The 551,256-nt window shown below is 49.8% G+C and overlaps 9 protein-coding genes, 2 non-coding genes and 1 pseudogene across 25 annotated transcripts; 8 read left to right on the top strand and 4 right to left on the bottom strand.

The window, feature by feature from the left end:
- The first annotated feature begins 10,346 nt into the window (after positions 1–10,346).
- On the top strand, positions 10,347–27,519 carry Ccm2l (CCM2 like scaffold protein). Of its 3 annotated transcripts, none has more exons than XM_047540160.1 (10): positions 10,347–10,413; positions 13,152–13,319; positions 15,346–15,429; positions 15,533–15,713; positions 16,612–17,072; positions 20,762–20,897; positions 22,275–22,338; positions 24,722–24,851; positions 25,352–25,490; positions 26,380–27,519. In XM_047540160.1, exons 1-10 carry the CDS (start codon positions 10,384–10,386, stop codon positions 26,691–26,693), a joined length of 1,707 nt encoding a protein of 568 aa, XP_047396116.1. In that variant the 5' UTR covers positions 10,347–10,383; the 3' UTR covers positions 26,694–27,519. The 3 variants fall into 3 exon arrangements, with proteins under 3 accessions (XP_047396116.1, XP_047396115.1, XP_047396117.1); XM_047540159.1 differs by having other exon boundaries at positions 15,530–15,713; XM_047540161.1 differs by lacking the exon at positions 10,347–10,413 and adding an exon at positions 11,491–11,693 and having other exon boundaries at positions 15,530–15,713.
- A 19,447-nt stretch (positions 27,520–46,966) lies between these two features.
- Hck (HCK proto-oncogene, Src family tyrosine kinase) lies at positions 46,967–87,985 on the top strand. Of its 3 annotated transcripts, XM_047541952.1 has the most exons (14): positions 46,967–47,211; positions 50,639–50,910; positions 64,310–64,427; positions 67,163–67,205; positions 67,486–67,588; positions 68,253–68,351; positions 69,587–69,690; positions 73,107–73,256; positions 73,746–73,898; positions 75,224–75,403; positions 76,298–76,374; positions 81,537–81,690; positions 84,659–84,790; positions 87,130–87,985. In XM_047541952.1, exons 3-14 carry the CDS (start codon positions 64,311–64,313, stop codon positions 87,330–87,332), a joined length of 1,515 nt encoding a protein of 504 aa, XP_047397908.1. In that variant the 5' UTR covers positions 46,967–47,211; positions 50,639–50,910; position 64,310; the 3' UTR covers positions 87,333–87,985. The 3 variants fall into 3 exon arrangements, with proteins under 3 accessions (XP_047397908.1, XP_047397907.1, XP_047397909.1); XM_047541951.1 differs by lacking the exon at positions 50,639–50,910 and having other exon boundaries at positions 87,130–87,983; XM_047541953.1 differs by lacking the exon at positions 50,639–50,910 and having other exon boundaries at positions 67,489–67,588; positions 87,130–87,981.
- A 9,833-nt stretch (positions 87,986–97,818) lies between these two features.
- On the top strand, positions 97,819–144,066 carry Tm9sf4 (transmembrane 9 superfamily member 4). 5 transcript variants are annotated; one of them, XM_047539754.1, is made up of 20 exons: positions 97,990–98,005; positions 100,314–100,539; positions 102,573–102,655; positions 117,594–117,707; positions 119,996–120,095; positions 124,319–124,487; positions 124,588–124,717; positions 125,792–125,915; positions 127,134–127,252; positions 127,352–127,463; positions 128,724–128,794; positions 130,640–130,772; positions 131,598–131,679; positions 131,776–131,851; positions 133,871–133,954; positions 135,804–135,979; positions 136,450–136,513; positions 137,789–137,908; positions 139,278–139,367; positions 142,070–144,066. In XM_047539754.1, the coding sequence occupies exons 2-20, from the start codon at positions 100,521–100,523 to the stop codon at positions 142,217–142,219; spliced, it is 2,016 nt and encodes a 671-aa protein (XP_047395710.1). In that variant the 5' UTR covers positions 97,990–98,005; positions 100,314–100,520; the 3' UTR covers positions 142,220–144,066. The 5 variants fall into 5 exon arrangements, with proteins under 5 accessions (XP_047395711.1, XP_047395710.1, XP_047395708.1 ...); XM_047539752.1 differs by having other exon boundaries at positions 102,555–102,655; XM_047539755.1 differs by lacking the exons at positions 100,314–100,539; positions 102,573–102,655 and having other exon boundaries at positions 97,819–98,005.
- An 11,597-nt stretch (positions 144,067–155,663) lies between these two features.
- Positions 155,664–160,014, bottom strand: LOC124975983 (putative testis-specific Y-encoded-like protein 3). 2 transcript variants are annotated; one of them, XM_047538556.1, is made up of 2 exons: positions 158,898–160,014; positions 155,664–158,344 (listed from the first exon to the last, which is right to left on the bottom strand). In XM_047538556.1, the coding sequence occupies exons 1-2, from the start codon at positions 159,555–159,557 to the stop codon at positions 158,186–158,188; spliced, it is 819 nt and encodes a 272-aa protein (XP_047394512.1). In that variant the 5' UTR covers positions 159,558–160,014; the 3' UTR covers positions 155,664–158,185. The 2 variants fall into 2 exon arrangements, with proteins under 2 accessions (XP_047394512.1, XP_047394511.1); XM_047538555.1 differs by having other exon boundaries at positions 155,664–159,122; positions 159,213–160,012.
- A 1,985-nt stretch (positions 160,015–161,999) lies between these two features.
- Positions 162,000–175,206, bottom strand: Plagl2 (PLAG1 like zinc finger 2). 2 transcript variants are annotated; one of them, XM_047538551.1, is made up of 3 exons: positions 175,099–175,206; positions 169,373–169,746; positions 162,000–167,093 (listed from the first exon to the last, which is right to left on the bottom strand). In XM_047538551.1, exons 2-3 carry the CDS (start codon positions 169,630–169,632, stop codon positions 165,863–165,865), a joined length of 1,491 nt encoding a protein of 496 aa, XP_047394507.1. In that variant the 5' UTR covers positions 169,633–169,746; positions 175,099–175,206; the 3' UTR covers positions 162,000–165,862. The 2 variants fall into 2 exon arrangements, with proteins under 2 accessions (XP_047394507.1, XP_047394509.1); XM_047538553.1 differs by lacking the exon at positions 169,373–169,746 and having other exon boundaries at positions 175,099–175,184.
- Positions 175,207–175,318: 112 nt separating this feature from the next.
- On the top strand, positions 175,319–200,366 carry Pofut1 (protein O-fucosyltransferase 1). Its single transcript, XM_047538554.1, has 7 exons — positions 175,319–175,530; positions 177,089–177,210; positions 181,644–181,826; positions 183,317–183,429; positions 191,341–191,533; positions 193,060–193,302; positions 197,132–200,366. Exons 1-7 carry the CDS (start codon positions 175,398–175,400, stop codon positions 197,318–197,320), a joined length of 1,176 nt encoding a protein of 391 aa, XP_047394510.1. The 5' UTR covers positions 175,319–175,397; the 3' UTR covers positions 197,321–200,366.
- Positions 200,367–217,086: 16,720 nt separating this feature from the next.
- Kif3b (kinesin family member 3B) lies at positions 217,087–257,987 on the top strand. Its single transcript, XM_047541656.1, has 9 exons — positions 217,087–217,230; positions 240,540–242,007; positions 246,571–246,672; positions 246,886–247,008; positions 247,109–247,227; positions 248,580–248,693; positions 249,320–249,425; positions 252,838–253,016; positions 254,535–257,987. The coding sequence occupies exons 2-9, from the start codon at positions 240,604–240,606 to the stop codon at positions 254,629–254,631; spliced, it is 2,244 nt and encodes a 747-aa protein (XP_047397612.1). The 5' UTR covers positions 217,087–217,230; positions 240,540–240,603; the 3' UTR covers positions 254,632–257,987.
- A 19,545-nt stretch (positions 257,988–277,532) lies between these two features.
- On the top strand, positions 277,533–352,965 carry Asxl1 (ASXL transcriptional regulator 1). The gene is given in 14 exon segments (XM_047539654.1): positions 277,533–278,039; positions 283,887–283,969; positions 285,069–285,071; positions 286,483–286,591; positions 341,689–341,809; positions 341,880–341,977; positions 342,542–342,602; positions 342,605–342,634; positions 343,109–343,261; positions 344,500–344,663; positions 344,760–344,856; positions 346,153–346,258; positions 346,983–347,616; positions 348,135–352,965. Coding segments are annotated over 14 exon segments (4,608 nt in total). The 5' UTR covers positions 277,533–277,982; the 3' UTR covers positions 351,027–352,965.
- A 7,685-nt stretch (positions 352,966–360,650) lies between these two features.
- On the bottom strand, positions 360,651–467,750 carry Nol4l (nucleolar protein 4 like). Of its 5 annotated transcripts, none has more exons than XM_047542567.1 (11): positions 466,957–467,750; positions 424,155–424,310; positions 418,494–418,605; positions 411,189–411,298; positions 382,047–382,188; positions 367,912–368,189; positions 365,775–365,960; positions 365,513–365,704; positions 365,290–365,412; positions 364,889–365,090; positions 360,651–361,031 (listed from the first exon to the last, which is right to left on the bottom strand). In XM_047542567.1, exons 1-11 carry the CDS (start codon positions 467,275–467,277, stop codon positions 360,811–360,813), a joined length of 2,043 nt encoding a protein of 680 aa, XP_047398523.1. In that variant the 5' UTR covers positions 467,278–467,750; the 3' UTR covers positions 360,651–360,810. The 5 variants fall into 5 exon arrangements, with proteins under 5 accessions (XP_047398523.1, XP_047398524.1, XP_047398525.1 ...); XM_047542568.1 differs by lacking the exon at positions 466,957–467,750 and adding an exon at positions 431,387–431,454; XM_047542569.1 differs by lacking the exons at positions 418,494–418,605; positions 424,155–424,310; positions 466,957–467,750 and adding an exon at positions 411,383–411,408.
- Trnaa-ugc (transfer RNA alanine (anticodon UGC)) lies at positions 374,049–374,122 on the bottom strand. Its single transcript has one exon. It is a non-coding gene; the product is annotated as a tRNA-Ala (tRNA).
- A 42,579-nt stretch (positions 467,751–510,329) lies between the features above and the next one.
- Positions 510,330–510,783, top strand: LOC124977041 (40S ribosomal protein S12-like; annotated as a pseudogene).
- A 13,388-nt stretch (positions 510,784–524,171) lies between these two features.
- On the top strand, positions 524,172–524,245 carry Trnas-uga (transfer RNA serine (anticodon UGA)). Its single transcript has one exon. It is a non-coding gene; the product is annotated as a tRNA-Ser (tRNA).
- The last annotated feature ends 27,011 nt before the right edge of the window (positions 524,246–551,256 follow it).

Below are 551,256 nucleotides of genomic sequence, written 5' to 3'. Positions count from 1 at the left end.
GGCTGACGGAGCAGAGATGGAAAGAACCCTGAGGGGTCCAAGCTGGCGGAAGCGTGGAAGGGTGGAAGATCTGGGGGAGGGGGACCCGCAGTCCAGAGCCAAGTCCAGGAGTGACTCCTCGGAGACGCCCTTCACTGTGGGCTCTGATATGGATGAGGTTTGACAGCTCGGGTGAAAATATTTCAAGGAGGCATTTTTTTTGTTCTAGATGAACATCTAGAACATCCCTAAAATTTTGAGCTCAGCAGATAAAATGTCCAGGAAGAGGCATTGTCTGAGTTCAAGTATAGATGAGGTTCTAGCTCATTTGGCAGAGGAACTGTTGTGGAGACATGCTTACTTCCAGATGAAGTTTCTAGAACATTTAACTGATGAAATGTCCTAGGAAGTCAATCATATGTTATATATGACAAGCAAGGACGCCGGACCCCTGCTACTCTGCTGTGCCTGCCATGGTGGGGAAGAGGGGGCTCGAGAAACCAAGGCAAATCGAATGTTCTAGAGATGCATGCTCCAGTACTAGACTTCTGGGGATTATGGGAGTTCTAGGCCCCTGTCCACCTTGGTCCACAGTCATCTTTCTAAAAGGAAGTTGTCCTCAGAACCCCAGAGACATTTCAGCTGCCAACTGGTTCTCAGCTGGAAAACAAGTAGCTCTGGGGATGTGACATGAATCCTGGATCTCAGCCACCCTGCAGATGCGGCTCTAGGATGGTGTCTGGAAAACTGACTTATTTTTGTCTCAGATTTGACAACCTCTCCGGGACCTGTGTTCCATTCCCATGGCTGGAACATTCTGGGGTGCGCTTGGGATCACTCATCCAGGGCCACTCCCCTGACCTGGGACTGCCAGTCCTGGGTGGGGTGCAGAAGAATGGGAGTAGAGAAGTAGGCAGCTCTAGGGGTGGAGACAGCCTCTAGGCAGAGATGGCCTCCCCTTCCCACTCACCCATGCCAACTGAAGTGCGTCCACGGGGAGGAGGGCTGGGGCCCCCCTGGGCTCTGAGATCCTAGACTATGCAAGTCAGAGAGGGTGCCTTGCCCTTGCTGGCTCAGCCTCCCTGGGGATTATAGCTGGGAAACTAAGGCCCAGGGTGGCGGCTACTCTCACAGGCATCAAATGGTGATGGGTAATGGTGGATCTGCTGAGGATGTAGAGAGGGGCCACACTCAGAGTGACAGGTGGTTCCATCCTGACCCAGGCCCATTCTGGTGGGCTCACAGATTCTCCTTGTTCTCTGCCTAGAAATGTTTTTGGGGATCCAATTCCATGGCCAGTTGCACACATGTCACAGCCTTTGAGAGACGGAGCATTGAGGATGGGGACCCGCTGCCTTCTCTCCGGGGCTGATTGTGCCCGGAGTTTCCCCCGACATGGTCTCCGGTACACTGTCCTCTGCTCGCAACATCCTTACATGAGGTGTTATCTGCCCATCCTACAGACGAAACTGAGACTAGTGAGGCCATGTGAGGGTCTCCCTTGGCAAGGGTGCTAGGCTGGCCCGTCTCCAGCATCCAAGAAGTAGAAGTTAGAAATACCCTACCTGTCTCCTGCATCCCAGGAAGCTGGGAGTCCTTTATAGCTCCGAGACTCCAGGAACCAGGGATCAGGAATGAGCTGGCAATGCCAGGCAGGGCTTGAGGTTCACAGGGAAGCCACAGCCGTATTATTTGGACTTTACTCCACCCTCACATCCAACCAATCCCACAAACCTCCCTTCAGGGCCTCTGCCTACAAGGTCATCTGAGCACCAGAAAAAGTCATGGTCAAAGGGCTCAAGGAGAAGACTGTGAGCACCTCCCACTTCTCCCCATTAGCTCAGCCCCTAAAGTACATCCCTCCTGGAACCCAGAACCTCATCTTTCCCTGCCCAAGGTCCCCTTTCTGTTGACCTGCTCCCTTGTTTCACTGCGATAGAGGAGTTGTGGGGAGGACCCCATCCCTTGGAGCTGTTGCTTTGTGTCCCCTTCTGTGACATGATCTACCTCAGCTGGTCTCTTTCCCATCAGAACTGGATCCCCTGGGTCCTCTGTACCCTGTTCCCTGACCTTCACCCTTATCTGGATGTGCAGTCCTTCCTAGGACCTCTCCAGGGTCCTTGCAATGAGAGGGGGCTCAAAGGAGCCCTTGGGGTTCCCTAAGCCAACCATCCTCTAACCCCATTATACAGTAGAAGTTGAGCCCCGGAAAGGGCCAGGCACTTGCCCAAGATCACACAGGAAGTCAGTGCAAAGTTAAAATTTTTCTGGGAGTGGGAGGTAGTTGGGTCCATCTTAATTTTGCCAGGAACAGAAGAGAGCGGGGCGTTGGGTACCAAAGTACCAGGCAGTCTCCAACCCCAGGAAACCTGTGTCCCCGTTCCCAGGACAGACCTCTGTTTCTCCATTTTCTTGAACTGGCCCACAGGCTGATGACTGCTCCCCGAACCTCTCCAGGCACCACACACCCCACATCGCACCTCCATGCACTGATTGATGTACCATGTGCCTTGTAATGGTCACCCCAGCACAGGCCTCCGCCCTCCCCCCAGGGGGCTCCCCATCATGGGAGACCTTCTTGGTCCCCTCTTCTCATCTGCCCCATTCTGTCTGTCTTACCCTCAGCCAGCTCGCAGCCACACCTGTATCTCCTGGAGGTGTGTCACCCTTAAGAGCTGGGACCGCAGAGGACTGGGAGGTCAAGGCCCCAGGAATGCCCAGGTGGGGGTCTGCAAATGTTCAGGGAAAGTCTTGCCTGGCAGTTCCAAAGCCCCCCAGAAAACTGAAGTTCTGCAAGTTCTTTCCTTGGAGATCACCCAGAGCTGGGGAGTGGGGAGAGGGTTCTCTGGGGCAGGGTGCTTGGGTTGCAAACTCAGATACCTCCAGGTAATGAAAGGGAGAGGTGCTACACCACAGGGAGCCCCTCGCCCACCCCACCCAGGCTCTGCAAAGGGGACATTTGAGAGCTCTGGTTCAAAGTGCTGGGGGTGGGACTTGGGGATTTGGCTCAGTGGCAGAGTGCTTGCCAGCTCTCCCAAGGCCCTGAGTTCAGTCCTCCGCCCAGGGCGGGAAAACAACCAATTCTGAGAAGGTTCTAGGGAGCCCAGCAGAGTCTGGAAGCCCCTCTGGTGGGATAGGATGCCTTGGCTCCTTCAGAGACTTTCCTAGTCTAACCCTAAACCCCTTTCAAAGCACAACCAACACTCTCTCAGCTGAAAAAAGAAGGGAAGTAGAGGCCCACAGGGTTCCTAGCTTGGAAACTATCATCTGATTCGGGCTACGGCTTCCCCCTGAGCCTCAAGGGGCAGCTTAGGGACTGGAGTTTTCTCCAATCAGGGGGATCCTGGTGAGGAGAAGCATGCATGGGGTGGGCAGAGTCCAGGCACAGTGTGATTCAGAGTCGGGACCCACAGCGCCCTTTGGCAGCTGCCTCCTCCCCAGGCCTGGGTGAGGGCCTATGGGGAAAGAGATCTGTTGGTGTCTGTCCTGAAGTGCTTTGTGATGTCTCAGTAGAAGGGACCAAGTCAGTGCCAAGACACGCGGGCAGCTGTGGGCAGCGACCTGGTCTCTCTTTCCAGCCAGAGAGGTTTCTGAGACCCTGGGCTGGGCACGGGGGTGGGGGTAGTGACTGTAACGTGCCATTCTGTTGGGGAGGGGAGGGGACATTCCTGGGTTCTTGGTTGCTACAGGTAGAGGCAAGGGGAGGAGGAAGGCTGGAGCAGGGCATTGTGGGAGCGGGAGAGGAGGCCTCGTCCAGCTTGGCCTGGTTTCTGGAGTCAGGAAAAGCCCCAAGGGGCTAAAGGGGTGGCTTCTTCCACTCTCACCTTCTAGAGACCAGGAGGGGGGGCCTCTCTTAGCAACCCTGGCCTTTATTCTATGCACACTCCCTGTTAGGGTCCCCCAAGCCAGGCTGGAAGGGTGGGGGCCCAGGGGCACTGCAATAATCTCAGTGTGGAGAGCACATGGGGACAAAGGGGCAGTGAGAACAGCACCAGGTGGGCAAAGGATATTCCTCCATCTCTCAACCTCCAAATCCCAGAAGCCAACCCAGCCTGGTGGAAGCTTCTCCCTGCCTCTCTCCACTGGGCTACACCACCCAGCTTGGAGGGGTCTCGTGGACACAGTCCCTGACCTGTGGTTTTCTAAACCAGTCATTAAATAGCTGCAGGGGACTGAAGCATTCCCAGGTTCCTTCTTGCTATTTTCACCCTGAGGGTCCTACAGTTTGGGGGATTTGTTTTACCTTCCAAAAAGGCCTTTCTTGATGAAGGATTCATTTTGCCACATTAAATTAACTCAAGCTGAGCTTCTGACTGTGGGTAAATTCTCCCAAGGCCTCAAATTAGCTTCCGGGGCTTGAGGGTAGAGACATTTCTGTATCCTATTGGATTGCTTAGGACAAAATTCTCAAAAGCACTCATGGAAGCCCTTTCCTGTCTCCACGGACCCTCAGGCAGATCTGGGACCCCCAAGTTGAGAATCAATGGCTTAATTATCCAGCATCCCACTTTATAGGAGGAGCAGGCTCAGAGATAGGACGTGATCTTCCCAGGGTCACACAGCAAGTTGGTGACAGGGGGGACCCAGACCCCAGGTCATTTGGGAGGGGATCCCACCAGAATACCCCCAACTCTGATCACCCTACTTTTTCTCCAGGACCACTAGCCATGCCTGAGGGACCGATTGCCCTCTGTCAATCCTGGTGATTCTCTCCTCTGTGTTCCTCCCTCCCTCCCTCAGCAGCCCCCACCGCCCACTCCTGTTTCCTCTTCCTGGCCGCCCCTGCCCACCCGGTAGTTACTACATCTGTGCCATTCCCGATCCTCCCACCCTCGCTCGCTTCGGAGCTTCCCCCAGGAGCGGGAGGGGGGCCCAAGCTGGGGCTTCTGTACTGAGACTCTTTTGTACACCACAAACTTTTTGTATATTTTTAATTTTGCTGCAACATGAGATATTAAAAGTCATTTCAGTACATGCTGTTCGTGTCCTATTGTTTTGGCTATTCTGGGCCAGGGAAAGGAGGTAAGGAAAAAAGGGTTAAGAAAGAAGACTACCTTGGGCCACCGTCCCTGTGGCTTCTTTTGAGAAGACAGGCACCGGACTGGGAGAGGGCAGAACATTGCACAGACTTCCCTGTTGATTGACTAGAACCTTCATCAATCAACCAGCATCTCTGGGCCAGACTTCCTAGAGATTATCTCCAAACTCATTTTATAGATAAGCTGGGAGAGGGGGCAGATGGGGGCTGGGACTCTACTTGTCAAAAGTCACAGAATGTTTCCATGACAAAATCAGGACCCAGACTGAAGTTACCAACTCCACTAATGTGTGTTGAGTACTTCCTATGTGCCCAGCAAAGTTCTAGGAACAGTAAACAAGAAAGATAAGACAGGTATGATCCCCGTCTTCAAGGAGTTTATTTTCTATGGGACTTTGTCTCCAAGAAGTCCCCTACCTACCTCCAGGGTTTCCATTCTAATCCAGTTCTCCAACTTCAAAGAGCTCTAGAACCACTTGGGAGGAAAGGGGCTTGTTTCAAATGCAGATTTCTATCTCTTTAACCAGGGGAAGGAGAGCACAGACCAGGGACTCCATTTCAGAAGATCTCCAGGAGGTTCTGCAAGGAGGTCTGAAGAATTCTCTGGAACCAGTCCTTTAATCCTCCCACAAATCTGATCATGCCTTTTATTGCTTTAGAAAGCTCTATGGCTCCTCAGTGCCTTCAGGATAAAGGTTGACATTTTTGCCTAATGCTGACTTTCACAAACTGAGCTCCACATACCTCTTCAGCCTCATCTCCAACATTACCCAGCCTGGTCCACAGACCTTCCAAGCCACCCTCCTTCCTGCTTCTGTGAGACCCCTGTTTGCCACCAACATTCTTTCTTACCATCCTTCATGCACTAGAATCCCAATTTCCTAGGGGTCACCCTTCCAAGAACCCAAGGCTTGTTAACTCTAACCCCCTACCTGACCCCAGAGGGCAAGTCATGATTGGCTTAAGACAGTGGTTCTCAAAGTGTGAACTAGTAGCACCAGGGAACTTGTTCGAAATGCAGATTCTTGGGCCCACCCCAGAACTATTGAATCAGCAAGTATGTGGGTGGGGAGCAGCAATTTGTCAAACAGATTGACAAACCTCAGATAATTCTAATGCATATCCAAGTGTGTGAATCATTGATCTGAGATAATTCCCCTGAGTAGGGATTGGTGGGGACAGGGGCATGTGACCTGATGCTGGTGAAGCAGAGACTGCCCAGGGTCTCCTTTAGCCATGTTTCCCTTTTTCCATAAAGGAACTAAAAGTTCCAAGGCACCTGGCCACCTAGAAGAAAAAGACTACATTTCCCAATGTCCTTTGCAGCAAGGGTAGCCCTGAAACTGAGTTCTAGTTAATGAGATGGGAGCAGTAAAATTTTGTGCTGCTTTCTGGTTACTATACCGGCTGAGCACAGCTCTGGGGAGAGCCCTCTTGCAGGTGGAGTAAAACCACAGGATGGGAGACAGGCTCCATGACCCACACCTATAATCCCAGCAGCTCGGGAGGCTGAGGTTGGAGGATCTCCAGTTCAAAGCCAGCCTCAGCAAAAGCAAGGCACTAAGCAACTCAGTGAGACTCTGTCTCTAAATAAAATACAAAAAAGGACTGGGGATGTGGCTCGGTGGTCGAGTGCTTCTGGGTTCAATCCCTGGTACCAAAAAACAGCCCACAGGATGGCAGAGCAGTACTGAGGGAAGCACCTGGGTCGAGACACCAGTGCCTCGGAGAACAGCTCAACTTCCATCGGGCTTAGGGCACTGTTATTTGGGTCTTTGTTACAGTCAAAATATATGCTGGCTGATGCATCTGAATTGTTAATTCCTAAGAGATATCCTTTGAAGAGTCTGTGGGAAAGGTTTTCTTTTCAGACACACAATGTGAAACCCTCCATCTGTCTTGCACAATGGCTTCACCTCTGTATTACTCCCTGGTGGCCGTGGTCAGCTGTATTGGCTTGCTAGGGCCACCATGACAAAATTCTCAGACAAGGGGACTCAAACAGAAACGTATTTTCTCACAATTCTGGGAGTTAGAAGTCGAAGCCTCTCCCCTTGGCTTATAGCCAGCTGCCTCCTCTTCTCCCTCGGCCCCACGAGGTCTTTCCTCTGTTCACAAGCACCCCTGGCATCTCTTTGTACATCCCAATTTCCTTTTATAAGGACACTCCGTTTTGACTCAGTCATCTCTTTAAAGGCCCTATCTCCAAATTTTGGTCCATTCTGAGGTCATGGGCATCAGCACTTCAACACACAAATGGGGTCGGGGGATGCTCCGATTCCCGGAACACCAGCGAAGTAGAAAATACAAGGGACTCGATGTCATTATTGAGCTGCTGAATTAAAAAGCCCTGGAAGCATTCACTACCAGATGCCTTGCCTTGAGAGAGAATACATTTTTCTTCTAGTCTGAGCCACCTTTGGTTGGATTGTCTGTTCCTTGAAGCCAGAATCATCACGACTCAGGCACCATGTGCACGCTCAAGCTGTTCCCTCTGCCTGCAGCGTAACCTTCCTGCCATTCACCCTTCAAGGGTTGGCTGGGACCCCAGGAGCTCGCAGAACGGCCCCTGGTTCTGCCTTCCCTGAACGCGTTGCTGGCCTTGTAACGGGGTTCTTTGCTTAGGTGTCTCTCTCTAACCAGATCAGGGTTGGCATATGCACCTTGCACCTGCTGCCACGTGCCTGCCTCCCGCCATAGCAGGCATTGATAATCAATCCCTTTTTCCTGCTGGGAGCAGATCTGGTTTTTATAATCCTCTCCACAGCTCTCCAGGCAGCCTCTGCCAATCATCTGGAGATGAATCCTCTCTGCCACAGTTAAGTCTTTGAAAGCAGAGACTTTGTTTGGCTCATCTCGTTTTTTATTCACAAGCTAATTTTAATAATATATATTATCCTTGTGTGTTTCTGTTCCCGTTTTAGCCTGTAGCAGTCTCCCGAGGCAGGCACCAGTACCCTGTTTTTGACACAGGAGGATTCTGAAGCTCTGAGAGATGAAGTAACTTGTTCAAGGTCACTTACATTCAAACCTAGGTCCACCCGTCTCCAACCACTTTCCTGACATTTACTAAGCACTTCATCTGTTCCTGGCTCCAGGGTGTGTGCTACAGGGAATACAGAGATCATTTTCTATTTCTAGTGGTAATTCAAAACACTGCTTTTTTATTTTATCTAATTATGTGGTACTGGGGATTAAACACAGGAGTGCTCTACCACAGAACTACATCCCCAATCCTTTTTATTTTTCATTTTTTGAGACAAGGTCTTACTAAGTTGCTGAGGCTGGCCTTGAACTTGCCTCCTCCTGTCTCAGTCTCCTGAGTCACTAGGATTACAGGCCCATGTCACTGTGCCAGGTCAAACACTTTTTATTCGAGTTGAGATTCCCAACAGTTCAGGGATGTTTGGAGTTAGTCCAGGAATAATATAAGGTTCCATTTTATAGACAGGGTAACTGACGCCCAGAAAGAGCAACGGGCTTGCAAAAGTCAGTCACGGAAGTTTCCAGAGCAAGAGATCAACTTTCATGCCTGCTGTCACTCTGAAGGTGTTCATTCTGGACTGGTTCAAGGGGTTAAATTTTGATGTCCAGAGCAGGGTCAGGGATTGGCTGGCACATCCTGGCCTCTTCCTGTTGGTCTAGCGGGCTGAGTGGAGATCTCATTTCCTGTTTCTGGGAGGTGACTGGCAGGATGTCCGGGAGCAGGAGGGAGAACCATGAGGGCAGGCACTAAGCAGCCTGGGCCACTTCTCTTCCCTTAGGAGGACCCTGACGCTCCCTCCAACCAATAGTCACAGGGAGCACCCATGCTTTCAAAAAACCTTCCAGGGCTGAGGTGCGGCTCAGGGTAACGTGCTTGCCTAGCATGTGAGAGACCCTGGGTTCAATCTCCAACACTTAAACAATTAACACTCAAACAAACAACTAAAAAAAAAAAAAAAAAAAACTTCCAAAATAATGCACTGATACCTCCATCTTACAATTTCCAATCCCTTTCTCCTCTGGGCCTTGGGTCTTCCTGGCCATACCTCTGACTAAGCAGGACAGGGCCTCCAGGGTCCTGGTTCCCAATGCAAAGAGCAAGCTGTCCAGGGAAATGCAGCAAAGCAGTTCCTGAGCCTGGACCTCCAGAACCCTAGTGCCATGCAAGGTGAGGACGGGCCACTCAGAACCTTTCCAGTGTCCTTGGGGGTGGCGTGCAGGGGGCATAGGTTCTAGAGGCAAGAGACACTATAAATCCAAACCAGACAGAAGACCTGGGTCCTCTCATTCACTGGGTGGCCTTCTTGAGCCAGGCTCTGCCCTTGAGTGTCAGTTTTTAAACTCTGTACAATATGAATGATGGTAGCCCAACATGGTAAGGAACAGGTGACATGAAATACATAAAGGGCTCAGCACGGGAGTCGTGCCTCCCTAAGGTTCTCCCAAGAGATGCTCAAACAGCCCACAAGCCACAAATAAGCAAATGGTTAATTATTTTAGCAGTGCTGGAATTGAACCCAGGGCCTCATGCACACTAGGCAAGTGCTCTAACACTGAGTTACACCCTCAGTCCCAACAGTTAATATTTCTTGAACGCTTAATATGTGTTCTACCTTCTAAGTGCCTTTAATCCTTACAAGGTCACTTTGAGCTCAAACTACTATTATATCCATTATATAGATGGGAAAACTGAGGCAGAAGTGGTTAAGGAAATTGCCCAAGGTCATAACCCTAATAAGTGGCAAAGTCAGGGTTCAGACTCAGGCAGCCAGTCTCCAAATAGTGATGACTAATTTTTTTTTTATGATTAATATTTTTAATTTTTTTTTTCAGCACTGGGGATGGAACCCAGGTACTCGTGCATGCTGGGCAAGTGCTCTACCACCGAGTCACATCCCCAGTTCAGATTTTTTATCTCTCGACTTGCTTAGAGCACTCCCTCTCTTTTTCCACCCAGAGAAGGAGGCGAGGCTCACTCCCGATTTCTAGAGGAGGGGGCAGCAGGCTCTGAAAGGGGGAACTGGCTTGACTGGCAAAGGTCACACAGCAAGGTCGATAGCAGAAGTAGAACTGGAACTTAGAGTTTTCCAGATTTGGCTTCAAACTCGGGGGAATCTTCTCCAGTCTTACCCCACTGCCGAGCCCCTCCACAGCGTGCCTTCTGGCTGGAGGCCTTGAGCCTTTCTGCCTGACCTTCCAGCCTTCGGGGGTAGAGTCCCAAGGCTGTGTCCCCCACCGCCCGCCCCATCAGATGGGAGGGACAGGAAAACTGCAGTGCTGGTGGAGTTTCCGACCAGGCAGGAAAAAGAACAAAAGAACTGGGGGCGGAGTGGGCGGTAGGGGGTGGCTGGGAGGGTGACAGGAGTAGAGGGCCCTTCACCATGGAATATGAAGTCAAGAAAGGGAAGAAGGTAGGTGGGAGTTGGAGAGGGACACGGGGTAGAGCAATGTCCCTGAAGCCAGGAACGGGGGAGCCCGGGGGTGGGGATGGCAAGTGGCCTTCCGTCTTATTTGGAAGGACCGTCCTTTCTACCTTTGGCAGCCAGACATCTGGGCTCTGGACTCCCTTGCCTGTTTTTCTACCTGCGGTGGCCTCTGCCATCCCTGCACAGAGAGACAAGGAAACGTGCTTCCCCGGTGTTCTCGGTGGCTCCCTCCTCGGTCCCTCCACTTCAGAGGGAGGGACACAGTGGACCCATTCCCCTGCTCCCCCACCAACATGGCAGTTTTGTGCCAGCAGTTGCCATGGGGTGTCTCCTGCCTGCCCCCTGCGGTGTTTCTACCACACCTGCTGCTCCTTACCTTTGCACAAGCGCCAACTCCGAGGTCCCAGCCCTCCATCTTCGCCCCTTCCTGACTCAGAACTTTTCTAGTCTGCTTCTCTGGGCATCTCGTCTTCTTGGGGTTCAGGGAGCTCCTCAGATGCCAACTCCCACCCCACCCCCATCCACACAGAGCCCTCTTTCCCCAAGAAGCCTGGGTCAGAGGCATCCTAAAAGGCACCCATGTCATCACTGGGCCTCCAAACGTGTGTGTCCTCTCTTGGTTCATGTTGTTGTTGCTGTTGTTTGTTTTGTTGTGTTGTGGGTTTTTGTTGTTTTGTTTGGGTTCTGGGGATTGAACCCAGGAGTGCTTAATCATGAAGCCACATCCGCAGCCCTTTATATTTTTTTTTTTATTTTGAGACAGGGCCTCACTAAGTTGCTAAGGCTGGCCTTGAACTTGTGATCCTCCTGCCTCAGCCTCCCAAGCCGCTGGGATCATAGGCATGCGCCACTGCACCCAGCCGCTTCATTCTTTTGATAGATATTTACCTGTTGTGTCCCATAAATTGTGCCTGATGCTGGTGGGGATGCAGAGATGAGCAAAGTCAAATAAGGGCCCTGCTTACAGTCTAGTGGGACAAACAACTATTAATTTAAATTTAAAAAAAAGACAATGGATTGATTAACGTGAAATTGCATAAAAGGCTCCCTATTCAGTTCTAGGAGCGGGCAGGGCTGGAACATTCAGGATCACCTGCCCCGGGACACTCACCTATGTGGCATTGGAGGCCTGCCTGCCTTGTTCACGCCATAATCAGCCCCCAAAGAGACTGCACAGGGCTCCCCCAGGATCATTCCCACCCAGCCTTGGAAGCTTCCAGGTGTTTGCCCCTGCCGTGCCACCTGCTTGGAACCCCTTCTCCCTGGTACTTTGCTCTTGTTTCTCAGAACTTCCACACACCCCATGCGGGCTCCATGACATAGGTTCTAGAACCTAAGTGGGTATGCATCAGAATCACCTAGAGAGCTTGACAAAATTCAGATCATCGGGTCTCACCCCCAATTTCTGATCCAATAGGCCTGGGATGGGATCTGGGAATTTGCATTTCTAATAGCTCCCCAGGTGATACTGGCTGTGGGTCAGGCTCTGAGAACCACTGGCTACTGTGGGGTGCAGATTCTAGTATCCACATTCGCTGGTACCTTGTTAGAAATGCAGTCTAGGCCCCACCCCAGGTCTACTGAATCAGAACACACAGCACTGTACAGTCTGAGACTTGGGATTTTAGGTCCTTTATCACAAGCCCTGGAGGCAAGATCTGGGTCCAACCCCAATACCCAGTGCAGGGTCCATGAATGGATGCCTACTGAGCCAATAAGTAGATGAACACATGCACTTGACTTTGTATCCTGTTTACCCAAACTAGAATGTGGGCTCCTGAAGGCGGGGCTTGGTCCTTGCTCACCCTTGCTGTGGAAGCTAAGTAATCACACTGCATATTCTGCACCCTCATTGGGTTTCAGCTGGGTTGCCACTCAAACCACCCAGGGATGCTTTACAAATCCTGATGCCTGGATTCCAGTTCCAGAATTTCTGATTCTCATGGTTTGGGGTGTAGCCTGGTCACCTGCAGTTTTAGAAGCTGCCCAGGTAAAGGTAGAGAGAAGCCGGGGTAGGGACGGCTGCTCTGGGGTTGGATCTCACACTGGGTCACGCATCAGAATCATCGGAGGGCATGCCAAACCTCGATTGCTGGGCTTCCAGCGTGAGGTGGGGCTGGGGATCTGCATCTCTCTCAAGCTCCCAGGTGCCACCTTTGGTCCAGTAGCCACACACTGACAACTGCTGTCTGAGAGAAGTGCTCAGACTTTCTTGTAAGGTTTAGATTCTACTGTTCTGCACTGGGCCCCTGGAATGTGCACCTTAAACCTTGATCTAGGTCATTTTTGTACAGTTGCCTCTGAATTAGACTTAATTTACTTATTACTTATTTCTAACTTTTAAGGAAACACAGAGAATAACCTAACAAATACCTAAGTACCTAACACTGGGCCACACTGACTATTTTTCTGTATTTACCCCCATCTGGACCCAATCCTTAAACCTGGTTGGCAGGGACCATACCTTCACCTGGGTGATTAGAACGGAGGTTTCAGAGCTGAACTTCCCAGGGTGAAATACTGGTTCCACTGCTACTCGCTGGTGACTTTACCAGCTAACTTTCTGTCTGGGACTTCATTTCTCCATCTGTAAATTGGGAACCCTTTCTACAAAGTTTTCATGAAAATTAAATTTGCTCATATAAGTAAAACGGTGAACAAGGTAAGTGCTTGTTGAAGCCATTATTACTGTTATTACTGTTTTTTCCCCCTGTCTCCCCCAGGGCTTTGTGTCCCCCATTCGAAGGCTGGTGTTCCCCAAGGCTGCACGCCGTGCAGCCTTTCGGACCAGTGTGAGCCGCCGGCCCCTGCACTCAATGCCCCTTTATCCCCCCGACTACCTCATCGACCCCCAGATTCTGCTGTGTGACTACCTGGAGAAAGAGGTCAAGGTGAGTGTGGGATGAGAAGGGACAGGAGCAGCCTTGGGGTCAGAAGAGACATTTCTGTTCCCTACACCAGCCCCTGACCAGTTGCGGTTCATGGGAAGCCGGCCTGGGTTCATGTTAACCTGGCCCCTGCATTACACTGTGCACCCTCAGCAAGTGACCTCCTTCCACTGAGCACCTGTGTTCCCATCACAACATGGGCTCCTAACCTACTCTCAGGGGAGAGCGACTGGGAGAGGGTTCCCTGCTCTGGAAAGTTCTATTTTCCCATGAGCTTTCACTACAATGACTTTGTGGTTACTCTGATAGTGTCCAGGTTAAGAGCAAGCCACAAAGGACTCTGACTACCTAGAGGTTTTGCTTTTATTTCCAGGATACCATGAAGGAGCAGTAGGGGATCCTGATTTAGCCAGAGAAGACTGCTAAGGGATAGAGTTGCAGATTTAGCAAACAGGCCACCTAGTTAAATTTGAAATTCAGATAAGCAATGAATACTTTTTTAGCATAAACATGTCCCAAATATTGTACATACTACACATACAAAAAAAACCTAAAAACAAAATTCTTGTTGATATGAAATTCAAATTTAAGTGTCATTTTTGTACTTTATCTGCCATATATATTTTATCTGGAAATCCTATATAGAGGGAAAAGCTAACCAATAAATATACTTAAAAACTGGAGACTAAAATTTCAGAGACAATAAAAAGAAGAGGGAAAGTTTGGTGGAATTCACCTAGAAGAATACAACTAAAAATAATGAAAAAAATAATTCTCATATTCAATAACATTTAAGTGATAATGTTCAGTTACACTTAAGAATGAATGGAACCAATTAGAACAAAATTTTAAGAAGAATGAATGGAGAATTAATATGTTGATCCGAAGCATCATTTTTCTTTTTTGTGGACAAGGGTACTGGGTATTGACCCCAGGGGCGTTCTACCACTGAGCTACATCCCAGTCCTTTTTATTTTGAGTTTTTTTTTTCTGTTTCTTTTGTTGTGTTTATGTGCACTGGAGATGGATCCAGGAGCGCTCTGCCACTGATCTACATCCCCAGTCCTTTTCAAAATTCTTATTTTGAGACAGGGTCTCACTAAATTGTTCAGGCTGGCCTCAAACTTACGGTCCTCCTGCCTCAGTCTGCTAAGAAGTGAGGATTACAGGCAGGCACCACTTTGCTTGGTAGAACATCACTTTTCTGACAAAATGATATACTAATCTGATATTCTTTCCTTTTCATTTGACTTCTGTAACGGAATCGTAAAGAGGACAAGTAATTTGTAATCCATTTGGCAATGAGGTTGGAGGTGGAGACAGTCACTCAGGCTACAAGGAAATTCACAGGGGGTCAGTTCTTTCAAGCTACCAGAGTGGAGGCCAAGGGTGTAGTTCAAAGGTAGAGGGCTTCATCAGAGTCCCTGGGTTCCCAGGCCAGCACTGAAAAAAACAAAGAAAGCTATAATAATGACTTTTGCTTCTTTACAGAACCTTATAGCAAAATGACTGTGTTAAGGCAATATCAGCTAGCATTTGAGAGTGTGGGGTCTGGAATGTGGAGTCCAGTCTTGCCTTTTCTAGCAGTATAAACCTGTGTAGGTATTTCTTTTCTTTTCTCTTCTCTTCTCTTCTCTTCTCTTCTCTTCTCTTCTCTTCTTTCTCTCTCTCTCTCTCTCTCTCTCTCTCTCTCTCTCTCTCTCTCTCTCTCTCTCTCTCTCTCTCTCTCTCTCGCTGGGATTGAACCCAGGGCCTCACACATGCTAGGTAAGTGCTCTCCCATTGAACTACATCCCCAGCCCTCTGGGCAGGAATTTTAGCCACGTTTTCATCCTTAAAAGTGAGGATGAATGAGTGAACCATAAAGCCCTCAGAACTGTGCCTGGCTTCTATGATGGGTTCAATAAAATTTATTATCAGGTTATTATTAATGTAGATATTTTCATCCCAGCCTATTTCATTGTGTCAACGAGGAGGCCAGGGTCCTCCAAGGCTTCAGAGTGACCTCTATACCCCATTTTCCACCCAGTTCCTGGGCCACCTCACCTGGGTGACTTCCTCACTCAACCCCTCCAGCCGGGATGAACTCCTGCAGCTTCGGGACACCGCCAGGGTGAGGCTCTGGGGAGGAAGGAGGGCAGGGTCTCCCAGGTCCCCTTCTCCTTCTCCACCCTCCCCGCCCTGGGGACTTAGACGATCTGCTATCCCTGCAGCAGCTGAAGGAACTGCCGCTGAAGACCACGGCGGAGCAGGACAGCATCTTGAGTCTGTCGGCCCGCTGCCTGCTGCTCACCTGGCGCGACAACGAGGAGCTCATTCTGCGCATCCCGACACACGAGATCGCCGCCGCTTCCTACCTACAGGACGACGCGCTGCACTTGCTAGTGCTTAAGACCGGTACAGCATGCAGGACCCTGCGCCGGAGGACCGAGAGAGAGGGCAGAGAGAGAAAGGGCCTAACTTCTAGTCCTGGGAATGGGCGTGACCTGCGGCAGGGCTGGAGCTTGAGGTTGGGAGAGCGGTTTATGGAAAAGGCCTGATCACAACACCCTGAGACTAGCGGCAGGCGGAAGAGGCCGTATGCAAGTAGACCGAGCCCGAGGTTGAGTGACAGTGGGCCCGACCGGCTTTCCTGATGCCAGCTGGTGGAGCCGTGGAAGGGTGGAGAGGTCGGAAACCTGAGACCAGGGCAGGGCCCTAAGTTAAAGCGAGTGAGGAAAGGGAGTGTGACCACAGGTCTGCATCCACGGGTTAGGAGAGCCTTCCGACCTGAGGGCGGGCCACGTGCGGGGGCGGAGCTAGCGGCTGGTGAACCGGTGGAAGGTGTCGCACAACCAGGGGCGAGGCGGGGCCAGGGGCGAGGCCAGGGGCGGGGCCGAGGACCCGAGAGAACTCAGAGTCGGTGTCGCGGCGGGCGGGGGCGGTGTTAAAACCAGGGACGTGGTCAGAATTAAGGGCACAGTAAAGAGGCAGGGAACAGCTCGGCCACCACCCTCAAGTCAGAAGGCAGATCTGAGTCCAGGGCGTTGGGGTGAGGTGAGGAGGGTAGGAAAGACCTGACCACCACCCCTAGGCCAGGGGTGGAGTCAAAACCAGGGGAGGAGTCAGAGACCAAGCGCAGGGCGCCGAGTGCAGAGTGAGGTACCGGAGGGCTGTACTGCCGGGTGGACCTGGGGCCAGGTATGCTGGGCCAGGGACACCCGACTCCAGAGCGGCCGGGGAGATCCTCCAGATGGCCTCGGGAGGGGTCCCTTAGCCGCGATCTCCTGCAGCTGACCGCCCCGGCCTCTCCTAGGTCTGGGCGTGGACCCGGTGCCGGCCGGCGTGGACGCTAGCCCAGGCGGTGCGGGACGCGACCCGGGCCCGCCGGGCGCAGCGCCCGAGAAGCGGCGGGTGGGCACCGCGGAGCGGCGCCACACCATCTGCAGCCTGGACTGGCGGATGGCGTGGGGCGGGGGCGCGAGCGCCGAGGCCCGGGCGGGGGGCGGCGGCGGAGGCAGCCTGGAGCGCCAGCGCGCCGGGCCTCGGGCGTCCGGCAGCTGGGAGCGGCGGCAGACGTTCAGCGGCAGCTGGGAGCGGCGACACGCGGGCGGCGGCGGCGGCGCGGGCAAGCCGGGCGGCAGCTGGGAGCGGAGGCAGGCGGGCAGCGGCGGGGGCAGCTGGGAGCGGCGCCACCCCGGCCCCAACCCTCTGGACCCTCAGGACCCCAGCCCCGATGCCTACTGCAACCTTGTCATCCTGGCTGTGGCCAACAGGGTGAGCCTGAGGGCACCTAGTGCCTTGCCTGGGGAACACTGTTCCCGCCCACCCCGCCTCTTTCACAAGGTTCCTGGGGTCTGCCTTTTCCTTCCTGCAGTCCCACCCAGGACTTAAGCGTGCCCATGACGCCAACCTTGTACCCTCTGGGACACCTCTCCCTGGGTCCCCCAGTGGAACTAAAACTCAAAACGGTCAGTAGACTTGATCGTAACCCCCTCCTCCAGACCTGTTTCTACTCCAGTATGGTCAATGTCACCACCGCCACAGTAACAATCACGAGGACACTAAGACCAGCAGGAGTGGAGTGCCAACCCGTGGCAGATGGGGGTTGGCATCAGCATTTAAATTTCACAGCAATATTTAGAGGCAAATAATATACCTTTTCCCATTCTGTAGGGAAGGAAACAGATCCAGAGATAAGGTAACCAATGCGAGGTTTCAGGGGAAGCAGATGGTGACTTCAAGATTCAAACTCAGGAAGTTCAGAGTGGGTAGAGTAATGCACGTGGAGAGCAAGACAGAAGACATGCCTGCCATTCTTGCCTTCCCACCAATCTCCCTCATTCTTCAGATTCACCCTTGCTCTTATTCATTTGACCGTGTTTATTGAGTGCCAGCTGTGTGCTAGGCACTGGGCGAGGTGCTATGGATGCAGAGGTGGGAGAGCCATTTGGTGCCCTCCCTTAGCAGCATGCAGCCTAGCTGGCACCTTCTAAGCTTTCCTCTGTCTCAGGGCTTCCAGCTCCTTGCTCCCTCTATATAAACAGCAGTGAAAAACCAGAGGGAGAGGGGAACAGTCACCAGGAAACTCCACCACCAGCAGATTCCCTCCCCTTGGGACATCTCACTTGGGTCCGCTCTATGCATTCTTCTGGTTTTCCTCCTGCCTCTCTGGCTCCTTCTCCAGAGCTAGTTCCCCCTCTTCTCTGCAACCTCTGAAAGTTGGAGTGCCTCCGGCATCATCCTGGATCTTCTTTCCTTAGCCACACTCATTTATAGGTGACCTGTAGTCTCACTGCATGTGTATATGTACCTGTGTTTGTAGTACTGGGAATTAAACCCAGGGCCTTACACCTGGTATTCAAGAGCTCTACCACAGAGCTACCTCTCCAGGTTTTTTTTTTTTTTTTTCTTTTCTTTTTTAACTTTTTATTTCAAGACAGGTTCCTGCTAAGTTGCTAAAGTTGGCCTTGAACTTGAGATGCTCCTGCCTCAGTCTCCCAAGTAGCTTGGATTGCAGGCATGCACCACTAAGCCCACCTGGTCTCCTCACTTTTAAAACACTGGGACCCCTGTAATTTCATCTGTCACCAAATCTCTATTCAGTCTCTCCATTCCAAGGTCTAGTGACCATCTAAGCCTAACACATCCAAACCTGAGCTTTGGATCTTCTCCCCCAAACCTGAGGCTCCTTGACCTCCCTTGTCTTGGTGAATGGCAGCTCCATCTTTCTGTTGCTCAGGCTGAAACCTTGCAGTGGTCCCTGGCTTCTCTTTCCCTCCCTCCCTCCTCTCTCCTTCACACACTCTCACACCCTGTATACTCTGTCAATAAATCCTATTGGCCCTATTTTTCAAATATAACCAAAACCCATTTCTGCATCTTCCCTTGTCCCCCCCAGGCCCACATTCCATCATCTCTCACTGGAATCATGCTGTCACCCCATCACTGACTCAGCCCTTTCTTATAGTCTGTTTCCCTACAAAATCAGAGCAGTCCTGTTAACACTTAAGTCACATCATACCACTGCTCAAAATCTTCCAGCGGCCCCTCCTTTCACTCGGAGTAAAAGTCAACATCCTTATAATTGCTTATAAGGCCATCCAAGCTCCAGCCGTGGACCCCATGGTTCACCTCTTTCTACCCCCACCCCATACTTCATTCCACTCTAGCCAAACTGACCTTCTTGTAGAGTGCAAGAGACCTGTGTGTTCTGGCTGGCTCTCTGTGGTCCCCCTGGTACCTAGACCCATGCCTGGCACATAATAAGTGCATACTAAATACCAACTGGCTGAATGAATAAATGAATGCATCTTACATTATACCTCGCCACAGGGACTAAGGAGGAAATAAGCAGATTGCAGGGATAGAGAATGGGGGAGGGGACCCATTTTCAATTGGGAAAGTGAGTTTGTGCTTTTCAAACTGAAGGGTGAGGAAGAGGAAGGAGTTGGCAGAGTGAAGGGCCTGGAAATCAGGTTCCCCAGGGAGGCAACAGGATTCCCTGCCTACCCCACCAGCCTCTGGGGATTTTAGGGTACAGGGCCTGACCCAAGGCTCGCCACATAGTAGGATGAAATGAGAACTTGTGGAATGAGTAAATGAATAAGAGTGGCTTTCCAAGGGTGTCTGAGCCTCTGGCCTCCTTTCGAGGCATTGTGGGACCTAAGAGGGTAGAGTTAGAGGCAAGAGCCACATGTGCTACCAGTTTTATCTACTGTCACAGACCTGTCCTCTGAGCCAGGCAAATCACTGACCCACTACAAGTATTTTTTTTTTTTTTTTTTTTTTTTTTTTTTTTTTTTTTTGCGGTGCTGGGGATTGAACCCAGGGCCTTGTTGTGCATGTGAGGCAAGCACTCTACCAACTGAGCTATTCCCCAGCCCCCACTCTAAGTCTTAATGTCTTAACTATAAAATAAGGATCCTCTCTGCCCTGACATTTTGTAGGGTCATCGTCAGGATCGATCCCAGTTTAATGATTAGTAATCCCTCATAACCCCCAAATGCTAACCTGAGTTATATTTGAATGTACACCTTGGACTTTTTAGAGACACAAAATAGAAAATAACTGCAAGAGGAGATTCTGTCTGCATTAGTTATTGCTTCTTTTGTGTCTCTTACTTAAGAACATAAAGATGTGAATTCCTCTTCAAAGAATGTGCACTTTCAAAGAGGTTTTACCCGAGAACTTGAACTCTTTCCTCCTACCAGAGAACAAAGTTTATATATTCATCCTACTTTAATTTTTGCACCAAGTAATAGGAAGCTCACATCTAAAGATAGCATCCAGTAGTAGTGACTATGTTAAGGCTAAAATCTTGATACTTTTAATAGCTCCTCCTAGTAGGTACTAGGAGACCTGAGTTCTAATCCCAACTAATACTTCTCTCTGAACTTCAAATTTTATACCTGTATATTAAGTTAAAATAGGCCTTATTTTATTAATATTATTATCATTATTATTATTATTATTATCATTACTATTTTGGTACTGGGTACTGAACCCAGGAGAAGTTTACCACAGAGCTACAAGCATGGTCCCATTATTATTATTATTATTATTAATATTATTATTTGAGATAGGGTCTCACTAAGTTGCTAAGTGTCTCACTAAGTTGCTCAGGCTAACCCCCAACCTGCAATCCTCCTGCCTCAGCCTCCTGATTTGCTGGGATCACCAGCATGTTCCACTTTGTCTGGCAAATTAGGGCTTCCTTTAGATAAGTTTCAGGACTCCTATAAATTTGGAATACATTTTTCATGGCAGAGAAGTCAGAGTTCTCTAGATTCTATAAAGGAGTCATGAGGCCCAGAGAGTAGTCATATAATTTTGATGGGAAATACCTCTGAGGTTGATTTAAAAGGGCCCACAGCCATGTGCCTCTGAGCCTGCTCACAGTGTCTGAGGAGGCGACACCTGGTGACGGGTGAAGGCCTGAGATCTGCTCCTCTTCCCTGGACCAGGATGCTGCCGAGGAGTCCTGTGCACTCATCTGTCAGGTCTTCCAGATCATCTACGGAGACCAGAGCATCGAGTGTGTAGACCGGGCTGGTTACCACTACACGTCCACACCTGACCGACCGTGGCTCTGCAGCCGCAGTGAGTACCCGAATCCCTGGGCTCCCTTCTGTGGAGCATCCTCAGAGGCAGGGAAGGAAGGATGACCTAGGACTTAGGGTTACTGAGGCCTTTCTGGATCCTAATCTCTACCAAAATTACAGTGTCCCCTTAATATGTAGATAAAATAAAATTTTGATCTTCATGACGACTTCAAACCTAAGGTCATCCAACAAAGATGCTCAGATTGCCAAATTCAGACTGAGCTCCTCACACTTGAACTTGTCTCTTTTGCTTTGGATCTGTGCCAAAACCTAAGCACACAAATTGTCTTTCTGAACTTTCCCATCCCACTTGGCTCCTAAATCAAAACCAGTATTTCCAGATGGGTCCTTGGATGCAGTCAAGGGATGAAATGAGAATGAGATTAACAGAGGCATTTATTGATCACCGACGATCAAGTTAATATTCAGGTGTCAAATCTTATTCAATCCTCATAGCAACTTGTCTACCCTACTGGCCTGGCACAGGACAGGTTCCATCACAGAAGGTCAAGGGGGATTCTCTGAATGGATATAAGAACTCTCTGGGGCCTTAGGGTTCCAGTTTTATAGATGAGGACACTGAGGCTCAGAAGAGGCAGTAGTAAATTGCGGAAGGTGACATAGCGCTCAGAGTCAGGATTCGAACCCAGATCTGTGGGATTCCAAAGCTTTTATCTACACAGCCTCCCTCCCCAAGGCCGTTAGGTGAACTCCTGCCACAGCCCCCTGCAGTGTGGTCCCTGTCTGCATAGCTCCAGCGACAGGACGCTGGCTCTTTTCTTCCGAAGTCCCTCCCGTCCCCGGGAGCTGGGACAGCTCTCAACTCTCCCAGGGATGATAGGCAAGCGAATGAGATCATTCAACAATCATTCAGCAGATTCGTTCATTCCACAAATGTTCCTGAGCACCTACCCTGTCAGATCCAGTGAGGCGAATACACTGATGGACAAAACCAGAGGTGGCCCTGCCTTCTGGAAGCTTCGTGGCCAAGGCAGGCTGACAGTAATCAAATAACTGTATAACCAGAGACAGTGCAGTGAGAATAGGAACGAGGAACCAGCCTCACTGAGAAGTGGCACTGAGTGAGCTCAGAGCAGAGGCGAGGGAGGTGGGACGGCCCGCTGGGAAGAGGCATGCTCTCTGTAAATAGTGCTGTTTTCCTCTGACCATCCTGACTTCCTTCTCCCTCCTAAAATTCTTCTTGTCTTGCCTCAAACACACGGTTCACAAACACCCCCACCTGTCCCTTCACCTGCTCTTCCCAGGCCCCAGGAGGCAGGCAGGAAGGGGCCCTGACTAGGGAGTGAGTTGCCCAGGGGAAGCAGGGATCATGGTGCCACTTTGCCACTCTGACAGTCCCCTGTGTCTGGTCCAGGTGACAGCTGCCGGACAGATGGGACTTATGCCTACGACGCGGACTTCAGCTGCTGCAGCTCCTTGTGGGTACCACCCTCGTTGGGGACTTCACTCTTGCTACCCTGCCCCCACACAAACAAGGTCACTCCTCTGAGAGGGTAGGAGAAGTTGACCCAACCTTAATTTGTGTCGAGATGCAGGTCCCTGAGGGGGAGGTAATCTGAGCCCTAGGCTCTGGTGCGTTCATAGCATCCAGGGGACACCACAACCCAGACCTGGATTCACAGAGACCTGCAGCTCTCTCCCACTTATCCAGAAATGGTGGCCTGTAAGGTCCAAAATCACAGCTAAAGCCAGAAATAATTTTAGTTTACTCTAGTTTGGGGTCCGTGTCATTAAAAGCCCTGAAAGAAAATAGAACTTTTTTTTTTTCTTGCATTTTACACAGAATAGAGCAGGAATTCAGGGCCTCGTGGTCTTTCAGGGACCCAGGCTCTTCTTTTCCTGCCATACCCTCCTTAGTGCTTGCTTCCACCCTCAGGGTCACCTCATGGATCAGTATAGTGGTTGTTGCTCCAGCCATCACAATAGCAGGCTAGAGGCCTCTTTAAAAAGTTCTGCTGTTTCCCACTCAGCAATTTCTGCTTACATCTTATTGGTCTCTTATTGGTCACATGGTCATTACATTGTCTACAAGCATGCCTGGAACATGAAGGACTTAAAGGAATTTTAGCTGGGGACGTTGCCCAGGGTTCTATTTTGGGTGACTAATCCTCCCAGTTTGTTCGGGAACGCAGGGTTTCCCAGGATATGGGATTTTCAGTGATAGAAGAGCGTCCTGGGAAAATCCATGTGAGCTGGTTACTCTAGTGATGTCACTAAGGGCTTTGGGGCGGTGAGGCATGGTCCTTGCCAGTAGTATATGCCCTTCTTGTTCTTCCTTTTTAGTGGCAAAAGATTGGCCTTAAGTTTCTGTACCCTTAGGCTAGTCCACCAACAACCTGATTCTTCTGCAGATGAAAATCATGGTGATGACTAACATTTTTTGAGCTTGCTGTGTGCCAAATGCTATAATGCACACCACTATTTTTGAGTGGCTACATAGTAACATTGTAGCAGTTACTATTTATTTATTCCATACAGTCCATGATTCCAAATACTTTGCAAATATGAATTGCTCTAATTCTTGACACGGGTTTCATCATCCCACTTTACAGATGGAGAAAACTAAGGAAAAGGGAAATCAAGTTTAGTTTTCCAAGGGTGAAGCACCTAGTAAGCGGTGGCCCTGGGATATGAACACAGGAGTCCACACCCTTAACCAGGAAGCTTTACTGCCTCACTGGAGGTAATAATGCTAGGTGGTTCTAGAACGATTTAGAGACGAGGGTTGACATTTTTTATGAGACCATAGTCAGTGAGTACCTTCTACATGCCAGGCACTGTACTATGTGCTGGAGAGATAGCAGGAAAGAAGACAGAGGGCAAGACCCATGCCTGGCACACAGTAGGTACTCAAAAAGAAGAAAACCAAAGCCCCTGCTCTTGCCAAGGTTTCAATCCAGCACAGGAGGCAGTGGTGAGCGTTAATGGTGATAAGCACTGAAGAGAAGCCAGGTAGGAGAGGTCAAGGGGACCACAGTCACCTGGGGAGGCAGGAAGGCCTTGTAGAGCTGATGGCACCGGAACCAGGACCTGGAGGATGAGGGGGGGCGTGTTCCGGGTAGAGGGAAGGGCAAGTGCAAGGATTCCACACAGAATAAAGCTCGGGGAGTTGGCTAAGCAGACAAAAGGTCACTGTGCTATGGCAGAGGGTGTGGGGAGACGGTGGTCAGGGGGGATGTTTGGCAGAAGATCTGGAAAGGGTCTAACTTGGTTTTGCGGGGGATCGTGGAAGGTCTTCCTGAGTAGGCAACATTTGGGATCAAAGGATGAATAAAAGTGAGCTTGGCACATGCCTGTAATCCCAGCTGCTCCGAAGGCTGAGTCAGGAGGAGCCCGAAATTCGAGGCCAGACTTAGCAACTTAGCAGGACTCTGCCTCAGAATAAAATTTTAAAATAGCACTGGGAGTGTAGCTCAGTGGTAGAGCACCCCTGAGTTCAATCCCCAGTAGCTCCCCTGCCCCCCAAAAAAGAGCTTGAGCAAAATAAGGGGAAGAGAAGCATTCCAGGCAGAGGGAAGAGCTTGTGCAAAGGCCCAGAGGTCAAGAGGTATTTGGAGTATTAAATTAGAAGGAGAAGGTTGGGTGAGAATGCAAAAGAGCAAGAGGGAACAAAGTGAGGGACAAGGCTGGAGAGGGACAAGGCCAGAGGTCAAGTCATGCAGTGCCTTGGAAGCCAAAATGAGGTCTAGGATGAGGCGGCAGGCCCACAGCAGTGATGGCCAAGCCCACTCACCTGAAGCGTACCCCAGGGAGAGGAGCCAGTGCAGGCAAGTGAAGGCCCCTTTCCTCCTGTCCCCACAGCAATGGCTCCCAGGACACATTTGAAGCATGTTACAGCGGCACGTCCACTCCTTCTTTCCATGGTTCCCACTGCAGTGGCAGTGACCACAGCGGCCTGAGCCTCGAGCAGTTGCAAGATTACATGGTCACGGTGAGCGGGGGCAGGCCCTGGGACAGCACAGGCCAGGCAGGAGGCTGGAGTCCACGCAGGTGCGTTTCAGAACCACGCACCGTCCTGGACGTACCGAAGCCTGAGACCTGAGAGGTCAGGGAGAAAGAGGAGTAAACTGAGGCCATCTTGTGAAAGGGCTTGACTCACGTCAGTCAGCATTAATTGAGTGTTTACTGTATGCCAGACGCTATTCTAGCACCTTCAACAACCCAGAGAGAGGTACCATCCTCCTACTCAGTTGCAGAGGGGGAAGGCACGTGGTGGAGGCTAGGACCTACCCGAGATCACAGGAGTCACCCAAGGGGCTAGGATTTGGACTCAGGCAGCTTGAGTCTGCGGCCCATCCTTAGATGTAGTCCAACAGGGCTGGTGTGCCCTGAGTAGGTCATGAAAGGATTTGGGGGACGGGCTCTGGCTCTTTCAGGCAAGGGTTGGGTGGGCTGCTCTCTGGGACCGATCTCCAAGGGTGTCCTCTGCAGCTGCGGAGCAAGCTGGGCCCCCCTGAGATCCAGCAGTTTGCACTGCTGCTGCGGGAGTACCGGCTGGGCCTGCCCATCCAGGACTACTGTGCCGGCCTGCTGAAGCTCTACGGAGACCGGCGCAAGTTCCTCCTCCTCGGTGAGCCCCTGACCCGCCCAGGCGTTGGTGAGGCTCCTGTTTGGCCCTTGCCATTAGCAATCCAGCACTGGCCTTGGAATATTTTCTCATCCTTCAGTCTCTGGTCAGACCAAGGTCTTGAGATCAGAGGGTAGACAAGAAGACCGAGGTGCAGAGAAGGGAAGGGACTTGAGACAGAGCCAGGAAATGGCTGATAAAAACAGGGTCCTGGTAAAGCTGTGTTATCTTTGGAGCAAAGCTAGTGGAGGGAGCTCTCATGAGAAAGCTAAGGCTCTGAGGGACTAAGAAACTCATCTGGAGTCATACGGTTAGTAAGGATGGCTAAAAACAACAGGAATACTAATACTGATAAGCTACGGTTTGGCAGTTACTGTGTGCCACGAATATCTTGGGTTTTTTTTTTTTTTTTTTTTTTTTTCCTGATGGACCTTTATTTAATGAATTAATTTATATGTGGTGCTGAGGACCGAACCCAGTGCCTCATTCATGCTAGGCAAGAGCTCTACCACTGAGCCACAACCCAGTACAAGCCAAATATCTTCTTGAAAGCCCCCAGTTCTGGGAACTAGATGCTATGATATGTTCCCATTTAGCAGGTGCAGAAAGTGAGACTCAGAGTAGTTATTTAATCAAACTCATGTAGCTACACATGGGAATATAACAATAAAAATATGTTATTATTAATAATATATCAAGCAAGTTAATATATACAGTGGGCATTGACTGCGTGCTGAGCATTTCATCATATCTGCTCAGAGCTAAGGAACCTGGGCAAAGCCACACAGCCAGTGAGTGGCAGGGATCTCAACTTAGATCTCCAGGGAGGGAGCATCCTCGTGGGAGTGGAAGTGGCTGAGCCCCGTGAATCACTGTGCCCCGCGGCCTGCAGGGATGCGGCCCTTCATCCCGGACCAGGACATCGGTTACTTTGAGGGCTTCCTGGAGAGCGTGGGCATCCGGGAGGGCGGCATCCTCACCGACAGCTTCGGCCGCATCAAGCGCAGTATGAGCTCCACGTCGGCGTCCGCGGTGCGCAGCTACGATGGTGCAGCCCAGCGGCCGGAGGCGCAGGCCTTCCACAGGCTGCTGACCGACATCACGCACGACATCGAGGCTCTGGCCCCAGACGACGACGATGATGACGACGATGATGACGATGAGTCCAGGGGTGGAGGCGATGCTACTGAAGACAACTACCTGTAGCCTCTGCCCAGGTAGAAGGAGTGGAAGGGGTGACCCCACAGCCGGCCCCTGAATCTCCCTCACGCTTGGTGCGCGACCCCACCCCCCAGGACCCCTAGTCACACCCTGGCCACAGGTCTCCACTGCGCGGGTTTCCATCCCTGCCTTCGGGGCTCAGGTCCCTGCAGTACCCAGAATTTCCTGCAGGGGGCGTGCGAAGCTGCATCCTAAAGCACCAGAGAGTCTCCCAGGGTTTGGCGGGCGCCTCTCCCATGGGCAGCGGCCCTACTTTGTCCCACTGTCCCTGGGGGCGCAGCTCCAGGACACCCTTTCCTTCTCGGGACTTGCGACTCTGCAGCTCTCTGGAGGCTGTGGGATAAAGAGTAGCGCCACCTGCTGGCAGACTGAGAAAAGAATATCCAGTTCACTGCCAGCACCACCACCCCACCAACAAAAGAAAAGAAAAAAGAAGAGAAAAGAAAGAAAGAGAGAGAGAGAGAAGAAAGAAAAGAAAGGAAGGGAGGAAAAAAGAAAGAAAGAGAAAGAAAGAAAGAAAAAAAGAAAGAAAGAAAGAAAGAAAGAAAGAAAGAAAGAAAGAGAAAGAAAGAAGAAAGAAAGAAAAAGAAAGAAAGCAAGCTAGCTCAGAGACCTCTGTCCAATTTTACTGACTGGGAAACTGAGATCCAAAAAAGTGTGGGACTCTCCTGATCCTCCTTAGGTATCACCTCCCTTTTTTCATCTCTGTAATCATGTCAGCCCTAATATTTTTACAGAGGTTGGTGAAGGTCAAGACCTTAGCACTGGGCCTAGCACATGATAGGCACTCAATAAATGCTGTTCCCTTCCACATGGAACACCTTCTGACTCAGTTTACCTGTCTTGCCTGGGAGCAATGGGGTGGGAACTGAGGTGGGGGAGATGTTAAGAAGACTGTCGGGGAGCTCCATTTGGTTGGGGAAGAAACAGGATTCTCCCTTTGCAACTCTCTTACAGCCTGGCTCTGTGCCTAAACCCTAGACCAAAAAACAGCCAAAACTCTGCAAACCACCATCCTGGAGTCTGGGAAAGTCAAATCTGGAGACAGGGCTAGAAGACCTAGAGAAATCAAGATAAGGCTAGTGCTCTGCACAGCTTCAGTAAGGTCTGGGAGGCTTGAGAGGAGGCCAGAAACTCTCCTAGAAGAGCTAAAAAAAATATATTTGTAAAACGTTACAAAGCCTTTAGTGGTCAGACCTGCGGTAGTTACTGAGAGGTGCATACTGTTATCAATTTTTAAGTAATATTATTGTTAGAGTTTCGGGTCCAGACGGTTCCATGATTCATGCTCAGTTTGTGGGAAATGATCATCCCATCCTCACTGGTCCTTTCGAGAAACTTCCTGATGTCTCATTTTGTTTTAGTCCCCTTCCACCCACTTCTCACCATGAGCACCCACCCCTACGTGTTAAAATGTCTCTGTTCATAGAATACACAATGTGTGTGTGTTTCTAGATGTAAGTGGTATTGCATAAGGACCTCATTCTGTTGCTTTCTTTTTTGACTCCATAATGTTGTTAAGCTCTACCCACGTTTCTGTAGGAAAATCTAGCTTATTGCATCCAACTGCTGCAAAATGTTCTGAGCTGAGCATCCACTCTTTTATTTATCTTTTTCCCCAGTGATGGGTACCCAGCTTGCGTCCAATAACGCTGTGATGAACAGCTTTGTACTTGACCTCATTATGGGCCTATGTAACAATTTCTCTGGGCTCCATACCCAAGAGTGGAATTACTAGATCAAAGGGCGTATACATTTTAAATTTCACTAAATTCTTCCAGAATGGCCCCACCAGCAGTTTGTAGATGATGCTATTTCCCCAGGCCTCTGTCAACGTTTACATTGACTTTATAACTGTTGCCCATCAGTCTGGGTATAAGATGGTATTTCCTCATTGGTGGTGGTGGTGGTTGTGGTTGTTTGGTTGTTATTTTGTTTCGTGGTGCTGGGATTGAACCCAGGGTATCATACGTGCCAGGCAAGCACTCTACTACTGAGTTATACCTCCAGCTGCTCCTTCTTGTTTTACATTGCATTCCTCTGTTAATCCTGAGATTTAGACCTTCCTCCTACGCTTGTGGACATTTATGTTTCCCCTTCTATGAATTTCTTGTTCGTAGCTTTTGCTCATTTTCTCTTGGGTTTCCTGTGTTTTTCCTGTTGATTTGCAAGAGTAACTTACAAATTTTATATATCAGTCCCTTGTTGGATGTTGATGTTCTACATATCTTCTCCCTATGCATTGCCCATCTGTTGAGTTTTTCTATGGTATTGGTTCTCAAACTTCAGCATGCATCAGTCTTCTGGAAGGCTTGCTAAAACAGAATGCTGAGCCCCACCCCCAGAGTTTCTGACTCAATAGAGAAAGGAAGGGGCCATTAATCTGCACTTCTAACAAGTACGCAGGTGATGCTGATGGTCTAGGGACCACACTTTGAGAACAACTGGTCTATGGTGGCTTCTGTTGAATTAATTTGTTCGATAGATGTCAAATTTCTTTCATTTGATAAATGTAAGAATTTAATTTGATGGCAAATGTCTTTATCCTCATCTTATGGATGAGGGACCTGGAGCTCAAGGAGGTGAAGTGAGTGAGCCAAGGTCACAGAGTGAGCTGCAGTTTGAACCCCTAACAGGCTTGCCCCAGAGTACATGCTCCCAGCCTCTCTCCTGTCCCATCTCCCAGTCTCTGGGATGTGGTGATCACAGGCTGAGGTATGGGGACCCAAAGCTCCAGGGAGCCTTAGTAAGGTGTTGAGTGAGGCATCCTGAGAGGGAGAAGTCGATTGGATAGGGGCAGGGACCAGAGATAGGGGTCTCTCTTGGGGGCTTTGCAAGAGAATCAAGCTCGGAAATCTCCCATTCCTAGTCAAGGCCCAGTAACGGCTGCTGAGAAGCCCTGGGACTGTCTTGCACCACAGCTTTGGGGATGAGGCAATTTCCCTCACACCCCAAGAAAGTCCCCACCCACCCCAGAATTGCCATCTTACTAAAATCATGCAACCCCTTGGTTTCAAAGGTCCAAAGGGTGCCAGCTAGGGTGACCCAGGCACTGGACATAGAAACTCTGGCTGTCCTTTCACCTGCACCATCCAGAGACCCCTCAGGGTCATTTCCTATCGTGGTTCAATTCCCAACATTGCAAGAGGGGAAAAACCCCTAGAGGTTCCCAAGGACCTCTAGGGGATAGTGCAAGTATGGAACTTCCCCTCAGCTGGATCCCCTGGGGACAGTTCTGACCAAGGACAAGTGGTGAGGCTGTTGAAATTGTCTCCAGCAGCCCCCTAGATGGAGGCTCTCCCATTTGAGGGCTCTGTAACTTCCTGCTTCCTCCAGCTTCTGACTAGAGACTCCTCACCATCCGCCCCAACCGGAACCCCTGCCATTCAGTCACCGAGCGCCCATTCTGTGCCGGGCTTGGTGCTGGACACTAGATGGAGATAGAGCACAATTCCTCCGAAGTCTGCTGGGAAGACAGGTCCCCAGATAACCACAGCACGAAGTTCTCAATTGTCAAGTCAAAGAGGAAGCAACCAGCTCTATCTGGGGAATCTGGAAAAGGGTTTGAAAAGGGGGTGACAAGAGCAAGAACTTTAAGGACAAATAAGGTTCTGGGCAGGTGGATTATGGAAAGGAGAGCCCTGCAGGTGGGGACCCCGCATGGGCAGAGGTCGCGGGACATGAAGGGGCATGGCATGGTCCAAGACTGGTAGCCAGCTAGACTAGTGCAGTGAGGGTCAGAATGAATGATTTTGGTACAGGGGACTGAACCCAGGGGAACTTTACTTATCACTGAGCTATATATTCCCTCTCCTTTATTTTTTTTCAATTTGAGACAAGGTCTCACTAAGTCACTAAGGCAGGCCTCAAACTTATGCTCCTCCTGCCTCAGTCTCCAGAGCCTCTGGGATTACAGGCGTGGACCACCGTGCCCAGCTAGACTGAATGGTTTTGAATCCCAGTGTCATCATCTGCGAGGTACTCACCTTGGGTAAGCCCCTAGATGTCTCTGGGTCTTGGTTTCCTCATCTGTAAAATGGGAATCACCACAGCATCATCCTTGTAGATCTCATAGAATGTCGTGAGGCCAGAAGAAGATAATCCATGTAAAGGTCACGTATTGAGTGCTCAATAAATGTGACCATTTTTATTGCTGGAGGAGCATGGAGTATAAGAGGTGGGGGACAAGGTGAGTGGGCGGGGCCTATAGGAGAGGAAAGCAGATGAGTGGGCCATTGAGGAGCCCTGGAAGAGCAGGCTAGGAAGTATGGGCCGTGCAGAGTGGCCCACGGAGCTTGTGGTGTTTTGAAGTGAAGGGAGCTGCTGAGAGGAGGACAGGCTGGAAAGCGGAGTCTGGGAGCTGGGGAATGGGGAGGGGGCAGCAGCCAGGACCAGAGGAGAGATGCCAAGGCCTGACTCAGGTGAGAAAGGAAGGGGAGAGTGCAGGCTCAGAGAGGGGAAGGAGGCCATTTAGTTAGCACTTAAACACCGGCCTCTTGGGATCTACACCCAGAGTGAATGATGTTACCTGGGGCCTCCAGATGCAGCAACCACCCAGTCAGGCTTAAACGACCAGAGATCCACAGCTCACTTCAGGCTTGTCTATCACGGAGTGTGTCAGAGGAAGGGCAAAGGGGTCTTAAAGCCAGGCCAGCCTCCCTCACCTGCTCCCTGCAGTGGGGAATCTAGTTCAAAACACAGTCACTGCCTCTTTGTCTTCTCCCTTTGCCCTCACCTCTCGCATCCCCTGCCCTCTCTCCACCAGGTTCTAGCACCTTCCTCTAGGGCTCTGCATGGCCCCCTGGGCTCATTCCCTCAGCCCTTGGACAGCCAGCAGTGATGTGCAGACACTTTAGGACCCACAGAACCTTCTTGTTTGTGTCTATAAGCCACCTGTTTAAAAAAAAATGAATAAATAAATAATCAGGAGCATTGTGGCACACACCTGTAATCCCAGCAGCTTGGGAGGCTGAGGTGGAAGGATCACAAATTCGAGGCCAGCCTCAGCAGTTTATCGAGGCCCTAAATAACTCAGCAAGACCCTGTCTCTAAATAAAATGTTAAAAAGGGCTGGGGATGTGTCTCAGTGGTTAAGTGCCCTGGGGTTCAATCCCTGGTACCAAAAAAGTAAATAAATAAATTAAATAAACGTTTCTGAAGTTCATTGGGCAAACGAAATGACAGTGCCTTTGATGTATGAAGAGGACTTACACGTAAATAAGAAAGTCCCACAGCCCAGTAGAAAACTAGACAGATTATTTGTACAGTTTGCTGAAAAGAAAATACAAGTGACTCTAAAGGGGACAAGATAGTCAATCTCACTTGAGAAAAAAAAAAAGTACAAATCAACACTACACTGGGAGACTACTATTCAATGACTAGCAAAAGTCCAGAAAGTTCAGTGACTTATTCCGTGAGTGTGAGCATGAGGACACAGGCACCCACTCACATTAAGTGGGAGGGTAAGTTGGTATAAACCCCATTGAGCAACATCTACCAGTATTTCATTTCCTTTTTATTATCTGATTTTCTTTTTGATACTGGGAATTGAACTTAGGGGTGCTTTATCACTGAGCTATGTCCCTCACCCTTTTTTGTTTTTAGATGGAGACAGGGTCTTGCTAAGTTGCCTAGGCAGGTCTGGAACTCGAGATCTTCCTGCTTCAGCCTCCTGAGTCCACTGTCTACTGATATTTTAAATGCATGAACCCTTTGCTACAACTCCTCTGCCAGGAGCTTCTCCTACGTTTTTACCCACATGATTGGAAAAGGAGATACAAACCAATAGCTTTGTCGCTAATAACAAAGAGATTAGAAATAAACCAAACATTCTGTGTTAGGGGACTTGTTAGATAAATCAGGGCTTAGGCAGAGGATAGAATACCTTGCAGAATGAGGTAGCTCTGTATGCACTGATGTGGAATTATTTCCAAGATAGAATAAGGGTTGGGGGGGGGACAGGCAAGGTGTAGAATAATACATCTGGATAATGTGTCTTGCTTAAATAGACAACAGATGTCTTGTTATCAAGGATTAGTTCTGGAAGGATACACAAAACAGGCTGTAACTGTTGCCCCTAAGTTGGGAAAGTGCATTAGCTGTAGAATAAAGAGAGAAAGAGATTTCCTTTCATGATGCGTCTTAAACATTGTGCCATGCGTATGCATTGCAGCAGAGCAGATTTTAAGAATCACCATTGTGGTATTGTTGAGCTCTGTAGGTACCATCTGCTTCCATATCTGTCTGACCTCCCTACCCCCGGCACACACAGGGGCCTGTGCCGATCTTTAAAAAGACGGCTGCTTCTGCCTCCTTCCCGCCCTCCCTGAGCTTAGCACAGCGCTTGGCACCGGGCAAGCACTTGGAGGGTTTGAATGTGTGTTCATAGTGAACTCTTCCTCCACGATGGTCCCCAATTAGTCTCACCTCCTGGTGTTCAGCCCTCATGTAGACCCTTCCCACATGGGAGAGGGATACCTGGGTAACCATGGTGATGTTTCCCCTTATTCTCCGGGATCGCTCACTCTAGGGAAAACCAGCGCCATGTCAAGAACAGCCCTATGGAGAACTTCAGATGGGGAGGGACCAGGGCCTCCTGCCAACAGCCTGGTGACAGAGTCATCTTGGAACAGGTTATCTAGGCCCAGTTAAGCCTTCAGGTGACAGCAGACCAAGATGACATCTTGAATGAAGCCTCTCAAGAGACCCTGAGCTAGAACCCCCGAGCTAGGCTGTTTCCAGATTTCTGACCCACAGAAACTGAGTGAGAATAAACAAGATATTGTTCCCGGTGCTAGATTTGGGGCAATTTGTTGCACAGTAGCAAGTAACTAATACAACCAACAAGTCTTTATTAAGCACTGACTATGTACCAATCCTGTGGGAATGCCAAACGAAAAGATAGCACAGTCCTTTTTCAGGGGAACAAGTCACATGCTGGCTCATTCCTAGACTCGCTCATTCCTTCAACATTTGCTGAGCACTTACTGTATACCCAGCCCTGTGCTGTGTGCTGACTCACTGGATGCTGGCAGTTTAAATACACTGTAGGACAAGAGGGAACTTTCTGGAGCAATGAAAATGTATATATTGATGGGGTCTAAGTTATAGAGATGCGTACACATTTGTAAAACCTCAGCAAACGAACGCTTACTCTTGTGCACTTTGTTACAAGTAGTATGTGTTGAAATAAACTGCTTGGAAATGCATTTTTTAAAAAAGAAAAGGATGAACTGGGCTATATAGCCCAGTAGCACAGCACGTGCCTTGCATGCACAAGACTCTGGGTTCCGTCCCCAGTGTCACAAAAAAAAAGAAAGAAAACGAATCGATGGACAGACATGTGATAAAGCAAGTGAAATGCTAATGGTGGAATGTAGGCGGCGAGTTATATTGCAAAATTCTTCCAATTTTCCTTTGTGTTTAGAAATTTTTGTAATAAAATGTTTAGAGAAAAGGACTTTCCATAACCACATATATCATTTCCCTCATTTATTATTTTAATTGCACACACAGAAAGCAAATGCCTTGTAGTTTATGGAGGGGTTTATAGATATATAAAGTCACCTCCCTCCCTAATTCCAAAGATCCTTTCCTCTTCAGGGATAACCTCTGCTCTTTGTGGGTTGGGTAGCTTCCAGACCTTTCTCTATGCATTTACATGCATGTATAAGTAAATACAAAACCATCATTCTAAGGAATATACTCTGTACTCTTCTTCAAGATGTGTGGCTCAGAGAGAAGAGAGGGCCTTGTTCAAGGACATGTGGCAAGTTCAGGGTGGGGACTTGAGCTCACTCTCCCATCTCCCTGGCCTGAGCGCCCCGCTTGAGTGTGTCCACCAGAGCGGGAGGCGTGGCCGTGCCTAGGCCGCTTTTTTGGTGGAATGCCGTGGGCAGGTCTGCTCTGCCCCTCCTGAAAGGACCAGCCTGGCTCCAGTGCACGGACCCAGGAGGAAGTCCCCAGAGTACTTCCTCTTTTCTTGGCCTCTGGGGACACTGGGGAAGGGGAGGGGCTGTTGTGAAACTGTACCCTCCCCCAACCTCCCTGGGGTGGACCCATCAGCTGGAGGCGGCCACACAGCTGGGGGCAGAAAAACAATTTCACAGGCTGCCCCAGCCACCCCACCTGCTCCTAGTGCGCCCTACTCCTGAGCCGGCATCGCTGCCCCTAGGATGGTGCCTGAGCATGGGAAGCTTTAGAGACACCCGAGGCCTCTCCCCCATCCCCCCCTACGCCCGTGAGGGTCCCTGCTCTTCCTCTGTTGCTGCCCCCTCTCACCTCACCCTCCCCTGTCTGAGCCTGGGATATGGAAGTCTTCACGGTTCCTCTAACAGGCCACGCTCTTCCTCCTCAGTCCTCTGCAGGCTGTCCCTTCCCCGCCGTGCCCTTTACCCTGACTGTCCACTTGCATCCTTTAAGCCTCAACCCATGTGTATCACCTTCCTCTAGAGTCTTCCTGGATGCACCCCGGGCTGGACCCGTGCTCCCCCTCCTTGGTCCTACAACACGGGTGTCCCCACCACCCCAGCATTTGCCATTCTGTTTCTGCTTCAGTGTCTCTCTCGTTGGGTTGGAAGTTGCTTGAGTGCCAGGTGCATCTTACCCATTTCAGTGCTCCCACGCCATGGCAGGAATGCACAGAGGAGGCTCTTGATAAATAGGAGTAGAATTATGAATGAAAATTGGGGTCCCAGCACTAGTATTCACTGTCTGTTCCTCAACCTAGAGCTCCATTTTCTTCAGCTGTAAAATGGGCAAGCAACTACTGCCCACAAGGAACATACAAAACCATAGAGGGGTCAGACAAACAACAGGCGAAAGGAGCATATGCATGATGCACCTGCTGGTGACACAGTCCCTGGAGAAACTATAAGGCCGAGTGGGGCCAGAGAAGACAGGAGGATGGAGGAACTTTCTAGAAAGGATCAGGAAACTTGCTGGGGAGCTCTTATAGTTTTCTCAAGGCTAGACTTTTTTGGATTGGGGGTTTTAATTTGTCCTTCTTGGGAAAGGAGGGCAGCTGTGACCCCCGCCTGGGAGAATGTAACTGTGAAATGGACACTGGCTACTTTGCAAATAAAAGGGGAAATACTTGAGATGGGAAGTGATGATCGCTGCGCTCTCCCCCTCCTCCCCGGTTTTGAATACAGGCTAATCAACAGTGGCCTCGAGAAATTTAAAATATGAAATGCAAATGCTAGGGAAATCTAATTTGGAAAAAGCCAGTATTTGGCCCACTGCAGAGTGAAGGCTGCATTGTTCCTGGCTCCCGCCTTCCCTCGGATCCTGCCTCTAGTCCTCCAGAGTCTCGCTCTACTGTGCATGCGACGCGCGCGCACACACACACACACACACACACACACACCATTTTGTGTCGTGGTTACCAGTGCAGTTGTTGGATGCACACCAGAAACATGCCCACGTGGGCTTGAATCCCAGCCCTGTCCTTGCTGGGTGGCCTTAGACCAGTGTCTTTACTTCATGAACCATCCATTTACAGCCACCCCCATTTCTAACAGATGCATGAGATAATGTACGCCAAGGCCACCATATGGCCTGGTGAGGTAGGTACTGCTAGTCTGCTTAGCAGGTGAGGAAACCGCCAGGGAGGACACGCCCAAAGTCCCGGCTGACGAGAGGCAGTGAGTCCAGCCTCTAGGCCCCTGCCTCTACCGCTGCCCATCCCTGGCCCCCTGTCAAGGTCGGAACACCTTCCTGAACTCTTCATCCTCTAAAAAAATCCTGCCAGGCCTCGATTCTATCTTGTTCATGAAGCCTGATTCTGTTTTTCTTTCTTTAAAATGTTATTTCTGAACGTTTAAGTGGTTCACAATTCACAAGTCAGAAGGATACACTAGGTAGTCTCCTCCCTGCAGGAAGCCGTGGGGACTTTTTCTTATATGTGTCCCTCCTGACTCAGCCCAGGTATTTGCTAAAAATCCCCACATTTCCGTTCTCTTGTTCTGCACAACAGTAAGACACAATATAAGCCATTGTATGCCTTGTTCCCCCCATTTACCCATTTATCTCGCTCCTTGTTAGTACGTAAGGAACTTCCTTATTTTTTTAAAAAAAGTGCTTTTATTGAATTATAATTTACATGCCATACAATACGATTGTTTTACAAAGCAATGGCTCTTGGTACATTCACAGAGATAGGCAACCGTCACCATGAAAGATTTTACACAGTCCTGGAAAACCCACTCTGTACCCATTAGCAGTTACCAGTTCAAAGCAACCCCATCCCTGCTTTCTGTTTCTGTAGATTTGTCTAGTCTGGACATTTTACATATGTGTTTTCAAAATTTACCCATGTTGGAATATATACCAGTGCTTCTTACCTTTTTGTTTGTTAGTTGGTTGGTTGGTTGGTTTTTGGTACTGGGGATTGAACTCAGAGGTGCTTTACCCCTGAGCCATGTCCCCAGTCCTTTTTAAAATTTTTTTTAAATTTTGAGAAAGGATTTTGCTAAGTTGCTTAGGGACCTCACTAATTTGCTAAGACTGGCCCTGAACTTGTGATCCTCCTGCCTCAGCCTCCTGAGCCCCTGGGATTACAGGCATGTGCTACTGTGCCCAGCTATGTTTAAACTTTTAAAGAACTGCCAGACTGTTTTTCAAAGCTGTTACACCTTTTACATTCCCACCAGCAGTGTATGAGAGTTCTCATTTCTCCATATTCTCATCAACACTTGTTATTACTTGTCTTTTTTTTATTATAGCTATTTTAGCAGATGTGAAGTGGCATTTCATTGTGGTTTTACTTGGCATTTTCTCAGGACTTGTGTTAGTAGGCATCTTTTCATGTCTTATTGACAACTGTATAGCATCTTTGGAGAAATGTCTATTCAGATCTCCTGCCCATTTTTAACGATGGTGTCTTATTGTTATTGAGTTGTACATGTTATTTATATATTCAGGATCCCAGTCTCTTATCAGAACTATGATTTGCAAATATTTTCTCCCATTCTGTGAGTAGTCATTTCATTTTCCTGTTAGTATCATGTGTTAAACAAAAGTTTTTAATTTTGATGAAGTCCAATTTATCTATTTTTCCTTTCGTTGCTTGTATCACAACTAAGAAGTCTTTGACTAACCCAAGGTCACAAAGATTCACTGCTCTTTTTTCTTAAGAGTTTTAGTTCACACATTTACCTCTATGATCCATTTCAAGTTTTTTTTTAATGTATGGTGTGAGGTAGGGGTTCAACTTCATTCCTTTGCCTGTGGCTATCCAACTGTTCTAGCATCAGTTGTCAAAAAGACTACTTTCCCCTCTTTGAATTATCCTGGCATTTTTGTTGAAAATCAACTGGCTATAAACATAAGGGTTGACTTCTCAACTCTCAGTTGTCTCCCATTGGACAAACATTGCCATCGCTCTGCTAATGCCACAATGTGTTTTGATTACAGTAGCTTTGTAGTTTTGAAATTGGGAAGTGTGAGAGTCCTCCAACCTTGTTCTTTTCAAAACTGTAAGCTGTTCTGGGTTCCTTGTATTTCCATATAAACTTTAGGATCAATGCTTTACCACTGAGCTACATCCCTAACCCTTTTATTTTGTATTTTGAGACAGGGTCTCTCTGAGTTGCTGAGGCTGGCCTCAGACTTGCAATCCTCCTGCCTCAGCCTCCTGAGTTGCTGGGTTTACAGGTGCGTGCCACAGCACCTAGTTCTGTCCCATCTTGTAAAAGCAGGCTCTGACGACTTATCTGTCCATACCGTGAGGTCTCCTGGGGTTCTGATCTCTTCTTTTTCTAAACTCTTTCTATTATCAGTGGCCACCACTCTCGCCCAATCATCTTGCCCTTGGTGACTGCCTCAACCCCTCTCTGGATTCCCCAATGCCCTCCTGCCCTCCAGTCCATTCTCTACCCAGCAGCCAGGCAGCCCCTGGTGAAATGTCCCTTTGGTAACTTCCATCTTGTCTAAGAAGTCTTGGCCTGACCCAGAGTCACAAAGATTCACTGCTATGGTTTTTTCCTATGTGTTTTAAGCTCGTCCATTTACCCCTGTGCTTCAAGTCATGAAAGCGTATTTCAACCTGCCTGACCCACTCGAAACCCTCCAAAACTCCACTCCCCTGCCAGTTGAAGTTTAGCATTGATACCAGGACATCTGTGGCCTTCACCATGCAGCCTCTGCCTCTACCACGCTGCCTCCGTCACCCTCCCTACACCCTGCACTCCAGCCACACTGGTCCCTCGTATTCTGTGACACCAGCGGCTCTTGCCTCACGGGAACCTCGCGGTTTCTGTTCCTTCTGCTTGGAACACCCCCCCCACCCCAACGGTCACATGATGTGTTTCCCAGAGTCAGCAGGTCTGGCCCTCATGAGAGGCCTTCCCTGACCACCCTGCCTCAGGTCACACCCCTGCTCCTTTCCCAACACACACCTCTGCCCTTTGCCTTCCTTTGTCTTGTTATAACCCACGTCAGCCCTTGTATAAGATGTGTTCCCAGAGCCAGGCGTGGTGGCGCAGGCCTGAAATCCCAGCAGCTTGGGAGGCTGAGGCAAAAGGATGGCGTGTTCAAGGCCAGCCTCAGCAACTTTGCGAGGCCCTAAGAAATTTAGCAAGACCCCGTCTCTAAATTTTTTTTAGCTTTTTTTATTCATTTATTTTTATTATTATTATTTTTTTTTTTTTTACTTTTTTACCGTGCTGGGGATCGAACCCAGGGCCTTGTGCTTGCAAGGCAAGCACTCTACCGACTGAGCTATCTCCCCAGCCCCTGTCTCTAAATTTAAAAAAAAAAAAATTTAAAGGGGGTGCCTGGGATGTAGCTCACAGGTTAAGCATCCCTGGGTTCAACCCTAGTACCAAAAAAAAAAAAAAAAAAAATGTGTTCTCAGTGTCCATCTTCTTCTCCAGAGTATAGATTCTAAGAGCACAAAAAATTATTCTTTTTTTTTTAATCAGTTTATCTTTGTTACAAAAGTCCTTGGCCAGAGACCTGACTCCAGGGGTCCTAACAAATCAGGTCCAGCCACTCACTCCAAAAACCAAATGGTGAAGACTGGGGTTGCGGCTCAGGGGTAGAGCGCTTGCCTAGCACGTGGGAGGCACGGTGTTCGAATCTCAGCACCACATAAGTAAGTAAGTAAGTAAGTAAATAAATGAAAGTTTTTTGTATTTCATACAAAAAGAAAAGAAAAAGTGAGAGTGAAAAGCAGAAGAACTTGAGTCAGCATAGCCATGTTGGGAAGGCAGAGCGAGATGTGTCTCAGCCGACTTCAGGGACTGACATGAACTTTGGGTCTAAACAGAGGAAAATTTGGGGTGGAGGGCCAGAGGTGTACAATCAAACAGTCTTGGTCACACTGTGGTCCGGTCAGCCACCATCTCAGTGCTGGTCTCAGGAGATGGCTCCAGTGATGTCCTTATCACACGAGCGGACAATCTCCGTGTGCTGCTCACCATGTTTATGTGTTAGACCTCGGATCCCGGAAGGGGCCCCTCGGTTCCCATGAGGTGAGCGTTCCCGCTGAGGGGGACAGTCTCATGGTGGGCTGCTCTCCCAGAAGGCTGTTCCTGGAAGGGGTCAGGCGATGACTGGAGACTTCTAAGCACCGCTCTGGGGGTCTAGAACGGATGCTGTAGGGCTAGTATTAGCTGCCCCTGCAAATCTTGAAAATACTTCAGTTATTCTTATTTTGGTGTCCTCAGTCTCAGAGGAGGTTGAGATAGATTAGGTAAATATAGAGCTAATATATCTTGTGTTACCAGTTTTTAGATGAAGGCTACTCAAATGACCAACATGCCTACATACAGAGCTGAGCAGGCGTCTGAAGATAGATTCAAAAAGAAAACAGCTTCACCCTGCTTTTAGTTCCCCATTGAGCATCTACAGGCCCAAATGGAGAGTCAATGCTTTTAGTAAAAGCAACTTCTAATTCTCTGTTATTTCCTTAGCATCGGAAATAGCGTGTGGTCATAGCAGGTACTCCATCAATATCTGAATGGAAGCTGGACTCTACGGCGCATGCCTATAATCTCAGCAGTTTGGGAGGCTGAGGCAGGAGGATCATGAATTCAAATCCAGCCTCAGCAACTTAGTGAGGTCCTAAGCCACTCAGTGATACCCTGTCTCTAAATAAAATATTTTAAAAAGGGCTGGGGATGTGGTTCAGGGGTTCAGTGCCTCTGGGTTCAATCCCCAGCATCAAAAAAAAAAATTGAATGGAAGGCCGACCATGCCAATTCCCTGTTCATAACCACCCAGGGGCTTCCCGTCAATCTTAGAATCAAATCCACACTCCTTACAGAAGACTTCGCCACGGGCCTCCCCGCCAGCCACACGGGGACTCTTGAGACATACAAGGCCCCCCCACCTTGAGGCCTTCGCGTCTTGAATTAACTATCCACGTCACCCAATAATTTACCCCAAAATGTAACAGCTTAAGACAATAAGAACGCATTATCTCGCCTAAATTCTGTATTTCAGGAACCTGGGGGCAGCTGATAACTGTGGATCTGGCTCAGGGTCTCTCGTGGGGACGCCGTCAAGATGTTGGCCAAGGCTGTGGGCATTTCCCAAAGCTTGACTAGAGGATCCATTTCCCAGGTGGCTGCATACGTGGCTGGAGTGAGTGCTGGTTGTTGGAAGGAGGCCTTACTTCCTTGTCCTGTGGGCCTTCCACACGCTGCTGAGCGTCTTCAGAGCAGGAGAGCTGGCTTCCTCCAGAGGGAGTGACCCCGGAGAAAGTCAGACCAAAGTCACAGTGGCTGTTAGGAACCAGCCTCAGAAGTCACACTCTCTTTTCCATGATATGGAATTGTGGGAATCAGGCAGGCAACCCAGATCAACTCCGAGTAGGAGGCCCAACTGCCCAGAGGTGTGAGTCCTGAGACACCATCTGGAGGTGGCCCCGTCCACCTGCTGCTCCTTTGCCCAGATTCTTTGCCTTGCCGGCTCCTGTTCAGCCTTCTGGTCTCTGTGCAAATGCTGCCTCCTCTGGGAAGCCCTCCCTCCCTTCCCCTGGGGACCCCTCGAAGCCACCTGTGTGGATGGGTTCCTGTCACAGTTCTAACCTGCCCTTATTCTTGGGAGCATTGATCTATTGCGTGGCGTTAAACTGAAACCCCTGAGGCCAGGAATGGCGGCTGCCTCATCCTGTTGCCCAACACGCAAAAAGGCACCCAGCTCTCAGAAGGTGCTCAGCGAGTGTCTGTGGACTGAGAGAATCAAAGACCCCAAATGCCATGCTCAAGGCAACAAATGCGGGAAGGGAGACTAGAGTCCTACCCGGGACCCACTCAGTTCACCTGACTTCAGGCCCAGCAACAGTCATTCCAGGGTTCTTTGTATCCCTTGGTCAAAAGGATCCATTATCTGCAGGAAATTACTTAAAAAAAAAAAAAAAAATGTATTTCTTTCTTCTCTGGAACAGGGCAGGATGTACCAGAGGTGACTTCCATATTGTACTGAACTCGGTCTCCAAGCAGCAGTATAAAGTCAGTGATATAATCAGAGGCCCTCCTGAAGAAATTGACTATCTAACCAGGTGCTGTGTGTAACCAGGATTACATGCCTGTAATCCCAGTGGCTTGAGAGGCTGAGGGAGGAGGATTGTGAGTTCAAAGCCAGCCTCAGCTACTTAGAGAGGCCCTAAGCAACTTCGTGAGAACCTGTCTCTAAATAAAAATATAAAAAAAGGACTGGGGATGTGGCTCAGTGGTTAAGTGCTCCTGGATTCAATTTCCAGTGCCAACAACAACAACAACAAAAGAAGAAGAAGAAGAAGAAGAAGAAGAAGAAGAAGAAAGAAAGAAAGAAATTGACCATCTACATATAGTGTGCTTAAGCACTTTTTACTTACATTTGATTTTTGCAATGACCCTCTAAGGTAAGTATTATTTTTATTCCCTCTTGACTAATGAGGCAACTGAGGCTCAGAGAAGCAACCTGATTTGTACAATATCACCCAGTCGGTAAATGGCGAGCCAAGGTTAACTCCAGTCTGACTGAAGATGCAGTATTGAGCACCACTTCTGTGATCAGCTGTATTTCAGTTCAAAAGGCTGAGGCAGGAGGATCACAAGTTCAAAGCCAGCCTCAGCAACTTAGAGAGGCCCTAAGCAACCTAGTGAGACCCTTCCTTGAAATAAAAAATAAAAAGGGCTAGGGTTGTGGCTCAGTGGTTAAGCGCCCCTGGGTTCAATCCCTAATAACACTAAAAAAAAAAAACAGAATGACAATATCAAATGTTGGCAAGGATGGAACAATGGGAAATCATTTATTGCCAATGGAAACACAGAGTGGTATAGCCACTTTGAAAACAGTCTATTAGGAAGTTAAACATACACAGTTTATTATAAACTTGTACAAGTTAGTTGTGCATTTTATTATGAATATACACTTATTCTATGACCCAACAATTCCAATCCTAAGTATTTACTCAATAGAAATAAAAACATGTCCACACAAAGAATTGAACATAGCCGCATTATTTATACAACAAAAACTAAGGACAACCCAAAGGCCCATCGACAAGTAAATGGATAAACAAATAGTGGCACATCTATACTATGGAATACTACTCAACACTGAAAAGGAACAAACTAGAGGAAAGTGAAACAATATAGAAAACTTCAAAAGCACTAAATAAATACACTGTATGATTGCTTTTATGTAAAATTCCAATAAAGACAAAGTCAATCTATAATGACATAAGGCCAATCAATGCACTGTTGCCTAAGGCAACCTAAGGGTGGAACAAGTTGACCATACTAGACTGTAAGGGACCATTTCTGGATAATGGAAATGTTCTATGTCTTGATTGGGTGGTGACTAGTTACATAGGTATATCTTTGTCAAGACTCATCAAGGTGAATATTTATTATGGTATTTTTTATTTATAAAAATTATGCTAGTCAGGCACTGGGGGACATGCCTGTAAACCCAGCAGCTCATAGCTCAGGAGGCTGAGGCAGGAGGATCATGAGTTCAAAGCCAACCTCAGAACTTAGTGAGGCCCTAAGCAACTTAGAGAGACTCTGTCTCAAAATGAAAAATAAAAAGGGCTGGGGATGTGGCTCCATGGTTAAGTGCCTGTGGGTCCAATCCCTAGTACAAAAAAAGAAAAGATAAGAAAAAGAAAAAGAATTACACTACAATAAAGTTGATAGAAACTTTGGGAACAGGTACAAGGATTTTTATTGCAACATTACTTTAATAGCAAAGAATATTGGGCAATTGTCCTTGAAGAGGGGGATGGTTCAGCTCCCTGTGGTCCTTTGCCAGTAGCTGAGCTGATGCCCCTCGTCCCAGGACCTGCCTTTCTCTTTTGGAGGCTCTGGTGACAGGAACAGCAGGCAGTAGGCTGGGATGCTGGAGGGCTGATGCCCTCCAGGGCGTCCCTTGTCCAGTGCCTGATGGGAGTTGGTGATAAGGCCCCGGCTCCCTCCTCTCGGGTGGGAAAACCACTCTGGATCTGCTAGGTGGCCTCCAGGAATCCGGAGCAGGACTGAACTCCAGTTGCCCCCGATGGGAACTTGCTCCTGATGCTTCCTTCTCTGCTTTCTTCCTCTCTCACTTATGCACTACCAGACCCGTGCTTTCTGCATCTCCTAAATAAATGGCTTTCATCCAAACTCATATCCCAGGTCTGTGTCTGGGGAACACAAATTAGGACCAGAGGATGACACCACGGATTGGTAAAGATAAGGGAAAATGGCGGGGGACAGGGCAGGAGGCTGGGCACTCTGCACGCACCTGTCGCTCGTGGCTAAGCAAGTCTTGACACCACCCTCACCTGGGCCCGAGAATGTCCCCGCAGCATCATTTACAGCCGTTAGAAATCGTGTGCAACCTGGGTGTCCATGAAGAGGAGATGAAGAAATAAAGTGTGGGGGAGGTAAGCGTCCACTCTGCAGCTGGGACATCCACCACTGGGCCAGATCCGAGCAACTGTGATGGAGTGAAGTACGGAATTGAAAAAGTACCATTCAAGTGAATCAAACCTACCTTCAAAACATTTTCGCTGGGCACAGTGGTGCACACCTGTGATCCCAGCAGCTCTGGAGGCTGAGGCAGGAGGATGGCAAGTTCAAAGCCAGCCTCGGCAATTTAGCAAGGCCCTAAGCAACTCAGCGAGACCCTGTCTCTAAATAAAATACAAATTAGGGCTGGGGGTGTGGCTCAGTGGTCGAGTGCCCCTGAGTTCAATCCCTGGTACCCCCCCCAAAAAAATTGTCTATTTTTTTTTCTTTTTTGTGGTGCTGGGAATCGAACCCAGGGCCTTGTGCTTGCGAGGCGAGCACTCTACCAACTGAGCTAATCTCCCTAGCCCCTGTCTATTTTTTTTAAGGGCATACCACATTTACCAAACACATAAAAGGTCATCGTCTTTCTCATTCATGGTCCTGCCCCCTCAGAGGGCCTTCGGCAGCTATGGTGACATCTTTGATTGTCACAAATGGAGAAGGGGGTCCTTACTGGCTTCTAGTGAGTGCTGCCCAGGAAAGCTGTTCAACATCCTACTGTGCACAGACAGGACAGTTCCCAATAACGACTCTGTTGCCAAATGTCAACAGAGCCGAGTGTGAGAAGCCCTGCATCCCGGCCTCCAGAACAGTGTGCAGTGAGCGCAGCGGGTCTCACTGAAGGAACGCATGCCTAATGAAGGAAGGAGAGGTGGGTGCAGTGGCCTGGACGGGCCCAGAGCAGTGGGAACATGGAGGTGCAGTAGGATTCCTGTGTATTTTGGAGGTGTGTTCCACAGGTGACAGTCCCTGTCTTTTCCAGGAGCTGGGCACATCCCATCATCTGGGGCTTCAGTCACCTGCAGTCAAGACTTCTCTGCCCGTCAGCTTGGGAAGTCCTTGAGTTGTCCGGAAGCCTGCCTGGGGTGACCCCAGGAGGTTCCTATGGGCAAGGAACTTTGCATGGCATTTGAATAGGCTGGGCGGTGGAGGGGAAACTGCTAACCACAGGCCGGGCAGGGGCCCAGGCGAGCAGGGAGGGGTTAGAATAGGGGAAACATCCAAAAACCTGGGAGTGGGGCAGTTAGGATCCCAGAGTGAGGAGAGCGGGCAGGGCCTTTCAGGCCAGGGTTAGACTCTTTGAAGAGACATGTAAGACTCTTTGGATAGGTGGGTCCAGAACCCCTAAAATAACAGGTTGGAATTTGGGGGTGATAAGGATTAGAATCCTGAAGATTAGCACTCTTGGGGTCACAGGCGTTGGAGAATCAGTCAGGAAATATTAAGAACCCCTGAGGTCAGTAAATGGGCGTGGTGGCCTGTAATCCCCGCAGCTCCAGAGGCTGAGGCAGGAGGATCACAAGTTCAAAGTCAGCCTCAGCAATTTAGTGAGGTACTAAGCAACTTATGAAGACCCCCGTCTCAAAATAAAAAATAAAAAGGGCTGCAGGTGTGGCTTAGTGGTTAAGCACCCCTGGGTTCCATCCCTGATACCGAAAACAACAACGATAACAAAACAAAAACCTCCAGGTTAGGGTTACAAACCTTGAAAACAGGTTTTGGAGGTGTTTGTTTGTTTGTTTGTTTTTGGACTGGGGATTGAAACCAGTCCATCAAACCCAGTTACTCCTAAACCCACAGTCCTTCTATTTTATTGGTTTATTTTTTAGACAGGGTCTTGCCAAGTTGCCCAGACTGGCCTCAAATTTGAGATTCTCCTGCCTCAGCCTCCCCAGTAGCTGTGAATACAGGTATGCAACCAAGCACTGGCATTGATTAGCATCCTTTGAAGAGAGGGGTTAGAATTCTTGGTTGGCTGGATTGGATTCTTAGTTGACTGGATTAGAATCTTTGAGGGATGGAGCAGATTAAAAATCCTTCAGATGTAGATGTGAAAGGAAAAAATACTTCAGGGGAGGATTAGGATCTTGGGAGGAGGAGACTGGATCCTGAGGTTCTTGGAGCAATGGGGTTGTAATTCTTTAGACACGGGGTTGGAAAATCCCAGGAATGGAATGCATTAGAGGGGGTTGTTGGAAACTGGGAGGAGGAGGGTGGGAATTAGGGTTCGGGTCTGTGATGGTTAAGATCCCCAGGGACTTGGTGGCAGTTACAAGTCTCTGATGGATGGTGTTTAAAAAAAAAAGTCTTTGGAGGTGAGATTAGGATCCTGGGAGCAGGAGACAGGTAGGAACCTTGGGGAACTGGTTAGGATCCCCCGGGTGGGTACAGCAGAGTCTTAGAGGGTGGTGTCGGGACACTTTGGGGGCGTGGTTTGCATAGCTCAGGGCGCGGCTAAGGCGCCCAGATGGCCCGTGGGCGCCACCGGGTTCTTGGTTCCAGCCGCGGGTGCACAGACCAGAGTTAGAGGCGAGTGGGCGGGGACCGCGACAGTTGAGCGCTGGGAGAGCCGAGAGGACCGCGACGCCGAAGCCCCTGTAGCGGCCCCAGCCTCCTGATCTCCAGTCAGCCCACCTTCTGCGCGGGGTGCCCCGGGCCCCGGGAGCTGCTGAGCTGGGGGGACGCTCGAGCTGCGAGGATCCGGGCTGCCCGCCGGACCAGGAGCGGGCGCCCAGGTGAGTGCTGCGGCCGGGGCTGGGGGCCACCCGGACCGGGAGCTCGCGGGTCTCGGCTTGGCGCGGGGAGACGGGGCCCCGGCAGGGCTCTCTATGGGGGGCCCTGGGGGCAACGAGGGGAGAAGGGATCGTCGGGGGAGCGGCGGAGGGTCTAGGAGGAGGGGTCGCCGGCGAGGGGCGGGTGGCTGGGTGAGGGAGGGACCGCCACCGCCCCGCTGCGAACTTGGGATGGTCAGAGGAACGAGAAGTTGGGACTGCGGAGTGACTTTATACTGGAACTGCCACTTCTCTGGGCCGTCCAGGTTCCCCTTCTGCAAAAGAAAAAAATAGAGAAGCCGGAGAGGGGAAGGCCCTTACGGTTCCCAATGGGGACGGGTTACGCTGGGTTGGCAGCCAGCGTGGGGACAGGGGCAGCTGGCAGGGGCGTAACCGGGCTGCAGCTGGATCGCTAAGCTCATTCCTCCTCCTCAACCCCACCCGGTGCCACCCGCCCCCGCCCCCAGCCGGCCTCTAGGTCACAGCCCACACCTCCTAAACCCGGTCACAGGACGTCTGTCCCCTCGCTCAGCTCTGTGAGACCGTGGGCAAGTCACTCTCCTCCCTCTCCCAATTCCAATTTCCTCACCTGTAAAACGGGAGTTTTGTCTTCCTTTCAAGGCAGTCGTGGGCTCGAGTATGCGAGAGGTGATATTTGTGGGACAGTTCAGTGTAGTGCGCAGGGTAGGGGACACGGGGGTGGGGGACAAGCTGTCTACTGGATCCTGGGCAGGGTGTTTGCACTTTCTGTGCCTCGGTTTCGGAAACCATATGATGGGGATGCTCATAATACAAGCCTGAGTATCCTTTATCTGAAATTCAGAAGTGTTTTGGATTTCAGATATTTTCAGATTTCTGAATATTTGCAAGAACCAGATGAGATATCTTGGGGAGGAGACCCAAGTCTAAAGGCGAAATTCACATAAGTTTCATAAACACCTAGCTTGAAGGGAATTAGTGCAATATTTTTTGTGCACTCGGGTTTTGACTGTGACCAGGCCACACGAGGCCGGTTGTGGAATTCTCCATGTATGGGGTCAAGTTAGTGCTCAAAAAGCTTCAGATTGGGGGTTGGAAATGCTTTTTCCTGAGGTCGCTTTGAAGATTAAGTACAGAAGGAAAGCTCTCAGGGCACATACACCGCGAACATTGACTCCGTCACATGCATTGTTTCCTAGGTCTAGCCTCTGGTTCTCAAACTGGGCCCCTCATTCACCACCTGGAGGCCTGTTGAACTCAGTGCAGGGCTGGGGTTGCAGCTCAGTGGTAGAGCGATTGCCTAGCACGCCCTGGATTCCGTTCTCAGCACCACATATAAATGAATAAATAAAATAAGGGTCCGTTGACAACTAAAAGAATATTTTATAAAAGAGAAAAAAAAAAAAAAACCCTTATAAAAAAACCCTGACACCAGAGATTCTGCCTCAGGAGATCTGCGATAGGACATGGAGAATTTGCATTTGCAGGGGATGCTGAGGCTGCCCAGGGACCCCACTTTGAGAACCACTTGACTGGCACAGAAGGACCACAGTAGAGATGTGACCTTATTTCATGTTTTTTTTTTTTTTTTCTTCCTTCTCCTTTTTCTGGGGGGTGAGTGGGAGGGGTGTGGAGTCATGGTGTTAAAACACAGAAAAGCAAAGGGAGTGATACATTAAACATCCCAGGAATCTATCACCCAGAATTAACGGATGTCAGTATTTTGTCTTGTATGCCTCAGATGTTTTAAAAAATAAAATTACTAAACATACAAGTTAAGCCTTCCACCATATCCCTCGGTCCTATTTCCCTCCCCAGAGGCGACCTATGTCCTGGATTATAGACCTTCTGGTTCATGCCCTATAATTTATTGCACCTATAGGTATGCATACCAACACATGGAATTGTTTTCTGTGTTAAAGACCTACAGCAGCACCCCCTAATTCCAAGACCGTCAGTAGATGCCTGAAACTGGATAATATCGAACCCTACATATTCATTACTTTGCTACTTCTCTTTGGCACAACCGAATTGCCAGTGTCAGTATTCTCGTGCTTTTGGGCCATTAAGTAAAGTAAGTGTTATTTGCCAGGTATTCTGGCCCACGCCTGTAACCCCAGTGACATGGGAAGCTGAGGCAGGAGGATCGCAAGTTCTAGACCAGTCTCAACAACTTAATGAGACCCTCAGCAACTGAGCAAGACCCTGTTTCAAAATTTAAAAGTTTTTAGAAAGGGAGCTGGGGATGTAGTTCAGTGGTAAAGCACCCCTGGGTTTTATCTCCAGTACCAAAAAAAAAAAAAAAAAAAGCCACTTCAACACAAGAACTGTGGCACCATCACAGTTGATCTGATAATGATCAAGACTAAAGAAACCGGGCTCCTGTAATCCTAGGGGCTCCAGAGGCTGAGGCAGGAGGATTGAGAGTTCAAAGCCAGCCTCAGCAACTCACTAAGACACTGTCTGTAAATAAAATAGGAAATAGGGCTGAGGATGTGGCTCAGTGGTTGAGTGGCCCTGAATTCATTACCCGGGTACCTCCCCCCAAAAAGGGGCCACTGTCACCATTCCCTTGTGTGAGAGGAGTGCTTAGCCCCAGATGGGCCACCCAGGGGGTCTGGTGCAGAGAAGAGAGAAGAATCCAGCTGTGCTGACCTCACCTCCCTCTCTAGACCCAGGCCCCTTCTCCAGGCCCGGGGCTTCAGCTCCAGCAGTTCTGTTCGCCTGGTTCCCTGCAGGAGGTGCTTCCGTAGCAGGTACTCACAAAGTCAAAGTGTGAATCTTTTCATCACAACGTTTTCCTATGTTGCTGTACGTTCTTCTCTGCGCCTTTACTTAACAGAACCAGAAAAATGTCGCGGGTACACTTTTTACCCCACTTACGTGCTTAGCATTGCCTCGTATTTTTCCCAGGCCATTAAAACATCCTTGGGTTTTTTAATGGCCGTCTACTATTCTGCTCCAAGGCAGCGTGAGTTGTTTCTAGATGAACCCTCTTATGTAGTTTGAGATTTTAAAAAATTTTAAATCAAGGTGACGTTCACACAGCTTTATAAAATTAACCATTTTAAAGTGAACAACCAAGTGGCATCTAGGACATCTACACTGTTGTTCGACCACCACCTCCAGGTAGTTTCGAAACATTTTCGACACCCCAAAGGAGGTTCCCGTCAGGCACCCATTAAGTGGCCGTTCCCATTCCCAACCCACCATTCCCTGGCAACCACCAATCTGCATTTTGTACTTGGACTAAATTATTCTGAGTATTTCGTATAAATGGAATCAGACGATATGTGACTTTTTGTGTCTGACTATTTTTTTTTTTGTACTGGGGATTGAGCCCAGGGATGCTTAAACACTGAGCTACATTCCCAGCCCTTTTTAATTTTTTTTTTTTTTTATTTTGAGACAGGGTGTTGCTAAGTTGCTGAGGGCCTTGCTGTGTTGTTGAGGCTGGCCTTGAACTTGCGATCCTCCGGCTTCAACGTCCTATGTCACTGGGATTACAGGGGTGCACCAGTGTCTGATGTAGGATCATGTTTTCGAGGTTCACCCACATGCTAACTAGTGTTGGCACTTCCTCCCGCTGTGGTTGACTCATTGCGTGGACAGACCACAGTCTGTGCAGGAGATTTCGGTTTCCACCGCTGGGCTCCGGTGCTGCGGTGGATCTGCATTTGCTCGGTACGTCTTTGCATTTCCTTGGGTTTGTAGCTGGGGTGGAATTGCTAGGTCATACAGTCGTTCTAAGTTTAGCTTTTTGAGGAATTGCCAAACTTTCCTACCAGCAATGTACAAGGGCTCCAGTCTCCCCTGTAGGCCCACTGGAATATAATTATTGTGATTTTTATTACCATCCTAGTGGGTGTGGAATGCATGATTTTTTTTTTTCCCTGTGCTGTGGATTGAACCCGTGGCTTCACACATGCTGGGCAGATGCTCTACTATGAGCTACACCCCAGCGCCCAAAACATGAACCTTAATCTATCCCAGGCAGGCTGCCTTCTGGGAGGCACTTGCCCCAGGGGGTGAGGAGAAGGCAGTTGGCTTCCCGGAACTGGCCAGACCAGGACTTGGACGCTAACTCTCCTAACCATCTGACTCTCCAATCATGATAAGTCTTCACCTTTTTCGTAGAAAAGGAATGCAAAAACTAGAGACGGTAAGTTACTTTCCCAAAGTCACACAGCAAGTTAGTGGTACAGTTGCTCTCAGTCCCCATCTTTCTAAACAAATCCCCACAGTAATTTGGTCCCCATCCTGCGTCTCCAGACCTGGGAGTAGAGTGGGTAACGACGTCCTGGACCAGTGGCCGTGGCCACATGTGCTGCCCTCCACTGCGTCCTCTGGATGGCACTGCCCTGGGACTCACGTGCCTCGAGCTCCCCCGGAGTCACCTGCCTGCACTCCCAGCATCCCCGCTGAGTCCTTGGACCAGGAGCTCTAGATGCAACCAAGAGCATAGAGTCTCACCCTCGGCTCCGCCAGAGAAATGAAGGACAGTAGGACCGAGCGCAGCCGAGGAACCTGAATCTGAGTGCTGGTTCCATCTCATGGGAGCTGTGGTGCAGTGGGCAGATTTCTTCACTCTCTGAGTCTCGGTTTCCTCGTCTGAAACATGGGAATCAGAGGGATCCCACATCGTCAGCTGTTCAATACAATTCCTGTTCTGCTAACGCACACACATACACAAAACAACGACACTTCGCAGTTAATATGCGTACATGTGTCTTAACTTGAGTTTCCCCAGAGGCAGACCCTAAACCAGGTTTCAAATTCAAATAGGTTATATGGGAACCAAATCCAGAAACCACGGCAGGAGAGTGGGAAAGAGAAGGTAGAAAGAAAGGCACATTATTGAGGCAGTTGTATTGTGGGCATCGGGAGCCAGTGCAGAGCACGCTCGAGGGGTGTGGAACGGGGACATTTGTCCTCCTGCACCTGTCAGCCCTTGGTCAAAGGCTGCTCCCCGGCCAAGACAATTCTCCAGCACTTCTAGTTTGCCAAGTTTGTGGGCAGAGCCATAGCTGCCAAGAAACCTCTCAGGCAAAGAGACATAGGTGCTGGCAATTGAAGGCCAGCCAGAATGTTCCAGCTGAGTGACGGGCATCAACGGCACCGGCCTCCACATACATGCATGTAGAGGCAGAGGCAGAGGCCCGATGTCGGCAGAGGTTGTCTGGGTGGGAAGGGGAGGAGAGGTAGAAGGAGCGATCCGAGGGTACCTTAGGTTTATCTGTGATGTTTAAAAGTTGCACCAAAAGAATGAGCCTTCCTAGGCTTTACCAGGTGATGAATGGTCATTTTTGAATAAAAAATTACATGCTCCGAAATACAGAAGAAACGACCCTGGAACCCTGTCAACTTAAAAAGGAAAACTGAAAAAGAAACAACTCGTGTTACTGTGGCTGCGAGGACCCCACGTGGAGGACAGGATGGGAGGAGCTGAGCTTGGGCGGGTCAGAGCGGAAAGTCGCCCCTGTGGCCAGCGGGCCGCTGTGTCCTGTCTGAGGGGGGCACTCCACTCCGGCCAAGGCCAAGGAGAGGAGGCTTTTTCTTCTCCAAACAGGAATGAGCGAACACAGATCACCCTTCCCAGTTTAAATCACAATCACAACTGCTGATTAGACGGGGAGCATCGGGGAAGCTAACAGGAACTTCATTCATTCACTCAAATCGGAATTTTATTGAGCACATACTGTGTCCCAGTTTTCTGTGCTGAGCAGCAGCACAGGCCATTTGTTAGCAAAGACGCCTGAGAGAGAACGAGGGGCAAAACCAGGGGGGCTGGAGGGTCCCTGAGATGGCCAGGGCGGTCTGACCCCTAATGAAGGAGGGAAGAAGGGAGGGAGGAAGGCGGAGTGCTGAGCCCACCCCTGCGGCTCTAAGGAAAGAGGTTTCCCCCAGACGTGGGCTGCCTCGGTCTCCCGGCCACGCTCTGGCATTGGCCAGGGGCAGCCCGTGGGACTGGTGATGGCCTTCAAAGCACAGCAGCTGGGCTGTTGGTCCATTGTGCTGTCCGCAGCTGGAGATCCAAGAAGTACACCCCGGGGAGGAGTAGCCACACCGTGAAGAAGAGCTGGGAGCCAGGGGACGGGGCAGGGGGTCACAGTTTAGCCAGGGCAATGAGGGAGGGCCTCTCTGAGAAGCCAAGGTCTTTGAAGAGACCTGGATGAAGTGAAGGAGGCTTTCTGGGTGAAGAACATTCCAGAAAGCAACATGTGCCACAACTCGGAGGGGGAAGCCTGGTTGGTGAGCTGAAGAGCAAGAAGGGCGTCGTGGACACAGCAGGGTGGCGGAGAGGCCCGGGTGCAGGTCTGCCGGGTGGAGGCCAGCTCAGAACAGGAGGCCTCACCCACCTGGAGGGGACGGAGCGGGGAGGCCTGGGTCTGGAGCGGAAGGCACAGGCGGCCTGACTCGAGTTCTTAAAGGCTAGTTTGGAAGAGGCAGAAGGAGAATTCAAGTCCAGCTCTGACTTCAGCCTCCGCGGCTCCCCGCTGCCCTCGCCCCTGCTGCCTTAGAGATAAAATGATTCCAGGGAGGCTCGCTGGGGCTCTGGACCTGACCCACGACGCAAGGCAAGGCCACTGTCGAGCACAGGAAGAATTCAGGATGTGGTTCCAACAGGCTGTGGAACACCGGCCCACGCTCTGACTGGACCACGTGAATGACCAGGGCCCTGCGTCCTTCTGCAGGTCATCCTGTCACTTGCTGGGTGTGAACCTGGGCCCAAGACCAGCCCTGTCTGGGGCGGTCACTCCACCCGTGGGATGAAGGCGTTCATCTCCCAAGTCCCTTCCCATCTGCAGAATCAAGATCTTGAGCTCTCTCTGAGAGGGGCACAGAGAGAAGCCGGAATGGCCCCAAATGTCCATTAGGGACAACAGTCACTTGGGGATAAGGATGGCTCATTTGGAAGACAGGGAATCTGGGGAAAAGGAGCCACCGGGCCCTGCACCCCAGAAGCTGCTCCGGAAGGACTTGGTCCCTGTTGCGGAAAGACCTGCTCCTGCCCCGGTGACTGAGCTCTTCCGAGAAGGGAAAGTTCCTCTAACTGGGCATCCTTGAGCCGCAGGCCCCGTCTGCCGCCTTCCCAAGCTTCCTGTTTGGGTTCCTCATTCCTCTGTTCCCTCGCCACCTGCCACCTCTGGGGCTGACCCCGGTGAATGCCGAATGGCGGGAGAGCTGAGGACCAGCTCCCCCTGCCCTGACCGGTGGGGAGACCCTCTTGCTCATGGGTCTTCATTTTTCTGTCTGAGGTGTGGGTTCATAACTCTGGTCTCTGACTTCAGTCACATGTGGCCAGGCGTGGAGGGTGGAGCACAAGCCCTTCACTCCACCGATGAATGTGGAGGGCCTGTGACGTGCCAGGCTCGGTTTAGGCTTGGCTTCAGTGCCACCAGCTTAATGGGGTCTGTACTGCACCTGTCCTCACCTACTCTATGGGTCTAGTATCATCTTAGTTTCTCTTCTACCAAAACTGCTACCAGAAGCCAGGCATGGTGACACATGTCTGAATCCCAGCGGCTCGGAGGCTGAGGCAGGAGGATCATGAGTTCAAAGTCAGCCTCAGCAAAAGTGAGGTGCTAAGCAACTCGGTGAGACCCTGCCTCTAAATAAAATACAAAATAGGGCTGGGGATGTGGCGCAGTGGTCGAGTGCCCCTGAGTGCAATATCTGGCACGCGCGCGCACACACACACACGATGCTATCAGAGAAGTTTTTCCATCAGTCATTTACACTTGAGTATGAATTGCAATGCATTGTAAGAACTTCCTCCTTCCTGGACAGTATACTTTGGTGTTTAAGAAAACAAAAATCCAACTCAAACTGGCTCAAGCAGAAGAGGGAGGTTTTTGGAAAGTCCATGAAATACCAGCTGCAAGCAGGACTGGATTCAAACTTGGCAATTGGTATTTCTCTATTTCTAGACTCTGTTTAGCTGCTACAAGCCCGTTTTCTAGCCAAAAGCCACAGACTGACTCTTCTTGACCAGAATTGAGTCACATGCCCATTTCTGCTTCTATTGCCTCAACTCTGACTGGCCAGAACTGGTCATGGCCAGGCCGGGACTATAGCTTAGTGAAGTGATAGGCAATCACACATGATTGCCTATCATGTGTGAAGCACTGGGTTCAATCCTCAGCACCACATGAAAATAAATGAATAGAATAAAATAAAGATATTGTGTCCATTTACTATATACATATATATATATATGTATATACACATATATATATATGTATATGTATATATTAAAATTTATTAAAAAAAAAAGAATTGGTCATGGCCTAGCAGACCGTGCCTGCTGCAGGGCTGGAGGGGACCGGAGTCATCCCTATGCCACCCCCACATTGATGGGAGAAAAGAAGAGGGAGCAGAAGGCATGCAGGAAAGAACTCCTTTTCCAGATTCTCAGGTCACATTTGGAGAACTTGAGGCCCAGAGAAGAACTGAGTCTTGCCTACGGTCACACAGTGAGCTTTTGACAGAAGGAGTGTCCTCGGGGCTCTGCCACCCCCGCCTTTGCCGCCCTCTGCTTGGGCACAGACACACCCAGAGAGCCAGCTGGCCCATCCAGGGATGCTCAGGCAGCGCCTGGCCTTCCCGCCTTGGGCTCAGCTCTGAGAGTGCAGCAGAGGCCTCCCCAGCCCAGCCAGCGTGGCAGGCGACCGTGGGAAGCCGCGGGGCCAGCAGGCCACTCTTCTCATTTCCCTCCCACGCAGTGCCTGCAGAAGCTGAGGGACAGGAGCAGGTTTCAGGTTCCGGGGTGGGCAGGGGCCTGAGGAAGTGTCTGAGCCAGGCGTTCATGGCTCCGAGTTCGTGTGGGGCCAGGGACTCCTTCTGCTCTCAGAGCTTGGTTATGAACCTCACTGCTAAAAAATCGTGTGCACGTGGCGGTTTTAAAAGGTCTCTCACATCCCTCATTGCACAGAACCTCAGGCCAAGCCCGAGAAACAAGTGCCTCCTTTCTTTTTAAAAATGAGGCTCAGGGGGTGGGGGGAAGGGGAAAAATAACAGAATGAATCAACCAACATCACCCTATGTAAATTTATGATTACACAAATGGTATGCCTTTACTCTATGTACAAACAGAGAAACAACATGTATCCCATTTGTTTACAATAAAATAAATAAATAAATAAATAAATGAGGCTCAGAGCAGGGAAGTGACTGGACCAAGGTTGCTTATCAGTTGGCAGCAGAACCATAATCCACACCTGGTCCAGCCTCCATTCCACTATCTTGATGGGTCTCAAAATTCAGCATGCCTAAGAATTTCCTGCAGAACCGCTGGAATTACGTATTCCAGGCCCTCGCTCCTGGAGACTAGTTCATTCAACCTAGCATGTGGCCCAGGAATAGGCAAGAATCAGTGAAGACTGGGTGCCATGTGGCAGAAACCCAGCTCGAATTGGCTTAGACAAAAATGAGAACTTAATTTGCTCATGAATTAGAAAAATCCTGGGGTTTATAAGCTTCAGGCATAGCTGTATCCAGGTGCTCAAACTTACCATCAGGAATCACTATGTCTTCATCCCTCAGCTCTGTTGTCCTCCGTAGTGGTTTCGCTCTAAAGCAACCTCTCTCTTCATGACGTCGAGATGATTCTCAAGAGCCCCAGGTTCCTACATCATGATTTACAGAGACTGCCTTTTTCCTAAAGTTTCCAGCAAAATGCAGTGAAGACTCAGCCTCAGTAAGAATCACACAGTTGTCTATAGCTAGATCAATTGCTAAGGCCAGGGGACATAGGATTCTTTGACCATCCTAAAGGCCAGAGTGGGGTAACCCCGCCACACCTCATGTACCAAGAAGGAGAAGGTTGTTTTCCCAGAGGAAAATCCAGGCACTGTTAGAAGAGGGATGAATGCCAATTACACCTGTCATCCCAGCCGCTCCGGAGCCTGAGGCAGGAGGATCATGAGTTCAAAGCCAGCCTCAGCAACTTAGCGAGGCCCTACGCAACTCAGCAAGGTCCTGTCTCAAGATAAAATGGAAAAAGGGCTGGGGATGCGGCTCAGTGGCTAAGTGCCCCTGGGTTCCATCCCCAGTGCAGATACTGAGGATGCAGAGCAAAAGATGTTCACCAGGCCACCGTTCCAACTAGAATGTGCACCTTGGTTACCTGGGGACCTTGTTAAAATGCACACTGTGCTTGGAAGGTGGGGTCTGAGGTTCTGCGTTTCTAACAGGTTTCTAACGGGAGGCTGATGCTGCTGGTTTCTCACTGGCCACACCCTGAGTGCCAAACACTCTGTTATGCTTTTTTATTCTTTTTTTGGTACCCAGGATTGAACCCAGGGTGCCTGGCCACTGAGCCACATCCCCAGCCCTTTTTTATACATTTATTTTTTTATTTAGAGACAGGGTCTTGCTGAGTTCCTTAGGGCCTCACTGAGTTGCTGAGGCTGGCTCTGAACTTGCGATCCTCCTGCCTCAGCCTCCCGAGCCCTGGGATCACAGGCGTGGCCACCGCACCTGGCAACCCTGCTGCATTTCGAAGCTCACTTCAGGCCACTCTGACCCAGGGCACCCTGCCAGAGGTCCTGGGCTGCATAAATCTCTTCCGTCATCCTTTCCCCACCCCACCCCATTCCATGGTTCCCAACTCCCTGAACATCAGTGACGCGTGTGGGAAACACTCGCCAGCCTACTGCAGACTGCTGCCGAATCACAGTGGGAGAAATTGTCCATTCTGCTCTTCAGTGACCTCTAAGTGAGAGTGACGTGACAAATTTTTTGAATTTAGTGCTCAAAAAATATTTGTTCTGCTAAGTTACTGTGCTTCCAGGATCTTAAGATGATGGTGTACACGTTTCCAATTTTCCCTTCGCTCTTAGGAATTCTGGCTCAGTGATTATTCCTTTGAGGTTTTGTTTTGCTTTGTTTCGTTGGTACCAGGGATTGAACCCAGGGCTGCTTAACCACGGAGCCACATACCCAGCCATTCTTCATTTTGAGACAGGGTCTCACTGAGTTCTTTAGTGCTTTGCTAAGTGGCCGAGGTTGGCTTTGAACTTGCGATCCTCCTGCCTCAGCCTCCCGAGCCACTGGGATGACAGGCGTGCGCCACTGTGCCCAGCTTCCTTTGAGTCTTGAAGTACTCCGTAGATTGGGTTAATATTTTAAGTTCTTCCAAATCCTCTTGGAAATGATTTTTCTCTGAAACACTCTTGACTTTCCCCAGCCTCCCTGTTCTTCAAATCCCAGCTCCTTATTCTGCTGCTCAATTATTATCATAAACAGATGACTTTTTCTGTTAGCATGCCAACATATTCATATATATTCATCTTACCAAAGGGTTTGATATTATGGGTTTTTCATATTGTTTTTATCATCTAATATCACCGATTAACAATTTTTGCAATGTTAATAAGCATATTAACAGCATCCATATCTTTGCCACTCGTTATGATAGTATCTGTTATGGCGCCTCTGTCTCTCTGTCTCTCTGTCTCTCTGTCTGTCTCTCTCGCTCTCTCACTCAGTGCAGGGGCTTGAACCCAGAGTCTCATGAATGCTAGATAAGGGCTCTACCACTGAGCTGCAATCCCAGCAAACCGCCCCCCCAACTTTTTATTGTGGTAAAAAGCATATAATGTAAATTTTATCACCTAACCCATTTTATTTTATTACTTATTTATTTATTTATTTGCAGTGCTGGAGATTGAACCCAGGGCCTCGTGCTTGCGAGGCCAGCTCTCTACCAACTGAGCTATCTCCCCAGCCCCATCAAACCCATTTAAAGGTAGCATTCCATGGCATTGAGTGCATTCACCATGTACAAACAGCACCATCATCCACCTCTGTAAGTTTTCACCTCGTAAAACGGAAACGTTCCCACTGCCCCCTACCCGGCTCCTGGCGACTACCGTTCTGCTTTCCGTCTCTGCTAACAGCTGCTTCTCACGTGGCTCTGGAATGTAGTGCTGTGTGGCCACTCCCTTTCTCAACTCTGTCCCTGAAGCAAAAATCATATCCTGACAGGGAGCTGAGTTGTGGCTCAGTGGCAGAGCACTTGCCTAGCGTGTATGAGGCACTGGGTTCCTCAGCACGGCATAAAAATAAATTAATTAAATAAAGATTTTTTTAAAAAGACAAGCAGATATTTTATATAGACACCTTTACTGTCTATTGCAAAGAGCACAGTGCTCTGGGCATGCACTGGTTCCCTGTGTGCCAGTGCCAGGCAGGCACTGAGCCAAACACTCAGGAACATGGACACGCAGGAGACCAGCCTTGACGTGTGCAGCAATGATGGGAACGTCCTGTATCTGCACCACCTAGGACAGTAGCTTTGAGCCAACCGTGGAGATGGAGCACCTAAAAAGCAGCAACTCATAACGGAAATGTGACATAGGCACTGGGATTTAGACTTAGTACAAAGCCGGGCGCAGCACTGCATGCCTGTAATCCCTTCCGCTCAGGAGGCTGAGGCAGGAGGATCAAGAGTTTGAGGCCAGCCTCAGAAATTTAGTGAGACCCTGTCTCAAAAATAAAGAATAAAAAGAACTGGTTCAGTGGTAGAGTGCCTCTGGGTTCAATTCCTAATACTCCCGACCCCAAAAAATGACCTAGTGCAAGAGAAGAATGTAGGTCAGTGTGGTAAGCCTGTAATTGCAGCTACTCGGGAGGCTGAGGCAGAAGGATTGCTTGAGTCTGGGCGTTCAAGGTCAGCCTGGACAACATAGTGAGACCCCATCTCAAAACAACCCACAGCAATATAAAACAGCTCACTAATAATTTTTATATTTATTGCATGCTACTAATTTTTATACATTGGGTAAAACAAATACATTTTTAGATTAACTTACTTGTTTCTTTTTACTTTTAAAAATACGGCTGTGGCTCAGTGGTAGAGCACTTGCCTAGCATGTGTGAGACCCTGGGATCAACCCCCAATACAGTAAAAGATACAGAGAGAATTAAAAATTTAAAAATAAAGCCGGGTACAGTGGTGCACGCCTGTAATTCCATCTTGGGAGCTGGAGGAAGGAGGATGGAAAGTTCAAGGCCAGCCTGGGCCACTTAACAAGACGCTGTTTCAAAATAAAAAGGGCTGGGGATGTATCTCATGGTAGAGCACCTGGGTTCAATCCCCAGTGACACAGTAAATAAACAAATAAATCCGTAAGTAAATAGTAAGTAAATAAATGGCTGTAGAAAGCACCAGATTATAAATGCGACTCACATGACTTTCCTGGGGGACGTGGTAATGGACATTTCTGATGCCAGCTGCACACCAGGCAGTGGACATGGTTGTCTTGGTTCAGGGGGATGGTCACATTTTACACAAATCTGGCATTGTGTCTCTTAAAAAAAATCATGCTTGATTGTGCCACATAGAGCTGATGGCAGTTTCCTGCTTGAACAGTCAGTCCCTCCAGAGCTTCAGCACCCCTGAGCTTCTGACCCGAAGGCGTTTGGTACCATGTGTGCTTACGCGCCTGCGCAGAGCTGCGGTGCCCAGGAGCAGGCGCGGTTTCGGTGAGCGCGTCTGTAGCGCCCACTGTTCAGCTCAGTGCTCAGCACGCTCTGAGGCAGGAAACCACCATCCTTCCCAGAGACGGCCGGGGGCGGTGAATGAAAGCAAGCCCTTCGTAGAGACCCATCCCTCAGGACCCTGTGCCTATCATCTGTAACCTAAAATGACACTTGTTAAGCTTTCATTATGTGTGGGGTTGGAATCATGACGCTCGCGGAGAGAGATCCGTGGGCGCTCAGCCGGGCGGAGGAGCCCGAGGGGCGCAGTGGCACTCGTCTGTGATCCCAGGGACTCGGGAGGCTGAGGCAGGAGGATCTCAGATTCAAAATCAGCCTCAGCAAAAGCGAGGCCCTAAGTAACTCAGTGAGACCCTGTCTCTAAATAAAATACAAACAGGGCTGGGGAGGTGGCTCAGTGGTTGAGTGCCCCTGAGTTCAGTTCCCGGTACAAAAAAAAAAAAAGGTGGAGGAGCCGCCCAATGTCACACAGCAGTTCTCTTCCCAGAATACCCTTATATTGGGCAAAATGTGTGAAATGCAATATAATTTCATGTCATGATAAACCACACAAGATGCTACTTGATCTCCCAGGACTGCAATACCTCTTTGTCACAAATCAAACAAGAGAGGTTGGCTTCAGTTTTAAACACACTCAAGTACATTACGAAATGGTGATTAATTGTGATGATTTTTCAAATTAATGAGCCAGCATTCCAAGACTCGGAGTGTGTTCCTTACTGGAGTCACGAAACGAAGCCGACCGGCTCCTGTCTTGAGATGGTAAATCGTTCCCACCTCCCACCAGATAAACCCTGGTCAAGAAGAGGTCTTTCCTTTTTTTAAAAGTAATTTTCCTAAGCGTAGGTATTTGGGATTTTTTTTTTTTTCTTTCTTGAGCTACAAACACATGTTTGTTTTAACAAGATATAGATGACTGAGTTCTAGCTGCTTTTAGAATAAAATCGCAATTTTGCAGAGACAGGGAAAGCAGCGCTTCCTCTTGTGGTTCTCCTGGTCTGCCTTCTCAGCAAACGGGCGCCCATTTTGAGCAAAAATAACGAAACACTGCTGCCGCTTTTACAGTAAATTTTGAATTCAATCAGGCATCTTTAAGCATCTTTAAATTAATAGAGCAGTGAAGTCTGTGAGCTCTACCTCTTTTTTAAAAAATTTCTCATTTGTTCTCCTTAGTTATCCACGACAGTAGAATGTATTTTCACATATTATACATACATGGAGTATAACTTCCCATTCTTGTGGTTGTACGTGCTGTGGAGTTACACTGGTCACATATTCATATATGAACATAGGAACATTCTGTCTGATTCCACTGTTGTTCCCATTCCCATCCCCCTCTTCCCTTTATTCCCCTTTGTCTAATGCAATGAACTTCTCGTCTTCCCTCCCTACCCTCCCTTGTTATGGGTTAGCATCTGCATATCAGAGAGAACAGTCAGCTTTTGGTTTTCTGGGATTGGTTTATTTCACTTAACGTGATAGTCTCCAGTTCCATCCACTTACCGGCAAACGCCATAAATTTCATTCTTCTTTATGGCCAAGTAATATTCCATTGTGTCTATATACTACATTTTCTTTATCCATTCATCTGTTGAAGGGCACCTAGGTTGATTCCATAGCTTAGCTATTGTGAATTGAACTGCTATAAACATTGATGTGGCTGTGTCACTATAATATGCTGATTTTTAAATCCTTTGGGTATACAACAAGGAGTGGCATAGCTAGGTCAAATGGTGGTTCCACTCCAAGTTTTCTGAGGAATCTCCATGCTGTTTTCCAGAGTGGTTGCACCAATTTGCAGTCCCACCAGCAATAAATGAATATACTTTTCCCCCCACATCCTCACCAACATTTATTGTTACTTGTATTTTTGATACTTGCCATTCTGACTGAAGTGAGATGAAATCTTAGAGCAGTTTTGATTTGCATTTCTCTAATTGCTAGAGACCTTCAACATTTTTTCATATATTTGTTGATCAGTTGTATTTCTTCTTCTGTGAAGTGTCTGTTCAGCTCCTTTGCCCATTTGTTGATTGGGTTATTGGGTTTTTTGGTGTTAAGTTTTTTGAGTTCTTTCTATACCCTGGAGATTAGTGCTCCATCTGAGATGCAGGTGGCAAAGGTCTTCTTTGAGCTCCACTTCTAAGACATCCCCCAAATCCCTCCACTTCATACCCCCTCTAAAGCCACCACCTGCACTGGCTGCTGTCATCTGGCACCTGGTGACCGCCACAGACTCCGACGGGGCCCCCTGGCCTGCTCCCTGCAGCCCACGCTTCACCCAGCAACAGTGGGAAGATTTAAAGTGAAAATTGAACCCCAGGGTTGTCCTGCCAGAAACTTGCCACCAATTCCGACTTCCTTAGAGTAAAATCCGAGTTCCTCATTGCCACAAGAAGATGTGGCAGCCTGGCCACAGAGCACCCTGTCCCCTGTCCTGCAACTGTAGCCGGGCCAACCTGCTTTCATGGCCTCCTTCTACCACACACATTCCAGCCCCAGGGCCTTGGCATCTGCTCTTCCCGCTGCCTGAAACACCATTCCCTCAGGGTGTCATGTGACTGGCTCCTTGTGTCATTCAGACCCCAGGTGCAATATCGCCCCCTAAAGGGGCTCCCCCGCGCCCTGTCTACAGCCTGCCCCCGTGTGCCTATGACAGGCCCCTTTTTCACCTTCTCGTTTTCCATTCACTAAATATCCTATTATTTTCTGTATCTCCCATTCTTCTTCAGTTGAGCCCCATGAGGACGTGGGCTTGTCCGATTGGTTCAGGGTTTAGAAAAGTACTCAGTAGGGGCTGAGGAGATAGCTCAGTTGGTAGAGCGCTTGCCTGTCAAGCTTAAGGCCCCCGGTTCAAGCCCCAGCACCGCAAAAAAAAAAAAAAGAAAAAAGAAAAGAAAAGTACTCAGTGAATGTTTATTGAGTGAATGAAGGACCAAATAAGTCTGAGAGGGAGGGAGGGAGGGAGGGAGGGAGGGGAGGAGTCATAGACCAATTAGAAGACGATTCAGGGACAGCGTGCCTTGACTACTCTGCAGCTAGGTCACTGGAGCCACATGGTGTGACCTCATCATCGTGTGACCTATTGCACAATAGTGGCCCAGTTTGGCTTTATCTGGTCCCTCAGCTGGAGACTCCTTTTTCCCCACCCGCACGCCTTCCTGTCCTTCCCACACCCTGCCAGCAGGCTCTGTTATCATCCCCATTTTGCGGATGAGGAGCTGAGACTGGCTTGGGTGCCCGGTGCCAGGAGAGTGGGCAATGGGCGCGGGTGGACTCAGGTGCCCAGGGTGAGCTGGGGCGTTCTGACCGGGAGCGGGCAGCGCCCACCACCCTCTGCCCGCTCTGCCCCCGGCCCTGTGACATTTCCATTATCCTCATGACTCACCCTCTGAGGAAACCCCACATGGCTCAGGTCCTGGGCCAGCGCCCCAGTGGACATGGTCCTGGATGTGGGGAAGCCCCGAAGGGCCAGGGAAAGTGGGAGCTGGCCGGGGCCGGGGCCGGGGCCTGGGAGGCGGCCTCCGACGACGCCCCTGGTGGGCTCTGGACAACCTGGCCTCCCTTCTACCTGCAGGATGGGGTGCATCAAGTCCAAGTTCCTCCGGGACAGAGGCAAGGCCTCCAAGTCTGAGCCCAGCACCCACCCACACAGCCCTGTGTACGTGCCAGACCCCACGACCTCCGTCAAGCCGGTGAGTAGGCCAGGAGCCTGCCCGGGCACCTGCCAAGGCCCCAGCGCGCCCCTCTTCCCATGGCCGCGAGGGTGTGGTCAGGACCAGGCGGCCCGCGCTCTACAGGATACAGCTCCAGGTGCCTCCCAGGCACGGAGGTGCTCCCCGCCCTGCAGAGTGCCTCACCTCCCCGCGTGAGCCCCAGTAGCCAGGCCGGGTGAGCACACAGGCCCCAGCCTGGGAGGCCGCCACGCAGCGCTCAGTGACACCCGACCAGGCTAGTCCCATAGCAGCTGCAGGAGCGGCAGGAGCGGTAGAATCCGTCACCGTGCGAGGACACACTAGCAGTCGTAGTGAGCCAGTAGTGGCCGTGAGACAGCCGCCGTAGCCACAGGGACGACACAGAGGAGTGGATAGAGACAGTCAGGCTGGCAGAGGGGACGCTCACTCTGCCCGTCCAGTCTCCTGTGGACCAGGCGCTGTCCTGCGCGCTCTGGGAGAGTCAACGTGCTGGGTCCTCACAGGCAGCCCGTTGTGGGTGACAGTTTGTACTCTACCCTCTTCAAGGATGAGGCTCGGAGGTCAACCCGCTGGCCTAAGGCCTCCCTAGGCTGGGGCCGGCGCCCAACCTGCACAGCGCAGGTTCCTAGGGTAACTGGGGCGGAAGCAAATGCTAATGCAGGGGACTGTCATCGCGGTGGTGACAGTGCGGCTGATGGATAGTGGTGGCAGCCATGGTCGTGTGACCGTGGCAGGGGTGACGGGGCGACAGTTGGCTGTTCCTGGGCACCACACAGTGACTCCCCACCAAAACTGGGAGGCAGGGGTCAGGCCACCTCACGGCCAGGTCACCAAGGCTCAAAGGGGTGGGATGGCTCCAGAGGGTCGCACGGGGGCTTTCCAACCCCCGACCCGGAGCCCTCCCACTCAGCACCCGCAGTCCGTCCCCGACTGAGGGTGGCTGGGGGCTCGAGCAGCCGGCTGCCTCCCCAGGTGGTGTGCAGGCCTTCCTGGGGCGGCCCGCAGGGAGCTCTTCCTATTTGGTGGGAGGCGGGTCCCCCTAACCCTGACTTCTCCTTCCCCAACCTGCCCTCAGCCTCCGCCCCAGGACGGCCTGTAGAGATTGAAGAGGCAGATCCTGCCCCAGTCCAGCCGCCGCTTCCACGCCCCTTCACAGGACAGGAGTCCTGGGCTTGCCCTTCCTCTTTGACCTTTGACCCCTGTGAGCAGAGCCTGAGACCACATGGTCTTCTGATCCTAGTGAGGCCCTGAGCGGACTGCAGGCCGTGAACCCGAAGGCACTCCCAGGTCTGCTCCTCTTCTAGCCTGTGTGGTCCTGGGCCCTTCCTGGGGCGAAGGCTCCCAATTCCCAGGTTCTCAGAAGCCCTCTGACTTGTCACCAGCAAAAGGCAGAGGGCTTCTCCCACCAGCGTCTGGTTGTCCTTTCTGAGCATCAGATTTAAGGACTGTTGTTATCAGCCGCTCCTTGCCCCTCTGGTGCAGGGCACGGTCTGGAGATCAGTTAGCTAAGTGTTCCTCCAAGAAAGGGTTCCCAGGTCACACCAGTTTGAGAAACACTGGGAGAAACAGGCTCCTTCCCTGCAGGTCATCTCAGAGCCTTTGTGAATCTCTGTATGAACTTTGTGAATCCCACCCCCCAAAATCAGGTCTTCCAGTGTTTTTTTTTTTTTTTTTTTTAATTTTTTTGAGGGGTGGGGTACTGGGGATTAACTCAGGGGCACTCAACCACTGAGCCACATCCCCAGCCCTATTTTGCATTTTACATAGAGGCAGGGTCTCACTGAGTTACTTAGGGCCTCGCTTTGGCTGAGGCTGGCTTTGAATTTGAGATCCTCCTGCCTCAGCCTCCTGAGCCACTGGGATTACTGGCATGGGCCACCATGCCCGGCTAAGAAAATGTTTAATGACGTGTGACAGACAAATATACTCTCCTTGAAAATAAAGAACCACAAATTACAACTAGAGCTACAGCATCCACTGCGCAATGCTCCCCCGGTCACAGTGCCCCAGCCCCCAGAAGAATCCGTGGTTGTCAGTTTGGTGTAGACGTTTGCAAAACTTTTTCCATGAATTCACACTCACACCATCTAGTGTGAGGCCACGGAAACTATTGAGGATACGTGAGTGCGTGTTTTACATACGTGCACCGTACTTATCACTCTTCAGAGCTAGCTATTTTTTAATCCAATGATGTGTCTCTGAGGTCAAGTTATATCAGTAGTGAGTCTTGACCTTCCTCTTCTAAGATGCTAGAACGCCATGATCTAAGTGGCCGTCCCTTTGGATGGACACTTAGATTTTTTCACATACATAATGGAGTCATTTGTTCATGGGAAATATTAATGGATCTACAATTCCTTCAAACACTGGAAAACACTGATCTGGACCAAATTCCTCATGTATGTGGAAAGGAAGGGTCAATCCAAGTATGTCCAAGGCCCAGGGCAGAGGCCTTAACTCAAGAAACCTGGCAGGTGTTAACTCTGCCTCTGATGTGCTGTGTGACCTTGGACATGTTCTCTGCCCTCTCTGGGCCCCCTCACATGGCACACAGGGTAAGATGTGTGCAAGGGTAAGATGGCTATCCTTTTTTTTTCTTTCCGTGGATCTGGGGACGGAACCCAGGGCCTCCTGCAAGCCGGGCAGGTGCTCTACCACTGAGCTACACCCCAGCCCCTTCCATGGCTTCTCCCACCTTCTCAGACTCATTTTCTTCTCCTGCTTCTTCCTTCCAGGGGCCTAACAACAACAATGGCAACCCCCCCGGGCTTGCGGAGGGTGAGTACCTGGCAACCAGGTGCAGTGGAGTCCTGTACCTGGGAGAGGGTTGGGCTAAGTTCTCAGTCAGAGTTTGAGGCAAAAATCCCAAAGGGTCAGAGACTCCCCTGAAAATCCCCCGAGTTGCCCGGAAGCTCTGGCTTCCGTGACACTGTCCAGGAACAGGTGCACAGCGCTGCGGGCTCTGGCTGTGGAAGGGCCGGCTCGGGGGCCAGGGCCGACCGCGGCTGCCACAGGGAGCGCCCAGGAGCCTCACCTCCCCGCGCCTCTCCCTTCCCGGCAGGCTCTGAGGACACCGTCGTGGTCGCCCTGTATGATTACGAGGCCATTCACCGCGAAGACCTCAGCTTCCAGAAGGGGGACCAGATGGTGGTCCTGGAGGAGTGAGTCCCCGGCGGGTCCCCGGGACGCAGCCACCTCAGGCCTGCCGTAGACTCTCGTGCCTCAGTGAAGGACCAATAGGCTGTCATACTGGGAGTAGAGGGGGGAGGGGGCTGTCACCCTGGGTGGAAGCCACAGTAAAGGGGACCTAGCAATGGCGCAACCCAGGCAGAGGTGACCAGGCCAAGGCGCTAGCCAGGGGTCAGCTGCCCACGGCCAGGCCCTCTGCATTCAGAACCCCTGGGCCTCTGAGCTGGAAGGCTCCCAAGCCGCAGGTAGGTAGAGCACCAGGAAGTGCTGGGGCCCAACAAGGGGAGCTGGTCATACTCAGCCAGACCCTCGGGCCCACTGGCTCTCGCCCCAGCAGAACCCCTGGGAGTCCCCTTGGGCACCGGGCCCTGGCTTGGGCCAGAGTGACAGGTCCAGCGAGGAGGGGCAGGGCCAAAGACCCAGTCCACGGGCTGTGAACTCAGGGATGGGCTGACCTCCGGCTGAGTGGGGACTGTGTCCACACCTGGTCGTGGGGCTCAGGACAGTCATGGCCCTGCCCTTCATCCTATTGGCCTCCTGGGGATGGAGGACTCTCTAGGCCAAGCCGGGGGACCTGCAGGGACTGGAGATCGTTCCCTCTGTTCCCTGACTCCTCCTCTCCCTCCTGTCCCTCAGATCTGGGGAGTGGTGGAGGGCTCGGTCTCTGGCCACCAGGAAAGAGGGCTACATCCCAAGCAACTACGTGGCCCGTGTGAACTCCCTGGAGACGGAGGAGTGAGTATCCCACTTCCTGCAAGCGTGATGGCCTCAGGCCCTTTGCACACACACGGTCTCCCTGCTGGCGTGCTCTCCCCAGGGCTCTTGGCTTGGCTGGCTTGTCGTCCTTCGGGTCTCAGAGAGGCCGTCACTGACCACCATCTGAGGGGGGTCCCCTCCACAACTCTCGCTCATGGAAGCCTGTTTTATCCTCTCAGAACATCTCTTGCTAGCAGAAAACTGATCTTGTTTCTTTGGTTATTCACATGTGCACTGTCTGCCTTCCCCACCAGGGTGAGTGCTTGCACTTGGGCTCTGGAGTTAGACTGCTTGGGTCTGAACCCTGCTCTACACTTCCAAGCTACATGACCCCAGACAAGTTACTTGCCCTCTCTGTTCTTAGTTTCCTCACCTATAAACTCAGAATAAGAAAGGTGACAATTCCATAGAGTTGTTGGGTAGATGGGAAGAACTCAATGAATACTAGCTATCTTTCTCCGCAGTCGACAGCAGAGGAAACAGTGGCCCAGAGAGGGAAAGCAACTTGCTTCAAGTCACACAGCAGGATTGTGGCGGAGCCAAGGCCAGCTGACATCTGTCCTGGGGCTTTTTCTATCATCCTTGTGAGGGTGGAAATGGATTCAGTTGGCACTCCTTGAATTTTGCCAGCCAGTATCCCAAATATTCAGAAAGAAGGAAGCAAAGTTCCCAGGATATGATCCCAATTATAAAATTCTTTACAATCTCACGTTTAAGCCTAGAAATTCGTACCAACTTCATATTCAACTGTGTGTGTGCAGAGAAGGATTGACCGGAAAGCTAAGGGAGCTCAAGCGCTCACTCCACAGCCCCCCAAGACCCTGAAAGGGAGCCTCCCCAAGATCACATGTGCGCTTGTGAAATTGCAAAATTAAGATGCTTGTCCACAGTTGGTTAGGACAGCTGTCTCTGCACCCGGTCTTCCCGAGTGGCCTTGGAAAGACCCATGAGCACTGTGCATTCGTAATGCCGCATTATTTTTCCTTAAGGAAAGGCCCTCCCCCAGATCCCATAGGCTAAGCAAGCGGGATTTGCCTCTGGCAAAACACCTGTTTTGACATCAAAAGATGATGGCGTTCTCCAAAATCTCCGAGTCGAAGATGCTGCAGGAAGCCAGCCCCAGCCCCTGACGTCCTCCGCCCGAGCCCCGCGGCCTCGGGGGCTCCGGAGCGGACGCCCCGCGCGCGGCTCAGCCTCTGCGTCCTCTCCCTCAGGTGGTTCTTCAAGGGCATCAGCCGGAAGGACGCGGAGCGCCACCTCCTGGCTCCGGGCAACGTGCTGGGCTCCTTCATGATCCGGGACAGCGAGACCACAAAAGGTGACGCCAGCCCTGCCCACCTGGGCCGGCCACCCCACCCTCGGGAAGCGCCGGTGGAGGGCTGAGCCGCCCCGCCCGCGGCCGCGGCTGCCGCTTCTCTCCTGCGCTCTGCGGCTCCTCGCCCGGCCCGGCCCCGCGCAGCCCCGGGAGGCGCAGGCCGCCAGCTCCCGAAGGCAGTCCGCGCAGTGTGGGCTCCGAAAACCATGCGGCCAACACCTGCTGCCCTGGAAATTCTCTAGCTTGCTTGTTCCCCCGGTGCTACGGGTGGAACCCAGGGGCCTCTACCGCTGAGCCACACTCTCCGGCTTTCTATTTTTTATTTTGAGACGGTCCACCAAGTTGTCCAGGCTGGTCTTGAACTTGAGATCCTCCTATCTCAACCTCCCAAGTGGCTGGGGTTATTTATTTATTTATTTTGGTACCGGAAATTGAACCCAGGAGTGCTTAACCACTGAGCCACATTCCCAGCCCTTTTTAAACATTTTGTTTTGAGATATGGTCTCATTAAGTCACTCCAGGTGTCACTAAGTTGCGGAGGCTGGCTTTGAACTCGAAATCCTCCTGCCTTAGCCTCTGAGTTGCTGGCGTGCACCACCGTGCCCAGTTTAACTTTCATTATTATTTTTTTAAATCACAATCTATCTTGTCCACAAGCCTAATTTCTCCCTCCATAAGGAAATGGGGTAGGGTAAGCCTGCAGAAAGACCCAAGCCAGCCTCCTCTGGGACTCTACTTATAATGCTCCCTGGAGGAGGTGTTTGGAAGTTTCCATGTCTGCAGCAGCCACCTGATCCCTGTACCCTGAGGGTGACATCTTGCTGAGTAGTGATGGGGGTTGGAGGGGACAGGAACGGTTCCTGAAGACATTGCATAACCACCTGATCTTCTCACCTCCCCTTGTTCGGGACCTATGCGCTTACACTGGGGTTCTCTGGACAACCCAGAAAAATGGCCCTTGCTCCAGAGCCTGAGCGTAAAGTCCCTAGCTTTCTCAAGGGGATGAGCATCAGGGGTGCTGGATTCCAGACCACACACAGAGGGCCGCCCTCCACATAGTGCTGATTCACATAAATCAAGCAAGTTGCCTAAAGTGTGATTTCATGAGACCCTAAAGCAAACCCTTCGGGGGATCCAAAGCATCAGTGTGGCCAACTTGACCTATGTGGCTAGGACAGTGTCACTCACGATCAGTGTTTCCGGTCAGTGAAGGTTTATTTCCTCCCACCCAACAAGCCCCTTCAGCCCCCAGGGGGAAATAAAGACACAAAAAGAGGAGACTTCCTGTTACCCAGCACCTCTCCTGTCTGGCTGTGCCCAGGACATCTTGGGGACCTGTCTGGTCCATGCTGCAGACAGGGATAGACAAGCTTTATGGTCCTCTAGGGGCAAGAGCGAGCTTTCCCAGCTACCTCGGCAGAAGCATGATGGGGGCTGAACCACTGAAATAAAACTTGCCGCCCGAGGCCCCCGAATCCCACCCTTCCGAGCATGAGTCAAGCTAGCCTCGTCTTGACAGGGACAGGTGGTTAAGAGAGGGCTCTGGAGTCAGTTGCCTGGGTTTGAATCCTGGCCTTGCCACTTACCAGCTGTGTGGCTAAAGGTGAGTTACTTCACCTCTCTGGGTCTCAATCTCCTCATCTATAAAACAAGGCTGGTAATATTAAAAAGCTCTACCTCAGGGGGGTATTCATTATTATAAATAATAGAATTAATATGACTATAATTCATTATGATAAATGTTATTCCTTTTCATTCATCATTCATTCGTACAGGTGCTTAGAACAGCTCCTGGCATGCGTGGTCAGCTGTTATTCATTCACCAGTTTAGCAGGGCTGGGGTGTGGCTCAGTGGCAGAGCCCCTGCCTAGCATGCACAAGGCACTGGGTTTGATCCCAACACCACCAACAATAAGGATAAGCTAAAGATAAGCCTTCCCCAAATCCTATGACATTTAGAGGAAAACAAAAGAGAGTTAGTGACATGCCCAAGGGCACACAGCTGGCAAATGGCAAACTGTAGTCATGGACTCAAAGACCTGTGTGTTTCTGGTCCACAGGAGTATATATGCTGAGTTCCTTCATTGCTGTAACAAAGTACTACAAACTCAGTGGCTCGGACCAACGTACACTTTTTTTTTTTTTTTTTTTTTTTTTTGGTACTGGGAATTGAACCCAGGGGTGCTTAACCTCTGAGTCATATCCCCAACCATTTTTATTTTTTATTTAGAGACAGGATCTTGCTGAAGTGCTTAGGGTCTCACTAAGTTGTAGAGGCTGACTTTGAACCTCCTGCCTCAGCCTCCTGAGCCACTGGGATTATAGGTGTGCACCACCACACCTGACCCGCATACACTTATTATTTCACAACTCTGGGGGTCAGAAGTCTGACCTCACTGGCTCAGGACGCAGTGTCAGTGGGGCTGGTCCCTCCTGGGGGCTCTCCTTGCCTTGTTTCAGTTTATGAAACCTCATTCCCTGGTTCTTGGCCTTCCTGACGCCTCTCCAACCCACAATTTCCACCTTCCTCTCTCCTGAAACTGACCTTGACCTTCTCACCTCCCCTTGTTCGGGACCTATGCGCTTACACTGGGGTTCCCTGGACAACCCAGAATATTGGCCCTTGCTCCAGAGCCTGAGCGTAAAGTCCCTTTACCATGCCAGGTGACACGGTCCCAGGTTCCAGGTACAAACATCTTGGGGGACCACTGCTCAGCCTACCATGACGTGTTCACATTTCAGTAGTTGATTGAATCTTCTTTATTTTTTCTTTTTATTTCTTTCTTTCTAAATAATCTGCCTTTTTTTTTTTTTTTTTTTTTTTTTTTTTGGTACCAGGGATTGAACCCAGGGGCACTTAACCACTGAGCCACATCCCCAAGCCTTTCTGTATTTTATTTAGAGACAGGGTTTCACTGAATTGCTTAGGGCCTCACTAAGTTTCTGAGCCTGGCTTTGAACTCTCGATCCTCCTGCTCAGTCTCCTGAGCCGCTGAGATTACAGGGGTGTTCCACAGATGGATGTAAGTGGTAGATAAATACTGAGGAGGAGGATGACAGGAACCACTTACTGAGTGTTTGTTCCTAGTACTTTATACAAGCATCACTGCTTTAGAACACCAGGCAAGACAATGAGGGAGGGAGGGAGGCATGACTGTTCCCATTTTACAGATGAGGAAACTGAGGCCCAGAAACAATACAGTCACCTCTTGCCCAAAGTCTCATGGCTGGACATGGCAGAACCAGGGCGAGAACCCAGGAGCCTGATGCCACAACCCACTCCTCCCTGGTGTGCTCCTGCCCAGGTGCCAGGATGGTGCCTGCAGTGGCTTCACGGAGGTGGCGGGAAGGGAGTCGGGTGCTGGCAGGAGACGGCTGCCGAGGTGTCGTCCTGAGGCGTTTCCCTCTGGCCATGGCAGGGAGCTACTCTTTATCGGTGCGAGACTACGAGCCCCAGCATGGAGACACAGTGAAGCACTATAAGATCCGGACCCTGGACAGCGGGGGCTTCTACATCTCCCCGAGAAGCACCTTCAGCAGCCTACAGGAGCTGGTGGCCCACTACAAGAGTGAGTCATGCCCCAGGCACAGCCCGCACTGCAGAGGCGGCCCCTGACCTTGAGGTCCTCCCCAGGCAGGGCGCCAGCACCTTGGTTTTCCTGTCTTAGCGCCTTTGTTGGGTCTTGTTCGCTTTGCTCGGTGGAGCTGGGGTGGAAGGCAGGGCCTCACTCACGCTGGGCAGATGCTCTGCCTCTGAGCTGCAGCCCTGGCCCCCAGACTTCCCACCAAGATGGGCCTGTCCTCTGGAGTCCCAGGCTCTGGGTGCACTTTCTGACCCTCTCAGCTGCTCTGGACTCCCCTGCAGGCTTGTTGGACAAGAGGGTGGGAGAGGCGAGATGTCCAGGCGGCATCCCGTCCTGCTCTGCTCTCTCGGGGATGTCCCTGTTGGTGGCAGGCAGGTGGAACGTTGACCAGAACTCCGACAGGAGGCCTCTGAGGGCAAGCTCCTGCTGGCTCGGAGCTTGCTGTCCTCAGCTGACCAGGGGACTCTGTTCCAGAGGGGAAGGATGGTCTCTGCCAGAAACTGTCAGTGCCCTGCCTGTCCCCCAAGCCCCAGAAGCCGTGGGAGAAAGACGCCTGGGAGATCCCTCGGGAGTCCCTGGAGCTGCAGAAGAAGCTTGGCGCTGGGCAATTCGGGGAAGTCTGGATGGGTAAGGATCCCACAAGCCCCGAGAGGGGAGGGCGCCAGGGGAGAGAGCAAGCTGGCTTCCAGGAACTTCCTGCAGCCAAATGACCGCAATTCTTCTGATAGCAAACCAAATCTCCCTGCTGTCCACACTCTTGCCTCTGAAGCCAAGCCTATTGTGATCCAAAACTTCCTTCTGGGAATTGGGAGTCCTAGAGAAGGAATTCCCCCATGGAGACGGGCTACTGTGTGGGGTTGACAGAACCAGAGGCCCCTTGGGAGAATGAAAATGAAGAATGAGGAAGTGTAGCTTGGAACCGTCCAGGTAAGCTCAGTGCTGGCAGCCGAGGAAGAGCTATTCTGAGCCCCTGTCCTGTGCCCAGCAGCATGTCAGACATTGTGTGCACAGAAAGGCACACTCTGCCCCTGCCGTCCTTGAGCCGTGGGGTGGACACAACTCCTGGCCCAGGACCCGGTGCCCCCGCTGTGTGAATTCTGCACCCTGCTCCCACCGGAGTGCAGACAGCTTGCAGAGATGCCAACCATTCCGCGGGGAAAGTCAGCTGAAAAGCCACACGTTGCAAATACATTTATTGAGAGCCTGCCATTGGCCAGGCACCAAATGAGAAGAAAGGGACAAAAAGAAAGGGACAAAAAGAGGAGGGTGAGACGGGAGTGCAGCTGCAAAACAAAGCTGGGGCACACGGGGCCCTAGACCTTTACTCCAGGAGGCCCCGGATCTGTGCTGGAGCTTCCCGGAAGCCAAGGAGTAGATGGAAACCAAAGCAATCAGGAAATCAATGAGAAGCACAAGATGAAGCAGGGTACCAAGTCCCAGGGGTGGGATGGGGTTGGCGCTCGAGGGACTGAGTGACAAGCAGGGTGATTCGTGTATGCACAGCAAGAGGAAGTTTGCTAGAGGACAAGGTTGGAGAGGTGGACATGCCAGATCATGCAGGGCATAATGAGTCTGTTGTTTATCTCAAGAGCAGTGTTAAGGTTGAGATGAGGTGTGGGGTGTGTGTGTGTTAACCTAAGTGGTGTTGAGATGATTTTTTAATCTTGCAATGGTCCATCAGAAAGAGTGTTTATCATTTCCACTCTGCAGATGAGGAGGAAACCATAGCTCAGAGAGGTTAAGTGACTTGCCCAAGTACACACAGCAGGGAAGCAGCAAACCAGCCTTCCAGCCCACAAGCGTCTGAGCCCAAAGCCAGTACCGTCCCTCCCTGTCTAAGGACTGGGATGGGCAGAGAGGGCATTCTGGGGAGGCCTGTCTGCAGTGGGTCTTCCAGGGACGGTGGAAGGCCAGTGGATTTTAACCACCTCCTGGCTCCCTGTCCCCTTCAGCCACCTACAACAAGCACACCAAGGTGGCCGTGAAGACCATGAAGCCCGGGAGCATGTCGGTGGAGGCCTTTCTGGCAGAGGCCAACCTCATGAAGACGCTGCAGCACGACAAGCTGGTGAAGCTGCACGCGGTGGTCACGCAGGAGCCCATCTTCATCGTCACGGAGTTCATGGCCAAAGGTGCGCATGCGTGCTGCGGGCGGCCGAGGCGACTTTGCAGTTCTGGCCAGGAGCTCTGCCAACAAGTACTCAGTGGGCACCAGCCCTCCTGGTTCATGGGAAAGGGAGGACCTGGGCCACCAGCGGAGGGACGCAACCGGAATTCCCGGAGTGATGAGACGAGAGGCACGTGGGTCCCTGATGGGTTCCCCATGCGCCCCCAGAGACCAGGGTGACGTGTCCTCCTCAGCCCCGGTCCTGGTGCCGAGGGCTCTGGAGAAAGAGCAGGGGGAAAAGCCAGCATTTCCCAGGGGCATTTCTGAGGTGGCCATTCCAGTACCATTTTCAACCCCTGCCCATTTAGGAATCCACGGAAATACTCCACGCAGCCTTGCGTGTGATTTGAAATCACAAAACTCCCTTTCCTAAATATACAATTATGCCAGTTTATTTATAAGCTCGGTCTCAGGTGCCCCGACTCAGAGGGTCGTCTCAGCCAGAGAATTCAGCTGGCAACCAGAAAGTCCTGTCAGAAAAAAAACTCAGATTCTAGTCCTCAAACATGCGGAATGGGAAGCGTTCATTAAACCCCCTGCTCTGGCTGGGCTGTAGCTCAGTGGTAGGGTGCCTGCCCAGCGGTGACCCTGCGTTCAGTCACATGCACCACCCATGGAGACACAAACCCGGCTGTGGCTGGGAGGGTGTGCACCTCTAATCCCAGGGGGATTAGAGCAGGAGGATAGGAGCTCAGGGGCAGGAGCAGGAGGAGCTCTAGAGACCAGGAATTCCCGACCACTCTGGGCAACACAGTGAGCCCCAGTCTCAAAAAAAAAAAAAGTCGATTGCAATGAAAAAATTTTAACCATACACTAAATAGTAAAAGTAGTAAATGTTCCTTCTCCCTCCCCCATGCAGGAAGCCTGCTGGACTTTTTGAAGAGTGGAGAAGGCAGTAAGCAGCCTTTGCCAAAACTTATCGACTTCTCAGCCCAGGTAAGAGCCTCCTGGTGAGGCTCGGGGGAGAGGGACAGGAGTTCAGTTATTGATTCAACAGTGGTTAGCTAGGTGTGGTGGCACACGCCTGTAATCCCAGTGGCTTGGGAGGCTGAGGCTGAGGATCGCAAGTTCAAAGCCAACCTCAGCAATTTAGCAAGACCCTAAGCAACTCAGCGAGACCCTGGCTCTAAATAAAATATTTTTTAAAAGACTGGGATGTGGTTAAGCACCCCTGGGTTCAATCCCGGCTACAAAAAAAAAAAAAAAAAAAAAAGTAACGGTTATCGACAGTCCAGTATAAAAGCGTACTTTTGTGTGGATAGTTGTCCCTTGGTATGCATGGGGACTGGGTCCGTGGATGGTCAAGTCCCTTATATAAAATTGCATACACAGTGTTTGCATATGACCTACATATATCTGCTCATAAACTTTAACTCATCTCCAGATGATTTATGATGCCTAGTCCCGTGTAAATGTTGTGGAAATGGTTGTTATGCTGTGCTGTTTAGGGAATGATGACAAGAAGCAAAACTGTAAAGGTTTGGCACAGATGCAGCTTTTTTCTAAAATCTTTGGTCTGCAGTTGGTTAAAATCTGGGTGCAGAGCCCGCAGGTGTGGGGGGCCGGCTCTTCCTCACAGGTACCAGCTCGTTCAGTCTTTCTGGAGTGGGATTTTCGTTGTCCGTCCCTATGTAACGAACCACTCTCAAGGTCTCGTAGTTTGAATGACAACGTTTCCCATGCTGCATTTGGCTGGATGAAGCCATGGCAAAGCGAGGGGATACGGCGCGGCGGATGTGTTCTGGTGGGCACCTGCCCGAGGAGAGCGTGTGCAGGGGGACGCTGCGTCCTCTCCAGCTCTCTCCACGCAGCCTCTCACCCCTCAGTAGTCCAACCAACCAATGCTTCTTCACAGCGGCGCCAGGGTTCCTAGAGGGAGTGTTCCCCAAGGGGCCAAGCCCTGGGGTGCAAATGCTTATGAAGCCTCGGCTGGCTAATATCCGGTTGGCCAAGCAAGCCACAAGGCCACGCCCAGAGTCCTGGGGGAGGAGACTGCACCAGGGCACCGATGCCCGCAGGCTCAGAGCGCTGGGCCAGAAAGGTCATTGTCATCCCATTTTACAGAATAGGAAATTGAGTCCTAACGAAGTTAAGTACAGAGCAGGAGGCTGAGGCTCAGTAAGGCTAAGTGGTGTACCCAAGTTGCTGTGCAAATTAGGGGGGGATGCAGCAGTGAAGGAAACAAAACACTGCTGTCCTCAGACGTCACCGTCCAGACGAGGACAGTTATTGACAACTGAATCTCCCAGAGACCCTGGCTCAGAGTCACACACACATCTCGAGACCCCCATCTAGTAGTTAGGAGTTTGGCTCAATGGTAAAGCGGCTGCCTGCTGTGTCTGTGTCCCTTCTCTTCCTCTCAGCCCCTCACCCCCAGCCTGGGTTTGTCACTTCTTCCTTGCCACATGGTCTGTCCTATCTGTGGGGAAACCAGGAGGAGGGGGGAGGTGCTCAGGGAGTGCACAGCTGAGTTGCCAGGAGCAATCAGAGAAGGCTTCCCAGAGGAAGCAGCCTGGAGGCTGCTGTGAAAGATGAGGAAGGGCAGAATGTTCTAGACAGAAGAAACAACCATACAAAAGCCCAAAGGGGAAACAAAGGAACTGGACATGGTCTACTGGAGCCTCCAGGGAAAAATGCAGGTTTGCACGCCGTGAGAATTGAGGGAGACCACAACTGGACCTGGGACTGGGTTTTCTGGAGATCTCCCAGGGCAAGAACTCATTTGCATATGCAAATCTCAGAGACCCCAAGGGCACTGACAAGGTGTAACAAAAGGCTGTGCTTTCAGAGCCTGGTATGGAAATCAAGGCCTGGTGTTTTCACTGGGATGGGCTCAACCTCCAGAAACAACAGTTGGTCTGTTACTAAATGATAACTGTCAAGTAGCAGAAACCTTGCTGGGTAGCCTGCATAGACTGTGATAAAAGCTACTCTCACCATTTCACAGATGGGAAAACAAACCAAATAGGGAAAGAGGTTCTGGGCCTCGGTACACCCGGAAAGAAGTTGACTCTGAGCCCAGGGACAGGAAGGAGCTTACCTGGGCATCTGGTTTTCACCTCCAATCCTAGAGAGGCAGACAGGGGCAGCAGGAGGGTGCCCAGGCCCATTTCCAACTGGCTGTGGTCTAGGAACTACTCTGGGTCTCAGATTATCCTTCATCCAGTGAGGGAACTGGACCATAACTGTGCTAGTCAAGTTTGATAACATCTTTTAGCCACAACTCAGTTAATGGAATGAAGTTTTTGTTTGGTTTGGTTTGGTACTAGGGATTGAACCCAGGGGCACTTTACCACTGAGCCACATCCCCAGCCCTTTATATTTTTGATTTAGAGACAGGGTCTTGCTAAGTTGCTTAGGGCCTCAGGAAGTTGCTGAGGCTGGCTCCAAACCTGTGATCCTCCTGCCTCAGCCTCCCAAACACTGGGATTACAAGCGTGCACCACCGTGCCCAGCGTAGTAAATGAAGTTTTATATGGTAGCTAAATATATAAAATTGTAAATCAAAAGAGAGCTGCTCTATTGGAAGCAAGCAGGAGGAGCCTTATATGTGACCCTTCTTTCATCCCCCATCCCCAGACAACCTGGAGGCATCAGTAGGATTCAACTTGAAGAGCCCTAGGTTAGAATATCCTTTCAAATTGGTCCAGCTCCAATTCTGTGACAAACCCAAGTTCCAGTGCCTCTAAGGAATAGTCTGTAAGCAAATGGGCTTAGGATTTTGCATCAATCCCAGCTCTACCTGTGCAGCTTTGAGCAAGGTAAGAACAGGGAGCACTCTCTGAGAACAGGGAGCACGAATGGTCATGGCCAAAGAGAATAGTATATGGCAGGCATGGTCCCTAGCCCTTGATGTGGGCTTAGAGAATTAATCTTCACATGACTCCCTGGAGGCAGGTACTATTGTCCCACTTTACAGAAAAGAAAAGTGAGGCCAAAGAATGAAGTAACTTGCTTGAGAGTCTGGAGCCTGGGGCTCAAGCTGAGCTGGTCCAATTCCAGAGTCACTAAGTCATTATCTTGCACTGCCTCCTAAGGCCCCCACTGAACTCATGTGACAACAGATAATTTATGAGCTTCGGCCAGTGGGTACTAAAAAATGGAGACTGCCAGCCTTTTGACTGCACCGTAGAAAGTACTAGGCAAAAAAGTCCGGTAGGGTAGACGAGGAGGACTCTGAGCTGGGCTGTGGGGTTTCCGCCCTACTCTGCAGCCTACAATTTATTTCTCGGGGATTTTTAGTTTTCTCATCTGTAGAAGAAGCGCTGATAGCAAAAGTCCCTCCAGCCAAGCATGGCAAATGCTGTGTATTTAAGTATTATCTTAGAATAAATGAGTTATAATATCTGCCCTTAGTCTCATAACTCTGGCTAATGGTTCATCTTCTTATAAATTCCCACACTCCCCTCTCCCAACACCTCTAGTCCAGAGAAAATCAGCAACTCCCAAGTTTTGCTCCCAAGTTGGACCTCCGTTCCCGCTGCCTCGGGTGCCCCCTGCTGTCCATACCCTGCAAGTGCACCACCTACTCACCTCAGCCCAGGAGCCCTTGGCATAGCCTTGGTTTGGTCTGTCTAACCAGACAGACCAGGTCTGGTTAGACAGACCTTCACCTTGACCTTCCCACAGTCTCATCAAATTGTCCCACTGCAGCCCTCCAGAGCCCTGGCCTTCTAGGGTTATTTAAAGGCAGCGCCGAGCAATAGATTAGAACTCTTTAGCCTGGGGTTGAGGCTGACATTCAGAATTTTCCTGACTTGTGTCCCCTCTGTTAAACAGGGATCATGAAGATGCCCGACTCAAAGGGACTGGCCAGAGGCCAGTTTGTAAACTGTGTTATTTCCTGGATGTCTAAGGATTAATCTTAAACCTCTTCCATCCAAACTCTTAGAGATAAAATGTCTCTAAGACACAAATGCAAATCTATCAGAGGCTTCCTGGGAATTTGCCCTCCACCTGGTCTTACTCACTGGGCAGCTACAACAGTCCAAAAATGTGCATCCAGTGTGGCTCAGGGGCACACACCTGTAATCCCCGTGCTGGAGAGGCTGAGGCAGGGAGATCACAGTTCAAAGCCAGCCTTAGCAATTTAACAAGGCCCTAAGCAATTTAGCAAGAATCTGTCTCAAAATAAAATATAAAAAGGGCTGTGGCTGTGGCTTGGTGTTTAAGTGCCCCTGGGTTCAATCTCTGGTACAAAAAAAAATAAATGTGCATCAAACCATGCACGCTACATTGTCCAAATTATATTGTTCTAGTGTGCGTATGTATGAATGGGTAACAACAAATCCCATCATTATGAACAACTATAATCCACCAATAATAAAAGGAAAAAATCATGCACACTGCTGCTCAAAGTCTAATATCTCCCTTCACCATCAGAATAAAATCCAACCTCCTCTCTTGGACTGTAAGGCTGTTCCTAACTGGGATCTCGCTCTCAACTTCAGCTCTCCACATCTTCTGCCCAGCCTCCCTGGCCCTGGAGCCGTTCCACAAACACCCAGCTCAGCCCTGCCTCCAGGCCTTCCCACCTGGTGTTCTTTCTGCCTGGAACATTCTTGTTTGACACCATTTTTATTATTGTCATCATTCTGATCTTTGCTAAAAATTCAACTCCTCAAACCAACTTTCCTGACCACCCAACAAGCCCCTAATACTTCCTGTCCGGCATCCTGCCTTGTCTGTTCCTTCTGGTACTTACCAGCGTCTTCAGGGGCTTTGTCCAGCTCGCCGCCTGTTCAGGTAATAGGTCTGGCACCCATAAGAAACTCCTTAGATCTCACTGAATGAACAAATGAATTTTCTCCTGGAGAAATCATCACACCGCTTTTTCCTTGAGGACATTTCAAAGTGTTCTCCGGAAGTTTGGGAATTCTAGAGAAATCCCCTAAGTTAAGCAGGCCTTCAGGAGTCCCCAGCCTGGGAGGATACACAGAGAAATGCCAGTTGAGCCCAGGACCCTTCTGACACCAAGGGGAGCTGGTGCCGATGTTTTTCAGTTTCCTCCCACTTGGGCCATCCCCTTCTGGTGTAGGGTGAGAACCTCTTGGGCTGGGCCAGATCCAAGGGTAAGAGTATCTCCGTTTTGGATGCAGATCGCAGAAGGCATGGCTTTTATCGAGCAGAGAAACTACATTCACCGGGACCTCCGAGCTGCCAACATCTTGGTCTCTGCCTCCCTGGTGTGTAAGATTGCTGACTTCGGCCTGGCACGGATCATCGAGGACAATGAGTACACAGCTCGAGAAGGTAGGGAATGCTGCCTGCAGCCCCACGTGACGCTTGGCACGGGTGAGTGCCGAGGGGAGATACCTGCGGAGTGATTGGCAAGGGGCAAAGGTCTGTCCCCACACGAAGCTGGTGCACTACAAAGCTGGTGAGGTCTTTCTTATTGTCCTGAACTTGAATCTCACCCAGTGACTTTGAGAGGGAAATTTCAGAGCAGATTGAGCTGCACTAATCAATTCTAGACTTAGTGACGTAAGTACATGTTGCAGCTTATGGTTAAGAGTGACTTTATGGGGCTGGGGCTATAGCTCAGTGGCAGAGTGCTTGCCTAGCACGTGTGAGGTACTGGGTTCGATCCTTAGCACCACATAAAATAAACAAATAAAATAAAGGCATTCTGACTAACTACAACTACAAAAAATTTAATTAAAAAATTTTTAAAAAGCAACTTTATGGCTGGGTACAGTGATACATACTTGTAATCCCAGCAGCTCGGGAGGCTGAGATAGGAGAAATGTGAGCTCAAAGTCAGCCTCAGCAACTTAGCAAGACCTTAAGCAACTTAGAGAAATCCTGTCTCTAGTAAAATATTTTAAAAGGGCTGAAGATGTGGCTCAGTGGAAAAGCACCCTTGGGTTTAATCCCTGGTACCAAAAAAAAAAAAAAAAAAAAAAAAAAAAAGAACAACTTTATACACAGTAGACAAAACTGGGAAGTCTCCAAATGTCCATGAACAATGGGATGGACACATAAATTTTGATATATTCACATAATATATACCATGCAGCAATGCCACAGGCAACCAGATGGATAACTCTTACAGAACAGTATCAAAGTGAAATAAATCAGACCCCAATAATGTAGATGCTGAATGGTTCTGTCCATACTAAATCCCTCCCAAACGAAACTCATTTATGAAAGTTCATAGCAGCATTCTCATAGTAGCCCAAAATGGAAACAACCTTAATTAATGTTGATCAACTGATTAGCAGATAAACAACATGTGGCCTTCCATTCAATGGAATAGTATTTGACCATAAAATGGAATGAAGGATTGAAAGATGCTGCAATACAGATGAACCTTGGAAACAGCAGATTAAGTGAAAGCCAGGCACGAAGATGCATCTCATAGGAAATGTCTAGAACAGGTACAGACATAAACACAGAAAGTGAGTTTTCAGCTGCCTAGGCCTGGTGGGGAGAGTTGGGGAGAAATGAGGAATAAGTGCTACGGAATATCAGGGGGAATGTGATGAAAATATTCTAAAAGTTATGAAGTTGTATATTTTAAATGCATAGATGTTATGGTCTGTGAATTATATGTCAATAAAGCTGTCAAAGAAAAAACAGGCAAAATTCATTTCTAATACTAGGTCAGAATAGTGGTTACCTGGAGTAGGGAGGTATTGATTGGGAGGGAGCCAGAAGGGAAGCCTTCTGATGCTGAAAGCATTCTATATCTTAATCTGATGGTGATTATAAAGATGTGTTTTTATTATACATATAATATAGAATATATGATAATATTAATATATAAATATGCATTATATGTAAAAATGCATTTATATATGTATAAATGCATCAAGTTGTACCTTAAGATTTGTACGCGTTAATCTTATATTTGTTATGACTCAATAAAAAAGTTTAAACCAGTCAGGCGCAGTGGCACACACCTGTAATCCCAGCAGCTCTGGACGCTGAGGGCAGGAGGATCGCAAGTTCAAAGCCAGCTTCAGGAACTTAGTGAGGTGCTGCACAACTTAGTGAGACCCTGTCTCAAAATTTAAAAAAAATATAAATAAATAAAAAGGGCTGAGGATGTGCCTCAGTGGTTAAGTGCCCCTGGGTTCAATCCCCAGTGCCAAAAAGTAAAAAATGAAATAAAATGTAAAAGTTCAAGCAAAGGGTAAGTACTAAAAAAATAAAAGTAGACTGTATAACTTCTAAACCAGGAGAGGATAAGGAGAAAATAAAAACTCCCTAGATCCAAAGGAAGGAAGGGAAGGACACACACACACACACACACACACACACACACACACACAGAATTTTCAATACTCAGCCACAATGCCGGTCCCATCAAATTCCAAAGAACATGCAGATGGTCCCCAATTTGTGATGGTGCGACTTAGGATTTTTCAGCTTTGCAATGGGACAAAAGCAGTCCACATCCAGTAGAAGCGATGCTTGAATTTTGACTCTTCTCCTGGCTAGTGATATGCAGGAGGACCCTCTCTCCCCAGGCTGGGTAGTGGCAGTGAGCTGCAGCTCCCGGTTAGCCTCTCCATGCCCAGGGGAACAACTGATCCTTGACAGTTTCGCTGAGCTAAGATGGTCAGGAGGTGGGCTCGATTCAATGCACTTTTTTTTTTTTTTTTGGTACTGGGGATCGAACTCAGGGCCTTGCGCTTGTAAGACAAGCGCTCTACCAGCTGAGCTATCTCCCCAGCCCTTTTTATTTATGGGATTTCCACCTTCACAATGGCTTTATCAGAAGGTAAGCCCATCTTAGGTCAAGGAACATTGCCTATCTCACAGTCCATGTTCACCAATCATATCTTAATTAAAGCTAACTAACAAAAGGCTAACTAAGCCCCTCGTAGGCCAGGTGGAAGGAAGGGGGCAGGGAGGAGACACCCTGTGACAGGGCCGACCTCAGAGCCTTATGCCAGCGTCCTCCCCGCCCCGTTGCCAGGGCCGAGGGAACCAAGATCAACTGTGACCTGGACTCGAGGCCCCTGAAGTCTTTCTGTCCCCATAGATGCTGTGACCTCTAGGACTCCATTCTTCTGAGCATAGTTCACTGGAATATCATTTGAATCAACAACCCGTCCACTCCCCTCTGCCATCTGCCCTCCAGAAAGATGTCCCCTGCTTCCACAGTCCTGCAGGAAGCAGCTATTGCCCTGTCCTGTTCCCTCGCTCTAGCAGAGGCTCAGCCACAACTGCTCCCGAGATCCCCCTGACTCTGTTCTGTCCAACTCTGCAGGAGCCAAGTTCCCCATCAAGTGGACAGCTCCTGAAGCCATCAACTTTGGCTCCTTCACCATCAAGTCAGATGTCTGGTCCTTTGGTATCCTGCTGACGGAAATTGTCACCTATGGCCGGATCCCTTACCCAGGTAGGGAAGCGGGCCTCAGCTTGGGGTTGCTGCCAGAACCTAGCCAGGCACCGGGTCCCTCTCACTGATGTATCCATGGAACAGTTCTTGATCCTCACTCTCAACCTTCCCTTGCCGTTCCCATCTCAGCTAAGTCACCACCATCCACCCAATTTCTTAAGCTTGCAGTCTGGGGGCTTCCTGGACCCCTCTTCTCTCTCACCCTCATCACTTCCAGGAGTCACAGGGTCCTGGCCGGTCAACCTGAAACGCTTCTCACGTCCGCCCACCTCACAGCCTTGCCTGCTTCCAGGCCCACATCATCTTGACATCACGTCCTGCTGTTTCTCCCCTCTTTCCTGCGGGCTCTTCTCCATCTGCAGCCAAAAGGATTTCTCTAAACTGCAGATCAGATCTTATCCCTTCTCCACCTCTAATTCTTTCATGGTCTCCCATTATAATTGACACACAACCCCCCAAACACCTCACCTGGCCATCAGGTGCCACATGATCAGACCTCTGCCTCCTTCTCCAGCTTCCTGCTGTCCCCTCCCCCATCATCTAAAGAATAATTCATCTCCCCTGTGATTTCCTCTCATAATATCCTATGCTATTTTCATTCATGACATCCATCCCAATTGGTAAGCATGTATTTGCCAGGCATGGTGGCAAATGCCTGCAATCCCAGCAGCTTGGGAGGCTGAGGCAGGAGGATCAAGCCAGCCTTAGCTCGTTCAAAGCCAGCCTCAGCAACAGCAAGACCCTAAGCAACTCAATGAGACCTTGTCTCTAAATAAAATGCAAAATAGGGCTGGGGATGTGGCTCAGTGGTCAAGTGCCCCTGAGTTCAATCCCTGGTACCCCCCAAAAAATTTATATATATATATATGTGTGTGTGTGTGTGTGTGTGTGTGTGTGTGTGTGTGTGTATATATATATGTATATATATATATATATACACACATATAGATATAATCGTGTATTTGTTTAATATTTTCTCCATCAGATTCGGAGCACCATAAGGCCAGAAATCATGACTGTATTCCTTACTAGTGACTCCAGTGCCCACCTCTGTGCTTGAAATATAGTGGGTTCTTAGTAATGATTTGTCAAATGGATGAATATATCCCCCTGCCTCTGGGCAGTGCCCAACACTGGGTATACAAAGATGTTCCCAGCACGTAGATTGCCTGGAACTCAGTGAACACTTGGGGTATATGTAGCTAGAACATTGGAGAGGATCAAGATGGATATAAAGAGCCCCTGACTTTTTATATATACAGCACTGAATTAGAATCTGGATCCCCATCAACTATCTAAGATAAGTTTCAAAAAAAGAAAAGATATGACTTGCCGGTATAGAGATCAGGGAGGGAGAATAGAGAATGGTTATCTCCATTCTATAAGAGTTGTTTGAGCCTTGTTATATTTGAGGTGACATATAGACCTCCAAGTAAAGATGTCTAAGGGAGCCCTTGAATCTATGAGTTTGGAGTTCAGGATTAAGAATATAAAATTGATGGCACATGGCTATAATCCCAGCAACTCAGGAGGTTGAGGGAGAGGATTGCAAGTTCGAGGCCAGCTCAACAACTTACCAAGATCCTGCCTCAAAATAAAAAATAAAAAGAGCTAGGGATATAGCTCAATGGTAAAGTGCCCTGAGTTCAATCCCCAGTACCAAAATAAATGAATAAATTAATAAAATCAGGGATCACAGGCTTTTAACAGTTGTTCTGGTACAAAACTAATATAAACTTAAATTGGACAAGGAAATTGTCCCCCTCATAAGATGACCCTGAATCTGGCCACTTGACTTTTGTTTTGTGGATGCACTAGGAAAAACCAGGCAATGGATTATAGAGCCCTATATCCATCTGAATGCATTAGGAAGCAAATAACCAAAGTAATAGCACTAAGCATTTCTGAAACCAGAGGCAAGTCATTATTCCATGGCTGGTTAGTTCAGCAGCTGAACGCTGTCAGGATGCCGAGTTAGTTTCTCTGTGACTGTCTTCCCATGTGGGTAAATTGGTGGCTACAGCTTCAAGTAATGCATCATCTCACAGTGTCCAAAGGAAGAAAGGAAGGGGTGTTCTCCCGGGTCTGTTGATCAAGAAGGAGAACCTCTCCTGGAAATCTCCCAACAGATGTGCCCCACCAGCTCCCCTTGTCCTTTCCCAGGTCCCAGGCCCTAGCTGCAAGGGAAGCTGGGAAAGGGACTGTCTGGCTTTCTCAGTGGCAGAGGCCCCTACAAGGCGAGATGGGGAGCCACAGTTGTTGGGGAAGCCACAGTCTCTCTCCACCCTGAGCTCTCATTTCCCGATCCTTCCCTTTCTAATTCCTTGGCTCCTTTCCAGGAATGTCAAACCCAGAGGTGATCAGGGCACTGGAGCACGGGTACCGGATGCCTCGACCAGAGCAATGCCCTGAGGAGCTTTACAACATCATGACCCGCTGCTGGAAGAACCGCCCAGAAGAGCGGCCCACCTTTGAATATATTCAGAGTGTGCTGGATGACTTCTACACGGCCACCGAGAGCCAGTACCAACAGCAGCCTTGATGGGCAGGACCAGGACGGGGCCAGGACGTGCCTGGGAGGTGTCTCCAGCACCGTCCACGGAAGCCCATTCATCTTTCCCATTTCCAGACACCCACCCTCGCTCCAGCCACAGTTTCCTCATCTGCCACGTGGGTGGGATGCACTGGACAGTCTCTTTTTGACTCTACCAATCCATACTGTACCATTCTCAGGAGTCTCCCAAGTTGATATTTCTGTTGCCTGGGATGGTTGAATTCCAATCACAGCTGTGATTTAGCAATGTTTAAAATTATGAAATAAGTATTTAAATAAAAGATATTGAATAAAAGACATGAATGCCAAGAGCTGTATCAGAAGTTCTGCCCTCCTGTCCTTCCAGTTCCTGAATACCTATTTGCTTTCTTGCTCCCTGACAAATCAGAAAGGTGGAAGGACATTCCTAGAGAGCAGGAGTGTGAAAAAAATTGAGATTCAACGCTCAAAGTTTTCCATCTGCCCTAAAATAGTCGCTGACTGTATTAGTTTCTTCATTGCTGCTATAACAGGTGACCACAAGTGTGGTGACTTCGAATAATGCAAATTTATCATCTGATGGTTCCAGAAGTCAGAGTCTGAAATGGGTGGTCAGGGCTGCCTTCCTTGTGGAGGATTCAGGGGAAGATTGTTTCTTTGCCTTTACTGACTTCAAGAGACCACCACCCTCCTCCACTCACGGTTGCCTTGTGTACATCACTTCCCCTTCACCGATTGAGTCTCCTGTGTTCCTCTTTAACTTATAAGGATCCCTGCAATTACAATGGACTTATCCAAATAATACAGAATGCTTTTCCACCTCAAGATCTTTAATCATATTTGGAAAGTCCCTTTTGCCATGTAAGTAAGGTAACGTTGTCACTGTTTCTGGGGGTGATGACATGAATATCCTTGAGAGGCCGTTATTCTGCCTATCACACTGGTGTCCAGTTGTTGGGTGGGTGTTGCCTTCCAGGACGAGGGTCCACCAGAATGCCAGGTATGATATCTCATGATCCAGGACCCTGGAGCTCCTGCCAAGCCACACTGCTACCTGAGCTGGTTGGTCTAGATCTCCCTCAGGGTGGGTGCTACCCAAAGCCCTGGCATCTCCCATGACCACATGGCCATCGTGACTGTTAAGATGGTATTCATTGTTGCAGGAATCCTGAGGTCTAGAGATGTGACAGCTGAGAGGCACCTGGGACCTCGCCTGGAAAGTTCTCAATGGAATGGGGAGGGAGGCTTAACAAGAAGTGAGGAGACGAGAAGGCAGTGGGTGCTTCCCACATTTCTGCAGTTCGCTTTTGACATCAGTGAAAGATAAGAAGAGGGAGACAATGGGATGGGACACTTCTCAATGTTATTGCATCCCCTGAAGGGTCTATATCACAGCCTCCTGGTACGATTTGGTCTGAAACGTCCCTCATAAGGTCATAGGTTGAAGGTCTGGTGTATAATGCAACCATGTTCAGAGGTCAGAATATTGTGGGGTGATTGGGTCACAAGGACTCTGACCTCATGAATGGATCCATCCATTTATGGATTCATAGCTTACTGTGCTTTAGGGAGGTGGTGGAAACTTTAGGAGGTAGGGCCAAGTTGGGGGAAGTAGGTCATTGAGTACATGGCTCTGAAAGGTATATGGAAGGGCTGAGGATATAGCTCAGTTGGTAGAGTGCTTGCCTCAAATGTACAGGCCCCAGGTTCAATTCCCAGCACCACATACACACAAAAAAAGGTACATGGAAACCCTAGCTTCTCTCTCTCTGTTTCTCTTTCTCTTTCTCTCTCTCTCCCTGCTTTCTGATCATGCACAGCAGTTTCTTCTGCCATGTGCTTCCACCATGCTCTGCTTCCCAAAGTGACAGGGCCAAGTGACCATGAACTGAAACCTCTGAAATCATGAGCCAAAATAAATCTTTCCTTGTTTTAAGATGATTTTATCGAGTATACTGTCACAGCAACGGAAAGCTAACTAACACAACCTCCTAGGGTCACGCAGAAATCTGTTATCTATTGAATCTGTTCTGCACCCGTCAGTAGTACTAGCCTTAAGAACTGGGTACATAGGGTGGGGGTGGGGTGCACATCTGTAATCCTGGCGACTCTGGAGGCTGAGGCAGGAGAATCACAAGTTCAAAGCCAGCCTCAGCAACTTAGCAAGACCCTGTCTCAAAATTTAAAAATTTAAAAACGGTCTAGGATATGGCTCAGCGGTTAAGTGCACAGCGTTCAATCCCGGGTACCAAAAAAAAAAAAAAAAAAAAAAAAAAAAAAAAAAATAGACCTGAGTATAAGAAGAACAGTAGAAATTTAAGCTAACTAAAACAGACACTTCGGGTTTTTTCCTAGACATGTTTTAACTTATCCACATCTAGGAAAAACCCAAGTGTCTGTTTTTCCTGTTTTCACACCATAATCAACACAGATTTCTGTGACCCTAAAAGGTGTGGGGATTTCTCCCCACCATCTGGCAAACAGTTCTGCCATAGTGGACACTAGCTGACTGATCTCTAATCTAATTCTGGTTTTAGCACTCTCCACCTGGAGAATATCAGATCCCAAGGTTGAGGGGCTTAGTACCCCAACTTCAGATGTCTGTCACAGCCTCAGGCTGCTTCACCTGTGTTTGTGACCAACTGTTACAGGTCGGGGTTCTCACCACCCCCTCCTTGGGTTCAATTCGTCCATTCGAGTGGCTCGGAGCACTCAGGGAAGCACTTAGTTTCCATGGGTCATCACAAGGCTGAACTTTTTCTGAGAAGAAAAGAAGCCTAGGGCGAGGCGTGGGAGAAGATGCACCGAGCGTCCGTGTCCTCTGCGCCTGCCTCCCTCCAGGAAGCTCTGTGCGCTCAGCTGTCCAGGAGCTCTCTGAACCCTTTTTGGGGTTTATGAGCACCTCATTGCTGATAGACTGGGTGGGGAAACCCAGCAAGGTCTGTGTGTTTAGATTTTTTTTTCTGCCTAAGCAGCCGTCCTTCCTCCAGGGTGTGGGGCAGGACCCAATGCAGTAAGGAGGGTCTTATCACCTACTCTAGAACAAGGGTAGATCAGAGAATGTCTTTGTGGCTAACTTTGAGACCAAAAGGCAAAAGATGAGTTTCTGTGACCCATCTTGGAGAAAGTTTAGTTTTTAGGGCCTGCCTCATGGAGGGAGTTCTGAGCCAGGAACCATGGACGGAACCCAAAATAAACACACCATAATATTGCCTAAGTGGTCATTTCATTTCTCTCTTGCTTTTTGGTTTGGGTTGTGTCTTGGTTATATGAAAGCAGAACCCATGGTATTGCAGTGGGAATTTGCCTCATGATTTGAGGTATATGGGATTCCTGTTCAGTAATTCACAGGAGGAGTACACATCCCTGCCCTTTGATGTTGAGCTTGGCCATGAGACTAACTTTGGACAATGGGATGTTAGGGGCTTGAAATTATGTCTGTGGGACTGAACTTGCTCTCCAGCCTTTTGCCCTGAAAATAACCTGGCCTAAGGAAGATGAGTGACATATGAAACAGATTGGGACCCAGCCTGCTGGTGGGCACTAAACTGAGCTGAGCCCAGCCCAGATCAGCTGAACCCCATCTGAGCTGTGGACATGTGGAAGAGAATTAAATGCTTGTTATCATTTGCATTTGAATTCTAGGGTGGCTTTGATATATAGAATCATTATAGCAATAGCTGACTGTGAGACCTGGAACCTATTCCTATATGGACAAGGTTAAGGAGTCAGTTCCTGCCCTCCTACTCCTCAGCCAACACCGAGTTATCCCTCTGGTCACAGGAAAAACAGACGAAAAATGGGTATAGATACAACACCAAGAGCATGATCCTTGTAAGAAAAAGTTAATCTGAACTGGGCGTGAAGGCACACGCATGTAATCCCAGTGACTCCAGAGGCTGAGGCAGGAGGTTCCAAGTTCAAAGCCAGCCTCAGCAACTTAGTGAGGTCCTAAGCAACTTAGTGTGATCCTGTCTGAAAACAAAAAATTAAAAGGGCTGGGGACGTGGCTCAGTCATTTATCATCTCTGGGTTCTATTCCCAGTAGTACCAAAAAAAGAAAAGAAAAAGTTAATCTGAGGATCACTTGAATCCAAGAGTTAGAGGCTTGCTTGAGCAATGTAGGAAGAACTTGTCCCAAAAAAAAAAAAAAAAAAAAAAAAAAAAAAAGACAAATTGGACTTCATTAGAATTAAAAACTCAGCTCTGCAAAGGACATTGTTTAAAAAATGAAAAGATAAACCCCAAGTTTGGAGAAAATATCTGCAAAACATAAAACTGATGAAGGATATTGTCCAAAATATACAAAGAACTCCTAAAACTCAACAATAAAGAAAAAAAAAAAAAAAAAAAAAAAACTGGTCACATTGGCACATGCCTGAAATCCCAGTGACACATGAAGCTGAGACAGGAAGATCTCAAGTTCAACGACAGCCTCAGCAACTTAGCAAGACCCTGTCTCAAAATTTAAAAAAAAGAAGAAAAGGACTGGGAATGTAGCTCAGTGTTAAAGCACCCCTGGATTCAATCCTAGTACCAAAATGCCTGAAATCCCAGCCACATGAGAGGCCAAGGTTGGAGGATTGTTAGAGACCAGCCTCATCCATTTAACATGACATCCAGTACTACTTAGCAAGATCCCATCTCGAAACTGAAAAACAATAAGGACTGGCACAGTAGTTCAGTGGCTAAGCTCCCCTGGTTTTAATCACCAGTACCAAAAAAAAAAAAAGACTCAATAGGCGAGCTGGGCACAGTGGCACATGCCTGCGATTCCAGGAGTCACTCAGGAAGCTGAGGCATGAGGTTCAAAAGTTCAAGGCCAGCGTTGACAACTTAGCAAGACCCCATCTCAAAATTCAAAAGAACAGTAATGAAGGCTGTATCTTCAGCCTTCATTGATAGAGCACCCCGGTTGAATCCCCATGCCAAAGGCAAGAGATCCAAAGACACCTCACCAAAGAAAAATACACAGATAGCAATTAAGCATAAGAAAGATGCTCCGAGTCATATGCCATTGGGGAAATGCAAATTAGAATGACAATGATGCACTATTAGAATGACTAAGATCCAAAACACTGATGATGCCAAACGCTGATGAGGATGTAGAGCAACAGGACCTCTCACTGCGGGTAGGAAGGCAACACGGTACCATTGCTTGGAAGACATCTGGTAGTTTCTTAGAAAGCTAAACATACTCTTGCCATATGATCCAGCAGTTGGGCTCCTTGGTGTTTACCCATTTGAATTGAAAATTTATATCCCCACAAAAACCCGCCCAGAGATGTTCACAGCAACTTTATTCATAAGTGCCCTGACTCAGAAGCAATCAAGACACCTTCTGAAGCCAGGTGCGGTGGCACAAGCCTGTAATCCCCGTGACTCCAAAGGCTGAGGCAGGAGGATCACGAATTTGAGACCAGCCTCAGTAACTCAGTGAGACCCTGTCTTGAAATAAAAAATGAAAAGGGTTGAGGATGTAACTCAGTGGTACAGCGCTGGGGTTCAGTCCCTAGTACAGAAAGAAAAAAAAAAAGGAAAAGAAAAAAAAAGATATCCTTTCATAGGTGAATGGATAAACAAACTGTTGTACATTCATATAATGGACTTTTATTCATGGCTAAAAATAAATGAGTTATGAAAAGAGATGGAGAAACTTTAAATGCATATTGCTAGTGAAAGGAACCAAACTAAAAAAGGTCATTTGCTATAGATTTCAACTATATGAAAAGCAAAACCATACTGGCAGTAATTCGATCAGGGGTTGCTGGGAGTTTGGGGAAGGGGAGGAAGGAATAGATGGGTGGAATAGAGGGCATTTGTAAGGCTGTGACACCTTTCTGTATGATATTATAATGGCGGATACATACCATTATACATCTGACGAAACCCATACAATATATAGGACATAAAGAGTGAACCCTATTGTAAAATATGAACTTTAGTTGTGTGTCAATATTGGCTTGTTAGTTGTCACAAACATACCATACTAACACAATACGTTAATAATAGGGGAAATTGGGTGCAGGGTGAAGGAATACTTGAGAACTGTACTTTCCACTCATTTTTCTGTATACTTGAAACTGCTTACTCCATTTTGTGCTGCTATAACAGAATACCTGCAACTGGGTAATTTATAAAGAACCGATTTATTTCTTATGGTTTGAAAGGCTGGGAAGACCAAGGTTGAAGGTCCCACATCTGGCCAGGGCCTTCTTGGTGCATCATCCTATGGCAGAAGGCAGAAGGGAAAGCCGGGTGCAATGGTGCAGGCCTGTGATCCCAGTGGGTCAGGAGGCTGAGGCAGGAGGATTTCGAGTTCAAAGTGAGCCTCAGCAACTTAGTGAGGCCCTAAGCAATTCAGCAAGACCCTGTCTCTAAATAAAATATAAAAAAGGGTTGGTGATGTGGTTCAGTGTTAAACACCTCTGAGTTCAATCTCTAGTACTGGGGAGCTTAAAAAAAAAAAGGCAGAAGGGGAACTGAGCACTGTGTGGGGAGGGGTGGAGCCCATCTGTATCAGGAGCCAAGTCCTGGGAGAACTCACCCACTCTCATCCACTCATGAGGGCAGCGCCTTCCCGGCCTAATTGCCTCTTAAAGTCCCACCTCTCAACACCATGGGATTGGGGACCAAGTCTTATGGCACACTCTTGAAAAATTAAGTCTGTGAGTTACACAAAAAAACATGGGAATACATTATGTGTCACTCATTCTGTGGGAAAACTGCATGTAATCCCCCCGCCAGAGGAAGAGGTGGCAGAGGAAGGCGAGTAAGATGCTCTTTGGCTGAGGCCAAAATGACCAGCTTCATCTAGCCCCTGCTGTGGCACTGAGCTTATTGCAGGGAAAGCGTATCGTTTCACCTTTCTCCTATGGTCTGGGATACCACTGCTGCTTATGCCCGTGTGGGCCCTTGATTCTGTCATGTGTCTGTCCCCATCATGGTATATTCTGACATAGGCTCTTAGTAATTTGCACTCTATCTGCATTCCTTTCCTTTTAGTGGATGGCAGTGACTCCGTATCCATGTTTCTCTGTGTGCGCGCGTGTGTTTGTGTTAGTGGGGAATAAACCCAGGGATGCTCTACCGCTGAACTACACCCCCAACCTTTTTTTGTTTGTTTGTTTTAATTTTGAGACAAGGTATCACTAAATGGCTGAGACTGGCCTTGAACTTGCAATCTCCTGCCTCAGCTTCCCAAGACACTGGGAATACAGGTGTGGGCCATCACCCCCAGCAGGAAATAGAATATTTTTTTTTATGGGAGCATAACCACCTTTGTCTTTATGCCGCAAAACATGACCACATAATTAAGTTCTGATTATTATGGTGATAAGTGGAAATGTGTCATAGAAAATTTCAGGAACTTTTCTTTTGGTAGTAATAGGGATTGAACTCAGGGCCTCGCACATTAGGTAAGTGCCCTACCACCGAGCTACATCCCTAGCCCTCCAGGAAGCTTTCTTAAAAGATAACTGGTGTAGGCTTTTTGTCCCTTATTTCTTGTCTTTTCCTCTACCTTGCTGCTTAGAATGTGTTTGAAGGCTGGCACTCTAGCTGCCAGTTTAGACCCTGAGGAAGATGAACAAACTCTGAGGCTGACAGAGCTGGATGGGGCCTAGACCTTTGAGGATGTTTTAGGTACCACATCAGCCTGGACAGTCCTCCTCCAGACTTTTACTTCAGAGGGTGTGGCATGTGCTGTTGGTGTTCCTATCCCTTAGAGTGGGCCGGACTTTCTGCTGCCATTTTTGCATCACTATGCCTGAGGGCTTTTATTTCTGGAAACTGCAAAAAGTCTCAGCTGCAGGGGTTCCCAGAAGGCTGAGAGTGCCTAGGAATTATCAGCCTTAGGGACCAGTCCTCTGTTAGTGCCTCCTAGCTCCCTTCCTCCACCCTGAGGTGGGATAACTGTATTATCTCCCAGTCTCCTCATGGGATTAAGCTTGTTGTTGTTACTGCTGTTGTTGTGCAGGGAATCAAACCCAGGGCCTCACACTTGCTAGGCAAGCTCTCTGCCACAGAGCTTTGGTTAAGCTTTGGTTGCCCATCATGGTAACCTGGTTGGCAACATGCCTTTCTAAGTACAGTTCCAACATGAACGTAAGTTTGATAGTTTCACTTACATTAATGAATAAAATGAAAGTGAAATAATAAGACATCTCAGATCTTGACTCTCTAATCAATTACAGGAGCAACTTTACTGAATAAGAGTCTCAAGTGTCACAATTTTGTGCTAGTCACAATGCAGGTACCATCTACAATGCTAACAGTTTCTCCATCACTTTACATCTGGATCAGGGTTTGGCAGACTTCTCGGGCTGCAGCCAAGTCCATTATGCATGGATGGTCTGGGGCTGCTTTTTGTACCAGGATGGCAAGTGAGCAGTCATGACACAGCCACATGGTTGACAAAGTCTCAACTTTCTACTCTCTGCCTCTTTACAGATATGGTTTGCTAACAAAAAGAAAATTCAAGCGCTAATTTGCAGCATTTGCTGCCACTTTCAGGTCGTTTTGAAGCTACCAGCCAGAGCGGCCTTCTGCCCTTAAGGAATTCTTCCTACATAATCATGTATTACGGTTTATGTCACTAAAGGAGATTGGGATATCAGCCCTTTTGGGGGAAAATACAAAGAATGAGGAGGGGAAAGATGGAAATACTGAGGAATAATATGCCATTTATGAGCTTTGTTCTTTATCAGTCATTTCTCTTCAGGCAGCCAGAAATGATAAGAAACATCCAGAACGCAAGCTCCAGAACTGGTCACATGTCTGGAATCTACTTTTACTGTTGACAGTGGCAAATGCCTCTTGCTTCTCAAGCTTCCTCCCTCTTAGGGATAATATCTGATCTGCTACTCTTTAGGATGGTTGTGCAGGTCACCAGTTTCCTAGTGTTTCAATGATGACTGCTACATAACAAAGCAATCCCCAAAACTAAAACAACTAGGCTCAGCTGGGCAGTTCTTTTGTTCCTCATGGTGCTGATGAGGTTATTCATGCGGCTATATTCAGTTGGTAGCTCAGCTGGGGTTGGAATGTGTGGGCACAAGTGTAGTGCTCAGCTGGAGTTTCCAGAATGTCTTGAGGAATTGACTGCCCTGTCTGTCTCTCCACATGGCTCTCCAGCAGAGTAGTCAGAACTCTTTTAACATTAGAAGGCAGAGGTCAAAGCTGCCACACCTCACAAGGCCTAGATTCAGAAGTGGCAGCCACTTGTACCACATTCAATTGCAAAGCAAGCAGTTTGACCAGTCAGTCATATTCGATGGGAGGATAACAGTCTATCTTTTGGAGGGAGAAACAGAATGCTCATGAAAGGATGGAAGGTCTTGTTGGTAGTCATCTTTGCAGAAAATCCACCAATGGTGCTTATAGGTGGGGGTCAAAGTTCACTGGTCCCCCTCAAGAGGTAGAATTAGATAACTAAGAGTCTTAGGAACTATTTTTGCTCAATCTAAATGCTACCGCACACACAGCAAATGTTCAGTAAATGCTGATTATTCTTACTAACCATTATTCTCTTAACAACTTTTTGAAACAATATAACAAGATAGAAATAGTACTTATATCCATTTTACAGTTGTATACATGAACCAAATGAACTTTGAGGTCTTTACCAGTCTTTTTTTTGGTACTGGGGACTGAACTCAGGGTCACTTTACCATTGAGCTACATCCCCTGCCATTTTTATTTTGAGGCAAGGATGCTTTAGGTTGCTGATGCTGGCCTGGAACTTGCATCCTCCTGCCTCTGCCTCCCAAGTCGCTGGGATTATAAGTATGTGCCACAGGGCCTGGCTCTCCCAATCTTAATATCATGATGATGTGAGTCTCTTTTTTTACCAGTATTGGTAAAACAATCTTGCTTTAGCAAGATTCAGTAACTTGCCTCAAGTCACACACTTTGCTAGTCAAGCATAGTGAAGTCCACATTCAAAGATGTCTCCCTCCACTAAATATGCTGCTTTTCATTCATTCTCATAATAGTGTATCGTTTGCATCTACCGTATGCCTGAAGGAGTGCAGCTAAGCATACAATGACAATTATTTATTGAACGCATCCTATGTAACATTATGTGACTGAATCTTCATCAGAAGCCTAGGTTGGAGTTAATACAATCCCTTCCCTATTTTACAGATGACAATTAAGTAGAGCAAGGTAAAATAAAAGGCAGGGCCCTAACTTCATAGGGAGTATAGACTATTAGAAAGGATATATGCTAGTCAAGCAAATAAATACATAATTACAAATTATTCTCAGAGTCCGGCTGCTGTGGGAGCCCAGCTGCCAAACCTTCTTGCTCTACCAAGGTCTTGGGTAACCCTGGCAACGGGTCTTTCTGCCAATAGTAAAGATGGCGCCGAGCGAGCAAGAGTGTTTCACACACTCCATTACCCACAAGGCAGCGGGTGTAGGGAAGGCGCCGTCTCTGCCAGGAGCTAATATGGCTCCAGTAGTTACACCAGCCTCTCTCTTCACCTCATCAGCGACATGACTGCCCAGATCAGCCTGTCCAGCAGGAGTTAAGTCTCCTTTGCCTTTTCGCTGACCGCGTCGACAGGAGAGATTGGAGCTGAAGACCACCTCGCGGAATCGAAGTCCGTATCCAGGGAAGCACCACTTCCGCTGACGTCATCACGGCGACACGTGGATCCAAGATGGCGGCGGCGATGGTGAGTGAAGGAGACTCCGGGAGCCGGAGCTGAGGCAGGGCCCTCTCGGGTATCCCAGGACCTTCCGGCACCCCATGCGTGGTGCCAAGCCACTTTCAGAACCCCTGCTCAAGTTGCCCCTGACTGGGATCCCATCCCAATTCCTCCTCCCGGGCCTTGATCCGGCACTCAGGCTTGTCAAGGCCCGGAGTTTTAGGAGAGGCGCCGTTTCGGAGGAAGACCTCGGCTACTGTCTCCTCTGGGTTCCTAGTCCTACTTTGGTCCCCGCCCCCTGTGATCCCCACTTCCCAATTTCACCTTTCAGCCCTGACCCCCCCGAAAAATCCCCGTTATTTCCACCCTTGCTCCTCCCCCTCATGTTCAGACCCTGTTCTCCCCGCCTCCCCAACGTCCTGGCCAGTCCGCGGATGCGACCTCGCTTCTGACCAGCCTCCTAGCTTCAGCTCTGTACTCACCTCCACCCTCAGCTGTCCCCGTCTCACACACCCGCTCTAGACTGGTGATACCCCAGAGCACACCCTCCCCTAGCCCATCCCTGTCCTCCATTGCCAGACCCATTCCTACCCTTCTGGCTTTTTCAATCAACTCCTTGCCTCTCTTTTAGCGTCCTTTTATCCCACTGGTTCTCAGACTGCTGTGCGTAAGAATCTCAAGTTGTGTGTGGGAAGGCAAGTTAAAATACAGTTTTCCTGAGCCTTTCCCAAAGGTCCTAACTCCGTAGGACTGGGCATTGCCCTGGGATCTGCACCTTTATATGCACTACTGTGATTATGATGGAGATGGTCCGTGAACTACATTCTGAAAAACACTTCTAGCCCCACATGGCTGCCTCCCCTCCCCATTCCCCTACAGGGTCACATAACCCCTTAGGGATAAATGCTCATTATGATGAAGCTGGTTAGGATGAGGTCTGTGTGTGGATGAAGGTGGGGGTAAAAGCAGTGCGAGAACCCTGGGAGTAAATCTTTGAAGGACTGGCTTTTCTTCAAAAGTTCAGCCTACATTCTGCTTGTAAAGTGTTCAGAACTAAAATCGAAGTCACTTAGTCCAGAGTGATTTCCTGGATCTTCCTGGATATTGTTATCTCAGCAGATAATTTCTTCCTGGGATAATTTCTTCCAAGGAAGTCTTGGAGAATAGGATGTAACATTGGACTTTAGCAGAGGATAATTCTTGCTTAATTTTTTTTTGGTGTTTTTTTTTTTTTTTTTTTTTTTTTGGTGTTTCTCCAAACAGCCATAGATTATTGACTGATAAAGGATTTTTCTCCTTCCATTAGCCGATTGATAACTTACTATTGTTTGTTTATTTGATGAAGGATTCCTATGTAGAATCACAATTGGCAGGGGAAAATTTTCACATCCTGTGACTGGTCTTATAGGTCAGTGGTAGAGTGCTTGCCTGGCATGGAAAAGGCCCTGTGTTTGTTTCCCAGCACCACCAAAAGAAAAAAAAAAAATTTTTTTTTTTTTTTGCAAACTTACCTGGTTCCCATGGTCTCAGACTTCAGTTTAAACCATGAATGGGGAAAATCCCAAGTGAACTGTCGAAACCCTTTTTTTTTTTTCCTTTACCCTATTCAGAACAAAGATGGTGTAAGAACTTGACAGGAAGTCACACCCTCTCAGCATAGGGAAAAAGTTCAATAAAATGGCATTTATAGCATTGCATTGGGAAATTCCTGCCTTGTTCAGAGATTTTTAAGAGGTTATAAGTTAGCAATACATGTTTCTGGTACAAATTTATTTAATCAGCAAATATTTGAGTGCTTACTTTGTGCCAGGAACTGGAGGCATAGTTGTGAATTGGAGGGTCAAGGTCCCTATCCTTGTGGAGCTTTTCTAGTCTGAGGAGACAAGACAGTGAACAACTAAATACATAAAATAATGTCCCATAGTGTTAGGTTTGTGAAGACAGCCAGGTGAAGTAATAGTGATTGGGGTGACTGGGCGACACAACTACTTGGGACTGAGTGATCAGAGAAGTCTTCTCAGAGAAAGGGATATGAGTTGAGACTTGGTTGACCAGGAAGAATCCGCTATGCAGGGAATGTTCCAGGTAAAGGAAATGCTAAGCCTGAAGGCCAAGATAGAGAGCTTGGCACATTTGAGGAACACAGGGTTGGGGGGCTGAAGCATGGTGATAGGTGGGAGTAGGAGAGAATGACACAAGATGAAATTGGACTGAGGCAACTGTGTGCCTAGAAGCAGACTTAAAATCAGGGTGAGTTGTAGCCCAGTTTGTAGTCTGTGGACTATATTTGAAATAGATTGTTCTCTTAAGTTGTTTGTGCTTCCTATCCTTCCAGGACAAAACATTAGGAGAACCAGCTTGTTCTCTTGCTGCAGACAGGCCATGGAAATGAGTTTGGATTTTATCCTCAGCACAGTGATTTAGTGTTTGTCATGACACCTGGGAATATTGTACTGCACTTTCATGTTGAAAACTAACTGATTTTAAGAAATGGAGTATGCGATATATAAGTGACTCCCAGAGGCCAGTCTAAAGGGTGCATATGAAAAACTGCATGTTTGGTGAGTAGTTAAAAGGCATGAAGTGCTGTTATAGGGGGGGGTGTGTAACAGGCAAAGTGGAGTCTCAAACGTGATTGGTCTGTGCCAAGCACTTTATTACACGGAAGTCAAATGGTCCCCACATCCTCATACAAATAGACTTTCACAATCATTGGGGATGGGGTGTGTGGGATCTAATTTTGGGGTGTGCAGGTTCCTGAGGCAAGTCATACAACCAAAGAGGAACTGAGCTAGTAGCTTCAGTGGCCATGGGAACAGGCTGGGGTTTTTTTCTTTGTTCTTTTGTTTTGAAAGTTAGGATTGTGAATACTGGGCTTTTCCCTCCCTCTTTTAGCCTGGGGAATGGCTCTTCTTCCCCAAGGGCTGGGCTGCTACCTCATAGCACAGTGAATGTTTTCTGAACCTGCAGGGCAAGACTTCTCCCACCATAGGAGAAAGTAGGCCCTATAAACTGAAGTTCTTTTTAAATTTTCTTGCCTTCCTCTTGTCCTACGCTAGAAAGTTATAGGATATTGAATTTTTCTGACTAGGTCTAAATTGAGAAGCAGTCTGCTATCTCATTCTTTATGTAAAACTGCTCTTGGGAATATTATTTTGGTGGAACTTGGAAAATGTACATTGAATACATTTGTAGGCATCTCTGGTCTAGAAATTTCTCACATTGACTCACTTGTATCTACTTGTCTCATTCACACTGGTTTGGTTTGTATTATAGTTTTATTTTTTACATATAATTCGTACACTACAAAACTTGCCCTGTTAAAGTGTATAATTCAGTAGGTTTTAGTATATTAAGTGTTGGACAACTATTACCACTATCTCATTCCAGAATATTCTCATCACCCTAAAAAGAAACAGTAGTAGTCACTCTTACTCTTCCTGCCTGCAGCCCCTAGCAACCACTAATTTATTTTCTGTCTGTGTGGATTTGCCTTTTCTGGGCATTTCATGAAAGGGAATTTATAATATGTGGTCTTTGTGTCTGACTTCTTTTATTTATGTTTTTAATTGTCCATTTATAGCATATATTAGTACTTCGTTCCTTTTTATGACTGAATAATATTCCATTGTATGGATAGACTACATACAGTTTTGTTTTTTTTTTAATCAGTTGATAGACATTAGAATTGTTCCCACTTTTGAACTATTAAGTATAATGCTGTGGATATTCATGCGCACATTTTTGCATGAATGTCATCAGTTTTCTTGGGTATTTACCTCATAGTGGAATTGCTGGCCTATTTCACACTGTTTTGAGGTTGCTTGGGTTTAATATGGTCTAGAGGCAGAGAGATGGACAAAATGACATCAAGGTTCTTTTGAACTGGGCACAGTGGCACACCTCTGTAATCTCTGCTATGTGAGAGGCTGAGATAGGAGGATTGCAAATTCAAGACCAGCCTGGGCAACTTAGGGAGACCCTGTCTTAAAATAAAATTTAAAAAAAGGCTGGGGTTGTAGCCCAGCAGTAGAGTACGCACCCAATATGCTGGAGGCCAGCACACTTGCACATACAGTTCTTTTAAGGCAATGGAAGCAGTGCTAGCCAGACCCTCCGGCCCCAGCCAGAAGCACAGGAACAGTTTTTAGTGGTGGAATCTGGTGCTAACCATAGGGCAGGTTGATGGGAAAGTCCTGAAACAGAAGGCAGGAGGTCTGGACTCTGCCACCAGCCACGGTGTGGGAAGCTGCTATCTCCTCTGGACCTCATGTGTAGTTGGACATTAGCTAATTGAAAGAAAGGAGCACAGGGTCAGTCTGGGCGTGGTCCCAACACTGTCACATTCTCTGTGTACCCTGGACAAGTTATTTAGGCTTTCTTGGCCTGTTTTCCGCCTATGTCATAAGTGAAATTAAAATTTGAATTCCACATATGTCATAGGTGAAATTAAAATTTGAACTTTATGATTTCTAAATTACAAGCTAAAATTCTGTGGTCTAGAATACTTCCCTTTAAGGTGACTTTTTTGCTATTGTGCCTGTAAAATCAGATTTTTTTTTTTCCATGATCATAGTCCCTGTGATCTTTCCAGGTTGTCTTGTGTTGGTTGTGTGTCTGTCTGCTCTCAAGTTACCCCACCTGGCTCACACTGTAGGAGCTGCTGTGTCCTTAGAGGTAAGGTGCTGAAACTAAGCCTTGGTTAAATGTGTTTCCCTGAGGAGTCCCTATAAAGGAGTGCCCTTAATCCCCCCAGGAAGTACAGAGGAGGGAGACACAGCATTTAGGTGCCTCTTGGTTTCTCTTTTACAACTTGGACAAAAGTTCCCCTTTGATCTTGGCATTAAAAAAGCAGGTTGCAGAATGTTGCAGAAGGTTGAGTTTTGATCTCTGGACACTGGCAGCATAGTGGGAAGGACCCAGGATAAGCAGGGCCATCTGGCCACAGATCAATAACAGGAGCCACCTACCTCCAAACCTTCTTTGATCCCTGAACCATTTGCTGACACCACTCTTTCCCAAATGGAGTATGGATGGGGACAGTCAGGACTTCTCAGTTCCATCTCATTCCTCTTCATTGCTTCCTCTGTGCCAGTCTAGCATGATTTCTTACCTATGCCTGACACATGAAACAACTCTCAAGGTTTGAAATCCCTGTCTCAGGTTGGGCTAGTATTCCAGCTTTTGATACTCTGATTACTTTTGTGACTTTGGACTGGTTTTGTGACTTTGGTCAAACTATTTGCCTCTTTATGCCTGTTACCTTGGTTTTGCTTAATCTCGTGTGTGTGCGCATGTGTGAGAGAGAGATAGAGAGACGTAAATGTATGGTTCCAAACATTAAGTAAATCCACAGTGTATGTAACCATCAACACTTCCACATCCAGATGTTCTTCATCATCTCACACTGAATCAATTTTCTTGTTTTTGAAGTGGGGTGATATTCTGCTCAAAAGGATTGTTGTGATAACCCTTTTTGATGGTCCTGTGTTGTGATGTGGGAATGATGCATGAGATGAAAGTGCCTGGCACCAAGAGGGCGCTCTGTATTTCTACTCCAAGTTTGAAATGGGCGGAGGTATGCTAAACTGAGTTCTGTAGTCAGTACCTGAGGACAGGAGAGAAGGGTGGTACATTTCTGGCTGCCTGTTGCTTGGTGAGGATGGTTAGTTTCACCTGGATTTACACAACCTTTTGAGGGGTCTTCCCCTTCCCCCATTTTGTGTGTCTCTACTATTCTGTATCTACTGGCCCTGAAATAAAGGCTACATTTTCAGAGTCCCCAGTGGCTAATTTGGTTCTACTGTTTTTGTGTTCTTTTTCACTCTGCCAGCTGAGCTATATCCCCAGCCCTCTGGTGAGTGTTCTTTAGCTGTCGTTAGCCTTCATTCATGTGGTTGAATTCTTAGGGAGTTTTAACTGAGTGAGTAATGGATTTCATTTAGCTATTGGCAAACTGTGCCCCCAAAGCCATTTTTCCCCTTCCTTCTTTCCTCCCTCCCTCCCCTTTCCCTCCTTTCTCGTTCTTTTTCATTAAGGTAGGAGCAGTTACCAGTATGGTCTTAACAAGTGACTGTCCTTAAGAAAGAAAAATAAGGATCTTGCCTCCTGCGAGGAAGGTGATGCTTTTGCAGCAGGAAAGGAAGGAAGGAACCGCTTTTGCAGCAAGGAAGGAACAGGAACCGCTGTGAGACTGGCCAGACTGTGTGGCTAGGTGATGCTATTTATGGGAAAGGAGGTTGCAAGGCAGAGGGCTCCAGAAAAGAAAAGGTTAACTTGGGTCACAGAGCAATGAGAGTGAATGAAATCGTTTTCAGTTCTCAGGGGAAACTTCCTATTTTCTTTGGGAGAAATTGTTCACACCTTTAAAACTGGGTGGAGCCAAATTTGGAGGGTGAGGGGTGCTTTTTTGTCCTCGCAGCCCTTCCTTGCTTTGCTGTTTGTAGGGTTTTTCTGATTGTCCAACCCCCAAGAATAAAAAATGAGAAAGGAAAGACCTTGATTCTTGGGTCTCTTGAGCTCTGTAACTTTCCTATCGCCCATATCTTTGCCAGTGATGGAGTGTACAGTTACCACACAGAGGGCTTCTAGATTGCCATCACCTTGTTCTCTGACAAGCTGCCTTTGTGGTCTGGTGACTTGGAAACCAAGTAAACCAAAGTGACATTGAATGGGCTGGCTGACATCTCTTAGGACGCCCCCTCCTTTCATGGCCCTGAACGTGCAAAAGATGTTTGCTAAATACATAACTGACTTCATACTGAACCTCAGATGGGGGAAAAGTACAAAGGAATGTCCCCAAAAGCAAGCACTTTGCTACTTTACCTTCCGTACAGAAGTGAGCGGCAGGTCAGTCATCCTCTATCAGGCCATCAGGCTACAGAGAATAATGGAGTCACAGTTGGAACTGCATGTAGTATGGCAGTCTTGTCAAAGGCCCATAAGCGTCTATGGCCCTGATTCTCCTGGAATCATATGTTATATTCTATACATTGGAACTTTTCCCTTGCTGTGAACAGGGTCTAGAGCTCCTGCAAGATTCTCAGAGGGGTTCATGGTACTCCCTGAGGTTGAGAATTGCTGATCTGTCTGGTTACCCACAAACCTGGTGGCAGAATCTTTTCTGCATTATCCTTTTTTTTTTTTTTTTTTGTGATGCTGGACGTTATATCCTGGCCTCTGCCACACCAGGCAAGGGCTCTGCTACTGAGCCCCAGCCCCTTTTGCACCATTTTTACCTTATATCTCTTACTTGTCACTATTCAGAGGCAACCCATTTCCTTCCCTTCTTAAAATACAAAGGTATTTATTTTGAATAAGAGTGACCCATGTACATGGAAAAAAAAGTATAAAAGCTATAAGAATATAAAAACAGGTTGTGATAATAAATAAGTATAATTTTGTCAATTATTTAAAAAGCCATGAAATGAAAAGGTCACTGAGCTACCGATAAACCATTCATCAGAAGTAATTTTTTTAATTTTTAAAATATCTTTCCAGAATATTTTTATGCACGTGACTACTTTTTTAAACTTTTTGTTATAAAAATTTCCAACATAAGCGAAAGTAGAAGAAATAATATAACTAATCCCCATAATGCATCCCCAGCTTCAACAATTACCATTATATTGCTAAACTAGTTTCATCTGTACCTCCCTCCCAGCTAGTTATTTTTTTCTTCAGATTTCTGAAGCATAATTTGTTGCCATAAAATCACCCATTGGACTTCAGTAAATGTAGACTTCTGCAGCTATCACCACAATGACACAATGTTTTAGAACATTTCTATTCCCCCAAGTTTCTTTATAGTCAACCCCTGCTTCCATAGCCAGCCAACAACTGATCTGCTTCCTGTCTGTAGATTTCCTTTTCTGGGCATTTCATGGAAGTAGAATCATCGTGTATAGACTTTTGCACCTGCTTCTTTTACTTAGTATAATGTTTTAGAGGTTTTAACATGTATTAGTAGTTTTTTTTTTTTTTTTTTAATTGCTGAATAGTTTCCCACTGTGTGGAGATACTACATTTTTTTTCTCCATTACTGATAGGCCTTTGGATGGTTTCCACTTTTCAACTACAACAGTCCCCTCCCCCATCTGAGGAGACATATTCCAATGTCTCCAAGTGGATACCACATCTATTACTGAACTCTATTATATGTGCTGTTTTTCCCTGTACATGCATATCTATGATAAAGTTTAATTTATTAACTAGACATAGTAAGAGACTAGAAATAACTAATAACAAAATAGAGCATTATAACACTATGCTGTAATGAAAGTTATTTCAGACCTATGCATTGATTATTTCTGGAATTTTCTATGTAGTATTTTCAGACCTTGGTTGACTGCCAGTAACTGAAACTGGAAAGTGAAACCATATATGAGGGAGGACTACTAAATGGTGATTAAAGTTGCTCTGAGCATTCACATACAAGTCTTTGTCTGGACATATCTTTTTCTTTTGGGTAAATGCCTAGAGTTGGAAATGCTGGCTAGTATGGTAAGTTTAACTTTTTAAGATGGTACCAAACTTTCCAAAGTGTCTGCCATCGTACATTCCCACCAACAGTACATGAGGGTTCATTTCTCCACATCCTGATCCATGCTTCTTGTCTGTATTTCTGAGTTGAGTCATTCTAGTGCATGTGTGGTTACCTCACTGTGGTTTTGGTTTGCATTTCCCCAATGACAAATGAGATTAAACCTTTTTTTTTTTTTTTTTTTTTTTTTTTTTTGCAGTACTGGGAATTGAATCCAGGGGTGCTCTACTATCAAACTATGTCCCCCAGCCCTTTGTTTGCTTATTTTTATTTTGGGGCAAGGCCTTGCTGAGTTGCTCAGGCTGGCCTCAGACTTGCAATCTTTATGCCTTAGTCTCCTGGGTAGCCGGGATTACAGGCATGTGCCACCATATCCAGCTAAACATCTTATGTGCTTATTAGCCATTCATATATCTTCTCTTGTGAAATGTCTATACAAATCTTCTGCTTCTTTTGGTGGGAGGCACTGGGTTGAACCTAGGATTTCCCACCTGATAGACAAGTACTCTACCACTGAACTACACCCCCAGCTTTCACCTTTTTTAAATTGGATTGTTTCATACTAAATTACAAGAGTTCTTTATATATTCTAGATACATTTGCAAAGATTGTCCCCCTAGCCTGTGGCCTGTCTTTTCTTTTTCTTAGTGGTGTCTTTGAAAGTGTAATTTTTTTTTTAAATGAAATCTAAGTTGTTATTATTATTATTATTTTTGGTACCAGGGATTGAACCCAGAGGTGCTTAACCACCGAGCCGCATCCCCAGCCCTTTTTTATATTTTATTTAGAGATACAGTCTTGCTAAGTTGCTGAGACTGGCTTTGAATTCACAATCCTCCTACCTTGGCTTCCTGAGTTGCTGGGATTATAGACGTGCACAACTGTGCCCAGCTCTTTATTAATTTTTTTTAATGAATTATACTGTTGATGACATCTAAGACATCTTTGCCTAATCCACACAGGTTTTCTTCTCTATCTTCTAGAGATTTGGCAGGGTTAGGCTTTTCTATTTAGGTCTGTGGTTCATTTTGAGGTTGTTTTTGTTTGTTTGTCTTTGAGGTACTACTGGGGAATCAAACCCAGAGGCCCTCTACCACTGAGCCACACTCCCAGCCCTTTTTTTATTTTTGAAACAGTATTTCACTGAATTGCTGAGGCTGACCTTGAACTTGGGCTTTTCCCGCCTCAGCCTCCTAAGTAGTTGGGATTACAGGTGTGCACTACCATGCCCAGCTGAGTTAATTTTTTATGTATGGTATGAGGTTCCTTTACACATGACTATCCAATAGTCCAAGTACCATGTTAGCTTTTCATTGCTATGACAGAATACCTGAGAAAAAAAGGAAAGATTTATTTTGGCTCACAGTTGCAGAGGTTTCAGTCCATGGTTTGTTGACTCCATTATTTCTGGGCCTGTGGTGAGGCAGAGCATCATGACTGAAAGCATGTAGCTTAGCAGAGCTGCTCACTCCATGATAGGTGGGAAACAGAAAAAGAGAAGAGGGTCAAGGACAAGATATAGTTCCCAAGGGCACACTCCCAAGGACCCACTACCCTCAACTAGGTCCTACCTTCTGTAATGTCCACCACTTCCTAATCGTCTATTCATCTGTGAATCCATCAGTGGATTAATCCATTGATGAGTCTAAAACCCTCATGATCTAATCTCTTCATAAAAGCCTCCCCTGTGAACATGGCTGCACTAGGGACAAAGCTCTCAATACATGAGACTTTGGGGGACATTTCTGCTCTAAACTGTAAGATACCATTTGTTGAAAAGACTGTTCTATTGAATTGCCTCAGCACCTTTGCTGAAAATCATTTTATTGTATGGACTGGGGCTGTAGCTCAGTGGCAGAGCACTTGACTAATGTGTATGAGGTACTGGGTTCGATCCTTAGCACTATATAAAAATAGACAAAGGCATTTTGTTCATCCGCAACTATAAAAAAGAATTTTAAAAAAAAGAATCATTTTATTGTAAATGTAAAGATTTATTTCTAGAATTTACATTTTGTTCCATTGACATGTATGCCTATCCTTACTATACTGTCTTTATTACTGTGCTTTATAATATTTAAAAATTGGATAATATAAATCGTCCAGTTTGGTTTTCAAAGTTGTTTTGGATGTACTGGGTCCTTTCTATTCCTATATAAATGTAGGGTCAGATTGTCAGTTTCTACAAGAAAACCTGCTAGGATTTTGATAGGGATCCCGTTGAATCTATAGATCAATGTGAGCAGAATTTCCATTCTACATTATTGAGTCTTTCAATCCATAAACATGGAGTATCTCCAGTTAATTAGATCTTCTTTAATTTCTCTTAGTAATGTTTTATAATCTTCAATGTACAAGTCCTTCTTAAAAATATATTCCTAAATATTCTTTTTGATACTAAGTAGAATTTTATTTTATTTCTATTTTTTAGGTTGATTTGTGCCAGTATGTGGAAATAGAGTTAATTTTTATATGTTGATCTGGTGGCCTGTGAACTTCCTTAACTTGTATGTTAGTTCTAGTTAATTATTTTGTGATTCCTTTGGATTTTCTAAATACAAGATCATGTGATGTGCAAGTAAAAGCACTTTTTACTTATTTTTATTCTATTCTAGTTGCCTTTAATTTTTAATTAATTTATTTGCTTCTATGTCCTGGCTAATAGCATAGTGTTGAAAACAGATGTTGAGAGGACATCCTGCCTTGTTCCTGATCTTAGAGGAACTTAACATTTAGTCTTTCACCATTAAGTATGATATCAGCTGTGGGTTTTTCATAGTTGCCCTTTATCTGAGTGAAGAAGATCCCTGGTTTGTTTATATGTTGCTGTTTCAGTTTGCCAATTTCTTGGTAAGGACATTTTTATCTATGTTAATAATAGATATTTATAGCTTCCTTTTCTTGTGATGTCTTTGTCAAGCTTTGGTAGTACATGTCTGTAATCCCAGAGGCTCAGGAGGCTGAGGCAGGAGGATCATGAGTTGAAAGCCAGGGCCTAAGCAACTCAGTGAGACCCTGTCTCTAAATAAAATAGAAAAAAGGACTGGGGATGTGACTCAGTGGTAAAGTACCCTGCATTTAATCCCTGGTACCAAAAAACAAAACAAAACAAAAAATCTATTTAGATAATTGAAATCAGGCTATACTTAAACTACTGGGCATCATAGTCTTTTTCTCCCTAATGACTCAGTGGCAGTCCTTCAGTAATAGTTCTACCTTCCATTTAAGTTAGTGTACATTGCTAACTTGCTCTCCCCAAAGACTGTGCCAGTTGACCTATATCTAGTGCACTCAGACATCTTAAAACTTTGTGACTCTGATAGGTTAAAAATGAGATGTCATTATTTTGACTTGGATTTTTAAAATTATGAATGGTCTACAGCCATACCACCCGAAAGTGCCCGATCTTGTCTGTCTCAGACGCTAAAATTATGAATGATGTTCAGCATCCTTTTGTGTTTAGCCATTTGAACTTTTTGTTTCATTTTGTTTTTAAACTAGCTATGTATTCTTTTGAGTTACAAGTTATTTATCCTTCATTAATTATAAGTGTTATTGGTATCTTAAAGAAATTAGTACTTTGTCATGTGTGCTGTAAATTTTTATCCAAACCATTGTTTTCTTTGTGGTGTACTTTATTTAATTTTCTTCCTTTATATGTCCTTCATCTTTTTAGCCTCTAGATTCTTCTTAAAAAACTTTCCATCAAGATTATTTAAAAGTACATCCATACACCAAAAAAATGTTGTCATTGCCTAAAAGCTCATTGGAGATGCAGAATCTCAGGCCCCACCTCAGACCTACTAAATCAGAGTCTGCATTTTAACAAGGTTGCTGGTGCTTTACCCACACAGTAAAGTTTAAGGAGTACAGCCTATAGTTCACCTGCCAAAAACTCTCAGTTGCCACAGGCCTTTGTTATCTGTGTTTTTCTCTTCCTGGAACACTTCTCCCTTCCCTCCCCTTTTCTTTCATGCCTTAAATAGACTTGAATTCTTCCCTATGCCTGCCTTCCCCTAACCCCTAAGACTGGGTGTGTTGCTGAATACTCCCCAACAATTCCTAGTCTCTTAACCAGCTAATAGCATCTGACACCTAGTGGGATTGACTGGTGTCTTGTTTCTGTCCCTAGTTGGCTGAAAGCTCCTTGTAGGAATGTGTTCTGTGAGTCTGCTCACATGGTAATACCAGACACATGGTAGATGGTCAATAAATAACTGGAGAACTCATTGCAGCACTGGTTAGAACACAGATTTTGGGCTCAAACTGCCTAGGTACAAATCCTGGCTCATCCAATATTGGTCACCTCTCTGAACCTCAGTTATCTCATCTGTGAATTGGGAATAAGAGTCTCTACCCAGTAGGATTGTTGTGATGATTAGTTGTTACATGAAAAGAACTTAGAACTGATTATATGCCTGACACATCCTCAGTGTGGAGTAAATGTTAGCTGCCATTATTAGCAGCAGCATCATTACATTCTCATTTTATATTACGATTCACCTGTCTCAAGCATACCTGTCTCTCCACATTCTGGCTGGTTGGCCTTGGGCGAGTTATTAATCTGTGCCTCATGTTTATATGCAGTGCTTAGTGGGAACCCAGGACCTCACACATGCCAGCCAAGTACTCTACCACTGAGCCACACGAGCCCCCTGTGACTCATGTTAACTGGCAATTGTCTTCAAAATGCTGGCAAAAATCTACAGGTAGTTGCAAGGATGTGACAAATTAGTGTGTGTGAAGGGTTTAGCACCAGGCAGGATTAGGTAAATGGTAATTGGAGGTTACCATGTCTGCCACAGTGTGTCTCCCTCCTAGGGTGAGGAGTACTCTCATTGTGGTCTTTTTGTTTGTTTTTGTTCTGCATGTGTGGACTTGCTCCATTTGTCTAAGACTTTGGAACAAAAGTGTATTGGAGTCTCTCAAGATTTGGTTTTCATTCCTCTGCAGCCTGAACTCTCAGAGAGCCCTTGAGTTCCCCAGGGCAGTGTCTCTCATCTAAGTCTGGAAGATTCTGTTTCCAAAGAAGGTAGAACTGAAGTAACTTCTTAGATTTAATTGACTTGATAACTAAAGGAGATTGTAATCCTCTGCCCCAGCTTCAAATCACTTATCAGATAAGGCTAAAAGGTCTGGTGTCAGGCTTCTTAGGAGGGGAAATTCAGAACTCATTCTTTTGGTTAGCAGGAAATAATGATCATAATGTCTCATATATAAGGGCAGTGGTGTTTCAGCCCCATTTCTCCTGCATGAATCCATCCTAATAAGTAAGGACACCTGTGCCAAGCAAAGTTGATGGCCCGAAGCTGCAAACTGAAGGATAGGGTTCAATTCCCTGTCCATATTTTGGGGCCCCAGGCTCAATACTTTGCCCAATATATGATAGCCACTCCTTATTAATTGTCAGGATGTGGTTTTAAACGTGGCCAAAGAGACATAAAAACCTAGCACCTCCCTTCCAAGGGTCATATATCACCTAGGATAGACACTGCCACCTGAGCAGTGGTTCTTGACCCTGGCTGCGTTAGGATCACCTAGACTGGTGGTCCTTTAACTTGGACAATGTAGATTCTGGTTCAAATCCTAGGGTAGGGCCTGAGGTTTTGTATTTTTAACAAGCTTCCAGAAAATGGTAATACTGTTCTCTAAAGATCTTACTTTGAGTAGTAAGAACCTAGTGATCCTTTAAAAGTGCAGAAGACGGGGTCCTGTCTCTCAAAGAGTCTGACTTTTCGTTGGTCATGATGATCAGTAATCTAAGGTGAGGCTTTGGCATGGGTAGTTTTTTATTTATTTATTTATTTTTTTCCCCCATACTAGGGATTGAACCCAGAACTTCATACATGCTAAGCAAGTACTCTACCACAGAGCTATGTCCCCAGCCATTTAAAAAAAAATTTTTTTTTTTTTTTTTTAATTTTGAGGAAGGATCTCTTTAAGTTGCTCAAGCTGAGGTCTCAATCTTATGATCCTCCTGCCTTAGCCTCCTAGAAACTGGCATGTAGTTTTTAAAGCTCCCCAGGGCAGAGAACCATCATCCTTGACATATAGATAAAGTGTAGAGATGTTCTTAGGGATTTTTCAACCTAGGAGCTTATAAAAGTAGAAAGGTAGGAAATGTCAACAACTCCTTAAATGATGTGAGGGTTGTTTTGTTTTTGTTTTTGTTTTTTGTTTGTTTGTACTAGGGATTGAACCCAGGAGCGCTTTACCAGCCCTTTTTATTTCTTATTTTGAGACAGGTCTTGTTAAGTTGCTTAGGGCCTCAATAAGTTGCTGGGACTGGCCTCAAACTTGTTATCCTCCTGTGTTAGCTAAGGTTACAGGCATCACCACTGTGCCTGCCAGAATTTTTTTTTTTTATCAGATTTTCAAGAGAAACTGGAAAGATAAAGAATCACAGTGTTAAACCTGTATGTGAATGAATAGTTTCATATTTTAGTAGATCAGAGTTTGGTTTGTGTTTATTTTAATAAGGGTTTATTGAGCACCCTGATCAACAAAGCTAGATAAGCTACTAGTGAGGGGGAGAGATGGCAGATGCTGAAATGGCCCTAACTAAGCATGAAAAGTGCCATCGTGATGGGACCTTAAACAAGTACAGACTTGAGTGTTTCTCAAACAGCCTAAGCAGCAATCTTCAAACGTATGAATTCACTTGGGCATTGGGTGATGTTTCCATTCTCTTTCCTCTAGTGTTGTAGAGATGTTTATAAAGTACCTTGAAAAGTAAGGAAGAAACATTTCGTGTGGACCTCCACGGGGCAGTAGGACTTGAATCAAGCAGGGTGGAGTGTCTGGAACAAACAGAGGCAGCCAGTGTGCTCTCCAAGGTCAGGAGCACTTCCTGGATCTCCCAAGGCTTAGAAAGAAAAGGTGGGAGATGCTGCTGGGAAGTCATCTTAGGGCCCTCAAGAGGATGTCTCTCCGTACCAAACTCGAATTACTTAAACCCAGGCGTGCACAACCATGACATTTTCTTTGGCCTCATTTTATAATTTTTTCAGAAGTTATATAAGTAATATATAGCTTTGTAAGAAAAATTAGAAAATACAGATACACAAAGAAAGAAAAAAATTCATCACTCAGTTTGCTTAAATAATGCCGTGGCACGCACGCTTTTAGATTTTGTCATACTTGCCGTATGTTTTTGAACATGTCTAGAAGTAGAATTGAGTATGCACTTTTGGGGGCCTTTTGATACAGATGCCAGGTTGCCCCCAGAAATGTTCCAGTTGTAACTCCCCCCAACTATGTGAGAATACCACAACATGACCTTTAATATCTAATACTGAGCCAAGTGTGGTGGCACACACCTGTATTCCTAGGGACTCGAGAGGCCGAGGCAGTGGGATCGCAAGTTTGAGATCAACCTCAGCAACTTAGCAAGGAATTCTGTCTCAAAATAAGAAATAAAAGGGCTGGGGATGTGACTTCGGTGGTAAAGTGCCCCTGGGTTCAATCCTTAATACCCGCCCCCTCAAACAAAATAATCTAATACTGCCATTCTCTCATGGTGTAATGATTAGTTCTAATTCTAAGCTGAATTTCTGAATTGCTTTTGGTTGCCAGTTTAAGTATTCAAAGACTAGTTTATTGATTGATCGATTTTTCTGTTTATGTATGTATGTATGTATGTATGTATGTATGTAAGTAGATACTGGGAATTGAACCCAGGGCACTTAACCCTGAACCACAGCCACAGCCCTTTTTTTTATATTACTTTGAGACAGGGTCTCACTAAGTTGCTTAGAGCCTTGCTAAGTTGATGAGGCTGGCTTTGAACTTGAGATCCTTACGCTTCAGCCTCCTGAGCCTCTGGGATCACAGGTGTGTGCCACTGCACCCAGCTCACACTCTAGTTTATTATGGAGATATTGTCATTTTTTTCCTCTCTTGATCCTTTCTATAAGAAAACTAGTTTGCTAGTAATGTCTTTGTGTAACAATTGTTTTCTGCATTTTCAAAAATTGTGTTTTCTGAGCAACTTTTGAATGGCAGTTTATGCCAGTAACACAGGATTTGTCCTCCTTATATCTTAGCTAACTAGAATTGAGGTATAGAGGGGAATTAGAGGGAAAAGAAGGAGAATGTTTATTTCTCATATGAAACACTTGCTTCGCATTCTAACAGCCGAGGAGTGTTCACAAAGGTTCCAAGAGGGAGGATTGGAATCCTCAGGTGGCTGGACAAGTGGGGCAAATCCTCCCATGGAGAAAAAAATCAGATGTTGAAACTAGCTTTCCATTGAAACTAGGATTTCCATTACTGTCGAGAAAGAATAAAAACCTGTTTAATGTTGTATTCAAGGCAAGTCCAAGTGCTGAAAACCTTCCCTCACTGCATACATAGGTTGCCTCTGGAGGGATTTCAAAGAACTGGCAGTAGCAGTTGTCCCTGGGTAGCTGGAATGGGAGGAAAATTTATTTTTCTCAGTATACCCATGTATACTGTTTGAATTATTCATTGAATAGGTTTTACTTTTTCAAAAAATATGTAGGCTGGTTATTCCTTAATAGCTTTACTTACCCTTGGTATGTACAATGTTAACATTAGGGGAAACCAAGTAAAGAGTAATATAGGAACTCTGGTGTCTTTGCAACTCTTCTGTAAATCTAAAATTATTTAAGAATAAAAGGTAGGACCAGGAGCAATACTTGTAATCCCAGGACTGAGGAGATTGAGGCAGGAGGATAAAAAATTCCAGGCCTTTAGCAAGACCCTGTCTCAAAAAATAAAAAGAACTAGGGTTGTAGCACAGTGGTAGAACACCCCTGGGTGTCCCCAGTGTGTGTGTGGTAGTGGGTGGGGTCTGCCTTCCAATGTGGAATTCTGCCCCGGAGGCAATTTTCTACCTATAGGCTTGCCGTTTTTTTTTTTTTTTTTTTTTTTTTTTTAATAGATTTTCCTGTTCTTAATCTGTCTACTTTTTGACTATCAAATACAATATACCTATCTTGGCCATTGTTGTTTTTCTCAGGGTCAAACTTTTATTTCAAATGGTATTAGATACTAATAAAAGTTTACAACAAACCAGAAGAGAAACACTGGATATATTGCTTTTAAGACTTTTTTTTTTGTACCAGAATTGAACCCAGAGGTGCTTAACCATTGTAACTATTGAGCCACATCCCCAGCCCTTTTTATTTTTATTTTGAGACAGTTTCTCACAAAGTTGCTTATAGCCTCAGCCTCCCAAACCTGTGGGATTACAGGTGTGCACCACCGCGCCCAGTGCTTTTTAAGACTTTGACCAAGCTGTGTATCTACAGAAAGTACACTGAACTCTGAACCTTAATTTTTTTGTCTTTGAGACAGACTCTCACTATGTTGCCCAGACTGACCTCAAACTCCTGGGCTTAAGTGATCCTTTTGACTCAGCCTCCCAAGTAGCCGGGACTCCAGGCACGTACCATTGCCCACAGCTAGAACCTGAAACTTCTAAAGCCATCTTTTTTCCACTTAGTCCAGATAAAGACACAGATGAGTGTGTTTGTGGCGGTCAATGACTGCCTGCAAAACTGGGCTTCAAAAAGAATCTTGAGTATGTCTTTGAGGGCTGGGAATATGTCTTTTGGTGGATGGAGGGGCTGCCACAGCAAGGTGATCAGGAAGCTGCGACCAGTGTCAGGGTGGCAGGAAACAAGCATCTGAAATGAGCAGCAGTGAAGGGTGAAAGGAGAAGGCAGGTACAGCAACCCAGTCGAGTTGGTGATTCAGGTGTGTGTGTGACAGAAATTCCTTGTTCAGACCAGGCAGAGGGAGCAGAGGGAGGCAGCTTTTCTAGTTCCTAGAATGTGTGAAGTGCTGATTTTAATGAAGGGAAAGAGAAGCTTTGACGGGCAGAATTGTGGAGGTCAGAAATTGGTCTTGCTTGCAGATATTTATTGAGTGCCTGCTCTGTGCCAGGCACTGTTCAGGATGCTGCAGACGGTCCCTCCTCCCTCAGATTACATCAGTTGGAGGGGGTGTGTAATATACAAACAGATCTGAATCATCCATGTCAAATAGATAAATCCAGGAATAGTAATAAAGTAGAGTAAGGGACTAGAAAAATGGATCATGGGAGCCCTAAGGATGCTATTTTAGATAGTCATCAATGAAGGCTTGTCTGAGGACGTGGCATTTGAGAGACATCAATGATATAAAGAATGAGTGAGCCATGCAGATACATTGGAGAGACCTTCTGGCAGAAGAAGCAGTAAGGGTCAAGGCCCTGAGGCTTGGAGAAGGGCTTGCTGTCAGGGGAAAAGCAAGAAGGTCTCTTTGGCTGAGCTGAGGAGGGTAGGAGGTAATGACCCCAGTTCCATTTGAGAAGGCTTATGGGAAAATGGTAACATAGGAGCATCCTGACAAGGAGAGGCTGTTGATACAAAGAGAAGAGGGAATTAATGGAATGTTATGGAGCTTTACTCCCTATGAGTTGTAGCAGAGAGTGATACACTATGAAATGGTTAAAACAACAGTGACCTAGGCCAGGCATAGTGGCACATGCCTGTAATCCCAGTGGCTTAGGAGGAGGCTGAGGCTGGAGGATCGCAAATTCAAAGCCAATCGCAGCAATTTAGTGAGGTCCTGTCTCAAAAAAAGGGATCAGGGAGCTGGAGATGTTGTTCAGTGGTATGTGCACCTGAGTTCAATCTCTAGTAACAAAAAATATCAGTGATCCAGAAGCAAGGAGGTGTGGCTCCTGTGTGACAGGGTTGCCCAGATGTTAATTACCTGATCCATTTTGTGGCCCATTTCTGGAGGTACAGAATTATTTTGTAGCACTCTATGGCATTTTGTTTTTTGTTTTGTTTTGTTTTGTTTTTAGAGATGAGGTTTCACTATGTTGTCCAGGCTCTCCTCAAACTCTTGGGCTCAAGTATTCCCTCAGCCTCCACCATGCCCACTATCAGGGATTTGGGAGACAACATTTACAAGGGCCTAGGCTTCCCGACTAGGCTTCCCGAAGGGGAAGTGACACTGGCTCATTGGAAGCAGGTTTGAGGGTAGTCTGGTGTGATCTGCTCTAGGAAAAAGTTCTCTTCTTTCCCCCATTCCAATAGTGGCCTTTCTTCTGAACAGGTTTGGTTGCCGTGGTCCCTGCTACTTCTGTCTCTCAAGTGTGAAACGAACGCCTTCTACGTACCTGGGGTTGCACCAATCAACTTCCACCAGAACGACCCTGTAGAAATTAAGGTATGTTCCTTCACGGTTGGAGTCTCTGCTGGGCAGCCAGGCTGGAGTAACATGGTGAGCTCTTCGCGTTCATCCTGTGGTTACAGAGAACACCGATGACTGCCATTTACCCTGAGAAAAAGAGCTCACTGCATGCTCCATGGCCTGAAGTAGAGTGCCCTCAGGGGCCTGCATTCCAGGAATTCTGCCTTGCCTCTTCATCTCTGTCCCTGTGTCTCTGGCTCTCCTTTGTGAGTGACCTCTGTGCTTCTGCTTCTGTGTTTCTCTCTGTATGATTGATTCCTGCAGGTCTCTTTTATCTCTTCTCTCTCTCTTTCTCGCAAGTGTGTCCATGTCCATCTCTATCTCTGTCTCACTCCACTTGCCTCTTCTTCTGTGGCTTCTCTGCCTTCCTCTTTCATCTGCTCATCCTTCTCTCAGTTACCGTCTTTTCTCTGTGAAACTCATAGCATCTGCTCATATTGTTCATATATTGTAAACATCTCTCTTCCTTGGCAGTCAGACTTGTATCTTAAGGAAACAATAAAATGACATTTACTGAGGATAATTTACATGCCAGACATTGAACCTGACCCCTACCTGAGAATGATCTTTGGCAAATTCTATGTTTTACAGATTTTCTATACATTTTACAGATAAAGAAACCAAGGCCCAGGCAAATGAATCTAAGGTCACATGTTTAAGAAAGATACAGAATGAATTTCAGTCACCGTCTCTTTACCTCTGCAGTGTTTTCTTCCACTTTGACCTCTGCCAGAAGCCCCCTCCAGAGCAAAGTTTATGGCATAGTGGGTACAGGGGTGTTCTGGCCTCCAGTCCCACCAAGCAGGGGATGTGAGAGTGGACACCTTGGGTGGGAAGAGAGAACATAAAGGTGAGATTCATCTCTTTGTAATGCAGATTTTTTCTTAATTGTCCAAAGGAAGGATACCAAGAGATACACAATTGTTAAGAGAGTAACTTTTTAGCCATTTTTCTTTAATTCATGATATGCTTAATGGAAGTCCTCAGTCCCCTCAATCTGACATCCAAAAAGCTCTGAAACCCAGGATTTTTCTAAGCTCACTGGAGGCAAGAGCTGACCTCAGCTAACATGAAGCTACTTATTCACATTTATCCCACTTAGCATGAATGTTTTTGCATTTCTCCACACAAATAGTCATGGACCATAAGGCACTGCTGCAGACCCAGCTGGGGATGTTATGAAACCTGCAGTATACATGCCACATTGCCTACCTAGAGTCCAAAAAAATGCCCAGTTCCAAAGCAAGGGTTTTAAATAATAGACCTAGAATTCTAAAAACGATTTATACTTTTAGATGGTATAAGGAATGGTGGTTAGCTTCTAAATTGTAAAGATAATTTTAGTTAAATTAAAATTTTATTTTTTTGCTACATTTTTGATGATTCCCTTATCTGTGGTTTGGGTTTTTGTGACTGCTTCCCTTTCTGAAGCTGTAGTCTGGTGCTTGCATCATTTTCTGTACATTTTCCTTCATTATCTTATACTTCATTCTCAGTGACTGTACAATATTGAATTGAATGACTATTTCATGGCTTATTGATCAGTTCTCTCATTTAGCAGACATTTAGTGAGCATCTACTCTTCCTTTCTCTTAAGGCACAAGGGAAAACACCTGTGGTTCTTGCCCTCCTGGAATTTAAATCTTAGCCTCTAGTGGGAGAGACTAATTTTTTTAAAACCTTATAAACAGAATCATTGCATTTTATTTGATATGTTGTAAAGGAAACTGAGAGGGATGCAACTGGAAATGATGGGGAGTTTCTTTAGGTGGAATAATTAGGGAAGGACTTACAGATGAGGGCATTCAAACTGAGTCCAAATGCATAAAGTCAGCAGATGGGGACAGAGAGGAGTAGCAGAGTGAAAGTTAGAGACAGGGAGAGCCACGTGGTTATGAATAAGGAGTAACCTCTTTGTTCCTAGGGGCTTTTTTTTTCCTCATCTGAAATATTTCCTTAGAAAAGAGACCCAGAATGAAATGATCATATCAAAGGACAGTAACATGTTCAAGACTCTTAGTGTCTTAAATTAGTTGTGATTTTTAAACTAAATCTGTAATGTGGCCTAAAACTACTGAAAAGTAAAATAATCCAGAGTCATAGACACTACTATGGGTCGTAGTCGTGTCTGCTACAGTTAGTTTGCCTGGTGGATGATACCACCAAGTGTACTGAATGTGCGTGGCGACTGGGAGGATTCTTCTTAGAGCAATTATCTTGGTTTCTGCTGGATTGAGGAATAACAGCCTCTCTTCTCCTACCAGGCTGTGAAGCTCACCAGCTCTCGAACTCAGCTGCCATACGAATACTACTCGTTGCCCTTCTGCCAGCCCAGCAAAATAACCTACAAGGCAGAGAATCTGGGTAAGTTCTCTCCCCAGAGGGGAACCCAGCACAATTTTCACAATGATGATAGCAGTTGGCCCTTATCTGGACACTGTTGCACATAGTTTATATGTCTGTTAGCTTATTTAATCTTCATAGCAGCCCTTGGGGAGGGGATTTACAGTTTTTATTCCCATTTTTCAGGTAAGTGATTTGCCTTTGGTTGTACCACAAATGGCTAAACTAAGCTTTGAACCCACCCAGCTGGTCATTTTCAGAATTGGAGCACTTGGCTTCTATTCAGAATGACTTCCCTTTATCTCTAAATATCCCCTTCTCTAATGGCTTCTATCACCTGCTCTGCCTTTCATTGAAAGAGGGAGTGATTACCTCTGTTCTAAAGCAAGCAGAGATGTTGCCATATTAACTAAGCTGTGCAAGACATGCCTCAAATAATGTGTGAAGCCCCCAGACCAGTGTCTAGCACAAGTTTTCCATAAATAGTAGCCATGTTATTCTAGGTTAAATAATTCTCCATTTGGCAGATTTGGGGACTTAAAGAAAGACATTTGAAGGTGCCTGCTTAGGACAGTTATTAGTGCTTCCTCTCTGCCTGGCTTGTGTGTTAAGTCCTGGAGATAAGACTGGAAAAATGCTCTCCCCGACCTCTAGAACCTTAAGAGGCTTTCCTCTTCTCTTACACCTTAGGAAGGAGAAAGAGAAAGAGAATTGGTTCTTGGTCAGGCCTCTGAAAGAACTATCTTCTCTGTCAGGGCTCCCATGGCTCAGATGTTTCCAGAACGCCTAGATAACAGGTGTGACTACTGCCAGGTCCAGGGAGACCCAAACAAGCTGGGGGCAGGTCATAGAGCTAGTTTAACCAAAAGTGGGATACACCCCCCCTTTTAATACCACCTGTGCATGGGCCAGGCACTGTTCTAAGCATTTGTGAATTTCACTTTATTTAATTCTCATAATACTAATGAGGTATATTCTCTTAAGGAAAGTGAAGCACAAAGTAACTAAGTCTCTTACCTTGTAGAGTACCTAATAATACTTACACTTATGCAGGACCCTGGGAGCTGTGGCTCAAGTCCATACCCTTGAGCACCATATTCTGTTCACTGTCCTGTCTGATCCTTCCAGTAACTCCGCCAGCTGAGTATAATTGTCCCACTCAGTATCATATGGCCAATAGGTGGAGAAATTGAGCTTTTAACTCATAATTTTTTTTTATTAAAGCCAGAGTTATTTCTGTTGTCTCAGCTGCCTTCTCCAGAAAGGTTCACCAGGGCTGTCTGAGGGCTGTGCTTGTGAGTGTCAATGTTGACGGTGATTTATATCATGGCATATGTGTTGGATCATCTGTGGCAGTGCTGGGGTATGGTAGTAGTTCCTCGCAGCAGGTCCATGTCATGGCTTGTGGCTCATTGTTAAAAGGAGTACTTACACCCAGGCATGGTGGTACGTGCCTGTAGTCACAGCTAGTCGGGAGACTGAGGAGGAGGATCACTTGAGTCCATGAGTTCAAGACCAGCCTGGGCAACATAGGGATACCCCATTTAAAAAAAAAAAAAAAAAAAAAAAAAGAAGAAGAATTCTTCCATGAGCCATTCTGGACCAGTATGTTCTCTTTCTTGGTTTTAAGTTTAATTTCTAAATATCAAGAAGTGTGCCAGCTCACTTGGTCTGCAGTCTGTTCCTCTCTCTGCAGTTTCTCCTCTCCTCAGGCCAGCTCCTTATTGACCTGCAAGAAAGTGGGCAGTAGCATTGGGTGTGGGGAGAGAATGCAGGGACTTGGAACCATCACAACCCCATGACCATCATGGGCAAAGCCACTTTCCCTCTCTGGTCCTCAAGTCTGTAAAATGACCTTTCAGCTGTGACCATGCAGATGTCCTGTTGATGTCCTTGCTGTCCACTGGGTCACTCCATCCCTGGCTTTGCAGGCTCACCTGCACTGCCAGGTTTCTAAAACAGGGCAGAAGTGGGAGAGGCCTTCATCCAGGCTCAGCTTCCTCCTCCCGTCCCTCTCCCCTGCTCCTCCTCCCACTCCTGGATGACCCATCTACACTGAGGCATCGCTTGGCAGGTTGCTGCCTCGCTCATCCGAGCACTGCCGCTACACCTACCACCTGTATACCAACCACTCACAGCCTCGGTCCCTGCCTGATCCCTCCCCCAAGCCTTGAGTCTTGATATCTGTTTAACACATCCAAACTGAAAATACCTTCCATCTGAATTTGAAATTTTTCCTGTCCACCTCCAGGCTCTTGCCTGGTCATAGAAACCTGAGAGTCTTCCTAACATGTGCCATTCCTCCCTCATCCCATGTAGCCAGTCTGCAGCAGGCCCCCAGATTTTACCCCCTCAGTAGCTCCTCAGGCTGTGCACCTTGCTCACTCTGCTCCAGTCTCCCCACATGCTCATTTCCTGCCCCATCCTTAGTCACCTGCATGACTGCTGCCATTGCCCCAGCCAGCTCCTCACATCCTCTATATTCTGCACAAAGCAGCTTGAGTGATTTTTCTGTAACCAGACAGATAATGACTTCCCCATTGTGTCAGGAATCCCTTGCTGACTTTCATTGCTTTCTAGATAAAGATCAAACTGTGCTGTGTATAGTGGTACACGCCTATAATCCCAGTGACTTGGGAGGCTGAGGCAGGAGGATCTCAAATTCAAATCCAGCCTCAGCAACGGCAAGGCACTAAGCAACTCAGTGAGACCCTATCCCTAGATAAGATATAAAATAGGGCTGGGGATGTGGCTCAGTGGTTGAGTGCCCCTGAGTTCATTCCCCAGTACCAAAAAAAAAAGATCAAACTGTGCATGGCCCACAGACCCGCCAGCTCCAACTCCAATTCGTTTCTCACCCATCTCTCCAGCTCACCCTAGTTCTTCCCAAGCTCCTCCCTTCCTTTAAAATCACTTCAGGCGCCACTTCCTCGTGGAGCCTTTCCTCAACCCTCTCCGCTGGCCAGAGCAGTTAAACAGTATTTTCTCATTTTGCTGATTATTAATCATGGTCCAACTTCCCGCCAGACCATAAGCTCCATGAGTATGTTTAACATTGTAGCTTCGAAGCCTTGGCACATGGCCAGCAGCACCCAGTAAGTGTCTATGAATGGAGGAACAAATGACTAGGTGACAAGGCAGACAGCCGAATCAAGCAGATCCACACTGGTACACAGGTGTTGGAACAAGTGCGTGTGGGGGCATTTGTCCTGCCTGTTGGCATTGGTCAGTGCCCTTGAGCTTGTTCCAGTTTCACATCATCATGGTAGAATTGCTGAGCAGCTCAGAATGAAAGCTCAGTAGAGTTTAGGTGACTTCCCTACCTGCTCAGTGCCTGTTAGTGTGACATCTGCCCTCAGGTCACTGAGGAGACAGACAATCTTGTAAAGAGTATGCTAGTTAATTAAGCAAAAATATATTTTGCCTAAAAACATCAGATTCTGGATTTCTCCCTGCTTCCTTCTCTGCCTGAACCAGGATCTAAAGACACAAAGATAAATAGAAAATAGTGTCTCCCCTCAAAAAGCTCCTGATCAGATAGGAGAGCCAGACACGTAAATACAGCAACACAGTGTACAAAGTGGCCCTACTGACGTGTGAGGAGGTGTGGGGTGCTGCTGCTGACAGAAGTGGTGTCCTCGGCCTACTGCTCCCTGCCTGGACTTGCCTTGGATTGACTCCTTCATTGCTCGCTGTAACTGTGAGGCAGGGACTGTTACTGTCCCATTTTATGGACAAGGAAATTGAGGCTCAGCAAAGTTAAGTGACTTACCAAGACTATTAAGCTAATAAGTGGCAGAGGCAGAGCACAACAGCAGGTGGCCTGGAGTCAGAGCCATCTCTTCCAGACACAGTGCTGCCCCTGCTCTGCACAGGAGATTTGGAGAGGGTAATGAACTCTGTGCTGATGAGGTCAGGAAGGGCATCTCTGAGAGGGTGAAAGGGAAGCTGGTGTGTAGCCAGTCATGTGGGACAGGTCTGGCACACCAGGTCCAGATGTGTGGTACCTTTGATGAGCTCTGAAGGGCTGGTGCTGGAACTCAAAGGAGCAGGGAAGGACGAGAGAGGACCTGTTAGACGGGCAGGCTGGGCACAAGCAGATGAGGCAAAGCATCGACCAGGCCGAGGCACTGCTGAAGTACTGGGAAGTCCATTTTGCCCTGCCGTCCCACGGCTTGTGACTCTGCTGACCTCAGCAAACTCAGGGCTGAGACTCTGAGCTCGATCTGTCTCTCTTACGGCAGGAGAGGTGCTGAGAGGGGACCGGATTGTCAACACCCCTTTCCAGGTTCTTATGAACAGTGAGAAGAAGTGTGAAGTTCTGTGCAGCCAGGCCAACAAGCCAGTGACCCTGACAGTGGAGCAGAGCCGGCTGGTGGCAGAGCGCATCACGGAAGACTACTACGTCCACCTGTAAGTTGTCCTCTGCCTCCCGTTGGCCTCGCATTCACTTAGGGTGGGAGCTGATGGGAGAGGCGGTCCAGAGGGACTGAGTGGGGCCTTGGGTTTCCAGCATTGCCGATAACCTGCCTGTGGCCACCCGGCTGGAGCTCTACTCCAACCGCGACAGTGATGACAAGAAGAAAGAAAAAGATGTGCAGTTTGAACATGGCTACCGGCTCGGCTTCACAGATGTCAACAAGGTAGAGTGTCTTTGGTGTGTTCAAAGAGCTGGGGAGCCACAAGCACTAGGGGCCATAGAGAAGAGGGAGATGTTCCTCTCTAGACTTGCGACAGGAAGATGGGGTTGGCCAAGGCATCTTTCCCCCAGTGCCCCAAGAGATGGCCTGTCAGAAGCCTGCAGCCTTGGACAGGCTCTGGTAGATCCTACAAAGAGCTGAAGGCACACTTGCTAAAATGTTAGATTCTGTTTTTGTAGAATTCAACCAGACAAAATCTGGAAGCTCTTCAGTGTGCAGAAGAGGGCCTTGTGGATTTGAACCCAGCCTCCACTGTTTTCTGGTTGTCTGAGTAGCCTTGAGCCTGCTTCTGATCTGAAAATGTGTGTAATACTGATATTCACCCACTGGGGCTGTTCTGCAGAGTAAACCGCGGGGCACTTTGTGATGTAGACCCCGGGAATAAGCTAATAATGGTGATATGATGACTGCTCCCTTTATATAGTGGCCTGTTTTCTAAACTGAACACACATTACTTAAGGAGTAAAAGACAAAAGCATTTCCTCTGAGGCGCAGCCCCTGTCCTCAGAGAACTTCTTTGGGAAAGAGCTCACAGCGTGAGGCCCTGTGTCTTGAATTAGATCCTGTTGCCCTACATTAGCAAGGGAGCTCCTTGTGCACCCAGGGTGTCACAGAGGGGGCAGGTCTGAGCCAAGTGGTAGTGGTGCTGGTGTGCTAGTGGTGGTGGATATGCAAGTGGAGATGCAGGGTCAGGACTGTTCCTGAAGCAGGCAGGGGCTGGGGAAGCCAAGTGGACTGGTGTCTTGGAAGATGGCAATGGGCGGCTGTTAGGGTCAGAGGTAGAAGGCCTTGAGTGCCAGGATGAGGAAGAAGGACTTTTATCTGATAAGCCCCAGGGAGCTCTGGAGGGTTTCTAAGTAGGAGGGTGATAGGAAGAAAGCAGTGTTTTTAGAAGGTTGGTATGACCAGGCATGTTGGACAAGGGGAGGGACCTAGTGCCTGGGCTGGTCTCTCTGAGTGGCTGCTGATTATTTCTTGGCTGCTAGCTGTTTTGTTCTCTCTGTTGCTGCCTTTTAGATATACCTTCACAATCACCTCTCCTTCATCCTTTACTACCACCGCGAGGACATGGAGGAGGATCAGGAGCACACATACCGTGTCGTCCGCTTCGAGGTGATTCCCCAGAGCATCAGGCTGGAGGGTGAGTGGGGAGGTCTGACCAGTGGGGCAGGGCTGGATGGGCCTGGGCGCCCCACTCAGTTTTCTCACATTTCTCACTCCTGAACTGGCCAGTAGACCAAGGTATGGCACAGAAGGGTCATTGTGTTCCTAGCAGAGAAGGTGGGGATCTAGGGAAAGTTAACATCTGACATCTGCTATGTCATGGACTGGGCACCCACCAACTTACCAACATCTAGCCACCCCAGGAGGTGGGTGATGATGACCTATAAGGAGCCAGAGGCTCAGAGAGGTTGGTGATTTGGCTAAGACCAAATAGCAAGTGAGGCTTATTGAGCTTCTTCATGAGAACCAGGCAGCTCACCCTGGGTTGCAGTACAAGGAGTAAGGATACAAGCAAAGTTGCTGGGCAGCAGCTGTCTTCTTCCCCTCTGTGTGGGTGCTTGGTACAGACTGAAGTTGTCCAGGGTCAACAGTTATGTGGGATTTTGGCAGACCTTGTAGGACCTGGTCCAGCTCCCCATCCCCTGCAGGCCCTCACTCCCAGGGGAGGTCTTCAACTAAGCAGCAGGCCACAGTCATACACAGAAGCCTTCTAAAACAGATCCCATATGTTAAGAGCACCGTGCTGCCTTTCCTAAATGTGATGGGCACACTCAAAGATTATTTTGAGGTCTCTACTCCATCAGTGGCTCCTTGAGATTAGAGTCTTTGTTTCCTTTTCTCACTGTTTTATCTCTAGTACCCAGCACAATTCCTGGTACATAATTGGTGCTTATTATATGTCTGTTAGCTGAATGAAGGGGCAGATGGCAGAATGAAAAAATGAGTGAATGAATGGACATAGCATGTGAGTGATTGAATTAAAGTCATGGAGGCAAACTAAATGTGAGCATATGTGGTAGAATGAGCCACTGTCATGCGCTGAATGGGCCTGATTGAATAAGTAAGTGGATGTTTGAATCAAGTGCAAGAAATTGATTGCCCAGAGGAGGGGCTTAGACTAGACCCTTCTCATTCTTCCCTCCTCATCCATGCATACACTTCTCTGTAGCCCCACAGGCCCTTCAGAAGGTCAGGACCCTAGGGAATATAATTTTAAGGGCTGTTGCCTGCTGAACTCTCAGACCCTTGAGGCCAGAGTCACAACAGTAGGTAGCCTCACGAGGAGCCCCAGAACAGCCCTTGGGTAGTGGTGCTAGCCACCATGGGAACAGACTGAGTCTCTTGTTTCTCATAGACCTCAAAGCAGATGAGAAGAGCTCATGCACCCTGCCTGAGGGTACCAACTCCTCACCCCAAGAAATTGACCCCACCAAGGAGAATCAGCTATACTTCACCTACTCTGTGCACTGGGAGGTGAGAAGGAGCCAGGAGCTCACTGGCAGGGGAGGAAGGTCTAGCCTGGGCCTGAATTTGAGAGCAGGAGTCCTGACTCTGCTTCCTCCTGCCCATCAGGAAAGTGACATCAAATGGGCCTCTCGCTGGGACACTTACCTGACCATGAGCGATGTGCAGATCCACTGGTTTTCTATCATAAACTCTGTTGTGGTGGTCTTCTTCTTGTCAGGTGAGAGCTCTGTGAGTTGACGGGTGGAAAGGACTCAGTGGGGGGATTTCTGAGGTGTACTCAGGGCCAAGTGTGGGTCAGGAACAGCCGTCAGGGCCCCATGCTAGGCACCAAGTGTACTGAGGTGAACAAGATTCAGTCTCTGCTGAGAGCTCACTAGAGGAAATTGGATACGTGTGTTCACGCACACGTTCATTGATAATTCAACACTTTGTTGTTGCTTATTCTGTGCCAGGTGCAGTGCCAGATGCTGGTGATAAGGTGTTGAGCAAGCCAACCAGTCTGTCCTCTTTGTCCAGAGTCTACAGAGTAGTGATGGGAGGAAACAAAACATCAAATAAGTAGTGGTGTTCTAGATAGTGACAAATGCTACATGGAGCAGATAAAGAGAGGAACCAAATGCAGAAGAGTGGAAGAAAAGGTGAAGGCTGCTGTATGGAAGTCCTCTCCGAATGAGGGGGAGGAGCCACCATTCAGAGATCCAGGGAAGGACTATTGCAACCAGGGTTGCCGCCCTGCAGTGAGACATGTTTGGCAGAAGCCATATGGTGAGAGGGTGGCAGATCGAGGTAGAGAGACACTGATCATTTCAGTGTCAAGAGAAGCAAAGATTGAGCAAGCTGCTGTTTATTAAACATTTGCCAAGGGGCCAGCTGCTATCCTAACACTTTACAAACATCTCAGCCCTTCATCCCCATGAGCTAAGCCTAAAAGCGTTAGGTGAATCAGCATTATAACAGCTCATTATCCTAAGAACTACCCTGCTGCCTAGGAAGGTAGAAAGGCCAAATCAGGGCAGCGGCAAGGGGTGTCTCTGAACTATTTGGGAGACTAAGAGGTGAAGATGCCCCCGGTGAGCCTTGAAGCATGCAAAGGAGGCTGTCAGGGCAGCATGGGTATTCCCAGTTGGAGTAACGTGTGGAGGTGAAGGAGAGACAAGCTGTGGACTCATGGCCAAAGCCAACAACAGGCAGAAGTGGGTGAGAGCGAGCCTGGGAAAGATGAGGCCGGAGAAGCCAGGAGGACTCAGCCATGGAGGACCTGGGATGCTTTCCTTCCTGGCATAAAAAGCCATGTCCCTCTCTCCTCCCCACCCATCGTAACAGCCCTTTGTTTCTGCACACGTCTCTCTAGTCAGCTGGAATGGAGTTCTGCCCAGGGGAGGAGCTGAAGTGGCCACATGTCCTAGTCCTGCTGGAGGGCTCAGAACACAGACAGCAGTTAGCAGTGCTCACCTCCTCCCTCCTCTGTCTGTTTCAGGCATCCTGAGCATGATTATTATTCGGACCCTCCGGAAGGACATTGCCAACTATAACAAGGAGGATGACATTGTACGAGGTCTTGGCTGGGGAGGGATGGGCCAGAAAAGGGAAGGCAACCTGGCATGAGTGTGTTTATGTTTGTGTGTGCATGTGTGGATGCAGTCATTCAGGCAGTGAACCTCAAAAGTATTGAAAAGGACCTCGCCAGAGGCAATGGCACACACCTGTAATAGAGACTGAGGCAGAAGGATTGCAAGTTTAAGGCCAGCTTAGGCAGCTTAGGGACACCCTATCTCATAAGAAAAAAGCCTAGGAATGTAGCTCACTGGTAGAGTGCTCCTTGGTTTAACCCCCAGTGCCTTCCCCTGCAAAAAAAAAAATTTAACCACCCAAAATAATGGGGATGATGTTTCTAATTTTGAAGCATAAAGGCAATGGAAGAGTCACAGAAATAACAATTAATGTGACATTAAAAATTTTTAAACTATTCTGCAGTCAGATATACAAAGAAAGCAAAAAAAAATGAAGTGATAAAACAATATTTGTCACAAACTTTAAAAAGACAAGTACAGAGGGTTTGGGGATATAGTTCAGCCGTATAGCATATATATATATATGTGTGTGTGTGTGTGTGTGTGTGTGTGTGTGTGTGTGTGTATATATATATACACACACAGAATTCTTTTAAAGAACCCAAAAACCTAACATCACTAATACAATGATAAACATCAAATTTATAGACAAGTATACATGGCCAATAAGATTGTAAAAATGGTTTTGCTTCAGGGATAACCCCCAAAATTGCAGATTCAATCATGAGAAAATAGCTTGGGACCATCAAATTGGCACAAATTAATATTTGTGTGTGTGTGTGTGATATTGAGAATGGATCCCAGGGCCTTACTCAGGCTAGCCAAGGGCTCTCCACTGAACTATATCCCCAGCTCCCAATTTTTCTTTAAATAGTAATAATTGTTCACAAGATTAACATAAAAGTACCTTCCCATTCCACCCATGGAAGGGAAATTTGGTAGTTTTCTGAACAGTAACTAGTGCTTCTCAAGAACTGTAAAATAGGCAACTTGCTTTGCCACAGTAATTCTTGTAGAATTTTCCTAAGGAAAGAACCAAACACTCAAAGACTTGATCTAGAAACATTTATTGTAGCTTTGAAATATAATTTCAGAGAATTATTTATTGACTTGAGATGTCCAAGATCAAATACCAGCTGAAAATAAGAAACTACACAGAAGGGTCTCATTATTTAAAACATACATATGCATGTGCACACAAACATACATAAAAGACTGAAAGAAGTATACCAAAACATGGTATCAGGCTGAAGATGTATTCTAGTGGTAGAGTGTTTGCCTATCATGTGCAAGACCCTGAGTTTAATCCCCAGCACAAGGAGGAAAAAATAAGTATCATTAGCCTATGTTAATGTTTAGACATTACTTAAGTAATAGAGCATTACTTTTATATCTGTATTTTTAAATTTTTTCCATACTATCGTGTTTTACTTGAATTTCATGATACATACCTCTTTTTTTTTATACAAATAACTATTTTTTTGTAATCAGGAAAAAAAAAAGTGCTCCTAAATCTCACCACCTAAAAACTACTAAGTTACCATCTTGGTGCACTCGTATGTTTGCATTATTTTTCCAAGCACCAAATTTGTGGAATTAGGAGATTTCTCTTCCATGCAGCTACAAGCATGTTTGTGGCTTCCTTTCCCAGTTCTGAGAACTTTCTCATATCACTTTACACTCCTGTGTCAGAGCAGAAGTGGTTGACACCTGAGGGACTCTTAACCTGGGCTTGGGGACCTGGGGGCCTGGGTCCTTGGGCCCCAGTAAGATCTGTCCTCATCCTCACAAACCTGTCTCGCTCTCTGGTCCTTTGCTACAGGAAGACACCATGGAGGAATCTGGGTGGAAGCTGGTGCACGGCGATGTCTTCAGGCCACCCCAGTACCCCATGATCCTTAGCTCCCTGCTGGGCTCAGGCATTCAGCTCTTCTGTATGATCCTCATCGTCATCTGTGAGTGGGCCACTGGGCTGAGTTTGGGGACCGGAGGGGCATGGGCCTGATCTTGAGACTTAACTGTCTCTTCCATGTGCCTCAGGAAGGGTGGGTTTCCAGGGAGGATCTAAGCACTCAGCAAGAAGCAGGTATGTCTGCCTCTCTGAGCCAGACAACTGCTGGCAGCAGACCCAGTCCCTGGGAAGGGTGATCTCACAACTTTGTAGCTTCGTTTACGGAGCCCACTGTGTTCACTCTTATCAGTGCTGTTGTAAGCTTGGCTTCCTTTTGCAGTCAGGTTAAGTGACAGACCCAAAATAAGTACCAGGATTAGGACTGAACTCAGGTCTTTTTTCTTTTCTTTTTTTTTTTCAGGTCTTTTTTCTTTAACAAACATAAAATACTAGTGTATAATAGTCACAAACAGCTCTAGAGTCACTGTGCCTAAATATGTATCTCAACCTCCTGCTTCCGGGCTTTATGACCTTGGATAAGCCACCTAACCATTTTAAGCCTGTTCCTCATCTGAGAACTGGAGAAACTATAATCTCCCCCTTGCAGAGTCAAGAATGCACATTCAATGCACTGGCATTTCTCAGTCCAGTACCTGGATCTGTGGCCTAGAAGCCACAGTTAAGATTTGACCAGCCAAGGCCCAGCAGCTGCTGTACTCCTGGGAGCCCCATCTAAGACCCAGTCTTTTCCTGTAGAGGGGAAGGGATATTGAGAAGGCCAAGGGAGCCTTATTTAACCCCATCTATCCAGAGTCCTGTCAGCCTGCCTAAGGCAGGAGCTGGGGACCTGGCACTCAGCCACCCTGACTGCCCCCCCCTCCCTCCGCAGTCGTGGCCATGCTTGGGATGCTGTCGCCCTCCAGCCGGGGAGCTCTTATGACCACAGCCTGCTTCCTCTTCATGTTCATGGGGTAGGTGTGTGTGAGCGCGCTCCCAGGGGCTGGCACAAGGCTCCCTCGTGTTACTAACAGGCCCCCTTGGTGTGCGCCCCTGTCCTTTTCCCTTAGGGTGTTTGGTGGGTTTTCTGCTGGCCGCCTCTACCGCACTCTAAAAGGCCATCGATGGAAGAAAGGAGCCTTCTGTGTAAGTGTCCTAAATCCCCACCTCCGGCATTTGGTGGGAGCAAAGAGACTCCTTCTTAGGCTCCTCAGGAGGAGCATAGGCAGGCCTTGGTGGGGATCTTCAGGCAGGGGCTGAAAAACAGTGTGACAGAGCAGGGGGGACCTGAGCCTGAGAGTCAGCAGTTCTGAGCTTTTACCTGTAGGCTCACAGAAGGACATTTCAGGGCCCTCATTGTCCCTCCATAAAGTAAAGGTTTGAACTTAGTTGACCCTCAGCCTACAGAAGAAATAGGGGACACAGAATGACAGGATTTCAGTTGACAGTGCCACAGAACACCCTGCCCAACAGGGTAGAGAGAATCACCTACCAGGACTGAAGAGGCCAGACTCACATGACCGCCAGCATATTTCTCAAATGTGGTGCCTCCATTTCTCTCCAGTGAGGATGACTCTTGCCCTTCCTGTCCTCCTGGGAACAGGGAAAAAGTTTAGCAGCATAAAGATCACAGAAATAGGAGAGGTCCTAGGGGTCTCACCTTGGGGGATCTGAGTCCCTTCTCCCTGGGACAATTTTCCCCATCCATGCTCCTGGTGTCTGACACAGGGCCTAGCCTATAAATTTCAGCCAGGAAGGCAGATAAGGAATTCCCTGTTACACAGCAGTAAAGAGCAATATGAAAGGAGGACGTGACAATTGAACTGGTCTTTGAAAAGGAAAGTTTCAGACAGAGGGAAGCAGCGAGCAGAGGGGACTCAGGTTCTGGAATTTCTTAGACTCCAGTCCCAGGTCTGATTTTTTCCTGATTGATAATCACAAGCAGCCCTCTGAGCCTGTTTTCTCTTCTCTCCAGTGGGGATAGTTGCATCTACCTCTTGGGCTTATATGGGTGGAAAGAGACAGTGCATGCGAGGCCCTTGGTATGGCATGAGCCCTAGGAAGCAGATACCCCAAGGTGACAACTGTATAAAGGCCCAGGGGCAGGAACATGCAGGGGCACCGACCAGCTGCAGAGTGAGAGGGATGGTGGCCCAAAAATGAAATTGGAAGTAGAAGTTGAGTGCCAGGTTTCAGGGAGCTGTGGTCATTGTGGTCAGTGACTCCCCTGCATGCCCTGGCTGGCCTGTTGGCCCCAGCATGGAAAGACGGAGGCTTCAGTGTAAGTCTGGGGTTTGGCTCCCTGCACCCAACCCAGCCAAGGGACTCCGGCTGACTGGAAACCAGAGCCTGGCTTAGGGTTAGAACACCTGGCTGTGAACCTCTGCTCCACCCTTAGCAGACTGTCTAGAGTGTGTCAGGGTATTTAGCGTCACTGACTTCAGTGTCCTTGTCTCTAAAGGGGGTAATGTTAGTCCTCTCCTTCTGTGGTGAGGCTTGGGTGAGATGATACCTATCTCAGCATTTGCTATCCCTAAGACTCAAAGCTAACCCATTCTAGGTGGTTGGGGCCAGGGCCTAGACATAGGTGTTTTGTGAAAGTTTTATTCATTCATTTGCCTCTTCAGTGAGTATGTATTCTGCTCTGTGTTCTAAGTGATGGAAGTACATCAGAGAACATGCTGGTCTCTCTTCTCCCAGGGAACTCACTGTTGAGGAGAGGCAGACATTAATCAGGTAGCAAAAATAGATGCACTCCTCAACTTACAGGGGGTTACATCCCAATAACCCCATCATAAGTTGAGAATATCTTGACTCAAAAATGCATTTAACACATCTAACCTACGGAATGTCACAGCACAGTTTCTCCTCTATGCCTGTCACTTTCACACCATCATAAAATAAAAAAACCATGAAGTAGAACCTTGGTAATTCAGGGACTATCTGTAACTGCTAACTGGGATGAAAGCAAGGAAGGAGCAGTTTCAGGGATCTAAGAAGGCATAACACTGAGACCTGGCTGTTCTGTGGGGATGCTTCCAAAGAATGAGACTTGAGCTGAGTTCCAAAGGACAAGGAGGATTTGAAGCTGGTTGGGAAGCCCCACTGGGAACAGGTGGGAACTCCCTGGATACAGCTCCCCAGCCTGGCCCCTCTTCCTCCCAGACGGCAACACTGTACCCTGGCGTGGTCTTTGGCATTTGCTTCATATTAAATTGCTTCATCTGGGGAAAGCACTCATCTGGAGCGGTAAGTGCCCTCCCCGCCTCTCGCAGCCCCTCCCCAGCCAGGGGGGGCCAGTGGTGCTCTGTCCTACTCCCCAGGGTAACTTCCTGCTGCTCCCTTCCCTTTTCTGAGTCCCCAAAGTTGTGTTCCCAGCCCTAGGGGCCAAGGGCTGACTGGGGTTTCCCCAGCACTGCCCATTTCGCCTGTGTCTGGGCCCTGGCCTCTAGGCTCTCAACTGGCCAAAGCTCACTTCTCTAAAGGGAGGTTTTCATGGTCTGGGGGCCAGCTGGGGAATTCCCCTTTGTCTCCATCAAGGCAAAGCTGTCCGGCATGAATATACTAGGTCAATATCCCAAAACAGGACTCCCCTCCCTGGGGTCCTGCCCCCGACACTGGCCCCCGAAGGTAGAGCAGAGAGGTTGTGCAGGGGAGGCAGTCCTGTCCTTAGAGAGGGAACCCACCAGCTCCGGTCTATTGTGTTGCTAGCGGCTACACGTGGAGTCCTGTACGTTGAGGCTCATTGCATATGATTTGGACTCTGGAGGGTCAGAGAGCAGGGCTGTGGTACAGGTTGGGCAGGCATGTGCCACCCCACCTTAGCATGTAGAGCCACCTGCCCCTTCACTGCCAGTGCCTGTTAAAGGTCCCTGGGTGAGACTGCAAGCCCCAGCAACTTGGGAAACATTCATGCCCATCCTCTTTTCTCATGCCTGTTTTTATGTTCTCTTCAACATTTTCCTCCTGATTGCCAGTTGTACGTTATAAACACTCATGGAAATTTGAGACGTATAGAGAAGTTAAAGAAATTAAAAACAACTTATAATCCAACCATCTAGAGATAAATACTATATAGATATTTAATATATCTTTTTTTACTGTTTTTTTCTTCTTTATATATTTTAAATGGAATTACATAATTTAAAAATTATAAAGTAATAGCAAACATGTGGTGCTTACTTTGTAATAGATGTTGTTCTAAACACTACACATATTCATTTCTTTTGGCATGATTTTTATAGAAACGTAAATCATGATAACTGCACGAAAGAAGATGATGAAAATCCCCAAAATCCAAGAAGGCACTGTTAAGTTTTTAGTCTAGGCCTTTTAAGGCTCATATGTGTATAAATATTATACTTGTATTAAAATGGAGTCTGCCAGGCAAAATGACACATGCCTGTAATCCCAGCTGTTCTGGAGGCTGAGGCAGGAGAATTATGAGTTCAAGGCCAGCCTCAGCAATTTAGCGAGATCCTTAAGCAACTTAGCAAGACCCTGTCTCAAAATAAAATATAGAAATAAAAGGACTGGGGATGTGGCTCAGTGGTTAAGAGCCCCTAGGTTCAATCCCTAGGAAAAAAAAAAAAAAGGAAGGAGCCCTGTACATACAGTGTTATAAACTGCTCTTAGAGGTATTTTACTTCAACCAAATTGAAAGTGCTTTGTGAAGCTTTGTTTTTATCCCTTTTTTTTTTTCTTCACTTCTCTTTGTAAATGATGGACCACTTATAATTTCCTTGCATTCTGGCCCTTCTGTGTTCCCCTGAGGTTCTCAGTCCTTTACTTCCTGTTCTTCCCCACTTCCTCCCTGGATGAAGAGCTTCTGGGTGCCAAGTTTCCTTCTTCATTGGGAGCCCAAATGGTGCCCTGCATGCACTCTGCTTTCCCCACCCCCAGGAAACTCTTGGCCCCAAGAGATTCTGGCCAGAGGCCCTAGAGAGAAGGTGGGGATCTGCAGAACCTTCTCCACTGCAGTAGCCTCACTGTGTGTGTGACTTTTCCCTCCCTAGAACCTGGAAGGTCTTCTTCCACCTTGGATGGACCCACCCAGGGCATCAGTCCTCAAGGGGTTCTCACAGTATTGTGTCCACAGGTACCCTTTCCCACCATGGTGGCTCTGCTGTGCATGTGGTTTGGGATCTCCTTGCCCCTTGTCTACCTGGGCTACTACTTTGGCTTCCGCAAGCAGCCATATGACAACCCTGTACGCACAAACCAGATTCCCCGGCAGATCCCTGAACAGCGGTGGTACATGAACCGATTTGTGGGGTGAGTCTTCTGGCAGGGGCAAGAGAAGGGGCATTCTGGGTAGAAAAGGCCAGTATTCCCCTGAGACATGTACTTAGGCCCCCACGGGGTGCTGTGACCAGTGACTGCAGCCATACCAGTAGCCTTGATAAAGCCCAACTTCACTCCATGATAGAGGGCCAGATTGCAACCAGACTGAGTGTCAGCCTAGAAAACAGGACAGGGAAGGGGACAGAAGGACAGTGCGATGAGACAAATTGAGACCTCCATTTGTACCTTGAGCAACTTGCTCACCTCTCCATACCTCATCTTCCCATCTGTGAACTGGGGAGAATGATGCCCACTGTGCATTCTCTCTCGAAAGATTATAGCGGCCCCACAGTGTAGGAAGACCGAGACCCCACCTACTCTCTTCACACTGGCTGGGAGGCTTCACACGGGCTTCCCAGGGGCTGGGTTGTGGGTGGTGTTAACACTCTGCTCTGCCGCAGCATCCTCATGGCTGGGATCCTGCCCTTTGGCGCCATGTTCATCGAGCTGTTCTTCATCTTCAGTGTAAGTGCTGGCCTGTCCCCACTCCCACAAGCAACCTCGCCACTCGAGCATGATCTGTCCCCCTCACCTCAGCACTCTGCATCTTCACTGCCTGTTAAATTGCGGGCAGGTCATTTAACCTCTGGAAGCCCCATTCTTCACCCCGAAATCAAGTCACAGAGCTGCCATCAGGACAGTTTTAAAAGTCAGAGGACTCAGGAGATGTGCCAGTACACATCTGTGCAGGATCTGGTGTGGCGAAAGGGCACAGCCCGTGGAAGCTACTTCAGTGGATGCTCCATCTAGCACCTTGAGCAATAGCATTGCAGCTGCTTCCATTCTGAACCCTTCCCATAAAGATGGGAATGCCTGTCAGTGTTTCCCAAAACTTCAGGCAAGTAGGGGCAATGATCCCTAGTTGTCAGGAACCTTGTGGTCTGTAAAGGTGCTTGGCATTCAGGAAGTGCTGCTGCTGGGACAATGACGACTCCTGCCTGGGAGTGCCAAGATGAAAGTTGGCAATAAGTCTGGCTGACCCAGCTGGTAGCCCAGCACAGGTGGTGCCATGCCCCAAGTCAGTATTGGACAAGTCTCTACTATTCCAGAGTAATGGTCTATTCAAGACCCGCCAAGACCCTGGCATACCCAGGCCTGCCTAGACAAAGGGTCAGAGGTTGGCCCCTGTGCATCTCCCAGGAAGACCCCTTTATTGTGTCTATGTGACCCTGAACCAGTCACCAACCTCACTCAGCCTTAATTTCCTCAGCTCTAAAAGGGCATGGTGGTACACACCTGTAATCCCAGCAACTTGTCCCAGGCTGAGACAAGAGGATTGCAAGCCCTCAGCAACTTAGTGAACCCTGTCTCAGAATAGAAAAGTTTTAAAAATGGTTAGGTATGTGGTAAGGGCCCCTGGGTTCAATCCCTGAACCAAATAAACAAATAGGCAAGATTGCCTGGGCTTACATCTATAGATGAACATAAAAGACAGAGCCTAACGCCCAACATATGGGAAGCTATCTCTTAAGTGGTGGTGGCTGCTGTATGCTTTTGATTATTTCTTCATGCTGCCAGATTTGGTTCGGAGCCACCTACATCAGGGTCAGCCATATCCTAGCCCCTCCCTAAGAATACTGTGGCTCACCCCCTGCTCCAGGGAGGAGTGGTGAGTCAGAGCCACAAGCTGGGCACTGACTGTGATGATGTCATGATGGTGTCTCCATTACTGCTCTGGTTAGAGGTGGGATGCCAGGGGCAGGGGCAGGCCAGCTGAAACCCACTCTGCTCTGTTCACAGGCAATCTGGGAGAATCAGTTCTATTACCTCTTTGGCTTCTTGTTCCTGGTTTTCATCATCCTGGTGGTGTCCTGTTCACAAATCAGCATTGTCATGGTATACTTCCAGCTGTGTGCAGAGGTAAGGGGCATGGGGCCAGGAAGCAGGGAGAGTGGGAGCTGTGTTCAGCGTGGAACAGGTCGGTGAGGCTGAGCTGTGAGCTGGATCTGGATGTCCCATGGTCCCTGCCTCACGCTCTGAGTGTTGGGCCAGTGTGGTGCTTTTTTCTCCAAGCCTGCATTTCTCAGCTTGAGGCTGGATTGGTGGGTGACATCTGCCTCACTGCATAGTTGTGGGGTAATACCCACAACTTGATGCAAGGATGGCAAGGATGAGTTCACTCCAGTAGTAGTTTCTCTGCCCATCTGATGCAGGTTGGTAATCTGCCCTTCCTTTGGGAATAAGCTCTTGTAGAGTGCATAAGCCTGGCCTGGAGCTACCCCCGTGGACTAAAATCTGGCTCCTTCATAGTAGCTCTAGATCCGTTTTTTTGGTTGTTTTTTTGTTTTTTGTTTTTAATATTTTTTAGTTGTTGGTAGACTTTTATTTTATTTATTTATATGTGATGCTGAGGATCGAACCCAGTGCCTCACATATGCTAGGCAAGTGCTCTTCCACTGAGCCACAACCCCAGCCCAGCTCTAGATCTTGAGTAGGCTGCTCAACCCCTGTGCCTTTTCCTGCTCCTCAGAGTGACAGGGATAATAACAGACCTAACTTGGAAGGCTGCTGTTAAGTACTCAGTGAGCTGATTCATATGTAGTACTTAGGACAGGGCTTGGCAGGCTGAGCTCGATGGTGCAGCCTGCAATCCCAGCAACTCAGGAGGCCAAGCCTTAGGCTGAGGTAGGAGGATCACAAGTTCAAGGCCAGCCTGGGCAACTTGGCAAGACCCTCTCTCAATATAAAATGTTTAAAAAGGGCTGACACCAGGCATGGTGGTACATATCTATAATCCCAGCTAAAGCAAGAGGATCCCAAGTTTGAGACCACTTCAGCAATTTAGTGAGACTCTCAGCAGCTCATTGAGACCCTGTCTCTCAAAACTAAATAAAGAAAGGACTGGGGGTGTAGCTTAGTGGTAGAGCCCTTGCCTAGCATGTACAAGTCCTGGGGTTCAATTCCCACACACCAAAAAAAAAAAAAAAAAGTCCTTGACACATGGGATGTGTTTGCTCAAGAAATGTAAATTATTACTTTTCTTTATCTGTTGAGTTCATAAAATCAAGATGTAATTTATATATAGTAAAATTTCACCCTTTTAATTCTGTACTTCTATAATTTTTAGAAGTGTGCACAGTTGTGTAACCACTCTCACAAAAAAGGTATAAAACATGTCCCTCACCTGAATACTACTTTTACTTTGGGTCTCAAGCCCTTCAGCCAGCTGTGCAGTTTGGCAGAAAAGAGGCCCTGGAGACAGCAGTGACTCTTGTTGTTTCCTCCTCAGGATTACCGCTGGTGGTGGAGAAATTTCCTGGTTTCTGGAGGATCTGCATTCTACGTCCTGGTCTATGCCATCTTTTATTTTGTTAATAAGGTACCACCCTCCTTGAGAGGATCCCCTTAGTGCCCTTTAAGCAGCGCGGTGGAGAGGAGAATGCTGGGAAAAACCTCACTGTGTGAATCTTTTCCACCAAGAGTGGGGAGAGCCAAAGTCACCTAGGGTTGTTTTCTACTCTAGAACATACCTTTTTAGGGAAGGAGAATCTGTGTTCTGTACATGTAGGAGTCAAGCCTTCATATGAAACCTGTAAGAAACCCCCAGAACAACACTGAAAGGCAGTATGTCTCTTGGGCCACTTTTAATAGGAGTAAGAGAGTCTGATAATACAGTATCCACCTCATGGAACTAGAGAAAGGAACAGGAACAGGAAAGAATAAAAGTAGGAGAGAGGAGTTAAAAAGCACCTCCCTTCTGCAGGATCCCGCACAGGGTGAGTGTGGGCTAATGAACAGGGCCCTGGCTTGCCTGATGAGGGCAAATGTGCAGAGCTCCTTGTCCCCGACTGGCATGAGTGGGGATGCAAACAGATCCCAGCAGTCCTGGTCTGACAGACTGCCACATGGCACATAAACCAGATGGACCTGAGAGAGGAGTTCAGGGCGCTCTGGTAGGCTCCTCACCTCGAGGATAACAGGGAAGACTCACTCTCACCCATAGTACTTTGGGTCTCCAAAGCCCAAAAGCAAGCAGTCCTCTGCTTGCAGCCAAAGTATATTTGCAAAACAGAGTTGGAGGTCCCTAAGTTGAGGCTTGGCGTACCCTTCCCCAAAAATTCCAGGTGAGAAGAGACTCTAAGGGTCATTCAGTGCAGTGCTGTAGCCCTACTTTCATCTGGCGACCACGCCCCTTCTCTTCTGACTCGGAGGTCAGCAAACTGCAGCCCATGGACCAGCAGAGCTGTTCCTGAAATAAAGTTTTATTGTAATACAGCCATGCTCACTTATTTGCATATCATCTGTGGCTGCTTTCACACTGCAGTGGCAATTGAACTGTTGCCACAGAGACCATGTGGCCTATAAAGCCTAAAAAATTACAGTCTGTCCTTTTAAGAAAAATGTGCTGACCTCTGCTGTAGCACATCCAGTGACAGAAAAGACATTTCTTCCTGACCCTCCCCATTCTCTGAACAGTTTCTATCATTTCAAGGTCTTCTGATTCTGCAGGTTGTCCCCCTGTAACTTCTACTTTCAGACCTTAATCATAGTCCATGGAGCATCTAGAATAAATCAGATCTCCCTTCTCTACAGCTCCTGTAAAGAGATCTCTTATAGGTGGTAGATAACCAAAACCTAGTTCAAACAGACAAGCAAAAAGAGACTCTACTGGCTGATGTAACCGGACAGTTTGAGAAGTTTGGATTTCTAGTTTCAAGCATGGTTAGGTCCAGGCTCCATGTCCACACCTTAGATATATACATCCATTTTTTAATTCTTCTACAGGTGGGATCTTTACACAAAGTAGAAAGCTAGCTTCTGGTGGCCCTAGCTTCTCCTCATTTCAGCTCCTCAACCCTGGAACTGAAAGAATGTCTTCCCTCTGCCCTGGCATAGCAGTCCCAGGGAAGACCTCATCGGCTCTGCTGGGGGCGCATGCCCGTTGCTTGCTGTTTGCCAGGTGCAGTGGGATGGTATGTCCTGATTGACCTTAGGTTTTGTACTAGGATTGATGACCTGAGCAGGACTGCAAAGTAGCCAGTATGCTTTTCAAACACCTAGAGTTTGGGGACAGGAAACAGTGCCGTGCAAACAAAACCAGGGAATTCATGGCAGCTGCCTCCCACCTCCCCGCCCAGGCTGCTTCTCTGTCTAAAACCACCTCCTCCAGCCCTGGCATTTTGATTATGAAATGAGGGCCGCGGCCCGCCTGAGCTCTGCAGGCTTCAGCCGTGCCTTTTTGTTCATCCTTTCCTGGTTTGACCACCGTCCTGCTCCTCCCTCCCTGTGCCACTCCTGCCCCATGCACAGCTACAAGAACGCTGTGCTGAGAGATGGGAATGAACCTGAAAACATGGTGTCACCTCTTAGGCTTAGGTCTCATACAGTGACCTACATGTCTTCTTTATTTTCTTCTGGGCTCCTGGCAATCATGTGAATATGCACCTGCCCATGAGCCCTAGAACAGGCCCACGAAGGTCCTGGTACACGGGCGTATCTTGATTATCCAGATTAGCTTCATTTATCACAACACCACCACACAGATCCTGATCACCTCTGCCAAGGCCTCCGACTCTGTCCCTTTCACAAAGGAAACTGTAATGCTCTGAGATGAAAGTCACTGTGAGATGGTAACAAACTTGATGAGACTTCTCAGGGAGAGGATCAGGCTGAGGGTGGCTGTGGACCTTCAGCTGGAAGTGTTGGACAGCCCTTTCTACTGCCTCCTTCCCCACTTCTACTGCTCCTGTGCTGTTCTGGGGACTGTGGAGGACCAGAAAGTAGCACTGCTGTGGCTATTGCTGCCTATGCACTCTGGCCCTGGCCCCTGGGGTCACGAGCATCCCAGGCAACGCTCTAGCCCTAGTTAGTACCAATGAGGGCAGCTGTGGCTGTGAACCCCTTCCTTTTTTTTTTTTTTTTTTTTTTAATTATTATAAACAAATGGGATACATGTTGTTGAGCCCCTTCCTTTTGTCAGGGGTTGGGTTGACCATGAGATGAGTAAGAGAGTGGGATCTGGTTTGCCGGGGCTACCTGGTACTGAGCACCATTTCCACCTTCTCTCCTGTTCTGCCCCAGCTGGACATCGTCGAGTTCATCCCCTCTCTCCTCTACTTCGGCTACACAGCCCTCATGGTCCTGTCCTTCTGGCTGCTCACAGGCACCATCGGCTTCTACGCAGCCTACATGTTTGTCCGCAAGATCTATGCTGCTGTGAAGATTGACTGACTGGGGTGGACCATGGCCATGCCCACTCCATCCTCGGACAGGAAGCCACCCTGCGTGGGGAACTGCAGGCACGCAAAATAAAATAACTCCTGCTCGTTTGGAATGTAACTCCTGGCACAGTGTTCCTGGATCCTGGGGCTGTGGAGGGTGGGAGGGCCTGTAGATAAATCTTGCATTTTTCTTCATCTTATTCCAGTTCTGTGGGGAAGAGGTTTTGTTTGGTTTTGGTTTTTTTGTTTTGTTTTGTTTTGGTTCTTTTGTGGGTTGTTTTAAGAAAGTGCTAAGAAAGTTCCCTCCAGCTGGAACTCTCGGATGTGTTTATTCAGGTTTATTTTTGGTTTGGGTTTGTTTTTTCCTTAGTTTTTTTAAACCAATGGATCCAGGATGGATAAATCCACCAAGATAACTGGGTTTTGGTCACTGTCTCCACCTCAGTTCCTCAGGGCTGTTGGCCACCCCACGACTCACTGGAAGAGGCAATGCCAGGGCTGCAGTGAGGGTTCCAAGCCTCTCGCCGCCTGTCCTCACCATTGATGCCACGACAGCACAGTTCTAGCCTGGACAGCACCCTCAGTGCCAACCAGCCTTTGCCAGCCCTCTCCTTTCCTCTTCTTTCTTTCCCAACCTCCTCCCAGAGCTGCCCAAGGCAGAGCTTCTAGGCAGGGCTTCCAGCCAGGCCTCTGGGTCATCTTTTCACCAGGAGCAAGCCCAAGCCTTGGTGGCTGCAGGAGATCCCCTGGAAGTACTGGGGTCAGTTCCCTAGGACAGCAGGAAGCACCCCTGAGAAGAACAGCCAGAGTTACTGACCAACGAGGAGGAGAAGAGACTTGCAGTGAACTATTCTTGTGCCAAGAAACCCTGGACCTGGAGCCAAGTATTTCCAGAGCGAAGCAACCACACGTCTATGTCTGGGAAGGGGTGGTGGAGGCCGCTGGGGCCCTCACCACTTGGGACTGCCCCCCGGTCCTCTTCTCAGGGGGTGCTACTCTTTCCCACATGTGCTGGTGGTGGACCTTCTCCCCAACTCCCAGGGCAGAGCAGGGAGGCCGGAGAACTCACATCCCTCCTGTAGGTAGCTGGGCAGAGGCCTTCCTGACACGCCTGGCCTCAGTATTTATACTCAGTTCTGTTAGCCGGACCCATCCCCTCCACATCCCACCTGAGTTCTTTTGGGGGCACCCAAAAAGTGCTGTGAGAAGGAGGATGAAAGGTAAGTTCCGTCGTTCCTTCCCAAACTCCCAGAGCAAGCAAGTTTAGTTTCCCCAGAGTGGAAGGAGATTGCTCATGTGGCTGACCTGGCTCCTCCACAGACCCCCACTCGCCCTGCCCATGCCCACCATGTGCAAGTCACAGACGTTTGCTCTTCTATTGCAAGAGACCAAATCCACCTGGGATGAGTGTTTAGATAGTAGCCACTCACCCTTGCTCCAGTCCTTGGCTCTACCACAGGACCAAGCTCAGGATGCTGGTGAAGCCAGGAATACACCCCTCCCTTCTCCACCTCAGTCCCCCGGGGCCCTGCCAGCTCTCCATCAGTCAAACCAGTAAACTCCTCAGCCTCACCTCACACAACTCCGCAGTGCCAAGCGGTGTCCACCAAGAATCCGGCTGGAGAAAAAGGAACCAAGCAGTAGGGAATGATATTCAGAGCCTATTGATCATTCAAATCTTGAATTTTTTTCCCCTAAGAGATTCTCATTTTGGGGGAGTGGGGAAATGGACTCCTCAAAGGGTTCAAACATCGTCGATTTTTCTGACTTTTTTAATCATCATCATTATTATTTTTAATTAAATGCCTGTATGCCTTTTTTTGGTCCAATTGTAAATAAAAATGCCATTGTCCTGTTGTGATGTCTCAAATCAGATGCAGGGTTTGGGGTCTAATGTGTGATGGCTTCCCCAAGTGAATTGAGCGTTGCTCTTGATGTTCCATCTCCTGTCAGGCTTTCTAGGCTCAGGCCGCTACTGTTCCCTACCTGATACAAGTCCATAGTCTTCTGCCATCTGCTCGGCTCCTCTGTACCATATTGTAGGCATTCGCCCCATCCTCCAGTCCAGCTCACTGGAAGTGGCAGTCAGGTGTGGGCTTTCGAAGCAGCCCTGATTCTGGATTCCCAGCTGCAATATTTTATTACCAGCTATCAATCATCATCATTATTATTATTATTTCACCCTCTATCATGTAGGACATCTTCAAATGAAGCAACAGAAATTTAGGTCAAGGGGCTGGGAGTGTAGTAAAGCATGTGCTTATTAGCATGCTTGAGAAGGCCTTGGATTCAATCCCTAGCACCGAAAAAAGAAAGAAACTGGACATGGGGAGAGTGAGGCAGGTCAATCCCAAGTTCAAGGCCTGAGCAGCTTAGCAAGCCTCTGTCTCAAAAAATGAAAAAGACTAGGAATGTAACTCAGTGGCAGAACACCCCTGAGTTCAATCCTCAGTACCACAGAAATTTTAAAAGAAAGAAATGTAGGTCATGGGGCTGGGGTTGTGGCTCAGTGGTAGAGCGCTTGCCTAGCACATGTGAGGCACTGGGTTCAATTCTCAGCACCGCATAAATAAATAAAGGCATTGTGTCCATCTACAACTAAAAGTCCTTTAAAAAAAAAGAAATGTAGGTCAAACTGGCTTAAGACTCATGTGGAATTGATTAGTTTAGAGGTCATGAAAGACATTGTTGGTTTTGCACCAATCACTATATCCAAAGGGATAAAGTACTATTATGGATTATATTCCCCAAGGGTGTTGGATACTGTGAATTTCAGCCCCACTAGAATCACTTGGAGTGAGTGACAATAAAGAACAATTTCTCCCTGGGTGCAATGCTGCATGCCTATAATCCCAATGCAGGAGGATCATGAGTTCAAAGCCAGCCTCAGCAACTTAGCAAGGCCCTAAGCAACTCAGCAAGACCCTGTCTTAAAAAAAAGGCTGGAGATGTGGTTCAGTGGTAGAGCACCCCAGGGGTTTAATTCTGGGTACAAAAAAAAAAAAAAAAAAAAAAAAAAATTCTCACAATGAGTGATATAAGACCAACAAAAACAATAGTTAAATAAAACCCTACTCCAGCTGCTGCAAGCCTCAGGTTCCTCATCTACAGCAAGAAACAGGCTGGTTTATTTATGAGGTACTTCCGTGTCCCAGATCCTGCTACACCACCTTCCATGTGGTGTCCCATTTACTCTTGGATACGACCCACAGTAACACATAACTTGCCTCATTTATCTATCATTAGCCCCTTTTTACAGGGGAAGAGACTGAGGCGCCAAGCAGTGGAGGTAAACTGTCCAGGATCCTTTGCTGGACTCCAACCTGTCCTTCCAGCCACTACTGTAGCTGGAAGACGTGAGTGTACAAAATTATATGTAATGGATGTAATCTGCGCAATGTGGTAAGTTGCCACCTATGCCCAGGAAACCACCACCACAATCAGGATAGTAAAATATCCAAGTTTCCTTGTGCCCGGTGATCGTCCTGCAGTCGAGCCTCTCCACCCCAGGGAGCCACCCATCTGTCATTGTAAGTTACACTGCATTTCCTAGAACTTAAATAAATGGAAGCATACAGAATGTTGTTGGTTTTGTTTGTGTTTATTTTTGGTCTGACTCTTCATTCAGTACCCTTGGTTCATTCCTTTCTGAGTAGTATTTCCATTGTATGGAATTTTTCTATTCATCTGTTTTTGGTTTTGTACCAGGAATTAAACCAGGAGCTCTCAAATCATATCCCCAGCAGCACTTTATTTATTTTTTTTAAATCTTTGCATATTTAACACAATACCTTTATTTTATTTATCTTTATGTGGTGCTGAGGATCAAACCCAGTACCTCACACATGCTGTTTTCTTTTAGAAGCTTTATAGTTTTAGCCTTTACATTTATATCTGTGATCCATTTTGAGGAAATTTTAGTGTATGATACAAAGCATAGATCCACGTTTGTTTTTCCATGCCTGAATATCTAGTTTCCATACCATTTTCTTGAAAAGTCTCTTTCTCCTTTGCCTTTGGTGTGTCTGACAAAAATAAGTTGTTCCATAAAGGAGTGGATTTACTTCCGGAATTTCTATCCTGTGTTTCACTGATCTGTTTGTCTACTTTTATGACAATTACATGCTGTTTATCACTATGACTCTTTAATAATTCTTAAAATCAGATGCTATTAGCCCTCCACTTTTATTGTTCCTATTTAGAGTTGATTTGCCTATTACAGGATTTTCGAATTTCCACATGAATTTTTAAATTATCTTGTCAGTTTCTACAAAAAGTTTGCTGGAATTTAAATCTATAGGTCATTTTGGGAAGAACTGAAATTTTAACAATATTAAGTCTCCCAAACCCTGAGCAAGTTATACCCTCCATTTATTTAGGTCATCTTTAGTTTCTCCTAGCAATATTTTGTGTCTTCAATGTCTAGGTCACACACATCTTTTGTCAGAGTTATTCCTACTTATTTAATATTTTATGCTGTTATAAGTAGTCTGGTTTATTTATTTATTTATTTATTTATTTATTTATTTATTTATTTTGGTACGGGGGATTGAACTCGGGGGCACTCGACCACTGAGCCACATCCCCAGCCCTATTTTGTATTTTGTTTAGCATCTTACTGAGTTGCTTAGCGCCTCACTTTTGCTAAGGCCAACTTTGAACTCATGATCCTCCTGCATCGACCTCCCAAGCCACTGGGATTATAGGCATGCACCACACCTAGCAATAGTATGGTTTTTATTTTTGCTTTTTCATTGTTAGTATGTAGAAATAAGATTGATTTTTAAAATATTGGCCTTCTATCCTAAAACCTTGCTAAACTCACTTTTTAGTTCTAATAGCTTTTTTGTAGACTCCACCAGATTTTCAACATCATGTTGAGTGTAAATAGTTTTCTTTCTTTCCAATCTAGATAGCTTCTATCTCAATTTCTTGCTTTATTATACTGGCTACAACCTCTAATACAATGCTGAATCGTCACAGTAGATAGCCCCATTTTTAATTTTGCTTTTTTCTAGTGTCTTGAAACAGAAGGTATAAACATTTCTTTGAGGCCTTACTTTTCTATCTAGTATAGATATTTAGTGCTGAGTTGAGTTCCACCCCCGTCCCCTGTCCTAGGGATTGAACTCGGGGGCACTCTACCACTGAATCACATCCCCAACCCTTTGTTAGTTTGTTTATAGTCAGGCTCAGTTGCCAAGGTTGTGTCTGTCCTGCCTCAGCCTCCCCGGTAACTGGGTTTACAAGCATCCGCCACCACGCCCAGCTTAAATCTTCCTATTGTGGTATCTCAGAAATTCTGACACATTGTGTTCTTGCTGTCATTTGGTTGAAAATGATTCCTAATTTCTTTATTCCTTTCTGGTTCATGTGTTATTTAGAAGCATGTTAGTTTCCAAATCCTTGGAGTTTTTTCCCCCCAGAGGTCTTAATGTTATTGATTTTTTAATTCTGTTGTTGGCAGAGACTTTGGCTTGAAATTATTGACTTTGCTGAGATTTGTTTTATGACCCCACATTTGGTCTATCTTGGTAAAAATTAATGTATACTTGAAAAGAATGGGCATTCAGTGTCCTTGGCTAGAGAGTTCTATAAATGCCAATTAGATCAGCTGATGGTGGACTATGGTGGTCACGTTTATAATATCTTACTAGGTTTGTTCTCTCAGTGATTGAGAGAGGGTACTGAAATCTCTAAGTGTAATTTTAGATTTGCATGTTTCTCCCTGTAGTTCTGGGGTTTGTTTGTTTTGTTTTTTTGTTTGTTTTCTTGTTTCTTGTACCAGGAAATGGACTACTGAGTCACACCCTCAGCCCTTTTTTTACATTTTATTTAGAAACAGGGTCTTGCTGAGTTGCTTAGGTCCTCACTAAGTTGCTGAGGCTGGCTTTGAACAATCCTCCTACCTCAGCCTCCCAGAACGCTGGCATTATAGGTGTGGGCCACCATGCCCAGCTATAGTTCTGTTTTTGCTCCGAGTGTTTTGTTAGGCATATATCATCCTTTGAATGAATTTACTCCTGGTAATAGTCTTTGCTTTCAATTAATTCTACTTTGTCTGATAGTAAAACCTACTTTTTTTTTTTTTTTTTGGTGGTGCTGGGGATTGAACCCAGGGCCTTATGCATGCAAGACAAGTACTCTACCAACTTAGCTACATCCCCAGCCCAAAAACCTACTTTCTTTTGAGTAATATTAATGTATATTTTGTCTTCATTTTACCTTTTAACCTATTTCCTTTTTTATATTTAAAATATGGTTATTGTTGGTTTTGGTTTTTTTTTTTAATATGTATTTTTTTTTAGTTGTAGGTGGACAGAGTACCTTTATTTCTATGTGTTGCTGAGGATCGAACCCAGGGCTTCATGTGTGCTAGGCGAGCATTCTACCACTGAACCACAACCCCAGCCCCTTGGTTTGTTTTTTTATGGGGTTTTTTTGGTTTTGTTTTTTGGTACTGGGGATTGAATCCAGAGGCACTTAACCACTGAGCCACATCCCCAGCCCTTTTGTTTTTTATTTTGAGACAGGGTCTTGATAAGTTGCTTAGGGCCTCACTAAGTTGCTGAGGTTGACTTCGAACCTGTGATCCTCTTGCCTCAGCCTCCAGAGCTGCTGGGATTGCAGGCATGAGCCACCACACCTGGCCTAAAATGTGTTCCTTATTGGCATTGGCAGCATATAGTTTGGTCTTTCCTTTTTTGTCCAATCTTACAATCTCTGCCCTTTAGTAAGGGTTTTTAGACTTTTAATATTTAATGTGATGATTGCTATGTCTAGGTTTAGGTCTATAACTGTGCTATTTGTTTCCTATTTGTCCCATTTGTTGTTTCCTTTTCTTTTTCTGCCTTCTTTTGGATAAATCACTGTACCATCCTGGTTTTTGTTTTTGCTTTTTTTGGGTGGAGGGTAGGGATACTAGGGATTAAATCCAGCAGTGCTCTACCATTGAGCTATATCCCCTTTCTTTTTTTCTTTCTTTTTTTTAATTTTCTTTTTCTTTCTTTTCTTTTCTTTCTTTCTTTCTTTTTTTTTTTTTTTTTTTTTTTCTTCCTTTGAGACAGAATCTCAATAGATTGCTAAGACTGGCCTCAAGTTTGCAATCTCCTACCTCAGACTTCTAAATAGCTGAGATTACAGGCATACACCACCATACCTGGCTTTATGATCTCCTTTATTGGTGTATTAGCTAAAACTTGTTATCACTTTACTGGTTGCCTTAGAGTTTCTATTATACATCTTTAACTTAGCACATTCCATCTTCAAGTGATATACCACTTCATTTATAACATCAAAAACTTGAAATAGTATACTTACATTTTCCCCATTCAGCCCTTAGGGTGTTCATACTTTTTATTTTTACGTGTGTTGTGAACTATATGATACACTATTGTTATTTTTACACAGTTGTCTTTAAAGAATTTATTGAGAAAAATCACCCAGATAGTTACCATTTCCCGTGGTCTTCAGTACTTTGTATAGATCCAGATTTCCCTGGTATTATTTTCCATCTGCCTGAAAGATGGTCTTTTATATTTCTTGTAGTGGAGATCTGCCGCTTGTGAATTCTCTCAGCTTTTGTAAGTCTATGACATCTCAATTTTGCCTCCATATGGAAAGATATTTTTGCTGGGCATAGAACTCTAGGTTGACAGATTTTAAAAAATTCTTTCTAGTAATTTAAAAGAAGTTATTCCACTATTTTATCACATTGCTTCCAACAGCAAATTTGATAGTCTTTTTTGTTCCTTTTGGGTTTGTTTTTATTGTAGATGATTTTACGATTTGAGACGGAGTCTCACTAAGTTGCTTACTAAATCTTACTAAGCTGCTGGGGGACTTGCCAAGTTGCTGACGCTGGTTTTGAACTTGTAGCCCTCCTGCCTCAGCCTCCCAAGTTGATGGAATTACAGGTGTGCCACCACATCCAGCTTGATACCACATCCTGCTTGATACTGTCTTTATCTTTGTTTATATGTAACAAGTCTTTTCTGTCGACTTTTTAAGGTTTTTCTCTGTGTTACTGGTTTTAAGCCATTTGATTAGGAGGTGACTTGGGGTAGTTTTTTCATGTTTCTTCTGTTTATGACTCATTGGGCTTCTTGGATCTTTGCAAATTTTTCATTAAGTTTGGAAAGTTTGGGGCCATTATTTCTTCAATTGATTTCTGTCTTAAATCTCTTCCTTCGGCGGCTGACTAGCCAGGTGTGGCTGCTCAAGCTGTCCCACCACCAACATCCTGCCCACTGCTCTGTTCTCCCCGTCCACTTTTTTGTTGTTTTTTTGATCCTTTTTTCTGTATTTACTATGAGATAGCTGTGCCTTCTATTGCAGTGTCTTCAAATTCACTCATCTGTTGCGTATAATCCATCATTAATCCCTCAGTGTATCTTTCATCTCAGGCCTTGTCCTTTTCATCTCTAGATATTTCGTTTACATCTCTTTTCATATCTTCCAGGTCTTTACTGGTTTTGTGGTAAAATGTATGTATCATAAAACTTACTATTTCAACTGTTTGAAAGTGTATAATTCAACGGCATTAAGCACATTCATAATGTGTAACCGCCACTACTATCCATCCCCAGAAGTTTTTCTTCATCGCTAATTGTAACTGCACACTCATTAGACGTGAACTCCCATTCCCTCTCTTCCCAACCCCTGGTAACCCCTGTCCTTCCTGTCTCTGAATTTGACTACTCCAGCTGCCTAGTACGAGTGGAATCATAAATCTGTCCTTGTATGTTGCCTAACATAGCATAATGTCTTCAAGACTTGATAATCTTTGATTAGATGCCAGACATTGTGAACTTTATCTTTTTGAGTGTTGATTTTATTATAATCCTATAAATCCTTTTGAGCTTTGTTCTGATACAGTTAAATTTCTTGGACATAGTTTAATCCTGTGGAACCTTGCTCACAAGATTTTTTTTTTTCAAATCCAGATGAGACATCATCCGGGAGCTAATTCGTGGTCACTACTACAGTGAGACCTTCCTGGTACTCTCCCTAATCCCCACGGCACCCTGCCCAGTACCATGGCTGGCGAGAATAGCAGCAGGCAGTCTCTGCCCACCTTTCCAGGTGGTTCTTGCCTGGTCTCAGGTAGGTTCCTCAGGCATACACTACTTCTCAATCCGCCAAGAACTCAGGGGGACCCTCAGCAGCGCTCCAGGGGCTTTTCTTTTTGTAGTGCTGTCTCTCTAGTATCTGGTCCTACCAGTTCAAGTCACCTTGGTCTCCCCGATCCTAGCTCCTTCTCAGGCCCTGGCGCTCACTCGTTCCATCTCGGTTCCCCCACCCGGTGCTGCAGCCTGAAACTCTTCCTGGCAATAAGCTGGGGCCATCACTCTACCGCACTGTTCAGCATCCAGGGCCTCCAAGACCTGCCTATGTGGCTTCTCTATCTTTTCAGGTGGTTTCAGGTGGCAGGTGAACCTGATCCCTGTTCTCCATCATGGCCAGAAACATAAGCCTCCACAGTTCCTTTTTAGCCTAATAGACCACAGGAGCTCTGTGAATCATGTTAGGTGAAAGGGTCCCTCGCAGAGTAGGTGCCCAAACATTTACTCCCTCCTCACTCATCGAAGGTGAGTCTCAAAGGCTAGGAATCTTAGTTTGGTAATGATTCAGCTTAAGGGAAGTCATAGGCCTAGGAACCTTGCAGTTGGACCCATGCGGGCTCAGAAGTGAGTACCCCGGAGTCCTGAAGTCCAGCACAGTGTGAAGGTGCCGTGTTGGTGCGCCCACAGGACTGAGCTGTGATGGTGAGCTCGCAGAGATGAAGGTCCAGCTACACACCAACATGAGGAGATAGAACCCCATCCTGCTGCTTGCTCTAAGCACGTTCAGGTCCCTCCCCCATGGCCAATAATCGATGCAAGACTGGCCATGTGACCCAGTTCTAGTCAATTAAGATACAGGGCCAGGAAGGTAGAGTGGCTTCTGGGACAGGTGTCTTCCTTTCTAAGGGGAGTCATGGTAACGGCTGTGTCCCAGTGTAAACCTTAGAGCTATGGCCACCACTTAGCACCAATCCAAGGATGGAACCAACATAAAGGATGGTAGGTCAGAGAAGACCCAATTCCTTGAAGATAACATTGAACAGATAATTAAATAGCCCCAAAGCCTGTCCCACTCCAGACATACATAGAAGGTAAAAACGTACAGCTGGCAACAGTGGCACACACCAGCAATCCTAGGTAGGCTGAGGCAGGACAGTTGCCAAGAGTCAAGGTCAGCCTGGGCAACTTAGCAAGACCTTCTAAAAATAAAAATAAAAAGGACTGGGGATACAGCTTGGTGGTAGAGCAACCCTGACCATCCCTGGTCCCCACCCCTCAAAATACTGTTTAGGTGGTGGCTCAACTGTACGGCATGTGCCTGGCACACGCAAGGCCCTGAATTCAACTCCCAGCACTATGGAAACAACAGAAAGGTGTTGAGTCAAGGAGTTTCCATTAGATGTCACCAAAAGCACTGTCACAGCCAGCCTCCTAAAGGGCTGGAGGGGCACCGCAGACAGTGTGAAGGGAGTTTTTCCTCTGCTAAGGAATCCCAAGTTTCCCCTCTGGAGAGTAGACAGTCTAAGGGCGTGAGAAGTGTAGACTCCTGGAGAGCGGGCCATGGCTGCTCCCAGGCCTTCCAGCCTCCCAGCTGGGGCCTGTTCCACGAGCCTGGTGCGCAGGTCGCACTGACACAGGGGGAGGCCTGCAGAGGGCCCTCAGATCCAGCAACTCAGGTTCACGCTTCGTTCTGTTGAGCAAGGGCAAGCAGACAGCAGGGACTTCCTTGAAGCTCTGTGCTGAAATGTGTCCCTAGAGGACAGTTCAAAGTCCCTGAGCTATGCTTGAGCCAGTTGCAGATTACGAGCAATTACCCCAGTTTCGAGACATCTCAGATTGGAAATGACTTGTCCAAAGTTCTTTTCCAGGCCAACAGAACAGGACAGATACCTGAGATGAGGTGAGCAAACCCTGGGTTTGAGCTCCACGCCACAGCAGGAAGTCCCCTCCTTACCCTGGCCTCCTTCCTCCACCCTTGTCACATGTGTAAGCCCCAGGCTGTCTCTCTGTGGTAGGGATCAAAAATGGGGACAGAGGCCTTTACTGCTCCAACTCCAAGGCTGCCTGGAAAAGTTTTGTTCTTTGGACAGTAGAATTTTTTTTTTTGTACCAGGGATTGAACCCAAGGGGCCCTTAGCCACTGAGCCTTATCCCCAGTCCATTTTATTTATTTACCACTGAGCCTTATCCCCAGTCCATTTTATTTATTTATCTATCTATTTATTTTTTGAGACAGGGTCTTGCTTAGTTGCTTAGGGCCTCACTAAATTGCTGGGACTGGTCTTGAACTTGGAATCCTTCTGCCTCAGCCTCCTGAGTTGCTGGAATTACAGGAGTATGCCACCATGCACTTTGGTAGAGAGTCCTTATTCCCAGAGAGAGTCAAGCCTGGAAGGGCCTTCAGCAGGCTTCTGTGCCTTTGTAAATACTGTCCTCTTGTCAGGTGACCTGTTGTCCCTTTGTCCACCTGAAAATTCCTCCTGAACCTCACAGATGTGCAGCATTCATTCATTCATTCATTCATTCCATAAAGAACTACTGAGCCTCCAACTGTGCTGAGCTTGATCCTGGGGAGGAGATTCAGCAGTGAACAAAACAAAGTCCTAAGAGTGTAGAGAAAAAGGCAGATACATAAACGACTGCACAGGATGCTATCCTATGGTGAGTGCTAAAGCAAAACCCAAATTTAAAAAAGGGAAGTGACTAGGTAATTTTAACAGAGTGATCAGGGAAGTCTTCCCTACAGGGGTGAAATTCTCTTTTTGAATATGAGGTACAACATCTGAGCTGAGAAGCCCTAATGAAGCAAAGAGTCAGACTGCAGATATCTGAGGAAGGTTATAGGCCAAGGGAACAGGAAGCAAGAGCAGCAAGTGGCTGGTATAGCCGGAAAGCAATCTAGGGGAGGTGAGCAGAGGTCAGATCATGAGAGTCTTGCAGGCTATGCCGTTTATTGGCTTTTCCTTGTGAGATTGGAGCTACTGGAAGGTTTGGAACAGATGGGCACAGCTTGACTTAGCTTTAGAGACCTACCCATCTGCTATATCCATGTAAGCCCCTGGCATGTAATAGGTGCACACTAAACATTGGTGGTCATTATCACTGTTTTTCAACCAGCTACTGACCCTTGAGCTCAAAGGGCAGGGACCAGAACACAGTCTCATGCCCTGGTGTCCCCTAGAGAGGGGTGCTGAGTGAGTGACTCAAGGTCAGTGAGTGAGCAAGCAAAAGTGGGTTCTCACCAGGTGTCGGTGCACGCCTATAAGCTCAGCTACTCAGGAGGCTCAGCCGGAAGGATGGCAAGTTCCAGGCCAGTCTCAGCCGCTTAGTGAGACCCTGTCTCCAAATAAAAGATAAAACCAGGTGCAGTGGCGCACGCCTGCAATCCCAAGGACTCAGGGGACTGAGGAAGGAGAACTGCAGCCAGCCTCAGCAACTTAGTGAGACCCTGTCGCAAAATAAAAAATAAAAAGGTTCAGGGATGTGGCTCAGTAGTTAAGCATCCCCGGGTTCAATCCCTGGTACCAAAATAAATAAATATGGCTGGGGATATTGCTCAGGGCTAACATGCTTTGGATTCAATTTTCAGTACCCCCCCCCAAAAGAAAAGGGTTCTCAGCATGAGACTCTTGACCCAGAAGAGTGAAGGGACATGTGGTTGCTACAGAGTTACAGAGTGACAGAAGCTTGTCATTGATAAGAACCCACTTTACAGAAGTACCATTGTTTAGGAGTTAAGAAATCACATCATATACCTGGATCCAAATTTGGGCTGCAGGAGCCAAAGTGCACCGCCAATCACCAGGCACATGCCAGGCAAGCCACATGGGGCACCAGCTTCTAAGATCCCCAGGATGCCTAGCGGCTCCTCCTAATTCCCCTTGCAGTGTCAGGAAAAGGTGTTTGAGACGACCCCAAAGGGTGCGGCCCAGCCTGGCCTCCGCACCCCAAATTCTGGGTTTAGGCTGTACTTGGGAGGTGGCAGAGATTAGCGTGGGCCAGGGCAATCATGGAGGGCTTCCTGGAAGAGATACAGCTTGACGGGATGGATGAGGTTCAAATTGAAGACACTAAAGACCTGGCGTCACACTCTCCTCCTCTTTTCTCCAGCTGCCCTGTGACCTCTCACCTCTGAACCATACCTGATTCCACTCCTTGCTCTCTGCAGGATAAAGCCTGGCTTGGCATCCCAAGTCCCACTTTCAGAGGGTGGCCTCAACCTGCCCATCCAGCTTCGCCTCTCAGGCAGCCACGCACCGTGCGTGAACATACCTGGCACCTTCATACTCCAGTGCTTTTGCTCATGCAGGTTGCTCTCCAGAAGCTCCCTTCTCCGGTCCCTCTTTTCAAACTTGTGCCCATTCCTTAAGGGCCAGCTCCAGGGTCCTGACTTCAGAGAAGTCTCTACCCATGACCTCCATCGTGTATAGTTGGGGCAAACTCTTTGCCGAGCTGGACTTCATTGGATTCTGTCTGCAATCACCCGTCACCACCCCAACCCGTCCCCACCCAACCGAAACCCTTGGGGAGAAACCATGCCTCATTCTTTATCTTGTCGGAGCCCTGCACAGCACAGCAAGTGGTTTGGATAAGGTCATTCAGTCACGGGGGTAATTCTGGGGTGCTGGACACTGAACCACGTGAGGCGGAGCAGCAGACAGATCAGTACCTGTTCTCCTGACTCATGTGAGAGGGGAAAGAGAGAAGATAAGAAAACAAGGTCGTTGCAGAGTTACAAGTGATAAGGAGAAAATCGTGGCGGGCAGGACAGGAGAGCCTCTGAAGAAACGACGCTTGAGGCCTGAACAAATTGAGGGAGCCAGAGATGTGCTATCTGCAGGAAGAAGATTCCTGAGAGAGGGAGAAGCAAAGGCAAAAGCCCCGCAGCTGGAACGTGTTTGCTGTATTTAAGGAGCAGCAGAGGCCAGTGTGTAGGAGTCAGTCGGCATAGAGAGATCCAAGTGGAGGTGAATGACAGATGCTGGCAAGGACCAGAGAAGGCAGGGTGTTGTCAGCTGCAATAGGAAACTGGGGCATTTGTGCGGTGTGTCAAGAGAGTTTTAGATGAGGGAGTAACAAGATCCAAGTTATTTTTACCCCAGAACAAAAAGGTTTTATTTTTCCATCATGCATAGAGAAGGCAAAAGTGCCACAAACCTCTCTGGATTGGACAATGTCAGTCTGGAAATATTTGTTAAGAAGTAGCAATATCAGTTATAGTGAGGCCAATTGCAACCTGAGTCCAGGGCACAGATCATCGAGACCATTCTGGAGGTCATCTCACAAAACATGGTAACAACTTTGGTGGTAAGTCCTAAAAAACCACCTTCTTCAAACTACTTCTAAGAACAGGTTATGGTATCAGGCCACAGCCTGATAAGAATCAGGAAGAGTCACATAAGTTTCTGAGTGACATAGAACAATTACATGGACAGTTTTACAAATGTTCTCAACTAAAAGCAACAAACAGGCCTGAACAGCTCAATTTCCCAGTGGGCTCACACAGAGAAGGGGATGCACAGGTCTTAAAAGAAGCAAAAACCCAGTAGCATTAACTTTACACATACAAGGTCATACCGGACTAGGAGAAAAACTCTAAAGTTGTAGTGTTCTCTTCTCTTCTAATTTACAAAACATATTGGTGAATCAAAAAAGTTAGCAAAAATCAGGGGACTCTGCTTCCTCTACCTGCAGGCCCTCAGCCGCCCCAGCCTTTCCTACTGGCTCCAGCTTCTTGCACTTCCGTCCCCACTAATTTTGCGTTCCAAGGTCCTAGGGAGCAAAAGACAGGCCTTACACAGGAAGGGGCCACCACCTCCCCTAAATGAAATGGAGACAGCCTGCAGTCCCTGAGGAGAAGGCAGCTCAGCTCTTGTTCCTACAGAAACCTGCAACCGGTGGAGGGGTGCGGGCACACAGGGAGTTGGATTTGGAGGAGGGAGACGAGTTGGACTAAAGTTCCTCCAAAAGAACACAGTGTAAAATGAAATGATTAACCATCCCTGCCCCCGGGGACTTCCTGGTCTGCTTAGCAGCCCTGCCCACCTTTGAGTCTAGACCTTGCTAAATGATGTGGGGCACGTGAGCAGAGGGGGCAAAGAGTTTACAGGACAAGCTCTCTGGAGACAAAGGTGAATTCAAGAAAGTCCCTCTTCTTAGTTATTTACAAAAACTTGGCTTCTTCAGTTGTTTTTGTTTCTGAGCTGTGACTTTAAGGAAGAATGGTGAGATCTAGGCGGATGTAACAGGATCCCCAGCATCCACAACTTGGCAGCCTGAAAACAGGTGGGCAGGGGAACCAGTGAAGGATTCTCTGTGGGTCCAGAAATAGGGTTCAGGAAAGTGGGCTCCTGGAGGATCTCATCCTTGCCCCCGCCTTGAGTATGTGCCCAGATATGCCAACCTGGCGGGGCTTCTGGGGGATTAGGAGCTCTCCTGAGATTGGCAGGTGGCCCACCAGGGTTCACAGGCAGTTGAGATACTTAGAGAATTGAGGGTAGGTCAAGGGCTGACAGTCACCTGGGCAAAACTCATGGAAATGTGATGGCCAGGCATTGATGGGGCAGAGCTCAGGCCTTCAAGAGCAAGCTGTGATGGGGGCCACCATGGGGTGGAAGAGCACTGGAGTCACAAAGACCGTGTTGCCCACTGCTCCATGCTCTAGACCTCACCAAGGTCATTCTGCCCAATACCCAACAGTCCATTTGGTGGTAACCTGGCCTGTGGTCCTGAGGCCATGGAATGCCCAAGCCTGGTAGGCAGGCAGCACCAACTGCCCCAACTTCACCTGGGGTGATGAGACTCAGCTTGCCACAGCCCATGTGTGGGCTGCCATGAGCACAGCCAGCACAAACGCAAAGCCCATCCTGCTGTGGCTTTCAAGCACTAGGCCTCGTCTTCCTCAGGATGCCTCATGAGTGCCAGTCAAAAATGGGTGGGAAGGCTAGATCACAGACAGTCCCAGGCCATGGAGATGGTGGCAGGACACATGCACAGCACTGGATGTACTGAAGCAGACACAGTGGCATGTGACAGTCATGTGATGTTGACACAGAACAGCATGAAGTTCCCTGGAAACAGCAGAGAGTGGCCACGAAGGCCATAGTCTAGGAACTGTGTCCACAGAACATCCAGAGGAGTCACAGAAAGCCAGAGAAGGCAGACAGTAAAGCACCCACTGTTGGCCTAAGCCCAGGTCCACAGTAGGTGGAAAGGAGTCCTATGCAGGACTTAGCCAGACTGGAACCTGCAGGCCCTAGGTGGGGCCTCTGCAGGCCACCTTGCTAGGGCTCGCCTGTCTCTGTGGGGCCTATCCCCCAGCAAATAGTACTGCAGGGGGTTGGGCCACAGGTCATCTTTGATGATCTGGGCTACGCTGTCAGCCTCTGGGAGGCTGTGCTGTGAAAACCAGCTGAAGAAGCTTAGTACTGTGTCCCGGTTCCTGTGAACCAGGGCTGGGGGTTCCTGACCCGGATGCCATTGGATCCGAGTTGCAATGGACACCACCCGGCCTGAAGACCTACACTCATACTCCTTCACTATTACCTTGTTTTCAAAGTAGGGGTTGCTCCAAAAGCGGAACTTGAACTTGCAACCTGACCTGGCCTGCCGGAGTTCCCTCACCTCCAAATTCATCAGGTAGCCCAACATGTCTTCATCCCGGGGGCTGATCATGGTTGCCAGCTGCGGGTGGTTCAGGAAGGCAGTGACCCAAAAGCCCGGAATATTCTGGATGATGAAGCTCCTCCGGGCTAGGTGCAATCGGCGCATCCTCCCAAACTTGCGCTCAAGCAAAAGGTGGGCCCTGTCGGCCTGGCCGCTCAGGGCTTCCAGTTCCCACTGGACGACCTGCAATGGGTCCACAATGAGGCCATCAAGGTTCAGGGGCCTCAGGGCCTCCTGGGCCTCGGCGCCCACCTCCAGCTTCTCCTCCCCCACCTGCTGCTTCTCCACCGCCTCCGCGGCCTCCTCCACGAAGATGGCGCCCTCCTCAGTCGTCACTTCCTCGGCCTTCCCACCGGCCCCCGCCCGAGCCCCCAACTCCTCTGCGCTACACGTTTCTGGGGTCTCGTCCCCGTCGGGGCCGCTTTCCATGCTTGGGTCAGTCGCCACCGAGACCGCTTCCTTGCGCCCTGGGGCAGGTGGGGTGGTCCCGGGGCCGGCGGCAGGGTCGGGGTCCCTGCGTCCCCCAGCTCCTGGGGCCAGGCGCTGGCACCCCTCCTGCACGGGCCCAGGCGGTGGGCTCCCGGCGGTTTCCAGGGCACCCGCCCCCTCGTCCGCCATCACCTGCGGCAGCCTCTGGGCTGGTGGGGCTCGGGCGAGACTGCGGGTCTGCGGCAGGGGCGGCAGCAGTGGCAGGTCGCGGCCAGGCGGCGGGGAGGTGCTGTCTCCTCCTCCCGGGCGCGCTCCGCCCCTCGCACCCCTCTCCCGGATGTGACTCGTTAGGGTCCTCGCGGCGGGGGAGCCGAGGGACCTAGAGTTGAGGTGGGGACTCGGCCACCCGCGCCAAATAGAACTGGCCCCAGATGAGGCGGGAAAAGGTGCAGGGGTGGACCAAGCAGGGGCAGCTTGGGGCAGGCAGCAGGGGATGGACCCAATCCCCCCTTACTGGTTATAAGCTTCCCATCACAGCCACCACGCCTGGCATTGACCATTCCCTTTGCTGGGCTCTCTCTGGGCAACTGTGGGCACTTTACACAGGATAAAGTTACACAGGCACAGCAGAGGGGCAAAAGGTATTCCTTACAGAGGCTGGCCAGACCCAAACCGGGAGCTGAAGAACACAGTAACGGGTGCACAGGAAGGTGCTCCTTATGTGGAGAACGGGAAGAAACAAGATCAGAGTACAAGGATCGCAAGCAAGCAAAGGCCTAAACCACTGCAGAGCGGCACGTAAGAAAGTATCACCTGGTTCCCAAGATCCTCCTGGGCAGGTTGGCTGAGGCCAGGTGGACCTTGCTTCACTTTGTGCCAGGCCAAAGGCCTTACCTTTTGATCAGGAGCACTCTGTATGTCACAAAGGTGGACTTCAGTACCTGGGTAGACTAAGAGCCTGGGTGGACCAGCCCTTGCAATCCACGACCCTGCAAATACAGCTATGCTCCTGTGGTCTCAGTTCCTAAACTTGTGGCATACGGAGGTCAGCAGACCTAATGCCATTTCTCTGTAAGTCCCTGTCACTCCAGAAAGCCTTGAGCTGCATCCACGCCATGGACATGACAGCTCCCTCATCTGAGCCACCTGGACTACCCTGAGATATACACCACTTAGGGGGCAAGTGGATTCTCTCGAGGTCCCAATTCATTGAGGTGGACAGTGAACATTTTAAGTGGAAGCCAGAGATGGAAGGTCAGCTCACTTCCTTTGTATACCCCCCCCACCACACACACACACACATTAATGCTTGTTAATGCCCTCATGGTACTGGGCTGGTACCATGGTTTGGACCTGGAATGTTCCCCAAAGGCTCCTATGTTGAAGACTTGGTCCCCAGTGCAGCAATATTCTAAGGTGGGGCTTCAGGGGAGTGAGTGGATCATGAAGGTTCTGAGCTCATCGACAGGTTAATCCACTCATAGGTTCGTAATTGAATGGACTGTTGGGAGGTGGTGGAAGCTCTAAGTGGGGACTAGCTGGAGGAAACAGGTCACTGGAGGTGTGCTCTGGGTATAACCCTGGCCCTTGACGGAAGGGTCTTAGCACGAGGGGTGGTGCCCAGGACGGTGATGGCATTTGTCAAGACTGGTCAAGCAATGTGAAGCAGGTGAAGAAGGTACATCAGCCTCTCAACAGTGATTGGGTACAGGTATGGGTAAAGCTAGGTTCTAGCTGTCACCAGCTGTGTACCCCAGGCAGTATGGGTGACTATGGTAGACATTTCTTTTCTTGGACAACCAGTTACCTATCCTAACAGTTTTCTAAATTCACTGTGAGAAACCACTCCTCCCCTGGTCTCAGTCTGGAAGTCACTGACAGGAACTGCTTTTGTGACGGGGGAGGGGGGGCAACACCATGGAAGCCAACAAAACGGGATGCTTACTGGGGCTTCTGTGAACAGAAGTTCTCCCGAGAGCCTGAAGAAGATTCTCCTCAGGTCAGTACTGTGTGTGAATGACAAGTCAAAAATCATGGCACAGGGGCTGGAGTTGTGGCTCAGTGGTGGAGCACTTGCCTAGCACGGGTGACGCACTGGGTTCGATCTCAGCACCACATTAAAAAAATAGGTATTTTGTCCATCTGCAAAAAAATACATTAAAAAGAGAGAAAATCGTGGCAGAATTCTACCCTCACACAAAGGGAGAACACACTTTGTAGGGCCTGAGGATGAGTTCCCAATACTACAAGGTAGGGCAGAGAGACGCAGGAATGCTGAGGCCAGGAACGTTTCAACCTCTGAACCAAGCCTGACCTGAAGACTGCTACTGCTGGCATTTTCAGTTACCTGAGATTTTGCTGTTTAAAGTCAATTTGATTTGGGTTTTCTGATCCTTGCACCCAAGATTAACCGATAGAATGATACCACTTACCTCAAAGATACTCAGATCTTTCATCTCAAAGTACATTCTGTTAATGTGAGGGCTATTACTGTCTGCCCTACACTCACCATCCTCGCTCTGGATGCTAAAGATGGCTGGAGATTCCAGTTTTTCCCAATTCCAGGCTTTCTCCAACCCCTTCCCAATTAGGTTCACAACTGCCAAACACATCATTCAGAAGTTTTTAATAAACAACTTCATTATAAAAACTTTTTTTTGAAAATGTAATTCTGTAAAACATTGAAAAAAATCTACTTTAACAAAGATATGCCCTGTGCATTTTCTAATGGCACTTATATTTTACAATTAAAAACCTTGTTTTATATAAAGCCAAAAATACTCCAAGAGGTTATTCACTGTGTTTACAAAGTGCTAGAAGGTTTTTGTCTTGTATTTTTCTCTCTTTAAATAATCTGGCGTTACGAAAGAGTGGCTCCAAAGCCTCGACCACGGGGAAGGAGGGAAGAGCGTGAGAAGTGGCGTTCAGGAGTTCTAGTGCCCGACATGCAGAGGTGGAGAGGTGAGGATCAGCGCAGGAAGGCCGCTGGCACCAGAAGCCACTGGACTGGAACACTTCCACACCCTCCATGGAGGCACTAGATTATGATGGGCGAACACCCCTTTCCCTCGCCAGACCCTACTCTCTGGTGGTGAAGGTCACAGCCAGTTCCTTCCACAGCAGGATCAGAGCTCCAGGAGAGGCCAGGGTAGGGTCCCAGAGGAATCTGGACTTTTCTGGCCAACACCTGCCTAAGGCAAAGTTTCTTATTACATAAATATCCTTGTTAAAAAGCAAAATATTGATCCTGTACAATATAACCTGTTAAAAAAAAATCGTGCTTAAAAACAGCTCCTAGATAAGAAGGGAGGTGGAGAGGGGGGTGGATAAAATAGCTACCTAAAGGGAGGAGGGAATTTAAAGGGGCTACTAGGGGAAGTTTAGGGTAGTGGGAGAATTTCAACTTAAGACAATATCTACGAGCAAAAAAGAAATCACACCTGCTTCCCGGATTTCCATTAACAAAATGCCACTTATAAAAGGTTGGGGTGGGGTGGCGGGGCTGGGGGGGGGGTGACTCACTGGTGCACCTTTCCCTGCCTCCCAGCTCACTAAGATGGTACAGGGACCCTTTGGGCTGATACCTGGGCATGCCAGTATCAGGCCCCCAGGACTATATCAGCCCTGACCACCTACTGTGCAGGGTGGGCAATGCCTCAGCTGATCGCTGATGGGCTGGAAGAGGTGGCAGGGAAAGAGAACATTACTCCTTTTTTTCTGGTCCCTGATTGGTTTGTGCCACATGCCATGGTTCCCATCCTGGGCACATGTCCTTCAGAATCTCATGGCCTCTGTAGGGGTACTGAAGTGAATTTGGGTACTGAGTACAGATAAAGTTATTCTTATCCTTTGAACAGCCAGGCCAAAAGGGCTTTTCTGAGCAAGGGGTGGGAAGAAGCTTAAGAAACAGCAGGGATATGGTCCAAAAAGATGAAGGCAGATAATGTTCCTCTGCACCAGCAAAGTTCACAGTGACGGGAAAGTTCCTTGTGGTAGTAAGGGTACTGAGGAGAGACGGGGCGGGGGGTGTGGGTAGGTAGGTGAGGGGGACGAATAGGAGAGGACAAAGAAAAAAGACAGGAGGTGATGGCCAGGCCCCAGTTGTAAGATTTTAAATAGCTCTGCCTGTCCTATAAGGTTCCTGGTATCACAAATGGAGGGAAGAGTCAGGAAAGGGCAAACAGAGGGTAAGACTCCCCTAACAGTCCAGGACTTTATCTTATATGGTCCAGGGCACCCTCTAGAATCTGAGGGTGCAGGGAAGGTGGCAGGCAAGACAAAAAGGGCTGCTGGGTCTAGGGAAGAGCAGATACATGGAGACTGGCAGCAGTGAGTCCTTAGACTCTCACACACCATTTCCTGTAATACCAGTTCAAATAACATGCATGGCATGCAGGAGGTGGCTGTGTACCAAGGTAGATGCTTTTAAAAATAAATTTTAATTAGTCCTTGGGACTCACAGAAATGAATTTTTAGAAGCAAATCACCTATTCCAATGCTAAACTTGTTGACATTTTTTATAACTGGTTTTGTTTTTTAAAAGGTATCCCAAGCTACCTTGCCTAAATCAAAACACGCTTATTATTCACTCCACACTGCATGCAATCAAGGATCAGGGAGCTAAGATTTTAAAGCTTTCACCTAAAACAAGGAGTACTGGCCTGGGCTGAAGCAGAAGCCTGGGACTGGACCTGCACAGTTCCTGAAGACTCAGTTCCTGAAGTGAATCTAGACGGAAGGGGGACAGGAGGCCTAGTAGGAGGGTGAGGCAGTTCCTAGGTAGTTTTTCCTGAAACCCTAGTGGAGAAGCCAGCACGAGGCACCCATTGACAGAAGTGCTCAGAAACTGCTGGCCGCATCTGTAGGAGTTAACAGTAAAGAGGTAGAAGTGTGTTTCTGAATCAGAAAGGAGGTGTCTAAAGAGGGTCCCACAATGGTGGCCCCTGAGCTGCCTCCCTTCCATGCATGGAAAGAGCCCATGCAGAACTGAGATGAAGCAGGGCTTGGGGTCTGGCGGGGTTCTGGGTAAGGGTTGTGCAGTCTGTAGCAGGGAGCCCCACGAACAAAAGAACTAATCACTTCTTTCAAGAAGCTGTGCTAGATACTAGGGGCAAAACTGAGGGGTGCTGAACCATGGGAAGTTCTTGATGGAGAGCAGAGAAACCTATGCACAGTGGCCATGAGTCCATGGGGACTGCAAAGTGGAACAGACAGAAGGGACACTGTGGATAAGAAAAATTTTGGTATGAGCGGCAACAATGATTAAATAGGACTCAACTATCTGCCCAGTCCTAACATTCTGAAAAATCTTCTTCCAACATTTCCACAACTTCCTGGAAAAGGGACAGGCAGGAGGGAGACAAAGGGCTCATTCCCTCTCCTTTGCAATCCACACCAACCTGGAACAGAGTCCCTCCTTGCAAGACATAAGAACAACAGCTCATGATGTTGCGGGTGGAGGTCAGGGGATGGGGAGGTGATGGATGTGGGCATGCCTTTCATTTCTTCCCCTCTCCAGTTCAAAAGGAGGATGAGGGGGTCATGATGTACTTGGAGAAAAACAGAACTGTAGACCTGTGAGAAAGCCGCTCCAATCTTCTTGCCTGTCTCCTGTGGACACTGCCGAGGAAGGCAGGAACAGACGCAGTCATGGAAGATGGCAGAGACTGAAGCAGTCCAAAGTCAGTTTATTTCCCCACGGGGGAAAAATGTGACCTCAAGTGAAGAGAAGTCAGCAAGACCCGACTCCGCCTTGTAAACAGGGCTCCAGTTAACACCAGGTACCAAGTGGTTCAGGCTGGTGCCAACTGAAATGGACTGGTGGGAATGGATTTATGGTGTGTAAACAGTGTTCACTGCAATCATTCTAAGGCTAACAGCGTGGTAAGGGAGGTGAAATGGTGTATCTGAGGCAAGTGTGTAAACGGTACCGTTGCTGGACAACACTGACTGAAAACAGAGCTGGTAGTACAGTGGGGACGGGGATGATCGGGAGAAACAGAGGCCTTCTCCCGCCTGCTGGCTGGAAGCAGATAATGGAGCCAAGTGACCTCCCACAGCAGGGTCTGACCAACTAACTGCTGTAGGGTCTGAAGGCTGGGACCAGAGGCGGGCCTCTTGAGCTATTTCTCTTGAGGTCATCCAAGGTGAAGTCCTCGAGTCTCCAAGAGGCCTTCCTCTTCAAAGAGGAGATGGTTCTGACACTTTGGAGAAGGAGAGGGCTAAGTGTGGCTCCCAATTCAAATTAAAAAAATAAAAATAAAAGTAAAAATACCTGAAAGTCCTATGGTAGGAGATCTTTTCACGGTGCTGGGGCTCAAAGCTCCTCCTGGAAATGATCCTGGAACCTGAACCCCCAAACCAAGTGCTCCATACAGACACTGGAATTTTTGCTTTTTGAACCCAGCTCTGAAAGCTCAGCTGCCTTTGCAGACGAGGTGGGTACTATGGCTCCCTGACAGAGCAAGAGACTGAGCTAAGGGCCTCCGTGTGGGCTACTGGAATGCTTGGTGGAAACGAGGCAGGGTGGTGGTACTCAGGCCAGAGGTGAAGACAGGAGGCAAGGAGTGCAGAGGCCCAAAGTTCAGTGGCCCCCCAGTTCCTGGGGAATCTTGAGGCTGAGCTTGCAAAGTGGTGAGCAGGGGCTGTGCCTCAGCCTGGGAGTAGCCCATGACCAGGCCTCCTGTGGTCCCAGGCGGGTTACACGGCGGCAGGTTGAGTGGAAGAAAGCCCAGTAAGTGGGAGAAGTCCACATTAGCAGCGCAGAGGGCCTCAGAGAGGTTGGCGGGGCTCTTGGTGAGCAGTGCTTCATCTAGGAGGGCCGCAGCTGCCGCCGGCTGAGGTGAGGCGGGCTGGGGTTCGGCGGATGAGAGAGACAGGCTTCCAGGAAGCTCCGCCAGAAAACTATCCACCTCCACTTTGGGCAATTTGTCGGGCAAGTATGAGGTAGATCCAAGCTGGTATTTTGGAGGGAGCTGAGCAGGGGAAGAGATAGGTGAGGATTCCAGAGGGTAGCTCATACCCATGGGCAGCGTGTTGTGCACCAGGGAGTGTGGTACGCCCGCGCTGGGCATGGTAGGGATGTGGGCACCATACATGCCCATGGGCAACATGCCAGGGAAGGCCTTGGCCCCCATCACGTCCCGAGAGGCCATGCACAGCACAGGGCTCAGTTCTTCCTTCACGCTGACTGTGGAGCTGCAGCTGAGTAGGCCTAACATGTCCACTGGCTCTGTCTTGATCTTGAGCAGCTCCTGTGAGTGGCTCTTCTTAACATGACGGGTCAGGTGGTCCTTTCGGCCAAACCGCTGGGCACAGTACTGGCACAGGAAGTCCTTACGGCCTGTGTGCACCACTAGGTGCCGCCGAACATCCTTACGAGTATAAAACCGCCGGTCACAGTGATCACAGGGGTGCTTCTTCTCCTTGGCACCACCTGCTACCCGACGTGAGTGGGCCTTCAGGTGCTCTAGCAGTGCCTGGGTACTCTCAAAGGTCTGCAGGCACACCTTGCAGCTGAGGTCACCACTGCTGGCAGCATGCATGGCCAGGTGGCGACGGTAGCCCAACTTTGTATTATAATTCTTACCACACTCGGAGCAGTGAAGGGCCTCTTTGTTGGGGTCGTGGGTCTGCAAGTGGTTCCGCAGATGGTCCTTACGATGAAACATCTTATCACAGTACATGCACTGGTGGGGTTTCTGGGCTGAGTGGGTGGCCATGTGCCTGGGGGTAGGGATGGAAGACAGGGGAGAAAGTAGAAAGAAGATCACAAGGGCTGACTAGACAACCAAGGTGTCCACTAATAGGAAACTAGATATAAAAACTATGGTAAAGCCATGCAACAGGACACCATTCCAGTTATAATCTATGCCATGTCCTCACAAAATCTACTAGTTATTCTTCACAGCATGGGTTGTAGTAACAAACAAAACAAACAATCCGAACATCCCATCTATCAATAGGGAACTGGTTACATAAAGTATGCTAAATCTATAAAATAAAAACTACTGAAAAAAAGAGGTATAAAAGTGCACAGACAATGGTATTCTGTGTTTAAAAAAGGTGAAAAACATGCACATTTACTTGCATGTGCTGAAAATATTTCTGAAAGGATATATAAGAATCTTGACATCTTTGGTAGCCTATGGGCAAAGAATTGGACAACTTAAGGGATGGGTGTGATGGAGAATTTTCATCCTTTCAGTACCTTCCGAATTTTGAATTATGTCAATGTATTTCCTTTTCAAAAAAAACTGTGGGTAGGGAATGTAGTCAGTGGTAGAGCATACAATCAATAACACCACAAAAAAAAAATAAGTAAATAAAAATAAAAATTTAAAGGATGCAATAACTGAAATATATCTAAACTTCCTGATCTGGAACAAGTTCCCAAGATATACTGAGCCAATTCAAAAAAGGAAGTTCAATATAGTACATGTAATATGATTCCATTTGAAAATAAAAAAGGAAGGAATACATATTTGAATGTCTTAGGAAATGTACACGAGAAACAAATCCCACTGGCTGCCTTTTGGGAAAGAAACAGGGGCTTCAAGTGTGCATACAATTCATCTTTCACTGTGTATCCACTTATAACATTTGAACTACTTACCAGTAAATCAGTAACACTTTAAGAAATGTTTTAGTGGTAAGGCACACCTCAGCGTCCCTTAGTTTACCTGCTCCCATCTGGTTGGAAAGCAGCTCAAAATTCAGGAACTGTAATCCACAGCTCCATATACATTATAACTGAGCAAGACAGGGAGGTGCTGAGTGATCGAATCTACTTTCTTGACTTTGTAGGTGGGGAAACTAAGACCCAGAGGTATTTAGTAACTCACATAAAATCACAAAAGAATTATGCCAGGGCTCCTGTCTCCTGGACCAGGACTTGTCCCATAGCCTCCCACAGGCTCCCAGACCATCTCTAAGGAAGTCTGAGAGGATGGTTCTAACTTGAATCCCTCTAAGATATAGAAGCACACAGAGAATCAAAACATTCCTGAGAACCAAAGACAGTATCCTGAGGACAATCCTGGCTTCCACACTGCGGTGTTGCCTATTTTAGTTCCTTCCTATGAACTGTTTTCCTGATGAGGAACTGAGGCTTTCTGTGGTCATTTGTTGATATATTCACTTGTTTACTACTTTCTAAATACCTCCAATATTAAGAAAGCAAACTCAAGCAGGGTCTGAATCCCCATCCATTTGGCTTGATAGTCCATCCCTAAGCAACTAACACTTACTATGTGCTAAGCACATAGCAGGGGATCAAAATACTAGTTGGGTAGATGAATGAATGGTTAGATGACTGTGCACCAGGCCAATTCAACTCATTTGTAAAGGGCAAATTCATAGTTCCTCTAATAGAAAGGCAAGGATAAAATGAAATTAGCTTTCGAGGCCCCTCCCCACCAAATCTGCTCTGCCATATAGGCCTTAACAAAGGCTTTCACATTCCATTTCATATTAAGTAGGGTTTCTTGGGCTTACAAGTTTCAGAAAAGCAGATGACCCAGAGGGCACCAGGGACTCTACAGAAACAGAAGTAATCATCTGAGTCAAGCTGATTCAGTAAAAGCAGCACTGTAGGACCTAAAAAGCTATGTGATCTTGGATAAGTTTCATCCCTGCTCTGAACCTCCACTTCAAAATTTATAGAGTGGATCATAAAATCTTTTCTTCCGAAGTCCTAAGACTGATTTCTAATTTCTGGCTAAGATTCTGATATTTACCTAACAGGAGTGGAGAAAGTAGTATTGGAAAAAATGTTCAGTCTAGTTTAGTCACAGCTGATACTGTTCCTATCAGATTCTAGTTTCTAAATCAAAAATACCATTATTTTTTAGTGATGACTTCAATCTGTTAGAGTTCAGAGTATACTTTTGGACAAATTAACCTCCACTCTTCTGTCACAGATAAAGTCCCACATTTGGTGGCATCTATCTAGCTCTGACCTCTGGGAACCTCAGGGCAGGAAGAGGTACGGGAATTTCACCTACCTATACAGCTTGTATTTGGAGGCAAAAGCCTTGCCACAGTGCAGCTGTGGGCAGCTATACGGTCTCTGCTCTGGATTGGGGAGACTGTGAGGCCTCAGCTTCTCCCCATTTGAGAAGGGTGTCCCCGAGATTTCACATTGGCACTTCACTTGACTCTCTGCCTCCCGGGCCCGAGGCCTGGGAACTAGTTTCCAGCCCACTTCCTCCTCCTGCTTTGCATCTTGAATCCAGGGAGGGACGCTGGTGAAAAATGTGGTCATGGCAAGGCTAATGGCGAAGGGCCATGTTATTCAGAAAGCCTCCCCATCAGCTCAACACAGGCTCTCCGCTCTGTCACAGCCTTCAACGCAGCCTTCAGAAAACAATCTCTTCACCTGAAATATCAGAACACCTGGTGTTAGGAAGCCCAATACCATGAGAACATGGGCTCTGGAGGCAGACAGATCCCATTCCAATCCCAGACCTTCCACCTACAAGTTGTGTGACTTTCAATTACTTACCTCCCTGAGCTGTTCCCTCAATTATAAAACAGGCATAACAACCACCAAAATTTTAAGGGTATTTTGAGGATTAAGTGAGACCATAAATATAAGACAGCAGAAGGCTAGGTACCTAGTAAGTGCTTAGTGGAAACTATTATTACTAGTACTACCTAAGCTAATAAGAAACAGGAAGATATAAGTAACTAAAAGCCCTTAAAACTCTAAACTTTCCCTCTGACTTCACTTTTACATCCTTGCTACTGAGTCTAAAGGCAGCAATTCTTCCTTCTCCTCCTCTTTACCCTCCCCCCCTCATCTAATACTTTCTACAATCTCCTCTTCACAGAGGTGCTAAGGAGCAATAAAATGTCCAAAAGGCAACAGAGAAGGAAGAAGCCTTTACTTAGGAAATTTACACCCCAAGAGCCAGCCCCTGTGCCAGATGTGCTTCTTAGCAGCACTCTGACGCCAGGAGGTTCTGTTTGAGGAGGCAATAGCTGAGCCAGTACTGGTTCCCATCCTGACCTCCATCACCTCTCTGGTTCTCTTGGTCTCCAGGTCCAGCCCATACCTCTGTGGCAAAGCCTGTCCAACCCCCAAGGTGCTGAGCATCCCCTCTTACAGACTCTCAGGGCACATATGCATTTCTCCATTAGCACACTTGTATTAGAATTTAGATTTCTCCACCTGACTGATTCTAAGGGCTCCTATTATCTATTTTTCATCACCATATACCTAGTATCTAGAAAAGAAATGTCAACTTGAAATCTGATCCATTCTATTGTTGGCAGAAGTGGTACAAGGAAGGAAGGAGGGAAGGAACAATGGTGAAACATCTTTTTTCCTGACACCAACTCAGAAGAAAGGGATGGGAGTTTCCATACTGATGCTCAAAAGGGGCACAACAGACCCCACATTCACACTCATCAGTGCACCACAGATTACCAACTGTAACGCAACGGAGATTCCCTTTGAAGAGATCATGACAAATGTAGTCAAGAGTCTTTTCCATGTGAAGAGAGCAAAGGGGGTATCTGGGGACTGTCCACAAGAATCTGGGGAGGGCTCCAACTGTACAAACTAGCTGTGGGCCACAGAGTGCTTGCTCAGCTCATTAGCACCTGCTGCTTACAGTGACCATTCATCCAACAGACTGGCCATGAACGAGATGATAGTTATCAGCGGGTTCATGCCCCAGAGAGCTTTGCTCATCATTAACATGAACTACATCCTGTTCAGGAATCATTCCCCTTGTTGAAGAAACATTGCAACGTACTGTGATAAACATTTCCCCATCATGAGTGGAGATGTGCCTAGAAAGATCTGCACACAGGTGGCCACGTTTTATGTGAATCATGTGCTGCAAGGGGGTAGGCAGTACTAAAAACTAGACCCACTTGAGCCTTCAAGTCATTATGGCATATTTGTCTGCTTCTCTAAAAACCTCAAGGGCCTCTGTCTTTGGCTTTCATTGTCTAAATCCCCTCCTCCTTGGCAAGGGTGGAATTACCTGTTTATAATACTAGTGCTTACTATGCACCTTGGAACTAGGAAGAGGGTGAACTTGAGTGTACATGTCTTGTTTGGTGGGAATTTCCCCTACCTTCAAAGTCAAATTCTGTTCTCTCTACATATGTGAAATCATGCACTTCAGCCTCTGAAAAGTTGGGAATGGCAGCGAGAGGAAAGCAAGTCACACCACTCTGGCTGATCTAAGGGGAGCCGAGCCCTGGAAATTCCGTACAAACTCAGAAAGAGAACGGTACAGCCCCACCTCCCACACGTCCACCTCATCTATTCTCTCAAACATGCACAAACAAGACACAGCAGTTTAGCATGCTGCTACTGAAAGAGTGAGTAATGGGCTTCTAGGAAAGAGGCTGGTAATGGCTCAGAAGAGCACATGAGGTTGTACTGATAGAACAGGAGGAAGGCGGGAACCATGTGCTTGCCTTGATCTGCTTTTAATGGGGTTAAAAGAAAAGAGCCACCACCCAGATCCTATTTCTCTAGACCTTTTTAAAGGCACAGTAAACTGAGAATGGTGTCACAGCCCTATAATCCCACTGACCTGGGAGGCTGAGGCAGGAGGAGGATCCCAAGTTTGAGGCCAGCCTTAGCTACTTAGAGAACCTAGGCAAACTTAGTGAGAACCTGTCTCAAAATAAAAAATAAAGGGCTGGGGATGTAGCTCAGTGGTTAAGCACACCTGGGTTTAATTCTCTCTCTCTCTCTCTCTCTCATACACACACACACAGGCACAATAAAGACCTTACCTACTGTCACCAACAAGCTGTTGGATAACCAGAGTTGCTAGTATTACCTAGGAACTCTTAGGAATCTAGTCTCTCTGCCCTTTGTTTGCAAACTCCTGTGATCCAGAAGATTCCTGGATTTGTGTCACATAATCAGGCCTGTTCCTTCAGACTTCTTCTTCCTCCACAAAACTGTAAAAGAATTCTGCTTCCCTTTCAAAGCTGCTCTTCTGGTCTCACGCTCTAACTGTAACAACTCCAGAAAGCTGACAGAACCTGTTCCCATAAAACAAACACAATCCCTCCCAGACTGGTATAACTCAGTATATTTTCAGCCTAAGATCCTTTCTGGCATCTGATCTGAGGGGGGTTGGCAGTATGGAAAGAACCTTGGACTTGCTATCAGAAGAGCTGCCACTTAACTGGCTGTGAAATCACAAGCGAGTTACTTTATTTCTCTGAACCTCACTTTTCTCAATTTCTAAAACAGAGATTCTTCTCCTTACCTATAAGATTCTCCCAGAGGATTAAGTGAAATAATTCTCTTAGAAGTGACATGAAACATATGCTGAATACATGCAACGTCCTCTCTGAGGTCCAAGTTGCATCTGCCTCTTTTCTACACGGCACCTGACTAGTACTTCTTTTTTCCCTTTAGTATCTTCTCAAGCCTCAGAGTGAGTTTCCCTCCCTCCCTTTTCCCTCAAGACTAACCCTTAGCACATTCACTCTAACCAGTTGCTTCACCTTCCTCCAGCACATCTCCTGGGCCAAACTTTTCTCTTGCCTGGACAGCCAGTTTATTATGCTTTTATTACACTCTCTTCTATTAAGTCTCCATACCCCAAATAGGAATGCTTGCTCAAAACTGTGTGGTTTCTGGAAGCTGAAATGGAGACATACTGCTCCTGTCTGTTGTGTGCCATGATGCCTGCTGCCCTCTGATGAAACTATAGTTTTTATGTTATTACATCATCTCTATAGAAACTGCGTTCTTTCTCCATTATTAGCCAGTTTCCTCATCTGCAAAGCTAAAAATACTTACCTCACAGGCTTGCTGTAAGGATTATTTTAGGCAGGTATGTAAAGGGCTCCGCATTGGGTTTGGTCTGCCATAAGTGCCCCAAAAAAGACAGCTATTATCTTTTTGTATTGAATTGCATATTTCTGCTTTCTACTACCACACTCCAATTCTCCCAACTGCCCCCCAAAATACTGTTGAGCTAGTTCCCTGCCCCCGCAAGGAAAGGGTTAATCTCTGAGTGTTCTTAACTAAAGAGACCCACAGAGGATTAACAGCTCCACTTCAGTGACTACCTTAAAATAGCTTTTATCCCTCCTGCCCAAGAGCTACTTGGGGATCTGAAGAACTCAATTCAACACCTGCCGAGGAGGAAATACACCCAGGAGCGTTCCTTGGGGTTGACTGAATCTTCCCATAAAGCAAAAGTCAAAATAGCAACTAGGAAATTATATAGAGAATAGGTCCTCACTTGGAACACCAGAAACAAATCCAAAAAGCACACTGGTTGGCTGGAAAACAGTGAGAAGCAAAGGGGAGAATGGGAATAGCAGCCCTGCTCACTCCAACTCACACACACAACACACCAGAGTGGTGGGAGAATTAAATTACAGGGAGGCTGGAGCGTCTCAATGACTTGCATCATTCCAAGAAACATCAAACAGGATTAACAGGGGGTTGGATTTACTCTCGGCTGCTAGTTCTGTCAGTGTAGATGGGCCTTCTTTGGAGTTCCTTTGATTCCCTACTTCCTCAGATTCCTGCAGCCTCCCACTCCTGGGGAGGCCTTAAGCAAATGGCTGCAACTCACCAAAGCCTCATTTTCAGCAGGAGGAAACTTGATTAGACACACCACCCCCCAATCTAGTGGCCTCACCTTGGGCCCTAGGGGAGGATTAGAAACCCAAGGCCAGACTATCACAGCCCCAAGCTTACAGGTGGAAAAACACACAAGGCAGAGACAGGCTACACTTACAGGTGAAAAGCACCAACTTCCCGACACTGTTGCCCGCTTATCCTCCACTTACATGACACCACCAAATTGGGCCACAGAATAGGGCTGGATTTGCAGTAAAGGGCCTGGCCCAGACTAGCTTCTAGCCCACCCCATGTGCAGTGGGAAATATTAAATTGTTCCCCAAGACTGGGAGATGGAAGTGGACACATGGGGAGTAGACAGAAATTCTGGGAGAAGTCTGGAGGTCGGGGTCTCAGGAATGGGAAGGAAGGGCAAGCACGGCAAAGAATCATGAGAGCGAGTTATCTGCGTATCCAAGGGACCCCCAAAAGAGAGAGAGATAAGGATTCTAAGGGTTGGAGGGTGGATCTGGGGGTTGAACATATTCTAAACTCTCTGAATTTCAAGAGAACCTCAAAATGGGTATCCCGATGGAAAATGTGTAAAGTCGTGGTCACTAGGAAGGGAACTACGGGTAGGGTTTATTTGTATTCTCCAGACTCGGGTATTTGAGGGAAGCCTCAATGCGGGTTATGTAAACCTGGCAAATGAAACAGAGGGTAAAACGCGGACTATTCGGAGCAGGAAAGAGGGGGTTATGTGGGTCGGGGTAGGCGTGTCTGAGGGAGGGAGCAGGTGCAGCTTATCTGCGTCCCCCAGACCCGGCTCCCTGGTAAGGTCGGCAGCACGTTATCTGGGTCTCCAGGGAACCTGGGGGTCGGGACAGGCGGACCCGCAGGCTGAGTCTCCAGGTCTCAGGAGGGAGGGGGGCCGGTGGGGCTTCTTTGGGTCCCCCAAGCACAGGTATGAGGTCCGGGTAAAGTTTTCGTCATCCTGGGGCCTATCTCGGGCCGGGCTGGCGCAGAGGGGGCCCCCGTTCGGGGGTGTGGGCGACCGCGCGAAGAGGCCCAAGATGAGGGCGCCGCCGCTCCGGGTGCCGGCGTGCGGGCGCAGCGAGACGACCTCCCGCCCCGCTCCCCGCCGTCCCCCGGGGCTCTCGCCGCACTCACCGCGCTCCGGGCCCCGCGCTGCGGGCCGGGCCGCGCTCGGGCTCCGCCAGGCCCGCTCAGGCCCCGGTAGTGGCGGCGGTCCGGCCATTGTGCGGTGCATTGTGGGAGCAGCGCGAGCGGGCGCTCGGGCCGTGGAGGGGCGGTGCCGCGGGCTCTCTATGGTCCCGCCCGCCGGCGGGCTAGAGCGGCCGGGGCGGCGCGCGGGCGGCGCGCGGGGACCGCCGGGAGCGGGGCGGACGCTCGCACCCCTCCTTTCCTCCCCTCCTCTTCGCCTGGCGCGCTCGGGCTCCGGAGCTGACATGGGCGCCGCCGCGCGGGCACGGCGGCCTCTGCCGCTGCATACATGTCTCCTGCTACTGCTTCTGCCTCTCCCCGGGCTGCCCGCAGGCCCCTGGGACCCGGCCGGGTACCTGCTCTACTGCCCCTGCATGGGTAAGGCCTCCCGAGCTCTGTGCTCAAATGGACAAACTGAGACCGCGAGAGAAGCCACGCCTCTGAGGCGCTCAGATTCCTTGACAGGTCCAGGAGAGATCCCCAGAGTGTTGCAGGGCCTGCGCCTCTCCTCTCTGCCTTATTTGCTAGGGCGCAGAGGGCCCACGGTATCCAACTTTCCATTTGACGGATGAGGAAACTGAGGCTGGGAGAGGTTATGCGATTTGCTCGAGATCTAAACCAGCCTGGAGTCCAGTAAATGGAATTAGTGGGGCAGGTTTTGATGTCGCCGGTTCACGCTGGCTCCAGGCGATTTTCATTCATTCAGCAAATATTTATAGGATACCTTTTCTGTGCCAGGTCATTTTCTCTGTTCTGAGAATACAGAGGTAAGAAAGAGATAAACCCCAGGTCCTTTTAGAGTCGTGTTTTAGATGGGGAAAATAGACAATAAGAGATAAAGATGAAAAATAAGTAAGTGCACAGTTTCTTGAATGATGAAAACTATGGGAAAATAAAAGAGATGAGGGTAAGGAAGAATCTAAGGACCAGTTGAAGGGTGCAGTTTCAATGGACTGGTGTATCATCATTGTAAAAGTAATTCCTTCTTAGAACCCTCCAATGGCCTCCAGGCTCCTGACCATGGTCCTCCAGGCATGATTTGGTCGCCCACAGTTCATCTCCACAACTCCCTTCTCCCCTCACCCTCCAGCTGCAACCTTTCTTTCCCTCACACTCAGGTGTGTGAGGAATGCCTTCCGCTCACTTTTGCCCCACCAGCTCCTTCCTATCCCTCAGGTCTCAGCATAAATGTCACCAGAGAGGACTTGACTGATGTCTGCCCAAGTAATCTCCTTACTACTTCCCATCACTAAGCCTTTTCATTTCTTTCTTGAAATCATAAAAAAATCATCATTTTGTATTTGTTTACATGTGTCATATCTCCCCAGCAGGACTGAGTGCCTTGAGGGTAGAGATCTTATCCTTGCTCACTCCTGTATCCTAGCACCTAACATAAAGCCTCATACATTGTGACCTCTGGATAATATTTGTGGAATGTACAAATGGAGATCTTGCTGGGGATAGCAAAAGAATCAAATACAGTCCTTCCACCTGAGGCATTCACAGGCTGAGAAAATAGCCAGTACAAAAGCCAGAAAGTGAGAAAAGACATTTGAGGAAAAGAACTTAAGTTACTCAAATCCAAGGTGAGAGCGTGCAATTGGATGGGGGTTGGTGAATGGATCTTAGTGAATGATGTATTGGAGTTGTCTCTTCATGATCAAGTAATTGGAGATCCAGGTGGAAGTGCACTCCTGGCTCAGGCAACAAGAGCAAAGACAAGGGGTAATGTGAGAATTGTAGAGTGTGTTGGGGAAATAGCAGAGAATCTAGAGTGACCGAAGCAGAAGGAGCAGGACCTATATGGCCTTGATTGCCAGACCCAGGAGTCCAGACTTCCTCTCAGGCTATGAGCTCTCCTTGGTATCCTGGCTCTCCCCACCCCTGGATGCCCAGTGCCCTAGGCCTCACCTCAGCCACAACATACCATTTCCAGGGCGCTTTGGGAACCAGGCTGATCACTTCTTGGGCTCCCTGGCATTTGCAAAGTTGTTGAACCGCACCTTGGCTGTACCTCCGTGGATTGAGTACCAGCATCACAAACCTCCCTTCACCAATGTGAGTACTTCCCACTGACCTTGGCCCTTATCCACCCTTCCCCAGTCTTGCTGACTTCTGCTTGACCTCCAAGTCCTTCTCTAGGCTTTACCTCCTACTCCTGTGAGCTTACCTTACTCTTTACTCAGGACTCTCTTTCCTGGAATAATAATGGCTAACATTTTTCCAGCACCTGCTGTGTGCTGACTCTATTCTGAGCACTGTGTAAGGATTAGCTCATTTTTCCCACATCTCATCCTCTTGAGGAAACTGGGGTTTAGAGAGATTAGGTAACTTGCTCAAGGTCACAGCTTGTAGACCTAGAATTCAAACTCATGTCTGTCTGGCTCCAGAGCTTGAACCTAAAGTTTTCATTTCCAGTCCTGATTAGTTCCACCATCTGTGCATTCCATTAGTAGGTGATGGATTCAGGGAACAGTGGTATATGCCTACAGTCCCAGCTATTTAGGAGTCTGAGACAAGAGGATGGCAAGTTCAGGGCCAACCTCAGCAACTTAGCCAGACCCTCTCTCAAAATAAAAATTAAAAAGGGCTGGGGATGCGACTCACTGAACCCCTGGGTTCAGTCCTCAGTACTGCAAATAATAAAGAAAGACAGAGGAGGGGGAGATGTGGGGAGAGGTGGGGAAAGAAAGAAAGTAAGTGATGGATACAATTATCAGTTTTGAAGAAGAAACTGAGGTTGCAAGGCAGGGTGGTGCATGCCTGTAATCCCAGCAGCTTGGGAGACTGAGGCAGGAGAATTGCAAGTTCAAAGCCAGCCTCAGCAACTTAATGAGTCCCTAAGCAACTTAGCAAGACCCTGTCTCAAAAAACAAAAAAGAGGATATGACTCAGTGGTTAAGCATCCCTGTGTTAAATCCCCAGTACCAAAAAGAAAGAAAGAGACTGAGGCCAAGACAGCAAACCCAAGTATTCTGTCTGCAGGTCTGCCTCTTATCCCATTAAGGGACTGGTTTGACATGGTATGCTTAGTATCCTTTAATTCCTAGCTTATTCTTTGTGTCTTTTAATGACCCCCTGTCTGCCTTTGTTCACACCATATACCAATGGGCCTGGCAGTAGGAATTTAATTAATATTTAATGAATTGACAAAAAATTTCAATAGACTTAAGAAATAACACTAAGTATGTTCAAAACACTGCATTTCATTCTTACAGCCTTTTCTCTGCATAGGGTTGTGTGTGGTTGTTTTTTTTTTTGTTGTTGTTTGTTTGTTTTTTGTTACCAGTAATCGGACCCAGGAGCACTTAACCTGAGCCACATCCCCAGGCCTATTTATTTATTTATTTTGATACAGGATCTCACTAAGTTGCTTAGGGCCTCACTAAGTTGCTAAGGCTGGCTTTGAACTTGTGATCCTCCTGCCTCAGCCTCCCCAGTCTCATAGGTTTTATTTTCCCCTTTGCATACAGGAATTTGAAGAGGCTTTTTTTTTTTTCCTCTCTCCCTCAAACCCAGGGCTTTGTGAATGTTAGGCAAGCATTCCACCATGGAGCTATACCCAAGCCCTGGAGAGGCTATTAATAAAAATTAAAAGCCAGAATATCTGAGACCATAGCTTAGCTTATCAACTTTACTAATTGTGTGACCTGGGCAAGGTACTTGACCTTTTTGTACCTCAGTTTCCTCATCTTTTTTTTAACCCAGGATTGAACCCAAGAGCACTTAACCACTGAGCCACATCCCCAGCCCTTTTTTTAAATTTTGAGACAGCGTCTTGCTAAGTTGTTTAGGGTCTCACTAAGTTGGTGAGGTTGGCTTTGAACTTATGATCCTCCTGCTTCAGTGTCCCGAGTTGCTGGGATTATAGTTGTGTACCACAGCCCAACCAGTTTCCTCATCTTTAAAATAGCTTGGTAATAATTGTTCCTACTTCCCGTGCAAGAATTGAATGAGTTAATGATGGTAACATGCCTGGGGTGTTGCCATATGCCTTTCTCTTAGAATCAGCTGAGCTCCTCAATGCAAAGAACCTAGGACACGGGAAGTTCTCAGTTCTGGGATCTGTCAATGTTCTGAATTTTTTTTACTTACTCTTACATTCAGATGTTGCTCATCCCCCTCCCGCTAGCTTGCTTACTTTCTGTCTCCTTGCCCTCTCGACCGGTTGTCATACTGAGTCTCCACTTCCTTACTTTTTGTGGGTTACTCCCACAACCTGTCCCAATTGGGCTTTCCTTCCCTGCCATGACTATTCTCACCGAGGTCACTAGGGACCTCAGAATTGCCAAATTGAGAGTTTATTTCTCAGTCTTTGTCTCACCTGACTTCCTGTGAGTCTCTCTCCTTCCTGAACTTACTCCCCTGGCTTCCAGGACACCACCGGTTCCTGCCAGACCTCTGACCTATCAGCATTTTCCTCTTTGTGTTGTGCTGGTGGCACCTCTCTCTCTATCCTCTGTTCAGATGTTGGTGTGTGTGTCCTTTTCTGTTTGTGAGCTCTGTGGGCTCAGATGAGTCTACTAGATTCTGTCTGCCCAAGTTTCTCCATAAGTACTCTGGAGGTGGTTACATTCCTGCCTCTCAGAATTAGATGAGCAAATCCTTGTAAAGAGATGAGTATACACCTGGCACTACATCAACACTCAATAAACAGTAGTTGCTATTATTACCATTACTTACTTTGCTATAAATTTCTGTTGACTCTTGTGGCTTTCACTGTTCTCTGTGTCCTATCAAATTTACCTATGGCTAAGACTCTGATCACAAGCCTGGATTTCTGACTCCTAGACCTTTGAGTCTACTTGGATATCCTACAGATACCTGAAAATCACAGAGCCAGAACTGAACTTGGCATCTTGCCCCACAAACCTGTGTCACCATCTATAATCCCAGCCTTATTTTATGCCACCCCATTCACCTGGATGCCAACCAGGAACCTAATGGTTCCTGTTTGTGCGTCTCCTCACATACATGCATATACAACCCTCTGTTTCACCTTCCCTTGCATCTTTACCTGTCTGATCTGCTCAGTCTCTCACTTAGATGTGTAGAAGCTGCCCAGTGAATGCATGCTAAATGCATACTTGAGCAAATAAAAAGACCATTGCAGTAACCTCCTGATTCCTCTCTCCTCTGCCACCACAATGATCTTTCAAAAAAAGCAGATCTTATGTTATTTCTGCTAAAAAATCCTTCAGCTATACTGTCATTGCTAATAGTTAAGGTGTCTAAAATCTGTTCATTGGAACTCCAGTTACCAGTGCTGGAAGGGTGCCTGAGTTCAATCCGTTTGAATATTCTCAATTCCCCATCCCCCAAAATCTGCAGATTCACAATGCATGTAAGCATGTTTAAGGCCCTAAAAAGTCCTGCTGCAGTGAATAACCAGCTAAAAATAGCATTTCTTAGGCCCCTTCAGTTCTGGAGCTTTTACTGCAGAACCTTATATCCACCTGAACTAGTGCAACATGTTTAGGAAACCCTGACTTGTAGGATGAAGTCCAAGTTTTATTCCATGGCGTTTAAGAAATTTTTAAAAGTCTAAAGAGAATACAAAATATATACAACCACCATTCATGTACCCACCACTAGAAGTGATCATTAACACCGTCTCCTTTTTGCTTTATTTTTTTGTTGTTAATAAAAGGTATGAAACATTGCAGATCGAGTTGATGAAAGATAACCTCTCTTGGCCTCTGTGGCTAATCCCAGTCCCTCTCCCCACGCCCAGGGGCAACCGCTTCATAGATTTAGTGTCTTTGGTGTGACTCCTTCTGTGCTCTTTCCTGTACTTCCATTGTAGCATTGAGCATTCTTGTACTTGTCTCCAGTGAAAAGTGCAAGAACTTCTCCAGGGCAAATACCTAGCAGTGGAAGGAGCGTTTTAATTCTATTGATGCTGACAGGTTGCATCCCAAAGTGTTCGGTCCAAAATATACACGTCTGCAACCAGCCATGTATGTGAGTGCCCAAAACCCACCTCCTTTGTTACAATTAGAGTTAGCATTTAAATTTTTGCTAGCCTCATGGGTGAGAAGTGATGCCACATCATAACTGTGATTTGCTTTTTCCTAATTATTGGTAGGGTTGCACATCATTTGAGAGTATTGGCTATTTGGGTTCCCTTTGCTGTGAGTTATTCACTCCTATCCTTTGCCCATTATTTGTCTTATAGATCAGCTGTCATTTTGTAACACAAGGGATACCACTGTTCGTTCTTTAATTTACAGATATCATCCCCGGTTTTGTCTCTGTCTTGACATTAGTGTCCTTTTTCTCAGTGCTAAGGATTGAATGCCAGACCTTACATATAAGCTCAGCAAGTACTCTACCATTGAATTATGTCCTGAACCTACTTTAGTGTCTTTTAACAAAAGTTTTTCATTGTCATGTAATTTGCAGTTTCTGGGATTTGGAGTGTATGGTTTTAGTAAATGTCTCAAAACTGGGACATTGAGGAAGGACCTTTGCCCCTCCTTTTCCTGTAGCTCCATGTGTCCTACCAGAAGTACTTCAAGTTGGAGCCCCTCCAGGCCTACCATCGGGTCATCAGCCTAGAGGAGTTCATGGAGAAGCTGGCTCCGACCCACTGGCCCCCCGAGAAGCGGGTGGCATACTGCTTTGAGGTGGCGGCACAGCGAAGCCCTGACAAGAAGACATGCCCCATGAAGGTGCGTCCTGCGGGCCTAGGGGCCCTTTCTTTTTTTTTTTTTTTTCAGTTGTAGATGGACACAATATCTTTATTTTTTTATGTATTTTTATGTGGTGCTGAGGATTGAACCTAGTGCCTCACACATGCAAGGCAAGCGCTTTACCACTGGACTATAGCCCCAGCCTGTTGGGGGCCCTTTCTGCCTGTTCTGTATCCACTAGGCTTCTGAGACTTTGTAGTAGCACAATATGTGGGGGAAGGTCCCAGAAGGGCTTAGAGTAGAAAGATGGAGATTTGAGTTTATTTTTGGCATTTTATCAGCAGTGTCACCTTGTCCAGATTTGCTTCTTTGAGCCTTAATTTCTACCTACAAAATAGAGAAGCTCAGCTGGGGTTGTAGCTAAGTGGTAGATACAGCACTTGCATATAAATAAATAAAATAAAGGTTCATAGGGCTGGGGATATAGTTCAGTCGGTAGAGTGCTTGCCTTGCAAGCAAAGGCCCTGGGTTCAATCCCCAGCACCGCAAAAAAAATAAATTAATTAATTAAAAAAAAAAATAAAGGTTCATCAACAACTTTAAAAAAAATGAGGAAATTAAAAAAAAAAACGAGATGCTAGTCTCTGCTCCTTCTTGCTCAGAAAGTGTTAAGGCCAGGTATAAGAGTGCTGGTAAAGTGTAAAGTGTCACTCAGTAATAATAACTAATCCTCATTATGTCAGATATCATACTAAGAGCTCTATGCATATTAGTTCATTTAATCTCAAACTTCTCCATGAAGAAAGTACAAATAATATCCCCATTACATAGACAGGACCTTGAGTTTGGCAGAGAGGTTCAACATGTTGCTCAAGGTCACATAGCAAATGTGGTAGAGTTGGGATTCAGCCCTCGGTAGTTTGACTCCATTGTCCACCCTCTTAACTTGAAGACTTTCCTGCCTCTCAGCAGCTAGATGAGAAGGTACCATATTTTATTAGTAGAAATTTGCAAATTTCTGACACTTTGGGAATAAAACAATCTCCAGATATGTTTTTCAGTGTGGATGCTATGGCTTGGGGAGAGTGGTTAGCAGAACCATGAAAATTGAAAAAAGAGACCTAGCTTGCAACCCCCAGCACTGCACTCACATGCTGTGTGACATTGGGCATGTGTCTTACCTTCTATGAGCCTTGGATTCCTTCTTGAAAACGAGGGGGTCTATTAGCCAGTCTTGCAAGTCTCTTGAGGCTCTAGTCCATGGATCCAATCCCAAGGTCTGCTCCTCCCTGGGCCCACCAATGCTTGTGGGACTTGACATCCGTGTGGGAAAGACTCCACCAAACACTAGAAAACATTTCCTGCTGGAAAACAGAATGGAACCAAGCTACTCTTCTCATCCCTCTGCCCAGGGGGCCATCCTAAGAGGGCGTTTCATCCTGGGTTCCCTCCTACAGTTCTTTAGCCCTATCCCTGGGTGATTTCCCCTGCCTTCCCCAAGTGAGCCTTCCATCACTCTTTTCTTACAGGAAGGAAACCCCTTTGGCCCATTCTGGGATCAGTTTCATGTGAGTTTCAATAAGTCGGAGCTTTTTGCAGGCATTTCCTTCAGCGCTTCCTACAAAGAACAATGGATTCAGAGGTACTTGGAGAGGGCAGCGGTGGAGGGGGCAGGGAGGGGCATGGGGCTCATGGGCATCCAGCACTCCCAACCCTCTCCCCTCCACTCTACCCTGATGCATGAGAAGAAGGGTGTAGGCACTCTGATTCTGTGTGATCTGTTCCCATCTCAAAGCCTGACACAGTGGGACATTGACCTACCACAGGTTGAGCAAGAGCTTATTAGCTGATAAGAGATGTCATAAAAAGAACATTGTGCAGTCACATGCGTCTCGATTTCCTCCTCCAGGCGTGAGAATCACTCCCCTGTGCCTTCCTCTTCACAAGGTGAAAATTGGAAGCAGCTCCTAGAGAACAAATTCAGGTGTAGACTGTGAAGTGATGTCATCCTCATAATTACTGGACGTGCTTTATTAATTGTATGCCAGTAAGCCCTATTAAGAAAAAATAGGTTAGCAGGGCACGGGCACAGTCTGTGAAATATTTATAGAGCGTCTGTCACGTATGAGTCAGTACTCAGAGGCCAAAGGTAACATATAAAAATGAGGACTACCTGGCCCTGGCCTTTGGGGAGCTGTAGTCTAGTTCTGATGATGATAACTCACATAGGGTACTTGCCATCTATGCTGTGGCATGGCAGGAAAGAGCCTGGTCTTAAAAGTCAAACTGGTTAGGAGACAAGAGGAATGTGAATTCTGGCGTGGTCATAGAACATGGCATTCAGTAGGCCAGAGACAGACTGATGTAGATAAACAAGCACAGGCTCAGGAGTAAGACAATCCGAAGCTCTGACCCAGCCCAGCCTCTTGCTCAGTAATCTCTGGAAAAGCCACTCCAGCTCTCTGGCCCCAGTTTCCTTCTTAGTTTAATGCAAAGAGTACTAATGGTATCTCCTCCTACCACAGAAAATGCATAGCATATAATAAGCGACCAACTAAATTAGCTGACACCTGCCTTCTTTTATTTAATGCAATGAGATATTTTTTGAAATGGCTATCATCAGTTTCCCTTTATCTTTATTTGTGGTGTTGGGGATTGAACCCAGGACTTCTTGTATGCTAGGCAAACATGTACCACTGAGCTACAGACCCCCAGCCCTCGATTTCCATTTTACAGATGAGGAACTGGCTTGGTGAAATTAAATAATTTGCCCAAGGTCACAGATCTGTTGTATAGGCTTTTGGGGTTTGTATGTAAAATATTTCCCCCATACTGGAGATTGAACCTGGGAAACTCTACCACTGAACTATATCCCCTTTTTATTTTGAGGCAGTTTTTTTGTTGTTGTTTTTGGTTTTGGTTTTGGTTTTGGTTTTTTTTTTGTAGGGGGTGGAGGTTACTTGAGATTGAACCCAAGGGTATTCAAGGGTAATTAGCCACTGAGCCACATCCCTAGCCTTTTTAATTTTTTTTTTTTTTTTTTGAGATGAGGTCTCACAAAGTTGCTTGGGGCCTTGCTAATTTGCTGAGGCTGACCTCGAATTTGCAATCCTCTTGCATCAGCCTCCTGAGTTGGGATTACAGGCAAGCGCCACCACAGCCTGCTTGAAGCAGAGTCTTGCTAAATTGCCTAGGCTGGCCTTGAACTTGGAATTCTGCCTTAGCCTCTTGAGTATCTGGATTATAGGCGTGTGTCACTGATCCTGTGTATATAAATCTTGAAAAAAATAATAAGAGCTAATATTTATTTTATACTTACAGTGTGCCAGAAACTGTCTTAAGTCTTCAAATATATTGACTTGGGTTTAATCTTTCCATGAGTCTGAGGGTTATGTTGTCATCTGTGCTTTACACATAAAGAAATGGAAGCAGAGAATAGTGAAGTCACTTGCCTGAAGTCACAAAGGTTGAAGTAGTTGGGTTCTACTTTCAGCCTACGAATTCACCTATTTGTTGGGTGCAGTGGTGCATGCCTATAATCCCAGCAGCTCAGGAGGCTGAGGCAAAAGGATTCCAAGTTCAAAGCTAGCCTCAGCACCTTAGCTAGGCAACTCAGTGAGACCCTGTCTCTAAATAAAATGTTAAAAAGGGCAGGGGATATGGCTCAGTGGTAAAGCACCCCTGGGTTCAATCCCTGATACCCCCAAAAATAAATAAATAAATAACCTTTTCTGTGAACCTCTTTTAAGTGGAGTTATGCATTTTTTTGTGTCTGGTTTATTTCATATAGAATAACGTCTCCAAGGTTTGTCAGTATTGTAGCACATGTCAGAACATTTTAAGACTGAGCAGTATTGCTTGTATGTATATAACACATTTTGCATGTCCATTCATCTCTTTTTTTTTTTCTTTTTTTTTTTTTTTGATACCAGGCATTGAACTGAGTGATACTTCACTACTGGGCCACATCCCCAGCCCATTTTATTTTTTACTTTGATACAGGGTCTCAGTAAGTTAACTAGTGCCTCACTAAGTTGCTGAGGCGGACTTTGAACTTGCAATCCTCCTGCCTCAGTCTTCTGAGCCTCTGGGATTACAGTCATGCACCACTGTACCTTACTCCATTCATCTCTTTTGAATGATGCTGGGGATTGAACCCATGTCCATTTTCCATTCATCTCTTGATGGACTCTTGTGTTAACTGGGCAGTGTTTGCTTGTGGTCTCTTATGGCTGCAGTCAGCTGCCATGACTCAGGTTATCTGAAGGCTTGATTCTGTTATATGGCCATGTCTTACTCATGACTGGTGATGATGCTGGGTATCACCTGGGAGGTCAGCTGGGACCTTTTACAGCCTGTGTACCTGTGCCCTCGCCTGTGGCCTGAGGTTTTACAGCATGAAAGCTGGTTTCTGAGGGAGAGCATCCAAGCAGTGTTCCAAGAGACAGAAAGTAGAAGCCGCTGGCTCCCTAAGCCTGGTCTGGCTGCCTGCACAGTGTTGCTGCTATCAGATTGTGAGGGGCATAGAACTCACCTAGTGGAGGAGATTCAAAGATGTGACAGCCATTTGTTGTTGTTGTTGTTGTTAGTATCGTTTCACTTGTTTGTTTTGTTTTGAGATGATGTCTTAGTATCTTATATCTCGCTATATTGTCCAGGCTGGTTTTGAACTCCTGGACTCAAGTGATCCTCCCACCTCAGCCTCCTGAGTACCAGGGAATATAGCTGCATACCACCATGCCTCACTTTGATGACCATCTTTAATCTGCCACATAAGAGCCAGGCATGGTGGTGCATGCCTGTAATCCCAGCAACTCAGGAGCTGAGATAGGAGGATTGCAAGTTCAAGGCCAACTTAAGCATTTTAGTAAAACCCTCAGTAACTTAATGAGATCCTGTCTCAAAATAAAAAATAAAAAGGACTTGGGGATGTAGCTCAGTGGTAAGGTGCTCCTGGGTTCAGTGCCCAGCATGATAGATAGATAAGCTGCCATATAAGAAATCATAGAGGTAGACAGGGGTCAGACTGTACAGTGCTTGTAGGCCTTGGTGAGGCAAACTGTAGGAAGCCTGTGAATGATCAGTGGGGCAAGCATGAGAGAGTATATGTTGACTATTTTCTAAGATAGTGTACACTTGCTTGCTGTAAAAAAATCCTCCCTGGGGAATGAAAGTAGAGTGTGGAGAACCCGAGGGCAGCTGTACCTGGGCTTGTATGATTGGGCAGTTGTCACCCTTTGCTGGCCTCAGTGCTCCATCTATAAGAGGAAGGGGTGAGCAAGATCGGCCTCACTGAGCAGATCAGTGGTTTCCAAACAGTCGTCAGAGTTCCTGATAACTGCCCACAGGGCCTTTGTCAGGGACAGAAAAGGCCCCCAAAGACCAGGTTGGAAAGGCTCAGTTCCTCCAGCCCATCACCTTCAACCATTAACTCTCTTGTATATCAGGCCTCCAAATAAATAAAAGAAGTTTGTGGGCCACAGATTCAAGGCATATCAAACTTAAGTTAGGGTACGTGTAACCAAAAATCCAAAAATAACGGCAGACTAACAACATAGAGTTCACTGTTTTCTTAAGTAAATGAAGTAACTGGAATGTGCAAGTCCAAGGCAGGATGGCACCTCCACAGTGGCATCAGGAATCAGACACCTGTCTTTCTACTCATTTCTCCTACTAACTTTTATCCTCAGTATTACCTCCTGGGTCAAGATGACAGGTGAAGCGCTAGCCATCACACATTATATTCCAGGCAACTCAGAGGTCAAAAGGAGCAGAAGAAGAGCGTATCCCAGTTTTGTTTTTCTTTCCCTAGAGACACAGAGTGTACTATGTTGCCTGGGCTGGCCTTGAACTTAAGCTCAAGCAACCCTCTTGCCTCAGTCTCTTGAGTAGCTAGGACTACAGGTCTGCACCACTGCACCCAGACACCCTCACCTTTTCAAGGAACCTTCCTAAAAATTAATTGTGATTCTTTTGTTTATATCTCATTAACTAGTGCAAAGGCACATAAGCCATGCCTAGCTGCAAGAAATATGGAGAAATATCTTTATTTTGGGCTTCCAAGTATCTAGCTGAAAATTGGATTCTAGTAAAAGAAGACAGATGATTCTCTACCTCAAGTGATTTCTGAAGATCTTTCCAGCTCTGCTGGTTCTGTGTCTATGAATACCAAGCAGAGCTTTAATTCAGCAGATATTTATTGTCCATTTCCTTTTGGAAGGCTATGGGCCATGATGCTAACCCAGTCTGTATAAAGATAGAAGGCCTGTAAGTACGTAGTATGTCATTCTCCAAGACTGCAGCCTCCCCAAGAGGACAGACAGACCTGAAGGATGAGCTGGAAGGGAAGGTAGTCCTTTCTGGCATGGATATCAGGATCAAGGCCCTGACTTTCTAATGTCCCTGTGTCTTCTGCATTCAGCATAATGTCCAGCCACTGGTACCATAAAGGTACACTGAGTACATGAGTAGATGTTGTGCACAGAGGAACCCCAGCCTGTTGGAGAATCTTGGCAACATGGGTGAAATAGTGAAGCACCCCAGAGCCAACCACCTTCTGCTAGGTAGTGACCAGGCTAAGGACTGACCTGGGACCAGTAATCAGGGGACAGGTGGAACTGGTCAAGTTTTCTTACAGTCAAGACCCTACTCCTTGCTTGACAACACTCTGACCCTGTGACCTCAGAGCAAACGAGCAGATCAGTCTTAGCTGCTTTTTGTGTCGCACTTGGGCAACTCTGTGCTGGTCCAGGTAGAGAGGACAGACATTCAAGGGTTAGCTACAGGATTTTCCCAAGAGGTCAGGGACAACTCAAATCCTGATTTTTATCTTAATGATCCAACCTAATGGAAGATTAGAAAACACTTATTTTCCTTTCAAAGTTCTTTGAGGTGACATCTAAAAGGAGCTTAGCTAAAGTCCTGGCCCATAGTAGGTCCTCAGATACTAGTTTCTTCTTCCCCCAACTCCTGACAACCTGACCTGGTCTTTCTAATAAGTTCTCTGAATCTCTCATTGATTTATTCAGAAAGTGTTTATGGGCACCTATTGTGTGTTAAGTCCTGTGCTAGGGCCTGAGAATCAGAAGAATAAGCTACAGACTTGGCTGTTGAGATGCTTATTAGACTGGGTGGGAAAAAGGGAGTGGGGGTCTTAGGAGTTAAAAACATAGGTTTTGGGCTATGGTTGTGGCTCAGTGATAGAGCACTTGCCTAGCATGTGTGGGGCACTGGGTTCGATTCTCAGCACCATATATAAATAAAATAAAGGTTCATCAAAACTAAACAAATACATATATATATATAGTTTTTTTAAAACAGGTTTTGAAGGAAGTTGTCTAGACTCAAATCCCAGCTCTACCAATTCCTAGCTGTGTGACTTTTGCATGTTAATTGTACCTCAGTTTCCTCATCTGTTAAAATAGCAGTAAAACTTATAGGGCTCTTATGGAAATTTCATGAGCAATTAGAACATGGCCTGTTACTTTATAAGACTCTAGACCCTAAAAAGGGCTGGGGAGTTGGGGATGTAGCTCAGTGGTAAAGCCCCCTTAGGTTCAATCCTTAGTACCACACACACACAAAAGACAGCCCTTATGAAGTAGGAACTGTTATCAGCTCTATTATTACAGATAAAGAAACTAAGTCATGGGTACGTAGATAGGTAGATAAGTGTAATCAGGCATAGTAACACATTATCTTCAGGAAGGGAAGGAAAAGGGAAATATGTTAGGATAGGGCTTTTTTTTAGGTGAGCTTTTTTTTTTAAATCTGAAGCGAAGCAAGTTTTAGTTTCTGTCAATATAGGTCAAAGGTATGTGGATTCCTATTTTTTGTATTTGCCTTAAGGTTCGAAAAATTTCATAATTTTTATTTGAAGTTTTTGTTGAGGTAATTGTAAGAAATAACATACAGGTCTCATGTACTCTTTCCCCCAATGGTAACATCTTATAAAACTATAGTGCAGTATCACAACCAGGATACTCACATTGATACAATCCACCTATCTTGCTTAGATTTCCTGTTTTACTTGTATTCACCTCTATGTGTGTGTGTGTGTGTGTGTGTGTGTGTGTGTGTGTGTGTGTATTCTGTGCAATCTTATCTTGTGTGTAGGTTTATGTATCCACCACCACAGTTAAGAAACTGACTGGTTCCATCACCACAAGGACCCTTGTATTGCCAATTCATAACCACACCTACCTTTCTGAACACATACCATCGCTAACCCCTAGCAACACTAATCTCTTCTGTTTTGGTTCTCTGCTCTGTTTTGTCATTCCATTATTATATCAATGAACTTTTACAGTATGTAACCTTTGGGATTGGCTCTTTTCACTTGGGATAATTCCCTGGAGAGCTATCCAGGTCGTCGCCTGTGTTGATAGTTGACTCCTTTTAATTGCAATAGTATTCCATGGTACAGATGTACCAGTGTGTTGAACCATTTACTCATTGATTGACATCTGGGTTGTTTCCAGTTTGGGGCTGTTATGAATAAAGCTGCTGTGAACATTAGTGTACAGGTTTGTGTATGAATATAAGCTTCTATTTCCTTGGAATAAATGCCCAAGAGTACCATTGCTGGGGCCTATGGTAATTACATGTCTAGTTTTATAAGAAACTAACTGCCAAACTTTTTTCCAGAGCGCTGTGCCTATTTCATAGTTTAGAAAAGGATTTTGCTGGCAGGGGCAGGTATTCCAAATAGAGTGAAGTAGTACACAAGATCTGGAGTTTGAAAGTATGTTGTCATACTTCATGGGAGAGCAAGGTGTTTCATGTTGCTGGGATGGAATCTGGGTTCAACTGAAGAGGGAACATACTCATTCAGTCAGTCAACACATATTTGCTAAACTCTTCTCTGTGCCAGGTGTGCTTCTAAGCACATCAGAGGCACTATCTCCAGAGGCCTGGGTTCAACAGAAAAGACAGATGTGAAATATTGCAAAACACATACCATATAAATGGGGAAAGAGAATCCTGGGAGGTTATGATGGGGACATCTGCGGACCTTTGGTACATCCCATGAGGGCAGGGGCCTTGCCAGTCTCTTCCTGGTCCCAACACATAGTAAGCAATCAATAAGTATTTGATAAGTGTTGAACGAATGATTGATCCAGTATACACTCCCTGTGAGTGTGACCCAGCCGTTGCCTCTGTAAGCAGCTGCACGTCTGAGTCGCGCCGTGTGGGTAAAAGGGCAAAGGCTTGGTCCAGACACCCCACCCTGGAGTGAATTACTGCTCCACAGATTGGAAGCCAGCATGACATATAAAAGGCTAGAATGCTCTACTGTAAATTTTTAATTGTTAAACAAGCAAAGAGGGTTGTAAATTCCGTGCGGCGGGACAGTATTGCATATTGTGCCTGTTGCCGCCACCGAAGTTTCTTATCAGCCCGTTGGGATTTCACAACCTCTTGTGCTTCTTGCATGTTACAGGGCCCCTCTGCTGGGTCTCTGGGGCATAGTGCGGTGCCATCCTTTTCTCCGTGGGGATGGCAGGCAGGCTCTCTCTGCATCCTCTGTCTGACTTTCCTTCATCCCATCTAGATTTTCAGCAAAGGAACATCCTGTGCTCGCCCTGCCAGGGGCCCCAGCCCAGTTCCCTGTCCTGGAAGAACACAGGTCGCTCCAGAAGTATATGGTGTGGTCAGACGAGATGGTGAAGATGGGAGAGGCCCAGATCCGATCCCACCTCATCCGGCCCTATGTGGGCATTCATCTGCGCATTGGCTCTGACTGGGTAACTTCCCCTTCCTCTCACTGGCTTACCTGGACATATGCCTGAGCTGAGCAGCTGTGGCTGCAAGGATTGACCCCAGATTCCAGTCAGGGCAGAGAGAGCTTGCTTGACCAAGTCTGTGGAATTGTGTTGCATGATTACTGAACAGCACCTGTCAGAAGCATGACTCTAGAGCAGTCTAGAGCCTGCTCTCATTTTAATAGTTGCAGTTTGTATCCTCATTTTGTAGATGGATAAACTGAAATATCAAGCCAGAGTCCAGGTCAGGCAGCAGGTTGAGAGAGGCCCACAGCCTAGGGGTCCTCTGTCCCCGCAGGATGCTTAGCTAGTGGATTCTATGTTGAAAAATAGCTATGGATTTGGATGGGGCTCCCAAGAAATGAAGATGTCATCCCCTCAGAATTTGAAGGCTGCTTAAATGTACAGAGATCTCATCAAAATATTCTCCATGTGAAAATCACAGAACTAGTATGGACTGTCTGCTTTAATTTACCTAAGGACATATGATATATAGAAATGTTAGAAGTGCTCATTGTTGAAATTGAAAAATACCAAAATGTGCAAAAATTATACTAAAACTCATTCTTACTCAGTTGATGAGGTAATCCCACTTACCTACCAGTCCCTCTGCCTGTCCTGCTTCCACATTGGAAAGGAGCCAGGCAGAATATTTTATGAGTGGTCTCAGCCAAACATTGAAGGAATAGCTCCCATCTATGCTTTTCTAGAATATAAAATGATAAAAAGATAAAAGATGCTTTTTTTTTAAACTAGCATAATACTAAAACCAAATTTTAATAAGGTCAACTCAGAATATTATAGCCATTCTCACTGATCAACATAGATGCATAGATCCTAAGTAAAGTAAAATCCAGGAACATACTAAAGAGCATAAGACATAAAGTAAAATCTATCCCAAGAGTGTGATGAAATTCCTGTTTTTACTGCCCAAAGAAAAATCACATGATCATCTCAGGAGAGAATAAGAAAGCATTTGATAAAAGAAAGTTAACACCCATTCATGATTAAAAAGAAAAAACTCATAATCAGCCAGGAATAGAATGGACCCACCTTAACTTGATAAAGCTATCTCTCTGGAACCCACAGCAAACATTGTTACCTTCTGGGGAGCTATCAGAAGTGTTTCCACTAAAGTCAGGAATCAGATAAGCCTATGGCTTATCACCACCACTCTTACAATTCTGCAGATGTCCCAGATACTGCAGTGAGACCCAGAAAAAATTTTACAACACCCATATCCCACCATTCAGAAATAATCACTGGTACTCCTGTGGTCCACTTCCCTCTTCCCTTAATGCTTTTTAAAAAATGCAGTCGCGGGGCTGGGAGTGTTGCTTAGTGGTACAGTACGGGCTCAGCTTGCACGAGCCCGGAGTTCATTCCCAGCCCACGTACCCCAAACGTGCGGTCCAGCTCCGGCCGCATAGCTGTCCTTTTCTGCTTTCCGGTTCTTGCTGCTGTGGTCAGGGCTGCCACTCTCTAACTCTGCCCCACCCCTCCTGCAGAAGAACGCGTGCGCCATGCTGAAGGAGGGGACTGCAGGCTCGCACTTCATGGCCTCCCCGCAGTGTGTGGGCTACAGCCGCAGTACAGCCGCCCCCCTCACCATGACCATGTGCCTCCCGGACCTGAAGGAGATCAGACGGGCCGTGAAGCTCTGGGTGAGCGCGCTGAACGCCCAGTCAGTCTACATTGCCACTGACTCTGAGAGTTACGTGCCCGAGATCCAGCAGCTTTTCAAAGAGAAGGTATGCTTGAGTTCCAGGGCATACGGCAAGAAGGGAACGAGGGAAAGTGCCAGCTGTCCCCTGCTCCCACCATGTGCTTCATGTTCTCCCCGCACCAGCCTTTTGCCTGACCTCTCATTCCTCTCCATCCCTGCCTTTCCTCCAACCCTGGCTTGAACATCTCCTCTGCAGATTCTGACCAGTCTTCCAGTAGCTTATGGGTCCTCCCTGGGAACCCTCATGGCACTTTCTAGACTGTCTGAGACTAGTGTGGAAATGTTTGTATTTCTTTCCAGGAATTGTGGATTCCTTGAAGGCTGAACCCTACTCTTGTATTCCCCAATGTTTAGCCAAGTGCTTTGATCTCTGGGGGCTGAGACCCTGCCTTACTGCCACCAGTGTCTGAAACAGTGCCTGACACAGTGCACATTTGGTTGCTTAAGGACATAAAGTAGACCCTGGGAAGAGAAGGGTTAAACGCCTAGACTCTGGAGTCAGAGAATTGGATTCAACTCACTGAGCAGCCTTGTAAACATTATTTGACCTCTCTGTGTTTCTGTTTCCAAATCTGTAAAATAGGACCGAATAGCTCCTGTCTCATAGGGCAATTGTAAAGATCAGGTGTAAAGAAATTAAAATGTGCCAGGCATGGTGGCACATACCTGTAATCCCAATGGCTCAGGAGGCTGAAGCAGGAGGATCACAAGTTCAAAACCAGCCTCAGCAACTTAGGAGACCCTGTCTCTAAATAAAAAGTTAAAAGGGCTGGGAATGTGGCTCAGTGGTAAAGCCCCTCTAGGTTTAATCACTGGTACTGAAAAAAAAAGAAAAAAAAAGTTTCCCACTACAAAATAAGTACTTAATAAAGTTAGATGTTGCCAGGTGCAGGGGCACACACTTGGAATCCCAGCTACTCAGGAAGCAAAGGCAGGAGGAGTCCTGGTCTGAGGCCAGCCTGAGCAACTTAGTGAGACTCTGTCTCAAAATAAAAGGGGGCTGGGGATGTGGCTCACTTGCCTAACTCGAATAAAGCCCTGGGTTCAACCCCCAATACCACAAAAAAATGATGATGATAATAATAAAGTTAGCTCTCATTAATAGTAGAAATAGTTGGTTGATAAATAAAGGAAAGATCTTTTGTGCTTCATGAATGTTGAAGGGAGCCGTGAATAAATGTTTAAGGAAGTATGTGCATAAGTAACAGAATGTGTTTGGTAAATGTTACTATAGCAGTGAAGTGTAGGTAATGAGAAGAGTATGGATCAACAAAACAACTGAATTAATAGTAAGCATTCAATAAGACAAATGAATGAACACCATAAATGCTGAACAGACCTTAAGAGGCAGACATCGGGAGCCACTGGCTTCATGTCAACAGGCTCCTTTCTTTTACTGTGACAGACAGGAAGCTCCAGCCCGTGGAGGAAGTGCTGGGTCAGTACATTTTGGTCTCCTAGCCCCCATTTAACAGAAAGTCAGAGCTGGGAGACAGCAGGCATCCTCTCACCCTGCCCTTCCATCTTGTGGCTGAGGGAACCTAAGTCCCAAGAAGGGACAGAATTTACCCAAGAGGTCCCAGAGCTAATTATAGTGACCGTGACACAGAGTGGGTAAGTTTCAGGTGTAGGTGGAATTGTGGGGGATTTTGGCCATGATTAAACTGGTATTATTTTGTTGCTGCAATCCACATAGAAAGATGATGGTTTTTGTTACATCAGAAATCTCAGTGGAACAGCAAAGCACTTTCAGCCCAGCTCAGCCCCCACCCCCCTCGCCTCTGCACTCGGTTGAAGCATTTGGAGAGTCCCAGGGAGTTTCTTGTGAGCTTTAGAGTTGATGCATTTTTTTATGCTTTGAGTCTGTTGCTGTTTTCTATTTCCAGTTCCTATGCCAGTCTTCTCACTTCTTCCCCACTCCTCAGCCCTCTCCTCCATGGGCTCAGATCCCTGCCTTGGTCCTGAATTAACCTTCGCCCCTCCTTTAGCTGGGCCAGTGCTCAGTTAGGGATACTGATGATTAAGATGTGCTCCTGCCCTCCAGGGCTCACAATTTTGACCCAGGTAGAGAACTATATGTTGGGGTGGGGGCCCAGGGGGTGTTTCCTTCATTCATTTGTCCACTCAGCAGATGTTTACTGAGGCAGGCTCTGTGGGCCTGGCCAGCACAGCGGTGGAGCGTGAACTGACACAGCTCCAGCCCCAGTTGGGGGCAGGATGCAGTATTAATCAGAGAATCACTAAGGAATGGAAATCACAAACCGAGATGTGTGCTCCAAAGCACGGCCAAAGCGTTCTATAAGAGCTCAGAGGAGGTGACCCTGGCCCAGATTGGTGGCCAAGGAGAGCTTCTCTGGGGAGCTGCCACTTGAGCTGAGAAGTAAAGGGTAAGTAGGAGCTAACCAGTACAGCGAGGTACACCCTAGCCTTGCACGGTGGCCCATCCCTATGACCCCTGCTTCTCAGGAGGCTGAGGCAGGAGGATCAAAAGATTAAGACCAGCCTGGGCAACTTAGCAAGACCCTCCTCAAAATAAAAAGGACCGAGATGTAGCTCAATGGACTGAGTTCAGTCCCCAGTACTAGAAGAAAAAAAAAGAGGGTGTACCCCAGACGGAGGGGACAGCAGGAATGAAGGTCCTAAGAGGGATAGGGAGGGAGCCTGGCTGGCAGCAGCTAGAGTTCAAGGGGTGACAGTCCAGAGGTAATCTGAGCGGAGCATTGTGGGGTACATTTGTGATGTGTCACTTTATCTGAAGGACAGTAAGCACTCGTTTGGAAGGAAGGACAGGGGCAGAGGCATCTCAATATTTTCCTCTGGCCACTCTGTGATGAGCAGGCCAGGAGAGGCAATGAAGAGGCCATTGTAGTGGATCAAGCAGTGGGTGATAGTGGCTGGGCCCAGCGGCCTGGGGCAGCTCCTCACAGGAAGATCCATCTTTGGGAAGAACCTCAGGGATAGATTGAGCAGGACTTGGGGCTTGGAGTGGGTATGTGGAGAGAGATGTCCACATCCACACAGCAGAGCTGAGTGGTGGGCACTGTCTGCTCAGAGCAGGATTTGGTGAGGGAAACCATCAGGCAGGACTTTATGAGAAAGGTAGAATATGAGCTGAGCCTTCAGAGTTTGCTGGGGAGTTTCTTTTCACTCTTTTGGTGCTGGAGATGGAAGCTGGGCCTCGTGCATGCTAAGCACATACTCTACAGAGCTGCACCCTGGCCCTGGTCAGGATCTTTTTTTTTTTTTTTTTCTTTCTTATTTTTTGGGGGAGGAGTGTACCAGGATTGAACCCAAGGGCATTTAAGCACTGAACCACATCCCCAGACCTTTTCTGTATTTTATTTAGAGACAGGGTCTTGCTGAGTTGCTAAGTGCCTTGCTAAGTTGCTGAGGCTGGCTTTTTTTTTTTTTTTTTTTTCTCTTGCTGTGCTGGGGATTGAACCCAGGGCCTTGTGCTTGCGAAGCAGGTACTCTACCAACTGAGCTATATCCCCAGCCCTCTGAGGCTGGCTTTGAACTCGTGATCCTCCTACCTCAGCCTCCCAAGCTGCTGGGATTACAGGCGTGTGACACTGTGCCCAGCAACCCTGGTCAGGATCTTAATGGGTGGAAGAGGGTGTTCCAGGCAGAAGAAACCAGAGTGATGCATTTGGAGCTGAGGCTGGAAGGGCTGGAGGGGCTGGAGGAGCGGAGTACAGGCTCCTGGGAGGCAGCTGGGCAACACTCCTATCACACCTGACCCCACGTCTTCATCCTCTCTGTCCTCCCTTTTGTCCGTAACCTCAGCTCCAGGGAAGAAGTTCGAGTCCGTGGCCAGCAGCCACCAGGTTGATGCGTCTGCCTTTCTTCTGCAGGTGAAGGTAGTGAGTCTGCAGCCTGAGGTGGCCCAGATCGACCTGTACATCCTCGGCAGAGCTGACCACTTCATTGGCAACTGTGTCTCCTCCTTCACCGCCTTCGTGAAGCGGGAGCGAGACCTTCAGGGAAGACAGTCCTCTTTCTTTGGCATGGACAGGCCCCCTCAGCTGCGGGACGAATTCTGATCCTGGCTGGAGAATGTCACCAGTTGCAGCTGGTCCTTTCAGCCAGGCCTGGCAGCCAGAGGGGCTCTGAGGACTGCAAGCTCCTCTTCTTGCCCTCCAGAGCTGGAGAACAGTATCAGGGACTTGTGGAGGAGGGAGAAGTTCCATCCCCAGGCTCCTAGGTGCAGGGCATCTCCCACCTCATGTGCTTCCTGGTTCTCCTGGGAATTTCCCACAAAGGTAGAGCATTCAAGCCTCTGTCCTTTGTTCTGCCCTGGGGTGAGCAGCCTGGGAAGCCGAACTCTCTCCAGAGAGGTTTTTATATAGAAGGATATTTATAGTTTTGATACAAGGTCATGGCCACCCCAGGACCCTCCTTCGTTTTCTAAAGTCAGTGAACTCCATTAGCATAGATACCCAAAGTGACCTTAACCGAATGTGACTGCAGCCAGGACTGGGGTGGGTCTTTTGGTCACTCTTCCAGGTGTCCCCCAAAGTGGCCCTCAGACCCATCCCCACTGCCTGACCAGAGCCAGCGTCATCCCCACTTCCTAGCCATGTCCGGGTTTGGGGTGTGAATATGCACCTCTGTCGGAACACTCGGCGAGTGGACGTTAACAGTCATGGCGCTGTGCAGTGCTCCGGGGGCCAGTGGCGCTCACATGGCACAGTCCCGGCTCAGAACCCAGCAAGCCTGCTGATCACTGTATTGTCTCTTGGTGGTTGGTGGCTGCTACAGACCTGGCACCTTGGGGTCCTCAGTGGATCACTGGGGTCAGGGCTGTGGGCCTGACAGGATCCTCTGAAGGTTGCCCCTGAAAGGGCCTGTGGGTAGGATTTGAGTTGATGTCCAGAACCTGGTCTTCCCCTGACCCCGTTCTGTGGTTTGGGAGCCCTCAAACCACCTATTCACAAAGGAGTGTCTGCCAAGCGTCTGACACATAGAAGGTGCCCAGGGTCCAGAAGCCTTTGGAGTTCCCAGTGTAGAAGCAACCTTTGCCCCTTTCCATCAGAGGTGATCTCTGCCAAAACCTCGAAATGCTAGGGGTTACCATCCTGAGGTTCTTTTCTCTAGATGCTACAGTTTCCATAACACCTGACTCCCAAGAGCCTGTGATTTCTTTTGAGCTCGCAGTTCTAAAATTCCACATCAACACCTGTGGCCTTTGATCCTGGAGAGGTGACCCAGAGCTCCATGAGGGGCTTCTCCCTTCATTGCCTTTGGGAGGAGATGTTTGTGGTCAGGGTCAGAGATCGCAGGAGGATCTCTCTAACACCACGTCAGCGTTTGCTGTGTAGAACTGGTGCCTGGCTTTACCGAAAGGGCTTGTATAGTTTTCCCTCCTGGAAACCCAGTGAGGTGTTTTAAACCCTGGGTAAACTCGGAGCTGGCTTAGCTTTCCAGCCTCACCCAGAGGAAGGGCCACAGACAAGGGAGCCTGTGCGCTCTCTGCCTCCACCAGGTTGTTGAGACAGCATGGCTTGCTGGCCAGTTCGTTCCTGACTCTGCTGTTCATTTTCATCTGGTGTTCACAGCCTTACACTAGGCACACGCTCTAGAGTCGGGGCTGCAGTGGGCCATCCAGATCAGCGGGATGGGCATGGGCAGGAATCTAACCAGTGCTCTAGAAGAGAAGGTGCTGGAGCCCTTGGCAGCCTCAGCTGTGATCTGTGGGCAAGCACTTTACTCTTTGACCCAGCTTCTACCCTGTAAAATGGTGGTAAAACCAACGGGTTGTCAAAAGGCTCAAATCAGTTAAAGCATGTATGCATAAGAGACATCGTAAACTTGAGAGACAAAGGCGCACACGTAGCTGTGGGTTAATCTGGCTGCTGCTTGTGCACACTTCCTCCTTGCCAGGCACCGTGCTTGCCAAATGCTTAATGGGCATTCTCTTGTTTAGTCCCCATCCCAGTCCTGAGAAGCAAGAACTATTATTATCTCTTTCTGCATGAGGAAAAAAAAAAGAATGCTCAGAGAATTCTCATAATTTCCCCAATGCTGTGCAGCTGGTGGTGATAAGCCAGAATTTGACCCCAAAAACCAGTTCTGTTATCCACCACCATGCTCCACTGCCTTCAGTTCACAAAATGCACTTTGCACTGTGTGCCACGGAGACCTCTGCTGGGAAGGATCAGCCGTTTTGACTTCCAGTGGGCGCTGGCTGTGGGTTTGCCATGCAAGGTGTTGGGGGAGGCGGTCACCCACGAAACAGTGCACGTGAAGTTGACAGCTCCCTCAGATAGTTATGTAGTTTGACATTCTCATTAAGCACGTGTTTATTAAGCACCTACTATGTTCCAGTCTCTGTACTAGGAAGAATGGATGCAGCAGAGAATCAAATCTAGTCTTTGTTCTCAAAGGATTTACATTCACAAAAGTAGAAGACAAATTGAGCATATTGTGGAAGATGTTGGTGCTATGAAGAAAAATAAAGGACTTAGGGCAGCAGTGGGAAAACTGTTTCAGATAAGAATAGCTGCCAAAGGAGAGAAGGAGCGTATTCCCAACAGAGGAAATGAGACTTGTCAAGGCCCTGCGGCTAGCACATGCTCCTGAAGAGCAGCCAGGAGGTCAGTGTGGCTGGTGGCAGGAGCAAAGCAAGGATCCAAGCAATCAGGTGCCACTCCCATAGCCAGAGCGCTGTGCCAAGGCCTAGACTCGGCTTTTAGTTGGAGAGCTACGAGAGCCTAAGCAGGGTTCTGGACAGAAGAGGATCATGCTAGATTACATTCTTGAAGGACCCCTTAAGCTGGCATGGGGAGAGGAAGGGTGAGAGCAGAGACCAGTGTGGGGCTGTGGCCAGGGCGCAGGCGAGAGACGAGGGGGCTCATCCCCCTGAACTGGAACTCCAACATCTTCTCCCGGGAGGCACAGGCCATCATTGTGTTGAAGAAGGTAGGAAATGGCCAGATTCTCAATGTATAGATTTTTATAATTTTTTGAAGATATGAATCTTTGCATAGTTTTAATCATGCAGTATATACGATTTAATGTCTTTTTTTACTTAACAGTATATCATATATTCCCTGTTCATAGCCTGAATAAATTAACTATGTCACATTCCATTGAGGGGTTCTCCATAGTTCATCATTTTCCTATTATGAAACCTTAATATGGTCTAAATTTCTCACTGTTGTTATTTGAAAAATATTTTTATTTTTGTAAAGATTTTACTTTATTTGAAATATGTGTCAAGGTGTGGGGCATAGTGGCACATACCTATAATCCCGTGACTTGGGAGGCTGAGGCAGGAGGATCGCAAGTTTCAGGCCAGCCTCAGCAACTTAGACCTTGTCTCAGAATTTAAAAATCAGAAAGGCTGGGGATGTAGCTCAGTGATATAGTACCCGTGGGTTTGGTCCCCAGTACCATACCCAAAAATAAATAAAAGCATTTATTGTGGGACAATTCAGATACACAAACATTGTGAGTGATAAACTGAACTCACGTTTTTAATAACCGTCAACATGTTACCAGTCTGGCTCTGTTTACTGACCCATTCCCGATCTGTTTACTGGAGTCTTTTAAAGGTAACCTGCGCGTTGGGAGGGGAGGGCCAGCAGGGCCTGTCGGCTGGCGCACTGAAGGAGGCTGCTGCGGGGAAGAGGAGCCCTGGCTGCTTCAGGGGGTAGGGCCCCAGCCACAGGGAGCTTCCCTGACTTCCAGAGTGACCTCCAGGCAGATGCCTTACCTCCACATTACAGGTGCTGCTGCGGTTTCCAGCGCTTCCTCAGAGTGCTGCCGAATAAGGCAGATTCCAGAGCCACCCCTGCCTAAAGAATCCAAGTGACTGGTGGGTCGTGCGTAGGAATCTGCATTTTTATTTATTTCTGAGCACCTACGGGTGATTTTAATGCCAGTGACCCAAGACTCGCTTAAATTGTGGTCATGGGACAACAATTGGTGGCCTCACTTGGGGGAACTTGTTAGACACGCTGAGTCCCATGGGGCTATAGGTTTAGCTCAGTGACAGGGCTCCTGCCTAGTATGTACGAGGCCTTGAATTTGATCCCCAGAACCATGAAAAGAAAGAAAGAAAAAGGACATGCAGAATCCTGGAGCTGCCAGATCAGTCTCCGAGGAGGCAGCAGAAGCAGCACTGGTAGGTAGACGCTCTCAGAGCTGGTCAGCCACCCAGCAGTACAGAAGTCCTCTGCCAACTCACCCTAGCATGCCCCCCAGGTCCCGCCAAGCATCCTTAAGGAGTGATGGGCAGATGCCTCGTGCTCAGTTGGAATCCACTATGTCTCTCCTTACGTATGAGGGCAGGGATATGCAACTAGATCAAAACTTTTGTCTTAGAATAAGGCCAAATTTACATAAGTAAACAAAGGCAATTAAAAATTTTATAAGGAAGTACTAGTAGAGATGGGTTATGAGTAAGGCAGAAATAGAGAAGCCAGTGTTCAAAGAATCAAGGCTGGGAAACACTGTCCGGAACCATCGTAGCTGCTCCTGGCATCGGGGAGAGAGGAGAGAAAGGGCAGGGCGGGGAGAAAGAATGGAACTCTCATTTCCATTTTCTGTCCCTCAAAGAAGCTTAGTGCAGCCCACAGACAAGTACCTGTAAACCAGAGACTGGGAGGCTGAGGCAGGAGGATGGCAAGTTCAAAGCCAGCCCCAGCAACTTAGTAAGGCCCTGAGCAGCTCAGCAAGATCCTGTATCAAAATATAAAAAAGGGCTGGGGATGTAGCTCAGTGGTTAAGTGCCCTTGGGTTCAAGTCCCAGTACCAAAAAATAAATAAATAAAAAAGCAGCAGCTTAATGCATAATAATAGTAATAACAGCAATAATAATAAGCTTTCCAGGGCTGGGGAAATAGCTCAACTGGTAGAGTGCTTGTCTCACAAGCACAAGGCCCTGAGTTCGATCCCCAGTACCGCAAAAAAAAAAAAAAGATAATAATAAGCTTTCCACTAGCTTGAAAATAAAGACCCCTTCCTCTCCTCAGCTCTCTTTCTATCCTTAGTAGAGCTGACAGAAAAAACTCATAGCCTGAAGGCAAATTCTGCACTCTGGATTATGTTGTCAGAATTAATTCAAATTCTTGCTTGAAACCTGGTTTATTTCAGGGTTGGGACCTTTCCCTTGAAATGACATTATTTAACTGGCAAGCAGGTTTGGTTTGTTTTTACATCTAATCCTTTATTGATCATCAGCTCAGGATGCCAGGCATCACCAAGTAAACAGCTAGAGGAAGACAACAAAAGGCATTTCCCAGAAACCTCCCTCCCCAGGAGCGGTGACTCAGCAGAAGCGAGGAACAATGCCCACCTGGGGTGGCAGCCCGGGGTGGACGCCAGCCCTCCGAAAATCTGCCTCTAAATAAAACTGGCACCACCTCAAGCCATCTGACATCATTCTCTTGGCGTGTGGGAGTGTTCTCAACTCTGATGGTGTCCAAGATGGTTCGGGAGGTGCTGGGTACTCGCAGAAGAAGAAAGAGGTCTAGCTTTCCAGTGTTGTCCCAATCTTGCCAACATTGCCGAGAGAAAGCTGTTCAGTGCCAGCATGTGGTTAGCTGCTCTCTGCGCCCTGGTACTTGTCCTGCGGAGAGAGCAGAGCTGGGAGCCAGACAGCCTCAGCCAGCTGCAAGTCACTCACATTGTTAGAGTTAATTTTTGATACTTGCTGTTTCTGTTTTTTCATTTACAGATGTGGTTCAGAGTTTGCTTTTAAGAAATTTATTTCCGAGGCTGGGGTTGTAGCTCAGTGGCAGAGCACTTGCCTAGCGTTGGGGGCACTGGGTTCGATTCTCAGCACCACATATGAATAAATTAAAAAATAAAGGTCCACTGACCACTAAAAATAAAATAAAATAAAGAATAATTAGTTGTATTTAAAAAAAAAAAAAAAAGAAATTTACTTGCATTACAAAAAGTAGGATGGGCTCCAAGAAAAATATTACATGAACCTTGAGACTAAGGTTTGGGCATGTAGCTTGGTGAGAGTGTGTGCTTAGCATGCATGAGGCCCTGGGTTCAGCCTTCACCAAAAAAAATTTTTTTAAGGAGGTGGGATGAATGGTGAAGGTGGCTTGGGAGAACCTCCCTCAGCCACACTTTACTCGGTAGTGCTGGGGATGGAGCCCAGAGCCTCCCACTTACTAGGCATGCGCTCTACCACTGAGCACTGCCCTCAGCTCATTCTTGTGACCTCAGGACACCTTGGAATAAGAGGCAGAGGGCTCACTGCTGGGAGGTAGGTACACTGAAATGACAAGGAGAGACTACAGTCCCCTCAAACTCCACCAACCTTCCCATGGTACACGTCTAGACCATCCTGTGCTCTAACCTACTCGTTCCGTTTCCTAATTCCAAGTCCCATGTGGTGGCACACAGCAGTAGTCCCAGCAACTTGGGAGTCCCAGGCAGGAGGATCCCAAGTTTAAGGCCAGCCTGAGCAACTTAGTGAGGCCCTGTCTCAAAAAAGTTGGGAATGTAGCTCAGTGGTAGAACACCCCAGCATTCAATCCCTAGGAGAAAGAAGAAAGAAAGGGAGAAAGAGAGAGAAAGAGCGAAAGAAAGATTTAAAAAATCTAATTCTATGAAATTTTCCTCCTCTGAGCTCCACAACACCTCGAAATTGTAATAAAAACTGACATGTATTATAATTAACGTTGTCATTTACCATGTGCCAACTAAGTTGTCCACATAAATTATATCATCTGATTCACAGAACAACCCTGAGAGTTGCTTTTCTTATTATCTCCATTTTACAGATAAGGGCACCAAGGCACAGGAAGGTAAAGCAACTAGCCCACGATCACACAGCCTGTGAGTGGCGGGGCTGGAACTCAAAACCTGCAAGCATGACACAAGAGTCAGTGCCCTTAACCTCTGTCCTGTGATGCCTCTGTGTAACTTATCAGAAGACTAGGCTTGTTTTTCCAGCTGGCCAGAGGTTCTCAAGAGCAGGACCGTGCTGACATGTCTCCCCGTCTCAGCTCTTAAGCAGTGCTTGGCATAAGAGTGTCCTGTACATGTAGGTTGAGTGAATATGCGGAAAGCGGCAGGTGAATGGACGTCTGGCATCTTGGAGGAGGGAGGAGTTGAATGGAATGATGGGCATGACTTCAACAGCTACCCCGGGGCGGGGGCGGGGGCGGGGGGGGCGGAGGCATTGGAGATGCAGAATTGCATGAACCACGCTGCAAAGAACTGAGGTGTGCAGACCCCAGGCATGGATTCAGGGAGGCAGAGACCCAAGAGGAAGGGACAAATTTGAGCAGCATATGAAGGTCTGGGACACCAGATAAAGTCTGACCCTTCCCAATGGGAGCCAGATGGAGGGTGTTTGATCAAACCTTAATCAGAGCTTGTCTCTGGGCTGAGGCAAAGACAGGTAAAGGTCAGAGCAGGGGATTTTCAGGGCTCACTAAGGGGCCACCTGAGCCATGGATAAGTGAGAGGCTCCCTGTAAGCACCCCTTGAGGGCAGTGCCAAAAGGCAGAGCCCTGGTTTTGTAAATTACCATACTATTGAAAATAAGTTCATGCACAAGGTAAAAAGAATCAAAAGGTGCAAAACAATGTGTCTGTAGAGTGAAAAATGTCTGAATTCCTTCTCCCTGGAAGTAAACACAGTACTAGCAATTTTCTGTACAAGTCTTCCAGAAATTTCTCCTGCCATACATGGGCATACATCTGTATGTGTGTACCAAAACTATATATATGTGCACACACACACATATATATACACACATGTAACATATACCCATACATACATAAGTATGTAATTATTTTCCATTCTTTTTTATCTGCCACATAATATTCCACAACATGATTGGACTATAATGCCCTTAATTTACCGTGAGGCCTCAAAGTTTGATGTTTTTAGAAACGTGAATGAGGGTTATGTTTCTGGAAGTGGTGAGTCAGAATGGCATGTAGTTTGGTGGACATGGCCATATTGTCCTCCAAAGAGGCTGTGCATTCCCTCTTTCCCAGTGTAGTGCCCATGCCCTATGCCATCTGGTTCCACTGGCTTTTCAGGTGGTTTAGAAAGGAGGCACTGGTCTTGACCTGACTCCTGTCCTGGTTCTACATATCCTGGGAAGCTTGGGATTGAATCCCAGCTCAGCCATGAACTAATATGTGATTCAAACAAATCATTAGCCTGTCTGAACCTCTGAGTTTTGTGTCTGTCAGATGGAGATAATGTCTCCAGTAGTATCTCATTTTACCTTCAAGCCAGGTCCTGAAGTATTAAAGTATTCTCTTTCTGCCCTAGTTTTTTTTTTTTTTATTTTTATTTTTAGTTATAAATGGACACAATGCCTTTATTTCATTTGATTATTTATTTATATGTGGTGCTGAGAACTGAACCCGGTGCCTCACACATGCTAGGCAAGCACTCTGCCACTGAGCCACAACCCAGCACTTCCCCAACCCAGTTTGTTTTCAATTTTTTTTTTCTTTTTGGTGCTGGGGATTAAACCCAGGGGTGCTTAACCACCGAGCCACATCCCCTGCCCTTTTATTTTTTATTTTGGGACAGGCTGTCCCAAAATTGCTTAGATCCTCACTAAGTTGCTGAGGCTGGCCTCAAACTTGTGATCCTCCTGCCTCAGCCTCCTGAGGTGCTGAGATTGCAGGCATGTGCCACCTCACCCTGCTCTGAATTATATTTATTTTTAACTGACACATAAAAACATATTTTTATTAATGTCTGCCCCAATTTGTTAAAGCTGCCTTTGATATGGCTCTATTCTTTGTAGGGTGGTTGTGAGAATTTGAAGTCCTGATATTGTCATAGCATCTGATGCATAGGAGATGCTGATTACAGTTATTCTGTGAACTTGCCTCACCCTTCTGAGCCTCAGTTTCTTCATTGTGAATGTTGTTTGCACAGGGCCTCCAGAGGCTTGCAAAGCCCAAGAAAATGCTTCCCAAGCCCAAGGAGGGATTAAGCTTTATAGGGCTCTGGCAGCCCCTTTACACCTCCCCCTGACTTGTCATTGTTGTGTTTGCTCAAAGGGAGGCCATATTCTCCCAGCTGCTGCCAGTGAGCAAACAAGAACCCTGAACACTTAGTCTGCTGGGTAAATGGACCCCACCCCCCCACCCCCCCCCACCCCCCCACCCCCCACCCCCCACTCCCCCCACCCCCCGGCTCCAGAGGATTAGACTTCTTAGGAGAAGGATTTAGAGGGAGTCAAGGACTCAGGCCAGGGTTGTAGAGGTGAGGGGACTATGAGAGGCAGAGAACTGCCTATTTGTGGCAGATTCTGGTCCACTCTGAACTCTTGTCTCTTCATCTGTAACACGAGGTCTTTGGACTGGGTGACCCTTTGAAAAGGGACTGGGCTTGATGTCCAAAGGCTTGTGTGCAAGGCCTACATTAACCATTAATCCAGCGTGTAACTGCTGGAATTTGGCATTCTCATCTGTGAAATGAGAATACAAATTGAATTACGGAGCCATTGTGAATTAAGTCCCTGCTCCCATGGAAATGGCTTTCTGGTGGAGGAGAAAGAGACAAGGAAAAACAGCTACTGTGTTAGGTGGTAGAAGACTAGGGAGAACAAAGTGGGGTGAGGGAGAGGGACTAAGGCTGTCAAGGAAGGCCTCCGTGTCCAGGTGACACTTAAGTAGAGACTCGAAGGTGCAGGAGCGAACTGTGGGACTATCTGGAAAGTATTCTGGATAGAAGTGGAGATGAGCTTGGCAAGTGTAAGGGACAGGGAGGCCCAGAGGTGAGGTCTGAGAAAAACGGGGGCTGGATCATAGCGGACCTCACCTTTGGCTTTATGTGAGTGATCTGGCCATTGGAAGTTTCGAGTGGAGGAACGGAATATCTAACTTAGCTTTTGACTGTGCAGGGTACTAAGTTGTTGAGGGTCTTGCTAAGTTGCTGAGGCTATCCCCAAACTTGTGATCCTCCTGCCTCAACCTCCCAAAGAGTTGGGATTACAGGCATGCTCCACCACACCTTTCTTAATTTAACTTTGTATCAGCTCTCTATGTCTGCATAACAAATAACCTCAACATGTAGTGTCTTAAAACAATAATCAATATCTCTCACGGCTTCTGTGGGACACTCCTCAGAGTAGCTTGGTTGGGCCATTCTGGCTTGAGTTCTCTCAGGAGGTGGCAGTCAGACATTGGCCAAGTCTACAGCCGATTGAAGGCCCGGCCGGGGCTGGAGGCCCCATTTCCAAGGTAGGTCACTCCTATGGCTGGCAAGTTGGGACTGGCTGCGGTGGATAGCCTCAGCTCCTTTCCTTGGGGTCATTCAAGGGTCCTTGCCACACTGTGACTGGCTTCCCGGGAATGAGTGGTCCACGTGCCAACACAAAGCTGCAGTGTCTTTTCGACCCAGCTTCGGAAGTCACGTACTATCACTTCTGCCATTTTTACAGGTCACTCAGATTGGCCCTACTGAAAGTGAGAAGGGACGCAAGGTCCTAACTACTAGCAGAAGACAAGGATCACTGTGGACCCTCTTAGGAACTGGCTACCACAAGGTTTCTGTTTGTTTTAACAACACTTAGTAAAACGTACCTTCTTCCTTCTTTACTCTTTTCCGTGTGTATAGTTCTATGAGTTTTCACACACGTAGATTTATAGAACCACCACCACAAACAAGATACAGAACAGTTCATCCACCCTCAAAAACCCTCGCGTTTCCCTCTGTAGTGACACATTCCTCCCACCTCCACCTGGAGCAACCACAGGTCCTTCTTTATAGCTTTGACTTTTAGAGACTGTCACCCAAATGAAATCATATCATATATAACTTTGTTTTTTTGGTACTGGGGACTGAATCCAGGGTTCTCCCCCACTTTTTTTTTTTAAACAGGATTTCACTAAGTTGCTGAGGGTCTTGCTAAGTTGCTGAGGCTGGCCTTGAACTGGTGGTCCTCCTGCCTCAGCCTGAGTTGCTGGGATTCCAGGTGTGTCATCACACTCAGCAGTATGTAATTTTTTTTTATTTTTATTTTTAATTGTTCTAATTAGTCGTACATAGTATGTAATCTTTTGAAACTGACTCTATAATAATCTGTTGAGAGTCTTCTAAATTTTTGCAGGAATTAGTAGTTCATTCCTTTCCATTTCTAAACTGTTTTCCATTGCATAGACATACCACAGTTTGTTTATTGATGTGCACGTTGAAGGGGTTGCTTCTGGTTGGGGGGAGTTATGAAGAGTGTCTATTCAGGATGCTGTAGCAATGTGCCATGGACTGAGTGACTTATAAACACCAGAAATCTATTGCTTTCAGATCTAGAGGCTGGAATGTCCAAAATGTAGGTGCCAGCAGATTGGGGTCTGGTAAAGGCTTACTCTCTGACTCATGGCAGCTTCTTATTGTGTCCTCACGAGGTGGGAGGAAATGAGGCACCCCTCTGGAACCTCAATTTATAAGGCACTAATCCCATTCATGAAGGATCTGTCCTTGAATCTGATCCTCTCCCAATAGCCCCACAGCCTGCCCTAACACCATCACTCTGGGGGTTTGGATTTCAGCATATGAATTTTGGGAGGACATAACTTTAGGGGTAGAGCCTAATGAGGTCTTCGGGTCACCGGGGGTGTGCTCTTAAAGAGGATGGAGGAACCTGAGGCCTTTCTCTTTCTCTTTTTTCATTTCCTGGCCATGTGGTAAACAAGTTGCTCTGTCACCTGCTCCTGCCCTGATGAACGGTCTTGCCACAGGCCCAAGAGCAATGGAGTTAGCCAGTTATGGGCTGGAACTTTCAAAACGGTGAGCTCAAATAAACCCTTTTTCTTTATCGGCTGATTCATCTCAGCCTTTGTGATGGAGATGAAAAGTGGACTAACACCCTCTGGGAAGTCTGAAGTGAAGGGTGCCGGGCTGGGGCAGACGCAGGGCGAGTGCCCACAAGAGAGAGGCCGGTGAGATCGGTGCCTGGGACGAGATGCTGGGAGGTGAGTGTTGATCTCCGATTTCTACGAGGTAAAGAAAAAAGCCAGGTCATGTTTTCCACCAGTGTGTGAGGAGGGGAAGCCCCCACCCTCAGATGTGAAACGGGATGTGGGGGCACATGTGGGTGTGTAAGGCCCTGGCAGGGAAAGGTGGCATCTGTGGGGAAACAGGGCCTGCTGTGACAGCTGCTGTTGCAGCTTCTCCTTAATAGGATTTGTGGGAAGGGCTGGAGGTGGGTGTCAGCTTCTATACCCAGGATAATCCCATTTCCCAATGGCTTACTGAAAGTGAGGTGGGAGACATGGGAGAGGATAGGGGACCAGGTGTTTAGATGTAGGAGTGACAGAGAGTTTTAGATATAACTTTTTTTTTTTCTTTTTGGTAACAGTGATTGAACCCAGGGGCACTTAGCCACTGAGCCACATCCCCAGCCCTTTTAGTTTTTGATTTTGAGGCAGGGTCTTGCTAAGTTGTTGAGGGTCTTACTAAATTGCTAAGGCTGGCCTTCAACTTCCTATCTTCCTGCCTCAACCTCCCAAGTCACTGGGATTATAGGCGTGCAGCACCACACTTGACTGGCTATATTCCTTTTTGAACCATGAGTATTAGTTATTTATTGCTACGAACAAATCACCCCCAAACTCAGCATCAGAGACATCAAATGTTTATTATCTCTTACAGTTTTCTGAGGATAAGGAGTCTGGAATCAGTTTTTCTGGGCATCTCTGGCTCCAAGTCTGTCATGAGATTATAATACCAATGTCACCTAGGACAGCAGTCATCTGAAGGCCTCCCTGGGGCTGGAGGATCTACTTCTAAGATGGCATACTTGGGTGGCTATTGGCTGGAGGTCTCAGTTCCAAACTACCTGATTAGCCAGAGACCTCTGTTATTCTCAACATGGGCCTCTCCACAGTGCTTCTCTCAATATGGCCACTGATCTCTCCTACAATGAGGGATATAAAAGAGAGAGCAAGAGACCAAGATGGAAGCTGGAGTGTCTTCTAAAATCTAATCTCAGAAGTGGCATATAACATTATTTCTGCCATGTTAATTTGGTCATGTAGGGCAATACTGGTTCAGTGTGGAAAGGGACCTTACAGGGATTTGAATACAAGGGGGAGGTCATTGAGGGCCATCTTGGAGCTGGCTATCACAGCATGTAAATGTATTACCAAATTCAAGTTCTTGTAAATTTAAAGAGATTGCTGAGACATGTATTTCTATTATATATACATGTGTAAATATATAGAAAATGATCTGGAAGGACACTGTTACAGTGTCACCCTGGGGAGGGAGATGAAATGATAGGTATATTATGAAAGGGAACCTACCACATGTACACTGGTTTTCCCTTATGGAGAATATTTAAAATCATTTGCAGTAACATTGTGTTCTTGGGTTACTGTTTTGATATTTTGTTGCTGGATAGCAAACCACCCCCAATTTAATGGCACAAATGAGGCTTATATTCTGCTCACAGATTTGGTGGGCCAGGAATTTGGACAGGAAACAGCATGACTAGAATATGGGGCTCAGCTCGGATCTTTGACTAGAACACCTACAAGTGGCTTCAGTGTGGCTTGGGCTCCCTCACAGGATGGATACTGAGTTCCAACAGGAAGGATTCCAGGAAGAGTCATCTGGGCAGAAAACATTCCAAGAAAACCAGGTAGAACTGTGTGTCTCCCCATTTCCACCTGCCCTCCTAGTACTGGGGAGTGAACCCAGGGGTCCTCTATCACCGATCCATATCTCCAATCCATTTTATTTTTTATTTTGAGATGGGGTCTTGCTAAATAGCTGAGGCTGGCCTCAAACTTGCAATCCTCCTGCCTCAGCTTCCTGAGTCACTTGGATGATAGGCATGTGCCACTGTGCCAAGCCAAAGCTGTGTCTTTTTATGACCCACTTGGAAGTCATAGTGTCAATTCTGCCCTACTGTATCGCTTAAATCAGCCATAGGTCTATCAAGATTCAAGATAAAAAGACAGTCTCCCTCCAAGAATGTTAGGGAATCTGCAAGTATTTTTTTTTTTTTTAAATTGCCTCAGTGATAGAACTTAAAAACCTATTTGAAGAGTTGGAGATGACAGTTTGAGGCTGCTTTTCCTGAAATGGTGGATGGGAGCACCTAAGCACACACTCATAGCTGCTGCTGCTTCCAGCTCTTATTCCTTCTGTCCTTTTCTCCTTGAGCCTGAACATTGTAGGGAAATTGAGATAACTTGGCAGTTGCAATTCACAATTTTTTAAAAACTACGTGGGATTGAACCCAGGGACATTCTATCACTGAGCTACATCCCCAGTCCTTCCTTTTTATGTTTTTTTGTTTGTTTGTTTGTTTGTTTTTTCATCTTGAGACAGGGTCGTGCTCAGTTTTTTAGGGCCTTGCTAAATGGTTGAGGTTGGCTTTGAACTTGTAATCCTCCTGCCTCAGCCTCCAGAGTTGCTGGGATTATAAGAGTGTGCCACCGCCCCTGGCTGTTATTCTTTTTTGTTTCTTTTTAGTACCTGGATCCAAGCCCTTAAAGCAAATATTTATGTATAGATTTGTTTGTTTCCCAGGCCTAACTCCAAAAAGGACTTACGGAAACCTGCAAGAAGTCACACAGCGTAATAATGTGATTTAAAATCTACAAATAGATCAAGAAACCAAGGTGGTAGGAAAGGAAAAGTTGAAATAGTAAGAGGACACCGGAGGGGAAGTTAGTTATTAAAAATATAGTCTGTAAAGTCTTAAATAAGTATTTGCCATTGTAGGAATGGAAGGACTTACGTATGTTACGTGATCTACTTTCCCAACTGACTTTTGAAATCCCTCTCCAACGTCTCTGCCAGCCTCTGTTTGCTCAGTACATTGTAAGGCAAGTCCAGTCATTGAAATGTACAAACTCAAATGTATACAAGGGCCAGACAGGAATGAGACAGGTCAGGGGTTGGTGCTCGGGGTGGGGTGGGCGAATGTCAAAGTAAAAGTGCATGATCCTGTGTTTGGGGTGCCGTTGTTATTCTCTTCAGCCTATTATTGTCACACAGGGTAGCAGAATGTAGCCAGATCTTTATTTATTTTATTTAAAAAAATTTTAGAAGTTGGTGGACCTTTATTTTATTCATTTATTTATATGCGGTGCTTAGGATGGAACCCAGTGCCTTACACATGCTAGGCAAGCGTTCTACCACTGTGCCATGACCTCAGCCCCAGTAGCCAGATCTTTAGATTTTTCAAGAGAAGTTGAAAATCCCAATTTTTATGGGCAATCTCCTGGCTTTTAAACCGTGGCAATTCAGTCTCAACTTTGTAACACTGGGAAGGGCAAACAGAACACAACTGTGGGCGGATGCTCCTCACAATCAATCAGTTTGTGAATTTCAAAAAGGCTAAAGTCACAGGCTCTGAAGTTGGGTTAGAACAGGTTTGAATTTGGCTCTGAGACCTCTTCACTGGATAATTGGAGGCTCAATTCTCTTCTGTAAAATGAGAATCTTCAGGAACATTTACCCATTTCATCCGATACTTTTCAAAAATGTTTCCTCCCTTCCTCCCTCCCTCCCTCCCTCCCTCCCTTCCTTCCTTCCTTCCTTCCTTTCCAGAGGTGCTTTACCAGTGGGCTATATCCACATCCACAGCCCTCCCCCACTTTTTTTTTTGCCACAGGATCTCCCTAAGTTGTTTCAGACCTCACTAGGTTGCTGAGGCTTGCTTTGAACTTGTGATCCTCCTGCCTTAGCCTCCAGAGTTGCTGAGATTACAAGCATGTGCCACCACACCCAGCAAAAACATAATTTTTCATGACAGTGTAATATTTCCTGTCACCAACATTTAAGTTCAGCTATCCATTCTCTAATGTTGGACATATTTCCCTTTTATAAACAGAACTGGGGTGAACATGCATGTGTCTACATCTTTGGGAGCATATTTCATTGTTTCCTCAAAATCTGTTCCTAGATGTGGAATGGACTAACTCAAATGGTTGTTAATCATCATGATAATTTTCCTTATAGTTTGTGCCAGTTTCTCACTCCATCATCAGTGGGATGAAAACGCTCCTCTGTCTATCCTTGCCAACATTGAATTATGCTTTGAAAAAAATCTGCTAATTTGAAAAGTGAATGATGATAATGTACATTTATTAATAAGTGTGTTGTGTGCTGCTATGGGCCAGTCGCAGAGGATACAAATGAGTTAAGTTGAAACCCAGTCCAGAGACTCAGGTACTAGCCTCAGTTCTTCTAGGGTCTCCTTCTGGCTCTAAGATTTTGATACAGTTTTTTTTTTTTTTGTCATCCCTCTGCATTAGCGTGCCTTACACCTGGGACAGCTTTTCACACCCTTTCCTTGGGCAAATCCTCACAGCAACCCTGCACTGGGCAAATAGGGAAGTGAGGTCTGAAAGGTGCACTAACTTGCCCAAGGTCACATAGCCCTTAAGTGCTTGAGAAGGAAGCAATTAGCAGCCAACTCGTGTCTGGCTTTCTTCAGAAACATCAAAGATGTGAATTTAGAAACCATTAGCTCAATTCCCAGCCCTGAGCTTCCCTCAGGTCCCAGAGTCTCATCCATACGGAACCTGGGCATGCAGCCAAGCAAGACCATCAAGTGTGTCTCAGGTGCTTGGCCTCCGTCCAAGCCCAGCATCTTGTTTCTTCCTGAAAGGGGCTCTGGGATACCTCCTTGTATCTAATAAATAATTCCTTTTGCAGTCTTTTTACACAGCCCCTTTCAGTTCTCTTCCCCAAATAATATTACATTTCCAAGAAGACTGAATGCTCTCACCAGAAGGACTCCTCACATTTGCAATTATTATTTCCCTGGAGGACGCCACGGTCCCACCCAATAAAGGAAGGAAAGAAATCTGCCATTTGTGGAACATGTATTAGGTGGCAGGCATTGTCCCAGGCTGTATCTTATTTAATTCTCACGACAAATCTGAATCGTAGTATTTATAGCCCATTCTGCAGATGAGGAAACTGAGCCTAAATGAGCTCAGTGACTTGCAGTGGGTCACTTGGCTAACTGGTGAGGCATGGAACTGGGATTCAAACCAAGACTATTTTTTTTTTCTTGTGGTGCCAGGATCTTGTGCATGCAAGGCACGCACTTTACGAACTGAGCTATATCCCCAGCCCCAAACCGAAGACTCTTTGGATCTGACAGTTCCTCTTTGTCATTTTTCATAGCCCAGAGCTGTACTGTCCAATATGGTAGTCACTAGCCACAGGTGATGATTTAAACATCAATGTTAAGGAATGTAGTTCAGTTCCTCTGTAGCAGTAGTCTCATTTCAAATACTCAATAGTCACCTGTGGCTGGTGTCTACCAGACTGGATAGTGCAGACATAGAACATCTCCATCATGGTAGATGGAGATTTGTTGAGTGGCATCACTATAGAATGTCAGAGAAGAAGGAAAACTAGTTATTTTATTTAGTTTGTCTGGGGAGCTAAGCCATCTGTCATTGGCCAACTCTAAAGGGAGTCCATCAGGAGTTCCTTTCTATAAGCAATGTCATAATAAAGCCAGTCATGGGTTTCTGGTCTGTGTTTTGCCTTTCTCCTGGTTTGGGCTTCAATCAGTTGTACCCATGATAGGTGCCAATAAGTTCCTTCCCATATTCCCCTGCTGCCTCTCAATCCCTAGGTATCTGGTGGTCCTCCTCTATCATAGGGGATTTGGGCTGCCCCCAGCCACTAAAATGGGGTGTTCTCACAGGAGAAAGCAGATGGGGACTGAGCAAAGTTTCACAATACTGTCAGTTTTGTCCTGGCTGGGTCACTAGGTGACATGCTTCTGGGAAGAGAAGGTCCTCCCTGAGTAACCATGAGGAGCTCCTTGGCAAAGAGGAAAGAAAACTGGTTAAAATGGGATGGTTCTTTCCTGCTTAGCAGCAAAACCTCCTTCCTGTGTTTGGGGGATCCTTGCTTTGTGAGTGGAAGGCAGAATTTCCCTCCTAGAATAGAAGCTTGAAGGGTCAGATATTTGCCTTGACAGCCTCTACTGAAGACAGATAGGCATGTGGACAGGCTCAATCAACCAAAGATGGGTTGGTTACAAAGAAGCCAGAAATATGGGGGAGCCTTGTGTGCATATTGGGGTGGTGGTCCTGAGACAGTGTCCATGGCCAAATGACTTGACTCTGATGAAAGCTGGGGCATTCAGTGATCGTAAGGGACCCGCCCAGTAGCACACAGTCCCACATGACCTGACCTCCCTTGTTCCTGGCCACTTCTAGAAACCAGGACAGGTCAGCACTGCTCTAGAATGTCAAAGAAAGAAAACTTGGTGGTTTTCCCTGACACAGGCCAAAACATCTGCCATTTGTCAACCCTGTAGGGAGTCCATCGGGAACTTTTGGTAATTTTGTTAACTTTCTATTAAAGTTAATAAATTCATAAATTCTTTTTTTTTTTTTTGCTACCATTAGTCTGGGTTGGTTTTTATAGTTTCTGATGAAATGGTACATGGTGATCACTGGAATTAGACCAGCTCACTTTTAGGGTGGTTTCTCTAGGGGAAGCAGATGGAAGGGTCTCTGCGCTGGTCCATGGGATCTTTCCAGATAGGGTCCCCTTGTTCCCACCTCACTGGTGTCTTTCCCACTGTGGCACTTTCGCCATCTCTTCTCTTTAACAAACAGCAAATTTTCAGAACTGGAAGGTTTGGAAGCTTAGCTCTCACTTTTCATGACTTCTTCCATTTCCTAAATCCCCATTCAGACTTAGGGATCCAGAAAGTTCTTTATTTTTCTCCTGAAACAACTCTTCTCAGAGTAATAAATGCCTCACTATCCAGGTTAAATGGAAAAGGGGACAAAGTGTGAAAAGGAAATCCCAGGAGTGGAAATATACCCCTATTATATTTAAAAATCAGGTGCTAGGGCTGGGTTGTGGCTTAGTGGTAGAGCTTGCCTAGCATGTGTGAGGCACTGGGTTCCATCCTCAACACCACATAAAAATAAATAGAGGGTAGACAACTAAAAAAAAAAAAAAAAAAAAAAAAAAAAAAAAAAATCAGGTGCCAGACACAGTGGCACATGGCTGTAATTCCAGTCATTCAGGAGACTGATTAGGGTAGGAGGATTGATCAGGGCAGAGGATTGCATGTTCAAGGCCAGACTCAGCAACTTAGCCAGGTTCTGAACAACTTAGCGAGACCCTGTTTCAAAATAAATAAAAAAGGGACTGGGAATGTAGCTCTGTAGCTCTGTGGTCAAGCACCCCTGGTTTTAGTCCCCAGTTTGAAATAAAAAAAAATTAGTGGAGGGACTCTTCGAGGATATTAATCAGGGAATTGATATGATCAGCTTTAGGTTTTAACCGTATTACTCTAGCATATTTCAGAAAATGGGATTGGTGGGGCAGGAAGAATAGAAGAGGTAGGCTAGGGACGAGGGTGGCCTGGCCTTGCTTGGAGTGACGGCACTGAAGATGGAGAAATGGAAGAAATATTGAGGCGGACCAAGGGACCTGGGGACTGACTGACTGACGTGAGGCGTGCAGGGTTGAGAAGGCGGTTAGGCTCGTGTCGTCGGGTGGAGCCTGAAAGGAGCTGCTCAGTGGCGATCCGAGACACAGGTCGCATCTCTCAGGCGCGGGCGCCCCAGGAAGGTCGACAGCGGCAGAAGCGGCAGAGCGAGACCCAGGCGGTGCGTCCCCCTTCCCGACGCGCGTCGGGCGCGGGACGCGGGACCCGGCTGGAGGACTCTGCCCGCGCAGCCGCCCTCCCGGGGCCGAAGCGACGCGGGCGCGCCGAGGCCCCGCCCCCGAGTCCCGCCCCGCCCCGAGGCCCCGCCCCTCCCGGACGATTCGCCCCGCCCAGCTGGCTCCCCGGGCCGGGCGCATGTCTCAATAAAGTTATTGAAATGAACACCGGTTGCTAAGGAAGTGGGTCGCCGAGCAGGGTTGCTAAGGAAGTGAGCGGCCGCGGGCTCTCCCCATCCGGGGCAGCGGGGAATGGCTGAGTCCGGGGTTCGCCGCTGCCGCCCCCGCCGCCGCCGCCGCCGCCGCCGCCGCCCGCTGTCGGCTCGGGCCGCAGGTGAGTTCGGAGGCGCCGGTGCCCGCGGGCAGGGCCGGTCCCTGCGGCCGCCTGGCGGCGGGCACCGGTGCCCGCGCCTGGCTGTGCTGCCTTGCGAGCCAGAGCATCCTCTGCCCTGCCTCCGGGCATCCTCCCGCGGTCCTGGCGTCCTCGCTCCTCCTCCCCCAGGCGGGGTCGCAGCCCGGCCCCCCAGACTCGGCCGCCCTGGGTCACAGCCCCGCAGGAGGGCTTGGGGCGTTGGTCAGGGGCCCTGCTCGGAAGGACGGCCCGGGATCCAGAGCCTGGGGGACAACCTGGGCGCTGTCCCTGGCTCGCTGTGTGACCTTGGGCAAGTCCCTCTCCTGCTCTGGCCTCTGTTGACTTGTTTGTCCAATGGGTTCCTAACACCCGGTTCTTAGTTAACTAAGATGAGACGCGTATGTCAAAGCGCCCTAAGTGGGAAGAGGGAGAATTCTTAAGGCCCCCTAATATGGGATCCCAGAGTCCTGTTTGAAGTCCGAGTGTCTGAGTGTGAGACTGCATCTCCACTTAGTAACTGTGCCCTTGGGCAAGGCAATCTCTATGAGCCTTCTTTCCTTATCTCTAAAATGGGATAATGGACTACTGTGTGAATCCAGTGAGACAGGTATGTCAACTAGTGTGCACATGGTAAGTGCACTTTGGGACAGGTAGGATTTAGGTGTGCCCTGTGCCAGCTCATATAGGTATTCCTACACTGTTGACATCCTCCCAGCTCCAGTTTTACTTCTCTGTTCTGCTTAGAGTAAGGAAGGTAGTTGACTTGTGCAAGTAGTGACATGCAGTTCTTATAGATGGCTTGTGGATGATCTACTTGTGCCTTTTTGGTCATTCCAGAAGAAAAAGGGTTTCTTTATATCTTAGGGAAATACTTAAAACAGTAATAACTATCTGCAAGTATGTGATTAAAAATACCATTTCAGATATATTATTTCACTTAATCTTTACATAGACTGTCAAGTATCTGGTGATGTCATCCCCATTTTGCAGATGAGAAACCTGTGGTTGAGAAAATCAAATGAGAGTTGGCTGCAGTGGCACATGCATGGAATTCTAGCAACTCAGGAGGCTGAGGCAGGAGGATCACAAGTTTGAGGCCAGCCTCTGCAAATTAGCAAGGCCCGAACAATGTAGTGAGACCCTGTCTCAAATTAAAAATGTGCTGGGAATGTATCTCATTGGTAAAGCACCCCTGGGTCCAGCCCCAGGACCTACCAAACAAATACATACATACATACATACATATATGAAAAAAAAAAATGAAAATGACATGTCTAAGAATCTTATGCCTATTAAACCCTACATGTTTCCAGGTATATCTACTTTTAAAATTTATTTTATTTATTTATTTTTTTATGGTACTGGGGAGTGATCTTAGGACCTCACACATGATGCTAGGCAAGTACTCTTATCACTGAGCTACATCCCTAACCCTTTTTATTTTATTTTATTTTATTTATTTATTTATGATACTGGGTATTGAACCCAGGGGCGATTAACCACTGAGCCAAATCCTCAAAACTTTTTTATTTTTTTATTTTGAGACAGGGTCTTGAAGGGGCTGGGGAGATAGCTCAGTTGGTAGAGTGCTTGCCTTGTAAGCACAAGGCCCTGGGTTCGATCCCCAGCACCCAAAAAAAAAAAAAAAAAAAAGACCTTGAGACAGGGTCTTGAATTTGGGATTCTCTAGCCTTAGCCTTACGACTAACTGGGATTATAGCTGTGCACTACTATACCTGGCTAAATCCTGCTTTTTATCCCTCTGCTTTCTTAACTGTTAAGAACCTAACTGTAGGGACTGGGGTGTGGCTCTGTGATGCAGTGCTTGCCTAGCACTGGGTTTCATGCTCAGCACTGCATAAAAATAAATAAAGGGCTGGGATTGTGGCTCCTGGTGGAGTACTTGCCTGGCATGTGTGAAGCACTGGGTTTGAACCTCAGCACCACATTAAAAAATGAATGAATGAAGTGAAGGTATGGTGTCCATCTATAACTAAAAGAATATTTAAAAAAATATAAATAAAGTAAAGGTCCATCCACAACCAAAAGAAAGAAAGAACTGTAGCTGTTACAAGGCCACGAGGGTATATTCTTTTGTCACTTCTAATTGCTTTTGCTAGAGGCTTCTTCTAGTGGCATGGAAACAAGATTTCACATAAAGCTTCATTTAAATAGATACCATCCAAAAAAGAACTGGAAGATTAAACTATGCTCCTTAGTCCCCTCCTCTTTAAAATGACAGCAGTCAGCCAGATGATACTGAAGGCCCTTTCAGTGCTGCTGTGCAGTTGTTGTTAAAAGTGCATCAGGCCATCGTGGTGGTGCGCGCCTGTAATCCCCACGGCTTGGGAGACTGAGGCAGGAGGATGGTGAGTTCAGCACTTTAACAAGGCCCTAAGCAGCTCATTGAGACCCTGTCTCTAAATGAAATATAAAAAAGGGCTGGGGATGTCGCTCAGTCATTGAGCACCCCTGAGTCAATCCCTGGTACAGAAAAACCCCCCAAAACAAAACAAACCTGCATCAGACTGCCTGAGTTAAAATCACAGCCTGCCTCTTCCAAGCTGTGCCATCAGGCAGTTGGCTTCACCCTTTTGTGCTATAGTTTCCTTTTGCAAGATGAGGATAAGAATGTAGGACTAGTGAGAAGATTTATTTGATCCTAATTCGTGTAAAGTGCCTGGCATATTTGGTCAATGTTAGCTGTCATTATTTGGGTTTAACATAGAATATTTTATATTCTGTTTATAGTTGGTGAGTGATTAAAGTATGCGATGATAATGCCAGGTCCGTCAGTCTCTTGAGTCATTGTGAGCATGAAACAGTAGACATAGCATTATGTATGTTGGTGTTATTACAGGGTTGCCCCAGGAACGGGAACTTCCATGCCAGAATGGATTGCAAAGAACCGGGAAGGCCGATGGTAGGAAGCCAGGCTTGGTAGCTTGACATCTCAATTCAGTCAATGTTTATTAAATCCTTCTATGCCAGGGTCACAGAGGATATTCCATCTCCATATCCTTCAAGGAACCCAAAGCATAGGTTGCAGATTACTGGCATTTGACATGATTTGACTTCTTTAAATGAATTCCTGTCTTGTGTTTGTTCCATTCGCCGAGGAAAGCCTGTGATTCACATCTTTTCTGTTGTGTCCAGAGACTTAGGTTAGGTGCCTGGGTGAGAAACCTCAGGTTCCTCCCTCTGCCTTTTCGCCCACTAATTTATCGGTCCTTGAGAAAGAACCTTCTCTTAGGACTTTAACAATACAGTGCTTTCTCTACAGTGCCTACTGATTTATAAAAAGTTAAATGTACCTTTACTTAGTTGGTTTTATCAATAACCCTTCATGCTAGGTGTGGCACATGCCTGTAATCTCAGCGACCCTGGAGGCCGAGGCAGGAGAATGTCAAGTTGGAGACCAGCTTGGGCAACTTAGTAACGCCCTGTGTCAAAATAAACTAAAGAGGGCTGGGGATGTCGCTCAGTGATAGGTAGATCACTTGCCTCGCATGCACAAGGTCCTGGGCTTTAGCCCCAGTACCACAGGGAAAAAATAAAAATAGACTCTCGAGGAGGATGAGGTGCAGAATAAGATCCCCACGATCGTCAAGGAAGCCGAGTAAGAAGCCATGGCACTGGGGAGCGACCCACTTCACAGAGGAGTCGGAGTCTTCGGGCTCCGCGCTCAGTGCACTCACCCTGCTGTTCCTTGGCTTCATTCCACGTTCGCTGTGCACGTGCCAGCCCCGTGGGAGCCTGGATGTGACAGTAGGGAGGTAGGGGGGTCCTTATTTTCTTAGCAGCAGACAGAGGAATAAACTGAAGATGAACAAGCCACTTGAATAGGAATAAGTGCCGTGAAACAATACGAGAGTGGAGGGCATGGAAATCGCCTTCGCCAGGGGACTGGGGACACTGCTGCTTTAACTGGGTGATCAGAGAAGGCCTCTCTAAGGCAGTGACATTTTTGCTGGGATTGCTCCCAGGAAGGGGCTGGCCATTTGAAGATGTGCCAGAAGAAAGAGCCAGGGAAAAGGCTGCGAGGTGAGAACTGACTTGTAAGTTCCAGGAACCGCAGGAGGGCCAGGTGGCTGCAGTGGGTGAGTCAGGGTAGGTGTGGAGTGCGGTGGGGGGGTGTCTCAGGTTATATAGGGCCTTGATTGTAGACTGAAGTAGTTGGGATTTTCTTCGAAAAGCAGTGGGACTGATTGATGGCCTTTGAGAAAGGGAGTGGCATCAACTAGTTTTGGGTTTTTTTTTTTAATTCCCTGAGGCTGTGTGTGGTGGTGCAGATCTGTAATCCCAGCAATTTAGGAGGCTGAGGCAGGAGGATTGCAAGTTTGAGGCCAGCCTCAGCAATTTAGTGAGACCATCTCAAAATAAAAAAATAAAAAAGGGGACTGGGTTGTAGCTTAGTAGTAGAGCGCTTGCCTAGCATGCATGAGGCACTGGGTTTGATTCTCAGCAGCCCATATAAATAAATGAAAGGTCCATTGACAACTAAAAAATTTAAAAAAATAAATAAATAAAAGGACTGGGGTTGTAGCTCAGTGGTAGAGTGTCCCTGGGCTCAGCCCCCAGTGCCACAAACGTACACACCCCCCCAAAAAAAAAAAAAAAAATAAATTCTGAGGGCTGGGGTGTAACTGAGTGTGTGTCTAGAATGCTTGGGACCCTGGCTTGTGTGCCCTGCACCACAAACAAACAAAAACCACTCTGGCCTCTATGTGTCCAGTGAATTTTGGAGGACATTGGAGTGGCAGCCAGGAGACTAGTTGGGAGGTTAGGTGTGAGCTGATGGTGGCACTGGTAAAGAAGGATGGATGGGGGTACATTTTGGAGGTAGAACCAGCAGGATGGGGGTGGAGGTGAGAGGAATTAAAAATAACTCCTGGGTTTTTGGCCTGAGCAATTAGGTAGATGTTGGAGGTACCATCTGCCTCTAAAATGACCAGAGAACTTTTGGTGAGCTGCCCTGAGGAAGGATTAGCTGTGTTCCCTCTGAATTCCCCCAGGAGAGGCACCAACTGTAAGTGTCAGACCTTAGAGTTTTCGGGGTAAGGAATCCCAGCTTCTGCTGGGAAACGGAGCCAGGCGGATCAGACCTGAACCTTCACCTTGGACATCCTTCAGCCCCGCCTTTCTCCCGGTCTGGCTTTTTGCCAGCCTGTGGAGCAGCGGGTGTGGACTTTGCCAGGGCAGTGCCCATCTGTCTCATGCTGTTGGCATCGCTGCCCTGACTCCATTCTTGGCTGATGGAGGCTGGAAGGAGGCTTGCCAGCTCTGGGAAACAGAGTAGAATCACCAGCAAAGTTCATTCCCAGCACCTCAAATGGCTGTAGTCTCCCTGCCAGAGTAGTTCTTCCCTGGCCACCGATTCTAAAGTTTCAGGGCTTTTGACTTGGGAATCCTTTGAAAAACCATTGTGTTCTGCCAGAACTCCTAGAGGAGCCTTGAATAGAGTCTCTGTCCTGGGCAAGAGAATTCAAGCCTCATTTTCATGTATTCCAGTGATCATACTTATAACTTTGGCATTTGATGTTGTAAACTCAGCGTTGTGAGTATTGAGACGCGTGATCTGACCACTGACACTCTGGTAGCTTTGCGGTCAGTGGAGATCATGTGGCGTGTGTATTATCCCATTTACAGATGAGAACATCGGGATGCAGGAGAGGCATTCCTGTTTGTCAGGAATGACTGGGTTAGGTAGGTACTTGCTGCTCAGAGTGTGTTTTGTGTGACAGGGTTACCTGTGTCCCTGGAACCTTGATAGAAATACAGAATCTAAAGCCAGGTGTGGTGCACTCTTGTAATCCCAGCGGTTCAGGAGGCTGAGGAAGGCGGATTGCAAGTTCAAAGCCAACCTCAACAACTTACTGAGGCCCTAAGCAACTCAATGAGACCCTATCTGTACATAAAGTACAAAAAAGGGCTGGGGATGTAGCTCGGTGGTTAAGTACCCCTGGGTTCAATCCCTGGTACCAATAAATAAGATAGATAGATAGATAACTGGATGGATGCAGGGTCTGCCTGTTTTTACCAGAATCTCCAGATGTTCTCTTGTGCATGTTAACATTAGAGATACACTCAGCTAGGTAATCAGATGCAAAACTAGGACTCAACAGTGATAATGACAGTGAAGTAATGTGAGTCACTAACGTTTATTTACAAATGTTACAAAGTGTTCTGAATAGTTTACAGATGTTGGCTCATTTAGTCCTCACAGCAATCCCCTAACAGGTGCCATTCATCCCACTTTTCAGAAGAGGAAACTAGAGACACAGAGAATTCGAATAACTTCCCCATGTCTGCTGACTCCAGACTCATTACTCTTTCTGCCGCTTCCTTGCTCATCTCTCTTTCTATTTTGGTAGTGGGACTTGAACCCAGGGCCTCCTGCGTGCTAAGCCCACGCTCTACCTCTGAACTCCCCTCCCAAGCAGCCCTCATCTGTTTTTCAGGTGGTCAGTGATAACTAATTTTAAATGCTGATGCAAAAAGTGACTTCAAAGAACGTTTGAGGAAATGAAGGGGAAAACCCTTAGGCTATTTTAGCATAAAGAGGGGTGTCTTGACTGAGGAGGCCACAGATATCCAGCTTGGTGAGATAGGCCACCTCTCATACTTCAGTGCGGTTAACTCCAGGCCTGAAGCAGGTGGGAACCAGTGAGCTTTTATTCTGAGTCAGCTCTAAACGGTTTCTTGATTCTGGTGATTACATCCACACAGGTAAGGAGAGGGTGGCTAAAGTCCTAGAATACCTGCTGACTGTAAAAGATTCAATCTTATAGTACCTCAGTTTTTCCTCTTTACCCTAAGGGCTCGTTATTTTCAACATCTCTTATCTCCCCAGAGTCTTCAAAAGATTTCTTGGTCAAAGCCTGTGGATTCACAGGAGATTCTGACTTGAAAAAGGCAATGGGATTTGGGTAGAGTGGGATTCTAGTAGCAATTCTACCACTTGCTGTGTGACTTGGAGCAAGGAACTCAACCTCTCTGGACCTCAGTATCTGTGTTTCTATCTCTGTATTTATAAATACATATGCACAAAATAATGACATGGGATAGTCCTTTGCAAGGTCCTTCTAGCCCTGTCTAAAAGATTGAACCTTGAGTTGATGTCATTTCCTTGTCCCTTGGTGATTTTATGCTGGGTTTTCTCCCAGACCTCTGGGGGAGGCTCTTTGAGTGTATTTCTTGGCAGTCAGAGCGCTTTACAATCTGCTCATCTTATCGGCATCACACATCTGCACTACAGCTCGGAGTGTTCTTGTTTAAGGCTCATTTAATCATGGTGACACGTTGTGTCTCCTCACTTTGTCACACTGATTGCGGACATTGAGCTCTTCACACACAGGCAGATCTATCTTTAGTATGCTGATTTATTTAAATCATAATTCGCACTGGGGAGTGAACCAGTGATAATGGCAGTGGGTGTGGTTTTATTTTTAACATTTTGGCAAGATATTTGCAGCTCTTGCATTTTCTCGCACTTGAACATAGTGCAGGAGTGGAAGCGGGTCCAAGTGAACTTAGAAATTGTCAGAGATTTGGGGGATTGGACTGTGAACACGCCCTTACCTACCCCGGGGCCTTCATGTCACCTTCAGTAGTGGTTTCAGGAAAGGCTTGCTTGAGCTTTTGTGTTTGACATAAATTAAATAGAAACTAAAAGCTCATAGAGTGATCTCCAGCAGCTTCAGGAATTGCAGTAATCGTTACTTTTATAACACATTTCAAGAACCTAAGCAAAAAATCTAGCAGTAAATCATGAAAAGATTCCACCCAGCAAGGTAAAATGTCAGCTTAAGTTACTTAAGATAACCGCAAAAAGGTAGTATGTGGTGGAAGCAGTTCCTGGTTTTGCAAGATCTGCAATAAGGTGTTAGATTCTAGCCTGAGAACTGAGTCCATTGTTTTCCCTTCGTTAGTTCTTCAATTATTGACTTTTCTAAAATAGAATTTTTCCTTGTTTATAAGGTAGTAATTATTATTCCATTGAGGAAAGGTGAGGAAAATCCTGAAAAACTCAAAATAATAAGATTCAGCCAGGCATGGTGATACATGCCTATAATCTGAGTGACTCTGAAGCCTGAGGCAGGAGGATCACAAGTTCGAGGTCAGCCTGGGCAATTCAGTGAGGCCCTGCCCCAAGATAGAAATTAAAAAGGTCTGGACCTATAGTGTTGGTGGTAAAGTGCCCCAGGTTCAATCCCCAGAACTGAAAAATAAATAAGTAAGCTAATATAAATAAGATTCATCTGAAGTCCCATTACCCAGAAATAACCACCCTTAACTTTTTACTGCACGTATATAAATATATTCCTAAATATGTTTACCTCTTAGACGTCCAGTTCTCTTATCTATTTCCCGTTTTGTTGTCAGACTATTTTCAGTATTTAAATACTATAAATAATACTACAGAGAACATTTTAATAATGGTTACCTTTGTGTAATCATCAAACTTGTGTAAAACTTTGTCTATTTCTGATGATTTCTTTAAATTAGACCCTGTAATCATTGAGTTTTTTTGCTGTGCTGGGGAGGGACGCCAGGGCCTGCTGCATGCTGGGCAGCTGCTCTCCCACTGGGCTGCACCCCAGCCCTGTCAGGCTGTTTCTTAACACTTGCTAAGCTTCCTTTTTTTTTTTTTTTTTTTTTTTTTTTTTTTAAACCCAGATGTCTTAGGGAAGCTACAATATCTAGCTAGACTTTAGTAACATTGTTGTGTGTGCTGAAGTTTATTTCTACAATTAGCTTCTGTTTATAAGTGATACTAATTTCTCATTCATGGTAATGATACTGTTTCTTTAAAAAAAGAAAAAAAAAAAAAAAAAAAGTCCCGTAGACTAGCATGGGTCAGGCACTCACGGGTAATCCCAGCTACTAAGGAGGCTGAGATAGGGCAGATCATGAATTCCAAGCCAGCCTGGGCAACATAGTGAGTCCCTATCACTAAAATAAAGTTTTAAAAAGTGCTGGGGCTGGGTGCAGTGGCGCATATCTGTAATCCCAGCAATTTGGGAGCCTGAGGGAGGAGGATCACAAATTCAAGGCCAGCCTCAGCAACTTAGTGAGGCCCTCAGCAGGTTAGTGAGACCCTGTCTCCAAATACAAAAAAGGGCTGGGAATGTGGCCTAGGGGTTAAGTGCCCCTGGGTTCAATCCCTGGTACTGCCCCGCAACCCCCACCCCCCAAAAAAAGTGCTGGGGATGTAGTTCAGTGGTAGAGCGAGGGCTTGCCTAGCATATGTGAGTCTCTGGATTCAATCCCCAGTGTGGGGAGTGGCGGGGCAGGGGGGGTTAAAAAGGCCAGCATAGGTGGTACATGGACATGGAAATTGGGAAGTGACAATCAGATGACAGACATTTAGGGACGTGCTATTGTGGAAAAACGCCATGGACTTTGGATGCTGGTCCCTGGTTTTGGCTTCTTTGCAGCTTATTAACCCACGGGCCATGAAGTTTCCCTGTCCAAGCCCCAGGTGTTTTTCTCCGCCCATTTTGGTCAGGGCAGAAAGCTCCTCCGGTGGGCCAGACCCTTGGTGCTGTTCTTACCCAGCCCTAAAGTACAGGGTGTTAGTGCTGTTCCCCGTCTACACACGAGGGAAATAGCTCAGAGGCGAGAGGGACTTGCATGGAGTCTCAGAGCTAGGAACAGGGCAGCTGGGTTTCAGTGACAGCGTGCCTGAGTCTCCTTTTTGCTCTGTGGGCTACCTTCCCCTTGTAAATCCAGATTGTGCCTTAGCTCCCTGCTCGGCTGAGGGGCAGTCTCATTAAAATGAAAAGCGGTGGAGCACACCCTTTTTACTGCAGCATTATTCACCAGAGCCGGGAGGGAGAGGCGGAGGCAGCCCAGATGTTCACGCAGATGAATAGAACAAAGAGAATGTGGTGATACATACAATGGAATAGTCAGCCTTGTAAAGAAGGCAGTCTCGCCACATATTCCAACATAGAGGATGTTAGGCTGAGTGAAATAAGCCGGTCACCAAAGGACATATGGGAGGCCGAGGCAGGAGGAAGTTCAAGGTCAGCATTGGCAATTTGGGGAGACCCTGTCTCAAAATAGAAAATAAAAAGGACTGGGAATGTGGCTCAGTGGGACAGCACCCCTGGGATCCATCCCCTGTACTGAAGGAAAAAAAAAATAAAGAGAGAGACAAATACTGTATGATTCCACTTACACAAGGCATCAAGTGTAATAGTCAAAATTGTGGAAATAGTGTTACCAGGGACTGGAGGGAGAAGGAAATGTTGTTTGATAGGTATGAAGTTTTAATTTTACAAGACAAAAAAGTTCCAGAGATCTGTTACACAACAATGTGAATGTATGTGTATATATTTATGTGAGTCTCACCATTCGCCCAGACTCAAATGGGCTCAATGATCCTCTCACCTCAGCCTCCTCTGTAGCTGGGGTTATAGGGATGAGCCACCTGCCCAGCTACCCTCTTCTCATTTCTAAGTGTGCACTTGGGTGGTATTAATTATATTCACACCGAGGCCAGGTGCAATGGCATGCACCTGTAGTTTCAGCAACTCGGGAGTCTGAGGTGGATCACCTGAGCCCAGGAGTTCAAGACTAATCTGGGCAGCAAAACAACAACAACAACAACAATTTATCTTTGACTGATTGATTGATTGTGATTATGGGGATTGAACCCAGGGCCTTACACAGGTTAGGAAAGCATTCTACCGTTGAGCAACATCCCTGTCCCAAGTTTATCTTCTTAATATTTTTTTTGCCTTGGTGTGTTGGCCAGGTTGGCTCCAAGCTCCTGGGCTCACGCAGTCCACCTGCCCCAGCCTCCTGGGTGCTGGGACTGCAGGCTCATGTCACCATGCCTGGCTTATGTGGTTTTTTTTTTTTTTTTTTTTCCTTTTTTTATTTTTTTGCGGTGCAGGGGATTGAACCCAGGGCCTTGTGCTTGTGAGGCAAGCACTCTACCAACTGAGCTACATCCTCAGCCCCTTACGTGGGTTTTTTTAAAACTATGATAAAAAAACGTTTTATATGAAAAGCCATTGGTGGGAGGGTGAAGCCCCCGCAGGCATGAGAGTAGAGTGGCGTAGTGAACCGTGAACCTGTCACCCAGGTTCACCCTGCTCCAGCAGTCGTCAGCGCTTCACCGTCCTTGTTCCCCTGACCCTCCCATTTCGCTCCCCCTCTGCTTATGTTGACAGACTGTAGACAGCTTATAACTCTATTTGAAAACAATGTTATTTATCTCTAAAAGATAAGAACCTTTTCTTTTTTTAAGAACCTTCTTTTAAAAATAAACTGTTTGGCTGGTGCAGTGGTGCATGCCTGTAATCCCAGTGACTTGAGAGGCTGAGGCTGGAGGATGACAAGTTCAAGGCCAGCCTCAGCAACTTAGTGAGGCCCTAAATATCTTAGCAAGACCCTGTCTCAAAATAAAAAATAAAAAGGGCTGAGGATGTGGCTGAGTGGCTAGGCACACCTAGGTTCAATCCCCAGTAACTAATTCGCTAAATAAAATAAAACTATTTTCATGCTTTAAAATGTAACAGTAAGGATTGGGGATACAGCTCAATGGTAGAGCATATGCCCAGCATACATGTGGCCTTGGGTTCAATTCCCAGTACTGCAAAAAACAAACAAACAAAACCTAATAAAAAAGTAACTTGCTATGGCAAATGCCTGTAATCCTAGCAGTTTAGGAGGCTGAGGCAGGAGGATTCCAAGTTCAAGCCAGCCTTAGCAGCTTAGCAAGGCCCTCGGCAACTTAGTGAGACCCTGTCTTAAAATTAACAAGCAATAAAAATGTTCTTGGGATATAGCTCAGTGGTAAAGCACCCCTGGGTTTTGTATCCTCAGCACAAAATAAATAAATAAATAACAATGATTAATCCCTAAATGTAAACAAATAAATTTGGGAAAGGAAGTTTAGTAGAGTAGGGGAAAGAACAGGGCAGGGGTTGGGGAGGTTGGGGGCAAAGGGGGTTTCATGATTCATGAACCAAAATTGAATTCCATGCATGTGTGTGTTTGTTGGAATGAACTCAACTACTACATATAACTATAAAGCTCTACTTTAAAAAATCAGGAACTCAAAAAACAATTAATTCCTTAACATCATCTAATACCCAGTATTCAAATCTCCTTGATTATCTTGTATATTTTTTATAATTTATTTGAATCAAGATCAATTAAAAAAGGCCCTAAATAAGGGTCACATATCGTATTAATTATGTATATCTCTCTCTCTCTCTCTCTCTCTCTCTCTCTCCCTCTCCCTTTTTTTGGTACTGGGGATGGAACCCAGGGGCGCTTTGCCACTGAGCCACATCCCAGCCCTTTTTGTTTTTTATTTTGAGACAGGTCCTCACTAAGTTGCTGAGTCTGTCTTTGAACTCGAGATCCTCCAGCCTCAACCTCTGAGCTGCTGGTCACACAGGCATACACCACCACACCTGATGGATTAAGTCTCTTGTGGTGTAAATCTTTACCAGAAAAAGAACTTCATTTCTTTCCCAGACACATGGAAATGAGAATGCTTGGCCAGAACGCTCATAGCTTAGTGGGTCTTCAGAGCAAGGTCTGTCAAGGTCACGCAGGGACTGGGTATACTGTTGGTAGAAGTATGAGTGGTGTCAGGCAAGAGGCAAGGTGGTACCTTCGGTCCCAAAGGTCCATGCCTAGCATTTCCACCTCGAGGAATGTGTCCATCGGCACATTCACCTGTCCTAAAGCTGCATGTCCAAGATTGTCCCTGAAGCATTGTTTGCAGTAGCGAAAGACCAAGGCCAATCAGAAGGTCCCTTAACAGTGGACAGAATCAAATACATCACAAGACAACCATTCCAGGGCATTTAGCCAGCTCTTTTTTAAAAAAAGGAGAGTGTCTTCTCCAAGATCTATATAGTAAGAATTAGAACTTTACCTGAGTTATTTTTTGTCTTTGTAAAGAAGTAGGGGAGCCCTGCTGATGTATTAGTGCTTGCATATGCATCCGGTATCTCCCCTAGGGGTAGGGGAGAGGGGTACTATTCACTCTGTACTCCTCTGTACAGCTGGAATTATTTTAGTCTGTTTAATTTGTGTATGTATTGAACCCAGGTTGCCATGTTTGCGAGGTACACTCTGCCTCCTGGTTACATCCCTACCCCTGCTCCCCTTCTTTAAATTTTGAAATAGGTTCTCACTCAGTTGCCCAGGCTGGCCTTGAATTTCCGATCATCCTGCCACGGCCTCCCCAGGAGCTGGAATTGCAGGTGTGCATAATCTTTGCTTATATTGATACACACATTTAGGCATATGTGTGTTCACTGTGAGTCTATGTATGGGTTTTTAAATAAGACAAACATGGTTTTGAATCTCACACTTGATTGCTGTGCAACCTCAGGCAGATTAATTTCTTTGAGCCTCCAATACTTATTTTAAAATGAGGCTAATACCTGCCTTCCCCATAAGGTGATTTTGAGGATTAGAAGAGGAATACACATCAAGCTCTTGATTTACTGTGAGTAGTAACTATTGAATACAATAAAACCCCAGATCTACATTGATTCTGAATGGGACATGTCCTACAGAGTTGAATATATACTTTTTTTTTTTTTTTTGTAAACAAATGGGATACCTGTTGTTTCTCTGTTTGTACATGGCGTAAAGGCATACCATTTGTGTAATCATAAATTTACATAGGGTAATGTTGTTTGATTCATTCTGCCATTTTTTCCCTTCCCCCCCACCCCTCCGACCCCTCCCCTGAATATATACTTTTTTATGAAGGTGTTCTATGAATGTGTGAATGTTTCACAAATTAAGACAAAAAGCGGGGGTTCAGTTCTTTTTTTTCTCCTTAGATCCATGTTTTTTGTTTGTCTGTTTGTGTCATCAAATGACAGATAGTGCATTGTGCCGATTTGAATTCAGAGAAGGTGTTTACCTGTGACCTTTTTAAGTTTCTTTCTAAGAGCTAGTCTGTCTTCTTGATACACTTACGCCCCAATCAAGGTGCTAGACTTTTTTTCCCCCGCAGAAAAAAATAGAATATTATTGCTTCCCTTCACCGTAATTGTAATAAGCAAACTACATGCTCCATCAAAAAAGTCCAAAGGAAGCATAAAAATCATTTGCAAACTCACTACCCATAGATCAATATTGCTGGCATTTTCTGAGTGTTTTTTATGCAGTGTGCACTAGGTTGTGTTTAACATTTATTAGCTTACCTAATCCTTAGAACAGTTCTTCAAGGAGGTGTTGTTTTTGTTTTTGTTTTTTTGGGATCAGGACTTGAACTCAGGGGCACTTAACCACTGAGCCACATCCCAAGCCCTAGTCTGTATTTTATTTAGAGACAGGGTCTCACTAAATTGCTTAGTGCCTCGCTAAGTTGCTGAGTCTGACTTTGAACTCATGATCTTCCTGCCTCAGCCTCCTGAGCTGCTTGGATTACAGGCATGGGCCACTGCACCTTGCTTAGGTGTTGTTTTTAACCCTATTTTAAAGAAGAAGAAACTGCTTAATACCACTTTCTCAAGATTTTATACCAGGTAAGTGGCAGACCAGATATCCAAACCCAGACCTGTTGAGCACCAGAATTCATGCTAGTTGTGTGTGTATGTTAGTTACTAGGGACTGAACCCAGGGGTGCTCTACTGCTTAGCTATATCTCCAGCCCCCTAATTTTTTTCATTTTTATTTTTTATCTTGAAACGGGATCTTGCTAAGTTGCTGAAGCTGGCCTTGAACTTTCCTGCCTTAGCCTCCCAAATTACTAAGATTACAGGCATGCACCTCTTTGTTATCATACTGAGCAAAACTCATGCTTTTTGCTGCAACTTTATACTTTGTTCCCCCATCTCTCTCTGCACTGTGCATGCACATACATACCTATAGATTGTATCATAGTCATTCTTTTTATTAGCCTGCTTTTTTTACTCAGTGTCTTAAATATCCTCCCATATCTAAATACCTAGAGGTTTATTGTCATTCCTAATAACTGTATTATGTCCCATTGTATAGATATGCCATCAGTTCCCTCCTCTTTTTTTTTTTTTTTTTTTTTTTTTTTTTGCGGTGCTGGGGATTGAACCCAGGGCCTTGTGCTTGCGAGGTGAGCACTCTAGCAACTGAGCTATCTCCCCAGCCCAGTCCCCCCTCTTTTTAAAAATATTTTTTTGGTTGTAGGTGGACACAATGCCTTTATTTTATTTATTTATTTTTATGTGGTGCTGAGGATTGAATCCAGTGCCTCGTGCTAGGTGGGTGCATTACCACTGAGCCACAACCTCTGCCCTAACTAGTCCCTTTTTGATGAGTAGTTTAGTGGTTAGAGATAAATGGAAAACATGTACATACCACCTTGCACATGTATTCAGTTATGCAATTATGTCCTTAAAGTAATTCCAAGAAATGGAAGTAATTTCAAGAAGTGGAATTACTGCTTCAAAGGGGGTATTTACATTTAAAGTTTTGGTATTGACAACACAACTGCCCTCAAATTTTAAATTGTGCCAATTCAAGATGACATGGACCTCATATTGTTGTAAGGGATATTTTGAAAAATCTCAGACAGTTTATACAACTGTTTGGCTTACAAAAAGACAACCTTATGTTTCTGAACAGTGCCTATAATTGCAATAGCATATATTTTACTTGTCTGTCACTCTGGCATCTATACTCTGAATGCCTTTAAGAGCTGAGGCCGTGTGACTTGCTACCTTGACATTGAAAAGTTAAAAATTCCATTGCCATGGGCCTCATGGAAGTTCTTTTTTTGAAACTTCTCCATAAAATTGGGACAAGGAGTTTTACTTCTAGGGCCCCCTGTTTATCAACTCAAATGTTTTATATTAGCTTATATTCATGGTGGTCAGTAAAAATGGATAGATGAAATGGGAAAAGTGAGTTTTAATGCCTAGGTTTTAGTTTACTTAATTTCACAAACTTTTTTTGACTAGGGGATATATTCATATGATTCAAAATTTAAGAGATATAAAAGGGTATACAATGAAAAGTCTTTCCCTACCTTTGACCCTCAGAAACCCATCTCTTTTAGTGAAAACCAGTCTTGTTATCTGACAGCTATTGTTATCTGGCTCTTACATACCCTCCAGATATGTTTTATGCTTCCAGAGCAAATATAGAATTATTCCCTCAATACAAATACTATGTCCTTTTAAAAGTTCTGCAGGGCAATGTTGTTATTTTTCAACTGGAGATGGAAATCTAGGTGGTTTTTTTTTTTTGTTGTTGTTGTTGTTTTTGTTTTTGTTTTTTGTTTTTTGTTTTTTTGTAACCAGGAATTGAATCCAAGGTTGCTTTACCACTGAGCCTGCGCCATATCCCCAGCCTAAAATGCTTAGGACCGGGCTGGGGTTATGGCTCAGTGGTAGAACACTTGCCTAGCATGTGAGAGGCACTGGGTTCGATCCTCAGCACCACATTAAAAAATAAATAAATAAAATAAAGTTATATTAAAAAAAAAAAAAAGATGCTTTTCCTTGCTAAGTTGCTGAGGCTGGCCTTGAACTTGCGATTTTCCTGCCTCAGCCTCCCAAGCCACTGGGATTAGAGACATACATCACCATGCCCAGCAGAAATCTTGTTTTGAAGAGTGTGTAACTCCCATTGTGATAACTGGCCATCAGAGAAACCAGAGACCCAGAATTGGACTTGTCGAGCTGGTGTGGTTCAGAGATTGCAAATAAGAAACAGGGAGTCCTGATGCTTCAATAACAAGTAGAGAAGATTGTGAAAGAGACCAGTGTTGATAGTAATGCAGTGGATACAGAGTAAAAACAGCTGCTTCCCCAGAGATGCCTGCACAGGGAGTTGGCTTGGGCCAGTTAATAGGGAGTAACTTTTATCTCTTTGCTCAAGTGTTGCAGTGCTTTTCTGATGGCTCATGTGATCTGTGACTTGGGCTGCATTTCACATACTCTGGGTCTTTGAACGCTGGGTCAGGCAGTGGGCAGGTGGTTGCCTGGCCTGATCTTAGAGGCTGTTGTGTTGGAATGCACTGATTAGAGGTGTGTTAGTATGCACTCTGTGCTGCAGATCGCTCCTTCTTGCAGGGCTGCTCCTGGGGAATTGCCAGACCTTTATTTTTTTTTCCCATTCGAAGATACCACATGCTTGTTTAAAAGAATTTGGAAAATATGGAAATATTGAAAGAGAAGGGCAAATCATCTGTACTCCCATCACCTAGAACGGACCACAACTGGAGTTTTGATGTGTGTCTTATTTTTTACAAAATTGTGATTGCGTGTAGTCATTCAATTTTGTAAACTGTTTTTCACTTTCAAGCATTTTCCATGTCATTTAAATGTCATTTTAAAAGATGGGTTAGCATGGCAGGTTTTCTTAATCAGCTCATATATACATGAATTTGGTCATAGACATTGATACCTACAAGAGCCAGGCAGGAAGTGTAAAATGAGCAAAGCATGCTGGGTGTGAAGCAGGAGGGACTGTGAGTTGGCGAAGACTGGAGAACCCGGTCCACCAGAGGGGCACTGTTGCTCAGCTCCCCAGCTGCCACTTGGGGCTCTGATTAAGGGCTGTCACATATTTCTGTTCTTCCAGAGAATTAGGGAAAAAATATGTGTGTGTGCGTGTGTGTGTGTGTGTGTGTGTGTATTTTTTAATGTGAACTGGTTGTTGTAATAATATAGGAAACAGCCAAAATTGATGGTAATGTTTTCTTATTTACTTCAAAGACTCATTTCCCCATTTTTATTTTTTAAAAGACATGATAAGGGGCTGGGGAGATAGCTCAGTTGGTAGAGTGCTTGCCTTGCAAGCACAAGGCCCTGGGTTCGATCCCCAGCACTGCAAAAAATAAATAAATAAATAATAAATAAACAAATAAATAAATAAAATAAAATAAATGATAAAATATTACATTTAAAATTGAAATATTCTTCTAATCTCTGGTGTCATTTTCTGTACTTCCCACTATCCAATTTGGGCAGCTACTATCATAAAATCGGTGCATACCCTTCTCTCCATTTTTTTATACAAAATACATAAATACAAATCCATGCACACTATGTTTTTTTGTTGCAAATAAAAAATTACCACTCTGTAGCTTGTAACCTGTTCATTTATCCGTGTGAATATATATATAACTCTAATTCAAGGATTGGCAAATTTTTTTCTGTAAAAGACCAGACAGTAAATATTTTAGGATTCGTGGGCCATACCGCCCCTACTGCAGCCACCTGCTCTACTATCTTATAGTTAATGCAGCCATAGAGAATATGCAAACAAAGCTTGTGGCTGTGCTCTGATAGAATTTTATTTGCAAAAATAGACTGTATGCCAGATTTGGCCTGTGGACTATAGTTTGCTGACCCCTGCTCTGATTCTTTTTAACTACTGAATAGTATACTATATTATCTATCATGCAACGGTACCATATTTTATTTTTCATTCTCCCATAAGTGGATGTGTAGGTGTCCAGTTTCCTGCTGTTATGATAGTGCTGAAGGAAGCATCCTTGCCTGTGTTTCCTGTGCATAGATGCAAAGATTTTTACCAGTATGTGTGCATAGAGAGAGAGGTTGGAATTGCTGAACCTTTGTTGTTGTTGTTGTTGTTGTTGTTACTGCTGTTGTTTTTGATACTGGAGCTTGATTTAATTCAGGACCTTAAGCATGCTAAGCATGTGCTCTACCCACTTAGCTACACCCTCAACTCTCTCTCTTTTTTTTTTTTAGCATATTTATTTTTATTTTTTTATTTTTGGTACCAGGGATTGAATCCAGGGCACTTAATCACTGAAGCACATCTCCAGGTCTTTTTATTTTGACATAGGGTCTCACTAAGTTGCTTAGGGACTCATTTAATTGCTGAGGCTGGTTTTGAACTTGGGATTCTCCTGCCTCAGCCTCCCAAGTCTCTGGGATTATAGACATGCACCACCATGCCCTGCAACTCTGTTGTTGCAAACACCAGGTAAGCAGGACATGGTGGCACACCTGTGTAATCCCAGCAATTTGGGAGACTGAGGCAGGAAGATTGCAACTTCAAGTCTAGCTTCACCAACTTAGACTCTGTCTCAAAATATAATAAAAAGGTCTAGGAATATAGCTCAGTGGTAGAGTGCCCTGTGGGTTTGATTCCCAGTACTGGGGGTGGGATGGGAGAGTTTCAGGTGGAGGTCTGGGGTTTAGCTTGGTGGCAGACTTGCCTAAAATGTGCAAAGCTCTGGCTTCCATCCCAGCACCAGATATACACACATACACAAAGTTTCAGATGAGAATTTGACCAGTTTGTGACCTCTGTCCTAGACTCTCTATGGGAAATCAATAGTTACCTGAGACCCCAATCCACTCCTAGTTCTAGACTTTGAGATGAGACTCCATGACAATCAGCAAAGGCAAGGTTGCCTGAATCCAAACAAGAAAGTTGGGAGAACTGTGTGGAAGATTGTGGCTGCCATGAGAAATAGGTAGCTGATTCCCTCAGCAGACAAAGAGATGAGGCTGTGGAAGAACTCGGTTTTTCATGTGTAACAGCCTTTCAGGCAGTGGGTGTTAACATCCAGTGACAGGTTCTAGCAGAAGAGGTGTTCAGGAAGCAGGTGATGAGCGCTGACCTGTGGTTCCTTCTTTCCTGGCAATGCTGTGAGTTCCTTTAAAGATTTATCACTCTGTAATTAGACCCACTAGAAGAGAATAAAGAAGGTAATAAAGAAAGAGTATCAGGGCGTCCTTCCAAGAAAATCCTCTCCTTTGAGGAGGACCCTGAACAAGATTGTAAGTCCTGGTGGCAGGAAATTAAATTAGTCCATCTTCCTGAAATAATACATCAATAATACATGACTAGTTCAGTGTGACTGGGTGAGTCAGAGAAGAAATGAATTCTGTGTTCAGAGTTGGGGAGATTTAATTAAGAGGACTCTTGCTTTAGGAATTCCTTCCTTTTTAAGGGCTTTGAAGATTAATGTAGGTCATTATCATTCTTTTGTTTTTTATCATCTTGAAAAGCTCAGAAATACATGGTGCTATAACAAAGCAGCCCAACCTCTAGGTCAACTTGCTGAAGGCTTTTTTGAGAAGCAGGCTTGGGGCCACATTGCTTTGATGGTAAATGTTGGATGGCTCAGTTCCTCCCTGTCATTGTATTGCTCTCACTCTTTCAAGGCTAGAGTCTCCATGTCCCACATCTGAGGCCTCCCCAAAGGAGGTTCAGGGGACTGGTGTTCTCACTTTGCACCTAGACCAACTTTGGCTGGCATCTGTTGAAATGGAGGGAGAGACAGGCCAGGCCAGGGGATTTGACACAGCCAGAGCTTGGGGGCTGTTCCCCTAGAAATTAAAAGGAAACACTGGAAACTGGCCACTCTGGCATCTGGCTCTTTCCTTACCATCTGGCAAAATTTTCTTCTTCTTCTTCTTTTTTTTTTTAAGTTGTAGATGGACACAATACCTTTAACTGATTGATTGATCGATTGATTTTTTTTTTTTTTTTTTGTGGTGCTGAGGATTGAACCCAGTGCCTCATGCATGCCAGGCAAATGCTCGCTCTACCACTGAGCTACAACTGCACCCTGCCTATCTGGCAAAATTCTAATAGTGCCTAGAAGGTGATGAATGAACTGAAGGCCTACCTTGTGCATGGTTTTCTTTAAATGACTTGAGATTTAGTTCTTATTGAATATCAGGTAGGTATTTAGATCTCAGTCTGACTTTTAAAAAGATGATGACTACAAACTAAATAGAAAATGTTATTCTAGTGATAGCTAATGGATAAAATTAGGGCTAACCTGCAATCTTTGAATGACCCTTGACAAGGATTTTGGAAAAACACACCTCTCTGTCTGTGTCTTTCTGTGTGCCTCTCTCCCTGTTTCCCTCTCCCCTTCCCTTCCCAGAGCATGGTAGGTAGGCACTCTACCCCTGAGTCACACCCCAGCCCCTGTACCTGTATTATTGATTTTAATCCATCTTTATGTTAGTTTACAAAGTACTTTCATCTTTGTAAGTGCCTTTTAATCTCACAAATCATCCATAAAGAAGGAGAATTATCCTTACGTTTCGTTAGAATTTACAGAAAATAGGTTCACACAGGGTCTTCTGTTTCTTCATTGTAGATGGCAATGTTTTATTACATGTATGGAAGCATGAAAAGTAACTTTGTACCACCTGCTTAGTCACAGCAGGACAGTCTGTGGAAGATCAGCTGGGGAGTGGGTTCACTCAAGATCTGTTCACAATGCCCAAAGTAGCCCATCATTGTTTCTCATTCTCCCACCCTTTCTTGGCTTGGAATGGGTCATTTCACAGCTAGAAAGAATATTGTTCTAAATATGATACTATTACAAATGCATATATCCCTCTTTTTAGCCATTCCACTTTTAGGTGGACAGAGAATAGGTGAGGGAGGGAGATCTGTCTCCGAAGAAAAAGTCTTTGAGTCCAGAACCACATGAATTGCCTGTTTAAGAAATTTCCCTGCACAGGTCATCAGGAGTTTGACGTCTTTGCTTGCCTCTTTGTTCCCATCTTCTTGATCCCCACCTATTCCCCAAGGACACATTTGATCATCCTTCCTTCTGTCCCTTGAATTTTCTAGCACCAAATGAAGTTCTTTTTGTTTTGTCTTTAGATAATGTTAACACTGATTTTCTTATTTGCATTCAAATTCTCTCCGTTGAATTTATTGATTGAACAAGTGCCTTCTGTGCAATGCATTCTGCCACACTTACTTGAACACATTTTGCACAAGCCAGTTTTTGTTGATGCTTTTAGAACTGAAAAGTATCAGCACCAACTAGGAACTTCAAGCAACACAAGTGAGTACACAGTGAAGTTTTTCTCTCTCTGGACCTCTTAGTCTCCTAGGCCCTCAGTTCCCCTGCAGAGGCTGCCACTGTTACCAATTTTACAGGTTTACTTTTTTTAGTACTGGGGATCCAACCCAGGGTGCTTTACCATTGAATGACCTCCCCAGCCCTTTTTATTTTTTTTTATTTCGAGACTGGGTCTCAGTAAGTTGCTGGGGCGGGCCTCAAACTTGAGATCCTTCTTCCTAAGCCTCCCAAGGCACTGGGATTATAGGCATGTGCCGCCGCACCCAGCATTACATGAGCATTTCTAATAATATTGTGTGCATATCAAGCCTGAAATATGTGCAGATCCCTCCTGCTTTTTAATATGTATTTACTTGTTTATTCTTCTTAGTAGTCTTTATTTTTAGAGCAATTTTAGGTTCATAGCAAAATGGAGCAGAAGATACAGAGATTTGCATATACTCCCTGACACTTGCATAACCTCTCCCATTATCAGCATCTCCCAGCAGAGTGGTACATCTGTTAGAACTGAGGAACCTGTGCTGCTGTGTCATCATCACTCAAAGCCGCTCGTTCAGGACGGGGTTCTTTTCCTCACATACTGTGTATACTGTATCCACTGTTCCCCCCTGCTTTCTAACAGCATGTCTTGGCACAGGAGTCTGTGTAGATTGCCCCGTTCTTTTTAATAACTGCACAGGATTCCACTGATGTATATATGTATATGTACATTTTTATATATGTGTGTGTATATATACCTCTATCTCTTATCTATCTCTATACATTTATATTGAATTTGATCAATCAGCCCCCTCTTGATGAGAATTGAAATTCTCCCCATCTATTGCTACCACAAAGATGCCATGACAGGGCTGGGGCCGTAGCTCAGTGGTAGAGTGCTTGCCTGGCATGTGTGAGGCACTGGGTTCAATCCTCAGCACCACATGTAAATAAATAAATAAAATAAAGGAGGGCTGGGGATATAGCTCAGTTGGTAGAGTGCTTGCCTTGCATGCACAAGGTCCTGGGTTCAGTCCCCAGCAAAAAATGAAATGAAATAAAATACAGGTATTGTGCCTATGTACAACTAAAAAAACAAAAGATACATGACAAATATGACAAATGTCCTAGTATGAGTTCTGTACAAGACATACATTGTAGGGTAAGTTCTTAGAAATACACTGCTAAGTCAAAGGTATGTGCATTTTAAATTTTGATAGTTTCAAATAGCTTTCTTTAGAGGTTTAGTAGTTTGGCAGGGTATAAGATCATCCAGGCTTTAAAAGGTTTCCGGCTGCAGTTTAAGTATTGATCAAGGGGAAGGCACACTAGTTAACAGGACTGTCAGACTGGAGTCTTTCACTACTGAAGCTGGTTCTGATCCCATGAGGAAGTACCCGTGTGGTGTTATTGCACACAGCTGTCAGGTGGCAAGGTGAAGATGACTCATGTGTGTCAACTGCTGTCAAATAGCCCCTGATGACAGTTGTACTGCACTCACTAGCTTTTGCTTTTTTCCTAGGACCTTAGCATCTTGAGACATTTTGGATTTATAGCCCTCAAGACTGACGTGGTCAGAGCTCATCATGTCAAAGTTAAAAAGCTCCGAGTCAGTCCGGGTGGTGGTTCGCTGTCGGCCCATGAATGGCAAGGAGAAGGCCGCTTCCTATGACAAGGTGGTGGACGTGGACGTGAAGCTGGGGCAGGTGTCTGTGAAGAACCCCAAAGGCACGACCCATGAGATGCCCAAGACCTTCACTTTCGATGCAGTCTATGACTGGAACGCCAAGCAGTTTGAGCTCTACGATGAGACCTTCCGACCACTCGTGGACTCCGTTCTCCAAGGTTTCAATGGGACAATTTTTGCCTATGGACAAACTGGGACTGGGAAAACCTACACGATGGAAGGAGTCCGTGGTGACCCTGAAAAAAGGGGTGTCATCCCCAACTCATTTGACCACATCTTCACCCACATCTCTCGCTCACAGAATCAGCAGTACCTCGTCAGGGCTTCCTACTTGGAGATCTACCAGGAGGAGATCCGAGACCTGCTCTCCAAGGATCAGACCAAAAGGCTCGAGCTCAAGGAGAGACCTGACACGGGAGTGTACGTGAAAGACCTGTCTTCCTTTGTCACCAAGAGCGTGAAGGAGATTGAGCATGTGATGAATGTGGGGAACCAGAACCGGTCTGTGGGTGCTACCAACATGAACGAGCACAGCTCGCGTTCTCATGCCATCTTTGTCATCACCATCGAGTGCAGCGAGGTGGGTCTCGATGGTGAAAACCACATCCGGGTAGGGAAGCTGAACCTGGTGGATCTTGCTGGCAGCGAGCGGCAAGCCAAGACCGGTGCACAAGGGGAAAGACTGAAGGAAGCGACAAAGATCAACCTCTCCCTGTCAGCCTTGGGTAATGTCATCTCTGCCCTGGTGGATGGGAAAAGCACTCACATTCCATACCGAGACTCAAAACTTACCAGACTCCTCCAAGATTCCCTGGGCGGCAACGCCAAGACTGTGATGGTAGCCAATGTGGGACCTGCCTCGTACAATGTAGAGGAGACTCTGACCACTTTGAGATATGCCAACCGTGCCAAAAACATTAAGAATAAGCCAAGGGTCAATGAGGACCCAAAGGATGCCCTCCTTCGAGAATTTCAGGAAGAAATTGCTCGGCTCAAGGCCCAGCTGGAAAAGCGGTCCATTGGCAGGAGGAAGAGGCGAGAGAAGCGGAGGGAAGGTGGTGGCAGTGGTGGGGGTGGGGAAGAGGAGGAGGAGGAGGGAGAAGAGGGTGAGGAGGAAGGGGATGATAAGGATGATTACTGGAGGGAACAGCAAGAAAAACTGGAGATTGAGAAGCGGGCCATTGTAGAAGACCACAGCTTGGTTGCAGAGGAGAAGATGAGACTGCTGAAGGAGAAGGAGAAAAAGATGGAGGACCTGCGGCGGGAAAAGGATGCTGCCGAGATGCTGGGTGCCAAAATCAAGGTACCGGGCCCTTCCTTTGACCCTTTCCCCAATCTGTGCCTTTTCTCTTATCAAAAAAAGTGATGCAAGGGCTGAGCATGGTGGTGCATGCCTGTAACCCTAGCTACTTGGGAGGCTAAGGCAGGAGGACTCAAGTTGAAGGCCATCTTAGGCAAATGAGCAAGACCCTATGTTAAAATACAAAAGACTGGGGGAATAGCTCAGTGGTAGAGCACCTGCCTGGCATGCATGAGACCCTGGGTTCCATCCCTAATACCACAGAAACTAAGGATGATTTATCTTTTTGGTTTTCCATTTCCAACACCTCCATGATATCTGCTGCTTCATAACTATTTGTTGAATTGAGTTACAATGAACAAAACAATTTTTTCAAATTAAAAATTGGATTCATAATAATAATTATTATGTTTGTGTACAGTATATAGAACAGCAGTAGGGCTGGGGCTATAGCTCAGTGGCAGGGTGCTTGCCTAGCATGTATGAGGCACTGGGTTCGATCCTCAGTACCACATAAAAATAAACAAATAAAGGCATTCTGTCCTTCTACAACTAAAAAAAAAAAAAAAAAAAAAAAAAAAATTAAACAAAAAGATCAGCAATAAAACTAATACCTATGTATCCCTCACACCCAGTATAAGAAATAGAACAGCAGCTGCTGGGTGCAGTGGCACATGCCTGTAATCCCAGTGGCTTGGGAAGCTGAAACAGGAGGATCACAAGTTCAAAGCCAGCCTCAATTTAGTGAGGCCCTAAGCTACTCAGCAAGACCCTGTCTCTGAGTAAAATACAAATAAGGGCTGGGGATGTGACTCAGTGGTTAAGCATCCCTGGGTTCAAACCCTGGTACCAAAAATGAAAAAAAGAACAGCAGCTGGATCTTTAGAAATTCCTTGTGTTCTCCTCCCCCCAGAGTAATCTTCATCCTGAATTTGGTTCTTTCACTTTTCTTTAAAGTCCTTCCTTATATGTCTATCTCTCTAAATATAGCACAGATCAGTTTCATGTGATTTCTTACTTTCATGTAAGTATGCTGCCTGCAGCTTGCCTTTATTTGCCCTGCACTCTGTTTATGACCTGAGTCTGTATTGAGACCTGTAGCTGCAACCCATTCATCATGCCTGTTGGAGTATTCTGTGGCATTCTGTTCTCCTAACAGTGTGGGTTATTTCCATTTTCTGCTGTGACCAACCCCTTACACTTGGCTCCAGGAGGACGTGTATGTGCAAGTTTCTTGTCTGGCACTCTTAGCTCTTAGAGGACGTGCAGTCCCCTTCACCAGATGAGAGCACGTGATTTTCTAAAGTGGCTGTGCACAGAAGCTTCTTCCAGGGAGCGAGCTCTAGTTGCTCCCCTTCCTTACCGACCCTTGTGATGATCGGACCAGCACTTGTGTGCCTGGTGGAACGCACAAGGGTATCTCAGTGTGGTTTTAGGCTGCAAGACCCTGGTTACAAAGACACAGAACACAACCGTGCTCCCTTAGATTTCTTCCTGCTGGACTGTTGTAGTCAACCCCTCTCCTAACCTCTGACCCTGTTGCCAGCCTACTTCCTGATGTCGACCTCGATTTCCCAAGTGGCTGAGCAGTATTCTAGAGTGTGGAGACTCCTGCCATTCTGTCTTCTTTCTGGAGGTGGGGCGCTCTTCCCTCACGTGCCTGGCCTCTGGGCTGTAGCAGCAAGGAGAGTGCGAAGGTCGCCCTAGAGATCCCAAGATAGCCACTGGCTGACCACAAGCCAGAATTCCCTTGATGGCTGGGGTTCTTTCTTAGTGAATTTATGCAAAATTTGGTTTCTACCCTAAAATATGTCCAAATTTATCAACTTAAAAATGGTTAAGTTCTTTCTTGCCTCCCCTCCCCTGCCCACCAGGCTCAGCTCTTGGAAGCTGTGCTGTCTGCCTGTGGCTCTGTAGGAGCCTTCTCATAGAGCTGGGCCCTGTTGCACTGCAGAGGCAGGGATCTTAAAATCCTGAAAGTCCCAGGATTTTAAGATCCCATGTGAAAACAGACTCATAAACCACACAATTAGGAGGTTAGGTTTGTTCCAGGGAGGGGCTTACTGGGGGGTTCCTTCATGTCAAACGCCACCTCTCCCCTCTTCACTTGCTCTGGGAGTGTGACTGGGTGTGTCCACATTTGATTTGCACACTACTCTTCTGAATAACAGACAGCATCAGGCCTGTTAGTCAAGGCCAGGAACACCTAGACTCTCTAAAGCATCTGGGGTGTTAGGGGAACTCTCAGGGGCCAAGTCTGGCTAGATTCAGCATTACCTCACGGTCACTGTTGTTTCTTAGATGTTTTATCTATGGTAGAATGATACTACTTATTTCTCAGTCGTGGATGCTGAAAACCATGGAACAAAATAATTTTAGAGCTGAAAGGTATGTGTCGGGGGGTGGGGGAGCAGTAGTAATCTAGTGCAGTCTCTTCGTTTTGAGAGGAAATAGTCTCAAGGGACATAGTGAAAGATGGCAACAGGGCTACAGTCAACATCTCTTAAAAGCAAGGTCATAGCCTGGCACAGAGATACATGCCAGTAATCCCAGGTATTTTGGAGGCAAAGGCAGGAGGATCACAAGGCCAGCCTGGAAACTTAGGAAGACTGGTCTCAAAATTAAAAATTGAATTAAAAGGGGCTGGGGACGTAGTTCAATGATGAATTAAAAGGGTCTGGGGATTGTAGTTCAATGTACTGGGTTCAATCCCCAGTACACACAAAAGCAAACAAAAAACCAGGTGGTGGAGCGTTGAACTCCATGATTTACAGGTACAAAGCACTCTCTCCTGGCCTCAACCCCCATCTAGATACTGACACCTCCTAAGGTGTATGTATGGTCCAGGACTGTCTGCTAACACGCCTGGTGTCCTTTTACCTACTGGACATCTCTACTGAGATGCCCTTGGCCACCCAGAGCCAGCCCCTGCCATCCTTACCTCAGTGAAGCCCACTCCTTGGCAGTTATCCATGCAGCGCTCCCCCCCCCCTTTCTCTCTTTTTCTCCTTCTCTCTTTTAAATAAAGGAAACTTGTATTGGTTCACAGTTTCAGGGGTTCTAGGCCTTAGTCACTTGGCCCTGTTAGTTTGGACCTATGGTGACACAGTGTATCATGGAGGGAGTATCTGGACAGAAGGCCGGTTTATCTCATGGTATCAAGGAAGCAAAGAGCAAGGAAGAGGAAAGGACCAGGGTCCCAGTATTCCCTCGAGAGCACACTCCCAATGATCTAACTTCCTTCCAGAATGCCACAATTCCTAAAGCTTCCACCGCTTCCCTATAGTGTCACGGATTAGTGACCAAGCCTTCAACACATGGGATTTGCCTCCCTCTCTCTTTATGGCCCCCTTGGTCCTATAGCCTCTGACCCCTGCTCACTAGGGTCTCTTGGACCAGCCGCTCCGCTGCACCCGAGCCCTGCTGCAGCCTTCCGTCCACTCTCCCTCCACCCAGTCTGCCCCTTCTCAGTCACCCTCCTACTGCAGGGAGTCATTTTTCTAAAACACAAATCTGATTGTGTACCCTCATGCTCAGAGAACCAGCAGCGCTTCCCTGAGGTTCCTAGGATCAAATTCAGCCTCCTCAACAGAGCTATGAGCAGACTCCCAGCTTGCTTTGCTAATTCCAGGTATCGCCACTCTCTACCCTGCCCTCTCACAAATCCCCCCTTTTTTTCTGGCTTTTACTTCATCTTTCTGTGTAGATGTCCCTTTAGTCAGGAAACTTTCCCCAACTTCCTCCAAAAGTCTGAATTCTCAGCTGGGCGCAGTGGCACACACTTGTAATCCCAGCAACTTGGGCAGCTGAGGCAGGAGGACCCCAAGTTCAAAACCAGCCTCAGCAACTTGGAGAGACCCTAAGCAAATTAGTGAGACCCTGTCTCAAAACTAGAAAAAGGAAAGGGGCTGGGGATGTGGCTTAGTGATTAATCACCCTTGGGTTCAATTCCTAGTACCAAAATAAATAAATGAATAAGAATAAAAAAGTCTGAATTCTCTTCCTTCAGTATGTCTCTCCCATGAATTACTCTGAAAGGTCCTTATGATGGTATCCCACACCATCTGGTTAAAGCTGGCTTATTTGTCTATGTCCCTCAGTGACTGAACCCTGTGGTTCTCCCTGACAGTTGCATCCCCAGTACCTGGCATATAGGAGGCACTTAGCATGTTCTCAGTGGGGTTAATGCTTTGTCTAAACAAGCCAAAAGCACATTGTTATAGAAAGCAGAGGTCAGGCTGGGGTTGTTTCGCAGTGACAGAGCACTTTCCTGGCATGTGTGAGGCACTGGGTTCAATTCTCAGCACCACATATAAATAAGTAAAATACAGGCCCACTGACAACTTTAAAAAAATATTTTAAAAAGCAAGCAAACAAGCAAAGGTTCCTGTATGTAGGAGAGGCTGCACCTTCAGTGTTACCAGGCGAAGCCCCAGCCCCCTCAGGAAGGATACCGAGCACAGTCTTTTTCTCCCCAGAGTTTGTCCCCTTTGGCTCGTCCTCTGTGAGGCGCTGTGCTCTGGGGAGACCATTCACAGTGTGGCTTCTACTTTGTTTCTCACTCAGGCCATGGAGAGTAAGCTGCTTGTTGGAGGGAAAAACATAGTAGATCATACAAATGAACAGCAGAAAATACTGGAGCAGAAACGGCAGGAAATTGCAGAGCAGGTAACTTGGCATTCTTTTCTGGGGAGAGTAGGGTGGGCCAAGGTGCATTTGTGCCACAGAACAAATCCCTTGGGTGTTAGAATCTCTTCAGAGTGAGTAGAGACGAGCTGTGTCCGCCTCATGCTGCCTGGAGACTGATGGGGAGCAGCCAGCCCCACATTCTTGCACAGACGGTGTCTAGAGCAAGCTGATGGATTTTGTGATGTTGCTCAGAAACGTCGAGAAAGAGAAATCCAGCAACAGATGGAAAGTCGAGATGAGGAGACCTTGGAACTTAAAGAGACATACAGCTCATTGCAGCAGGAGGTGGACATCAAGACCAAAAAACTCAAAAAGGTAGGAGAGGATCAAGGCCAAATCCAGACACCTTGAGGCCTGAGGTAAGGGGACTCCGTTCTTGGGGTGGGCCCTCCTCACCTGCCTCTCCCCGTTACAGCTCTTCTCTAAGCTTCAGGCGGTGAAGGCCGAGATCCACGACCTCCAAGAAGAGCACATCAAGGAGCGCCAAGAGCTGGAGCAGACGCAGAACGAGCTCACCCGGGAGCTGAAGCTCAAGTGAGTGCTGGACTGTCCATGGCACCCGCCTCTTGCTGGGCCACTGGCATTGTTTGTCAAGTAAGAACCGTCCCTGAGGACAGGGCCAGCTCACCTCCTGCCACCCGACTCTTCTGTTATTCCTGAGAAGTCCCTTTCCCTCTCTGGGTCCAAGTTCTTTCCGTCTTACTTTATTGATTTGTTTTTGGTACTCGAGATTTAACACAAGGGCACTTAACCACTGAGCCACATCCCCAGCCCTTGTAATTTTTTATTTTAAAAACAGGGTCTCCCTAAATTGCTCCAGAAATTGCTGTAGGGCCTTGCTCAGTTGCTGAGACTGACCTTGAACTTGTGATCCTCCTGCCTCAGCCTCCCATGTTGTGAAATTACAGGTGTGAGCCACCACACCACACTTGTTTCTTTGCTGTATTTCCTAAGCATTTGTTAGACAGAAACGCCTCTCAGGAATGATTTTCCCCCTGAGTGTTAAAGCACTGAAATCCATTCAGCCCTGCTCTTTACCCTGGTCATTCAGAATGGCCAGTGTTCCAATTTGGGCAACAAACTGCGGGACCAGAAGAAGGCCATTTAATTTCTAATTTGTGTTCAGCATTGTGGAAGGCAGTGACCTGACTTCGCAGCCTCAGTGGCCCTCTGTGAGTGTGTGAGATAGTGGGATTGAACCCAGGGTCTCAGGGGCAGGGCTCCAACACTCATTCGTGTCCTCGGCCTTTTTCATTTTATTTTGAGATAGGGTCTTGCTAATTTGCCCAGGCCAGCCTCACACTTACAATCTTCTGCCTCTGTCTCCTGCATAGTTGGCCCTATAGGTGTGTCCCACTGCTCCTAGCCTCTAGCAGCCCTCTTAAATTTATTTTTGGTAGCAGCTGTTCACCCCAGGATAGCCCAGGCGTCACCTCCCTCTTCAGTCTGTTCACATCCTCATGCTGCTCCTCCTTGGGCAGAAGTGACTTCTCCATATTCCTGGACAGACCACTCTCAGCACCTGTCAAACCTGAGTGCTACACCCTTACCTCTTCGTCTCAGGCAAGGACCAGGTGTCATCTTTGGCTGTGTCCCAGCTCCATGTACAATGTTAGGCTCATAGTACCTGCTGAGGAACTGTCTGCTGAGTGACTTGACTCAGTTACCTAATTACTCAGTACTTGTGACACCAGATAGCCAGCATTCTGAGTGTGTGTGTGCATGCACACATTTGCACGTGTGTGTGAGGCAGGGTCTTTTTATGTTGCCCAGGCTGGGATCCTGGGCTCCAGCCATACTCCTGCCACATCCTTCCAAGTAGTGGGGACTGCAGACACGCACCACCACGCCTGCTCTATTCACCTCCATTATGTGTGTTCTCACAGGCATCTCATTATAGAAAACTTTATTCCCTTGGAAGAAAAAAGTAAAATTATGAATAGATCCTTCTTTGATGAAGAGGAAGATCATTGGAAGCTACATCCTATAACCAGACTGGAGTAAGTCACTGTCGATGTCAAGTAGACCTGCAAGTGGGGAGGAAACAGAACATGGATAAGCTGCGCTGGCTAGAGGGATGTGGGGAGAGCACAGCTTCATTTATTTAAACTCAGAATCAATTACATTTCTGACGCTCTGGCTGCCGCTGGTCCATTAGGTAAAGGTTGGGTGAAAAGCATGGCATGAGGAATGGGAGGGCTTCGTCACCAGTGGATTAACCACCTTTCCCGAATTCCTGAATTCCCATTTCCCCGGTCAATGAAGTATATTAGGCCAAATGAGTGGCAGTACAGAGATAGCTGAGCCTGGTTCTGCTGGGAAGGTGGGGGACAGCGACCTGGATGCAGGGGTCAGGAGGACGGCTGTGGTTTGTGTTAAGAACTGGACGATGATGACTAACATCCCTCCCAGCTTAAAAGATACCTGATGTTCACTTCTGGAGCACACAGCAACTCAAGCAGAAAATAGAAACCACTCCTGCCCCACTTTTGTCAGCCCGCAGTCCTGGGAGTTACCCCGTCAGGTTCTGTCTGGCTCAGTCTTCTAAGTGCTTGTTCCACAGGACCAGTCCTGGGCTGGGGGCCATACTCCAGCCAGGGCCTTAACCACTGCGGTGTCTTTGCAGGAATCAGCAGATGATGAAGCGGCCAGTCTCTGCTGTGGGATACAAGAGACCATTGAGCCAACATGCAAGAATGTCCATGATGATTCGTCCAGAGGCCCGATATAGGGTGAGAAGATTGTTCTTGGGTTTTTCTCGAATCTCTTTTAGAGTAGTTTAGGTTTGAGTAAACCCGCAGGCTGATGTGAAGTCGCAGAGTTTGTGTCTTGACTTTCCAGAGATATTGAGGACATTTATAATAATTATAACAATTATAACAAGTAACACATGAATATAACAACAAGTGAATAATAAATAATAAATGGAAAGGTAGAGTGAGGCTCAGATTGGGACCAGGTAAGGAGGGGCGTATAAACATCCTGTCCGTCATGCCTGTAAACACTAGCAGGAAGCTTCAGAATGAGTCTGTGGGAACATCAGAAAGAACATATGTCTAGTGGCAGGACATGGGTCAGTGCTGAAGAACTTCCAGTGCTTTCTTTTGTCATATGTGTCAGTCATGTAGTTGGTTAAAATGACATAAGAGGACTGTTTTATATTTTATAATTAAAGTGCCATAGACCTTATGTCTGTTACATTGCTGGTGCTGGGCCCTCACTGCCTTCTCTCTGAGTTCTCCCATCTACTCTGCACAGGCAGTCCTTGCTCAAGGGTCAGGCAATTGGCGACTGGACAGAACAGGAGACATAATGAATTGTTTCATTATGAAACAGTTTATGCTGGAAGTGTGTATGAATCAAAAAGTTTATATAAAATATATGAAAATGTAAACTGGTTATCTCTGGGTGGTGGAAGTATGCCCACTTTAAATTTTCTTTATTTTGCTTATCTGTATTTTGTAACTCTCAACAGGAAAGTTCTATTATTTTTTATAATGAAAGATTTTCATTTAAAATTTTAAAAATATTTTTACATCTCCCTTGGAGCCAGAGCAAAACAGAAGATTAGGATTTAGTTGACTCCTCCGGTGCTGATTTACTCACAAAAGCAAAAAGATTTATTAGTTCCACCCCACACCCCAACCCAGGGTGTGCCACCACTGAGCTGTACTCCAACCCCTTTTTTCAAATTTTTTTTTAATTTTGAGAAGGGATCTCACTAAGTTGCCAAGGCTGGCCTTCAACTTGCCTTCCAAGTCGCTGGGACTACAGGAGTGCACCACAGAGCCCAGCTAACTGGAGTTTTGTACAGTGGAAGATAAGTAGCGTGTCAGAATCCTCAGAAGCATTTTCTAGCAGTTTCAGATGATGCATATCTTGCTAGTTTTTTCATGTTTTAAGCCAAAAATATGACTTTAAAATCCACAAATCAGCTGGGTGTGGTGACACAAACCTGTAATCCCAGCAGCTTGGGAGGCTGAGGCAGGAGGATCCCAAGTTCAAAGCCAGTTTCAGCAATTTAGGGAGCCTCTGTCTCAAAAGAAAATATAAAAAGGACTGGGATGTGGCTCAGTGGTTAAGTGCCCCTGGGTTTAATTCCTGGTATCCCTTGCAAAAAAATCCACAGATCAAATGTGTGAAATTCCAGGGGGTTACCCTGACCCAAAGGTAGAATTAAAACAATGACTCTCAGACGTTTTCAGCAATGAACCTACTTCATTAGGAGAGATTTTATGCACTACTAAAGATCTAAAACAGTGGATGGAGCCACTCCCTGTCCCACTTTCTCCCTTCAGTGGTCCTTCCTGCCCTCTCTGGAGCCCTGGGACTGGACTCCATCAACTGGGAGGAGTCAGAGGAAAAGATGGCATGTGTAATCATGGGTGCTTCTCCTTCTATAAACTCGTTTCAGGAGGTAGGAAAGGCTCACCACCACATATCAAGTAAAGGAGTCAATCTACAAGGCCAGTTATGAGGCAGGATTTTGTTGAATTGTGGAGGCTGACCTCAAACTTGTGATCCTCCCACCTCAGCCTCCTGAGTCTCTGGGGATTGTAGGCATGTGCCAATGAACCTTGCTTCCCATTTGTTTTTTAAAATGTAGTAACAAAAAAAAAAAAAAAATGTAGTCACAAGCCACTGGGTGCAGTAGTGTACGCCTGTAATCCCAGTGATTTGAGAGGCTGAGGCAGGAGGATTGCAAGTTAAAGACCGGCCTTGGCAATTTAGTGAGACCCTCAGCAATTTAGTAAGACCCTGTCTCAAACTTAAAAAAAATAATAATAAAAGGACTGGAAATGTAGCTCAGTGGTAAAATACCCCTGGTTCAATCCCCAGTACCCACCCCCCAAAAACAAACACACACACACACACACACACACACACACACACACACACGTAGTTACAAGTACATACACTGTTATGCATGCCCTCCTCATCCACATTACGACTCTATTGGTGATGACTACTTTCTTTATATCTTTTTATATTTTCAAAGTATCTGCAATAAATTTTTTTAGCTCTTTTGTTTTTTTTTTTTTTTTTTTTGGGTGCTGGGGATACGAACCCAGGGCCTTGTGCTTGCAAGGCAAGCACTCTACCGACTGAGCTATCTCCCCAGCCCCTTTTTAGCTCTTTTTATAAAATATTTTATTTGTTCTAATTAGTTATACATGACAGTAGAATATATTTTGACACATCATACATAGAGGAGTATAACGTCTCATTCTTTTGGTTATACATGTAGAATCACAGTGGTCATGTAATCATAAGTGCACATAGGGTAATAATATCCAATTCATGCTACTATCATTTCTACCCCTGTACCCCCTCCCTTCCCTTCACTCCCCTCTGTCTAATCCAAAGTACCTCTATTCTTCCCTAGTCCACCCCCACCCCTATTGTTAATTAGCATCCACATATCAGGGAAAACATTTGACCTTTGGTTCTTTGGGATTGGCTTATTTTGCTTAGCATAATATTCTCTAGCTCCATCCATTTACTAGCAAATGCCATAATTTCATTCTTCTTTAAGGCTGAATAATATTGCATTGTGTATATATACCACAATTTCTTTATCTATTCATCTGTTGAAGGGCATCTGGGTTGGTTCCATAGTTTAGCTATTGTGATTTGAGCTGCTATAAACATTGATGTGGCTGCGTCACTGTAGTATGCTGATTTTAAGTCCTTTGGGTTGAATGGTGGTTCCATTCCAAGTTTTCGGAGGAATCTCTATAGTGCTTTCCATAGTGGTTGCACCAATTTGCAGTCCCACCATTGATGTATGAGTGTAGCTTTTTCCCCACATCCATGCCAACAACAAATGGATTTTTATTTAGTAATTTTCTCTGATTATTTCCCTTAGGTTATAAGATATTCATTGAAAAAAAAAAAAAAAAAGAAAGACAGGAAAAAAAAAAGAATTAAAAAAATGAAAACACAGAAGAACATAGAGAAGAATATAAAAATCATCTGCAATCCTACCAGGAAAAAAGTTATAAACTGTATCATTATTATAGCTAGGCCCTTAGTAGGCTCTGAATGGCAGTTTACAGTCCTATTTTGGAAGGGGGTCTAGATTGCTTGTACTCTGCGTCTGATTGGAGGCCAACCTAGCCAATGATGGCTGTGCTTCTGCAGGCAGAAAATATTGTGCTCTTAGAGCTGGACATGCCCAGCCGGACCACCAGAGACTACGAGGGCCCAGCCATTGCCCCCAAGGTCCAGGCCGCATTGGACGCAGCTCTGCAGGATGAAGATGAGATACAGGTGGATGCGTCATCCTTTGAAAGCACTGCAAATAAGAAATCCAAGGCCAGGTGAGTGGCTCTTAGTGACCTGTGTTTGAAAAGAGCACATTTGAACATGAACAGACCAGAATACCTAATCACCCAGTCCCTGCCTGGGAAGGAGCCCGTGCTCTAGTGGCATGAGGTCAGCTCTTGAGTTCCTACCAGGTGCCATGTAGTTCTTTACAAGGATTCTCTTGATTTTCTGGAAAGATAAATAGTACCTTTAGTCCCATTTTATTGAGAAAACTGAGACCTAGAAGTTTTGAGAAAGCATCCAGGTCCAAGGAAACCCACCAAGTAAGTGGCAGAGCCTGAGTTCAAATTGGTGTCTGCCTTAGTCCACACCTCCGACTCTGACCCTCTATGCAGGGTCTTATGTGTGAAATAGGAATTCTACCTTATTAAATTCCAGATTTGAAGTTTGAAGTTTAAGGAAAACAACTGGGTGGAAAACCAAAAATGGAACAAATTCTATGTGCAAACTTATTTTTTTTCTTTCTTTTTTTTTTTTTTTTTATGTATTAACAGGATTTTAATGAGCTTAGGGGGAGAGGCACACTTCATTGCCTGAGTGCTGATGCAGGATGTGGGTGGAGGGGTGAAGTGACCAATCCTACCCCTACCTACTAACTAAACCCCTTCCTGAAACCCATGACAAAAAGAATGACTCAGTATTCCAAGGTGCTGACCTAACCTGGTGGGGTCCCACAGAGGCCTTCTCCAACACACTGACCTGTCCTACCATGGTATGAGCAAGGCCTTCCTTAGCTCTAACTTGGTCTTTACACATACACAGGGAGGTTCTCTTTCCAGAAAGAGAAGTGAGACAGAATTCCAGGATGCACATCAGCAAATCCCTCAAGCCAGGCACCTCAGGCCAATCCCACTCCTATCATAACCCCTGCCCTCAAGCCTGGTGGAGTATGCCCCCAGATGTTTCCATTGCAATGCTAGTCTTGGCATTCCAGCAGGACGGCACTAATCCTGTGGGCTGAGGTCAGCACATGTGGATATTGGTTTCTCTCTCAACTCCTGTCTCTTTTCTGTTTTCTTAAAACAGGATCTCACTCTATTGCCCAAGTCATTCGTAAGCTCCTGGGCTTAAACCATCCTTGTCAGCCTCTTGAGTGTCTGTGATTATAGGTGCATGCCACCATGCCCAGCTTAATACCTTTTTACCAACTGGGAGAGGATGGTCAACCTTTGAGGTTGTTTTTAGTTGTCACTGGATCTTTATTTTATTTATATACTGAGGATCAAACCCAGTGCCTCACACGTGCTAGACAAGCACTCTATCACTGAGCCACAACCCCAGCCCCTCAACCTTTGGTTTTAATTCAGTTCTTCAGACTTGCCAAATATCAGCATCCCTTCCCTCAGGTTTCACACCTCTGTTGGAAGGCCACATTGGTTGTGCACAGAGGGTGAGATTGGGCTAGCCTAGTAGTTTTATGGTTTTTACTGTACAAAGTATTCTGACTTGCGGACCATTGAGGAGAAGCCACCTTGAAATGTGTAATGTAAACATATGCTTGGCTTTTGCAGGCCTAAGAGTGGAAGGAAGTCGGGATCCTCCTCCTCCTCCTCAGGAACCCCTGCGTCTCAGCTTTATCCACAGTCTCGGGGGCTGGTTCCCAAATAAAGCTGGTGCCTCCTCTCCCAGGGCGTGGCAGCAGCATTGCCTTCTGAGAGAAGAGACAAGCACAAAGCTGCAGAGAGGACTTGAGCCAGGCTCAGAACCATTCCCCCAGGAGAAGCAATGGCCTCTTTGCAGAGTAACCAACTTAATCTGGTCGAATGTGCTGGTCCTAATCTGGCACTCAGCTCCTCTGGGAAACGTCCTTTAATTAGCATCTCAGAAATGCATGGGTAAGGTAAAGTGCGATAGTCGAAGTGGACAGCAAGAGAATGACCATGACCTTGCTTCACTTCTCCCTCTCCTTCTCTGTGTTCCCCTGCCCTCCCTTCCTTCCCCTCTCCTTTTTTAGCCTGTTTTCACATTGGGCTCCCTTCTTCTTGAACAATACTGCAGTCAGGGGTCCCCTTAGCGGAACCATGTCTTTGGAGCCTCAGGATAAAATAACAATGAGGTTGAAAAGTGAAAGTCCTAGAACCTGAGTAGGTGCCTGTTCTTGTAGGGAAGAAACAAGAAGTCTCATTTGGATCCCAGCCCCAGGAGGGCGTGCTCAGTGATCGTGCTCCCATGCCCTCCGCAAGAAGTAGAGCCGCCTTTGGGGTCTGCTGAAAGAGGACTTCTCTCCCATTGTTTGCTCCTGAAGGATTCAGTGTCGGAAGCAATAGAAATAACATTCCCTTTGCCTCCTTGGAGAGTTTAGGGAAACAGCTTCTTTAGAACCTCAAAACCGTGACTATCATGTCAAAGACCTGGATCTGTAGACTGGTGCCACGTCCTTCCACCACGTCACATAATTCTTCATTTGTCACCATCTTTCCCGTGCATGCATCCTCTGAGCATCTTTCTGTAGGTCCATTCTCCACCTCGGGAGTGTGCTCTGCGTGGGCCTGTTTTGTGGGAGAAGGGAGGCTCTTGCCTTCTCTGATGGGACTAGAGTTGGGGAAAGGTGGCACTTTTGGCACTTTAGTGGCACTTTTGAATTCCCCATTTTGTTCCATATTGGCAAAGAAAACAGAAGAGTAACTAGGCAGACGCAGAGATGGAGACGTAAGACTCAGCAGTGGCAAGGGAAGACCTACAGAGTAGGCAAAGGGGTCCTGCTTGCCTTCAGCAGAGAATGCACGTAGTCCCAGCACTGTGGCTCCTCCTAGGCAGAGCTCAAGGTGCTGGCGAGGGGCAGCTGTGTGCCTGAACGGCTCAGAGGAGAGTTCAGAATTCCCGTTTGCATAGACTGGTTTGGTTTGTAAGTTTTAGTTCTTCCTATTATTGAGGTTCAGAGTTTTGTTTTATGTTGGTCACTAGATGAATGTTACTCATTTCCCCCCAAGAGCAGCGTGTGTGTGTGGGTGTGAGCACAGTGGTGTCTGAGTGTGACCATATGTGTCGAGGAGAGACAGAGACCAAGGACTTGCCCGGTTTTAGAAATACACTAATGTGCAGTTGTTGCTTTTTGTCTGTGTTAAAGGCCCATTGAATGACTATCCAGGCTAGAAGCACTCCCACATGGGTGTCTGCGTCCACGAGCCAAGCCTGAGGGGACAGTATGAGTCCCCAGGTCTGCCGCCCTGGCGCATCTTGCTGGCACGGTGCCTCAGGAAGATGGCAACCAAGGTGGGCCTTGAGTTATGTTTTAACTCAGCTGCTCAGTTCCCAGGGCACATTTCTGGATCAGAACCTGTGGGGGTCGGAGGTACCAAGTGCAATGTCTTTGCATTCTGCAAAATGGAGGTCTGTTGTCCGCAGCCTATCTCCTTTTTAGTAACCCTTCTTTCTGAACCCAGGGCCCTGTTGGGCAGTTCCCAGAGCATAATGGAGCCTTCCCTCATTTTTCTTGGGATCAATCCCTGCTTCTTTCTTATTTATTAAGAATTAGGTCCTGGTTTGAATAAGAACCAGATGATGGGGTGTGTTATCTGCTGGCATTGCGTGTCTCTCACACTACATTTCCTAAAAGCTATCTGAATTCTGTAGGCTGCAAATATTCATGTAACGAATCCGAGAATTGAAAACTGCGGATAACAGTGTACCTAAATGCTGATGTCTTGAGGTAGTGGTTGTGACGAAGGGTGGTTAAGTGACACATAGAACTTTTCCAAGAAGGCAAAAGAAGAAGGCCGGGTTGACAGGCGTGATTATTAATTAAAACAAACTCACTCTGTGCTCAGCTGTGTCGTATGGTGGTCTGTGGAAACAAGTGAAAGGACACCCACTTGGAGATGAAGCTGTCCCTTTCCAAGCAGTCTCTGGTGCTTTTCTTCTCTCAGAATGGAGAGGATAAATATTTGAATAAAAGCAGATGGCAAAATGACTTGCCACAAAATATTGCTGCTTTGGGTTCTGAATTGAGCCTGATGTGTAGAGGACATACCAAGTCCACTAAGGGACCAGGTTTTCACATCTGCATATAACGCTAAAATGTTCCAGTACAGCAGAGGGCCTTCATGCCAGCAGCAGCTAGTGAAGTCTGAAAGCAGCTCTTTAACAGGATCTAAGAAGCCCGTCTGGGAGGAGGAGTTTGAGACTGTGTACACAACCCTCGCCAGACCCCCTTTTGCTCCAATCAGCAGAATGTATCTAACTTCATTATTTTAAAATCACACGTCTCCCAGACCCCTGGATTCAGAACCCAAGGCCACAAATCATAGGCATGAAGCACTTTCATAAGACTGTGACATAACGTTGAATTGTTCCCGTCTATGCCTGCATGCTGCTTGACTTGCACCCACACCTCCATGACCAAGGGCGCCAGAGTGTTCTGCAGCTCAGCCATGGGCTGCTCTCTGCTTTTTCTGTCTGACTCTTGTAAGTCCTCCTTCACTGAATGTAGACTTGTTGCCAAGTTTCTGAGAAGTGTCGATTCCCTGTTAACTGAGATATTAGTGCTGCCTCACATTTCCCACTTGTAGTCGAGGATTACTGTGAACAACACCTTGGATCATCCGAATACCATCAGCGGACAAAACTGGGGCTATTAACGAACTCTAAAAGCCATACTGAAAATGCTCAGAGGGAACTAGATGAGAATAGTGGGCCTGGCAATTGTCTGTCATGCAGGGCTTTGTCCTGTACTGTTCATAAATCTGGCCCCTCTCTCCCTGCCCTTGTTTCTTGAATGAAATGCTTTTGAGGTTATTTATGAAAGGAGTGATCCTGGGCAGGCAGGAGGCGGTGGACTTTATGGCTCCTTGGAGTTACTGTGGATCTTGACCTTCTCTTTGGCTACCTTTAGACAAAGAATATGCCAATACTTGGGGCTCTGAGTTTTACAATTGATATTTATTTGTATCATCTCTTTGTCTAGGAATGTAAAAGTGATTCTAAACTAAGATGTGTAATAAAAATCAATCAGATTTATTGTACCTACAAAAGTTGTCTTCGTTAATTACTTAATGCTTTTGAAAATGACACCTGAGTATCTGATATGCTGCCGTTTTCTTTAAATGTTTTAATTGTTCTCATTAAAGGACAGTAGCAGTGGAAAATGAAGGTTGAGTTGCAATGCTGGCATTTTAAAATACAGCAAAAAGGGAAAGGGACATAACATGAAGAGGGACAGGGCTGGGGTTGTGGCTCAGTGGTGCTCGCTCAGCATGCCTGCAGCCGTGGCTTCCTCCTCTGCACCACAAAAACAAAAAACACACCAAAAACCCACCTTAGGTCTGGGCCACAGGTATGAAATTTATTTTAACCTTGTGTTTTGCTTTTTAAACTCCTTTAAATTTATTAGACATTATAATTTAAAATATATCTGTGCTTAGGAGGTGGGTCCTGGGGATTGAACCCAAGACCCTTAACCACTGAGCCACATTCCCAGCCCTTTTTATTTTTTATTTAGAGACAGGGTCTTGCTAAGTTACTCAGATCCTCACAAGTTGCGGAGGCTGGACTCGAACTTGCAATTCCCCTGCCTCAGCCTCCCGAGTCACTGGGATCACAGCCATACACCACCATATCTGGCTTCCATGTCTTTATTTTAGCACAAAAATATTTTATGTTTTCCATTAGGGAAAAAAAAGAGAATTAACAAAAATGGGCCACATGTCAGCTTATGGTTTCTCATACTCCTTGGTCTGCTGGGGTATCCCCCAGGGTAACAAATTAGGAGCACTGATTCTGGAATTTGAATCCTGGCATTGCCAGTACGTGCTAGCTCTGTGACTGTAAGGAATTTAATTTACCCCTCTGTACCTTGGAGTCCTTATCTGTCAAATGGGGAGATAATTCACAGTGGCAAGGCCACTGTGAGGATTAGCAGTCCATTTAAAGCAACAAGCACAGCGTGCACACTACAGCAGGCATTAAACAGTGTGGTTAGTGCTGTGATAAGGCCCTTTGTTGAGAAGATGCCATGAAGAGTTTGTATCGCAAGAAACTGGAGGTCAGTGTTGGGAATGTCACCTTTAGAAAACCCTAAAGAAGAGCAGCTAACCAATTAACAAATAAATATTGAGTATGTACTACCTGCCAAGCTGTTCTAGGCACTGGGCGTATAGATGTAATACCAACACAGTTCCTGCCTGCACGGAGTTGCACTTAATTTAAGGGGGAAGAATGGGGAGTAAATGTTAACTAAAGGCACATACATAGGTAAGAATGAATTGTAATAAATTCCATGAAATAATATAGGATATTATAAGAGAATAGTGGGGACCTAATTTAGTTAATTTATTTAGGGTACTGGGGATTTACCCAGGGGCAGTTTATCACTGAGTCATGTCCCAATCCCTTTTTATTTTGAGACAGGTTCTCAATGAGTTGCTTAGGGCCTTGCAAAGTTCCTGAGGCTGACCTCAAACTTGTGATCCTCCCTGCCTTAGCCTCCCAAGCCACTGGGATTACAGGCATGTGCCACTTCACCTAGTGGGGACCTCATTTAGAGAGCATAGGTTAAAAAAGGCTTTCTGAAGATGGTGAGCTCTAGAGGATGGAGCTTAGCTAGGTGCTCTCAGAGGAGAGGAGGGAAAGGAATTCGTGAAGAAATGGGGAACAGCATTTATAAAGTCCTCATAGAACAGAGAGAACAGAGAAGTAGAATTTCACAATGTGTCTGCAGTCTTTTTTTTTTTTTAATTTTTTTGACAGTGCTGGGGATTGACCCCACAGCCTCATATGTACTAGGTGAACACTACCACTGAACTGTACCTCCAGTCCCCTCCAGGCCTTTTTTACCCTCACAGAGGGAAGTATGGAGAACAACTGTAGAAGAGATTACAGTATAAGACTTAAAAAAAAAAACAAAAAACAATAAGAAATTTAAAGAACACAAAGAAGGCAATGCCCTGTGAGACTTAGGCAAACATTTCTAAATTATGTTTCTTCATAAGATGTCCTTCAACCATATGTAATGTCCCTTTATCCTCCCCACTTCTGTTCAGAAAGAATTAAAAACCATAGCCTGAGATGGGCGCAGTGGCACATACCTGTAATCCCAGCAACTTGGGAGGCTGAGGCAGGAGGATCACAAGTTCAAGGCCAGCCTCAGCAACTTAGCCAGGCCCTAAGCAACTCCTGTTTCAAAATAAAACATAAAAAAGGTTGTGGATGTGGCTCAGAGACAAAGCATGCCTGGATTCAATCCCCGGTAACAACAACATAGCTTGGCTTTGCTTAGGTCATTATTAGTTTAGAATAGCTTAGAATCCATTAGTCAGAAAGCAAGAGTTCAAAGGGTGATTTAAAGAATTATGTGTTCTTGGGCTGGGATTGTGGCTCAGTGATAGAGTACTTGCCTAGCATGTGTGATAAACTGGGTTCAATTCTCAGCTCCACATTAAAAAATAAATAAGATAAAGATATTGTGTCCATCTATAGCTAAATAAAATAAAATAAAAAGAATTATATGTTCTTGAAAATGTCAAACTCTCTGAGTTAGGCCAGGGACTAATTCATCAACTTGTAAATTCCTGCCCACTCAATTTTGTTCTCATTTTCTGGATTATTATTGAAAAAAACTGAGAAGTTAGTAAATCTTGGAAACGATTTTTGAACTTCAAACTGATAATTTAATCTTGGGGCTCTGGATTTTGGCAGGCCCTCTTAGACTGGAGTTGCCATCTGATTATAAAGTCTTACTCTGAGAGCCTGGTTTCCAAGGACCCTGTGATGGTCACATCTGCTAACTGAGTTGTCACTGGCATTTGTGAAGCACATAACCATAGCTCTTGCAACTGCTCCTGTCACTAGTTTTGTGGTTAACAGGTCCCTAGGTGCTTCAGTTAGGTGGGCCAACAGGGACTTGCTGTTGGGGTGGGGAGTGGCCAAGGGAGAGGCCACTGACTGCATCTGGCGACCATGAAGCCCATCATGCACCAGGGGTCTTGCTCTCACTGGAGACAGGGACAGGAGTAGAATGTGTGGCCCTTGTGAGGAGAAGACAGACAGAAACAAAGGGCAATGATTCAGGACGCTTGGTACCTCAGAGAAGGCCCCCCCTCTCCTCACTGCTCTTCCAGGCCTTCAAGGTTGGGCCACACAGACCTCCACTGGGTTCCTGGCCGGCACCTTCACATGCACGGTGCCCTCTACCTGAAACACTTCTGCTTGACTGACTATTTCCTACTGGTGCCTGTGAGGCACCAGTTTAAGGTCAACCTCTCAGAGAACCCTTCCCTGTCCACTGTTCTGTTTTCTCCCCCTTCTCCACCTGGCTGTATGGTCTCTCATCAGACCTTGTTTCCTTTTTAGCCCTTTCCCCAGCTTGCAATATATATTTCTCTGCCAAGTTCCCTGAGGGCATGATCTATTGTCTTCTGGAAGCCTGGCATTTAGATGAGTGGGATGGTTGGCTGGGTGCTGACCGCTAGGGCTCAGAACAATGTCCGTCAGGGGAAGGAGCCCCAAGCCTGGAGAGGTGGAGGAAAGGTTGGCCGAGGAGGAAAGAGTGTGCCGGATCAAGGGGACACGAACGAGGTGTCAGGGAGCCTGTGAGTCCTGGAGTGCAGAATGGAGAACAGAGCTGACTCCGTGGCACTTGCTGTAGATAGAGGGACAGCACTTGAAGGCTTTTTTAGTGTGTGGGGGGAGGGGAAGGCACAGTCCTCTCTGCACCCCAGCATGTTCTCCTAAGCCAGCCTTGGTTGCTATTATTTCCCTTTGAGATAACAGAAAGCAATTTCCCTAAGTGTCTGCTTAAAGTCCGCCTGCTGTTCACACAGGCTTTCTCGGCTTACTTGGCAGATTCTGTTCTGCCAGGAGCTTTCTCTGGCACAGCTCACCATCTGAGGAATTCCGTGCGGTACTTCGGCTTGACTCCAAGGTCTCGGCTTCCTAGGAATGAGGCCCAGACGTGTTCAGGGCAGTGGGCTGGAAGGTGGTCGCTTTGCTGCTTTGGGGAGCAGAGAAATTAAATGTCTTCTATTGGTTCTGAAATGTATCTTCCTTGTCTAGGCAAACAAAAGATTTCCATATGCTGCTGTTCATACGTGTCATGGGCTACATCAGGGACCCTGCCTTTCCCAAGCTCCTGTTCTGATAAGAATTATCACCATTCACAAATTAGAGGATTCAAGGTGAGCAGTGGCACCGATATAACAGAGGGGACCCAGATTTTGATAAAGTCCATGTTAAATGCAGTGATCAACCTTTTGCTAGATTATCCCAGCGCAGTAAGAGAAACCAGGTTTTGGCATCAGATTCATGTGTCTTTTTTTTTTTTTTTTTTTTTTTTTTAATACTAGGGATTGAACCCAGGGGTGCTCTACCAATGAACTGTACCCCCAGCCCTTTTTTATTTTTTATGTTGAGACATGGTCTAAGTTGCTTAGGGCTTTGCAATGTTGCTGAGACTGGCCTTGAACTTGTGAACCTCCTGCCTCAGCCTCCCAAGTTACTGGGAATACAAGCACGTGGTACATGTATTCATTTTTTGAGCATCTACTGCATAGTGTTCATTGTTATAGGTCCTAGGGAAACAGGAGAAGCCCTGCTCCAAGGGATGTCACATCTAGTGGTGGAGTCAGATCATTAACAAAGTCCTATGTGCTGTGCCAGGTGGTCAGAGTGCTCTAGAGAAAAACAAGTCAGGTCAGGGGTTAGAGAGTGCCATGCTGGGGAGGGGCTAGGCTAGCCTGGGAGGTCAGGGAGGGCATATCCGGAGCAGAGACCTGAGTGACATGAGGGAGCAAGCCCTGCCAACATCTAGTGCCTGGAGGAGGTGCGAAGGCCTGAGGCGGGAGAGCAGGGGCAACCAAGGGCTGTGTGGGTGGCGAGCCTGGAACGGGCCAAAGCCGAACTGTCGGGAAACTGTATTTTTCAGCCACTGGAGAATGTTGAGCAGAAGAGGGAAATGATCTGGCAGGAGTCTTTACACGGATCCTCTGGCTGGTCTGTGGAGACAGACCATGGGGAGCAAGGTGGGAACCAGAAGTGCCCTAGTTCAGTTGCAAGAGGGTGACTTGGACCAGGATGTGGGGGAGAGAGGTATTTTGTTTGCTGGTAGTCAGAGGTGAGAGGTGAGAGAAAAAAGGAAACAATGGTTCTAAGACTTTTGATTTGAAGCTTATTGAAATTCCATTTCTGCCACTTCCTTCCATGTGGCCTCCCCTTGAAAACAAAAACAAAACAAAACAAATAAAAACCAGGCTTGGGGTGTGGCTGAGTGGTATAGCACTTACCTAGCATGGGTGAGGCCCAGGGGTCAGTCTCCAGTAATCACAAAACAAAAACGAACCCCACATAGCTTTATTGAGATACAACTTACTTATACAATGCACCCATTTATAGTGTTCATTCCAGTGTTTTGGAGTCTATTCACAGTTTTGTAACTATAACCACCACCAATTTAAATATTTTCATCAAACTAAAAAGCAGCCATTAGCAGCCACTCCCCCACTTCCTCTCAAGCCTGGAGCACTAGGCAACTGCTACTCTTTCAGTCTCTTCTACTTCTGGCTATTTTGGGCGGTCTCAGAAACCTTGTTTTCTCATGTGTAACTTCACAAGTGATGGTAAGGTTCCCCCTGCCCCAGTACTGGGGATGAACCCAGGGGAGCTTAACCGCTGAGCCACATCTCCAGTCCTTTTCATTTTTTATTTTGAGACAGGGTCTTACTAAGTTGCTTAGGGCCTCACTGATTTGCTGAGGCTGGTTTTGAACTTGCAATCCTCCTGCCTTAGCCTCCCAAGCTGCTGGGATTAAGGTGTGCCCACTGCACCCAGCTCTGATGGTGTGGTTTTAAGAGAATAACATGAATAAAAAACCCAAGAGCGAGTGGAACAGGCCAAGCAGTAGACATGTTCCAAAAATGTCATCCTCCTATTGCTCTGACCCTTGGCTTGCCATTCTAGAACAGGACAGCTACCGTGTGAGTAAGGTGGCATGGCGATGATGACGGGCGTGGGGCCTCAACCCAGACTGCTGGGCTGTGAATTCTAAACCCACCATTTGCTAGCTTTGCCACTTGGGAAACGTTTAACCTCCCTGGGGCCTCAGATCCCTCAACGGTCAAAAACAGATCATAGCAAATGCATCCTGTTGCTGTGAGTCAAAACGTGCACAGTGCTGGGTATGGCACCTGCCATGTGGTGGGGGCTCAGGGTTGGTAACTGGAGCGGTGGCATGCTCATCATCAATTAAGGAGTGCTGCGGGCAGGCACCAGCTCCGCTTCAGGGCCAGGGTGGCTATTTCCGAATCCAAGCAGTTGCAAAGGCAATGAAGAGACCACTGACCTATTTTTAGTCATGACTGTACCTTTTGTTGCAGGTTGACAGGTGTTGGGAAAAATCACCTGTCTTTCCAGTCTCAAATTACATTCTGTAAAGTGGGGGTAAAAATCATTCTCCTGGGGCTCTGTGAAGAATTTAGCGACCTATTTATTTATTTATTTATTTTATTGAAATTTTTTTAGGCAGGTTCTTGCCGTGTTGCTCTTGGCTGGCCCCAAATGCCTGGGCTCAAGTGATCTCCTCTTTTCTCAGCCTCCCAAGTAGCAGGACTACAGAGCCACAAGTCCAGTTTACTGTTATCGTTTGTGGTTCTGGGGTTTGAACCTGGGGATGCTTTACCACTGAGCTATATTCCCATTCCTCGCCTTTTTGTGGTACTGGGAATTGAACCCGGAGCACTCTACCTCTGAGCTGCATCCCAGCCTTTTCTATTTTTTATTCTTGCTAAGTTATCCAGGCTGGCCCCCAATTTACAAGCTTTCTCCTTCAGTCTCCTGATTTGCTGGGATTATAGGCATGGGTCACCATGACCACCTAGTTTATTATAACTTTTTTCCTAAAAAAAACTTTTTACAGATTATATTTTTTAAATGGGAAAAAGAACACATGAAACATACTGCATGCTAAGCATGGGAGTACTAGACTTTGTCAGAGACCTATTTAGCACCTACTGTGTGCAAGGTGCTGTTCTGAACACGACGGATTTAGAAACCCTTGCCCTCCTGGAGCTTGGGTGGAACTACCAGAGAAAGAAAGTAAACAATATGTATGGCAGTCATATTACACAGAAGATACATAGGGGCTGGAGGTGTAGTTCAGTGCACGCGAAAGCCCTTAGGTTCTATCCCGAGCACCACCCAAAACTACACAGGACATACGTAAAAAAGAACCTGTGAGAAAAGTATGACTGGCACCTGGTGCGCTCCCCATAGGTGGTAGCAGTTAGGATTTTTATGTGAAGGTTTTATATGAAGCTGAATGGCACTGCACAGAGGTAGGTCTCAAGGTGACCATGCTGGCCTGTTGTCTTCCCTTAAGCTCTACCTCATCTTGGCTCAATTAAATTGCACTTGACCTCCAAGACCCTTTCCTGTTGCCTGGTTGACATTTTTAACTCTTGCGGTGTAGAGTTGTCATTTCTCCTCCTTTTATGGATGCTCTTTTGCACCAGGCATTCTGCTGAGTGTAGGGCTGCTGAGCTGCACAGTGCAGGAAGAGTGTGGCCAGGAGGGCATAAGGAGGGTCCCAAGATTCTCACGGCCAGGCTCAGGAGGGCTAGACGGCGCAGGTGTCTGGCTACTTGATTTTATTTTGCCAGAGGAGATCATGAAAGGCTTCTGAGGTGGGTGATAAAGTTGGGAGATAAACTAAGACTTCACAACATTCTTATTTAAATATGATACAATAAAAGTAAACATCTGCATTATGGTTGAAGGCATAATCTATGTGTAAGCACTGTAATCAGAACAAAGAGCTGTAGGAATGTAGAGGAGCAGAGTTGAGGGAAAATGTCTCAAGGTGAAGAGAGGATGCTACCAGGTCATCAGGAGGTTTGGGAGCCAGATAAATCTGGGTGAGAGTTTAACTAGCTGCAGCAAGCTCCTATGCATGTGTGGGCAAGTTAATATCAATCCTGCAGAGTTGCAGGATTAAAAACAGCCATCAAGTGCCTGACACTAACTAGGCACATAATAGGAGGTAGGTATTATTCAATATTAATAGTGATATTATTAGTAGCAGTGCAGCATTATGGAAAGAACCTGTGTCCAAATCCTGATTCATCCAGCTGGGTATAGTAGCACATGCCCATAATCCCAGTGATTCAAGAGGCTGAGGTAGGAGAATTCCAAGTTTAGAGCCAGTCTCAGCAACTTAGTGAGACCCTGTCTAAGAACTGGGGATGTAGCTCAGTGGTAAAATGCCCCTAGATTCAGTCCCCAGTACCAAAACAAAACAACACCCCCTTCAAATAACCAAAAACCAATACTGATAAATCCAGAGTAAGTTTTTTAATCTTTCTAAGTCTTGGGTTGTCTCACTTGTAAAATAATGAATAATATCCTTGCTTGTATTAGGTAGGTAAAAATGTGATACTATAGAATTTCTATGCTATAGGGTAGGCGTTTATAGGTTAAAATGCTATTTTAAAATAACAATGCAAGGCCCTGTGCTCTGGAGACCAAGGCAGGAGAATTGCAAATTCAAAGCCAGCCTCAGCAAAAATGAGGCACTAAGCAACTCAGTGAGACCCTGTCTCTAAATAAAATACAAAAAAGGGCTCGGGATGTTGCTCAGTGGTCAAATGCCCCTGAGTTCTATCCCTGGTACCAAAAAACAAAACAAAAATAAAAAACAACACAGTGAGCTTTATTGACTATTCTTCTTATAAAATTATATATTTCAATGGTAAAAATTCAAATAATGCAGAAGTAATTACAAATCACTTGAAATTCCACTTCCCAGAGTTGGTGACAATTTTTTAGGGATCTCTGTGCATACCCTTTTAATTCAACCTTCATAACACATAGGGGGCATAGATCAGTGATAGGAGTAGGATCATGCTTAGTATGATCCTACTAAGCTATATCTACTTAATATATAGAGATTTATATTATTAATGGTTGTCTAATATTCTATTGTATTGTATCAGAAATTATTTAACACTCTTGATAGTCATTGAGGCCATTTCTGGATTTTTACTATTTTTTTTTTCCCTTCCCCCCCACCCCTCCCACCCCGATTTTTACTATTTTATACAATTATGTTTTAGCAACCTTGGATAGAAGATAATTATTCATTTGTTTAATTTCTTCCCTGGGATAAATCTCTAAGTGATTTATTACATCAAAGAGTTTCCCATTATAATTTTCTTGTGTCAGTCAGATCTGTGTTCAAATCCCAATAACCAGAGCAAGAATAATTCTTTTACATATTGCCCAACTACCTTCTAAAACAACTCTATGAATTTGCACACTCAAGAACAGTGTGTAAATGGTGCCCATTTCCCTGTATCCCTGCTGAAACTAAATTCTGCCAATCATTTTATCCTTCACCAGTCTCATCTATTGAAAAATGGTGTATGAACTTTGTTTTAATCTGTAGTTCCAAGCTTACTAATGAGGGTCTTTTCAAGTGCTTATTTCTATTTGTATCTCTTCTTTTGACCCTTTGAGGTGTTTCTTCCTTTTTTTTTTTTTTTTGGTGGTGCTGGGGATTGAACCCAGGGCATTTATTAAGAAACTTAACCCTTTGTTATTTGTGGCAAATATTTCCCCTCCTTTTATTGTCTATCTTTAATATTATGTATGGCATATTGTTGCCTATGAGAATTTTAATTTTACATAGACAAATTTATTGATTTACTGATTTTGCATGTGTGTGTGTGGTTGAACCCAGGGGCACTCTACTACCGACCTACATCCTCAACCATTTAACTTTTGGTACCAGGGATTGAACCCCAAGGCATTTAACAACTGAGCCATTTTATTTTTTATTTTAAAATAAGAGTCAAAGTTGCTTAGGATCTCACTAATTGCCAAGGCTGGCTATGCATCTGTGATCCTCCTGCTTCAGCCTCCCAAGTTGCTGGGATTACAGGTATGCATCACCACACCTGGCTCCTTTTTCTTTTCTTTTCTTTTTTTGTTTTGTTTATTTGTGGTGTTGGGGATTAAACCCAGGGCCTTGTGCATGCAAGTCAAGCACTCTTCCAACTGAGCTATATCCTCAGTCCTCCTTTTTCATTTTCGAGACAGGGTCTCTTTAAGTTGAGGAGGTTGACTTTGAACTAATGATCCTCCTGCCTTAGCCTCGCCAGTCACTGGATTACAGGCATGAGCCACCACACCCAGCTACTTGATTTTTTAAAAACTTTTCATATCATGCTTAGGAAGACTTCAGATTCCATGATTATAAAAACGTTCACTTTTGGGGCTGGGGTTGTGGCTCAGTGGTAGAGCGCTTGCCTGGCATGTGTGAGACACTGGGTTCGATTCTCAGCACCACATATAAATAAATAAATAAATAAAATAAAGACCCATCAACAACTTAAAACATTTAAAAAAAAAGTTCACTTTTTTCTTCCAACACTTTATTGTTTCTTTTATCACATGTAAATCTTTAATCTAGGTGGATTTAGAGTTAATGAAGGAGGTGGAGTTCCAGTTTAATTTTTTTCCAAATGGCTGATCTATGATTAGTCCTGTTTTGCTGACTTTCACCTTTTCTCTACTAGTTTGAAATGTCACTTGGAATGACAGGTGACACTTTATACCAGTTCCTCTACACCACCTGGCTCTATCTCTGTATTGTGTTCAGTTTAATAGGTCTGTCTGTTCTTTGTCAAAATCACAGTGTTTTAGTCTTTGTAGCTATCTAGAGCACTTTCATATTTGGTGGAACCCCAGCTCACTGATCTTCAAACTTCTCCAGTAGAAGAAGTAACTTCTCCTAGCAGTAGAGCAAAGTGTAAATTCACAGAGCTTGGGATCAGCCAGTCTGAGCTTTAATCCCAGTTTGTCCACTTACTGTGGGACCTTGAGCAAGTTAGTTCTCTCTTGGAACCTCTGCTTCCTTATCTGCACAATGTTACTAATACTATTTATCTCACGGTGTGTTTGTGAAGATGAGATGTGGCATAGCAAGTCCTCAGAGGGACCTGGCACATGGTAAGTGGTCTGTAAATGTTAGTCTTTTTGTTATGAAAATGATGCATCTGTTTCTCCAGTTTTTTACAATCATATTGGCAATAGAATCTCAGTGCAATCTTCATTAGGATGATATTAACTTGCTAGGCAAATTTTGAGATCATTAATATTCACATGCTATAGGATCTCCCCATCTAAGGCAAGCTCTCTTTCCATTGGTATAGAACTTTATGCTCCTTGGTAGAGTTTTATAGTTTTCTTCATATAAGACCTGCATATTTTGTTAACTTTATTTCCAGATGGTATAATTTTTAATAGATTTTCTGAATCAACAAAATTATTAGTAGTACAAAAGAAAGTGATTAATTAAAAAAAAATTGGTACTAGGGATTGAACCCAGGGGCACTTAACCACTGAGCCACATCCCCAATCCTTTTTAATATTTTATTTAGAGACAGGGTCTCACTGAGTTGCTTAGGGCCTCGCTGAGTTGCTGAGGATGGCTTTGAACTTGCCATCCTCCTGCTTCTGCCTCCTGAGCTAATGGGACTACAAGGGCGTGCCACTGCCCAGCAAGAAAGTTAGTAATTCTTGAGCATTTATTTTGTTCTTAAGTTAGTATAACCATTAAGTTATAGTTATAACTATAATAATAATAGGGAAATAATATATCCCCTAGCTAATGTCAGTCTGGAGACATTCTCTCTGCTGTAAAGCACTGCAGGCTTTTCTCTGTAAGGGCTCTACTGCATCGGCTTGCCATTACTTGTAATCCATCCATGTAATGCAGGAATTGTGTCTAATTGGGCTGAAAGTCCCCAGGGCTCAGCACAGGGCTCAGATCCCAGTAGGAGGTTATTGGTGCCAATGAAAGAAGGTGTTCCATGCTATTTTTCTGCTGTTTTCTAAGATAGAGAAGTCCCTCTGCTACAAGGACGGAGGCAGGACAGCAACTAAACCAGCAGTCTCTGACCTCAGCTGGCTGACAGTCTACTTTGGGTGGACACTAAATTCATCATCAGTGTCAAGAGTGAATTGTTTCTCCTCATGCATTATATTCTGAATTGGAATGTGAAGGGCTTAGTGGGCATAGGATATCAGAGAAAACCTTGCTGAAGAAATGACATTCCAGGAGGCATCACGGGTGACCCTGAAATCTCATCTTGCTTACCCTCCCCCACTGCAGACCAGTCCTACTTGAATGAATCCATTTAGCAAATGCTGATGAACACCTGTTCTGTATCAGGCCCTGGGCTGCTGTGTCTGGGGCCACAGAGTTGGGTAAAAGCCAACAAGTTGGAGCTCTTGAGTTATTGCAGAAGGTAGTCAAGATTTCTTGGCTTGAGACCCACCGAGCCCACAAATCTGGTTTTATCTTCTGCTTCTGCCCCACAGGATTGTTGGCCTCACCCACCTGAGAACACCTGCACTTTCACACATGTAAAAACTACCCATCACACTCTGTATTGCTTCTACCCAGAATTCCCTGAGCTGCTCATCTTTCCTTGGGGCTCTCAAGACCCAGTTAAAGTATCGCCTCCTGGTGAATCTACTTCAGTGTTTGTTGCTGCTTCCTTGTCCAAAAGGACTTATGATTAGAGGTCTTAATCATGTGGACAGTTTTACTTTATCATCTTTATCATCTCATTAGACCAGGGGTCCTCAGAGTTGGTGCCTTTGACATTTTTCTTTGGTGGGAACTAACACACAATGGTTACCTTCGGAATGGCAATTAAAATGGGGCTGGAGAAATGCTACCTGTAAGATTGAAGTGTAGAATATAGAAGAAAAAGGAAGGGTGAGAATTCTTAACACAGAACAGTAGTTCTGTCCTTGGGCTCCAAAGAGGCAAGGTTGCAAGGTGGCAGAGTGTGAGGGTAAGCAGTTAGTTGGGTCAGAAACGTGGCTCTGTAGTTTAGGTAGCTCCAGAAAGGGACAAGTGGTTTTATTTACTTTTTGAGGTACTGGGGATGGAACCCAGGGACTTGTGCATGCTGGGCAAGTACCCTTTCACCACCCCCAGTAGTGAAAAAGTGGTTTTATTTCTCTGGGTCTCAGAGAAAAAGGGAGCATTGCAACTACTGTTATTTTTTACTACAAATGTGCTTCAGAGGGGCTGGGAACACCCTGGACCACTGTACAGAATTTTGCATAAACTGGTTTAAGTAGTTTTGTGATTTTTTTTTTTTTTTTGAAAGAAGGTCCATTATTTTTAAAAGATTTCACACAAGATAATCACTGAGAAGGGGAGGTACTATGTATGTCCTTATTAGTTATGAGGTGGTATGTAACCAGTTACCTCAAAACTCAGTGAGTTTGAAAGCAATGTATTATCTCAGCTTCTGTGGGTTTAGAATCCAGCTTGTTTGGGTGATTGTGGCTCAGCGTCTTTCATGAGGTTGCAGTCAGTACTGCTGGCCAAGGCTCAAGTCATTTACCTTGTCTGGGACCTAAGTCGAATGGAGCTCTCCATGAGGCTGCTTGAGTGTCCTCGTCACATGGTGGCTGGCTTCCCTCAGAGGGTGTGACCCCAAGAACAAGGCAGAGCAGCAATATCTTTTCTGCCCTAGCCCCAGAAGCCACACACGGTCACTTCCACGCTAACCTACTGGTTACACAGTTCGGCACTGTTCAGAGTGGAAGGGGACTAAAAGGGACATGAATGCTAGAAGCGGGGAACCATTTTGGAGGGTGGCTACCACAGGGCCTCAAAAAGAATCTGGAATGAGGGGCTTTGGATTTAAATGTTGACTGAGGCAACCACTAATTATGTGACCTTGGAACCGTTCCTTGGCTTTGCTGGTGCTCCCTGTTAACTCACTCACCTCACAAGGTGGTTGTGATATTGGAGAGTGAAGGTCTGTGAGAAGCCATTTCTCCAGCCCTCAGCTTCACATTTAGACACTATCAATCATTAAAGAAGAGGCGGGAGAAAAGCCATTTGGGGTGGGGTGTAAGTTAATGCTTCAATTATGAAAACCGGAAGTGAAAGAATTCACCCATCTCATTCCCTCAGCGCCGCCACTGTTGCTAAAAGCACTTTAAAGGTTCTTTTCCTTCTTCGGGGGGAAGAATAGAGGAAATGACTTAAATTGAGACTGGAAGGATCTGTGGTAGGTTTTAGTACATCTCTCTGGGATTAAGAGCTTAAACATTGGGATGGGTCCTCAGTGAAGTCATGAAGTTTCTACCTGAAAACCTTAAAGTATCAGGCAGGGAGCTGTCATTTACCTTGATTTGTGGTAAGGACTAGCTCATCAGCTCATTTCAGGCCATTCTAAGGGGTCCAACAAAATCTTTTTAAGCAAAATGAAAGGAGGAATTTACTTTTAAATTATATTATTATTATTATTTTACTATGCAAGAATTGAACCCAGGGCCTTGAGCATGCTTGGCAAGTGCTGTACCACTAGGTAACACCCCCAGTCCTTTTTGAGACAGGGTCTTGCTAAGTTGCTGAGGCTAGTCTTGAATTTGTGATCCTCCTTCATCAGCTTCCTGAGAGCTGAGATTACAGTGGAGTCCACTGTGCCTGGCTGAAAGGAGGAATTCATTATTAAAGATGTTGTCCCACTGTCGACCTACATTGCATTGAAAATTTTATTTTTCCATCATAAAAAGTACAATATACTCATTCTAGATTTGAATAGAGATAAATGTAAAGAAAAAATATTACTCATATCTGCTACCTTAATTTAAATGCTTTGTAACTAAAATGAAAAAAAAAATTGTTTTTAATTTTAAAAAATGTAGTACTTTGGAGGGAAAAAAACCTAAAATCACCCATAGTCTTACAAAACAAAGATAACCACTATTAACATTTTGTTGACCTGGGAGACTGAAAAACAGCAGAATTGTATTTATTTTTTGGTACTGGGGATTGAACCCAGGGGCACTTAACTACTGAGCTATATCCCCAGTCCTTTTTATTTTGGGATAGGGTCTCACAAGTTGCTTAGGGCCTCTCTAACTTGGTGAGGTTGGCTTTGAACCTGCAATCCTCCTGCCTCAGCCTCCTGAGTTGTTGGAATTACAGGCACGTGCCACCACACTGGCAAAAAAGCAGAATTTAAATGATGGTGAATGGTAGGTGAGCTGAGTTAGGGCCACCTGTCACATGGGCAGATTCTGTGACTTAACAAGAATAATGAGGTCATAAAGTAACTACCTCTGGTCATTTTTACAAGTTGTATAGATCTGTTTGGGTGAAATCCTATCATATTCTTTCCCAATTCTGCCTGATCAGATTCTACATGCTGTCAAGGGCTCATTCAATGGGAAAATATTCCTTCTGGATTTTCTGAAATGAGATAGGGCCATTCATTCAACAGTCTGGATGTTTACGATGTGCCAAAGTCCAACTTTGGGAATAGGATGATGAACCCAAGCAGATGCTAGCATGAGCATGGTCATAAATCAAAGGTCAGAAAGAAATGTGGGAGGGACTAGAGGAACTACACATTTGCTGATCATCTTCTTGGAAATTGAGCAAATGTGGTATCATTTATTTATTTATTTGGTACTGGGACTTGAACCCAGAGTTGCTTTACTACCAAGCTACATTTCCAGTCCTCTTTCTATTTTTATTGTTACAGGGTCTTGCTAAGTTGCTGAGGTGGGCCTCAAACTGTGATCCTCCTGCCTCAGCCTCCCAAGTTGCTGGGAGTATGTGCCACAGTGCCTGGCAATCTCATTTATTTTTTTATTATTTTCCTTAAGAGAGTTTTGCTATGTTGCCTTAGTCTTAAACTCCTGAGTTCAAGGGATTCTCCTGTCTCAGCCTCCCAAGTAGCCGGGAGTCTCTTGGCTCATTCTTTGAACCTACTATATACCCTACTGCCCAAATGATAGTATTGAATCAGTGAGAGTCTTCATAACTTGCTCAAAACCATACACAGCTAGAAAAAGACAGCACAGATGTTCAAACCCAGGCCTGCCACATTCCACAGCCAGTGGTAACACACTGTCTCATAGTGTCCTTTTGGGGATTCCTCAGTGTCTGCTGGTGGTGTGTTTGTTACTCAGATTCCTGAATGTGTATGCTTTGCTTGTAAGTCTGAAAATAGTGACTCATCCCCAAACTGGGCAGGGATGAATGTCAGTCCTGTTTATCTTACACTGCCCATGGCACCTGTGTTGACTTCTGAAGATAATCAATCTGTATTAAAAGCACTGTGACAAAAAAGGGAAAACACACACCAAAAATGTGTGTTTGGTCCTTCTGGCAAGAAAATAAACTCATGAGTCTCATTAACTTAAAAAAAAAAAATCATAACTACTTACGTTTTAATGACTAAAGACAACTTTTCAACACATATCTTGTACTGTCCTCTGAACATATTCTTTTCATGTTTAATTATGATGGTGTTGTTAGTTTCTATTTGATTTCGCAAGGGCACAGACCTTGAAATATTCACATCTCTATTCCCCCATGGCCTGACCCAACTGTGAGAGCCAGGCAGTATTTGCTAAAAGAAATGAAGGAGTTTCCACAATGCCTGTGTTAGCTTCTTTTGTAGCTATAAGAAGTTACCACAGATTTGGTGGCTTAAAACAACATTCATTTATGCCCACTTCCTGTGAGCCAGAAGTCTGATGTAGCAAGGTTCAACTGGTTCTCTGCTTCAAGTCTAAGGCTGAAATGAAGTGTGTATAGATAGTCCTTTCGGGAGACTCTGCTTCCAGGCTTATTCAGGTTGTCAGAGTTCAGTTCCATGAGGTTGTACCTATGACTGAGGTCCTTCATTCCTTGCTGGTTGTTGGTAGGGCTGCTTCTTAGCTTCTAGAGGCTGCTTACTTTCCTGACTTAGAGCTACCTTCAAAGCCAGCAACAGTGAGTTGAATTCCTCTCAAACTTTATTTTTTTATATTTTAGATGTGGATGGAATTGATTCCTTCATTTTTTATTTATTCTTATGTGGTGCTGAGGGTCGAACCCAGTGCCTCACTCGTGCTGGGTGGATGCATTACCACTGAGACACAACCCCAGCCCTTCCTCTCAAACTTTAGTCTAATTCTTGGCTTCATCTCTCCAAAATATCTTTGCTTTCCTCTTCTGGTTTTAAGGTCCATTTGATTATACTGTGCCTGCCCAGAAAATCCATGAAAAATCTCCTTGTTTTTAAGGTCCTGAATTCCATCTACAAAGTCTCTCTTGCCATTGAACATGAATTAAACATGTTCACTAGTTTTAGGGACCACAGCTTGGTCAGTTTGGGGTGTGCAGGGAAAATAGTATTCTGCTTACCGCATAGTCTGGTGAATATTCTCTACTCCTTGCAGGGGGAGCCCAAAAGAGGTGAAGCTACTCAAGTCATTTGCAACAAACTAGATGTCTTCTCAAAGGTTACTGTGTCAGTTGTGGATTGAAAAAAAAAAGTTAATAAAAAAAATTGTAAAAAATTCAAGTCAGGGGGCTAGGGCTGTAGCTCAGAGGTAGAAGCTCTTGCCTTACGCATGGTGAGGCAGTGGGTTTGATTCTCAACACCACACAAAAAATAAAGGTCCATTCACAACCAAAATATATATTAAAAAAAAAAAAATTCAAGACAGAGCCAGAGGTGCAGTGGCTGCACACCAGTAATCCTAGCTACCTGGGAGGCTGAAGTAGGAGGATCTAGAGTTTGAGGTCAGCCTGGGACGCAATAGCAAGTCTCCATCTCAGAAAAAAACAAAACATTTTTTTTTTTTTGGGGGGGGGAAGGGTTATTTCTCCTTTCCATGTTGAGTTGAAATTAGAAGGGTAGAGATTTAAAAGTGTGTCATTTCACCTTCTATAGTCTATTCACTTTGCAGGATTTTGTTCGCTGGATGTGAAAGTCTTTCGTGATCAGTATTAGAAGTAGAATCACTAAGCCCCCTTTGTGTGAGGGGTTGGGCTGCAGGTAAATGGTTGTCTTTCAGTACTGGCTTTCTCTTTCTGTGCTAACACCAGGGAGTGCAGGCTGTGTTTCCTTGCCAAAGAAAACCTAACAATGTGGTCACTAACAATGCCTTTTTTTTTTTTTTTTTAATAGTTTAAAAAAGCAGACCATGGATCCAATTCAGGCCTGATTCTAGAAATATTTCCAAACATTTATTCAACAAACATGCATAGAAAACCTTTTTGTGCTGGGGTACTCCAAACCTCATTTCATTTAATTCTCTGCAACCAAGGTGCAAGGAGTTAGGCTAAGTATTGCACATTGTCAGCTGGATAACAACTATCAGGGGGTTGGGTCTGTGGCTCAGTGGTAGAGTGAGTGCTTGCCTAGCACTCCAGAGGCCCTGGGTTCAAGCCTCAGCACCACATAAAAAGATTAATAAAGCTATATCGTGCCCATCTACAATTAAAAAAATTTAAAAAATAACTATTGGGTTGTGATTGTGGCTTAGTGGTAGAGGGCTTGCTTAGCATGCGTGAAGCACTGGGTTGGATCCTCATCACCACATAAAAATAAGGTATTGTGTCCATCTACAAAAATATAATAAACTATCATTTATTAAACATTTGCTCTGGGCTAGGAGCCAAATTATACGAACCTAATAAAGTCAAGATCCTCCTTCACACTCTATTCCAAACTGCTAGATGTTTTATGTAATTTTAGACCCCCAAATGCTGACATATTAGACAAGTAGATCAGAAAACTGAAGCTCAGAGAGATTGAGCAGACAGCCGGGGAGTGACCCTGTCAGGATTTCAATCTAGGTCCATTTGACTCCCAAACCTGAGTTCTGTCTAGGATACTGCCTCTAAAACTACGCTGAGGTCACTTGTCTAGAACATGCGAGGCTCGGGGTTCCATTCCCTTCATGGAAGAAAAATAACAGAAAACCCACAAACCCCAAAACCCTCAGGTGCACAGGTGCATTATTTTAAGTATGGCCTTAAAGTCCAAGTTCTCTACCTATTATTCTATCAACAAGTTCACGAAGTGGTAAGAATGCTCTAGTCTGCAGGTGCAGCCTTTGCAAATACACAGTGGCATGAAAGTACAGGAGGAAATGAGGAACGTGTCTAGTTCCCTCAATCGTGGAATAACCGTTTTACTGGTACCGGTTTTTTTTTTTTTTTTCTTATTATGCGACAGTGAGTCATGTGGGGGAGGACCAAAAGGGAAAGTCCTGCCTCTTGTCACCTACCAGAAATGTAGGTGAGAACCGCTTAAGGCGGTATAAAGTGGGACCTGGGAGTTGAGCTACTAATTACCAATCCCCACCCTCTTCCAACCCGCGGCGGCAAGAAGTAACGCACGGGTTAAGAGCGGCAGAGAGCCCAGCCACCGCCCCTTCCCAGCAACGCCTCCCAGAATCCCTCAGGCTAGTCAGTTCGCGCATCTCGCGAGACTTCGGCCAATCCCTTTTCCCGAACTACGGCCAGCCCCCTTCCTTACCAAGCTTTGCGCGAAGCGGAGGATGGGAAGGGGAGGGCGAAAAAGATGGCCGCAGAGCATGCTGGGAAGTGTGGTCCAAGTGCTTCAAGCAGCCATATTCTTCCGGAGCGGGGGAGGCCGGAGAGGCAGCCGGGACTACGATTCCCAGCTGCCCTTTCAGTTTGTTTTTGTTCAAAAAAAAAAAAAAAAAAAAAAAAAAACCCACACTCCCCCTCCTCACTCTTCACACACACTCACACACACACCCACGGTGGACACGCACGCACCCAGGCGCCGAAAGGGAAACCGTGTCTCGCCATCCCGCCCCATCAGTTCTGTCTCCGTCCCTCAGCAGAACGCGAAAGCGGAGGCCAGAACCGTGACCTCTGACCCCGTGGTTATGCGGAGCCGCCGCATTCCTTAGCGATCGCGGGGCCGCCGCCGCCGCCGTGGGCGACTGACGCAGCGCGGGCGCGTGGAACCGCCGCCGCCCCTCCCCCCGCCACCCTCGCGCCGGGTCTCGCGCCAGCCGGTCCCCGTGCGCCCGCCCCCTCTCCGGCCGCACCCGAGTCCTCGCGCGCCGCCGCCGCCACGCGCCCCCCGCCGCCGCCGCCGCCCCAGCTCCGCGCCGCCGCCGCCCCAGCCCGCCCCGCCCGGAGGTCCCGCGTGGAGCCACCGCCGCCGGGGAGGAGGAGGATGAAGGACAAACAGAAGAGGAAGAAGGAGCGCACGTGGGCCGAGGCGGCGCGCCTGGTGAGGCGGGCCGCCGGTGGGGCCTCGTGGGGGGCCCCGGGTGGGCTCGGCGCGCACCCCCACCCGGGGAGGGGGAGGGGCGAGGCCCTGCCCACCGCAGGAGGGGCGGGGCTGTGCTTGCTTTGGGACCCGGACAACCCCCCAAGGCGTTGGGTGAGGAGAGGTTCCCCGCCGGGATGGCTGTGGCGCCTTTTTCTGCACGCCCCCCCTGAATTCCGGCGGAGGGGCGAGCTGGCAGCCGGCTCCACCCCCTCCGGGCGGCAGGGCCCCAGCCTCCCCTCCCCCACCGTGGGCAGCCTCGGGGGGTCTGGGGAGCTAGGGTTATTCACCCCCGGGAGTGAGGTTTCCGGGAAGGGTCGGAAGCTCCTCCCTCGCTTCTTGGTGGGTAGTGGGGTGGTGCGTTGAATGCCGGGGTGGGAAAGCGCCCCCAATTTCAAGGACGCGAGTGGCATTTTGAGCTTTCCCAGTTGAAACCAGGTGTATGGAGGGAAGCAAGTGCTTACTCTCCGCTTGAACGCGGAGTAGTGGTTCTCAAACTTTAGGGCCCTGTGGGCGTACACCTGGGGAGGTGGTTAAAATGCTCTTCCTGGGGCTCTACTTACCACCTACTGAGTCGAAGATTCTGGGATAGAGCCAGAAAAACAATGGTTTAACCTGCTTCCTAGGTGATTTTAATGCAGGTGGCCCCGTCTACATTTTGAGAAACACTGTGACTTGAGTGTGTTACTTCCTAAGATAGACTGGAGGTAGGCGCCTCGCAGAGAACTGAGTACACTTTGCAAAGAATGTATGTTGTACAAAGACAAAGTGTCTCTGTTTGAAGATAACTGTTCACTGAGGGTTTAGCCAAGGAGAGAGTAATTTGAGTGCTGGCGCTACTTGTTAAAGGGGGTTGTGAATTTTGTTTTCAAAGCGTCAGAGGACTTGTAAGTGAAATAGTTTCCTTTTGGATTTACACCGCAAAGCCAAGATCCTTTGAGACGTGTTCTTATGAATTGTTGCTGATGACAACAGTAACAGGTCGTACTTCTCCCAGAGATGTTACTTCCTCAGAACTGTCAGAGCAAGGTTATGGTGGAGATAGCATTTGTTTATTGACATCCTGCAGATTGTATGTAATTGCTATAATTCTCTTTTAGTGATGAATGAAATTCAACCTTCTAATTTTTTCTCTTACTGGGAGGTGAGTTTTGGCCTCAGGTGTTGTGTAAAAAAAGATGAATACGTGTTCGGGTTTGATACAAATCTAGAGTTCACTTTTTAATTTCTTGGAGCCTGTAAAACTCAGTAATTGATTTACAAGAACTGGAGCTGTTTGGGCTACTGGAGTATTTTCAGTGGTGTTCCTGATAATCTTCTTGGGCAGTTGTTGCCCAGGGAACAGAAATAGTGTTTGGTTGCATGTTGAAGTTTTGGCTTCAATTTACTTATTTTGCTTTGGCACATGAAATTTGAAGATTTTGAGGCTTTTTGATTTTCTGATTCAGTAAAAATTGGAAGCGTTGGCTAACTTTCAGGATCTTGGAAATTTCAGTATTTCTTCAATGTTGCTTCACCTGGAATAAGGGGAAGTAGGAGAGAGCTGCATTGAACCCCTGGAGGTCGTCTTGAGTGTTCATTGAAATTCTCTGAGTTCCTGTATTGCAGGTGTTTATGACTCTGGGCACCCAACGGAAATTTGCTTGCCAGAGTTTACTTGTTAGAAGTAGGTGAAAGTACCTTTAAATCCTGTGTTATTTATGTCCTGACAGAATTCTGAAGTCTACTTGTCTCAAACTCTTCTGGTTCTTACTAGGTGAAAGACTAGGAATTTGGGGGCTACTATTCTGTTCCTAAGTTTAGTGTAGTCTGAACTTCAGTGTTCAGTTTGCTATGTCTGTTTTGTCATTGGGTCACCTTCAAACTAGATTATCCAAGTAAGTTGTTTCTCTCCATTTTCTTCTATAGCTCTTCATTAAAAGTAAAAAAATATCAATAGCAATTACTTTGTGGTGCATTTTAACATTTGAAAAAGGACTTGTGAGAATGTGTTGTGTAATCCCCCTGCTCCTTTGTGCATAGTAGGCAAGCCACTGAGCTGCATCTCATCCTTAATTTTTTTGTATCTTTTATGTGTTTTTTATTTTAGAATTTTCTGTTTCTGAATGAAAATGGCTGATAGGTGTGTGTGTGGGGTTCTTAAGAGTCCTCCCCACTTTTTTTTTTTTTTTAAATGTCATCATACTGCGTGCTGGAGAGTTTCTGAACTTGCACTGAACAGATTACCTGACAAGGAGTAAACTGAAATGGTAGGACAGTAGGTTAGATCATCTGAACATATTATGGCAAGTGAATTTGAAGTGCTTGCAATAGCAATCATGTGTACTTGGTGGGTGACATTTTCAGATTGCTCTTGACCTCACTCAGATTGGTGACTAGAGTGATATTGGGAATACTTTAAAAAACTGTTTTGGTGTAGAGGAGAGCAGAGCTATCTGGAGGATTTCAGTAGAGTAGTATGCCCCAAGAGATTGATTTTTTGAGGATGTTAATTATGTTATTGAGGAGTAGATACTTTTCAAATATCTTACAATATGGTATTGTCTTTACTAGACATAAGGAGCAGATTTTAGGTAGTTGGATGGGTATTAATCCTCATGCTCGTTAGGAACAATTTGGGAGAAATAGCCAAGGGAATTTCCCTCTAAATTGAATACGACCTTTAATGGATTCTCCCTGGCTTTGGGAAATTCTTCATTGCATGCTTTGTATTTCACTTTGATTCATGATTGACCATTCTTGCATCAATTTTTTTTCCCTTTGAAGTAGAGGAGATACTTTTTTCTTTCTTTTTAAAAAATGTAGAGTCTAGAAAAACTAGGAATAGAACACTGCTAAATTGTTCTTATGCTAAAAGCTGGAGGCATATGCAGTTTTAAAAAAAGTGAATACTTTGTGTCTTTTGATGGAACTTCCCTTTAGAGATTTTGCTTCCTGTTTTAAATTCTCAGTCTCTTCCTGACTGCTATTTAAATAAAAGGTAGCCAAATTTTCAGTCAGGGTTCTTAAAAAATTTACCCTATGAAAATTTGCTAGCTCAGCTTAGACTTAATTTGTATCAAAGAAATGATATGGTAGTGAACATTAGCAGCTTGTCCCAGAGTTTACTGTAGGTTTGTTCAAGTCACCCTGCCCATCTTGACACTTCAGTTCTTTGGAACACAGAGGTGAATGAGGCTTGCTTCTGAGTTGTTTTTGGTCTTTTGGGGATGGTGAAGGTGAACATGAACAGAATTGCAGACATGATAAATGTTAGAGATGTGTAGATGGTAAACAGATATTCTGATTTCTTCCTGTTGTTTGGGCATAATTATTATGAGTTCCTCCTTTCAAGTGCCCTGATACAATTATATGTATTGTGAGACATGAGGACACTGAAAAGAGACATTTAACTCTGGCAGAGATCAGGGAAGTCTTCCTGGAGAAAAATGCTTTGTGAGCTGAATTTTGAAGGGTAAGTAAGAGGTAGCCCCATCACAGAAAACCTGCTGAACAGGAGCTGCTGAAAAGAAATAGAGGGAGAGAATATATGAAAGTGAATGTATTTGTGAAGTGTGGGAATTGGGTAGACCTATGAGTAGTTACTAGAACATAAAGTTTATAGTGTCAGTGTGGCAGCCAGGTAGAGAGATGGGGAGGGAGTGAATTGTGAGGGCCTTGTATGGCAGGCTGGTGAGCATCTACTCTGTGCCAGACACTATAAGCACTTTTACTTACATTATCTCTGAACTTTGAGAGGAAAACATACAGTGTCCTTCAAAAGTGAGGGAATTGAGGCTTAGGTTGTATAGGCAACTTGCTTTAGTTTGGAAAACTAGGATTTGAATCCAGGCCTTCTAGTTCTAAAACCTGTGCTTTCCCAGTGGGTTTGTGTACTCTGAAGCGTTATCTTTGCTATGTGATTAGAGAGCTATTGAAGGATTTCTTTTTTTAGTGGGGATTGAGCCCAGGGATAGTCTACCATTGAACTACACCCCAGTCCTTTTTAAATTTTGAGATAGGGTATTGCTATGGGTTGGCCTCAAAATTTGCAATCCTCCTGCCTCAGACTCCCAAGTTCCTGGGATTATTGTTATTGGCATGTGTCACCATGCCTGGCTTGTTGGAGGATTTTACAGCTGGAAGGTGATAAGGACTGCCTTGCTTTGTTGGGTTGACCTCAGGCTATAGCAAGTGAGTTCTGCCAGAGCAAGGATTTGGTCTTGTTTACTGTGAATACCTAGAATTGTGCTTGGCACAGAGTACATATTCCACGTGTTTGTTGAATGAAGGGGGACAGCAGAGTAAGAAGGGATTTGAAGAAAGCTGGGCTGAACTGAAGGGTATTAGTGATGAGACTGTTGTGTTGGGCAACTATGGAGCCTGGGGGAAATGTGGAAAGTGAAGGATGACACCTACTTTTTGAATTAGGTAATTTGAAAGGTTGCCAACCAAAGTAGAGAACATAGGAAGAAGAGTTGGAATTAGGATTATGATTAGATGAATTACAAGTAGACAGTCAAGGCTGTGTATGCCCTATATAGAATCTGAATCTGCAGCTTGGGGAGAAGTCAGAGCTAGAGGTAGAGATTTGGGAACAGAGTTTATCAGAATTGAAGTAGTAATTGACACTGTGAGAGATAATATCCTAGTAGAATAAAAATTGAAATGAGAGGCTAAGAATGGGACAGTGAGAAGTAGTTTTATTTTAGCATCTGTTTCTCCAAACCTTGAATGCTGTTAGTGTTAAAGGCTTATGTTGATTCATAGAGAATGCCTTCAGCAGTAGTCCTGTTAGATTGTCTTGATTTACATTTTATTGATGACAGAACATACTTATAATGGTTTAATGACTGTGAGGTACGGTAGGTTGGAGTCACCCCAGCAACTGCACAGATACAGGAAGTACACAGATAGCAATGGCCTTTTTTCCTCACTTAGAAGAATAACATTTTAAAACGGCTTCTTAAAGCAAGAGAGCCAGTTTTTCTTTAAGAAAATACTATAGTGATTTAGGTATATAGATGATGCCAACATAATAGGAATATTCCATTTCTCATTGTTTGCTTACACCAGTCACACAGAATCAGCATCATGTTGTTAAATGGAAAAATCTACTATGCCAGTTAACACCAGAATTTCACAACAGAGTGGCAGGGAGCACCATTTTAAAATATGGGCACCAATTAAACTTCCTTCAGAGAGAAAATCTGAACAGATTTCTGACTTTTATTTTGTAGTTTGGCTATATTAACAGCATCAAATTAAGCAGTCATCTGAGTTGCTAAAGTCTCACATACTATGTTAATATATGTGTCAGCTGGGGGCATTGACACACACCTGTAGTCCCAGCTACTTAGGAGGCTCAGACAGGAGGATCCCAAGTTCAAGACCAGCCTGGACAACTTAACAAGACCCTGTCTCAAAAAAAAAAAAAAAAAAAAAAGACCCTGGGGATGTAGTTCAGTGGTCTCAGTGGTATAAAGCATCCTTTGGTTTAATTCCCAGTAACCCCCCCCCCCCAAATTAAAGAATATAGGTGTCCTTAGAATAGAAAATTTGGACATATCAGCAAATTTTGGTATAGTTGATACATGTAATTTGGTTCCCAAAGTGAATTTCTTTCCTGTGCTGGGGATTGAACCTAGGGCCTCACTGGGCAAGTGCTCTGCCACTGAGCTACATCCTCAGCCTTGAATTAATTTTAACTATGGAAAAACTAGAAACTGTCACTAGCAGTATATCATAGCAGAACTGTAGCCCATGATATAGATTGATGGATATAAATGGAAATTGCACACTGAAATCAGGACATTTATATTTCTTCAGGTATTAGAAAACTACTCGGATGCTCCAATGACACCAAAACAGATTCTGCAGGTCATAGAGGCAGAAGGACTAAAGGAAATGAGGTTTGTATTGCTCTTGATGCTTAACATGAGGATTTCATAGGACTTGTGTCTTTCTGTAGTTGTGCAGTGATCTGTGTAAGTCTACCCGTTTATACATCTGTGCTTGTGTGTCTAGTGGTAGTTGAACTATCTATGACCCTCTGAGTGGAGGGTGGGAGTGGGTACAGTGCCTTATCCTGCCTTTGCCCTCCCCTAGGTCTTGACATGGAGCTTTTTCTGTCAGGAGTTAGGGCATATTTTCTCTTGTATTCTGTTTAGTAAGTTTCAAACAGAGAATGGGGCAGGCCCTAATAGACTGCTGTGTCTTAAATCACTGTTCTTTTAATGCTCTATCATCAGTCCTTTCCTTTAGATTCAAAGATGGGTGGTCTCATTTGCATAAAATCCCTAGCTGCCCCCCTATCTATTTATGATATGAATATATTGAATTTTAGAGTGATCTTGATTTCTTGGTTTTCATAACTTAAGATGTAGTTTTCATAGAAAAGCAACAGGTTAGAACTAGAGTGATATGCAGGCAGGAAGGCCAGAGACTGTCCTTAATCCTTGCCTCTTTTCACCTTACCTGGAACTTTTTGTTTGTTTTTAGTACTGGAGATCTAACCCAGGGGTTCTTTACCACTTAACTACATCCCCAGCCCTTTGTAATTTTTATTTTGATACACGGTCTCACTGTTGCTGAGGGTTTCACTAAATGGCTGAGACCTCAAACTTGCAACCTTCCTAGCCTCCTGAGTCACTAAGATTACAGGCATGTGCCATTGTGCCCAGCTGCCTTTTTTTTTTTTTTTAATTGGAGGAGACAGGAGAGCAAAACACAGTCCCTTGTTGGTTCTCAAAATAAACGATGTTTTTGCTGGTTAAGCTTTGCTGCTTGAATTAACCTTTTAGGATCAAAAGGTACTTCCTTTCCAACTGTCAGATAAAACATTCTTGAATTAATGTTTAGTGGGGAGGGAAGATAGAATTACCTAGGTTGTATTTATTCAGCTTATACCTATGCACTGTGTAGTGTTATAATTGTGCTTTATTTTTGTTTTCATGGGCTATTTACCATCTTGCTGCTGTCTGCACTGCTGTTGGACCACTATGCCTATAGAAGGTAAATTAGTTCTTTTGGTACAGATGAAATTGAGAATCTTAACTTGTTTCTGCTTCTTGCTCTTGTAGGAATTATGAAGCAGTCAAGGTGGTTCGTGATGAGTGAGCATTTCTGTCATTTGTAGACAGAGGTATAGTGTGTAGGAGTTACAGAAGGATCTGCCAACATGCCGTTCCCTCTTGTAGCTGAGATGCTAGCACACCCACTTGATGCTCCAGATTCTGTACCAGGTTATTTTTAAGGATTGATTCTTGGTGAAAGTTTTAATAGTATCCAGTGTGTTCCAGAATGCAATAAATAATAATTTTTTAATGACTTTTTTTACACAGAATTTTTTTTTTTTTTTTTTTTTTTTTTTTTTTTTTTTGCAGTGCTGGGGATTGAACCCAGGGCCTTGTGCTTGCGAGGCAGGCACTCTACCAACTGAACTATATCCCCAGCCCCAGAATTTATTTTTAACACTGTAAATTAGGGCCTCTGTGTAAATTCTGAAAAATACCAAGAGGCTTTACTTAAGATATTTGTGTTTTAACATGCTGGGGAGAGGGATGACAAGATGAATAGGTGGATGCTGTCATTAATGTGCTAGTCCCAAACTTGGTATTAACAGGCATTTATATTTTTAACTGTTTTTTTACTTTTTAAGATTTAGTAAGTAGCCTCTATCTTAATTGTCATTTTGTGATCTGTTGTGGCAGGGACCAGGAAACAACTTAATATGCTCTCATTTTTGTTTAATGTTTAAGCATTACTGGGTACCATATCCATTTGCCTGACTTTTCCTTTTGCAAATTTAAATGATTGTTCTTGAGTAGGTAGAATAAAATGCAACCATCCCCTTCCCAACAGAGAGAAAGCAAATGAAATACTGTTCCTTTTGGGTGCTTGTTAGAAAATATTTAACAGAAGAAATAAAAGGTGCGCTTGTATTATTGGGACAACGCCATTGATTCTGTGGTCTCTGTGTTGATTATGTTATGTGGCATTATCAATGTTATGTTCTGAGCATATGTAGGTTGAAATGTAGAGGCTAGGAAACTCAGTTTTGTTTTTGATAGTACAATTAAGATGTAACTTTTAAAATTTTATTAAAATATAACTGGAAAAAGAATAATCTCTGTGGTTTTCCTAAATTTCTTGGGAATTTGGTTCATAGTCTCAGAAAACCCGTAGTATTAGATGCTGATTTTGAGTATCACATCACATTTCTCACCCCAGATCTTCTGAGTATGATATATGTGAATATCAGTTGGTTATTCTTTACTAGTTTTTATAGAATTGTTGTTATGGGATCTTTTCTTTATTCTTGTTCTGCTGCTTCTCAATTTAAAAATGAGTTGGAGAAGTTGGGTCTGTGGTTAGTAGGCATATGGTTTTATATGACCCTCATCCATCCATTTGTGTTTTACAGTGGGACATCCCCTCTTGCATGCCTCAATGCCATGTTACATTCCAATTCAAGAGGAGGAGAAGGGCTGTTTTTTAAATTGCCTGGCCGAATCAGCCTTTTCACACTCAAGGTAAGTAATATGAGCTATTTTAGTATAGTGGTTCTCAAGACTTGATGTGCATAAGAATCACCTGGTAGGTTTCATCAATTTGTTTTTCTTTTTTTTTTTTTTTTTTTTTTTTTTTTTTTTTTTTTGTGGTGCTGGGGATTGAACCCAGGGCCTTGTGCTTACAAGGCAAGCACTCTATCAACTGAGTTATATCCCTAGCCCTTTTTTTTCTCTTTTTGGAACTGGGGATTGAACCCAGGGGCACTTTACCACTGAGCTACATCCCTGGCTCTTTTTATATTTTATTCTGAGACAGGGCCTTGCTAAGTTGCCGAGGCTGGCCTTGAACTTGCAATCCTCCTGCCTCAGCCCCCTGGAGTCACTGGGATTACAGATGTGCGCCACCATGCCTGGCTCTGAATTTTTTTTTTTTTTTTTTTTTTTTTTTTTTTTTTTTGCGGTACTGGGGATCGAACTCAGGGCCTTGTGCTTGCAAGGCAAGCACTCTACCAGCTGAGCTATCTCCCCAGCCCCTGAATTTGCTTTTCTAATAAGCAGTCAGGTGACACTGATGCTGTTGGACCTTAATGGCACTTTTGAGATATAATAGTGTGAATGGAGTATTAGGAGTTAAGTTCTATTAGCTATTGTTTCTGTGTTCAACTTTGCTTGTCTATATCTTTATAGATTATATGCAATTGAAAGCTAAGTATGCCTGGGGATAATTGCAAATGTGCCTTAATTAGGATTTTGTTTGTAATAATGTTGTGAAGGATAAATTATTGGGCAGCTAAAGTAATACCTACTCTATGGAAAATAACTGAAATGTGAACATTACTATTTACTAAGTGACACTAATTACAAAGATAGAATTTATGTTAAGTTGGGCTGAAATGAAGAGGGTAATTATTTTTCTACTATTTCTGATGTATTTGACTGTCATTTGGACCATGAGTCTGCAGACGTTTTGTGTAAAGGCCATAAAAGAAATAATAAGTTTTGTGGACTGTATTGTCTCTATCATAACTACTCTCAACTCTGCCATTGTAGTAGCAGAGCAGCTGTAGTCCATACACAAATGAATGGATCAGGTTGTGTTCTAATAAAGGAGGGTTTAATTACAGATGTTCTATTTACAAAAACAGCTGGTTTTTACAGGGGATTAAACCTAGGGGCACTTTACCACTGATTTATATCACTAGCCCTTTTTATTTTGAGACAGGGTTTTGCTAAATTGCCAAGGCGATCCTTAAACTTGGGTTCTTCCTGTCTCAGCCTCACGAATCACTGACATAGGCCTACACCACTGTATTGAGTGGGGATACTGATTTATTTATTTTAGTATTGGGGATTGAACCCAGGGGCGCTTAACCACTGAGCTATATCACCAGTCTTCCCTCCCCCCACTGTATTATTATTTTTTTTAGAGTTTTTTTTTTTTTTAAAGAATTTAAACTTTATTTTGCTTATTTGTTTTTTTATGTGGTGCTGAGGATTCAACCCTACCACTGAGCCATAACCCCAGCCCCTCTCCCCACTTTAAATTTTATTTTGAGATAGGGTCTCACTAAGTTACCCAGGCTGGCCTTCAAATTGTGGTCCTCCTGCCTCTGCCTCTTGAATTGCTGGTTTTATAGGCATGCACCACCATGCTGGCTTCTTTTAATTTTAATATGTCTGAGTAAACACCATTGTAGGAACCTGCACAGGCTTAGGGCTGTCGTGTTAGTCTGCAGTCCACATCCAGAGGTACGTTGATTGAAGATGAGCTCAGGACATGACCTTTGACTTACCTTGCTTAACCTTCACAGCATATTGCTCATTGACCTTGAGCATCTGTGAGCATCACTTCTGTTTGTGTCCTTTTTGGATTAATGGTTTGCTTGTCTGGTTCCTCCAGTTAGACTGTAAACTCAGTGAGGAGGGTATAGAGTATATCTTACTTATTTCAGGATCTGTGGTATTAGATGTGTATTTAATGAATGAATTGGTGAGTAATGGCTACGTTCTGGTACTTTATCTTTTTCTTTTGACGTGATGATAAATATGGCTCATAATTTCAATGAAACTATGTCTAAATCTGCCTCTAGTGTCTAGCTGTCTCTTCCTGTGACTTCAGTAGAATTTTAATTTGGTTAATTACCTGTTCAGTGAATTGTGTATTTTCTCAGTTTTTTTTTTTTTTTTTTTTGTGGTGCCGGGAATCGAACCCACGGCTTTGTGCTTGCAAGGCAAGCACTTTACCAACTGAGCTATCTCCCCAGCCCACTTCTCAGTATTTTTGACCTATCAGAAAAGGCAGTATATGCAGATGTAACAGAAAGCAAAATACAACAGAGAAAGTGAAAGTAACCTGTAAAATTCTGCTACCTGTAACCTAAATAATTTATGTTAATGTGTGAAAACAGTGGACCATACTTTCTTTATATCTTTGTATTTACTTTATTCAGTAAACCATTTTGTTCTACCATATCAGATGTGGAACATCCATAAAAACTATATTGAGCAACAAATATACCACTTATGGTAACTTTGAAATAAATATGTTCCAGAAAAAAACTTGGAAATTCATGGGTTAATATATATTTGAGCTATTTCCCATGATGATTATATAAATATACTTTATTCTTTCACAAAACTTTTGTAAGCATTCCAAATTCAGGTTATGAATAGGTGGTAATTTATTAGTCTCTTGTTAAGTACCTCATAAACACTACACTGTCTCCAAGAAGTTGCATAGGCATTTACTTCATTCAGGAAGAAGGGAGAAAGGATATTAAAAAAACAACCAGCTGATACTGTCTTGATCACCTGAGATCTCAGGTCTGCCCAATAAACTCTCAAGTCAAAGGTGGTATTAAGTACATTTTTTTTCTTTTTTATCCTTCTTAAAAAATTTTTGAAAAATTTTAAACCTACAAAAAAATTGAAGGAATACTACAGTGAATTGTACTAGTTTTTCACATTTGCCTTATCCCACTCTACATGCATTTTTTTTTTTTTTTTCAGAATCATTTGGAATTGCTAGGTATAGACATGGCAGTTCACCTTTAATATTTTAAAGAGTGTATGTTTTAAGAACAAGGACTTTTTCCGGCATAAGCATTGAAAGTACATATTATCCCTATTCAAAATTTTCCCTAGTTGTTCCAAAAATGTTTATGACTTTGTAAAATCCTGTATCCAGTTGGGATTCATGCATTACATTTGTTTGTCATATAATGTTACGTATAATAGTTCCCTTACTTTCTTTTGTCTTACATGGTATTGATGTTTTTTAACAACCCAGGCCAGTTGTGGAGAACTGAATACATTTTTAAAGGATTAAAAGTGTAGGAATCTGGGATGGGGCTGAGGCTCAGTGGTAGAGCGCTTGCCTGGTGTGTGTGAGGCACTGGGTTCAGTTCTCAGCACTGCATGTAAATAAACGAATAAAATAAGGGTCTAGCAACATCTTTAAAAAAATATTTTAAAAATGTAGGAATCTGGGCTGGGGAGATAGCTCAGCTGGTAGAGTGCTTGCCTTGCAAGCACAAGGCCCTGGGTTTGATCCCCAGTACCGCCAAAAAAAAAAAAAAAAAAAAAAAAAAAAAAAGTGTAGGAATCTTAGTTATTTCCAAATTCCTTTATGTTTTTTAGTGCCTAGATTATGTGTACTATCTCAGGTTGTGACCCAAATCTACCTAGCAGTAAATGATGGAAGTGTTGGGACGTTTTGCCTAATGATCTACCAAGGGCTAGTTTGGTTAAAATCTTGCCTATAATAAGGGACAAAGGACACCAGTTATTCAACTCACATTTCAAGGTTCTAATGATCCTTTGAGATCCTTTGGGATTTTCTTAACTTAAGTTTTCCCTCTGCTTGTGTGCAGAATGGGTTGGTAGTTTTTCTTCTTACGATTTTGAAATCTCTTTTGATGAGCTGTCAAGATCAAAGTTTTATTTTATCCATGTGATTGTGCTACTTATTTGAAAATAAGAATTTTTTTTCCCCAGTTCTGGATACATATGTGGGCCCTTACTCATGCTTACCAAAGGTTTACTGATAAGCAGGGAGTATATTTTGGGTATGCCACAGGGTTCCTTCTCTGATAAAAGTTGTTCTGGTATGTTCAACCTTTTATGTGTAGAAAGTCGGATTGGTACTTAGTGCTAGTCTTAGGATGGATGGAATAGATGCATCCACCTCTCTTTTGAATTACAGATTCTAAGTGCTTTCCTTAAGTTAGTGTTGATCATTGCCTAATTAGAGGTAGGATTTATATTATTTTTTATGCCTTGGATTTCCTGTTGGCCATAAAACCATTGTGGACTCCTTAGTAGTGTTCTGTTTTAGTTCTTTGATACTGAACTACTGTGTTTCTGTTGTGACCCTGGTTTTATCACTGATGAATTTAAACTGTAGGGTTAGTGAATGGTCATTCTAGAACTCATTGTTAGTAATATCTGCAGTGGTCTTACTCCATTTTGTTATGGAATTATGCTCAGTGTTGTCACTTATGACTGTTACCATTTATTATACCTCAACTGTTAGAGAGCTCAGTCTTTAAGGTCTTTTTTCTTAGTTTATAAGCTCAGTTGATACTTCAATGTATAGAATATGTAAAGTATAGGAAAAAAGCTTTGTAAAAGAAATAGTTGACTACATTTGAAGTATCCTTACATTAAAGTCAATGGTTTGCAAATAAAAGAAAGGAAAAAGCAAAGGGAGAAGTGAAGGACATAATTGTTGTATTCTTCCAGTGTTTAAGTAACTACAATTAAAATTTTTATGCACAACTCCACTCTTACCAGCAGTTTCAGAACTACTTATGTCACCATAAATACCGAGAATAAGGAGAGGAGTAAGCTCAGATTTAGATAGAGCCTGTTATTTGAAAGTATATAGCAGAATCCATTTTGATATATGATAAGTACATAGCAAACAGTGGCCTCTTGCCTCTTTTTAAAATGCAAATTAGGCTGGGCCCTGTGGCACAGGCCTGTAATCCCAGCAGCTCTGGAGGCTGAGACAAGAGGATCACAAGTTGAAAGCCAGCCTCAGCAATTTAGCGAGACCCTGTCTCAAAATAAACTGATCAGTGGTTAAGCACCTTTGGGTTCAGTCCCTGGAACCAAAAAAAAAAAAAAAAAAAGGTTTAAAATGCAGATTATATCATGTCACTCTCCTGCTTGGTCTTTGCCTTTTTCTCTAAATTATTCTCTTAGCACTTTCCTGTGGTCATTAAATATCCTTCAGCTACTCAGGCTTAGTCTGTTTCTCAATCACCTTAGACTTAGGTACACTGCAGGCCCATTGCACTTGATAGTTCTGCTGCCTAGAAAGCTGGAAACTTGTCATTTGGGTTTCTGTTCAACAGTGTCTTGTCAGTGACGCTTTTACTATGTGTTAGTTATCTTCTTGTCACTTGGACAGAATACCTGAGGAGGAGGATAAATTCATTTTGGCTCATGGTTTCTGTCCATGATTGATTGGCTCCATTGCTTTGTATTTGAGGCAAGGCAGAACATTGTGGCAGATGGTGGAGGAAAACTGGGCAAGAAAGAGTGAGCAAAGATGGGGCTGGGGACAAGATATATATACCCTTCCAGGGCTTGTCCCCAGTGACCCACTTTCTCCATTTAGGTCCCACCTCCTCCTACATTCTCCACCATCCCCAATAGTGGCATCAAATTATGGTTCTGTCAGTGAATTAATCCAGTGATAATGTTAGAGCCCTCTTGATACAGTCACTTTCCAGAAGTCCCACCTCTGAGTGTTGCTGCACTGGGAACCAAGCCTTCAGCATATGAACTTTTAGGAGAATTCTAGTTCCAAATCCTAACAAACTACTAATCTAATTCCACAGCATTATAATGGTTTTACTTTTTTTGTTTCAGAGCCCTATCAGTATCCCAAATTACCTTGATTGTTTGGTTTGGTTACTTATCTTTGGCATCCTACCACTAGATGCTAAGTAAATGCAGGGATTTGTTTTTTCATTGTAGCTTATGTCATGTTTGGCACATAGTAGGTACTTAATAAATATTGACTGAATGAAAATATGGTGTTACCAAAATGTTAAGCCAGTTCATTCTCATTTTCACCTTGCTTTCATATTAGTTTTTGTTATAGAATATGCATATTTTGAGTTATCTTTTTCTCCTTATCAAGTTAACATCTAAGAGTGCACTGCCCACCCCCTTCTCCCCTGCCCCTGTGGAGCAGTTCTAAGTCTGTGAAAGAATCTGTTGACGTTAGAAATCTTTCTTTCCCTGGCTATACATACTGCAATCTAGTTCCTTTCAATAACTGAAGGAAGAAACAGCCATTGGAAAGTTTAAAATTTTTAGGTGATATATTTATTTATTTTTGGTACCAGGGATTGAACCCAAGGACGGTTATCTACTGAGCCACATCCCTGGCCTTTTTATATTTTATTTTGAGACAGGCTCTTATTAAATTACTTAGGACTTCACTAAGTTGCTGAGGCTGACTTTGAACTTGTGATCCTCCTTTCTTAGCCTCCCCAGTTTCTGGGATTACAGGTGTGTGCTACCATGCCTGGCTAGGTATTTAAAAAATATTCCTTTTAGAGTTTTGAACTTTAATCACCTCTTTCTTTTTTTGCCAGAGGGAGGGGGTTGATCCCAGAACCATTCTAACTCTTGAGCTATATTCCAGCCCTTTTTTAAATTTTATTTTTGTGGCAAGGTTCTTGCTAAATTGCTGAAACTGGCCTCAAACTTGTGATCTTCCTGCCTTGGCTCCTGGGATTATAGGTGTGCTCCACCACACCAGGCTGAACTTCAATCATCTTGTCCAAAAAAATAATAATAATTTTTACTTTGAATTAAAATGTAATAATTTTAGGCAATATCTTTTGTAGTGTAGATAGAACTTGTATATTTTTAATGTTTAGACTCCTAGAATGTTAATGGTGGAGGAAACCTCAAGTCATCCAGTCCTTTTTAAATTTACAGATAGAAAACTGACCGTCTGACAGATTAAATGATTTATCTATTACCATTTTTCTGTGTGAGAAATCCATGAGGGTGAGTTGGAACTAGAACCCAGGTTCCTAGGGACCTTTGAGTTTGATTTCTTTTTGTTATGTCAATTTGGAATAAAAAGTTTTTCTTCAGGTTTTCATCTTTTTGAATTATTTTTTTTTTTTTTTTGCGGTAATGGGGATCGAACCCAGGGCCTTGTGCTTGCAAGGCAAGCACTCTACTGACTGAGCTATATCCCCAACCCCTTTTTGAAGTATTTTATCATGAGTTCTTTGGTATTTCCCAAAATGTCATTTTTACTCTCTTTAATGAAAGTTTGTGTCATTGTTAAGCAGAAGTAGCTTTTGAGATCCTTGAGCCAAAGAGAGAGTTCTCTACTTGCCAGATACAAATATATACCCCAAAGCCTTGCCTCCAATTCCCACCTCCTCCAGCCACACCCTACCAGCCTTCAGTCACCACTCGGTTAATCCCATTCAGGGGATTAATTCACTGATTGGGTTAAGGCTCTCACATTTCTCCTCTGAACCTTCTTGCATTGTCTCACAAGTGAACTTTTTGGGACAGCTCACATCCAAACCAGAATAGCCTCCCTAAGTTGCTGAGACTGACTTTGAACTCGTGATCCTCCTGCCTCAGCCTCCCAGGTTGCAGGGATTATACATGTGTGCCACTGTACCTGGCTTGATTCCCGATCTTTTGTGTGTTCCCCTTCCTATTCCCATTTACTGTTTTTCCCCCTAGACAACTTTTAGAATCTTTTCCACAATTATGTACCTTGGGTGTGGGTTTTGATTCACCCTGTACAATTTGAGTTAGGGATTCATGTTTCTCTGGTCTGGGAAACCATTTTTTATTTTTATTTTTTTCTGGGTGGTAGGTACCTAGGTGTGTGTTTTGATATTATCAATATCTAATTTTATGTTAGAAATCTTTCATAACACAAATAAAAATTTTAAATATTATTTAAAACTACATAGCTCATGCTTTTTCTGTTTGTTGTGCCTTGTTTCTTTCGCATCTCAGTTTAATTTAAATGTTGGTGATCCTTGGTTGAGGGTTAATGCTTAAGAGTGTCAGGCTCTTACTGGTGGGAAATTCTGTGCATTGTGGTTTTGTGGTCTCACTTGTGTACTGCAGAAGTGGGAAAGTGGTTACTTTTTAGATACATGGTGCTGGGGTAAAAGTGTCTATCTCCTTCTATTGCAGACCCTTAACAATCTCCCATTTTTTCAGTGCTTATCTGCTGTACCTCATCCTTGTCTGTCCTGGTCCTTGGTTTAGGTTCTGATCTTGTCTGGAGTTTGGGGACCAGTGACAGAAAGCATGTATTTACTTAGTTCTTTTCAGGATTTCAGATTATAGTACTTAGATCTCATTGTGTGCTTTAACTTTTTCTCCTTTGCTTCTCCATCTGTTTCTCTGTCATTGAAGACTTCCAAGTTATATTGCAACTCTGGCTGTTCCTCTCAGATCATCAGTCCTGTGTATCCAGTTACTTTCTCAGTATCTCTCTCTGCATGTGTGATGGCATCTCAGAATTAAATATAAAACCAATCTCATATATATTTTTTTTAACCCCAGACTTGTTCTTCTCTTGTCTTGCTTATAAATGGGAACTCCACTTAAAAAAAAAAAAGTAAGTAAAAGAACACATAAAACTTATGACATGCATAAAGCATGGGAGTATTATACTTCAAACTCCATATTTTAAGTTGTTTAGATCAGAAACCTTGGGTGCCATCAGCCTTGAAGTCAGCCCCTATTTATTGCTCTTATGGTCATGTCATGATCCTGGTTCATTCTGTTTCTTAAATGCCCTGGCCTTTTGGTGATCTTTGCCTTTGCTGGTACTGTTCCTCTCAGGGATTTTGCTTTTGCTGTTTCATGTGAAATGCCTTACCCTCTAATACCTGCATGCCTTAATTCCAAACCTCTTTGCTCAAAGTGTACCCTGTCCTCTCCATACCCACGTGACATGCTTTTAAAAATATTATTTAACGAAATACATCATACTTGGTGTGTGCTATCTTGTGATGCGCATTTAGTATGTTTGTTCATTTCTGGTTCTTGATGTAATTAACAGTGCTGCATTGAGTGCATGTCTTCTGGTACAGTCATTAGCTTCTCCAGGGGTGTATGTTCCTGGGAATGGGACTGAGTAGTAGTTTTTGCCCCAATTGTCATTACTAGGTAGTCCATCTGATTTTCTAAGTGATGGTATGAATTTGTACTCTTAATAGTATATGAGAATTCTTTTTTATTTATTTATTTATTTTTTTGCAGTGCTGGGGATTGAACCCAGGGCGTTGTGCTTGCAAGGCAAGCACTCTACCAACTGAGCTATCTCCCCAGCCCAGTATATGAGAATTCTTGTTGTTCCACAGCCTGAGTATGGTGGGTGTAAACTAGTAGCTTGTTTTTTCCTTTTTTTAAGTTGCCACAATTTATATATAAGAAACATTCACTCTTTTTAGTGTACAAGTGTACTGGCCTGTGAAGTTTTTTTTTTTTTTTTTCCATTTGATCCCCTCCCCCTTTTTGGTACTGATTTTTTTTTTTTAAGATGTTGATAAACCTTTATTTTATTCACTTATTTATATGTGGTGCTGAGAATTGAACCCACTGCCTCATACATGCTAGATAAGCGCTCTACCACTGAGCCATAACCCAACCCCTCCTCCTTTTTAATTGGTGCATTATTGCTATACATAATGGTGGGATTTGCTATTACATATTTGTACACGCACACAATATAACAGTGTGATTTGGCCATATTATTCCCCAGTATTTCTCCCTGTCCTTCCCCTTCCGCTTCCTCCTGGTCTTTTCCCTCTATTCTACTGATATCCCTTCTTTGATTTTCCTGAAATCCCCCCACCTTTCTTTTTCCTCTCTAGTTTCCTCATGAGAGAGAACATACTACCTTTGACCTTCTAAGTTTGGCTTATTTTGCTTAACATAATGTCCTTAAGTTCCATCCATTTTCCTGCAAATTACATATTTTCATTTTCTTTATAGGTGAATAAAACTCCTTTGTGCATATGTACCACATTTTCTTCATCCATTCATGTGTTGATAAACACTTAGGCTGGTTCCATAACTTGGCTATTGTGAATTGTGCTGCTATAAACATGGGTCTGCATGTATCACTATAGTGTGATGACTTCAATTCTTTAGGGTAAATACTGAATGGTATAGCTGGGTCATGTGGTGGTTCCATGTCTAGTCTTTTGGAAAGCCTCCATGCTGATTTCCATAGTGCTTATGTTTTTATTTTTTAATATATTTTTAGTTGTAGATAGACAAAATACCTTGTTTTATTTTATTTTTTTAATGTGGTGCTGAGAATTGAACCCAGGGCCTCACATTTGCTAGGCAAGTATTCTACTGCTGAGCCGCAACCCCAGCCCTCCATAGTGGTTATGTTTACAATTCTACCAGCAGTGTCCACGTAAATACTGGAGAGGATGCTCTCCAGCATTTATTATTGTTCCTATTCTTGTTTTAAAAATTATTTACATGTGTGTATTTTTTTTAATTGTCAATGGACCTTGATTTTATTTATTTATATGGGGTGCTGAGAATCGAACCCTGTGCCTTACAGATGCTAGGCAAGTGCTTTGCCACTGAGCTACAACCCCAGCCCTTATTGTTCTTTTCTTTTTTTTTTTTTTTATTGTAAACAAATGGGATACATGTTGTTTCTCTGTTTGTACATGGCGTAAAGGCATACCATTTGTGTAATCATAAATTTACATAGGGTAATGTTGTTTGATTCATTCTGCCATTTTTTTCCCTTCCCCCCACCCCTCCCACCCCTCCCCTCCATCTATATAGTCCTTCCTTCCTCCATTCCTGCCCCCCTCCCTAAGCCCAACTCCACCCCAACACTAACCCTTCCCACCCCCCATTATGTGTCATCATCCACTTATTAGCGATATCATTCTTCCTTTGGTTTTTTGAGATTGGCTTATCTCACTTAGCATGATATTCTCCAGTTTCATCCATTTGCCTGCAAATGCCATAATTTTATCATTCTTTATGGATGAGTAATATTCCATTGGATATATATACCACATTTTCTTTATCCATTCATCAATTGAAGGACATCTAGGTTGGTTCCACAATCTGGCTATTGTGAATTGAGCAGCTATGAACATTGATGTGGCTGTATCTCTGTAATATGCTGATTTTAAGTCCTTTGGGTATAGGCCAAGGAGTGGGATAGCTGGGTCAAATGGTGGTTCCATTCCAAGTTTTCTAAGGAATCTCCACACTGCTTTCCAGAGTGGCTGCACTAATTTGCAGCCCCACCAGCAATGTATGAGTGTTCCTTTTTCGCCACATCCTCGCCAACACCTGTTGTTGCTTGTATTCTTGATAATCGCCATTCTAGTTGGGGTGAGATGGAATCTTAGGGTGGTTTTGATTTGCATTTCTCTTATTACTAGAGATGTTGAACATTTTTCCATATGTTTGTTGATTGCTTGTATATCTTCTTCTGTGAAGTGTCTATTCATTTCCTTAGCCCATTTGTCAATTGGATTATTTACATTCTTGGTGTAGAGTTTTTTGAGTTCTTTATAGATTCTGGAGATTAGCGCTCTATCTGAAGTATGATTGGCATAGATTTTCTCCCACTCTGTAGGCTCTTTCTTCGCATTGCTGATAGTTTCCTTTGCTGAGAGAAAGCTTTTTAGTTTGAATCTATCCCAGTTATTAATTCTTGCTTTTATTTCTTGTGCTATGGGAGTCCTGTTGAGGAAGTCTGGTCCTAAGCCGACATGTTGAAGCTCTGGACCTACTTTTTCTTCTATAAGATGCAAGGTCTCTGGTCTGATTCCGAGATCCTTAATCCATTTTGAGTTTAGTTTCGTGCATGGTGAGAGATATGGGTTTAGTTTCATTCTGTTGCATATGGATTTCCAATTCTCCCAGCACCATTTGTTGAAGAGGCTATCTTTTCTCCATTGCATATTTTTGGACCCTTTGTCTAGTATGAGAAAATTGTATTTATTTGGGTTTGTGTCCGTGTCCTCTATTCTGTACCATTGATCCACCTTTCTATTTTGGTACCAATACCATGCCGTTTTTGTTACTATTGCTTTGTAGTAGAGTTGAAGGTCTGGTATTGCGATACCCCCTGCTTCACTCTTTCTGCCAAGGATTGCTTTAGCTATTCTGGGTTTTTTATTCTTCCAGATGAATTTCATAATTGCTTGCTCTATTTCTGTAAGGTACATCATTGGGATTTTAATTGGAATTGCATTGAATCTGTATAGCACTTTTGGTAGTATGGCCATTTTGACAATATTAATTCTTCCTATCCAAGAACATGGGAGATCTTTCCATCTTCTAAGGTTTTCTTGAATTTCTTTCTTTAGTGCTCTGTAGTTCTCATTGTAGAGGTCTTTCACCTCTTTTGTGAGATCGATTCCCAAATACTTTATTTTTTTCGAAGCTATTGTGAATGGGGTAGTTTTCCTAATTTCTCTTTCTGAAGATTCATCGCTTATGTATAAAAATGCCTTAGATTTATGTGCATTGATCTTGTATCCCGCAACTTTACTGAATTCACTTATGAGATCTAAAAGTTTTCTGGTGGAATTTCCTGGTTCCTCTTAAGTATACAATCATATCATCAGCAAATAGGGATAGTTTCAGTTCTTCTTTTCCTATTCATATCCCTTTAATTTCTTTGGTCTGTCTAATTGCTCTGGCTAGAGTTTCAAGGACGATATTGAATAGAAGTGGTGAAAGAGGGCATCCCTGCCTTGTTCCAGTTTTTAGAGGGAATGCTTTCAGTTTTTCACCATTTAGAATGATATTAGCCATGGGTTTAGCATAGATGGCCTTTACAATGTTAAGGAATGTTCCCACTATCCCTATTTTTTCTAGTGTTTTGAGCATGAAGGGGTGCTGTATTTTATCAAATGCTTTTTCTGCATCTATCGAAATAATCATGTGATTCTTGACTTTAAGTCTATTGATATGTTGAATGACATTTATTGATTTCCTGATGTTGAACCAACCTTGCATCCCTGGGATGAAACCCACTTGATCATGGTGCACTATCTTTTTAATATGTTTTTGTATGCGATTTGCTAAAATTTTGTTTAGAATTTTTGCGTCGATGTTCATTAAGGATATTGGTCTGAAATTTTCTTTCCTTGATGTGTCTCTGTCTGGTTTAGGAATCAGGGTAATATTGGCTTCATAGAATGAGTTTGGGAGAGTTCCCTCCTCTTCTATTTTCTGGAATACTTTGAGTAGTATTGGAATGAGCTCTTCTTTAAAAGTTTTGTAGAACTCGGCTGAGAACCCATCTGGTCCTGGACTTTTCTTTGTTGGAAGGCTTTTGATGACTTCTTCTATTTCATTACTTGAAATTGGTCTATTTAAATTGTGTATGTCCTCCTCGTTCAGTGTAGGCAATTCATATGTCTCTAGAAACCTGTTGATGTCTTCGAAATTTTGTATTTTGTTGGAGTATAGATTTTCAAAATAGCTTCTAATTATGTTTTGTATTTCAGTCGTGTCTGTTGTGATATTTCCTTGTTCATTCCGAATTTTAGTGATTTGGGTTTTCTCTCGTCTTCTCTTTGTTAGTGTGGCTAAAGGTTTATCAATTTTGTTTATTTTTTCGAAGAACCAACTATTTATTTTGTCAATTTTTTGTATTGTTTCTTTCGTTTCAATTTCGTTGATTTCAGCTCTCAGTTTAACTATTTCCTGTCTTCTACTTTTGGTGTTGGTCTGTTCTTCTTTTTCTAGGGCTTTGAGCTGTAGTGTTAGGTCATTTATTTTTTGAGTTTTACTTCTTTTATTAAATGCGCTCCATGAAATAAATCTTCCTCTAAGTACTGCTTCCATAGTGTCCCAGAGATTTTGATATGATGTTTCTTTGTTCTCGTTTACCTCTAAGAATTTTTTAATTTCCTTCCTAATATCTTCTGTTATCCATTCATCATATAGTAGCATATTGTTTAATCTCCAGGTGTTGGAGTAGTTTCTGTTTTTTACTCTTTCATTAATTTGTAACTTCAATCCATTATGATCTGATAGAATACAAGGTAGTGTCTCTGTCTTCTTGTATTTGCTGACATTAGCTTTGTGGCATAATATATGGTCTATTTTAGAGAAGGATCCATGTGCTGCTGAGAAGAAAGTGTATTCGCTCTTGGTTGGATGGTATATTCTATAAATGTCTGTTAAGTCTAAATTATTGATTGTGTTATTGAGATCTATGGTTTCTTTGTTCAATTTTTGTTTGGAAGATCTGTCCAGTGGTGAAAGAGGCGTGTTAAAATCACCTAGTATTATTGTATTATGGTCTATTTGGTTTCTAAAATTGAGAAGGATTTGTTTAACATACATGGATGAGCCACTGTTTGGGGCATAGATGTTTATGATTGTTATATCTTGCTGATTTATGCTTCCCTTAAGCAGTATGAAATGTCCTTCTTTATCCCTTCTGACTAACATTGGCTTGAAGTCCACATTATCTGAAATGAGGATGGATACTCCAGCTTTTTTGCTGAGTCCATGTGCATGGTATGTTTTTCCCCATCCTTTCACCTTTAGTCTATGGGTATCTCTTTCTATGAGGTGAGTCTCTTGCAGGCAACATATTGTTGGATCTTTCTTTTTAATCCAATCTGCCAGTCTATGTCTTTTGATTGATGAATTCAGGCCATTAACATTCAGGGTTATTATTGAGATATGATTTGTATTCCCGGTCATTTGGTTCATATTTAAAATTTTTGACACATCTTGGTTCCTCCTTTATTTGACAGTTCCTTTAGGATAATTCCTCCCTTTGCTGATTTGCTTCTTTGTTTTTTATCTCTTCCTCATGGAATATTTTGCTGAGAATGTTCTGTAATGCTGGCTTTCTTTTTGTAAATTCTTTTAGCTTTTGTTTATCCTGGAATGATTTTATTTCATCGTCAAATTTGAAGGTAAGTTTTGCTGGGTATAAGATTCTTGGTTGGCATCCATTTTCTTTCAGAGCTTGAAAAATGTTGTTCCAGGCCCTTCTAGCTTTTAGGGTCTGGATTGAAAAATCTGTTGATATCCGTATTGGCTTCCCCCTGAATGTAATCTGGTTCTTTTCTCTCACAGCCTTTAAAATTCTGTCTGTATTTTATATGTTAGGTATTTTCATTATGATGTGCCTTGGTGTGGGTCTGTTGTAATTTTGTGTATTTGGAGTCCTATAAGCCTCTTGGACTTGATTTTCCATTTCATTCTTCAGATTTGGGAAATTTTCTGATATTATTTCTTCAAATAGATTGTTCATTCCTTTGGTTTGTTTCTCTAAGCCTTCCTCAATCCCAATAATTCTCAAATTTGGCCTTTTCATGATATCCCATAGTTCTTGGAGATTCTGTTCATGATTTCTCACCATCTTCTCTGTTTGTTCAACTTTGTTTTCGAGGTTAAATATTTTGTCATCCATATCTGAAGTTCTGTCTTCCAGGTGTTCTATCCTATTGGTTATGCTTTCTATGGAGTTCTTAATTTGGTTTATTGTTTCCTTCATTTCAAGGATTTCTGTTTGGTTTTTTTTCAATATCTCTAACTCTTTATTGAAATGATCTTTTGCTTCCTGAATTTGCTCTGTTAACTGTCGATTGGTGTGATCGTTCAATGCCTGCATTTGCTCTTTCATCTCATCGTTTGCTTCCCTAATCATTTTAATTATGTACATTCTGAACTCCCTTTCTGTCATTTCTTCTGCCATGCTGTCGTTGGATTTTATTGATGTAACATCTAGATTTGTTTGGGGCATTTTCTTCCCTTGTTTTCTCATATTGTTCAGGGATCAGTGGGTCATTAAGATATTGCAGATTTCCTCTATCAACTTATAATGTCCCTGAAGATTGCTAGTATATTCCCTCTTATCCTTCAGTAGCCTGAAGTCTTGGAGGAGGTTGATAATGCAGAGCTCCACGACGAAGCTGCCTCTCTAGGGGTGGTGACTCTCAGGTGGCGTATATTCCCTGCTAGTGGGCAGAGGTGCCTCCACTTGTTGACCAATGGTCATCCAATGGGGAACTAGACTGCGGGCTGAGGCAAAGCCTGTTTGTGCCTGTGTCTCTGGTTTTACCGTCCCTGTGGGAAAACCTCCCCCGTTCGGGAAGACTCACTCGGTGGGGACGTCTCGCTGGTCAGTTGCCCTCCTAGAGGTTCCCCTCAATCTACAACTACTGCCTGGGCTGGGCTGTCTTCCTCTGCAACAATCCCAGGGGCCCGGACCTACGTCCTGGGCCTGGGAGCCTCACCCTTCGCAGGCGAGTCTCCTTAGGCTGCCTCTCCCAGAGAATCTGCCTGCAGCCCTGGAAACTTCGCTCCACCCCTAGGCGTGTCTCCGTGCGGCTCTTCCAGCAAGAAGCCACCTAGCTCCTGGGACCTTGCTCTGCACCAATCGCCTGGCTATGCAGCCCCTCCTCTGAGCCACCACCTGGAGCCCCGTACAATAGCTCCGAGACCCAGAGACCCGCCACACACCTCCTCCTCCAGACAGCCGCCCGGTTTCCGACGCAGTCACTAGGAGTCCAAACAACTCACTTCGGGTCTCCTCCTCCCGCCAACCACCCGTAGCCCTAGGCAGTCACTCCAAGTCCAAGTGACCCGCCCTGTTCCTCCTCCTCCTCCTTGGGGTAGCCCCCCGGGTGTTCAGGAGCAGTGGCTCCGAGACCAAGTGACTCACCACGCTCCTCCTCCAGGCAGGCCACCGGTGTTCAGGAGCGGTCGCTTTTAGTCCAATCAACTCACCACTCGCCTCCTCCTCTGGCAACCACCTGTGGCTCTGATGCAGTCACTCCTAGACCAAGCGTCCCACCACTCTCCTCCTCCAGGCAGGCCACCAGTGTTCTGGAGCAGTTGTTCTGAGTTCAAACAGCTCGCCACACAGGTCCTCCTCTGGCAACTGCCTGTGGCTCTGATGCAGTCACTCCTAGGTCAAGCAACCCGCCGCGCTCCTCCTCTTCCTCCGGGCAACCTCCCGGTGTTCAGGAGCGCTCGCTCTGAGTTCAAACAGCTCACCACGCAGCTCCTCCTCTGGCAGCCGCCCGTGGCTCCGATGCAGTCACTCCCAGACCAAGTGTCCCGCCGCGCTCCTCCTCTTCCTCCGGGCAGTCCCCCGGTGTTCAGGAGCGCCCGCTCTGAGTTCAAACTCACCACGCAGCTCCTCCTCTGGCAACCGCCCGTGGCTCCGATGCAGTCTCTCCTAGACCAAGCGACCCGCTGCGCTTCCCCTCTTCCTCCAGGCAACCCCCCCGGTGTTCAGAAGCGGTCGTTCTGGGTCCAAACAGCTCGCCACGCAGCTCCTCCTCAGGCAGCCGCCCGGAGCCCCAGTGGTTGCCCGAGTTCAAGCGATGTGCTGAGCCGCCTCCTCCACCATGATCCCAGTTGTCCGTGTCTACCGCCCCAGCGGGGGGAGGGGCGTCCCAACGAGCAACTCCCTCACAAATTCCTTGTTCTTTTCTTGATGTGACTGCCATTCTGACTGGTGTGAGATGAAATCTCAGTGTAGTTTTGATTTGCATTTGCATTTCCCTAATTACTAATGTTTGTAAAACTTTTTTTTTTTTTGCAGTGCTGGGGATTGAACCCAGGGCCTTGTGCTTGCAAGGCAAGCACTCTACCGACTGAGCTATCTCCCCAGCCCCCAGTAATCTCCCCAGCCCCCTGTAAAACTTTTTTTTACATATTTGTTGACCATTTGTATTCTTTTGAGAATATATGCTCCATGTGACTTGAAGGCAATTAGCATAATAAACATTGGTGCCAGCATACTTCTTCCCCCTTTAAAATTCAGCTGTACATTTAATACAGTAAAATCCACCAATTTTGGTGTGTAATCTTGTGTTTTGACCAACATACAGATAAATATTTAACACCATAATTCCATGATCCCACAGATCCATTACCCCAAATATCCCTCCATGTAATTCTTTTTTATAGTTTGTTCTTTTTAGATATACATGACTTTGGAGTGTACTTTCACATGTCATACATACATGGAGTATAACTTCCCATTCTTGTGGTTGTATATGATGTGGAATTAAACTGTCTATGTAGTCATATCTGAACATAGCAAAGTGATGTCTGGTTCATTCTACTGTTTTTCCTATTCCTATCACTTCCCTCCATTCCCCTTTCTCTAATCCAGTGAACTTCTATTTATTATTATTATTATTGGTACTGTGGATTGATCCCAGGGGAGTCAACCACTGAGCCACATCCTCAGCCCTTTTTTGTGTTTTATGTAGAGACAGGGTCTCACTGAGTTGCTTTGGACCTCACTAAGTCGTTGAGGCTGGGTTTGAACTCCTGATCCTCCTGCCTCAGTCTTCCGAGCTAATGAGATTATAAGCATTGTGCTACTGTGCCCGGCAGAACTTCTGTTCCTTCCCCACTTGTTGTGTGTTAGCATCTGCATATCAGAAAGAACATTCAGACTTTGGTTTTTTGGAATTGGTTTATTTCCCTTAATATGATTGTTTGCAATTCCATTCACCTTATTCGCAAATGCCGAAATTTTATTCATCTTTATGGCTGAGTAATATTCCATTGTGTATATATACTACATTTTCTTTATTCATTCATCTGTTGAAGGGCTCCTAGGTTGCTTCCATAGCTTAGCTATTGTGAATTGAGCTGCTATAAATATTGATGTGGCTGCATCACTATAGTGTGACTTTAAGTCCTTTGTGTGTATATGCCAAGGAGTGGGATAACTGTGTCAAATGGTGATTCCATTTCAAGTTTTCTGAGGAATATCCATACTGCTTTCCATAGTGGTTATACCAATTTGCAGTCCCACCCTCCATGTACTTCTGTGATCACTCTCACTTCCTGTCCCCAGCCCCATTTTTTTTCCCCATTGCAATTATATCTTTTCTAAAAGTGATATAAATGGAATCAAAAGTGATATAAATGGAATCATACATCATGTCGTCCTTTGATTCTAGCATCCTTTTCTTAGTGTAAGAATTTGAGTTTGTGCTGTTGCTGTATTTACAATTCGTTCCTTTGTGTTACTCATTGTATCCCATTGGATGGTTTACCACATTTTACTTACCCCATTTCTTAGTTGAAGGACAATTTGGTTTTTTGTTCCCCTTGGCTATTACCAGTAGTAATGCTGCTCCAAATATTTGCATACCAGATTTTGTGTGAATGACCAATTTCATTATTCTTGGGGAAGTACTTTGGAGTGAAATTGTTAGGTTTTCTGTTAATTTCTGTTGAACTTTTTAGGAAACAGCCAAACCATTTTCCAAAGCTGCTTTACCATCTTAGATTAGGTTTTTTTTTTGTAAATTTCTGCTATTCCTAACTTTTTTTTTTTTTAAATGTACTTTGGTATTGATGTAGACAATCCAACTTTTTTTTTCCACTTTGAATGCATTTTGTTTTTTAAATATATTTTTCTATGTATATAATTATGCATAATATTAGAATTTAGGTCATTTTTATACATGTACATAATTTGATCACTCATTCTCCAGTACCTTTTTTTCCTCTCCCCTCCCCATCCTCTTGCTCTACTCTACTGATATCCTTTCTATTATTATGTTAATTACATGTATACACATGTATGCAGAATTCATTGTAGTATATTTATACGTGGACACAGCATAATTTGGTAGATTTCATTTCCTAGTACTTCCCCACAGCCTCCCTTCCTCCCTCCCTCTTGATCTGCTTCCTCTACTTGGTTGGTCTTCCTTTTTTTTTCATGAGATATCACCCCTTTTTATTTATTCCTTTAAAAAAAAAAAAAAGAAGAAGCAAAAAGCTAGCTTCCACCTAGTTGTTTTTTCCTATCATATCTAATGATCCTCCACTTTTATTCGATATGCTTGGACTATGTACATTTAATGTAGTTATTGATATGTTTGGGTTAACCATTAAATTACCTGTTTTCTGTTTAGTATTCCCTTTTATTGTTACTATTAATTTATTTACTATATCTCTTTAAAGTTAGTTATATCTTTATCTTTTAGTAAAATGTATCTTTAACTTATCACAGATTACCATTAAATAGTATTTGATATGAAATGCAAGATCCTTAAAATGTTTTTCTATTTCCCCTCTTGGTCTGTGTGCTGGTCTTTTCGTATATATTTTACTATTGCATAGGTTATATATTTCATAGAACATTATCATTAGTTTTGCTTTAAGCATTTTTTTCTTTTCCTGTGCTGGGATGAAACCCCCAGGGACTCTTTAACATGAAGCTATATCCTACCCAATCCTTTTTGCTAAATTGCCAGGCGACCTTGAACTTGCAGTCCTCCTGCCTTAGCTTCCTGGATAGCTGGGATTACAGGTGTGCACCACCAAGCCCTGATAAACATTTTTTTTTTTAAAGATATTTTAAAAGAAGGAAAGTCTTATTTTCACTCACATACTTACCATTTCTGGTGGTATTCATTCCTTGGGAAGTATTTATTTGTTATTTTCCTTAAGAACTTTAACATTTTTTAAAAGTATTTTGGAGGGGAGAGTGAACTCTATATATTTTATCTATTTATTTATGTGGTGCTGAGTCTCAAACCTGTGTGAGGCAAGTGCTCTACCACTGAGCAACAACCCCGCCCAAGAACTTTAACATTTCTTGTAGTGCAGGTCTATTGTGCCATATTCTCTCAACTTTCCTTAGTATGCAAAGTCTTTATTTTGTACTAAAGGCTGTTTTTACTAGAAACAGAATTTTAAGTTTAAGGATTAACCCCCTACCCCACTCCCAGCATTTTAAAGGTGCTAATCCTTTGTCTTCTGGTTTGCATAGTTTGTGATAAGAAGTCTGTGGTGACCTTTTTTTTTTTAATAATTTATTTATTTTGATTCATTGTAAACAAATGGGTAAAGCTTATTCTTCTGGTTGTACATGAAGTAGAGTCATACCATTTGTGTAATCATACATGTACATAGAGTAATGATGTTTGTCTCAATCTGTTATTTTTCCTTCCCCCCACCCCTCTTTCCTCTGTACAATCCATCCTTCCTCCTTTCTTTGTGTTGACTCTTTGTTTCACTTTTTTTGGTGTGTTTATTTGTAGTTCTTTGTTTCCAGTAGTGGTCTGCCTATGTTGCACAGGCTGCTCTTAATCTCCTGGGCTCAAGACATCCCATGATTAAAAATTCTTTCCTTTTCAACAATTTGAACTTTTCAGATCTGTAGTTCAAATTTGAATTCAAATTTTCAGCCATTATTTCTTTCTTTTTTTTTTTTTTTTTTTTTTTTTTGTGGTGCTGGGGATTGAACCCAGGGCCCTGTGCTTATAAGGCAAGCACTTTACCAACTGAGATGTCTCCCCAACCCCCAGCCATTATTTCTTTAAAAAAATATTTTGTCATCCTCTTTCTTATGGATTCCTAGTTACATGCACTTTGACCACTTTATACTGCCCCTGAAAGCTCTGTGTTTTATTTTGGGTATTTTTGTTGCAATTCCAAATTCACCTTTTTTTTCTTCAATGTCTTAATTTTTTGTTAATCCCATCTTTTGATTTTTCCATTACATGTATTGCGTTAGCACAAAAAGACAGGGCGGGATGCAAACCTCATGAATCATATTGTATTATTATATTTATCTTTTTGGAAGTTCCACTTATTTCTTATTTTATACCTTAGTATTCTCTTTATGTTCATGTTTTCCTTTAATTCTTAATCATATTGAGTGTATTTATAGGAGCTATTTTAAATCTTTGTCCATTAATTCTATCTCCTATGTGGGTTTCTTTTTTTTTTTTAAACATACACACAAACACACACACACACACATATATATATATATATATGTATTTAGCTGCAGATGGACACAATACATTTATTTTGCTTATTTATTTTATTTTTATATGGTGCTGAGGATCAAACTCAGTGCCTCACACATGATGGGCAAGCGCTCTACCACTGATCTACAGTCCCAGCCCCAAACGATTGAGAGGCTAGAAGGTTTGCACCCTCAGAAGTGTTTTTTCTTGTTTTCTTTCCAATCCCATGGTGCTGGGGATTTGAACCCAGCCTTCCCGTTTGCAAAGCCAGCGGGGGGTCTGTTTCTATTGGCTGATTATTCTGCTTATAGGTCGAATGTTCCTGCATCTTGGCATATCCGATTTTTATTGGATGTTGAAGAACTGAGATTTACATTTTGTGTGCTGATATTGATTTTCCTTTCAAGACTATTGGGTTTTATTTTTTCAGTTTACTTATAATTTAGTTTATTTCTTTTGAGACTTGTTTTTAAACTTTGTTAGGGCAGGTCTAGAGCATAGGTTAATTGTACTAAGGTTTTCCATTCTGGAATCTCTATCAAATGTCCTAGATTTTCAGTTTCTCTACTCTCGTTGGTCACAGCTTTATGGGAAATTTCTGGCCATTCACTGCTCAGCCTTGTAGAGTTTCTCCTTATGCATACAGAAAATTCATGCCGATTTCTGGAGGTATTTTTCTACATAACTTTTTCTTTGTATTGATAACCTCAGTATCTGTCTTGGCTCAGGAATAGTGCTGTGCTCTGTCGGTAGCCTGGATTGTTCCTCCAGGCGTTGAACTTGGGGAATCAGGATCACAGTATTGTGCTGCCTGTTTTCTAATGTTGACAGCAGTTGTTTTGGGGCTGTGTTTGTAGCTCAGTGGTAGAGCGTTTGCTTAGAATGTGTGAGGCACTGGGTTCGATTATCAGCACCAAGTACAAATAGACAAAAATAAAGGTCCAAATACAAAATATTATATATATTAAAAAAAAACAGTTGTTTGGTGTATTTTTTTTCCCCATTTTCTTTGTTGTTTAGAGTAGGAGAGTAAATTTGGCAACTACTTATTAGTCTGTCATGGACATCTGTGTGTGTGTGTGTGTGTGTGTGTGTGTGTGTATGTGTAATATCTCATGAACTCTTAACTGATAATTCCAATTTTTTTAATTTTATTTTTTATTTTTAGGGCTGAAGTTGTGACTTAGTGGTAGAGCACTTGCCTGGCATGTGTGAAACCCTGGGTTCCATACTCAGCACCACATTTAAATAAATAAAATAAAAGATCCATTGACAACTAAAAAAATAAAATAAAATAAATATTTTTAGTTGTAGGTGGACATAGTACCTTTATTTATTTATTTTTATGCGGTGCTGAAGATTGAAACCAGTGCCCTCACACGAAGGAGTAAGGCAAGCATTCTACCACTGAGCCCTGGTAATTCCAATTCTAATTGAAGACAGTAGGGTTTTTGAGATACTGAGAATTGAACCCAGAGCCTTGTGCATGCTAGGTAATTGTCCTACCTCTGAACTATATCCCCAGCCCTTTTTATTTTAGTCTTGCTAAGTTGTTCAGGCTACCCTCAAACCTGCCATCTTTCTGCCTTACCCTTCCCCCTACCCCTGTAGCTGGGATTACAGGTGTGCACCACTGTACCTGGCTAGATTCTAGGGATTTTACTTGACTTCTTTCGTCTTACATGTGTGTACCTCTCTTCTCTTATGAGGAAATTCTGGTTTCTGTCAAGATCACATAATTACTCATTTGCTCTTGCCAACAGTACACAAAAATCTTACAAAAACAATATTAGTACTACTACTATAATGTGATTAAGTGTTATTTGTTCTTATTAGCCTAAGGGTTTATCTAACTAGGAATTTTACAAGTTACTTTCACTTTAAAGTCACTAGAAAAAATATGGTTATACATCTACTGGAAACACGGCTTACTTGTGTTTTGTTTTTTTTTTTTTTTATGGTACCAGGGATTGACCTCAGGAGCACTCAATCACTGAGCCACCTCCCCAGCCCTGTTTTTTTGAGACAGGATCTTACTGAGTTGCTTAGCACTTTGCTTTTGCTGAGGCTGGTTTTGAACTTGCGATCCTCTGGCCTCAGTCTCCTGAGCCTCTGGGATTATAGGCATGTGCCACCACGCCTGGCCTCATTTACTTTTTAACAAGGCATTGCTTTGATAAATTTTAATTTTGCCTTATAATTGTGCATGGAGTTTTTTCAACGAAGTCCAACTCATGTGCAGTTTCTTCACTTATTTAGTTTTCTTCTCTTACGGATAACCTTATGTATTTTTTAAATTATTTTTGAAGTATAAAAAATAACATTTGTATCTTCTTTTTTTCTCATGAACTATCTTTTCCTGTTTGTGATAAGTGTAGAAATTGGGAGTAAATATTTAGAAACTTTTATAGCAACTTGACATTGCCGTAGCATCTGAGCATGATCTGTGGAATCATCAGCTCTAGATCAGTGGGGCTATTTTTAGGTTTACATAATGAGTCAGATGCCATAGGACCGTATATTGGTCTTGGATAAACTGGGAAAAAAGCCCCAAATTGATTCTTTACCCCAGTTTAGATTGAGAAAGGACCATGTTTATCCTACTGGTAGACATGACCCCACAAGTTTTAATATGTATGATTTATTTTTTAAAATCTTGTGTTATTTTCATTTTGTGGTACTAGGGATTAAATCAATGATTTTTATATTTTTTTCAATCCTAAATATTTTGAGATTTTTAATTCATGAATTAAAGTGTGTTGGGGGTGGTGAGCACACCAGGGATCAAACTCTGGAACACTTTACTACTGACCTACATTCCCCAGACCTTTTTATTTTAAGACAGGGTCTCAAAAAGTTGCCCATGCTGACTTTGAACTTGATCCTTCTGCCTCAGCCTCCCAAGTAGCTGGGGTTACAGGGGTATGCTACTGCACCCAGCTACTTTTGCAGTTTTAAATTTCCCAAAGCTAGGCATTAACAAAAAAAATTTTATAGTATTTAAGTTATTGCCATTTTCTTTGTTCACCATGACTTCTTTTGCATCCCATTCCTTCCATGTTGAATTTTTTCAAATATTAACATCCTTTATAAATTTGTTACAGTAACGATCTGTACATAACATTGTCTTTTGTATATCTTAAGTCTCTATTTTGCCTTTGCTGTCTGAGGAATTTTTAGATGTGATGTCATTTTAACTGTTAGTGATTTTTAATTGACTGTAGTTTTTTCATTCTCTCAAGGATGTCATTCTCTTGTTTTCTAGCATCTTTTTGCTTTTGAGAAGTAGGCTAACAGTTTTTATAGTCACTTTTCTTCTTGGTTGCTTTTAATTTTTTTTTTTTATAATGACTGTGCAGTTTTGCTACAATGTATGTTTGAGTAGATCACCAGGCCATCTGAAGACTTGTGCCTTTAGTTTTAGCTAACATAGCTTTCTTGCTTCTTCATTTAAAAAAAAAAATTAATTGTAGGTGGACACAATACCTTTATTTAATTAATTAATTTATTTTGGTACTGGGGATTGAATTCAGGGGCACTCAATCACTGAACCACATCCCCAACCCTATTTTGTATTTTGTTTAGAGACAGGGTCTCTCTGAGTTGCTTAGTGCCTAACTGTTGCTGAGGCTGACTTTGAATTTGCAGTCCTCCTGCCTCAACCTCCCGAGCTGCTGGGATTATAGGTGTGTGTGCCTGGCTATTTATTTTTATGTGGTGCTGAGGATTGAACCCAGTGCTTCACACATCCTAGGCAAGACTCTTAACACTGAGCCACAACCCCAGCCCGCTACTTCCTGTTTTGACATTTATATTTTAGCATGTTAAAATTTCTTACTCTGGGGCTCAGTTGGTAGAGTGCTTGCCTCGTATGCACAAGGCCCTGGGTTCAATCCCCAGCACTGCAAAAAAAAAAAAAAAAAAAAAAAAAGTTTAAAAGGGGCAGGAGTATAGTCCAGTGGTAAAGCACTTGCTTGCCTAGCTCATGGGAGGCCCTGTGTTCGGTCCTCAGTACTACAAAGAACAACTGCTTGCTCTGAGACTTTTATACTTCTCTTTTATATTTTCCATCTCTTTACCTTTTTGTGTTGCATTCTGTTTGATTTTTTTCAGACCAATAATACAATTTACTAACGCCTGAGGCTTGACTAAACATTCAGGTTATCACTTTATTTCTAGATTTTCTGATTATTTTTGAAAGTTGCCATTCTTTATTTCTGTTCTCTTGTGGCTTTTGTTTTTTTTCGTTTCTATACATTTTAAGCACAGTTATCTTAAAACCTCTTTATTGTTCTGTCCAGATCTCTAAGTTTGCCTGTTTTGTGCAGTGAGCCCTCTTCATCATTTCTTTATGTAGCTTATAATTGTGATTTAAGTGTTTATCATCCGTGGTATTCATTTTTTATGTGAGTCATATTGTGGAGGTATCCCTCTAGGGAAGTGTTTTGAGTTTTAGCTGAACCCAGAAGGTTTCTGTAGAGCCATACTTGTCTGATAGGCTAATTTGATACTGGGTTCCTAAACCATTTGAGTAGTGTGATTTTGGAACCCATACCCATGATAGGGAATTTTGGTATTTTTAGAGGTGACTTTTCACTCTGACTTCTGACAAACAGTAAATTTCTTTTGCATGTATTGGAGGTTGAAATTCATTTTATACGACTGTGCAGTTTTGGGGGCTTTGGTATTTATTTTATGCATGTAACTTATTTTCAGTTTCTTTCTCCTAACCTCTGGCAGGCATTAAAACACCTGTTTGGAGCCATATCTGGCTTTTAGTAGTCTTTTGAGTTATTTGGCTTTGAATAATTTCAGTGTTTCTAACCTCAGGGCATTTCCCTTTCTTTTGGTTTAGGCTGTAGGTATGTTGTATTTTCACTGCTTTTTTATGTACTTGGGTTTGGAGCCAAGTGTTTTTCTGTGTCACACCTATCTTTTGTATTTAGTGGAAGATGTATGGCACATTTGCTCACTTGGTCTTACGTTTTGTAAAACAGGTGTAATTTGCTAAAACATAGAAGTTTCTAAGTTTTATCAGACTTGTGGTATGGGTGATAATAGCTGTGTATAGCTGAGGTTGTTTTACCCATAAAGCACAGTGTCAGGTTGCAAGGATGTATTTGTTGACATCAGTAATGAGCCCTTTGCAACTTGATGGATCACAGTGCCTTTGATTGCCTGTGCTTTAGTACAGTTCTTTCTCATCAGCAGTTTTTGTGACAAAGGATTCCCTTTGAGAATCACCGCAATGGCTCACTGTTGCTCCCAGAGGAGTTTGGAGATATATCTTGGGATAGAGAAAAAATTTCCCCATGCTATAGTGATCTAATCCTCAGCTATGCTAACTGAGTGGGCAGATGCCCAAATCTATGTCTCTAATTCAAGAACACCAGATCTGCATATTGAATAGGACATTTCCACTCAAAGATTCACTGGTGTTGCAAATTCATCTTTTCTTTTCATCTTGTATCTTCTCACTGCTGTAAGTCAGTCTTCTCTCATGTTCTGTTTCTGTCTATGCCATTACTCTCATCTCAGTAACCAGAGTTATTCTTAACTTTTTTTTTTTCATACATGCGAGCAGCTATTAATCAATGATACCAATTTCTCCTCGTGTGTTAGCTTTCCATCACAGTAACAAAGTTGAGTTAATGAGCCTATAGAGAGAAGAGGTCTATTTTGGCTCACAGTTTTGAAGGTTTTCCGTTCAGGATTGGTTGGCCTTATTAAGCTTTGGTTTTGGCGAGAGAGCTCATCTTGGTGGGAGCATATGGCGAAACAAAATTGCTGCCCTCCCTGCACTGATGCCAAAAAGAGGAAGAGACCAGAGTCCCACAGTCCCCTTCTGGGAAATGCCACTAATGGCCTAAAACTTCTCCACCTTTTTTTTTTTTTTTTTTTTTTTAAACCATGCCCTAGTAGTACTGAGCTGGGGACCAATCCTGTAACTGATGTGTCTTTGGGGAACACTTATGATCCAAAATAGAGTATACAGTAATCCTGTCTTTCTCGTTCCATGACGAATAGGTATCAGTGTGATCCACTCCATATAAAAATCTTTCATGATCGCTCCTAAAATTTTTCTTGGAATAGATAGACTATCACATAGTCTCCTTAGTTCAGACTGAGACCTTACCTTCTTATCTTCCTTTCTTATCCTAAACCTTTGATTTTTACGGAATATCCTGTTGGTGGCTGTTTGGTAGGGATATTTTTCTTTAGGCATAATAAGGCATAATTAAAAACCAGAAATGTGTTTGCCATTTTTGTTCTGGTTTAGATGAGGTGGCATACCATTATAAAATTGTATGCATGATGATCAGAAGTTAGAGGGTGGCTTATGGTTGTCTCTAGAGATTTGGGTGATTTGAAATCACCTAACTCAACCTCTCATTTTATAGATGATGAAATCCAGGCCCATCTAGAGGTAGCATGTAATTTAATAACTAACACCCAAATCTCTAGAGACAACCATAAGCCCCCCCCCATATATATATGTATATGTGTGTGTGTGTGTGTATATATATATATATATATATATATTTTTTTTTTTTTTTTTTTTTGCTGGGGATTGAACCCAGGGCCTGGTGCTTGTGAGGCAAGCACTCTACCAACTGAGCTATATCCCCAGCCCAGTTAATATTTTTTGAACTGTTTAATTTGTTCTAGAAACTGGACTAATGGCTTTTCATGTATTGTCATTTTTGAAAAAAAATTTGTTTGGAGGTAATCCCAAACTCTCAGAAAAGTCGAAAAGTACAAAAGTACTTCATATTCCACTCACCCAGATTAATTTCTTGATAACATTTAACTTTTGTTAGAATTGGATATTGAAAATTTTCAAATGTTTTTTCCACATCTGCTTAGATGAATATATAACTTTACTCATTTAGTCTGAATGTTTAAATTGTATTTCTGGGTTAAAGCTCCCTTGGTCATGGTCTTTTGTCCTTTTATATGTTGGATTTGATTTGCCAAAATTTATTAACAATTTATTAACTATTTCTGCATCTATGTTTATGAGGTATGTTGGTCTGTAATTTTCTGCCAATATATTTGTCTGCTTTTCATCTAAGAGTAATAATGCTGTCCTTGTAAAATGAATTGAGAAGTTTTTCCTCCTCTTAATTTTCTGAAAGGATTTATATAGAATTGGTATTATTTCTTCCTTAAATGTTGGATGGAATTCATCATGGAAGCCATCAGCTTAAAGATCTTTAACTATGAATTCAGTTTCTTGAACAAATATAGAGCTGTTTAGGTTATCTGTTCTTCTTCCCCTCCTCCATGCTTTACTTCTGTCCTTTTTTTTTTTTTTTTTTTTTTTTTTTGAGACGAGTCCTTTTAAGTTGCTGAGGCTGACCTTGAACTCACAATTCTCCTGTCTCAGCTTCCTGAGTCACTGGAATTACAGGGCTGTGCCACTGCAGCTGTCAGTTTCTTCTTAAATGAGCTTCCATAACTTCTGTTCTTTAAGAGATTTTGTCCATTTCACTTAAATTGTTAAAATTATTGATAAGGATATTCATAAATCTATCTGGAACTGTCATGGTCTCCACTACTTTCCTGATGTTGGTAATTTGTGTGTTCTCTTTATATTTGATTAGTCTGACTAGGCATCTGTTCATTTTAGTGGTCTTCTCAAAAATCAACTGTTGGTTTCATTTATTTACTCATTTATTTTCTGTTTCATTGATTTTTGCTTTTTTATCCTTTTTCCTTGATTTGGATTTAATTTGCTCCCTTCCCAGTGTTTCATGATGGAAGCTTAAGATCATTTATTGGAGATCTTTTTTTTCAAAGGAAGACAATTAATGCTTATGACAAATTTTGATATACTCTGCTTTAGTTTTCATTCAGTTCAGAATATCTAAATTTTGTTTTGATTTCTTCTTTAACTTATTTAAAACTGTGATTGTTAATTGTTATAGTTCCCTAATATTTGGGGAATAATATCCAGAGATCTTTTGTTAGGGATTTCTGTTTCCATATGTTAAAAGGTCATATATGTTTTGAATTCTTTAGAATTTATTGTTTTATGGCTGAGAATAAGGTCAGTCTTGATAAATGTCCTGTGGATACTTTGATGTTTGGTAGAGTGTTCTACAAATGTTTATTAGCTTATTGGTTGGTAGTGTTCAGGTCCTCTGTATTCAGATTTTCTATTCTATTAGTTACAAAGGGGATGTTGAAATTTAATTGTGAATGTTTGTTCTTTCAGTGCTATCAGTTTTTGCTGCATGAATTTTGAAATTTACTTATAAAGTACCTAAACATTTAGGGTTGCCCTCTTCAAGAATTTTCATTTGAAACAACCCTTTTCATCTCTGGTAATAGTATTTTACCCAAAATATACTTTGTCTCCTAAGCATAGGCACTCTGGCTTTTATTCAATTAGTGTTTGCTTGGTATTATGTTTTTACTTATAATCTGTGTCCTTATATTTAAAGTGAGGATTTTGCAATCATCACATAATTGGATCTTGTTTTTTCAATTTGATAATTTCTGCCTTTTAATTGGAGTATAGAGACCATTTATATCTAATGTGATTATTGATATTATAAGAGTTTAAATCTATCCTCAGTAGTTTTCTTTTTTGTCTTGTCCTTTGTTCCGATTTTCTTTTTCTGCTTTCTTCTGGATTAAGGATTTTGTTACAGTGTCATTTTCAACTACGTTTTTGGCTTATTAGCTTGTTGTTCTAGTGTTGCTTTAGTGTTGTATAAATACTTTGCTGCCTTTCAGTGATGTTACACTATTTCATCATTATTACAAGACCCTTACAGCAGTGTACTTCATTTTCCCTTTCTTAGTCTGTTATTTTTGTCATGCCCTTCTCTTCTACAAATGTTATAAGCTCCACAATGCATTGTTGTTATTTTTTATTTAAACAGAGAATTGCGTTTATGTGTGTGTGTTTGTGCGTGTGAATTTGTGCATGCGTGGGCCTGTGAATTGAACCCAGGGCTTGTACATGCTAGGCAAGTGCTGTATCACTGGGCTGGCTACACTCCAGCCCCAGTGATGATCTTTAAAGGGATTTTAAAATGAAGAAAAAGTGTTTTATGTTTGCCCACATATTTCACATTTCTGATGTTCTTCATTGCTGCATAGAGCCAGATTCCCTTCTGGTATCATTTTTCTGTCAGAGAACTTCCTTTAATGTTTATTGCAGTGCAGGTCTACTGGTGATGGTATTTTTTAAGTTTTGTAGGTTTGAAAAAGTACCTCCCTTTCTTTTTAGAAAGATATTTTCACTTGATACAGATTCTAGGTTGAGCTTTTTTTCCCCCTGTACTTTAAGAATGTTTCTCTGTTCTGACTTGTATTATCTCTAATGAGGAATCTATCATGTTAATTATTCTCATAAGTGATATATATCTTTGTTTCTCTGGTAGAAGATTTTCTTTTTATCATTGCTTACCCAGCAATTTGATTATAATGTACTTTGGTATAGTTTTGCTTCATATTTCTGGTGCCTGGGTTTTTTCATGTCAAGCTTCTTGGATCATATTTGGCAAATATTCAGCTATTACTTCTTTTTTTTTTTTTTTTTTTTTTTTTTTTAAGGGGGTGGTTCCAGGGATTGAACTCAGAGGCACTCGACCACTGAGCCACATCCCCAGCCCTATTTGTATTTTATTTGGAGATAGAGTCTCACTGAGTTGCCTAGCACCTCGCTTTTGCTGAGGCTGACTTTGAACTTGAAATCCTCCATCCAGCCTTTGTGCCTGGAAGCCATTATTCTTGAGATATTTTTCTCCTATATTTCTCCACTCCATCCCATCTGGGGACTGTAATTCTATGTCTGTGTGACTGCTTTAAGTTGTTCCAAAACTGACTGGTGTGTTGTTCACTTATTTTTCAGTTTTTTTGATCACCTTGTTTTGGGAAGTTTCTATTGATATATCCTCATGTTCACTAATCTTTTCCTCTGCAGCGTTAAATCTTTTTTTTTTTTTTTTAAATTTTCTATTTTTTCGTAATTCTGGTGATTGAATCTAGGGACGCTTTTGCCTCTAAGCTACATCCCCTGTTCTTTTTATTTTTTATTTTGAGACAGGGTCTTGCTAAGTTGCTGAGGCTAACCTCAAACTTGCTATCTTCCTGCCTCAGCCTCCCAAATAGCTTGGATTACAGGCATGTGCTGCCACACCAGGTTTAAATCTGCTGTTAATTCCATCCAGACATTGGATGTTTTTAATCTCTTGAAGTTCACTGTGGATGTTGGAGGGGTTTTGTTGTTGTTGTTTGTTTTGTAATTCTTACATGCCTCTGCTTAATAGGCTTAATATTGAACATATGAAATAAAGTTATAACAACTCTGTTCACATTCTTTCCTGCTAATTGTATTATTTTGGGGTCTGTTTTTACATGGCTTTTTCTTGCCATTATGGGTCAAATTTTCCTGGTTCCTTGCATTCCTAATAATTCTTGATTGGATAAGTTACTGTGAATTTTACTTTGGGTCCTCGATACTTTTTTTTATTCACATTAGTATTTTTGAGCTTTGTTCTGGAATGTACATAAGTTAGTTGGAAACAGATTCTTTGAGACTTTTTTTGTTTTCCTCCTTTTTTTGCAACAGTGTCTTGCTAAGTTTCTGAGGCTGGCCTTGAACTTTTGATCCTCCTGTCTCAGCCTCCTGAGTTGCTGGGATTACAGGTGTGTACCACCATGTCCAGGTTGAGTCTTATTCTTACACTTCGATGGGGTTTATCGTGTCTGTGTTTATTTTTGTAAGGCTATATGAATATGTTATTTCCTTTTCTTTTATAGAAGTATCCTATTTATGTTCTTTTTATCCATTTGTACTTAATAACAGTCATTTACCATAAAGTTCTAACTTTCTTTCTTGGGCAGTAATTTCTTCTTTTCTAACTGTTGGATTAGCCCTCTAGTTTTCAGACTCTTTTCATCTCTAAGGTAATCCACAAATCGCCATCAGATGATTCTAAAATACAGCTCTGATAATTTGCATTATCAGAATGCCTGTGAAAGCAGGATTCACTTTTTAAAAATTACTCCCGTAATGATACTTAAAAAATTTTTTGAGCTCACATCCACAGCATCTTTTTGTTGATACATTATGTCACATAACTGCTAATATAAGTTAGCATACATTGTTTTATATATCCATTGTGAAATATACCCTAAAGCAGAATTTTAAAGTATTAAGAAATTGTACTGTATTTTAAAAATGACTAACATTTGGCTAAAATTATTGTATGATGGTGGGTATACTGTATTTCAATAGACTTATCCAATTTTGAATGATTTGAGCTACCTTTTCAGACATGATTTGATCATCATTGATTTTATTTTGGAACATGTCTGATAAAGAGTTATATACTTGGGGCAACCCTCTTGGGTCCCCTTTCTGTCTTTTTTCTTCTCACTTGAATAAATCCTATGCTTAAAAAAAAAAAAAAAAAAAGAGTTGCTGTAATATTGTCGTCTCTCCTGTTTTCTTAGTGTCTCTGGTACTTGCATTAAATGCAGACTGCCTTTTCTTTGTGATCATATCTTTATGTCAGGTTAAAACTAGATTAATAGATTTGGATATAGTGGCACATGCTTAAAATCCTAGTTGCATGAGCAGTTGAGGGTAGAGAGTATCATAAGTTGGACCCCAGCCTGGGCAGCAAAGTGAGACCCTGTCTCAAAACAAACAAACAAACAAACAACAACAAAAAACCTAGGTAATGAAGTCTGTTAATGCACCTAATTCTGTGGCATATGAAATATACTTGGAAAGAGATGACTGACTTTTAGAATACTGAATATGATTTAGGACTGAGATGGTCATCCATTCACTGAATGAATCAGTATACTCAATGAGTGGAACTTGATTTCTTGTTTTATCTTTGTATTAAAATTCCATTCGGTTGGCCCCATGGTTTTTGGGCCTTTGGTAAGGCAACACTTTATGGTAGGGAAGATGTGGCAGAGCAGAAGACTTCACTTTATGGTCAGGAATTGAAAGAATGGAAGTGAAGGGTTGGGTCTCAACAATCTCCTTCAGTGCCACCCTCAACCCAATGGCCTGAGGACCTCCCAGTAGGCCCACTTAGTTTCTTTCACAGTAGTGCCAAGCTGGGGAGACACATGGGTCTTTGGGGATGTTTCATATCCAAACTACAATTACAAACTGCAAACAAAACCCATAGAAATTAATATAACAGATGCTGGTGGACTCACTACCCAAAGTTGAGAGTGATGGGTATATTTTCTCTTGTCTTTAATTCTAATATCATTTTTATAAAAAATTCAGATGTTTGCATAGTTGCACAAACCTGAAATTCCAGCTACTTGGGATGCTGAGGCAGGGATTGCAAGTTCAAGGCTCCTGGTCAACTTGGCAAGACTCTGTCTTAAAATGAGAAACAATAAGGACCAGAGGTGTAGTTTAATGGTAAAGTGACCCTGGATTCAATCCCCAGTACTGGGAAAAAGCCCCAAATGACATTAGTCCATTTTACTCCCTTCTCCCTAACTTAATATTCATTCCTGTATACTGCTCACCTATTTTTTTCCCTTCCTTTTCTTTTTAGATAGTAAATATTAACTTCCTTCCAGTGTACTTGAATATAATTTTTCCTGGAACTGTATTTATTTTTCTTTTTTTAAAGTGAAATTGAAATATAATTAACTGTAATAATACTATGTATTTAAAGTATACAGTGTGATGAGTTTTGGCACATAGGTACACCCATGTAATTGCCCTATCAGGCAAGAGCGAATAAATTTCTATCAGCTCAAAAGGTTTTCTTATGTTCCTTTGCAGTCCATGCTGCCCTTCACCCCCATCTCCATGCAACTATTTATTTGTTCTCTGCACTGTAGATTAGCTTTGCCTTTTCTGTAGTGTCACATAAATGCAACCATATTTCTGCTGTTTATATGTGTATGTCTATCTTTTTTTACTCTGCTTATTAGAGATTGATCTATTGCTGTCCATTTAACAGAGTATTTTTACTGCTCAGTAGAATATTGTTGTATGGACATACTTTTTTTGTTTATCCACTCACCTGTTGAAGGATATTTGGGTTCTGCAATTTTAGATCAAACATGTTACAAAAATATATGTACAAGTCTTTTGTATCCACAAAAGATGTATTTTCATTTCTCCTAAAATGGAATGGCTTAGATGTATGGTAGGTGTATATATTTAAACACATTTTAAAATTTGCCTAAAGTTTTATTTAAATGTTTATTAAACCTTTATTTCTATGGAAGAGTTGGTAAGATAACTATAGCACCACATTCCTGTGTACTGTTTTGTTTGTTTTTGTGGTAGTCCTGGGGATTGAACCCAGTGGTCCTTTACCACTAAGCCACACCTCCAGCCCTTTTTATTTGGAGACAGGTTCTTGCTAAGTTGCTGAGGCTGGCCTCAAACTTGTACTTCTCTTGCCTCAGCATCCTGTGTTGCTGGGGTTACAGGCTTGCACCACTGTAACTGGCTTCTTATGTGTTCTTCATATAGCTATCCCTGGTGTAAATGTCTTATATAATTGTGGTACATTTCAAAACATAAGAAATTAGCATTGGCACAGTACTGCTAACTATAGAATCTTCAAATTTCATCAATTTAAAAAAAATATTTTTCTTTTGTTGATGGACCTTTACTTTATTTGTTTATATGCAGTGCTGAGAATCGAACCCAGTGCCTCACACATGCTAGGCAAGTGCTATACCTCTGAGCCACAACCTCAGCCCAGATTTCATCAGTTTTTCTACTGTTGTATTTTATTGCATTTAGTTGTCTCTTTAGATATGAAGCAATTTTATCAATTATAGCACAGTATTTTTATATAGATCTTTTTGTTTATGACCTTATAGTATCCAGTCAAAACTGTTTTTTCTAAAGTTACTACTTTGTAGCCTTTTCTTTCACTAAACAAAAATACATTTAAAATTCATTCATGTTGAGAGGTATAAAATGGAAACTGAGTATGATGGAACACGCTTGTAATCCCAGTAAGTGATGCCAGAGGATGGCAAGTTTGAGGTTATCCTGGGCAATTAACAAGACCTTGGCTGGGGTTGTGGCTCAGTGGTAGAGCACTTCCCTAGCATGTGAGGCATTGGGTTTGAGTCTCAGCATGGCATATGAATAAATGAATAAACTAAAGGTTCATCAACAACTAAAAAAATCACACACACACACAGAAATAAGTCCTTTTCTCAAAATGAAAAGGGCTTCCTGGGTTCCACTCCCAGTGCTGTCAAAAAGCAAAGGACTGTATGGAGCTCAGTGTTTAGAGTACCCTGGGTTCAGCCTCCAGTACTTGAAAGAAGGAAATTGAGGTGAAATGCACATAACATAAAAATAATTTTAAAAAAGTCAACGGTGAAGTGACATTTGGTACATTCATAATATGTAACCAACTCTAATTCCCAAACATTTTCTTTACTCTCAAAAAGTTCCTTAGGCATTTTCTGTTAATTTCCTTCCTTCAGCTTCTGACAAACACCAGTTTGCTTTCTGTTTCTGTGGTTTTGCTTGTTCTGAATATTTCATGTAAATGGGGGCTATGTTGTTGAAAGATACATTTGCTGGATTAAAAATATACAGTTGTTATTATTTTCTTTCAGATTTTAAAGATGTTGTACCAGTGTCTTCTCATTCATCTTATTTCTAAGAAAAAATCTGCTGTCATCCTTATCTTTGTTCTGTGTTTAGCATACCTTCCCCACTCCTTTTTCTGGTGACTTCTCTTGATTTTATTACTGGTTTAAAGCAATTTGATTATAATATGCTTTGAGATAGTTTTCTTCATGTTCTGTGCTTGTGGTTGATTGACAGTTTACTTACTTGGAAACTGTTTGATTCAGGTTTTGTTTGTAGGATTTGTTAACCAAGAACAGTATACTATTTAGCTAAGGTCTGATTTTTTTCCCCTTAAAGACTATGGATTGTTTTGTGAATCTTGAGGTTATTCTTGAGAATTCCAGGGTGTGGAATAAGAATAGCACTATTTGAGGTTCTGTGTAGGGAATTGACACTGTTTGCTAATTCTTTTAGGTGGTGGTCTCCTCTGCCTGCATGTTAGCTAGTTTGATCATGCTCCTGGGCTGAACAGCTGCATACTTGAGAGACTGCCTTTGTAACTTTCTGCACTTCTCTCTGGTGTGCTGTTCTGTGTGCAAATTCTAGCCGCCTTGGTCTTCTGTGCTCCCATCTCTGTCTTTTCAGCTCAGCCCAACAGCCTCCATAAGGGTTCTGCATCCTCCACACGGTGTCCTAGAAACTAATATTGGCAATTTTGTCTTTTGTTTTCCCTCTCAGTTGTTTCATTGTTTCTCATTACCTGATATGCATTGTGTTGATAACGGTTTCATGTTTTCTGATGTTTGAGGTGGGAGGGTAAATCTGGTCCCTGCTGTATGTTTTTCCAGAAATAAATAATATCTTTAAATTTATTTTTATTGTAAACAAATGGGATACATGTTGTTTCTGTTTGTACATGAAGTAAAGGCATACCATTTGTGTAATCATACATTTACATAGGGTAATGGTGTTTGATTCATTCTGTTATTTTTTCATTCCCCCCCCACCCCTCTTTTCCCTCTATGCAGTCCCTCCTTCCTCCATTCTTGTCCCCCTCCCACCCCCCATTATGTGTCACCATCCGCTTATCAGCGAGATCATTCATCCTTTGGTTTTTTGAGATTGGCTTATCTCACTTAGCATGATATTCTCCAATCAGAAATACGTATTTTTTAAGACTTACTGAAAGTTGTGAAAATAATTCACTATTTCTGTGTGTATCTTTTACTCAGCTTTCTCCATGGTAACATCTTAGAGAGTCATAGTATAATTATCAAAGTAGAAAGTTGATGTTGGTACAGTACTCTTGGCTAAACTCCATGCCTGTTTTACATTTTTACATGCACTCTTTTTTGGGGTGGAGTGGGGTGCTGTTAGTACACATGATAAATTTCATATAATTATTACCTCAATCAGGATAAAGAATTTGCATTGTTTTGATGAAATGCCTTTGTACCACCCTCCTGACCCTGGCAACTACTGATTGCATTAATTTTAATGTTTTCACTATAATTTTATCCTTTCCAGAATGTCACATAAATACAATGATATGTTGCCTTTTGAGATTGGCTTTTTTTTTTTACTTAGCATATCTTTGTGATCTGTCCGAATTGTGTGTATTAACATTTTTTCATTTATTGCTGATTCTAGTATTCCATTCCTGGGCATAACAGCTTATTTTTCCATTGAAGAACATATGAGTTGCTCCTAGTTTGGGACTGTTACAAATCAAACCACTATAAACATTTGTTTATTGAAAATACTTTTACAACTACATTGTTTTCCAGATTAGTTTCATTTCCACTAGCAATGATGGGAAATCCAGTTGTTCTTTCCTATCAGCAGCACCTGGTATTGTCAGTATTTTTTCCTGCCTGCTCTTTGCTGCTTTTTAGTAGAGGCATATTAGTATTTCAGCAATCCTTTAATTTGCCTTTCCACTAAGGGCTACTGATGTTGAATATCTTTTCATGTACTATATCTCTATCCCATTTCATTGGAACCTCTGGTGTAGTTTATGTTCATGTCATTCTTTTTTTATTTTTTTCCCCAGGACTGGGGATTAAACCCAGGGATGTTCTACCACTGAGCTGTATCCCTGGCCCTTTTTGTGTATTATTCTGAGACCTTGTCTTGCTGAGTTGCCAAAGCTGGTCTCAAACTTGTGATTCTCCTGCCTCAGCCTCCTGGGTAGCTTTTACAGATGTGTACCACCATATTCAACTTCATTTACTGATTGGATTATCTTATTATTAAATGTATTCTAGATACAAGTTCTTTGTTGAATTATATATGTGATTTTTAGATAGCTTCTCCTTATCTGTGACTTTTCATTTTGTGCAGTGTCTTTCACAGAGCAAAAGATGTTAATTTTGAATTCTAATTTATCAGTTCAAAAATTGTATTTTATAGGGTGCTTCCCTGCCACTCCTTTGGTGTTCTTAGAACTTTTTGCCTAACTCAAGGTCTCAAAATTTTCTCTTGTGTTTTTCTCTAAAAGTTTTGTTTTCTATTTGATCTGTGATCTCAGAATTAATTTTTTTTTAGATGCAGGGTTTTATCAGTGTTCATAGTATTTGCTTAGGGATGACCAGTTGTCCCATTTGTTGGAAAAGACTATTTTTACACTACTGAATTGCCTTTTCATCTCTATCAAAAATTAGTTTGCCACCAGGCATGGTGGTGTATGCCTGTAATCTCAGCAACTGGGGAGGCTGAGGCAGGAGGATTGTGAGTTCAAAGCCAGACTCAGCAATTTAGCGAGGCCCTTAGCAACTTAGTGAGACTCTGTCTCAAAATACAAAATATAAAGGGTTGGGGATGTGGCTTAGTGGTTAAGCCACCCCTGAGTTCAGTATCCCGTATCCAAAAAAATCAGTTTACCATACTTTGTGAAGATTCTCTTATAGAAACTCCAGAAACTCCATTCTGCCCCATGCATTTATATGTCTTTCCTCTATCAATACCCTACACACTGTCTTGTATCCTGTAGTATGGCCAAAGTCAGTTCCCAAATAGGTAGTTGATTCCTTCAATTTTATTCTTATTTTTTAAAAATCATTTTAGCGGGCTGGGGAGATAGCTCAGCTGGTAGAGTGCTTGCCTCACAAGCACAAGGCCCTGAGTTCGATCCCCAGTACCGCAAAAAAAAAAAAAAAAAAAAAAAATCATTTTAGCTGTTCTAATTACTTTGCTTTTGCGTCTAAATTTTAGAGTCATCTTTTTAAAAAATATATGTATATATATATTTTTAATTGTTGATGAACTTGGTTATTTATTTAGTTGTGGTGGTGAGAATTGAACCCAGTGCCTCACACATGTTCGGCAAGCACTCTGCCCCTGAGCTGCAACCACAGCCCTAGAATCATCTTATCTGCAAAATGATTACACTGGACCCGGCACAGTGGTGCATGCTCATAATGCCTATAATCCTAGCTATTTGGGAGACCAAGGTGGGAGTATTGCAAGTTCCAGACAAGACCCTGCCTCAAAATAATAAGGTTTGGGTATGTAGCTCAATGGTAGGTAGTACTCTTGTCTAGCATGTGCAGGACCTTGGGTTCAATCTCTGGCACTACTAAAATAATTACTTTGGTTTTTTTTTTTTTTTTTTGGCTGGGATTTAGCATTTAACCAGTTGATTAGTTTGGGGAAAATTGACATTTTGACTGTGTTGTTTTCCAGTCTGTGGACATAATATGTCTTTTCATTTACTTAGGTTGTCTTTGATAGATTTTCATCAGCATTTTATAATTTTAGCATACTCGTTCCATACATGTTTCTTTAGGTCTGTCCTTAGTGATTTTTAGGAAATGATTGTTGATCATTTTGTGCTTTTAAATTTGGTTTCTTATTGATTGCTGTCTTATAGACTTTATTGATTTTTGTATTTTGACCTCTGTCATGTGCCTTTAATAAACTCAATTATTCTGTGTTTTCCTCCTTGATTTGGGGGGGTTTATATGTAGACCATCATATCATCTGTAAATAGTTCCATTTTTATATTTCCTTTCAAATTTATATTCCTCTTATTTTCCTTTCTTGCCTGATTTTGCTAGCAAGGATTTTAGGTGCTCTGTTGAATAGGAGTGACAAGTATGGACAGCTAAGCCTTATTTCCCATCTTCAGTGGAAAGCATTAATTTACCATTAGTATGTTAGTATAGATATTTGTAGATGCTCAATATCAAGTTGAGGAAGTTCTAGTTTACGGAGTTTTTTCATGAATATATGTTGACGTGCAGATTTTTTGCATTGATAAAATCATGCTTTCCCTTCATATCTAGTTTAAATTTGCATTTCTTTGAATAATGATGAGTACCTTTTCATAGGCTCATTGGTCAACTTCCTTTGAATTCTCACTTTGAAAATTATTTATTTTGTAGCAGTTATAGATGTTTATTATACAAAGAACTTACTTTTTCCTAAGCCCTTATAGAGTCCTGTAATCCTTAATATTTATTGTTTTATAATCAAGTACATTTTGCTGTGCTATGTTTTGGATGAGTGTGACCCAGAGGTCCTATGTTAAAGGCTTGGTCCCTACGGGTGACACTTTTGGGCGGTGATGGAAACTTAAAGAGGTGGGATTTTGTGGGAGGTCCTTGGGTCACTGGGGTTGTGCCCTTGAAAGAAATTGTGAGAACCAAGTGACATGTACTCCTGCCTTGATGTGGTGTCTGTCTTTAGAGGCCCAAATAAATGAGGCCTCCCCATCTTGGACCTGAACTTTCAGAACTGTGAGCCTAAATAAACCTCTCTACTTCATAAATAGTCTGTTTCAAGTATTTCATTGTAGTAATTCAAAGGTGATGAATATATGCTATGTGTCTACAATATAGTTATCACACTTGGGAAATTACATTGAGATAATTACTGTAAAATCGTCAATTAAAATTTTGCTAAGGGGGAGAGAAAAAACAATGAATCAAAACTATTATCCTAGGTAATGTATGATTATACAAATGGTATGCCTCTATTTCATGTACAGAGAAATAAGATGTATCCCATTTGTTTAAAATAAAAATGAATAAATATTTTAAAAAATTAAAGAAATTGATCAAAATGAAAAAAAAATTTGCTAATTGTCTATGTAGTCTTTAAAAAAATTTGTTTAGTTGTAGATGGACATAATACCTTTTTTTATTTTTATGTGGTGCTGAGGATCATCAAACTCAGTGCGTCATACATATGTGTTAGACAAGCTCTCTAACAATGTAATGTCTTTTATGCCTGAAGGAATTACATGTTGTATGTAGTTGTCTTATATCTTTGATCTTCTTCATTGTAGAACACTGCTTTTGTCTGACCACAACTTTCATGGCCTTCTGAAGATTACAGACTAGTTTTTTTTCTTTCTTTTTCAGACTAATTTATTTTATATGATGTTCTTCGTTTTGAGTTTTCTTGGAGAAAACTCACAAACTTAATTTTTTGCGCCTTCGTCAGGTATATCAGAGAAGTTATGCTGTGTTCTTAGTGCATTCTGTCAGGCGCCTCGTTATTGTAGTTTTTCTTATTACTAATGATTACTTTGATCATTTGGTTAAGGTGGAAACTGCCAGTCTTCATTGTTGTAAAGCTCCTCTTTATCCCTTTTAAATTAATAACTGTTTGTGGGTAAGGATTTTGAAATTCTTTGATAATCTCATTCTCCCTTCTAAATTTCAATTTATGTGTGAAATCATGGGTTATCTGTTTTATGTAGTGGGTCATCATCTCTTTTGGTGCTGGAGGTTGAACCCAGGGCCTTGAACATTCAGAGAACATATTCTACAATGGAACATCACTCCTACCCCTATTATTATGACTTATTTAGATGTTCAAATGATCACTCGTTTGAGTGGTGGGAATTTTGTCAGTCTGGCTCTCTGTGTCCCTTTGGCACATTCTTATTGTTCTTGGAATGGTGTCTTCTATCTGGCAAAGGATGGTCTAAACTCACTAGTACTTTTTCTGCCCTAACCCTTAGTATTAGCAATTTTTTGGATGAGCCTTGATTCTTTTAATGTAGAGTTTATTTAGAAGCCAAGATCTAGGTTATAGATAATGTTTGCTGCTGCTGTTATAGATGTTGCTAATCCCAGTGCCTCAGGCCAAGGAATATAGGTGTATTTATATATGTATACATATATTCACTTACATTATCTATACTTATGGCTAGTTTTAGCTAAATGTATTGAAAATCAATAGTTTATTCATGAATAACACAAGCTTTAATCCAAAGCCCAGAATGTGTGTTCTCACTTCCTAAAGTTTCCTTCTTTTTCATGTTTACAATTGCCTGTTTTAACAATAAATTTGACTCCTACTTTTCCAGTTAAATTGTAGAATGTTTTCTACTAATATAGTTAATAATACTTGTTTAACCTCCCAGCACCTCAGGTAACTGATCTCACATCACTATTGCTGTCCCTTTCTCATGCAGCTGTCCTCTTCACTTCTCTTGGACTCCTACACCTTATGCTGGGCTTGCTCTCTTTGTCCCCCACCAATGATCAAATGATCGGTCACTTTACCTGCTCAACCTCTAACCTCCCATACCAGGCTGCCCTCCTCACACCACTGGGCTTCATTACACTGCCTGCTGTCATTCCTTTTCTGGGCATTTCACCTTTCTCTAGCTCAGATTTCCACACCATGGCCACACTCACATATGGACACCTGGGCCTCCCTCAGCCTCTGGCTTCCTGTTCTTTACTACAAGACACTTCCTCACTCCCAAACATTTGCATGAATACCTACCTTGCTCTATGCCACCTAACAGAACTCATTTTGGGAAGAAAATGGCAGCACTTCCTTTTTTTTTTTTTTGATACCAGGAATTGAACTCAGGGGTACTCGACCACTGAGCCACATCCCCAGACCTATTTTGTATTATACTTAGAGACAGGGTCTCATTGAGTTGCTTAGCACCTGTCTTTTGTGAGACTGACTTTGAACTCCTGCCTCAGCCTCCTGAGCTGCTGGGATTACACGTGTGCGCCACCACTCCCAGCTAGCACTTCACATTTAAAAATTTAACTTTCCCTTTTAATTTTTATTTGTAGAAGTAAAAAATATATACACATGTACTCTGGTTATACATTCTTTGTTTGATATAGGTTTAAAGTATTTTCTCTGAATTTGTAGCCTGCCCCTTCTCATTTTTATTAAGGTGTCTTTTGATTAGAGGTTTTCAATTTTGAAAAAGTCCATTTTATCAAAGTAAATATATAATGTTTTTAGACATCTTTGTCCATTCATTAGCATAAGAATATTTTTTTCTGGAAGCTTTGTATTTTGGGCTCTGTTTATTTAGGTCTGATTCATTTCAAATTAGTTTTTTGTGTGCATTCAGGTAGTAGTTCAAGTTAGATTGTGTTTATCTGGTTCAGTTTTATTTGTTGAAATGACTTTATTCTTTCCATTGAATAGCTTTGCTTCTTTTGTCAAAAATCAGTTGAGAGTATATGTTTAGATGCTTTTGTACTCTCAGCTGTTCTATTGATCTTTATCCTTACACAAATATCATTTTCTCTTGATTTTATTAAGTCATGAAATCAGGTAGTATTAGTGTGAATCCTACAACTTTTTCTTTTTAAGATTGTTTGGACTGTTGTATGTCTTTTGCATTTTTACATAAATTTTAGAATCAACTCATAGTTTTAAAAAAAATGCCTGCTGGGATTTTGATTTAGAGAGAATTAACATCTTGAAAACGTCTATTTTTTTCTGTTTCATGAACATGGTATCTCTGTCTAGTTATTATTTAAGTTTTTAAAGGTTTTTTTTTTTTAGTGTTTATTAGTTTTTATTGAGATATTAAGTATTTTTAGTTTTATTTATTTATTTATTTATTTATTTATTGGTGCTGGGGATCGAACCCAGGGCCTTGTACTTCCAAGGCAAGCACTCTACCTACTGAGCTATATCCACAGCCCATATGTATCATTCTTGATACATAATATGTATATCAAGAGAAAGATACAGCAGTCTCTTTATATACATACTAATTTTGGTTCTTTACAGAAGTAAGTTGCAGATTGTTTCCTTACTTTCATATTCTTACTAAAAATATAATGTTATTTTACTGTATTGGAGTAATCAGTATCAGAAAATTAGCATTAATTTATGGGTCTGGAGTTGTGTGATAGAGTGCTTGCCTACCGTGTGTGTGGTACTGGGTTTGATTCTCAGCACCACATATAAATAAATAAAGGTCCATCAACAACTAAAAACATGTATAATTTTTAAAAAAGAAAATTAGCATTGATTTAGTACTGCTTGCTCTCTAATCTGCACACTTCCCCTCCCCTCCACTTCCATCCCATCCCCTTTCTTTTCTACCAGAGGATTGAACCCAGGGGCACTTAAACACTGAGCCACATCCCAGCCCTTTTTCATTTGAGACAGAGTCTTGCTAAATTACCTAAGGTCTCAATAGTTGCTGAGGCTGACTTTGAACTTGAGGTCCTCCTGCTTCAGCCTCCTGTGCTGCTGGGATTAGAGGCATGTGCCACCGCGCCCAATAAAATCTTACCTATTTTCTGATGCCAATTATAAATTCTGGATGAGGATCTGATGCTGAATCATATGGTATATTCGTTTGTCAAGTCCATTTTATTTTATTTAATTTAAAAAGGTTCCAACAAACATTGTCTTTTGTGACTTTTAATTTTAAGTACAGATCGTTTATTTTTAGAAAGTTTTTCAATTTAGGTTTGTCCAATGCTTTTCATGATCGATTCCAGTAACATCTTTAGGTAAGAGTGCCTCATAAAAAATGATGGTTGTCCTCCTCAGTGCTTTGTATCTGATAGTGAAAACCTCAATCACTTGATTAAGGTAGAGCATCACTCAGCCTTGTTTCTCTGCAGTAATGGTATATATTTTATGGAAACATACTTTGAAAGTATATAAATAGTATCATTTTGTCTGGGTTGTAACTCAGTGTTAGAGCCTTGCCTAGCAGGTATGAGGCACTGGGTTTGATTCTCAGCACCACATGTAAATAAATAAATAAAGGTCTATCAACAACTGGAAAAAAATTTTTAAAAGTAGTATCAAACTTTTTTAAAACTAGTTTTAGCATCTCCTATGAAGGACTTTTGCCTGAAATAGTTACTACTCTGGTAGTTGTCAAGTGGTGGTTTATTTTTACTCCACCTTTCATTCATTTATTAGATGCCAGTCTGTAGTAGAGAAGAATACTTATTTCTCTTGTTTGTTTACTCATGGATTTATGGATTCTAATTATTGAACTCTAATCTCTTACCATCATCATTAACATGAATTTTACTCAATTTTTTTGCAGTACTTCCTGTTTTTGCATCTCCTGAGTTTCTGGGAATACAGAAATGTGCCACTGTGCCTGACTTCGATTATTAACTTTAATGTACAAAATGTTGCAGAGTTGGCCAGTAGAATAGTCCCTTCACTTTAGCTTTTACATTCCTTTGATGGTTCCCTTATTCCTGTAAACTTCTTTACTTGTCTGTTCTCTGACCCAGCATGATGCTTTGAGCTTTGCTAGTATTTTCCCAGCTCCAGCCTGAAATCGGCCATTTCCATGGGGAACTCTGGTTCCTTTCAGTTTATAAACAAACAAACATACATACATGTTTGAATTTATGTGTATTTCTCTCTTTACATGTGTTTTTCATATTGGTACTTTCTATTTTTTTTTTTTTTAATCTTATGAAGAATAGAAATTTATTTCTCATGGTCTTGGAGACTAGAAGGTCCAATATCAAGGTGCGGGTGTGTGGTGAGGGCCTCTTACTCTGCCATCCCATGGTGGAAGATGAGGGGATGAGAGAGGAAAAGCCATATTGGTACTTTGAATTTTTCTTTTACTGCGGGATTTGTTCAAACTTTTTATATTTGTAACTTGGTACACCAGCATTGAGAAATCTGGCTCTTTTTATCCATTTTATATCTACTTATTTGCTCAATTCTATATTAAGTGAAAAATACTATCTGTGGCATTCAAAAATTTTTTTTGTCTTAAAGATGAAGAGAAATAAATTGTGTATAATCATTTGTGCACAAAGAAACACAAGGTAAACTAGAGACTAATGAGGTTAGTTGCCTAACAGGGAATGGAGAAGCATAGAGTAAAGAATTGGAAGAGGGAGATAGGATGGGAGGGAATGGGGGGCACCTTATAACCTTTTATGGGTTTGACTTTGATAACTATGCTGTCTCACACACTTTGAAATAAATAATAAATATGGGGAATAAAAAACAAAATAGGTTACAAAGAGAAGAGATGAAGCCCAGTGCTGTTGACAGCTGTGAAATTCCACTTGATATGGCCATCACACTGATTTCATTCTTCTTTCTGAATGTTTGGTGTTAGGGCTGGCCTTTCTTCTGCTCCCAGTATGGACTGTTTGTAGAGTGATCAGTCAGCCTGGTTGCCCAGACTACAATTCCTTGAGGGATAGACATTCATACTAACCCTGGAAAATCCCAGGCCAACTGGGGCCCATTGGTTATCCTGCCCATAGCTGTTTTCCTGAGGCTTCCTTCATCCTCACCTTGGAAATTTTTTCACCTTTCTCCTGTTTTACCTTGTCTTTCCTAGATCTCATGAAACTCTCATTTTTTTGTTGTTCTTTGCTTATGTATACTTTCTGTAATACATTTATGTGGAGCAGATTTGAGTACAGTTACTTCTTGAGGATAGATGCACCGTAAAGTAAATCACGTGATACTTCACATGTCTTTAGTCTGTGTTCCACACTGTTGGTGGTTTGGCTCAGAAGTCCAGATAATGTTACTCTGTTACATTCTCCAAAATTGCTTTAGAGAAGTGTGATGTCATTCTGGATGATTTTTAGATCTCTTTCTCTTGTATTTTGAAATTTCATGATGTGGGCTTGTAGAATGGGTTTTTTTCATTCATTATGCTGGACTTTTTGCTTTATGAAACCTGAAACTGAGGTCTTTTCATTTGGGGAGAATTTCTGACACCATTTCCGTCCTTTCAGTTTTCTCTTTCTGGACCTTTCATTTGTTGGATGTGGATGGAGCCTTTTTTTTTTCCTTTTCCTTCTTTTTAGTCAGTTCTCTGAGAGAGAACCTATTCGTTGTTTCTGGTATTTTTTTTAGCTTCTGGCAGATTCATATGTTTGCACAAAAGTGTTTTTTTTTTTTTTTTTTTTTTTTTTTTTAATAGTTCTCCATACTTGTTTTGGTGCTCTTTGAGTACATTTATTGTGATATTTATCTCTTTCTTTCAGTTCCTGATTTTGTTTGAGTTATCTTCCATCTAACACTGTGCTCAGATATCTGGCAGTCCTTGGGAGGCCATTTTAGAGGACCAACAGGTTCTGTCCTGTGGGTACTGTGTGTTGACTGTGACATACCTTTGGATGCAGAACCCCCACTTACCTGTTTCTGAAGGTGTTCGCTTGTAAGCCTGTCACTTTTTCCAGGAAGAGGAATTCCTCTCATCTTTTGCCAGCCAGTTAGAAGTAGGTCGAGGTTGGGTTCCTAAGGTTGCTACTTTCTGGGGAGTTTTGGGAACTATTCTGGGAAAGGGAACTGGTTTTATCATCATTTCATATGTGGCCTTTAACTTCCTGCTCTGTTTATAGTGTGGCTCTATCTCTCACTCCTTTGAGCTGTGCTTGGGGTCTTCTATCCAGAACCTCCTTGGTTCAGTCTAACCAGAATATAGATTTTCTGTTTTCCTCTGGAACTGGAGAAGGATATCACCTGACTGGGGATAGCGCAGTGACCTGAAAAGTCTTAACTGTGTAGACTTGAAATAGTTCTCCTATGTTTGTTCACCCCCATACCTCACCTTTGCTGCAGTGGTTCCTGGTACCCTCTAGTCCCTGTCCCTTCTTGTTTTTCACAGTTCTCACTGACTTGCTATTAGTGGCTTTTTCCTCTGCAGCCTTAGACTTTAGCTTTCTTTCCCTTGCAGAGTCACTTACTTAACCTGCCTGTTATCCATCTTCCAGATTTCTGTTTACATCCCCGATCTGCCTTTTTCCTCCCCATTTCTCCTTGTCTTGGTATGTTTATCCTTGTAGTCATTTTAATGAAGCTTCAGGAGCATACAAAGAAGCAGTATTTATTTGCCATGTTTAAATATGGAAGCTCCAGCCTATATGCAGAGAAAGTGGAAAATGCCCTAGGTCCCACACCAACCCTCTCCCCTCTATCCCCACCTGCCACCCCCAAGCCTAAGGCCCTTGTTCCTTCCCAGCAGCAATGGTCTACTTGTCTATACAAATATATTTTTTATTATCTTTAACTATTTAATAGTGTATCATATCAGTATACCTTGTTTATTATCCAGTCTCCTATTACAGGTTATTTTTAGTTTTACATTGTTATAAACATTGCTTTTTACAATAGTTATCTTTTTACTTGTAGTCTTCTTGTGTCCAATGTGTGCGAATTTCTCCAGTGAAATGTTTTCTACCTTTTCATATTGTGGCATTGGCATGCTTGGGACAAATGGAAGTGGTTTGCAAGCTCTCTCTTTGGGGCTCATTGAAAACATTTAATTGAATTTATTTACATTATCACTATGATGAGAAAATGGAATTATAAAACCTCCAGCTCCTTTGAAAAATTTCATTGCAAAAACATGCCCTTTCTTAGGATCCTATCAGTTTTTTTTTGCTTGAAATGTGTATATATAATTTTTCTATTTTTTAAATGATTAGTCTTTTGTGATGCAGGCCCAAACAACTTCAAATCCAGAATATCTTAAATACTGAATTTTTTTTTGGTAACTTGTTTGGCAGCAAAAGCTGACCTATCTAAACTCATTTAGGGGATGACAGAACTTTGTAGATTGACAAGGCTACTTTTAGCCTATTTTACTTGATATGTGTATGTATTTATTTAAAAATATTAATGTGTTTGATTATGGGTTGTTGGTGGCATTAATATGTATGTACTATATTAGCATTCTAAAATTCAAGAAACAAAATCTAAACACACCTAGACCCCCCCCCCAAGGGTTTTAAGGTGGGGGATTATGAGTGTTTGTTCACCATCAACTGGAAAGTTTGCTTGCAGATGTGGATGGCAAATCACAGATGAGAATTTGTTTTATTTCTGGTTGATAAAACTCTTCTCTTATCATTAATGAGAACTCCGAAAATTTCTTCTTAGAGTGTATTCATTTTTAAAATAATAGCTCTTCTTTTTCTTTCTTTGACAGATGTAATATTGAAGTGACTTGTGAGAATGCAAGTGGATTTCAAATTCAATAGATCTTTTTTATACCAAATATTTTTAAAGCATGGCGAAACCTTTTCTCAAGTATATATGGAGGTTGCTTTACTCGTTTTAATTCTTTCTTAGGATTTATGTAACAGGATTAAAACAACATTATCTTCAGTTTCAAAGCTGAATTTTGACTTTGGATCTATAAATTTTCTGTACATAATAAATGTGGGTATGTGTGTGTTTTGTTTGTAAATTTTTATTAAGTTCATTGTTTTTAAAACTGTTAAATTTATAAACCATTTTTATCCAGTTTTATTGGGATGCAATTCACAGAGCATGCAGTTTGCCCTTTAAAAATGTGCAGTTCAGTGGCTTTAGTATATTCATAAAGTTATGCAATCATCATTGTGATCTAATTCTAGAACATTCACATCACCCCAAAAAGAAACCCCATACTCTTTAGCAGAATTATCTCCCATTCTCTTCTCCTTCTAGTCCCTAGCAACCACCAGTCTACTCATCTAATTACTAGAGCTTTTAAAAAGCACATCCTCTCATCTTGTTCTTCAAGAATATCTTGACTGTTTGGGGCCCTTTGCTTTTCCATGTAGAATCAAGTTTTATAAAAAATAGACTTTTATTGGAATTGCATTTAGTTTACAAACAACTTTGAGGAGAGTGTTGATATCTTTACATTGTTGAATCATCTTAAGAGCTTGGTGTAGCTCTCCATTATTTAGGTTTTAAAGCTTTCTCAAAGCTTTAAATTTTCTTCATTAATTGATTGTATTTTTGTGTGTGTAGAATTATCCCTGAAAATTTTATGTTCTTTGTTGTTATAAATTCTTTCCTTGTTGATGATATTATTGTTAATGTTAGGATCACTCGGTCTTTAACTGTGATCTTGAATCTAATAACCTGATTGAATTCTCTTAGTAGATCTGAATCTCTTGCGGCTTCAGTCTAGATAAATTATGCCATTTGGAAATTATGACACTCTTGACTCTCTGATCCCTTCTTGATTCTTTTTATTATGCTTTGGTTAGGAATTTGAGCTGGCTAGGAAGGATTGGCGTGTTCTCAGTTTTTAATAATTTGAATTTATCAGCCTTCTTAGAGATAATACCTGTTTTTGCTCAGAAAAGGCTTATCAGACCCATGAAGAAAGGACAAGAATTCCCAAGATTTTGCTTAACTTTTTATTTGAGAATCTAATCTTGGGCAGTTTAAACTTCATCACTTTAAGTTTTATTCACAGTGCCTTTTATGTTTTAAAATGTTCAACTTAAGAATACTGATAGTTTCCTTTTTCTCATCATTAGCCTCTTTTACTGATTAACAGATAGTTTCCTTTTTTTCCTCATCATTAGCCTCTTTCCCAGTTGCCTTTACTAATATACTTTGGTGTATTTTATTTTATTTTATTTTATTTTTTTGCGGTGCTGGAGATTGAACCCAGGGCCTTGTGCTTGCAAGGTAAGCACTTTACCAACTGAGCTATATCCCCAGCTCTTTGGTGTATTTTAAAGACATTTATTTAGTTAACAATAAGTGAATATGGGGAAAAAGTTTATGGTGAATGTTCTTTGTATTGTTTTGTTCTTGCATCTTTTCTGTAATTTTCTTGAATTTTTAGTTATAGATGGACACAATAGCTTTATTTTTTTATGCGGTGCTGAGGATCAAACCCAGTGCTTCATACATGCTAGGCGAGGCGTCTCTACCACAGAGCCACAACCATAATTTTTTGTTGCTTGCTTGCTTGCTTCCTTCCTTCCTTCCTTCCTTCCTTCCTTCCTTCCCCCCTCCTTCCCTCCTTCCCTCCTCCTTTCCCTCCCTCTTTATGCTCAGTTCTCAGTCCTCTTACCTGTTTCCTGGATTGACAGGATTATAGGCACACCACTGTGCCCAGTAAAATTTCTTGATCACATTTTATTTATGTTAATTATAGACTATATCCCAAATTTAAAAGGAGCTAAGCCACTTACAACTCTACCACCTAAAGATGGTACTGACTGACACTTCCACTATTTCTCTGGTCTTTTTTTCTAAACCAACACATTGACACAAATTTCATTGGGGAAAAATGATGGAATCATACTATAGGCATTAACCTGCTGATTCACTGGTTATATCAGAAACATTTCTCCTGTCATTAAATATTCTATAGCTTATTTTTAATGACCATGTACCTATGAAGTATTTCATTGATGAAAATACTTTATTTTTGGATTTCAGACCTTTTTATTATAGAAGTGTAATATGATAAAACACATAGGACACAAAAGTTAAGCTCAATGAAATGTTGCCACTTGGGTTAAGATATAGAACATGGAAATAACCGGAAACCCTCTTGTGTGCCTCTTCCCCCCAGAGGTAACTATTGTCCTGATTTTATGGAAGTTCTTTTCTTTCTTGTTTACTACCTGTGTCTACATTCCTAACACTGTTGTTTTGCCTACTTTTGTTTTGTTTTGTTTTTAAAAGGAATCATTGTAATGTGCATTCTCTTCTGTCTTCTTTCAGTATTTTATTAAGACCCATCCATGTTGTTGTGGGTAACTATAGTTCATTCATTAAAAAAAAAAAAAAACTTTATCTCATCATTTAATGAATGTACTACCATTTATTGATTCTACCATTGATGGCTACTTTGGTGTTACTGTCCAAGTTAGAGATGCTATTGTGATCATTCTGGTTGTGCTTTCTTATATGTATACATGTATTTTTCTAGGAACTCCGTGACTAGGAGTGACATTGCTGGGTTATAAGGAGATTTTTAATCTTCATTTGTCACAGTAAATAATGTCACGGTATATTCTCAAGTGGTTGGCTCAGTTTTCAGTGTCCTGCTCCATATCCTCATTAGCACTTGCTACTTGGCTACATCTCCACCCCCTCATTGTGGTTTTAATTTGCATGATTTCATGTTTTACTTATTGGTAGTGGGGTTATGTATCTTTGTGTGTGTCTTTTGACCATTTGGATATGCTCTCTTTTGTAATACCTAATTCACATCTTTTGTTTTTATTCTGGGTTGCCTTTTTCTAACAGAGTTATGTAGTCTAGATATAGGTTTTTATTGGTTATGTGAGTTGAAAGTATATGCTCCATCTCTTGACCTTTTCACCCACTAATAGAATCTTTTTGATGAGTACAAGGTCTTAATTTTAATACAGTTAAATTGTTAATTTTCTCTAAGAGTTAATGCTTTTTTATTTCTTAAAAATGAGTTATTGGTAACAGAATGAATCAACCACTTACCCTATGTAATTTATGATTACACAAATGGTATGCCTTTACTCTATGTACAAACAGAGAAACAACATGTATCCCATTTGTTTACAACAAAAAAAAAAGAAAAAAAAATGATGTTATTGGGTTAAAGGTATAGTTGAGCAATCCCTAATCCAAAATCCAAAACTTTGTTAATGTGATGATGCATGGAAAATTCCATACCTGACCTCAAGTGATGGGTTGAAGTTAAAATGCAGTAACACTAAAAATATTGCATGAATTACTTCACTCTGGGTGTATAACTGTATGTGAAACAGATAATTTTATGATTAGACTTGGGTACCAGACCCAAGCTTTATAACATTAATGTATGCAAGTATTCCAAAATTTGAAAAAAAATGCCAAACCCAAAGCACTAATGGTCCCAAGCATTTTGGGATAGCGGTGTTCAACCAGTATGTTCTTTAGATTTGTTTGCTGGTTTATTCTTCCACTGGCAGTGTATGAACCTTTTGATACTATTTTCACCTTCACCAGTACTACCTGTATGATTTTCTCATACATTTCCCAGAACTGGAGATTTGGGGTCAAGTTTGCCAGTGTAATAGATCTGTTTTATTCATTAATGAGCATGTTATCTTTATTTACCCAAGAGATTAATTTTTTATCATGCCAATCAACAACATAATTATAAAATTTATACTAAAATTATTCCTTAGCTTTTGATTATAAGGAGCAGTTATGGCCAATAGGGAAAAGAGAGAAAGATCTAAAAAAGCTTTTTTTCTTTTTATTAATTTAAAACAGCATGATTTTACCTTAAAATTGACAAAAATAAGTTGATGAAAAGTGAATCAAGGGACCCATGAAATTGATGTTAGATTGTTGTGAGTTCCTTTTTTAAATTTATGGAATGTTAAGAGGTAGAATCATGATTTTTATCTACTCTTTTACACATACCCTTATGATGGACCACACTCACCTCCTCTTGTCTCACCTTATCTCTTCTTTGTTCTCTAGCTCCTAGTATTTGTTCATGCTCCTTAATAGATTTATTTATTTTTCCGTGCTTGTAATCAAACCCAGGCTCCTCAAGTATGCTAGGCAAGCACTCTGCCACTGAGCTATGTCCTGACCAGCTTCTTCCTAGATTTGAGGTGTGAGGCAGCTCCTGAGTTCTCCTTAGGAGAGTCCTTAGGTGGAGTTCAGTTCTGAAACCATTCAAGGAAACTTTGGGGAAGATGAATATAGGGTAGATCTCTCTTCTACACTCCACTGTGTTTTCACTGTCTTAATTTGGTATATCTTGTATTTTTCATAGGAAAAATAGCTTCTCTTCCTACCTTCAGACTTCCTAAAACTCATTCCCAAGTCAATACCCTTTGGAGCCTCCAGAATAATCCAGATCTCAGTCCTTCACACATTGTCTAATCATCTGCCCTCTTGCTATCTTCTTTAGCCATAATGTATCCATTTCCCTACACCCCTACTGAAATTTAGTTTTCTGGGTTCAAATATTTTTTTCACAAAATATTTTTGTTTCCCCATGACCAACCTGTTTGCCTAGTAACAAACTTCTTTTAAAATAGCTCAAGAATCGCATCCCCTTGGAAGCCTTGCCTCTCTGATCCTTACTCATGTTCTTTACCCCCATGTTCCCTTTCTTAAAATTCTTCTGGTCCACCCCAGCTCTATGTGTATACCTCTATTGTTGCCCTTTTGTATTGTAATCCATTTTCTTTTCTCTCTATTCACATGAGCTCCTTGATGGTAGGTGTTCCTTTTCCTTACACCCCACCCTAGGAACTAGTATGGGTAGCTTATGGGAGATGCTTTACAAATGTTGACTTAAAATATTGTGTAATGAATGATTGAATGCAGAAGTATATCTAACTTTTTCTTTTTGGTACCGGGGATTAAACTTGGGGGTACTTTATCACTGAACCATGTCCCCACATTCCCAGCCCCTTTTACTTTTTATTTTGAGACAGGGTCTTGCTAAGGCTTTGAACTTGAGGTTCTCCTGCCTTAACCTCCCAAGTCATGGAATTACAGGTGTGCGCCACCATGCCTGGGGGTATATCTAACTTAAACAATTTAAAAAAATTTTTGTTAATAAACGACTTTGTTGCAAAAGCTAATTAGAAAGGGATAGGAACTTACCAATATTCTAAGTCACCTGGGCTGGGGATATAGCTCAGTGGTAGAGCACTTGACTTAGCACATTAGACTTTGGATTCAATTAAAAAAAATCAAATTTCTCTTCTTCAAAAGCATACAAATTTAGGAATTGACTACTGTGCTTGTAGAATTTATAGGGGTTTGTTCATCTAAATTGTAACTTGCTGTCACAGAAGGATGCTCTGCAGTGGTCTCGAAATCCAGCTGCAGTGGAGGGAGAGGAGCCAGAGGACTCGGCCGATGTGGAGAGCTGTGGGTCTAATGAAGCCAGCACTGTGAGTGGTGAAAACGATGGTAAGTGCCAGCAAGACGCGGGGAGAGTCCCAGGTAGCATCTCAGAACTCACCTTTATGTTCTTCTCCAGTGTCTCTGGACGAAACATCTTCGAATGCATCCTGTTCTACAGAATCTCAGAGTCGGCCCCTTCCCAATCCCAGGGACAGCTATAGAGCTTCCTCACAGGTAGGAAGGAGAGTTGGTGACCAGGCTGGGAAAAGAATGAATTCAGGCACAGTCCGCATGCTTCTTCCTCCTGCAGTGGCTGTGATCATGGTTAAAGAGGGAAAAAAATGAATGTGGTCATCTCCTCTTAGTATCATTTAAAAGTGGGCCATGGGAAAACGGATCCTTAGGTCTGAGAGCAGAGTGGTTTTTTTCTTTTCTTTGTATTTACATGTCTGGGTAACTCCTTCCTTTTTGTGATATGCATGTGACCCTCCAGGGAGGAGTATAGTGCAGTGCTGAGAGCATGAGCTTGGGAGTTGGCTGTTTGTTGGACAGCTTGCCACTTACTAGCTGTGGACAGGTTCCTTATCTGTAAAATGGGGTTACACCTACATTCCCTTTAGCTTAGGGTGGCACAGTGACCCCCACACAGCTCAGGAACGTTCATCAGTGCTGTCGACGGCATTACCTGGCAGATCTAGTCACACGTTTACAAGAGAGTGGGGAGGATGGGGTCAAGGAGGGTGCTGCTGTGGCTCTGCGATGACGCAGCCTCTGTTTCTGTCGCCTCTGGGAATACAGGGAAACAAACAGAAGAAAAAGGCTGGGGTGATGCTGCCTCGGGTTGTGCTGACTCCTCTGAAGGTAACGGGGCCCACGTGGAATCTGCATCAGGTATGTGTAGACTTGTGACTGTGGTGCTTTCTCTTCAGGTCCTCGGGACCTGGCCTCCCTCTATCAGCAGTCTCTGACCTAGCAGTGTGGTGTCAGTAGAGCTGTTGAGCAAGAGCTGGGAGACCCACCCTCTCAGCATGCTGTGTGGTGCGGCCTGCCATAGGTCCTAGTGCTGGGCTCTGCCGTGTGCCCTCTTCTTTGCCTCCCAGGGCAGTCGTGAGCATCCGATGAAGGATTGTGCCAGTGTTTTGTAAAAGGTGTGGTGCTGTACAAATGCAGGTTGCGGTTTGGCCTTTTTAAGGTGATAACTTTAAAGCCAGACCATGAGGTGATGATTGTCAGCCCAGGGCTGGGAGATGGAAGCACCCCAGTATTTCTGGCGGCATGTCAGGGAGAACTGGGAGAAGTAAGCTTGTCTGAGAGCCACGGGCGCCGCGTGTGATGCTTTTGACCAGTGGAATGCTGTGCCTTCAGGGTTCTCGGGCCGCCACGCCGATGGCGAGAGCGGCAGCCCGTCCAGCAGCAGCAGCGGCTCTCTGGCCCTGGGCAGCGCTGCTATTCGTGGCCAGGCCGAGGTCGCCCGGGACCCTGCCCCGCTCCTGAGAGGCTTCCGGAAGCCGGCCACAGGTGAGTGGCTTGGCACTCATTTCTCTGCCTGTAAGGGGCCCTGCAGGCCTAGTGAGAAGATGGTGTCTTCTGTCCAGTTCCTTTTCCAGTTTATTTTTACTTCTTGGGGTGGCCCTCTGTTTTGTTTTTACCTTGTCTTTGGTTATTTCACAAATGGATCTCTGCTAGACTGAGTGAACTCCTTGTGGGCATAGATGGTGCCACATTGCTCTTTGCTGTCCCTGTAGGGCGGGCCTGTGCCTGCCGTGGTACTTCATCAGTGTTGCAGTGAGTGAGAATTGCTTCTGAGCTTCTCAGGCAGATCCCACGTCTGTTTTCTTCTCTCTCTAGCATCCTGCCACACTTGCTCGCAACGTCTGTAGTCTATCAGACTCTGCTCTTTTATAACCCAGTCAGTGTATTGAGTGGAAGCATGTGTTGAATTTTGGGGATGCACACAAATTTAGCAGTGCTGCATTGTGCACCTCTCACCCATAGTTGGGCTGTCCTCCGTGCTAGTAAGCTGTTTGCTATCTCAGGATGTATTTATTATGGGCCACATGAAACCATTTAGAAGATTAACCTTGGGTTCTGAAAATTAGAATAAACCACTGCCCACAGACAAACGAGGTTTGTTGTCTTACTGCTTTTCCAACTCTTCAGCAGTGCTCAATCTATGGTCTCACAGGTCTCCATTTGCAGCGCTCCCCCCACCCCCCCATAAAAGTAGCATTTGCTTAGGCTTCTGAGAGTTAACTGACATTTATTTCAGTTGGCATTGAACAACCAACCATTGGTGCATTACTGCCTGGAGATTATACCTCATTCACAGGAACCTTCTGTAGTACACTAACTAGATTTGCTTTTAGACAACTTCCATCCTTTCTCCAGTTGGGCTTTGTGGAGCCCGTTCTGCAGCCTCGGAGGGAAGCTCAGAGCCTGCCCCTGCCTGGTTTTCCGTGGGAAGAGTGTCCTCTTCAGGCTGTGATACAGCACGGTACAGAGTGTTGTCCGAGGGGAGGCAAGCCCACGTGTTCTCTTAGGGTCGATGGCAACGACAGTAACCTGGGAAGAGCAGTTGTAACGTATGGGTTAGGATGGACTGAATGATTGAGCAGATTGTGTACAGAACACAGTTCCGGGTGGCTTGGGTGCTGCCACCAGAGTTTTTCCATGAGTTGCTATTTGCTTTATTAGCTTTTTTGGCTTTCAGAAACTGAAAATCTGTACCTTGCTTCTTCTTGCATCAAAAATCACAGGTCAAATGAAGCGCAACAGAGGGGAAGAGATAGATTTTGAGACACCTGGGTCCATTCTTGTCAACACCAACCTCCGTGCCCTGATAAACTCTCGGACCTTCCATGCCCTGCCATCACACTTCCAGCAGCAGCTCCTCTTCCTCCTGCCCGAAGTGGACAGACAGGTGCGGATGTGCAGCCTTCTCTTGACCTGTCTAGGTGGGCTTCTGTTCTCTTTAAAGTTTCCTTACTTATTGTTTTTTCTCCCTGGTTCCTCTTAGGTGGGGACAGATGGCCTGTTGCGCCTCAGCAGCAGCGCACTCAATAATGAGTTTTTCACCCACGCGGCTCAGAGCTGGCGGGATCGCCTGGCTGATGGTAAGTCGGCTGCGCCTCAGGGCTGGAGGTGTGTCTTCCCTCTGCGGTGCTCTGCAGTGCTGCATGTCTCCTGGTGTTGTAAGCCCAAATACTTATTTTTCACCAGTATTTTTTTCTCAAGGGATATTCAGTTGAGAGCAGACTTTTCCCAGTTATTAATAAGTGTAATGGATGCTACTGTGCCAGACTGCTTTGAAAAAATCACAAGACATTTGGCCTCCACTGTCTTGTGTCTGTATATCCATCTGTATCTCCTTAATTTTAAAGCCCTGCATGACTGTTCCTTCCAGTAATCGTGGCATTATCTGGATGGATAAAGCACACCCTGACGAGGCCCACCGTGCTGTTTTTGGGGACAGTAGTTACTTGGAGTAAATATTAGCTTGTCTTTACTTTTGTGGGGAAGCTACCTGGGGAATGTGTTGGGGACCCCACGCCACCCCTAGGTTTGATAACTGCTGGCAGGGCTGTATATATGGTTATACCCAGGGTTATGATTTATTTACAGCACAAAGAGTACAATGCACAATCAGCAAAGGGAGAAGGCACCTGGGTGCAGGGCAAGCAGGGCGTGAGATCTGAGGTCCTCTCCGTGGTGTCAGGCAGAATGACTGAACTCTCCCAGAGAGGCTATGCCAACCCTGTAAAGTGTCTACCAGGGAAGCGCATTAAAGCTTCAGTGTCCAGGATTTATATTGGAGGCTGATTGTGTAGGAAGCCACTGCTGAGCACATACCTAGATACTTGACAGTGGCGTGTTTAGCATAAACCATATTGTTGGCATCAACATTTTAGGCCAGTGAGTGGTTCACAGGATGAAGGGAACTCTTGAAATCCAAGCTCCCACCTGTCAGCCAGGGAGCATCATTGCTAGCTGCCCTTTCCAGGGATAAGCAGTCTGCTATAATAATTTTGTGTAAAAACATGATGTGAAAGCCACTGGAGGAGATAGGAGCATGTCTTTTATTTTGAAGGGGGCCGGTTTACTGGGAATTGAACCTAGGGGTGTTCAACTCCTGATCCACATCCCCAGCCCTATTTATTTATTTATTTATTTATTTATTTATTTATTTAGAGGTAGAATCTCATTAGGTTGCTTCAGGCCTCACTAACTTGCTGAGGCTGGCTTTGAACTTGTGATCTTCCTGCCTCAGCCTCCCAAGCTGCTGGGATTACAGGTGTGCACCACCACACCTGGCTGCATGTCCTTTTAAAGCTCCTGGTTTTAAAGAAGACTTGACTGTAGGACAGACATCATATTCTGAATGTACTCATTAGAAAAATCTCTCTCTCTAGGCGAATTTACTCATGAGATGCAAGTCAGAATACGACAGGAAATGGAGAAGGAAAAGAAGGTAGAACAATGGAAAGAAAAGTTCTTTGAAGACTACTATGGACAGAAGTAAGGCACTTGGTGATATGATTGCTGACTAGTGTGGGTGTGTGAGGGGGTAGAGGCATTTGGTTTCAAAATTCAGCCAGCCATTTGAATCCATGGGTTCTGCTTTGAGACTCAACCAACCATGACTCGAAAATATCTGGGAAAACCAATTGCATCTGTACTGAACATGTACAGATATTTTTCTTTGTCATTATTCCCTAAGTAAAACTTTATTTACATAGCATTACTATTTACATAGCATTTGTGTTGTATTAGGTATTATAAGTAATCGGGAGATGAGGTGGGTGTGAAACTCCGTAGTGGAACACTTGTCTAGCATGTGTCCAACATACCCAGGGCTCTGGGTTTGATTTCCAGTACCCATATACACACAAAATAAAGTATATGGGAAGTTGTGTATGGATTATATGCAAATACTATGCCATTTATATATGGGACTTGAGGATCTGTGGATTTTGATGTCTAGGGGGTCCTGAAACCAGTTTCCCATGGATACTAAGGAAAAGCTATGGTATGTACTTCTGTCTTGGACAAGAATGTGGAGATTGCAGTGACTCAAGTCATTTAGCTTAATGCCATTCACAGTGAAGCAGAACATGTGTTGTTCTATGGTTGTGTTATGCACCATGCAGATTTATTTTGTGTATCTGAGTGCCCATTATGCATAGAAATAAGACACCTGCCCTTTCTGACGTATAACTGATGGTGTGAGTTTGTTTTGCAGATTGGGTTTGACCAAAGAGGAGTCATTACAGCAGAATGTGGGCCAGGAGGAGGCCAACATCAAGAGTGGCTTGCGTGTCCCAAGGGAATCAGTGCGACCACAGCGTGGTCCAGCCACCCGACAACTGGATGGGCATTTTAAGAAACGCTCTCGACCAGATCTCCGAACCAGAGCCAGAAGGAATCTGTACAAAAAACAGGAGCAAGAACAAACAGGTGTTGCTAAGGATGCAAACTCTGTGGCACTTGATATCCCTCTTTCCACGGACAGGGAGGCTAAGACAGACTCAGCAGGGGTGAGCAGTCCCCTGCTGCCAGGTGTGTCCTCTGTAGCACCTGGCCCAGAGGATCCTGAAAGTCCAGGTGAACCTGTGGCTTCCCGAATTCAGACTGAGCCAGACAACTTGGTACGTGCCTCTGCATCTCCAGATAGAATTCCAAGCTTGCCTCAGGACACTGCGGATCAGGAACCCAAGGATCAGAAGAGGAAATCCTTTGAGCAGGCAGCCTCTGCGTCCTTTCCCGAAAAGAAGCCCCGGCTTGAAGATCGTCAGTCCTTTCGTAACACAATTGAAAGTGTTCACACCGAAAAGCCACAGCCCACTAAAGAGGAGCCCAAAGTCCCGCCCATCCGGGTAGGAGACTGTTTGATTCCTGGTGACCCTAGTACCTGGTTTTCTTGGAGGGTCATGAGGTTATAGAGCCCCTTTCAAGGGACAGAGGTCTTGGGGCCCTGACCTGAATTATGGGAGAACTCAGAGCCTTCCACAAGAGAGCTTTTCGTGAGACTGACATGAGGGTGGAGGTGGTGTTGGGAGAGGCAGCTCTTTCCTTCCTCACTTGTTTACCCTATCAAAGAATCAAATCCTTTGGGTTTTTAATTGTGTATTAGAGAGCATTAGGCTCTTTGCTGTAGTGGCTCATACAGTCTCACCAGAAATTAAATTTGGGAGTGTGGCATAGGTAGCCTTGCAGCAGAATCTTAGGATGAAGCGGTGGCAAGGGCAACCATTTTACGATAATTGTTTTATTTTTTAGGGCAGCGATGTAGTTCTCCAGGCAGGACCTCTATGCTACCAGTCTCCCAGACTCGCTTTGTAGTTCCTAGGTTAGGTCACCCAATTAAAACTCTTTCTCTGTGCTTTTCTTTCAGATTCAACTTTCACGTATCAAACCACCCTGGGTGGTTAAAGGTCAGCCCACTTACCAGATATGTCCCCGGATCGTCCCCATCACAGAGTCCTCCTGCCGGGGCTGGACTGGTGCCAGGACCCTCGCAGACATTAAAGCCCGTGCTCTGCAGGCCCGAGGGGCGAGAGGCCACCACTGCCATCGAGAGGCGGCCACCACTGCCATCGGAGGTGGGGGTGGCCCGGGTGGAGGTGGCGGCGGGGCCACCGATGAGGGAGGTGGCAGAGGCAGCAGCAGTGGTGATGGTGGTGAGGCCTGTGACCACCCTGAGCCCAGGGGAGCCCAGAGCACCCCTGGAGAATGTACGCCAGATCTACAGCGAACACAACTATTGCCGCCTTGTCCTCTGAATGGGGAGCAGACCCAGGCAGGAACTGCCATGTCCAGAGCCAGGAGAGAAGATCTGACTTCTCTCAGAAAGGAAGAAGGCTGCCCACTGCAGAGGGTTCCAGGTGTCCTCACACATGGTCTGGAAGATGCCTCTCAGCCCTCTGTTGCTCCCACAGGGGACCAGCCATGCCAGGCTTTGCCCCCACTGTCCTCTCAAACCCCAGTGGCGGAGAGGTTAGCAGAGCAGCCTGCCTTGCAGCTGGAGAGTAGAACTGAGTTTGAGTCTGGCACTACTTCCTGGGAAAGCGGGAGCGAGGAGCAGGGGGCCACTGTTCCTCCAGAGACCAGTCCAGTGCAGTCTCCGCTAGGAGCTGTTGTATTCGAAGAAGGAGCAGACCTGGCTCTTGACAATAATCCTATTCTGAAGGATCCTGAAAATGTGACTCCTAGTTCCATGCCTGAATCGTCACTGGCTGGCCCCCTGCAGGACAAACCGTGTGACGATGAATTAGGACTTGGTGATTCAGGTCCACCTGTGAGGGAAAGTGATGGTAGACAAAAAGCCCTGAAAACTGGGGCTGTTATGTCTGACAGTGCTGCTGCTTGGACACCCATCCTGTCAAGTGATGAGGTGGTGAAACATTCTGAGCCAGGATCCAGAGAAAATGTTCCACCTGTGGAGCCTCAGGTCGGAGAAGACTGGGAGAGTGCTGCTGCCCTTGTTGCCTCGTCGCCTGGGGGATTGGCAACTGAAAAGGGTGTGGCACCCCCTGACAGCCGTGCTTCACTCTGCATAGTGTCACCTCAGGGCAAGGGTGGCTCTGGCAGCGATGGCAAACATGTGGACATCGAGAAGCTGCAAATCAGTGTAGACTCTGAAGCACTGAGTCCTCACAGCGAATCCACAGATACAGCTTCTGACTTTGAAGGTCACCTCACTGAGGATAGCGAGGCTGACACTAGTGAAGCCACAGTGACAAAGGGGTCCTTGGTGGACAAGGATGTGAAACATGATTGGAAGCAATCCACTTTCCTGTCCAAGGTGAACAGTGACCAGAGTCTGGTTACAAGGACAGAGGGAATGGTTGCTCCTCAGAGCTGGGTGTCTCGAGTATGTGCCGTTCCCCAGAAGATCCCAGACTCCTTGCTGCTGTCCAGTACTGAATACCAGCCAAGACCCCTGTGCCTGACCAGGCCTGGGTCCTCAGTGGAGGCCACCAACCCACTTGTGTTGCGGTTGCTGCAGGGTAACTTGTCCCTAGAGAAGGTTCTTCCTCCAGCCCACAGTAACAACAAGCCAGAATCCTCACAACTGCCACTTCCAAAAGAGCAGAGCCATGGTGACCCCCTGGGCACGGGACCTTTGCGTGGTCCTGGAGAAAACAGTTGTGTGGTTGACAGAAGCAGCCCAGCTTCAGAAGGGTCGAAGGGTCTGCCCCTGCCTGAGAGCCAGGAAGCAAGCATTGGTCTTAGTCAGGCAGAAGTCACTCAGGCTTCTGGAGCACCCCAGAGTTCCAAGGTGGTCCCATGTTTAGATTCTCTAAGTCCAGTGACAAAGCCGATGATCTCCTCTGGGAAACCGAAAGAAATGGATTCCAAAGAGCAGTTTTCTTCCTTTAGTTTTGAAGATCAGAAGCAAGTCCGGGAGTGTAGTGATCCACATGCTGCTCCCAGCAAGAGCCCGGGAGAGCTTACTACCTCGAGAGCACCTTGCTTCTCATCTCCAAATGTGATCTCCTGTGGGCCAGAGCAGACAGGCGGGGCCCCGGGTGGTCAGAACAGTGTTGGAGGTCAAGGGAAGAAGCTCTTTGGTCCTAGAAATGTGGCTGCAACCCTTCAGTACCCCAGGCCTGTGGACCCCGTGCCACTGCCTGCTGAGGTTCCTCCAGTTTTTCCCAGTAGGAAGTTGGGGCCAAGCAAAAACTCTGTGTCTGATGGGGTACAGATTGCAAGGGAAGACTGGGGTCCAAAGCCACCCCCTGCCTTTGTTGGTAGCAGCAAGAATGAAAAGACTTTATTGGGGGGTTCTCTTAATGCAAATTCAGAGAACAGAAAAGCTGCTGGGCACAGTCCTCTGGAACTGGTGGGTCACTTGCAAGGAATGCCCTTTGTCATGGACCTGCCCTTCTGGAAACTCCCTCAAGAGCCAGGGAAAGGGCTGGCTCAGCCTCTGGAGCCTTCTTCCATCCCTTCCCAACTCAACATCAAGCAGGCTTTTTATGGGAAGCTTTCTAAACTCCAGCTGAGTTCCACCAGCTTTAATTACTCCTCCAGCTCACCGGCCTTTCCCAGAGGCCTGGCTGGAAGTGTGGTGCAGCTGAGCCACAAAGCGAACTTTGGTGCGAGCCACAGTGCGTCCCTCTCCTTGCAGATGTTCACCGATAGCAGCACAGTGGAGAGCATCTCGCTCCAGTGTGCGTGCAGCCTGAAAGCCATGATCATGTGCCAAGGCTGCGGTGCGTTCTGTCATGACGACTGTATCGGACCCTCGAAGCTCTGTGTATTGTGCCTTGTGGTGAGATAATAAATTATGGCCATTGGAAAAATTGTATATTTAGTGTGTGTATTTTGATAATAATTGATCTTAAATCTGTACACAGAATATCATTGATAAAATAGACTCTGTCTCTAGGTAAGAGCACTCTTGCCTCCCCCTAAGATTTATAGTGCTAAAACCCTCTTGTCACTTGTTAACCCTTCTGGTCTTACTGGAGGGCGTTTTCTTGGGGGGCAACCTGTGGGGCTGCCCAAGGCTGGCAAGCCTAGGTCCTCACAGAGAGAGCCTGGTGTGGCGGGGGACCCTGCCTGATACCCGGAGGGACTTGAAATAAGAAGATTGTGTTCTCCACCAAGGGAATGCACCACCTGAACTGAGCAGGAATGTCAGTCTTCCACTGCCCCCTCCCTGCCATCTTTTCTTCTGCTACTTTGGGGAGTTGATGGCCTGGGAAGAAGCCTCATAGAGTTGACGTAACTCCCATCATTGCCCATCAGGGTGATCAAGCACCTGCTGACCTCAGGTCACAGTTCAGTCATAGATGCCAGTTGATGGAGCCAGTTGACCCTTGGTTCTGTTGCTGCAGCCAGTTCAGAACTTTCTTGTCTCTGTACGATCCACAAGCCCACCGGATTTTTTGGAAATTTGAATAGCCCTGCTTAGACCAGGGGGCTGGAGGGTTAGGGCTGTCTCCTGTGAAAGCGCCGCCTGTCGACCGTGGAGTCAGCTGCACGGATGATTGCAAGCGGCTCCTCCGCTTGCCCCCGCCCTGCCACGCTGGACTCTGGGAGTGGGCATTTCCACACACCTGTGTATGTGAAAGTCATTTTACATTTCTAAGCAGTGTGTGTTTCTTATTTTTATATTTTTAACTCTCTATTCTTGGATGTATAAAGTGAACTTTTTTGCTTCTGTAAGTATGCTCTATGCACCTCTAATGTTTTATCCTGTATTTATATGTTGTACACAGTACCGGCCGATTCTGTAAATGGATGTGTTGTACAGAGAACATGAACGTCTCTTCCTTATTTTACATCTTCAGCCTCGTTGCATTAAAGCAGTGTCATTTGCTTCCCTACATCAATTGTTAAAGCCACTGAGGGCTGTGCTATCTGGCATGAGGGGGGAGTGACTGACTTGTGATTTGTCACCAGGGGATCTACCACAGCCTGCAGAGCTAGGGTCAGCTTGCCTGCACCCCCTGAGGGAAGGTGTCATGCTCCCACATCTCCTCCTCCTCCAGCCCTGGATGACTGTTTGCTGCCATGTGTGACAAATCATTATCACCAGTGTTAAGTGCTTCTGGATTCATGGGTGAGTTCCCTGGGCAGCCCCCAGGCAGGCCTTCTGGATGTGGCTCCAGGGTCCCCACCTGTCACAGCAATACCTGGGACCACTGGGCTCCTTTTGACTTAATTTTTTGACAGCAGGTTTGGGAAGAAACAAAGCCAAGCCTGCTGCCTGCCTCTCCCAGCACATCTCCAGCAAGTCGATGCTCCTGCATTAGTCTCCCCTCATCCTGTTTCCCCCTTCTTTCTTGTGTCTTGACTTGCTGTAGAGTTGAGAGCCCACCTCTTCAGGTGTGTCCCTGTGCGAGTGCTTCTGTTTGAAGTACAAAATGTGCGTGTCTTAGGCAAGGCTCATCTCACCTAAAAGGTTTTTATCCCCCTCCCCCATTTAACCTGAGGTGGCATTTTTGTCATCGGGAGCATGAGTGAGAAGTTGGCAATCAATGATGTGATTTAAATACAGTGTTGGCCAAGTCCAAATCGTCATCTCAAGATTCTGTTTACCAAAGACCAGGAGCAGGGGCCCAAGTGTGTCTAGCTGTCTTTTTTCCTTCTTGGACCTTTGGGGCCACTCAAGGGTACAGTTTAATACTGATCTGGTCCATGGGGCTGCTCAGAGAAAAGCACTGCTCTTGTATGTCTCTTGTGGTATTGGAAAAATAAACCTGTACAACCTGCATTGTGGTCTCAGTCATCTTCTGCTCTGCCTGCTGCTGCGGGAAGGTCAGGTTCATAGTGGAGCTTTTCGGTGAGGTTAGTCTTGACTTGGCAGCCTCACTGGTCTTTGGACTCTGACTTGATGAACTTTTCCACCCCATGGACTGAAGTCAGAAGTCTTGTGAGAGTGAAGAGTGCTTTCTCCCGTGAACGAAAGCCGTAAATGGTGACTAGCCCCTGGAGCCGTTCATCCTGACTGCCTCCGTGGTCAGGATTGCCAAGCGATTCTGAGGGGTTGGTGATCTGCAGGCAGGTGACCAGTTCTGACCTTGCTGTGACGTGAGGCAGGTGCCAGGTGGGCTGCTGCTGAGAGAGCCTGAGTAGGTGTGGGTCAGGGTTGGCTTCTCAGTTAAGGTCCCCATTTGACTTAAGAGTAACCCATTTGAGCTTATCACAAACGATTTTGGTATATAAGTAAGAAAAAGTGAAAAAACAAACGGTGGAAGTAAAGCTTAAGGACAGCTCTAGTAACTTTTTTTTCTCCAAGAACTGGAGAAAATTTCATGTGAAGTTGAACACCTCTAGGGGCAGTTCCAGTTTGCAGTGCTGCTGTTTGCAAATCCCTGGTAGATGACAGCTGCCCAGTGCCTACTGTGTGCAGGAGCTTAGAAGGCATTAGAGGTCCGGGGGGTCGGTACCTTGCCAGTTGCACCTTGTCTGGGAAGCACAGTGATATGGTGGGTTATTACAGGCTGTGCCGTGTGCTGACTGGGCTTGGGGCACGCTACCTCTCTGCAATCGTCCTGCCTGGTCAGGGAGACGAATTCATTCTTAATCAGGTTGTTGGTGCCTGTCACCTGGTTAAAATACTCAGCAACTGTTCCCATGCCAGGCCAACATGTTAATGGCTCTGGGAAATCTGAATGACTGTCACCTGCTTCACCTTTGCCTTAGAGGGAGCTATTTGGATGTAGGGGGAGAGCAGGTTGTGAGGTTGATACCTGGCTTTTAGTCTCTGCTACAGTTAGCTGAATGTGCCGAGATTGAAGACTGAATATTTGGCAAGGGAATCTTATTTAAAGGTAGAAAGGATAAGGAAACCAGATGTTTCAGGATATGGAAAGAATACTGTCTTACTGGCCTTGCATGATACCATTAATTTGATATCCATTTGCTCTTGAGAAAGTAAGGGGCATGGGAGTGTGTATGAACTGAACAACAGCTTGTACAGTGGGGGCCTCACTGGGCCAAAGCATTGACCTGCCTGAGAGTTGCGGACTCTCAAGGATATGTGCCCTCTGAAGCCCGGAAGAGGGTAGGGTTTATGACCTTGAGGATTACTGCTAGAAACTCAAATTGGACAGCGCCCCCTGCTTCCTCTTCTTTCTGTGCCTCACTTATTTTGAAAGCCTGAGGCAGGTGACAGCACCCGAGTGAACTTAGCACTTGCTGTGCACTGCTGCTCCGCTTGGTTGGTGAACCTTCTCCGCTCTTCGGATTCTTCCCAAGAGTATGTGAAGTATTGCCCACTGTTTGAGAGGGTGACCCGGACTCAGGTAGCCCTTGTCTGACGAACCTAATGTGATCTGGGTTTATGCTAAAGATAATAGGGAGACGGGACTTGGGGAGGATTCTGTTCTTAGATTTCCTGTTAACATTTTATTTTTGGTACTGGGGATTGAATCCAGGGGTACTTTACCACTGAGTTACATCCCCAATCCCCAGCCTTCCCGTCCCCCCACTTCATTTTGAGACATGATCTTGCTAAGTTGTTGAGACCGGCTTGGAACTTGTGATCCTCCTGCCTTGGCCTCATGAGTTGCTGGGATTGTAAGCATATGCTACCATGCCAAGGCTCCTGTTCCATTTTAAATGTACGCTTCCTTACTGCATTTTAAATGACTTAAAAAAAAAAAAAAAAAAAAAAGCATATGCAGACTATGGATGTGGCTAAGGGGTAGAGCACTTGCCTGGCATGCAGTAGGCCCTGGGCTCCATCCTCAGGATGGAGGAGTAGAAAAGGAAAAGTAGATGTTTTTTCCCCTTTGCCTCATTGAGTAAAGGGAGGTTTGCCTGTTTTGTTGGTGGGTGACTTGTAGTTCACTGCTCTAAAGTGGACACTTTCCGTTTGATGATGTTCTGTGTCCACTGTTAACAGCAGTGGTCTGGAGCTCCCTGTAAAGAAGCCAGACTGGGACAAGTCAGCACTTTTCTGTCCTCAAGTGATTTCTCGTGGGCATCCCAGTACTCCCAGGAGCAGCACCATTTCTAAGGGGTAAGTGTCGTGTGCTGGCCAGGAGGCCAGTGGGGTGTGTGAAGCCAGTCTGTCCTGGAGAAGTTCCAGGTTGTGGGCTTTCATTGTCCCTTAGTCTCAGCAGTGATAGTTGCAGCAGGACAAGGAAATTTGACATCACTGAGGATTTGCTGTCCCTTGACCCCTATGTCCACGGGAGGGGTGAGGTGTTAAGGCCCGTTCTGGGCTGTGCTCCTGTCTATTGAGGTTCAGCCCAGGTGCACATTCAGTGCTGCCTTCAAATTACTCTTTGATCTCCAATGTATTTGGCTACTGCACAGAATTGTTATTTAAAAAAAAAAAAAAAAAAAAGATTTTCATGCCATTATTTAAAAATAGGTTTTAATAACTGCTAATATAGGTGTGTACACATACACACAATTTGAGCAATAAAATTTATGCATTTGGCTTGTACAATCAAAATTTTTTAAAACCCATGATAACCTGATTGTTTCCAGCCACATTCCTGCAATTTTTCCTTAAAGCTTACTCTAAATTACACATGTAGGATGAAATGAAAGTCTGTGCACAAGTAAATTTTGGGAAAAATGGTTCTTTTGTTTCCTTCAAGGTGGGATCCGGGGCTTCACATAGAATGAATGGAAGTACAGAAGGTTCAGAGCCAGGATCCTGTTTGCTCAGTTTTCCAAACGCACCTAGGAATTGCTACAGGAATTTGGTGCCACTTGGCCACACGCCAGGGTGGCAGAGAAACGGGCCAAGCCTTGTGGTCTGGCCGCTGCAGTTAAGGCCTCACTTGGTTGCTGACTACAGTTAGGCAAGGTGTAGCACCCAGAGCCTCTCTGCTGTTTGTGTCTAAGTGGGGACTGTCTCGAAGGGGACTGTGAAATTGAAATAAAAGCGAGAGGAAGGCTTGCCACCTACCTATGTTGGGCACCTGACAAGCACTCAAGAAAAATTCCTTCCTTTTAACAGGCGAGGTGCCAAAATGAGGCTACAGGTTATTCAAGAAAACTTACGGAGGAACTTATGTGTGGTGCTGGGGATCCTGGGGACCGAGCGTTATATACCACTGAGCCACATCCCCAGCCCTAAAACTTACTGAGGAACTTATCTGTGCCAGATTATTGGTGAGAAGAGGGCGAAATCTTCATAGAAGGTAGTTTTGTTGTCAAACTGGATTCTGAAGGACAAGAGAGCGGGTTGGCCATGCTGCTGTCGACAGGACACAGTGGAAGCGCAGCGCTCGGTTTGCTCAGTGTTTATTAAGTAGATTCAGTCTTATATATGATATACAGATTCAAAAGGAAAAGGATTCCACATACTTATGAAATCAGTGCATTTAGCAGTAATACCATGGAGATAACAGCTCGATTAACAGCTCATTGGTCTTCTGTTAAGTGAGGGAGAGAGGGAGTCGGCCTGTGCTAGTCATTCCACAAACAAAACAGAATTTAGTCGCATCACATAGAAGACACATTCTAAGAATTAAAATATTAAGCCACATTTACTGGAAAAACTCACTGTACAGAACACAAATACTTTTTATAGAGAGCATTGAGGAGGAAGTCCTCACCTGCTTAGAAGAGCCACGTTAAGTTGCATAGGTGCATATCTGTAAAAATATAATTTAGAGGTGAAGCAATTGATTAATAAAGAGTCACCTTTAAAAGTTGGTGCCATCTGTCTGCTGCTTGCAGTAAGTGCCATATGCTTAACTGCCTTGGAGCCTCGTCCCCTCCCTAGAGGTGGCAGCTCACTACCAAGCTGCCTCCAGAGCAGCCCTGGAGAAAGGCTTGTACCCTTATACCCTCTGCATCGAGAGCCAGAGTCTCAGATGCGGAACTCGCACACTTCCAAAAAGGTCTAAATTACGCTAGAGGCTTGATGACCTTATGAGTTGTCCCTAAATCCTGGCTGGCTTGATCCTGAAGGCCCCATGAGTCACCTTGACCTTCCCATGGCCAGGCTGCCTGGAGAACTACGTTCATCCCAGAACTGGGCAGTGAAGTCCTGCCTTCATGTGTTGTCTGTCCGTGCAGCAACCCACCGCCGCCGACAGGAGGGCTCGCTCCCCACCCCTGCTCCTAGTGGACACATGGTAGAGGCACACGGGCCGTCTACCAGGTGGAGTGTTTTCCAGCAAATCTTGAGTTCTGTGTGGTGTAGGTCTTTATTTTTAGGTGGAAACAGGTAAAAAGTGAGAGGTTTTTGTTTGTGGCTTTGCTAAGCAGATGAGCATAGTGAGGTGCATCTTCCTCCTCAAGGGCGAGTCTTGCAGGACACACAGGGAGGGACTGGGGCGTCTGTACATGTAAACAGTACACTTTCACTGAGTCCAAAATTAGGAGCAAAAATACAAAGGTTCACATTGGTCTTAGGTAGATACAGGCGAAAAGGATTGAGCTGTTGAGCTCAGAAACAACGAAAACAAAGTTTCTAAAGCACCACTAAATTATATAAAAATCAGACCACGGACGGATTGAAACTGGTATTCTGGTGAAATACTTTACTATCTTGTAAAAAGTCTTACAAAAAATTACAAATTAAAAGTATCAACCCTCTGAGTTCAAAGCAGCATTTTGAAAATGAACTGGTAGTTAATCCTATAACCACCCCTGGAGTCATGCGTGGCCCTTGAGAACAGGGAGGGATGTATGGGTTCTACCTGTTTGAAATCCTCTGAGACCCTCCTAGCCCTGCCCGTCCCTCTCCCCCAACACTGACGTGGGAATAAACTGCCATTTGTATGAGTGGTGACAGAAAAATAATTTCAGATGGGTCATACTACCACCGGTCGGTCTGTGAGATGACCGCGAGTAAGAGCGAGCCCCGACTTCTCCAGTTCTGCTTCTCATGGAGTCGGCCCCCTGCCAAGACTCCAGGATTGCTGTGTCCTACCTTGCATTTCCTTTTTAACCCAGATCCCCAGTGATTACTTTGTGCTCTGAGTACCTCCAGAAGCTCTAAGTGACTGGGACAGGGCTCTGGGCGCGCCCTCAGGCAGAAGGCAGCCTCTCCCTGGGAGGGGACAGCAGCAGGCTAGGTCCATCAGAGTGGGCCCTGTAGCGCCCTCCAAGTCAGGAGTGAAGGGAAGGCTCAAAGCTGTGTCTTTTAAACAAAAGTAAAACAGAACGAGTCCCTGACTGAACTCTTAGTGGGATCCTGTGCCCACACAGTAACTTGCTCCTGGTTCGGCCTTCTCTGGGACTCAGGTATAGCTTCTCTGTCCACTGCCCTGGAGGTCCCAAGGGTTCCAATGGACCATCACCATTGGCATTTGTTCCCTTTTTCTTTAAAACACGTGGAACCTAGGCTCACACTGCAGCACTGAGGCCTGCTGAATGGTCAGTGGTGACAGCTTGCGCTCAGGGAAACGGAAGTTCAGGCGCAGCTTATGCTGATATTTAGATGGCGCTCTGTTGGGGTGGAGGGAGGAACCCCTCCACAGTCTCTCTCCTGTCTGCCAAGAAATGCAACCTGTTTGTGCCTAGCTTGGTACTGCCTCTGGGAGGAGAAATGACATGTTAAGCAATTGGTAGCAGGAATTCTAGGGCGGCGATTGTCTCTGCCAGTTTTTAACATTTAAGATTTTCACAAATTGCCTGGGGTAATATTTTGCAAAAGAAAGATCTACTGATTACTTTGTAGTATTGTTCACACACAAAAATAAATATTTACACAAATTCATATGTCAGGGAGTCGTACTGAGCAGGCGGGGACTGGGCACGTGGATGGCCAGGGATGGGAGAGGCCTGGGCACTGGTGCTTGTGCTGTGCTGAGGGAGGTCTCAGGTGTCCTGGCCCTGACCAGAGACCTGGGGATCGGTCACTTGGAAGGCAGAGGTGGTGTGGCTGAGTGAGCATTTGAGGCCACGTGGGAGACCACCCCGGCCGCAGGTGGAGGTGTGCCTGGGACGCGGCACCTTGCCTTGCAGTTCCTGGATCTGAGCAGGCAGGCGTCTGTGCCAGCACCTGCCACTATCCTGAGGGGTGGTCTGCCATGGTGCTGGGGCAGCGGCCAGGGCTGCAACAGGCAGTTGGCTGCAGAAAAGCTGGTTTGGGAAGGGGCACCTGCTCTGGATCAAGTGGAGCTCTCTGGCCATCCTAGGGTCCACTTGGCCCTGGCTCTCCTGGGGCCTCTTTGCTCTAAGGGAGGAAAGGCAACAGGGTTTCTGCCGGCTCTGGGCAGGGGCGGGCAGCAGAGAGCTGCTGTCATGGCTACGGAGTGTGTGGAGAGGCCCTTTGGGCCTACTGAGGTCGGTGAATCCCTGGTTAGCAGCACTGGTAGGTATTGCACTGAGCAGGAGGAAGTGCCGATCGGGGATAAGGAAACCAGGCCAGCTTTTTTCTTTTTGCCCTTTTTCACACTCCAGGGACTCTGGGTTTCTACCAGGACTGGGCCTTGCAGAAGGATCAGTCCTAGGAGAACCCAAGTGGCCTCTCCACTTCCACTGACTGCGACCCGGGCGAGGGGGCAGGAGTTGCAGTCCACCCTGGAGCTCACAGCTGCTTGCCAGCTGGGGCCCACCCCAGCAATGTGGGCCCTTCTTGGCAGTTACGAGGGCCCCTGGCCCGTGCAGAGGTGTTTGGACCTGGCCCCTGGCGACCAGGTGAAGGCCAGTGCCCGCTGACTGGCTGCCCCCTCCAGCACTCGGTCCTGTCAAGCAGCTGAGAGGGCCGGGGACTGCCAGCTGCTGGCTGTGAAGGACAGGACCCTCTGGGCTCTGGCTCCTGGACACCGTCTGACTTACCTCCTAGGCAGACACATTGTGGGGGACTTGGGGAGACAGCCGTTCAGAACAGGCTCGGGGCACGTCCGGGAAAGCCCGCGCTGCAGTGTGAGGTAGAGTACCGGAGGCCATGACAGGGCTGGGGTGGTTGCCTTTCTAGTTTTGCTTTGCAGTGGGTGTGGGCGAGGTCCTCCAGCTTGGCGGTACCTGGCAGTGTCCCTGGGATCTGCAACAGGACAGCCTGGTCGAGGGGTGGTGGCCTTCCCGAGGGCACGCTGGGCACTCGGAGGGCCAACCAGCCTGGCGCCCGCCCACCCTGGCAGCCCCCAGCCCGCATCAGTGTAGTGCTATGGAATGTTAGGAACAGGGACACGTCCTGATCAGACACACAGACTGGCAATCTGTACAAACACAAAAGAATCCATTTTCAGAAAAATAAATTACTAAGGGGAGAGGAAGAAAGGGTCCACTTTGTTTTTCTCAATAAATATGCAATTCTGCTCACCTAAGACTTGAAAGGTAATTATCTGGGGATGGGATTCTAACATCAGGGTCCACGAAGGTGATTCTAAACAGAGCTGCAGCCCCCGTGCCTTGTCAGGGGAGCCCCAACCCTTCCAGAGCTGCCCTGTGGGCCTCTTCCAAGCAGGTCAGAGCACCCGAGTGGTGAGATTTAAAAAAAAAAAAAAAAAAAAAAAAAAAAAAAAAAAAAGTGTCCTTGTGCCCAAAGTCTCAGGTGCTTGGAGTGTGGCTAGAAACAGCTCTTTTGGATCCCACCTCTTTCGGAAAACAAAATGTACCAACTGGTGAGGCAGGAAGCTGGGTCCAGGCTGGGATGGCCTCCTTCCCTAGGGTAGTGCACGCCGCGTGCCAGCGGGTCAGTTCTGCTGTAAAATGAGGTTTTCCAGTTCATCTGCAGAGCGCAGCAGGAAGGCCGCAGACTCTCGGTAGCCCGCGATGAGCTGCCGCACAGCGCTGATCTCCGTGGGGCTGAGCTGGGCGGTGGGCATGGTCCTGCTGGTGCTGTTACTGGAGGGGGTGGGCGTGGGGGTGGTGGAGGTGGCAGAGGCCCCGCCTTTCATGCTGAGGTCTGTGGGCCCTGTGGAGAGGAGAAGAAGGTAAGATGGAGGCAGACCCCTTGTCTGGGTGCCGGCTGTGAGCTGGCGCTGAGTCTGAGGCTGGCCTCCATCTCCCTGATGGTTGTGTCCTGGTGCTTGGAATAGGGCTTAAACTCCACGAGGGCACTCAGGGTGATCTTGCAAAGAGGAGGGTTTCTGGCACAAAGGAGGATGAGGTTTGTCCAAGATCATGTGGCACTGGGGGCAGGGCAGCATGTGCCAAGTGCATGGGCTTTGGCATTGGGCAGAGCAGAACACTGATCCTAGCTCCCTGGCACTGTCCACACCCTGTGCTGCTTCCCGAGAACTCCAACGGAGACACATCCCCACTCTCGTCCCCAGAGAGAAGGAACATTCCACAACCTGAAACCTCAGGTGGTGAGCTGCTTGGGAACAGGAATCGTGGTCCCAGACCTGTGGGAATGAGTGCCTGGGTCTGTGCCTGATCTCCCAACACAGGCCGGAAGGCGGGGGTGCAGGACCTAGCACACTGACAGTGCCTGGGTGTGGCAAGCCCAGGAGTCGCCCCAAGTGGAGCTGGAGAATGTGCTCAGGCAGGATGAAGCCAGGAAGAGGCCCACGTCCCAGCCTCGTCAGGTTGAGCACACCCCAGGGGAGAGCCTCTTCCTGCTTAGGCTCAGCACCTCAGACCCCCTCCCTCTGTGGCGCTGCTGAACTCAGGGCCTCACACGTGCCAGGCAGGCACTATTCTTCAGAGGGACATCCCAGCCCTTTAAACTATTTTTCTTGCTAAGCTGCCCAGGTTGGCCTCAAACTTGCAATCCTCCTGCCTCAGCCTCCTAAGTAGCTGGGATTGTGCCTAGCTGAGGAGTTCTTTTGTGCCTGATTGAGGAGGAAGGTTAATTCTTCTGGGATAAGAGAGGGTGTGGGGTTCGGGGAACTCGTTTGTTGTTTGCCCTCTGCTGGTGGAACGGTGGCAGCACCGAGAGGGCCAGAGGTCTTCTGAAACCCGCTGGGTGTGCTCTCAGGGAGGGGAACCACCAGGCCCTGTCTGGTCTGGGCCTTCCCAAGGAGTGGGCTGCTGGATTCGGGTCCTGCTCTGCCACTCTGCTGGTAATTCCCTAACTTCCCTAAGCCTCAGATCCCCTGTGTGCAACACCAGGAGGCTCTTGTGAGCAGAGCACAAGCCCCAGAGGAAGGGCTGCTCAGCCTGCGCCTGACTGTCATGTCCAGATAATGGGACAGGCTTCCCGAAGGCCGGGGGCTTGCTGCAAGGTTCTGGCGGACGCAGAAGCTCCTGCCACTGGAAAGGAGTTGGGGGCGGGGGTCTGGGCCCTTCCCCAGGTCCAGCCCCAGGTTATCTTATGGGGCATGTGAGCCTGCTGTTGGCTTTCGGCCACCACCCTGCTACCCCAGGTTCTGATGGCCAGGCTCCCTCAGTGCTGTGTGGCTACAGTGCCAGTGTTCACGCCCTATAAAGACACAAACTCTTGTCGCTGGAGACAACTAAAAGGAATCTTTGGGATAGATTATGGAAATTTCACTGCTGCTAAACAGAAGCTGGTGTGACCCCCAAATAGGGAAGGAAGTTGGGGTCTATGGACAGTTTGTCACACGGGATTATTTCCTTTCTAACCAGAGAGTGTAAACAAAGAAAGAGCTCAGGAACTGATTTGCTAAGGAACGTCCTTGGAATTGAGAGTTCAGGGAACAGTCAAGACCATTAAAATCGAACCCAGGAGTCAGGAGTGGGCTGTGTCCTGCTGGAAACAGCAGCCAGGCAGGCTGGCCCAGGCCGGCAGCCTCTGACAGCTCCTGGACACGGAAGGGCAGGACTGGAGGAGGAGGAGGGCCACCCGTTCTGTGCTATCCAGAGCTTCCTGTGTGGCTCTGGTCCCTTCCAAGCAATGCTCAGAGGTGGCCAGTGCCACCTGCCACAGCCCACAAAAGTGGTGGCCCTGGGCTTCCTCTCTGTCTCCCTCCCACCCCAGACCCTGTCCCGTCACCACTAGAGGCTCAGAGCTGTCCTCCTTTCTCTCCTGGCCTGTGGCTGAAGCCTGGAGAGAAGGTCCCCGCTTCCTACAGCCAGCCTGACCTGGGGACAGCCCATGCAGGCTGGTGACAACGGGTGCACTGCCCAGCACCCCCGTGAGACAGCAGGCCCGACCCCCCAAGCTCTTCGGCATCTCCAGATGCCAACGCGTGGAGCAGAGTGAGGAGCCCTGCAGGCCTGCGGGGCGGCTGCTGAGGCTGCTGCCAGGGGAAGCCCAGGGGCTGGTGGCTCTGCACCCATAGGCTGCCTGTCAGCTCCTCCAACTGCTGGAGTCGAATCCAGACCCAGGGTTCTCCAGATGAGTGCTCACAGGACAGGGGCTGCCTCTGGGACCTTGCCACCACCCCTAAAGGAGCCAGGGTATTCAGAGACGGGAGCCTAAGGCCCTGGGATGCACAGGGGCCAGCCTCCAAGGACAGCCTGGGTTGCCATCTGGGCCTCTGCGGCAGGTGTGGCTGAGGTAGGAGGGCAGAAGGCCCCACCCCCTCATGAGGGAGCTGTCATGGCAGCTGCAGCCCTGACAGGCCATGCTGGCTGTACCAGGTGGAGACCTGTCCCCATCATGCGCTGCCTGGGAGGGACCAGGCACCAGGCCATTCCTATCTGTCTGGCTGGCTCCCGGACTCCCTGTGTCTAAGTGGAAAGGGGTTCCCTCTCCCTGGTCCTGGGCCCACTCGGTGGGCCATAGGATGGTCTTCCTGGGTGGCTGCTCCGCCCCTTCCCGAGCTAGCCAGTCTGGTCTGGCTTCGGGGATTAGGGCCAGGCGGCCTTCTTATTTTAGGCTAAGAGGCATTAGAGAGGGATGAGAGGTTAAGCTCAGGCAGGAATCTTCAAGGACCTACGCCTACTTCCTAGTCTGGGGGTGCAGGGAGTGTGGCTGCAGGCTTGGGTGGGGTGGGGGCAGCTAGGCTTTCTCTGTGGCTAGGGATGCTCCTTTGCTGCTCAGGGACAGTGGGGGTCTCACAATCAAGGACAGGGCTTCAGGAATGCACAGGCACACTCAGCCCAGACCCAGCTCCAGGGCCCCCCACCTACAGGCAGCCTGTCCCCTCTCTCTGGCCTTTGAACAGCTTCCAGGAACATTGCTTTCTCCCTGCAAACCTCGCCACAGGGACAGACAGTGATGGAGACCCAACTCAGCTCACAGCCCTTCATGCTAAAAGCCCAGCCTGGGTGTCCCTCCACCCTGCCACACAACAATCCTACGCCTGGCCCACGAGGCCCTGTGCCCACCCTCCCCTGCCACCCTCCAGCGTAGATGGCCCCTGCTCCATCCCCACGCAGGGTGGCACCTGACCACAAGGTGAGGTCTCTGCAGGGGCCCTTCCTCCCCATCAGTCTGCCCCATCCACAGCAGAGCTACCTGGACAACCCCTGAGGCACCCAGCTTAGGGGCATGGAGCTGAAGGTACCAACGGTTGACCAGCGCCCCAGGTGACTTAAATCTGTGCTCCACGGGTCCAGGAGCAAGGCTGAGGCCCAGCAGTCAATGAACAAAGCTTTTGCTTCAGAGGTAAGGCCAGGAGCCGAGGCCTGGAGAGGGTTACCTTCCTGAGCTGCCAGGCAGCCCAGGCCCAGGCCTGCACCATGTGACCCACTCGCGGAGCCTCAGGGGTCGCGCATTAAACAGGGGTGTGGTGAACGGCCTGGGCCAGAGTCTTGCCTGTGGGGTCCCTGCACGGGAGCCAGGGCGAGGTGACACCGGAGGCGAAGGGAGCGGCAGGCTCTCCATTTTGCCCAGCTGAGGTTTGCCTGGGCTGAGGGCAGGGGCGGCCCCTCACTGGCCCCTGCCTGCCCTGCCCTGGGCTGCGCCAGGCCGCTCACCATTACTGTGATTTCCTGTCTGGAGGGAAGCTGGGGGCTGCAGGTTGCTGCTCAAGGCCCCGTAGCCACGGTAGCTGTAGTTGAGGCCTCCGTTGACGTACACAGGGTCCTGGGAGTAGGAAGAGGCTGGCAGTGAGTAGGTGGAGTGGGTGACGGCTGCAGCGTCCCGGGAGTGCTGCTTGTCCAGGGCTATGGGCTCGTCCTGCAGGGGCGAGAGGGCGGTGCTGGCGAGCCCACGGGCAGCACGCTGGGCCACATCCCGGGCAAAGGGTCAGCAAAGCCTGCATCTCCCGTTTCACCCGTGGGCGTCCCTCCGCCCGCTCCCTGGGGGCCCCCACCGCCCCGGCTCTGCTCAGCTCTGCGTGGGTCTGCCCGGCGTCCTGGCCCGCCCTGTGCCGCACCTGCGAGGACTGGTAGATCTCCAGGCGCATCCTCTTGGCGGCCTTCCTGGTCTCGCTCTCGCAGGCGGCGGCGAGGATGTTCTCGGCCATGGCGGAGGTCAGGTGGGGCGGCGTGGGGCGGGTCTGCGGGCAGAACGGAGGGTACCGAGGGGCCGGCCTGGCCCAGGAGCGGGCGGGGGCTTGCTTCCCGCGCTGGGGCAGAGGGGCGCGCGCCGGGGCTCACCATCTCCATGCCGTTCTTCTTCATGCGCCGGCAGGACTTGAGGTACGTGCGGATGCGCTTGCGGGCGCGCTCCTGGAACTCGGGGAACTGCCGGCTGCACGACTCGATGATGGCCTGGATCTTCTCCTTGGGCTGCTTGGAGATGGGCACCATGCGGTCCAGGTTCTCGTCCACAAAGAGGCGCACGAACATCTGTGGAGACAGGCGTCAGGGGGCCGCCCGCCCGCCCTCCGCCCGCCGCCCGCCCCGCGCCCGCACTCACGTTGAAGGCCTTGAGGCGCTCGGGGTCCATGCCCTCCGAGTCGGTCATCTTGTCATTGTCCTCGTGGTCGTCGTGGTCATCGTCATCGTCGTCGGCCGCAGGGGCCCGGCCCACGGTCAGATCTTCAGGGCAGCCACTGACCTCGGTCTTGATGGAGTCGTAGCTCCCAGAGCTGTAGGGTGGGGACTGGCGGGAGGCGAGAGGCGAAGGGTCAGCGGGCCTGCGGCCGTCGGGGCCTCCCACGCGCCAGGGTGAGCCTGCTGACCCGCCGAGCCAGCGGCTCCTCTCCAGCGCCCTGCCTCGGCGGCGTGGGGAGAGCCATCCTGCCAGACGCCCTTCCTGGCCCTGCTGAGGCAAGCGGGGTGGCCGCTTCTTACACGGGGTGCCCACACCAGGCTGTGCCACACTGGGGGAGGGGCACGAAGGACACCCAGCCCGGCCCCCTGGGTGCCAGGATCTGTTTTGGTTTCCAGGATTCCTTTCGGATCCCCAAGGGGCTGCTGCCCTGAGCTGACGACCAAACTGTCACCAGAGCAGCGAGTGTGCCGTCTGTCAGGGGACAGATGAGCTGGGAGAGGGAACCAGCCGGTGGCAGGCCCGGGCAGTGTTTCCAGAGAGCTCGGGTCGGGCTTCCATCTGCCTCCAGAGATACCAGGGCCCCGGTGAGGACATGGGAGCAGAAGCAGGAGAGGGACTCAGACCCAGCCCGCCTGTCCCCTCCTGCAGGGCCCCGCGTCGCTCTCCTGAGTGGCCCTGGCTCTCCGCTCTGTTCCTCGAGGACAGGGAGCCCCTCGAGGACAGGGAGCCCCTGGAGGCCTAGCTTCACACCACCTGTGTCCTCAGGGCCTCCCTCGGGGACCGCTGTCCTTTGCCTTTGAGGAGGTTTCCTCTGTGGCCTGCCTCGACTTCCTGGCCCTTGCTCTGCAGGAGGCTGGCATCTAGCAGGGGAGGACTGGGCTCTGGGAACACAGCTGTCAGACGCCGTGGTGGCACCATGGCATGCCCTGAGGGACCCCAGCCCTCAACGAGGAGCAGATCTGTGCAGACACAGCCTGGCACCCTGGTGCCACAGGCCCCTGGGGCACAGTCCCGGCTTGCTGGCTGCTGCCTGTCTCTTCATCCACGCACAGACTCGGAAGGGGAAGGACCCCAGCCCTCCGGACTCACAGTGCAGCGTCAGAACTGCCAGGTGCAGTGCTGGCTACCAGCTGGCCGTGAGGCCCTGGGCAAGTCACATTTCCAGGCTACTTCTTAGCCAAATCCTTTGGGTGGGCCAGAGCAGACTGTGGCAACCACTGGGAACACGCACGCTCCCCTCACCGCCTGGCCCCCGAGCCCTGGGCCCCTCCCTGTGGCCTGCGGCCATGGAGGCAATGGCTAGAGCACCCTGCTGAGCAAAGCTTGCCCTCACCTTGGGACAGCCACTGCCCACTCCTTGCCTGCAGTCAGACAGCGCTCTGGCCGGGACCTGCCCCTAGCAGGGCTCCTGCGACTTGAGCAGACACAGACGCCAGCTCTCTGCACCAAGCTTTCCCTTGAGACATGTCTAGGCCAGCCTGGCACCCACCCGCCCGCTCTGCAGCGGAGCATCGGCCCGGCCAGAGGGAGGAGTGGTCCAGGGGAAGCTGCAGCCCGGGGCTGCAAGGCTGGAGGAGATGGCCCAGCAGGACCAGCGCCCACCAGTGCTACCCCGTCCTACCGCTGGAACCCGAGTGCCCCAGAGATGGTCTGTGCACCTGTGAGGGCGAGCCCTGGCGGGGCCTGCCCTGCCCACCTTCTCTCCCCAGTAGTCTGGCCAAGGGAAGAGTCTCCCACCTGCATCCCTGGGCCTCACGCTTTCTCTGTACCACCTGGAAAAAGGGGACAGGCAAGCAAAGTCTCCAGGCAGCGTGAGGCCGTGTTTTGGTGCTGAATGAGCCACTTGCACATTCACAACAGACTCTGTCCCAGGGGAGGGGACAGGTCATAGGCACACAGGTCACCTGCCATCTCCCAGAAAATGACGGCACAGTGGCCACAGTCCCCACCCTGACTGCGTGTCACGTGGGACTATCTCCAGCTGAACGCGGGCGTGAGCCATTTCTTTTGGGCCTCAGGAGAACCCGCTGTTCCCGGAGCGGAGGCCCCAGCCACACACCTCGGGGGTGGTCTTCACCCCATACTTGACACGGCTCCGCAGCCCGTCAGCGCTGCAGCCGTCGGAGGGGTATGAGGGTGTGCCGATGGCGGTGCCTGGCGGGAGCTTGTCGCACAGGTTGATGGGCTGATCCTCGGTGGTGGCAGTGAAGTCCACGGGGGCGGCAGCACCGTTGCCATTCATCTCGGGGAAGGCAGGGTCGCCCTGCGTGCTGCTGGACGTGGACGGGTTCAGGGTGGAGGAGCCATTGCCGCTGCCACTCTCGGAGGAGGAGTCGTCTGCAACGACAGGCTGGACGTGAAGCCCCACCTAGCCCCCACCGCCCCTGGCCCGTGGCTTCGTACAGGGGTCACGGCCACCCCCTCAGGGCACCTGCCCTACAACACCCTCAGGAGCCTCCTGCTGTCCACGCCACAGGCCCCAGGGCACAGGGTGAGCCCGGTGCAGCGGCCGCGGTGGGTCCCTCCTTCCTCCGCGAGGGCCCAAGGGCCTGACACCTCCAGAGGCTGCAGAATCGCCCCTTCCTGTTGCTGCTCCCCTGCGGCGCCCCCCAGGTCTCTCCTTCCTGTGCCTCGGGAGGGCAGCATGGCTCCAGGGGACGCTCGGTGGCCCAGCCTTTCCCACACCAGCCTACTGGCGGCCCAGGTGTGGACACAGCACCCTGCCCTCAGTGCATGGCTGGGTGGCGCTGGACATCCCGAGGGAGGGCTGCCAGGCCTGGGGGCCGCACCCTCTGCCCCGCGAGGGACCTCCGAGCTTTCCCGAGCTGCCTGCAGGCTCTGGGGGTGCACCTCGACTCCAGGACCCAGGCATCCCCAGGGGAATCCCAGGCTGCTCCACCCGGCCACCCTCAGGACCGCAGCGGCCCAAGCTGCGCGGCAACTCCAGGGGTCACTGTCAGGTGAACACCCAGTGGTTCCCAGTGTGCTCCAGGTGCCCTGGTGGCTGTGCACCCAGTGCTCCTGCAGGGAGGAGTGGTCACAGAGAGCCCTGACCAGGTCCCAGGCTGCCCCTTCCTCCAGGCTAGGTTTGCACTGGACCCCACCCCCACCCTCCAGCCAGCAGATTATGAAGATTTAGTCCCCGGGGCTGGGCACTGGGCACGCGCGCCTCCTGAGCGTCCCCATGGCGACCAAGGGCTCTGGAGCCCCAACCAATCGCTGGTCTGCCGGCTGCCCAAGGGCGGGACTGGGCTGCCCATCATGCAGCCATGGCCCTGGGCAAAGAGGGATGGGAAAAGCTTGGTGCAGTGGGACCCCTCCCCCCCAGCTGCCGCAGGTCCCCTGGGCCACACTGCACGCACACAACATCCTCCTCCAGGCAGCCTGGCTCCAGGGCGCCCTCCATAGTCCCATGAGCTGGGCCCCAAGCCTGCAAGTAGCTCCCTCTCACTGGCCTGTGCCCAGCTACTCCTGGGACCACCGAGGCCTGCTTCCCTCCCAAATGGGCTGCTTTCTTTTGGCAATATCTCCAGCGACGGATCTAGACATTTGTGAAATGAACAAATCGGCCTGTCAGTATTTACTGAGCCTACTGTGTGCTGGCCCTGTCCCAGGTCCAGAAATAAAGTGATGACACCAGCCCGGTGTCAGCCCTGGGGAGGGGTCAGAGATCTTAGTGAACCTTACCAGGTAACGGGGAACGTAAATTATGGGAAGGGGACCAACCGGCCTCTACCTGAAAACCATGCCCCCGTCCCCACCTGGCGACTTCCCCAGGCAGGCACCCTTCCTGCGAGCGCTGCCAGTGTGCCCCTAGCCTTGTGACCTTCGCGACTCCCCAGCCAAGCCCTGCTGCTGGGCCAGCTCCATCTGCTGCCTCAAGGTGGACAACCCTCCTCCACTGCCCTGGGAAGGAGGTGCAGCCTCCTCCTGGCCCAGAGTCATCCTGAAAGTTGCCCGCGCTCAGCCCGGGCAGGGTCTGGTGCCAGGGAAGTCCCCACACCTGAGGTGGGGGGGATGCCTGCCCACCCTGACAGTCCCAGCTCCCTTGAACTCTGTGGGGGACCCATGCTTAGCCTGCCTTGTAGTGTGACTTCCCACCCCAGCACTCCCCACTTGGGCCACCTGCTGGACCTGGGAGGCCCTAGATCCTCCCTCGGGAAGGAGGAGCTGCTCCTCAGTGCAGCAGGGGCGCCAGGCCAAGGCCAGCAGCATCGCACCCTGCACGGGGATAGACGGCACCCGTCATCTGCCTCCCTGACCTGGTTTTCCTCTGGGAGGATGGACCCCTGCCCTTCCTGGGCATGAGCACGGGGGTGCTCAGAGCTGCTGAGGGTGCTTGCGATGCTCTTGGGGCCCTGCACTGGTCGGAAGCCCGGCTGGTGGCAGAGGCTGCCGCTGCCATGGCTTTGGGGCTGTGGGCCTAGCCAGAGAGCAAGGGCTGGTGCCAGTGGTGGCACAGGCCTCCCTGTCCTCAGATACCACCCGCCTGGCGAGGGAGGACTGGAGCCCAGACCCCACGTGGCCATGCAGCCCAGGTTTTTAGAAAAAGCTGGAAATCTACACCATGTTATTTCCAGTTTTAAATCTGGATATGTTAAAAAGATTTACAACTTATTGACATTGTTTACATTTTGAAAAGCCTTGGACAGGCAAAATGTGGTCTAGCCACACATGGAATATTATTCAGCCAAACAAAGTTTTTTTAATGGCACAAAAAATAGTTTGGAAATATGCTACAACGTGTGAAGTGAGCTGGACACAAAATGACTGGATCCACTTACACGCTGTATCCAGACCAGGCAAGTCATAAGAAGGAAGTGTATCTGGGGCTGCCTGGGGCTGGGGACAGGAGGGACCAGGGCATTAATGGGCATGGAATTTGTTTGGGGTGATGAAAGTTTTGGAAATACTAGTTAAGATGGCAAAGTCTACGTTACACATGTCTCACCACATACAACAAAACTAAAATCTTGAGTATGCCCATGGACCCCCATTTACCCCCCAAGAGCCCACTGTCTGAGTGACCAAAAAAAACCACCAACACCTGTTTCCCAGTCCTGCAAGGTCCTGCCTCCCCGGGGCTCCGCTCAGGTGGCCCCAGTGTGGGGCGCTGACCCCGGCCTTCCCAGGCTGCCTGTGCTGAGGAGGGGACCTCTCCTCGTGCCTCGGTCAATGGCACTGGGAGGTCTGACGGGCCCTGTTCTAGAGCGGGCACTCCTGCACCCACGCTTTCTCACCTCGCACACACCTGCGTCCCACGGCCGCGCCTTTCCCAGCCTGGAACTTGCTGCCAGCTGAGTCCGCGTGGTGCCGAGTCAGGGTGGGCACCGGGAGGGACCTGCCCCCCTTTCCTCAACACCTGCTGGGTGCAGCCCGAGCCTAGCCAGGCTGCGCACTGGGGACCAAGGGTAAAAAGAGGGTGGCTCTGCTCACCGGGGCCTGGGGCCACCTGCTTTCTCACCCCTCCGGCCCCACCTTCGGCTCATCCTTCAGGGCTCGCTGAGCGCCACCCTCAGGGAGGCCACTTGCCTGCCCAGTCCCGTCCTGGCAGCTCAGGGGCAGGCAGTTCTGTGTGTGCCGCGGCCACTAGGACAACCCTGCTGCCCACCCACCAGCTCCAGCAGGGCCCAGGCCTTGGCGCATGCTGCCCTCGTCCTGGCACGCTGACCCTGGCTATCCCCTAGGCTCATCCCTTACCTGCCCGGCTTTGCTTGAAGGTCGCCACTTCGAGGACCTCCTCTGACCAGCCCCCGCCCCCACTCTGACACACTGACCCCTTTACCTATTTTTTCCCGCATTTATCATCTTCTCACAAGATGCTGATTGTCGCGTCTGTGGCCTGCGCCCAGCCCCCACATAAGCCGCCCAGCCCTGGAGGCCTAGGATTGGCAGAGCCACATCCGGTGGACCTGGATCACCAGTGCCTCCCCAGAAGCCACGCCCCTTCCTCTGGGAGGTGCCCTGGTCTTCCAGGGTCCCCAGGATGAGCACGTGCCCAGGCCTGGCCAGTCAGCATGGCCCGTCATGTGACTAAGTGAACCCAGGAAGGTCGGCCCTAGACCCTCTGCACCTGGAGGCAGCTAGGTCTGCCAGGCTGGGGGCCCGTCCTGGGGTGAACAGGCGGTACAGATGAACCCCCTAAATCCACCTGTGACTAAAACCAAAGAATGCCCGGACTATTTGGTGACAGGAGCAATCGTTTCCGGGCTGCCGATGCCGGCCAGGGGCCGCCTGTCACACGCGTCTGGTTTGGTCTGAGTAATGGGGGAGTCAGGACTTGGGAGCTGGTACCTCGCAGGGCAGCGGCCGGCTCCGCCCACAGCCTTCTCCCAGTGTGGGAGGGAGGAAGCAGGGCCAGGGCAGCTGGGTGCTGCCGGGCCCAGTTCTTCGGCGCCCGTCCTCCAGGAGAGGCCTGAGGAGAGCTGCCAGCAGGCACCCACCCCAGGCCTCCCTCTGCGCGACCTTGAGCACAGCAGCCTCCAGGGCTCCCTTATCTACAGTCCAGGGAGTTGTCGCTGACGCCCTCTTGGGCTCCAGCACTTTATGACTGTGAAAAAACCCAGCTGGCCCGCGGCACCGAAGGCTGGGCACGCAGCTCCTTCCAGGGGCGCGGCCTCCGCGGAGGGCCTCTCTGGGCAGCAGGAGTTCTGCTGGGGCCCGCGCAGGCCTGGAGCTGGAAGGAAGCCTCAGGGCGCCCAACACCTGGTCCCACCTTGGGCTGTGCCGGAGGCCCCCCGGCAGAAGCCCAGGGAAGCGCGGCCTCCTCGGCACTCCAGGAAGTCAAGCCCCGCTCCGGGGAAAGGGCTCTCCTGCCTGGGCAAGACCCAGAGCCGCCACCTGTGCGCGGAACGCCACGGCAGGGAAGGCCAGCGCCCAGCTACTCGAGCGCGGGCACCGTGCTGCCGTTCAAATGGGGAATTAGTGATGAATGGGGGAGATTGTTCCTCCCTCTGTCCCGTCTCCAGAAGGAGACAAAAGTCCTTTTACCTCAGCAAACAATGCTCTTATGTGGGCGCCAGCGCCCACAGCCCACACAGGCCTGGGTCTGTACAAGCCGCCAATCGCCACTTGGGGCTCTGGGGCCACGGCCAGCAGGCCCCTCTCCCGGTGGGCGACCCACCCCAGCCCCCAGGGCAGGCTGGGGAAAAGGGGAAAAGTCCACCACCCCTGGACCATGGCAGGGGCAAGGACCCCTGGCCCACAGGCCCCGCTGTCCCCTGTGGCCAGAGGTGCAGGCCTGGCCGGTGAGGCTACTGTCACAGCAGCAGCCAGGCAGGGGAGAGGAGGGGACATCAATAATTCACACACACGAGATGAGCCGGGGGAGGGGAGAGTGCTGGAGCCTGCAGCCCCCCAGGGCCACTGGGGAGGTGTGGACCCAGGGCAGGACTCCCCGGAGGCCCGAAGCGAGGCTCTGGGCTGGAGGGGAGGCACTGGCTGCTCTGCGTTTGGGCCTGCGCCTCCCTGGGCTGCCCTCTCCTCCCACACGTGGCCTGCTCTGACAAAGGCCAGCGGCCTGGCCATGTTTCTGCGATGCACAGTTCCAAGGAGCACCAGGCTCCTGGCAACTACCCGGGTCTGCCTTCCGGAAGGCAAGGCAGAAGGGGCCCAGGGGTCAAATGGGGGACCTAGGATTCCACCGTCCCGGGGGACGAGGCCATGCCGGGCATCCTCCTGCCTTACCGTGTGTGGCCGGCCTCTTCCACCTGGTCTTCAGGACACTGCTACCCACCCAGCTACCCCTCCTGGGCACCCCTGCTCTGTCCCTCTGGTTCACACAGCAGGCAGGGGACAGGGGCTCCTGGATGTGGGCACCCCTACACCATGACACCGACCTTCTTGTGGGATACCTGGGTGCTCTGCCAGATCGCTGGTGGCAGCTCCTTTTTTTATTTTTATGGTGCTGGGGATTGAACCCTGGGGTGCTTTGCTACACCTGCAACCCTTTTTTATTTTGAGACAGGGTCTCCCTAAGTTGCTCAAACTAGCCTCCAACTTGCAATCCTCCTGCTTCAGCCTCCTGAGTCATTGGGACTACAGGCAAGTGCCACCTTGTCCAATAACTTGTTCCTTAAGGAGGTGTCAACACCTTGGCCCTGAGAGTCAGGAGCAGTGTCCAGTAGAAACAGCATGAGCCACATGTGTGGTCTTCAGTTTTTCTAATAGCTCTTTTTTAATTTTAATTTTAATTTTTTGCGGTGCTGGGGATTGAACCCAGGGCCTTGTGCTTGCAAGGCAAGCACTCTACCAACTGAGCTACATCCCCAGCTCAATAGCTATGTTTTTTAAAAAGTGAAAAGAATTAGTTGAAATTAATTTCCTTTCAGTGCTGAAGATTAAACCGAGGGCCTTATGCGTAGTATGTAAGAAATTAATTTTAACAATCTATTTTAAAGCTAAGCACAGGGCCACAAGCCTGTAATCCCAGCAACTTGGGAGCCTGAGGCAGGAGGATGGCAAGTTGGAGGCCAGCCTGGGTGCCCTGGTGCGTCCCTATTTCAGAGTTTTTAAAAATCTATTATATCAAATACAACACATTGAAAACATCATTTCAGCAAATAATCAAAATCGAGACTCCGTGCTTCCCTCAGAGTCGCTGTGCTCCGTGTGTTTGCACACGGGGCACCAGCATTGTGCCCCAGCCATTTCCAGGGGTGCTCGGCAGCCCCTAATGAGGCAGCGAAGACCTTGGCTTCTCCTAAAACTGACATCGTGTCTTTCTGCAGGGACCCTGAGGTCCACGCCCCTAGAGGTGTCCAAGCTGCCGATGAGAGCTCAGGTAACAGGGCCCTGGAACGGGCGCCGCCTTTGGTGGGGGATGGATACCAAGTACATGCTAGGTCGCTGTGTCAGGTGCTAAGTAACTCATCGTGCCTGATTCGCACAACCCGTGAAACAGACACCCATGAGGAGCCAGAGGCTCCTGGACGGAAATCACCAGCCCCCTATCCCTGCAGAGCGAGCAGCAGCACCCAGGTGGCTCCCCAAAGTACCACCCACCCCACCCCTGGTGCTGCTGGGCCTCTGGGATTCTCTTCAGGACTCAGTTTGCCCATCTGTACTATGGGATACAACCCTGCCCCAATTCCTGGACTCCCCCAGCACACACTGGTCAGTTATGCCCAGAGGAACTAGCGCCTAGTATGGACCGCCAGGGTCTGCCTCCCTGAGACGGGACAATCTCCCCGAGCCCGACCCCTGCGAGCACAGACAGCAGAGAGATGCCAACGCAGCGTGCAAAGCTCTAGCAGAGAGCCCCAACCCCCAACAACTCATGTGTTCTGAGAGCCAAGTCACTTTGAGCCACCAGGTGTGAATGATGCACGGGGCGGGACTGGCCTGGGGGCCTGTGTGCCTGCGGTGTCTAAGGGCCCCTGGAGGGCCTTCCCGTCCACCGGTCCTCCCGGAAGGAAGCTGGGCTAGCTCTGGTGCACCCCAGTCCTTAGGTCAGGGCCATGACGCCAACGTGGCCCCAGTCACTTCCTGGTTCCTGGTGCCTCTCTCACCCACCCCAGCCTCCTTTCCAGCAAGGCAAGGCTGCCTCACCAGGGGTCAAGGAGGGGGTGCTGTAGCTCCTGGGTGAGGGCCCGGCTAATCTCCAGGGGCAGCCCTGGGAAGGCACGCCCGCCTCCTTTCCTAGCAGGGGACGCTCACCTCTCAGGCCCCAGGGCCTGCCCTGCTCTCCTGTCCTCCCCAGGCGTCTGGGGACCTCGGCAGCCTGCACAAGGCAGCGCTGTGCAGGCCCCGCCTGCTCCTGGGATAAAGGGACCTCTCGGTGCTGTCTCCCAGCCTCTCACTCCTTGGCAGGCTGGGGGCCAGCACAGCCCAGCACTGTCTGTGCCGCCCGCAGCCCAGCTGATGGTGGGCACTCTCCTGTGACCCAAGACTACCGTGTGGCCCACAGCCAACCTCTGGAAGGCCCGGGCCCCTGTGCCTGCTCCTGGGGGGAGGGGCGGGCAGAAGGCTGCTACTTCTCCATGCGGCGTGGCTACTTGGGGCCTTGATCAGGAGCAAACAGCTCCTGCTCTAAAAGGAAGGGGCCAAAGGAGGCCCAGGCCCAGCTTCGAGGCTCACCTCAGAAGCAGGCTCCGGGAGGAGGGCCAGGCCAACCCACAGCTGACCGGGAGGAGGGCTGTTTAAAAGCCACTTCGGACTCTCTGATCCCTGCTGCTGGTGGAGGATCAGGGCAACAAAGTGAGACCCCACCTCAAAACGCAGCAGCAGCAGAAGCCACTGCCGCCACCACACACTGTGGGGAAGCCCCTCTAGGCCGTCACGTGAGGCTGTGGTGAAGGGGCCTGATCCTCGCCCACGGGACAGTAACCAGGGTGGCGCCCAAGCCTGAATGTTGATCCCAGGGACTTGGCTGCAGCAGGACAGGCTCTCCGGGCCCCTGGGGGAGGGGCTGGATCCATGCAGGGTGGACACTGACAGGAGGAACCAGTGGCGAGGCCCGGGCTGGTGCAGTGGCTGTCTCTGAGTCCAAATGGCCTGGCCCAAAGCCCACTCACTCCCTCCCACAGCCTCCTGCTGACCCTCTGCTCAAGTGGCTCCTGGCCCTGCTGGGAATGTTGCAGGAGGCCTCCTGGGGGCCACAGAGCAGCCAGCACACAGACATGGGCTGCTGCAGGCTGCTTCTCCGGGGACAGCAGCGTGACCTCACAGGTGCCTGCCTAGCAGCCTGGCAGCATGGGGTGGGTGAAGCAAGGAGCGTAGGTCTGCCCGTGGCAGGGGGCTGTGGCCTGGGCTCTGTGTGGCCCAGGGGGCTGAGGAGGCGGGGCTGGGCCAGTGGGTCCTGAGAAGCTGGCGGGGTGGAGGGCCTCTCTGTCCTAAGGATGCACGTTTTTCTCTCTCCTCCCTGCAGGGACCAGGGGCAGGGGCCCAAGCCAGCGAGGAAAGGAGAGGCGGTACCCAAGGTGAGCGCGGCCCCACCTGCTCCCTAAGGGACTGCCCAGCCGGCCAGTTAGCATTGCTGGGTGGTGGAGGGCCCCGCAAGGGCAGTGAGAGCCAAGAGGCAGGAAGTCTCGGTCTTCTGACAAAGACCTGATGACACACCAGGATTAATGTCCCAGCCATCATCGTGTCAGACAGAAATGAGGCTCAGAGAGGGTGAGCAACTTACTTGAGACCACACTGCAGGGACAGGGCAGGTCGGTACCTGTTCAGATCCACAGCACAGTGTCATGACCCCTAAAGCCACGTCTACGGAGACCTCAGGCCCACAGCAGTGGCTCTGACCCCTTCTACCCTCCCACCTGACTGTGGCCTTTCCTGGGTCATAGGGAGCATTTGGAGACATGTGACGCCAGGCGCCCAGCCCTGGCACTCAGCATCCTCTTCCCTCCTGGCTTCCTGCCGACACGCTGCTGCCCAGGCCCCTCTGCCCAGGTGCCTCCCGCTCCAAGAGCCTTCTGGGTCTCCTGTCAGCCAACGGCCACTCAGCAGCCACTGGCTGGGCACCTGTGCTGTGCTTGGGCTTGGTATGAAGCCCAGGTCGGCTGACTGCTTGTAGATGCTTCCTACAGCTTTGCTTGCAGAAAAACAGGGACTTGGACGCCCTTCCACAGGAGTGGCTCTGGAGAGACCCGCTCCCTGTGCTCTGGAGGAGTTACGTCCCCTCTGTGGGACAGGAATGGTCACAGTGCTGAGCTCACAGGGCTGGTGCTGAGCACATGATGGGCCAGAGCAGGCAGCCTCCAGTCACTGGGTGGACTGGACAGCCCCTAAGACCACAGCAGACCCACCCAGTGAGGGAGGGACGTTGGGGCCATCGGTGGCTGCAGCACATGCCCCCATCATCTTTCTAAAAGAAGACGAAGCTTTGATCGCGTGCACAGAGAAGCCTGAGAAAAACGTGCCCCGAACATGGGTGTTTTAAATTTTTTCTTTGTTGGCTCCTTTATTTTCTTCTAAATTTTCTATAATGAATGTGACACTTGGGAAATAAGAACAAGAGTAAGACGCACATCTGTCATGACACAGAAAGCAGCCAGCCTGGCGGGCCCACCTTCCAGGCCCCTTCCACCAAACCAGACTCCTGGAGGGTGGCGCCTTGGTGGGCAGGCAGGACAGGGCTCTCAGCCCAGCAAGGCACGGTGCTCAGTGTCTGCAGGCCGACCCAGGAGGAAGCCCAGGAGCCAAAGCCCCCTCTGCCTCTGCGCGGCCAAGGGCATCGGGCTGGCTCTGCGTGCTGACCTGGTGGGGGAGCTCCCAGTGGTCCAGGGGTCCAGCAGCCCTGGCTGGAAAAGCGGCCTCACGTGAGGGGCACAGACAAGAGGCCCTGAGCTCTCCGGGCGCCACATGGCTCAGGTGCAGCAACCCCACCTCCTATCCTGCAGAAGGTGGAGGCAGGCCCCAGGGCGAGCAGCACCCTCCACCGTCCCCTGGCGCTGACTTCCTGTCTGCCCGGGAGGTGAGTAATGTCCGCCCCCACCTCCATGCCTCCCTTCTGGAGTCCAGGCGTTATATTTTCCATTCAGGAAGGGGCAGAGAGAGAGGCCTGGCAAAGCCCATCGGGGAGACGGAAGGAGCCCCTGCTGGGGGAGGACCCTGGCCTGGCCTGTGACCCACGAGCAGCCATGGCTGTGCTGGTGCTCGGGGTGCCGACATTCGAGGAGAAGGCACAGGCGCGAAACAGGTCACTCCTCAGCTGGGGCTGACATGACAGACGGGTGTGCTTTCAGTCCCCAGGCAAGACCAGAGCCGGGTCTCCAGAGCCTGACAGCTGGACTCTCTTAGGGAGCCTCTCTCCACACCCAGAGGCAGCCCTGGGCCAGGCCGTTTTCCAAGCACCGCCCATGTGCACGGAGAAGAAGCCCAAAGCTCTAGCCAAGGCTGGTGGCGGGTCTAAAGGGGCCTTGTCCCATGAGTGGCAGGAGCCGGCTGTGTTGCCCTGGGCCAGGAGGAGTGAGTGCTGGGTGAGCAGGGACCCTGATGCGCCGCCCCCAGGCCTGTGGGAGTGGAGAGAGGGCAAGCCCCGCGCCTCCCTGCAGGCTGGTCTGCCGGCCCAGAGAGCTGTGCTCTCATGCAGCAGCCAGAGCCCCACCAGGGAGCACGGTGGGGGTGCTGCTCACTGCCACCACCTGCCTGAGGGAACCAGGGACAGGTATGGGGAAACACCACCAGGAGGTCTCTGCAAAGAAGGCTCAGGCAGGGGCGGGGCGGGCTGGTGCCCACCACCCCTGGCAGGACCTATGGACAGCTGCCTGCAGCCAAAGCCTGCACGCTCTGCTCACTCTGGGCTCAGCAGTCCTGGCCACCAGCAGGCCCTGCCAAGGCCCAGCCTGCCTCCGCCTTTGTTAAAATTTTTAAAAAGAAGAGGAAGGAAGAGGAGAAGGAGTAAAGAAAAAAGAGGAAGAAAAAGAACAAGAGCCCCAACTAATCCACACCAGGTACAAACCAGGATTAGGACAAACCACCTGGCTTCTTAAAATCGCTCTGGTGGCATCTCTGGCCAGTAGATGGGACGCATCTTGCCCCTTCTGGTGAAGGGAAGAGTGAGGTGCTCAGACAGGGCAGCTATCCTCCTAAAAAGCCCAATTTGTAACTGGGCACCGTGGCGCACACCTGTGATCCCTGCTGAGGCAGAAGAATCACAAGTACAAGATCAGCCTGGGCAACTTAGCGAGACCCTGTGTCAAAATAAAATATAGAAAGGGCTGGGGTGCAGCTCAGTGGTGGAGTGCCCTGGGTTCAATCCCCAGTACCGCAAAGAAAAGGGTGCAATTTGTCCCCAGCAAAGAGTGGACCTACATCCCCATGGGATGGCATGTCAGGGGCACACCTGCTTGCTCATTTACTCACTTGGGTAGCAAATACTCAGCACAACGTGCCTGGCCTACAGCTGGAGTCGCGGGGCAGCGCGGAGAGCAAGACTGCCACGGTGCACCCCTTGCAGAGCTCATGGTGGGGACTCAGACATCCACCTTCCAAGGTCTGCATCCCCGGGGGACTGAGGGCCACTAGCCCCTCACCAGTCCCACCAGGGGTCTGAGGAACTGGGGGAGGCTGACAGGATGAAGAGCAGGGCCGAGGCTGGGTGTGGAGCTCAGAGTCCACCTCCTGCTTGGCCTGTCCTCGACCCCAGTCCGTTAGTAACAAGAGGGGGTGTCAGAACACCCTGAAGCTCCTGGAGGTCTCCTTACACTCACCCACGGGAGCCAGAATGGAGCTCAGTCTGCACTGCGCACCTCCACAGAGCAGCTGCAAGCCCAGACCAGGAGACCAGGATGAGGGCACGCTGAGCAACACCTTGTGGGAACCTCTGGGCAGACACAGTGGTCACCAGCAGGCCCAAGGACCAAAAAGGGCAGCAGAGGCCAGCAGGTAAATCTCCTCGTGCCCTGAGACCACCTGCACCAGGTCCAGGCTGGCCCCTGGCCTCCAGATACAGCTGCTGATTAAGTGAGTCCTGGTCAACGCCACCCTCCCATCTGGCTCCTCCCTGTTCCATCAGTAAGCCAGCCCGCCTCACTCCCTCGGCCTGGCCAGGAGGGCTGCCACCAGCACGGGCCGGTACGAAGCTCCTGGGGGCAGCTCCAGGACAACGGGAGCCGCCTCTCTGCACCTTCAGTCGACATCTGGGCAGCGGGTGGCGGATGCTGAGGGCGCTGCAAGGCCCCCACAGAAACCCCTCCCTCTGGTGCCCGGTCTTGAGACCCCATAGCACCACGGGTGACCCGTCTCCCGGGGAAGAGCGTCCATCAGTGACCACACTCCCAGAGGGTGTGGACAACTGCAGTGCAAGACTTCGCTGGGAGTGAGGAGGGGACACAGCCCCACTCCCGGGCTGTGCACGCGTGGGCGCGGCGCAGTGCTAAGGACTGAATCCAGGGTCCTGCACATGCTAGGCAGGCGCTCTACCACCCAGCCACATCCTGGTCCCCACTCTGGGCTTTTGCACAATGTTCTGGCTCCTTCTTGGGAGGGTGTGACTGATGGCCGTTGGCGGAGCACTGCTGGCAGTCCCTTTGGTGTGCCTTGGGTGTGGCCCTCGATCAGCTCAGCTGAGGCGGGAGGTCAGCTGCTGGGCACATCCCAGTCCCAGAGCCCCAGGCAGCGTGTGGTCCCCACCCCCGTGGGAACGCTGGAAGGCGGCAGTGGTCTGGGAGGCTCCCAGCACGAGGGGGTCTTGCTGACCTCACGAGGCATCAAGGCACAAAAGCCTTTTCTTTCCCAGCAGCCTCGCACCCCACTCCTTGCGCAGCCGCCCCCGGGCTCCCCAGCCCCGGCCCAGACACCTCCAGCTGCCTGCAGGCTGGGTCTCCTCCCAGACAAAGCCCGATTCGGGCTGGGAGGGTAGGAGCGAGGCAGGCGTGCGGTTCCACCATGGAGACGCACTTTGACCCAAACTGCAAGGCTCTACCCCTTATTTACTCTTTAAGGCTAGCCCGTTTCTCAGCGTTGACATTACACCCCTTTTTAACCCTGCGCCTCCCTCCCACATTCCAGGCCCGACCTTCAACCCCATCTAATCGCGGGCTCCTACACCCCACTCTCTGAGGCCCGGCTCCAGATCGTCCCCATCCCAATCACCTCCTCCCTGGAAGTCAGCGCCACAAGAGCACAAGTGCCACCCATGCCTGCAGCCCTGTCAGACGGAGGGAGACGCTACAGCCTCAGAGCCCAACCCTCAGGGACCCCGTGTGGGGACTCTGGAAGGGACCTCTGGGATCTGACTTCCCACCCCAACTCTCCAACCCAGGAAGAGAGCCTCTACTCCAAGGGAGGCCAGAGGAGGCAGACGGGGAGGGGGCCCTGGAGGGCCAAGGAGGATATGGGGAAACTGCACCGCCTGGTCACTCACTGGGTGGCCTGTCCTCTTGCCTGTCTTCTCTGAGCCACAGTAACAGTTCTCATTTTCATTGCTGGACAGCTGGCCTACTCTGGGTCAGATTCAAATCATGACAACTTTGAAATCCCCGACCCCTGAGCCCAGGAACATCTGAGCACACAAACAGGCATAATGCATTTTGGGGTGACAGTCCCCATGGGCTCCATCCATTCATCTCTGGGAGGAGCCACTTGCTCTGTCATTTGGGGACAGCGTCTGGAGATGTTGGACACTCCAGGGGTCACTGTGAGCCCAGTGGCACTGCCTCCGGAGGCCGCAGCCCAGACTCTGCCACAGTCTGTCTAGGCTGTCACAGGATCAGCCAGTCCCCTGACCCACAGCCACTGAGGGGCACTCACCATCCTCTTGGCCATGGAGGTTCTGCGGGCTTCGCATCCTCTCGTCCTGGCTGGGACTCAGGCTGGAGGCCAGGTGTGGGTCAGCTGACATCCATGTGGAGTCATTCATGTCAAAATCCTCACTGCTCACAGAAGTCTCATCCTGGGCAGAGACACAGAAGGCGGGCGTTCAACAGGGCTGGGCTTATGTGGGGCTGGAGGCAGCCTCTGGGTGGACTCTGAGGCCTGTGGGCATTAGGAAGTGCCCTGAAGGGCCCAGAGAGCCCCAGACCTTGTAGAGAGGGCTGGGTGGCACTCCTGCTGCCCCGTGGAAGTGGCTGGGCTGATTCCTGCTGAGGGCCCGGCTGTCTGTAATTGAAGACAATTACGAGGTCTGCATCCTGTGGGGCGGCTGCAGGGCCGCTCTTACCCTGTGAGCCAGGTTGAGACTGTAAACAAGGGCCACTGCTCTCTGCCTGCAGCCCAGAAAAGAGGGCTCACTCTGCACAGGGCCAGTGGGCAGCAGTGGCCCTAGGGAGGCCACGCTGGCTGCCCTGCCTCCGACTCAGTGGGGCATGCATGGAATTCCTTTCTCCCACTCCCCCAACCCAGAGGACATTTCTGTCTTCCTCCTTCCTAACCTTTGCTGTGCTTCAAAGATATGCTCTTGGGTGGCTTCCAAAGCTGAAAAGGCCAGCCCCAGAAGTGTGGAGAAGGAAGGGGGTGGAGCGGGCCAGGGTTCCGATCAGACAGCAAAGGGGGTTCCGCTCAAGGGCCTGGGGGGCCGCCAGGGCCTTCCAAACAGCCGGATGGCCTGCTGGAGAGGACCACGCCTGCCTCCTCTCTCCTAGCTGCTGGCTTCAGTGTGAGCCCTTGGCCAGTCATCCGGGAACCCCCGGGGCGGGGCCCTTTCAATCCAGCCCTCCAGCAGGAAGGGACCCCACCTCCTTCTGGCCCAGCCTCTTTCAGGAGCAGCAAGCAACTGTGTTTGGGAGCCGGCTATAAAACACAGGAAAGATGACCCAGCAGCTCCACACCCGGAGTTCTGGCCTTGCCCCCCCTTTTCTTCCGCGCCCCAGCAAGATACAATGGCCTCTGTGGGCCCAGGAAGAACCTCTGGTGGAGCACCCCCAAGCCTCCCCGCCAGGGCCCCCCGCACAGACGTCTCTTTTATAGTGAGCAAACACGCTTTGGTTTGAACTTTCTTCGCTGCTGTCCCTAGGGCAGACACATCTGCTAGGGAACCAGCCTCCCCTCCCTCCCCCACCACACGGGCTGGCAGGGAGTTTCCTGGAATTCACAGCTTCTGTGCAGCCAGTGTGGACCCTCTGGGCTGAGTGCAGAGGACAGGAGGCTGGAGCCTGGGGGGCCTACAGTCCACATGTGCTCCCCCACACATTCGGTGTCCAGCTCCCTCAAACACAAGCAGGAAGCCGGCAGCCTCCCGAAAACTTGTTCACTCACGCTCACCCACACTGGAGGACACATGTGCGTGCAAAAGGCTCTCTCTGCACAAAGCGTACAAAAGCACAGAACTCCTTCCTACTTCAGCACGGGGGGGGGGGGCTGACCGGTGGTGGGCGTCCCTTGGAGGTACAGAGCCAGCGCACTGGGTAAGCCGCTCTGCAGGCCCTGCTGGAGCTGGGTGGGCTCCAGGAGTCGGAGGACTCTAGGGTGTCGGCAGCACAGCATGCTCCAGGAGGCTGGCTGTCCTGTCACCTCCTATTCAAAGTCGCCACCCATTCATCAGCAAGCATTTCCTGAGTACCAACTAGAGCCACGCACCTGACTAGGTGCTGGGAAATACAGCTGTGGAACAAAGTCTGACCTTCCGGGCATCCCCTCCAGGGCAGGGGATGGACAATGACAGAAAAATACCTCATGCTAGTTGTAACAGGGCTACAAAGCCAAACAAAGCCGAGGGAAAAGGCAGAGTAGAGTGACCGGCAGGGCTGCACGGGCCAGCATGGTAAGGTCAGGGCACCTGAGCAGAAGCTGCAAGAAGTGAGGGAGGGGCTGTGCATGACCCCACACAGGCAGCGTCGCACTGTGCTGTTGGGTCCGCGAGAGCAATGGCAAGGCTGCTGCGGCCAGGCTTAGGTGAGCACCCAGGGGCATCCCCTACCAAGGTGCAGGAACCCTGGTGGGCTGTGCCCCTCATCTGTACTCAGAGGCTCGTGGGCATTCACTAAACAGAGAGGGGCCCAGGACTCTAGGAGCAGCACTGAAACCCCCCCCGCAGGCTGACCCGGCCGAGTCCACGTCAATAGAGGCCCAAGCCCTTCAGGCACCCCATGCTCCCTTGCTTGGCTCATCCCTCTCTCCTACCCGCTCACCAGGGGGGTACAGTTTGCATCCTACAGATGAGGAAACAGTGGAAACAGCAGCTCCCAAAGGTTAAGGCACTTGCCCAAGGCCACATACCAACAGGCAGCAGAGCCAAACCTGTGCCATTGCAAAGGCTCAGACACATCCTCCTGCCTGTCTCCAAGCCTCTGCTCAAACTGCCCCCCTCCTGTAGACGCCTGTGCTGCTGCTGGGCTCCACCAGCCCCTTCCACAAAGGCCTCGGCAGGCTCTGGCGCGGCTCACGGTTACTCTTCTGAACAACTTGCCTAGCTGCACCATGAGCCCAGCTGCAGCATGTCATTGTATCATGAGTCTCTGCCTTGTCTTTCCCCAAAAAACCCTGGTTCTTCCAAGACTGGGGACCAGGCTACATGTTCTCTGAATTCCCCACGAGGCCTGTAAGACTTGTTGAATCAACTGAATCGCCTGGCACAATGCTAGTGTTTAATGAGGATGCTGCATTAATTTGACAATTAAGGACTCTGGTCCCACTGCGCACAGTTCTTGAATGGGGGCCATATGAAAACCTGGACCCTGGCTGGTGGGATGGCAGCCACATGCTTCCCCATCCTACAGCTGCCAGGGCCCGCCATCCTCCAGCCGGGGTTTCTCTGGCTCAGATTGCTGACCTATCCGCCAAATGTACTCCATCCCACCCTGCCCGGACAGGTCCCATTTGGGAAGAGGTGGGCTAGTTTTACATTGACACTGAAATCACCCGATAACAAAGGGCATCCATGCCACATGCGTGGATCAGGCAAGGGTTCTATCAGTCATCCTTCCAAGAGCCCCAGAAAACCAGCGCCTGAGGCAGGTCTATCTCCAGATCTGCTCAGTGCCTGGCAGGGCTTCCCCCGGGCCACGGGCAAAACCCCTCGGTGGAGCGGGGGTCTGGATCCTGGCAGTTTGCACCAAAAGCCCACATCACAGGGCCCTGCTCCACGCTTCCTTCGATCCAAGGAACTAGATTCCATAACGACAAAGTGCCTGAGATGAGACCCAAAGGGAACTCAAGGGCAAGGAGGCTACATTTATACTTACACATGTGCACGCTGGAAACACACTCACTCTCTTCCACGAGTTGATGACATTACTGAGCAGCTACTATGTATTGGTGTTGTGTTGGGGACACAGATGACTAAGGCGGGGCTCCTTCCCTTCAGACCTTGTCGTCGTGGGAGAGGAACCAGCCAAACATTCTGACCCACTTGTAGGTACTGGGGGAAGGGGCTGTGGGATCCCTGCCCAGTTACCAGGGTCTTTTCCCACAGCCTCCAGGGTTCTGCCACCCGAACCTCAATTTTTCCAGAAGTGGTTCTAAGACCTCGACATCCTGACTGCCACAGCAATATTTTTAAAGTAAGAAATCAAGTCTACTAAACCTAACTTTTGAAAAACACAAATTTTGGTCAGACTTACACAAACACCTTCGACACCCACGCTTTTAGGGCTGAACTGGGAAAGCAGACTCCTCGAGACCCTCTGCAAGCAGCCCCTCGCCACGGAGCTCCCCACCCCCAGCTGCGAGGGGCAGACTGTACCTCCAGTCACCCACTCAGGCCCGAGCCAGCCGAGGCTGGAGAAGCAGGCTAATTACACAGGCAATTACCAGCACACACAGTTCAGAACCTATCACCCAAGTCCTGAGGGACCTGCGGGAGGCAGCCGGCGCAGCTCAGAGTGGCAAGGCCTCAGGCCTGAGCCGAAACCCGGCACTTCCCTTCTCCTCCAGAGGCTACAGCCAGTCTCCTCTTGTTCTTCCCTCCAGGATCCAAGGGAACTGGAACCACTCTTTCTGCCTTTCTGTTAACAAACTTCAATGAAACTTTCACTGGAACACAGAATGGTATGTGCAATCCATGCTTCTGGGTCCCCTCTCCCCTGACTCTGCGTGACTAGCCAGCCAGCTGTCCCCTGGTTTGTCTTACTTCTGCCCTCGGGCACCCTGGAGCCTGTGGCCTTGCCCACCTGGCAATAGAAGTCCATCATATAATGGGCAACAGAGGGCCTGAGCCATCATGGGTCACAGGGCAACAGGGCCAACTGCCCTTCTGAAAAGAGAACCCTTGAGTTGTCTGGGCTGGCAGGTAGCACTAGTCGGTCACCAGGACACACCCCAACCTGGAAGCCCTGACTCTGGGCAGAGAGAGAGGAGCTGACCAAACCCTCCCTGCTCTTATCTTCAGTCCAGAATTCATGGGCAGGTTCAGCTTCTCTCCACCCAGCTCTGAGGCCCTTCCTCCTCTGTAGGCAGGCGGCAGCAGCCACTGCCCAGCCACGGAGGAGAACACGGGAGACCAGAGGGGAACGGAGGAACAGGTCTGTGTCCCTGGCTTGTAACTACGGGCAGGTGCTATCAGTAACCTGATTATTTTACAACTGGGGTCAATTTCTCTGGAACTGGGCTCCTGGTGCCTCTGAAGTGGAGCCATTTGCATCCTCCAGGACTCAGGATCCAGGGGCGTGCCTGGCACAATATTTTCCAGGCCTTTCCTCGGAGCTGTAACTCTATCTCTACCACTTACTTGAGAGAGAAAAAGGAGGAGGATTTGCTGAGAATTCAGTGCAACTGTAAGCCATAAGCCCTGACCAGGAGCCCTGGGTGTGTGTTTCAGAGGAGGGTGGGGGCAGGGATGTGTAGGGGATGTTTCTGAGCCGGGCAGGAAACAGACCCCTCTCTGTACGGCCCCAGGTTTGTTGGGCGGCCGGAAGGAACACCAAGCTCTGGGCAGCTGCCCCAGCACTAGCTCTACCCCCAGTGGGTAGGCACCAAGTGCAGCTTCTCCAACCAGTGCTGGGCACCTGAGGCCCCCGCCAGGCCAGGGATAATTTGGCCCCCGGTCTCCATGTCTCAGTGGCACACCACGGCTGGGCATGCCAAGAGGGTACTGAACCATATTTGACCCCGACTCGGCCACTTCAGTTCATCAGAGGGCTTAATAATGGAAGGGGAAAATCCCTAAGATTCACAGAAGCCAGGGTTGGGGTCCCTGTTGCACTGGGGCTGCACCAGGAGAAGATGAGGGTGGACGGAGTCAGCTCCAGGCCCCTGGGGTCCTGAGGTTGCTGCTTCATGCCAAGCCCACCTGGTCATCAGGGGAGGAGGCCAGCCTTCCAGGGACACTCCGGCACAATTTTGTTCCTTCCTACTAACTGGCCTCCTCTGCTCACCAGCCATGCAAGCACAAGCTCTTCTAGAAAGTGTGGAGCAGGGAGGGCTGGGGCAGCCGATCACCCACCACACTTTAGGTTCCCTCTCTCCACACCCCCCACCGTGTGTGCGCCTTGCGTGCCCGCACACACACACACATACACACACACACACACACACACAGTGTCTGCCACACGGTGCTCACATACACATGTGCATGCTCTGTTGTCCTTGCTGTAATGGACGCCTGGGTGCTGCGAGGGAGCATTTCCCACACCTTCCCACTAGTGTATGGAGGGTAAAATGGGCTTTTGTTCCTAAGCAAAGGCAACTGGCTGTTTTCCCAGCATTCCTCACCATGAGGGCCTCATTGATACCCCCAGTCCCTGCCATTAATGGGGGTCTCTTTAAAAGGGACACTGGAGAGATGAGCTGCAGCAGGCGGGATTCTTCCAGCCAAAAGGAAGGCTGCGGGGAATCACTCTGAGCTAATCCCCTGCAGGACTGTCCTTCCAAGAAAAGGGCCCAGAAAAGACAAAAAAGTTCTTGAGCAACTCAGAGGAGGCCCAGCTCCCTATTGCCCCAGGGTGGCCAAGGCCAGGGGAGAAGTTCCTCAAAGTCAGCCTTCTGGGCTGGGAGGAAGATCCTGGGGTGCTCTGTTGCCAACACTTGGCAGGAAGGTGCTGAATGGGGTTGGGACACCCAGCCACGGGGCAGTGGGAGCAGGAGGTGCTGCCTTAAACTCCTGCTCTAAGCAAGTCCAGCCCAGTGGGATTAGACAGGAGCTGGGTATTATTCAAGGACACATTTAGGCTTTAATGGCTTTCCAATGAAGGGGTAATTTACTACCCGGGGGGTTAAACTACCCACTGGGGCCTGTGCCATAAATGGGCCTTTTCCCCAGACCAACTCACAGCCCTGAAGCCAGCGTGTTACAGGGGTCAAGACAGGGGACCTGGTCTCATCACCAGAGGCTCCCTCCAGAGAAGTAACCTCTCCTCAGGCCTCCAACTTGGGTGTGTGGGGGGACTGGCAGGCGGGTGGGAGGGGGTCCCAGCTGATTCTGGGATAAGTAGGGCTTTATCTCAAGGGAGAATCTATTTCAGGTCACAATCCTCAGAAAGAGGAGGAAATCACAGAGTCCAAACACCATTTCAGGTGAAATCAGGAGGTTATTCATCTCCCCTCAGAGCAGACAGAAAGAAAAATCAATGTTTTAGAGGGGGAAAAAGGTTCCATTTGAATTAATGGGTTTGTGGCTTCTCCATTGATCCGCGCCTCTTCACACTTTCTTTTTGTGCTTTTGTGCTCTTGGGGAGGGGGAGGGAGAACAGACTGGGGACTGGAGCGGGGGGCTCTCGATAAGGAAAAGGACGGTCTAACCTTAACCTTTCTCTAGGAATAATGCTAATTAGCAAGGCTTAATGAGAACTTCCCCCAGGAAGCACGTCCGGCCGGGTAGGGGCGACCGGTAGGACGGCCAGACTGGGGCAAACGCAGCTCGGAGTGAGTAGGGTCACTTCTGAACCCAAGCGGCTGGAATTAGGGGGAAAAAAAGATCTCCCTTCTCCCTTCCCCCCTCCAGCCAAAGTATCCGGCCCTTGAGGACTAGGTAGAGGACAGAGAGTAGCGGGCGGAGGTGTAAATCCAACTTAACCCTGCGCGCACCCTCCAGTCGGCCGGCTGTCCCCAGCCCCGTGTGCCCCTGCGCCAAAGGCCGCCGATGCCTGCGGCTTCCGCACGGAAGGTGCACCTGAGAGGGGCACCAGATCCCCCTGGAGAGGGACAAGGGCCTGCCAAAGTGGGCTCAACTCTGCAAACCGCGTCTTAACTCCCCGCGCCGCGACGGGGAGCCCCTCCCTGCCACTCAAAGCTTCCCGTCCTCACATCCCCAAACAGTCCACTTCCCTTCTCCCGGAGGCAGCGGCAACCCGAGCCCGGCCCCCACCCCGCCGCCAGCGAACGTCTTTCTCCCCGGGACGCGGTGCCCAGCTCGCTGCAAACGGTGTGGCCGCGGCACAATACCGCGGCGCGGCGCACACAATCACCGCCCCCCAGGACCCGCGGCGCGCACGGCCGGGGAGTGGGGTGCGCCCGGCAGCCCCCGGCACTTGGAGCTAAGCACACCTCTCGGGCACCCGGCGGCCCCAGAGTCAGCCTTCACGGTCCCCCACTCTCGGTCACACTCACCCGCCACCCCCCGCCCCAGCCCACTCCGCCCAGGGCGCAGCCGCTCGCCCGCACCCCCCTCCTCAGCCCTGGCGCAGGAAGCTTCCCCTGAGTCCCCCTCCCCAGAACCCCCCTAACCCCCCGCCCCCCTAACCGCAGCTCAACGGCCGGCGGCAGCGGCAGGAGGAGGGGGCGGTGGCCCGGGGCCCGGAAACGGCCCGATCGCCGGGTCCCGGCCGGACTCCGTACCTGGGGCGGGCGGCGAGGCGGAGACCGGCGTCCGAGCTCCGCGAGTGAGCGGGGCAAGCGGCGGTGACAGCCCCACAGCTCCAGCTGCTGCTGCTGCTGCTGCTGCTGCTGCCGCCGCGGCCGCCCGGGGAGAGGGGCTGGCACCGCCGCGGCGCGTCACTGCCCGGCCCGGGGGCGGGGGTGGCCAGGGGGAGGGCCCAGGCGAGCGGCGGCGGCGGCGGCGGCGGCGGCAGCGCCGCGGCCGGGAGGGAGGAAGGGGGAGGGGGCACCGGGCACGGGGAGGCGGGGGAGGGGGGCGGGACCGGGCACGGGGCGGGGGCCGGGGGGAGGGGAGCGCAGGGAGGACGCACGCAGGGGGAGTAGGAGGAGCAGCAGGAGGAGGAGGTGGAGGGGCGGGCGAGAGGGAGGAGTGGGCACTGAGGGAGGCGGAGGGAGGGGAAGGAGGCACCCAGGGAGAGGGGAGAGGAGAAAGGAGGGTGGGGGAGAAGAGGAAGAAGGAGGGGGCGCTGGGCCAGGTAGTGGGGGGATGAGGGCGCGCTGGCCGCGCCGCCGTGCGCTCTGTGGGGGGAGAGCGCTCTTAAGGGAGAAGAGCTTAGAGGAAGATCCGTGCGGGGGGCCGGGCTGGGGAAAGAAGGCTGGGGGTCTGTGCCTGCCCCTAGCTCCCGGAGGCCTTCGGGTCCCAGGGCTGGGGGCGGGGGCGGGCACCGGCAGTCTGTCTGCGTCCAGGCCAGGAGAGGGAGACTTGGCCCAAAGAAAGTGACTCAGGCATCGTCGGGAACTCTCGGTGCCCCGGGGCCTTCGGACAGCCCTAGACCCCCACGCGTCTCTCGGTTCCGGGGGGAGGGGGACGCTGGTCCTCCTTGGGCGGGGCTGCCGGGCCTGGGGACTCGGCCCCAGCAGGTCGGAGCGAGACCCTGGCCTGGAAAAGCCAGGCACGTGGCCGGCTCTCTGTCGGGTCCCCACCCCCCACCTCAAGGCCCCCCTTTTCTTGATCAAGTTCAAGCTCGAGCTCCTTGCCGCGCTACCCACCGGCCGCCCCCTCTCCTCTCCTCCCCTCCCCTCGCCCTCCCTCTATTCCGCACCATCTCGCCTCTTCACTCTTCCTTTGTCTCTTTCCCACCACTTAGTTTACACCGCCCCAGCTCCCCTCCTCCCTGTCACCCCGTAGGCGCCTAAGTGTCCAGGCTGCGCTCACCTGTTCGACCCAAACATTTCGGAGATCTAGAGCGCCCGCCGCCCGCTCCCTCCCGGCTCCCTCCGCCGTCGCCCGCCCCACTCGGCGGGTCATTGTGCTCCACCAGACCACACTGCCGGCTCCTTACGGTGCGCAGTTGTAAAGTCATAGGATAATATCAGGAATGCTGCTCCATCCCAGCTCTGGGCGCGCACTGTCCGCGGAGACTCAGTACCGCAGGAGACGGAAGACCCACGCGGATCAGAGATGCAGTCCTCCTGGCAAACAGACCTTCTCCTCGGGTGCAGGAGAAGACGGTTGGGATGGGGTGTCACTGGGTGGGGAATGAGGTACCTGGACCTCCGAGCCACCTCAGATTCTGTCTGAAACGTAACACGATAGTCCCCAAACAGCAGAATTAGACCCCGTCTGAGAAAATGGGTCAGGGGCAGCCGCACCCACCTCCCAAATCCAAACATCCATTGCAATGGATTAGGCTGGGATAAGGCTACTGTTTTAAGGGGGACAGAGATACGCTCATGGAATTCTGTGGGGGAAATGCTCCACCACCGCCACCACCACCAAAAAAAAAAAGATAATAATAATCCCACCTCCTGGTTCCTCTGGTCGCATCCGAAGATGAAAGGTAATTTCTATAGACTTCTTTACGCTACAACTCATTCACAGTGGAACCAGCAGAGAAGAGAAAATGAGACAGCCACCGCGATTGTTGGCAATTTTGAAACAGACTGCCTTTAACCCTCCAACTTTTTTTCTGCAAAAAGCCTTTTTCTTTCTTCCTCTGAAAGCTTTGCATTGTGAACACTCTCGACAAGGCTCCCTCTACAGGTCTGAGCTGGAAGTACAACACCACAGGTTTCCAGCTCAGTATTCACCCATTGGAAAAATAAAAAGACAACACTTCAAATTAAGGGCACACAGTCTTCATTCTGCACATACTAAATATTTTTCTGCCAATATAAACCCAATGCTTTCTTTTTAAAATAGGGTTTAAGCATGTTACTCATTGGCACCTTTTATTCATGAAATCAAAACATGTTCTTGAAGCAACTGACTTTTGTTTCCTCCATTAGATCTTTACTTCTCATTCTCTGGGGTGTGGGAGTCTGGAGGTTTCACTAAGTCAACACCCACACATGTGGGTGCCCAGTAATGATTTTTAGAATGAATTAGTGGCCAGAACTCTGTTCAGTTCATCCAGGGAAACGTGGGTGTTTCCAACATGGGAATTGTCCTTCCACACTCTGAAAACCAGATCATTCAGACTCAGGATTTCCTGTCTCTTCCCCATATTTCCATAGACCTTTGACTTCTCCTGGCCTGAGTCACTATTTCACAGCAATGGTGGACATCTGGGCTTGAAATATAAAGCCAAATCCAACTGAAGTTCAAAGGTGGAATGGAACCCAGATAACCCGCCTCTTCTCCGATTAATAAAAGAGAGCTAGTGCCGCCCAGGAGGGCAGAGCGGTGATTTTCTCTCAGCATAAAATGCGAACTCATTTACCATCCCTGAGATAAAACAGCCCCAGCCCTGCTTCACCCACTGACGGCAGCTGGGAGCCCTGGAGGAGCCGGCTGCTTGGCAGCCCTGTGATGAGGTGGGTTGCGTGGCCACAGCCCAGAGCAGCCTCCCAGACCCCACCCTGAACGAGCTGCCACTGCCGAGTGACCTGGGGTTGGTTGTTTCCAGCATCCTGCGCCTCTCTCCTTAAAGTGGCCACAGCATGGGTCCCCACAAGGAATTGGGTGACCTAGTTTCTTGACCACTAATTCTCCCAGTATGTGTCCCTTCTTCTGGCCCCAGTCTGGGCGGAGCCCCTGGCAAGGACAGCTGCTCTTGTCTGTGGAAGGGGGACACTGCCCTCCTCCACCTCCAGGCTCTGCAGACAGTGGGTGCTTTCTGTAAACAGATGCGTGGCACATGCTCAGGCCTTCAGGCAGCCTCTTATAAGCACAAGTGGGGACCTGGCCAGGGGAACCCTGAGGCTTGCTGCCACCAGGAATAACAGCCTTGGTGCGACAAGAGCAGACACCCTCAAGCATCTCAAAACATCTTAGAGCCATTTGCCCCCAGTCACTAAGAATTACCCATTAATGACACAGAGGAAACCGTACCTGCCTAATGGAGTGACTGAGCAGACACCTCCCGACCAAGCAATCAAATCAGCTGGCCCCAAAGTGGGGCCATCCGACAGGATGGGGCCACTCCTGAAGGGACATGACAGAAAACAGCACCGCCCATGTTGGCGGCTTCTCCAGGTCACATTCTGCCCCAATATACTTAGTCTGAATCTGATCATGAGGAGACAACCAGACACTCACAAAGAGAGACTCCACGATGCCAGGGTCCTGGACTCTTCAGAATGTTCACTGTCACTAATCTGACTGCTCTAAATCATGAGACGGAAGGGAAATAACAGCTGAATGCAATGTGTGAGTCCTGGTCGGTCCAGGAGATCAGAGCCGAAGTGGGGACAGGACAGGTGGAGCGAGGGCTGGGTGATGGGGGAAGTTCCCTCCCAGGGGAAGCCCACCTGTGCCCTGGCCCCAGGTGGCTGAAGCGGCCAGTGGACGGCATTGCTGGAGCAAGGTGAGCTGGGGAGACTGGGGATCTAAGCAGGGGGCAAGGGCGGCCCGGCCTGGGGGCCACATGGTGAACTCCGGGAGCGTGGCGAGGACGCACTCTGACTCCTGTTCTTAGGTCACAGGGTGGGGGTTAAAAGGGAGCAGGAGCAGCGCAGGAGGCCAGTGAGGAGAACAGGCTGAAGCCAAGGGCCGGGAAGTGGCTCGGTGGCAGAGCAGTACCTAGCGAGGGTCAGGACTTGGGTTCAAGTCTCAGAAGAACAAACAAACAAAAAACACACCAAAAAAGGAAGAAGAGAAAAAGGAAAAGAAAGGGTCTCGCCAAATGAGATGGGGTTTGGGTTCTGGCTCTGGCACTAGGACAGCAACTGGGCACCACCGTTCGGCTGCTCTAAGCCTCATTTCCTCATCCACAGGTGGGTCACGAGAGGGTACGTTCAACCCAGCAAATGCTACCAAATTCTTCCCTTCGAAACTAGAAACCGGGGCGGCCAGCCTGCGAGATGACCCCAGGGATCCTCACCTGCAGGCACCCCCTCTCGTCCAGTCATGGTGACCGGGCTATGGGAGCCAGGGTGTGCGACTTCAGAGGCTGGCCACACACACAAGCTCCGTCTTTTCCCCAGAGGGAAATGGCACTTGAGAAATGGCAGCTTTCCTGCTCCTCCTTATCAGGGTCGTAAGTGTCCCAATCCCCCCAATCGCCATCACGCCCCAGTCCGAATGCGGCACCTGTCCAGGACGCCAGCAGTGGCCGGGAGGTCTCCTCTCAGGCCACGCTCTACCCGCTTGGTCTCAGCAGTCGCATCTGCGAGGCGGGACAGCGTCCTCTTCCCTTGCCTCCCTGGGAGCGCGGCCGTGCCTGTGCCCATTTACTGACCACTTGCGCTTCTTGTTCTTCAGAAAAACTTGTTTATATTGGTTGCCCATTTCTCTACTTGAATTGTTGGTAATTATTTTGGTAAGATCTCTTTGAAGACAAAAAAAATCTTTTATCATATATTTTCAAATATATTTTCCTCCTGTTGTCTTTTTATTTTGTTGGTGATAAGAATTCTCCATATGGGAATATTACAATTCTATATCACCTGGTTAAATTTGTTTTTTGTTTTTGTTTTTGTTTTTCCCGTTTGGGTTTTAGAATTGCAGGTCAAAACAAAGTTCATTCCTGTTCCACTTTTGATGGTTTGATTCTAGATCTTTCCTTTTATCATTGGTCCCAGAGGGTTCTCTACCACTGAGTCACCAAGTAACATCTCCACCTTTTCTTTTAAATTTTGAAGCAGGGTCTCACTAAGTTTTCCATGCTGGCCTCAAACTCGTGATCCTCCTGCCTCAGCCTCTCACATCTGCTGGGATAACAGATGTGTGCCACCACACCTGGCTCATCCATATTTTCTTTTGGAACATGTATATCTTTGTCATACAAGATCTTTATTCCATCTGTAATTCATCTTCCTCCGAGTAGTGAAGTGGGGGTTGTTTATTTTTTAATGACTGTTTTTTCTTTCGTGCTGCTGGGAATTGAACCCAGAGCTTCACTCATGCCGGGCAAGTGTCTTCTGTGAGCTATACCCCGGTCCTCGACACAGTTCTTTTGGAGAAGTCGTCATTATTAGGAATGCCATCTTCACCATACGCTAATTTCCCATTATTTTGGGACCGTGTCTCTTCCGTTCTATTGCTCTGTCCCACTCTGGTCGCTTCAGAATACCTGCTCACATCTGGTCAGGCTAGCACCTGTCTCTCTCCATGAACTCTCCCCTCCCACACCACAGTGGAGACAGTTACACCAGACGCTCTAGGTGCAGCAGGACCCGGAGAAGGAGGGAGGCCTCCCCTGAGAGCTGGGGCTGGGGAGAAAGTTCCAGAAAGCGAAACTGATGGCTCTACTCTGAACCGCAGAGGGCAGGGGCCTGGGCAGGGAGCGCGCTTCTCTGGGGTTCTTCGAGCCGGCCAAGTTCATGGTTGGTTCAACACCTTCAGTGACATCTAGGAGAGACAGTCCAACACTGTGTCCTCACCCCTCCATCTAGAGAAACTTCCCACTGTGGATATAACTAAAAGAGCCCGATTTTCTGAAGGCCACACTCCTGAAGGCCACAACAAAAAGTCAAAATCACACTTCCATGGTTCTCCTTCTCAGGAAGGTCTGGCTTCCAAAGGCGGCCAGCTCACCTCTGGTCCTCTCACTCTCCTACCCAGAACCTCCAAGTGTGCCCAGCTGCCGGCAGAGCCACGGCCCTCGGGGCTGGCTTCCCAGGCCTTGCTCAGTCCTTAGCCCTCGGCTCCTCTCTGGGATGTCTGCTGTGATGGACTCGCCATCTTTGTCCCCCACTCACCCACGTGTGGCCCCTCAGTGCCTCTGACCATGCACGCGGCTGGGTGGGCAGTCCTTCCACGGATGTGTATGTGCAGGATGTGGCCACAGGACCACCCTGGGGAACCTGCCAGCCAGCAGGGACAGGGAGATAACAAGTGACCTGAGGTTTCGGATCCGACGCTGGCATGGGAGCCCACTGCTCTTTGCACTGGACAATGGCTGGCTCAGAAGGGAGTACCCAGGGTGTGAGGATGACTTGGCGGAGCCAGGAAGGCTCCCCTGAGGAGGTGACCCGGACACTGGGTGTTGGAGGGCCCGCGGGCACCACGCGAGCAGAATGAGGCCTGCCCTCTCCACAGCCGGGCCCCTCTGAGCTCAGAGCGCCACGCTGACACCCGCCTTGGCAGGTCCTTGCTGGTCACCCAGGGGCTGTCCTTGCCTCTGAACTCAGCCTCCTGCCCATTCCCTGGCGGAGGGCACAGTCCCCTGCCACGCTCTGACCGAGCCTGCCCACAGCCCTGAGGCCTCGCTCGTGACGCCCCCGCGGGCCCGCCTCAGTGGCCCCGGCCTGGCTGCCTTCTTTCCAGCACCTCTGTACAGACTCAGCCATGACCCAGCGCTCCCCCTCCTGGGTGCGGGCACAACGAAGTGAGGACAGGCGACCCCGCAGAACACACCCTAGGGCCGCCTAGCAGCGCCCTCCACCACGGAAGCTGCCCTTTGTCCACCCAGGGAGGACGGACTACAGAGTGTGGAACCTGCTCGGCGATGAGGAGCAGCAGCCGCCCACAACTCCAGCACCCTCACGAGCCTGCGTGTGTGTGAAAGAGCACACACTGTGCAAGCTCGCTTCCAGAAAGTTCTAGAACCGGCGAAACCAACCTATGCTATTAGAAGTCAGGCTGGGGGTCACCTTTGCTTGGGCCAGTGACTGGAAAGGGCACAAGGGGTCTTTGGGGTGCAGACAAGCTTTTGTTTCTTGATCTGGGCAGCATTCACCTGAGATGGGGTCAGTCTGGGAAGCTTTACTGAGCTGCCTACCTTACGGTAAGTGTTCTCCGTGTTAATGCAGAAAATGTGTGCTCAATAAAATTCTAGAAATGGGGGAAAATAAACAGCCAGGCCAGTCACCAAGGCCAAGTGGCCTGGGGCTCACTGTAACCAAGCCCTGTGACCCACCCTAGCCAGGCACGGTGCAGGGTGGTATGTGATGCTATCTTATGTAATCAGCAAAGAACGAGGTTGATATTAATGCCACTGTGCACACGGAGGGCTCTCGGAGAAGATTACGTGACTCACCCAGTCACCCCATGGTGAGGGAACTGGTGTTGCGAGTCCAGGGGGACAGGCCACCGTCACAGGGCTAGGAGCCGGCCGTGCGGGTGCCTGGCAGGCCCTGCTAGGGTGGCCCCGAGTCAGACCACCCACATGGCGCTGCGCGTCACTGACCTCCAGCAGAGCAGAAAGGGGACCCACTGGAGTGAGGCCCAGGAACCAGGAGGGCCTCTGGCTGCGCCCTGTGAAGGAGGCAGGGCCGGGGAGGCCCACACGAGGAGGCTGCAGCTGGAGGCCCCAGCTGGGAGTCGGGTCAGAGCTACTGCACGGGGACCTCACAGGTGCTGGATCCGTGTGCCTGGGGGTCAGCATCCAGGGTGGGGGTGGAGCCGAGGAGCAGGGCACTGGGGACACGTCCTGCGTGACCTCAGGGAGATGACGTAACTGCTCCAAGCCTTGGTTTTCTCATCTCTAAAGTGGGTGGATACCACCAGGGCCTTGCTTTTGAAGGCTGCGGTGGGGGGAGGCCCCAAGAGGGCTGGCCTGGGGCTGGTGGGTACGGAGCACTGGGGCCGAGGGAAGCGTCACTGGTGCTACAGTCCCGGCCCGCCATCCAGGGCCTGCTCGTGCGCAGGAGTGGGGTGCAGGAGTGAGCAGACCCAGGCCCGCCTGGGGAGGCCAGCGCAGGGGTCTGGCAGCCTGGCCCGCCCACCTGCAGTTGCTTTCTTCTGCCTTTCTCCCCCTCCCCATCCCAGCGTTCAGGGAGGGGCGAGGGTCTCTTTCCCACCAATACGAGACTTCATGCCTCGGTGCTCAAGTCCTCTGGGTGGAGCCTCCGTCCCGGTGGTGGGGAGCTGCCTGCCCCACGAGGACCCGAGGCCCGAGGCCCGAGCAGCGCGGCTCCTGCTCTCCTGCCTCCCGTTCCTTCTGTCTCCTTCCCTTGCTTTCCCCTTTCCCTGCCCAAGACCTTGGCATGTTAACACCCAAAAGCATTGTCAGGTCCAGCGGATGGCACCCGGGCTATGGCAGAAGAGAGCTGAACCAATACCCAGAACTGAGGTTCTCCCTCGTCTTCCTCAGCCCAGAGGGGAGAAAAATAAAATAATAAAAAATAAAATTCCTTCTTTTCCAGCCTCCCTTATAGCTAGGGGTGGGGGCAGAACGTGACCTTGTTTTGGTCAGTGAGATGTCAACAAAAGTCTGCTGTCAACTTTGTGGGAAAGCTTTTGCTTTGCTGAACTAAGTGTCACCCCTCCCCACCTTCTTCTCATCTTGAATGTGGTAAGATGGTCGGAGCAATAGCAGCTGATTTGTAACCATGAGGGAAAGATCAACATCACAGAGTCACCAAGATAACACTGCAGGTGTTAGCATCAAAATAAGCTCCTCTGCTCCTCTCGTTTCAGAAGTGAAATAACTTCATATTTTGTTCTCTGGTCAGCTGGGGTTTTGTACTCATAGTCAAAATCATCTCTGACTGATCATAGTGCTCTTCTCTGCAGATGGACTGATTAGCAGGGACCCCACACGCTTCCATGCGGCCTTTTCTCTAGTGTGTCAGCTCCTGCAAGAGGACGTGGTGCTGTGTCCGGGCACCTGCTGGGTGGACAGTGGTGCTGGGGGAGGTGAGCGTGTAGTTCCTTCGCTGTGGACTCTGCAGGAGGGAAGGTTTCCAGGTGTGCGGGGCACCTCCTCCGCCAGGGACACAGCCCAGCTAACGGGCACCTTCTCCTTCTGTCTTGCTTGTAATCGAGGCACTTAGAATACTCCAGACACCCATGGGCTAGCGAGGCCGGGCTCTGTACTCATCTCTGTTGAGGACGCTGCTCGCAGCAGGGCGGGGCTGTGACGGCTCCCCAACTCTCCACGGCGCCCTCACCCAAGCGTGGGCCTCTCCTGGCCCTGTGCCAGGGGAACGGGAGGGTGGAGGGGTAGGTGGCAGGGCCGGGTACTGACCGGGAGCCCACTCCTGCCGACTGCTCTCCGATCCCAGCACGTCTCCCCTCACCCCCGTCCCACCTCAGGGCCTTTACACATGCTTCTCCTGGGCCTGGAGACTGTTTGGCATGTGCAGAGGCTGGCCCTCCCGTCCAGTTTTGGCTCACATGCCTCCTCTTCAGAGAGGCCCTCTGACTCGGAAGCCCTGTCTCCTGTCTTACCCAACTTTAATTCTCCCCCGCAAACTTCTTACTTCTGCATGTTTCCTTATTGACTTTTCTTGCCTCCACAGCCCCTGAGTGTCCAGGGGTGGCCGTGTTAGCTGTTTCCTTCACTACTGTGTCCCCAGCACAAAGTAGGAACCTAAAAAATTATTTTTGAGTCAAGTGTCATGGTGCACGCCTGTAATCCCCGCGGCTCAGGAGACTGAGACAGGAAGATGGCCAGTTCAAAGCCAGCCTCAGCAACTTAGGCGCTAAGCCACTCAGTGAGACCTGTCTCTAAACCAAATACAAAACAGGGCTGGGGTGTGGCTCAGTGGTTAAGCATCCTTGGTACCAAAAAAAAAAGATTTCTGGGTGAACGAAGGAGGGGATGTTTCTACGACTGTACGACGCCCAGTCGCAGGGAGGCTGGGGTCTGAAGGGCGCTCCTACTTGGGTCCTTGACCCACCCCAATCTGGGCGCTGCCACCCGCCCAGGGCCGGCAACCAGGTAAACAGGAGGCACGAATTCACAGTGGGACACTGCCCTCCACCCTAAAGGGGAAAGGAGCCGTCAGCGAGGCAAACACAGCCACAACAGGAAGGAGCCGGCCATGGTCCCGAGTCCAGCCGAAGCCATTATCTCTAATTGATCTCCAGACATCAGCCTGGAGCCTCGGCAGCCCCCCGCACCCTCCAGGTCTGGTTACAAAGCCCCCGCGCCCGCCTGCAGCCCACCGCGTGAGTCAGGGCTCGGGCTTCTCCTTGCCGGGGGAGGCCTGTCTGGGCCCCACGTGGACAGGCCACGATTACTACTGCGCCCTCCCCAGACAGCCTGCTGGCTCTGGATGGAAGAGGCCCCGAGCGCTGAGTTGAGAGCATTTACCACCAAGAGGAGGGTGCAAAGATACCTAGTGTACGAAACATAAAATACGGGACTTGGCCACAGACAACAAATCCTCTCTAGACCTTGGTCAGGCTGGGCCCAGGGATGGGGGTGGGGTGGGTCACAAGGTCGGCCAGCAGTTCAGTGGCCATCTGGATGTTTCCAGCCACTCCTTCCTGGCCCAGCCCGGGAAGGACGCCTCCTTTCCTGTTGGGTCTCTCTTGTCCCTTGCAGGGGCAGTTTACGGTCAGAGCCCAGGGAAGACAGAGCTGCTCCCCTGATGTACGCCGGCCCAGGTAGCAGCTCCTGACCTCCAGCCCAGCTTTTCCCTGGATGCAGATAAAGCTTCCCAGGCTGGCCCCGCCTGCAGATCTCCGCTCCTGCCTGCACCAGTAAATTATGGGCCCTGCGTGCGGTTCTCCTGGATAATGAAGTTAAAAGGCCACCTCGCATCCTCGCGTGGTGGGGGTGGAGGGGCGTGAGGAGCTGCAGGCACCATGAGCCCTTCGGGTCCGGGATCTACTGCCCATCGGGACCGGTCTGGAGACAGGATGTGGGCTGGCTTCTGCTCCTTTCCCACAGTGCTCCAGGGAAGCAGGAGAGAGGAGAGGCGCAGACGTCTCTGAACCCAGGCTGCCGGAGCAGCACGGCAGCGAGGCCCGTCTCCTCCGAGTCTCTGGCGGTGCAGCGAGTGTCCAGGAAGCAGCCGAGGATGTTCCACAGTCCGTGGTGGGGCTGAGCCCAGGGGCGCTCTGCCACAGCCCTGGCCGTTTCTAGTTGGCCTTGAGCTTCTCATCTTCCTGCCCTGGCCACCCAATTACAGGTGTGAGCCACCGGCTCGGGCCTTTCGCTGTCCTTTCTAGAAAAAGGTTTCCAAGAAAATGTCTCCTCTTGAGTTTAGAAATACCCTATTTGCTTGACCCCATCTTCAGGAGGATAGGGACGCCGGGCTGTTCACGTTTATAGCCCCGGGGTTCCCCGAGCTCACAGTCCACTGCACACGTGGGGTGAATGCCCAGGCTTGGGGTAAAAAGCACCTTGGCTTACCTGGCGGCCAGGCAGGCCGGGCCTCCGCGGGAGTATTTGCCACGGAGGAGGGACGGGTGCTTCCTAGGCATGGAAGAAGCAATGTTTGTTTTTTTCTTTCAAAGTTTCAAGTCAGTAAAACTTTAAAAAAGGCCACATGAAGGGAGCCATTCCTACTAGACACTAAAACATGGTCCAAAACAGTGCAGCGCTGCTGGGCCAGAACAGCCAGAGGACAGTGGACAGAAGGAAGGACGGCTGCACACAGAAACGTGGCCAGTTACAAGTGTGGCATCTCCAGTCGGTGGGGAGAGTCTATCGCCGTCGTCATTACTGTTTGCCACGCTGGGGACCAACCCAGGGCCGCCCGCACGCTGGGCCAGCACTCGGCCACTGCGCCACACCCAGCCGCCAAGTAGGTTATTTAACTAGACATGCTGAGACAAAAGGGGTAAGCAGGAGCCTCACCTCGGAACATCCAGGATACTTTCCCAATGGATCAAAGATCAAATATAAAGAGTGAAAACAAAAACACGACACGTCTGGTTTTTTGGCTGTTAACTGAGAGGGCCTAAGAGAAAGGACACCCCAATAACAAGCTCGGTGGGCACCTGGATCTTGTCTGTTAATATGATTCTACAATAAACGGGATCAGCGCTCCTTGGAGAAAGGGCTGATTCCAGGCAAGTGGGCAGGACTAGGTGAGAGGGGCCTGCAGCACCTTAAAGTGCCAGGAAGCATGGGGGAAGGGGCGGGTGCCGAAACAGCGCCACCAAACAGGAGCGCCAACCTGGGGGGGATTCGGGGACCCAGGAGCCGACTGGCCGGCCCAGTGGTCGAAACTGGGATAACTGGAACAATAAAATAGAACCCAAAATGCAAAACAAAGGGCAGGGGTCCATGCTGAGAGATAAACGCCGCCGACAGGAAGGTGGAGGGGACCATCGCCCAGGCACGGGAAGGTCAGCCTTGCCGCGGGCCTCCTCAGAAACGTGGCTGCCGCGCTCAGGGGCTCTGCTGCCCACGGTGGTTTCCTCCAAAGTGTCCAGCACGGAGGGAAGGAAGACGAGCAGCTCAGTGACAGCCTGACAACTCCTCAGCCAGAGGGGATCAAGGCCAATTCCGCGTCCTAAGTCACCGTGATAGCATGTTGCCGCCATAGGGCCTGGGAGAGGGCACGGGCCACCGAGGGCAGCTCTTAATGCCCCTGCGCTCGGTATTGAGAAAAGCATCAGGAGGCCCAGATCCTAAGAGCACTCGACACCTTCTCCTCAGAACTATCACAGTCATCACAACAAGGAAAGTGAGACACTGTCACGGCCCAGAGGCGCCTTTATAGAGTCTCCTGGCCCCAGTCCTGGATCCCAGAGACTGTTGGGTGAAAACCAAGGAAATCTCAGTGGACTTTGGTTGGCAATAATGTATCCATGTTGGCTCGTGAGTGGTAACAAACTATCCTGGGAGGCGAGATGTCGCCGACAGGAAAGGCACCTGCTCCGGGTGCGCTGGGCCTCCGGGGCAAGCGGGGAGCCGTCTTCTCCATTTTTCTGTACGTCTAGAACTGTTCTCAATAAAGATCTATCACAGAAATGGAAGAAAACTTGAAGCCATGAGAAGGAAGCTTGCAGGTGGAGTGGACTTAACCCTTTTGAGAGTCAAATGCAGAAGCCATCAAAGAAAAATAATGGGTAACTCTGAGCCTATAAAAATAAAAATAACAAAACACACACAGCATAAGCAAGATCAAAGATAAAGGGGAAGGATGGGAAAAGAGAGGCAACGGCTAACTCTGGGGAATCAAAAGAAAAGAAATGTAATCACGGTATGCTAATTGGGTCAGCTATGAATAATACACACACGGTCCTGGTAATATAAATAATGAATGGTGATTTATCCAAGTAGCGAGGTGTAGATCTGTGGAGGGACCAAGAAAAGAAACAGCGTGTTTGGGAGAGGCAGGAAGAAATTAAACAACAAAAGTCCGAATTGAAAAATCAAGAACCAGAAGGATGTGCCCATTACGGAGAAATAGGTGGTAAATGCCAGAAGAGACGCACGAGAGATAAGAAAGGAAAGGAACCTTCTTGGTGGGTTAGAAACAGAAGAGGGGAGGCTGGCACGGGGTCTGCTGTTTTGATACGATTTTTAAAAAAAGTGAATTCTACAGATAAAAATAAAAATGCATACGAATAAACAAAAAAGAAAACACACCACTTCTGTGGACGAGCCACCCTGGGTCTCTGGTAGAGGGCCTGAGGGGCACAAGACAGAGCCGACTGTGGCTCCCGGGTGCGTGTCCCCCACTGGGACCCCTCCCAGGAGCATGCTCTGACCAGTGAAATCCCAATAGCAGCTGGGGTCAAGGTCAGTAGGTCAGCTGCTTCTTGTTTTTCTTTGCCACAGCACAAACCTTCTGCGGTGCCAGAGATTCAGTGAGACAGGAAAAGGCTGGGGCTACAGATTCTCAGATCTTAGAAGGGTGGCGGAGGCACTTCAAGCTTGCCTGTGCTCTGGGGCCAGCGTGGGGGGCCCCTCGGCTCGGCCTCCTGGGGGCAGGCGGGCTCATCCCAGAGGTCAGCTGAGGGTGTCTGAGGGGGCAGGCAGTGGAGCAGGGACGAGGGAGGCAGTGGTGAGGGCTGGAGAAGGGCAGAGGCAGCAGGGCACTGAGAACAGGGGAGCCCAGTGGGCAGAGGAGGGGACCTAAGCCCAAGTGGCGGAGGCAGCAGACCCCCCCTCCCCAGCCGCTCCGTGTGCATCAGCAGAGAGTGGACACAGGCAGAGTCAAAGAGCTTGGTCTAAGGAGGTGGCGCCTGCACACCCTAACCCAAACTGCAAGCAGCAGCCACGGTTGGGAGGTGCCGAGGGCTGCTCCCCACAGGGCTTCCCACCCGGCCAGCACGCCCGTCTCGCCAAGGGCAGACCCCTGCGCTCTTCCTGGGAGGCCGTGCCCCGGTCACTAGCAAATCGTCCACTTTGCCCAATTCAGTGCTTTTTGCCTCCAGCACTAGCTCGTTTGACATTGATAGCACAGCTCGTTCTTTATTTTATTTTCCAGTTTCTGTGCCATTAAAAATGTATTTTGTAAGTATCATATGGTTGGATCTTGCCATTTAAGACAGTCCGGGCCTTTTTGACTCCATGTGAATGGAATTTAACCCATATACGTTTATTGTGATGTACTGACGGTCATTCTTGTTTCTGTTAGTTTATGTTTTCTATTTATTATCCCTCTTTTTGGTGGTTTCTTCTTTTATTCCCCCATTTCATTAACTCTTTCTGGACTGACCAAGTTTTATTTTTTCCACTGGTTTATAAGTTCTACATTCTATTTCTGTTCCCTGGGGATTATTCTTTAAGGAAACACATCGGAAGATCTGATTCTTTAAGAGACCATCCAAGGTCACACACGCTGAGCCACAGCAGGAGACAGGCAACACTTCTGTCCTGTTTCTCCCAAGCTGTCACCTGGCCTGGGGTACAGAGGGAAGGAAGAAACCATCACAGCTCTCAGGGCCTTAAGCCTGGCTCTCTAAGTCAGTGCCACGGGTTCCTGAGGCAAGAAGCCTATGAATCAGGTGCCATTTGACTAAGAGACAGGCACTTGTTGTCATCTGTTGCTCAGCTCCTCCTTTGGGTCTGATTGTTTTCTTGTGGTCCTTCTGAGCAGGAGGTAGGTGGAGAAAGTTCATGAGAAAAGAAACAGGGGGAAGGGCTTGGAGAGATAAGAAATAGGATCCCACTTTTGTACCTCATGTCTTCCACTTGGTCCAAAAGATAATGGCCAGGAAGTGAATATCCATCGACGACAGATGAGTGGATAACAAAACAGTGCCTGCAGAGTGGAATATTATCCGGCCATGAAAAGGAATGGACTTCTCACATACTGTGATATGGACCAAACTCATGAACATCATGCCAAGGGAAAGCTGCCAGACAAAAGGGCAGATACTGTATGATTCCATTCGTGTGAGGCATCTGGAATTCACAGAGACAGAGAACAGAATCGAGGCCATCAGGGATTGGGGGAAGGGAGAAAGGGATAGTCACTGCTGAATAGGTGCAGAGTTTCTATGTGAAGTGATAAGAAAAATTTGGAACCAGATAGTGACGGCTGTACAACATTGTGAATATACCCAGTGCCACTGAATCATATACTTAATCATATACTTACATGGCAACCTTTTTTACATTTGTTTATTTTTTTGTGGTCCCAAGAATGGAACCCAGTGCCAGGCAAGCGCTCTCCTGCTGAGCCCCAGCCCCAGCCCTACATGGCAAATTTTTTGTCACACGTATTAACCACAGGTGGTATTTTTTTTTTCAAGGGAATGCGGGGGGCTGGCTTGGGTGGGCTCAGTGGTAATGTGCCGTGAGGCCCAGTGTGGGGCCCTGGATTCCATCCCCTGAGCTGCCGCGGGCGCTTGTTTCTTTCTCCACTTGGGGAGGCAGGAGACCCAGAGGCCTGCTGGAAATCCTCGCCTGGTGCTGAGGAAGGGCTCCTTCCAGGTCTGACTCCAGGAAAAGTCCTTCTCTGCCCTCCTTGGGCTCTGGCCTTGCCCAGCCTGGTCCTGCTGGGCTGCTGTCTCTCAGCCTCCCTGAACCCCAGGATGAGGATAAGGAGTGTTCCTGAGCCACCCGGCAGGTTTCTGGACCCTCTTCTCTCGGCTTTCTGTCCTGGGCCACAGTACCCTGGCTGCCATCTTGTCTCCTAGAGGAGCTCCTGGAGACGGCCCTGGGTCCCACGTTCCCGTGGCTCTGCCGGCGGGCAAGGCCGCTGCGCGTGCCTGTTGGTGCTGTGCCCGCCCTCAGTGCAGGTGGCCCTGCTGGTGCCTTCTTACTTCCGAGGTGCCCAGCATGGTGCCAAGCACAGACCTTGCTGGATGTCCTTCACCTCCTGGGACGCCTGTGAAGTCCGTTTACATTCACTCTCAAGTAATGGAAGGGGGAAAGCGCACAGAGAGGTGAAGCAACGAGCCCCGATCACGCCGATTCCCGGGGGTGAAGCTGGCATCCCTCGCCGGATGCCAGGGGGTGGCTTCACACACACCGGGTGGAGAGAATCTGGCGAAAGCATGCCAGTCTCTGCTGCGCACGGGCTCGCTTTCAGGAGCAGGAGGGCCGATAACTTGGAGACCCCCAACTGACCCTGTGGGTGCCCAGGTGTGCCCTTGGGGGCCCTCCGCAGCCCAGGACCCAGGGAAAACTCTACCGACGGTGGAGGCGGGGCGCAGGGCCTCCACAGCGCTGGGAGACAGCAATGTGGGCGCTGCTCTGAGAACTGGAGGCGGAGGGAAGGCAGCGCGGGCAGCCTTGCCCTCTGGCCAGCACAGAGCAGGTGCGCAACCCGAAGGGGGTGGAGTCGGGCCGCCGCATGGGGAGGAGTGGCCTCCGCCCGCGAGTGGGACGCCCACCGGGGTGGCAGGAGAGAGCAGGGCCGTGGCCGCCAATCCCACCAGCGCCCCTGCAGACGACATGGCAGCCACCTGAGGTTGGGGCAACCCTAACCCTAACCCTAACCCTAAACCCTAACCCTAAACCCTGGCGCCCCTGAGGGGGAGGGGGCGGCTCCCAAGTCCCGGGCCAGTACTTGCCTCCCGCGCCCCCCACAAGGCACCTTCCCCCACAGCCCGGGTCAGCGTGGGAGAAACAGGGTGGGGACTTGGCGGGAGCTGGCTCTGGGGACGGAGGCGCTCAGGCTCTGTTCCTGCTCCTGTCAGGTGAGCAGGGCTCAGCCTTCTGGAGCCTCAGTCATGAAATCTGTGGATTGAGGACACGGTGTGACTCAGCTGAGACCTGCAGGCAAGGGGCCGGGTGTGTACAGAGCTGGCCACAGCTCCGCAGCCTGACCAGCACCCACCGGCAGCCCCCTGGTCCCCTACTCTGAGCTCTTTCAATAGACACAAGGAGTAGATCTGGGTTTTCTCGTCTCTCACTGAACTGGAGCCAGGTGGGCAGGGGCGCAGCCTGGTCACCTCTGCCTCCTGGCATCTGGAGAAGAGCCTAGCTCAGAGTAGCACATGGACAGAGGGACAGAGGCGGGAACCAGTGATGCCCACCGTATCTGACAGGTGGAAACGCCAGGACCTGGAGAGTGGACCCCGAGCAGCCGGGACTCAGGGGCGGAAGGCGGAGTAGGTCCGTGCCCTGTTACCCAGCAGTGTGGAAGGGAAGACAGCAAAGCTCTCAAGCCATCTCCGGGGAATGCTGGTGATCTTTATCATCACGTTCTTGTTTTTGGCCACTGCTTTTTCTCTAGGCCACGTGTCACTAGGATGATTAGGGAAAAGAAAGGGCCAAAGAGAAACAAATGAGACAGAAAATAGAACCAGTGGCCTGGTGAGAGGAGTGGCCAGCGAGCCTCCGGGTGCATCTGGTACACACCCGCACCCGGGAGGGGACCTGGAAGCGCAGTGGCTCGGGACGCACCTGCTGGCCCACTGGCTGTGAGCGCAGCCTGCGCTCTCCCTGGGACCGCATCTTATCCACGAACACTCTCAGCCACTCAGGGGCCCGTTCCTCAGAATCCTCCTGCACGCCCCAGAAGATGCGCTCCTCACGTGCACCTGAAGGGGGTTTCAGTTTTCCCTTCTGAGTGTTCCTGAGGAGGGAAAAACCCTTTTATCAGGCCGTACGCCATTTCCAGCTCACCTCGGCCACTTTAATGACAACTTCTGGGGTCTGTGTTAACCAAGGAGAAGGTTACTGGAGGGCATAGTCTGGCCCCCACCATCTTGCATGCTGAAGACACTAAAGCTATTTGCTGCACAGAGTCAGACCTTGAGAAGAATCTTTTTTCTTTGCATGTTATTTACCTTTATTAATGATTGATTGATTGACTGATTGCAGTTTGGGGATCAAACCCAGGGCCTTGGGCGTGCTAGGCCCCCCAGCCCTCTGCCGGTGTCTTGGGTTTTCACATTACCTAACACCCTCTGTGAGGAAGCACTTATTTTCTAGCATATTCATCTGACAAGTGGACTCTAAGTAACATGATTCTGTCCAGCCTCGAGAAAGTCCCACTGCCGATTTGCTGTGTGGTCAAGGCCAGGCTCCTGCTTGTGTAATGTGAAGAAAAAAAATTGTTGTTGGGATTTTTTTTTTTTTTTTTTTTTTGTACCAGGGATTGACCCCAGGGCTGCTTAACCACTGAGCCACGCCCCCAGCCCTTTTTACTTTTTATTTTAAGGCAGAGTCTCGCTGAGTTGCTGGCAGTACCGGCACGTGCCACTGTGCCAGGCAAGGGATTCTCATCCAGTTCGTAGACGTAGTTTTGCTCTGCGTCGATGTTACTCACCCTGGTTCCCCGCTACCCTAGACCGGGGTTCATTTTCCATTGGAATCAGTGGTCTGCACGCACACCAGGTGTCCTCCGTGGGCATTTTGTGGTCAGAGTCATAGGAGGAGGCCTTGCCTCGGGACACGGGATCTGAGGGCAGAAGAGCCTGTGGAGGTGGGCCGCCCCCCAGGCCAAGGAGAGCTCTGTCTGCCTTCCTGTGAAGGATATGTATTTTTAGTTCCAACTCATGCTGAAGAATCAAAGACTTCTGGTCCTTGGCCCCTCTGTGCTGCTGCAGATGGATAACCTGGTGAGCAGCGTGATTTCTTGTTTTGCCGTGTGCTGGCCATAAAACGGGGATGATGGCACTGCCTAAGAGGCTGAGTCCTTGAGCATTCCTCGTGCTCGGGAAGGGCTGGAGATTGACAGGTGAGAGGGCCTAGGTGGAAGGGAGATGCTGCTTCACTTCCCAGGTGGCAAGGAGGGTTTGTACTTTGATCTCCTGAAGCACTCGGGACAAGCTGGCTCCTCTCAGAGGCCAGCCCAACCTCAGCCCCAGCGGGACTTCCAGAGCACCTTTGGAACAGGCCTCCCATAATCCTCCCTTGCTTTGGGAGTAGCTTGTACCTTACCAGAACAGTCTGGCCACCATACTTCATGAGCTTCAGTTTGTGCACAGGTGTCCACTAAAGGCTCACGGGCCCAACACTGTGCTGTTTCCCTCTTTGCTCAGCAACAGAATGCCTCAGGTTCTCTGCCCCAGCCACACCAGCCTCTCTAATTGCTTACAGGTCCCATCCACCCTGGAGCCACAGGGCCTTTGCACAGGCTGCTGTAGAATTCTCTTCTTTCAGATCCACCACTCCGTTCTGCAGCAAGCCTTCCCGACCTCTGTCCCAGTCCACTCACCCCGCCCTAAGAACCGACAGTGCCAGGTGTCCTGCCTGGCCGCCTCACAGCTACACCCTGATGCCTGATTAGCACTTCCTTGACTGCTCACAGCTACCCACTACAAGCTGGGAGTTTGTGCACGATTTTTTTGGTTGGTGTGTCTCCCCACGGGTCATAAGAAGGCCTAGGAACACAGTTGTTTGTTCATCCCCGCGAAGCCCTAAATAAATACCTGGCAAATGATGGAACCCTTGTGAAAGCTTTCACCCAATGCAGTGTCAACCCCTTCCTTCCACAGATGCAAGTCAAGCACAGTGAGGTTCTTTAACCAAACCGAACATAACACAGTGCAGTCAAGGGGGGTGGCAGCCGCACCGATCCTGCGGACTCCGGCAGCCCGTCCTAGGCAGGGAGCCATGGGCCGTGCCTCCGTTTTCATGGTGACAGATGGGTGTGGTGAGGGGTGGGGACGGTGAGAGAAGAAGTGGGGCCCCAGTCTCTCCTCGCAGCAGAGATCTGCTCGGCGGGCTGAGACCTTATGACTTAAAGGCGACGCCCTCCTGACTGGCATTCCTGTGGCAAGGGTGCCGCGGTCTTTGTGGGTCGGAAACCCAGCCCCGCAACGTTTCTCCAGCAACACGGCCACGGCGGAGCAGGCCCTCTGGGCGAGGAGCCAGAGCTGAGGGACATGCCGACGTGCACAGCTCTGCTCCCAGAGCCTCGCGGACTCCATCCAGGTCCAGGAGCTGAGCCTGGCGCAGCCCGAGAGGGCGCGACCCTGACCCAAGCCAACCAGCCTAAATCCTCGACCCGGGTGACAGGCCCCAGTGCAACCCCGGCACGTCTTACTGCGTCACCACGAGGCCAGCCTCGAGCCATCGCCCTGCACACGCACGCTCACGCCAGTCAGACTTGAGTTCCAGCTGCCCCTCATTCAGGGAGGAAGGGCACATTCCCCCAGGAGGGCCTCAAGGACCACCGGACGGGGAGAGCCCTTAAAGCTGGAGATGAAAATCGGTGGCCTGGTCTCAGGCCGCGGCAGAGGGAGTCCCCGGCCGTCTGTGAAAGACAGTCGGGCTACTTGCTTTGCGAAGGGTTAGAAGGTGGACGGTGTGGGGAGGCAGGAAGGAGTTTCTTTTCATAGCCAGTTTCCATGGTGCCTGACAGCCCTTGGCGAACCACAGCTGGGCGTCTTGGACAGCGGGGGGGCCCCAGAGCCTTATCTGGCCCGGGCCACCTTCCAAGTCCCATCCTCCTGGCCTGTCTGGGCCCCAAGAGTGACAGAGGCCACAGGCAGGCAGCCAGGGTCTCGCCCCCTCACCTCCCCAGGGAAAGGCTCTGCAGTGGGCAGAGCAGGGCGGAAGGACCCCCGAGTCCAGGTCAAGCCCACCCGCCCCACGTGACCTTGGGGAAAGTTTTGCAATGGCCAAGCGGCTGGAGCGGCGCCCAGCAGACCCTCCGAGGAGGAAGGCATCCTCTCCTACCCTCTCCTCCCCTTTCTGCCTGACTGCCCAGCCCAGATGACCAGATAAGGGTCTCTTTGATTTCCAGTGTGTTTACACAGGCGGCAGCCCGAGTACAGGACAGACGGCCACAGCCAGGCACATCAGGGTGCCTCCAGGCGGGGCAGAGGGACCAAGGCCTTACCTGCTCCTGCGAATTCATCACCCGCAGCTTCATCTGCTTCAAGTACGTGGAGGTGAGGGGCATGTTGTAGTCAATGATCCCGGAGACCAGAGGAGATGGAGGCTCGTTTTCTGGCAGGGAGAACAAGAAGAAACCCCATTTAGTCTGTGCTGGGGACCGGTCACCCCTGTGTAGCCTGTGGATCAAGAAGCCACCTCTGGGAAGGAGCAGGCCAGAGGCCACCTGTCAGTGGCCACCACATCTGGCTGGTAGAAATGGGCTCCTGGGGGTTGAGAGTGCTTGTCAGTGAGGGGCCAGTGTTTAATAAGATGTCACATGCTTGGAAAATGTGAACTTGTGGCTTCTTTGAAATGTGGAAGGCTTAGCCACAGACACCCCGTGCTCCCGGCAAGCAGCCGTGCGACTGGGCAGCTGCTTCTGTCAGGCAGGGCGTTGGCTGCGTGGCACAGCCTCTGGTCTACGCTCCCTTCCTGTGAACACCTGCCACGGCCCCACCCCATCCCTGGCTCCAGGGCACCCCACCAAAGCGCCCTCAGGTACCATCTGGCTCCCGCGGAACCAGGCCTCCGGCCCCTCTGCCCCCTCCCTTCTCTCTAGTCACACGCAGCGGAGCACCTATCTTGCCATACTCGGCCGTGCTGTCCTGGAGATCAAAGTAATACATGTTCTTTTTGTAGAGAATTTGCAAAGCGCAGAAAAATGTAAAGAAACATTTTTAAAAACCATAATTGCACCAAGCAGCTTGGCATATGCTTCTGTTTATTTTTTCCCTGTGATTTTTCTTCTTTACATACTTGATATCATAATGCATACAGAGAATTATAGTGTGCTTTTTTAAAAAGTGTGTTTTTTTTGCTTAACATTTTGTCATAGGTATTTTTGTCACCATCAAAACTCTTGCTTTGCTTTGCAAATATGATTTTTATAACTGTGTCATATTTTACCATAATTTACTTGAGTTATTCGCTTATGATCACATGTAGGCTGTTGCCCATTGGGACTGTTATAAACAGCACTGCAGGGAACATCTCTGTGTATAAATATTGGTCCATATTTCTGATCTTTTCCTTTGTAGAACCACAGGAATTTGTGGGTCAGAAGGTAGGAATATTGGACCACTCCTGAAACCCCTGCTCAAGATGGGGGGGTAGTCTTGATGAGCTGCTCTGGGCTTTCCCCAGCCTCCAAGGGCCTCAGGCCAGGTTCATGTTAATACCAGGCCTTTGATCAGAAGATCCCTCCCATCCATGGGCTGGGATCTGAGAAGAGTGAGAACAACTTCCCAACTAGTCAAAGCCATCATCACCATGCCCCACAGAGGGGTCTGAGTGACAGGCAGGGGCTCTTCCAGGGCACTCCACCATACCTGCCCCTCCAGAGCCGGAAAGGTCCCTGAGGCCATAAGAATCCTATGGCAGTGAAAGAAGTCAGACACACCAGGTCAACAGTACGATTCCACGTGGGAGAAATAGCCAGAACGAGCAGATTCACAGAAAGTAAAACAGTGGCTCCTGGGTGGGGGTGGGGATGGGGATGGAGAATTACTTCTGGAGTTTCTGTTGGAGATGATGAAAAAGTTTTGGAAAAATCTTTTGTGATGTGTAGCTGTGCTGGTTGCTCAATAGTGTGAGCATAAGCAATGTCTTTAAAACAGTATAATTAAACACTAAAGGGGCACATTTTATAACTATTTTTACCACAATTTAAAAAGAGAAAAATGTCTGCAAACTCTGGGCAAAATTACCCAGAGGAAAGAGTAGCTGCTGCCCGGCCAGGGTGGGCCACCCTGCTGACACAGGCTCCTGCAGGACAGTCCTGCCCACCACCCTGCCCTGCCCAGGACCAGGGCTGTTTTGTGACTGTGCAGGCTAACAGTTTTTATCAAATTTTATAAAAATGCAGAACTTTGTCTTGCTTTCTCAAGGCTATGCTTTTACACAGAGTGTTTCACTTTTGTTCTTTGAGGGAAGAGGTAAATGAGTTTCTCAGAAACTGACTTAAAATGCCTCAGCTCCTAGACACCCTTTTTTTTTTGTACTAGGGAATCCACTGAATTATATCCTCAGCCCTTTTTAATTTTTTGCTGAGGCTGGCCTTGAACTTGTGATCCTCCTTCCTCAGCCTCCAGAGTTGCCAGGATTACAGGCCTGCACCACCAAGTCTGGCTCCTACTCCCCTTAAAGAGCGTCCCTCTGGTTCGGGGCTGGGAGACACTGGCCCTGCGCTCAGCAGCCCCATGTCGTGGATGTTTTGTGCCCCGCTTCCTCTCACCATGCCATGTGGTGAGACTTCCTTGGCTCCAGGGGACTGTTAGGCCCTGGAGCCCCCAAATCAACTGGGTGGGATGCAGACGTTCCAGGGACGATATTGAGAGGGTGACCCCCAAGGGACCTGTGATTCCTATTTGCAGATCATGGATCTTCAGACAGAATTGCAGCTTGTTTCATTTCCTCCAAGATGAGTCTGCCTGGGGAGAAGCTGCTAACCAGTGAGGTGCCTGTGAAAGGCCCTGTGGTGCGGTGACTGCTCCGCGGTCTCCAGGAGCAGGAGCTGCAGTCTTTCCGATGGCCACCTATGTCCTGTCTGAAAGCCGGGGCTGCTGAGAGCACCATGTTAATGAAACCAGATGTCATTTGACAGGGAAGAAAGAAACAGCTAGGGTGGCACTCCTGGGCCGTGGGAGGAGCAGTCTTCCCTGCCTGTCCCCTCCAGTGTCACCACAGGGCTGAAGCATGTCTGGGCCAGGAGACGGGCGCAGAGAGCTCAGAGAGAGGAAGGCGCCACGCCTGGTCTTGGGGAAGCTGCGCTGGTGTGCGGTGGGTTCCAGGAGAGTTCTGTGGGGTGGCAGGGGACACTCAGCATGAGGAGATGAGCCGTGGAGCTGGCAGTGGAGGTCAGAGCTGGCCACCAGAGAGGAGAAAGGCAGGCAGCGTTTTGGCAGTGGGGGGGCCAATGAGCTCTGGATATGGCGAGTGGACGCTGGCGGGAGGAGGTGAATGGGGACGAGGAGCAGGGGCCATCGGGAGCCCCCAGTTCCCACGCACAGGTGAGACCAACGCCAGGACAAGGTGCGTGGGGGTGGAAGCAGGAACAAGGACAAGGGATAGTTCTCGGGCCTTGCTGGACAGGCTGGGCCCTGCTGCAGGCAGCACGCGTGGTGGCCACGCCTGAGCCACTGTGCAGAAGGTGAGCCCCGAGCCAGGGAGGGTCAGGGAGCCTGGAACCCAGCAGGCTGCTGGTGAGTCAGGCAGAGGAAGTGCCCCAGGAAGTTTTCAGCACCTCTGGCCAAGGAAGGTTGAAAGCAGCCCAGGCCCCAGCCGAGTTTTCCAGGCCTTTAGGATAACCAGTGATGTGGAGGTTTCGCGCACGCCAAGCCCGCCGACCCCCCAAGGGGACCCACCAACCACACATTTCAACAGAGGCGGGACCCTGTGTTCTCCAGGTGGAACGGTAGGTGGTAAATCTCATGAGCTTTCCCTACAGAGCGGAGGAAGCTGAGTCCAGAGATGATGGAAGGTTCTGGGTGCCAGTGGCAAGGGCGTGAAAGGGCCTGTGCAGAACGGGGCCTGGAGCAGAGAGCCACCAGCCAGCCCTGGGATTCAGACCAGGGACGGGGCTCTCAGGCCTAGGGCCAACTCCAAAGGTGATGACCGTCCTCCCAGGGAGTGAACCAGGATGGACAGGGCTTTGCTGGAGAAGCACCGGTGTGCGGCCTTCAGGAGGGGAAGTCGGGAAACCATGTGTAGAGCAGCCCCTGGGCTCAAGAAACAAGTGAGGAAAGCAGGACGCACGACCCAGAGTTCAGAGGAGTGAGCGCCAAGAGGGCCTGGGAGTGGGGCAACGCGCTCAGGCGGCTGAGGAAGGAGGATCCCACATTTGAGGTCAGCCTCAGCAACTCAGTGAGGACCTAAATACTCAGTGAGACCCTATCTCAAGATTAAAAGTGGTTAAGTACCCCTGGGTTCAATCCCCAGTACCAAAACAAGCAAAAATCTTCGGGGAGAGAACTGAAAGTTCCACCCCTCAGCAAAGTGCCACTGAGCCCTGCTAAGCGCTCCACGCAGACCCTCCTGCTCAATGCTCCCGAGAGGCCCACGGGGTGCTGGTATTCACCCTCCTACAGATGAGGAGACCTCCGGGTGCAGTGAGCATGAGAACCACAGAGGACAGGCCGCAAGGGGCCAGGGAGGGCAGGCTCTGCGGGGCCAAGGAAGGGCCAGGTGGGGGCCACCTGAGCGAATAGCTTGTTCCCCGCCCGAGGAAGCTGTCACGTCAGGGGAAACAAATGCACCCTAGAGGTCCCTCTGCCCCAGCACAGGGGCTGGACTGTGGGCACCCTGGGTCTCCTCTGCCTGCCCTGCGGCCTGGTTCCTAGGGCTGGGAAGCCCTGGAATTTCCCATCCCAGGACCTCCTTTGTTTATGCTCCTGGCGCTGGGGGAGGGCGTGCAGCCGCCAGCCCCACACTCTGCTGGGGACGCAGCTGAGCCAGGGAGGCCTCTGCTTCCTTCCTCTTTAGCAGGCGGCTAGGAAGCAAGGCATCTCCCAACAGCCCTCACAAGTTCCCATCCTGTCCCCTGCGCCCCTCCCCTCCCACCTTCCTGGGACAGGAACGGGGCCTGCCTGAGGCCGGGGCAGGAGGTGGCAGGGAGGCTGGTCTGGCGAGGCTGGAAGGCGGGGAGCGTGACAGCAGGCCGGGATGGGCGCCGCTGAGGCCCTCCACGCCACCTCCAAACGCCAGGACCCGGCCCTTCCTCGCAGGGCGGACTCCGCCTTGCTGGGGGCCGGCAGGCTTGGTTCTGGGACTGCAATGCGACAGCAGTGTGGCGGGAACAAGCTGACGTCCCTGGTGTCACGGCACCAGTGCCCTGTGTCAGCGGCTCGTCCTCACAGGCCCGAGGGGAGGTGTTCCTTCCCCTGTGCTGATGGAAAGGTTCTCCCTCTCTCTCTGACCCCCTGGGGAACTGGATGGTGGTCTCGCCCAGCACTTCCTGTGCGGTGGGCTCCTCGGCTGTGAACCCAGGACTGACAACTCTGGGTCTGTAGCGGCTGCTCTGAGCCGGAGCTGCTCAGAGAGGCTCCCCAAATGGCAGACACGGGAACTGGGCTGCACGCGCCTTCCTGACCCCGCTGCATGCCCTCCCGGGCCGCCGTCTCCTCTTCCCTCCGCATCTTCTCTCCCCAGGATGGAAGAGGCTGTCCTGAGGATGGGCAGGCACCTGCCTTCTGTCCCGCGGAGCAGCCCCAGGAAGGAGGCTCAGGGCAGAGCTGGTTTATATTCCAGGCAGCTCCTCGCCATGTGCGTGCTCCCTACCTCCCTCTCTCCCCCTTCCTAGGAGTGGGGACACAGTGGTGGCAGGAGAGGAAACGAGCAGCTGCTGGCCTGGGCGCTGCCCTCCTGGCCACATGGAAGTCCCCAGGTGAGGGGGAGTGAAGCCCACGGCTCCCGGAGGCCTTCAGTGAGGAGCTGGGCGGGAACCCACACCGTGGGGCGCCAGCAGAGGGGCAGGTAGAGGGAGGCCTGAGCCGCCAGGGCAGCCCACACACGCAGCCCTCTCGGCCTTGCCTTGCTCCCCCGGGCTAGCAGTTCTGTCTCACTCCCACAGTTGCTATGGAAACAGGACAGGAAAGGAGGGGACAGGAAAGGGTGGGCAGGATCCAGGCAGTTGCCATCAGGGCACGTGCCCCTGGGGTCTAGGCCCCACCAGGGTGGGAGGGAGGCAAGGAGGCCCCCAGCACTGTGGCCACTCAGCCAGGGCCAGGCCCGGAGTGCGTCTCAGCATCATTGTCGTGGAGTGCTGTAGTGGCCGCAGTTCAGGCCCCAGCAGGATCCCTGTGCCAGGCGCAGGGACCACAGCGCTCATCAGCCCTCCAAGGAGGGCTCCATTCCACAGGAGAAACGAGGCTCAGAGAAATGAAGTCACGCGGCACCTGAGCTGCAATCCACACCACCCAGTGTGGTCCTGCGACCTGCCCTGACGCTGGCACCCGCTCTCATGGGGTTCTTTAGAAGCGTCTGATGTGCCCCGAGCAGGCAGCCATGGCCGAGTGGCTTCCAGGACAGCAAAGCCTCTGGATTTGGTGAGTCAGCTGGTGTCGGAATCTGCTCATATGCATCAGGGACGATGACAACGAGGGGAAAATGCCACCTGATGCCAGTGCCCTGACACCTCGCAGATGGTCTGTGTGGGCTCTTGCTGATTTCACTCCAGCCCAGGTTTGGTGGCTGCCACTTGAACCCACCCAGATAAAGGGCTTGCCCTTCATTTGCCCTCTGTCTCCACCCTCTGGCAAAATAACGCAGACTTAGCAATATTCACAGGCTGATGCCCAGGAGTTGGCGCAGCGCGCTGGGGAACAGCCCACCTGGGCACCACTTCCCAAGGCAGCCGTGTCAACCAAAGATGCCGGCCCTTCTCACCAAAGTGAAGTCACCTGCAGGCAAACTGACCCTTGCAGGTTGGGGGTCTGGTGGGGGGGTATGGGAGTGGGCTCCTCTCTGGCCTCACCGGGCAGGACAGCAGGTGAGCCTGGGCACCGGCCCAGGGATCAGCCTAGCTGGCTGCAAGCACTGTGCTCATTTCAGATTCTAATCAATCCCCTCGGACCCACAGACCAGAGACGACACAGGTGTGCCCAGAGGTGGGGCAAACACTAGGAAGGACCATCACTGACAGGGGTTGTATGTCAAGGGTGGGAGGATGCACATATCAAGGGTGTGTGCCTGTCCCCGAGAGCCGAAGGCCAGACCCACATGATGCACGCCTACAGAAGGAGCTGAGGGTGAGATCTGGGGGTCCAGAATGATAGAGCTTCAAGAGTGGAACCAGGTGTGCTAGGCAGGTGGGGCACACCTGCAAACTAGCCACTAGGGAGGCTGAGGCAGGAGAATGGCAAGTTCAAGGTCAGCCTCAGCAACTTAGCAAGACCCTGTTTCAAAATTTTTTAAAAAAGGGTGGGGAGGCCCAGTGGTAAAGCACTTGCCTAGCATGTGCAAGGCTCTGGGTTTGACCTCCAGCACCACACACACACACACACACACACACACACACACACACGAACGAATGATAGGGCAGGGTGCCATTCCAACTAGAACCTGGTTGGGAGGGAGAAGAAGGGCGGGCCGGGCCCTTGAGGGACAGGAGGAAGAGGTGCATTGGCTTGGTCGGATGCTTGCTTCTAGGAATGGGAACAAAGGCAGAACCTGCACTTTCCTGCTTGTGCCAGCAAAGGGCAGGCCCCTCAGTGGGAGAGTCTGCTCCCCCGACAGCCCTGCCCTAGCCCTCTGGCACACACACCTCCCCTACCTTTGGGTTCCAGGCCGTTGGAATTAAAGTGCATCCGCTTCTGGCACTCGGTGCAGCTCATCAGGAAGCGTGTCACAGCCTCTCTTGGGAGGAAGGCATAGGTCTCCGCGATCTGGGGAGGAAGGAGTTTGGTTGTTACATAGGTCCACAGGGGCGACCCGGCCCCTGGAACACCAAGGGGTGCTTTGGTTTCAGGTGCTGAAGCCCCTGCCAGAAAAGGTAGGAGCAAGTGGCAGTGTCCTCCATCCTTAGCTACGAAAATGAGGCAGCACTTTTGCAGAAAACCATTTGTTTTTAAACAGGAGATTAAAAATTGAAAAAGCCTTTAAACATCACCTAGTCTTTAACCTGTGTTCTAAGTAATACTCCTGCCAGAACATTGTATTGCTGCCACTAAAATGTGAGCTGATAAGCGGTGCTCCAGGGTAGGAGGAACGACTCCCCCTCTTAGAGAGGGAGAAACTGAGACCCACTTATAAATTCACTGACTCAGGGTTTATGAAGGGAGCCCAAGGCTCTGCCAGCAACTTCTGGGGATAACCCACAGGTCAAGAACCTTTTAGGGAAAGTTGGACAAGGCTGGCGCCAGAGCATCAGATTTTTCAAACTGGACAGGCTCTTAAGAGACCCTCCTGCTCCTGGTGACTAAGGCCCAGAGAGGTGAACTGACTCACCCAAGAGCCACACAGCTCTTTAGAGGCATGCTCCAGATCACAAGACCCCACGGGGAGGAGATGGGCGTGTGTGGGGGTAGGCGGGGACGGAGGGACAGAAGAGGCAGGGTGGGAGTGGGGAAGAGAGGGCTGTGGGTCCAGACCTGAAGCTGCCCTTCTTACTCCAGGTTTTGGGAACCCCTGCCCTGCTTTGGCTGCCCCGACACCCCGGTTACCCGTTCCCCGGGCAAGGCTGCCCGCTGGCTGGTGTTCACACAGGCTGCCTGCTGGCTGGTTCCTCCCTCTCCTCTCCACTAAGGGGCAGCATCACCCAAGCATTCCCGGCCTCCCCGCGGCCCGGCTGGGAAAGTTGGCGGAGGGCGTGGGGGCTGCCCTGGACAGCGCCGGCCTGCCTCTGCTGCAGACGGCACATAGCCTGCCCCCACAGGGACACGCCCAGGCCCTGCTCCACCTTCCTCATGGTCAGGAGGTGGACAGCGGGTGGGGCAGGGGGACGGGATGTAAAAGGCAGGGGTGCCCAGTCTTGGACAGCCCTCTTGGAGGACCTCAGCTCAGCCAGCCTGCGGAGTTCCAGGGCCACTCCTGCCAGCTGCAAGTGCGAGTTAATTTTGGTGACACGATTGTTATTTCTCAGCTGATTTGATGCTCCGCGGAGCAGGCAGGCTCCTTGATGAGTTATCTCCCTTCCAAATTCCCTGTCTGATTGCCTTTCTCTGGAGGTCAGGGACAAGGGCAAACCCCAGTGTCTCCAACTGCAGTCAGTGGATGGAAAGCCAGGGTCCGAGGTGTGGCCAGTCCTCCTGGGTGCCGGGGCCCAGAGGTGCCTTTTCTGCCAGGCACATGGATGTCTTCATTCTTAGCCTGGTGCTGCTGGAAGCCTCGGGGGCTGGAGGCTCCTTCCTCTCGCACCTGCTCAGCGGATGGGCGGATGGCTGCAGGAGCAACCTGGCGAGGGCAGGGCTCATGCTGGGCACTCGGAGGACTGCAGCTGACTCTGGTCAGCAGCCGACCCCCAGGACTCTTCTGACGTGGCACCCCAGGTCAGGCCTCAGAAGATCTAAGTGGAGGACGTGGGGATGGACACTGGCACAGCTGGTGGGGAGGGGGAGGGTGGGGTTCCTGTCAGAGGAGCAGCCGGTCCTGACTCCGTGGAGTCCTGCTGGCTCAGCTGCCGCCGGGCAGAGACCTTTCTTCCAGGGCCTAAGGAGGGCACCCTGATCTGGCTGTGCTGCTGAGGGCTGTGTCCAGAGTAGGCAGGGACCCCTGTCACCACGTAGCCCACTGAGGGCACAGGAAGGATTCCCTCTCTAGGGGCAGAGCAGTGGCCACAGCTCTCCTGGCAGGGACCCCAGCAGTGGACCAAGGCTGGTAGGTGTGCCTTGGGGTGGGGGCACGGGCACACACCTCCTGTCTCTGGTCCCACAGAGGGGTAAAAGAGGTGACAAGGCCTCAGGGCCCTCTGAGGGCCCAGTGGCATCTCTGCGGCCCCCGCCCTTCCTGGAGGAGTCGGGAAGGTGCAGAGAGCGGCCGCACGCTCTGCTGCTGTGGGCACCGTGCAGGACCCCACCGCCTCACTGTTGCAGACATCTTTGGTTTCCCCCCCGGCACGTCCAGGAGCAGCAATGGGACTTCTATTTCTGTGGAGTGCGTGGCTGCCCTGGGCCATAGGACGAGTTGAAACCAGAAGGACAATCCTCACAGAGGCTCTTGCCAATAGGATGGTGGTTTTCAGATGGTTTCAGAGCTACAGACCCTGTTCTAGAAATAGACTCCCGTGCTGAAGCCCACAGCATGAAACAGATAAAGACGGAGCCGCCGCACTGAGGGAGGGAAGCTCCTGGGCCCTGTCGCCAGCTGGCTTCCCTGGCTGCCCCGGGCTGCCCGACGCCTTGCTCCTGGGGCCCCCTGCCTGGACACTGGGATACATGTGTGAATTTGCCTTTTCCATCTTTCTTAGTGGTAAAAACCGAGATGTCGAGAGAGATGTCGCTGGCAGGGAGAGCAGGAGCTATTTGCAGAGTCGCTGACTTGCACAGCCCCGTTTTCACTCCCCAACTCAGAGGCCGACAAAGACAGACGAGGCCAATTGGGGGGATTTGCACCACTTTACAGATCCTCCTTCTGCCCTGCGGGTGGATTAGCACGTGGTGGGCCTAGAGCAGCTGCTGACCACATCTGGCCCCAACTCCAAAGTGGCCTGGCAGCCGGATCAGGATCCGGGCTCTGGAACCCGATCTGGCTTCCCAGAACCCTGGGGGAGCAAGAGGAAGCAGCCCAGATAGGTGCAGAGACCAGAAAAGCAGGAAAGCCCCTTGGAAAAAGAACTAGTCTCCGATGAGGGTTCAGGGGCCTTGGTAGAACTATCTGGCACCTTCCCCAGACCTGGCACTGTAAGACCCCCTGGGACCCTGGGACCCTGGAGTCATGCATGAGAGGCTATGGTAGGGCTTCTGCCTGCCCACCGGCTGCAACTGACCACACACCCTTGGCTCAAATACCCCCAGCCTCGAGTTCATCACCACTGAGCTCTGATCCACTGCTAGACAGTGGTAGGTGCTGGGAAGTCCTTTTCCCATTTAAGAACTGGCCACCTTTAGCACCCTGAAGGTCTTCCCATCTCCCTACCAGTCCTCTGACCCCTACAGACGCCCCAGGCCTGAGGGAATCTGAAAAGCCCACTGTGCCCTAGAGACAGTGAGGCAGTCCTAGGATGCAGCTTTGGCAGAAGACATGGGGACAGATCCAAAGGCTCCTTAGCCAAGAGCTTGACACAAACCCTGTGGTGCCAGGCTGTGCCTCCCTGCAGCATTAGCATGGGGTTTCCTCAGGGGCTCTTTCCACAGACACGGATGGGGTGGGGTCCTTGTGTCTGCAGAGCACGGCTGAAGAGCTGGGCTCGGGTGCAGGAAGACGGGAACAAATGAAAAGAGGGGACAAAAGCATCCAGGCACCACCCCTGCCCCCCAAAAGAAACAGGATGGCATGAGAAGGATGACAGATGGGGAGGGGGGAGGGCGAGGAGGCAAACGGGGGAGAGGGAGGCGACAGGCTCCTCGGCCTCACACCCGCTGCAGGAGGCCTGGCCTGCTCGGCTCAGCCTTGGCCCTGCTGCTGAAATTCCAGCTCTGTGTGCAGCCCAGCTGGCTCCGTGCCAGTCATGTGCCAGCTCCAGGCTGGGCAGCGGGAAGTGGGGCACGCGGCGGGCATATGGACGAGAAGCCAGGAGGAGCAGAGCAAAGGGCTAGATGTCCGCTTGGCCCAGGGACACGGCACTGACAGGACCAGCCCCGCCTCGCCCTCTCCACAGCATGGAGGCCACAGACCCAGGAGGTGGGACAGTCCTGTTGCTGGCTACCGAGAGGGCCAGGGAAGCACCCAGTCTGGGGGCCCATCTGCGTAGACCACAGCAAGCGGCCCTGAGGGGTTGGCAGAAGGGCAGGGTGAGGACTGTAGGGCAAGGGCTCTGGGGTCAGCTGAATGACCTCGCCAGGTGGCGATCTCGGGGCGCAGTTTCCTCATCGTAACATGGGGCTGATGGCAGCATGGGCTTTACACGCGACGCTCTTGCACCCGAAGCCAGCGAGGCGGGCGCAGGAGTGCTGCGTGCAGAGCCTGACGCGCCCAGGGCCCAAATGGTAGAGGTGGCGCTGGGACAAGGAGCTGGGTCTCCCCAAGACCAGGGCTGGCGCCCTGCTTCTAGGGTCCCCTGGAGGGAACGCCTGGGACCCCTCCCTAGCCACGCCCTGACGCACACACGGAGGCAGGGCCGGGAGATGATGGCCAACTCCCGCTTTCCCCGGCCGGTCCCCACCTCTCTGAAGCCCTCGGCACAGGGGGCTGTCCCCCAATACCCACCCCAGGCCAAGGCCTTCCTCTGAAGACGAGGACGACCAGATTGCTGCTCTCCAAAAATCAGGCCACGTGGGGAAATCACAGACTTATTTAGGACGCCTCTGCCGGAGTCCAAGTTGTCCACACAGAGACCTTGGGGCCTCACGGCCGCCTTAGGCGGGCGGCCGGCCACACAGGCACATCTCTAGCAGTCAAGGTCGGCATGGAGCGGGGGAGGCCAGCTGCCACTCCAGTGCTGAGCGACCTCAGTTCTCTGACCACAGGACTGCTGTGGGCTGAAGGCGCGTGAGGAGCTTGGCTTCCAGGGCCCGGGTGGCACGAGCCCTGGCGACAGGCTCAGCTGTGAGGGTCCCCCGGGGACATGGGATCCAACATAGCAGGCCCCTCCTGCAGGGCAGAGTTGGGTCCTCTGCTCTAGCCATGGTCCCTTGTCTAACCCTCCCCCATCTGTGCTGTTTCCCACCCTGTGTTGCCAGCTCTGCTTAGAAGGCTGGTGACAAGCCACCTTCTCCCTGAAGCCCACAGGCTTGGCACTGAGTGCTGGGGCTGGCAGCCTCTGCTGAATGGCCCGGGGACAGGGGTTTTGCTTCCTTAAAGCTGGCCTTGGAGCCGCGTCTGCTTTGCTGTGTCTTGCCTGTGCCCTCAGCCTCCCCACCCTAGATCCAACTGTGACCTCCTATACAGTGAGCAGCAGGTCCTCCGACTTCCCCGGGAAACTCCCAGTACTGGCTGGGCAGGGTTGTGGGGGGACTGGATAACGTCACACTGGACAGGCACAGGGTGCAGGCCAGCCATGGAGGCTTCTAACTACCTGCCCCCACCCCAGCAGGCTGCAAGAGGCTGGGGCGGGCTCAGTGGAAACCAGGAAGAGGAGGGCTTCCTCCCTGCCTGTCCCTCCTTCCCTCCCTCTCACTCCCTCAACCTGCTTCTCCTTTGTGCTCAGACCACAGAACCCGCCCCCTCGCCCTGTGAGCCATCTCTGGCTGCCATGTCCTTGCCCTGTGCCCCCCTGGGTCCCCAAAGGCCATTTCATCACGCCTCAGCTGCCCGCCCCGCCCCCGCCCGACATGTGCGGAGCCCGTGGCCTCCTGCCAAGGCCTGGGGCCGCCCGCGGAGGCAGGGACAGGAATCTCACCGCACGGTAGGTTTTCTTCTGCCCAGCGTGCTTGGGGGCTTTGCCTGGCTCCGCCGAGCTCTCCACATGCATCGAGTAGATGATGTCAAAGAAATCTTCCACCACAGCGACCCGCTTCAGAGAGATGCCCTCGGGCTCCGACAGGCCATCTGCCCCCTGCGACAGGGTGGACAAGCCGTGTTAGTGTCAGGGCTGATGGTGGGTGAGAGCTGGGCCCTGAGGCTGGGCCAGGGGTCGGGCAGGGGTGGTGCTGCTCCCCAACCAGGCTGGCACTGCCTCTCTCCCTGGGCAGGGCCTGGGACGGGAGAGAGCCTGCCGAGAGGGCTCAGGAGGGGCTGCTGCTACCAAACCCACCAGCAACAACGGGCAGAGAACCACAGCAGGGAAAATACAAATTGAGAAGCCAAGAGGCTCCATGTTCATGATTTCAGACAGATTGTGCCAGACTCGGGGCGGGGAGCTCTCAAATCACACGCTGTGCCAAGACCATCCTGGGAGTCTCTGGGGAGGGGGAGTGCTAAATAGATGCGGCCCCATCAGGAGCTCGCCAATTAGCAGTAACCTTTCACTGTGGTCCTGGGCTGGGGCCCCAGGAGACCAGCTCCCATCACCTGGGTGGCTCCTGCCTCCACCCTGGCCTTGCTGAAAAGCTTTTCACCACTGCCCGTCACCCTCCCCACCGCAGCTGAGCACCAGCCACAGCACCCGGGCTCTTTGTGTGTGGGGATCCACAGAACACCATGCACAGGGCCACGTGGAGGTGGCAGGCTGTGGGCACGGTGGCTGTGGGCTGTGGGCCTCTCATCAGGCTGGCATGAGTGCTGTCAGCGGGCCCTGACAAGGTGTGCCAGGATCAAGACAGTCCTCTGCAGCAAGCAGCTGCTGGGCCGGCCGGCCTGCCCTCCCCTGCCCGCGGAGGAGGGAGGCTGCGGGGACACTCCAGGGCGTGTGGCTGGGCGAGGCCAGGGCTGCCAGGACGCAGCTCCCCATCCACAGAGCATGGGACGAACACAGACCCAGGGACACCAGGCTTTCAGCTGTCACCTCCCCTTACAGGAAGTCTGGGAGGGCCTTCAGAGGTCAAGAGCAAGCAGTGCAGAGCGGACTGGGGACAAAGGAGGCAGACTTCTCTGAAAGTGCCAAAACACGTCTCCAAGTTAGTCTTCCCCAGAGACCCCAAACTCAAAGACGTCAGCTGTCTGTTCACTTTCCAGCACCTCAAACTGTATCTGACACACAGTAGGCCCTCAGTAAACAACTACTCAATGAGTGGCATCTGGGCAGGGAAGTGTAATTACTATTATTATCATTATTTTTAGTTCTGGGGATTGAACCCAGGGGTGCTTTACCACTGAGCCACATCTCCAGCCCTTTTTATTATTATTTTAATTTTGAGACAGGGTCTAAGTTGCTTAGGGTCTCACAAAGTTGCTGCGGTTGGCCTTGAACTTGTGATCCTTCTGCCTCAGTCTCCCAAGTTGCTGGGATTACAGGCATATGCCACTGCACCCAGCTTGGGTAGGGTGGCTTAGACACACTCTGTCCCATCACTTAAATGGCTGCGTGACCTGAGCAGTTACCTTGCTTCTCTGGTCCGCAGGTCCTTCTGTTATATAATAGGGATAAAGAAGCCCCTTTCCCAGGAGCTTCGGTGAGGAATACATGAGATGCGTGTGTGCCACTTACTACAGAGCCTGGCACATGGGGGCCACTCCACAGACACCATTATTAAGAAGTGCTTTGCAGCTGGCCAAGTTTCCCTCAGGTGTGACAAAGCTGAACATTGTCACAACCCTGGGAGGTTGTCGAGGGTCAAATCCTGCCTGCAGGACAGAAGCAGGGAAATGGTAGAGATGGTTTAGGATCTCAGACTCTGTGGTCCACATGGAACACTGGCTGCTGGCTGGTGGTACTCACAGTGCCTCCTGGCCACAGGCCGGCTTTGGTTCTACCCAGCGCCTTCATCGTGCCATGATGTGCAGGCAGGCTGCTTCTTCACCACTACCTGCTTGAAGCGCAAGCAGATGGGGGAGGAAGGCATCTGGACGTCTGGGGTATGGGGCACCGAAGCTAGAGCTAGTAGGCAGCATCCCTGCCTGGTGACCCTGGGTGGTGACCCTCCAGCCCTGTACAAGGCCTTCTTGCCAGTGGTTTCCTTCCTGGTCAGAACCCACTTCAGTGGGGACTTTCCAGATAGCAGGTGTGCATGCGTGCAGGAAAGCTGTCTGCTGGTCATTCTTTGCTCTGGGACTGGGCAAACTTCTCTGTGCTTCTCTTACGAAATGAGATAAGCTATAAAATTCTATGACTTTTCTGTTTTAAACGAGGCATCACTTTTACCTCTTTCTTGGGCTATCTCATTCCCTCTGAAGTCCTAAGCCATCTGTGAGGGCTCATCAATGACAAGCTTGCTGGTAAGCTAACTTGAAACTGCCTAGCACTTTGTGGATCTTCAAATATTCTCATGACAGAATGGGGAAGAGACAAATATTATGTATTGGGGATTTCAACCCAGGGGCCCTTTACCACTGAGCCACATCCCTAGCCCTTTTTGAGTCAGGGTCTCACTAATTGCTGAGGCTGGCCTGGAAACTGTGATCCTCCTGCCCCAGCCCCCAGAGCCACCGGGATTACAGATGTGCACCACTGCACCTGGCAGTTATAATTCTAACCAAAGGTTCATATTGGCAAAACAAACAAATGAACTTTAAGAATGAATACAACTGGGGGCTGGGGTTGTGGCTCAGTGGCAGAGCACTTGCCTAGCATATGTGAGGCACTAGCTTCGATCCTCAGCACCACATAAAAATAAATAAATAAGAATAAAGGCATCGTGTCCATCTACAACTAAAAATATATATATTTAAAAAAGAATGTTACAATGAATTGAAATGCAGTCTGTAAAAATAAAAAATTAATTAATTAATTAAAAAGAATGAATACAACTGACCAGGCATGGTGGTGAATGCCTGTAATCCTGCAGTTCTGGAAGCTGAGGCAGGAGGATCACAAGTTCAAGGACTGCCTCAGCAACTTAGTGAGGCTTCAAGCAACTTAGTGAGATTCTGTCTCAAAATAAAAAATAAAAAGGGCTAGGGATGTGGCTCAGTGGTTAAGTGCCCTGGGTTCAATCCCTGGTACCAAAACAAACAAACAAACAAACAAACACAACCAGGTTTCTATTTCTTAATCTGGGTGTGGTTATTCAGTTATAAAGGTGTGTTCAGTTTATAAAAAGCCATTAAACAGAATATGTACAAACAGTATGTCTGTTAAACTTTCATTTTTTTAAAAATGTTAATTTTTCAAAAAGTATCAAGGGGAAGTTTTCACATTTTGATAACCTGAATCCAGAGGCAAAAAAATGGGTTTAGCTAATTAAAGCAAACAGACTTCCCTGCTCCTAAAACTATTTCAGGCCAGAATGCAGATGTTTCTGGAAAAAGAAGGGGATGTAATCGGGTGGGAAGGAAGGGAGAACACTCCAGTGGGGAGACAATGTTTCAGGGAGGTAGGGTGGAGGTGCCCTCTGACCACCTCTGTGACCTGGGAGAGGCATTTTTCTTCCTTATTTCTTGAAGTTCAGTTTCCTTACCTACAACATGGGCCTAAAAAGCCCTAAAAAGTTGGCTGTCTCACAGATCGAGGGGAACGTGTGTCAGGTGTTTGGCACATACAGACTTGGTGTTCTGTGTACGAATCTGCTCTTATCTCCTGTTTCTCTGACACACTCAGGTTATAAAATGGGTCCCCTGGGGTATTAATCATCAAAAGAAGAGAAGCATTTATTTAATTATTAAATAATATATAGACTGCCCCACAAACTTAGAATAAGTTTTCCTAAACTTGAAGCGTAACTAACTGGCCCGGGTAAAATAGTGAAATGCACCGCCCAGGGCTGGCCCGTCTCCGTTCCAGCCTCCCATCCCCATTCCCAGGCAGACTCGGTAAGCCGCGGATTTGCACCTAGTCCAATATGACCATAACATCATCCAAGAGAAACTCTTCAGGGTAGCAATTATCAGCAGTAGCTCCCTCTTTAAAAATTGATTGCTATTTCCCCTGATGTTCCAACTTGGGTCCTGTAATCTGCCTAGCTCTATGGCAGAGACACGCAGGAGAGAAGAGGGCCCGTAGCAACCATAATGCAAAACACACCAGGTCTGCAGAGCCACACCTTGAACCGTCCTCTGGCGAGCTGTGGCCACCTGGACTCCATGTGTGCAATACCCTAAGGGAAGAACACTGGGACATCTGTGTGGCCTTCAAGGAGAACCCTGGGAAGACGGTAACAAAGGCTCTGACAGCAGTCACGTGCACGGCCATCGCTGCCATGCCCCGCATCCACAGAGGTAATAACCTGCATGCAGAAGGCTGCAGGAGGTGCATGCGTCCCTAGCTGGGAATGCAGACAGGGCTCCGAGGCAAGGGCTGCTAATTAAGGGAGCAGAAAGCACCTTCCACAGCCTTGGGATGTCCCTGCCAACTCACTTCTGCCTTGTACCCAAATTAGCTTCATCAAATCCATTGTTCTAAGCAAGCTGCACACTGGATTGACAGAACCACTTCCTTTTACTTATGGGGCTGGATCAAGAGGGGACCTGGAATCTTCTGACTATCCCAGCTTCCTGGAAATACTCAACAGGAGTGACGGAAAGGAAACCCTAGCACCTCGTGTTCAGGAGAGCCGTGATAAACACAGTCACCTGTGCAGGACCAGCCCCTGGGGTCTCCCTCTGTGGGGACGAGCACTGCCATGGTAACATACTCCCTCCATTCCAACCACCCAGCCTCCAAACAGCCGGCCAGACCCTGGCCAAGGAAACCAGACCTCCCGATCGTTTTAAAATGGATGGCACATTAACTTATTCAGACATCGCCAACTCCCTCAAAGTTCAGTTCTTAAACTAAAGATAGTTGCAAGTCATTGAGGAAATCATCAACCGTCTAATTATTGCTGATATATCAAAATACTTGGAACAGCGGCCCTCAAAGTCTGGGCCCTAGACAAGCAGAGGCTTGTTAAAAATTCAGATTTTCAGGTTCTACCTCAAACCTACCAAATCTGATGGTCTGTCTCTCCCTACCCTGCATGCCTTCCTGGTACTGGGGATTAACCCCAGAGTGCTCTACTCCTGAGGTACACTCGAACCCCTTTTGTTTTTAATTTTGAGATAGGGGCAAGGTTGCTTGGGTCAGCTTCAAACTTGGGATCCTTCCCTCAGCCTCCTGAGTAGCTGGGATTACTGATGAGTGCCACTGTGCCCAGCTCTGGGGGTTTTAATGGGCCCTCTAGGTGATTCTGATGCCAGAGATTTGAGAACAGATTAAAATGTCTCTGACTGAGACAGGGAGGTAACTGGTAGGGAACTGGTACTGGTTCATTAAATATAGACATGCTCTGTGCTTCCAGGCCTAATACATTAAAATTTTCATCTCTAGTGAAGGCCAATTTTCCTAATAGTAGGAACAAAAGAATCTTATTGGGCAACATTAGTATAAATTCAAGACATCTGCCCAGAAACTTAATGGGGATTACAGAAGAAGGGGCAGGCACCCCCGCCCCCTGCCACTGTTCCCCATCCTGACATTAGATTTTTTTTTTCCTCCATGGCAAAGTAATTAATACTTAAGAAGGTCATCCCTTGACAGGTCTTTTCTGACTTCCTCAGTTTCCTCAAACGATCTGAATGCTCAGCACGAAAGGCTTGCTATGTCCAGGGCTACAGACCAATGAGGGGCATCGGCATGTCTTACCAAGTTATTAGGCAGGCTCCTGCCAGGGGCTCATGATTTTGGGAGTCATCCCTCAGGTAAGCTCCCGAGTCTGATGGAATCTTGCCTGTCTCCCCACAGAAGCCAATTAAATGGACCCCTGCCCTTGATGGCAAGAGCAGTCCAATTGCTAATGGACTGCAATTCTGTCATTCCCCCTCGGAACTTCGAAGTCACTTGCTGGTAATAAGTTACATACTTATCAAGGTGGGATCACCATTTTAGGCCACTGGGGTGCCGTTTAGTGCACCACCATCACTGTATTAGCCGAGTATGCCTTCCAGCGACAACAAGACCATGTTGAGAGAATGTCGCTAACTAGAGGGAATATTTCTCAACTGGGGTCCTCCTATGGTAGAGGAAGAAACCACAGAGAAAGTCCTTAGGATATGCCCTCTTGGTGCATGAAAATCAACACGATTGCCATTAGAGGACAAAATCAGTAGGCAGAGCCCACCTCGGGGAAAACAAACCTTTGGCCGCCAATTGTTTGGGAGCTGGGACTTCAGGGGGTTGATTGCACAGGCGACTGGGATGCTGCTCCATCCCATCCAGGCCAGCCCCAAAGTGGCCGAGATTGCAGGCTAAGGGACTGTGCATGCTATCAGCATGCCTCCCACCCTCTGCAAACTGGCTCTTCTTCCTGTCCCCCAAACCCTGCTGACTGAATGAATTCAGCTGGGTCTGGGGTTTGGGAAGTTTTGGGGAGTTTCCTACAAAGGCTCATCAACTCCAAGGCAGGACTGAAAGAAGCCCTAGCGGGAGGAGTTGGCCCTGGCGAAGGGGCCCAGAGGAACAGGAAAGAGGTGGAGAGGAAATTTTAAAACCACACAAAGCCGAGAGAATTGCAAGGAAAATAGAATGGAGAGCATCACCTGAACATCCAGAAATTTTCTCCCGCGTCCCCTAAAGAAGGGGGTCATGATTTGTGAAGGGCGAGCAGATGATTGAGGGAGAGATTGCTTAAAGAGAACCAGGACAGTATTTTAATTTCTCTTGGTTGTGAATACTACCTACTGGGGACTGGAAACAAAACAAAATAGAAAAACAAACAAAAAGACCCCAACCAACCTACAACAAAAATCCACACCAATGAAAATTCCAAAATGAGGGTTCACACTGGAAGTTTGTGATCCACAGTTTCAATGAGCTCTGCAGGCCAGGACGGGGCAGAGGGATGAGACCCTCCCCGTAAATAAACAAAACACACAAACCAGGCACTGAGGACTCGGCGAGGCACCTGCCTCTTCTCCACCTTGTGCTCAATCTCCAACTGTTAGTGCAGAGCTGCTGCCTCCAGAGTCGCACCTGCCATCTGGAACAGCCTCACATATTCCAAGACCTCCTTTCTGCTTCGCTGAACCTCCATCTTCTTTCAGATGGAGCTGGGGACTGAAATGCTCACCCTGGGTCGCAGGGAAAGGTGGTTGGGATCAGCCCCCAGACAACAGCACTACCTTCAAGGGATGCCATATCCTTCGGGCAGCTCCAAATAGTTTGTTTTCTTCTCTTTCTCTCTCCCTTCTTTCCTTCCTTGTTAACTCTGGGCTGTCTTAAAAGGGTGTGTGGGGGAGGGCATGGAAACGGGTGCCAAACTGTCCCCTGAGGAAGGAGAGGAGCTGGGGCAATGCAAATCCTGATAACAATGACCGGGATGGGATGGACGGCGTGGAAGGCAGGTCCTCTCCAGCCTCCCTTGCTTGACAAGCCGCGGTCACAGCCTGGCTGCAGGATTTTGGCCTGGGCAGGTGGTGGCAGGAAGCTGCCCTAGAGATGAAGTAACAGGCCTGCTGACAATCCAGCCCCGACCTCAAGCAAGGAAGGGGTCCTGGTGGGCCTCAATTCCTCCCTGGGCGAGTTGACACCACATGCACAATGGCTTTCCACCTCACGGGATGGCTATGGGAACCCAAATGATGCACAGATACACCCGCCCTCGGCAGGACGCCCATAAACGACCGCTGTCACCACCACTGAGGAGGGGCGCTCTCCAGGACTCTGGGGACCCTCTTTCCCCCAGGCGTCACGGTCTAGGACGGGAGTCGGGATCGCCGAAGAAGAGGTTCTAGGCGGAAGGGGGCGGCCCCGAGCCTGATAGGCCCCGCGGGCGGGTCCCCCGGGGCCAAGGAGGGCGGCCCGGGTGCACTAACGAGCGGGGGCCCCAGGTGCGGGCCCCGCCCGGGCGGGGCTGGGGGAGGAGGAGGGGAGGGGGAGGGGCGCGGCCCGCGCGCTAATGACTGTTGACAGCGCGCGCTGAGGCCGGCCGGGCCGCGCGCGCCGCTGACAGCTGCTCGGGCGGGGGGCGGGGCGGGGGCGAGGCTGCTCGCGCTCCCTCCACGGCGCACGCGCGTGCGCCCCGACGGGGAGGGGCAGAGAGGCGCGCGCGCGCGCGCCGGCCCGGGTTCGGAGGGCCTGCTGGAGCGACTCGCGCGGGCTCCTCGCGGGCAGGCAGGTAATGAGAGTAACCATGGCAACCCACCAGAGGAAGTGTATTCTGCAGGAGACGTTAATCCCCTCTCCCCGGAGCTGGGACAGCCTGACTTTCCATTCTCACACAGTAATTAGATACCAGCTGTCAGTGCAGGGGGGACGGCTCCGCGGCTGCAGCCCGGCTAGGGGGGACGCACAAAGCGGGCGGGGGGACGCAGGGAGGAGGGCGTTAAAGACACAGGGACGCTTTGCGGCGGCGCGCCTCCCGGGCTCCGGCCTCCCGGGGCGCGCCCGCTCACCTGGAGACCCCGCCCGCACGGGGCCCCGCCCACCTCACGCGCACCTGCTGCGCGCGCGCCTGCCCGCCCTCGCGTTCCCGCTCCCAGCCCCGCCTCCCCGCTGCAGGCGCACCTGCCCTGCTCCGCCCTCCCGGGACGCTGCCCACCTGTCCTTTGTGCGGGGCGGTACCATTCGATCTTGCCAGCTCTCCTTCAGGGAGCGCCCGCTATGTGCCAGGCGCTGTGCCAAGCCTGATCTCGTGTAATCCTCACAGACCCTCTGCGGTAGGCGCCTCTGCTGCTCCCCGCCCAAGGCGCAGCGGGGTGTGGCGGTTTGCCCAGGGTCATGCAGACTTGAACCCCCATCCCGATGCCCATTTAACCACCGAGCTGCAGCACCTCCCCATCGTATCCACATCCGTTATAGCTCAGGGCCTCCCAACCCGCTCCGGGGACAAAACAATCACACTGGTGGCTGGCGTCATGGGGCACCTACTGAGTGCCAAGTATTCACTGCCTCTTTTCACTTTCTCAGCAGCCCCGGGAGATTTATTAGCCCCGTTTTACGGGTGCAGAAACGGAGGCACAGAAAGCTGGAGCGACTGGTCCAGTCAGGAAGGTTCAGGGTGCAGAGCTGGGGCTCAAACCCAGGAAGTCAGACTCCAGGATCCGTGCTCCCAGCTACTGCGCTGTTAACCCACCCCTGGATTCCTGGTGGTCGAAGACCAGCGCTTCTTTCCACTGTTCAGCCCGCCCAGGTCCTATCCCAGCATCGTTAGGACAGGAGCCACCTTTCCTAGCCATACCTGAGAAAGCTAAGAAGTCTCTAGCCCTAAAGCCATAGCCAGGTCCCTAATTTTTGTCCTGTCTCCCAGCAACCCTTGCTGTCAGCACAGGTATATGCTAGTAAGTCTTCTCTGCCAGCCTCTCCATTTCCCAGATAGGAAAACCAAGACTGCCAAAACAAGAAGTTGGGGAGATGGCCGGTAAAGCCTCTGGGGAGAATTCAGTCTCCTTAGGCCCAGTTGTGCCCCCTACACCCCACCCCACAATCAATGGGGGGAGCACACCAAGGAGGGGCAGGAAGTGCAGAGAGGCAGAGCCGGCTCTGTGTCCCCAGTGGCGGCGGGTGTCTGGGGCAGGAGGAGGCTATCTGATCCCTTCCCCACTGCCCCGGCCATGACCTCCTTCCTCCCTCCCTCTCTCTTTCTCTCTCTCTTTCTCTCTCCCTCCCTCCTCCCCCATGGCCAGGGTAGCCAGTACCCTGGGCTGCAGCTGAGAACCCAACCATTCTGCGACCCAGCAGAATTCCAGTGGGAGGAGGGGTGCGAGGAGGCTGGGCCCAGGCTTTAGGGACAGGGGCACCCCTGGGGCTGCCCCACCCTGCATGGGCCAAGGCTGGGCTGCCACCAACCTCACCGTTTCCTGCCTCCGCTCTCCCCATCTCTCAGTAGCAGAGCAGCCTAAATTTGGCTCGAGGAGGGAATGGGGGAGGTGGCGGCAGGCGGGTGCTGTCAGAGGCCAGGGCATAGCTCCTGTCTAGCCGGCTGGCATTTTTGCTGTCTGGAGGAGGGCAGGGGGGCTCGGCAGGCAGCCCTCTCCCGGAAAGGGAGATGTTCGTACCTTCTGACATGCGCTGACTAATGTGCAAACGACATGCAAACTGGGCTTTGGATCCGGAGCTCAGCCAGCAGCCGCTCACTGCTGCTTTGGGGGACGAGGGCAGCACCAAGCCCACTCCCCAGGGTGGGGGGACAGGGTGTCCGGGCCCGGACCTTGGGAGACAGTTTCCTCCAGCTGTGGGACTCCATCCGAGTGGCTGGGCCTTTTGGGTCCCAGCCTGAGGGCAGGGCCCTGGCGTTGTCTGCCTGCTCTGGCAGTGCTGGGCACGCCCTGTTGCATGGTTAGGCCCACGAGTTCTGTCGCTGCCCTGCCAGGTTTGACCCCAGCTCTCCACTGGCCACTTGGGTGAATTACTCAACAGAGCACCCAGGCAAACAGCTCATGGGACAGGACATCCCACTTCCCTTCCCTGGAAGCTGGGCACAGGCACATGGCCCGAAAGAGCCCAGGCTTTGAAATAAGACCTAGATTCCAGACTTGGCTCAGCCAGTGAGTGAGGCTTTCTGGGATGCACTCCCTGCCCACATCTGGGAAATGGGTTCAAGACATGTCCCCACAAGTCTCATTACTCTGCATTTGACCTCCACCTCTGTCCTGTTCTCTTCTCTCTTCCTCTCTTGGCCGCTCTGTCCTGTTTTCCCTGTGTCTATACAGTTGTGGATTTCTTGCAGTCTCTCTTTCCTCTCTCTCTCCATGTGTCTTGGTGACCTTGGACAAGTCACTGCCTGTTAAGAGTCTCATCTGCACATTGGCTAAATGAGGGTAATGAGAAGTGGATGATGGACTGTCTGAGTCTTGTGGCCCAAGGGCACTTGATAGGTAGCAGCTCTTTACAACGCCCACCCACCATCCCAAATATCCAGGAGCGGTGGCTGTGTCCTCAACTCCATTGGGCCTGGGGTGTTGGGGCCCACTCCTTGGTAGCTCTGTTTAACCCCAGATAACTGCTCTCCTGCCCCTTGGCCAGGGCTGATATGAGCTGAATCCAACTTCCTGCCACCCAAAAGCCACTTCCTGTCAAACTTGAGTTGATACCAGAAGAACTTGTTTTCTGTGCACAGAGCAGTCCCTGAAGGGGCAGCCCCCCGCCTGCTCCCGGGTCAGCCTTGTTTCATTTGCTGGTCTACCTGGTGGAACAGGGGAAGATGGAGACTCTGCCCTCCCCACCTCTGCACCTGCCTGTTCTGCCCTGAGGTTGTCCCCCAGCCACCAGCTATCCTAGAAAGGGTGCTCAGTGTCCCTCCGGGCCCAGACAGACCCATGTAGGCTGACACACAGTCTGACACAGCCCCACACAGAGCCTCGGTAGCCACCAGGCAAGTGGGCGAGGACTCAGAGACAATGCGTATGACTGTCATACACAGCTATGATTGCAGAGGCACATGCACACACAGCCTCACACAGGACAGACATGGGACAGTCGTCCACAGTTACAAGCGGTCACAGAGTCCCATGCAGTTACACACGGTCTCAGAATCGCTCCTTCCTCACGCACATGTACCCAATAGGAATGTCCCACCCAGTTCCGCACATGTGCCCGGCACCCCCTTGCAGATGTATTCACCGAGTCAGCAAATGCTCCTCAGGGTCTGCTCTGTGCCAGACCTTGGCTAGCCCATAATAGGAACTTCTGGAATAGTAACAAATAATCAGTGGCCCATGCTGTTCCCTCGGTTTCCTCATCTGTGAAATAAGAGCCCTGCCTCAGCGGCTTTTGGGAGGAGTCGGGAGCTAATGCACATAAAGCCCCTGGTCTGTGTATGGCCCATGGAGGGCGCCATCTAAGTAAGGTTGTCTCAGTTACCCAGGAGCATCACTGTGCCCAGCTCCGTGCTGCACACCTGAACACCTTCTCTCCGAGTCCTTGCCCAAGTCCCCAGCAGCTGGAGTCACTGCCCCCCATTTTACAGATGAGGAAACTGAGTCCACAGGGCACCCACTGATCTTGTCTCTGCTGCATACCATCTCCATGCAGAACTCCTGCTCACTCGACCTGGAATAACTTCCTACTGTCCTCTGTGGCCCGCCTCTTCTGAGCTGCCTTCTTGCACAGGAACCCCCGGGGAGCCCCTGGCAGCCCCTGTCTTCTTCCCTGAAGCCCAGGGGATCTCCCACTGGACTCACTGTCAATAGTAAGGTCCGTTTTGTCCATTCTCACCACGTTCTATTCCTTGGCACATAGTAGGTACTCTACTATTTCAGAATTAAAAGAATAAACAAAGCTACTAAGGACAGAGTCCCACATTGAATCCAGGACACTGCATGGCTGGAGCTCATTTCTACACGGTGGTGTTCTTCCTACTACCAGCGGCTCGTACTAACAAGGGAGAGAATGAATGGATGAGCAAATCCAAGGTATCAAGACCCCAGGCCAGTGACTCAGGGCCAACCTCCTTCATTTCCTGGCAGTGTGGACCTGAGCCAAGCTCCAGGCACCTCGGATGGTGGTGGGGTTGACGGGCCGCCTGAAGCCGGCTGTCAGGAGTTGGTCTGGCCAGAGCTGCCAGCAGGGGAGACCAGCTGGCGGTGCAGGGTCCATTGGCCCAGGCCTGGAATCTGAGACGCCCTCAGAGGCACCGCTTCTCTTTGGGCCCCCACAAACTGGCCTTTGTTCCCCAGGCCAGCCAAGACCCAGCAGCTTGGGCTTTCTCTGCCCGCGGCACCCGCGCTGCGCTGGCGGGGTAAATGGGCCGGCCTCCCCTCTGTCCCTGCCCAGGACGTTGCTTCAGGACTAAATGGAGATGTAATTTTCTATACAAATCCATGACAATTTAGATGGAGTGATTGTCATTGGCTTTTCAATGGGGGTTTTGTCCGGTGCCGGTGGCTAGAACTGGGTGGCCTGTTTGAGGCAGGCTCCATTTAAATGACAATAAAGTAATAATATTGAGGACTTGTACAGTGCCCAGTGGCCCTCCTGGACCCTCCTGGAGCCTCATGTTTATGGAGCTGGTCCTTCGCTCGGGCTGTCTGGACAACTGGATGGTGGGGTCACTGAGCCTGGAAGAGGAGCGGCCAGGTCTTTGGGCTTGTGGACACGGGGCTCAGGATGGCTGGGGCACTGTTTACCTGCTCCTCATTTCTTACACACTCACTAACCAGTGCCACTGCAGGCTGGCTGCTAGTCCAGGTGTGGCGGTGCCAATAGAGAGCCTCCCGGCCGGGTCAGAGGAAAGAGGCTGCAGCCCATGCAGCACGGTGCCCAAGGGCACAGGCCCAAATCCTACTCCACCTCTGCTTTTTTCTTGTTTTTTTTGTTTTTGTTTTTTTGTGGTACTGTGATGGAACCCAGGGTCACTTTTTACCATGGAGCTTCAGCCCCCACCCCTTTTACTGTGAGATAGGGTATTACTAAGTTGTCAAGGCTGGCCTTGAACTTGTGATGCTCCTGCCTCACCCTCCGGAGAGCTGGGATCACAGGTGCGCACCACAGCACCTGGCCCTACTCCACTTCTGACTCGCTTCCTGAGCTTCGGCAAGTTACTTAACCTCTCTGTGCCTCAGTTTCCTGAGCCCCAAAACAGCTACAGTAGAGCTCATTCTGAGGCTGAAACACTTCCATAGGCTCAGCCAGTTCCCGGCAAGTGGAAGGTACTATATATAGTTATTGCTGTTATTCATTAAAGGCTCCAGCCTGGTGGCAGACTGACTGGGTGACCTTGGGCACGTGACTTCACTTCTGTCAACCTCCATTGGCTTCTCTCTAAAATGGGGTTTTGGAGAACTGACCCCACAGGGCGGTGAGGATGTGAGGACAGGATGCTCCCCAGACGAGATCTCCCGCCACTGCGGTACCTGGCCTCCAGCAGCTCGCCATCCAGTGAGAATTACAACATCAGGCATTGGGGACAGAAAGGGAGCCCGTCTCCACTTGTCAGGGGACACGGCAGGAGCGAAGGAGCTGGAGGGGCCTTGGGAACGGGCAAGGCGAGGAGATGCCGTGTGGGGTGCACCTCGAGGGGCGAGTAGCGGACAGGGGTGGACGCCGTGGCACCAAGTCGACAGGCGGACGGTGGCTGCCCCTGCAGGAGTGGCGGCACCTGTCAGACGGCACGGGGTCACCGGGCCAAGGCGCGCGCGGCGAAGTACCCGGAGACGCGCAGCCTGTGAAGGCCCGCAGGGTGGCCGAGCGCGGAAGGGCGTGAAGGGGCCAAAGGCGGCTGGAGGGTGGGACGGGGCAGTGGCCCGGCTCGCAGCGAAACAGGCATCGGGGGACCTCACGCAGGCGGGAGCCACACTCGTTAAGGGATCCCTGTGCCCTGCACACAAAAGGAGCGGTGGGGAGGACGTGAGAGCGAGCGGGAGCGGCCCTGGTGGTGGACATCGCTGGGAGAAGGGAAGCCGCGGGCGCGGGGCGCGGGAAGGCAGAGGGCGGGCGGGGCGGGGCGGCGCCGGGGCCACAGCCTGGGAGGCGGGAGGCGGGCCGCGTGGCGCGTGCGGCGCAGGACAGGGGCGCAGGCCACCTGCCCACGCCAGGCTGGGCTCTCCGGCTCTTCCCGCAGCCGGTAGGGGCACTGCGGAGTCTCCTTCCCCTGGCAGGGAGGCACCCCGCCGAGCTCTGTGCTTTTGAAAGATGATTCTGGCTCAGGGTAGAAGCGGGAGAGGGCCGGCGGGAGGCTGGACGGAGGGGCGAGGGCGCTGGAGCTCAGAGGCCTCCGCAGCATCCAGGGCACCCCCGACTCCGACTCCGGGAGGAACAGACCCCTGCCTCAGATCTGAAACCAGTCGGCGGCAGTCAGCGGCCAACTCAAGATCCAGGGCTCCTTCCCCATGGCATCATCTGCCTTGATCAAGAATAAAACCCATCATGGAAAGCCTTTCATTATAACTGTCCCCCACAGAACCTGTCCTGTGGCACCAGGGGTGGGCACTATTCTTTCCCATTTTACAGATGAGGAAGCGGGGCCCTGAAGGGCTGCCACTCGCCTGAGGGCGTGTTGCGGGGAATTGAGTGTTTGGATCAGATCTGGCAGTCCACCTTCCAACCCACACACCAGAGGTCCTACCCCGAAGACCACAAGCCAAACAGACTCCTGGAACAGATTTGGGGGGGTTGCGGGGGTGCTGCAGAGGTTTATTACGGTTTTTAATTTACTGTTAATATTTAAAGGTTGGGAAGTTTTGTGGGACAAAACCTTAACTTTGGACAGAACCTCTTGCTGTCTGCATCCTCAGAGTGCCTTGGACCTCACCCCCCTGTGGCTATTCACACACAGGTGACGTGAAATCCACAAGTCTAGCCGGAGCCTCTCCTCTGCCTCCAGACAGTCAACTGGACATCTCAGGAAGCAAGTGCAGGCCCAGGGCACCTCTGGAGAGCCAGGGATACCCATCCATCCACCCAGCCAGCCAGCCGGGCCACTCAGCACGAATCTGACTTCTCCCCCACCCACAGCTCCAAGCCCACACACCAAACCTCCACCAGGAACTTCTCCATCTCTACTTGCTCAGGCCACACACCCTGGAGGCATCCTTGGGTCCCCTCTCTCTCACACCCCACATCCCATCCAGCAGCAAATCCTGCCGCTTCCATCTTTAAACCCAGGTACCCAGAATCCAACAGCAGTCTACTACTTCCTGGGTCCTGACCTCCTGTCCAGGCACTGGGTGCTGGGGCCCTGGGGGTGGGGCGAGGCCTGTGCTAGCTCCCTCATGTCTGGGCCTGGCTCCCACCCCACTCTGTCTCCTCTGTCTATAAGAAGAGCGAGATGGAGCAGATCACTGTGACTCCTATTATCCTTCTCACAAGGCACTTAGGCTAAAATCCAAATTCCCTTCTGGCCTGGGCAGGACACAGGTGGGCATGGCTGGCGAGTGTGGGTGTCTGAGGCAATGACGGTCTTGACTTTCAATATTCCCGTGGTTCATCAAATCCATCCCCTGGCACAGAGCAGGAACTCAGAAAATACTTGCTTAGCGAGTAAGTGATGAGTGACCCTCCTGGTTCTCCAAAGGGACCTGAGCACTGACTCACTTTCAGAGGGCCTTGACTTTCCCATCTGAGAAACGGGCGGAGCACCCCAAGGCGGCCGCCTTCCCTGTCTGCACGACTGCCATTCGCTGAGCGCAGGCTTTGCATACCTCAGCCCCGTCACTCCTCGCCATGATCCCAAGAAGCACAACCACTCCTTTTCACAGTTGAGGAAATTACAGCCCAGAAAGGTTAAGTGACAAAAATGGCCAAGGTCACATAGGTCATGAGTGGCAGAGGCAGTGACCAACCCAGACACTTCTGAATAAGGTCCCAGAAGCCTTCAGTGTTCCAGGATGTCCCTCAAGAAGAAATGAGGTCTGAATAAAATGTTAAAAAGAAGAAATGAGGTTTGGGGAAGTCCACCCCAAGGAGGCAGCCCAAGGCAAAGGTGGGGCTGCGCAGGCGGGTGGCTTCTTGGAGCCTGTCAGATGGCACCTGACACTCAGGCCCGGGGGCCCCAGCCAAACCTGACATTCCAGCTGGGGGCTGCTCTGCTCCGGGACACACACTCCGGCTGCCTGGAACGCAGGCCCCTGGCTCCTGAGCATGCCTCCAAGCTTCTCCCGAATGCGCCCCCCAAGCCTTCCTTGACCCCGTCCTATTCCTCCCTTTGACTTCCTATAGCACTTTGCCAACAGGGATGATGATAGCCAACACATAGTAAGCACTTTCCACAGGCCAAGTAGGTACTAGTAACAACACCATTTTACAGGTGAGGAAACTAAGGCACCGAAAAGGGAAGCGAGTTACCCGAAGATACGTGGGCTGGAGTCAGGACTGAACCCATTTTTGCCTGATTCAAAGTTAAACTTCAGGGCTCCATGATAGAGCACTTGCCCAGCATGCACGAGGCCCAGGTTCCACACACACACACACACTCACACACACACACTCACACTCACACAATAAGAAGGCAGACTTCCCAGCCCCTAAGCGGGACCACACTCCCAAGTGGGTCTCAGCTGCCTTCCTCAGAGCGGGCAGAGGTCCCTTTACACCTCCGGCTCCTGGGCAGTGGGGGGCATAGAATAGGTGCTCATTCAACACTCCTTGGGAACTGCTGGCCTAGGCCTCTGCACTTGAGCAAGTGTGACCTTAGAGACCCTCCAGGCACCACCCACCCCAACTGCACTTTTTTAGTGCTTCTTTCAGAAGCGGTTGAGACACTCTGGAGGCACAGGAGCTGAGCAGGACGTCAGAGTCAGAAGACTGTGGGATTTGGATCCCTATAAAGTGGGACCCTTTCAGGGTCATTGTGCAGGAATGCACAGTGCCAGCATGTCACACACGTTGCATGACAACCAGGATCGTTCGGGAATGGTTCACGTTCTAGATATTGTTGCTAGGAGTGAAATTTGGTACCCTGTCAATGGAAGGCAATCTGCCATCACCTCCAAAAGCATGTGTCCTCAGACACAGCAATTCTACTCCTTCACACAAACCACTGAAATGGCCTTCTACATTCAAGGATGTTCACTGAAGTCTTCTTGTGAGAGCAAAATATTGGAAACAATTTGAATATCTGTCAATAGAGGATCGGGTAAATAGATTCTAGTACATCCATAAAACCTGAATACTATACAGCTGTCAAAAAGAATGAGAAGATTCTTTTATGTTCTGACATGCTTATGCAGTGACAGCACATATATTTACCACTTAATACCAAACAACCCAAAGAATGTCAGAGCCAAAACCATAAAACTCTTAGAGGAAAACAGGGATGAATCTTTGTGACCTTGGACTTGGTAGTGTCTTCTTGGATATAACACCAGAAGCATAAGCAATGAAAGAAAAATTAGACAAATGGGGCGTCATCAAAAGCAAAAACTGTTGTGCTTCAATGGACAACATCAAGAATTTTTTTTTTTTAATTTGCAAATTGGAAGAAAATATCTAAATCCTATGTCTGATGGGGACTCCCTACCTGGAATATATGAAGGACACTTGCGGTTTAATAATGAAATGATGCTATTTTTTGACATGGGCAAAAAACCCAAAGAGACATTTCACTAAGTAAGACATACAAATGGCCGGTCAGTGCACGAGAAGACGGTCAACAGGATTAGCAACCGGGGAAATGCACACGGAACCGTGCTCAGATAGCACCTCACTCATACCCTCTAGGACGATCCCGGTAAAAAAGAGAAGGAGGAGGCAGAGAACCGCAGGGTTGGGGGACTGTGCAGTGCTCTGGGAAACGGGCGGGTCCTGAAAGTTAAACAGAGACCACAGGACCCGGAACTCCAGGCCCAGGCGGAAGGGAACTGAAACACACCTGCAGGCAGAAGCGTGCACCCCAAAACACACCTGCAGGCAGAAGCGTGCACCCCACTGTTCATGGCAGCATTGCTCCTAGTAGCCAAAATGCATAAGTAACTTGGATGTCCGTCAGCTGTTAGATAAATAAAATGTGACATGTCCGTGTAGTGGAATATTATTTGGCAGTAAAAAGGAATGAAGTGCTAATACAAGCAACGGCAGGGGCAGACCTGGAAGATACAGTAAGTGAAAGAAGTCCGTTACCAAAAAAAAAAAAAAAAAAAAAAAAAAAAAAAAAAAATGCCTAGTGGAAGATTCCACTCTAGGAAATGTCCAGAAAAGGCAAATCTACAGAGACAGAAAGCTGACCAGGGGAGGGGCTGGGGGAACTGAGGAGTGACTGCTTATGGGTAGGGGGTTCTTCTGGAAGGGATGAGAATGTTCTAAAATTGATCGTGGTGATGGTTGCCCAACTCTGAGTATACTAAAACCCCCTGAATTGTATTTTAAACGGGGAAAATTGTGTGGTATGCGAATTATATCTCAATAAAGCTATTATATTAAAAAAAGCAACCTACGGAACAGTGTACAACATATTTTGTGTAAAAATAGAAACAAAATCCAGAAATAAATGTGCATATGTACATATATATATATACACACACACACATACATGCATAAAGTATTTCCAGAAGGATGCCCGAGACATAAGTGGTTGCCCTGGGGAGGGACCTGGGTGGTCAGCAAGCAGGGTCCAGAGGGGCCCTATCTGTTTTCACTGTACCCTGGTACCTGGAATTGAGTTTTTTTTTCTTTTTTTTTTTTTTTCTTTTTTTTTTTTGCGGTACTGGGGATCGAACTCAGGGCCTTGTGCTTGTGAGGCAAGCACTTTTACCAGCTGAGCTATCTCCCCAGCCCTGGAATTGAGTTTTTAAGTGAGATCCTATTACCTTTCAAAATGTTACACTTTGAAAAAAAAACAAACCAGGGGTTTGTTCCTCTCTGACCCTCAGAGTATGAATCGGGCCCAGGAGCTCTGGGAACTCAGGAAGGGGCTGGGGGTGTAGCTCAGTGACAGGAGAGTCTTGCCTGGCATGAGGGAGGTCCTGGGTTCAGTCCCCAGCATTGCCAAAAATTAAAAATAAAAAAGGCAGACGGGAGCACAGGCGAGCGAGTGGCAGGAGCTCCACGCCAGCATGCCAAGCCTGGCCAGCGCCCACCCGCTCCCGGGCTCTGCCAGGGGGTCTCAGCACCAGCCCCGTTCCCACCAAAGGCTCACCCCAGGGGGACTAGAAACATGAATTAGAGGCTCAGAGAGGAAACAGAGCAGCCCAAAGTGGCACAGCCAAGCAGAGGCTGGGGCACCTGTGACTCTCGACTCCAGGCCGCTCCTCTCTCTCTGGGCATCAGTTTTGGCATCTGCCAACACAAGTGTCCTCAGCCCCAGGGGAAATGCTGTGCCTCTTCCATCCACTGATTCTAACAGGAGGAACTGGCGGAGCTGACCTCGGGCCAGCAGAGGTCCAGGGGCACAGAGAGTGTGTGGTCTGCCCAAGGCTGCCCAAGCTCCGGGCTGCGTGGCCACCTCTCCCAGCCGGGCCAGCACGCAGGGGCTGATCAAGCTCCCGCTGCGGGAGGCGGAAGCCTCAGGAACGTGCAGACCTGAGGTCGCGCGCTGTGCTGCCCTGGGTCCCATGGCCAAGCGGCGGCTTTGGGGTGGTGCTGAGCCGCTCAGGGTCACTGCTGAGGAATTCCTCAGTCTCTGCTTAGTACCGACCCAGAGACCCAAGCGCGGCCTGCTGGGCATCCTGCAGAGGTGGGAGCCACGACAGCCAGACTCCAGAGTGTCCTGGGCCCGCCGGGCGGGCGGGTGAGAGAGGACCTCTGCAGCCCTTAAGAGCGGGCGGGGCAAACCCGGAAGCTGGCAGGTCTGGCTCCAGCCTTCACACCACGCGCCTCTGGAAGGGCGGCCCAGCTGGTCACACTGGTGCCTTCTGAGAAGGAAGCGGACGGGGGTGCGAAGGACTTTCGCCGAATCTTCTGGAACTTCTCCATTTTGAGTAAGGTGAATGCACGACACGAGTAAACAAATTTGAAATCAAAATCTTGATTCTGAGTGAAAGGAAAAGAATCCCCAGCTGCTCGAGTTCACACGGCCCACCCTGTGGGGCCCCCGGCCTCACTGCCTCCTGTCACCGCCACTGCCTGCTGAGGACCGGCCACAGACAGCTTGGCTGGGAGCAGGCTGGGGACAGTTCCTTCACCTGTGGCTCAGGGCCGGGCAAGCGGCTGAAAGCCACAAGGCCACCTACCCCCGACTCCTGGTCTCTGCCATGACTCACACCGGGAAGGGCCTGGCACAGCCCGTGGGGGAGCCGCGGAACCAGCAGGGAACCGAGCTCCTGAAAGCCCAAGAGGCCCCGGTACCCTGCATGTGACCACAGGGGCACGCGGGGCCTCCCGGGTGGGGAAACTGAGGCTCGAGCGACAGGCCGGGGCTGAGCCACGCAGCCGGAATAGGGCGCCCCCACCCCAGCCTGGACCACTGTCCCAAGAGCCAGCGCTGGGGGCCCTGTCGACACTCACTCCATCCCTGCGCCCTCCAAAGGCCACTGGGGCAGGTGGCGGAGCGGGCCTGGCCGCAGCCCCTCCTCGGCGGCCGGCGGGCCCTGCAGGCTGCGGTGTGGAGTCTGGCCTTTGTCCCAGGCGCCCCTGGGGAGCCACTGAAGGATTTTCGGCTAGGGCTGAGGCTGTCTGATTTATGTTTGGAGGACTGCTCTGGCTGCAGGCGGGGAGGCCCGGAGACGGAGCGGCCGGGTCAGGGTGGAGGCCGCCGGGCCAGGCGGGGCAGGCGCGGGTGCAAGCGGAAGCGCGGTCTCCCTCCTTGGGGGTCGAGTCCCCGACCCCAGACAGGTGGAAACCAAGGCCGGACCACAGCACTGCGGAACTGATTCAGAGGAACTGATGAGTGGGACCAGAGCCAAGATCCTGGTCACCTCCTCCAGGAGGCCTTCCCTGAGCCCCAAGGCTAGGCTGGCAGGCCCGGGGCCTCCCACCCCAGAACATCCTGAGTCACCGCCACGGGGCTCTGGATTTCCATATCCTTCCCCACCAGGTGGGCCGGGGCTTCCAGTGCTCAGCAAAGAGCCCGACACACAGTAGGACCTCACACATCGCCTCTCTCCCTTCCTTCTCCTTCCCTCCCCAGTACTCTTCACCCCAGAACTTTCGTCCGAGTGTCCCCAAGGCCCAGCTCAGATGCCGGCACGCAGTAGGTGCTCAGGAAATGTTTCCAGAACGGGATTCTCTCCAGGGCTGGGGTCTGACCCACAGTGGGAACTGGGCCCCTCTTGAGAGCAGGGTGAGGATAGTATCAACAGCAGTGGTCACTGCAGCTTTCCTTGTTGCCAGCTGGGCTCTCAGCACCTGAGGTGGGACTATCACTAGGTTTATTTTGCAGACCTGCAAACAGAAAGGTCTAGAAAGGTGGGCCGATTTGATTGGGTCACACAGCTGCCTCAGAGTGGAGCGGAGACTTGAACCCCAGTGTTCAGGCCCCCGGACGGTACTGTACGGCCTGGTTCTGAGGACCTGTGGCCGAGACGTGGACGTAGGGGTCCGGGAAGGGCCCAGGCTGCCTGCCACGGGGAGCTGCACCATGAGCCAGCTCTCCTCCCAGGCTTGGGCCTCCTCTTCCAGAGTGGCCAGGCGGTCCCAGGGGGCTCTGCCAGCCCAGGCCTGCCCAGCCCCTGCCGCCCACGCGGCCTCCCTGAGCCGTCAGCAGGCCAGCAGCGTGGCCTGCCTCCGGGGACTGAGCCTCCCTTGGCTGCCCGGCCCAGACAAAGGCCAGAGGCGTGCCGGCCCCCTGGCACGCAGGCTGCCTCCTCCTCCTCCTCCTCTTGCTCCAGGGCACATACAGAGGTTGTTTCCACAAGGGAGGTGGAGGGAAGGGTGAGGGACAGGGCCGGGCAGCCCCAGGGGCAGAGGCTGGAGCAATCTGGGTGGTTAATGGGGGCAGGAGCAGGGCAGCCCTGCAGAGTCGAGCAGTCCAGGGCTCAGGCGGGTGGGGGCTGGCAAGGGCAGGCCCAGCAGGTCCCCCACCGCAGGCACCCCGTGGGTGCCGGTCGAGGTCTGCTCAATAATGGCCATTCTGGGTCCTGAGTGCTGCCAGGGTGGAGCCTGGCACATGGCTGGTCCTCCCAGCCAGAGCTGGGGCTCCACACCTAAGCAGGGCGGGCGGGCACGGGGGCCCAAGGAGTCAAGAGGAAACGGAGGCAGAGGACAGTGACTTGCTTAAGGACCCCACCCGGGTCTACCTGACTGCAGTGGACGGTGAGCTTCCCACTGCCCCCGTCTCTTTACAAACAATCAACAATAGAAGACAAACAGTGACATTTACCAAGTATTCAGTGTGCCAGGCCTCATGCCCCGTGCATTACCTGTCAGTCATTTAATCCCCACGACAACCCAAGGAGCTGAGAACTGTGGTTATGTCCATTTCACAGATGCAAAGACCGAGGCCTGGCAAGGTCGGGTAACCATGCCCGAGGACCAACATGGAGCGTGTGGTGGAGGGGGCTTCAACCCAGCCTTCCTGAGCCTGCACGTGAGCCACCAACCTATCCTGGATGGATGGACGGGCGGACAGGCAGAGGGATGGAGAGCGAGCTGGATGGACTCGTGACTGGAGCTTTGCCTCCTGTGCACCAGGCCTGAGGCTGGACACCCGGTGGGTGCAGGGCCGGCAGCGACCACACCGTGCTAACAGGGCCCCTGTCGGAGGGCCTCCCGCGCTCAGCAGGCTGGAGCTCGGGCCGTGGGACGTGTGCCTGGGCTGCCCGCGGCCGGCCGTGCTCCCTCGCGAGCAGAGCTGCGGCGGCATGACGGATGTGCCCGCGCCGCGGGGAGCCCAGGGTAGAGCAGTTGCCTGGAAACAGCCTGCTCTGGCGGCCCACACTCAGACCTTTGTCACCATCTCAAGGACCTTGTTTCCTCCTCCTCTTTTCTCGCTGGAGCCAAACCCCGTGTGCAGGTGAGACACCGCAGGCAACGCCACCAGCAGCCCCTGTCACTGGGGACTGTGGGGCCCACGGCCCCAGGTGCGGGAGAGGGAGGCGGACGCCCAGGGAGCCGCGGAGCCTGCGGCAGGGACGCAGGTCCCCACAGCAGGCACAGCCCAGCATGGACGAACACTGACGCCGGACGCCTCCCTTCATTTTCTCCCACTTGCCCTGGTGGCAGAGTGGGTCTTCCTCCTTTTCCTCAATGGCGCGGCACGGGCAGCCTCCGCCTCTACCGCTGAGGGTGGAGGATCTGGGCAGGGCTGGGCCGCCAGGGAGGGGACAGGTGGAGTGCCCCAGCACGGCTGGCACTCATTGGCCCTGTGTCGGTGGCCCTGAGAGGGCTTAAATGAACCCTGGGGGACGGGCTGGGGACAGGGCTGTGGAGGGGCTAGCAGCCAGGACCCCACCAGCTCTGCCTCCTGGGCCAGCCATTTCTCTTCCCTGTGCCTCGGTTTCCTCTCAGTGAGTGCCGCTGGGTGCCGGCCACAGGCACAGCATAAAGGACAGTTTCATTCCCACACTCAAGGCAGCGGAAGGGCTGCAGCCCACTCACTGGATAGTGTAGGAACTGAGGGTCCAAAGCCGAGCGCGGTGGCACACGCCTGTAATCCCGGTGGCTTGGGAGGCTGAGGCAGGAGGATTGCAAGTCCAAGGCCAGCCTCGGCAACTTAGGGAGACCCTGAGCAACTCAGCAAGACCCTGTTTCTGAATAAAATAAATAAAATACAAAAATGGGCTGGGGACGTGGCTCCGTGGCTAAGCACCCCTGGGTTCACTCCCTGGCCCGCGACAGACTCAAGGGAGTGTGAGGCCTCAGGGCGACTCCGACCCATCGGGCTTCCATTTCACTGGCTCCATCCTCCCCACCCAGGGGCCTATGTACCCACCTCCTAGACCTCCCTTGGCTCCCCAGTGCCCAGGCTGATTTGCTGGGCGTTAGAGGCCTATGGGATGTGGCCCTTCTCACTCCAGCTGTGCATGACACCCCTGGGCCGCTGCACAGGCTGTCACCAGCACCAGGAGGGCCTACCCTCAGCTAGGCTCCTCGATGGATCTCGGCCGGGAGGCTCCTCCTCCTGAAAGCCTCCCAAGTCAGCACCCCGAGCCCGGCAGGGCCTCCTCCCACCGTGGGGCGCGGGAAGAAAGCAGCCCGTGCAGCAGCGAGGCTGCGGGCAGGTCCTGTCCCCAGGGTCTGCCCTCCCTCCAGCTCCACAGCGGCCAGGCTGTGCCCTTGGTCCCGGGCAGCTGGGCACGATCTTCCCTGTGCTGCTCCGCATCCCCCTCTGTCCTGTCAAGTCCAGGGCAGGCCCCTCCTCCTCCAGGGGCCTCTCCCCAACCACCCCAAAACACCGGCGGTGCCTGCAGGAGGTGCTGCTGCTGTCCCTGTGTGTTCCTATCTACCCAGGCACATGGCCACACAGCAGCTCGGTCCTCCACTCCACAGAGCAGCAAGCCGCCGCTCAGGCCTGGACGGACCAAGCCTCTCTCTCCCCTGAGCAGTGGAGGCCTAGCTGGGCTTCTGCTGCCTGTGCTGCTAACGTGGCATGATGGAGTCCCAAGGGCTGTCACTGGGCTCTCATTCCTCATAGTCCCTCACCTGAGCCAGGGCAGGCCCAAGGCAGCAACCATGGCGACAGTATCGGCAGTGGCAATGCTAGTCTGCCAATCACGGGCACCCTTTATTTAGGTGTTGGGTTCCAAAACCCACCTAATCCCAAAGTTAAAGACGAGGAAACTTGCCTAGAAAGGCGAAGGAACTTATCTAAGGTCACACAGCAGAAAAACCAGACAGCTAGGACTTGAACCCTAGGATAGGAAAGCCACAATGTCCTAGAGCCCAGGACATTGCCTGGTGTCCCTGCTGAACTGTCACCAGCCCCCAGGCATTTGTGGCCCCAATTCTGGCCACTAGGCCCAGAGCTCGTCCCTGGTGGCCACCCACTAATTAGCCAGGCGGCTTCTGCCTGCTCTGTGGCTGCTCTGGAGCAATCCTCCCAGGAAGGGCCGAGCTCGCAGGAGCGGGAAAGGTAATTGCTAATTTGCACGAGAGGAGACAAAGGGGACAAAGGCGCCCTTGGCTGCCCAGTGCCGCCTGCGCTGGCTTCGCTTCCACAGCTACCTGCCACTCCACCCGCTGCCATCCGCCACAGCAGCTCCCTAGTCAGCGTCGCCAGGACACAGTCCCCGCCCAGTCTGGGTCACCCAGCCACACCCCAGGAAGAGGCAACCCCTGCAGGGGAGGTGGACAGGGAACAAATGATGGAAACCCATGACTGGGCCAGCACCCGGGGGTTCTGGGGACCTCACGTGTGTCACTCAGGGACCCTCAGTACGGCCAGGCATGGGAATCCCTCCAGCCCCGTTTACAGGCGAGAAGAGAGAGCTTGGGGACAGAAAGCTCAGCCCAAGGTGCTTGGCTAGGAAGCAAAGGAGCCGCCATTCAATCCCAGACAGCTGGCCCTGGGGGCTCTGCCAGCTCCTCTGTGCTCCAGATCGCCCACCTCAAGCCTCCCATTTTGTAGGTGAAGAAACTGAGGGAAGAGGCTCCAGAAAAATGGAGGCCTGGCCCCAGGGCCTGACCTTGACCCTGGCTTTAGGAGGTGCTCAGTGCCATGCGCTTCAGGACACAGGCTTTCCACATTGCAACTCAGCGTCTGCATCTATAAAGTGGGCTTGGGAATCTGGGTTGTGGCCGGGCACCGTGGGACACACCTGTAATCCCAGCGACCCGGGAGGCTGAGGCAGGAGGATCGAGTTCAAAGCCGGCCTCAGCAACGTGGCAAGGCCCTGTCTCTAAATGAAAGATAAAAAGGGATGGGGAGGTGGCTCAGTGGTTAAGCACCCTGGTACCAAATAAATAAATAAATAAATAAAAGAAAAGAAAGAAAGAAAGAAAAGAAATCTGGGTTGTATGTCGTGCGTGCCCTGGGGAAAGGCTGTCTAGATCCCTCAAGGTGCTGGACAAAGCAGGCTCCCAGTCTCTCCTTCAGAGGGCCAGGCAGTCTGTTGACCCGCAGGAGGCCAATGCAGAGGGGGCTGGAACGTGGGGCCAGGAGCCCCTGTGATGAGGCCGAGCCTGCAGAACCGAGGAGACTGGTGGGCGGGGCCTTCCACCAGGCTGGAGGCCAGACTGCAGCCAGAAGGGGGCCCCGGCAGGAAGGCCCGCCCCCAGCACCTGTCAGCCCTCACCAGCTCTCTGGGCTTCAGAATCAGGAAGATCCAGGTTCAAATCCTGGCTCCCCTGCCCCAGCCAGCACGGGCCTCTCAGAACCCCAGCTACCCCCCGTCACGCCCCCTCCCAGGGCCAGCCCAAGGCTCAGAGAAGCTGACAGGGATGGGCCTCTCTCTGGAGGTGGCCAGCCCTCCCTGCCCAGCAAGGCCAGACACCGGATGGACACACAGGCCGAGTGGACGGTCACATGAGGCACCTCTTCCTCTCCTCCGGGGACCTGCCCCAGACGCTGGTTGCCCGCGGCCTGAGCTTCCCCATGCGCTGGGCCTTTCACAGCCCTCACAGCAGCTCTCCCCGCCCACCAGGCCCTGCCTTGCCAAACCTGCTGAGACCACAAACCTGACCGCGCAGGTGGTGTGTGCACCCTGCACTTCTGCACCCCCGGGAGGCGGGCACCCGACGGTCTGCTCGCCCTCCAGCCCTGGGTTGCCTGAGCCAGGAGACCCTGGTCTGAGCCTCCAGCTCCTGCCTCACTGTGACCCTGGGCAAGTCACTCATCCCCTCCTGGCCTCCGCGTGCCCCTCTGTAAGCTGGGGCCATTCTTTCTGGTCCCTTCTTCCTGGTGGATTTTTAGAATGATATGACTGACAGCTTTCCAGTGACTTATATCCATTCCAGAAGATCCAGTACTGGTTTTTAAACATTTACTGAGCACCTCCTAAAGCCAGGGTCAAGCCCGGCCCGACACACACGCTTCCTGGAAGCATGTCCCTGCAGGTCTCGGTAGGTCCCCTGTAAGCTGACCTACACGCATCCTATCCCCATTTATAGAGGAGGACACTGAAGCTCAGATAACAGTTTGCCTGAGATCACATAGAAAAGTGGGGGCCCCAAGATTCGAACTCAGGGCCAACCAAGAAGCAGTTGCTCAGGACAAGGAGGAGTCAGATGGTCATGGTCCCTGTTCTGAGTCACTGCAGGTCATGAAATTCATTCTGCAACCTCCACCCAGGGAGATCCTGAAGGGTAAAATGTGGTCTTTTGATTCATGGATACAAGCAGGAGTTGGAGACCCTGGCCTCCTCAGGGTTCCTCGGGCCCACTAGACTGGCTCCTGCCACAGGGCCTTTGCACTCATGCCCTGCTCTTCCTGGAAGCCTTCCCACAAGATACCCAGATTCCTTGCTCCTGCGCTATCTTAGAGGCTTTGCTCAAAATGTCAACCTCACACTGAGACCCCCCGACTCCGTTTAGCCCCTCCCCGACCCCCCAGTTCCCTCACTCTGCTCCCCTTTCCTCCAGCACTGGCCAGCAGCTCAGGGCCTGAGCTCTCCTGCAGGGGAGGTGTCCCTGCCCGCATAGCCGCACTGGAGCAGGGAGTTCCCTGAGCCTCCGGGGTGAACCCCCAGCTCTGAGTGAGCACTCAGCTGGTTTCTGAACAAGCAAATAGAACTGAGGCCCAGAATAGCACCAAGGTGGGTCCCAGGTCATAACGGGAGGTAGAGAAGCAGCCCTCGTGTCCTGACGTCCTGTCCCCAGCCCTGTTCTGTCCCCTCTCTTCACGGGCACGGGATCTGCTTGGGTTTGCTAGAACTAGGGGTGCACGCGCCGGGTCCCTGCCGCCCTCCCTTCCCGAGAGGGAGGGAGCCTACGGTGGCAGGGCGCAGCCCCTGCCCAGGACCCGGCGGGGGAGCAGTGGAGGGGTGCACAGCACGTCCCTCCAGAGACCCTGGCCTCCCTGCCCGCCCCGCCCCCTCCCCATCCCAGAGGCGGGGCCAAGAACAGAACCTCCTTGTCTTTTTCCCTCCTGATTCACGGTCGGCTCTCCCCCTGCAAATGTCAGCTGTGCCGCCAGGGTGGCCGTCCTGGCCTTTCCGGTGGCCTCTGCAGACGCCAGTTCTCTGGAGCTCTCACACCCGACTCTGGCAAGTCACACTCTGACCTCTGCTGCCCTGGGACCCGCGCTGGGTCCAGGCGGGAAGGGAGGAAAGTGCCGCAACTGAGGGAAAGTGGCAGGTGGCACAGCTGGTCAAACACCCGACCACGCTCCCTTCCCAGGGCCACCCTTCGCTCACACGGGCTTCAGGCAAGTCGTCTAAGACGCGGTGGCTCGCGGGGTCGAAGCAGGGCAGGGTGTGCAGACATGCAGGCGACACCGAGGGCAGACAGGCACCCAGTGAGGGCTCACTGAGGGTGAGTGGCAGGCTTCCATCACCACCACCACCGTTATAATCACCACCAGCACCACCACCAGCACCAGCACCACCATCACCATCATTATAATCCTCACCATCATCACCACCAGCACCACCATCACCACCATCACCACCATCACCACCACCACCACCACCAGCACCAGCACCACCATCACCACCATCACCACCACCATCACCACCATCACCACCACCAGCACCAGCACCACCATCACCACCATCATCACCACCATCACCACCATCACCACCATCACCACCATCATTATAATCATCACCATCATCACCACCAGCACCACCATCACCACCATCACCACCATCACCACCACCATCACCACCACCAGCACCAGCACCACCATCACCACCATCACCACCACCATCACCAGCACCAGCACCAGCACCACCATCACCACCATCATTATAATCATCACCATCATCACCACCACCACCAGCACCACCATCACCACCATCACCACCACCATCACCACCATCACCACCATCACCACCATCACCATCATCACCACCACCACCAGCACCACCATCACCACCATCACCACCACCATCACCACCATCACCACCATCACCACCATCATTATAATCATCACCACCAGCACCACCATCACCACCACCATCACCACCATCATTATAGTCATCACCACCATCACCACCATCACCACCACCATCAGCACCATCATTATAATCATCACCACCATCACCACCATCACCACCACCATCACCACCATCATTATAATCACCATCATCACCACCAGCACCAGCACCACCATCACCACCACCATCAGCACCATCATTATAATCATCACCATCATTATAATCATCACCATCACCACCACCATCACCACCATCATCACCACCATCATTATAATCATCACCACCAGCACCACCATCATCACCACCACCATCACCATCATCACCACCATCATCCCCATCACCACCACCATCACCACCATCATTATAATCATCACCATCATCCCCATCATTGTTATAATCACCACCAGCACCATCATCACCACCATCACCGTCATCATTGTGATCATCACCATCCTCCCCATCCTCCCATCACCACCGCCACTCTCACCCACCACCACCACCACGACCATCATCATCCCCGCCACAACTGCATCCTACCGCCTGTCTCGGACGGTGTGTTCCGAGCTCCCTGGGGCGAAGCCACAGCTGTGGGCTCAGCACTGCACCGGGGCCTCTCCAGCTGCTGCGGGAGCCTCAGCGCAGCCCTCCCATGGCTCCTCAGCTTCTGCTCCCAGAGCCTCGGGGGGCCTCGGGGGCCGGACTCCAGGCTCCACCCGCCCGCCCCTCTCCTGGGCCCTGCTCTGGGGCAGGCCTCGGCTCCCTCCCGCTGCTTGAGATCCGCTCTGGGCCCACCCGCTCTCTCCCACCCCTGGACCTCCCCTCAGCCGGCTCCTCCTGCTCCCACCACACTGAAAGTGAGTCCGGAGCCTCCACGTGGGGCTGGGGGCGCCCCATGACCAGCCCGCAGGCCCTGCCGGCCCCTGGCCCCCTGGCCGCAGCATGGGCCGCCTGCTGGAGAACAGCTCAGAGTCCTGGCTGGGACTACAGCCCCTGCGGGTGGGACCTGGCCTTCGCCCGCCCGCAGGCCAGCCCCACGATGCTTTGTGCCTGCCTTCTGCAGAGGAGGAAACTGAGGCACCACAGGAAGCAGAGCCCAGGCATGGGCTCCACCAGCACCCAGTGAACACCTGCCAGGCGTGACCAAGACCCAGCTGGCCCTGTGCTCGGGAGCCCGGAAGAGCACGTGCAAAACCAGAGGTGGCCGAGGGCTCCCAAGCTGCAGTGGGGAGCGTAAGGTGAGAGGGACAGAGGCAGTCAGGGAGGGCCTCCCTGAGGAGGCAACATGTCAGCAGAGCCCACTGAGGCCCGAGGAGCAGCCAGGAGGCCTGTGCGGCTGAAAGACAGCGGGTGGGGGCCAGGGAGGTGGAGAGAGGGTCAGAGCTGGGCACGGTGACGTTTGCTCGGAGAGTAAGGGGGAGCCATGGGAGGTCCTGAGCAGAGAAGGGAGGCGGACATGTCACGTTGACACTTTTAACACAGCACTTTGGCCACAGTGTGTAGGGAGAGGAAGAAAGAGGCAGGACACCCTCTTCCCTGCTGGGCAGGAAACGGCAAGAACTGGGGGTGGGGGATGGGCAAGGCCCTGCACTCCCCACACCCAGACTTCTAAGTCCCCAGGAAGGGGACCCCGAGGAGCCAGAGCTGGGGGCAGCAGGGCTGGCACTGGGGACCCCAGGCAAGAGTAGCCTCCTGGAGTTCAGCAGGCCTGGCAGCAGCAGGGCAGGGCAGCTGCCCGAGCCCGCCAGCGGGATTGCATGCCCCGCCGAGACTGTCCCTGGTGCCCTGCGCTCAGGGAGGGCAGAGGTCACGTCGCCTGCTCCCACCACTGGGCGGCCTGAGCGTAGCTCTGGGCACCCACGAGGCGTTCAGCAAACCTCTGTGGAAAGAGAAGCAGGACCTGGTACCCAGCAGGCGCCAATCAGAATCTGCCGAACAGACCAGCCACGAATGGATGGGGGGCCGGCAGCGCCGTAGGGTTTGCTGGTGGGACTCCGGTTAGTCCGAGTGCCTTAAAATAATCACAGCTGCTGCGGCTGCGGGGCGCTTTCACGCACTGGGCCCTGGGGTCTCTGACCTGCGCCCAGCAACCTCCGCTATGCTCACCATGTAGAGGAGGAACAGAGAGGTCAACTAACTTCCTCAGGTCACTCAGCAGCGGAGCAGAACGTCAGAATTGGAACCCAGGGCTGGGTGCTTCTCAGGTGAACCCCAATACCTCCCGGCCTGGGATCTGATCCGTGAAACCACTGTTCCCAGCCCGAGGGCAGGACGTGCTGGTGGGGTGCCCAGAGAACACCCCCAAGCCTCCGCCACATCTGGGGTGTCGCTCCGGCTCCTCAAAGCAGCCTGGCGCTGCCTCCCCCAGAACGTCCTGGAAGAGCCAGGGAGAGACAGGCAGGCCTGGGACCGCCATCTTCTGGGGCCTGGCCCCTCTCCCCTCCCGCCACCCGGGGTTCCAGCACAGGGGCAGGGGATCCAGTTCGCAGGCCCTGAGCCCTGGAGGAAGCAGCGCTAGTTCTTGGGCCCGGCCAGCGCGGCAAGTCCTCCAGGAAGAGCCTGTCTCCAGACCTGGGTCACAGGGTTGACCTCAGGGTGGCCGCTCACCCTGCCTCATTCCCGAATAGGCAGAAGCCATGAAAACCGGGAATTGGGCACTTAAAACCCATGCGCGCAGTGTGTGTGGCCAGGTGGGCACGGCCAGACCGGGCAGCGACGGCTGGGGACCGCGAGGCTCACTGCACCCACCTCGGCCCGGGGCCTAGCGGCCCCGAAGCCCTCAGTTCTCACTAGAGTGCCCTCAGAGAAACAGGCGCTCTAATGACGCCCACTTTTCAGACGCAGAAACGAAAGCACAGAGAAGTCAAGCAAGCTGCCGGAGTCACACAGCAGGTGGATTCAGGATCTAAACCAAGCAGTCTGGCTCTAGGCCAAGGAGATCCAGGAGACACATCAGGCCCTGGACCCCCGTGGGCATGGGGACTAGCAGCCCCCTCCCGGACACCCCTCCTCTCTCCCTCTGCGCCCTAGTCCGGCCTCACTCCTCACAAGGGCCCTCCCAGCCCCTCCCAGCCTCTGGGGACCTGCTCTGGCTGTGGAGAGGCCGTCCCACCCACCCAGAGCAGAGGAGGCCACTCTCAGGGAGGCTGGCACCCGGCTCCTCCCACCTCGGCCGCCCACGCCACTCCCGCCTCAGGGACTCCCGCGGGTCACCCCCACCAGCAGCTCCTGTGCGCGCCTACACGGCCCGTCCCCAGGTCAGCTCACTCTGCCACGTGACTCACACTGCCCTCCGCATCCTGGCAAGAGCCACCACCTGAGCCTGTCACCACAGAGGACCCCCCAACTAAGCCTGATGATTTAGGGAGCTGAGGACATAGGACCACTGCACAAGTCCAGCCCCTGCTCAGCCTCTTACCAGCTGTGTGACCTTGGGCATGTGACTTAACCTCTCTGAGCTTCGGGACCCTCACCCACAAGGTGAGGAGGACAAGCGCAGGGAGTCCTGCTCTGAAGTCACAGGACGCCATGCCTGTCCTTGTCTTTCCTTCACGTGCCCAAAGGTCACGTGCGCTGACCCTAAGAGGCCAGTGAGCGCGCGTCTCCCTTTCACAGAGGTAGAAATGGAGGTCTGAGCTGAGATGAGGCTTGAGATGCACGGCTGGGGGTGACCAGGACCTGAATGGCACGGTGACCCTGGGGAGCTGACCCTGACGCCCTCCTAAGGCCAGCTCCTGACTGGCCAGCAGGACCGCCCCCTGCAACCCTTCGCTTCCGGTCCCCACCCCAGACCTGTGCCCTGGGGTCTGAGGGCCGGGACCACGCGGTGTCCTGGGCGAGCCCTTGGTGCGGAGTCTCCCTCTGTCCTGCCACCCCAGGGCGGTGACAGTGCTGCAGGACAGGAGACTGGCTCAGGGAGGCTGAGGCTCAGTCGCTCCCTAGGAGCCACGGCGCTCAGCTCCAGGCCCCCCAGGCTCACCCAGGAGCTCAGGGCTGCTTCGGTGGCCTCGGTGGAGACTGGGAATCAGAATCCCGATGGAAGCTCCCTTCTACCCAGGGCTCGAGGGAGACGCTCCCCGAGAGCCCACAGTACCTCAGGGGGACACAACTGAGGCCCAGAGAGGGGCAGTCGCTGCCCAAGGTCACACAGCAGCAAGCTGCACAGCCTGGACTGTCCCGGCTGCCACACGCCCCGCCTCTGCGGACCTGCGGGGCCTCAGCCGGTGCCGCCCCGGCCCCTGGAGTCCCGGAGGGTCTCCATTCCCCATGGAGCTCCCACCCGAGCTCTGAGCCAGCTCTCCCCGGGGTCCTCTGTCCCCCTGGCCCAGGCTTTCTTGTCACCCCACAAAGGGCCTCAGAGGAGGCTGACAGCTGTCTGGCTTTGGGATCTTGGCAGGGAGGAGGGGGGTCCTCTGAGATACCCCAAGATGGAGCAGCAGCCCCCATCCTGTGGCCAGCCTGGTAGACGGAGCTTTATGCCACCTTCCCAACTATCCCCTGGGGTGCAGGTTTCATCACCCTATGTATGGAAGGGGTCAAAGGATCAGAGCACCCAAGCCATTTGCCCAGAACCACACAGCCAGTGGCAGAGCTGGGCTCTAAATGCAGGTCCGTCACTGGCCCTGTAGCCCTCCGGGCCTCCCTGTGGTGGCTCTGCCCAGTCCAGGGCCCCTGCTGCCCAGGCAGACCCCTCTCCAGACCCCTGTGAGAATGGCGGTCCCACTATAATCATTCCACAATATTCTCTCCTTCAGTTTTCCCATCAACCCTGTAGGGGAGGGACAATCCGAAGAAGAAACAGTAGCTCCAAGTGGCTCCCTGGCTGTGCCTTGGTTTGCTAACCTGTAGAATGGGGTCATAAGAGCCTCTCAGGGTGCTCCAGCACCATCAAGACCATAGCCGGGACTCTCAGTCACCCCCAGTCTGTCCTGAGACAGGCCCCGAGGCCCGAGAGCCCTGCCCACCGGCATCCAGGCAGGGCCTGCCTCAGCGTCCCTCGGCCCAGGGACGCCACGAAAACGATGAGTCATCCCTCCGAGCAGAGGCCTCTCGGAGCCTGTGGGGGTCCCAGCAGGCGGGAAGGCTGGAAGGGGGCCCTGCGCCTGGTGACTCCCAAGCTGGCCCCCCCTGAGGCTGAGTGGCCAGGCTCTCCTCCGGCCTCCCACCGCCACTGGCCTTGGGGACACCTCTTGGACTCTACCCGCCAGATCCCGCCCCCGAGCTTTGTCCCCATCTGCCATGAGCCTGCATCTCCTGCTCCCTACACCCCGTCTTCCAGCTCAGAGTTCCAGGGTCCACTGTGACCTCAGCCCTCCCTGGCCCTTACCTCCCGCGTTGCCCAGTCCCAGCCGCTCCACCTCTTGTCCCGCAAGGAGACCAGCCTGCACCTGCTTCCCCCTTCCCCCCCCGGGATGCTTCCCGGGCCCTGGTTTTCCTTCTCCAGATCCGTCCCCTCCGGCGACAGCACCCTGAGTTTCCCTCTGAAGCCCAACTCCAGCCTCATCTCTGACGCCCACAGGGCTCCCTGCTCTCTGTGATGGTGACACACCAGCTCCTCTGGTGGTTTTCCAGACACTTCTCTTCCGTCAGGCCCCAACCAATCCCACGGGCTCACCCCTCAGGCCCCTGCAGGGAACGGTCTGCGGACACGCTTCTCCCGGAAGGCCAGCCCAGGGCCCTTCCCGTCCACCATCCCTCACCTCCATTCCCACCCCGAGGGAGCGAGGGAGCCTAGGCCCTCAAGGTCAGGTTCGGGGTCCTCCCTGAGGACTGCCCGACCTGCTCTAAGGCACCTGCTACACCCACTTCCAGGGGGAGCTTTCAGGGCGGGGCGATTCTGGGCCCTTGGGCTACAACAGGGAATAAACAGACCCCAGCCCTGGCGCACTCTCGGCCTTGGGGAAGACAGGTCTGTCACCTGAGCTATTCAAACAGATATCGTGTCAGGAGCTGATATGGGTGACAGAGAAAAAATCAAGCAGAAAAAGATGGGAACAGGATCTAAGGGGCCCAAGGTGGTCCTGACTGGTGATCAGGGAGCCAGCTCTGAGGAGGTGATGTTTGAGCAAAGGCTTCAAGAGGGAAGGAGGCCAGACACGCAGAGATCCTGACAGAGTGATGCAGCTGGGGAAGGAGCCAGTGCAAGGGCCCTGGGGCAGGACTGGGTTTGGTGTACTTACAGAACAGCAAAAGGTCAGGACGGGTGAGGCCAAACGCGTAAAGGGAGAGTGGAGGGAGGGAGGACAGTGCACAGACCCTAGGGAACCTGTGCCTCTTGCCTTGAGTGAATGGGGGCCTTGGCGGGTTCTGAGCAGAGGAGGGGGACAGTATAATTTGCTTTTTTAAAGTCTCCGGCTGCTGGAGTGAAGAAGGAACTGAGGGCCAGCGTGGACAGGGGCCCAGTGGGGGGCTGAAGCCGCTGCAGGGCGAGCAGGGCAGGGGCAGCAGCCCTGGGAAAGTTCCAGATGAACTGGAAGGTGGAACCAACAGGATCTGCTGTGGGCGGGGCGGGGGAGGGGAGGAGGAAGGAAAGGAGTCAGAGGGGACTCTGCTCAGGGCGAGGGCACAGGGCAAGGGGCAAATGAGGGGCAGCTGCAAGGTCTGGGCTCTGCCCCCGCATGGGACTCCCGCCTGGCTCTGCAGCCCGGCATCGGGCGCGGGCCCCGCCTGGGTTTCCCCACCTGCAGCAGAGGAGCTCCAGGCGCCGGAGCCGAGGACTGAAGGCTGCAGGGCGGAGAGGAGAGGAGAGGGCCCGGCCTCCCGCCCCTGCCACCGCCCAGGCCAGGTCGGCCTGCGGCTGCCGGGAGGTGGGGGGCAGGGCTGCAGGCGGGCTCTGCTGAGCATGGGGAGGCTGGGCCACCCTGCTGCCAGTACCCAGAGGCCCTCCAGGGGGCCCCAGACAGAACCCCGGCCTCCCCGCCCCGCCGCTCCGCAGTGGGGAGGTTCCCTGGCCTCCCCGGTTCTCCTCTACCTGGCAGGATCCAGGGGAAGCCAGGCGGCAGGACCTGGGAGGGCGGGGACCCCGCCGGAGAGGTGTGTCCCACCCCGCGTCGCCGGGACCTGCCGTGGCCGGGCGGGGGTGGGGCCTGCGGGTGAGAGGCTGATTCTACCTGGCAGGTGTCTCCCGACCCCTCGGCTGCCCAGCACGCTTCCTGGCACCAGGGAGGAGCTCGGAGCGAAGTGACCCGACCGATTCACTGCCAGGTGTTCCGGGAAGACCCCAAATCCCTAGGGAACCATCGCTGCTGCCTACTGTGCACCTTGAACTTGGCTGGGTGCTTTATCCCCACTGTCCCACTTCATACCCAGACACCCTTCGTCACCATCCCCGTTTTCCACATGAGGAAACTGAGGCACAGCCAGATCCCAGGCAGCTCACGGTTCCTAAGTCGGGCTCAGGTCGGAGATCTCTGCCCGTATTCAAACACTGACTTTCTCACCCGTCTTATGAAAAAAATATGATCCTCAGCTCCATTTTATAGATGAGAAAATCAAGGCCAAATTGATAAAAGGACACAGGGTTGGGATTTGAACCTACAACCCTGGGGCTCCGAAGCCCAAGCCCTTCGCCGCCCCTCTACCTGGAAGAGCCATCTTGTAATGAGGCACAGCAGCAGCAGGCGGTCACCCAGCCTCCCTCGGCTCCTTGGCGTGATCTGGGGCTCGGGGGCCAGGCCTGGCTTCGAGGTGAGTTGGCAGGGTGACCTTGAACGCCTTGTTCCACCGCCATCCTCCAGTGACAGCAGAGCCTTTTCAGTTTGCCAAGAAATGGGCCTCGGGAGCCCCTTTTCCAGATGGGGAAACCGAGACTCGGAGAAGCCAGGCTGGCTCCTTGCCCAGGGTCACGCCACAGGGCGGAACCCTGAGAATCCTGTCCCTTCCCTTCAAGTTCAGAGGCTCTTCTCCCAGAATGACCCATCCTCCCCGCCCCAGGGGATGTGGCTTTGGGCTTTGTTCTACCACCACAGCAAAGGTCATGAGCTGGGGGGGCCGCTGTCACGAGGCCGGGGCACCCCTCACTGCCCATCCCTCCCTCGGGACAGCGGCTCGGCTGACCCGGCCACGATGATGGACGCCCCGTCAGCACCCTCCGCCAGCCTCCCAGGCGTTTCCATCAGGGCTTTGCACACGTGTGCACACGGTCACACCCACAGCCAGGTGCTCCCACATCTGCCGACCCAGATGCGCCCCAGCCAGCGCGGGTCCCCTCCACCTGCCACACACCCTGCCCCGGCACGCGGCCCCGAGGTTCCCAGCCTGCCGGTGGCCAGGCGCAGGCTCACTCACGCCCACGCCGCCGTTCCTGTGCCTCCACGCACACGCACACGCGTGTCTGCCCCGGGCACTGCCCATGCACAGCGCTCCATCAATAGCACAACCTGGGAGAAGCCCCGCTTTGCCTGAGGACCTCGACCTCTGAACCTGGACAGCCCCGGGGTCCACGCTGCCCCAGGCCTCCAGGAGGCTTTTCAGGGTCCCCGAGGGACCTCCCTGCTTCCTCGACACCCAGGAACAGGAAGACGGGCTGTAGGGGCCACAAAGGAGGGGATTTTCACATGTTCCCAGCTGAGGAAGTACAGTGTGGGGCTATCACCCTGCCCCAGCCCCGGCAGTCACCCAGAAGCCAGAGGGGGCCAGGAAGGCCAAGCCTCATCGCCGGAGCATCGCCTGGGCTCCAAAATGTAGCCTCCCCAGACCCCCAGGACCAGACCCCATCACCCAAATTACACAGGCTTCAGCAACGGCAAGGCCTGCTCTTCCACTCACGAGAGAGCCAAATGGAGCCTCTGCCAACATCCCTGTCTACCTTTTCTGCAAAGTTCTCTGGAACTGAGAAGAGTAGTCCCTCCTCCTTACCCCATCCCATCCTAGGGAGCCCCAGGTAATAGCCTGTGGTCACGGACATCTTGACCAGAGGAATTCTTCCCGACTAATTCAGACTAAAGTGTAAAGGACTGAAAGTCTGTTGTGAAGGAGGTACACTTGCAAATTGGACCGCGTGGCAAGACACCTCTAGGTCTGAAGGGAAATACATCCAAGGAGGTTCCTGGGCTCAGAGACAGCCCTGTCTGTTGTGTGGCTCAGAGGGTGTCTTACCCTCCCCTAGCCTCAGTTTACTCAACTGACAGATGGCATTCGTCCCAGAGCTGACTGCAGGGTGGCTGTGAGATTGTCACAGCTAGTGCACAGCAGCTCCTCAGCACAGTGACAGGCACCACAGTAGGTGACTCAGAGATGGTCGCTGTGGTGATGATTTGGAGAAAACCAGGAAACACTAAGTATTCAGCCGAAGGTCGCAGCGTACATGACAGCGCTAAGTCAGGCCCTTGCTGCCCAGACCAGCGGCCGCAGGTGCCAAAGGTTTACACGGAGGCTCTGGGGAGAAGACTTAAGACTGTGAAAACGCTTTCCACTAAATGAACGCTGTCTGCAAACTGGGAAAAGACCACCATTAGTCAATTTGGCCAGTGGAACACCTGGGGTCCAGCTTGCAGAGGCCTGGGGTTGAGAGCAGAGCCGGCCAATCACAGAGGTTCCCCTTGAGGAATGGGGCTTTAATGGTGGGTCTCCTGGCGTGTGACAGGCCCCCACAGCGGAACGCAGAGACCCACGGATGGAGACCTACTCTCTCTCCCTCTCTCAAGGCCTCAGTTTTCCCATCTGGAAGATGGTACATTTGGGCTCTGAACAGCTCTCCAAAGAACCTCGGGGCTCTGGTCCTGGGAATTGACAGCTCTGGGTCCAGGGTCCCAGCCCACTCTGAGAGTCCAGGAAAAAGGAAAGCACTGGTTCGCTTTGTGGGTGACATTGGAATGGAACTGGAGGGTCTCTCCTCCAAGGGTCTGCTTCCTCTGCTCGGCAGCCCATGGTGGCCGGAACAGGCCAAACACAAGAAACAATAAATCCTAAACAGGCTTTGCCCAGCCAGGAGGCCCCGGCTGGCTCTTGTCATAAAAAGATCTTATCCCCATGAGCGCCCGTGGAGGACTCCGCCCTCCTCGCCTCCGTCTTTGGCCTCCACCTTCGACTTCCTGTGACAACCTGCAAACTGAAGACCAACTTGCCTCCCCCCACACCTGGCTTCTCCCCGACCCTGGCCGCCCCGCCCCCCCACGGGCCCCAGCTGCAGGAGGCCCTGCGGACTGTAATTCCCTGCGCCCTCCTCTCCACCCAGGGCCCGTCCGGACAGATTAAGCCTTTGTCACACACACCCAGAAAAGCTCAGGGCCAGATGGGACAGGACAAGTGGTGTCAGATCATCGACCCGCAGCCGGCCGGGACTAGGGAAGGGCCTCAACCACAGCACCGCATATGGCTCTGGGGGAGGAAAGGGGGCCCGGGGTGGGGGCAGCCAGAGAGCAACAAGGAAGAGAGATGACACACCATGGCCACCCTTGGGACCGAGGCCAGGAGCGGGGCAGCTGGATGGCCCAACTCCCACAGCCCCTCTTCCCTGACATTTTCCCGCCTGCCTGCCCTCTCTCCAGGGCGTCCTTATCACATCTTCAGCTAGGACCGCCTCTCCCTCCAGCTGGGTGTCCTAGGAAGAGGCACTGAGTCACACTCAGCCCAGTCGCCCAGTGCCCACCACAAGGCCTATAGGCGACAAGCAAATGTCTTGCACAGAGGTTTATGGCCCAATGACCTTCACAAAAATCCACCCAGGACAAAACTACAGGATCTCTCCCAACTGACATCGGAGGCAATGACAACTTTAATTGTGCGCTTGTGTGCATGTGGTGTGTGTGTGCGCACACTCCCAGGCCAGGGAAGGTAGGGAATGTCCTTTGCACCTTTCAGAGAAGGTCCCATTCAGTCCCTCCCAGGAAGAGGCCATGACTGCCCCAGAAATCCCAGCAGGATTTGTTTCTCTCGGGTCAGTGAAAAGGAAAATGGAAATATAAAAAGAATAACCGAGCCCCGGGAAGGGACTTGGGGATGGGGGCGGCAGGGCTCCGCCATCTCTTGGGGCTGGCTCTGGTTGGCTGGGCAAGTAGCAGGTAACTAACAGGCTCTCTGGGGACAGCAGGCCAGGTGGGCCAGCGGGGGAGCTCGAGGGGCAGGCTGTCACAGGAGGGCAAGTCTGTTGTGTTTGTCCCTCCCAGCAGCCTGGGCTGGGAGGCCTGGGTCCCCTTCCTCCGCCTCCTAGGCAGGTGGTCTCTTGGGGAGGGCTTATTATTGGACTGAGAGCCATCAGAGGCTGCCAGGCCCCGGCTGCCAGAGGCAGGCTGGGCGGGTCAGCTCGGGCCTCAGGAAGATCTGAAGCTAGCAGCTGGGCAGGGGAGCCTGGAGCCCGGAGCCCAGGCTTAGGGACCCAGTTTCAGCATGTGGCTGGCTAGGTGGAGAGAGGTGGCCTCTGCCTTGCCAGCTGTGTGGACAGGGGAAGCACAGACCGCCTAGCAGTACCTACTCCCTAAGGGATGGTTGAGGAGCTCAGGAGCCAGCTGCCAGGTGTGGGGTCCCCACCCTACTCCAGGAGTGGGCGACTGGGGGCTCCTGCCCCAGGCTGAGAAGGAGCCTCAGCTCCTCCTGGAGGGATAAACAGGTTGAGGGGTGGGTGGGGCACTGGCCTGGGAAGCCCTGAAGGCAGAGGGCACTGCCTAGGGTAGGGGGCCTGGACCCGGCCGACCACCTGGTGGGCCACTGACCTGGAACACGCCACCTTCAGGCAGGGGGCACTGCCTCGAGATGGGGAGAGCCGAGGAGGGTACCAGACTGGCAGGGTGGTGAGGGCTGACCTCGGCTGGGGGAAGCAATGACCCACCTCCCCGGATGAGAAAGTGGGCACTGATTTGGGCTGGGGGAGGGGTCCTTGACTCCATCGGAGGAGGGGACAATGCCCCAGACTCCCTGGGCATGGGGGAGAGTCCCGATTTCGGCCGAGAGCTCTTGGACTCGCGCCCGTGGGACACTGCCCCAGCCACCCCTCCGGGAACGCGGCCGGGGCGCGCCCCTGGGCCCTGCCCCCTGTTCCCCGTCCGGCCGGAGGCGGCAGCGGCGCAGATGGGCTGCTGGCGGCCGCAGCGGCAGCGGCGCGGTTATCAGCGCTCCTCGCAGATGGGCCGCCCGCCCTCCGCGCTCGCGGCTCCCCACTCCCCGCGGCCTGCAGCCCCGTCCCCTGGGCGCGGGGGGAGGCGCCTCCGGATCTGCTCCCCGGCTGCCGCCTCCCTCCCTCGCGGCCCTCTCACCCCGCGGGCCGGGCCGGGCGGCCGCCGGAGGGGGAGGGGGAGGGGACAAGTGCACTTTTCGTAACGACCGAATCAATTGTGTGTGAAGAGCCCGCTCCGGCCGGGGACAGGGCTGAGCGCGGGGCGGGCGGGCCGGACGGGGGAGGAGCGCGGAGGGGGGAGCGGGGGAGCGAGGGAGGGAGGGAGGCCGGCGCGGGGCGGCCCCGCTCTCGCGCTCCGGCCGGGCGAGGCCGGGAGGGAGGGGGCAGGGAAGGAGGCGAGCCCGGCCGGGCCGGGCCGGGCCGGGGGCGGAACGCACTCCTGGAGGGTCTCGGCGACGGAAAGTTCAAAGCTCAGCAGCGCCCGGGGAGCGGCCGCCCCCCCAGCCCCCACCCTCTGCAGAACAATGAGGTCCCGGCGGGGGAGCCGCGGGGCCCGCGCCGCACGCCCTCTCCAGGGCGCCCCGGGCCGGAGGGGACGCCCCCGCCCGGCCGCCGGCCTCCTCCCTTTCGGCGGCTGCGGTTCCCCGCCCCCTCCCCCACGCCACCCCGCCCGGACCGGGCCGGCCCCGGGGACGGGGGAGGGGAGGGGATGGATAGGTCAGGCCGCCCCCGTCCCAGGGAGGGGGCGCGAGGGGCCCGGGGGGCGGAGGGGCGCCCCACCCACCCGCGGGAGGCTGCTCCTGCGCCAGGCTGCGGCTCGGGCCGCCCCTCCCCGGGCCAGCGCCGGGTGGGGTCGGGGCGACAGTGCCCGGGCTGGCCCCCTCCGCGGGCGCTGGGAGGCCCAGCGGACTCCCCGTCCCGCGGCTGCCCCTGCCTCCCCACCCCCGCGGCACCACCCTCCACACACACACACGCCGCCCAGCCGGCCCGGGGGCGGGAGCGCGAGGCGCCCGGGACAGGCAGCCCCGGGGCGGGCGGGGGGGAGGCTCGGGCTTCGGAGCAGCCGCCTGCTGGCGGGGGGAGGGGACGGGAGGACGGAACACGCTGGGGTGAGCAGCCCGGGACAGCCCGCCCGGCACGGCCACGGCCCGGGCAGCGGCCGCAGAGGGGGGCAGGGTCGCCCCAAACCCGGAGCGCGGGCCAGGCAGAGCCGCTGAGCAGGGACGCGTGCGCCTCGGGTGGGCCAGACACACGGACAGCCCCGGGAATACACGTTCGGACACACATCCACACCCCCACCCCGCCCCCGCCCGCCCCGAGCCCCGCGGCGGGACCGGCCCGCGGCCGCCGCGCGCGCACTCACCGAGCCCGTCTTGACCGGCACATACACCACTTGGCCCATCTTGGGTTCCCGGCCGCTGCCCAGGCGGAAGCCCTTGGAGCGCACCCAGAACTGGAACTTGCCTTTCTCGCCCGCCGCGGGGCCGCTGCCCGCGCCGGTCCCGCCGCCGCCCTGCAGGACCTCGGCGATCCGCTGGTATTTGCTGCGTGTCACCGTCTTGGTTTTGGCCGAGTCGCCGTAGGTGCGCAGGCACCAGTCCCGGAACTGGCGGCCCAGCTCCGAGTCTCCGGGGCTGCGCTCGCGCTCCCAGCCCCCGCGCAGCAGCAGCGTCGGCTTCGGCATCCTCCCGCCGCGCCCGGCGCCCTCGGGGGCGGGCCGGCCACCGGGCCGCCCGGGGCTGGGATTGGGCTGGGCTGGGCCGGGCCGGGCTAGGGCGCGCCGCGGCCGGGGCTGTCCCGCGGTGTGGCTCCGGCGCGGCTGCTTGATGGGCGCGGGCGGCGGCCGGACGCGCGGGGCTGCGGCGCGCTCTGTCCTGCTCGGGCGGCGGCGGCGGCGGCGGCGTTGGCGGCGGCGGCTCCGGCTCGCCTCCTGCTCCGCCTCCTCCTCCCCCCGGCCGGGATGCAGGAGCGATGGAGGCAGCTCCGGGCCCGGAGGTGCAGAGGGGGCGGGCCGCCCCGCGGGCGGCCGGGGGAGGCGGGAGGCGGGGAGCGGCCCCGGGCGCGGGGAGCGAGACCGAGCCTGGGCGCGGGCGGCAGCGGTGGCTGTCAGCTTGCGCGGCTCATCCTGCTCCTGCTCAGGCTCCCGCTGCCGCTGCTCTTCCTCCTCCTCCTCCTCCTCCTCCCGCGCCCGCCTCCACCACGCCGCGGGATCCCACCTGTTAGAGCGGCGCAGCCTTCGCCGCCGCCCGCCCCCCCTCCCGCCCGCGCCCGCGCGCCGGGCCCAGCCCCCGCCCGGCCCGGCCCCTGGGGGCGCGGGGGCCGCAGCGCCCGCAGCCGCCGGGAGGGCAGCAGCCGCGGGCGCGCAGTGCCCAGCCCAGGGACCGCGTTCCATCTGGCCAGCCGAACCCGGAGCCTCGCAGGCCGCGCTCCGCCCGGACCCAGCGGTCCAGCGGGGAGTAGGGCACCGACCTTGGCCCAGCCACCAGCGTCCGGGTCTCCCGGGGTCGCCCTACCGGATTTAGCCCAGCCGGGGCAGTATAGAACAAGCTCCCCTGCGTCCCTCTCCCTCCCTCCCGAAACCGGCCTGATCTCTCTCCTGTCAGCCAGTGCCAGAAGAGCAGTGTTCCCCTGGGGAACCCCAAACCGCCACCCTTGGGCGCCCCCAAACTTCCTCTCCTTTCGCCTCACCCCGAATTCCCCAAAGTTTGGCCGGCCTGGCTTCTGTGGGTTCCACTGCTCTGGGGAAGCGCCACCATGATTCCCAAGGCCCTGGTCATACCCACAAACCCATCCTGGGACACCCTGCCTTCCCGGGTGCACCTTGGCCTAGAATCTCTTTCTGCATAAACTCAGGTGGCCTCACATGCCCCTCCTACCTGAGCGGATCTGAACATGGTAGAGCTGGCCCCCTCCCTCTAGTGAAATTACCAACATAAATAAAGGCATGGGCCAATTCCCCGGGGTTTCTGCCCTCCTTTCTTAACAGTTCATGAAGAATCCTTGCAAAAGCTTCTCTCCCCGTTGTCCCCTGGGGTCTGTCCATGTTCCCAGGCCATTCTTGAAGGCAAGTCACCACTCATGAGCTGTGCCCCAGATTTCGGCCAGTGAAACTACTGGCCCCCCCCATCCCAAAGTCCTTGGGGGTACAGTGTGCCATGCCCTGGCAACTGAGAGACAGAGGAGACACGCCCATTTTAGAGAGGAAGGGGGGGGGGCTTGGACTGACTTGCTCAAGGTCATGAGGAAGGAGGAGTGGGTTTCAGCTCAGCTCTGTCTGGCACCTGCTACCATGTCACACCAAGTCTTCCCCTGGCACCCTGCTGGGAGGGAGCCCCACACTGCATGTGCCTGGCTAGCTCCCCAGGGAAGACAGGGAGCCCCAGATGTTCAGGGCCCATATCTGACTCAGCCCTGTATTTCCAGGCTAGGGCCTGGCACACAGTAGGTGCCAATAAATGCTGGAAGAACCTAAGAGGTCTTCCAAGTCCCAACCTTTCCCTGCATTTTCACATAAGAGATTATTTTTAGATAATTTACATTTCCATGTTACTTTATATACACCGACAACTCCACAGTCATTTTTCCTCTTTATTTTCCCAAGAGCTCTTTTTGGATCCATGCTGGATGTCCCCTTTAAAGAGATGACCACTGTGGCTCGGAGAGGGCATTGTATTACCTAAAGACCACTAGTCTGGGGGACACAGGGGCTTCTGCATGATTTGGAAGCCCATGCCCCTACTTTTCCGTCGTGTCCCTTGACAGTACCCCTCCAGCTGATTCCCTTCTCAAGAAGAAAGGTGCGGTGCGGCAGCCCAGGAATGACAATGATCTCTGTCAGCAAGGGCACCCTGTCGCCTAGGAGGTAGGGTCCCCTTTTGAGCCCCGGTTCTGCCCAGTTCCAAGACCCACTTCAGTAAGCACTCAGCCAGACCCGCGCTCTCCTTCCTGCGTGGGTCTTTGACTGCCTCTCAGAACCTAAGAACCTGGTTGTCCATCTTGGACTGAGTTCCGGCAAGGCAGAAGGAACAGGCTGTACAGAGAGAAGAAGTGAACAGACTGGAATTGAATCCTGACTGCTGTTGGCCGCAGCGTCCCTCAAGCTCGCAGGTCCTACGTGGCTGCTTCCCGAATGAATGAACCCTACTGTCCACCTTTTGCTGGGTGAACTCAGTAAGGTCGCCAGACACCAACTTCATCACCTATAGAAGAGACAGATGTCATAACCAGAACGATTCAAGAGGGTAATATTTGTGGGAGTGGCTGGCATGTAGCAGACGCCCAGCAAATGCCATTTTCTCCTTCACGGGGCTGCAGAGGGAGGAAGAAGAGCCATCTCGATACTTTCTTGCATTTCACTCATATATCTGTGGGCAGCCACCCTGAAGCAGCTGCTGGGGATATGCTTTGGCTCCCTGAGGCCCCTGTCCTTCTAGAACTCGCCCGTGGGTAGGGTGGCTGCTGAGCAAACCAAGTCTCAGTCATTTGGGGGGGAAGGACCATGATGGAGATGGGAAAGGATGCTTTTCCTCAGGGGACCTGGGAAGACCCCTCTGGGGAAGTAGCATTTGAGCAGTGACTTCAGTGCCAAGTTCCAAGGAGCCAGCCATGCTAAGGTCTGTGAGCAAAGAGAATTTCAGGCAGAGGGAACAACAAGGACAGAAGCCCCGAGGCGAGAAGGAGATGGCATTTTCCAGAAACTGGATGGAGGCCAGTGTAGTTAGGCTGAGGTGGGCAGGGAAGGGGCGGAGGGGGGCACTTTGGATGGTATCATAGATGCCGAGGAAGCCACTGGGGAGCTTCAGGCAGGAGAGAGGCCTGAGGGACCAACAGGAGTGAGGGCGGAGGGCAGCTGCAGGGGCCCTGGGCTGTGGCCAAGGGGCTTGAGGACAGAGGCCTGGATGTCTCCTCCCAGTGGCTGCTGGCTCTACACCAGGCACGGGCCAGCCTCTCGTCCCAAGAGGTGCTGGAGGGGAGGAGTAGAAGGGACCCCCGCAGCCCTTCCCGCTCCTGCAGAGACAGGTCCCTGGACCTTGGGCCTGTCAGCGTCCCGAGGGGGCCTGCCCCTGGGCACGTGGGTAGGGACAGGTCTCCCACCGCGCCCAGCTTGTGGGGTCAATCACGGTTCTAGGGGCAACTGCTCTTCTCCCTCCCTTTCCAGACACCTGCCCAAGCGTCCGGAAACCAGGTGGGCTGCCCGCGAGTCAGAGGCCAGTGGGCGCCCTGGTGTTTTTTAAACCGTTGGTCCAGGTGTCCAAGGGAGGCTGGGGTTAAAGCACAGGAAGTGCAGACCTCCGGGCGCGAGCACCCGTTAGCGCGCTGGCTCTCAGAGCTCCGCAGGCAGCCGGGTCAGCAGAGTCCGCGGGAGGGACCAGGCGCTGGCTCTTCTGGCCTGGATCACCTGCCTTTTGCTGAGCACTACCTGGGCCCAGATGAGCAGGAATGTCTGCCACCCAACTTCGAGGTGATCGCGAGCCTCCATCTGGAAAATTCCAGCAGGGGTCGGGGGACCTGTGCACCCAAGGCTTGGGAGGAGTGGGAGCCCCGAGGACGGGTGGTTCCCAGTGCCCGGGCTGGTACCACTTCCTCAAGGGCTCTGCCAGGCATGTCCCGCCGCTGGGTGCCCGGTCACCCGCCACACCCCCACATCCAGACAGGCTCCCTGACCCTTCAGGGACTTCCACTGGTCTCTCAGAGCCCCCCGATCTTCCCTGACCTGGCTGCAGGGTTACCTCGCCTGTGTCTACTGGAGCCCAGCCCGGGGCCGAGGCTTAATAAGCAGTTGCTGAGTTAAGGAGTGAGTAGAGGGTAAGCGAGCCAACCAACACATGAACAGGCCGGTTCTCACAAAGGGTCAGGCGGGAGTCTCACGCGCTTACCACCGCAGGACCCTGCCGGCCCCACAGCCTGCCCATCAGCAGTGACTGGGCTCCTCCTAACGGCTCTGCCGCCAGGATGCAGGTTCCTTGATCTTGCCAAGGCTTGGTCTTCAGTGCCACTAAAATGGGGACATTGATAACGATCCCTAACTCCCAGGGCTGTTGTGAGAATAAACCCCAATAAACCTTAGCCCCTGTCATTATGATGTCCATCTGCCCTTCATTCTGACCTTTGTTCCAGCGTCTTCTGCATGTCAGACACTACGGGTGGTGCGGGAATATGGTAATAAACAAGATGGACGTGGCCCGGACTTCCTGAAGCTCAGCCGATCTTATTTATTCAATTTTTCGATACTGGAGATGGAAACCAGGGGCACTTCATCACTGAGCTACACCCCCACCCTTTCAAATTTTTATTTTGACACAGGGCCTCGCTAAGTTGTGGAGGCTGGCCTCAAACTCACGATCCTCCTGCCTCAGCCTCCCGAGCCCCTGCGATTACAGGCATGTGCCACCGGGCCCGGCTCAGCTGATTTACAAAAGATCATGACAAACAGATTAAGAATTAAAAACCCAAGGGTCCCAGGAGAACTTGGGGCCAGGAGCTCACCGAGCATCTCTGGAAAGCCCCAGCTTCAGGATCCCCTGGATGAGAAGGTAGGGTGGGGAAACTAAACCGCTTGGCAGAGTTTGATGATCCCCCTCGAGTCCTCCATCCCCCTTTCCAGAAACTAGAACATGAAGAGATTCAGGAACTAACTTGTTTGGGGATTTCACTCAAACGTCACTTCCCCAGAGGAGCTGTCCTCGATGGTCCTTTTTCAAACACGTCCCAGGGACTCCGCCGGGCCGGGCTGGTCCGCCTCCCTGGACTTGGCACCACCTTCCACGCTGACGGGGTGGAGGGGTGCTTCCTGTCCCTGCTCATCTCACCTGCTGGAATGTGTGTTCCCAAGAGACAGGATCTGCAGGACGGTTCCTGGCACACAGTAGGAGTTCAGCACACACCTGTCGAGTGGACAGACACAGGAGGAGCCCTGGTGTGCGCCAGGCGCCCGCCTCACCGCGAGGGCCCGGGCCAGCGCGGGCTGCCTGGGCTGGAGGGAAGGGCCTTTCCTTCCGAGATTCTGGCCTGTGGCAAGTCCCTTCCCTCCTTCCAGCCTGGCTTCTTCGTCTGTCGCATGGAGCTCCAGCCAGTGCTGCAGAATCTTTGTGAGGTGTCCCTCAAATGTGGCACGAGGTGCTCCGATGGGGCCTGGCACACAGTAGGTGCCTGTGAGCGAGGCTGTGGTTCCGATGGAGCCCTTGGTGGGGAGGCTGTGGGGGGGGCCTTCCTGCGGGACACAAAGGAAGCTGACACTGGATCTGTCCGTCACCTGAACTCCCAGGTAATTTATTGATGCTGGCGCTGGCACCAGAGGCTCGCTGGGGCAGCCTCGGGGTGCGGGCGGGACCCTGGGGCCTCCCTCCAGCCTCCTGCCTCACTCGGGCCGGGCCGGGCTGGGAACACGGCTCTGCCTGGTGCAAGAAAAACTGGGAGGTGACCCTCTCCAAACCTCCTACTGTGTGCCCAGCACCGGGAGATTGGGAAGAAACCCCCCGGGACTCTGCCCAGCCCAAGCTCATGGAGGTGCCACGGATGCAGGCCAAACAAAAACAGTGAGGGCCTACTGTGTGCCAGGCACTTGGTACCTGTAACACGGAAGCCTCACATGAAGCCCTGCTCGTATTTAAGAGGTTGGAGAGTGCCACCAAGGAGAAGTGAACGGGTGTGCCCCACGTCGCCCAGCTAGGGAGTGGCTCTGCCTGGCTTCAGAGCCCCGTCCCTCCGGCCAGCGGGGCGGGTAACAGTCGACCAGCTGGAATAGAGAGCTCCAGGGTCCACAGGTCAGAGAAGCCCACCTCTCCCACGGCCTCCTGGAGGCTGAGCACCTGCTGGCCTTCAAGGCACCAGGGCAGGTCCCAGGGCAGTGAGGTGGGCAGACATGGAGGTGGAGCAGGGTGGTGGGCACACCCCTGGGAGGAGAGGAAGGTTGGCCGGGGCAGGGGGCACTGCAGCCTTGAGCGCCTGGCCAGGCCTTGGACCCCGGGTGGGCCACAGGGAGCCATCGATGGTTGTTGAGCACACAGGTGCTGCTTCGCCAGACCTGTAGATTCTGGGAGGCCAGCCGGCGAGGTCCTGGGGGTGTGGCCTCCAGGGATGTCTGGAGTCCAGCTCCCCCCGCTGGCCTCAGTTCCCTGGCCTTCATCAGCCCTCCGGGCCTGACACGCTCCTTCTCCCTCCACACCTGTTCTCACAGGGCCCTCGCCCCAGTGCCCACTCCCTCTGCCCAGGTCCTCATGTTGCTCAGGCTTCACTTCTGGGCCCGTTTCCTCCAGGAAGCCCACCCCCATGACGCCAGCCCTCAATTATTTGCCCCAGCTTCAGAGTCCATGGGCCCTGGGCTGGGCAAGGACCCGTCCTCCAGCAGCCGTCACCATCCCCGATGGCCATGTTGCTTCTTCCTTCCTGGCAACTTTCTTCCCCTGCTAACAGCATCCTGAGATTCCAGAGTCAGAGAGGCAGCTGGAGCAGGCCTGACCTGAACCCCACCTGCTGAAACACCCCTCTCCTTTGACCACTGGGACTGTGGCCAGATCTCTGACCATCCTGTTGGAGCCCCTGGGCTCAGCCATGCCTAACAGTCCTTCTTTGCTTGGTGCTGGGTTTCTTGCAAACCAGAGTCCCCTCAGATGTGCAGTCGCTCAGAGCAGCCCGAAGGGCCAGGACACAGCTCAGCACAGAGCCCTGGCCTAGCGCGTGTAAGGCCCTGCGCCTGAGCCCCAGCACCGGGGAAAATGGGCTTCCTCCGATCTGGCCCGGATGCCCGTACGCCCTGTCCCCTGCACCCCGGCCTCTGGGCTCCAGCTTTCTCCCCACGTGCCCCAAGGACTTCTTCCCTCAGTCACTACCACTCTCCAGGACGCCAGGATCAAGTCCCGGCTCCTTGGCTTGGCCTCCAAGGTCCCTCACTCTCCTGTTCCAGCCTGGCCCTCTCTGCACCCCACCCTGAACTTTCATTCCCCTGAAATAACAAGACCGCGTGGCGAATGCGTTCCCTTGTTGGGGCCACCCTTCCCCACTGAGCCTTTTCGTGGAGAACTCCTATTCATACTCCAAAACCCTGGTGAGCATCACTGCCTGCCATGCTTACCGGGAATGCTGGGCAGGGTGAGAGGTCTCTTCCTTCCGGGTACCTCAAGCTCCCCAGCTGGTCTCCTTCAGAGCAAGGGCCACTGTGTGGTGACTGCCTTCTTCCCCAGAGAAGGTGCTGCTCAGACTCAGGCTGGCATCTGTGGGTTCCTTATCTCCCAAAGGGCCTGCTAACAAATAGCTGCCCACTGACTGACTTACCGACAGGGCCCTGGATCCAAGGCCACATTCCCAAAGGCCTGGTGAACTGTTAGGTAAATATGTCTGCTGCTCCGCTCTCCCCTTAGCCAGCTGTGCGCTGGGTTTTCTTTACCTCAGGACTTCTTAGAGCCTCCTTTCTTTCTCTCTTCCTTCCTTCCTTCCCTCCCTCGCCCCCTCCCTCCTTTCCTTCCTTCCTTCTTCCCTTTCTTTTCTTTTTGGTACTAGGAATTGACCCCAAGGGCACTTTACTACTGAGCCACACCCCCAGGCTGTTTTTATTTTTTATTTTGAGACAGGGTCTCAATAAATTGCTGAGGCTGGCCTCAACCTTGAGATCCTCCTGCCTCAGCCTCCAGGCTCAGAGCCTTTGATGCACTAATAGGCACTTCACATCTCCCAGAGAGGAAGAGAATACCAAAGCTGGCCTCGGCTCAGCTTGAGGTCATTTACTCAGCTACTGCATTTCAGAAATAGGGAAACTGAGAGCCAGAGAAGGGTCTCATCCAAGCACTTGACAGCACATCTGAGCTCAGGGTCCAGCCTCCTGCCCGCTCCGCCAGGGTTCTGCCCTTCCTGCCTCATTGACTCAGGCCCCCTATTCACAAACCAACACATCAAGAGCACGGGCTCAGTGATCCCTGTGATTCCAGCTACTCAGGAGGCTGAGGCAGGAGGATCGCAAGTTAGAGGCCAGCTGGGGCAACTTAGCGAGATACTATATCAAAAAGAAAAGAGAAAAAAAGCGTGAACTCTGGAGTGAGACTGCCTACATTTGAGTCTCGCACGTCCCCTCTCGCAGGCTGGGTGACCTTGACTGACCGACTCAACCTCTCTGGGTCTCAACCTCCTCTTCTGCCAGGTGTCGATGAGGACAGCCTCTCCCTCCTGCTCTTATTGTCAGGGTTCAAGGAAAGCTGTCCACAAAAAAGCCCTCGGCACGGTACCCAGCGCACACAGTAGGTCCTCAACACGCTGCCACCCGCGTTGCTGTGACCTTGGTCTTCACCTTGGGGGAGCTGGGCTCTCTCTGGAGAAAGGTGCGGCCCGAGCAGTGGGTCCAGGCTGGGCTCCTGATGTGGACAGGCACCAGCTCCCCAAGCTGGGTTTCCAGAATGACCCTGGCAGGCGGGCGCGGGCGCGGGAGGACACCAGGGCCGCCTCGGCCGCGGCCTCAGGCGGATCGCGGCCTTGGGCTCTGCCGGCTGCTGGCTGCCAACTCAGCGCCTGGGCCGATGGTCCCAGGGAGACTGTCTGTCCTTGGGCTGATGCAGCCGGGCGTCTTCCCTGGGGAATTCTTTCCAGAGGTTTCCCAGGGCCTCCGCTTAGAGGACAGGCCTCCTTCTGCACCTGGCCCCAGCAACCGCCTGCCCTGGGCCCTGATTTGTGGTGTTGGGAGGGGGCCTCCGAGTCTCTGCCTCCGCTCAGGCCCCTCCAAATGGGGAGTCGGGGACCATGTGTGGATCTCAGTGCTTCTCAACATCTTTGGCCGCCAAGCAGGGGGAAGCTGACTTGCAAAAGCAAGAGAGATTCCAGCTTGATAGCAGGAAGGACCACGACCTTGCCAGATGGGTAAAACCTGGGCTGTGGGAGGCCCGGTGAGAGCAGTAAACAGGTCAGGACAGCTTTGACTACGGTCACCAAACTTCTCGAGGTCAGTGCCTTGCTTTCTCCCCTTCCCTTGGTTTACTCATCCACAAAACGGGGGTGATAATCTGCCATAGATGGTTTCTGCGGAGACAATGGGGTGAGGCTGGAGGTCGGTGGAGAGGGGAGGCTGGATCCAATAACCTCCCTGGTTTCCTTTTCCTCTCTTTTTGGAGGGGATTCCTAGGGCCGAGACCTTGATCTGAGGCCCGGGGCCTCCGTTGTGCCTGTGCACATGTGTACCTGGGTCCCTGGGTCACACAGCAGGAGCTGAGTTCGTCTGGTCTCTCCCCGTCCCGTGGGCCGCTTGCCTGATGCAGGGAGAGGCCTGGCAGAAGCTCGGAAGCCTGAGTTCCAACTCTGGGTCTGCCCCGTCTTGCTCTGACCCTGGCCGCGTCCCTCACCCAACTGAGACTTGGCCCCCCGTCCCCTGGGGCCTTGAGGAGTGTGGGTGGCTTCTGACATCTCTTCTCCCTTGGTTCTGTGAAGCCCGTGACTGACCCAGTGAGTGTCGACTCCTCAGACCTCCCTGGCCGTCAGACACACTGAACTTCCTGTTCCTTGGAATCCTCCAGCTCCCTCCTACCCCAGGGCCTTTGCACAAACCCCTTCCCTCCTTGCCACAAATTCTCCTAATTCACTCCAACTCGTCCTTACAGCCCCCAGTGCCATCATCACTTCCCGGACACCCCCAGGACCCCTCCCACGCTCGCTCCCAGGGAGCCTCTACCCCTCCTGTGTAACACTCAGGCACACCTGTATTCCATGTTTTTGTTTCATGATTGATAACTACCAACCCACGCCCCCCCAACACCAACTGAATTCTGAGGAAAGGGACTGGAGTTGTCTTTTTAAATTCCTTTTCTCGGTACTGAGGATTGAACCCAGGGTGCTCTACCACACCCTGAGACACAATCCAGCCCTTTTTATTTTTATTAGCCTCAATAAGTTGTCCAAGCTGGCCTCGAACTTGCGATCCTCCTGCCTCAGCCTCCCGAGTTGCTGGGATTACAGGCGAGCCACATTATGCCTAGTTCTGAATCTGTTTTGGTCCCAGTCGTGTCCCTGCCCCCTCTGCTCACAGAAGCCCCCACTCCAGACTCCCAGGCAGAGAGAACCTGACGAGGGGAGTCAGGAGGCTGCTGAGGACTTGACAGTGTCCCCACCCTTCCAGAGAACTGGACTGGGGACAGGCGCTACCCTCGGGGCGGAACCCCTGGTGGGCGCTCAGGGACTGCAGCACACACATCCCAGCTCCACCCGCCAGGTCCAGGCAGGCTGGGGTAGAGGCCCGGGGCTGGCAGAGCTGAACCTGAGGCAGAGAGGGAAGGGACCGTTAGCAGCAGGGGCGGGCGACTCCGTTGTTCTTAGATTCTCCTGCTCTCTCCTGGGGGCTGATCCCGGTGTTCGACCCTGGACGACCCGCGCCCTCGGATGGCGGGTCACACTGTGGAGGCGCCCGGAGCGTCTGGGTGTCGGGTGGCACAGGCTGCCGACTGCGATCTTAGTGGGTCCCTCTCTCCCTCTGCCTCTGTTTCCCCGTCCGCGTGCAACGTGGAGGAGAGCCGGAGTGTCGGGAGGGCCCCAACCCTAACTCCATCCCGGCCAGAGGCAGGGGGATGCTCTTAACTCCTGACCTACCCAGGCCGGGGCCGAGGGGGGCCAGCTCTCGGCTTCTGTCCCTCCATCCACCCCAAGGACTCGCGATCACAGCGTCAACGACCTTGGGGACCCGTCTCCAGGATGGTCCCATTTTATAGATGTGAAACTGAGGCCCGGGCAGGAGGCCTGTCCACTTCCCACAGGCTGCGATGGGCAGGAGCCACACCGGGAAGGACCCAGGGCTTGAGGAGCCGGGGCGGCCTCCCGGGCTGCAGGCAGCGGGCAGCAGGCACCGGCCCAGCCCCTCTGCTGGGCGGGCCCCGGCTGAGCCCTGCTCGGCCGTCATGCTGTGTGCCCCTCAGGGGCCGTGAGTCCCTGTTGAAGGACTTAGTCTACCGTCACCAGACTGCTCAACGATCATGAGTGACATCCTGCAGGCAAAGAAGCCAAGCCCAGGGCAGGCAAGGGACTTGCCCGGGACCACCCGGGTCCCTCTGAACCTTGGCTCTCTTCCAAGCTGTGACTGCAGGGACCGTGTCTCCAAGGCACCTGCGAGGGACCCGGGAGGGCGGGTAGCGGGAGTGGGGATGCGAGGGGCCTGGCCCAAGTCGGGCAGGGCCAGAGGAAGGGAGAGCCCTGGCTTTCCAGGGACCCCAAAGCCTAGCCGTGGAGACTTAAGGACCTCTCCAGGGCTCACCGGGTCTGAGCGCCCCGCTTTTTACAGCTATAGAAACTGAGGTGGAGGAAAAGGATGAGTTATATCAAGGACTGTGCCAAGTCAGGGAGGGATGGACAGAACCCCGCACGGCCAGTGCAAAGGCCCTGCGACCAGGTACAAAGTATGCACCGAAGCCAGGGAGGGCCACAGAGCGAGGGGAGCGGCGAGCTGGGCCGGGGCCGGGCCAGGCAAGGAGTTTGGACTCTGGACAGAGAAACAGTCCTAGGATTTGAAAGGTCTAGGTGGCTTCTGGCTGCCAGGGATGGCCTGCCGGCGGCGGATGGGGGCAGACAGGCAGGAGGCTGCCTGTGCCCTCCTGGTCCTCTCTGCCACCTCTGGACGCCCACCCGCCGTCCGGCTCCGAACCTCTGATTGAAGGGCCTGCCCTCTCCGTCCCCAGCCCGGAGCTTCCTGTCACTCAGGCCTGGGGGCCCTGGCTGGCCACCCTGATGGTGGACCCTTCGGTTCCGAGGGAGTCTGAGCACCTCCCTCCTCACACTTGAGGCCACCACCAGGAAGGACGCAGCAGCCTCCGGGCTCTCCTGGCCTCCCGCTCCACCTGCCCTGGACCTCCGTCGATGGCCTGGGGAGACGGCACAAGCCAGGTCACATCCTGCCCTGCTCAGCAGGCCGCCTCGCCCCGAGCAGCCCTGACCCTGGGCCCTGGTCCGCCAGCCTGGCCTCCCTGCCTCTCCACCCTGCCCCTCCCCTCCCTGGACCGCACACTCTCCCGACGCCCCCAGGCCCCGGCTCAGACCCGGCTCCAGGTCCTCACGCATGCCACCGCCCAGAGTGTCCCCTGCTCTGTCACCTCCTGTATGTCATCAGCTTCTCCGGAGGCCACTCCTGACCTCCCTGTATGAACAGCAGACCCAGGTCGGTGTCCCTCAGCACTCACCCAGTATGAGTGACGTTTGTCTCTCCCTCCAACATGTCCCCACTTTCTAGTGCACTGTGTAGCTGAGCTATTCTTACCGTTATTTCCAGCTCATACACCCCTGAGGGTTTCAGCTTCCTGGGGCAAGAATCCTGGGCCAAAAAAACAACACTGTCTGAGCCAGGCGCGGTGGCACACACCTGTAACCCTGGTGAGTCAGGAGGCTGAGGCAGGAGGATCTCCAGGTTGAGGCCAGCCTCTGCAAATGAGCGAGGACCTAAATCACTTAGCGAGACCTCGTCTCAAAATTTCAAAACACTGAAAAGGGCTCCGTGGTTAAGCATCCTGGGCTCAATCTCTAGGACCTAGACAATCAGACAAAAAGAGAGTGTCCGGCGTGGAGCAGAGGTTTGGTGACCCTGTGTTAATCTGATGGAACTTCAAATGATTCTGCCAGAAGCTCTAACATGGCGAGTTTTAATCTTGTCTCCCGGAGAAGGAAACTGAGGTTCAGGAGGGAAGTGATTTGCTGGAGGTCACAAGGCCAGGACAGTGTGGCCAGGACTTGGGACCCGGCCCAAGCCTCCCACTCTGTCGGGCTCTGGCTGCGCGTGGGCTGGAGCTGGGCTCTGAGCCGCTGCGTGGTGGAGGACCGGGGAGGAGGCAGGTGGGGCAGCCAGTCCCCTGGGGCAGTCCCCTCCCCGAAGAGCCCCGCGGGCCAGGAGAGCAGGCGGAGGCCACGCCCGCAGCTCCGCCCACTCCGGTGGTGTAAAAGGGGCTTGGGAAAGGCCGGCGCCAGGTCCAGCGTACGGTTGCCCGGGCCTCAGAACCCGAACGGCCTCGGGCAGAAAGGAAGTCAGCAGGGTCCAAAATAGGCCTGTATTTCGGGAAGTGAAACCGAGTAGTGGGGACAGTGGGCCAGAGGAAGACCTGGGCCCCCGGCGGGTGGGGGCCGCGGGGGTGGGCTTGCCCAGCCTCCTGGGCTGGGGAGGTGGGCTTTGGGGAGGGACCCCCCCAGCGCCTTGGGAAGGAGTCCAGGTGGCTCTCACAAGCCAGGTGACCCGAGGCATGTCACCTCATGAGGGTCAGCTCTCTGACCCTCAGTGTCTTTATCTATAAAATGGGACTAGAGGCCAGGCATGGGGGCACAGGCCTGTAATCCCAGAGGCTCAGGAGGCTGAGGCAGGAGGATGACAAGTTCACTGCCAGCCTCAGCAACGTAGCAAGGCCACGTCCCAAAAATACAAAATAAAAATACTGGTCAAGCGCTCCCAGCTCCAATCCCCAGTTCCAAAATAAAGGACCAGCGTCATCTACCCGCGGAAGGCCCTGCAGGCTGAGCCTGCTGCTTAAGAGGGGTGGGGTCACTGGGGGCTCGTCACCTACCCAAATCAGGAAGCTCTGGTAATGAAGCCCAAGTCTGCAGGGAGCCTCACGTCATCCAGGTTTACAGATAAATCCCAGAGAGGTTAGGCTATTTGTCCAAGGTCACCCAGCCCTCCTGGCTTCCTGTCCTGGTGCTCACTTGCGCCATCTGCCTGGAAGCAGCTGCGGGTCACTTGCAGGGGGTGTGTCCTCAGAGCACATCTTCAGTGACACCACCTCACACACCAAGGAGCAGGACAGCCATCCCACAGAGGAGGACCGCAGGCTGTGGGAGGGAAGGGGCCCAGCACCTGCCTCGGCCCGAGTCCCCGCCCTTGGGGCTGCCGAAGGGCTCCCGGGCTCCCTGGAAGGGACCCTTCAAACCAGGGAACCAACTCAGAGCACAGGCTCCTCAGAAAGGACCCCCGGAAGGGCTCACGGTGTCCTGAGCCTCCCGTCGCCCCCACCCGCCAGCCTCACCCACGTTCCTTTTTCGGGTCCCAGGGATGGAAGCCAGGCGCTCAACCACTGAGCCACCTCCCCAGCCCTTTTTGTATTTTCTTTACGGACGGGGTCTCGCGGAGTTGCTGAGGGCCTCGCTAAGCTGCAAGGCTGGCGTTGAACTCGAGACCCTCCCGCCTCAACCTCCGGAGCTGTGGGACAGGCGTGCGCCACACACGTGACACCTTGACACTTCCGCCTGGAAGTGCCACTGTGAGTCTAGCCAGCCAGGCTTCTTGTTCTTGGGGCCTGTCTGCCTCAGCTCGTGAACTTGCTTGTGATCGACCTGGTGTCACAGGTGGGGAAACTCAGCAGATCCCAGACTCGGCAGGTCTTCCTCAGGGAGCCCCCCCGGCCCGAGCTGAGCAGGCCGAGGCCTGGAATCTCTTCCTGCCTTTCTGTTTGATTGGTACTGAGGACTGAACCCGGGCGCCTAACCACCAAGCCGCATCCCCAGCCCTATTTTGCATTTTATTTAGAGACAGGGTCTCCCTGAGTTGCTTAGGGTCTCACTAAGTGGCTGAGGCTGGCTTTGAACCCACGAGCCTCCTTCCCCAGCCTCCTGACCTGCTGGCATCACAGGTGTGCGCCACTGTGCTGGGCACCTGGAGTCACTTTTTTTTTTGCCGTGCTGGGGATTGAACCCAGGGCCAGGCAAGCACTCTACCGACTGAGCTACGTCCCAGCCCCGGAATCACTTTTGACACCACCTCTGCCTGCTCTGCAAACTGACTACTGATGGAATGTGTGTCTCTGTCAAACAGGATAACAACCTATTTCTGAAATGGGAACGGCATTGTCGCCATCACTGCTGAGGCTGTGTGACTTTGGGCAGGAGGACCAACCTCTCTGAGCTGAGGCTTCGGGTCCAGGAAGTGGGTTGATAATAGGGCTCACTGCCTAGGGCTGTGTGGCCGGTCTTCGGTTCCTTGCTGTCCACCTTCCTTCCTGACTGGCTGTAAAGGTGGCTTCCCTGCTGGCTGTCCCCATGCCCAACACCAACCCGCTGTCCCTCTCCACGAGTTCCAGAGCCAGGCAGCTGGGTTCCTCCTCCATGGCGCCCCCAGCCCGACCAGCTCCGGCTACCTTGTTCTGATCTCATCTCCTGATGGTCGCCGTCCATCTCGTCCCCCTCCAGCGTGGCAGCCCCAGCCGATCCAGGCCCAGGTGTGGTACTTGCTGACAGCCAGAGCGCTCTGGCTCCCTCCGACTCTTCCTTCCCATCTCTCAGTCTCTGCCCAACGCCCGACGCCCACACACAGCCGCTCGGCTGCGTCAGCAAACCGAGGCTCCAGGGCTCCTCGACACCCCAGCCTCCCCGGCGTCCCACCTGGATCTTCACCCTGGCTGCCCACGGCCTGTCTCCACCTGGCAGCCAGAGGGACCCTACTCCAAGCAGAATCAGACGCGCCCCTGCATGGCTCCCTCCAGTCGCTCCGTACTGGGGAGGGAAGGCCAGTCCTGAGGATGGCCTAGCCCAGCCGGGCGCGGGGTCGCACGCCTGTGTTCCCAGCAGCTCCGGAGGCTGAGGCAGGAGGATCACGAGTTCAAAGCCAGCCTCAGCAACAGCGAGGCCCTCAGCAACTCAGTGAGACCCTGTCTCCAAATAAAACACAAAACAGGGCTGGGGAGGTGGCTCAGTGGTCAAGTGCCCCTGGGTTCAGTCCCTGGTACAAAGAAAAAAAAAAAAAACAGAAGATGGTCCAGCTGGATGCCCCCAGCGGCCCGCCCCAGGCCGCCTCCCCTCCGGGTCACCCAGCTCCTGCTCCGCCTCAGGTCCGCCTCCCGAGTGGGCCCCCAGCAGGCCCCTGTGTCCACACACCTCTGGGGGCTGTGCCCTGGTCTCGTCCCCAGTCCCAGCCGCTGCCCAACACTGCTGTCCCTTCTCCTCCTTCCTTCCCTTCCTGGGGCACTCACGACGACCTCACAGACCAGACGCCTGTGTGTCCTGTTCGTGGTCCCCAGAGGGCAGGACTCTCCATCCTGGGGCCTAGCGCTGATCCAGCCTGTGCTGGGGCGGAGGCCAAGCAGAGGTTGAGCGAGGTGAGGCTGGGGGCCTGGGGCCTCCCCCTTCCTGGCCCCTGGTGGCTGCTGGCTGCTCCCCGGCCTCTCTGCAGCCTGCCCCAGCCCCGGTCTCAGGGTGGCGTCCCCCTGCCTTGGTGGCACGGTGGCCCCTCCCCTGCCCTGCAGGCTCCGGCCTCCCGCAGACCCTGCCCTGGCCCACGGCTCCCTGGGGCGCAGGCCCCGTGGGAGGGACCTCGGCCAGGCTGCCGTCCTCAGCCAGGACCCTCTTGTCAGGAACACCAGGCCCTGACTGAGCACCTACTGTGTGCTGGGAGGCGGATCCTCCTCGGGCCCCGCCAGCCCCAAGCCGCGCCTCCCGGCTTTTTCAGGTCCCTGCCACCAAGTCTAAACCTACCGCGGCCCCAGCTCCCCGTCCCCTCCTCCGCCGGCCTGTCTCGCCACACGAATGCCTGCTCTGTCCCAGCACCGAGGACAGTGCCAGGCAGGCAGGGCTGGGCCCATCAAGGAAAGGAACTTGTGCGTGAGCCAGCGCAGTCACGCGTGGGGACGCGGGACGCAGGACGGGCAGAGACCCGGTGATGAGAGGGACCCGCCCGGCCTGGCCTGGGGACGATGCTCCCGGGCAGGAAGCAGGAAGCAGGAGGTCCTGAGCGGCTGAGCTGCGGCCGGGTGGAGGTGAGCCCGGAGAGCCGGGTGGCGGGCCGGGCGGGGAGAAGATGGACCAGTCCTTTTCCAGGAGGGTAAACTGAGGCTCCAGGAAGCTAAGCACCAAGTCCGGGGCCACAAAATGGGAGTGGCCCAGGCGGAGGAAACTGGGCTTTCTGGGCTGTGCGGCCAGAGACTCCGGCCCTCTCCCTGGGCAGGGTCCCGGGGACACGCTGCTCATTAATAGCTGACCCGGGAGCCACGGGCTCAGAGTCTCCAGGTGGAGCTCGGCCCCGTGGCCTGCGGGAGCCCTCGGCCCTGCCCGCTTGACCCGGGCCATCGACCTCAGAGGGGCCTGGGTACAGGAGTCAGGCTGGCTCCCTGGGACTTCACCTCAGAGGCCTTCCCTAACCCCCTGTCCAAAGTGGGCACGCCCCTGCCCCTTACTCCACATCACAGGGCCCTGGGGTCTTACCTGCCACTTAACAAAAATGACAGTCATTTCATGTGCTGCTGGCTTATTATCAGCGCCCTCACTTCCTTGGGGTGTAAGCTCTCCATGGATTTTGTTCCCCAGTGTCTGATAGTCTACCTCTCTCATGATACAGATAGCAATTGAGGTTCAGAGAGGCTGAGTCACTTGCTCAAGGTCACACAGCAAAGCAGAAGGAGAACAATGGGAGCCTGGCTCAGCTCACCTGACTGTACCCAGTGCCCTTCAGCTACCCCAAACACGCAGGGCTCAGACGGCCCTGTCCCTCCCTTGCAGTTATGACACCTATCCCTGACCAGTCTCTTTCAGTTTGGGGGAAAGGCGGAAGGGACCCAGTAGGGGGAGTGGGTATCAGAGATGAGTGGGCCCAGCGGGCTCCTGGCCCCTGGTGCAGCCTGCCTGCCTGAGCGGGAAGGGTTAAGCTTGGTGTTGTTCCCGGCTTGCCGTGGACCGTGGCGGGACAGAACATCTGTCTGTTGCTATGGCTGCCGTGCGCTTGAAGCGGGTGGCTGGGTCATTATGGCAAGTGCCGGAGAGCCAGGGAGCGGTGCCGGGCAGTGGCTCAGGACCCTCGCCCGCCCCGGGCAGGGCAGGCCTTGGGCCCTGTGCTGGCCATGCACCGAGAAGCCCTGTGCCTGGACCTGGGCTCTGGCCCTGGGGGAGGGGCAGGGCCACCTCGGCCTCTGGGTGACGAGTGTGCTGGGCCGCAGGGCGGCAGAGCGGGCGAGGCAGCCTTGGCGGCCTTGGGCGTGGAGCCTGCAGGCAGGAGCCCGCTCGCTCGGGTGGTGGGCTCAGCCTCTGTGTCCTCCTCCCGGGCAGGAGCCCTGTCACCTGTCCTTGGCCCCAGAAGTCCTTGGAGCCGAGGAGGCAGCTGGCAGAGGCTGACTGTCCAGGTCCTGCCTTCTCTGGGGGCAACGCGGTGGCCCCGGCCCCCAAGCTCCAGCCCCTCCTCTGATCATGGAGGGTAAGAGGCCTGCGAGGGCCAGGGCCGGGGCAGCGGTGGCTCTGGTGGGGCAGGCAGTGGATGCCCCACCTCACTCACAGGCGGCCGGGGATTTACGCTGTGGTCCCCGGGGAGGGCCGGAGCTTGCTCAGCACGGTGGCCAATGGCACGACCTTGCTTGGTCCAACCTCTGCCCGGCCGGGCTGGGACAGACGGAGGGGCTTGCGACAGGGAGGGCCACCCCGCCCACCTGGGCAGGGAGCTCAGCTTCCGGAAAGCTCTGTGCAGACTCACAGGCTGGCAGACCCAGAGGCCTGAGCGACGCCAGCTCCTGCAACCGCCGGGAGACAGAAGCTGGGCACCCTCCCCAAGGTCACCCCACGGGCTCCCGGCGCTCCCACGCGCTGCCCCCTCCTCCTGGCAGCCTGTCTCCTCTCCTCCCACCTGCCGCCCTCACATCGCAGTCACGATGATCACAGGGGACACGGTGCCAGGCACGGAGCCCCGGCCCATCAGCTCATCTGCTGCCTCTCGAACCCTTGAGCTTTATTTACTATTTATTTAGTTAGGGGCTGGGGATGGAACCCAGGGAGCTCTGCCACTGAGCCACGTCCCCAGCCCTTTTTATTTTTTATTTTGAGACAGGGCCTTGCTAAGGTGCTTAGGGCCTTGCTAAGTTGCCGAGACTGGCCTCAAACTTGTGATCCTCCTGCCTCAGCCTCCCGAGCTGCTAGGATGACCGGCGTGCCCAGCAGGAGGCTGCTATTTTCAATGCTGTTTTTGGATGGAACTTATGGAGGCAGAGCTGTAAAGAGACCCTCTCAATATCCCATGGCTGGTGAGTAGTACGATCTGTAAGTTGCAACAGGACCACTCTGGACGCTGACTTCTTTTCTGTTGCCTTACCCCTAAGACTGACCTCGAGACCCCAGCAGGTTGTGCTGATCCCCCAGCTCTGTGCAGAGGAGGCCGGCTATGCGGGACTTTCACCTCTCGGTCTGCACTGAGGGCCTCTTCTCTGCCAGCCCAGCGCTAAGTCAATCAATGGACCCCTGTTCAGGCAACCCAGAGGCCCCAGGGGCACCAGACTCCAATGCACAGAGACTGGGTCAAACGACGGACTGGAGTCACCCTGGCAGCCAGCACCTGCCTGCCTCTCCCACTGGCCGCGTACACCTTCACGTTGCCGCTGAGGACGCGGCAGCTCCCAGAGACTAGAGGCCGTAACCGAGGCCACACAGCCAACTCCCGGCCAGGCAGCTGGGACCTAGAAACTCCGCACCCCACAGAGCTCGGTCAGCAAAGGCTGCCTGCCCAGTCATGGGGATCAACAAAGCAGGCCAACAAACCAGGGCCGGGCGGCCACTCTGCACCCCTCGGGCCAAGCAAACCCAGCCCCAGGGCCCGGCCCAGGCTTCGGGGTCTGGAAGCCAGCTGCCCTCCCTTCCCAGGAGGGGGGAAGGCCCGCTGAGCCCCACCCAGGATCTGGGGCCCCTCCCCAGGCTGCCTGAGCAGGTGCGAGTGTAGGAGCCACCAGCCTGGGAGTTCCTGCTCCTCAGGGACCTGGCTGGGCAGCGAGGCCCCACTCCTCCTTAAAGAGACAGGCGTAGGCCACAGCTCAGCTCCACATATTAAACAGGCAGCGCCCGTAGCCATGAATCAGCAGCCCAGGGGCCGCCGGGAAGCACAGAAGCTGCTTCCCAGCCACAGCCCCCGAAAGGCAGCTGTTGGGGTGGGGACGGGGCTAGGAGGCTTGCCAGGAGGGTCCTGTGGGTTCAGACGCAGGACCTCCTTGAGGACCCATTGGTCCCAGACAGGGCTTCCAAGGCATTGCGGAAGGGCTGTAGTCAGAGGCCCACTGGCTCCAAGATTCGTCCTCCTGCTGCCTGCCGGTGACCCGGGATGGGGCTGTAAGCTTCTCCTGGCCTCAGTGTCCCTGGAACAATGGTGTCTAGCCTCTGTGGCCTCTAAGGCCCCTTCTATCCTTGCTAAGATCCACTCCTGGGCCTCTGGTCCCTGGATCTCATCACTCAGCCTGCGACACGGCATGTGCTGAAGACGTACTATAGAACGGAAAGAAGGAAGGATGGATGGAGGAGAGTGAAGGTGATGGATGGAAGAGTGGATGGGTGGGAGGGTGGATGGATGAATGGATGGATGGATGGATAAATGGATGGATGGATGGATGAATTGATGGATAGATGGGAGGGTGGAAGGATGGATGGATGGATGGACGAACGGATGGATGGATGGGAGGGTGAATGGATGGATGGGAGGGTGGATGGATGGGAGATAGATGGGAGGGTGGATGGATGGATGGACAGATGGACAGACAGATGGAAGGGTGAAAGGATGGATGGATTGATGGATAGATGGGAGGGTGGAAGGATGGATGGATAGATGGACAAACAAATGGATGGGAGGGTGGATGGATGGGGGATGGATGGGAGGGTGGATGGATGGATGGATGGATGGACAGATGGACAGATGGATGGATGGATGGGAGGGAGGATGGGTGGAAGGGTGAATGGATGGATGAATTGATGGATAGATGGGAGGGTGGAAGGATGGATGGATGGATGGATGGACGAACGGATGGATGGATGGGAGGGTGAAGATGGATGGATGGGGAATGGATAGATGGGAGGATGGATGAATGGATGAATGGATTGATGAATGGATGGATGAATGGGAGGGTGGATGGAGGGTGGATGGATGGGTGGATGGTTGGATAGATAGATGAAAGGATGGGAGGGTAAGTGAATGGATGAGTGGGGGATGGATGGGTGGATGGATGTGTGGTTGGATGAATGGGAGGGTGGATGGATGGGTAGGGGCGGATGGATGGACAGGAGGGTAGATGGATGGATGGATGCGAGGGTGGGTGGGAGGGAAGGTGAGTGAATGAATGAAAGGACCAATGGGGGGTGGGTGGATGGATGGATGGGAGGGTGGGTGGGGGATGGAAGGACTCCTGGTTCACTAGGCTCCTGGGTGCTCAGCGCAAGCCCTGCCTGGCTCCCCTGGGAAGGGGCAGCTCCGGGTGAGCGCGTCCTTGACTCCTTCCTTGCTCACAGCCCTCATGTCCACTCCACCCGGAGCTCATCTCTTGCCTCTGTGTCCCTCTCCCTGCTTCCTCCTGGCTAAGGCCCCACCCTCTCTACCCGCCACTCACAGTGCTTCAGGTCACTGTCTGGGGGCAGGAGGCGTGAGTTCCCATGTCAGTCACGCCCACTTCCCGCGACCGAGTTCTCCCGGCCTCCTAGAGCTCCTTCCTGCGTCCCCAGGGTCTCCTGCTGTCCATCCCCAGTCCCCTCTAGACCTCTTCACGCACGGCACTTTACCCCACCAGGTCAGCTGGGCAACCTCTTCCTGAAGGAAGCCCTCCTTGGCCCGGGCTGGACCAGACACCCGCGTCTGCCCTTCTGGCGCCCGGACAGCTCTCCCTACAGAGGCAGGCGTGTGCTCACGTGGTTAAGAACATCTGTCCCCCTAGCTACCGGGGCCTGCCCGGGCCGGGCCCTGAGGGTCTCATTCCACTGGGTCCCCGGCACCCAGCACAGGCTGGGCACAGGCTCAGCTGGTTCAATGAATGAGCAGATGACGAGGCGGGAGGAAGGACGGTGGACGCGGAGTCAGGGGCACACAGGCCCTGGATGCAGGGAAGGCTGTCTCCCCAGGGTGGCTCGGGGCAGAGAAGGGGACATTCGTCCAGGCCAGGCCTGTGCTGCGCTCCCCGCGGTGTGGGCCGCTCCTCCTGGCCGGCTCCTCATGGCCGGCTCCTCCTGGCCGGCTCCTCCTGGCCGGCTCCTCATGGCCGGATCCTCATGGCCGGATCCTCCTGGCCGGCTCCTCCTGGCCGGCTCCTCCTGGCCGGCTCCTCCTGGCCGGCTCCTCATGGCCGGATCCTCATGGCCGGCTCCTCATGGCCGGATCCTCATGGCCGGCTCCTCCTGGCCGGCTCCTCCTGGCCGGCTCCTCCTGGCCGGCTCCTCCTGGCCGGCTCCTCGTGGCCGGCTCCTCGTGGCCGGCTCCTCGTGGCCGGCTCCTCGTGGCCGGCTCCTCGTGGCCGGCTCCTCGTGGCCGGCTCCTCGTGGCCGGCTCCTCGTGGCCGGCTCCTCGTGGCCGGCTCCTCGTGGCCGGCTCCTCATGGCCGGCTCCTCATGGCCGGCTCCTCGTGGCCGGCTCCTCGTGGCCGGCTCCTCGTGGCCGGCTCCTCGTGGCCGGATCTTCATGGCCGGATCCTCCTGGCCGGCTCCTCATGGCCGGCTCCTCATGGCCGGCTCCTCATGGCCGGCTCCTCGTGGCCGGCTCCTCCTGGCCGGCTCCTCATGGCCGGCTCCTCCTGGCCGGCTCCTCATGGCCGGCTCCTCCTGGCCGGCTCCTCATGGCCGGCTCCTCATGGCCGGCTCCTCATGGCCGGCTCCTCATGGCCGGCTCCTCATGGCCGGCTCCTCCTGGCCGGCTCCTCCTGGCCGGCTCCTCATGGCCGGCTCCTCATGGCCGGCTCCTCCTGGCCGGCTCCTCCTGGCCGGCTCCTCCTGGCCGGCTCCTCATGGCCGGATCCTCATGGCCGGCTCCTCATGGCCGGCTCCTCCTGGCCGGCTCCTCCTGGCTGGCTCCTCATGGCCGGCTCCTCCTGGCTGGCTCCTCATGGCCGGCTCCTCCTGGCCGGCTCCTCGTGGCCAGATCTTCATGGCCGGCTCCTCATGGCTGGCTCCTCATGGCCGGCTCCTCATGGCCGGATCCTCATGGCCGGGCGAGGCTGGGAGCCTGCGCAGGTGTCAGAGGGCTGTCTCCACCCAGCGTCAGGAAGCTGGGCTCTCCATGGCCTCAGGACCAATCAGGGTCAACGCCAGAGGCCACAGGCCCGGCCACGGGCCCAGGTCCTCCCTCGGGCTTTCTGTCATGTGCTGAAGGGCCCAGCTGTCGCACTGCCCTCTGCCCTCTGACACCAGGGCTGCCAGCCTGGGTTGCGACAACCCGGTCTCCAGGGGGAGAAAGTCCTCCCTGGCCTGAGAAGGGAACAGAGACCCCTGTCCTGCATCACAGCCCGTCCCAACCCCCACCCCAGCTCGACTTTCTCCAGCCTCTGGCGTTTCTTTGGTTTGCTTCTGTGTTGAGCTGGTCCAGGTCCCGGTCTAGAATGAGCTTCTTTGGGTAGGCTCAGGTTTGGGGCACTTCCCCAGCCCGTGTGCGCTCTCCGTATTGGCTGAATGGATGCCAGAATCTCACTAAATTTGGGTTGTCACTTTCCTGAGAAAACTGGAGGGGGAGGAGAAAATAACTGGACCAGAGAGGTTTAGTGACTTACTCAAGTTCACACAGCAAAGTCTATGATGCTGCCAAGACCAGAGGTTAGGGCCTCTGCCTCTACAGCTCGGTTCATTTGACTCTGTGACCCTGACAGGTCCCAGGAACTAAGCATTCCACTGGGTCTGGAACCCTGGGTCCCTGGATGGGAGGCAAATAGGCAAGCTTTCCGGAGGCTGCACGGTGGGGGAGTGGACGGCTGGGGGAGGCAAGTGGGCCTTTGCCAATGATTGATAAATTTTTTCTGATTGACAAGTTTCTATTGAATCCCTAAGAAGCCCCAGGCTGGGCATTTTGGAAAAGGTGATTGTGTCCCTGGGAAATGTCCTTCGATATCAGACAAGAGTCTCGCAGATGCTCTTTAATGATGAAAGTTTGCTGGGTTTGCCCAGTCGACAGTCCACTTGGGGTAGGTGCTTAGGAGCAGGGGACACCATTTCCTGAAGACGAGAATGAGCTTTTCATAAATTACCGGGAGGAAAACAGTACGTGTCGGAATAAACTCTGTTAAGAAACATAGCAGGGCTGCTGGGTAGTTAATAATTCAGAGCTATTCCCCAGCACCACGCAGGATTTGGAAATATTTCCTTGGGATTGTTGTTTAAAGATATTGTTAATGGCCGGGAACCTTCTTCCACTGCATGGCCATTAATGGGCCAGCCTGGGAGGGGCTCTTGGTGGAGCCGAAGGACAGGGACACACCATCCCTTACTGCATGTGGGTCAATCACGGCTCCCCAGCTAAGGGACACGAACACCCACCTCATTTTTCTCACTGCTCCTGGGATAGGTGAGCACCATAGAACTCAGAGAGGGCAAGAGCCCAGTCCCAAACCACACAGCCAGGAAATGGAGGCTGGCACTCTGATGAGAGCATAGCTTGGGGTGGTGGAGATTCAGAGACTGCACCCCAACTTAGAGCAAGGGGTTCCCCTTCTCTGCACACTCACGTCTGCCAAATGGGGATCTGTTTATTTGCTCAGGCAACAAGTTTTTATGGAGTGCTCGTTAATAAATTTCAGCTCAGGGGCAGAGCACTTGACTCCCCTTTGCACATGGCCCTGAGTTTAATCCCCAGCATCTTGCACACACACATGCACAAACGCACGCACACAAGTCCAGGTGTTGGGATGGAACACAACCAAGATAGGCCCAGACGCATACGCATACCACGGAGCTGGGACCAACAAACACATCCCTGGCAAAGGATCAGGACTATTAGGACAAAGAAAGGAGATTAAAAGGACAGGTGGGAGGGTGGGTATTTGAGTCAGGACAATAACCAGGAGCCTCTCTGGACAAGTGACGGTTGAGTAGAGACCTGAAGAAGAAAGAGGGGGCTGAGAGGATTTCTGGAGGGAGAGGGAAACAAGCACAGCAAGTGCAAAGGCCCTGGGGTGGGTGCCTGCAGTGCTGGAGGCCCCTGGCGGCTGAAGCAGAGTGAGGGGGCACGTGAGAAGAGGGGGTGGGGTCAGAGATGCAGAGATCCCAGGGGACCCTGTAGACGCTTGGATCTTATCCCGAGAATGATGGAGATCTACCTGACGTTGGTTTGCAGGGGAGGGATTGGTTATGTTTTTTAAAAGACCCCCTGAAAATTTCCCAGATTAGATCACCACGTGATAAAAACGTGAGGCAGAGTCACACACACGCCGTGCTACCATCTGCTTATTTTAAAGAAAGGAAAAGAGGGAGATAAAGGCAGGCACTGGCCCGTGTGTGCATAAAACTCTGACCTGAGATGAGAGGAGGCGGGAGCGGCCTGGCCTCGGGGGAGCAGCGGCCTGCCTGGGACGGGGTGCGAGGGGCACTTTCTTCTCTACATTTCTGTTGCACCTTTTGAATTCTGAGGCATGCAAATTGTTACCTATTCCAAAAACAAATAGATACATTTTTAGAAATAAAAGGAAGAAAGAAGAAAGGGAAAAAAAAAATGAAAACGGAAGGTCCCTCTGGCTGCTGCGAGGATAACGGGTTACACAGGCACACGGTGGCCGTCCCGATGTGGGGAGGAGGCCAGGCAGCGTGCTGGGCACTGGAAGCCCCAGTTTGCAGATGAGGACGGTGGGGTCCAGAGAGGGCAACTACCAAACCCCAGGCCACACAGCTAGGACGTGGAGGACGGGGGTGGACGGGCGCCCAGGTCTGCCTCCCTTCTCTTCTGTCCTGTATCTGGGGTCATCTGCCTGGCAACGCCCTCTGGATGCCCGCAGCAGGGGGATGAACTTGCTCGTGTGCTCTTCTGATCACTCAGCAATGTGTCCAGGGCTTCCTCTGCCGGACACCCTGCCAGGCCCCCTTTTTGCCGCTGGCTCCCAGGGGCAGGGGTCCCGGAGGAGGCGAGACCTGTAGGAAGTGTGCAGGGAGCAGGGTGGAGATCCAGCAGGCGGGGAGGGGCTCCTCCTCTCTGCAGGGCCCTGGGGCAGGGACTGGAAGAAGTGCACGGTGGCCCGGGGTCCTGGGGAGGGGCTCGGAGGCCCGGAGAGCGGCAGGTGCAGGGCCAGCCTGGAGCATCTGAGCAGCTGCGGGCCGGCGGCGGTGCTGGGGTCCTCAGGTCTGGAACAGTGGGGACAGTAGGGCGTGGAGAACTCTGCGCAGGAACTTGACCTGCCCCCAATGCGGTTTAAGATGGAGGATGCTGTCCCTTCTGGACCAGGGATGACAGTGGCCTAGGTGATGCAGGAGAGGATCCCAGAGGCCAGAGGAGACCCCGTCCTCCAGGACCCCATGGTGAGCTGGAGGGGACCTGAGGCTCGGGCCTGTGCCCTGGGGCCTTGGCTGCCTGCCCGGCCACAGGGGGACAAGCCCCGGGATGGAGAGGGCTGGCAAGGAGCAGGCGGACTTGGAGTTGAGATGGGTGGCGTGGCCGTCCCTAGGAGACGGCCAGGCAACTGAGGCCCAGGAGGGAGCCGGGCCTCCCCGCAGCCCCAGCTCTGGAGGCCCGCTCGGGCCTCTGTGCTTTCGCCATCTGTGCGCCGCGGCTGGCCAGGCGTGCCCGGCTCCTGGGCGCCCATCTGGACACCAAGCTGACAGCACATTCGCTCAGGCCGGGCACCTCGAGAGCAGCCACGCGGATCTGGCGCTCCCGGCGATTCTGTGTGGCTGGGGTTTGGGTCCCACCCTGTCCCAGCTGCGCTGACACCACCCCCACGGGCAGGCCCGGCTCGGAGGAAGGGCGCCTGAGCGCGGCTGGGGGGCAGGCCCGCTGGGGTGGGGCTGGCAGGGAGGCCCTGCCGCGGGCCCTCTGTGGCCCTGAGCCGGGGCCTCCAGGAGGCAGGCTGGCGAGCGTGCCCTCCTCCCGGGCCTGACCCCAGCTCAGGTGTCAGACACCTGCAGCTCAGTCACCACCTGCCCGGTCTGCAGGCGGCGGTCTGCCCAGAGCAGCGGCAGGCTGGGCCTGGTTCAGCCTTGGGAAGCCCAGAGAGGGAGAGGGCGAGGCCAGGGATGCTGCTGCCGGGCTTCTAGAAACTTCTCCAATTTCTGCAGCCCCGGCAGCTTCTGGAATGGACCCAGGGCAGCCTGACCCCTGCCTGGACCCTTGCACAAATGCCAGCTCCCCAGGGCACACCCAAGGGTCACTGCCCCCAACAGTGACGCCTTCTGCCCTTGGCTGTGGGGGCCTCGGACGCCAGGGAAGAGCCCCGTGGTCTGCTGTGCCTGTGTCGGCAGGGCCAGCCAGATGCCCCGTTCACACCTCCCTCCCTCCCCCAGCACCGCCAGCGGACACGCGGGATCTGTAACATCAGTGACCGTGACCAGCTGCAGTGCAGGGAAGAACATCAGCTTCCTGTTAGGCCCATGGGACTCGAAGTCCAGTCTCCTTCCACACCTCCACCCGGTGGCCTCCCTCTGCTCCCCAGCCTCGAATCTGCCCTCTGCCTCCCTCAACGGCACCTCCTCTCCTTCCTGGGGTCAGCCCTCACCATGCCCACCTGGACTGTGGCAGTTGGACCAGGCTGCTCTCAGCTAACCTCCCCACCCCTGCAAGACGCTATGGAGGGGCTGGCACTGCACCTGCTGGGCATGTGCTTGGCCCTGGGTTCAATCCCCAGCACTGCGAAACAAAAACCAAACCCTATCATGGCTCCACGGAGGTCCCAGGATTGGGTACCTTTATGGTCCAGCTCAACCTGTTCTCCAGCCCCACCCCCTACTACTACTCCTTGGGTGACTGAGAACACAAGCTGTGTGATCTTGGGCAAGTTACTTCACTTCTCTGAGCCTCAATTCTTCATTCATACAAGCGAAATCAATTTTTGTTGCAAAAAAAAAAAAAAAAAAGCAGAGTTTCAACAGTGTAACTTTAATGAGCTCATGCCAGGTATACAGTCAGTGCTCAATAAATGTTGCCATCTTAGTTTATCCTCCACCATGTCCTGTCTCTGATTCTGTGTCCCCTGCCTTGGCATCCTAGTGAGCTCCTATTGATCCTTCAACACCCCTCTCAGGCGGTTCCCTGACTGGCCCAGGGTCTGCTGTCCCTCAGAGCAGAGGGAGGTCGGCGGGATTCGGGAGTTTTTCCACTTACTTGTTGATCCTCCACCAATTGATGGGGGGTGTCCAGGGGCAGTAGCTAAGAAAGGATGAAACCCAGGCACCAGCGAGGGGAGTCGGAGAGCAGGCTCAAGCCATCTTGTGCGGAAGACGCTCTTGTGCAGTTGCTCAGTCACTCAACCAATAGACATATTGGCCTCTTTCTCCACCTAAAGTCACTTGCTAGCTTTCCAGTTTCTGGACGCCTATCCAAGAACTCTCCTCCATGCCTGGCCCGGGAAGCCCCAGGGGATCCAGCCCTAGGCGACCTCCCCAACCATCTCCCTCTCGGTCCTCCTCTGTGCTCCAGAGTTCTGCCCTCCCTTCATTTCCTCCAGCAGGACCTCATTCTAGAATGTTCTTCCTCTGAGCTCTGCAGGCTGGCCCCTCGGTGATTCTGGTTGGGGACCCCCAGGCTGCTCAAGCTCCAGCTCAGCTGGTCTGTGGCCTCCCTCACTCTCCGGCCCACGCCCCAGACTTGGGGATTAGGTGACTGTCATAGCTGCCCCCTCAATAGGTGACCCACTCCAGCTTCAGAGCTGGGGCAGCGCCCGCCTGGGAAGCCCAGTGACCACCTCATCTGGCTCCCCGGCTGTAACAGCCACAGCATAAAACAAGACCCCCCAGCCTGGCTGCAATGTCCACTGTCTTTAACCCCAGTAACAACCAATGGGGGTCCCTCCACATCCCCATCTTACAGAGGAAACCCTGAAGGGAGGTCGGCTCCCCCAGCCCTTAACTGACCACTGGGCAGCCCTGCCAGACAACCTAGAGGGACAGTGGACTCCTGAATAACCCCGGCAGTGGCAGGGCTGTCCCAGGACGAGCTGGGGTGAGGCTCCACATTTTTTTCTTTGGACCCAGGGGCACTTAACCGCTGGCCATGCCCCCAGCCTTTTTTTATTTTTATTTTGAGACAGGATCTTGCTAAGTGACCCAGGCTGGCTTTGAACTTGAGATCCTCCTGCCTCAGCCTCCCGAGTGCCCGGGGCGACAGGTGTGCACCACGGCGCCTGGTCAGGCTCTATGCTTTTAAGATGTGTGACCTTGGTCAGGTCACAGGCCTCTCTGGCCTCAGTCTCCCCATTAGCAAAATGGCGATGAGCATAGTCCCCTGTCAGACCCCACGTCCACAGAAGCGAGGCCGACAGGGTCTCCTACGATAGCAGCGGGAGATGACTTGACGACTGGGGTCCCCTCCTCGAAGCCATCCTGCAGTGACCGCGGTGTCCACCCTGAGGAACCCCAGCAGGGTGGAGTGAGTGGGGCGCAGCACCCTTCCCGAGGGGAGGTCCGGGACCCCGTGGGTGTGGCCCTGGGAGGAAGATGACACTGTGGGTGGTGACACCCGGGTGTCGGGTGTACGGTGGGCCCCAAGCACTGGGACCCCAGCCCCCCCGACACCTGCTCCCCCTTGTCCCTTGGGCCCTGGCAGCAGGAGAGGGCGTCCCCAGAGCCTCCGGGCTGTGCCAGCCTCCCTGTGCCCAGACAAAGCCCCCTGCTCCGCCCCGGGCGAGCCAGTCGACAAAGGGAGCCAGGGGCTGTGCCTGGGGCTCGTGCCACCCCTCCCCGACCTGCCCGGAGCGCCCACATCCCCCTCCTGCCACTTGGCCGCTCGGCTAGGGCGCCGGCACGGTTGCTATGGCGGCAGCTCTGGGGAAGCTGCAGCTGGGTAATTACTGTGCACATCCCTCCTGCCTGCTGCCCGCCCTGGAGCCCGGAGCCAGCAGCAGGGCCAGGCCGCCCCTCCTCACCGCCCGGCGGCCGCACCCTGGCCTGGCACGGTGCCCACGAGGGCCGCTGGCAGGAGCCCCTCTCCTGCTGCCCCTGCCCGGCCAGGCCGTGAGCCGCCCCGCCCGGGCGTGGGGACCTGTCCTAACTGACCAGCCCGAGGGCCCCGCTTCAGGCAGGAGCTCGCCCAGCCTCTCCGGGGCAGCGGGAGCCCGTGGAGTGACCTGGGCACTGGCTGCTCACACAGGCACGGTCCCCTCGGAGGAGGAGCTTCCCCGGGGCCCCACGGTGGCCCTGCCACCTCCTCAGCCCCACAAGCTCTCCCTGGCCCTGGGTCTAAATATAGCCCAACCCGTGAGCCGGAGGTCTAGCTGCCCCCGGGGCTCGCGGAGGGCGTCCAGCAAGCATAGGCGCCAGGTGCCCCGCTGGGCTCAGACCACGTGCCACCAAGCAGGTGTGCCTCTGCATTCTGGATCTCAGGGACCCCTGGGGACACAGGCAGATGTCATCTGAGGAGCTCACTTCATCAAGGGGATGGAGAGGAGTCCCTCACCCAGACTGGAGGCAGCCCGGAGGAGAAGGCTGAGGAGGCTGGATGGAGGGGGGAGGCTCCGGGTGGAGGCAAAGGACAGGGTCCAGGCAGGGAGTGGCTTGGGGGGAGGGGGAGCGAGTGCCATCTGGCCCAGGGACTGGCGAGGGCTGGCGAGCGTCTCTGCAGGACACAGGTCCCAGAGCAGGGCCGGGTGGGCTGCCGAGCAAGGGACGCCCTGCTCCCTCCTCTCCGCCCCTCGGGGGCTCCGCGGAGGCTGACGCTGGGCAGAGCGGGGAGGGCACTTGGCAGGAGAGGGCTGCCCAGCTCCGGGTGTCCAGGGATTCCCAGCAGCAGTGTGGAAAGGAAGTGGCGGGGACGGTGGCCGGGGCAGGGGGCCGAGGGGGCGGCGGGCAGGGAGGGAGGCGAAGGCGAATTGGCAGGACGCGGAGCGAGAGGCGGCCCATGCCGCTCCCCAGACGCGGTTGCCTAGCCGCTGACCAGGGCCCTGCGTGGGGGACGGACATGCTAAAATAAAGGAGGAAATGTTTGTTGAAGGCGAGCCCAGCCCGGCGTGCGGCCAGACCTTAGGGCCTTGGGGGAGAGGTCCGTCTGCTCGCCCAGGCTGCTGGAGGAGGACAGCCCGGCTGCGGCACAGCCTTCTGGGTAGGGCCGTCATGGCCTTAGGACCTCAGGCTTCCAGCCACGGCAATACATCTTCCCAGCGGGCCAGGGTTTTCCATCTGCAGAGCGCCTTCCCGTCCAGCGTCTTGTGCCAGCCTCAGCAGCCCGGCACCCCGCCAGGCAGGGGAGCCTCTGAAGGTGAGGGACCCCAGGCTCAGAGGGCTGCACCCGTCTGTCCAGGTAAGCGGGGAGGTCAAGGCCGGTGCCCAGTCTGCAGCAGGAAACTTGCACACATCACCCGGAGTAGCAGGAGGAGGTCAGGAGAAGAACGTGGACTTCCTGCCAGGCCCCTGGTCAGGGGTCCGCTCTCCTCCCGAGAGAGAGAGAGAGAGAGAGAGAGAGAGAGAGAGAGAGAGAGAGAAGCCAGCAGGGAGGCCGGGATGGGCCTCGCCCCCTTCAGCAGCATGTTTTCTGAGACTCCAACCAGAAGGCGAGGGCGGCAGCTCGAGAAACAGAAATGCCCTAAGAACAACGGAGCGGCCACGTTGGATGGCGAGCACCTCTGTCTTGCGGAGGGGGAAACTGAGGCTCTGGGCATCCCTGGGGCCCAAAGAGCCTGCTTTTTCCAATTCCTGGAGCAGCCAAGAGTGGGTGGCCAGGTCCCACTGGTCCTTGGAGTTCTGTGGAGTCCAGCTGGCCACGCAGCACATGGAGTTTTTGCTGGGAACCTCGGGGAAGAATTCCGGATGCAGATTCGGAAGAGTTCTGAGACGGCCCTGCAGCTCAGGCCAGCTCTGGGGACCCGCAGGTCTCTTGGATCAGGAGCCATGAGACGGACTTGCCACAGCCAGCACCACCATCGTTGGGTTCTCACTGATGTAAGCGATAATGAGGGCGGGGTGAGGCCCTCGGGAGTCCGGCACCAGGTGAGGCCTCGAGACCTGTTGCCCCATCCCCATTTCTTTCCCCTGGTGCTGGGGATCAAACCCAGGTCCTCACACATGCCAGGCAAGTGCTCCCCCACGGAGCTGCATCCCCACCCCTCATTTTTATTCTTGGTCCCTCTGCACCAAGTCTCTGTGCTGGAGTTTTCTCGTTTAGTCCCCAGAATGATTCTGTGACGGAGGCTCCAGTATGATCCCCATTTTAGAGATTAAGAAACAGAGGTTCATCCCGGCACGGTGGCACACGCCTGGAATCCCAGCAACTTGGGAGGCGGAGGCAGGAGGATTGCAAGTTTGAGGCCAGCCTCAGCAATTAACAAGACCCTGTTTCAAAATAAAAAGTACAAGAGCCGAGGGTGTGGCTCAGGGGTAGAGCCCCCCTGGGCTCGGACTCCACTACCAGAAAAAGGAAAAGAAAAAAAATAAAATAGAGAGAGCCAGAGTCACGAGGCCACCCATGCCAAGCGGCAAGGTCGTGAACTGGTGGAACAGAGCCAGCACACTCACTGGCTCGGCCTCCAGTGCCCACTGCCTGCCTCTAACATGAGCCAGTGTGAACATCCACAGTGGCCCTCCAACCCCCACCCCAGCGACCCTGGCCTGACCCTCATCTAAGCCTGAGGCCGCAGTCCCCTCTGTGAACTGTCCAGCACAGGCTGCTTTTTTTTTTTTTTCTGGACAAGGTATTGAACCCAGGAGCTCTTAACCACGGAGCCATATCCCCAGCCCTTTTTATTATTTTTTTATTTTAATTTTTTTGGGGGAATAGCGGGATTGAACTCAGGGGCACTGGGCCACTGAGCCACACCCCCAGCCCTATTTTGTATTTAGAGACAGGATCTCGCTGAGTTGCTTAGCATCTCACTGTTGCTGAGGCTGGTTTTGAACTCACGATCCTCCTGCCTCAGCCTCCCGCTGGATGACAGGCGTGACCACCATGCCCAGTCCCAGGCTGTTTTTTAAGGTCCATCTGGTGTCTTCCCCACCCTTTCAAATACAGTTGGCGCATCCTCTCCCATTTCCGCCCCTCCTGGCCCTGCGTTCCTGGGGACATGCAGGGGTCTTCTTTGACTCTGGAGGGTCTCAGATCAAACACCTCAGAACAGCCCTGACACGCACTGTCTCCTCTGCCGCGCAGTCAGGACTGTCCTGTGGCCGCCTGCCCGTCCACCCGCCTCGCTCCCTCCCTCCCGCCTTCCATTCCCTGGTAGGCAGATCCAGTTCTGGCTACAGGGGCGTCAGGGGTGAGCCAGCAGCCTTGACCTTGCCCCCACAGGAGTCCCGAGTTCAAATCCTGGCTTCTGGCTCCCTGTGAGGCTGCAGTAGCCTCTCTTGTGGGCGAGGCCAGATGCGGCACCTGCCACCGTGGGGGCAGTTGTGAGCTGCAGGCTTTGTGGAGAAGGACCCTGATCACGGCCCTGCTCCTCCACCTCCCTACCAAGTTTGCTCCCCAGCCCTCCCTCCCTGGCCCCATGTGCCGCGTGGCAGGGAGCCAGGCGCGGGCACTTGGTGGAAGGACTCTGGGGGGGCCGCGTGCAGTTTCCCAACCCCAGGAGGAACTGCAGAATGGCGGCAGGGAGTGGAGGAGAAACTGGAGCAGGGGTGGTTCCTCCCCTTCCCTGAAGTCACCCACCCCCGGAGGTCACCGCTCACTCTCCCCAGCAGCGCCAGCCTGCTGGTTGGAAATGCTGCCGTCCAAATTCTCCAGCTGATTTAAGTCAACTAGAGTTCCAGTGACTGGAGCTCCAGGTAGGGATTGTGTAGCTCAGAGGACCGTTTGCTAGTACCCGTCAGGAGGAGGGAGCCGTCCCCTTCGTCACTGCCACGATTGCAAGTCACCTGTCCTGCGGAAACTGCTGCAGGACGCACGGAGGCCTCCCCGGGCAGTTTGTGGAAGTAAAACAGTGGGAATAATTTAAACGTTGATCAACGGGGGCTGGGCTGGGCAGGGCGTGGAGGAACAGGGCCCTGGATTTGGTCCCCAGCACCACCAAAAAGTAAATAAGGGACAGGACAAAGAAATGATGGACCGATCTCTTCTGTGCAGGCCAGGCACGGTGGCACGTGGCTCCGGGCCCAGCCACTGGGAGGCTGAGGCAGGAGGCTCACTTGAGTCCAGAAATTCAAGACCAGCCTGGGCAGCACAGCAGGCTCCTGTCTCAGAAAAAAAAAAAGAAAAAAAGAAAGAAAGAAAGAAAAAGGCAAAGAGGAACTCTGCCCACTACTAAAAAGAAGGAGGAAAACAGTTCTGTATGTGCTGACGCACAAAAATGTCCACGACACGTTGTTCAGAGGGAGAAAGAAGAAGCATCTTGCAGAACCGAATTCACCATTCACTCGAGAAGCAACCTAAACACTACACCCGCTAAATGCATAGACCTAGATCTGGTCTAGAGGCTGATGGTCCAGGCCTATCTGGGTCTAAACCTACGTGCTTGACAGTGACATGTTTATGTTAGCTGGGCATAGTGGTGCACACCTGCGATCCCAGCAACTCAACTGGAGAGGCTGAGGCAGGAGGATCACAAGGTTTGAGGCCAGCCTCCTCAACTTAGCAAGGCCCTAAGCAACTCAATGAGACCCTGTCTCTAAATAAATACAAAAAAGGGCTGGAGATGTGGTTCAGTGGTTGAGCGACCCTGGATTCAATCCCTGGTACAAAGAAAAAAAAAAAGGAAAAGAAAAAATGTTTATGTCACCAACTAACATGATGGTCTGAGGGAAGAGGGGCTGGGGAGGGGCAGGGAAGTTGCTTTGTATTTTCCCACTATAATTTATTCATGTTTGGGATTTTACAATGAGAGTATTTTCCAGAAATCTAAGTGTGATGCTAAAAACTTAAAAAACAAAGAACCTAGCCCCAAGACTGGGAGTTTGAGGCAGGGAGAGGCCCAGAAGCCCTTGGGAGGCAGGATCTCAGGGGTCAGGTCTGCCTGGTGGCCCCGAGCTGCACCCAGAGCCTCTTCCTCCATTGGCTGGAGCTCCCTCTCCCCAAGGTCAGAGCCACGGGGAACTGGCTTGGGTGGTGGCAGCAGCGTCACAGGTTCCTGGCATCTGGAGGTTTGTGAGGTGGACTGTCCACCTTGCAAGAGGGACCCCTTCCATCCTCCACGCAGGGCAGTCCTGGAACTGGCCAGAGGGCAGCCTTGGACAGGGGCGAGCCAGGGAGCTGCGGGAACCCCGGGGTTCCAGAGGGGATGCCGCAGCTGCCTTCTCAGCCCGGGCACCCCACAGGCAGGGAGGGGCAGCCCACCCGGCCCACGCCGGCCCGCTGAGCTCCCGGCACCCGCAAGGCGCGCCAGCAAGGGGAGGCCTCCTGGAGCCGGCCTGGGCGCCGTCCTCTTCCTTCCTGGTGACTGACCTGCTCATCTTTGCTGAGGCAGGCAGGTTGGTTGGTTTTTTCACACATAGACGTTTGACAAGACTTTTCAACCAGATGCTGAAAACACAGGGTTCACATCACCTGAAACCACGCAAAAGAATAAGCCGTGAGGGCTGGGGAGGTAGCTCAGTCGGCAGAGTGCTTGCCTTGTAAGCATAAAACCCTGGGTTCAATCCCCAGCACCCAAAAAAAAAAAAGAATAAGCCGTGAAAAGCAGGACCCGGCCTCCCGTTTCCCTCCCAAGACTCCGCGTCCGCACTTGAGCATACGTGCACGTGTGTGTGAGAGCGTGTGTGTTTTCACTCTGATGCTACTAGAAGCACACTCTGGGAGGTATTCTGACCCAGCTAGGGGTGGGGGCACACGCCTGTAGTCTCGGCTCTTCAGGAGGCTGAGGTAGGAGGATTGCAAGTTCAAGGTCAGCCTCAGCAACTAGGGAGACCCTGACTCCAAAAAATCAAACCAAGAGCTGGGGATTTGCCTAGCATATGCAAAGCCTTGGGTTCAATCCCCAGCACAACAACAGCAAAAAACCAAACAAACAAACAAAACAATAGAACGAAACAACAAAGTGATCTAGACTGACTTTTTCACTAAAATACGAGTCTTGGCTTCTTCCCTGGCTGTCCGGGAGCTGGCTCTCTTCTCCAGGCTGGGATTCTGTGGCGCGTCTTTGATTCCATGAAGCTGGGTCTGGAGTCCCGCCGGCGGGCCTTCTGCCTCCCCTGCACTTACCTCTGTTCTGCCTGGAAGGCTGTCCGTCCCACGCATCCCTAGTCCCAAGCTGGCCAGGACACTTGGTCCCCCCAAAGGAAACTGAGGCTTGCTTGCAGGGGGAAGGATATCCTCTGAGACCTGGTGGTGGGTCGGCATAGGCCCAGGATCCCAGCTGGAGTCCACCTGATGCTGCTGCTGTCCGAAGACCGCGGAAGCAGCCACTGCATAGCCAGTGATTCCGCAGCCCCAGGAGGACAACAACAGGACATCAGGAATAGAAGTTGGGATGGGCAAGGCAGGTTCCAGCTCAGCCGCAGAGCCTGTTGTCTGCGTGGCCACAGTAATCAGCTTCCTCTCAACCTTCATCCTGGGTTCACGGCAGATATTTAACAAATGTTTGTTGAGTGAAAAAGTGACTGAATAAATGAGATACTAACATTTGTAATGCTCACTTTATATGAGGAAAAGCTAAGGCACAGAGATACTAAGTCATTAGTTCAGAGTCAAACAGCTCAAAAGCCGCAAGGTGGGATTTGAACCCAGATGGAGTCTCCAGAACCCATGTCACTTTTCCCTCTTCTAGAACATTCTCACCTGCCCTAGGTATTAATGCCTCCTGCCCCTGAGTCCCCACATTGGTCCCCTGCCAGCCCCTTCCCCAGCTTTTGTCATGAGAGTCTTGCTGTCTCTGCCTTCTCACTCATGGCTTGGGGACCCTGCTCTGTGCTTCTCACGTCCTGTCCCCCTGGCCTGGTGCCCGAGGTCGGAGCCTCCGCCCTCCTCGCTTAGACTCGGTTTCATTTTATTCATTCATTTGTCCGACTCTTCATTCCTTCTTCCACAAACATTCACTGACCTGAAATGACCCAGCTCTGCCCCTGGTGCTGGAAGTACAGAGAAAAACCCAGCCTGGCCTTGCCCTCAGGATCCCGGAACAGCACAGGAAAGACCGCAGAGCTACCCAAGAGCGCAGCTCAGATGGACGTGGCCCGGGCTCGGGCTCGGGGTCCCAGCCTGGGGGCTCTGGGAAGGCTTCCAGAGAGGGTCGTGCTGGAGAGCAGAGAGGTGAGGAGGAGGTGGCAAGAGGCCTGGCGGGGGACAGCATGGACCTTCAGAAAGTGCCTGTCCGTCCTTATAGCTGGGTCCCCGTCTGTGCCCGGGGGAGGGGGCAGAAGCCCACCTCCTCCCCTGGATACCCAGGCAACCTGGGTGGAGCAGGGCTCCCTGGAACCTCGGGTCTAGGGATTTATCAGCAAAACCTCCAAATAATAGCAAACTGAACCTGGAGTTACGTATGCACCTAGGATGTTTCTCACGCCATTATTTATCATAGCAAACAAGTGGAAACAACCTCAGGCCCGCCATGAGACATGGCCACCATAGCCAAGGGACGGTCATCAGCTGGAGTTTCCAAAGGGCTTTGAAGTCTGGTTTTCAGACACTATTTTCTCTTTTTGATGCCAGGGATTGAATCCGTTTTTACCCCTGAGCGACATCCCCAGTCCTTTGTATTTTTTATTTTCAGACAGACTCTCACTAAGTTGCTTAGGGCCTCGCTAAATTGCCCAGGCTGACCTTGAACTTGCAATCCTCCTGCCTCCGCCCCCTGAGCTGCTGCGATCTTAGTCGTGGACTCAGATCCTCTGAGTTCATTCCCCAGCACACCCCCCCCCCAAATAAAATGAAAGGAAAGGAAAGGAACTACAGCTTTGCTGGGCAGGATGGCTCATGCCTGTTATCCTAGCGACTTGGGAGGCTGAGACAGGAGGATCGTGAGTTCAAAGCCAGCCTCAGCAATTTAGCAAGGCCCTAAACAACTTAGGGAGACCCTACCTCAAAACAATTAATTAATTAATAAATAGGGCTGGGGATGTGGCTCAGTGGTTAAAACCCCGGGCTCAATCCCTAGTGTCCCCACCCCACAAAAAAAGGGTAAGGGAGAGAAACACAGCTTAGTGTGGTGGCACACACCTGAAATTCCAGCTACTCAGGAGGCCAAGCAGGAGGATCACCAGGTCAAGGCCAGGCTGGGCAATTTAGAAAGACTCTGTCTCAAAATAAAAAAGAGCCGGGGATGTAGCTCAGGGGCAGAGCACCCCTGGCTTCAATCCTCCATACTGAAAAAAAAAAAAATCAATTAATTAGTTAAGTAAATTTAATAAATAAATAAATAACTAAAAATAATCTCCCAGAGCGGGGGCTCGCTCAGTGGTAGAATGCTTGCCCGGCATGCACAAGGCCCTGGGTTCCATCCTCAGCACCGAACACAGGTTTTTCCTGGGTTCCCTGGTTTCGTGACAGTTGGCTAGTCTCGCTGCTTCATTTTCCGAGGACTGACACTCAGGCAAGCCCTGAGAGACAGCCTCCCTGTCCAGCCTCCTCCTGAGCCAATCTGCCATCCCTCCCACAGAGCCAGGCAGAACCACCCGCCACCCTGCCATCCCTGCACCCTGAGCCCTGCGCCTCGGCCTCTGGGTCCCTCTCTCTGAATGTCCCCCCTTCTCTCTCCTTCTTGAAAAATCCCCCAGTGCTCCCGGCCTGCCGCAGAGTCCTCCGCTGGGACCTCGCCCCCCAGCACCCACACCGCTGAGCCAGGGCTCGCCCGCCCAGCCCCCTCCCAGCCGGTGGGCTGAGGAGGGAAGGACCCGCCTTACCTCCTCCCTGGCCCAGAATTGACCTTGATTCGTGGTGGAGACGCCTGACCCTGCACAGCCAGCACCCCTCGCTCCAGCCTTGGCGACTCTTTTCCCGCCGTCACGCTGTCCTGCTGAAACACTGTGGCATCCGGACCCTCGGCCAGGGCTGGGGGTCTGGAGGTGCACGAGGCCCTCTGCCACAGGTAAGAGAAGGGACAAGGACTCGGTGCTGCCCCGCCCTGTCCTCAGCGGCAGAGTAAAACCTTGCTCCGGCCTTTCTAAAATGCAAACCAAGTCAAGCCACCCGACCACCTGGACGCCAGCTACCTGCAGCCAGCGCAGCCCCTGGGGACACCCAAGACCCCTCACCCTCTCCTGCCTCATCGCTCTCGGCCCTGGAGCCAACCTCCCCCATGCTGGTCTCCACTGTCCTGCGGGCACTGCAGGCGCTGCCCTCCTGCTCGCCTGGCCAGGTCTTTCCCTTCCTTTCCCCGACAGATGTCCCATCCTGAGAGCGGTGGAGGACTCCGCTGACCTTTCCTCCTTCCCTCCACGCCGAGGAGACCAGTCACTCTGGCCTGCCCCACGCTGTCTCCGGGTGGCCCTGAATGTCCTGTCCTGGAACCGCTCAGTCCCGGGCATACTGGGCTTCTTACGGGGTGTGCAGGAGACGGCAGTCTGTGGGCCACGGGGGGCCAGGGCTGCGCTGTTACCCGCTCCTCCCGCCCCCGCCAAGGGGCCACCTGTCAGGCCCAAGGACCCGAGCGTGGGGGCTGGCTGACTGTCGGTGAATGAATGAATGAACAGCAGCCTCACCTCTGACTCTGTGCTCCGTGTCACCAGCTCCATCCTGTCTAAGTGACCCTGCCAAGCACCCAGCTCCTCTCCCTGCCTGACCCGGCTCGACCAGGCTCCCAGGCAGTGAGCACCAGCTGACAAGCTGCAATGCCCCTTCCTCCGTTAAGCTCCCCCTCGGGGGCCTGCCCCCCTGGAGTGCGGGCTCCGGGCAGGCCTCCCTCCCGTGCCTTCGCTCAGGACCCCCAGTGCCTAGAGCAGCTGTTGCTGATTGAGTGAAAGGACCTCCCATCTCCCTGCGAAAGCTGCAGCTGTCCGGGCACAGCGGGGCAGCCTGTGATCCCAGTGACTCAGGAGGCTGAGGCAGGAGGATCGCAAGTTCAAGGCCAGCTAGGGCGAGTTAAGAAACCTGTCTCAAAATAAAACAATAATCAAGGGCTGAGGGTGTAGCTCAGTGGTAGAGCACCCCTGGGCTGCATTCCCAGTTCAGCAAAAAAATTAAAAAATAAAAAAGGCGGAGGCTGGAGGCCTCCCTCCCACACACTGGGTGTTTTGTTTCATCTGTGCAGTAGACCAGCACACGCTGCGTGGTGGCGGTGTGTGCGTGTGTGCACAAAGCAGTGCGCCCAGTCTGACAGCAGCAGGATCGGAGACCAGGACAAACCTCAAAGGCCGCCACGCCTGCCTGTGCGTGGGGCCAAGGACCTGGTGTTTGGGGACGGGCTTCTGCGTGGGACCCTGTGCTCCCGGCAGCAGCCCTCACAGGAGGGCAGTGAGCGTCAGACGCCTGCCACGTCCCATCCCAAGCGCTGCCCTGGGCCCTTGCGTTCTCTGAGGACAAGTGCTGACCGTACTTTGCAGGTGAGGAACTGAGGCTGGAAAGGTTGAACAACGTGCTCACAAGACCCCAGCAAGTACACAGGGAGTCAGACCCAGAGCCCAGAGACCGCCGCTGAGCAGAGGCTGGAGGCTCAGTCTGCAGAGGAGGAGCGAGGCTCAGAGAGGGGTAGTCACTTGCCCAGGGTCACAGAGCCCAAGGCTGTGGAACTGGTCAGAGGCTGGGCTGCGATGCACGCCAGGGTCCACAGGACTCCAAAGGAGGCTGAGGTCCCACTGCTAGGTGAAGGAGGTCCTGAGTGTGACCAAAAATAGGGGACAGGAAGTAGAAAAGAACAGCGATCGAGGGCCAAAGAATGCTCAAGAGAGGCTCCGGAGGCAGAGCCCTTGCCCACCAGGCGTGGGGCTCCAGGTTCCATCCCCAGCACTGCAGACAAAATAAAATCAATAAAAACATACCGAACAGTGACTGCGGCCGGGGTTGGGGCATGGGACCAGGCCTGACGGGAGGTGGGGCAGACTGACTGCACCTGCCGCACTCACACGGGACACGCATGGCACCTCCGGGAGAGTGGCGCCCTTCCTCTTCTCCCAAGAGCAGCCCGCTGATCTCCAGCCCTTCACATGGGCCGCCACCCACGGGGCCCAGGGAGGAGCTGGCAGAGTGGGTGGGTGCCTCCTCTCAGCTCCCGGGCTCTGCGCCCTCGACCTGGAGGCTCCAGAGGGGCCTCCGTCCCCCGTCCCTCGTGCAGGGCGCGACTCAGGGTGCTCTGTCTAGGGCTGGCATGCGGCACCAAGACGGTAACAACTCCAAAGAGCCTGGCGGGCGGCGCAGCAGCCAGGGAGGCTGAGGCAGGAGAATCGCGGTTCAAGGCCAACCCCAGCGACGCGGCAAGACTCGGCTCAAAGAGCAAAAAGGGCTGGGGCGCAGCTCAGTGGCAAAGCCCCCTGCGTTCAATCCCCAGTACCAAAAAAACAAACAGAAAAGATGTTCCAAATCACTTAATCCCCACAGCCGTCCTTAGAGACAGGAAACTGGTCAGACAGCGAGCTGGCTGCCCAGCGAGTTGGAGTCCCCAGCAGAGCGGGCGTCGGCGGGGCCTTCGAGGAACCCACGGCCGCAGGAAGCTCGGCCCTCCGGAGGGGCGCGTGGAAAAATCCTTGTTATGTGAAATATCCAAGCAGTGACTTTCCCTTTGTGTCCCCCTCTTCCCAGGTCTGGGGAATAATCAGTCCCTCTGGTGGTCCGTGCTAAAGCCTTGGGAAGTCACCCCCTCTTGGGGTCCAGGAGCGGCAAGAACGCAGGCTTTCAACCAGGCAAAGGGTCCCCAAGAAGCCCTGCGGGTCCCTCGGTACCCGGCCTCAGGTCCCTCATCCGTAGGACCCACGTTACCGAGGGCGGGGAGGCGTGCCCAGGAGGCGGCCACGCCCAGGGCGCGCCCAGTCTGTCCCACCAGCTCCTCAACTTTTTTTTTTTTTTTCCTGTCTGGGCAGGTGAGGGTCAGTAGAGCAGCTGGAAAAGCAAGGCCCCCGGGGCCTGGCCTGCAGCAGGTGCCAGGGTGTGTGCAGGGCCGGTCGGTCGGATGGAGGACGGCTCTATCTCTGGCCCCCAGTGAGCCAAAGGGAATGAAAAAGTGCACAGACCCGAAAGTCCACGCCCAGGGGAGGAGCCCTGTTCTAGGAGGTGGGGGTAAAGCCGGGCCACACAGCTGCTTGTGGCCTCCTCAGCGGGGGCGACCCGTCTGGCCTGTTATGCTGTGGACTGTTAGCCCTGTGAGGCTGAAAAGGGGAAGCCTGGGAGATGAAAAGGGAACCCCAAAGCAGGTCTGTCTTTGCGGCCTGTAGGGGAGGCAGCTGGTCAGAGGAGAGGAGAGGTCTGGGGGGCATGGCCCTGCAGCTGAGCCCTGGCCCTGGCACCAGATCCACTGCTTCATCACCAAAGGCACCTGAGTCTCCAACACCTGGCTCGGCTTTGGAGGCTGACCACCTGGGTTCAATTTCCAATCCCACCATCTCCTTGCTGTGTGACCGTAGGCAAGTTATTCCCCCTCTCTGAACCTACATTCTCTCACAACCTCACCCATGGAATGGAGACAACCAGGGTAAGGATGACATGAGACCCTAAGGCAGCTTTTTGGTGGAGCTGGACTGTTCCTGGAGGTGAGCAGCGTTCACCAATGGTTTGTCCCCAGCCCCCAGATTCAGAGCTGGGATTCTGTCACCATGTGGAACAGAAGCTGCAAACTCTTCCAAGAATGGCTGAACCCGGCTGCTGCGGGAAGGTACATCCTGGGAGAGGAGCTGAGAGGAGGGCCTGCAAATAGACAGCTGGAAACCGGCACGGGAACAGCCCAGTTCTGGGCAAGGACATGGCCTCTCTGAGGCTCTGTTCACCCTTTGAAAAACAGAAATGACAGCAGTCCCACTCTGTAGGGTGGTTGTGAAGATTAAATGGGCGACTACTAATGAAATATTTATTAAAAACTCAGTTTTAAAATGCAAGTTAATCTCAGCAACTATGGAGGCTGAGGCAGGAGGATCCTGAGTTTGAGGCCAACCTGGGCAACTTAGGAAGATCCTGTCTCAAAAAAGACAGCTCTTTCCCTGCTGCCGCAGAGTCGCGCAGAGGCGGAGGCTTGGGTCCGTTCAAGATTCGGCTTCACCCGTAACCCACTGCCATGGCCGAGGAAGGCATTGCTGCTGGAGGTGTAATGGACGTCAATACTGCTTTACAAGAGGTGCTGAAGACCGCCCTCATCCATGATGGCCTTGCACGTGGAATTCGCGAAGCTGCCAAAGCCTTAGACAAGCGCCAGGCCCATCTTTGTGTACTTGCATCCAACTGTAATGAGCCTATGTATGTCAAGTTGGTGGAGGCCCTTTGTGCTGAGCACCAAATCAACCTTATTAAGATTGATGATAACAAGAAACTAGGAGAATGGGTAGGCCTTTGTAAAATTGACCGAGAAGGCAAACCCTTGGTTGCAGTTGTGTAGTGGTTAAGGACTATGGCAAAGAATCTCAGGCCAAGGATGTTATCGAAGAGTACTTCAAATGCAAGAAATGAGCAAATAAAGTTTTCATTCATATTCCTCAAAAAAAAAAAAAAAAAAGACAAAACCCATGGGGAAGCATGGGTTTGATCCCCAATACTGCAATAAATAAAATAGAACAGGTTAAGCTGGGCGTGGGGGCACAAACCTGTAATTCCAGATATTAGGGAGGCTGAGGCAGGAGGATTTTAAATTAAAACTGGCATCGGCAATTTAGTGAGACCCGGTCTCAAAAAAAAAAAGGGAGGCTAGGGATGTAACTCAGTAGTGGAGCACCACTGGGTTCAGGTCCCAATACCACTAAATAAATAAGCAGATAAACTAGTCAATCAAAATTAAATGCAGGCTAAACCTGGGCAGGACGGTATATGCCTGTAATCGCAGCTCCTTGGAAGGCTGAAGCAGGAGGAGGATCCCAAGTTCAAGACCAGTCTCAGCAATTGTTTAAAGAAAGAAAGGGAGAGGGCTGGGGTGGGGCAGCTCAGGAGTGGAGCACGTGCCTGATGTGCACAGGCTCTGGGATCCATCCCCAGGACCAAAAAACAAAATAAAGAAGTGCGCACGCCTATGATCCTGGAGGCTGAGACAGGAGGATCACAGGTTCAAGGTCAGGCTGGGTAATTTAGTGAGACCCTGTCTCAAAATAAAAAATAAAAAGGACTGGGGATGTAGCTGAGTGGTAAAGCACCCCGGGTACAATCCCTAGAACCACACACACACACACACACACACACACACACATAAGAAAACAGGCTACTGCATCTCTTAAATCCTTTTACTTTCTTTGGACCCCAGACTCTCGTACCCCCCATACACCCTGAGTCCTCCAGCTGCAAGATGGCGCAGGAGAAGGAGGTGGTGTAACTATTTCGGCTTTTCCCCTACTGGGTTCCATAGACTTCTAAACTCCTGAGAGACTCCAGACTGAAAAAAACAAAACCCACAGCGGTCACGCAGGCCCGGGTGCTGGTGGAGATCCAGCTGTTCTTAGAGCCTCACACAGGGACAGGAGAGGTTCTGAGGAGCTTGCGGGGAGGAAATCTGTTGGATGTGCGTGTTGGTGTCCCCCAGATTTTTTTTCACACAGGATACCCCTTTCCATTCGACCTCCATTTAACCTCCTCTGGCAAAACACTAATAATAAGGTCATTTCTAGCTCACAGTTTCTACAACTTACAGAGAAGACAGGAAGCTTTGTTAAAAATCATCATCCTGGCCAGGTGCCATGGCGCACATCTGTAATCCCAATGGCTTGGGAGGCCGAGGCAGGAGGATCGAGAGTTCAAAGCCAGCCTCAGCAAAAGCAAGGCCCTAAGCGACTCAGCGAGACCCTGTCTCTGAATAAAATACAAAATAGGGCTGGGGATGGGACTCAGTGGTCAAGCGTCCCTGAGTTCAATCCCTGGTAGCCAAAATTAAAAAAAAAAAAAAAAGAAAAAGAAATAAAAAAAAAGACTGGGGCTGTAACTCAATAGCTAAACTCCCTGTGTTCAATCCCTGGTATAAAAAAAAAAAAAAAAGAAAAAAAAAATCACACCTACATTTGAGAAGCACCTTCCGGCTTTTGAGATCCTTGCACACTCACCACCCAGGGGCTCTCAGTCTGCTCCAGGGATCAGAGAGGGTCAGGTCCCCCCAGCCTCCTGGGCCACCTGCTGGGACTGGCTCAGCCCCCCCCTGCAGCCTCCTCCAGCCCCCCAGTCCAGACCCACCACCTAGAGCGCCTAGAGGGTTAGGCTGGCAGCGGCATCTGTGAGGAGCCTTCTAGAAAAGGAGTCGCAAAAGAAGAGGTGCGGGTAGAGCTAGCCTCAGAGGAGGATCAGGAGCCTCCACACCTGCAGAGGACAGCTCTGACCTCAGGATCCAGTGAGGGGACAGTGCCACCTGTAAATGGCCTCCCACAGCTCCCTGTCACTGTCTCAGCAGGTCTAACATTCAGCGACCAGCTCACCTCCCCTGGACCGCCTCTTCTCTAGGCCCTGGGGGACTCGGAAAGTGAGATTAACCAGCTGGTCAGTGGAGGAGAGTGACATTTACTGAGCACCTACTGTGTGCCACGCATTGAGTAGGAAGCTCTGTGTGTGCGAGAAGATTGTCGATTCACCCTGACGACAACCCCACTCTGCAGATGGGGTACCGGAAGTTCATGCTGGTCAGTTAAACGGCCAGGACCTCAGCCGGGCCGGCCGCACCGCTCCATGGTTGGTTCTGCCTCCAGGGCCCCGAGGCCGCCCTCCCTTGCTGTTCCGCTGCAGCCTGGATAGGATCGCCCACAGCGCCCCAGGGCCCCGGGCCTCCCCTTATTACCAGCCCAGGTTCTCGCTGTCTGGGATGTGAGGAAGGGAACCCCACGGAGACCAGTGCCCCTCGCAGACTGGCTGGCCTGGCAGGTTGGAACAAGAACAAGCAACCACCACCCAGTATCTGGGTGGGTCCATGTCCTGAGACTCTGGCTGTTTTGACCCCCAGTCTTCTAACCACCCTTGTGGGGGCGCATAGGTTAGTTTTCTGAACACGCTACCCCCAGGCCAGCCTGAGGTTCCCTGCTGGTGGGAAACCCTCCTGGGGACCCAGCTGGCCCTCGACCTGGGCTCCTGGATGTGTCTGTCCACGGCGGGCACAAAGGGCCCCTCCCGGATGCCAGCTGCTTCCGGCTCACTGGCCCACCAGCACTTCTGGATCCTGGCAGGCAGCCTCAGTGGGCGGGGGCTGGGCCCATCACCCGAACCCCTGGACACCCCTCCATCCTCAAGGACCCTGCCCTCGTCAGGGGACACCCGGCTCCAACTTCCTAGGGTTCCTGGGTCAGTTGACTGACTGTGGCAGGGAGCAGGCACCACCTCCTGCCCTCCTGCCACCCTCGGAACGGTCCCCAGCGTTCACGCTCAGGGCTCGGCCGCTGCCTCTCGCTCATCCTCGAGCCCTCCCTGTCCCCGTGGGGAGCCAGGTCACAAGAGGAGCAGAGACTGCCCCCACAGCCTGGCGCCAGTGAGCGTCAGTCACTCCTGGGTCTGGTTGACTTGGGACCTCAGGGTGGGCTTCCGGAACCTGGCTCCTCACTGGCTTCCTCACTGGGTGACCCAGGCTGGTTCCCCCAGCCTGGTTCCTCCACCTCTCTGTGCCTCAGTTTCCTCATCTACACCATGCTATCAGAGAGTCCCCATCCTGCCTCCGCCGTGTGGCCTTCAGTGAGTCCTTAACCTGCCCCTCTTTGCTCCAATTTAAAAATAGAGCATTTGCTATTCTCTTGGCAAGGGCTGAGGGAGGATTAAAAGAGACCTCGAGTTCAAGGTGTCCTGGCAGGCGGCACCTGGAGGCCTCAGGGCTCTGCTGTGGTCAGGAAGGGGCCGGGGGTGTGGCCCAGGGGCCCAGGGCTTGCCTGGCGTTCATGAGGCCTAGCGCACGTGGGCTCAGTCTCCGGCACCACCAAGGGAAGACGTCTAATAGCTGGGTGTGGTGGCCCACGAGGAAGATCCCAGCTACTCCGGGGGCCGAAGCAGGAGGATTGCAATTGGAGGCCAGCCTCAGCAACTGAGCAAGGCCCTGTCTCAAAATAAGAGGGGCTGGGGATGTGGCTCCCCGGCAGAGCGCTTGCCTAGCATGAGTGAGGCCCCGGAACAAAACAACAAAAAACCCAGGGGGAGCCGTCCAGATGGTTCCAGTGGCAAGCACGAGAAATAGCCCCAGAGGACGTCTCTGGGGAGGGACACGCTGAGGGACCCTGACTCTCCTTGTTCATCATTACGCCTCCAGTCTGCCTGGCCGGTTCTGCCTCTTCACCTGCTTCACCTGGCCTCCCATTCAGGCCCCAGGGCAGCCTCCGGGCTGTGGGGTCCCTCCTCCCAAGCACAGGCCGCGCTGGCCACGGGGTGTGGGCGGGTCTCTGCTCTCCAGGGTCTCGCCCTGAGTGGAGAGAAAGGCCGTAGCCCCCACGAGTGTGAGTGAATGGCGGGAAGAGCCGGACGCCAGCCCGGAGGGGCCTCTTCCTGCTGTCCTTGGAAGGGGAAGTGGTACCTGGCAGGGGCGGCTCAGGGCCGGGTGTCGACGTCTGGGGACGGGAAACTTGGCGTACCCCAGCTCCCACCGAACGCCCCTGCCCTGTCGTTAGTGGTCACCCCCCAGACAGCGCAGAGGGCGTCCCCGGGGTACTTCCCACGGCCGTCACACCCCGAGTTCCTCCTGCCTCCAGGCCGCTGCTCGCCTGGCCCTCCTCCTGCTGGGCCCTGACCTTGGTCTTGTCCCCACCACTCAGTCTCTGCTCAAGTGCTGCCCCCAGAGAGGCCCCCCACTGTCTAGAGAGACCCCTCTCTGCGCTCCCTCTCTAGCCCCTCTTAGGGCCTCAAACTGCCTTATCTTACCACGAGCTTTTTGGGGGAATAACCCCCAAAACCCCCTGGAGGCCTCAGGGCTCTGCTGTGGTCAGGAAGGGGCCGGGGGTGTGGCCGGGGGTGTGACTCACAGAATTGCAAAGATAGTAAGAGTGACCCTTGGCTCCTGGTGACCCTCCCAGCTCTGTCGAATGTCGACCTGTCCCCGGCACATTTGTCACAACCAAGAAATAAACATTGATACATCTCCGCGGCCAAGCCGGGGGCTTGACCCAGATGAGGTGGTTGTTTGGTTTTGTGTGTTTGTGGTGCTGGAGATTGGATCAATTTTTTTAAATTTTGAGACAAGATCTCAACAAATTGCCAAGGCTGGCCTTGAATGTGCGATCCTCCTGTCTCAGCCTCCCGAGCCGCGGGAGCCAGCGTCCCGGCCATTTCTCCTTTCTGTGTCCACCTGTTGCCAGCCGCCTCCCCGCTGGAAGGCGAAGCTGAAAAGCCGGCAGGTTCTCTTCGGCTCCCTCGCCCCTGGCAACAGACGTGAACTGGAAAAGGAGGAAAGATAAGGTCAGACGCGGCCAGTGGTGGCCGAGAACAGCCTCTGCCGGTGCAGGTCTAGGAGCACTGCGCGCGGGAGGACACCCAGTTCCCATAAGAGCCCATGGCGTAGCCACCAAGGGGAAACTGAGCACCGCGCAGATTGGCGGTGGCCTGAGACCACACGGGCGATCGGTGCCAGAGCGGACGGGCTCCAGCACGCTCCCCTCAGGCCGCAGAGCCACCGCTGGTCCTTCCTTGTCGCCAGCAGGGCAGGTGGGCATGCCCTTCTGCTACCAAGTGTGGGCTGCAGCGCTGGCAGGACCCACCCGGAGTGGTCAGTCCTGGAGAGCACCGGCCTGGGAGGCAGCCCGAGCCTCCTGCTGGCTCCCGCCCCAAGGCCAGACTTGGGGCTCTGCCCAGAAGGGCGTGGGGCGCCACTCCAGGGCACACGCCTACCCTTCCTCGGGGAAGCAGAGCCGCCAGACAGTGGCCTTGCTCCCTGTTCCCAGCTCCCCAGAGCCTGTGGGCACAGCAGGCTGAGCTCACACACACACTCACACTCACACACACTCACTCACACACTCACACACACTCACACACACACTCACACTCTCACACACACATACACACACTCACACACATTCACACACTCACTCACACACTCACACTCTCACACACACACACTCACGCACGCACACACTCACACACTGACACACACGCTCACTCTCTCACACTCACACTCACACACACTCACACACACACACATACACACACTCATGCACACACACTCACACTCACACACTGACATACACTCACTCTCTCACACTCACTGACACACTCACACTCACTGACACACTCACACAAACACACTCATGCACACACTGACACACTCATGCACACACTCACACTGACACACACATTCACCCACACACTCACACACACACTCACACACACTCACACTGACACACACACACACTCTCACAGTCACACACTCACACTCACATGCATACACACACATATACCCCCCCACACACTCACACATGCATACACATATACATACCCACACACACTCACATGCATACACACATACATACCCCACACACACACTCACACATGCATACACACACATATATACCCCCACACACTCACACACACTTACACACACTCTCTCACACACTCACACACACACATGCATACACACACATACACACACATGCATGCACACACATGCATACACACTCACATACACTCTCACACAAACACATGCTCACACACACACACTCACACACACATGCATGCACACACATACACACACATGCATGCACACACACACACACTCTCACACACACATGCATACACACACATACACATGCATGCACACACACACACACACTCACACACTCACACTCACACACCGCCCCAGGCCACCACCTCCTTTGGCCCATGGCCTTCCCTTGGCCTCCAGGTTCTGGCTGCTGGGGTCAGAGTCCGGCACGGCCCCTCTTCTGAGGGCGGCCTCCTTGGGGAGGCTGGGCTCTGGGACAGGGAAGGACAAGGAGGAATGGTGTCCCCTTCTGGAAGTGGAGTGGAGCGTCACGGAGGGCCAGTGGTCTTTCCCAACACCCACCCGGCAGGCTGCAGAGGCGCCCCAGCCGCTGCCCAAGGGAGAGGCCGTTCTCCAGCCGTGGGACAGGCCCCGGGCTCTGCCCACCCGGGCCTGGCGCAGCCCTCACCGCCGGCCGCTGGGTGCTTCGAATCCGGGCGGCGGGGCCCAGTCTCCTTGAGGACCATGCCCACCCCCACCCAGCACTCTGGGGAGCAGGGGAAGCGTGGGGGTGACAGGGGACACTAGGAGGTGGTGGCGGCCACGGTGAGAGAGGCGGCAGCTCTGGAGAGGGGGTGGGGCCCTGTGTGCGGCTAATTAGGCAGTGACTGTGATGAATCGGGAGAGGCTGCCACTTGCTAATTAAAGGTGCGGTGTCTTGCCTGGCAGGGATGCAGGCGGGAGAAACCACGCGGGGCCAGGCTGGCGGGCGGCTTGGCCAAAGCGGCCCTCGGCCCTCCCAGCAGGGCCGGCCCCTCCCCACTTCCCTATCTCTCCTCCCCACCTTGCCTGCGGGAGCCCAGGCCTCTGGCTTCCCCGCCCGCCCCACCAACCCAAATTGCTCTCCAGATAAGGGCGGTTGCTGGGGAGGAGGATCCTGTTGTGCTCAGCACCCGGGCTGGAGGGTGGGCACCAGGCTGTGACCGTGAGGTGCCCTTTCCAATCCAGTCCTTTTCTAGGGGAGGTACCGGGGGTTGAACTCAGGGGCACTCGGCCACTGAGCCACCTCCCCACCCCTGTTTTGTATTTTATTTAGAGACAGGGTCTCCCTGAGTTGCTTAGGGCCTCACTGTTGCTGAGGCTGGCTTTGGACTCCTGCCTCAGCCTCCTGAGCAGCTGGGATGGCGGGCGTGTGCCACGCAGCTGACTAACCCCCAGTTCTAAGGTCCCAAAGTTGAGCCTGAGTCCAGACAAGAAAGAGGCTGGTTGTTGGGAGCCACGGCCCGAAGATGACTTCTGGAGTCTTCGGTTCTGAGGCTCACAGGGTCTAGCCTCGCTCAAATTCCCTGACAGTTCCTGATGCAGCCTGGACCGGCTTTCCTCCAGACACCCAGGTGTGTGTGTGTGCGCACGTAAGAGAGAGACAGACAGACAGACAGCACTCCTTTCTGGTCTTAATATTCCTGTCTTGAGATGGGAAGTTTGGATCTCTGACCCTCGATGGTTCCAAATATGGTGGACGAAAGGGCCCCAGGCTTCCTCTCCCAGCCTGAAGTCCATTCCCGGCCGAGGTGGCACTGAGACCCAAGCCCTGGGGACCAGAAACCTGGGCTCAATGCCAGCCGCGCTTGGCCGCTGCATGAACGTGGGCCTGCGTTTCCCGGCCTGCAAAGCTGGAGATGGTGGCTTCCGGGATGGTCTCCCAGGGCACCGTGAGCCCAGCTCTCAGCGGGGCCTGGTCTGCGCCCGCTGCAGCCCTCGGCCAGCCATGGTCATCTGAGGGCGGGAGTGGCCTGACCTGGGCCTCCTCCTCCTCACAGGACGCTGCAGTAGCTCACCGCAGCCCGTGCTCTGAGGACGGCCAGAGAGGTGGAGTGACTGGCCCAAAGCCGCACAGCCACGCAAGCCGCCTCCCTGGGTCCCTTAAGTGGGACGAGGTGAACTCCTGTGCGTGGCATGCTGAGCCAGTCGCCAAGGAGGACGGCGAGATGAATTTGGGACTCACTGGGCCTCCAAGGGGCCCCGGTCTGGACAGGGAGAGAAAACACACACAGAGGAGGATTGGCCAAGGAGCCATCCGAGTGGGAATTCCAATACCGGCCCAGGCGCCTGCGCGGGACCCTCGGAAGCGGGGAGATGCTTCTGTCCTGGAGCTCGATATGCACAGCAAGTCGTGACGCACAGTTTCTGATTTTATTTGGAGGGTAAAAGTAGCACGGCAGGATCAAGGGTCGGGGGAATTGAAGAGGGCCTTCTCTGGTACTTAGGAAAGTTCCAGGTAGTCCCTGATGCCCGAGGAGCCTCCCTTTATGCTTCTGGGGTCTGTCACTGCAGGTATCCGGGAGGTCAGGCCTAGGTGCTGTGATTTTAGAGACCTCACTGTTCATGAAGATGAAGTCCTTGTATTTTTTAAATCCTATCAGGGATTGAACCCAGGACAGGCTTTAACACTGTATTACACTCCCAGCCCTTCCTTATTTATTTATTTAGAGAAAGGGTCTCACACCGGATGCCTATAATCCCAGCAGATCTGGAGGCTCAGGCAGGAGGATCAAGAGTTCAAAGCCAGCCTCAGCCAAAAGGAGGCCCTAAGCAACTCAGTGAGACCCTGTCTCTAAGTAAAATACAAAATAGGGCTGGGGATGTGGCTCAGTTAATTAAGCCCCCCTGGGTTCAGTCCCAGGAACAAAAACAAAACAAAACAAAGCGGGGTGTCTTACTAAGTTGCTGAGGCTAGCCTTGAACTTGCCATACTCCAGTCTCCTGAGTCGCCGGCCTTCACCACCGCTGATAGAAACCGTTTGAGGCTAAGAAACTCAAGGCTGTTGACCTCAATCTGGGAAGCTGGGGTCTTAGGCAGCCAATCAAAAGCAGGCAGGGGTGATTGCTAGGTCACTGGCCCCTGGGTGACGCCGCCATCCCTTTCTCCTCAGAGATCAGGTCTCAGTCAGATAAGTGGGGCAGTGGTGGGCCCAGGCATGTCAAGCCACAAGAAAGCTTGTTTGTGCCAGCAAAGAGAGTGGCTCTGGGGACAACCGCCCTGCTTCTCAGCCTCCCCGCCCCTCAGCCTCCCCAGGGACCCTTGCACTGTGTTGGGCCAAAGCCTGGTCTGGGGCGCCCTCTGGTGGCTGCTCTAGGCAGTGGTCGAAACTGCAGCTGCTGTCCTAGGCCAGGGTATTTATTGACCATCAAAACTGGAGGACTTCCTAGTGGACCACCCTTCCCACAGCACAGATGGGAAATCCGAGGCTGGAAGGAAGGAAGTGGCTTGCCCATGGTCGCTCAGCAACTCAATGACTGAGCCACGGATAGAGCGCACGGCCTGGGAATGCAGCCCATGAGGAGCCTGCCCAGCCCGCGGGAGCCCTGGGTGCCATCCCCAGCACCACGTCCAGAGCTGCCTCTGCACCAGGGACTTTTCTTGATGGGTCTCAAGGCATCCCACACCGGGAGGAGAGGCTCACTGTCCAGGAAAATCCCAGGGAACGTGCAGCTGAGCCACCCTCTGATGAGCCATGTAACACTTCCCCTCCCAGGACCGAGAGGGGCTGGCCTAAGAGCCCAGGGTCACCATGTTGGCAAGGGCCAGGGGTATTAGACCTCCCTGACTTAGGCTGCTGGAAGGGAGGGTGTGAACAGACCGATATTTTCTGAAATCCTAAAAGGGGCCTTCCTACGGCCAGTATCATACATAATGGTGAGAAGACTTGATACTCCCCCCCCCACCCCGAGATCAGGAACAAGCAATGGTGTCCACTCTTACTACTTTTTTTTTTTTTTTTTTGGTGCCAGAGATTGAACCCAGGGGTGCTTAACGACTGAACCACATCTCCAACCCTTTTTATATTTTATTTGGAGACAGGGCCTCTCTAGGTTGCTTACAGCCTCACTAACATACCGAGGCTGCCTTTGAACTCGCCATCCTTCTGCCTAAGAAGAACTAGAACGATCTCTGTTTGCGGATAACATGATTTTTGTCTATGGAAAATCCTGGCTGGAAACGGTGGCGCCCACCTATCATCCCAGCTCCTTGGGAGGTTGAGGTGGACGGGTGATAAGTTTCACACCAGACTCACCAACTTAGTGAGACCCTGTCTCAAACTAAAAAGTAAAAAGGGCTGGGGATGTAGCTCAGCGGTAAAGTGCCCCTGGGTTCAACCCCCACACCAAAAAGAAAAAGAAAATCCTAAAGAGTCCACTAAAAAATTATTAGAACTAATAAATTAATTCAGTAAAGCTGCAGAATACGGGATCGATATGCAAAAAAAAAAAAAAATCAACTGTATTTTTTCACTTGCAACAAACACTACAAAATGTCATTAATAAAATAATTCCATATACACTAGCATCAAAGAGAATAAAATGCTTAGGAATAAATCTAACAAAAGAAGTATGAAGCTTGTATTCTGAAAACTACAAACAATGGTTGAAAAAAATTAAGGATGACCTAAATAGATGAAAAACACCCCACATTCATGGATCTGAAGACCTAATATTGTTAAGGGGGAACGACTCCTCAAGTTACACCATTCCCATCCACATTCCAACTTAGTGTTTTATTTTGTTTGTTACCGCGCTGAGGAGCAAACCAGACCTTGAGCATGCTAGGTAAGCACTCTACCACTGAGCCACCGTCCCAGCTCCACAACTTGGTTCTTTGCAGAAACTGACAAGTTGATTCAAAGTCCAAAGGGAAATTCAAGACACTCAGGGTATCCAAAACAATCTTTAAAAAGAACAATGTTGAAGGACTACCCTTTTAATTTCTAAAGTTACTGCAAAGCTAAAGTCATCAAGACAATGCAGTACCTAAGGAAAGAAAGAGAGGTCAATGGAACAGAGTTCAAAGACCAGAAGGAAATCCTCATTGTTGTGATCATTGGATTTTCAACAAGGTTGCTAAGACAATTTGATAGGGAAAAGACCGTCTTTTCAACAAATGGATCCCTACCTCACACCCTTTACGAAATCAACCTAAAGTGGACCAGTCACCTACATGTAAGAGCTAAAACTATAAAACTCTTAGAAGAAAACTTGGATTTAAATTTTCATGACCTTGGATTAGGCAATACCTTCTTAAATAGGACATCAAAAGCATAAGCAACGAAGAGAAAAACTGAGAAATTGGGCTTCATCAAAAAATGTAAAAACTGTGCTGGAAAGTATATCATCAAGAAAGCAAAAGGAGTTGGGCCTGGTGGTGCGCACCTGTAATTCCAGCTACTCAGGAGGCTGAGGCAGGAGGATCACAGCTTTGAATCCAGCCTGGCCAATTTAGTAAGACAATAATCCATAGAATTATTGCAAATATATTTATTTATAATTTTTTTTTTCAGTGCTAGGGATTGAACCTAGGGCCTCCCACATGCCAGGCAAGTGCTCTACCACTGCGTTACATCCTCAGACCACAAACCATATTTCTTTCTTTCTTTTTTTTTTTTTTTTCCTCCTTTTGGTACCAGGGATTAAACCCAGGGGCACTCAACCATTGAGTCACATCCCTGACCCTTTTTTGTATTTTATTTAGAGACAGGGTCTCACTGAATTGCTCAGGGCCTCACTAAGTTGCTGAGGCTGGCTTTGAACTCTTGATCCTCCTGCTTCAGCCTCCCGAGTTGCTGGGATCACAGGTCTGTACCACTACACCCAGCTCACAACTCCTATTTCTGATAAGAGATTATAACGAGAGTATATAAAGAACACTCATAACTCAATAATAAAACACAATCCAATGAGGAAAATGGACAAAGGACCTGAATGGACATTTCTCCAAGGAAGACAGGAGAACAGCCAATAAGCACATGAAAAGACACAGGAAATCATTAGTCATTAGGGAGATGTAAAGCCAGGCCACCGTGGGATTCTACTTTGCACCCACCGTGTTGTTATGATGGAAAAGGCAGATAATAGAACATATTGACAAGGATGTAGAGAAATCAGAACCCTCAAATATTACTGGCAGGAATGTAAAATGGTGCAGTTGCTTTGGAAAAGAATCTAGCAATTCAAAAGGTTACACATACACTTGCTATATGACCCTATAAATCCACACCTCAAAGGCAGATGCCCAAGAGAAATGAAAACATATATTTGAATAAAAATGTACATGATCGTTCATAACAGCATTATGCATAATAGCCAAAAAGTAGAAACGACCCAAATGTCCCTTAACTGATGAATGGATAAAAGTGATACCCATACAATGGAACATTACTTAGCAATAAAAAGGAATGAACTGCTGATACATGCTGTGATGTAGAAAAAGTCACAAAAATATTATGCTTAGTGGAACCAGGTGCAAGGATACACACCTGCAATCCCAGCAATTTGGGAGGCTGAGGCAGGAGGATCACAAGTTCGAGGCCAGCTTCAGCAATATAGCAAGGCCCTAAGCAATTTAGTGAGATCCTAAGCAATTTAGTGAGACCCTGGCTCAAAATTTAAAAAATATATATTACACTTAGTGAAAGAAGTCAGTCACATAAGATTACACACTGTATAATTTCATTTCTATAAGATGTTCCAGATAGGCAAATCTAGAGACAGAAAGCAGATTCGTGGTTGCCTGGGGTTAGAGGAGGGGATTAGGAGAAAGGTTCTTGGGCAATTGGGGAGAACGTTTTGACCTGGACTGCGGTGGTGGTCATACAACTCTGAATATACTAAAGACCTGTGATTTGTAAATGTCAACTGTTAATTGCATGGTATATGAATGGCATCTCAATAAAACTGTTTTTTGTGGAGCTGGGAATTGAGCCCTGGGTCTACACACGTGCTAACCAGGTGCTCAGCAGCCATGGAGCCACATCCCCAGCCCTTTTTAAATTTTAAGACAGGGTCTCACTAAGTGGCCTTGCTGGCCTCGAGATCTCCATCCTCCTGTGTGCCCGTCTCTTGTACCCAGGAATCCACTTCTGGAAATTTTTTCTACAAATCATTCAAGTGAACAGGACAGACATGTGATGATTTTCCTTACAGGGCTGGGAACGCAGCTTCATGGTAAAGCAGGTGCGTGTCATGTGCAAGGGCTTTGGCGGGTTCCATCCCCAACACTATGAAATAAGTCAATAAATAAAATTCTTAAAATTTTAAAGAATTTAATACGCATGTATATGTCCACACACACGCACATCTACACAAATTTTTTTTCATTACAGAATTGTTTCTAACATCAAAAGCCTGAAGATAGCTTAAGTGCCCATCAGCAGGGAAATGATCAGTTATGTTCCTCTCTATAATAGAACAATGGAGTTATTAAAAATGATGGGAGGCTGGGGATGTAGCTCAGTTGGTAAAGTGCTTGCCTTGAAAGCACAAGGCCCTGGGTTCAATCCCCAGCACCACACACACACACACACACACACACACAAAATTGATGGAGAGAGCCAGGTGAGGTGGCGCTCACCTATAATCCCAGTGGCTTGGGAGGCTAAGGCAGGAGGATCGCAGGTTCAAAGCTGGCCTCAGCAACTTAACAAGGTTGGAAGCAATCTATTGAGACCCTGTCTCAAAATAAAATATAGACTAATTAGAACTTTTTTTTCCCTGAGGCAGGAGGATCACAAGTTTGAGGCCAGCCTCAGCAATTTAGCAAGGCCCTAAGCAATTTAGTGAGACCCTGCCTCAAAATAAAATATGTCAACTATTAATTTTGTTTGTTTGTTTGTTTTGTTTTGTTTTTTGGCAGTGCTGGGGATTGAACCCAGGGCCTTGTGCTTGCAAGAACATGTTTTTAAAAAATCAAGGAAATATAAAAAGGACTGGGGATGTGGCTCAGTGATTAAGCACCTCTGGGTTCAATCCCCAGTACCAAAACCAACCAACCAAACAAAAAAACCTGTAGATAAAAAGGTACTTAAAACACTTTTTGCAGGGGTGGAATACCAGGGATTGAATTCAGGGGCACTTGACCACTGAGCCACATCCCCAACCCTATTTTGTTTTTATTTAGAGACAGGATCTCACTGAGTTGCTTAGTGCCTTGTTTTGCTGAGGCTGGCTTTGAACCCTCGATCCTCCTGCCTCAGCCTCCTGAGCTGCTGGGATCACAGGTGTGCTCCACCACACCTGGCTAAAACACATTAAAAAAAAAAAAAAAAGTACAGCTGGGCACAGAGGCACACACCTGTAATCCCGGTAGCTTGGGAGTCTGAGGCAGGAGGATCACAAGTTCAAGGCCAGCCTCAGCAATTTAGTGAGGCCCTAAGCAACTTAGTGAGACCCTGTCTTCTAAGTAAAATATATAAAGGGCTGGGGAGCTGGCTCGGTGGTTAAGTGCCCCTGGCTTCCAAAAAATCCCTGGAACCAAAAGAAAGGGAAAAAGAGAACAAAATTACAGCATCTAAGGATACACACTTGGGTGAAACAGCAAGAAAGTGAGGATCTTAAAGTCAGATAAAGGTTCATTTGGGCAGGAAATTGTGACTGAGACAGGCTCACTCGGCTCCTGGGGAGGCTCACAGAGCTCTGTTAACCTCACCTGCTGGGTTCCAGGGGTGTTCGCCTTACAGTAATTCATGTAGCTGGGCAATGATTTTATAAATGCTTTCTGCATGTTCTATTTTATAATAAAAACATTTTTTAAAAAAAATTTAGATGTTGATAGACCTTTATTTTATTCATTTTTTTTTTTAAATATTTTTTAGGGGCTGGGGAGATAGCTCAGCTGGTAGAGTGCTTGCCTTATAAGCACAAGGCCCTGAGTTCAATCCCCAGTACCGCAAAAAAAAAAAAAATTATATATATATTATATATATATATTAGATGTTGGTAGACCTTTATTTTATTCATTTATTTATATGTGCTGCTGAGGATCGAACCCAGTGCCTCACACATGCTAGGCAAAGGCTCTTCCACTGAGCCATAACCCCAGTCCCTATAATAAAAAATCTAAATAAAATATACTCATTCCATGAAACAGACAGTATTACCCCATGTATATGTATGATTACATGAATGGTGTGAATCTACATCGTGTACAACCATAGAAATGAAAAGTTGTATCCCATTTGTGTACCATGAATCAAAATGCGGTCTGTAAATATTAAAAAATTTTAAAAATCTAAAAAAATAAAATAAAATATACTTATTCCAGTTTTTTAAAAGCAAGCGTTATAAGATTCCATTCTTGGGGGCAAAATCTATTTGTGTCCATCCACAAAAACACCTGAAAGCTTGGGATGTGGAGTTCGGGTTGTGAAATAGTCTGAATTTATATTTTACTGAATTTTCCCTCTCTAATTCTTTCTGCAGTAAACAAGAATTGCTTTTACAGCAATATGTAGATATGCACACACATAGGTATGAATATATATGTGCATATATATATATTTATTTTGTTTCATTTTGTGCGATCCTTCTGATAAGCTCTGACTGTGAGCAGCCAGCTCTGAGACCCTGGCGCTGTGGGGACGGGGCAGGAGATGACCAGGGTTGGCTGCCTGCCCCACCCGGACCCAAGGCCCAGCCCCCACTGCGGTTTCCTGGTGCCTTCTGGAAGCAGGTGGCCGCCGCCCAGGCCATCGCCCACCCTGCCCCAAAGACGCCGGGAATGCATTTCTGGTGTGTTGAAGTCGCCCTGCCCCCGTCCGCCCCATCGTCCTAGGTGGGCAAGAAGCAGAAGCTGCGGGCAGGAGGCGGGGGCGTGGGGAGGGCTCTCCTGGCTTTGCCTCTACCAGAGAAAAACCCGTAACCAGAGCTAAGTGGGCACTTACTGCACGTCCAGCACCGACCGAGGTGGATCACCTGGTTCCTTTCGTTTCACATCACCCCCTCCCCTGCCTGGGTGACGGGCACTCACAGCAGAGGCACCTGGACAGCCAGCCACTCTCTCCGAGGCGGGACCCAACCTGACTCCTCACCTGTGTGGCCTCAGGCGATCCTGGGAGCCACCATTTCCCAGATGAAGACACTGAGACCAGGAGAGGGAAGCCACTCGCTCAGGTTCCAGTGACCAGGTGACGGAATGAGGGACAAAGCCAGAGCCTGGTCAGGCCAGGTGGCGCACGCCTGTGGTCCCAGCAGCTCAGCTCGGGAGGCAGAAGGATGGTGAGTTCAAAGCCAGTCTCGGCAACTTAGTGAGGCGCTAAGCAGCTCAGTGAGACCCTGTTTCTAAGTAAAATATAAAAATAGGACTGGGATGTGACTCAGTGGTCGAGTGTCCCTGGTTCAATCCTTGGTACCAAAAACCCCACAAAGCCGCGGCCTGCAGTCTCTGCTGCCTTGTAGGAGCCTCTGCCACCCGGAAGGTAACGTCAATCCCCAGGGCACTGGTGACTCCGTGCGGTCGCCTACCCCCTCCTTTGCTCCTCCCAGACCTGTCAGTCTTCTGGTCTAATTTTATTTAAACCTGAGGCCAAGAGACCAGAGTGGCAGGTGGAGAGGGCCTGGTGGGTGGAGAGGTGGGTGGTCTGCAAGGTCCCAGCGTGGCCCCGGGCAGCCTGGGGAGAGCTGGCCCGAGCTGTGCGGCAGGGGGCAGGACAGCAGAGAAGCTGGGTCTGTCTCCCACCTGAAACCCAGCTGCAGCGTGTGCCCTTCACACACTGCAGGAAGGACGCCGAGCGGCAGAGCCACGGCTTGGTGCCAGGGACAGCTGCCAAGGTCTCAGGGGACCTGTAACCCTCTGCCGCCTTCCGGGCCAGCCTCAGCCCAAGACCAAGCCATGCCTCTCCCGGGGCCAGCAGCCGGCTCCCACCAGACAGCCCGCAGGGACAGAGGCCTGGCCACTCCCACGCCCACCTCCTACGCCTGCAGGGGATCTGGCCCAAACCTCACAAAACCCTCCAACACTTTACATCCATCCCACTGTGCAGAAGAGACAACGGTGGCTCAGAGAGGGCAAGGGAATTGTCCACCGTCACTCAGTCAGAGGCCTCAGAGTTCCTGGTTGTCAGTTTGGGCCAAGAAGAGGGAAAAGAAGAAGGGACGGTGTCCAGGGCGTCCAGAGGGGCAAGGAGCCTGGGGGGAGACGGGAGAAGCGGAGTCTGCGCACCAGCTCTGTCTCTCAGTTCCCTCTTCTCCGTCCAGGGACCCTCCCCACGTGTGCCAGCCCTTTGCTGGGGGCTGAGGGCTCTGAGCGAAGCGGGGCTCATCTTTGCTCTCACCGAGCTCACTGTAGAGTGGAAAGGGGGCTGGGAGATAGCTCAGTCGGCAAAGTGCTTGCCTAGCAAGCACAAGGGCGTGGGTTCGATTCCCAGCACCACAAAAAAAAAAAAAAAAAAAAAAAAATAGAGTGGAAAGGGAAACTGAGGCCCAGGTCAGCGCTGGGTCCCGAGGGCACTGAGTACATCGGGAACCCGAGGCCCTGCCCTCCTGAAGGGCATATTCTAGAGGGTCCCGGCAACCCTGCTTGCACAAGCCCTGAGCTCTGAATGCCATGGGGACTTGGAAAGGCTGGAGGTGTCCCAAACCGGGGGTTCTCCGTGGGTCACCTCGGGCCTGGTTCCAGGCTGCAAGCACAGACCAGGAAGGGTGGAGAAGCCTGACTGACCTACCTTCCTAGGGATCCCCTCAGGACCTGGGGAGGGCGGAGCTGCGATAGGGGTCCTCTGAGTGACTGGGAGGTCAGCAAGGGCCCCCCACAGGGTGCGACCACAGACTCCCAGGGTGGGCACGCTCTTTTTTTTTTTGGACCAGGGATTGAACCCAGGGTGCTTAACCACTGAGCCACATTCCAGCCCTTTTTATGTTTTATTTAGAGACAGGGTCTTGCTGAGTTGCTGAGGGCCTTGCTAAGTTGCTGAGGCTGGCTTTGAACTCACGATCCTCCCACCTCAGCCTCCCGAGCCCCTGGGATCACAGGCATGCGCCACCATGCCCAGCGACACTTAAATTTTTAAGTGGAATTTTTTTTTTTAACTGCTAAATTTCTTTGGTTAAAAAAACAAGAATAATCAAAATAGGAGCATGAACAAATAGAAATAGGAGAATAGCTAAATAAATTATTAATAGGAAATTGTAGTTATTAAATAACTTTAAAGAAAATTGTAATGCTAGGAGAAAATGTTCCCAATATAATGCAATACAGGGAAAACACCAGCAAGAGACCAGGATCACACCCAAAATGCACTGATATCCATGAGGGTGGTCTGCACAGGAAACCAGGACGGGGAGAGACACGGGAATAGAGACTCCAGCCATCTCTGTGCCGTGCGATGGCAGATGATTTTCATTTTCTCCTTTCTACCTTGCTGTAGCTTCCAGATTTTACCATGAGCAGGAATTGTGTTTCGAATTAGACATAAAACAAAAAAGTGAATTGGGGCCAGGGCCAGACAGGCTGAGTAGATGGATGGCCCAAGTCCGTCCCTCGAACCCCTGCATGGAATTGGGTGGCTACTGGGCTCTGGAGGCCCAGCAAGGCCACAGGAGGCCAAAGGCAGCACAGAGGTTGTGGGGTTCACCAGCCACCTCTGGCAGGGAGGAACCTGCTGTGGGACAGAGGAATCCAGTCCCTGCCCTGGGGTCACTTGTAGGCCATAAATTTCCTGGTGGGGACATTGCCGGGATGAACCCCTCAAGGGGGGAGGATGGGAAGATTTGTTATCTACTACTAAGAGAAGCTCTTCGTTACCAGGGATTGAACCCAGGGCCGCTTAACAACTGAGCCACATCTCCAACCCATTTTATATTTTATTCACTGAGTTGCTGAGGCTGGTTTTGAACTCACGATCCTCCCTCCTCAGCCTCCAGGAGCTGCTGGGATGACAGGCATGTGCCACCTCCCCGCCCAGCAAGCCATCTCCTTTGTTCCTTGCTCTTCTTCAGGAATGTGGGGTGCAGCAGGAGGCCTGGGGGAGGGCTGGACCTCATAGTCTTCTCCCCAGGGAGCCGGGCAGGGCCTCAGCTTCCCCACGTGGGAATGGAATGCCTGGCCTCCAGTGCCTGGCTAAGTTGCTGAGGCTGTGATCCCAGGAGTTCGGGAGGCTGAGGTGGGAGGGTTGTGAGTTCAAAGCCAGCCACAGCAACTTAGCAACTGGTCCCAGGCAAATGCTCTCGATGTCTTCTAACCTGGGTGGTGATGGCCAAGGGGTACTGATCCCGGTTAGAAAAGCCCTCTGGGTTCATTAGAAGCAGTCAGTGCCTAGGGACCTGGTTCCCGCACTTCAGGGGCCCTCCAGCGCCGCCTGGTGGCTGGTGTCTCCTCCTGCAGCCCGCGTGCTCCCCACAGGGGAGAAACCTGAACAGACACAGGGATCTGAAGAGGTGGTCCCTGCTCTTCAAAGCTAGAGTGGAGCTGGGAAAGTTCCCCAGATGGTCCCTCACTTCCTGCAAGCCTGGACCTCAGGAACAGCCCTCCAGGTCCTGGAAGCTTCTGCCTTCCTCAGGGCTTTCTTAGCAAGCTGGTTGCCTGTTGGCTCCCTAGGAGCCTGGGACCAGTTGAAACCCAGGGTCTTTTTCAGAGAACTGGGGGTACTCCCCTCCCCAAGACCCTGCCAAGGGTGGAGGCCAGAGTGAAAAGAGAACCAGGGGGCCCTTGGCAGTCCTCCAGGGCCCTGAGCCCCCTCGCTCCGGAACCAAGAGCAGGCATTGGCTTTGGTCCCCTTCTGGACGGCCAGCAGGCTGCAGAAGTGGCTGACAGTGGGGCGGGGTGCTGGTCACCAGGATGACTCACGTGGCCTGGCCACCTGTGCTGTGCCCACGCAGCCTCCTCCCGGGCCCTCGCTGCCCCAGCCAGTGAGCGAATCCTCTTTGAGAGTGGAGCTGAGTGACTTTGCAAGGTCACCGTCTATCACGGTGGGGTCGAGATGGGCCCTGGGGCTGCCCAGCAAAGCCCTCGTCCACCCTGCCGCGCTGGCAGTTACTGAGGGCCTGGTACCTGGCGCCTGGTCTTTGACCCTGGCCACCAAATGAGGTCTTGTGGTAAAACCTGGGGTAGGCTTCGCACCCCGGCTTCCCCGACACGGCAGCTTCCAGAGCCTCAGAAGGCCGGCCCCCTCTCTGACGGCCCCTGGATCCTGCTCAAAGGAAGGGCAGGCCCTGTCTTCCCTCCTCCACGCTGGCTGGTGGCAAGGCCTTCCTTCCAGGTGCCGGTTCCACAGTGAACCGCAGCTTGCCCAAGAGTGTTCTTGGTGATGGTGCTACAGAGCCACAGGGACAGGGGCTGCAACCAGTGGCGAGAAGAGCCGAGGGACCCGGGAACACAAGACCCAGCCTGAGGTTGTAAGAACTGAAGCGAGGCTAGAGGGAACAGAAAGCAGGCCCAAATACCAACTGCAGAGGGGCTTCTCCATTGTTTAGTAGCTGGAAAACAAGGCAGCCGGGCGCGGCGGCACACTCGGTCTCAGGAGGCTGAGGCAGGAGGATCGCAAGTTCAAGGCCAGCCTCAGCAACTTAGTGAGGCCCTCAGCAACTCAGCAAGACCCTATCTCTAAATAAAATATAAAAAGGGCTGGGGGTGTGGGTTAAGCACCCCTGGGTTCAATCCTGGATACCAAAAAAAAGGGCAAAAAGAAACATGTGAAATCAATTTTAATAATGTTTTATGTATTGTTTTATGTATCCCCATATCTCTAAAATATGATTCCAATGTATAAGCAGTATAGCATTTTTAATGAGCTGGTTTACATTCTTTCTTATTTGTATTTGTATTGTTTGTACTGCAGCTTGGAGATTCTGTGTTTAAAAGGACAACACGTCTCCGTCTGGACTGGCCACACTTCAAGTCCTCAGCAGCCACATATGGCTGGTGGCCACCGGATGGGGTGGCCTGGGTTAGAGCAGAGGAGGAACTGCCGATGCGGACAGGAGGCCGGGCTCACCTTGGACCTGGTTCCAGGAGCTTAGAGGAGGCACGGAGGGTGTCCAGCGCAGGGGGCTGGCCAGCTGTGTCTGGGAGGTGGCGCTGGCCGCTGCTTGGACTGCTTCAGAGCAGGGGATTGGCTGGGGCTGCGGTGGCCTGGAGCTTTTGACGAGAGCCGCCACGGAGGGAGGTACGGGAGTACTGAGGGCAGAGGAGCCGAGGCAGGCTGGGAAACCGGTCCCCACAAGTGCCTTCCTTCCAGGAAGAGCTCTGCAGAGTTACTACTTAACAAAGCCTCAGAGGACCCGACCAGAAAGGTTCGCCAAGGGCCCAGAATTGAGACTTCGGCCTCTTTCTTTCTTTTCTTTTCTTTTTTTTTTTTTTTTTTTTTTTTGGTACTGCGAATTGAATCCAGAGTCACTTAACCACTGAGCCACATCTTGACCCCTTTTGATTTTTTTTTATCTAGAGACAGGGTCTTGCTGAGCGGCTCAGGACCTCACTAAGATGCTGAGGCTGGCCTTGAACTTGCAATCCTCCTGCCTCAGCCTTCTGAGCCGCTGGGATTACCTGGCTCATCTGCCATTTTCTGTTTCTCATAGAAGTACTGCATTTCTGAGCAGGAGAAGAGGAATCCTGTAGCTGCTTAGAATCATACAGTGATTAGATGGTCTCTAGGGCCAGCCTGTCTGGGGGTGAGTCCCTGCAGCCCCTCTAACTAGCTGTGTGACTTTGGGCAAGATACTTAACATCTGCATATGAGAACATTAATGAATCTCTCTCTCGGGCTGACTGGGAGGGATGAATGGGCTCCTGTCTATCACAGTGCCTAAACACGCAGGCACCGGTTGTTCGAACACCGGTTGTTTTGTTCTGTTTTGCATTATTGGGACACACTTCCACTGAGCTACACCTCAGCTCTTTTTTCATTTTTTATTTTTAAGACGGGATCTTGCAAAGTTGGCCAGGTTGGCCTTGAACTTATGATCCTCCTGCCTCAGCTTCCGGAGTAGCTGGGACCCCCGGCGTTGGGCAGTCAGCTCGTACTATCTATTACTGCTGTTACTGTCTGTAACAGATCCAGAACACTGAGGTCTAGGGACAGGAAGGGACCTGTCACACAGCAATCCTAGGCACACCAGGAAGCAGAATCTCCTTTTCTACCTTCTAGCTCTCACACACAGACACCTCTCAAGTGGATTGGCCGGTTAGCTCTCCCTTTGGATGTTTGCCATATTCTCACCGAGTACCAGGTGCCTTGCCCACAGCTCAGGGCGGACGTGATGGTAGGAACCCGCCTCTGCAACACGGAGCTTGCCAGTTCAGAGGAAAATGCTCCTCCCGACCTCTTGGTGCAGGGCGAGGAAGGCTAGGTGCACAGAAGAGAGCCAAGGCTGCGGTGGCCACACCTGTCATCCCAGTGGGTCAAGGAGGCTGAGGCAGGAGGATCGGGAGTTCAAAGCCAGCCTCAGCAACGGCAAGGCGCTAAGCAACTCAGTGAGACCTATTCCAAATAAAATATAAAATAGGGCTGGGGATGTGGCCCAGTGACCGAGTGCCCCAGAGTTTAATCCCCTGTACCAAAACCAAAACAAAACAGTGCTGGCTGGGAACTGGGAGCCCCAGCCTCTGCCTGGTCAGCTCCAGGATGCGTTTGTTTCACCTCTCGGGACCTCAGGTTCTTGGTTGGATTGAACAGATGAGCTGAGCACATCCTGTGTGTTCACAGTCTGATTTGGAAGAAGGAACAACCTCTAAGGACAAGGGTTCCAAAGCCCAGATTTCCAGGAACATTTTTTTCTTTCAGTACTGGGGAGTGAACCCAGGACCACTCTACCACTGAGCTACATCCCTAGACCCTTTTATTTTTTATTTTGAGCTGGTCTCCCTGAATTGCCCAGACTGGCCTCAAACTTGTGATCCTCCTGCCTCAGCCTCCTGAGGATTACAGGTAGTCAACACCATTTTTGCCTAAATGTTCAGGAACTACGTGCATTCTAGACCACACATCCTAGTCTTTAAATTATAATCTGCAGGGTGTATATGTCTAAAATAATTGAAAACAGAATCCCAAATGTGCATCAATAGATGAATAAAGAGGTGTGGTATATACAAAAAATAAATAAAAATAAATTATAATCTGTCATTATAATAAAGTTATGAGAGTCTGGTTCACAGGACTTCACAGACCAGTAACATCATCAAAGAAATTCTGGGGGACTTGCAAATGGATTAAAAAATTGTTATTCTGCCAAGGAAGGTCCTTAAAAGCAAACGACAAATGGGAAAACTAGAAGTCCATGTGCAAAAGAATGAAACTTATTTTACAAACTGGTCACAAAAACCAACTCAAAATATAAGACCTGAAACTAGCCAGGTACAGTGACACATGTCTGTAATCCCAGAGACTCAGGAGGCTGAGGCAGGAGGATCGGGAGTTCAAAGCCAGCCTTAGCAATGGTGAGGCACTAAGTAACTCAGTGAGATCCTGTCTCTAAATAAAACATAGAAAGGGCTGGGGATGTGGCTCTGTGATTGAGCGCCCCTTTTCCATCCCTGGTACAAAACAAGAAAAAAACAACAACAAAAAACCTCAGTCCTTCAAATTAAATAACTTTGGTTCTGTGGGAAAAATGAAGTGGTGTCTCTCTATCTGTTGCTTTCATTCTCTTTTCCTGTTTATTTGCTAAATGCCTCACTTATTTTTTTTCTTTTATTTTTGGGGCTGGAGGTGTGCGCCAGGGCCGGCGTGCTGAGCTCCTCCACCTGCCCCGAGCCCGGCTCACTCTCCTCCCCCGCCCCTTCCCCAGGACACACAGGCCTTGCATCTTCAAGTCCAGGGGAAGAGCCGGACTCCCTCCTCCTCTGCTGGCACCCCAAACCACAGCACAGCGCACAGATCCAGAAAGGGCCTCTCTTGCCGCCTTCCTGCCGGGCTGCTGGTGCCCCCTAGGGGTGTGCTCCCACCCCCATGTACCCCACATCTGGGCAGGACTGGCACCAGGCAGGAGCGGGTGGGGAGGCCGAGCCGGAGGAGTCCCAGAGGGACCTGAGAGGCCTGGGCTGGGGAGATAGCTCACCTGGAGGAGTGCTTGCCTTGCAAGCACAAGGCCCTGGGTTCAAATCCCTAGCACCTCAAAAAAAAAAAAAAAAAAAGGAACAACAGGCCTATAAAGAAGAATAAAATTATGGCATTTGCTGGTAAATGGATGAAGTTGGAAAATATCATGGTAAGTGAAATAGGCCAAGCCCCAAAACCAAAGGCCCAATGTTTTCTCTGATAAGTGGATGACGATACATAACAACGGGGGCTGGGCCGGGGGAGAAGAATGAAGGAACATGGGTGGGAGGGGTGGGGGACGAGGGTAGGAGACTGAGACAGACAGTATCACCCCAGGTATGTGTGTGACGACATGAACGGTGTGAAGCTACATCGTGCACAACCAGAGAGATGAAAAGTTGTGCTCCATTTGTGTACGAGGAATCAAAATGCAGTCTGCAAAAATAGAAAAGATTTTAAAACATTAAATTAAATTTAATTAAAAAAAAAAGAACAACAGGCCTGAAGTGTGTGGCAAGGAAAGACCCAGGTGGTAAGGGACAGGGACAGGGACAGGGACAGGGACAGGGCCGGTGGGGAGAGGAAGTCCGAGAGGGGTAGGAGAACCCCAGGAAAGAGTCCCACCAGGGCAGACTCAGGCCCAGACGGAGGGCAGGAGGAGGCTGAGCTGGGCCCTGCTGTCCCTCTGCTGGACAGCCCCGGCCTGGGCAGGACTGTGGTGGCCACAGAGGCCTCGGTGGGGCTTCGACAGGCCTGGAAGGATAGGAAGGCTCAGACAGGGGCTCTGAAGGCCCCTGGATCTCCAGTGGGCTCTTCACTTGCCACCACCCCTCAGGGTCACATCCACGCTCTCAGGATAGACAGAGACATCACAGCCCGCCAGGCCTTGGGAGCCTGAGCCCCCCACCTGCAGGCTCAGGGCCCTGTGCTCACCCTCTCTGCCTCTCTGCCTCCTTTTGCAATGACATGTTATTTGTTTGTTTGTTTTTGTTGTTGATGGTGGGGGGCTATTTTGGTACTGAGTTTTGAATTCAGGGGCACTTAGCCACTGAGCCATGTCCCCAGCCCTTTTATCTTTTGAGACAGGGCCTCACTAAATTGCTGAGGCTGGCCTCAAACTTGCAATCCTCCTGCCTCGGCCTCCCAAGATGCTGAGATTACAGGTATGGGCAGCAAAGGGTTTGGGGATCTGAGGGGCTTGGAAAGAAGGCTGGCTGGAACCCATAGACTGGAACCACAAGGCAGGGTAAGTCAGCCCTTGGGTCACTACCCCTAGAATCCTCCCCGTCAGCTGGACCACGCCCAACTGGAAGGTCTAGGAGAGTAAGACCCCAGAAGGGGGAGCCCTGTTCAGAGCAGATTGGCTCCTTAAACTGTTTTTGATGTTGCTATTAATTGAGCCTTTTCATTTTATGGACAGGACGCTGTGGGGAAGTGATCCACCGGTCTCATCTTGGGTGTTTAATGTTTAAATGAATCAAAAAGGGAGTGTAACCCAAGGCGGTGGCCCACACCTGCAATCCCAGGGACGTGGGTGGCTGAAACAGGAGGACTTCGAGTTTGAGGCCAGCCTCGGCAACTTGGGGAGACCCTGTCTCAAATTTAAAAAAATAAGAAGAGTTGGAGATGTAGCGCCCCTGGGTTCAATCCCCAGTATCAATAAATAAATACATAAAAATGTAAAGGCATGTAAATTGGTGCAAATGTTTTGGAAAGAGACCTCCGTGTTGGGGCTGGGGATGTAGCTCAGTTGGTAGAGTGCATGCCCCACATTCACGAGAGGTCCTGGGTTCAGTCCCCAGCATCACCAAAGGATTAAAAAAAAAAGAGAGAGATACCTCCACCTGATCTGCTTAGGCTTGTGTAGGGGAACCCAACCCTGGTGCGTCTAGGAACTATCTTACAGAGAGTGTGTTGTACTTGGATTTATTAGTTTGGTACTCAGGTGGCAAGGAAAAAGCACAACGATGTGCTGTTTTTAATAAGGGAGGAAAGCCTTTACGGTGGCACCCACCTGTAATCCCAGCTACTTGGGAGGCTGAGGCAGAAGGATCATAAATCCAAGACTGGCCTTAGCATCTTGGCGATGACTCACCTCAAAGTTTAAAAATAAAATAAAATAAAATAAAAAAGGGCTGGGGATATAGCTCAGTGGTAGAGCACCCCTGGGTTCAATCCCCGGAACCGGTAAATAAATAAGGGAGAAAACAAACTAGAAAACATTCAATGTTTTTAGAACCAACCACCAGGAGGCGCTATAGGGCCAGGGGCCAGGGTCAGGGTGTGAGCCCAGGATGCCTGGATTTCAATGACAAAAACAAAGCACAATACCCAGTTCTTCTCAAAGAACATTCCAGTCGCTTCCTCCATCCCACCCTTGAAGCTTTTATTAGAGACAACAACTACCTGTTTTGGGTCCTCTCTGTCCTTCCTCCCAAACAACTCCCTTGCCAAGAAATAAAAAAATAAGGCCATCTCTGCAAGGCACCTCATGTTCTTCTGTCACCCTGTGGGTGGATTACTGTCCTGTCTCTCAGAGCGCCTCCTTCAGAATTCAGTTCATCAGAATTTGGAACTGGACAACATCTTTCCCGGGCCTCATGACACATGGATGCTATCAGTCTCCTTATTCCTACGAGCAGAGTTGGACCAGGCTCGGCACCATCAAACCCCAAACCAGACGCCGGTGGAGACCAGAGGGTTTAAAGTAAATGGAATGAAACACAACTGACCCCGAGGCTTGCAGTGTATTCTGAACCCTCTCCATCTTCTGCCTCCTCCTCAGCTCAGCCCCTTCATCCATGTCTCTAACCCATCTTTATTCCTGTCTCTGTAAACCCGCCATTGCTCCTTCTGCCTGGGTACTGCTGCCTCTGTGTCCTCTGGTGGCCTCAGGTCCTGGGCCCTCCCTGTGGGCCACAGTTCCTACCAACTGTCCCCCACTGGCTCCTGTCTTTACCTGAAGGAGTCTAGGCAAGAATTTCTCACCTGTCAGGAAGGAACAGGAAGATTCCTTCCAGGGCTGGGCGTGGTGGTGCAGGCCTGTAATCCCAGCAATCCTAGGGGCTGAGGCAGGAGGATCACAAGTTCGAGGCCAGCCTCAATAACTTAGTGAGGCCTTAAGCAACTTAGCGAGACCCTGTTCAAAATAAAAAATAAAAAAGGCCCAGGGATGCGGCTCAGCGGTTGAGTGCCCCTGGGTTTGATTCCCAGGACAACAACAAAAAAAAATCCTTCTCACCCCAAAGCTCCTGCCGCAGAACTCACCTCACTTCATAGACGGGACACCTCAGCCCTGGGAAGACCACTGACTGAAGCAAACCTACAATTGGCACCACCCTCCCGGGACTGTCACTGTCCCCAGCCAGGCCAGGGAGTCGGGACACCTCCATACGACAGCCCCATGCCCAAGAGACCCGCTGAATCCTGGGGTGCGCGTTGTCCTCCTGAAGGCTGGCAGCCCCCTGCGCCTTCCTGAGACCTTCGAGGTCTCAGTCCCACCCCAGATGCGGTGGCCCCTGGCCTGCAGCCCCTCTCTCTGGGCCTCGGTTTCCCGTGTGAGGCCCTCGTGCCCCTGTCAGCTCGGGCTTGCTAAGCTCTACCCTCAGCACAGCAGCTGCTCCGTAAGCAGGTCTTTCACGGAAGTAAAAAGAATTAAAAAGAAAAATATAGATATTTTTTTACCTGAGCCCCAGGCTGTTTGCAATGGCAGTTCATAAGGAACTAGGTTCTGAGCTAAAAACGACGAAATCCCTCCAGTGTGGACGGGAGAGGCCTGGAGGGGCAGCGGGGAGACAGGGAGGGGACCCACGGCCTCTGCCCTCCTCTGCCCCCTCCGTGCCCCTCCTCACCCTCTAATAGCCTGGCCACGCCCACCGCCCGCCTTCCCCACAGTCTGACCCCCTTCCAGCCGGCCAGCCCTGGCGCAGGCCTCAGGTACTCCGAGAAGCGTCCTGCTCGACCTTGGGCATCTGGCTTCGGGCTCTGGGCTCCGGGTTTCTCCCAGGTCAATGTCCCCACCCCGATCCTCACACAAATACTGCACACCACCCTCAGCCACCTGGGAATTCCGGTGGGGGAGGGCCGACGGGCAGCAAGGACCTCACGGTGTGAGGGAGACCCCACGGTGGGTGGCTCCCGAAAGGTCCAGTGCTGCTACTGGGGATGGAACCCAGGGGCGCTGACCACTGAGCCACATCCCCACCCTTTTTACTTTTTACTTAGAAACAGGGTCTCCCTAAGTTGTTGAGGGCCTCGTTCAATGGCTGAGTTTGGCCTTGAACTTGCGATCCTCCTGCCTCAGCCTCCTGAGTTGCTGGGATTACAGGTGTGCACCACCACGCCCAAGTAGAAAGGCTGGATCTGGATTAGAGGCACAAGGGTCCCCTGCCACTCTTCCGATGTCCAGGGGAAGCCAGTTTCGATGTGGGATTCCCTGACGCTGGCCCACTGGCTGGGGAAGGAACTGTGTCCACCCCAGGGACATGGCCGCACCTGCTCATTCATTCATTCAACAAATATGTATTCAGTGCCATGCTCTGGGCCACAGAGAGAGAGACAGTAAAAGGGGAAACCCGTAAATGCACCGGGCACACAGTGTCAAGGGCCATAAAGCCTGGTGGGGTGTGAGAGGAGGCAGTCAGGTGGCCAGGGAGGAGCTCTGGGAGGAGAGGCCACTGGACCCCTGGAGCTGAGACCTGCCTCCTGGGGAGTTCCTCTGGGGGCGGGGGAGGGAGTGAAGCCACAGAGGGGCCAGCCAGTGACAGAGAGTGACAGAGAACCGGGAGGAGCAGGGGCTGGGTCAGCCAAGACTGCCTGACAGGTGGGGACACGGAGGCACAGAACCAGGTCATGGCACATGGCCCTGGCGCTTGTTAGATGCAACTAACTGCCACCTACTGCATACACCAGGCTCCCAGCCCTTCGTTCAAATGGTCCTTAATCACTGAGTGGGGTCATGTGTGCACCCCGGGGGCTCCCAGGGCAGGGGCTACAGCTTATCCATCTCTCAGGCCTAGTGAGCAGCAGGTGCCAGAACCAGATAGGACTTCAGAGCTGCCCGAGGCCACACAGCTCCCCCAGGGCTCAGGACAGGCAGACTCAGGCCTGCAGCAGGGCATCTCGTGGGTACCCACAGACTTCTGCCCTCGCGGCTACCTGCGAAGAGTCACCACCAAAGGCGGGCTCTTGACAGACCTCAGGGACCCTGAACCCAGCGCGTCCGTGGTTTCCGCCTCTAATTTCTATCCCTGCGGCCGCAGCGCTAGCTCAGACCTCAGTGGTGGCAGTTTACAGAGTGGCCTTCAAGATGTCCTTGGCAGAGCAGGACGTGGTGGTGCACACCTGTGATCCCAGCAGCCCAGGAGGCTGAGGCAGGAGGACGGCGAGTTCAAAGCCAGCCTCGGCACCTTAGCAAGGCCCTAAGCAACTCAGCAAGACCCTGTCTCTAAATAAATACAAAAAAGGCCAGGATGTGGCTCAGAGGTTAAGTGTCCCTGGGTTCAGTCCCTGGCACCAAAAAAAAAAAAAAGATGTCCCTGGCCACTCAGAGCAGACCAGCCAGCTCTCCTGTCTGCCTCGTCTGTGCCTGGGAGGGACAGCGCCCCACCCCACAAGCAGACACCCGACAACCACACATCAAGCACCTCCTGGGTTGGGGACTTTTTAGAAAACCAAGGGAGGAGGTGAGCTGGGAGTGGCCCGGCCTCCCGTGGTTGGTTTATCAGCTTTCACAGAGGAACAGAAACCGCGAGTTCAGGATGTGGCAGGTGTGAGTGGAGGAGGAAGGGCAGGGTCTGCAGGGGTCTCTTCCCAGGCTGTTGGGGAACATCCACGTCTGCTGGCAGGAGGGGGCTTCCAGTGACCACAGCAGCCCCCCTCCGTGAGGAGGAACTTGAGGCAGAGGGTGAGCAGCCCCCTCTCTCTTCTAAGACTGTCGAAACATCCCCCCAAATGATGGGTGTCAGCTGCGGGGTGCTTACAGAACTCCAGGGCTTCGTGGCTAGCTGGGGAGACAGACTTAGGAAGTGCAGGGCAGACATCTGCAGCTTGAACGGAAGTCCCTCGGTCCCTGGGGCACCGTGGGGGAACAAAGGAGATGGCCACTTCCATCTGGGAGACAGTGCCTGGCATAATGCCAGCCACAGAGCCGGTCACCCCCAGCAGCCACGGCTACAGCCGACCGACTGGCAGGAAGTGCCAGCCACACACTTTGGTAGGCATTGTTCCCATTTCAGAGATGGAGAAACTGAGGCACAGAGGGATGAGGAACCTGTCCACAGGCCCGTAGGCAGTAGCTAGGGACGGGAGGAGGACGCTGTCTCAATGAGTTGGTCTTCGAGGACGCAGTGAGAGCAGCTTCGGCCCCCGCCCCCATGTGTTGAAACTTGACAAACAGTCCCAACTGCTTCACGTTTCGGCTTCTGTCTCATTCCTAGCCTCAGTCCCCCTTGCTGTTTCCACCCCCTCTCAGCTACTGGGGTGTGGGCTCTTCCAGAGACTTGGCGCCAAGATCAGGACAAAGGAGCAGGCCGGACCGGGCCCACAGACAGAGTTGGTAGGAGGAGGAGGCCTGGACCAGATGCCGCTCGGCAGCTAGATTTTCTCAGCCTCCGGAGGCGCCCCTCCTCGCTGCCCGCTCTGCTCCTGCGGCAGGCAGCCACAGACAAATCGCTTCCAAGTGCTCATGACCAGAGCAGGCCCAGTCCAGTCAGCCCAAGAGACCTGAGGCTGCCCCTCTGTAGGCGTGCGCCGGCGCCCCTGGGCGTCCATCATCGCCTAGGGTGAAGGCAGGACACGAGCCGTGATATTCGGGCACTTGTTCTCTGAGGCCTAGGCAGGCCCCGTCACACAAGGACCCTTGCAGGCAGGCCGAGGTTAGGGATCGGCCTTCCCAACAGCGCCTTGGGGAGCTGCGTGAGCCTCAGAGGGCAGGGAAGGACGGGCGGCCCTGGAAGTGCTGGGCCTTGGTGAGGTCGTTTCAGTAGGAAAGGACATTGGCGTGAGCAGGGATCTCTAAAACACCCAGCTTAAACCTGTCACGGTGCAGGTGGGGCCATGGAGGAGTAGAGAGAGGACACAGTCTGCCCAAGATGGCCCGGTGGCCTAGGGCCAAGCCCCTGACTCCCCAGCCCCCTTCTCTTCTGGTGCCCAGCGAAAGGGAATCTTCCTTCCCGTTCACCCTGTGGTGCTGGGATCAAACCCAGGGCCTCCCACGTGCTAGGTAAGCTCTTTACCACCAAGTCACGCACTGCGCCTTAATTTCTTTCTTTTTTTTTTTTTTTTTTGAGACAGGGTCTCTTTGGTGAGGTTGGACTTGAACTTAGAATCCTGCCTCGGCCTTCTGACCCTGACGTGGCTTTGGGGCTGGGCAGACTTGGTGTTAAAAGCTACAGTTTCCTACTTAGTTGCTGTGTGACTTGGGGCAAACAAACCTGCTCCCTTTTTTTGGACCAGGGTTTGAACCCAGAGCCACATCCCCAGCTCTTTTTAAAAATTTGAGACGGGGTCTCAATAAGATGCTTAGGGCCTTGCTAAGTAGTAGAGGCTGGCTTTGAACTTGCAATCCTCCTGCCTCAACCTCCCCAGATGCTGGGACTACAGGTGTGGCACTGCCCTTAATGTTGCATCAAGAGTTTAATGAGACAGGTGACTACAGGGTACAGGATGGCCCTCTGCAAGGGCCCCTGGGGGCAGACATTCCACGAGCCTTCTGCCTGGGCTTGGAGGTGGGCTGCAAACCCTCCCAGCTGGTCACAGGCACAGAGCTTGCTCAGGAGTGACGTCTCTGACCTAAGGAGACCAGGCCCGCGCCGCCTGTTCTGGGGAGAGGAGGGGCGGCTGGTGCAGGGATGCGGGGGGCGGGATCGGGATCCCTCCCCACCGCGGCCTCCCTGCTTTCCGAGGCTCCCCTGCCGCCCCTCCTCCCGGCCGGCGGAGGGGTCCCGGGAGCAGCCCTGCCCCCTGGCACAGACCGGGCTGCGGCGGGCAGCAGAGCTGACAGCTGCTGACAGCAGCCCAAGGCGGAGGAGCAGAGGAGCCGCGGAGGCCGGGGGTCCTGCCCGCCCCACAGCCCACCCCGGACAGGCTAAGAAAAGCTCCGAGGGCCCGAAACCGCCAAAGACGCACAGTCGCGCTGCGCAAGAGCCAGAGGCCCTTCCTTCCCTGCACCGGCTGCCCGGGGCAGATTAGCCCTGGCCCCGGAAAAGCCGCGCGCAGCCCGCAGGAGGCAGGCGGCCGCTGAGTCGGCGCCTCTACCTGTCAGGAAATCATTCATAAAAAATGACACCTCCCAGCGCCCAGCTGCCCCTACCCGACCGCTGTCCCCAGCCGCACAGCTCTGCGGACTCCAGTCCCTGCCTCCCCGCGGCTTCACACCGCAGACCTCGTCTCCCTCCCTGGGGGGTTCAGAAGGATGAGACCATGTGAAAGGAGGCCAGCTCAGCCCTAGTAAATCAAGTGTGCAGTCGCCTGTCCTGGAGAGGGGAGCCAGGGAAGAAGAGCAAGGACTACACTCAGTTATAAGCAAATGGCAGCCACTGGGTCTCCAAGGGGCTTCCCTGTCACCTCCAGAGTGGTGGGTACCTCCTTATCTTCAGTCTCCTTGTGAATAGCTGGAGGTTCCCAGGAAGCCTGGTAGACACAGATAACTGGTTCCCAGGAAACCCTGGAGGCATAGATCACTGCCACTACCCGCCAGGTGTGGTCGCACAGGCCTGTAATCCCAGCCACCCGGGAGGCAGCAGCAGGAGAATTGCAAGTTAGACACCAGTCTCAGCAATTTAGCGAGGTCCTGAGCAGCTGAGGGGACCCTGTCTCAAAATAAGAATTGTAAAGGGCTGGGGATGAGGCTCAGTGGTAAAGTCTTCCTGGGTCCTAAAATAAATAAATAAATAAATAAACCTAGGTGACTGAGTCACTCTGCAAAGGAAATAGGTCCACAGAGGGGAAGTGACTTGCTGAGAGTCACGTGAGAGTTGGAAAGGTAGATAACATCACTGGAATTCCGACTCTCCCTTACCTGGGATAAGCAGCACAGGTTGGTCCCCCGCTGAAGAATTTGATGCCTAATCACAGCCCTGCATGTCTGGGCCCCCTGACCTCCGCCCTCATTCCATTCCCCCTTGCCTTCCTTCTCCAGTTGCTCTGGCCTCCTTGTGTCTCAAATACAGAAAGTATGCTCTGGCCCCAGGGCCTTTGCGCGTGCCATTCTTCTGTCCTCCGCTTGTTACATATCAGGTTCCTCATCATCCTGCAAGACCAGGTCCCATCAGCTTTGCAGAGACCTTCCCTGACCATGGGAAACCACCCTGCCACACACACCTATTATTCCCCAGCTGTGCATGAAGATAGTTCCAGTCTAAACTCACATTACAAGTTCATTACAGGTTCATGTTGCCCACCTACTGTCTGCCTCCCAGGTAGAGTGAGCCCCTGAGGTTCCTTTTGCTCACCATGGTGTCTCCAAGGCCCCACGCAGTCTCCAGTTGAATTCTGTGTGCAGCTTCACACAGAGTAGAACCTCCACGTGCCTTTGTTAAATGGATAACTGAAAGACGTGTTGCTGTCAACATCAGAACACCTCAAGCACTGTACCATACCACCTAATGGCCATGCCACCCAATTTTCCACTTAAATGATCGGAACGCCTCTTCCTCATTTTTCGTTTCTGTTTGATGCTGAGAGAGGCTCAGAAGAGCACAGAGGCTGAGGGAACGAGGAGCCAGGTGTAGGGCCGCTGTGTTCCACCCAGGCAGACATCCCGAGCGCAGGGTCCTGTTGATGGTGGACGGGGACACTGTGACCCTCCACAGACAGAGCCCCTGGGGATTCCCCAGAGTGGTAGGGGTCCTCAAATACTTGCTGCCTTCTGAGAAAAGTTCCACCCTCTGATCTGTCTCTAATCAGCATTTCTAAGCACCCACCAGAACCTAGATCTCCATGTGTAGTCAAGGCAAATGTATCCAAATGATAGAACCAAGAGTTTCCAACATCGATTTGCATATTTAAACCATGTGGTCTGTTAAAAATGCAGAAGTTGGGCTGGGGTTGAGGCTCAGTGGTAGAACACTTGCCTAGCACCTGTGATCCTCAACACCCCATAAAAATAAAATAATTAAATAAAGGAATTGTGTCCATCTACAACTAAAAAACAACTTAAAAAAAAAAAAAAATGCAAGCCAGACGCTGTGGCACATGCCTGTAATCCCAGCAGCTCTGGAGGCTGAGGCAGGAGGATCGAGAGTTCAAAACCAACCTCAGCAAAAAAAACAAGGTGCTAAGCAACTCAGTGAGACCCTTTCTCTAAATAAAATACAAAATAGGGCTGGGGAGGTGGCTCGGTGGTCCAGTGCCCCGGAGTTCAATCCCCCGTACCCCCCACCCCCAAAATGCAGAGGTTGGGTTGGGCTGGCGATTAGCTCAGGAGCAGAGCTTGTGGGATGCGTAAAGCACGCATGTTCAATACTCAGCACAGAAAAAGCAGGGGTCCTGGTCACTCCCTGTTCTAGTCCATTCCTAACCATGGGTCTGGGCTGGGGCACCATGAGCCCCCAGGAAGATTCTGATGCATGCCAAAGACCACAGACCCTCTGGCCTAGGTTGACGATTTGAAACCCTGGTCATGCATCGGGCCCCCCTGGGGGCAGGGGGCCTGCACGTGCCCATGGCAGGACACCAGAGGGCTCTGGCTGGGGACCTGACAGTGGCGTTTTGCTTTGTAGACTATTCGAGGACCTGGATCACCTCTGGGGAGGTGAGTACTTAGCATGGAAACCGTCCGACTGTGTCCCCACCCCCACTGGTGAACACAGACCAGACTCTGGGACCTGCCCTGGGTACCTTCTGCCAGGAGGAGGGCAGGGCCGGAAGGCAGGTGTGCTCCCGCCTCTCGCCTGCAGCGCCAGCTGTCCAGGGCTCCCCTCGGGGCTTTGTCCTCAGGGCCCCTTGGTAGGTGCAGTCCTGTCTTCTGGCCTCCTCACCTGATCCAGCACTCGCCCTTGCCTTCCGCCCTGTGATCGGCCGAGCCTGGGTTCTGTGCGCTTCCATCTGGGCTCCTGGGCATGCCACACAGGTTTCCCCAGGGGACGCCCATCCCTGCCCTGGAGCCGGGTGCACCTCCCTGAGAGCAAGCCTCTGCAGGCTAAGCCCAGGCCTGGCAGGTTCGGGTCTGGGGAGCAGAGCTAAGCAACACCGAGTTATGTCTTCAGGTTACTTCGATAGGATTTAGAAGATTTCAAAAAAGTTGAAGAGACTCTGGGCTGGACTGAGAGGGTCCTACCAACCCGAGGACCAGAAGGTTCCCACAGGAGTGGGAATCCAGGAGTTGTTGACAGGCTAGTCACTTGGTTAAAATCTGTACGGTGGAGATCATTAGAGTTCTAACCCAGGGCTGCTAACACCAGTGAAATAAATAAATGTTCCTGAAGCACTTTACACGACCTGGCGCGACTATGCATTCAGGACCTGTTGGCGGTCGTTATTGTCATTATTACTCGCAGATCGCCAGTGTCCAGAAGGTCTTTACAGATCATCTAAATTAACGCCTTCATTTCATCATCAGGGAGCCCAGGTGGGAAGGAGGAAGGCCTTGCTGGCACAGCAGGCGCCCGTCAGAGGGGTGTCCATCAGGGCCACTGAGGGCTCTGGGGCGCTGCCGGGAAGCGGCTGACCCGCTGGCCTGGCAGAGTCCCAGCCTGGAGAGCCTGAGGACTTGGAGGCCGACAGGCTCCCGGCGACCTGGCTCTGTTGCAGACGACGTCGCGAAGCATATTTTAGGATCAGCAGAAACCCACAATGCTTTGGGCTGAGCACTTTCTCTCGTCTTGTTGAAGCCCAGGGGTATTTTCTAGGAAATTGAGTCCATCTGTTTCTGATTCATTCGTCGGCGACGCACCGGCTGTTTTGTAAGGGCCCTTTGATGTGAAAGCTGCCTTATTCCGTGAGCCTCTCTAAGCCTTTATTTAGTCAACAGTAGGCAAAGGACCTCTTCAGAGAGGCCAGCGCAGCGTCTTCATCTCCCTCTCCACCCAGGCCAGGGGAGGGAAGCGTCCAGTGCCTGCCCTGCGGCTCCACCCGGCCTGGCCCCCAGGACTGGCTGCCTCTGACGCGCCTGCAGGGCTCAGGTGGGGCTCAGGTGGGCAGTGGGCTGCCCCAGGACTGGTTGCCTCTTCTGGGTGCTGCAACCCCAGCGGCCTCCTTCCTCCCTCAGCCGCAGCCTGCCTGCATGGATTTACGATTTCCTGCATGTTGCTCAAGTTTCTTAAACTTGACGTCAAGTTCCTGGAGGACGAGAGGCGAGGTCTCCTCGTCCACTGCACCCCCCCAGCCCTGGCCCATCCCTTGGACACAATTATAGGGCCCATTACTTCCAAACCAAAAGCCTGTAGAGAAGACCCGACAGGTGTAAGGGGCCCCACAGGGACAAGGGGGCAGACGGACTATTTGGACTTGGGGCTGCTGTATACAGCAGCTCAAAGATCTTGTGTTTGAATCGCGCTTTGCCAGGTACGGAGGGAAGACTCTTTGCCCCTCCTCGGCTCTGACCGAAGAACGCCATCAAATCTCAAATCCATCCTGTTTCACGTGGCGAGATGAAAACACAGAACTGTCTAATCCAGGAAGACAGATGGAACTCTTCACCGACTCATGACGAGGGTGGTTTATGGGGGAGTCAGGTTGGTTTCAATGCCTCCAGAGGCATCTCCGCTGGAAGGAGAGTCTTGATAGGGTTCTCCTCTAGCTGGCCACATTCTGTTTATTTTATTTTAGTTATTTGTTTATTTATTTATTTAGCAGTACTGCAGATTGAACTCAGGGCCTCACACATGCTAGACAAGTGCTCTACCACTGAGCTACACCTCTAGCCTTCTTAGTTATTTTTGGTAGGGGGCGGATCATGGATTGAACCCAGGGGCACTTAACCACTGAGCCACATCCCCAGCCCTCTTTATATTTTATTTGGAGACAGGGTCTCCCTAAGTTGCTTAGGGCCATGCTAAATTGCTGAGGCAGGCCTTGAACTCCTGATCCTCCTGCCTCAGCCTCCTGAGTTGCATGTGCTACCACACCCTGCCCTAATTTGTTTCTATATTAACTTCCCCCACCCCCCTCATAATGGGGCTTGAACCCCTGGTGCTTTGCAACTAAGCTACATCCCCAGCCCTTTTTATTTTTTATTTTGAGACAGGGTCTCACTAAGTTGCTGAGGCTGGCCTCAAACTTGCAATTCTTTTGCCTCAGTGTTCCAAACTGCTGGGATTACAGGTGTGTGCCACCACACCCACTTATTCATTTGTTTTGAGGTACCAGGGTTTGAATCCAGGGGGGCTGTACCACTGAGCTACACTGCCAGAATTTTTTAAAAATATTGCTATTTTGAGACAAGGTCTCCCTAAGTTGTCCAGGTTGGCCTCCAACTTGTTATCTTCCTGCCTCAGGCTCTCGAGTGACTGTTTAAACTTTTAAAAAAAATTTTTCCAGAAGAGTAGGTTCAAGCCAGCTGCACTGGCACAAACCTATAATCCCAGCAACTCATGAGGCTGAGACAAGAGTCTCAAAAGTTTGAGGCCAGCCTCAGCAATTTAGTGAGACCCTCAGCAATTTAGCAAGACCTTATCTCAGCATGAGAATATGCCAAAAAAAAAAAGGAACTGGGAGTGTAGCTCAGTGGTAGAGCCCCCCTAGGTTAAATCCCCAGTACCAAAGACAAAAATCCATGTTTTAAAATTAAAACAAAACAAAAAAAAAAACCTCACTGAACTCTACACTTGATTTTGACTTTTTTTTTTTTTTTTTGGTACTGGGGATTAAACCCAGGGTCACTTGACCACTGAGTCACATCCCTAGCCCTTTACTATTTTGAGACAGGGCCTCGCTACATCGCTGAGGCTGGCTCTGAATTTGCAATCCTCCTGCCTCAGCCTCTGGAGCCCCTGGGATTATAGGCATCAGGCATGCAATACCACGCCCTTTTTTTTTTTTTTTTTTTAACATTATCACCATAAGAAGAAACCATAATGCCAGAACTGAATAATGAACACCACCTCTCCCACAACACTCCTCCATGGCCTCCCCACCCTAGGCAGGACAGACCTTTTCCTCCAGGGAAAGAAGAGAGGCATTTCCTGTCCATCTTCTTTTGGTTACTCACCCCCCACACACACACTGAGACAGGGCCTTGCTATTTTTCCCAGGCTGGGCTTGAACTCTGGATCCTCCCAGGCTAGACCTTTCCAACCTTGGTTTGGTTTGGTTACCCGAGACACCCCCAGCACTATATTTTGAGACACGGCCTCGCTGATTTGTTGAGGCCGACCTCAAACTCGCAATCCTCCTGCCCTGGCTTCCCAGATTGCTGGCATTACAGGTGTGCACCAGCAGGGCTGGACCTTATCATCTTAATGAAAACTATACTCAAAAAGGAACGGGCCGGCTGAGCTGGCGCACGCCTGTAATCCCCGTGATTGGGAGGCTGAGGCAGGAGGATTGCAGGGTCAAAGCCAGTCTCGGCAATTTAGTGAGGCCTGGTCTCAAAATAAAAAGTAAAAAGTGCTGGGATGTGGCTCTGTGGTAAGTGCCCCTGGGTTCAATCCCTGTACCAAAAAAGAAAAAAGGATGACCTGAAGAATGGCCAAGGACTAAAGCCTAGAATACCAACAAGAGGGAATGGATGGAAAGAGGAAGCGCTAGCCAGCAGTCAGAAGGTCCTGCTCAAATCCCCAGCACAAAATCCCCGGCTGTCTGCAGTTCCTGGTCAATGCTCCTTCTCAATAGATTATATTCCTGACGGAATTCCAATACCCCAAAGGCACCGGGAGTTCACGGAGGCCATAATGGCGCTAACTACACAGAAGGAAGTGAGGGCTTGCCTGGAAGACAGACGGTGGGCTACCTGTGTGCGTGGTTTACCGTCACACCCTCGGGGCCCGAAGAGCCCCTGGAAGACATCCAACAAGGACTGGGAATCCACTGGGCAGCGAGGCCTTGGCCGGCTTGCAAGATGGCTCTGGAAGAGGGGTGCCCGGCCTGGCCACCTCACCGTTCAGTCCCTTCTCCGCTGTGTTGAAACTGACCAACGGCCAGGGACAGTGTGGTTCGGGAGGCTGAGGCAGGAGGATCTCCAGTTCAAAGCCAGCTTCAGCAACTTAGGCCCTAGGCAGCTCAGTGAGACCCTGTCTCTAAATAAAACATAAAGAGGGCTGAGGATGTGGCGCAGTGGTTGAGTGCCTCTGGGTTCAGTCCCTGGAACCAAAAAAACAAAAACAAAAAGACCAAAAATAACAATTTTCGCAGATTTATTCTTCTAAAGCGAGGCCGGTTTGCTACTAGTCTTAGCGTGGAGTTTCCATGCCCCACCTCATTTCATTTCCATGGAGAACAAGTTAGGTGGGGAGGAGGGGGGAGCCGAGAAGTGTGCGGTGCGGTGTTCACCCAGCTGGAAACAAGTTTCTCATCAAGAAGCCGGGAGGCTAAACTGGACGAGGTGATGCACGCCTGTAAATTCAGCAGCTCTGGAGGCTGAGGCAGGAGGATCACAAGTTCAAAGCCAGCCTCGGCCACTTAGGGAGGACCCAAGCAACTTAGTAAGATCCTGTCTTAAAAAATTAAAAGGGGGCTGGGGAGATAGCTCAGTTGGTAGAGTGCTTGCCTTGCAAGCACAAGGCCGTGGGTTCCATCCCCAGCACTGCAGGAAAAAAAAAAAAAAAATTAAAAGGACGGGGGATGTGGCTCAGGGTAGAGCACCACTGGCTCAGTCCCCAGCGCTTAAGGAAAACAAATGTAAGACCAGTCAAGGCTAATGAGGAAAAGAACCCTGGAGGGTTGGGGTGTGGCTCAGTGGCAGGGCGCTTGCCTGGCATGTGTGAGGCACTGGGTTCGAGTCTCAGCACCAGGTATAAATAAATTAAAAAGGTCCATCGTCAACTAAAAAAAAAAAAACCCTGGAAACAAAAAATCACAGTAAATTGAAGATGAGCAGCTGACAGGCTAGCTGAGCAGGTGTTGGGCTAAACGATCTGCCCAGCGACTGCGAGGTGATGCCCACTCTGGAACGGCGTCTTTGTGGGGGAAGGAGCCCAGGGCTGCACCTGAGCCACATGCCCAGCCCTTCTGACCTGTTGGGACAGGGGCTTGCCGAGTGCTGTGGCTGGCCTTGAATCTGAATTCCTGCCTCGGCGGCCTGGGTGGCTGGGATTTCCGCGTGTGCCTGGTGGTGCTGTGGTTCTGAGGGGAAGGAGTGCCCGGGTCACAGGGTTAAAAGCAGAAGGGCCACTGCTGGAACCCAAGTCTAACTCCAGAGCCTGCACTCCCGGCCCCGCAGCAGGTGGACGAAGGCCCAGAGGCGCTGTGGGGAGAGCCTCAGAGGTGAGGGAGGCACTGCAGGCCCACGGGGAGAAGAGGCAGGTGCCCGCGTTGACAGTCCGGGACGGAGCCGCCAGGAGGCAGTGGCGAGGGAGTGTGGGGAGCGGAGACAGGGCCAGGCTGTTGGGTTTGGACTTTATCCTGGACGCCATGCAGGGCCGCCAGCATCTGGATCTGTGGGCTGACACAAGACTTGCA

The sequence above is a fragment of the Sciurus carolinensis genome, chromosome 2 (assembly GCF_902686445.1).
Source record: "Sciurus carolinensis chromosome 2, mSciCar1.2, whole genome shotgun sequence".
Lineage (NCBI taxonomy): Eukaryota > Metazoa > Chordata > Mammalia > Rodentia > Sciuridae > Sciurus > Sciurus carolinensis.
This window is presented reverse-complemented; position numbering and strand designations above follow the sequence as displayed.

What these genes read in the sequence shown, in the direction of transcription:
- LOC124975983 (XM_047538555.1), bottom strand. Translation starts at nt 159,557, where the DNA reads ATGGCGGACGAGGGGGCGGGTGCCCTGGAAACCGCCGGGAGCCCACCG. An exon ending in AGGCGGTGGAGAAGCAGCAG is followed by an intron (nt 159,123 to 159,212) that starts GTGGGGGAGGAG and finishes GACCCATTGCAG; the next exon opens with GTCGTCCAGTGGGAACTGGA.
- Nol4l (XM_047542567.1), bottom strand. Translation starts at nt 467,277, where the DNA reads ATGCCGAAGCCGACGCTGCTGCTGCGCGGGGGCTGGGAGCGCGAGCGC. An exon ending in AGCGCCTCAAGGCCTTCAAC is followed by an intron (nt 365,705 to 365,774) that starts GTGAGTGCGGGC and finishes CTGTCTCCACAG; the next exon opens with ATGTTCGTGCGCCTCTTTGT. An exon ending in AGATCTACCAGTCCTCGCAG is followed by an intron (nt 365,091 to 365,289) that starts GTGCGGCACAGG and finishes TCGCCCCTGCAG; the next exon opens with GACGAGCCCATAGCCCTGGA.
- Hck (XM_047541952.1), top strand. Translation starts at nt 64,311, where the DNA reads ATGGGGTGCATCAAGTCCAAGTTCCTCCGGGACAGAGGCAAGGCCTCC. An exon ending in CAGATGGTGGTCCTGGAGGA is followed by an intron (nt 67,589 to 68,252) that starts GTGAGTCCCCGG and finishes CCTGTCCCTCAG; the next exon opens with ATCTGGGGAGTGGTGGAGGG. An exon ending in TTATCGACTTCTCAGCCCAG is followed by an intron (nt 76,375 to 81,536) that starts GTAAGAGCCTCC and finishes TTTTGGATGCAG; the next exon opens with ATCGCAGAAGGCATGGCTTT.
- Tm9sf4 (XM_047539752.1), top strand. An exon ending in ATAACAAGGAGGATGACATT is followed by an intron (nt 128,795 to 130,639) that starts GTACGAGGTCTT and finishes CCTTTGCTACAG; the next exon opens with GAAGACACCATGGAGGAATC. An exon ending in ACTTCCAGCTGTGTGCAGAG is followed by an intron (nt 137,909 to 139,277) that starts GTAAGGGGCATG and finishes TTTCCTCCTCAG; the next exon opens with GATTACCGCTGGTGGTGGAG.
- Plagl2 (XM_047538551.1), bottom strand. Translation starts at nt 169,632, where the DNA reads ATGACCACATTTTTCACCAGCGTCCCTCCCTGGATTCAAGATGCAAAG. An exon ending in TCCAAATACAAGCTGTATAG is followed by an intron (nt 167,094 to 169,372) that starts GTAGGTGAAATT and finishes CCCTACCCCCAG; the next exon opens with GCACATGGCCACCCACTCAG.
- Ccm2l (XM_047540159.1), top strand. Translation starts at nt 10,384, where the DNA reads ATGGAATATGAAGTCAAGAAAGGGAAGAAG. An exon ending in ACCTGGAGAAAGAGGTCAAG is followed by an intron (nt 13,320 to 15,345) that starts GTGAGTGTGGGA and finishes TTTTCCACCCAG; the next exon opens with TTCCTGGGCCACCTCACCTG. An exon ending in TCCTGGCTGTGGCCAACAGG is followed by an intron (nt 17,073 to 20,761) that starts GTGAGCCTGAGG and finishes TCCCTGGACCAG; the next exon opens with GATGCTGCCGAGGAGTCCTG.
- Pofut1 (XM_047538554.1), top strand. Translation starts at nt 175,398, where the DNA reads ATGGGCGCCGCCGCGCGGGCACGGCGGCCTCTGCCGCTGCATACATGT. An exon ending in GCTCTACTGCCCCTGCATGG is followed by an intron (nt 175,531 to 177,088) that starts GTAAGGCCTCCC and finishes TACCATTTCCAG; the next exon opens with GGCGCTTTGGGAACCAGGCT. An exon ending in TGCGCATTGGCTCTGACTGG is followed by an intron (nt 191,534 to 193,059) that starts GTAACTTCCCCT and finishes CCCCTCCTGCAG; the next exon opens with AAGAACGCGTGCGCCATGCT.
- Kif3b (XM_047541656.1), top strand. Translation starts at nt 240,604, where the DNA reads ATGTCAAAGTTAAAAAGCTCCGAGTCAGTCCGGGTGGTGGTTCGCTGT. An exon ending in GGCAGGAAATTGCAGAGCAG is followed by an intron (nt 246,673 to 246,885) that starts GTAACTTGGCAT and finishes GATGTTGCTCAG; the next exon opens with AAACGTCGAGAAAGAGAAAT. An exon ending in ACCCGGGAGCTGAAGCTCAA is followed by an intron (nt 247,228 to 248,579) that starts GTGAGTGCTGGA and finishes GTGTTCTCACAG; the next exon opens with GCATCTCATTATAGAAAACT.